Source organism: Dermacentor variabilis, chromosome 6, assembly GCF_050947875.1.
Source record: "Dermacentor variabilis isolate Ectoservices chromosome 6, ASM5094787v1, whole genome shotgun sequence".
NCBI lineage: Eukaryota > Metazoa > Arthropoda > Arachnida > Ixodida > Ixodidae > Dermacentor > Dermacentor variabilis.
The window spans coordinates 7,249,321-7,746,435 of record NC_134573.1 but is presented as its reverse complement, the minus strand read 5'-3'; the positions used below and the strand labels follow the sequence as shown (position 1 = coordinate 7,746,435).

At 45.5% G+C, this 497,115-nt stretch overlaps 2 protein-coding genes, 1 long non-coding RNA gene and 1 pseudogene across 11 annotated transcripts; 2 read left to right on the top strand and 2 right to left on the bottom strand.

The window, feature by feature from the left end:
• The first annotated feature begins 38,933 nt into the window (after positions 1-38,933).
• Positions 38,934-44,978, top strand: LOC142584600 (uncharacterized). The gene is made up of 2 exons (XR_012828822.1): positions 38,934-40,543; positions 44,662-44,978. It is a non-coding gene; the product is annotated as an uncharacterized LOC142584600 (long non-coding RNA).
• A 28,653-nt stretch (positions 44,979-73,631) lies between these two features.
• LOC142584599 (polycomb protein SCMH1-like) lies at positions 73,632-452,048 on the top strand. 8 transcript variants are annotated; one of them, XM_075694722.1, is made up of 14 exons: positions 73,634-73,892; positions 82,669-82,830; positions 165,245-165,446; positions 181,722-181,792; positions 248,668-248,844; positions 281,914-282,060; positions 296,383-296,626; positions 302,536-302,862; positions 343,480-343,680; positions 378,145-378,324; positions 380,962-381,192; positions 400,495-400,599; positions 401,855-402,057; positions 418,487-419,543. In XM_075694722.1, exons 2-14 carry the CDS (start codon positions 82,678-82,680, stop codon positions 418,622-418,624), a joined length of 2,379 nt encoding a protein of 792 aa, XP_075550837.1. In that variant the 5' UTR covers positions 73,634-73,892; positions 82,669-82,677; the 3' UTR covers positions 418,625-419,543. The 8 variants fall into 8 exon arrangements, with proteins under 8 accessions (XP_075550843.1, XP_075550837.1, XP_075550841.1 ...); XM_075694726.1 differs by lacking the exon at positions 418,487-419,543 and adding an exon at positions 419,961-420,072 and having other exon boundaries at positions 73,635-73,892; XM_075694725.1 differs by having other exon boundaries at positions 73,635-73,892; positions 380,992-381,192.
• On the bottom strand, positions 260,082-263,628 carry LOC142584485 (uncharacterized; annotated as a pseudogene).
• Positions 452,049-479,060: 27,012 nt separating the features above from the next.
• LOC142584598 (uncharacterized) lies at positions 479,061-484,228 on the bottom strand. Of its 2 annotated transcripts, XM_075694720.1 has the most exons (7): positions 484,079-484,228; positions 483,807-483,983; positions 481,246-481,287; positions 480,592-480,675; positions 480,414-480,495; positions 480,015-480,234; positions 479,061-479,920 (listed from the first exon to the last, which is right to left on the bottom strand). In XM_075694720.1, the coding sequence occupies exons 1-4, from the start codon at positions 484,190-484,192 to the stop codon at positions 480,643-480,645; spliced, it is 366 nt and encodes a 121-aa protein (XP_075550835.1). In that variant the 5' UTR covers positions 484,193-484,228; the 3' UTR covers positions 479,061-479,920; positions 480,015-480,234; positions 480,414-480,495; positions 480,592-480,642. The 2 variants fall into 2 exon arrangements, with proteins under 2 accessions (XP_075550835.1, XP_075550834.1); XM_075694719.1 differs by lacking the exons at positions 479,061-479,920; positions 480,015-480,234; positions 480,414-480,495 and having other exon boundaries at positions 480,628-481,287.
• Positions 484,229-497,115: the final 12,887 nt, after the last annotated feature.

Here is a 497,115-nt window from a genome sequence, read left to right as displayed (position 1 = left end):
GCTAAATAGAGAGGTCTATTTTCCGCCTTAGCTATTTCTATGCACTGGGTAAGCACGAACAGGCTATCATCTAAGCGCCTACCACTTCTGAACCCGTTCTGAAGTTCTCCAAGTATTCTATTACTTTCTACCCATGACTGCATTTTTAATTTCACCGCCTGCATCGCCAGCCTATATATAACTGATTTTATCGTAATTTGTCGGAAAGATTTTATGTTCTTCTTATCACCTTTCCCTTTATAAATCAAATTCATTTTACTGACGTTTCCAGCTGTGCGGAATTTGCTTATTTGTTATGACTGCCTCCAATGCTTTTATCAGCGTTTCCTTGCTTCTTGGGCCAAGTTCACTAATTAATTTGATTGGAATTTCGTCTATCCCCGCGGACGTGCATTTTGGAACATTTGCTTCCGCCTTTTTCCAGTTAAGATTGGTCAATTCTAAGCTGTTTTCTATTATGCTATTCTGTGTTGCTCCCTCACTTAGGGCGATTAACCTATCGTCTTTCCTAAATGACTCTGCCATAACTGAACCAATGTAGTTCACAGCGTCATCTCCCTCTAAACAATTTCCTTCGGCATCGTGAATCTGTTCCCTCTTTTCTGTGGTTAGCTTTACCCAGCCAGCTTATATGGTTCCAGAATTTTCTTGACCCCCCTTTAGTTGCATCGCGAACTTCAGCCAGCCAGCGATCAGAGGACTGCTTTATTTTAGCCTGGACGAGGACCTGCACTTGTTGTTTCTTTTGTCGATAATATTCCCATTCTTGGCCTATTTCCTCTTCAGATAACTGCGCCCTCTTTGCTTCTCTGTGTTCCCGAGATGCCCACCGTCGTTGTTCGATGGCCTCTCTAAAATTTCCTTATTCCACCAACTTCGTGGCTTCCCCTTTCCTCTCCAGCGGTTTAATCCTTTTACCTCTTTTATTTTTGTACTAATGAGTAGTTCTAACTTATTATAATCCCACCTTTCCATGGGATGTTTCTTTATTGCTTCCTCTATGCCAGCCGCTATTTGCGCTATTTGCGCGTCATTTAATTTTGCGTACTCTTTTTGGCTCCCCTGCATTTCTCTTTTGAGTAGGGCTCCCAACTGTAGACTAATACGCTTATGATCACTTCAGAGGCTGTACTTCCCCTCTTCGTCTATTTCCATTATTGCTAGCTTGCTATAAAATCCCTGCGACATTAAGCAGTAGTCAATGGTCGTTTGTCTGTTACGGGACTCCCACGTGATTTGTCCCTCACACTTAGTTTCTCTATTTACTATAACTAGGTTGTGTCGTTCACAGAAGTCTAGCATCAACTTCCCATTACAATCTGTGTATCCATCCAGATCCTCGATGTGGCCATTCATGTAACCCAGCAGACAAATATCGGCACCTTCTCCAAACTGCTTTATATCGTCATCGAGACACTTCACTAGATCTTTGTTCTCTTGCCTGTATTTGTCCCCTGTCCCTAAATAAACTACTCCTAGCCATGCCTTTTTACCGGCAATTGTACCTGATACCCAGACATGTTCTTTGCAAGTTAACTTTATTCTTTCCCACTTTGTTCCTTGGTGTATGAGCATACCTACTCCTCCTCCCTTCTTCTCCGTTGTTGTTCTATTGCTCCCTTCCCAGACGTAGCCTTCAATAAGCGGTGGGTCTTCTAGATCCCTGAGGTGTGTTTCGCATATCGCGTATACACCTACTTCTTCGTCCTTTAACTGCTGTTCTATTTCTAACCACCTCGCTCTCTTTCTGCCTCCTTGCATGTTTATGTACCTGATCCTGGTGTTAAATTTATTTGTAGTTTTCTTCCTGGACCTCCTAGTGGCCACTTTATTGGCGTCAGCCTCTATTGCTGCCCTTTCTACACTGTTTCTACCTACCGCTACGCCATGAGGCGCAGTGGACCCCCTAAAAAAGCTACTGGCCCTGTGACTGGCCGACCTGCCAGGCGCCAGCCAATCCGCGAAAAGGTAACGAGCGCCGCTTGTGGCGGACGTCTGCAACCTAGATCACGTGCTGCAGCCTCCGAAATTACCAAGGCGTCTGTTGCCATCTCGGAGGCTAGCGATAACGCTCGCTAACAAAGCGCCGGCGGAGCATTCTAGAATAATGTCCTAGTGGTGCGAGCAAGGGGGAGGTACGCGTGCGTCTATTTGTCGTACAAAAATCCCTCACGTGACCTGATCCTAGGTGCCTAGGGACAGCATCGTTTAGGGATTTTTGAGAAGGCGCGATGCTGGCGCCGACCGACGCCGTGTCGTGTTCGTCCTCGGCGTGATCGTTCTCTGGTCCGCGCATTGTTCAACATTGCTCATGTAATCGTGCATGCTTGCTTGTGTGGTGGTTGTAGGTTCTGTGTTACTTGGCGGAAAGCCATGAGTAGTGGCGGTGCGGCAGTGCGGCTTTGGCCTCGGTGAGCTCTGGAACTACAGAATCTGCGTTGTGTGACCCGTGCTTTCTTGAGAACCCGGCGGTGGTGACAATTGAAATATCGAAGTGGCCTAGCGCCTCGGCAAAAAGTTCTGCGAACCGCGATGTGGCGTCGCCGTGTCCGACTTTGCTTAACGGACATCGAGGGATGTGCTGCTCGTTGCAAGTCATGTAAATGCAACTGCGTCGACCGCCCACTGTTCAGCGCTGAATGTGTGTTTGGTGCGCTGTGCTTGAAACGAGTGGTGCAGCCTGGCAGCGCGGGTAGCGGAGGAGCAGAGTGGCTTAGGGTTTGCTCGTTCACAGACATGTGCTCCCGTCTTGGTCTCATTAGCGGCTGTCGCGGGACTGCGGTGTGCTAGCTCCTTGCCTAGTATAAAGTTTACGACGCTAACACACAGCATGTTCACGTTTTTCCGCGCTATATGTCATTTGCATGACGGCCGAGTTGAAAACGAGACATATAGTGTTCTTTGCGTTTGTGTGTTGTAAATTACTTTCTATTGTGGAAGTTCTGGGAGTCTTATTACGCAAGGAGTGCGAACGTAAACATAAACACATATGTGTCTCTGAAATTTTGAATTACCCATAATACCTTTTACGACTGATAAGTGGCCTACACGGCCTGTGGGAATCAGCTACCGTATGTTGCGACGCTCTTTCGTGTGGTAGAATGATGCATGGTGCGCGTTTATTTCTGTACTGTTGTAAAAACCATTTGTTTATTCACTCAATACAAATGTATGGCTTATTCGCCGCAGTACATTTTAGTTACGCGGTGAAGCATACTAAAAGTGGGAGGGGGCCGCTATCAGCCAGCATAGTATGTCAACTTAGGCGATCTGAGAAGCGGCGGGTGCGCGAGTGTATAATTAAAGAACTCTTATGTCCAGTAAAAGTGGAGATCATTAACTGTAGCACCAAAGTAGTGGACCACTACCAGAACAAGGGCATGTAGTATGCCCATCTCAATTCTTGTGCTTATGCCAGTCTTCTTTTTTACAGCAATAGCTGCTATGGGCGAACTCCTCTGGTTGTTCTGATGTTACTGGTGTTGTCACTGGAATTCCCGAATTTCTTGCTGGAATATTGCAAATAATGTTCTCATTGTGCTGCGAGGATTCAAACATATGATCAAAAGAGTAGCAGTCCACAATTCTACATTTTAGCCACTCTGCTGAAGGTTCAGTCGCGGTGAATACCAATCCCGGAGAGCGTGATCTAGCCAACAGGTGCCATGATTGGCTAACACCTGCTCAATGTCTGTGTACTGTATATAGAGCTGGCATCCACACCTTCAAGTTCTTACACATCACCTTCCCACTTGTGAAGGCAGTCTTATGTTAAATTTTCTTCTTACATGTGATGACAATGATTGGGTGCACCTGCTTCATTAATCTTCTTCTAGTGCTTGGCTTCTCAGATTTACTGGATGGAGCTGTTGGTGTCTTGTTTTCCTCAAGCAAAGCGCAAGACCTAGCAATGGCTAGCCCAAATAGAGATTTGAGAAAACCAAAACGAATTCAGCAGTAAGAAGCTAAAGGGTTGTTTTGGTGTAGATCAGTGGCTAAGTCCGGATATGAAAGAGGAGGAAGAAAAGCCGAGTCTTTTCACGTTAACACTGTGAGGCACAACTCCCACAAATAAATACGACTCTTACTTATTTTACTTTTTTAAGGAGATTACCGACTTGCATTGGCAAGTGTTCACTTCAACAAACACTGCATGAAGTAAGCCTCCTGCGCATATTCCACCAGCTACTGCATCATTGTTTCCTATTATGAGTGAAACTGCAATTTTCTTTATGCTACAAGTTGCCCAATTTTGTGTTTTGCAGTAGGATGTTAGCAGTGCTATTAAGGCACTTAAAACTCATGAATTGTAGTAGAGAGAAAAAAAAGTAAGAAAGCAGTGGCTTTTTGTGCGTAGACTATGCATACACCTGGTGCTCTTATGGTCATTTTTCCCTATCCGCTAAACCATTCTAAACAAGTTTATACACAATTAGTTTATACACAGACCACAACTAAACCATAGGTATCGTTGGTAAGCAAAGTATACTTGTTCGGTGACATTTTCTGCAGCCCTGCTATTGGGCTTTCCTTCCTTCCTTTTCAGCTGTGCAGGTTCATTAAGAAGTGATGATACAGTTTGACAATTTTAATCGTTGAAAGACTTAGCGAAACCTTTTTCGGGTTGTTTTTTCTTGGTTTCAGACTCTGCACATTGCATTTTAAGGCGTGTTTTCTGTGTTTGTTGCTTTTTCTTTATGGGTAGGGCATGTCAACATTTTTTACACTATTTCAAGTATGTGGTGCCATAGACTGTTCTTAGACGGAGTCTTGCCCTTTCATTCTGTACAATTTGATGTCGGTTTTTTGTGTCCAAGGCCGTTTTACAGTGCGATTGTAGTATTTTGCTAAGTTTTGCCTCTGTCACCCAAGCTTGAAAGATTGCTACCCACTGCTGGTGGCATGACACATGTGACATTTCTTTTTCAATAAAAGGAAGTCTGTCACTTATCCTGTGCACTGGTTGTCTTTTGTCTCTTTGAATTGCAATTTGTTGCCTATATTTGCTCTTTTGTTGCATTTCAGATTAGGAATGGCTATCATAATTGACATTTAACCATACTGCACACAATGTGGATGATATGTAATTGCAATATATGGCCACCATAATTATAATAGAAGTTAATAATTCAAGAATAGTGCCTTTGCATGGTGGTGCAGCCATGAATTGTGGCTATAAGGTACCAGCGCTGCAGATAGCACTGCTTGTGCAGAATATAGTTCAACTCTACTACTTTCAAACATCATTGTTTTTATCTGCATTTGTATGGCTCTAGTTTCAATGAACAACACACATCTGGTGGAAGAGTGCCTTGCACCTGCAGTTGGGCCCAATGAATAGCCAAATTTCTGCCCGTTTTCATGTTATTAGCATATTAGTAAAGGCAGTCGTTTTTATAGTAGCCTGTTTGCCCAGTGTAGAAGCCGCTGCAGGGTGTCAAGATCTCGTACACATCTTCAGCTTTGCAGGGGACACAGCATCTGGCACATAGTTTGTCACAGGCCATGTATTCGGGGCAAGTTGAGTTCACTCACTAGCAAAGGGAGAACCAAGCTTATTGGATATGAAGTAAACCGCCTGTATACTCAGTAGCCTTTTTCATTTCGTGTGACATATGTGGTTATAGCGACCCTTGTTTTAAGCACTTCTTGTCCAGCAGCAGTCATTTGCTTTTGAAACACTCAGGATAGCTTTCAGCAAGCTGGACAGGAATAACACTGAAAAACCAGCAGATGTTAATTCTCGCACTTATCATGCGAAGCTTCGTACGGTATGATGAGGGCGTAAATAAATGAGGGTGTTCCTCAAGGCCTTGTAGCACATGTGACGAGTTTGGAGCAACATGATGTATAGCACTTTTTTGATTGCATGCTATAGGTTTAGCAGGTGTGGCCATGGTTGAAGTGCAGTGCAAGGTCAAGAAAACATATCTATGAGCAGCACCCTGGTAAAGGAGACTCTGGGAAAACTAGTGGGAAGCCTGTTGAACATCTGGTTGACCCACTTGCTGGCTCCATCAGGCAAAGTATGATAAAGAGAAGGAAGTCATCAACACATCAGAAGGTTTTTACATATAAACACTGTGCTAAGGTGATAACATGCCAACAAGTCTTAGTGCGCAGGCTATGCACAACCAACTACATATGCCTTCTGTTCGGACATTGCTCATTGTAACTAACAAAGATGGAGTGGACAAAAAAAGAACAACAGCTCCATTAATTTGGTTTCACTGGTATCAACAGTGTTTTGTAAGTGTACATTGCCATACTCCCCAATGCCTTCTTGGGTGACATCAGCAAGGACCAGCTTGAGGCAAGGGGTAATGGACGTCTTTACAAGCTAAAAATGCATGCATGCATGGAGAGCACATTTTGTCCAATAAGTAGGCACTTCACCGGGGCACTGGAGAAGGAACAGGTTATTAACAGTGGACAAAGACAAGCTACTAAACACCCAACACTGTTGCCATGTAACGACCTCTGAAACAATCCCTCTTACAGAGGAAATCATCTTTGTGTATCCATAAAGAGGGCAGATGGGCAAAGCCCCTTCAGTAATGCTGCCAGCTTCAAATGCCCATTTTGCACATCCTGAATGCTTCCTTCTCAAGACTTTGCTGGGTGCAAGCATTCTACTGTCCAAAAGGTGTCATTGAGAGCACTGTTGGTTTGGTGGCAATAAAGTTCAGAAGCAATTGCAACAATCCTCCCTTCCTAGTTGGCCTGGATGCTCATGGTGCTTATGAAGCAGCACCATGAGGCAAGCAAGGTGAACGGATGCCTCCAAGCCCTTGTTCATTTATCACACTGTTCTGTTAGTAACAACCACGAGACTTGAAACCAACAAGCTCAAGTTCGGCACTCGCATGGTTACTGCGGAGGATCCATAAAAAGCACAAAAACAGAAAACTCAAGGAAAAGGATAAAGCACCATTTAACACTTAGTATTGCTACAGCCCACCCCCTTCTTTTATTTTGTCTGGTCGTGCTACATCTTTTTACTATAGATAGGCATGAACTTAGGTGATGTTCCCAATCAGTGTCCAATTTTTATATACACTATGTGCTGGTTCAAAGAGGTTCGAAACACTGCAATGGAAGCTTCAAGTATAAAAGGTGCCCGGAAGAAAAAAAAAGCTGTGCTGCAACCATCTCGGCAACATCTTGTCCCTTTAATAAAAATTGTGCTTCCATATTAACTTGAGCCCTCCAGTTTAGAGTAAAGTACCAGTGCACTTATGAACAATGAATCAATTCTCAAAGAGCATGTGCAGTCCAGACAAAAGCAGGGGCAAGAATCCGCATTGCGCTCCTGCATTGAAGGTGAATAACACATACCATAATGGCGAATGTGCTTTAGTAAGCTTCCCTGCAATATGAATTTGTAATGTACAAAGAATTGTCAATGAAGCTTACCACGAGCACAGATGCACTTGCAAATTATATCGCAATTGAAGATAATGAGCAAACCTATGTGCCCTTTCCACTCTTAGTATGCTTTACTGCACAATGCTTATTTACACCCATGTATTGCGGTGTAGCAAGCTACAAAAGAAACTTTGCATAATTAGGCTTTTTAGGACCATCTTTCTCGCAATACACTAATATTTCGCGGTGAAGCCTAAGCAATGTACTGCGGTGAAGCATACTAAAAGTGAAAAGGGGCAAGAGTTCTTTAATCATACACTCGCGAACCCTCCGCCTCTCAGGTCGCCTAAGTGGACATACTATGCTGGCTGATAGCGGCCCCCTCCCACTTTTAGTATGCTTCACCGCGTACCTAAAATGTACTGCGGCGAAGAAGCCGTACATTTTTATTGAGTGAATAAACAAATGGTTTTTACAACAGTACAGAAATAAACGCGCACCATGCATCAGTCTACCACACGGAAGAGCGTCGCAACATACGGTAGCTGATTCCCACAGGCCGTGTAGGCCACTTATCAGTCGTAAAAGGTATTATGGGTAATTCAAAATTTCAGAGACACATATGTGTTTATGTTTACGTTCGCACTCCTTGCGTAATAAGACTCCCAGAACTTCCACAATAGAAAGTAATTTACAACACACAAACGCAAAGAACACTATATGTCTCGTTTTCAACTCGGCCGTCATGCAAATGACATATAGCGCGGAAAAACGTGAACATGCTGTGTGTTAGCGTCGTAAACTTTATACTAGGCAAGGAGCTAGCACACCGCAGTCCCGCGACAGCCGCTAATGAGACCAAGACGGGAGCACATGTCTGTGAACGAGCAAACCCTAAGCCACTCTGCTCCTCCGCTACCCGCGCTGCCAGGCTGCACCACTCGTTTCAAGCACAGCGCACCAAACACACATTCAGCGCTGAACAGTGGGCGGTCGACGCAGTTGCATTTACATGACTTGCAACGAGCAGCACATCCCTCGATGTCCGTTAAGCAAAGTCGGACACGGCGACGCCACATCGCGGTTCGCAGAACTTTTTGCCGAGGCGCTAGGCCACTTCGATATTTCAATCGTCACCACCGCCGGGTTCTCTAGAAAGCACGGGTCACACAACGCAGATTCTGTACTGCCAGAGTTCACCGAGGCCAAAGCCGCACTGCCGCACCGCCACTACTCACGTCTTTCCGCCAAGTAACACAGAACCTACAACCAACACACAAGCAACGCACATACTGTACAATCACATGAGCAATGTTGAACAACGCGCGGTCCAGAGAACGATCAGGCCGAGGACGAACACGCCACGGCGTCGCTCGGCGCCAGCATCGCGCCTTCTCAAAAATCCCTAAACAATGCTGTCCCTAGGCACCTAGGATCAGGTCACTTGAGGGATTTTTGTACGACAATTAGACGCACGCGGGAGGTACAATGCGCCGGCTGAAGCAAATGCCAGTAGCCACCGTCGGTGGCGCTGCTGTGCTTTTTTCTATATTTTTCTATCTGCTTTCTTTGGCCGTGTCTGCTGTGCCCGGGGCACAGCAGACGAAAGGTGCCCGAAACATAGAGTTTCTCACAATAATGGTAATAGTGAGAAACTCTATGGCCCGAAATGTCTACGTTCACCTATGACGTCACGTCCGCTATAACCCATGATGTCACATCCGCTCATTTCCATGGCGTCTGTCTTACGGAGCCGGCTGCGCTGCGAAGCGGTTCGTATTCCGTGCCCACTTAGAGCGTGAGTAATTCATCTTTCCACGCTATATGCGTGTAATAAAGGATTGGGGCTGTGAGCTGTTTGATGCGTTACCATTAGGTACCTTGTGCGCATATTTTGCCTCATGGCCGCGTCAAAATGCAGCCGGCATGTGGAATGGGCCGTGGCATGTTATATGGAACTGCTCATGTGAGTGGTATTGCCTCCGTCAGGATCGTCAGTGCGTGCACAGAACCATTCAGTAGTCTGATTCAGGGGAGGGTGCGCGTAAGAACGAGGACGTAAGAAAACACTGGCATGACGAGCTGTTCCGTCAGATCGCGTTACATCGCGCTTTTTTTCTAAGACCATCTCGCTCGAGCGAGAGGATCTTAGAACAGCGTTATTATTACTGCTTTTTTACAGCTTTGCTGCGGCTCATTTAATGATCACCTGCATTCTTTTAATAATACAAATGGCATCGCTCCGCGGAAGAGCGTCTCTTGAAGTTTCCAAACAAGAGCCAATGCCGCCGTGCCTGCTGCATACACGCTTACCTTTCCTAACGCAGCTAAGACGCGGCACTAGCTCTGCTACTGCGTGATACAGGGTCACTGTGATAATAAAATTAAAAAGAACAAACGAAATTAATGCAGAAAATGTCAAACGTTGCCAAGCGTGATAAACGGACCTGCCTCGCTAGATGAGTTGAAGAAATCGGCGTCCTGAAGTCAGCTTCGCCGCAGTATACTAGTGTTACGCGGTGTAGCATGTCAGAACTGAAGAATGACCGCTTTTACCGACATATGTGTTCCTTAATAATGTACTTGTGGACCTGCCGTCTCCTATTACATTACGCGCGCCGAGGCGCCTAAGTGTACTGGCCGGCCTTCAGCGCTATTTCGGACGTGGCTGTGATGCTTTGAACCATTGGTTTGTCGACCTCGTAAGCCAGTTAATGTTTACACGCTCATTTTTTTCTTAACTGTTGATTTCTTCCATAATAGCTACGTAATTTCGTAGTTTCCTGTTCAACTGCCTTGGTCATATGCGAGTCAAGGTGTTCTCTTTAGCCGAGCGCAGTTTTCGCAAGCGAAACGACGCTTTTGCATCAGCATATAGTGCCGTCGCCCTTTTACAACACAGTCAATCAATGTCATTTTGTATGTCACTGGGAAACCGCCGAACGCAGGGAACTCACTCGCATGCGGGGAACTGCATAACTAGCCACTGAATTAGCGTTCCTCTTGGGAAGCTGCTTTGCATCAAAGGCCAGGTACCCTTGCTATGATTCACCGCAAAACATGTATGTCTAACTGCTTAACATATTTGTATTGCGGTGAAGCTAACCTTACGGAACCGAATTTCGCAACGCTTTTTAGACTCCTGCATCTCTACCAGCCACTACCAAACGCTTGTCGGTACGTTTCTTGGCAAAGGTCCAGCTAAATCTCCCCTGTTGGAAGTGGAGGGGGGGGGGGGGCTCACGTATATGAAAACTGCCAAGGAAAGCAGTTGCCCTGATGAAGGCATGCTCCCCTGTCGAAACATTTGCACCAGCCTGTTCGACCACCGTTATCACCGCAACATCTTTGTGTGTTGCGGTGAAGCATGCCGATATTGGGAAAGATTTACGTGAATCTCGAATGTATGGTTTCTGTCAGCGACGAACCTAATGTTCTACTCTCAACAAAGCAGATTTTCGCAGCAGGATGCATGATGTCTTGAGAACTTTTGTTGGCTAAAGCCATACATGCCAGGTTAGCTCTTGTCACAATAATACGCTTTACCGCAATACACAAGAGGCCTCGCTGCAGGACACGCCCGCCGTAATTAGCCAAAACCTTACGTGACCGTTCACTGCAAAACACCTCCTGTATTGCGGTGGATCGTAATAAAGCACATTTGTCAGTTTAGAATGTAAAGACCCTTGCCCTTCGCTTTTGTAATATTATGACTCAGTTTAATGAGAACATGTATTCACTGCTAAAAACATCCACATTAAAGTAGAGATATGAACACTGATGGCAGCCTGTGTTATGTTTTATCCCTTTACTTTTTTGTATACCTGTCACGCTGCCATTATTAAATTTTCCTGTACTTTGTAAGGTGCTGACGTACATAACATTACATCACAAGGAGCCACTGTGTAATTACTGTTCAAGGACCAGTGTGATGGCTTTTCTCAAGAAAGGTTTATGTTGTTAGGAAGGTTTTTTTTTTTAGAGAGGTAGCTTTCTGAGAAGAAATCAGATTTCAGGAAATAGACCTCAATGGCACAGTAATCTTGGCTGCCTTTTGCTCAAACGTGCCCTAGACATAATTGAGTAATTTGCACTTTCAACTGGACAGCAGCCTTAGCTTGGGAGACCAGTGATATGGCATATTTTATCAAACTAGGTGACACATAGCATTACCAGTCCAAATAGAGACCTGTTTAAATGTTTGTCACCTTTAACACCTAGATTTTCGACCATGAATTCAGAAAAATCTGCAGCACATTTAGAACCTAGATTTTAAATGCTGTATAAGTTGGCTTCTTGTTCACTGCAGCTGTGCTCGGCGTCTGTCCAAACGGGAGAGCACTTCTGCACAGCTTATTAGGGAACATTCTTATTTACATACCTTCTTTTTATTTATCTCGCCTACAATAACAATCAAATGTTTATAGCACATGGATGTGCTGTGCATGAATCTTAACTTACAATGCCATGTTCAACAGCACAGTGCATGTAGCTTGTGTTGGTTCATTCAAGCTAAGCATTGCTACAGCCTTTAACTGTAGGTATCATGGTATGAGAGCAGAGAAATGGATATGCAAAGACAGTTGGGCACATTGAGACAACATCTTTGTTGTGTGTGAAAAGATGACAGATACACAATATGGGGAGAACGCATGCACTTTCATATTTTCTCACGCACAAAAAAAGCCGGAGGAATAAGGTTTTTTCACTGTGGCATAGAAACTATATGTTTGCTCTCAAAGGTAATTCTGATTCATTGGATATGTTCCTGTGCTGTGTTTATTTTCTTGAGTGTGCTTTAGTTTTTACACGTTAATGTTTCAAACTCGTTTTTATTTTCACAGACTGAACATCCCACTTCTTGGTTTGACTTCCTGGTACAGGATACTTGCACTTAGCATGGAGTGATGAAGCAGAGCAGTGTACTTTTATTAAATGTGCAGATTTTAGCAGTATAACAGCCATTCATTAAAAAAACGTGTGTGCTGAAAATAAAGTGTTCTTACCCACATTCCTCGTTGTCTATTTATTTATTTATTAATACTGTCAACCCTCATAGAGGGTAATAACAGAGAGGACAATACAATTACATAAATCAAATATGGACAATGTCAATGTACGTAAAGTCGCTTAACACTTGTCAATTCACACTGAATAAGATGTTCACTTGAATGCTGTTCAGCACACTTCTGACATTTGTCAAAATACATACAATGAATATCAAGTCGCACATATCACTTGGCACTTCAAAACTAATTCGAAAACTCCCATAAATATGCTTCAGCAGCATCTTCAAAGTCGGTGACATCTTTTAGGCTAACAATAGCGTTTGGCAATTGGTTCCACATTTCTATCGCATCCAGGAAAAATGAGTATCGATATGTATCACTGTTGGTACAGTCCGGCTTTATGACGTAGTCGTGGTTAGTTTGCGGGTATCTTTTGCCTGGAGCATGTAGATATTTGAGCTTATCAATCTAAAGTTGATCCTGCATTATTTGATAACGCACCTTCAGCCTATATTTTTTCCTACGTACCTCAAGAAGATAGAAGTTGCAACGCTGTAACATAAGCGTGACCGATTCCTTCCTTCGGTATGTCGAACAAATAAAATGTGCCGCCAGACTCTGTATCCTTTCCAACTTCCTCTTGAGCGTCACTTGATGGGGACTCCAAACAACGGCTGAATATTCTGGTATCGTCTTAATGAAGGCGGTGCATGCAATAAGTTTTACATTACGCGATGCATGTTCCAGTTTATTTTCTCAGAAAATATAACTTTTGATAGGCAGTCATGCAGACGTTATATATATGTTGGTTCCATGTCAATTTTGCTTGTATTCCTGTATTCTCATCAGCAAAACCACTTATATGGGGAACTGATCATGATAAGTGCTCATGAGCATTTTAGAGAACAGCCTTGAACCCTACTCATGCACTGGTAAAATGTATAGATGCAGTGAAATTGAAACAGAAAGCAAAATAGCAAACATGATGCAGTATTTGTCAGACAATTATGTCAGCAATTCTTGCATAAAACAATTTACTTAGAGCATACTAGCATTACAAAGTGCCCATCTTTCTTGTTAGGCATACATTACCACAAGCTCTTTAAATGTGGTCACAAGAGAGATGCTGGCTTTAATAAGGAACTGTAGAGGTTAAAGGCAGCCATGAAAATGTATTAATAAATAATGCAATGCATAGCATTTACTCAGTTCAGAGAGCTTCCAAAGTTGCCATAAGGCCTTGATAGCTGTGGATGAAGGAACAGTTGTAGTCCAATTGGAGTATGAGAAATGAACATTAAGATTGAAACAAGTAACAACTCGTAATGCAATTAAAAAATCTTGCTATAACTTTCAAAAGACAGTGAAATGAAATTAGTGTGACAATATTCTTTTCCTTTTACTTCATTTAGGTTCAACATACTTATTTTAGTAACACAAAAAAGCAGAGGCGTGAAGCACATAAGAAAGATGCTAGTCTGTTTTTATATTCTGCCTTCTCTAAATTCAAAGTTCAGTAAAGTTAACTTAAAAAGCTACGGTGAAGCCATTGCTTCAGCCTGTATGGTGCATAACAGCAGCAATCGCCAGCCTAACTGCTTGGGTTTACAGTGCCTTATTTGTATTGTATACCTTTTAAGTGCTGAGCTATTGGAAGATTGATTAAGGTGGCCAACATGCTGAACCAGTAGTTTACTGAGTAAAATACATGGAGAAGGGTGGAAAGATAGGACAGAGCACAGGGGATGTATTCCGTGTCCACCTAGTGGAAATGTCCATTTCATCCGCTGCTGAAGTTCTGATTGGCTGGGCTGGGGTATGCATGAGAAGGAGACATGCTCCCCCAGCTAATTCAGAAGAAGAGGATATGGAAATGTCCACAAGGTGAATACTTACAAAGCTATTTAATAAAGTACTTCTGTAACCAACATGCCTGCTATGCCATCCTTGCTTTCAATGTCTGTTTTAGTAAAAGTGTGAAAGAACCAGGTTTGTGCATGAAAAGTCTTCCTGAGGGTGTGGGCCTTGAAGCCCGTAGTGGTAGTCACAGGAAACGGGGGTGGATCCAGAGTAGCACCAAAGGGCAAGCCTTCATCGAAACAAATATGGAGGGAAGTGACTGCATGCTCAAACTTGTCCGCTCACAAGTTTGCCAAGACCAAGTGATGTCAGAAGTTGATGAAGCCTACATGGTTAATGTATAACCGCTTAGGCCAAAATTATTTAGATACTTTTTATGAGGACTACGTATTTACTGGAAATCTCAAAATAATTATGTTAGTGCAGAATACCTTCCACTAGTTGTGACGTCCTTGAAAGAATGAAAATGTTTGAGTTGTACTTGTGTGGTGCATGAAGTTACTTTAAAAAAAAAAAAAAAACTCAGCAATGGAAACAAAATGCAAAGAGTAGTATTCGAAATAAATTGCCACCTCTTTAGGGCTAGATGAATTCAAATAATAATAATAATAATAAGCAAATGAAGATCGGGCATACAAAATAGATGCTTCGGCTCCCACTTGAAAGCCTTGTTCGCAAAGATTGTGAACAAAGCTCCAGTTGAACCAGTTCTTATTTTTCATTTTTATGGTTAGCATCTAATTTTAAACTACTTACCGTGCCACTTTTGACCAAACCAGACAGGCTGCCGTCAAACTCTTCACTACTTCAATGCAAATAATTGGAGGTTAGCAAATACATTTTTCTAATAGGAATAGTAGGTAATGAATAGTCAAACACTGATGCATACAGTTACAGCAGGCATATTTATCTTGGAATTAAGCACCATGTTTATATTGTCTAGTAAAAAAAGGGCAGCTATCAAGGAAGATTAGGATTATTTTTAAGCAAAAGCAATTATACCTCATATACTTGAAGCAGATGTAGTGCTTCTCAAGAATCACGTCCAAACTGCACACACTAAAACATTAAGCTGGGATATTCAAAAAGACAAGTACATGTTTTTCTCGCCAAGTGACTTTTAATGTGCTCAATTATGTAAAGTGTGCTATTATATGATTAATGTAATTTGCTAATGTAAAGAAAGAACAAGCCAAGATCTCTTGCTTCATATATATGCGCTGAATCAAGAAAGTAATTAAGGAAGAAGAACACCAGAATTAAACACAAATATTTGTGTGCTTTCTGGCATAAAATAATTCTCATGTAAGCCACATAACATGCTTTCCAAAGCATCCCCTACCTTAACTTACAGCTGCATCACATGAAGGCACTTTCTAAGAACACACATGCTTCATGATCATTCACTGTGTTAGTGACTCCCACTGAAGTAGACTGAGAACATATTTGGGCATTACATTCAATAGCTGATGTAAAGTGAAAAGACTGCTGCTTGTAGGTATGAATGAACCAAGTGAATAAGAAATATAAGTTCTCAAACTTCTAGTAGTAAGTGTGGCAGCACTTAAGAAGAACATATTGCAACTAAAAATTGCAACACATGATGAAATAACTTAAATAGCTAGGGAGAGTTTAATAGACCAATAAACAGGAAACTGCAAATTCCCAACATTTCTGAATACTTTTCTTCACATGTACTCACCTCATAAGTGTGACTTCCCTTAATGCTCGAGCCTCTGCCTTAATTTCATAATTCCCCATTCTCGCTGCTTCGTTCATGCTGATTGACATCTAGCACAAAGGTTGGAAAAAGTAGCTGAGCATGTGCATGTGTTGTGAGGCAAGCTCCCCACATCTGGTAGCCGCATGCCAATTTCTCAGAGTAGATGAAAGGGAAGCCTTGAGGGTAAACCATAAAGAAGACGGATACCTTGGTTCAATGATAACTGAAAACACCAACATGGAAAATTTGGACAGCCCACAGAATCAGCAGAATTGGCATAGTTTGGAAAAACTGAAAAGATGCATTATGATATTTATGTTACACAAGTTCCAGTCAAGTTGAAGATTTTCACTGTCTAATAAACTTATAAGACAATACATGACCAGCAATACTGTATGGAACCTAAACAATTTTAATAAAGTCACCTAGCAGTCAGGATGGAGAAGTGACTGAATTGAGGATGCTAAAATGGATGAGGTGGAGACAGATTGTGAAGACAGGTCTTAAAAAATTAACATTCAACACACACTTAAGTTGGCAAAGATTGGACTCAATGTTCAAGAAGTAATTGACTAAGATAATTGATTGGTATACATACATGAGAGAGCAGCAACAATACAGCAGAGATAACTGTCATGCAAGAGGAAAGGACGTCAGTCTAAAAATTAACATTTGATCAGAAGAATAGTTATGCATGGGCTCAGGCTCATGTACAATTCTGTATGGTACACATGATGTCAGAGCTGCATCGCATAAGGAACTGTGGCCTTACATGCCTCGATTATGAAATGATGTGGGCCAAGAGTGGAAAGAGGATAGCATCAAGAGGGGGCCTCCTCCAAAAGGAGAACGGTAGGGAAACGGGGCGAGAGAGATTTTCTACGCAACAGATACAGAGTTATATGAGTCATAGTCATAGAAACCATGACCCAAGGAGCTGAACAACAAGGTATATAAATTCAAATCTCTATACAGTTAAGCCTCAGTATAACGAAATTCTCGATATAACGAAGTATTTAACTTTTCATAACCTCTTCTCCATAGAACACCATGCATTTAGAGCCTCAATATAAAGAAGTGTGTTTGTGTGCAATTTCAGTATAACGAAATTTCGCTTCTGCCGCAGAGGAGTGCCAAGACAATCAATGGTAACTTCTGCTGACGCCTATAGTCAAATGATTGAATTACAAGCGGCTGCTTGCAAACGCACCTCTCAAACTGCGTGCAGCGCGACAAGAACAACAGCTTGGAGCCGCATCATGTTCCGTATAAATTAAGTCTAAGTGCGATCAGATCCTATCGCGCCCCACGCACTTGTGTTTTAGGTGTGAGTGAAAGAGTGCGAGGGTGAGACAAGAAAGATGATGGCTTCGTAAGTGCGGCCTTCCCACGCGAGCAATGGCAAAGTGGGGAAGGAAAACGAGCTCGTGGTAACGCGATCAAGCGCGCGCGCGGGGGCGGAGTGGGGGGGGGGGTAAGTTGGCGCGCCTCTCGGCCATGACTGCGCGTGGCTGTAAGCGCGGCTGAGCGCATATGCAGCCGCGCACCCTGCTCTAGAGGTAATCTGCTGCATGTGGAAAGAGCGGGCATGCCAAGACGGCGTGGCATCATGTAAGCTGTTTTCTAGCACGTTTAGTATTGAAGGTTGCGCAATTTCGAGTTTTGATGACCCGTTGGAACGAGAAGCAGACGAAGCATTCGCTCCCAGCTGCTGGCGCTTTTCATGATAGCGTCGTCGCAGTGCGACCGGGCGACGCTTTGGGGGCGGAGTGCGCGCGAAAGCATATGGCGTCACTTAATTCGTACGTACCGCTGATGTGAAGATATCAACGTGGCATGAAACCGTATCATTCATCGCTGACTCCTATATTCGTCAAAATAAAATGTTTTCTCATTCAAACTTGCTTTTTTTTTATTGCCCAATAATTCGGAAAATTGCATGGCCCCTTTCCGTGCAACAAAAATCGATCGGCGACTGTACTCATTTGTATAACAGATCGAATTTCAATACAAGGAAATTTTTATATAACGAAGCGAATTGCCGATTTTACCTACTTTGTTATATCAAAGTTTAAGTGTATAACGAAATTTCCTGTTCTCTACACGGGGGCGGCAATGTGGGCTTGTTCGTTGATCATCATGGAACAGCATGTAGTGTAGCGCAGCAAAAAACAAGAACACAAGAAGAAATGAAACACAGACACAAGCGCCTAATTATGTCTGTGTTTTGCTTTTTCTTGTGTCCTTGTTTTCGTTGCATTACACTAAATGACATTCAATACTTTCACTGTCACATTCATGAGCACTGAAAACCTAGAATCAACTAATATCTTGCCTGATTTGCCATAATTAAAAAAAATGTGGGTATAGTAGGTCTAATTGAGTTCTAGTGATTTTAGTATCACTGACATATAGCTTTTAAGAATGTTTAATCGTTTCTTCTGTTAAGGCAGATTACATGCTCAACTGCTACAATAAGTGTGAATGTAGGCAAAAACGACATTTTTGGTTCTTGCATCAATTTTATGGCATGTTGCGTGATCTAATCAAGTGGTTTCAATTTGATGAAGTTCTCGATTTAACAAAATAAAACCTCACATCCCAATAAAATTTATTAACTAGACTTACTGTACTTTATAACCAAAGTACTGTATAACTGTAAGCAGCTACAGCCGAGCAGAATTGAAATGAAATTGCTTTAGTCGAAACACGCCGAGCATTGCTGCTAAAGTACGTGCCACATGCATTGGGCAACGGCGGGAACCGCAGTACCACACGCAGTTATTCAAAGCAGCACATAAAAGTGCCGCGGACTCAAATTGGTTAGTAAATGCATTCGGAACCAGTCTTTCGATTACTCAATTGATATATCAGCCACACACTCGCATAGCACGGCCACATGGCAAACGCGGCCATGCGGACGCTTCACTATGCACGGATCGGCTGGTTGCAATATTGGGGCACTCTATAGGTGCATGTTTAAAGCACAGCGTTTTTTGCCTATCGCGTGATCGTTGCGGGTGCTCCATGGCTGAGTGTATTGCATGGTACAGAATTGGCCCCAGTACCAAAAGTACACAGGTAGGGTGGTCCGTGTAGACGAAGCGTGAACGCGAGCTCAACATAACCACGTAGTCATTATTCTGTAGCGATTATTTATGCGAAAGCGTCAAATGGCCCATTGAGCAAAAAAGCCGGCGTCTGTCGTCTCAGCGAAACAGCACCTCAAATCCCATTGGCTGCGACCACGTCACGAGCGCACCTCGACGAAACAGAGCGGGTGAAAGGGTACACCTGCTGTCGCTATAGTGCACCAGGTGTTGCGTGAGGGGAGAGGGCGTCGCCGCGACGCCACGTCATCCTTGCTCTCGCAAGCCGCCGCCCGGTCCGTATCTCCCCCCTCCACTTGGCTTAGCTGCTGCTCGTGTCTGCCGGCCTTGGTGGCCACTGCTGTTTCCTGGTCTCTGGTCATGCAGCACGTCGGTGGCATGCGGTGTTGGCACCGCAGGCTGCTGCTGCTTGCTAGCTCGGGCCCAATGTAGCTGTAGGGTGCAACACTTGCAGCGTAAAACTCGAAGGACTGCTCAGCGGCGTTCAATGGGGCATTAATGCTTTCGCAATCACCACTCAGATAAGACATGCTTAGCTGTCCTCATATGTTTTCCTTAGTTGCCAAGTGGACGCATCATTGTTCACCATTCACAGTCACAGTCATTCACATTCACAGTCATCATTGCATTGTCATTTCAAATTAGTTGTAATATCACGCCGTCAGATGCTGCCGCCTTCACGCTGTGTAGTAAATACGCAGTCATTGCCATGCATGCACTCATCATCCCAAAGTCGTTATGCCTCAATCGTGATGACTCTAGAATTGTCATCCCATCATCGATCATGCCATCGTTGTCACCGCATCAGCGTCATACTGTTGTCGGCATTCGACAGATGCATTACACAGATTAGCATTACCTTTTCAGCTTCTAGAACAGAATGCATGTGGTGATCAAAAATAACGTACAGCGCAAAGGACAAGGACAGCGATAGATGACATACGTGGTGATCTACCGCAGTAATATCATGAGAGACACTTGGGCGGAACAATTGCTGGCCTCAATTGCCAAGCCTCCCTGTAACATCATTTATTTCAATCTCCATAATAATCCTAAATTGTGTCACAAAACTTCTGCAACAAATGTCAACATGGTTTCCATAAGACCTTGTCTCTCATGAAAAACACAACTATATTGTCATGTTCACTAACTTGATCTCCTCCATTGAACTTAGTTCTTGCATTGAATGGATGCTTTTAATTAGCGTTTTAAATTCTGCTACTTTGTGCCACTGCCTCCTTCTCCTGAATAAGCTAACTTAATATTGATCCACATGCAATTACTAAAATTCACTGAATGCTTTCTTCATGACTAAACACAATTTGTATGTTAACAACTCCAATTCACAAATCTGTCTTTTGTCACTTCTGGCATGCCACAATGCTGAGTGTTTAGGCCCTTGATTTTTCTCATTTTAGATCTCGCACTGAACTTAACGTAGAAAACTAAACTTTCTGTTGATGACTGTGTGTTTTGTCGTGAAACAACCAAACTCTGGCAGCTCCGTTTCTGTTCAAACAGACTAAACAAATGGCCCACTGAGTAAAAAAGGCAGCGCCTGTCGTCTCAGCGAAATGGAACCTCAAATCCCATTGGTTGTGACCACATTGCAAGCGTGCCTCTACGGAGCAGAGCGGGTGAAAGGGTACATCTGCCGTCGCTCTAGCGCGCCAGGTGTTGCATGAGGGGAGAGGGCACCGCCGCAATGCCACGTCATCCTTGCTCTCGCAAGCCGGCGCCCAGTCCATATCAACCCCCCCCCCCCCCCACTGGGCTTAGCTGCTGCACGTGCCCAGTGGGGCAATGTCTCCACTAATGTCTCTCCGGAGTGCCATCACTAGTTAAAAACCTAACATCAGTACCCTAGCAAAAAAAACTGATAGAAATTTTTATAGTCTCTTAGGAATATGTATAGGTTGTACGGGTCCTTCTAAGAGTGATATATATTCCCACCTGACCCATAGAACTCCTTACCAGACTGGCAGGCAGCAGATAGATCTCACTGTGCTGCCTACAAGACCAAATAGCATGATGTACGTATCAGTCTTTTAAACCCAGATAGAGATCATCATATGACCTACAGAAATCTGATTGAGGCACTGATAAAGCATGTTAGAAATAGCACACATGCCGGTGCCCACACGCCTGAAGAGACGTTTTTAAAATGAACTGAATATACAACCCTGAATGCATTGCCTGCCACGTGAACAAATTAACAAACACAGTTGCGATATTGGAGTATCAAATAAAAATGAAGTGTGTAAACTGTGCAATTATCAAAACTTTTTACAGCTTGTATGCAGATATATTATCCTAAACAAGTTTCAACATAAATTAAAGCACACGTTTTCAAAGCACAGCAGCGTTACTTAGCCTGTGAAACTACATTGGGGAAGTTGCATGAGAAAAGTATCAGTCCATCTTTGTAGCAGGTGTGCTCCAGTTCTTTTAATACAAAATTACATTTACAAATTTTGCGAGATGGATGTGCAACATTTAATGCATATCCAAAACAGTATTACTGTCATCATCATCATCATCATATTTATGTCCACTGCAGGACGAAAGCCTCTCCCTGCAATCTCTAATTACCCCTGTCCTGCGCCAACCGATTCCAACTAGCACCCGCAGATTTCCTAATTTTGGCGCACCACCTAGTCTTCTGCCATCCTCTACTGCATTTCCCTTCTCTTGGCACCCATTCTGTCACCCTAATGGTCCAACGGTTATCTAATCTGCGCATTACGTGACCTGCCCAGTGCCATTTTTTTCTCTTAATGTTTATTATAATATCATCTATACCCATTTGCTCTCTTGTCCAAACTGCTCTCTTTCTGTCTCTTAAAGTTATACCTAACATTCTTCGTTCCATCACACTTTGCGCGGTCCCTTAACTTGTTCTCAAGCTTCTTTTTCAGTCTCCAAGTTTCTTCCCCCTATGTCAGCACCAGTAAAATGCACTGATTGCACACCTTCGTTTTCAGTGATATTGGTAAGCTTCCAGTCAGGATCTGACAGTGTTTGCCGAATGCGCTCCAACCAGAATTTTATTCTTCTGTGAATTTCCTCCTCATGGTCAGGGTTTCCTGAGATTAGTTGACCTGGGTAAACGTACACCTTCACAGACTCTACAGGGTGACTAGCGATCTTGAACTATTGTTCCTTTGCCCGGTTATTTATCATTATCTTTGTCTTCTGCATATTAATCTTCAGCCCCACTCTTACACTCTCCCTGTTAATGTCCTCAATCATTTGTTGTAACTCGTCCGCAGTGTTCCTGAATAGAACAATGTCATCGGCAAACCGAATGTTGCTGAGGTGTTCGCCGTCGATCCCTACTCCTAAACCTTCCCAGTTTAATAGCTTGAATACTTCTTCCAAGCATGCAGTGAATAGCACTGCAGAGATTGTGTCTACTTGTCTGACTCCTTTCTTCATAGGTATCTTCCTACTCTTGTAATAAAGTTTATTTACAAAAGCAAAACAAAGCACTTTCAAGACTGTGGATACTAACTGTAGCTCTAACATGTCCGGCTGAGTTTGTGAATGCCATAAGTTAGACACTACCAACGTGATTTCATTAAAGCTACTTTCTGGGCTAGTTTGTGCATACTTGATTTGAAAATTATAACAACGCTAATGCATCCATCCACAAAGGAACAAGGACAAGACACAAACAACATGACTACAAACATGACTAGGGTTTATTTTACACTTCACTATCTAAAGAATAAGCAAGCAACTTTAGCCACATTTAAACAAACACATAAGAGGAAGAACACAGACTGAAGTACCAACTTCACCATGCCCATTTGTGCTCACAGATGCTGTATAGAACACCAGGTCTAATTGGCATATGCTTTTATAATATTACAACTTCATATGAAGCTATTTTCTCTAGACTATGCATTTTTGCATTCACCCCAAAAGTGTTGTGATATGTGACAGAACACAAGTGAGCTTGTGCAAAAAGAACAAACTGGCATGGCACACTGACAGGAAGCAAGGAAACAGGACAAGCATCGCTATTGGTACAAGATCTACAGCAATGTATCAGAACATGACAATACAGCAATATTATTTAAGCAAAAGTGAGTACAGATCTGAGAGCTTATTCAAGTAAGGATTTACCATTTTTAAAACCAGATAATCATGAACAAAAACAGCTAAACATCAGTGCACATATTGCAAAATCAGAAGACACAATTCTTCACTGGGTGCTAGTTCAACCACCGCGCGTCGAAATGTGTAAAAGTAGTTTAACCTGTGTAGCCTTCAGCATGCGAAAGCAAAGAAGACTATCAGAACAGGCTTCATATATAGTGTTTGGAGTCTTTGATTCAAACCGTAATACACTGTTAAAATAAAATTTCAGAGTTTGCTTGTTTCATTCAGAAAAAAGATAGTGTCTTAGTCATGCTGCCACAGTTAACGGATAAACTTGCACCAGCTACATTGAGTCAAAGGAGTAAATAAAGTGAGGCAGACAGATGCATGGTGTGAAAATGATGCTGTTGTATCAAGTAGCACAACTGCTCACTTAACATTCAGCTGCTTTCCATGCCTCTGCATACAGACTGAGAATCTTTACCTCTTCACCATCTGCTAGTGAAGCACTATTTGTTCACTGTGATCACCCACTCAAGGCAGTCACATGGTTAAGTAGGGCCCTTCGCTACATGCAAGGACACCGACCCGAAACTGTGCATAAGTCCTGTAAAATATTGTCATTTTTTGGCTACTGCAGCTGTTCATCAGCAGCTGCATCACTACTGCCAACATGCAGACCATGCGATTCCCCAAGCACTTAATCAAGACGAGTACAATAATGAAGAGTGGCAAATTGGGCTAGCTGGTTCATTAGGAAAACAAGAAGCTAACACAAGAAAAAATAAACACTCTAGAATTTTGATGGCTCTGCATGGCTTGGTTAATATATTCAAACATCAAAAAGCTGATTATTACAGAACGCCATAAAGTGTGGTGCACTGTTACCAACTGTTGTTTTTTAAAGCTATAACCTGTTATTACCAGACATTCATGTACCATGGCTGAAGACATACTGTTCATCGTTGCCATGTCTTGAGCATGGGAATTAGTGTCTTTCATAAAGGTTTCGTATTGTCCATTCAAAAATATTGTTGTCTATTTCTATAAACACATAAAAATGTATAACTTTGCTGGGTGTTAAGTAAACTAGTGGCTCCTCTCTTCTGACGCAGACTGAAAGGTGCTTTGCATGGAAAATTTCAACAGGAAATAGTTCCTTGCATTTCAGAATTATACAAGAATTCGCTCCAGTAAGAATTCTACAAATGAGAGAAAACGCACCTGAGAAGCTGACAAATGCACTGTTTTTAGTCTTTATAGTTCAAGTGTACTGGAAAGAGTGGAATGTTTGTTGGTTGATGACCATTCGCTAATATTCAGTGACACTTGTTGAGTCACAGCCACGGTTGTGGACTACAGCCTGTTTTTCACTTTCATCCAAGTTCAGGCACAGCTTTCCAGTGCCTAACAAAACTGTCTGCTGACCAGCTCTCCTCTCCTGTACACCAAAAAAACTCACTTTTTCTGGTGAAAGATTTAAACTAGCTTTAGCTGCCTGTAACTTTCGAGCAAGTACATAACATTCCAATATTTATAAAGGAACATCATTAGCTCCGCTGACCAATTTCACAAGAAGTTCATTTCCGCCTTCAAATACAAATGAAGAATACGACCAATGAGGTCCTAGTTTAGCCGCACTTTTAGGAAGATGCAGGATTTGGTGTACATTGTATGTCATTGCACCCAATCCAAACAAAGACTGTGCTCTCACAACAAACTCCGAGAGAAGATCAGATGATCGCATTATGGTCATCTGAAGTGACGGTGTCTAGTAGAAGTATATAGACATGCACCCTCCACAAGCAAACTGGAATGTCTGACATACTTATCTGGCAAAAAGCCATGAAGACATGGTAACGAATAATGAAGAACCCACCACTTCCATTCACTAGCTTTCCAGATTGTGAAGTCTAATAATCCTTGTGGTGTACGTGTGAACCAATTCGGTGGCTTGATTGCCAATAACCTCCTGTTTAAAGAGGCAAACTTTGTTGTGAACCAATCTAAACATCTTTTCTCTTTTAAATGTGATCACATTTTTATTCTTTTTAAGCTGTTTGTATGGTGTATATTTGTTCCAACAATCTTTCCTTTCTGAATCCTGGGCTTCATATTTGATTTATATGTATTGTCTTTTCTGATAATATAAATGAATTATTTCTGACTCATTTTTTGGGCAAATGAGGAAGCTTGCTTCTCCTTGAAGCACATTACACCTATACAACACACATAGATACTGATAGACTATAGATCTGGCAAACTAATATGAATACACTATTACACTAATAAAAAGAATACACTAGTAGACTTGTACAGGCAGAATAGCACAGATACGTCCGGAATAGAACTAAAAGCAATTTTATCAGTGTATCAGTTGTATCGTTTCATAATGCAATAGAAAAAAACTGATATAATTTTTATTAGGTTGCCCTATCAGATTTTTTGCTAGTGATCTTTCAGTGTAAATGCATATCAACTTTTTGACTAATGCTAATAACTGAACACATGGCTTTTTTTGGTGCAAGTTTTCTTGGACTCCTGCTTCGCTTAAACTTATACCGTATAATATGCTTGCAAGATCAAAACTGGAGTATGCTTCATCAATCCGGGATACACCGACAAAAAACACAACTCTCATATTTAGTTGAAGTCATACAAAACCAACCTGTACATTTTATTGTAGCTGCTTATTCCCATACCGCAAGCATATCAACAATTAAAGCTTGCCTTGATTGGCCAGGCTTGTCAACAAAAAAACTTACCCATTTATTTCACAAATTCTCAATTGAAACATATGTTATTACCGCCTTGTATCTCATTGAGAATGAACTACAACCTCAAGGTACAGGTGCCAACTTGCCAAACCAATCTTTACTATTCCTGTAAAAGGCAGCCTCAGAACACACACACGCATACACATATATATCAATGAGCTACAAGGAGGTAATAAAAACATGTTTCAATTGAGAATTTGTGAAATAAACAGGTAAGTTTTCTTGTTGCCTAGCCAATCAAGGCAACTTTTAATTGTTGATATGCTTGCGGTGTCGGAATAAGCAGCTACAATAAAATGTACAGGTTGGTTTTGTATGGCTTCAACTAAATATGAGAGTTGTGTTTTTTGTAGGTATATCCCGGATTGATGAAGCATACTCCAGTTTTGATCTTACAAGCATATTATACAGTATAAGTTTAAGGGAAGCAGGAGTCCCAAGAAAACTTGCAGCACAAGAAGCCATGTGTTCAGTTATTAGCATTACTCAAAAAGTTGATATGCATTTGCATTGAAAGATTATTAGTAATATCAATACCTATGTACAAGGTGCTTAACACAGAGTGTTTAATTTTGTAGGTAAATGTGTTAAAAGGACTAGTCATGATGTGAAAATCTCTTCATTTTACTTTTACCACCCCACCTTACCACCATTTTACCTTTACACACACACACACACACACACACACACACACACACACACACACACACACACACACACACACACACACATATATATATATATATATATATATATATATATATATATATATATATATATATATATATATATATACCATGGCACCCATTCCGTAACTTTAATGCTCCATACGATAGAAAATTGGGCAAGTTGTTGAAGCTTCATGGCAGCTACTGCATGACAGATGCCGACAAAAGTAATAGAATGGGACAGGATACAGCACTATCAAATGAAGCTTATCGAAAGAAAACAACCAATATATAACACACATCACGTGACCAACACCCGGCCCCCTAGCATATGCAGATACATACCAAAATAACCTTCACATCACCGAATGCACATGTTTTGACGGCAACACACATGTCACGGCTGATTAATAAATGTAAAAAAACAATTACTAAGGCACAATGCAACTCAGTGGCTTTACTTAAGATCTAACATGGCAACCTCACTACCTTGCAGCGAGATGGATGGCTGGATAACACATAGTGAGCCTTTCTTTCTAATGTGATAAGCCTCCATTAATTCATGTGAGAGCTTTTCACAGTGTGTGAACAGCAGAATAGTACTTTCAAAAACTGGATGACGCCCAATGCTGCAACAATGCACAGAAAGGTGTGGATGCGCAAAAACCCTTAAAAAAACTATGGTACTTCCTTAGTCGAATGTTTAAGCACCTTCCAGTCTGACTGATATATATTTTGTAGGCTTCAAGAAAAAGGAATCGAATAAACAACATTTCGTGTGCAAGAGACAAACTGTGTGCTATATTTCACTTTGCAGTCCTCCCTGCTCATACACCCGTTGTGAAGAATGTTCTTGTTTATTGCTTCACATATTCCCTTCAGCTTATCTTTAAATGAAAACCCAACCCTCTCCTGGAACTTAGAAGCCACCTTTTTCTGCCTGTGCGACAATTAATAGAGGGGATAATGGCAACTTTGTTCCGCTCTTGCTCCTTAAGCTTTTTCCACCCTGGTCGCACCTTAAGTTTCTTAATTAACGTGCTTCAAGATAAAAAAACCACTGAAACTGAATAACCTGCCTCATTAAGCCTTGTCACCAGATTCCTTACACTTTCAAGGATAAGGTGAGGATAGCTCTTGGTTGGGGCATCTCTAATTGCGTGAGTACTTAATAAGTTTATAATAGTGAGTACTTAATAAGTAATAATGTACTTAATAAGTTTTCAATGGCTAGACCTATAATCAAGAAGGAGCTTAGAAGTTCTCGACTGATATCCCCAGCATACGTGATCCCACATAAAAGTAAGCCTGACATAAGAAGTTGCAGCACATTTTTTTCTGGAACTTCTAAAGTGAAATTGAAACCTTGCTGTTGTTCTCTAAATAGCTTCAGTACTTCGATGACAGCTCTGCGAAAGTTATCGTTTGCTCATGAAAAACAAATAATCATCCATGTATCTGAAAATTTTAAGAGCAAGCCCACTCAGGTTTGGATTATTTTCTGGTCAACATAAATTAAAATATTACTGATTAAATAAACTGATTCAACTTCGTGACAGCTCAACATTTTATGTCAGCTATATTGGTATAAATTTCATTAAAATTTATGTCAGTGGCTGACACACCCTCCTCCGGCAAAGTGCTTTCCAACATGACAACACAATGCCCTTTTTTGTCTCCAAAAAACCTCCAAGTTTCTGCCCCCTACGTTAGCTCAGGTAGAAGGCAATGATTCTATGCTTGATTGTACAAAATTATATATATATATATATATATATATATACATATATATATATATATAAAGCTTTGTATTCACCATCCAGGGCCAGGGAACAAGAGAAGCCAGACACCACTGACCAATTTCTGACTAAAAGAATTAATTTTTGACCTTATACATCTTGTTTTTACTGTACATGTCCCTCACCTCCATCCAGGTTCCCAACATTTATATCTAAAAAGCTTGTCTATCACCACATACAGGGTCTGTCCTGAAAGTAATGTCAGTAAATTTATTGTGATGTGACCGTATGTCAGAGTGGTCTAACTGGTTGAAACTAGTAGTGACGGAATCCAGCTAAGCAGCGGTCCGTCAGTCAGTGTGCTCCGAACATCGGAGAGTGTCGGACGGGCCTGTCCGTGAGAGCTGCTTTTTATTCTTGTGCAAGTGAAAATGCAGTGCTCATTAGAACAAAGATTTGCGATCAAGTTTTGTGTGAAACTTGGCAATACCGCTGCGGAAACTGTTACTATCCACAGGACTGCTTATAAAGAACATGCCCTGTCAGATCGGCAAGTGTTTCGGTGGCACAAGGCCTTTTGGAAGGCTGGGAAGAGGGCAACGACAAGGACTGCGCTGGATGGCCATCCACGACCACTACGACTGACAATGTGACACGAGCGAGGGAACTGTTGAACTCAGACCAACGATTAAGTGTTCATTTAATGGCCAACGTGCTAAACGTTTCGAAAACTCAAGTTCATGAAATTGTTACAAACGATATCGGCATGTGGAAGGCGTGCACAAAAATGGTTCCAAAAGTGCTCACTGACAACTAAAAGTCACGTCGCGTTGAAACATGCCAAGAAAATCTCAACATGTACAAATGTGAGCGAAAATTTTTGGACAACGTCTTTACAGAAGACGAGACTCCGGTATTTGAATATGACCTGGAGACCAAAAGGCAATCATCTGAGTGGCACACACACTCGTCCCCTCCCCAGAAGAAAGCCAGGATGAGCAAATCAAAGATCAAGATCATGCTCATTGTTTTTTTTTTTTGACATCCACGGACTGGTTCATCATGAGTTTGAAGAACCTGGAACCACTGTGAACTCCAAATATTATGTGGATGTCCTCGAAAGACTGAAACGCAGGGTTCAACATATCCGGCCGGACATTGCACACAACTGGAAGTTGCACCACAATAATGTGCTGGCCCACAGTGCCTTCATCGTCACCAACTACCTGGTTAATGCAGTGGGGCCAACGATCCCCCAGCCCTCGTACAGCCTGGGCTTGGCTCCCACCCGACTTTTTTCTGTTTCCATGCCTCAAAACACCCCTGAAAGGCAATCATTTTGGGACAGCGGACGTGATTAAAGCAGCTAGCACCACAGCATTAAAGGCCAATCCGGAGGAGGACTACCACAACACATTCAAGAGGTGGAAGTCTCGCTGGAGCCGATGTATTGACGCAAAAGGAGAGTATTTTGAAGATTTTAAAACTTTTTGTAACAACAAATTAAATAAATGATTTTTAATCGCCTTACTGACATTACTCTCAGGACAGACCCTGTACATGCACCTTGAAGGTATGTATGTGGAAAGCATTTCAACCTCTGCTTCCTTTTCTGGCATGGAATAAAACGGCCTTTTGTCTCTAAACCACTTACTTTTAAACTATTCCGTTTGGTTCATTTTTCTAACTTCTGCAGAGTTGCATTCACAACTTTCATAGTTAACCGGCTCCGTTTTCATTCTTGCTTCCTAAAATATGCCCTCCCATCATGCATAATTTGGAAGGCCTTCTGTTAGCAACGGGTATTGTATTTCAAGACTATCAGTGCAATGTTCCACGAAGGAAACTATTGTTGGAGTAAATTATTGTTCAACTTGATATCATGATACTGCTGCATGGTTGTTATTTAGCTCTGCAAGAGAATGGTCCTGCCATCCTACCAAGAGTGCATTTCATGGGTATTATTCTCTATCTTTTGACATTAGTTTATGAGGCTCACAGATATGTATCTGTGTCAACAATAACACCTGACATCTAATTTTGTGCAACATACACTCCATTTAATCAGATAAAAGTTGCATGGTTGGTCTCTTGGACCAGTCTGCTCAGTGGTAGGAGGTCGAGATTGCAAATGAGAATGGCTGGCCAAGATCTGTGGTGTATGTCCCGTGTTATGCATCTGACAAGATTTCATGGTGGCAAGAAGACATGTCAGACATGATGTGATCTTTCTAATTATTGTGCACAGAGTTATCAGCATGATAATATCCTTAATGCTATAAAGAGTACCTCCAGCAAGCAGTCTATATGCTTATGCCTTTTTGTTGCTTATGGCAACAAAATCCAACATCCTTTGAAACATGCTCACTTGCTGTCTGATGCACAAAATGAAGAACGCTGCCTTCTCTAAATTTATTAGCAACAAGAAAGCCACTCTGGAGGCAATTATATACATACACAGCAACACACACTAAAACCTACAAATGGGAGAAAAAACACAAACTAAGCTAACAATAAAAGAAACCAGACACCCAACAAGTGTTACATGTTACTCATGTAGGCACATTCAACCTGAGTTAGAGAGATAGATGGTCGACACCCGCACTCCTGTGCATGCATCTGGATATAATAAACCTCAGCTACTCTTTCTGTATCATAACTATCCCCATGTTTGTGAAATCTGGTGTACAACAAGAACAATATGATGGCTTGACAGGTGGTTCACCTTTCAATGAGTTCTATAAGGAGGATGCATCAAGTCTTCCAGCCAATGTACACATTACCACATGAAAGCAGCAGCTTACAAAGAGCACAATACCATACAGCACAAATTATATATTTGCCACGTGTTATTAAACTTACATCATTAAAGTACATTAGAATTGGTGCTAAGGCTGGTGCACAACATATGCATATACATTAAACAATCATAAATAATGCAGGAGCTTGGAATATGATTGACTATTCTCGGAACTGCTTTGATAATACAAAAGTCAAGGCTTTGTTTTTGGCATCACCCACTCCAATTCGTTTTCTTTCTTTTTCCAATTGAAGCATTGGCAAGGTTTGTGCCATGCGCTTCGACCGTGATTTTTCCTTGTTCGCGCACGGCCATGACCATAATACAAGAAAATCGCCCCAGTAACGCAGTGGTCCCTGCCTACGTTTTCATATACTTTACCGCAATACATTACGTATGCTTCACCGCCCAACATGACTGTATTGCGGCAAAGCTGATTTTATGGAACTGACATTATGTAACGGTCCTTTTGTCCTTCTGCTGCTCGCATGAGCATAAGCTCGAAAAACCACAAAATAAAGACTTGGCTTGCTGCTGGTTGATTTCTAGCTAACATTTGGAGACGTGTACGTTGTTTACAAAAAATCGGTGAAGTTTCTCGCGCTCGGACGCGCTTCAAAAGGCAGCGTCACCACCTATAATTAAGGCAGTCATAAGCGGCAACGAAATCCACACAAAGTACATCAACTTCCACAAAGTTACTGGGCAACGCCATCAATAACTGGCACACGGGCCACCCAGGAGCTAGCAAACGCTGCGATGACATCCACACAAACCACGTCGCTTTCCACAAAGCTATTGGGCAACACTATCAGTCACAGGCACAGGTGAAGTCCGCAAAACACTACATGGGCAGAACTACTACGGCCATACTCAATCACTTCGCCACAAGCTCTCACATTTAAGGACATCAAACAGCTACAATCACTTCTCCACAGCCACGGACACAGGCGAAGACCGCACGGGCAGAACGGAAGCACCGATTCAGGGCTCGATTGTCGCGTTCATCGCTTTAGCGCCACCTATTTAAAAATAATATGCGGAGCCAAGCCAAACCATTATTCAGCGTCTATTTGGGTGAACCCAGGTGAACCTAACGCTTTCGGGCCCGAAGCGTTCGAACGACCAGGGCACTATAACGCTTACCCCCCCCCCCTTTCCACTCCTGCGACCGGGTCGCAGGAACGGCGGCCGGCGCGCGGTCGAGCCGGCTCAGACGCGCTCTGCGGCTGTTTGCTCCGTGTGTTTTCCGAGCCGTGTTACGTTCAACGTGGCCATGCTTGTGAAAAACAGTGGATGATTTGAAAAAAGAAGGCGTATCCCTGCATCTACTGCAGCACAGGAGGTTCGATGCCAAAAAGAAAGACGGACACCCATTTATACGCTCCGGGCTGCCGCAGCGATTATCAGGGCGCTCCTAAAGCGTCATTGTTCGCCGCACCAACGGAAAATGAACTTGGGAAGAAATGGGAGAGCGCAATCTGCGAACAGCAGACAAGCATCTCACGGAATCTTCAGCGGTATTTCATTAAAACTTCTTTCTGGGCGATTAGGTGCATACTTGACATAAGAATTCCGTGCTTGTGTCTCGTCCTTGTTACTTTGTGGTTGCATGTGTTTGCGTTGTTACAATTTTTTATGTTCAGTGGTATGTGAGCGCCACTTTGAGCCTCGATACATTTGGAGGGATTACGTCGGCATCATCAATAGCACCGAAATGCGACTTCCACGTGGGAAGCTGTCGCTGGCGCCTGGCGCGGTGCCTACCCTTCTGCCCGACTGTACGTCCTACCTTTCTGTCGCACCTGTTGAAGAGAGGCCAGAAAGGAAGAGGCCAGCCGTAGAAAGTGCACTGATGGTAAGCACGAAGCCACGTAAGAGCGCACGGACCGCACAAAATGAAGAAAGAGCGGGAGATTGTCAGCTCCGCCAACCACTTCGCGAGATCCTTGTCGAGTCTGCGTAAGATGAAAACGGACAGTTTGCGGAGAATGAACCATTCGCAATTAGCTCGCTCCAAGTAGTGAATGTTCCCTCAAGCTCTGGTGCCACTTTAACTGTGGCAACGACTCAACCGTAGTTTTCGCGACAACGTAGGTACAAAAGCAAGAAAGGCTCGAGATATTGCATGAGAAAGTTCTGCATTTCAGTGGGCTTGAAGACGAAGTGTCTGCTCAACTGTACTTTACAGGTAGGCTGTGCCAAGACATAGTTGTACGCTCCCTTGCCGCTGCGAACCATTTGCTACATAAACATAAAAAAACAAAAAATTGTAACAACGCAAACACATGCAACCACAAAGTAACAAGGACAAGGACTCTGAGAGCCGCATCATCTGCCAAGGAATAATGCCTGAAAGTGACTTTCATGGCCTTTCACGTGTTTTAGCTCGAAGTTGCAGCCTGCTGCTGTGGTATTTGGGACTACAGCATCCAGTGACAGCCGCCTAATTTTCTATATCGCTGGTTGTGGCGAGAAAGTGCATTTTAAAGACAGGCTGTGAAGGCTGCCTGAACTTACTATTTATCACAAAATGGGCAGCAGGAAATTTGAGGCTTGCAGAGTTTGCCATATGAAAGACAACGGTGGTTTGTCATATCCTGCCTCCCCTATATACAAGTTTATGATCAACTTGGACAAAGACTTCATAGTTTGTTTTAGTCTTCTTGAGTTGCACGCAGACAGTGTTTTAGATGTTTTAGCTAGGTGTTGTTAAAGCCAGGCTGCAGCATCAACTTGGCTGCCCTGTACACTTCGAATCCATCACAGCAAAACTCACTGCTTCCTACATCACAACCAGGCTACATTTCTTCACAAAAAGCGTGAAAAAGTGTAATGAAAGAAGGCGCCCTGCAGGCATCAAAATATATTAAGCTCAGTTGATGTTCCTAGAACTCCATGCTACAAGGTGTTTTTTGGTCATGTGTTTTAACAGTAATAGTTACTTATAATGGGATTTGATGCTCCGTGTCTAGGGAAGGTACACTTTAGGGTTCCATTATAGCTGTGCTATTTTCATTGTGAATAAGTAAAAAAATACTAACCTGGATTTCTTTCGAGCGTCACTCTGACAGTATGTGCTGAAGATGCGGCGGATTTCTTAGGAGCTAAAATTTCGGGAAAAATTGTGAGTTTGTATGTGCGCAATTGCATAGTCAAAATGAATTCATTCCGGGGTTTAATGTGTAAAACACACTAAGATCTAATTATTAGGCACGCAGTAAAGAGGGGGGGGGGAGGGATGCATGAATAATTTTGACCAACTGGGGTTTTATAACCGGCAACACGGACATGTTTGCATTTTCCCGCTATGAAAGTGCAGCCAACGAGTCCATTATTTAATCCTATGCCCTCGGGGTTAGCAGCGCAACGCCGAAGTCGCTACGAACTTTCCTGTCATTTGCGATAAGCGCGCGATTTAAATGGGGTGGTAAATATAGCTCCACAGAAGCAAGGCAGCCCAGATATATTGGCTTTCGAGCAGTAGATGAGCAACAAGAAGCTCAGTGAATTGCCAGCTGGCACATGCGATACGACGAGTGCAATGAAAGCGCCGGACTGTGCGAGAATACGCTAGCAGACGGCATTGTCGATACTATGGTCTCGATGTGGCCTTCAAGATCTTCCTTTACACAATACTTTGTTAAATACAATCCTGTTCTGTTATAATGAAAGAACCATGTCCGTAAAAAACCCTTAATAACACGGACCACCTCAAAAGCAACGAATATGAGAGCAGCCGGTGTGCTAGAAAAGGTCGCAGTGGCGACACCTGGTGGCGTCAACGGAAAGAGGCACGCGCGTCCCTTTCCGGTCGTGTCACTAACGAGCACATCGAAATTGGATTTCACCGCTCTTTCTGCGCACGCGCGAGGAGCAGTGGTTGCGAGAGAGTAATGTGGGGACTTTTGGTGCTCAAAATTTCTCTTCGCCTAGGTACTACGGGGAAGAAAGCTGTTAGCTCCGTTTGTCCCTAGCCGAGCTTGCAGCACAGAATCGACAGGATGCGTGGGCGGCAAGACCAAAAAGCCGCGTCCGAGGTGAGTTTGTTGCTATTTTGTTGCGACCGCAGCATATTAAATTTTGTAGTCGCAGGGGATACGTTTGGAAGTGAGGTGTCTTCTCGAATGACTTTAGTGGCAAAGTATTACGTCGTGCCGATGCATTGTTCATTAGCGTCGTTGATCAAGGTCAGCATACCACGCACTTCAGGGGAATCGCGGGAACGGAAACAGTTTATGAATTAACTGCCGTGCCGATGCATTAGTTCTTAATGTAACTGAGCATACAACACACTTGGAGATTCGTGGGAATGGAAATTTTGTACTCTGTATGTGTATGTGTGTACTTGCGTCGCCATGCGATCGAGCCGTAGATCGTTGTGAGAGCTGTACAGCCACACTGGCAAAACACTACGCCCTGCGGATGAATACGGAAGAAATGTATGCTAAAGAAAAATGGTCGTCATGCAACTTCATAGCAGTAGACCTTTGTGAAAGCTGTACAGTAACACTGATATTGGCTAGTTAATAATCCCGGCTGTTACAATGTCTAGCTCATATACGGGGCGCTCGATGTGGACGAAACAAGGGCTCAGATCGCTACAACCGCATGCGAAATACTCTGAATGCCTGCCAGTACACTTGTTCGGCGTCTCCGTGCTTGTGCTGCGGCAGGAGACGTGACGGCAAGTGGGCGCGTATATCACAGTGGCCGCTTTCCACTCTTGGTATACTTTGCCGCAATACAATGCGCATGCTTCATTGCGCGACACTGGTGCCCTGCAGCGAAGCTGGCTTTAGGCAAACGGCATTATGCAACGCTCGAGCCATCTTGTCCGTCACTGCGGATAGAAAACGCATACACGTTCAACCTATTTGAGCTGCATCATTTTGTCGATGTTTACCCCTCTATACTAAATGAAGAGGATAACGTACGCCAGTGTGGGTGATTTAAAAGATTAATAGAAAGCCCGGTAACATATGTGCTGTCAGTGAAAAAACATTATTAATGCAGGTCTCCACGCTCCTGTAAAGAAAAAAAAAGATGCAATTCAGTGGCGACCCTCTGGAGGTGGATCCGTACCTATGTAAGCACAGCCGGCTCATTAGTCACAAAGTAGGAGCTGAACAGAACTTTTTAATGCTCATTAGACTACATTGACAGCGATTATTTGTGGTCAGCCAGTGACAAATGCATTGCACCAAACAGTGAGACTTCGTCTTAATCTGCAATGCTTACGTGGCGAACAGGAGAGCAAAAGGTGAAAACAATGTTTTCATACAAGGCAAGTCATCCATGTAGTGGAATTGCATTTATCGTTGGTGTAGTGTTGATGCACTTTCTGAAGTCCAACCTTTAATGCAGCTTAGTTTCCGTTGGTGCAAGTGCTTCTACTGGAAACATCCAAAATATGATTTATCAAATCAGGTTGCCGTCTTGTAATTTTTGAAATTTTCCTCTGGTCTTAAGTCTTTTCTGAATCTGGAAGAGCTGGCTGATTGTACATTTCATCTCGAGATAGTTTACACACTTCCAGCAACACAGGTTACCAGACTTTGTTGAGTGCAGATGAGCACAGCAAATTCTATCATTTTGATGAGGCACCGATCTAATGCCACTCACTCTTGCCACAATGCTTTCTCAACTTGTACTGTACTTGTTTCTTCCACCTTCCATTTGCAGCACCAGGGCTAAGGCACAACAGCAATAACATTTCTAGCATAAAATGCTTGCTCCTTGGCATCTGATCCCCCGTTCATTTGCTACTTTCTTCCAATTTTTTTTAATGTGATGCTCCTGCTTTCACACACTGTCAGACTGTTCTCCTTCATGCGTTTCCTTGTACTCTTTCTGTCCGCTTCTTGCTCAACATACCGTGCATGCCTTCAGTCATGTCCAATTGATTGATGCAGTCTTGTCCTTTTCTATCTCTCCTCTAGAACCTGCAACTTTCGACAACCTAGCATTATTTTGCTTCTTTTTGTGATAGTGCCTGGCTATCTGTTGCTGATGCCACACATTCACTTTGCAATGGTTTATTAGACCACATACATAAATTAATAGCTGTATAAAACCTTGACCCTCCAGCACTTCCACAAAATTCATGCAGAAGTAAAAACAAAGATTACTCAATTCCTCACCACACGTTACTATGTCTGCATCAAAGCTTGATATTACCAACATGTGTGCAGTGTCGTTGCCCATGCTTCCTGGACAGGAAAGCCAGTTGCTCCAGTTCACAAGGCTAGAACAACTGCGAAGTGATTGAGCTATCTGCTTGTGCTGCATTTTTTTGCCACAAGCTGTACAAGGTCATGGCTTGTGCTGCAGAAACCGCATCTTTTTGCCTGCTGCATTCCTTTGTGATGCATTGAACGTGTCTGCTTCTGTTTGCCCTGCTATTTTTACAGAGAAGCTGTATATGGCTAGGTTCTGACCATGACCAATAGTGCATACATCGACAGGGTGTGTAGAAAAAAGTTGCGTTGACAAAATTGAATCCACAGTAGCCTGCTGTGCGCCAGCAGTGCTCAGTGGCTCCGGAGTGCATGGCAGAATAATAAAACGTCATTGTGTACCCACCAATGTCTGTGCCTCGTTTTCTTGTGAAGTCGACATCGCTCTAGCGACGTTATCAGCAGTTTTACTTTGGTCCTGCTATGGCCAGGACGCATCTAGTTCGTACTGAAGAACAACAATGTGCATGTTAAGAGCACCGGTATGAGCAACAGCGTGAAGGCAACGGGCAGTTGCTATAGCCAGACCCGCCTTGTCTGCAGATCCGTAATGTCGGCTAGCTGCTCTGTGACCGATGAAGAACAGCGTGCCCGTGAGGATCACCTTTGCAAACAGAAGCGGGAGTGGGCACGAAAGCATCGGCGACCAATTGCAGTATATCACAGTGACCACAAAGCAATGGTTACCATGGTGACAAAGTAAATAGAAAATCAAAGATAACGAAGTTGTGTGTATGTTTCTTTATTTAATCAATATAGCAATTAACCATATATAACTCAATATACTTGTCAACAAGTACAGCCTCAGCTGGTCTTCCATCTTCACATAGTGGAAGGGCTCTGAATTGTATTTTTTTTATCATTTGTCATCAAACTTGTGCATTTTCTTTTTGTAATGCTACAGCCTGTTTCGTGCCATTACTGTTTTCTCTGCTTTTGCCTATTCTGCAGCAGTTGCTGGCATTGTCTCTTGCCTAGGTGTTGGTCCGCACGACATGCTAGAGATGCCATAGACAGTTTAATCACAGGGTGTTCAATGTAAGAGAAGGTCAAAATTACTGGTGTTTCTAATTTTTTAAGCAGCGATTTTTGAACTCTTGTGTGATAAAATCTCGCTTTGTTGATAAACAAGTGATTATCTTTGACAAGTTGTTTCCTATGACAACATTTTTTCTGCGTCGAAAGTTCACACATTTGCCAACAAGGTGCACACACGAGTCAAAGAACTTTGAAACTTTATAGGTCTTGCTTCATGCTTTGTCACTTGGTTTGACATTTTATTCTCATTTTTGATCTCATTAACCTGGCTGCTGTGTGGGAATACCGAACTTGCTACTTAGTACTCAGCATGAAACAATGCTTTAAAACCACTGTGTTGTCCACTTGCCTCACCATGCCACTGTGTGGTTTTGATCAGAATTTTCCATCATAAGTACACTGTTACAAACTTGCACATGACAAGTATGTTACCCTATATGCAAGCAATGCACTGTTTAAAGCCGAGCTAAATACTTCACCAAAAGAATTGCTTTCACCTCCAGTCCACTCTTTTTAGTCTGTTGTCTAAACATCCTGCCAAATACTGTCATTGCTATTGTGTCCTGCCGCAAATGTTCATTGTCAGTATACCTTAATTGTTTTGCCTGCTAGCGCAAGTAATATGCCTGAAAATGTACTATGGTGGTGTCCTGTCCTCTTAAGGATGACCAATTTTCCTGGAAACCATAGTAGCCAGAAGAATGGTATTTAAAATGTGCATCACCAAGGTCCTGCAGAAGAGCAGAGCTCAGTGTTTGAGCTTTGACATCACTCCATAGAATACCTGCATATAATTTGTGCTCAATTAACCTTGCTGCAAGACTTTTTCCAAGGGCAAGGCCTAGAATGTTGGTCAATTTTTGATGCTCTGACCTAGTTTGATGTGATTTTCTGTGACATTTTTCTCTATTCCTTTCTTGATTATCTTGGATAGTGGCCTTCTTAGGAGCTATTGCTTCATTAGATGTTTCCTAGGAAGGAAAATCTTGGAAGCCTTTATACCACACTAGTGCGCATCATCTGTAAGGAAACAAAGCACTGCATGAGCAGAGGTCTGTCTGCGGCAGCTGCTGTGAATTGCGCCCACGCATCACCCATGTGCTGCTCTCGTGGTCTTCCAATTAGCAACGCAGTCGCGCCACACTTCGCTTTGTTTGCGAAGTGCCACACGAGATAGATTGTCCATGCTAGCCAATATATTGCGAAATGGAAACCTGTATAGAGCTGCACTCAAATTTCGCATTGGGCAGTAGGCGAAAAATTTTGTAAAAGTAACAATTATATAAATACCATGCAATGAAACCAATCAATATGTACTGAACCAAACTTGTCACCTAATCGCACTGCAGGGAACCCCTGATCATTCTAAGTTACACCAAAGGCTTGTCATATTTAAATAGTCTCTTGTGCACGCAGTGTATGAATGGGATATCATTGAAAAATATGTGAATGCCTAACGGAGTGTAATCAGGACTGGCACTTTTTCACTGTAACTGTCAGTTCCCTATATGTTGCTTTGCTATAGGGAGGTTATGCTCTAATAGAAACAGTTGGAAGACGGTTCTGTCCACATTGTCACTTCCATCTATATTTGTGCATTCGTTTAAGACCCATCAACTAGCCCAAATTAATTTACATATCTCATAAAAGCAAGTGCACTGCAGTTGGAGCTTTGGAAATAGGCCTGTGTTTAAAACAGATTCGAGTGGTCTCGACACATGAAGTGGGCTCGTTCATGCGAGTACCCATGTCAGTGCTGTATTGTCTTTTTTTGAAGAGGATCGATCTATTGTTCCTGCTTTAGATAAAGTCTAGTGATCTAGAGAGCATATTTTAAAAGGCTGATGAAAAAGGGAACACTTTTGGATTTTGCGTGCTAACTACTATCTTGTCAGCTGCTACAGTTTTTGTAAATATTCAGTAAATATATTTGGTGCATCTCTTTTCCTCTGTAACACTTTCATGGCGGTTGCGGACGCTTCCAGACGCAAGACTGATTTATGCAGCAGGTGCTCCTTGGCTGCATCTGCAATGCTAGCTCAAGGCGAGAATGCTTTGGCTACGTTGCCATCTGCATCCACAGTCATCCTGGCACAACCGCCATGGTATGTTGGCCACAGAAACGTCACGTGGGTTGACAATATGTGTAGGCTGCTGTGAACACAGTTGGCAGGTGGGCTTTGCTTGCCTTGCATGGTTTAGATTCCAGCTTATGATCTTGAAAATCTCACCTTGTGCTTCTATTGAAGCATTACAAGCAATGGTGTCTGTCCTTTGGCATCATTATCTAAAACTTTTCACCTGTGTTGCCATCTGTTTACAGCAATGTTTCTCTAACTTATCTTATGTTCAAGTGCCATTGTAAGTTAATTTTGGTTCACATATTTGACCCATCCTGTCATGTCTCGGCACCAAATGTTACGGAACCTGTATCTGTGAAAATAGGGGGTTTTCACACCATTTTCTCCTCTAACACAGGATACTGATGATGTTTAGAGCATCAGCAAATGTCGATAGCGTCTTGTTTCTGGAGAGAAATCGGCAAGGAAATGCTCTGTCCTGACAGACGCATGTACCGTGATGGGGCCGATAACACCTGTGTGAATCAGGCCTTCGTGAGGAACATAGTTGTCAATTTACCTTTAGACTAGTCTGGCTATGTCAAGAATTGCTAGATAAAACATACTTCTCTCTTTCAGAAAGAGATAATTGAAGTGTTTTGGAGGTTTTCCTAATTTCCTGCCTCTGGCTTGAGCAGGTGTGCAAGATGCAAGCATTAGGTCCATAGAATTGACTGCACCATTTGAAGGTGCACCACTGTAAATGTTCGGTTTGCCTGCAAGACTATGAAACATGCTTTGTTAAGAGTCTTATGGCTTTGGTAAATATTACATCTCAATGTGCAGAAATACGTCTCAAGATGTTGAACTTTAAAGGGGTACTTACATGATATTTTTGACTATTCATTTCTTGCGTTAAATCAAGGTCCTAGACTTCTAAACTCTAGAAAAAATTGTGACAAGCTTCAGAGCGCAATTACTAATTAGTAGTACTGACTTTTCTACAGCCAATTTCACTGTCGTTTTTTTATACAGTGGAACCTCGATACGATTCTGCTTAATACGTTTTTCGAAATGTTTTTTTTTTCTTGAAAATCCGATTTGGTTGGATAATATGTTGGATGATATGATTTTCCTATGGTACACTTTATTTTCCAGTTCCTGTGAAGATCGTATCAATGAGGTTCTACTGTATTTCAGTTTTTAATTTATTTCTCATTAACCCTTTATTGACAATTGTTGCCTACAGGCAACATACCAGAAAAAAGAATGTTTGTCTTGCGTAGTTTCATTATTCAGTACCAAGATTCTGGCTAGGTGTCTTTGGCCAACACTGAATGAGAGGCAACAACTGTCATTTGTTAGTTCAGAGCAGACGAGGAAGAAGTTTGGCATGTGACTCACTGTCTTTTAAAAGTAAGGTCAGAGGATACAGGTTGATGTAAGATATCCAACTGCGGTGGTTTCACACATCTGAAGTAAAGCAAAAGAAATGTACACCTATGGTTCATATGTGACGAGAGCTGTCTATACAAATTGAAAACAAAGCCTCAGGTGGCTTGGGGTGAGGCCTACTTCCAGATTCCTGCCTGGGGGCTATTGTATTATTATCATAAATATTTACCCCTTCATATCAGTAAAATCATAAAACTTTCCACATATTTATTCATGAGGTGGAAATGTGCACATCAGCTGCTGTGAAATATAACCTCACCGAGCATTCGACCTCAGTCAACCTCAAATTTGTCCATGAGGTTGCCACTGCCATAGCTAAAAAATTTTAACAGCCAACCAATGTCGCATCACTTAGGGAGGTTGAGATCAGCTTAGGTTGACTTCATTACGTCAGCCGTGTGAACCTTGTGAGGTTGGCCATCTTTGCATGGAAGCCTGCATTCTATGGCCCCCTGTAGAATCCTGGGGTGCTATAACATAAAATGATTCCAAACTTTTCTATTCCAATTCTGCAATCAGCCCACCACGATTGGTCAAAACTTTTTCAGGCCACTCCAAACTTCACCCGTCTGTCACGTGACGTCACGAAAACCGTGATGGCTCTCCATCTGCTATACATGTACACACTGATTATGAATGATTAAACTGCACAAAAGAAAAATAAGTATTCCTGATTCAACGCCTTTTCACCATTGGCCCTCTGCTATTGGTTCAATGTTTTTGGGTAACACCCACCTCGCCTGTCTGTCACGCGACCTCACAAAACCACAAAAACTGACTGCATCAAAGTGACGTGTACGTGAAAAAAAAATGCATTAATATGTTGAACAAAACTGAAAATTTTTCTGAATAGCCAGAGACTGCCCCGTTCTGAAAGGAATAGAAGATGGCTGCCCGCCGATCGCTCAGGCCCTCGCTACTCACACCTGCCGGTCAGCATGTATTTATTTGCACATTATAAACTTTTTTGCACGGCAGTAAAACGTTATCGAGCCCTTGCGGCATGTATACAGCATCGCTCTGCCAACTCTTCCTTGCTGAGGATTCGTTTTAGCGGCATTCTTATCCTTCTGTTGCAAGCCGCCGCGATTTTCGACCAGCCACCGCAAGCTAAATAAGGTGAAGCGGACCATTCGGAGAAGCCAGCACCACCCTCTTCATGCGGTTATCTATTTTCACTGTGCTGGCTCGGCCCCATCGAAACCCTCTCCACTAGACCGTACTCCTCGCCTCTTGTCAGCCAATTAGATAAGAAAAACCGCTGAGTGTAGGCAATGTTATTGGTTTTGGAAGTGAACAAAGGTGACCTCCTATAAACGAGGAGAGTGTTTGGTTGGGTTGTTCAGACCACGCTGCAAGTCACTGCCCGATGCTTGCGCCGGTGGTTACATAAATTTGACGTCAGGAGATTGGAATCAAAACAGTTTGAAATCATTTTATGCTATAGCACCCCTGAATGTGCTTTACTTTAGGTGCGTTCAATTCGCCTGCACCGCCTGAACCAGTTCACGAGGTGTTGCACCCTGCCATTCGTTCCAGTGGTGCAGCAATGGCACCCGCTGAACCACTCCGTTCGTTTCAAAAGGTGCAGGGCTGGTTCATGATTTTGCTGCACCTCCTCCGCTGTCGGTGCCAACTTGGTGCAGGCGTACAGGTGCGACGCAGCAGTGCAGCAGACAATCCAGCACATGGGTGCAAGCACCATTAAAAGCCCGCTTACACACGTCTGATGTGTCTACAAGTGTGGTTTGTAGTTAGGCCCACAAGCTGATAATTCTTGTAGTTCACAATCTTTCAAATGTACGCACTCTGTGCACATTAATCGGGCATAACATAACGCCTGCACCGCATCTGCACCTTGGCATTTGTTTCGAGTGTTGCGCTGTGCCTGCACCGCAGAAACAAGCTGCACAATTTCTGAACTTCTCGTGAACCTCCGTTAACTGGTTCACATTTGTGCAAGTGAATTGAGCAGACCTTTTAAGTGCTTCCACATGAAGCTCTTATTTGCCCTTACGTTGCTTGGTGGCCTGATGGCTGCTTCAGGTATTGTACAAAATGTTCGATTCAACATTGAAAGAAAATTCAAGGATATGAATGCTCATGAAGGCCAAAATTCAGTGACATACAAATGCATTAATTCTGCACATAAACTAAAAATTGTCAAATTTCCTTCTTCCTAGCTGCATTCAGTTAAGCATGCTACTAAGTTGGAATTGCTGGAAAAGTGTAAAAAAAGGCAATTCTCTTTTATTGTGTAGAGTGTCGACTGATAACTGGCCTTACGGCCAGAAATGATGTGCTTACCTTGAGGAGGATGCTTTAGTTCAGTGCCAACTCTAATCTCTTCATTCAAATACATGTAAAATGCAGAAATGCTTTTGAGACTACTGGAATAATTTCAATGAAATTTGTTGCATTTGAGAGAAAAAGTTAAATTTTAGTCATTCTAGGCTGCATAATTTTGATTTAGGACCTTGAATATTTAGGAAAAATTGCTGAGAGTCAGTAAGCTTACAAATATAAGCACAAAGTTTACAATTTCATAGCTTTTGTATCAAGTTGTAAACTTCATACGGAAGTCTTTTTAATTTCACAATTTTCAAAATTTCCTGCCACAAAAAATTGCCCCCTAAAACAGTCGCTACATTTCAGCTTCCTTTTTTTTACATGTAACCAACCTCATTGAATTCTGCTGCTGGCTTCAGAGAAAAACTATTTCTCTGTTCCCATGTATTCAGATAGGAGGTCCCAAGATAAAACTGCCTCCAAGTCAGGTAAACCATTGTATTAAAGAACATTATAAGGAAGAGGAGGAGAAGGAAAAACATTTATTAAAAGAAAGAAAGGAAAAGCAGGTGTCTTTCTGCTTGTGTGGGAGGCGCCCTTAGTCCAGGACTCCTGCGGCTCTTGCTGTCTCCCGGGCTCGCCACACCTGGTGTAACAAGAATTGTGTTCTCATTTGAATTACTGGAGTATACTTTTTCCTTTGTCATAGGTGGAAAAGTAAAGTATCAGCAACGTTCTCACACCTACACTGTCCTTATTGGTATGTAGTGTGACTAAATTCTGCTTTTGCATTAGTTGTGTTGATAGCATGCTTGTTCCAAATTCTTATTTGTTCCTTTTGCAAATTTTCATTTTGTTCACAGAACTTTCCCAAAGGGGAACGTATCCAATAAAATAAAGCACTAATTTACTTTCATGCTGAAGATTCATAACTCTTACAAATTGATGTGGTTTCTACCTGGTGATCTTCACTTCACTAAAGAGTTATGAGCTAGGTACTAGGGTATCCCAGCAACATCATGAGCAAGCAACACCATCTTCTCTCATCTCTTAGAGAAAAAAAAAATCGTTATAACTTTACTTCACTCTGCAAAATGCTTAAAGCATAAAAATATCACTCGTTTTTTTTATTTTTACATGTTATAGTACACAAGCGCCTATTAAACAATGAACAGTACACCTCATTGTCTTCTCCCATCCAGTCATCCCTGGCCCAAGACTGCGACTGCCAGGTCAGCAAGCCAAATTAAAGAAAGTGTACCACACATGATATAGGACGCTGAAAAACTTATAGATAAATTGTGTTGTAGTTTAACCTAACCCCTCCTCCTACATGACAAAAACTTGTTTGCATGTCAAGGTAGCATCAGAAAATACTAAATTTCTTTTCTGATTGAAATTAAACCTGGAAAGTATTCTATCAAGTGCAGAGGGCAGAAGGGCATTAGCAAATAGCATAGCTTTCAAGATTTTTCACGCAGTGCCTATAGGTTGTCTTGATGCTGCCTCCAATCTCCCTTGTACTGAAGCATGCACACACACATTATACCTCCATTGATACCGAAGTCCCACTCAAAAGTCTCTGGCCAATGCAAATCATCCTGCATGTACCGCTGACAAGGTGTACATCTTTGGCGAAGTTATTTCCGATTCAAACATCTGATGGGCCAGAAAACTATAAATTTCGTTATGTCACCATTAACCAAAACACGAATTAATATTCCTGCTTGCAGGGACACAAACTGACTGCTGTTACTGAACAGCGCTCCGTGGCATTCAAGTGAAGAATGATCTTGATCATCACTTATACGAATAATCATTCGGTTGTATGGCTGGGATTCCTAGGTCATGTGAATTGTAGTGGAGCTGCTTAGTGTAGTGACTGATTTGGGGCTGCTCAATTTTTTTTTTTTTTTTTTTTGATGCCACTCTAATGTCCGCCAAATAAAAGAAAATGTTTCTTTCTACATTGTGTCTTATCATTGCTTTGCAATTTGCAAGCACAGTACAGCAAAAAAGGGGCCTTGCCTTACATTGGTTCTATTTGAAATAGGCAATAGCTGTTTATTTCGGCATACATGCTGCAGCTTGTGCTCTCCAGGTCTCCAAGCATGAGTACCTGCTTCTGAGAAGATGACAGCTGTAAGAAACAAATGACTCTGTGTCACACAACTACAAAAACATGAAAGTGCCTGCTTTATGATAAATACAAAAAAATGACAACTCAGGCAGACTGGCAGAGCAGTCATCAATAATAAAACAAGACATTGCACAGTTTATTTGCCTAAGAAATGAGGTCTGCACATCAAGCTTAGCAATTCTCGGAAGCTTGCTCGCTTTATACAATCAGTCCACATTGTTAGCTCAACATATCCGTTTGATGGATTTCACAGTCCTCTTTAACACTCTGCCTGTCCCTTACTTCACCAAATCTGTTGTTGCTGTGAGCACCGCTGAAATTACAGCGGAATCTCAGTGATAAGTGTCCAGGAAATTGTAGCTGTCATTCGTTTTAACATCTATTTCAACAAACCAGTTGGGCAAGGGCCTAAAAACCAGCAATTTGGAACCATCAAGTTACAGTGCACAGGGCTGGGCAAACACTTTGAAATTGGGTGCCAACAGCACAGAAGGTTGCACTACCCGCCGTGGTTGCTCAGTGGCTATGGTGTTAAGCCGCTGAGCACGAGGTAGCGGGATCGAATCCCGGCCACGGCGGCCGCATTTCGATGGGGGCGAAATGCAAAAACACCCGTGTACTTAGATTTAGGTGCACGTTAAAGAACCCCAGGTGGTCGAAATTTCCAAAGTCCTCCACTACGGCATGCCTCATAATCAGAAAGTGGTTTTGGCACGTTAAACCCCACAATTTAATTTAATTTTAATGTTTGCACTAACTTTCCAAATGCAGGCAGATTTAGGTGAACAATCACATTTAAGGTGGAGGTTATGTGCTGCTGATCTATGGTGTAAAAACACACATCTTGCTTTTACGTTGGCCTTGTTAATCAAAGAAACATATGTGCCATAGAATCTTGACTGTGGGTAATATTAGTGATAGCCACATTAGACAACTGCACCCGTCCTTCTGGGGAGCTTCTTTGCATTCTTATGAGAGGAACTTTTGAAGTTCAACCATGTTATAGTGCTGCACAGCGAGGGCAATTTCGTTTCAAGGCCAATGAACCAGGAACGCAAAACATTTCTCTATGGAGTGAACAGCGTACCCTACTTTTTTAAACTTACCAAGCTGATTGAGCGTATTTTTTCTGTCCATATCGCCAACAGAAACCTGCCAATATCCAGAACGAAGATCAATAGAAGAGAAATAGCTGGAACCATGGAGGCAGTGAAGGACATCGTCTATATTTGGGAGCAGCTAGACTTCCTTCTTAGTAATTTTGTTCAGATGACGGTAGTCTACACAGAAGTGCCACGTGCCATCCTTCTTAACCAAAACCACAGGTGACGCCCAGGGACTTGAAGAAAGCTTAACGATGTTTTTATCTAGCATTTTGTTCACTTCACTTAGAATTACTCGGCGTTCCGATGCAGAAACTTGATATGGTCATCGGTGAATAGGCGTAGCATCGCCAGTAGAAATCCGATGCTGGACCGCGAGCGTCTGGCCTAAAGGGTGATCGTTTGAAGTAAAAAATATCTCGGTAGGAGGATAATACGTGGCAAAGGTTGTCAGCCTGTGCAGAGAACAGGTCCACCGCAACCATTTTCTTTATGTTGGCATCGGTGCCCGAGGCTGGTGCAAGGGGCTTGCTAAGCTCAGAAGAACCATCGGTTGATAAAGCTGCTACGTGATAGTCGCCGAGACAATCAACGTTGACAAGGCAAATACCTTGCAGTAGGATTTGCTTTCCCAATCCAAAGTTAAAGATAGGCATGCGAGTATGGTTAGCAGTAACAGTCATAATGCTGTGAGGCACGGTGATGTCATACTGTGGTGGAATGTTGGGCAGAGGAGTGACGAGGTACTCGCCATCAGGAACAGGTGGGCAACACAACAGTTTAATATAGGCTATTGACTTCGGTGGCAGGCGAATAAAGCAGGTGAGGCGTAAGCGACACTGGGGTGCGTTAGAAGGTTCTACGAGAATCAACAACTCAAGGCAAAGGGTACTGGCAGAGCAGTCAATAAGAGCAGAATGCGCAGAGAGAAAATCGAGTCCGAGAATTAGGTCATGGGGCTATGAGCAATCACGGTGAAGAGGACAGGAGTGTGGCGGCCGGCGATGCTCACACATGCTGTACATATGCTGATGATAGGCACAGTACCGCCATCCGCAACGCAACCAACGCGTGCAGACACTGGGGTGAAGTGCTTTTTCAGTCGTCGTCGGAAGGCAGCACTCATAATAGAAAGATGTGCTCCTGCATCGATGAGTGCAGTGACAGGTGTAATGGTTGGAGTCGGGCATGAAATAGATGGTAGCTGGCCCATGCGGTCATCGAACTTATCCATGCTGAGGACGTTGTTGAAGGGAGAGACTTGTTCTCATCAAGAATGAGGAATCTGGGATTTATTTACAGTATCTGCGTGAGAATGTGACAGTTCATCAGTCTAACATGACTGAAAAAGGAATGCACCCTGAGGACCCGCCAACGGCTCCTTAAATACACTGTCCTCCCGAAATCCCTAGGTGAGGGAAAACGGCAGTTCACCACCGACTAATTCGGAGCGTCCAAAGTCATCGTAACCAACCCGCCTTTGAGGGGGAGGGTTTATGCACTCACTTCTGCACAGGTTGCACTGACCACACCAAGGTGAGAGGGTTTTCGCAGACACTGTGCTTGACCCGAGCAGGCGCCTCTTTATTCCAGAGTTGACCCTGCAGTCAGTGGCCGCCGCATCTGTCCATTGACTGATGCGTGAGACGGGTTCTAAGCTGCCTGAGACGGCACCGCAAAATATCTTCCAGGAGCTCCCCTGCTCTAAGCAGACCTTGACGGTGTACACACTAATAATACTTGCTCCGTCCACTGTGTCTAGCCATCTCGGCACCCTTCCGTTGGAAACGAGGCGCATTGTCCTCCTTACAAAACCAGTCGCCGCCACAGCCATGGTAGCGCCGATGGGCTGGGGACTGATGTCTGGTCGTCCTTTCAAAGCGAGTCGTCACAGCAGACCTGGTGGCGCCTTTCCGTCGGTCCCTTCCTCGAAGATCGCCAGCACTTGCTGGTCGAACGTAACACAGGATACCCGTCAACGTCAAGGAAGTTTTGGTTCGTAGGTAACATGAGCAGAGAATTTGAGGGCAGGGTCGACAACACAGCTTCACCTCCAGAAGCTGTGGTGCCTAGTTTTTTGGCTGCATCTAGGAGGCAATAGGCGGCGAGGAGAAGCGACGGGCCTTGGGCGTACGAGACTAATGGCATTGAGATGAGGGCGAGTGGCTGTAGCGAAGGTTCGGAGGTGGGGCATCAGCGGCAGTGGGTTCTAGGCGGGTGGCATAGGGAACAGTAGGTCCAAAGGTGCAGGAATAAGCGCAGGCGTATGTCCGAGGAGGTGGTGGCCATTGGTTGCGGCAGTGACAAGCGACGTGGTCGATGCGACAGCAGTGGAAGCAGATCGGCTTGTCATCAGGGGTACGCCATTTGGACGGGTTGCGATATGTGGCAGAAAAGGAGTGCCGGGGACGAGGAGGGCCGCTAGAGAACGGGGGAACGCTGGGTTGAGACATGCAACACACGGAGTTCAGACCCATGTTCTCAAATTCCTGTCTGACGACGGCCTGAATCCTGGCAATTGTGGTTGCTGGCGGGTCGGGAGGTGTTGCAGAGAAGGCTGGCCAACAGGTGGCCTCGAGCTGGCAACGAACACTAAGGGTTCGGTCATCACAGGTGGTCGCCTGATGTGGTCGACCCTCACATGTCGACGTAGCAGCAGTGTTGGGTAGCTGCGTGATGTGGTGTGTGATACGGCGGCTCTTAGCTTGTTCAAGGCGACGGTATTAATTTGTCATGGCGCCGATAGGAAAGATGTTGCCGAAAACAAGAAAATTGAAAGCGTCGTAGGCGATGCCTTTTAGCCACCTTATCTGCTTCAGACATAGTATGGTGGGCTTTGTGGCAAAGAGCCAAGACGCCTAGGATGTATCAAACGTATGGCTCTGTAGATGTCTGGTCACGAGGCGCAAGAGCCTTTCTCGCGGCAACCTTGCGCCCAAAGGGGTCGCTAAACAGTTCTCGTAGCTTTACTTTGAAACTGTCCCAGCTCATTATCTCGTCATGCGTTCGGAGTCGCATGCGTGGGGTGCCACCGAGATAAAAGATTACATTAGCAAGCATAATTGTTGGATTTCACCAGTTATTAGCACTGGCGCATTCATAGAGCTTGAGCCAATCATCAACGTCTTGTCCCTCCAGGCCACAGAAGAGACCAGGGTCACGATGTTGGGCAACCATGACGATAAGAGCAGTCGGACAAGCTGAAGCCATTGCAGATGCGGTCTCGTCACTGGGAGGTACGGTGACAAGCTCGATGTACCGACCACTTTGGAGTGCCGTGACGAGGACGGGGATCGCTAACCTCCACCAGAATGTTGCACAGACACAGACGAAATACACAGATGAAAGAGGCTATTTACATGCTATTTACACTGGAGCCAGACAGCCAGACGCCATGAGCCCAGACACACTTCATCTCTTCCTCGCGGCGGCTCATCTCTTGAGCATCTCTCGATGAGATCGTAATAATATGAATGTCTGTACTACATAGTGTGGTGTGTAGTGTGTGACACGGTGCAGCAGATGGAGAGAGACAATAAGCAGACGAGAAAGAATGTGCACGCAGAGGCGAATTCCGTACTGGATGGAAGACAACGTTGAAGAGCGTTCGGCACGTGAGCACGCAGCACAAGAAAAAAAAAAAAATGAAAATGCATCCAATCACAAGAAAACACGGAGCTTCCAGGGGCCAATCAGGAAAGGAAAAATCGACGAGAGCAGCAGAAAAGCGAGGTGCGCTGGCAGAAGGGAGAGTTCTAGGAAGCGACGCCAAGAGAAGGTCGGCCACCGGACTGGGAGTTCAAGACCGACCGGCAGGTTGCGGACCCGAGCCACCAGGACTTCACCCAACTGGGACCTCCTGCCAACCCGTTCCTGGGCTTCACCACTCTACCCGATCGTGAACGGCTGCTCGAAACCGGCGAGTTTCTACGCCCATGAGCAGAACGAGAGCAGTCGGGCTATGGGCCCGAGTTCTACGCCCAGCTGCCTGGCCAGAACGCCATCACCATCTGCCGCCGCCTGCCTTCCCTCTTCAAACCGGAGCCACCACACTCTGGTCGCCTGTTCATCCACCAATCCCATCGACATTGTGGTGAGACATTACATTCTTTTCTGTTTTTCAAATCCCCTTCACCAATGAGAAATTTCGCAGCATCCCCCCTTCAAGTATTTATTGAAGAAAACTTTCAATCAAGAATTCATTCATGCTGATGTAATTATGCAATGAATTACACAACTTCATTCAACTTGCTTGAACAATGAATAAAGAAATTAAATGGAAATCATTAGTCGGTTGGACTACACCTTAACGTGCAACATAATTGGTGAATGCATATCCATAATTTATTTCCTTCCATGTCAATTAATTTCATTGCTCTGAGAAATTTTCTAATTTTTTTTTGTGCTTGCATTACTATGACCACAGCTAAAGTAATGCAAGGTGGCAAATTATTCACTGCTGCCAAAAAATAAAAAAAAAATATTTTTTTTTGCCACTTGTCGGCAGCAGTGCAAGTGGAAAACTGCTTAGCAAGATTTGTATCTAGCAAATACGTATGCAGTTGGCATCTTCATAACAACAGAGAGGTGGATCATGCTACACTGAGGCTGAAGGGCTAACAGGACAAACCTAGCTGAGCTAGACAAGGGTGGACCAGTGCATGGCACTGGCTCGGGTCAGGCCAGGGAAAAGTGTCCATGCAGTGCTCTACTTTTATGCACTGTTTTCAAGTACTGAAATTTCATCCTTAAAATATTTCTAGGTATTGCAAGCATACTATGCTCTTCTATATCCATCACAGCTGCCTCTCATTTTCACAACTACCTAAGCTTTATAGCTCAGAATAGCTGTAAAAATAAGGTATACTGAAGCGTAATGTTTTGTTTACGTGTTCCTGTCGTATGTTGAAAGGCAGCGTTTTGGTTGCAAGGTGACTTTCAGTTGTGTTTTGCCTCGGCACCATGACAATGACGTATTGTCAAAAATTCATTCAACATGAGAGATAGCAGTTGATGCCATAACGTCACGCTTACTTTTTAAGTAGCCGGAACACATTTTTACACAAAATGAATTCGCCCAAGGCGCACGATCACCAGGTCACTACAGATGTTGGTAAAGCACTATTTATTTCACACAACTGTTGCACCTTCCTTGCAACTGTTGCATCTTCCTTTCCTTAAATTCTTTTCTTTTTCACACGGAAGGGGTGGTTTGCATAAAATTAAAATATCCGGATACACAAAAATACGGAGCAGTAAAGGTAAAGCAGCAGATGAGCAATATTCTCGCACCAACGTAGTGACAAATGAGCTGCTGCAAATGCTTCTTAACAGTCATGCTTTAACGGTGCGAGTGGTGCCTGCATTATGTTTAGAAAAAATTTACGATGCACTACCGAGGTTTTGCTTCGTTTAACATGTTAAAGGTAAACAGCGGGACTCCGCTGTTATACTCTGCGTCGTCGCAAACTACTGAAAGGCGTCACAACGCATCTACAGCGCGTAAATGGATAAAGTAAGGCTATCAAACGCTCGCCTTAAATGCAAATCGGAGCGCCGAACCTACGCGTCCTGTTAGAAAGACGAAGCGAGTGCTCTTCAAAACGCAATAAACAATGGCCACATATCGATTTATCAATAAAGATCGTTATAAAATGATTCTGTGTACTGGCGGTGCAAAAAATACTAGCTGTTTGAAGAATTTAAACCATTTAAACTGGGACTGAATCCTTCAATGACACGGACGCCCTGCAACAAACCAATAGAATAACTTATAACTTCCGAGCACTGACACGATTAACGCTTACAAAAAAAAAAAAAAAAAAGATTGGCTTTGCTAGTTTCTGTTTCGGTTTCTGATGCATGAAGCGCTACCTGCTTCCTGAAAAAAGTGCCATGGCAGCTTCCTGTTTACTTTTCGAAGTTGGAGTAACTAACGCAGCTGAGTATGGCTGAGTCTCGAAGCTTTCGTGTGCCGTTATGCATAACGCAATCTCATTGAATAGATGCTGTGAGTATTTGTGGAGCCTCTAGAAAGTCCTGCATCGATACGTGTGTGTCTTTGTATACGCGCCATCTCTGGAGGTAAGCAAACCCTCTCAGCCAGCTTGCGCCGACCTTCGTTGCAAGGGCAATATTTGTAATTTAACTACATGCTTTATCGGTATACGGCTGCATCTGACCGCCACTTTCTTATAGGCCTGATGAAAAGTGATATTGAAACCACTACATGGGTACTACCGTAACCGTAATCTCTACCGTAATCTACCGTAATCTTAACCTGCGTTTTCGTTTGCTTCAGTTCTAGTTCTATTTCAAAACAAAATCCCATTAGTTGGTACTCATCGTACATTATATGCTTAGCATGTTGGCTTCGCCCGATTTGTCCAGAATACTATATATCATCGCCTTATAACAGACACGTCGGTATCGGAGAAGCTCGCAGGTGGGTGTGCCGTTTTTACTGCCTAAAGTACGTATGAACGACGTAGATAATGACACCTAGTGATTCCTAAATAACTTAGAGTAAAGAAATGCTGTGTTGCTGCGAAATTTTAGTAATAAAGCAAAGATACGCCTGAAATGTTTTTCAGTGAAATATTCGTGCACATACTTGGGGACGTATTCTGAAACGTTCCACTTCGGCGATAGTTTGCCTAGGCAACAATTTCGCCTTCAGGCGCGCGCTGAGATGCTAAAATTGCATAACAAAATACAGTGGTGACTACCAGCTGATGCTTTTTGCGGGAATTACCAATATATGTAGCAATCAAAATGCAAGAAAAAGTAGCAACAGAAGAAAACAAATTAAACACCTGTGAGTTTATTCAACCATACACTTGTGCATATATATGTGCTCACAGGTAGTTCTAGCTTTCTTTTATTGTGTACGTGTTTTGCTGCACTACCCAGATACCATTCCATGATAACCGACCAACAAGCCCATATTGACACCCTTGTCAATTTCATTTCTAGTACAACAGGCTTTTTTCAATATGTTCCTCGGGATTTTGGGCATACTGTTGCCCTCATTGCCACGGCTGCTAGCAGCACGTGTGTCCCAAGGTTCCGTATTCATAACAAGCAGCTTCCACAGGATATAAAATCGTTGTTTACTGGTTTCGCACCATTCGAATGTCGGTCACGGAAAAAGAATTTTGAAGATTGTATGTGCTAAACGACTTCAGCAGGCATGTCTCCACAGAGATTACCTCAGCGTGCAGATGTTTGATCAGTATGAGCCGTGCGTCACAAGGAATCTTCTGTGGAGGCACCTGCACTTAGCTGATCAGGCCACCAAGTTCCTTTGGCAACCTCAAATAAGACTACTACGGGCTCACGTGGACAAGAATTGACAGAAAGCAACAAGTGATGTCTACGTTTCTGAAGGTTTCATCCTTCCCAACAGTGTGTGCAAAGTTCTTGGCCTTGGTCCAAAATTTGCCCAAGCTACCAGCTGGACTAAACCGGAACTTCCCTGTCCATCATAAGTAAAGTGTCCAGAAGAGCCCCGCAAGAAGATGGTGTGAGGATGAACTCGGAAGGTTTAGATGCCCTGTTACGATGTAAGCCCCAACCTTCTAAGTTACCTGTAAAATGTGTAGTCTTACCTGAAGAATAATTCATTGTGTGTCATACCAGCTGACAAAGAGGGTGGTTTTGCAGTTTTTTCCTTTAAATGTTTCTTGGAAAAAGCCAGTCAAGCAATTTCTGCAGTGTTGAATGAGCGCAAGCATGTATCACTTATGAAAGCAGCAGCGAAACCAAGTGAAATTTACAGAAAGTTTAATCTCGATAAACTAAGGAAAAGTTCAGAGATGTAATTTTTAGTAAGTGCACAAGGAGGATGTTCCTTTTCAGGTCATAATTTTCGAAAGGAGTACCTGGCAGAAGCAAGCTGCCCTGTACCTGGTTTCAAAGCTGAACGTTAGATTGATGACCAGTTTCTTGTAAAAGGTTCTGACAAATCCTTGATTTTGTTAGGTTTCACGGCAAAAAGGGCTTAAAGGCCTTCTCAGCTAAGGTCAGAGAATTATATTATTCTATCCTGCTCAATGACCTTATTCAATGTGTCGAGGATTGTATTGACAAATATGGTGCTGTAAGGCTTTCACAGGAAGCAGGTTGTTTCAGTAGAAGGGTATTTAGAATTATGGTGTTTTTACATGTCGTCAACCTTTGCACAGTGGAACAATAGGCTGCATCTGCAGAAGAAAGGCATTTGCATAGGGTTGTGTCTGGCTCCTGTCTTTAGCAACCTATATTTAGCACAATTAGATAGGCGCATATATGACCACCTCACGGGACTAACAGTTTTTCAGCGAGCTTTTAGATTTGTCAACAATTTTTTAGTGTATCTGGATTTCCCTAGTAATAGTTTTCTAGAAAAATGTCCTGATGTCTAAGATTTTTTGCGAGTGTTTGAGATTTCTTGAAGTGCAATACGTTTCAGTTTCTTGACTTTCAGTTCATCTCTACTGATAGTAGGACTTGCTGGGCTTACAGTCCATGAGCTAAGAAACCCCTTCTCCAATTTCGTTCAGCCCATTTGAATTTGGTGAATAGGGGCATAACTAACTAATAGGGATGGCTTTCTGCCCACTGCTGCGCATGTGGATGTAGGCCGAAATTCAAAACATGTTTTATCGTTGCAAAACACGGAGACCGTGTTACACGTGAGATAATCAAAGCGGGAGAAATTCTACGTTTAAAGAATGGTTGAATCAGCACCCCTCTATTGCTCTCACTGACGAGGAGATCAGACACCTCGGGCTATCACCACGTTGAATTTTGTGTGGCTTTGTCGTGGCGTTCTAAGCATGGTTGGTGGGCTATTGTGTGACTGTATAAATAGCGATGCTTTCTGAAAAGAAAATAAACAGTTGGAAGTTCAGCACTCCGTTCTCTCTTCTATCCCTTCTGGTGGCTTTGCGCTGTTAACCTGAGTTTGAAGCATAATTTATCAACAAGCCCAATCTTAAACCCTTCTTAACTAACATGTGTTTCAAAAACATCCTGATGAAAACCAGTTTCCAGCAACAGGCTGCAAGTCTTAAGGAGGCTGGTTACCCTAACCATGTGTTGGTGTCAATGGCAGAAAGGCTGCTCAAACAGGAACGTTCGAGACGATGCCTCCGTGCAAATGCAAGAGCTAGCAGCCGTGACCAGGTGAAAACCGCTGTGATTCCGTATATACACCAGATATCACATAGCCTGAAAAAGATAAGAAGCCAAGGTAACGTGCGGGTGTTTTTTCAGCTCCAAATAAGCTAAGCACCTTGTGTAAAACCACTAACCCAATAAGGACAAAAAGGCCGGTTTGCGGTAGAATCGCAAAGATGAGTTCGTCGGATGCGCTGTAGGAGTGGTCTATCATATTCCACTGTCATGCGGTAGATGCTACATAGGCCAAACCAGAAGATGCATTAATGAGCACTTAAGAGAGCACAGAAATATAGTGTATGAGGTGATGATTTTCTTGCTTTGCATTGCAATACATGTCCATGTCGCCCTCTTCTAAATGACACCGCTGTTATATACAGGGATAAGCACAAGTGTGTAAAATTAATAGTAGAAACTGGGCAAATCCTCTCGGCCGCTGACCAATGTATCAGCGAACTATCACTATCATTGTCCGTGAGAATGTTAGATTATTTGCGCATGCCATGAAAGTTGACTGCATTTGCATTGGATCATTTAGGTTTCTTGGTGTTTTCTTGTTGTACCGGTTTTAGACAGTGGTGGCTCTACTCATGAGCCATATATACAGTCGACTTCCATTAATTTGATCACCTCTCTGGGGTTTTACTTGCCAAAACCAGTTCTGATTATGAGGCATGCCCGTTAATTGATCCTGACTGGACCATTGAGACTGGTTGAATTGAACAAAAGGCATAAAAGAACATTGAAACATGCCATTGCTTCACTTTACAGTATTTGCCTTTAAAATTAACTTTGGCCGCGTTTCAGTTTAGCGCTACACCTGCAACCATCAACAGCTACCAACTCGCCCAGTTTACTATTTTTCTTAATTTTAGCTTCACTGCAGTACAGCCATGTTATGCATAGAACCATACCAAGCAGGGAAAGGTGCCATTGTTGCAAGACAGCACGTGTTCCCTAATTTACGTACATGCACATGCGCAGTCTCCAGTCACAGTATGAGCACCAAGACGCCTAATAGGTGTATGGGCAGGCCTTCAGAGTATGATATATTCACACTCTTTTGTTGGCTTTTAACATCTCCTCGGCTTATCGCAGTTTTTTCAACTTACTGCCTTCCTTTTTGCTAGCTTTCCCAAAACACATGATTGTTTTCCACTTCTCTGTGCACGGCACATTTACTTAAAGAACACATACTAGGCCTCATTAATGGTCTCATATACGAGACATGCATGGAAGGTGAAAAAAGGACTCAAATCACCACTGAAACGTAAGAAACAGCTCTGAATGGCTGCCAGTATGCTTATTAGGTGGCTAGGTTTTCCTACTGTGACAGGAGACTGCATGCCTGTATAATCAAGGAACACGTGCTATGTCCTGTGACAGTGGCCCTTTTCCATTCTTGGTATGCTTCACCACAGTAAGTTGCATATGCTTCACCGCTTAACACAGCTGTATTTGGGCGAATCTGACCAGTGAGGTTCGAATTATCTGACGAAGGCCAATTTTGAGATTGAAATAACAGAAGTTTGGGCTAACAGAAACATATTTCATTAAATAAAAAACAATCATCAACAAAACTTTACTTAAAAGGGGTGACTGACTACTTCTATATCATTAATATATATTAAAAATGACAAGAGGCCAAGCATGCTGCTTTGAGGAACACTGGAAGTAACTGGCACTTCATGGGAAGGGCAATCGCTTATGCTGACAAATTGTTTGTGCTTAGTTAAGTATGCAGAGATTCAGCCAATTAAGTATGGCAGAAGATTTGTGATTTTGAGCTTCTCAATTAGTTTTGAGTGTCAAACAAGCTCAAATGCCTTTCTGTCTGCAATACAGGAATATAGCATCAATCTGGCCAGGTTTATCAAGAATGCTAGCAAATGCTTGCATGTATAAACCCGTGATCCAACTTCCAATAAATCGTTGAAAGTACCACTTGTGTGTGGTCTCTTCTCTCGTCTGTCTTGTGTATGGTTTCTGCGCTAAGCACTAAAAAAATGTTGTACCAACAATGTTAAAAGTCCACCCTTGCAATGTAAAGTTTCTTTTTTTTTTTCAAAAATATTCCACACTTCTCTGAAATGTGAACATATTTGTTATTCAATATTCAATAGGTCAGTTTCGTCCAATATCCATATTTAATTCTCTCCAGAAATATCAAAATATGAAAACCCCTGCTGCATATTCATATGCAGCATATAACTGAATTCATGAAGAAGGCGCGAAAGGCTCGACTGAATACCCGAAGTATAGGGTTTTCAGGAGAGCACTCGCAGGCGATATTCATCAATGAGCATCTATCGCCAGACAATAAGCGTTTGTTTTCCAGGACGCTTGCCTTAAAGAAGGAAAGGGGTTGGCAGTTCATCTGGACAGAAAACTGTCAAATCAAAGTGCGGAAATCTCCCGATAGTAGGGTATTTCGCATCGCTTCTGATTCTGATCTATCTATCATTACCTAACTTTGCATAAGCCTTCCAACTTTCAATTTTTAAATTCTGTCCAATGGCTACGTACTTTTTACCTGAAGAACTTGAGGCTTATTTTTCATCGCACTGCCGTTCACTAATCCATTTCAATGCGCGAAGTATGCAAAAAAACATGGATGGCATCACAAATTTTTTATCATCTACCCGTCATAATTTCTCTGTTATCTGCGTTAGTGAAACCTGGCTCTCCGCTTCCCACAGTAACTTGTATTGCTTTCCTTCATACTCAGCCGAATACTGCCACCGTGATAACAGTAATCATGGTGGTGCTGCTATTTTTGTGTCCTCAGAGTTGCGTTTTCACAGGCGATCTGACTTGACACTTAACGTGGCGAACTGTGAATCTGTCTGGGTCGAATTTGATGATACATTCTTTTCACAAGATAAGAAAAACCTAATAGTTGGCTGCATCTATCGTTCACCCTCATCATCTGGAAGCGCGTTTTGCTTAGCCCTAGGTAATTTGCTACATAATTTAACATTCGAACAGAAAAATGTCATTATCATGGGTGATATTAATATTAACCTTTTAGATACATCCAATACACTACTTAATGACTACGTTAGCTGCCTCAATGGGTTAGGATATGAAAACCTAATTACTCTTCCGACTCGTTGTCCCACGGTTAAACAGGGCACGCTTATCGACCACATAGTATCCAATCTTCTTACTAACCCTGACTGTGGTGTGGTCGAAGCTTCAATAACCGATCATTACCCAACATTCGTGCGCTTAACTTCTACTGCTCGCATTACCGATGCAAACTTCACCAGAAAGAAATTTAATTCGTCAATTTTTATTGAAATAATTGCCGCTTCAGACTTGGTCCCCAGTACTGGTATGTGATAACCCAGAAACTGCCTATAATACATTCTCACAAATAATTTCTAAAGCTATTTCAGATTCCACGGTACTAATGAATTGTAAAAAAACGTTTTCAGCTCCTCGTAACCCATGGTTATCTACCAGTTTACTAAATTGCTTAAGGAAAAAAGATAACCTTTACAGAAAAACAAAAAAACAGCCATTTAACACAGCACTTCACGAAAGGTATAACAAATATTCTAACTTACTAGGAAAACTGCTCAAACAGGCTAAAACGACGTATTATGAAAATGAAATTAAGTCTGCAGGTAATGATGTCAGAAAGCAATGGAACGTATTAAACTCTTTTTTAGGTCGGTCGAACCATACTTCCGAAATAACTATGATACAGTCGGGGGATCTTCTCCTTGATACTCCCTTGGACATTGCAAACTCCTTCATTAATTCCTTCTGTGCAGATAATGAAGAGTGTGAAGATTCATTGACCGAGACTTACCCCCGTTTGCCCCATAGCTTTTTCCTTTATCCCGCAACACCTCAAGACATAGTCACAGTCATTTCCAGTCTAAAAAATACAGGACCTGGTCTTGATAACTTCAGCCCTTCTCTTATAAAAACGATAGCTTACCTAATATCTGAAACATTCTGTCACATAGTGAACCTTATCTTTAAAACAGGAATTTATCCAAGTTCTTTGAAGAAAGCCAAAATAATCCCTGTTTTCAAGAAGGGAGATAAGCGTCTAACATCTAACTACCGCCCTATAGCTATACTTTCATTCTTCAGTAAAATTATCGAAAAACTAATCGTAACACGCTTATCAAGCTATTTATCAAAATTTTGCATCCTATCACCAAATCAATTTGGGTTTCGGGAAGGTTACTCAACTGATTTGGCATTAATATTTCTAACAGACAAGATTCGGCAGGCAATTGACGCTGGAAATTTCGCTGGTGCATTATTTATCGACCTCTCTAAAGCATTCGATTCACTTGTTCATAACATCCTTTTTGCTAAATTAGACTCTATTGGTATAACTGGCCCGGCACTGCAATTACTACGTAACTATTTGAAAGATAGAGAATACACTGTATCAATCTCCAGCACTTACTCGCACCCTAAAACAACTAACATTGGTGTACCACAAGGATCTATATTAGGGCCTCTCTTGTTTTTAATATACATTAATGACCTCCCAAAGTACCTAAAGTCCTCTGACTGTATCCTTTACGCTGACGACACTACCATCTTCTCCTCAGACAAAAGTCTTGATTCACTGATGTGTAAGCTTAATCACGACGCGGCAAATACTATAACCTGGTGCCAACTTAACAAACTACACATTAATACTGCCAAATCTAACTTCGTCATCTTCTCAGCTAAACAAAAACATATCTCAGTGTATCCATCGCTAACCTTTGCCTCCGGTGTACTTTATCCTACTGATAGTGCACTGTTTCTTGGCGTCATATTAGATAAACACCTAAAATTTGACGAGCATGTTTTATCCTTAACAAAGAAGGCAGCATATGGAATTAGAATATTAATTAAAGTTCGAAATTTCTTTAATATGAAGACACTCATCTCCCTCTACTACGCTTTTATTCACACGCATATTAACTATTGCATATCATCATGGGGAAACACGTATTCTACACATTTATCTCCACTACAGCATACCCAAAATCAAGCAATTCGCATCATTACACGTAGCAGCTACACATCGGAAGCATCTCCATTGCTCAGATCTAACGGCATTTTATCGTTACAGAAACTAAATAAATACTCACTTGGAATACTTGTTTATAAATCTGTTAACGGAAAGCTCCCGTTCCCTATAATTACTACCAGCCAGTATCCATTTTCCACGTCTACCCGTTTCGCTTCTACCAACAGCTATTTACTACCAAAACCTAGAACTAATTATGGTAAATTTACTACTAACTTTTCAGCCACATTACTTTGGAACTCATTACCGTGTCATATTAGGATATTCTCTCATTTTTACACATTCAAATCAAAACTTCGTAAATTTTTGCACTCAATATAACAATTTGATCGTTATCATTATATTAATAAGTGCTTTGTTTCGTTAAATATTTTACTGCGTAAGCTAGTGACTAACTTAACATGGTGTCTTTTGTCTTTGCATATAGCTGCTTTGTATTCATATATCCTACTCATTTGTAATGGGAGGTCCCCTGTACAGTCTATTGACTATGGGACCTCCCTCTGTATGTATGTATAATCCCCATTTGTAACCTGATTATTATGCAAATAAAGAACTTGAACTTGAACTTGAGTGCAGCAGTATGGCCTTAAATGCGTGTAACCAATGCTACTTACAGGGAACACAAGAGGCGAGTCTGAGGTTTTATGTGCAAAAACCATGACATGATTATGAGACACACAATAGTGGGGGACTCCGGATTAATTTTGACCACCTGGAATTCTTCAATGTGCACTCAATGCATGGTAAACAGGTGTTCTTGCATTTCTTCCCCGTGGAAATGCAGCTGCTGCAGTCGGAATTTGATTCCGCGCCCTTGGGATTAGCAGCACACAATGCCAAAGGCATTATGGCGGGTTTTGAAACTCGAGAGGTGGAAAAGAAACCGCGGAAAGCTTTAGAAGAGATGTTTTTTTTAGATTGTTTGACACATGTAATGCCAGTCACAACCAGGCTTCTGGTCAACTGATAAGTTTGTAAATGAGAGTGACTGAAAGGTAATAGTATCTGCCGCACCAAGATGACATCAGGAACATGTTCACATTGTCCAAATGATAATTTTTACAGCCTCAATTGAGAAAACAAATCCGTTGGCTGCCTAAAGGCGAGGCATCCCTACTGCGCGACTAGAAATTACTAAGCAAAGCAAAAAAGTACCTGCTCTATATGTCCACTCAGGAACTGCAGTTCCCTTTGAGAATGGTCACCACATGCACCTGATTTTCTCCCTTAAGATTCCAGTGTGTGTAATTATTGACAGAAAGGAAGATTTGATAACTTCTAATTGCGTGTTCTCCAATTGAATACAAGTCAAATGGTCAACAACTATTTGATTTACATTTGACATTTTGAACATTCGCACAGCACAAGCCATACTCGAGAAGAACACCATCAGTGCAGATTGTGAAACACCTGACGAGTAGGGAAAAAAAAGCTTCGTTTTCAGGGCTCTGAAATTATTTTGAGTTTTGTGCAAGTGCACCGTCAGTAGCGTACCTACTGGTGATCATCAAGGGTTCAGCATTTAATATATCTGCTCTTACCAACACTAACAATACGAGATATTCCTCTAACAATTCTTTCCTTCCTCAAATAAACACTAATTGTCAATGTTTACTGCTCTTTTATGGTGATTAAACACTAAATTAAACCACCCCCTATTAAAGCCTGCCGCACAACATTAACATTCAAGAGAGATATGAAGAAATATTTACTATCGACACTACTGGCTACAGACTCATTACTACGAACATATATTATACACAAATTTATTTTACCACTTTCAGTGCTTCTGTATTTGCCTAATGTATCGCTTTTATTCTCTATATCCCATTGTCTTTATTTTTTCCTTCCTTATTTTTAGAAATTTTAAGTTTTTTGTCGCACAATATATATTTCACTTGTACTTTGCATATTGTAAGCATATTTTTGTTTCTAATTATCTCGTACATTAACCCTGTGTTCTTTGATATGTGTCATCCCTATGTTTCCATAACGTGCCAATTACTACATTTTTATTTATTCATACACAGCATCTATTTCATTTGCTTGCATTTGTAAGCACCTTCCTTGAATTTGATTATTGCTTCATTAACTTCGTGTATTCTGATGTGTATCACTGCTATGTTGCCATAATGTATTCATTACTATATTAACTACTAATAGGTCCCACTGACAGTTTTTGTAACTCTGGGACCTCCATCTGTACTAATGATGAATGATGAAATAAAATTTAGGTATTCTGCATAAATTGTGTAATTATTAGGTATTAAACATCACCATTGCTAATGTCACAGCGGCACCACTTCCCAGGTTTTGAGCCACCTCTAGTAGAACGAACAAGTGATCTTTTTTCATGAAGTGGATTGGCTTCCCACATGACATCATTAAGAATACGCAAAGCAAGCCTCCTCATTAAGCTTATTTTTAGTAGGATATGAAGGCACAGTAATTGATGTACCTGTAAAAGTAAACACACTAATGTAAAACATGTAGATGTTTCTTGAGTCCAATGGTAGACTTGCCTGAGATAGCAGATTGTCTGCCACTGTTGTCTACACACATACTATTGACTAAGAAAGTTTACGGACCACGGGATCTCAGAAAACGCTAAATATCCGAGCAGCCTTTAAAAGTAGCCAGTAAAACCGTACATCACAATGTTCGCATATACTAGTAGAGGCTGGAAATGGGAATACCAGGCTTCGTTTTGAGGCTGCGGAGATATTCAGCTTTTTGTGAGATCCCTCCATTCGTTAACTTTTTGGGTCGATAGTACATTTGTATGTGTGTGGTAGGGAAGGTATGAATTAGAAAGTTTCTCCAAAAAATCAGGGCTTTGCTATAGATGTGCCAGGCTGTAGATGTGCAGGAAAAAGTGAAAAAGAATGCAATAATGTTTAACAATAGCACAGTGACGACAGCAACCAAAGCAAAGCAGCAGAGGGGTACATGTGGTGGCAGAAACTTGCACTGTATCTATTGCACTTATATTCTTGTACTGCAGGTGAGTGCAGAGAGTAAGTTACCGCGACTGCACACTGTACAAAACATAAGCACTCTATGTAAACTTCGTTTTGAGGCCTTCATCACCACAATAACAAAAAAAAGCTGCATCTCTAAGTGACACAGGAACACACTAGGTTCAAGTAAACTGCAAGTAGCCAACACTACTGTCATTGTATGATGTCGTGTCCAATGAGGCAGGACATAGCCAAGGCCACATAGAATAAAAGTGACATTGGAGAGGAAAGGCTTTAGAGGAGGGTAATTTTTAACCACTTGCAGCTCTTTATATAGCATGGTGACATGAAGCTTTTTTGAGTAACCATTCGAGGAGAGATACTGTGTACGTGTAGGTAACACACAACTAAAATAGTTTCAGGGACCCTTTGGGTGATGAGGTTAACATTTAGTCTTTTTTTCTTTATGCACCCACAAGGTTCTGTTACACATGTACAGTTTTTCCGTGAACATTTTTTTTCCTTATCAATTTGTGTTGTACCTGTTTTTTCACCAATAAACTTCCAGTTGTGAATAGGTGCTCGTGTGTGTTCCTTACTTTCCTTGTACGATTTTGTTCTGTTTTCTTTAACTTCAGTCTTTCCTCAGCGGCAATGCTGATGTCATTGTTATTGATTTCTAGTGCTTTAAGCTAATATGGCCAGTCCTACACAATAGAGAAAAAGTGAAATAAAGAAATGCGCAAGATATGCATGCTGGGATGTGAAGTGATTGCTTACGATGGGGCAGGGTGGACACCTTAGGGAATGATGGCTGGAACAATGTTATAATTATTTTCTTTTTCACACTTTCTCATTGGTCTCAGCAGCATTCTGCTTACATTATCATCAGCAGGTCTACCAGTAAATGATAAACAAATTCTGACATTATACCAGCTAATAACTGCCTTGCTCAAGATGGACAACTGAGCTATTTCATGATAGGAGTGTTTGAAAACTTGCATCAATACTGACTGAACGAAATGCTATTTTGCTTCAGCTACCTAGAAAGAACTAGCATTATTGGGGTTGATCTCTTGATATGTCTTATGGTAAATGAATGGAGGTGCATTTGCCCATTTAGAATGAGAATAGTGGAAATTAATGGGACATTGAAAAGACACTTCAATATTCCGACGGTTGTTACAATTATGAAGGGGATGACAGTTCCCGTAGCATTACTGTTCTGCTTACCATTTAAAAGTTACCAGCTTACTGCTGTGGTTTGGACATTAAACTCTACATTCGACCTCACATTGAGTGTTGTTGCACCTGCCTTGAACCCCGCCCTTTCCATGCATATGAGGTGTGTTGAAAAAGAAACCGAACTTTTGCTATAACAGCTTTGCTGCTTATGGTGCATCTTCAGTGCTGTCCCCTTCAAAGTAGTCCCCTCTACTGGCAATGCACTCTTCCCATCTTTTCTTCCATTTTTTGGAAAGCCTCCTGGAATGCAATTTCTGGAATGGCATGCAGGTCTCTTCTCGCATTGTCCTGGATCTCCTGTAGGATTTGGAAAGGGTCTAGGTCCGGAGAATATGGTGGGTGGGGCACAAAAGGAGTGTGGTGTTTCGCTAAGTAGCTGCAGACAAGGAGCGACATGTGAGCCAGGGCATTGTCATGATGCAACATTCAAGCCTGATTTTCCCACAATTCAGGCCTCCTACTGCACACACAATCTCTCAAACATGCTAGGGTTGCCTGACAAACTTCTTTGTTTACCATCTAACCATGTGGCACAAATTCCTGATGGGCAATGCCTTTGCAGTCAAAAAACACAACCAACATCACTTTCATTTTTGACCGACTCATGCGTGCTTTTTTTGGACGAACAGAACCTTTGGCCACCCACTGCGACGACTGCACTTTCGTTTCAACATTGTAGGCATAAACCCATGTCTCATCGCCTGTTATGATGTTCTTAAGAAAGTTTTCATCGTCATTGGCAGCGGCAAGCATTTCCTGGCTTATTTCAACACGGGTCTGCTTCTGTGCACCAGACAACAAACGTGGCACAAATTTTGCACTGACACGACGCATCCCAAGTTTGTCACTCAAAATTTCATGACATGATCCTACGCTGATACCCACGTCATCAGCGACTTTTCAAACAGTCAAACAACGATTTCCACGAACCATAATTCGAACTCTCTCGATGTGGTCATCATCTGTGGATGTGGAAGGTTGTCCAGGCTTGGGATCGTTACCGACCAACATTCTTCCCTCTTCAAAACGCTTGAACCAATCATAGCACTGCGTGCGACTCATATAGTCCTCCCCGTATGCTTGGCTAAGCAACTGAAATGTCTCTGTGAAAGTTTTCCCAAGTTTATAGCAGAACTTCACACACACACACACTGTTCTTCCAATTCCTTACCCGCCGTGGTTGCTCAGTGGCTATGGTGTTGGGCTGCTGAGCACGAGGTCGCGGGATCGAATCCCGGCCACGGCGGCCGCATTTCAATGGGGGCGAAATGTGAAAACACCCGTGTGCTTAGATTTAGGTGCACGTTAAAGAACCCCAGGTGGTCAAAATTTCCGGAGTCCTCCACTACGGCGTGCCTCATAATCAGAAAGTGGTTTTGGCACGTAAAACCCCAAATATTATTATTATTCCAATTCCTTCATTGTCACTTTGGCACCAATCCGAAGAGCAGCTTGTTCATGTGCTCACTTCAGCGGCTGTAGCTCGCCAAATAACAGTCAGAGCGAAACGCGGCGAATGGCAGTTTGTTGTCTAAACCTGCCGCTACATGCGCTCAGTAGCCGCAGCGCGCTCCCTCTGCTGATTGGCACGCTATTTCAAAAGTTCGGTTTCTTTTTGAACCCACCTTGTATATATTACTGCACACACACACACACACACAAAAACCTTGAGTCGTAAGTGAGCACTGTGTCTGTCCCCTTTGCTTTTCCAATCAGTTGACACTGTTTTTGTTCTAAATACCTTCTAGGTAGTAGGCCATCAAGAAACTGTCTTGAAAGTGCCCTATATTATCTGTGTTGTAGAGTCCAGTTTGTCAGTCCACCTAAATTTACCATTGTTTATAAATTCTGCTTAAGTGCTTCAAGATTTTATGTATTCTGTACACTTCTGCAGGTCAACACGACCACATATTTCATGTAAGTAAAAGTTACTATGCAGAAAATGCTCGTTTTATTTGAAGACTAAGCAGTTTAAGTGATAATGCATGTCCTGACTAGGTAAAGTTAATGAAAAGTGACCAAACATATTTTTCATCAAAGAAAGGCTATGTATATGTACTACAGGTAATACAAACCTCTATTTGCATGCCGCTGCTATAGCTCCCATGACCAGTGTGACTTGCTTTCTGTAAGCAGTACAGGCTGTACAGAGCTGTCAAGTCAGCTAGTCTTTAGTCTATCTAGCTTGCTTTCCTGGTGCTTTCATGTATACAAACCAGAAGGCCGCCTTCTACAGTATTATGCTGAAGATTATAAACGGTTGCCTGACACTATGCCTTGCAATGTTCACAGGCATTCGGCTTACCAGGGGGCATCATTTGTGTTGGCAACAGTAGGTGAGAGGTAAATAAAAAGTAAAGTACAATTTAAAAGCCTTCATCTTCACTACATTGTGCAACATGATGCCTTTCCAAAGGAATGTAGCCAGTGCCATCTGCAAGCACATTGCTCACCAGCTGCAGTGGCTTCATATCGACACAGGTGACACGCAAAGACATCATTGTGCTTGAAGTGAGGTGCATGTAAAGCACCACAATCCAATAAAACTGCTCATCTTTTATACATGTACTGCGTTTTTGCTCCCACTTTGAAGATGACATGATGAGCCTGAATGCCATCAGCCATCCCATACAAAAACTGTCCCAACTTTCATTCAAATGACTCAACCTAACTGTGATAGGCTAGCAATTTTCTTGTTTGGATATGCTGTTCAGTTTGTGCATGTTATAGTGCAGGCATACCACCAATTGAGTTAAGCATTGTGAAAATCAAGTACACTACATTGCCTGCTTAAGCACATGAACATTAAGCAACAAAATCTTTTTCTGCTCATGCAGTGACCTACAGCTACAAAGGAAGACACAAAGACAGTGCAGACGTGTAGGTAATATCAAGTTTTGATGCAGACATAGTAAGCTGTGGTGAAGAATGAAGTGTAATCTGTGTTTCCACTTCTGCATGAATTTTGTGGAAGTGCTGGAGGGTCAAGGTTTTATACAGCTGCTAATTTATGTATGTGGTCTAATAAACCATTGCAAAATGAATGTGTGGCATCAGCAACAGATAGCCAGGCACTATCACAAAAAGAAGCAAAATAATGCTGGGGAGTGGTTGTCGAAAGTTGCAGGCTCTGGAGGAGAGAGACAAAAGGACAAGACTGCATCGATCAATTGGACATGACTGAAGGCATGCACGGTATGTCGAGCAAGAAGCGGATAGAAGGAGTATTAAGGAAACGCATGAAGGAGAAGTCTGACAGTGTGTGAAGGCAAGAGCATCAGATAAAAAGAAAAATTTGAAGAAAGCAAATGAATAAGGAGATCGGATGCCAAGAAGCAAGCATTTTCTGCTAGAAATGTCATTGCTCTCCTGTTTGCCACATAAGCATTGCGGATTAAACGAAGTCTCACTGTTTCGTGCAATGCGTTTGTCACTGGCTGACCACAAATGAATCGCTGTGTAATGAGCATTAAAAATTTCTCTTCAGCTCCTACTTTGTGATTGATGAGCCGGCTGTGCTTATATAGGTGCGGATCCACCTCCAGAGGGTCATCACTGAACTGCATTTTTTTTACAGGAGCGTGGACGCCTGCATAAATAATGTTTTTTGACTGACTGCACATGTTACCAGGCTTTTTATCAATCTTTTAAATCACCCACACAGGCGTACGTTATGCTCTTCATTTAGTCCAGAGGGTTAAACATCGAAAAAATGATGCAGCTCAAATAGGTTGAACGTGTATGCGTTTTCTATCCGCAGTGACGGACAACATGGCTCGAGCGTTGCATAATACCGTTTGCCTAAAGCCAGCTTCGAAGCCAGCAATGAAGCATGCGCATTGTATTGCGGCAAAGTATACCAAGAGTGAAAGCGGCCACTGTGATATACGTGCCCACTTGCCGTCACGTCTCCTGCCGCAGTACAAGCACGGAGACGCCGAACAAGTGTACTGGCAGGCATTCAGAATATTTCGCATGCGGTTGTAGCGATCTGAGCCCTTGTTTAGTCCACACAGAGCGCCCCGTATATGAGCTAGACATCGTAACAGCCGGGATTATTCAACGATCTACGGCTCAGATTGCATGGCGACGCAAGTACACACATACACATACAGAGTACAAAATTTCCATTCCCACGAATCTCCAAGTGTGTTGTATGCTCAGTTACATTAAGAACTAATGCATCGGCACGGCAGTTAATTCATAAACTGTTTCCGTTCCCGCGATTCCCCTGAAGTGTGTGGTATGCTGACCTTGATCAACGACGCTAATGAACAATGCATCGGCACGACGTAATGCTTTGCCACTAAAGTCATCCGAGAAGACACCTCACTTCCAAACGTATCCCCTTGCGACGACTACAAAATTTAATATGCTACCGTCGCAACAAAATAGCAACAAACTCACCTCGGACGCGGCTTTTTCGCCTTGCCGGTCACGCATCCTGTCGATTCTCTGCAGCAAGCTCGGCTAGGGACAAACGGAGCAAACGGTTTTCTTCCCCGTAGTACCTAAATGACGAGATATTTTCAGCACCTAAAGTCCCCACATTTCTCTCTCGCAACCACTGCTCCTCGCGCGTGCGCAGAAAGAGCGGTGAAATCCAATTTCGATGTGCTCGTGGAATGCTGGTATATTGTGGATTCGGATTGGCATCGTTCTCGTAGAGACAGGACACCTTGAATAAAGCCCCTGCATCCACGCGCCACCGCCGCCGGCGGAAACGTGTATGGAGGGGCTTTAACCTTGAAGACGCGCTTGGCAAGTACCGTTCCGTCTGTCACCATGATTCATTTTCTACTAGAACAGCACGTGAAAAGCTGTTTTAGCTTTATTATTACGCGAAAACATGTTTTGTTTAACTATGAGAAGTTGTTATTGTGTGTACGACTACATGTTACGTAAAAAGTATTAGCGGGCCGCTAAAGTTGGAGGACAGACGACAAGGTTCGCGCTCGCTTTCAAACAGTTGGTCGTCTATTCTTGCTTTTCTTCGCTTCGTCATGCGCTGTGGGTGAGTAAAGATGTAATATGCGTGAATGGAAACATTTTATGAAGATTTTACTTTGAGAACGCGTTATTTGCGTAGCCATATCCACGTTTTAGACGAAGCCTCTTACAACACCAGCCAACACGAGCCTCGCAGACACATATACCGTCATTCCCATGACGGCACGGTGCCCCCTTAAGAAACTCCCATAGACGGTGGCGCCAGATTACCCTCTAGGTGTTATAGTGAGAAACTCTATGACTAGGATAACCTTCTAGCCTCTATACATATACCGTCATTCCCATGACGGCACGGTGCCCCCATAAGAAACTCCCATAAACGGTGGCGCCAGATTACCCTCTAGGTGTTATAGTCACAGAACACCTATACAAACTTAGAGAAGGGAAACTGTACCTTCCACAGTGCTACGGAAATAAGCGTAGCGGTGGCGTCGTGAACTAAAGTATGTGACCACGGGTGGCGCTGTACAACAGGAAACGGAAACGGGGTTTTGCACAGTATGGTCGCTTTACCTACTGGGTTCTGGCTGATGCGCATCGATCGTGCTCCCGCCAGTTAGGTTGCTGTGTGGCAAACGTAGCGCCTACATGTATGTAGGCGCTACGTTTGCCACACAGCAACCAAACTGGCGCGGGAGCACGATCAAGGCGCAGCAGAATATATGTAGCGCTGAGTCATATCGAGTTAAGGCACACTCTGAACTGACTTTTAAGGGCATCCCGAGCGGTTTTTCGTTTATTACGCCGCCGTTACCCCGAGTTGTGCCGCCGCGCTCCAGCTGTTGCATTTCGTGTAGGGCTACTGACAGAGTGCGGTTTCCAGGTGGCACGATGGCCTCGACTGGAATAAACGCACACACCAAAGATTGAGTAAGCTTGAAAATATTTTATTTGCATTTTACAAGTACAACAAAAAGCACACGTCTACGGATCCACACAAACGCGGTTACATAGTCAAGAACATAGTCAAGAAATGGCTCATTAATAAGGGTAGCACAGACGCACAAGAAAGAAAACCTAAGCTACAAAACGTACAGTCTGCTGCTAAACATAACTTCCCTGTCACCGCGTGTCACTTTTATACAGCATCTTTAGGGCACTACCAGGCCGGGTAATTTGGCGAAAAGAACGCAACAGCTTACGGACGGCCGTCAGCTGCCTCTTCCTTACGGGTGTCATAATTATCCTAATCTCCGCATCAACGTCGTGCAAGTCCTCATACAGGTATCTGTATCTGAACCACATGTGCCAGCTTAATACATGTGTAGTGAAATTATGATAACCACTGCGTCTTATCAAACGTATTGGTTTTGCAAATGCGCATTACAGCTGACGGAACGACATACTGTAAGTGAAGCACAAGAGAACAAGGACAAAAGGAGGATGCAACACTTGAAGAAGTGAAGAATTAGTAGGCGTACAGCAAACAAGCGATGACGGAGAACACACAATGATGCATCGGGTGTTCTGTGACATCGGTTTGCGTACTTACGGTGTTATGGAGATCAACGGCATAAAAACGTACCTTCAAGCGTATTCCGTCAACCTCCGCCGCATTCATCATGATAATCAACGCCTAAACAAAATGAGGCACTATTTTTTGCCAAGAGTAGACCTCTTTACAGCAAGTCTGTGTAATGACTCGCAGACGAAACCAGCATGCTTTCGAAAATGTTTTACCGCCGTAGTATTCGAACGCCAACGGCCAGGAAACACATCGATACCAATAGGCTGTCGGCTGTCGGTGGTTAATCAAGTACAAAAACCTTGACGCTATGACTAAAAAGCAGCTTCAACAATCAAATTAAAAAAAATCAACTGCCTATTTGCCTGAGGTAAAAAAACATCCTTAGACACCTCGATTGTTCATGTCAATGGTTTGTGTAAATTAAAAAAATCAGCATGTTCAGCGCCCCTAGCAGAGAAAGCACCAATTAAAGTATTCGACCAAATTACAGTAGCTTCACTTGCGCGCTTACGCTGAAACGCGCCTCGATTGATTTTTCGCCCTCTGTGGCCATTTGTTGAACTTGAGAGTGTGCGGGGCCTGTTATAGTGAGAAACTCTATGGGAATGCCGGTATATTGTGACTTCGGATTGACATCGTTCTCGGAGAGACAGGACACCTTGAAGACGCGCCTGGCAAGTACCGTTCAGTCTGTCACAATGATTCATTTCCTACTAAAACAGCGCGTAAAAAGCTGTTTTAGCTTTATTATTACGCGAAAACATGTTTTGTTTAACGATGAAAACTTGTTATTGCGTGTACGACTATACGTTACGTAAAAAAATATCAGCGGGTCGCTAAAGTTGGAGGACAGACGACAAGGTTCGCGCTCGCTCTGAAACAGTTCGTCGTCTGTTCTTGCTTTTCTTCGCTTGGTGATGCAGTGCGGGTGAGTAAAGATGTAATATGCGTGAATGGAAACATTTCATTAAGATTTTACTTTGAGAACGCGTTATTTATGTAGCCATATCCATGTTTTAGACGAAGCCTCTTACAACACCAGCCAACACGAGCCTCGCAGACACATATACCGTCATTCTCATGACGGCACGGCACGGTGCCCCCTTAAGAAACTCCCATAGACGGTGGCGCCAAATTTCCCTCTAGGTATTATAGTGAGAAACTCTATGGAAAAAAGAGCGACGTTCCAGGCATATAGTTATAGGAGGCGTTGCCGTGAGCATTGCATTGACCAGGTACACTCTCGATCGCCAGTCTCTTGTAAATGAGATTGACACATGATAACAATAAAAGTTGTATTTTGCGCTGAAAAATATAAAATATTTGTTATATATTTTTAGAGCTAATATTTACCGAAGCCTCTCTTGTAGCCATACTCGGAAACGTCTGCTCTCGAGGTTAATTATGCGTTTGTGTGACATTTGCTATGATGTCTCGCGTCTACTTGTCGTGAGCGCACCGGAGCAAGTGGCTGATTGAGGCGGTCCGTCAGCATTTGTCGACGAGGTAAGCGAGCGACAGTTGTGAAAAAGCACTAAAAGTTGCGTCGAATTGAATAGTGATAGCTCTGCCGGGCGAGCAACGCCTCGAAATGGAAACGCGGTCCGGCGGATCCTTCGAATCTTGCGGTCGGCGCGCGTTCGAAGTCGCCGCTGCATGTTGGCGCGTACTAGTACATTTTACGGCTTGCGTCGCTTCAGTATACGCAGCTGCTGCGCCTCTCTCTACCCTCGGAGTGTTACGTGGGCGACGATCGTCGAGCGGGAGCCTCCGCCGCGCCCGGCGAAGACTCGCGCCGCCGCGACAAACCTCCTCCCATACACACTGCCGTTTGTTTACGCCTGGCGTCCGTGAAATTGGCCTCACATTATATTGCTTCGCCATTTCCCAGCAGCTGCCGTATTTTGTTGGTGTCGCCGCGGTCAAATGCGAAAGCGTGCCCGCGTACCGCCTTCTCCCTTGCCCGGCTCTGGTACGGATCGATGCCGTCAGCTGGTTCGCCCGCCCTGTGCAGGACACCGCGCCTGTCTCCTCTGCAGGCGTTTCATCACGTCGCTGTAGGACGAGGAGGTGGTGAAGGTTAAAGAAAAAAAAAAAACAAGGTTAGTTTCGTTGACATTATGGCGTGATAGAGCGGCTCTCCTTTGATGCATGCCATTAAAAGCAATGTACAATTAAACTTCCTTCATGCGAGATTTTTTTTATTACAATTGCGAAAGCTTAAAATATTCCTGAAACAAAATAGATAGATGGACAGGATTTTATTTCAACCAAAAAATAAAGGTGTGAGCTTAGCGACCGACATTATAATAGGTTCTTCAAGAATTGAGCTTGTTCAGTCTGCGAAGACGTTAGGTGTCTTTTTTGACAGCCATATGTTATCGACTAATCACATTGACTTCCTTGGAGGCAAACTTGCGCAAGTAGCTGGGGCGCTCTTCAGCTTAAGACCGCTGCCACGCAAGGTCAAACTTCTTTTGTACAACGCTCTCTTCCTGAGTCATGTACACTACTGCTGCCTCGTGTGGAGTACGACGTCTGCTACAAACATAAACCGGTTATTCTTGCTTCAAAAAAAGGCAATACGTAGTATCTGTAATGCTCCAGTAGACGCTCACACTGCACCTCTATTCAAACAGCTGAATTTACTCACACTGCATTCTCTGTTGCAGTTGAGGCTGTTACTAGCCTATTGTAGAGAAGCAAAACAAAGCCAGTCATGCATCACATCGTTAGCACAACTAACTAGAAACAGAACAGAATACAGTACACGGTCACCTGAACACTGGTATGTGCCGCACCCTCGCACTAACTATGCTCTTCAAATGTTGTACCATCGCTTACCACGCCTATTAAACACGCTTAAATGTAATAACATAGATGTCACTTCCTGTCCTGTATCGCATTTATATGAGCATTTCAGTGACATTTGAAGACTATTTAATGGGTTATTTGTGACTGGTTTTCTTTTTTTTGAAGTAGACTGTCGTCACACATCTCAATTTGATATTAGCCTCTGTGAAATCATGTCTTATTCTTTCCTACAATGATTACCTTGTTCTATTGCTGCTTCTTTTGTACAATACTGTACACTGTGGTTTCGCGTAGTTTTTATGATTTGTAATGTTTTTCTTTCTTTTTTCTTTTTTTCTTTTTTTTTCATTACACTTCTATTTGCTGGCATACTGTCTAAACCAACTTGTCATTGTTTTTTTTTCTTTCGCTTATGTATTTTTGTCGGTTCTAAATCAGTGCCTGTGCCTTCTGCTACTGCCCTCAGACCGGGTTTAAGGCCCGTCAAGTTGCTGCGAGCAACTTTTTCCTTAAATCCCCCCATAAATTGTATGTTTATGGAAATAAAGGCATTTGTATTTGTACCTAGGTGCTGACTCTCGCATAAAACAGTACTCTGTAAAAGATCTCCGTAGCAAGTGCAAAGTGAAACATAATTCATATCCGATGAGCGTGTGTGATAAGTAATTGAATTTGACAATGCAGAAAATGCTTGCCGTATGCTTGCTATGTTGTCAGATGACAGTGTTTTTTTTTATTATTTGTTACCCTCAGTGCCACTTGGCATTTGGAGTGGGTTTTTATACAAAACAATTGAACGAAAGCAGTCAGTGCAGTTACATAATATAAATAAAGCATTCTGATGGTGCCTTGAAATTAATTTTTCATGAACGTGGTGAGATTTTGTACACAAGCAAGAAGGGCGACACATGGGTGGGTGCATATACTAAGGCACCTTCAGAATTGCTAACACACGCGGAGAAGATCAAGCAGCATAGTCGCACAATAGTTGGGTACAGTGTGCACAAGACGACCCACTGCTCCTTCACTTTTCATCAGCTGTGAGTCGCATGAATGACGAACTCAAGTGGCGTTGCTGATTGGGTTCCCCGATTGTGAGTGAATGAGGTAGACAATGATGAAAATGGGCATAAACTGAGGTTTGTTAATAGGTGTGAACAGTATTACTGCTGAAAGTTTTGGCCATGTGTGTTGCTTTCATTGGTGAAAGTTTTTTATGCTGGCGCTACATGGCAAATTTTCATGTAGTAGTGTGGACCAGTGAAATTTGTGCCATTGCTGGTCTGGGGTAGAAGCCACCAACAGTGGAGACTGCAGTCTTGTGACACGAAGTTAGGTTCCTTGCGAAACCACCACCAGGTGGTGCTCTTGCATCTGGTGACAGTATAATAACAAGAGCTGGGCGGCCCAAAGGGGACGCTCATAACATCCATCCATCCACATGCAAAAAAGAGAGAACCAGATGCAAAAGGCACTGGTGCTTACAGATTTCTACTGGAAGAAAGCCGAAGACAAAAATTCTAAGTACACCGCCACACGGCTAGATGAGGTTCCCATTAGACTGATTAATGAACTACGACCAAAAATTAAGGAAGCTCTGTTGAAAACAGTCAAAGACTAACAGATAGATGAATACCAGAAAGTTGGCGACAAAGTAGACTGAATTTAATTTATAAAGGTAAGGGGGGAGAAATATAGAATTCACTCATATAGACGGTTGACCAGACAATACATAGGTTAGCAATGCAGGCAATCAAATCAAAGCTGAAAGCATGGGGAGAGAATAATGGAATCTTGGGCCAAACTTCAGGATGTCCTCACAATAGGTAGGCGTCTAGATAACTTATTTGTCCTTACTCAGTCTATTGAACTATCCAGAGTAGAAAGGAGACCGTTACATGTTGCCTTTCGGACATTACAGGAGTGTACAAGCATAGACTGCAACATTTTGTGGCATATTCTGGAAGCAGAAGGCTTAGGTGACGATTGTCTACAGCTTTTGAGAGAGATTTACCTAGAAAATACCATTTGTAGTGAATGGAAAGGGATGAGTAGTGAGGAGAAAGTTAATATCAACAAGGGACTAGGCAGGTGTGCCCTTTATCCCCATTGCTGTTTATGATGTACATGGTGAGGATGGAGAGGGCGCTAGAACGAAGTAATATTGGGTTTAATCTCTCATACAAACAGGCGGGTACAGTAGTAGAGCAGCAGCTTCCAGGTTCATTTTATGGGGACGACATTGCATTGCTAGCTCACAAGCAAAGTGATTTGCAACGTCTGGCTAATATTTGTGGACAGGAAGGCAACAATTTAGGTTTGAAATTTAGTGTTAGAAAATCAGGTGTTATGGTATTCAATGAAAACAGTGGCAGTACAGGGCCAGGAAATGCCTCGGGTAAAAGAATATAAATACCTTGGTATATGGATAAATGAAGGCAATAGATATATGGAAACACAGGAAAAAAACTAACAGTGAAGGGGAAGAGAAATGGAGCCATAATGAAGCACAGAGCGTTATGGGGATACAATAGGTACGAGGTGCTATGGGGCATGTTGAAAGGTGTAATGGTTCCAGGACTTACTCTTGGAAATGCGGTTGTTTGCTTGAAATCAGGGGTACAATCAGGACTCGATGGGAACCAAAGTTCAGTGGGACGTCTCGCATTGGGTGCTCACGGGAAAACTACAAATGAAGCTGTGCAGGGTGATATGTGCTGGACTAGTTTTGAAGTGCGGGAAGCTCGCAGTAAAATTGATTATGAAGAACGATTGAGGAATATGGAAGAAAGTAAATGGCCTGTGAAAGTGTTGAGGTATCTTACACGAAAAAAATTGATTCCCAGTGGAGGAAAAGAACCAGGAAGGTTACCAGCAAGTATGCGGCCTGTAGGGCGGGCAACACAACAACAAGGAACGTCACGTGGAAAGTCGGAGAGGCTGAAATAATCTCATGGGTGGCGGCAATGGAGGAAAAAACTGAATCGGGAGAGAAACAATTTGTGATAACTCAAAGAGAAGCTCATTACTTTTCGAAGTGAGATCGGGATACCTTAGAACACGCACCTATAAGCGAGATATAAGAAGGAAGAAACATGTGCTTGCTGCGGTAAAGCTTGGGAAACGATGGAGTATGTTTTATTAGAATGTGACGACGTCAGCCCAGCGGTCGATTTAGGCACCGGTGGTCTCTTTGAGGCCCTTGGGTTCAGCGAGAGCAGTGGAAAAGTAAACATGTCCACAATAGAGATTAGTAAGACACGATTGGAAGATTGATGGAAGAAAAGTAGGGAAACGACAAAAGATGGAGACGTACAAAAGTAAAGTTCGCAATAGGGGATCAGAAAATTTGGTTATGGGAATGCATTGTGGATTTTTCTTTGCTTTTCTTTTTTTACCATAGCTAGGACATTATACAATATAATGAGAAGGGCTTGGTGGTGCAACCCAGCAACCCCGTTTCAAAGGGGACATGCGTAGCCTCCATCCATCCAGCAAAAGCACAAGCAGTAATAGTGTCTGCTTTGTCACTTTCAGTGAAACCACATATTGGTGGTGCTTAGAAGAAAAACAAATTTCTAATTGCTCACGAAGTAGTTTGGCATAGTATTTGGTGATTTAAAGGGTATGTCTAGCAGGTCAAGAGCGCATCCAGATCAGCCAGCTAAGAAGATGGTGGAGATGATGACGCATGTTTGTGGCGTGAGCAAGATATAGCTGTTCCTACACTCCAGATGCAGGCATGAGTTTGCTTGACCTACCACCTGGCTGGTGCCAGCCAGGCATTTGATATGGTCCTTGTGCTGCTGTTATGCCACATGGTTGATTTAATCAGCTTAAGGCACAGGTTCACCTAGGCCATGTGGTATTGCCACCTCTGCCATGTGGTGTTTATCAAGAAGTGGCCTTCGCAGAGCCATTTGGCAACAGCATGAATGCATGTGCCTCCAGCAGCTCCTCTCTACTGAACGGTGGTTTGAATAGCAGCCTTTGCAAGTTCTCAGCAGCATGTGGTGGCTTTAGCATACCTGATAACTCTGCTAAATTTTGTGTAATGTTTACGAATTCAGTCATGTTTTATGAATTGACTGTTTCATTTTCATGAAAAATAACTTGTGTTTCCGAATTCTTGTTGGTCTCCAACAGTACCCTCAGACGTGTTCCTTATGACTAATGTTGGACATTGGGCCTGTTGGTGTGTCATACTGAAGGCCTTGAAGGCACAGCACTGTGTGTGTGTGTGTTGGATGGCCCACACCTAAGGCGTTCAGCACCTTCTGAATGTGGAGGGACACCTGAGGCATACTTCCTTTGAAAAAGCATTTCCTGGAGCAGGCTAAATCCACGGAAAAAGTCACTATGATCTAAAAAACATGCTTCTCAATTTGTGCTATTTCAAGTTTGCTGCTGCATCTAAAGGTGAATCATCTCTAATGTATTCCACAAAAAGTGTGTGCTTGTGGCAAACTTCAAAGTAGGTGTGCGCTATTCCCTCCCTTCCAGTGTTGTGCCTTCCAGTGTTGTGCACGGAAGTTGGCATGTATGCTTTATAGGGGTATTACTCAAGCTCGCGCGGGCACACCTGACCCTTCTCTGGATCACACAGCGCCAGCAGAGCGGCAGTCACTCGCTAGCTCTTTCACAGCGGCCCTAAAAGTCAAAGCTGTGACCCCTAACCCACGGTTCACAGTGAGTTACGACCACGGCTGGTTCAGGCCAGAGGGACAGGGTGAGTCTCAGACTTAAGGTGTTTATTCACCTAATAGTACAATACCGACAGAGCAACAACAGCAAACACAAATAGAAATACAAAACCACAGCGGCGGAGTGTTCCACACATCTGAGGCGAAAGAAACCGTACAATGCTGGAAACCACAAAAGAAGCTGATACAGGTTCAGCTCACCCAGAGTGGATCCGCGCTTGGGCCCTGGGGCGGTCAGTCGCTCACAAAGGCCGAGCGCTGCAGGGGGACGGCGTTTGGCGGTCGCAGTGGCTGAAATGAGATGCGGCCAGTCGCAAGCTCCTCAGCCCAAAGACAAAGATGCATTGGGGGAATAGCGCTTCTCCCCGAGCGCCGGAGATGGAGTCTCCCCGGTTCCAAGAAAGGGAAAGGAGAGAACGGGGTGCCTTGGGCTGCGGCGTCGCGGCCAGGCGCGAAGAGCAGCGGGAACGGCGAACGTGCCTTCTCCCCGCTACTCTCCGCGAGCGAGCACGTGATTATCGCGTGATAACTGCGTGGCCGCTCCGGAGATATCGGGATGCGCGTGCGATCCCACAGCTTTTAGACAAGACCAACACTAGCATGCCTCATACCATTTTCAGCGAGTTCAGTCACAAGCATGCTGGCTGTGACCGATCACACCCTAGCATGTAGTCCTCCTGTTTCTTCCATGCTGCTTTTTTGGCAGTGTGTGAACCCGACCACATGCTGCAGCTGGGCACAACATGACCATCATCCAGCACTGGGACCCCGGGGTGCCTACATATTTGTCATGAGGGCTATTCCAGAAGACGACTGCCACCTGCACGCACTGTTCAAACACCTGCTGCAAAATGACCTCTGAGCTGTAGTCATCTCTTCATTGGGACTGTTGTCTCATGCTCAACTAGTTTTGTACCTTACTGTGCAAAGCTGCTGCTCACCAGGCCTCTTCACAGCACAAGCCCCGATCTTTAGAAGCCGTGGCCGGCTTTATCGCTCCCGGTTAAGGTGCTCCTCCTCCATTTAAGATTAGGCACAAATCACTGCCGAACCATGGCAACTATGCCAATGGCAGGAGTGTGAAGTTCTTGACTGCTTACCCACGGTGCTACTGGGTTGCTTGGCAGCTGTTTTCGGTGCTCCATTTCAGTTTGCTAGTAACTTGTTTTCTTCCAATGATGTGCCAGCCCTGCCACAGCACCTACAGGATGGTGCCCGATTGCGCCTTGCCTCTCTGTGTGTAACACTTTCGTGCACCCCAACCTTGCATCTTTCGCTGGTGTGATGCCATCGAGGCATCATAAGGCTACAGTGGGCCATTTCGTATGTTTTGACATCCAATAGAGTCGGCTACCGTTCTGTTGAGAGCCCAAAGGGCGGTTGACAGTCTGAATCGCATGTAACTAGCCTGCTTGGAGATGCATGCTTTACCCATGGTCCTTTGCACCGTCAGTTTGGCATGTGCCAGGGGCTGTGTCTATTTCGATGTCTACGCCCTGTAGCACCCACCCATGGCAGGTCAGTGAGGATTGACCTGTTAAGAGGAGGACAATAACGACACTGATGGTGGATTTGTTTTGGAAAACAGGTCTTGTGCTAGTGTGCTGTTCCTACAAGTACTTTGCCAGTGCAGAAATACTTTTTGTGCGGTAATCTCTGTGGTCCAGCAAGTGTGGTATATTGACGTGGCAGAGTTTGCCATGGTTAGCATTTTACGTTATTCGCGATCCCTCCTGGTGCTACTACTGTTCCATACTGATCAAGACTAGCTTGATAAACAAGGGTTGAGACAGTTCTATTTGGCCGTCTTGTCAAATAGCTCGCACTTGGGAAAAAATTGCCTGATGGTGGGCTCGATGCCAGCACGGCAGCCAGGTGCTTTAACCATTAGGCCACAATCACATGTTTACTTCTATCGGGCTAGCACCAACTACTGCTCTATGTATGCCCACCCGTTACAGGCCTAAAGAATAGTTGAGATGGTTCCGTCACTGCGTGTGTAGGCCTTGCTTTTCAAATCCCATACTGTGCCAGAACCGATAGAGGCCACTATGGAAGAGCTAGCATTTGGGTATGCCACCCCAAGTGCATTCCACCAGCATTTCAGAACCAGATGTCTGTGTACGCACTAAAATAAGTTGGCACTCTGCCCCTCTATCTTTTAGGCAAGTGGAGCCGATAAGCGTTGCTGACCCTCATGCAAGCTGTGGCAGTGGTTGAGGGCAAATCGTGGCATGCTTCTGTCTTGCATCACTGTTTGCGCTTGGACTCGGCACGATTGGCCAACTTGCCCAAGCATCCGGTCCAGTCTTGTGATGGCCACACTTTTCATGATGTTATACTGGTTAAGCTGTTATGAGTGAAATCTGCATTTGAGGAACGAAATTTTGTGTAACATTTACTATCTGTCTGTGAGATGCTTTAACATAATGCTTATGGGTTGGCATCCTCAGTCGGCCATATTGCTCATGATGTACAAAGCTTGTAGCAATCTGTGATGCTACAGCAGCTAAAGTGTGAGCAGTATCTATTCCCCACAAAATTAAAGCGATATGCTCAGGCAGTGAGAGGCAACTTTGCATGCCTGTGCCACAGGCCCCATGCAGGAACCATGAACTGGTAATAGAGGCAGACGTGCAGTGCCCATGCAGGGTTTGCTTTTGCAGGTTTGTATTTTTGCTTACAAACAGGGTCTTGGATGATTATGTCATATCAAATCCTCCTTGTAGAAGGAGGGGGAAGTGCTCAGTGTCAAATGTTCCTAGGAGCGGGAGATGTCCAGGAGTCGTCTGGGCCACCTGAAGCCGTGCTGCGCTTGGTGCGAGGACAACCGCAAGGATCTGAGGCACGCCATAACCGTTGGCCACGTGCGCAAGGAGTTCTGCTCTGAGAACTGCTTGCACGAGTTCAAGCGTGTCTATCTCAAGGTAGGAGACCCGGTTGCTGCCTTGCGTGAGCCACATCAGATAAGCATTTTGTACTTTGAGCAGAAGGCTCTTGTGTGGCCGGTAATAATGATGTTCACTTGAGTTGAAAATGATGTCTGCAAGGATGTCTGCCTTCCAACTCTCATCTTGGTTTCCCTTGATCACTGGAGGCTTATGGGCCTCTTCGCTTATCAGTCACTGACAGTCCCACACTGCTTGGGACGTCTGTCCCACATTCGATTTTCTTGAACAACTTCAGAAGCTTCACCCACCAATCCGAGAGCTGCCAGAATCGCATTCGTTTTTCATGGACTGGAAGTCGCGAACTGTCCGTGGACTCTCCGAGCTGTCAGCAGATTTTTTCTTGGACAAGCGCAAGCATCTAGCAGGCGACGGTTTTCTTAAAGGGCCCCTCACCAGGCCCCATAGCAAATTTTGGTTATATGCTGGAAGTTGTTACATGTCCTCTAGGGAACGTTCTGCCGCAAAAATTTTTAAAGTCGGCTCGTTAATAGCCAAGATAGAAATATTTCAGTGCTGCGAACCCACGATTTCAGCAGGCGGGCTCCACTGCCAAGCAAGATGCTCTCTCCACTCTCCCTGTCTAGCCTACGCAAATGAAATTCCTTCCCTGTGTTCTCCCATACCAGCCCTCGAGGATCGCATGACACATACGTAACAGGCCCCGCCTTCATTTTTTTTCCTCCTCGCTTTCTTTTTTCTTCCTGCGCTACACATTTCCGCCGACCGTGCCGCGAGCGAGCTGTTGTCTGGTTCACGCAGCGCACGATTTTGCGTGGCTGTGCACAAGGAAACATGATTAGTGGTATAATTCAGAACAAGCGGATCGCAGAGTGCGAACATGCGCTGGAACATGGTAGAAAATGCCATAGTATCGGTACCTGAGCACGTAACCGCGCGACCATGGGAGCAAGCAGACAAAGCAGAAGTACATCTCTCTTGCTTCAATGCAAAGTAAAACAAAAAACACGCAGACATTCTGTTTGTGTGTTTTATTATGTCTCTAAACTTCAATTCGTCAATTCAAGCAACAGATTGCACAGATAACAGATGATGTCTTGAATAATTGTCGAAGACGCGTGTCACCACGAATGACGTCACGCCTACGTAGGCGCAGGCGTAGGGCCGATTCGCTGCAAGTGAAGAGGGAAATGGCATTCGGATTGAAATTTTAGGCCTTTCTGTGGCACGTAGCGATGTAATTCTTTGGAAACACAATCGTTGGTGCATTGTATGCTCTGTGCTTGTCAGCTCAAAATGGCCAGACCTGCTGAGGGGCCCTTTAAAGACACGTGCAGTGTTCGATGCTATGTTTTGTAAAGATGCCGTGTGTTTCTGCATACTTTGCGTGTTCCGGATGGCAAATATTGTGCGCTCAACTATCACCTCTGTAATATTGATGGTTTGTGTGCCATCACGCGAGTTTTTCACAAGTTTAATTACTGCAGCTCTAACCTTCACGTTCTCGAAGAGAGATGCACGACAATCAGACACACATGCTAGCTTTTCTTTATGTGTTTCGCGGAATCTGTCGTGCTCATTGCTGTATGCGTAGCAAAAGTGTAGATTTCTCTTTTCAGGTGAGTGAAACTGGTGTGTGAGGAAGCTCATTACATTGCATGTGGCTATTTCATGCTGGTAGCTGGTGCAGCGTACAGTCGGAGCTTCACCTATTGCTGTTGACATATATGTTGATCTTTTCTGTTGCCAAGTTCGAGCTTTTGCTTTTTGACGTCTAGTATTAGTAGATGGTGTGTATGCGCTTTGTCCTAGACACGTGTCAGGTCTTTACTAGACGGTGTCACGAGCTTTGAGGATATCAGTGGGTGCTTTCTGCATGAACAGCGACGTGGCACAACCGCTATTTTGCCTATGTCCGTGGGTAAATTCCGCTCAAATTTCGCAGCCAATGAGCCAGCTTAATTAGAGTGGTTATGGGGCACGAGGAGTGAGAGCGTGACATGAACTGCACTTTGCAAACACATTCTATTCGCTCAGGCTGCTATTCCACTGTGCAAGCTTTAATGTTTGTTTAATGGTTGTTACGGTGACATGGCATCTGAGACTTGTTTACCTAGTCCTGTCTGTGCAATGTATCCCTTCTTTATATATATGTTTCCATATGTGCATTAAAGATCAATTGTGAGTGAGCGCATGTGGTGTGTGTTCCTTTTCTACATCCAGTGTCTTTCTTGTGCTCTAAGTTTTCTGAGACTCCACCGTTTCGGAGACCACACCAATGAATCAGTTGGGTAGGGGGCTATCTATGAGTAGCTAAGAGCAGATGATGGCAGCCAGGCGAGTGGCTTCCGATCACGGTGCCTTTGAACGAAACCTTGGACAATCCCCATCAGCTGGATCATGTGACTGTGATGTGCTCTTCGGTTGGGGCTAGTCAGACCGGAAGCCCTAGATGGTTCGCAGAGAGTCTGGGATTGCATAATCAAAGAGGCCCAACGGTACATTCAAGTGGTTCCTTATTTTGCTCCTAAGGTTACCAAAGGGAATCTGGTGCTGGTGTCAGTGCGTGCTGCCAGTGACGAGTTTTGTCCTAAATGCAGGGTGTCTACCAACCGGGAAAACCGGGAAAACCGGGAATTCTCAGGGATTTTGAGTAGTCTGGAAAAACTCAGGGAAAACTCAGGGAATTTGTGCTTCTATCAGGGAAAATTAGCTGTAATTTTATTGAAACGGTCGAAAGTCAAGGTAATGCTGGCTCGAGTAACAGACAGGAATCGTAATGAATCATCTTTGACGCCCTTTCGTCGGCTGGAGGAGTTGCTAATGTACAGTCAAGGACCGACTTTCCGGATTCTCGATAATTTGGACGGCTTCACGGCATCGCCACGTACCCTGTAGAGTCAATGTACCAGAACGTCTGAAATTTCAAACTTAAGAACTCTTCGCCGTCCGATTTCCCGGAGGTTTTGCCGTGACCGCAGGTCCAAAATGGCATTAATCAAAGCTTCCACCTCTGCCATTTTGATTACCTTGCCGCCTCGAACCGGCGCTCTCGCACGCAGATCCGCTGGCAGCCGTAGCCACCGCGGCGGCAAGGCTAGGCCTAGATGCTTCGACGTTTGCTATGAAGCTTCTTGCCGTTGGATGCTGTGTTTTTTATTGAAAGAAGTCGCAGCTGTTAGCAATGGCACGGACTCCGCCTTTGTGGTTCTCGCGATTGGCTTAGAAGCTTGGAAAGCATGGTGCGTTGCATAATGCCGGTTACCGAAAGTTAGCTTTGCCTCCGTACACAAATGTTCCTTGGTGAAGTTTACGCAAAAGTACTGCAGTGAAGCATAACAAGCGCGGGAAGGGGCTATTGCCATTGGACACAGTATGTATTGCTTAATTATACACGCGTGCACCCGGTATTGTCTGTCACAGTACAAGCACTGATATGCCTTATACATGTACTGGCAGGCCTTCACAGCGTTTTCGAATGTGCCTGTGGCGGTTTGAGCCCTTAAGAGCAGTAAATGACATGCATTTATTTTTTCCAACTGGCCGATTTTTCTGACGTTTTTGCAGCCCCTAGGGAGTTTGAAAAATCGGACATGGACTGTGCAACTGACCAAGAAGGGGCTTCAAGTGGTCTGTGGGGCGAACGAGTAGCGGAAGGAGGACAAGAACAAAAAGGACCTACGCATTGAGGAATGAACGGGAAAGGAAGCGGGCTGCCGCCGTTTTGAAGGAGTTGAGAGATAGAAAGAGAGTGAACTTTAATGAGAACCAGCAGTTATGTGTTCTGGGCCTAGCCCTCCCACGATGAAACGTTGAGGTCTTGCCTCTTCGCCGCTTCGTAGGTCTGCTGAGCTCAAAAAACAAAGCGTTGGCTGATGCCAAGATGCAGGTGTCCGTCATCCAAACCAAAATAAACCTTTAAAGCAGTGAAACACAACACTGAGGCGTCATGCCCGGGCTGAGAGTATGTCAGGACAGTTGAGGTCGACTTACGAGTTGTTGAGAATCTCAATTGTGACAACGTTCGGGCCTCATACCACTGAGCTTGCTATCAGTTGATAGAAATAGCTCCTATTCGAAAATATTTGCTTCTGTATGCATCTCCACTTTATTCGTATTTGAGAATGTCAGACTCGATTTGCAATATTTTTCGAAGACATTTTAATTTGCTCTGCATTTTACTAACCCCTCCCTTCTATTCTGTTTTTGAATAACATAAACACTTCTCCTTAGTATTCAAATTGGACTAAGTCGTTTTGTCTTTCGTATGCTTACTAGACAGTGACAGCATCGGGTGATATTTTTTCAGTCCATCTTGACATAAAACATAGTTCTGCATCACTCAGGGAATTTCGCAAAGGTACTCAGGGAAAACTTGGGAAACTCAGGGAATTTGGAAGTGTCAACTTGGTAGACACCCTGAAATGGCAGCAATAGAAGTTCTCCGTCAATTGTGTGACTATACTCGGTTCCACACATGGCAGTCAACACTGGAAGCTGTACAGGAAGTTCGGTCAAGAAAAGTTACCACTCTGTGCATTCCATGCTTTGCTATGTGCCAACCAGCATTCGCTTGTGCGAGCATGCACGTGAGGCTCCTCACGATGGGTTGCAAATAAAAAGCCTGAAAGGAACAACATAATTAAAAATTATCTAAAACAACATATTTGCAGCTGTATACCACAGTGTATGTTTGTTTCTAAGGACTGAAACTTGTTTAGTTCGATTACTAAGCCTATATAAAAAACAGTTGCGCACAATTGCAATAAAAAAACATTCAACTACAGTGAAACCCCATTAAACTGTAGTTGGCTGGAGCTCGGAAAAAGTACGTACAAAGCAGTAGTACTGCCTAACCAAAATAGCATGAGATCGCCCACTTACCTGTCAAAAACGGAACTCGGAGAGAGTGCGATGCAAGGGGAAAAAAGGCATGCAGTATTTATTCACTTTGTATGACAAAAGCGTTATTTTTGTTTGATGCTGCCACGGCCTAGCAGCGACGACAGCGGCCTCAAACTTACTGAAGCTGCGAGCCAGCTTTTCAGCCAGCCCTTACTCGGCAAACACTCACATGGCAGATTTTTCGTTGGCGTTGCATGTTCTCCATGCACGCAGGCGGTAGTGCTGCAGAAGTCGCGGGGCGCCTTCTTCATTGCGGAATGCTGTTCTCGTCGCGACAGTTGTAGTCATGAGGCTGACATAACGCGCAGCTTCGGCCACTGGCGTGCCTGAATCGCCCATGCTGTTGCTTTCCGTGTCATCCTCATTACTGTCGCTAGTCGACACTTCGGCAACAACAGAGGCAACGATGGCGAAAAGTTGAACCTTGTAGCCGACATCTCTTCGCGGTCGCAGCAGCGCTGCCAAGCAACTTCTTCGCATTCCAAATGCCACACACAATAGTCAACAGTAGATCCCTGTCGCGTTCCAGTGCCGACTTCTTCGTGCCATGTTCGATAGCACGAACAATGTCTAATTTTTCTTTTATGCTCAGCACCTGGCGTATTTTTTATCCGAGCTTCGGCATGAAGCGAGTCTGCACGACACCACAACGCTTTGGCATGCCGCCGAAATGATGTTGATGTGGCTTCACACACAAACGCACAGGGCGCTTGGAGGCCGTTCTGATCTCTGAAGCTTGTTGTCCTGCTGGTCCGCCTGATGGAGAGGACGCAACGTAGTGTTTGCGCAATGAAAAGTGGAAACACTGCGTGTTAACCGATACGTACGCATTAAGCTGGTGCGGTTTATGCGGATACAAAACACATTATGTTCAATGGCCGCTGACTCGGGGATTTGACTTTACTACTTTTAAAACGAAACTACGGTTTAACGAGGTTTTACTGTATATCCCAGTGCGAAGAAAGCCTCTGCAAAAAGTCTCTCTAGTCTCCACAGCGTTGACCACTATGTATGGAACTGAGAATAAGAAAATGTTGCTACATGCTGCACCAAATAGTCTCTTTTTTATATATATTTCACCAAGCTTGTTGCACATGCCTATTAAAAAGGCCACAACATGACTCAACCTGCTTGTCCGCACTACAGGCTAAAGCTTAATAGCACCAAAACATGAATTCATGGGTACGACATGCACTCAAGCCAAGCCATTTGCGTATTTGGCTGTGGTGGCTCAAGTAACTGTGCCAACATGCTCAACTGTTTGGGGGTAATTTCGGAGGTTACACACAGGAAGGGCGAGGATGGAGGGAGAACAAAGTGATAAGTGTACCAAATATATAGACACTGCTCTAGAGTCACCGTGGATCTTTGAAAGCTGAAAGGCAGTTTTTTGATAAGCATTGCTGTGACATAATATACAGTTTCATTTACGCGGACACAGAGAAAACTAATTGAAATGCAAGCCATCCGACCTAAGCTTTGGCTGGTATTTTGTTTTTGTGTAATGCTTGCCTATTAATTTGCTATTTATTCTGCTATTTCATAATTTGGTCACATTATTTTTTATCTATACGACACTTTAACACACCCTTGTAACATTATTTTCACTTCTGACAGTGCTGGATTCTCTGGTCGTGTTGTAATGTGTCAGTGTAATTCATGCTTTTTATTTGATGTGAACAATGACATAAATGAAGTGATGCATCATTTTGAGAGCACAGTACATCTTTCGAAGAAGCTGTGCCTTGAAAGGCACAACATCTTGTTTCTTTCACAGGTAGCTGTGAAAGGCAGCTCTTTCACAGAGCTTGAAAGATTTAAAGGGTATGTTCAACGGTACATTGAAAGATGCACTGTGCTAGCGGCTTAGGATCAATGCCATCTTTACTAGACACCTGTCATGTTGCTGGTTCTACCATGGCAGCAGCAGCAGTAGAATTTATTCGTTTAGTACCTCGTTTTCGGTTCACCGAAAATGAAGTTCTAGTTCAGTTCAGTTTTATTTGAAGAACTACAAAATGTTTTGTGAACTGGTTCAGCATTTTATCCTCTGGTAACGCGACACAGTCAACAGGAACAGTGATTTTTCCGCATACGCTAATTGTACCGAGAGGAAACAAAGATGGACCCCCCTGGCACATGTGAGACAGCAGCTGATGCTTATACCTGAATATCAAGCAAACATACTTAATGTTGTAATTTGTAGCAGGCATGCACATAGAGGCACATTGGTGTCACTAAAGTGACTCTTGCGATCCATACTCGCAGTCTTATGCAGTGGTGGGAATGCTGCATGCATGCTACAAATGAAACTGCGGCAAGTGAGCTGAATTCACCGCCAGATTACGGTCGCTACCACCTTGTGCGAAGAATGTTTTTACATCTATTTTTACTTATCATATTCTGTATTTCAGCCACAAGGGCTTGTGGGGTTATTTGTATATAGCTGTTGCGGAATTCGTGCTTTATCACTGCACTTGCCAGCTAATTTTTTGTACACATGATTTTGGGTATGGGCCCAATTATTTGACTCTGCCAGTGGCAGCACCATCACCTACTTAATTAAACTGTAATAAATATTTCAGATGTCGCACAGTCAGTGTTTTAGTGAAGTGGAATGCCATGGACAGTGTGAGTGAACAAAGTTGCCGCTGTTCAGAATGTCACTTTTACCCTCGTCGTTGGCGAGGCAAATTTCCGGGTCTCAGTTTACATTTGGGCGCGACGAAGAGAAATGCATCAGTGGTAACCCACAAAACAGTGGTGGTTAAAACTCATGAAAGTTCACCACTGGCCAGAATGTTGGCGACCGTCAAACTGTCGGGCAGAGCTTGCTGCTAATATGTGCACACCAGGTATCGATGGACTGAAGATCGTGCCTAATGTCTGCCTCTATCGCATTAGCTGGCAACCAGCCAGAAACAGTCTGACTGTGAGCCTAACAGGCAGAATGGCAAAAACTCGCGAGCTAGACAGAAAGCTAGAAACTGAATTCGCAGAAGACTGCCTAAACCACCAGCAGCACACTGTCAAGGTAGCACGGAACTTGAGCACATCGTGGCGATGCGCTGCGTACATTGGGTTGCACAACTGGCAAGCACAATCGCTTACATTACTTAAGTATCACGAAGTTTCTCAAGTGGACATTATTTTGCTGAAGCACAATACCGACTCAGTGTGTAGACAAGTTCTTTGTGCAGAATAAGTTCCGTTTTGTCTGTAATGTGTCTGTCAGGCATGTAAACAATGTTGGAATGCTATCACTTTACATTTAGTGAGATGTGAAAGCATCTTCAATTTCACTGTTTAGTTTATCTTGCAAATAGTTGCTAAGCACCACCACCGTTGTTCACAAGCAGCTATACAAGCTTTGCTTATAAAAGTCCCACAGGGTGTGGGATCTGCATGGTTCATACACTTCCTTGAAACCCTTGATTCATGGGCCCTTAATACTTCTTGAAAATGAATGTGCTCCTTGATTTCATTGAAAACTCGAGTTGGGGGCGACTTCTAGACATTCAAAGTACCAAACTCCACATCAGTGCCATGCCGTGAACGCTATTGTGAAATGATCCCATGTTCTCTTTTGAGAGTTTTGCTGAGCAGTTGCAGCCTGGCATTTCCACAGCCACTGATAACAGGCTTCTTTAAATTGCCGTTGCTGTTGTGATGTTAGATGAAGCCAGATCAAGCAACCAAGGCATACCACCATTTTTCTTTTTTTGCTAGTTGGCTTACATTGCAGCCAATGTGGCTCCGTTTTTCGCAGCTTGAGCTATAGAAATGCCTGGAAAAAAGTAAGTTCCAATTATTTGGCTTTAATGTGACCAATACATGTATCTTGGGGTGTAGCTAGAAACTACAAACCCTCATTGAGCAAAGTGTGTGGTGTGCCACAAAGCAATTGACATTCTACTTTGAAAAGCTTGAAGTGCCTAGGCTGTTGTGCCGCTGCTTAGCTATAAAGAAGAAGAACTGAAATTGTTTATCACTGGTTCGCTGAAGTTTGTTTCAACCTCCTTAAATTTTGCATCGGATGTATGCACCCTGGATAAGCGTATCTTTATCTGCTTGTGTTCCTTATGTCCTGCTACCAATAAAAGAGGTCTGCCATTGTTCTATTAGCCTCAGGGCTGAAGCAGTAGTGGTACATTCTAGGCGGTTCTTAACCCTTCCAGAATCGCATATCTTGGGAAAATACGTTATCCCAGGATCGCATTTTTTTACTGGAGATTTAAATTCTTTGGACTGTCCTATTTTAATAAGGAAACGAGCAAATTTTTAGGCTACGATAAAGTGACAAAAATGTTTTAATGTGTGTAGCCTTATACACAGTTTATTTTTGAATATGGATAAACTACAATAATAAATTTTTTACAGATGTAATATTTATACTACAGTGAAACCTCGTCAAACCGTAGTTGGCTGGAGCTCAGAAAAAGTATGTACTAAATGGTAGTACTGTTCAACCGAAATAGCATGAGATTGCCCACTTGCCTGTCGAAAACGGAACTCGGAGGGAGTGTGATGAAAGGAGAAAAAAAACATGAAGTATTTATTCACTTTGCGCGACAAAAGTGTTATTTTCGTTTGACGCTGCCGCGACCTAGCACGACGACAGCTGCCTCAAACTTACTGAAGCTGCGTGCCAGCTTTTCAGCCAGCCCCCTATTCTCGGCAAACACTCGCATGGCAGATTCCTCGTTGGCGTTACGTATTCACCGTGCAAGCGTACAGTAGTGCTGCAGAAGTCCCGGGGCGCCTTTTTCATTGTCGGGTGCTGTAGTTTGGAATAGTTACGTTACTGCACCCTGTTCTCGTTGCGACGATTGCATTCATGAGGCTGACGTAATAATGCACAGCTTCTGCCACTGTCGGGCCTGAATCGCCTGTTCTGTCGCTTTCCGTGGCATCTTCATCACTGTCGCTAGTCCACACTTTGGCAGCAACAAAGGCAACGATGGCGAAAAGTCGAACCTCGTAGCCGACATCTCTTCACTGTCGCTGCAGCACTGCCGAGCAACTTGTTCGCATTCCAAATGGCAGACACCGTAGTTAACAGCAGATCCCTGTCGCGTGCCAGCGCCGACTTCTTTGTGTCATGTTCGACAGCACGAACGATGTCTAATTTTTCTTCTATGCTGAGCACCTGGCGTCTTTTTTTATCCCAGCGTCGAGATGATGCGAGTCCTCGCTTGCACGACGCCACAACGCTCTCTGCTACGGCACTGAAAAGATGTTGATGTTGATGTGGCTTCACGTGCAAACGCACAGGGTGCTTGGAGACCGTTGTTCCGATCTCTGAGGCTTGTTGTTCTGGCGGGCTGCCCGATGGTGGTGATGCACCGGCGTGTTTACGCGACGAAAAGTGGAAACGCTACGTTTTAACCAATGCGTACGCAATAAGCTAGTTCGGTTTATGCGGATACAATACACGTTATGTTCAATGGCTGCTGAGTCGGGGATTTGACTTTATTCTTAAAACGAAACTACTGTTTAAGTGGGTATGTTTTAACGAGGTTTTACTGTACTTATTTTTGTGTTCTAAATTGGTTTGACACAACTAGGGCTCCTATATTGAAACTGTGGGGTCACCCACATGCTCTTGAGACAAAGGAATGACAACACAGTAGTGCAAACCATCCCAAGGGCATTGATTGCATCCTTCATACATTAATGCCTGCTAGCCGAATTACAACACATGGAACATGCCGATGGGTGCACGATAAATCGAGGACGAAAGACTCACCGGGACCGGATAGCGAGTGAATATGTTTGCTCCCATGCTGGACACCAGCACCTAATCGTTTACATTTACGGTCACGCTAACGGTGGCGTGTTCGAACGACCGTGTTCGTCCATTCCAGTGTCCGGCTGTCATCAGTTACCGGCAAGAGCTGTATGACAATGTGAAAAAGACGAAGACGCCGGTAGATGAAACGGAGAAGGGGACTCGCAGGCGAGAAGCATGTGAAGCGCAAAAGCAGAAGAAATTAAGAAAAAGGAGACGCATGCAAAGATAAGCTGGCATTGCTGACGTGGTTGAGAAGCAAGACAGTGGCATATCCAGTTGTGCTCTGGAGACGGGAGGCAGCAGCTTCGGGAACCATGAACGGGAGAGGGGACGTTCGTGAGTTAGCCAGCGACTACTCCAGCTCCTGAGCCTTGACTGCGTCGCCGTGGCTGTGTTCCATGGCCCCAGTCCAACTCCACACTGCCGTAACCGGTTGCTGTCCCATGCCACGAAGGCACGAAGGCAATCGCCTGGCCACGTCAGCGGCACAACGGCCGACAGGCCCAGACCGTGTCCGGTGCTATGCGGGTCTTTGCGGAAGACTACAGCCTCATCGCTCTCGTCGGAGGTCAACGCTCACGCTGCGTTGGAACCACGCAGGCCAACATCCTTTGCCATGCTGGGCCGAAGTCTGACACGACTGGTGACGGCCAGAACATTCATTTGCTCGTGACGTCGTGCTGGTTAGGCAAGTGGAGAAACAATATGCAGTTGTGGGCTTGCTTGTTTTTTATATGTATAGCCAGTTTTTGGAGTGTCTCGTGTGTATAGTGTTTATAGTCTGTCAGGGTAGTCTGCTGTTTTTTTTCTTCGAGATAAATGTTCTCTAACATGTTTGAATTGTCTCTCTGTCCATTTCTGGAGCGCTGAAATTCATGACGCTGGCAGCTAAGCCTTTCTCGGGACAGTCCCGTACGAAACGTGCGTGCCGCTTGCCGACCCCAAGTAAAAGAGGAAGAGCCTATTCCATTTTTCGCTCAAGTAACCCCGCCGTTGGATCCGCCGTGGTTGTTCAGTGGCTGTGGTGTTGGGCTGCTGAGCAAGAGGTCGCGGGATTGAATCCCGGCCATGGCGGCCGCATTTCGATGGGGGCGAAATGCGAAAACACCAGCGTACTTAGATTTAGGTGCATGTTAAAGAATCCCACGTGGTCCAAATTTCCAGAGTCCTCCACTACGGCGTGTCTCATAATCAGAAAGTGGTTTTGGCACGTAAAACCCCATAATTTAACCTCGCCGTTGGATGGTATTAGCATTACAACACTCGTGCCATCTCTTGTAATATGCTGCAACCACACCAACTGCTGTCGATGTTTAGCTACGGGGAGAAGCCATATTACAGGAGACACGAGAGCGGTGAAAACATCAGGAAATGCGTCTAACATCCCCACAAAACGTCTGGGGATTGAGGTACGCCTCGGTGCCTTTTTGTGGGCACTCACCTGTTCTGTTGTCCCTCTCCCTTTCCACTTGCAGTGGTGTGGGGGGGTGGCGCTGGGCAGAGCGAGCGTTAGAGAGGCTTCTTGAGAACAGCACTGGATACGTGCACATTTTCCTCTCATCTGTGCCCCCTTCGTGTCTCAGGCTTGAGCTTGCCTATGGTGCCTTTATGATGACGGTGAGTGCTTGCTTTGTGTTGATCCTTTCCTGGTGCTAAGCCAAAGAGCGGTGCCTAGTGCTCACACGTGGTTGTACTGTGCCGAGCTGAAGGAGATTGCCCGAGCTCCCGTGAGTGGGCCCATTGGTTATTTTGAGAGCAAGCAGCATAGCTGTGGGGACTTTCCCTAGTGGCGTGTCATGGGGAGCCATCCTCGCAGCAACATGCTAGCGGCACCCCTGTCGGTATTTCTTGCCCTTGGCATGAGAGCCCTTTGAATCCCGCGCCGGCTTGGGACTGGGTGTTTGTGCTTTGTTGGGTGTCGTTGGAGACAGTAAACGGTTTCCGCTACCTAAGGGCATGTATTTAAAACTTCGTTTTAACCAAATAAAATTGTCCTGCCAGCAAATAAAACAAACTAAATTTCTCCAAAACCAAAAAATACCCTCCCCGCACGGCCGTCTGCATCAGCAGGCGTTTGGTGTGTTGCGACTCCATGTACCCAAGCACACGACTGTACCCTCCCGCGTGTAGCCATGTGCGGCTTAGCTGTGTCCAGGGAAAGGGGGATCCTGGGGGTTGAGCCAATGCCGAGTGTTTGGAGCATTAAGGCTCCCCAGCGGAGGTACCACACCTCTTTGACCTCTGCTTCACGTAGACGGCACCTCCAGACTGACCCACCTGGAGGAAATTGGCAGTCGCCTTTTCCTGTTTCCGTCTTCAATGCTGTTTTTCCCCATCTTCTTTCTTTTACTTTCCTATCGTCTCTTTTCTTCCGTAACTTCCTATTTTCCTAGGTGGCTTGGGTTAACCTTGTGTTCAAGTAGGCGGCATTCCCAGTCTGGAGGTGCCTCCCTTGGGTATAATATATTAGGTTATAGTAGCAATGTACGGTTGGCACCTGCAGCGTCCCCTAGTTGGGCTCCGTGGTGGGTGGCTGCCATTGCTGCCAAAAAGAAACTGAACTACTACGGGAACACCAGCACCACCACCACCGTGTTTCAACCAACCAACAGAGACCTATCCGAAATTCCATGTTGTACACAGTGAGAAGAACTCTGAAAAACAAGCCAGATTCATTTCTCCATTTGTAGTTGCAAAATCTTTGACCGAAGCCTTAGGGTCAGATTATAAAGTGATAAAAATGGCTAGCGGAGACCTTCTTCTTGAGATCCTTTAGAAATATCAGTATGAGAAGCTCGGCAGTCTTGTCACGCACCAATTTTTGTCACACCACACCGATCAATGAATAGTTCATGCGGAGTTGTATCAGAAGCTGAACTCCTGGAAGGGTGGAAAGTATCATCATTAGACGGGACAACAAAGAAATCCCCACCAAACATCTTATCCTAACATTTGCATCTAGCGTTCTGCCAGAAACCATTGAAACAGGATACATTAGGTTAACAGTCCAACCATATATCCCAAACCCTAGATGGTGCTTCCAATGCCAAAGATTCGGCCATGGCTCGCAGAGCTTGTCGTGGTCAAATAACCTGCACAAAGTGTGGAGTCCAGGGCCACCCCTCCGACAACTGTAGTGGCACACCTCGCTGTGGGAACTGCAGTGGTGACCACCCAGCCTGTTCACTTTCCTGTCCGAGCTGGAAGCAAGAAAAATAAATAATCACCGTAAAAGTTACAGAAAATATTTCTTTTAAGGGAACTCGTATGAGGATCTCTCATTTCCACAGCACACTTTATGCTGATACGGCGCGTCGGGGCGTAGTGTTGCAGCGGCCACTGACAAGTGCCCTGCTCGTGCGCAGTGAGCTGTCACTTGTGTCTCCGACCCTTGGGGTGGAAGTAGCTAAGCCTACTCCACCCCACCAGCAAACAGGCCAGGCTACCCTAGGGTCGCCGGCACCACAAAAGTTCTCGGCGGCAACCTGCGCTAAGCGTAGCGATCCCTCAGGACTGCCAGCAGCCCCCAAGGTGGGTGCAGTCAAGGCTGCCTCACCCTCCCCGGCCCCTGCTGGCCGGGGAGGGTGAGGCAGCCTTGACTGGTTTTCCTCTGGTTATCTCCAAGTAGGAATGACTTCTTTATAACTAGCGGTGAGGTCAGAAGGGCCTTGCAAGACATGAAATGAGGAAGAGCGGGAGGAGAAGATGGAATAGAAGTTGATGTAATCAAAGATGGAGGAGACATGATGCTTGGAAAACTGGCGGCTCTCTATACGAACTGTCTATCGACTGCAAGGGTCCCAGAAAACTGGAAGAATGCAAACATTATACGAATCAACAAAAAGGGAGGCATGAAAGATATGAAAAATTATAGGCCCATTAGCTTACTCCCAGTATTATATAAAACGTTTACGAAAATAATCTCCAATAGAATAAGGGCAACACTGGACTTTAGTCAACCAAGGGAACAGGCTGGCTTCAGGAAGAAATACTGTACAGTGGATCACATCCGTGTCATTAACCAGGTTATCGAGAAATGCGCAGAGTATAATAAGCCTCTCTATATGGCTTCTATAGATTACGAAAAGGCATTTGATTCAGTAGAGATACCAACTGTCATAGCAGCATTACGTAATCAAGGAGTGCAGAACACTTACGTAAATACCTTGGTAAATATCTACAGAGGTTCTACAGCTACCTTAATTCTGCACAAGAAAAGCACGAAGGTACCTATAAAGAAAGGAGTCAGACAGGGAGACACAATCTCTCCAATGCTATTCATTGCATGCTTGGAAGAAGTATTCAAGCTATTAAACTGGGAAGGCTTAGGAGTAAAAATCGACGGTGAATATCTCGGCAACCTTCGGCTTGCCGATGACATTGTTCTATTCAGCAACAATGCAGACGAGTTACAACAAATGATTGAGGACCTTAACAGATTGTAAGAGTGGGGTCAAAAATTAATATGCAGAAGAACCAAGATAATGATAAATAGCCGGGCAAAGAAACAAGAGTTCAGGATCACCAGTTGGCCTCTAGAGTCTGTGAAGGAGTACATTTACCTAGGCCAATTAATCACAGGGAACCCTGATCTTGAGAAGGAAATTCACAGAGTAATAAAAATTGGTTGGATCGCATACGGCAGACATTGCCAGCTCCTGACTTGAAGCTTACCATTATTATTGAAAAAGAAAGTGTACAATCAGTGCATTTTACCAGTGCTGACATATGGGGCAGAAACCTGGAGACTGATAAAGAAACTTGAGAACAAGCTAAGGACTGCACAAAGAAGAAGTGTACAAGTTGCGCAAGTAAATACTGTACAAAGTGTTTTGAAAATGTATCGAACTTTTCGTCAGAAGAAATACAATTATTGATTAGGAGGTACCAAAGCCTAATCCCATTCAATATAGTCTCCTTGGTAATGCTCACACTTCTCCTAAGGCTCCCGCCATTGTTCGAAACACTTCTAGAATATGTCTTTTGGAATGGTGATCAGCCGGGCTGTTGCATTCCACTTGATGTCTTTTCTTGACTCAAATCGGCTTCCTTTCAGCGGCATTTTCAGCCCGGGAAATAGCCAAAGTCACATAGAGCCATGTCTGGGGAGCAGAGAGCCTCACGCACCACAAGAATGTTGTTTGGTGAAGAAAGTCTGAATCAGATGTGCAGAATGGGCAGGTGCGTTATCATAATGGAGCTGCCAAGTTTTTCCTGCCCACAGATACGGTCGTTTGTGCCGCACAGCGTCACGAAAGTGATAAAGGACCTTCTGGTAGTATTCCTATTCCTTTGTGATGGTTTGGCCTTGTGGTGCGTACTCATGATGCACCAATCCGCGGGAGTCTAAGAAAACGGTCAACATGACATTGACATTACTTTTTTTGGCCTCTGAGATGTTGGATGTTTCCACTGTGATGACTGCATCTTAGTTTCTGGGTGCTATCCATAAATCCATGACTCATAGCCTGTGGTCACTGTGTTCAGAAAGTTGGGGTTACTGTTTGCATTATGCAGCAGGTCCTGTGCGATTTCCAGATGGAGTTGCTTCTGCTCCATTAGCAGTTGTGCTACAAATTTCGTAGATGCTCTCCTCATTTTCAAATCCTTGTTCAAAATTGGATATGCTGATCCAATGCCTACCCACGTCTCGTTGGCAAGTTCTTGGACTATGATGCGATGGTCCTCTATGACCTAAATTGGCATTGCTCAATGACATTATCATTTCGGCTTGTTGAAGGTCTGCCTGAACGTGGTTCACTGTCCACTGATTTGCGGCCATCGTTGAAGCGGTTGTGCTACTCCTCTATCCACCAGGTGCTCATGGCATCGTCCTTGAAAGCTTGTTGAATCTTGCGAATGATTTCCACTTGACTATTGCCAAGCTTTTGGCAAAATTTGATGCAGTATCGCTGCTCATGTTGTTCCATCATTTTGTAACTTAGTGGAATTCGACAAGTACCCACTACATTTCCTCACTCATGGGCGGACTACCAGCAACTGAGGCTTCCTGTGGGCAGAAAAAAGTTCATGCATGCGCATGAATGTCCCCTACATATTTCTGCTAAAAGAAGTCTCCCAAACTTCATTGGTTTACATGGGAAAGAAGGTTCGATACTTTTTTAAGACACCTCTTATTTACTTATGTTGGGTAGCATCTTAAGCGCACTCAAGCTGCACTTTGATAGCTTTTAGTCTGTGGTCCTTCAATTTTTTTATCGAAAAACTAAGGCAATTTTTAATAAAAAATCTCAAAAGAAGGTGGGGCGACAGTGATTTCTCCATGGCAATGATAGCCAGAGAATGCCAATCAATGTTTTGACTTGTTTTAAGTTTGTGTTCAGCAAGCACATTGATGGCTGCATGTCCTGTTATTCCGTGCCCCCCCTCCCTGCAACAGTACTGAGCACTGTAGAAAAACAGCTCCCATCTTGTACACTCCCAGTGTAAGTGAAACACTTGCAGAAGTGTCTAAGGATTACAAAGTTCAGGTTACACGTGCCGAGGCACAAGTTTAGAAGCCAACTGGTTAGCATGGAAGACCCCTTGGAACATCAATGCTATGTGGGAGTGGCGTATGAGATACTGTGCCAGGACTGTGGTGTGTCATACCTCGGGGAATCCGGCAACTTCAGACAGCGTATCAAGCAGTACCAAGATGACGTAGCCAAGGGACATACAGCCACTGACATGCTTGCTGAACGTCGTCTTAGTACAAGTCAGAACACTGATTGGCATTCAGTGTCATCCCACCTTCCCTTGAAATCTTTATTAATTTGATCCACACCTAATCAGGCATGTGGAAATCTACCTAAGATGTACACCATTTGATTGTGCCATCTATTACACGCACAGTCAAGCCTCCTTTGCATTTGTGAACAAAGGACTGCTATAGGTCTTGAAAAGTCATAAACTTTGTTCTGTTTTTGTTGTTGGCTGTGAAGAGTGTGTATGCCCATGTAGAAAATGTATGCCCATGTAGTACCCACCGATGCTGTAATGCGGCGACGCTCACAGCTGGCGCCTTGGTGCCTGCTGTAAAAGAGAAAAATAAAAATGCGCAGCACGTGCTAGAGGTGAAAGCTCAGCACGTGCAGTGTCATTCTGGAAGCCTGCCACTGGTCACTTCTGCTGCCACTGCACTCGCCTTCTCGGAAATAAATGTAGGGACGATGGCACGGCTCATTGGCCACCGTCACGACTTCCTGCAGTGGTGACCCGGTAAAATGTGACTTTCACTGAGCGACATGCTGCCGTGGCTAACTGGCTGAAGCCACATTTCAGCACATCACTATAGCCATTCCAGTCCAGCTACGTTAGCACATGGTTTGCGCAGTTTGAGGGCTCTCTGGAGCTGAACAACATCTGGATCCAAGAATTCAAATTTGAGGTGCTCCTCAATGTCCTGCTGCTTCATCTCCAGCTCCGCCTCGGCGTTCCATTGCCTGGCTTGCGCTTCTACGACAAGCTGCGGCAGCCCGTTTTGAACTTCTTCGGCGATGAATGTGCCGGCCGTTATCACGTCAAGTTGGCACGTTCGTCCGTTTATCACGCCTGTGACGCAACACCCAGTGCTGCCTGTTTGAGCTCTGTGGCAGTGACTCAATGCCCTTCACATCAATAGTTTGCACTGGCCACGGACACTTTTGAAATGCGGTTTCACTGGATTGACATTTCGATGTTCCATCTGGGCGGGGAGCCCTGTAGCGACCACAGACACTGTAACGCAGTGACGCTTACAGCCGGCGCCTTGGTGCTGGCTGTTTCACTGCTGTGTAAAAGCAGTGAAAAGTGAGATGTGCAATGCGTTCTCGAGGCGGAAGCTCGGCACATGCACTGTGGTTCTGGAAGCCTGCCACGTTGGTCCCTGCAGCCGCCACTCCGCTAGCCTTCTGCGGAAATAAATGTAGGGACAACGACACTGCTCATTGGCCGCCGTCACGACTTCCTGCACCCGTTGTTGGGAGATATTTTGTCGAACCCTGGATTACATATTTTTGATGAGTCGCACCAAGGGTGCCTTCACAGCAAAAACAGCAGTGCACAGGCCTCTGACCCATGTCTGAACCAATGATGAAAGACCAGAAAAGTTGGAAATGAAGTGAACCTTTACAGAATACACTCAGGGAGACGTGGCTGTCTCAAAAGTGATGCATGTTACGTGAGTGTCTGCAAGCAATTGAAATCAGTGGTGCACACTTGTAAGAAAAACGTCGCAAGTGTATTGTGGATTGCTAGACTAGATTCTATTAATCCTCTGGTCCTCAGAAAAAGTGTGCAGCAGTATCACCAGTTTGCAAGTGCCTGCAGACATCATCATCATCAGCCTGGTTACGCCCACTGCAGGGCAAAGGCCTCTCCCATATTTCTCCAACAGCCCCGGTCATGTACTAATTGTGGCCATGCCGTCCCTGCAAACTTCTTAATCTCATCCGCCCACCTAACTTTCTGCCGCCCCCTGCTATGCTTCCCTTCCCTTCGAATCCAGTCCGTAACCCTTAATGACCAACGGTTATCTTCCCTCCTCATTACATGTCCTGCCCATGCCCATTTCTTTTTCTTGATTTCAACTAAGATGTCATTAACTCGCATTTGTTCCCTCATCCAATCTGCTCTTATCTTATCCCTTAACGTTACACCTATCATTCTTGTTTCCATAGCTCGTTGCGTCGTCCTCAATTTGAGTAGAACCCTTTTCGTAAGCCTCCAGGTTTCTGCCCCGTAGGTGAGTACCGGTAAGACACAGCTGTTATATACTTTTCTCTTGAGGGATAATGGCAACCTGCTGTTCATGATCTGAGAATGCCTGCCAAACGCAGCCCAGCCCATTCTTATTCTTCTGATTATTTCCGTCTCATGATCCGGATCCGCAGTCACTACCTGCCCTAAGTAGATGTATTCCCTTACAACTTCCAGTGCCTCGCTGCCTATTGTAAATTGCTGTTCTCTTCCGAGACTGTTAAACGTTACTTTAGTTTTCTGCAGATTAATTTTTAGACCCACTCTTCTGCTTTGCCTCTCCAGGTCAGTGAGCATGCATTGCAGTTCGTCTCCTGAGTTACTAAGCAAGGCAATATCATCAGCGAATCGCAAGTTACTAAGGTATTCTCCATTAACTTTTATCCCCATTTCTTCCCAATCCAGGTCTCTGAATACCTCCTGTAAACACGCTGTGAATAGCATTGGAGATATCGTATCTCCCTGCCTGACGCCTTTCTTTATTGGGATTTTGTTGCTTTCTTTATGGAGGACTATGGTGGCTGTGGAGCCGCTATAGATATCTTTCAGTATTTTTACATAGGGCTCGTCTACACCCTGATTCCGTAATGCCTCCATGACTGCTGAGGTTTCGACAGAATCAAATGCTTTCTCGTAATCAATGAAAGCTATATATAAGGGTTGGTTATATTCCGCACATTTCTCTATCACCTGATTGATAGTGTGAATATGATCTATTGTTGAGTAGCCTTTACGGAATCCTGCCTGGTCCTTTGCTTGGCAGAAGTCTAAGGTGTTCCTGATTCTATTTGCGATTACCTTAGTAAATAGTTTGCAGGCAACGGACAGTAAGCTGATCGGTCTATAATTTTTCAAGTCTTTGGCATCCCCTTTCTTATGGATTAGGATTATGTTAGCGTTTTTCCAAGATTCCGGTACGCTCGACGTCATGAGGCATTGCGTATACAGGGTGGCCAGTTTCTCTAGAACAATCTGCCCACCATCCTTCAACAAATCTGCTGTTACCTGGTCCTCCCCAGCTGCCTTCCCCCTTTGCATATCTCCCAAGGCTTTCTTTACTTCTTCCGGCGTTACCTGTGGGATTTCGAATTCCTCTAGACTATTTTCTCTTCCATTATCGTCGTGGGTGCCACTGGTACTGTATAAATCTCTATAGAACTCCTCAGCCACTTGAACTATCTCATCCATATTAGTAATGATATTGCCGGCTTTGTCTCTTAACGCATACATCTGATTCTTGCCAATTCCTAGTTTCTTCTTCACTGTTTTTAGGCTTCCTCCGTTCCTGAGAGCATGTTCAATTCTATCCATAATATACTTCCTTATGTCTGCTGTCTTACGCTTGTTGATTAACTTCGAAAATTCTGCCAGTTCTATTCTAGCTGTAGGGTTAGAGGCTTTCATACATTGGCGTTTCTTGATCAGATCTTTCGTCTGCTGCGATAGTTTACTGGTGTCCTGCCTAACGGAGTTACCACCGACTTCCATTGCACACTCCTTAATGATGCCCACAAGATTGTCATTCATTGCTTCAACACTAAGGTCCTCTTCCTGAATTAAGGCCGAATACCTCTTCTGTAGCTTGATCAGGAATTCCTCTATTTTCCCTCTTACCGCTAACTCATTGATCGGCTTCTTATGTACCAGTTTCTTCCGTTCCCTTCTCATGTCTAGGCTAATTCGAGTTCTTACCATCCTGTGGTCACTGCAGCGCACCTTGCCGAGCACGTCCACATCTTGTATGATGCCAGGGTTAGCGCAGAGTATGAAATCTATTTCATTTTTAGTCTCGCCGTTCGGGCTCCTCCACGTCCACTTTCGGCTATCCCGCTTGCGGAAGAAGGTATTCATTATCCTCATATTATTCTGTTCCGCAAACTCTACTAATAACTCTCCCCTGATATTCCTAGTGCCTATGCCATATTCCCCCACTGCCTTGTCTCCAGCCTGCTTCTTGCCTACCTTGACATTAAAGTCCCCCATTAGTATAGTGTATTTAGTTTTCACTCTACCCATCGCCGATTCCACGTCTTCATAGAATCTTTCGACTTCCGGGTCATCATGACTGGATGTAGGGGCGTAGAGCTGTACAATCTTCATTTTGTACCTCTTATTAAGTTTCACAACAAGACCTGCCACCCTCTCGTTAATGCTATAGAATTCTTGTATGTTACCAGCTATGTTCTTATTAATCAGGAATCCGACGCCTAGTTCTCTTCTCTCCGCTAAGCCCCGGTAGCACAGGACGTGCCCGCTTTTTAGCACTGTATATGCCTCTTTTGGCCTCCTAACTTCACTGAGCCCTATTATATCCCATTTACTGCCCTCTAATTCCTCCAATAGCACTGCTAGACTCGCCTCACTAGATAACGTTCTAGCGTTAAACGTTGCCAGGTTCATATTCCAATGGCGGCCTGTCCTTGTGCAGGTGCCTGCAGACAAAGTACAGTCAAATGCCTTTTGCGCAGACAATGAGCAGACAACCGCTTCTTCTGGAAGTACCTAATTTCTTATCGCAATCCAAAAGCAAATTTTCGGTTACTTCAGCCTGGTTAGTAAACTGCGTCAATAAGTATGCACAGTAATAGTAAGAAGAAGCACCCTGATTCAAACACCCTTCTTGATTGATGTCAGCTGTTGGCCAATAGCAGCTGCGTATGGGAATCTACTGTGCTATGAACCAGAAAAGAGTGACTCTTCTGTTGAAGCGAAAGGGGTACAGTGCGTCCCACTTGCAAACTCCCTATGCTACCCAGGAGTGCAAAATTTGGTTTAGTTGTTCACACCAGCATATGCTATCCATGGACTGAGTTTTTTTCACAGTACCTTAGGGGTGGTTCAGGATTTTTTAAAGAAGCCGACAAGGAATATTTTTTCGTAGCCGCTTTTTTTTTTTCTTTAAGCACAGTGGTAAACTGACCTGTCCATGTGTCTAATCCTACAGTTCTAACGTGGAAAATGCAGTCGAAAATTTAACAGAATTTTTCAATTTGTAGTCCCAATGGTGTTTGTGTAGTCCATGCTAGATGTTAGGCAAGTGTGATAGCGGTTGTACGCACGCATGAGAGGCAAACATATGAGTGGCCATATGAGGAATTGTAACTGGCCAGGATGCATGACGGTAATTGGAGTGTTGAATTAAAATATGCTAACAGCATCCAGGGGGAGGCCTCGGAAATGGGACGTTTTAGAAGACAACAAATGTGTGCCTCTACAAAGGCTTGCTTTAGCCCAATGCATTCACTCAATGAAACGCAGTCAAGCTCCATTCGGGGCCATTAGAGAAGAGTATTAGAGTAGTTAATATGGGGATTCAACATTTAATTATTTCAGCAATGTTCTAGATGTGAGGTTTCTGCAAAGTGGTGTATTGATGTGAAGATGCCCCACCATTATTTCCAGCGTTTAGTCGACAAGAGAAAGGAAAAGCAACAGGACATGTTCAACTGAGTTTTACTTGTGCAGTCTCACACATGCTCTTCAGACAAAGGAATGACAGCACAGTAGTGCAAACAATCACAAGGGCATTTATTGCACCTTTCCTATACTAATGCCTGTTAGCCGAATTACTATTCTCGGAACATGCTGACAGGCACGCAACAAATCGAAGTCTGACTCCCCGCAATTGTATATGTTTGCCCGCATGCTGGACACCAACGCCTAATCTTTCACATGTACGGTCATGCAAACGGTGGCACGTTCGAACAATCGTGTTTGTCCATTCCCGTGTTCCTAGCTGCTCCCAAACCTTTCCCGGGACGGTCCAGGGAAGCGGGTCGGCGCACGTGCAGAAGCTGTCTGCGCTGCTCGCCGACCCCAAGCCAAGGACGAAGAGCGCACTCTTTATCGCACCCTATTAATCATGCCGTTAGGTTGCACTAGTAGCGCAACACTCGTGCCATCTCTTATAATATGATGCAACCACACCGCCTGCTGCCAGCGCTTAGCTATGCGGAGGAGCCGGATTACAGGAGACTTGAGAGCCATGCTGGGAAAACATCAGGGAGTGCGTGAGAGTCAAGCATCCCCACATCCCCCCAACCTTAAATCGCTCCGTACTCCGCCAAAACATGTTGCACATTCTAACATGGTACATGCGGCCGTGGCCGCACCGAGGAACTGTCCACACGCTGTCCATAACATGCACGCCGACAATCCCTCTGAGGTACACCGCTGGCATCCATTGATCACAGCAGCACATTTGCAGACTTGACGGCACGACTTGAGGCCAGGATCCCAGAAGCGGCGATGTACAAGTCGGCACAAGCAAGCGTCAGTCGCACCGATGCGCCCTGCTGGCGAGAACCGCAGTAGCCATTGGTGACTGCTGGATCTTTTTGCAGCCACTGGAGGGTTGCAAGCCAGACACAGGCGGCTGTCAAAGTCGCTGCACCGAACTGGCCACAGGCATCTCCATTGCCTGGGGTGGCTCGATTGTAGTGCAGGGCAGCAGCGCAGACAATGTGCAGATGATAGCAAACCAGGGGTGACTCTGCTCACACCGCGTACACTCAACGCACTCAACAAACAGTAAAGTAGTGCAAGGGAGAGGAATTCTGCATGCACACTGCCCATGTGATACGATGCTTAACTCTACTAGCGAAAGATCAGGCGGCTATGCAGATGCTAAGTTCATGTGAACAAAGCTTGCGTTCTTGAGTCAAACACATAATTTCAATTCGTGCGATGCTAGCTAGAATGAGGGAAGCAAAGTGTGACACCTCAACGCCACAGTCCTTGAGGTTGTGTCCCTCCACATGCGACAGGCAGCTTCTTTTTGACAGGTAACCGGGAAACTTTTTGCCTTAGGCCTAATGCATCGCTACCCTGACAGCAACCGGCATCCAAAAACAACACCTAAAATGGACACAAAACAGGCAGCCGTGAGGGGACTTCAGCTCTGTGAGGTGGTCGTTTTATGGGACGGTCCCGCGCAGTGAGTCGGCGCACATGCAGAATGTCTGCACCCCTCACCGACCCCAAGCCAAGGACTAAGAGCGTACTGCCTGTCGCGCCTGACTAACCCAGCCATTAGGTGGCATTAGCAGCGCAGCACTTCCGCCATCTCTTGTAATATGCTGCAACCAACTGACTGCTGCCGGCGCTTGGCTAAGGAGACAAGCCGGATTGCAGGAGATGTGAGAGCCATGCAGGGAAAACATAAGGCAACGCGTGAGAGTAGAGCATCCCCACATATTATAGAAAAGACATTGTAACCTATGTCACAGCAGACAGGGTGTGTACAGGTCAGTACAGTCAGAGGGGGGTCCCATCATTTTTTTTTATTGCAGCAAAATTTAGATGCCATAGCAGTGCTTCTCTGGTCGAATGGTAGCAGTGTTCTTTTGTCCACCTGGCCAGATCTTTTTGATAGGGCTCTCAAGAACAGATGCAACAATCTTTTGTAAAAAGCCAGCCTTATATAGGCGCTGTACTTGCCTGTTGATGCCTTTTGCCAGCCAGTCCTCACAGGACTTGCTGACAGACAAGTGCAGGCCGTTGTGAATGATGTCATGCTTAGCCAGCTTAAAATGAGCCACATATGCTCATTTTTAAATGAGGTCGTTAAACCAACACACATGTTCACCAGACAAGAGGCAAACATCTAAATACTCCCTGCACGTCAGAGGTGAACATTGGGGCTGGTACTTAAGTTTGAAAAATTGTCAGAACACAAATTAAAAATTCCGATCTCTTGTCACAACCACCAGACTTAAACACAACCAAATAATTAACATATCTAAAGATCTTGGCCACTTTGGGTTTGTCAGCTTTTGCTGCCATGCGCTTATCCCTCCGAACACTGGTTTTCAAAAATTTCATAACTAGCTGAACTTTGTGTTACCTAGTACACTTCACCAGCTGACTGATTGAGGAGCATTATAACATTGGCCAACTTCGTGAATGAAATGATGTTTGGTTTTGCACAGTGGGAGCGTCCCTGTGTTGATGTTTCCTCCCCTTGTGTATTGCCTCGTGGACTCTCTTTTCTTTTTTCCCCCCCGACTGCAGAGTGGCAGACGTATCTCCTCTGCCAAGTTTGAGGGTTCTGGTGGGCTGCAGCATTTTGGCAGGTGCGTATAACTGTGACTTCTGTCTCTGCTGCCCTGTCCGCTTCACGCCCACTGCTGCCATCTTACTGTGTGTGCACTGTGTGCTCTCTGGTGCCATCATCGAGCCTTGTCTGTTTCTGCCCATTGATGAGGGCTTTAATTTTTCTCATAGCATAACCATATGGGGAAACTGACATTTCCTTTTTTTCTCCCATGATCTTTTTTCAATGTGTCTGTCATGCAGAGTTCAGAGTAATCTTGGGCCTTTTAGAAACCCTTGGCTTTGGGTGTGTATGACATAATAGCTCTGCAGAAACCCACAAGGTGGAGAGAAGTAATAAAGAGAAAATGAGACATCCACCCAAACGTAGCTAAGTGCCACAAAGGAAACCCATACAGGTTCCACGAAAGAAAAACTTTGCAGTTGAAGAAAAATTCGTCCTGGTCCAAGACGAATTTCGTCCCGAAAACGAATTTTTCTTCAACTGTGAAGCTTTTTCTGTGGAACGCGTATGCGTTTCCTTTGTGGCACTTAACTACGTTTTGGTGGATGTCTCATTTTTTCTTTATTAATTTGGGTGTATATGTTGAAATGCTATTCTTAAAACCTACCAAACCGTAAACTTCTCCGGTCGTTAAAATAAAACAAGTGCTCATATAAGGTTGAAGATGAGCTTGAGAGGGTCTAATTATTTATGCGTTAAGTGGTGCAGAGGGCATGTGTATACCTCTGGAAGATTACCCCACATCCAGTTTATCACTTGTTTTGTCAGTTGAATATATAAAGTTAAGAGAAGGCATGAGGATAGGCGTGTGTCTGTTGTGATTATGCAAGCGGGATCCCAGTCAATGAAGACCTGGTCTGACATGGTCCACAAAGGTATTCAAGCTTGCATTGCCTTTCGCGATGTTTTTCTAACGCTGTTGACTACTTCTTTTAAAGTAGGAGGCATCACAATTCTTGCATGGTATCTTGTTGATTATCGTGGGAAACCTTGAAATTTCCAAAGCGTCTTTTACCGATATGAGTGAGCTAGTCTTAATTTTCTTGTTGGCACGTCATCTATTTGTTTTTTCAACCTTAGGCAAATGCTCATTCTATTTTTACCGTGTATCACCCTCATGTGACAAGTTTTAATGGAGCATTAGAATGTTAAACTTTGAGTACTAAAAATATGTGAATTTAATTTTTGGTTAATAGTAGGGTTTTGTTTGGAAAACCAGTTACAAGGTTCATGCAAGAAAATATAATAATAAAGCCAATCCAATCTGGTCAGCACATTGGAGCTGCCCTACTTGTGGCAGTTGGTTAATTATTGAGCCTTCTTTGTTTTGTGGGAAGGAAACGAACATTTGCTCATTGTTGCAAATAGTGTTTTTCAAGCTTTTGAATAGGACAGTGCTTTAGTCCTTCAAAAAATATTTTGTTACGGTCTTTGAAATCTTTTGAGGTAGTGCATGAAAGCTGCAACAAAGCCTGAATTATGCAGTGCTTGTTGATTTTACTACAGATGCTCTGGTAGTTGGCATTCACTTGCATGGGCATGAGGGACACAGAGCTCTGTATGCTTTTACTCTGCCTTGCATTGGAGAGACTGTATTGTCTGCATAGTTAGTGTGGCTTTGATTTGTTCAGTGCCCCGCTGTGCCCACAAAAGAGCAGAATGGATAGCCAGAGTGAGATACATAAAGAGGAGTGGGTACCCTGAGGGCCCAAAAGACATTGCACAAGTGAGGGGTTTTGTATGTTTGGCAGTGTTTATCTTATGTCACACATTTCATATGGAGTACTAAGGCAAGGTGAAAAGAATGAATAAGGTTATGCAGATTCATTGCACGTCCTGTAATCTATGTAAAGCGAAGCTTTCGTGAAGCAGTTGTCCAAATTCCCTAAATTTGCCCATTTAATTCCTGGTTCTTTGGTGTAAAGGAAACTGTAGTAGGTGGAAAGCTAGGCGAGTTGGAATTGATCCGCTCTTTGGATTGCTGCCGGAAACGACGGCAGCACAAGAAGGAAGGCCATGGTACGAGTGCACGTGCTACGTAGTGTGACACACACGGCGATATACTCCCATCTCGCAAGCCATTTGCAGTACTGCAAATGGTACGAGGCATACACAGGCAATATCCTTGCTCAGTGGAATAAGTTGTCAGCATAAATGGCCAATTAATGGCGGGATGAGAGAGAGTGGTTTTTGCTTCGCACATGATTAATTACAGCGATAATTGACATGTTAGGACCTTTGCGCACAGAGGTCATGTACTATAAACTCAGCAGCCGATGAGCAGATAACAGAATGCGGATGAACACATCTCGAGGGGCATTTGACCTTGCTATTGGCTAAGGAGTCCTGCAGCTTCTACAGTGCTGCAGACAACTTGTGAGATGGAGTATAGTTGTTGCTAGCATGATAGAAGTATAGGTGTTATCATGGCCTAATGAGAGCATCAGGCTGCAGTGCTGGGCATCGAGGTTTGATCCCACCATCGGGTGCATAATTCGGTTTCTTAAGTTTGAACTATTTGGGAAGACAGCAGCCATGATCAAGAAAATCGGGGAGGGTTTGCGAAGAAAGTGCTTCAAAAGCTAGGGCAGAGCATGTTGGCCTGCTTCTGTCGCACATTCATACTTATTAACGGCCCCCTCACCAGGTCACATAGCAAATTTTGGTTATAAGCCGTAAGTTATCTGCCCTCTAGGGAGCGTTATTCAAGATATTTCTTTAAATTAGTTCATTAATAGCCGAGATAAAAATCTTTGAAGTGCCGCAAACCCATGATTTCAGGAGGCGAGCATCGCCGCCAACATACTCCCTCTCCACTTGCCCCCATTTAGCCTCTGCAAGCGAAATTTCTTCCGTGCGTTCTGCCACTCCCATACCGGAACTGGAGGATTGCATAATGGATACGTCGTGGCCCCCGTCTTCTCTTTTCTTTTTTTCTGCTGCGTCTTTGCCGATTGGCGTACTTCCAGTGATGGTCTTGTGTGCGAGCTGTTGCATTTGTCTCATTTCTTGCAGCACACGATTTTGCATGCTCGGGACAACAACACTTGAATTGCAGTATAAGTCAATGCCACTGTCACAAGCAATGAGGCAGACTAAACTAAATCAGAGAGCATGATCGTGCATTGGAACCTGGTAGAAAATGGCAAGCAGTCTTCTCTTCAGTGCACGGGACTGCATGACGTGAGAACAAGCAGATGCAAGGGAATACGTCCCTCTTGGGATGGCACGGAGTAAAACAGACTAGGGGGCATTCGGCTTTTAGGTATTATTTCTCTAAACTTTAATTCGTCTCTTGAAGCAACAGATCAAACTCGTCAAATAACTGATGTTGCCTTTGTTGCGACTGGGGGTCCGAAAATGTGGAATCTGCCTTGCTTGTGGAGGAGTAAGTGAATGTGAGGCTGGGCTCGATATCAAGGACGTTTTACAAACAAGTTTATATTTACATATTTACAAGAAAATTCAAAGTAATGGAGAAAAAGTTCATGACGAAGTTGGAGCAGCTTATCACTCCTGCCGTGCGTTGCTCCTTTTGTGCCCTTCGTGGTCATTGTTCACTCCCTTCGCTCAATCCGTGATCAAGAGACCGATGACATTACGTCTCACCAATCCGGAGGTCTGTTGCCATTTCCCTCCGAAGGGAGCTTGGTCGGAAACGCACGCGCATCACTGGGCACAAACATGGAAAGGGGGGAGCGTACGCTGACTCCGATCGTACACTGACACGCACATGCCAATTTGGGTGGCTGACAGGTGATGCATTGCACTGACCACATCTCCGGCGTGGATGTGCCAGTTTGTGTGGCTGTCAGGTAAAGGACCGTATCCTTGCTAATTGCCCAAACCTCTCCTGACCGAGGTACTCCCGTGTCGGCCATAAATAATCAGTTTTGAGAACCATTTTAATGAGGTCGTCGGCCTGTTCCCCTAATCGCACGAGCTGTGACCAGAGGGTGTTGCGGGGTGCACGGCCAATCACAACAGCTTGAATAATTCTCAGTCACTTTGAGCGACATCGCTGCAATTTGCGTGGGCGCGCTTGTGTGAATGATGTAGACTTTCGGGCTGGGAGCACAGAGCCCACGATGACGAGGCCGCATGGCATTTGGGTTTGAAATTTCATTTCTTTTCACGGCTCTTAGCAGTACAATACTTTGCAGACATGATCGTTAGCTTGCATTGTATGCACTGTGCTTGCTAGCTCAAAATGGCCAGACCTAGTGAGGGGCCCTTTAACTCTTTACCTACCATGGAGAAAATAGGTGCTTTTTGCACTCAATATTTTATGTAATACGTAAACAAAAAGCAGTATGAATGCACTTTTCACACATAAAGGTTATATTAAGGTGTATGTCATAAAAAAAGATATAAATTGCCAAAATCAAAATTGTGGGATAAAATTGCACAAAGTTTGTAAGGACACTCTTGTATCTACTAAGAAAAGAAATGTAAGGAAACTTATTAGATTACAAAATGTATTGCCGTCTAATAGGCACTATCTCCTAAAAATAAAAATTTTCATTGAACACGTATTCCACTACAAAAATTTAACTGCAAGCATTACAGTTTGGCGTGCTAGGCTGTGGTCGCCGATTTTCTGGGTTGGTATGCGTCGTCATCCCTCTCAGAGTCCAAGTCTGATGAAAAGGCAGCATTCTCAGACTCACTGCTGCTTGATCCATCGATAAAATCAGCCGCAGACGCAGCGGAATCATGAGATCTGCAATCTTTCGAAGCACACACGCCGCTCCTGGAGACGGCCAGTTTCGCTTCCTTCTTTGACCGTTGTGAAACTTCGGAGTGTGTTCAAAGATTACTGCCTGGTGGAAAAAAAAGCAAACTGCTTAGAAAACAAAAATGCAGTAAAACCTTGTTAAACCGTAATTGGCTGGAGCTTGGAAAAAGTACGTACTAAGTGATAGTACTGCTTAACCGAAATAGCATCAGATCGCCCACTTACCTATCAAAAATGCCACTCAGAGAGAGTGTGATAAAAGGCGAAAAAGATATGCAGTATTTATTCACTTCGCGTAACAAGTGTGTTATTTTCGTTTGATGCCGCAGCTGCCTAGCAGCAATGACAGTGGCCTCAAACTTACTGAAGCTGCGAGCCAGCTTTTCAGCCAGCCCCCTCTTCTCGGCAAAGACTTGCATGACAGATTCCTTGTTGGCGTTGCATGTTCTCTGTACACGCTGGCGGTAGTGCTGCAGAAGTCACGGGGCGCCTTTTTCATTGCAGGGTGCTGTTCTCGTTGTGACAATTGCATTGATGAGGCTAATGTAACGCGCAGCTTCTGCCACTGCCGGGCCTGAATTGCCTGGGCTGTCGCTTTCCGTGTCGTCCTCATCACTGTCGCTAGTCGACACTTCGGCAACAACAGAGGCAACAATGGTGAAGAGTCGAACCTCGTAGCTGACATCTCTACACGGTCGCAGCAGCGCTGCTGAGCAACTTCATTTTCCAAATGCCACACACTGTAGTCAACAGTAGATCCCTGTCGCGTGCTAGCGCCGACTTCTTCGTGTCACGTTCGATAGCACGAACAATGTATAATTTTTCTTCTCTACTGAGCACCCGGCGTCTTTTTTATCCGAGTTTTGGCATGACGGGAGTCTTTGTTTGCACAATGTCACAACGCTCTCTGGCACGGTTCTTAATTCTATGGCACGGCGTCAAAATGATGTTGATGTGGCTTCATGTGCAAACGCGCAGGTTGCTTGGAGGCTGTTGTTCTGATCACTGAGGCTTGTTGTTCTGCCGGGCCGCCCGATGGAGACAACGCACCACCTTATTTGTGCGACAAAAAGTGGGAACACTATGTGTTAACCGATACATACAAAATAAGCTGATACAGTTTATGCGGATACAAAACACATTATATTCAATGGCTACTGAGTCGGTGATCTGACTTTACTACTTTTAAAACGAAACTACTGTTTAAGTGGGTACGGTTTAACGAGGCTTTACTGCATATTTATTTTCCTTCACCTCCGATGGCACAAAGTGTCCGTGAGCAGCGTGGAAGGTCTCGACAGCGGCATTTCAAACAATCAATAGCGGGCAGGCATTTTTGCTTTCTTTTTTGATGACCATGAAAACTTCGGAGTGCATTCAAAAATCATTGCCTGGCGGGAGAAAAAGTGAACTGCTTAGAAAAAAGATATAGTTCTCCTCTTTAACATACGATAGTGCAGTGTGTCCACGAGCATCATAGAAGGTCTTCAAAGCGGCGTTGCAAACCATCGATAGTGGGCTAACAATGCCTAGTGGGCGCAGTAGGGAAAGAGTTAAGAGACCATGTAACCTGCAGGTGATTATGCTTGAATTATGCAATATTGGCCAGAAAGTGTTATGTACTAAGCTGAGTTCAACACTTTAAAGGGGTCTTCGAACACTTTTCAAGCCACCGCTTTTGGGTTGCTGGTTGTGTAGATTGATAGTTCGAGAGATAAATGCAACAAGAATGGCAGTGATAGAAGCAGGCACTCCGAAGTTATTCAGCCGAGAAATTAAAAAATGCAAGAAAAAAAGCAGCGGATCCGAGTTGATATCTACATACGCAAAGCTTTGTGTGAGTGCATAAAGAGTCGAAACACAAGTTTGTGTTTATCGAGTGTCCGCACAAAGTGACACAGAAGGCTTTATTTGGAATTTGTAGAGAGGCTAATGTAATGCCACCGCTGCGTATGTGCAAAGGCGAGCTCACTGGATCTTTTTTTTTTATTTCCCCTGCACAACCGGCACCGCAGATGCACATAGGTGAATGCCATGTGACGGTGCTGCAAGGCTCACATCCTCCACTGTGATTAGTTGGCCTATTCGCCTAGAGAACAGCCATGCCGGGGCACCCACGCTCACGAAACCTGGCAAGGTTCGCAAAGAAAAGCTTCGATTTTAAGAGTGCATGCCCTCAACTCAAATTTTGTGTGCTCCTCCTTCCCCATTTCTCTTACTCACTGATGTAACCTGTCGCTGCCAATGGTAAGAGCCCGAAGCACCTACGTAGCCGAAGTTCACACTCCATGGCTGCCCACATGTTCTATGTTCACGGACTCCGGTGCTAATGATGCTGGCCGAGCAACTTGGGACTTCACAACGTCTTTGCTTCAGTGCAGCGCCACTAACAAAAAAAAAAGGAAGTGGCAACAATGATGCACCTAGGTGAGAACCTGCATTACGAGAACATGTAAAACGAGGCCGCAAGGCGACAAGGCTGCTCACAAGCATATACAAATGAGAACAGAAGCTTTTGTGGTTGTAATTTTTTTATGGCTGTATCTGGCTGCGTCAATATAAAGGTTACAGTGAACAAAAATAAAATAAATTCTCAATTATGTTTTCGCTACAATGCAGTCGTCATCACAGAGCAGCGAGTTTTGACGTCGAGAACGGTTATGGCAAGCGCCACTGGGCGATGATGCGGTTGCCAGCAATGTAGTGATTTGTTTGCATGAATGAAATATTAAATATTTCGATATCGCTGCTTTGACCTACGCTACAAGCATCTCCAACCATCGGTCTACGCAACTGGCAGCAGAAAGATAGTGGCTTGAAGAGGGTTTGATGGCCCCTTTAAAATAAAGATTCTTTAGTGTTTGATATTGAGCTTGAACAAACAGCAGAGGCTGGTTAGCTTGAAGTTTTTGACCACTTGAAGAAAGTATGAAGGGCCCGTCACATGTTAAAATGGACAATTGGGGGAGTTGGTAAGCCATTTTAAACAGAACAGCACGTATTTTGACAGGGACAAGGAGGGAGACACGACGCGGACAAGCGCTGACTTGCAACTAAAGTTTATTGCTTGGAACGAAGAATATCAGTGTCAGTGTCAGAAACTATGCTCAGTAGCTTGAGCAAAAGCAGAAAAGGACAGCGGGTAGATTCGATGACACGAAAGGAAAAAGAAAAAAACCACTGTAGTGCCTTATATTCATCATGTTTCCCACAGAATAAAAAGGATAGCTAACAGAGTATGGGGGTGTCAGTCATTTTCTCGGCTTTGGATAAGCTTGGGAAGATGTGCAAAATGGTTAATACAGATTTCATTCCAAGAGAATGCAACATCAAACATGAAAATCAATTCGTCTCTTGTAAAGAGGGTGTTGTCTACGCCATTCCCTTGTCATGTGGCAGGCTTTATGTCGGTCAAACGGGGAAGTGCCTTAATGAACGCCTGAAGGAGCACAACAACGATGCGCATAATACTGTAAAAGGGCATCTTGGCATCCACTGTAGAGACTGCGACAGCAAGGCTTGTAACCCTGACTTCACTCAAGCTCAGGTTTTAAGTAAACATAGTAACAATGTGTGAAATCATCGAAGCAGTGCACATCGCCTGGTCAAAAGACGCATGCGTTAGTAGCCCCTCCTTATCGATTTCGTCCAAAGAACTGGCATTTTTAGCAGGAGGGATAAGATGATTACAGTTATCTATCTCCCTTGTTGAGTGCAGCATGTATGATTGATTGTGAATCTATGAATGTTTTTTTTTTTGTTTTTTTGTCGTTTGGAGCTGTTATATATTCCTCGTTCCAAGCAATAAACTTCAGTTGCAAGTCAGCGCTCGTCCATGTCGTGTCTCCCTCCTTGTCCCTGTCAAAATATGCGCTGTTCTGTTTAAAAGAAAACTGTCGCATGTAACATGATAGGCCTGAATCTGCTGCATCGCTTTGCATAGCCCTGCCACTGTGTTTTTGCTTCTTCCATAGCAGACAAGACAAATCATGTTATGGTATTCAATCGTTGCTGAAGTCCACTGTGCCCTCTGGGTGTCGTGCGTTCGATGTCATTGTCTCAATATTTTTTGCTCATTTGAGACTTTCAAAGTTCGTTGGTCAGCCTATATTTGTATTTGGGGCCAAGAATGCTCAGTCAGTACCAAGTGTTTTTAATGCATCAAGAATATGTCAGGCAAAAAGCTTCAGTATCGACACACTTGAGACCATTTTGTACTGGAAGTCTTTACCGGCTGAATGGGTACACAAACTTATTTGTTGCCTGCTCTTATTTATAAAATTCTTTTAGTGCTTGTGTGCTATGACTTAAAGGTGTGGCCAGTTATTCTGGAATTAACCCCTTAACACTTTCCTGTCGAGTGAAAAAATAGGCAGCTGTTGGGTAGGGTAGATTTTTTATATTTTTTTTTTTTTGCTGCTACATCAAATGCTTGACCCTGGTGTTAACAGTGCAAATCATAGACGAGACACAAGACGAGAAGACAACACCACAAGCGCTGTTGCAGCGCTTGTGGTGCTGAGAGCAGCGCTTGTGGTGTCGTCTTCTCGTCTCGTATCTCGTCTACATTTTGCGCTGTTAACACCAGGATGGAAAACCAACAAGCCCAAGCTGCTATTCTAGCGAAATGCTTGATATTAGAATGTATGGTATTAATTTGTAGAAGGAATGTGCTTTCTAATGGTATTATTTTCAAGTGAATGTTAATTACCGATTCTTTGAAAACAGATATTTAACAAAACTATTTGTAATGAACATGAGAAAACTTGGTAAATAACATCAGTGCCGCTTTGCTCCAAGAGAACATAAAAAAATTTAGAAATATACATTTTGCACAAAAAGGCTATGTTCAGCATTCCTGCAACCCGCTAGCTCTTGTGAACCACTGCACGAGTACGATAGCCACTAGGGCTGCCAGAACAGAATGGTCTTAAGTGTGTTGTGTTCATAATGAAGCTTTTTGCCTCACCAATTCTTCATGCATTAAAGACAGTTGGTACTGACTGGGCCACTCCTGGCCGCCTTCTTGTGCAAAACTACTCTTTGCACCGCCACCGGCAAGTGGCCCTGCCCAAACGACAATGACACCTTGCAGATTAGAACTGTGACCTTTAGAACACTTTGGATGTCTTTAGATCTGAGCGCAGCAGCGCCGAAACGGTTTGGGGTAGAAAATGGAACCTTCCAGTGGAGATCTGTTGACGTTCTGAGTCTATTTGATTCGCTTTCGCTGTCTGTATTAAAGTCCAATGAATCAAAATCGTCTTCAGAGTCTGTGCTACTACCTTCATCAAAACATTTTGATGCAGAGTCATTGGAATCTGTCGAAACTCGCCAGTTCCGAAGGGCACGTGCACACGATGTCGACGCTATTGTCACGTGGTGGTGACGTTGAAGAACACAGTAGCAATACTGTGAACGACAAAACTAACTTTTATTGGGCGAACCTGTGCCCGCAAAACAGGCTACATATATAGCAAAACGATAGCGGCGAACACGGTCGGCGATCGTCGAAAATCTGATCAGTGGGTCAAGCGCGTCGGCTTTTATACAGCAGTTGTCGAATGTTCCAGACTAATCGTTTGGACCCGTGTGTCTTCCACAAAGTTCTACACCATTTGTGTCATGCGTAGATGCAATCAGATTACACAAGTTGCGGTGAAAGACACTGGACGGAACCGTTGGTAACATTCCAGAAACTTCTTTTACATGCAGGTGCGTCCTGCGCTGTGCGATAACATTTGTTAGGCGGCGAAACATGGTCGCCCGATAAAGTTAAGCACCTTAAGCGTGTTAAGCGTGTCATTATCCCCCTCTTAAAAAGCATCGACCCGATGCTGCAAACAAATGAAAGTAATAAACAAAAGCACCGTAGCTAAGAAAACAACAAAAATAAGGAAGTTCATCAGCATCCGTAAAAGGGTTTAAGGCGCACCACATGGACAACTTCATATCGTGCGCGGCGCCGCTGTGAATGCGAAATGCCGTCTGGCACGACCTCATAGTCCAGAGCGCCAATACGTCGGATCACCTTGTAGGGTGCGAAATTGCGTTGGAGTGGTTTCTCAGTGAGTCCTCGTCGGCGTATCGGGGTCCATACCCGAACACGGTCGCCGGGCTGGTACTCGACGAAGCGTCGTCGGAGGTTGTAGTGTCGGCTGTCGGTCTTCTGCTTGTTCTTGATCCGCAGGCGGGCGAGCTGTCGGGCTTCTACGGCGCGCTGGAGATAGGTAGCGACGTCAAGCTTTTCCTCGTTAGTGACGTGCGGCAGCATGGCGTCGAGCGTCGTCGTCGGGTTCCTACCGTAAACCAGCTTAAATGGCGTGATCTGTGTTGTTTCTTGCACCGCCGTGTTGTAAGCGAATGTTACGTACGGCAGGACCGCATCCCACATCTTGTGCTCGACGTCAACGTACATTGCAAGCATGTCGGCGAGGGTCTTGCTCAGGCGCTCCGTGAGACCATTCGTCTGCGGGTGGTAGGCAGTTGTCCTCCTGTGGCTTGTCTGGCTGTATTGCAGAATGGCTTGCATGAGCTCTGCTGTAAAAGCAGTTCCTCTGTTGGGGATGAGGACTTCTGGAGCACCATGTCGCAGCAGGATGTTCTCGACGAAAAATTTCGCCACTTCAGCTGCGCTGCCTTTCGGTAGAGCTTTAGTTTCAGCGAAGCGGGTGAGATAGTCCGTCGCCACGAGGATCCACTTATTTCCGGAAGTTGATGTCGGAAACGGTTCCAACAAGTCCATCCCGATCTGCTGAAAAGGTCAGTAAGGAGGCTTGATCGGCTGTAGTAGTCCCGCTAACCTTGTCGGTGGTGTCTTGCGTCGCTGACAGTCTCAGCATGTCTTGACATAAGGGGCGATGTCGTCTGTTAGGCGCGGCCAGTAATACCTTTCTTGTATCCTCGATAGCATCCGGGAGAAGCCGAGGTGCCCGGCGGTCGGATCATCATGTAGGGCGCGCAGTACTTCTGGACGCAGCGCTGACGGAACAAGACGAAGGTAGTTGGCGCGGACTGGTGAGAAGTTCTTCTTCACGAGTAGATTGTTTTCAAGCATGAAGCAAGATAATCCGCGCTTAAATGCCCTGGGAACAACGTCGGTGTGCCCTTCCAAATATTCGACGAGGCCTTTTAGCTCCAGGTCTGCCCGTTGCTGTTCAGCGAAGTCTTCCGCGCTTATCATTCCAAGGAATGCGTTGTCATTCTCGTCATCTTGCGGCGGCGGGTCAATGGGGGCGCGTGATAGGCAATCGGCATCGGAGTGTTTTCTTCCAGACTTGTAGGTTACAGTGATGTAATCGTGCAGTCTGAGGCTCCACCACGGCAGTCGTCCTGAAGGATCCTTTATATTCGCTAGGCAACACAACAAGTGATGGTCGCTGACGACTTTGAATGGCATGCCATATAGATAAGGGCGAAATTTAGCTGTAGCCCAAACGATGGCGAGGCATTCCTTTTCGGTCTTAGAATAGTTGCCTTCCGCTTTTGACAGCGACCGGCTAGCATAAGCTATCACCTGTTCAACTCCGTTTCTCCTCTGGACTAGAACGGCATCGAGGCCTAGGCTGCCGGCGTCAGGATGGATTTCTGTATCGGCTGTGGGGATGCGTGACTCTCACGCCTCCCTTGAGATCGTTTTCCCGCATGGCTTGTCTCCTGCAGGGCGGCTTCGCCCGCCGCGTGGCCTGGCGCCCGCGGCGGTCGGGTGGTACAAGCGCGGTGCGAGAGATGGCGCGAGCGTCGCGCCGCTGCGGGGTTACTCGGGCGCCGGGAGACAAGGCGCTCGGTGGCTCTGGGGGTCGAGACAACAAGCGGCACGGACGTGCCGTGCCGCGTGTGGAGCGACCCTCTTCCCCGGCGGGTCGGCTAACAGCGAGGACGTCCCGCGCGCCGACCCATGCTTCTGCGAGACCGCCTCGCGTGGCCGCCTTCGAACGCGCCACAATTCGCGTGACAGTACGCGCGAACGACCAGGCGTTGGGATCCAGCATGGGGCGAACATATTCGCTCGCTTCCAGTCGCGGTGAGTCGGGCTTCTAGATTTGTCGCGCGCCCATCGGCATGTTTTGTGGATAGCAACTCGGCTAGCAGGCATTGATCTATGAAAGGTGCAATAAATGCCCTTGTGATTGTTTGCACTACTGTGTTGTCGTTCCTTTGTCCCAAGAGTACGGGTGTGAGAGACCCCACACGGCGTACTTGTCGAAGTGCAAAAGTACCGGCGGCAACTGCATGCGTCGTTTGAGTTATTCAAATGCGTCGGACTGCGGCGTTTCCCACTTGAATTCAACATCACATTTAGTTAGACGTGTTAACGGCTCAGCGATGCGTGAAAAGTCCTTGACAAAGCGCCTGTAGTAGGCACACATGCCAAGGAATCTACGCACTGCCTTTTTGTCGATGGGTTGCGGGAACGGTGCGATGGCAGCTGTCTTTTGCGGGTCTGGGCGGACACCAGATTTGCTGATTATGTGGCCTAGGAACAGAAGCTCATCGTAAGCGAAGCGGCACTTTTCTGGCTTCAGAGTGAGCCCTGATGACTTGATGGCCTCTAGTACTGTCGCAAGCCGCCTCAGGTAATCGTCGAAATTTCCGGCGAAGACGCCGACGTTATCCAAGTAAACAAGACAGGTCTGCCACTTCAATCCAGCTAAAACTGTGTCCATCACGCGCTGGAATGTTGCAGGCTCCGAGCACAGTCCGAATGGCATAACCTTGAACTTGTAGAGGCCGTCTGGGGTGATGAAGGCCGTCTTTTTGCGATCTCTTTCGTCGACTTCTATTTGCCAATAGCCAGACTTGAGGTCCATCGACGAGAAGTATTTAGCGTTGCAGAGCCGATCCAATGCGTCATCTATCCGTGGGAGGGGGTATACGTCCTTCTTCGTGATCTTGTTCAGACGATGATAATCGATGCAGAAACGTAGGGTCCCGTCCTTTTTCTCACCAAGACTGCAGGAGATGCCCACAGACTTTTGGACGGTTGGATGATGTCGTTGTGCAGCATTTCATCGACTTGGTGCCTTATAGCTTCATGTTCTCGCGTCGAAACTCGGTATGGGCTCTGGCGGAGAGGTCGAGTGCACTCTTCGGTTATTATGCAATGCTTTACGACAGGTTCGTCGAATCCTTGATGACGTCGAAAAGCACTCTTTGTATCATCGAAGTAGACTTCTGAGCTGTTGTTCCTTAATCGTGGGGAGACTTAGATTTATGTCGAAGATTGGCTCGGGAACTAAGGTCGTCGGGGTAGATTGAGCAGAATCTGAGAGGACAAACGCATTGCTGTTTTCCAGAATTTCCTCGATGTATGCGATCGTCGTGCCCTTGTTGATGTGCTTGAACTCCTGGCCGAAGTTTGTCAGCAACACTTTCGTGTTGCTGACAAACTTCACGGTCGAGCAGTAGACATTGGTCGCCTTCGATGACGTCTTCTACATCAGCGGGTGTTTCGGTGCTGACCGAAATAACAATGCTTGAGCGAGGCGGGACGCTCACTTGATCTTCGAGCACACTCAAGGCGCGGTGACTAGGAAGGCTCTCCAACTGTATCGCATGACCTTACGACAGTGTTATTGACTTCGACTTCAGGTCGATGATTGCGCCGTGTTGGTTGAGGAAGTCCATGCCGAGAATGACGTCTCGTGAACATTGTTGGAGGATAACGAAGGTGACAGGGTAAGTCCGGTTGTGAATGGTAATTCTTGCCGTGCACATTCCAGTCGGCATTATGAGGTGTCCTCCAGCGGTCCCAATTTGAGGGCCTTCCCACGTAGTCTTAACTTTCTTCAACTGGGCGGCGATGTGTCCACTCACGACGGAGTAATCAGCCCCAGTGTCGACTAAGGCGGTGACTGCGTGGCCGTCGAGAAGCACGTCGAGGTCGATGGTTCTTTGTCTTGCATTACAGTTCGGTCTTGGCGTCGGATCACGACTGCGTCGCGTTGACCTGTGGCTGGTATGTGACATCGTCAGGTCGTCTTTTGTCGTCGCATTCTTTGCTTCCAGACTTCGTTGGGACGGCTGCGTGTCGTTATGTCGTCGATGTAGTTTCTTCGGCGTCTTCGTCGGCGGCGGAGGATCTTTGTTAGTTCGGTGAACAGCAACCGCACCTCCATCGGTTATTGCTTTTAGTTTTCCGGATATGGGCTCGCTGACCGGCCCCGGGCGGGGCCAGTGTATGGTCGGCGCTGCGGCGACAAGTAGCGGCCTGGTGATGGCAAACACGACGATCTTCGTAGGCTCCACTGAGTAGTGGTGAGGTAGTCAGTGATATCGCGAGGGCGTTCACCTTGCTGCGGGCACGGAGCGTTGACGGCGAAGCCTCGCAGTCCCATCTCCCGGTAAGGACATCGTCTTAGACGTGACCCGCTTCTCCACAGTGGTAGTAGAGCGGGCGCTGGTCAGAAGCGCGCCAAACGTCTATCTTCCTCGGGTAGCTGTGCTGGGCGACGGGTGGGCGTGCTGGCGGCGGCAGCGGTGGTGGTCGACGGAATTGCGGCGTTACAGTGCCGCAATTCCATACAGGGTTGCAATGGTCGCGGAGGAGGACCTTGACGGCGTGCGACGGCGGCGTAGGTCATCACCTCTGGCTGGAGTTGTGGTAATTGAGGTTGCACCTCCGGAAGTCCAAGCGACCGCTGAACCTCATCTTTGACGATGTCAGCGATCGAGGCCACTTGAGGCTGCGATGACGGGAAGATCTTCTGAAGCTCCTCTCATACGACTGCCCTGATAGCCTCACACAAGTCGTTGGAGGCCAGTGATTGGACGCCGGCATAGTTTGTAGAGTTGGTGCGGCGGTCGAATTGCCGGTTTCGCATCTCGGGTGTCTTCTCGATGCTGGTAGCCTCACGAAGACATTCGTCAACGGTCTTCCGTGGGCTTCGTACCATTCCGGCAAAAAGTTACTCCTTCACACCATGCATGAGTAGGTGGACTTTCTTCTCCTCGGGCATTTCAGGGTCGGCGTGGCGGAATAGGCAGCTCATTTCCTACGTGAAAATCGCGGTTGTCTCATTAGGTAGCTGCACCCGGGTTTCTAATAGCGCTTGGGCTCGTTCTCGACGTACGACGCTTGCAAATGTCTGTAGGAAGGTGCTTCGGAACAGGTCCCAGTTCGTTAAGGTGGCTTCGCTTTTCTCGAACCACGTCATGGTGGCGTCCTCCAATGCAAAATAGACATGTCGCAGCTTGTCGTCGCTTTCCCAGCTGTTAAACGTAGCCACCCTCTCATTCGTTTCGAGCCAGCTTTCCGGGTCCTCAAATGTGGAACCGTGGAATGTCGGTGGTTCCCTGGGCTGGGGGGGGGGGGTGCTGAAGAACTATTGGGGCCGCTGAGGCTGGCCATTGGGGATGTCTCCTTGGTCGTTTCTGGACGATCTTCTTGGACTGTCTTCTTGGTCGTATTTGGTAAAAGACCGTGTTCCGGGGGAAGCTGCTGTAGTCGGCGGCTTGCTCGGTGTTCTTGGACGACGTTGGTGTTGTCTTTGCGGTCCGGGCCCGGAGTACGGCTTGTCGGGGGCGTCCGGTACATGAATGTAAAGCACCTCCACCAGATGTCACGTGGTGGTGACGTTGAAGAACACAGTAGCAATACTGTGAAAGACAAAACTAACTTTTATTGGGCGAACCTGTGCCCGCAAAACAGGCTACACATATAGCAAAACGATAGTAGCGAACACGGTCGGTGATCGTCGAAAATCTGATCAGCGGGTCAAGCGCGTTGGCTTTTATACAGCAGTCGTCGAATGTTCCAGACTAATCGTTTGGACCCACGTGTCTTCCACAAAGTTCTACACCATTTGCGTGACGCGTAGATGCAATCAGATTACACAAGTTGCGGTGAAAGACAGTGTACGGAACCATCGGTAACATTCCAGAAACTTCTTTTACATGCAGGCGCGTCCTGCGCTGTGCGATAACATTTGTTAGGCGGCGAAATGCGGTCGCCTGATAAAGTTAAGTACACGTGTCACTATGTTGGAAGCTGCAAGTGCTCATCATGCCCGACTAAAAGGCGCTTTAAAGATCCCCTCGTGGTGAAAAAAAAAAAGAAACATAAAAGTGAAACTAGACAAATAGTTCCTCTTCTACACCCTGGATGTTGCTAGCTGTCCGAAAGCGCCCCGAGCACGGCAAAGTTTTAAGTTGAAATCATTGATCAGAAGATATCGATGAATATAGGCATGGACAGGAAACTGTTAAAGTTTTTTAACCACCTTGTTGCAAGTGAGCATATTTTGGCTTAGGTTGAGCTGATGTCATCATGGGTATTTCACCACTTTCTGAATCGATTTTGATGAGCTAAGGTTGTTAAGGGGCATTTTTCCAATTAGTACATACTAAATGGAATTAGTGGTTTTGTTTACAGCACATTTATTTCATTTTTTTTTCATTCACGCTAAATGGCAGCAGGTATTCCATGTGAGCCGTGTTCGTCTTAGATTCTGAGATTTTCCTGCGCTTTCAAACAAGCATGGCATCATCCATGCTGTGCTTTAGTATGGTAGATTGCAATCCGTGTGTTGATCACAGCGAAAGGGACGAGAATGTTAGCTTTGTATTTCATTCTTCAAGGGCAAAAAGGACAGTGATGACACTTTAGACAATTGTGAGTCCGAAGATGGAGAAAGTGGGGATGAGACAGTTGCCAGCACCCGTAAATTGATTTTGCCCATACAATCTTTTTAGACTGTTTTGTATAACAAGTTACTGAAATGTATCGCGCCATAAAGAAATTGAGCCAATATGGTATTATTAGTGTGAAAAAAAATAAGCCCTTACTGGGGTGGTTAATGTGCACGTTATCTTTTCCAACTTTCTTTCATTTGTAAGAAATGAAAGAAATAAATGATGGGTATTCTTGCGCAGTGAAATGGCTCTCATGACGATGTACGAAGTGAATTAGAAGTCATGTTTAAAATGTTTTTACAGCTGGAGTAATCTTCTGAGAAGTAAATGGCTTAACTTTTACATGAGCTGTGCACATTTCCTTTCCATTATGCCACACCTGCTGAAAGTCTCAAATGGAGGAAATGTGCAGTAACAGTAGCGAACACATGATGCTCAAGGGACTGCAGCAACAAATGTGTATGTTTCAGCACACCATGCCTTATCATCTGCTACGGAGGGACCACAAAAATAGTAGCCAGGCCTTTGCAGCGTTGGTACAGAGTGTCTCTTAATACTTTCTACGGACATTTGGCAAAACCCTGAGCTGCCATCCTTGCAAAGCCAGACATGGAGATATTGCTGAGAAGACATTGAGTATGCAGTACTTGTCACCTTGCAAGTGCATGCACCAGACATTATTTTGCAAAGTCTATCTGGTCTTGTACAAGGCCAGACGTGTAGTAAAGCTTAGACAAACTTGCAAAAAAAATCAACTGTAAATTTGTTCAACTAGAGTGCAGAAAAGCCTGTCATCAAAGTCCAAAATGCATGCAGAATATCCAAATTAAGCCTGGAACTCTTGTGACAACCTCAGGCATCCAAAGAACATTGATCCAGTGCAATTGATTGACCCCAAGCACAAACCTCGGCCCTTAAGAGGAAGCTTTAGCTCGGGCCCAACTTGGATGCCGCATATTCAAATACATGTAAAATGCAGGAATACTATTCTTAGATAACCTCAGTGCTGATTTTAGTGAAGTTTGTTGAATTTCAGAGCAAAAGTTAAATTTTGAATTAAGGCCTGAATTGTTTTACAAAAATTGACATATCGGCAAGTTTGAAAAAAAAATAGAAGCACGAAGTTTAGAAACCCTTTACTCAACACCAAGAACAGATATTGGAGTTCTGTAAGCTGCATCCATGCAGACATGATATACTATCAATTTATATCTTACACATGAATTTGTTACGATGTTTACAAGGGTTTTGCAGAAGCCCTACTCGCATATTAGTGGTATTTTAAGCATGAAATGTTTTTAGCTCCTGTTGTCGGCGACCTTCAAGTGACCTTGAGCCAAAAGCCAGAGCCGTCATTTTATTTATTTATTACAAATACCTACAGCTCCCAAGTTGGGCATTATCATAGGGAGGTTAATTACAAACATAAAGGTCAAAGATTGAACTTCGCGAAAAACAGCATCATATCAGTTATGGTAAAACAATACAATTATCCTAGTTAGAAAGACAGCACATCCAATACCAAAAACATCCAGTTATAAAATTTGTTACACAATGCATAAAACGGCACACTAGAAATATTGTCTAAAACAGATTCATGTAAAGTTCTCTATGGCAGATGAAAAATTGGGTGCAGATATGATCTCATCAGGGAGCAAGTTTCATTCTGCAATCGTTTGCAGAAAGAATGAAAACTTAAATACATTTCTATGACCTTGGTAGGCCCTTATTTTCTTAGAATTGTCACGTCTCTTAGAGTGATAATGAGGTGATTTTAAATATATGTTCTTATTGATTCCTGTGTTACCGCTGTTAATGTTGTGTAAAAGCTTTAACATGATTATTTTTCTGTGGGTCGACAGCAACTTCCATGCCAGCTTTTCCCTGATTTGCGAACCTCTAATTTTGTAGTCATAGGAGCCCGTGACGAATCTTCCAGCCCTTTTCTGAACACGCTCTAACTTATATTCAAGAACTTTTGTAAAGAGGTCCCATGCTGTGCAAGCATATTCTAACACCGGCCTAAAATTTGTACGATACAAAGCTTCCTTCAAAGGTTTGGGTGCATACTTGTTCTTCTGGAAAAGGTGCAAAAGGCAGCACGCTTTAGCGGTTGTTATGTCAATGTGCGATGTCCATTCTAATGCCGCAGTTAAAGTGATGCCCAGGTATTTGACTTCGTCAATGCATTGCACTAAAACATTATTTAGAGAGTATCAACCAGACACCATTTTCTTTTTGTTCGTAAATTGAACATAACATTTTGCTACATTCAAATCCATCTTCCATTTAGCACACCAGGAACAAATCTTTTCGAGATCAAACTGCAACACGCTCGTATATTCGGCACATGACACAGGATGGTACACAACGCAGTCATCCGCATAGTCTGATGTTTGAAACACAGCCTCCACTTAAATCATTGATAAAAATTAGGAACAGCAATGGCCCAAGGACCGACCCTTGAGGCACACCTGATAAAACATTAACCATTCTTGACGTCGCACCATTCAGAACCACTTTTTGCTGCTGTTTATACAAATAATCTTTAAGCCAAACGTAAAGTGAATGAGGGAGGCCAAGAAATGACAGTTTGTGCCGCCGCCAAGGTCTATGAGTGGTGGCGCTGGCTAACACTCTCAGGGTTCTACTAGTACACATGAATGCCCAAGAAAGTGGATGGGGAAACGCCGCCGCGGTAGCTCAATTGGTAGAGCATTGCACACGAAATGCGAAGGTTGTGGGTTCGGCTCCCACCTGCAGCAAGTTGTTTTTTCATCCACTTTAATTTCCGCTAATTTATTGTTTCTTTATTTCATTTATTCAGCACAATTTCCCCTATGTTGTCCTTGGTGTCAGTGTTTGTTGGCTTCTCATGATATGACTAATAAAAATCGGGCCCCTCGGTTAACCCCCTTTCTTCTATTTTGTGCAAAAGTAAGTTATGCGAGACTATGTCAAACGCCTTTCGAAAATCGGTGAAAACAGCAGCTATCTGTGTACTAGTGTTGAAGCTGAGTGCAACATCATGTATGAATTCAGTAAGTTGAGTGGTACAGGATAATCCCATGCGAAATCCATGCTGGGTTGGGATGAAAAAATCATAGTCATGAAGATGCTTAATAAGACCAGAATAAATAACATGTTCTAGTGTTTTACAACAAACAGATGTCAAAGACACTGGTCTTAATTGCTTGCCAAATCACGACAACCAGTTTTGAATATAGGAGTTACATTGGCCATTTTCCGGTCACTACGTAATCTTTGAGAATTTGTTGACTTGGTAAATAATTCAACCAAGATATGAGCAATACTGTGGGAACAACACTTCAAGACGTGATTTGATATACCATCTGGACCGTGAGCAGAATGAGGAATGATGTTGGGCAACAGAGCCCTAATTCCAGCCTCATTTAAAAGATTTTATGCATTTGAGATAATTGTTCATGTAATTCATGTACTGGAGTATGAAGACATGCTGTGAAGACGGAGTGAAAATATTTGTTAAAGCAATCGGCTTTTTTTGTGTCATCAATTAACATATCACTTTCGTGCCAGAGAGCCAACACTGGCTTTTCTCTTACTTTTAACATATCGCCATAACTCCTTAGGATTATATCTTATCAGCTAGCGACGATAAGTAGGTCCTTTTTGCCGTCTTTAATTCTTGTTTCAAGTTTTTAGTTAGGGTTCTAAGCTTGTCATATAAGTTCTGGCTTGGTGCTATCTTGAATGCCTTCTATACTCCAGCTTTCTTTTTTATTCACAGACGCAGTTCTTTGTTAATCCAAGGTTTATCCATTCTACGTCTAGATGGTACCACTATTGAGGGAATGTATTTAGCGACCAAAGACAGGATTTTGTCTCTGAACAGAGCCTATAAGCTTTCTATGCTATACTGACTGCTGTATTCCAGCAATACTGGCAGGAATAAGTTTAACTCTTCATCTATGGCATTATAATTCCTCTGTTCATACATAAAAATCTTTCTCTGGCAATTCTTGCTAACCTGTAAATTCCTGCACACTACTGTTTCATTTACAACCTCATGATCACTTATTCCTGGTGCTGCCGTAACTGCTCCAACTACATCTTCATTATTGCTAAACAAAAAGTCCAACGTACTGTCCTTAGCTGAACCGTAACACGTTGGGAAATTTATGAACTGAGCAAGTTCATTGTTCCGTGTTAGTTCAATGAAGGCCGAGTGAAGTGCCGAGCCAGTCGTTGCCACAGGATAGCGGTCATGCCATAAAACTTCAGGCATGTTAAAATCGCCCCCAACTAGAATAGTTTCTGATGATAAGACCGACAATGATCGTGCAAGGCTGCGAAGTGATTTTATGCTTGTTGAAGATGGTGACCTATAAAACGATCCCACCACAAAGCTGTTTCCACCAGAAACCAATATTCCGCACCAAATACATTCTGAAGAAACATCATCACAGTATAACAGTACACGTCTGATTCTGTCATGTACAAGAATGAACACACCTCCTCCCTGGTGATTACAGTCTTTTTGATAAGCTATATATTTGGATGGAAACATTTCACAATCCGATATGCCAGGGTCGAGCCAAGATTTCTTCCTGATAATATCAGCTTGTGAAATGTGCAGTAGGCTAGAGAATTCGTCTGTTTTATTCTTCAGGCTCCTACAATTGATAACGATGACGGACAGGCGATCCGCCGTGTCTCTTCTAAGCTGCGGCGGCTCGCGCTTTGTTTGCTACTGAATGTACTCCCGTACGGAATCTGTTGTGCCATCGTAAATATGTCTTGCCCTCATAAGTCATCTTGTTGTACTTCAGCTTATATCTAGCTCCAGAGTTCTGTTCCCGCGCATAAGCAATCAGTTTGCTTCTACATCGCCGAACCTGCTGGGAGTAGTCTTCACTTAGCGATATTCTGCTGCCCTTCAGTTTCGAAGCCGCAGAAAGAAGATGCTGTTTGTCCTTGAATAGTCCAAATTTCACAATAATGGGCCTTGGTTTATTATTATTATGTGTTCCCATCCTGTGAGCTCTCTCAATTGTTGACGGTTCAACATTAATACCCAGTTTGACCGAGCAGACAGATATTGACGCGAAATAAGTTTGCACGTGATGATACGGGACCCTTAAGGTGAAAACAACAAAGTTCATGGTTGCGCGCATGCTCTCCGAGGACCAGCCATCGCTAAAGGCAGACGTTTTTTTGCCAATCTGTCGGTGGTAAACTGTTTTAGTTGTAATAGCTGGGTGACATTTCTGGTGGACGTGCGGGGTACGGTCGATGTTAAGATCTCCGGCGCATACCCAAGACCTAAGCCCGGTGAGTAGTTCAGCCGAGCTTACCCCTGTACACGTACGTGCCAGCTGACGTCTCCAGGGACTCCAGCCACAGCACGGTCTGCTACCCGAACGAACTAGAATGACGAACCAACCACCTTCTGCCACTCCTGCAGCATCGCATGTTGTCGTCAATCACATCCGGACGCCGAATCTGTTCCACGGAAGTGCTTCAGAGGGCGCCGACGACTGGCTTGACCATTTTGACCGGTTTGCCAACCTCAACGACTGGAACCATGAGCGTAAGCTATGCTACGTTACTTCGCTCTTGAGGATTCCGCGAAAACATGGTTTGAGAACCAAGAGGCGACACTGACGTCATGGGAAGAATTTCATAGGCAGTTCCTCAATGCCTTCGCCAGGGCGGACAGGAAGGAGAGGGCAGAGTTAGCGTTGGAGGCAAGAATTCAAGGCCCGAATGAGTGAGTGACGGCGTACGTAGAAGACATGAATCGGCTTTTCAGACGTGCGGACCCTTCTATGACTGAAACAAAGAAGGTGCTCCATCTCATGCGCAGCGTCAAAGAGGAAATCTTTGCTGGCCTCATTCGAAATCTGCCGACACTTGCAGAGTTCCATGACGAAGCCACTACTATGGAAAAGCTTCAACAGCGGGCCAGACAAAATAACCGCGACGCCATGATTTCAAGGGAGCTCTCTGCCGTTACCCTCGGTAACGACGTTGGTGCCTTGCGAGAACTCATCAGGGCTGTCTTCAAGGAGGAACTGCAGAAGATGCAGACGACCACTGCCCCTGTGGGACAACTTTCCATTGCGGAAATGGTGCACGCCGAAATCCGACAGGCCGTCCATATTCCTGGACAGTGCGAGGCACCACAGCAGGGACCGCGAGCCGAAATGAGTTACGCTGAAGCAGTACGCCGTCCGCCACCCTCAAGTGCGTGCAGCATGGTACACCCCACTCGGAGGTTACATCAGCTACAATGGCAGTAGCTCCGGAGGCTCTTGCGTCGAAATGGGCCGCCGCTCTGCGCAGCTCCAACCTCAAGACACAAGAGTGGGCTGTCCAGCAAGCCCGAGAGGCGGCGACGAGGCAAGGCCTCGAAGTCCCCTCATGGGAGACCTGAGCCCTGGTCATCAAATTTGCCGGATTCAGAATAAAGTTGTTTCCATCCATCCACCCCACTCAACAAATGGACGTAAGCTTCAGGCCACCTCGCGGCCCACCGCACATCGCCGAAGCAAGGACTAGGAAGAGCGACGTCTGGCGCACCACAGACTGCAAGCCCCTTTGTTTTCATTGTGGCGAAGCCGGACACACCTACAGAATGTGTCCTTATCGTCAAGTGGGGCTCCGTGGATTCTCGCCGAATGCACCTCGTCCACGACCTGGTAAGTGGCCGCCGGAAATAGAGAGTTTCGTCGCGAATCGTCGCAATGTTGATCAGCGATGGCAGGAGCCCCGCTCGTCGTCTCCTGCTCGTTATAGGTCACCATCACCAAGCCAAGCTTCTACTCACGGCGCTCTGAGATGCCGCTTGCCTAGCCCAGCGGGTCGGGAAAACTGAGTTCAGTGACCTCTGGAGGTGAGGCCGCTGACGCCGACTGTACGCAAGATCCTCCACTACGACGACAACGACGAAAACGGAACGATGCAGACGTACAGATACAGACGGAGTCAAACACCTTACGAGAGGTAGTAACGTCGAACATTCCCGTCACCATAGACGAAGAAATAACGTCGTTAATCGACACTGGAGCGGACACCTCAGTTATGAGCATGGACCTTGCCTGCAAGCTGAGGAAAGTTTCTACCGAGTGGACTGGGTCGCAGATTCGCACTGCAGGAGGCCATCTGCTAACCCCGGTAGGAAGATGCACAGCGCGAGTGAGCATTCGTGGGTTTACGTACCTCAGAGATTTCGTTATCCTCCCAAGCTGTTCGAGGGACCTAATTCTGGGAATGGACTTTCTGCAGGCTAATGGAGCTGTGGTTAACTTACAAAAGTTGCGGCAACACGTATGTCAACGCCTTGAGGATTGTTGACGAGAACATCACGGTGCCGCCAAGAAGCAGCGTAGTGACCCTCGTCACCTGCGACGCATTCCGACGCATTCGACGGTTATGAGGGTATTGCCGAGGCAAATATCCTGCTGCTGCTCGAAAGACACATCTGCATCACCCGGGGCCTTGTTTGAATACAGCATAAGTGCTTGCAAGTTTTGTTGACAAACTTCAGCCATGAGTATCAGCACGTCCCTCAAGGTACAGCTGTGGCATTCCTGAATGACATTGCTGACTTCTCCGACATCGGCACGTTACAGGTGACTTCACCAGATGCAACAACTCACGCCAGCCTGAATACCCGCGTCCACATTAATGCTGACTTAGCAGATGTACAGAAGGATCAGCTGTTGGGCCTACTGACAGAATTCTCTGGCTGTTTTTCCACAGAATCGAAAGTCCAGCGCACTTCCGTTACGCAACACCGGATCGTTACAAAGGAGTCGGCGCGCCCTGTTCGTCAGCATCCGTATCGCGTGTCACCTATGGAGCGGGAGGTGATTAAGCGTCAAGTTCAAGAAATGCTAAATGATGACGTCATCCAGCCGTCGACAAGTCCGTAGGCATCGCCTGTCGTACTAGTAAAAAAGAAAGACAACACACTCCCGCTTCTGCATTGACTACAGACGGCTTAACCGAGTCACCAAATGCGACGTTTATCCCCTGCCATAGATCGATGATGCTTTGGACCGTCTGCGTCATGCTCAGTTCTTTACTTCGTTAGACCTAAAGTAAGGCTACTGGTAAATCGAAGTGGACGAGCGGGACCGTGAAAAAACCGCCTTCGGGATTCCCGATGGGCTGTACGAATTTAAAGTGCTGCCTTTCGGTCTCTGTTCCACTCCTGCTACGTTCCAACGAATGATGGATACTGTACTCGTTGGACTGAAGTGGCAGACGTGTCCAGTGTACCTAGACGACGTTGTCTTTTCCAGCACGTTCGATGAACATCTCGCCCGGCTACGAAGTGTCCTTACCGCAATACGCAAGGCCAACCTCACCATCAAGCCTGAAAAAATGTTACTTTGGCTTCCAGGAACTCAAGTTTCTAGGCCACATGGTCAGCTCCCAAGAAGTACGACCAGACCCAGAAAAACTCGCTGCCGTTGCCGAGTTTCCTCGTCCTAAAGACAAAAAGACTGTTCAGCGGTTCCTGGGCCTCTGCGCTTACTACTGTCGTTTCGTTGAAGGCTTCTCAAGGATTGCTGAACTGCTCACGAGACTGACGCGACAAGATGTGCCCTTTGCGTGGACGGAAGGCCAAGAGCAGGCCTTCACTGAATTGCGTAAACGCCTTCAATCCTCTCCAGTGCTGGCGCATTTTGATGACACTGCGGCAACTGAAATACACACCGACGCCAGCAACGTAGGATTTGGGGCCGTTCTAGTTCAATGGCAAGATGGCGCAGAACGTGTAATTGCGTACGCGAGTCGTACTTTGACAAAAGCAGAAGCTAATTATTCAACGACCGAAAAAGAATGCTTAGCCGTCGTGTGGGCCATCAGCAAGTTCCGACCTACTTATACGGCTGGCCATTTCGAGCGATCAGTGATCAACTCGCTCTGCTGGCTTGCTAATTTACGAGACCCGTCAGGTCGCCTCGCTCGTTGGAGCCTCCGCCTCCAGGAATACGACATAACTGTTGTCTGCAGATCCGGCCATAAGCATAGAGATGCTGACTGCTTGTCACGTTCTCCTATTCCCTTGACATCCTCCGACTTGGAGCTAGATTTGCCGTTTCTTGGTGTCGTCGACGTGGTGTGCATGGCTGACTATCAACGTGCAGACTCTGAGCTGCTTCCAGTCATCCGATATCTCGAGGGAGCTGACGTCGTCCCACGCCCACTTTCATGAGGATTGACGTCGTACTGCCTTCGAAACGATGTCCTGTTCAAGAAACATTTCGAGAACAGCCAGGAAACCTTCCTTCTCGTCGTTCCGACGGCACTGCGCGAGGAAATTTTACAGGCGTGTTACGACGATCCCTGTGCTGGCCACTTAGGCTTCACGAGGACATCAGCGCGCATACGGCAAAAATACTATTGGCCACACCTATTTTCGTTGGTTCAGCACTATGTGCGAACGTGCCGTGACTGTCAGAAGCGTAAAGTTCCACCCGTCAAGCCTGCCGGCCTCCTTCAGCATTTGGATCCACCTCTGGCGCCATTCCAGCAAGTGGGAATGGACCTTCTTGGGCCGTTCCCCACGTCATGCTTGCAAAATAAGTGGATAATTGTGGCAACTGACTATTTAACTCGCTATGCGGAGATGAAAGCTGTGCCGCGGGGAACTGCTGCTGAAGTTGCCAGCTTCTTCGTCCACAACATCGTGCTTCGCCACGGTGCACCCGCTGTACTCATTACTGACCGTGGTGCAGCGTTTACAGCGGAGTTATTGCAACAAGTCGTCACACTGACGCACACCGACCACCGAAAGACCACAGTCTATCATCCCCAAACTAACGGCTTAGCAGAGCGCCTAAACAGAACAATCAATGACCAACCATTAGTATTTCGACTCTGGTACCCCACTAAATTTGCTGTAGAAACGTACCCACCTACTAGCAGGCACTGGGTATCAGCCACACCTGCAAGTGCCACTTCATTATGTGCCTTTTCACTGCAGGGATTCCAAAAGTAACCTTCTGTGGAAGTGTAGTGAAAGTTTTTCTCCCACAGGATTGACATAGCTACATTACGGGTAATAATGCAAAACGCAGTTAGGCCTTTATCGTATGGTAAATAACGACATTTATTCCTCTTGCATCCTGCTTCACATAAGCAGTAGTAGAGGAAATATCTTTACTTAGTACTGTAACCTCTTTTATGTTCAGAAACAACAACCCAAGCAGTGCATTATCATGAAAATGTGAGCTGCCTTTTTTATGACAGTTCTGTGAAAGCAGTGTGGTGCATGGGATTGAATGAGATCGAATAAAAAGCTTTTCCGCTTTCAGAGCGATTCGTGCAGTCGGGAGCAGAGCACCCGGTCATTATATCATTCCGATGGGATTGCGAGGACACTGCGATGAACCAACTGTGAGATGCGCTGCGCATGTTGTGTTGTTGCTCCGCAGCTAGCGCGAACGCGAACAGCGAACGCTAAGATTGGCCGGATTCGCTTTGAATTTGACTGGCGATAACTTGTGTCAATCCAGTTCGCTGCAGCGGCGGCGCCGGGAAATACAAAAATTGGCCCGGGCATCTGCTTCTCCTCAATGCACGGTTGCTTGACTACCACGTGATGACGTTCTGCCAATAGAGGCGCTAGTGGCGTGATAAAACAGACGCGCAACTCTGCTACCTTTGGTAGCATATACAGTAACACTACTTTCCTCTAACAGCGAGCACCCTCAGTGACCAGTAGTGACAACTGCTATCACGCTGGGTACCGAAGATGCATCCAGATATGGCCATAACCACCAGTTAGTGATCACTGCTGGGCACTGTCCTCCGGGGAAGTCGCTGTTTTCGGTAGTCGTGCATGTGTGTGTAATCACTCGTTGCTGCTGTTGACGCTCCATCAATTCATGCAGACGAGGCCATGCAGTCACTATGTTTCCATTTGGGCATGCGTTGTAGACCTCGCCACATCCTCCCAGCTGTCTTGAAACGAAATCAGTGCCAGATGCTGCTACAACGGTCTGAAACAACTGAAGGAAAAGCAGATGTGAGCGTTTCGATCGCATCTCGGCACCAGAACCTGTCATCCGGGAACTCAAATGAAAACATCCGGGCACTCTTACAAGGATATCCAGGCAAGTTGTGAGAAGACGACGAGATCATCTGGTCAACCAGTCAAGACTGCATCACATATGCTAGTTACTTCTCAAACAAGTTGCAGAAAATATTGCTTAGGAATTCTTCTAAAATTTTGTTCACAGTATCACTCAGACTATAACTTCTAGTACACTGAAGTTTTGTGTAATTTCCAATAGCGACGTTCAAAAGGCAGATACAGGGCACTATACGCTTCATGGTCATCTTTTGAGCGCTGAGACAGTGTTGCCTGTGCTCTTTTCAACGCCAGCGACCGCTGGCGTTGAGGTCTACAGCACGCCGGAGGCGCCACGAATGGCCGTTTGACGATACTTGCAATGAGGTTCTGTCTCTGACAGGAAACTATTGACTCCATGTGGGCCAGTGCAGAGTATGATGTAGGGCGGTGTGATGTGGTGGCTAGTATCAAGATTGTGGCTAGTATCATCGCTAACCAATCCGCCTTGCTGGAAGCCAGTTCATGCTTACATCTACTCTTGATTATGGTAGAGTTTAAAGGCCATGTATAATACATCAATTTTGTCTGCTTTAAATGTACCATTAGGTGCAGTTTACAGAATTGTAATATCTTGCAATGCTAAGTTACAGATGTAAAGTTGGTAGTTTCATATTCTAAAGATTTGGGATTTTTGTATGTTTTTTAATATTGATGGTGAAAATAAAAAATCTGCTGCCAACAGTCGCAACATTTTACTTTTTCTTTTAAATGCAATAAATGTTAATCTAATCTAATGCAGTGGTAACTGAGAAACATGATTTCTCCTTTACCATGTATTTAGATGGGAGCCCCAGAGCTAAAGCTTATTCTTAAATAATTCTCGGAGAAAGCATGCTGGGCTTAGTAAATAAAAAGCTATGAAAAAGTTGCATGCACAAGACACGAGGAGTACACAGGACGAATGCTGGACTAACAATTGACATAAACTCGTAGTCTCTTCAAGTGTGTGCTTGTGCGCTCGCTGCAGGAAACTCGTGTAAGAGAATAGTTGTTGTTTAGCTTGGTAACAATTCTTGAAGCCTTTCATATTAAAAACAGTAGCATCTGCGTTAGCGTACCGTTACCTGCCCTAACTAAAAAAGTAAAGCTCAGTTGATCAAGCTCAGTTGTTAGTCCTTGGTACATCCTTATCTTGTGCATGTGTCCTTTTCGATCACTTCTGTCTTAGTTGGCCACGTACTATCAGCATCAAATGAAATGCGAAAAGCGGAGCGCGTGGCCGAAAGGGTGGGGAGGAGGGCATATGTGGTGATGTACTGCGCGCTGTCCAGTCATCATCATTGACAGCAGGCGCGCACATGCCATTTGGTCGCACGGCGCTCGTTTGGGAGTCAAACAAACGGCCACATGCCACCGCATGCTCCCGCCAGCCAGCGTCGCGGCTGCCAACAATACCGCGCTGTGCAATTTTGCCATCTGTAGTGATGACGGTGGAAACTGCACCTGCACACCGCTGTTCGCGTCGATAGCACTTGTGGTTTCGGCGAACTGTGCGACAACACTTGCCATAAACTCGAAATTTTAGCTTCTGTTCTCTATTATCTTTATTTTCTCCCTTTCGAATTTAAGAATCGGAACAGAAGCGAAAATATCTTCCTATAGGGGGATCGCGCGGTGCGGCCAAACCGGACGTGCGTGCCTCTCAATGGTGATGACTGGATGGTGCGCACTGTACCTTCAGTTATGCTTCGGCCACGTGCTCCACTGTTTATGTTTCATTTGACGCTGATAGTATCTCATTAGCATTGTTACATCTTAATAAGGTTGATAGCTGGGCAAGTTATTATGGATGCGTTGATTCAAACTGCACGGCAAGACAAGACTGAAGGTAGGAAAGGGAACAAACTTGCAACTGTTGTAAGTTGGTGGTGGTCTATTCTCTTTCTTACCTTTTGCCATTGTGTCGTGCATTTTGTAACAATGCTCGCTGCATCTGTTTAGTGCATCACAAATTTCGGATGTTATTGATTTTGGCAAGTTGGAGTAATGAATTCATGGCAAGCAGCAGCGTGAACATGGCCAGCAAACACTGCATCGTGTCCGTCTCTTTCTGTAGTGTGTTTGCATGGTTTGTTTTCCATGTGACCACATTCTTCAACTTATCCACTCTTTTCCCTGGCAACTTCTTTAAGGAAGCTGGTTTGCATCTTGGAATAGGCTACTTGGTTCAGCACCAATGGAATGTTTTCAGTGTGAGACAGAACGGCAACACATGAAAACAGGACCAGCGCTTATCGACAAAGTTCTGATTGTTTATCCGCTTGCATACAGTGGAACCGCATTCATACATTTTAGAAAAAAATGCAATAAAGACAATACTAATCGGGAAAGCATACAATCCAAAGTCACTAAAAAATTCGGCAGACACAGCTATAGTCAACACATACGTAATCCGAAGCGTTGCACAAATTGTTGCAACATGAGACGCTGCTGCACTTGGCTGTTGGGGTCCAAGCGGCCTGGGACATGCATTGTCGTTTTTGTGGCTTGGGCAAGGTTACGTTTGTGTGCCTCAAATGTGGTCTGGGTCAGCAGCTTCTGTGGGCGGGACGTTTTGGTGGAAATCCTTTACATGTACACTCGGCGAGAATCATCGCACAACACCGTGACATTTGTTGCTTCGAGCTAGTGGGGCCCGAGACACGCTTTGCCGTTTTGCTATTGCATAATACCTTAAGAAGCCGATGAGAAACCGAAACAAAATGGAAATGGTGGGCGACGCCAGAATGCAATGCTACCAGAGTGATGCATGATGCTCACTTTGCAACACTTGCAGTAGGGAATGGTGGCGCATTTGGGTTATCGGGTATTAAAAGTGTGCATTACACTTCCAAAGGCACATGTGTTGTGAAACAGATAGGTGAAGGTGCTTATTGCAGTAGAGTTGGCGCCAATAGCTGTGAATGCAGCGTGTGCCAACTTGCGAGGCTATTCGCCAACACTGGAAAGGAAGCAGAGCACTGGCATTTTGACGGGACAAACGTGAGCAAGTACTGTGGGGAAGCTGCCGTGGTGAGTGCCTATTGCTTTTGATTGTGAGTGCTTCCCTCCTGTTGTTCACGTGGGATCGAGGGGACAGAAAACTTATCCCACAATTGTATTTTATCGATGTACCGAAAGGTTGTGTTTTCTGGGAATGTATTAACTGATAAAAAAGAAGTGAAACTGTATGGGGCCATATATTTTTTTTGTTCACGATTGCGAACATTGGTGCTGGGAAATCGTATGAAACAAGATCGTATCAATGGGGCTCTTTGTTATGTGCATGCATCATTGCAATATCACAAGAAACCAGCCAAAATTTTAAATTCTGTTTCCATTAGTGATAATGATGCTGTGCTGATAAAACTACTTCCTTCCAACTGAATAAAATATACCTCTAAGATTTTGCTTTCCAGTTTATCAAAATGTAGTATTGTTGAGCAGTTGTGCGCCTTTGCACTGTTTGCAATGAAAGGCAAGGTGCCAACCTCATTGGTTTTTATCAGTCATTTTGTGCTGTCATACATGCCTATTAAAGCACTTTCCTGTTTTGCCTACATAGGTTTTGCTGCAACTTAGCCGGGTCCTAAATGGCAAAACTTTGTTGGCATGGTCCTGTTTCGCATGATTTCCTGGCGCCAACATTTGCAGTCGAGAACATAACACATGACAATCTTTCGACACTAATGTTTAGTATATTGCCAAACTGCAATCGTATGATACGTTTTCCAGCTACCAGATTCCATGTAAACGAGAAAAGGTATATGATGCGTGCAATTGAGTTGTATAGGCATTCGCAATGGCAGCTTCCCCACAATACTCGCCCACCCGTGTCGTGAAAATTCCGCCACGCACTCGGATTCCTGTTCGAGTACCAGAAAATCTCCTCACGAGTCGTTACACGTCACAGTTCACAGTGATCGCCACCAAACCCATTGTGATAAACATATCTGCCTGTATGTTTCATAACATGTGTGGCATCTTTGGAAGCATATTTCACGCCTTTAATAGGCGATTAAGCAAATGTGCTGCCATTCGCTGCTGCAGGCAGCACGAAGTGAATGCCCACCAGCGTGATTTCATTTTGGTTTTCTGCTGCCATCTTAAAGCGACAATGCGGATGGCTTGGGCCCCACTATCTCAATGTGCATGGGTGTCTCTTGCTGCAATAATTCTTGCCAAGGGGGCACATTACTGCCAAATGCCCGGCCCAAAGAGGCTGCTTATCGTGTTGAATTTGATGATGAATGTTTGCCAAGTCAATGCCAAGAAAGCTCTTGCCACATGTGTACAGACGTCGACCGAGTCCTACGTGTCGTACATTCTCGACGTCTTGGCCCTTTGTGCCAAGGCCGACTCGACCATGTCTAAGGACGATAAGGTTAATCACATCCTCAAAGGCATTGCTGACGACGGCTTCAATTTACTGGTGTTTACGAACATCACCAGCATCGATACGATCTTCAAGGAGTGCCGCCATTTTGAGCATGCTAAAGGCCGCCGGGTATCCCAGCACATCTTGCGACTTCCCAACACAGCTGCTACGTCATCCTGTGACGACCTCTTCCACCAGCCGTCGCGATGTGACAACTTGCCCTGCATCATTTGTCGTGAGGTCAAAGCGGCACAACCGGCGGCCGCTTCATACCCATCACGTGATCATTCTCCGGTGAAAATCTCCTTGATCCAGGCCGTCGTCCGTCAAGAGTTGTTCAACGTCAGCCTGCAATCCATTCAGTCCATAGGCTCGGAACCTTTGTCTCCACGCACGCCCCCACCGCGCTCTTCTTACTCCTCTTATGGACAGCGCAACCCCTCCGAATGGTGAACTGTGGATGACAAGCCGATCTGTTCTAACTGCCGACGCATTGGACATGTTGCTCGCCACTGCCGCCGCTGCTGGACTTCTCCGACGCGCTGTTCTCCTGATTATCACCCTTGCCCCTCTAGCGCATCCTTTTCCTTCGCCCCTTCTATGCCCGCTCCATCATCTAACCCTGTGACATCTTTGACACGGCCTCGCTACTCCCGCTCGCCTTCTCCCTCCGGTCGTCAATCTGGTTCGCCCCCGTCACGCCGTGCTCCTTCTCCGACCTACTCGCCGCACCCCCGACCGGAAAACTAGACAGCGCAGCTTCTGGAGGTGAAGCTGCGATGACGACATTGACACGAAATACTCGCTTCACCTTACCCACGAACAAGAATCTTTTGGACGTTCTTGTCAACAATGTTCCTGTGTGTGCGTTGATTGACACCGGGGCGCATGTGTCCATTATGAGTGCTGCTCTTCGCCGTCGGCTCAAGAAAGTTCTGACGCCTGCCCCAAACCGAGTTGTACAAGTCGCCGACGGAGGGACTGTCGCTATTGTTGTCATGTGCTCTGCCCGACTCACCATTGCTGAGAGACACACCGTCGTTCTCTTCACCGTCATCGAGCATTGCCCTCACGAACTCATTCTCGGTCTAGATTTCCTTGCCAATCATTCTGACCTCATTGACTGTTCGGGCGGCTCACTTCGCCTTGACTTTGCCTCTTCTTGCCGACCCTGTGGACCCGCCTCCAAGCCTTTTGAGCTGCATTGATTTTATTCGCCTACCGCGTCACTCTGTGACACACGTCGACTTGTCCTCACCAGCTGTACCTGACGGTAATTACGGGGTCGCACCAATTCCAGCAGTTATACTTACACGTGGTGTTACTGTGCCGCACGTTGTGCTGACAATTACTGGCAACCGCACCTGCCTTCCCCTTGTCAATTTCGCGCTAACTGTGCAAGTTCTGCCTCAGGGGATTTCATTGGCTATAATTAGCACTTTGCAGGATGATGAGGTCGAGCCATTCACAGTGGAAGATCGTCACAGCTCAGCCCATACCGTGACGTCATTGCACGGTACTGACATCGACAATGAGAAGATGGTTTCCTCTGACCTTACAGTTTCCTCTGACCTTACAGCTCAAGCTGAAGCTCTTTGCCGCATTCTTGAAGGCTGTCGCGACATTTTTGACTTTGGCAATCGACCCTTAGGTCAAACGTCCGTCGGGACATAAACACTGGCGATGCGAACCCTATTCACCGACGTCCATATCGTGTTTCTGTGTCCGAGTGAGCCGTTATCCAACAGGAAGTCCAAAAGATGCTTGCAAAGGACATTATCGAGCCTTCCTGTAGTCCCTGGGCTTCTCCCGTCGTACTTGTCAAAAAGAAGGATGGAACGTGGCGTTTTTGTGTAGATTATCGCCACCTGAACAAAATCACAAAAAAAGGACGGGTACCCTTTGCCACGTATTGAGGACGCTCTAGACTGCCTGTACGGTGCTACCTATTTTTCTTCTATTGACTTACAGTCCGGCTACTGGCAGATATCCGTCGACGACATGGACCGACAGAAGACTGCATTTGTTACCCCTGACGGCCTTTATCAGTTCAAGTTGATGCCTTTCGGTCCCTGTAACATGCCCGCCACCTTCGAACGAATGATGGACTCTTTGCTTCAGGGGTTCAAGTGGTCCACCTGTTTGTGCTATCTGGACTACGTCATCGTTTATTTGCCCACATTTGACACGCATCTAGACCGTCTTTCAGTGATTCTTGACGTGTACCGCCGCGCCGGTCTCCAGCAGAACTCGTCAAAATGTCACTTCGCTCGCTGCCGAATCACCTTCCTTGGACACCTCATGGACGCCAGAGGCATGAGACCTGATCCGGACAAAATTCACGCCGTCACGAACTTTCCTGTTCCGAAGTCTACCAAGGACGTTCATAGTTGCGTAGGGCTGTGCTCTTATTTCCGACGCTTTGTGGAGGGTTTTGCGACCATCGCACGTCCCCTTGCTGACCTCTTGAATAAAGACGTCCTATTTTCTTGGGGACCTGACCATGCCGCATTTTTTTCACAGCTCACTACTCTCCTTACCACGCCTCCAATTCTGGCCCACTTTGACCCGTCTGCCTCAGTGGAAGTTTGAACTGATGCCAGTGGTCACTGCATAGGAGCAGTGTTAGCACAATGCCAGAGTGGACATGATCGCATTATTGCCTATGCCAGCCGACTTCTATCACCCGCTGAGCAAAATTATTCTATCACAGAGCGCGAGTGCCTCGCTCTTGTGTGGGCTGTTGCGAAGTTTCGTCAATACTTGTACGGACGCCCCTTCTGTGTCATCACTGATCACCACGCGCTCTGCTGGCTATCCTCGCTTAAGGACCCCATGGGACGACTCGCTCACTGGGCGTTAACGCCTGCAAAAATACACCTTCTCCGTGGTATATAAGACGGGACGCCTGCTCCAGGATGCCGATTGTTTGTCCCGCTAACCTGTCAACGAACCGTCTGATGCGCACGCCATCGCTTGCGTTTTCTCTGTGTCCCAGTTGCTTGGAATCGGCAACGAGCAACGCCGCAATCCTTCATTACGAGCCCTCATCCACCATCTGGAGTCAACGCCTGGCGACGCCTCTCTCAGTATGTTTCTCCTTAGGAGGGGAGATTATACCGCCGCAATCTCGATCCACATGGCCTTGACCTTCTGCTCGTAATTCCATCGCACCTGCGTTCGACTGTCCTCCAACAACTTCACGACGGTCCCTTGGCTGGACACTTCGGTGTCTCGCGCACATTTGACCGTGTAGGACTTCGATTCTTTTGGCCGGGTCTCGCCCGCTCTGTGCGGTGCTGCGTTGCTGCTTGTGAGCCCTGTCAGCGCCGGAAGAAGCCCTCCACGCCTCCAGCTGGATGTCTCCAGCCGATCGACATCCCACCGGAAACCTTTTTCCGTGTTGGTCTAGACCTGCTTGGACCGTTTCTTCTCTCGGGCTCCGGAAATAAGTGGGTGGCTGTCGCTACTGATTATGCTACGCGGTACGCAATCACCAGAGCCCTCCCGACAAGTTGTGCTGCTGACGTTTGCTGACTTTCTGCTCTATGACATCATTTTAGTGCATGGTGCTCTGCGCCAATTACTCGCTGATCGTAGCCGCAGCTTTCTGTCGGCAGCCGACAAGGACATCCTCCGCTCCTGCTCGACAAAGCACAAGTTCCGCACGTCCTACCACCCACAGACCAACGGCCTCACGGAGCGCCTCAACCGGACCTTCACCGACATGCTTTCAAAGTACGTTGCGACCGACCACCACGACTGGGATCTTCATTTACCGTATGTGACGTTCGAGTATAATTCATCGCATCACGACACTGCCGGTTATTCACCATTCTACCTCCCATATGGCCGAGAACCCGCGTTGCCCTTAGACACTTTATTGCCCTCAGCCACACGTTCAGCCACTGAATACGCCCGCGACACGTTCGCACACACCGACCACGCGCGCCAGCTCGCCCGCACCCGTCTCGAGGCCTCACAGGAGCATCAGAGATGCCTCTATGATTGCCACCACCGCGACGTGCACTTTACTCCGGGTTCTCTGGTGCTTCTCTGGTCGCCCATTTGACTTGTGGGCCTTTCCAAAAAGCTGCTGTCGCGCTACACTGGCCCATACCATGTGGTGCGACAAGTGACCGATGTCACGTATGAAGTCAACCCCGCCGACCACTCAGCGTCATCGTCGGCTGCAAGTGACATTTTTCACGTGGCAAGACTAAAACCATACCACACACCTTTCACCGTGGATGTATAGATTCAGCACCGGGACAGTGCTTCTACTGCCGGGGGTGATGCTACGGAACAGCCACCACAGTGTGGCTGCACTGAGAAGGAAGAAGAAGACGGGGGCCGGCTTGATATAGCGTCGCCATTTTGGCCTTCCGTTAGCTTCCCTTTAAATAAATTGTATATAGCATTGGGCTTCAGCTACACGTAACAATATATAAATGAGATTGACAAGTGCGTGAGTGCTTCTTCTATTGCTTTGGCGCAAAATGAACTTGATTATCATGGCGTTGCACTTTGAAAAATCGATAGTAGCATTAGTCAAGTTGTGCCAACTTTTTGGCCCTGCTTCTGAGCATTAACCTGGGAACAGATAGCCTTGATGAACAGCGAAAGATTAGGTGTGCTGAAATGAGGAAATTCACAGGCATAGGATGGAGTCAGCTGATGCGAGGCATTGCTGGGAGTAGACTTAAAACATGATGATGATTATGAATGTAATAACACTGAGCTTTCCCTTATAAATAAAATGAAACCGGTTCAGCCACGTGCTACAGTAGGGAAACGTATGCACTGCTCTCCTTGGCTGTTTTAGGTGGGGATGTATGAATTCTACACATGCTTGATGTTGGAGGGTGATTTGACCTTCAGTTAAAAAGTTATTGAAAGACAGTGTCGTTTCTTAGGCAAGTTTAAGGTGAAAATGGGGTGTATGAACCGAATCATTTATTCTGAGAGCCATGCTGGAGAGGTAAGCTTCAGGGACGTCAACTAGAGGTTGAATTGTCTTTTAACTATTTGTCATCATTTTTAGTCATCATCAAGTAAGCCAATAAAATGCTGAAGGGGCAAGTTTTAAAGGGTGTGGTTATCGCTTGCTCTATCCTATATACTACATGTAGCAACGTAGACCTTGGTTGAGTGGACCCTTGCTTGCATAAATCGCATGCTGCACAGCCGACCAGACGACGACCCACGGAGGCACGCAGGTCTCGTAGTTGCATTGCCATGCATACTTATCTTTTTTCTGGTGACAGTGGTTCACTGGCTAAAAGGTATTAAAAGTTATTGCTCATGTATCAGTGTCATGGTATTTAGGTGGTAAGCACAATACTGGAACTTTTTGGATTATGATGAGACTATCTCTAAAGGGGGCTCTAAATACAAGTCATAACTTTGAAAAGACACTATAGACACTGCAGAAATCCCTAATAATCTACAATTTATATACAGTGTGAGCAAAAAACATGCAATAGTCTTGGCACACGAAAGCATAATAATTAAGTTCGATATTCTTGAGGAGTTCATTGGTTATGCCGCATCACCTCATTGTCAATGGCTTCAGCGTATACTAAGCCCATACCCCATGTAAACAATATGCACGTGAAAGTGACAAACGGCAGCTTCAAGTGCGGAATGGGTTGTCGCATGAACAGATTGTTTGTTCTTGTCGCTTGGTCGCGCAGTTCTGGAAATCTAGAATTCGTTGGTTGTCACCTGGAAGTGCCGTGAGCAACTAGCCAATAGCATGAAAGCAGAACAGGACGTACCGCCAACCAAATAAGTTGATAGATCATGGGATCTGAGAAAGAGCAGAATATACCCAAAGCCTCACAACCCAGCCTAGTACCCCCATTTCTAGCTTCTACTAGTATATGCGAACAACATTCTGACAAACCCTTTTACTAACTACTGATAAAAGCTACTCAGAAATTTAGTGTTTTCCAAGATCCATGGTCCAGAAACTTTTTAGTTCACTGTACATTAGTCAAATACAGTAGAACCTCGTTAATACGTTCCAGTTACGTTCGTTTTCCTGGCGGCAATGTTTGCAATCGAGAACACAACAAATGACCCAATACAGTTGCGCTCTTTTTTTTTACCGGTTTATGTGCTCCCGGAAAACAATTTTTCGGCACCAAAGGTCAGTACGTTGCCAAACTGCGGTCGTATGATACGTTTTTCGATCGTACATCCCATGTAAACAAGAAAATGCAAGAGGCGTGCGCGATTGAGAACAGCAAGATATAAGAAGGAAGAAGAAGCATGTGCTTGGCTGCGGTAAAGCTTGAGAAACTGTGGAGCATGTTTTATTAGAATGTGAAGGTGTCTGCCCAGTGGTCGGTTTAGGAATCACTGGCCTCCTTGAAGCCCTTGGGTTCAGCAAGAGCAAGAGGAAAGTAAACATGTCTGCAATAGAAATTAGTATTTATTTATTTTTTTTTTTATTCAGTACGTGCATCGCCAATAAGACATTACAGCAGGGGGGATTTCACTCGAAATACAATGGTTTGTAGAAATGTATTTATACACTCAAAGCATGGTAAAAAGCATCAACAAATGTAATTAGTAAAAGAAAAATGTAAAAGAAAAATACTGCAGAACGTCACTTTTAAAAGCAAGTTCCTTTACTTTCAAGGGTGATCCTTTCTCTGGGACGCATATAAAGGTGGTTTCATGTATTTTTCTAGACTAATGTTAGTATGGGAATGATAAAAGCTATAAAAGAATTTCAAACGCAGGTTTCTCCTGCAGGTCTTTAGGTCCGACCATTGAAGAGAATGTTTAGCCTCTGTCATGCTGAATTTTCTGTCATAGTTCCAAGGACAAATCTGGCAGCCCTGTTTTGTATTTTTTAAAGTTCGTTAATTCTCAGGTGTAAGGGTCTCAGCATACACATGCGTATTCAAGGGTTGATCGTACATGTGTAAAATACAATTGTTGTTTCAGACCTTTGGGTAGGGGACTGAAATTCCGCCTAAAATAAACTGAGCACCGACGTAAGAGTATTGGTGGAAGAAAAGTAGGGAAACGACAAACAACGGAGGTGTACAAAAACAAAGTTCACAATCGGCGGGAGTGGATGGAATGGGGGCGGTATCTAGGATTCTGTGAATCTGTGATTGCACAACATGTTTATTTGCCTTGTTTGACGCATTATATACCGTGACTTTTTCTTAGATACGTAGATTTATTGGAGACTTATACATATATATATATATCTTGTTGCGAGGTTTCGTGTATATGTGCAAGGAACTTTTTTTCCAGTGACACTTTTTTGCCCTTTATCAAGCTCTATCTTCGCATTTGTGTATCCCATTGTATCTTCACATTTCTAATGTACCAGGGCGAGTCAAATAAAAGTGAGCCTACCCACCCCGCGCAATAATAGTTCAGTTCATTATCTGCGAGGTATGTGCATAGAAGAGAGAGATGTCTCATTTACAAAAGTGACACGCAGGTGTGAGGATAAAGGTTCTGTAATGCTCTCATACACTGGATTGAACATGGTTGCGTGACATAATGGAAACTCCAAAAGTTGAACAGCGTAGTGCCGTGAAGTTTTTGACTGCGGAAATTTGATGCCGTATGGCTGCCGTTTACGTTGAACATCGCATTTCATTGGCCACTGTGAAGCTTTGGAGCACACGGTTCAAAGAAGGACATGAAAATTGTGAACACGATTCAAAACGGGGCTAAATTCCATCGTGAAATCACCCTTAACAAAATTGCAGAGGTTGATGAGCTGATGAGACAAGAACGGAGGATAAGTATAGATGAACTGGCAGAGCGTGTGAACATCAGTCACGGTTCGGTTCACGCCATAATTCATGAACATCTCTGTTATCGGCTTTTGTGTGCGCAATGGATGCCCAAGATTTTGAACCACCACTAGAAGACGGAGAGGTTCAGCGCTGCCTTGACTCATCTGATCCGGTATCACCATGATGGTGGGGACTTCTTGTCTGCAATTGTGATCGGGGACGAACCTTGGTGCCACTATCACGAGTCTGAAACATGACGACAAAGCTTAAAGTGGAAACGTTCGAATTCACCACGGCCAAAGAAAGCAAAGGCCGTCATTTCTGCCGGAAAGGTGTTGTCGACTTTTTTTTTTTTTTTCGATCGTCAGGGACCATTACGGATAGAATTTGCTAAATCTTGAAAGACTATCAATTGTTTCCGATACTGTGAAATGCCGGAACGGCTGCGTGTTGCGATCACGAATAAACGACATGGAAAACTGACGAATGGAGTCATCTTGTTCCACGAAAATGCCTGTCCCCACATCGCTGATGCGTTTAATATAAAACTGGCAAATTTCAAGTGGGAAACGCTGCAACATTCGCCATACAGCTCTGACCTGTCGCCTTGTGACTTCCACATTTTGGGGCAACTGAAAAAAAAAAAAAAACAGCTCAAGGGAACCAGATTCGTGTCGGACAATGACGGGAATGAGTCAGTTGCAGACTTTTTAAAGCAGCAACCCAAGGAATTTTATGAGACCGGAATCGCGCGATTCCTTAGTCAATGGGACAAATGTCTAAATTCTCATGGAGGCTACTTTTAAATAAAGTACCCCGTTTGTCATATATTCACATTGGCTCATTTCATTTGACTCGCCCTTGTATATTCTGCAAAACTCCTGCTTTTTATACGTGCTCTCTGTTGCGACTATAATTTAGTTGAAATCACTCACGATACATGGCCGGTGACAGCGGCTCCTGCATAATACATGGGAATGAGTGCCAACGTCATCAAGATTTTTCACTGGCCATTGCATACGTACATGAATGTAAACGTGGTTCCTGAATGACAAAGTTTGATTAACAGATTTGTCCATAACTTGTTCATGTCATGGCCTTTACATTTTTCATATTAGCGGCATGCAGTGCTTTGCTGATTTCGAACTGAAATAGTTCGAACGTTGGTGTGACATTTCCTTTACTTAATAAATAGACAAAAAAATGGAAGCATTGATATCAGTTATTTTGGGCACAATTTTTGGCACACACGAGTATATTGACGCGTGTACTTATATTTATCGGACGACCATGTTTCTCCGCCTAACAAATGTTATCGCACAGTGCGGGACGCGCCTGCATGTATCCGAAGTTTCTGGAAAGTTATCGATACTTCTATCCGCTGTCTGTTGTCGCCGAACCTTGTGTTATCTGATTTCATCGCGTGACGCGAATGGTGTAGAACTTTGTGGAAGGCACGCGGGTCCCAACGATTAGTCTGGAACATTCGATGACTGCTGTATAAAAGCCGATGCACTGGACCCGCTGATCAGATTTTCAACGATCGCCGACTGTGTTCGCCGCTCTCGTTGTGCTTTAAGTGTAGCCTGTTTTGTGGGCACAGGTTCGCCCAATAAAAGCTAGTTTTGCCTTTCACAGTATTGCTACTGTGTTCTTTGACGTCACAACCGCGTGACATTTGGTGGAGGTGCTTTTCGTCCATGTACCAGACGCCCCGGACAAGCCGTGATCCAAGCCCAGACCGTAAAGAGAGCACCAACGTAGTCACGGACCATCGAGCAAGCCGTCGTCTACAACAGTTGCCCCCGGAGCATGGACTTCTACCTGAGAAGACCAAGAAGATTGTGGCCAAGACAACCACAATGGCTGCCCCAGTCTCACCCATCGTACTTGAACAACCCAGAGAACCCCCTACCTTCCGTGGAGCTACGTCGGAGGATCCTGAAACCTGGGTCGAAACCTTCGAAAGGATCTCGACCTTCAATAACTGGACCTCTGAGGATAAGCTACGACACGTGTACTTCCCCTTGGAAGATGCCGCGAGGACTTGGTTCGAGAACTGGGAGTCCACCCTAGCAACATGGGGCCTGTTCCGCAGTAACTTCCTGAGGACGTTCATGAGCGTTGTCCAAAAAGAAAGGGCCGAAGTTCTGCTCGAAACCGGAGGCCAACTACCCAATGAGACCATCACCATCGTCACAGAAAAGATGACCCGTCTTTTCCGGCACGCCGACCCGGAAATGTCCGAAGAGAAAAAAGTGCGTTTCTTGATGCGAGGCGTAAAGCAAGAACTTTTCGCCGGACTAATCCGAAACCCACCGAAGACTGTAGCTGAGTTCCTGACGGAGGCTACGACGATTGAGAAAACGTTAGAAATGCGCACTAGGCATTATAACCGCCAAGTGCTCACGCCTCAGTGCGCCATCCAAGCGCTGGGCTCCGTTGATCTCCAAGAGACCATAAGGGCCACTGTGCGCGAAGAACTCCGCAAGGTCTTGCCTTCGTCGCAACCTCAAGTAGCCTTGATCGCTGACATCATGAAAGATAACGTTCAGCGATCGCTGGGAGCTCCTGAGGTGCAACCTCAATTCCAACAGCCATTCGACAAGAAGGTAGTGCGCAGATTCCTTGGCATGTGTGCCTACTATAGGCGCTTTGTCAAGGACTTTTCACGCATCGTGGAGCCGCTAACACATGTAACGAAATGTGATGTCGAGTACAAGTGGGAAACACCGCAGGCCGACACATTTAAAGAACTCAAACGACGCATGCAGTTGCCGCCGGTACTTGTGGACTTCGACAAGTACGCCGATACAGAAATCCATCCTGACGCCGGCAGCCTAGGCCTCGATGCCGTTCTAGTCCAGAGGAGAAACGGAGTTGAACAGGTTATACCTTATGCTAGCCGGTCGCTGTCAAAAGCGGAAGGCAATTACTCTACGACTGAAAAGGAATGCCGCGCCATCATTTGGGCTACAGCGAAATTCCGCCCTTACCTCTATGGCAAGCCATTCAAAGTCGTCAGCGACCATCACGCGTTGTGTTGGCTAGCTAACTTAAAGGACCCTTCAGGACGGCTGGCGCGGTGGAGCCTCAGATTGCAAGAATATGACGTCACCGTAATATACACGTCCGGAAGAAAACACTCTGACGCCAACTGCTTATCACGCGCCCCCATCGATCCCCCGCCGCAAAATGACGAGGACTACGAGGCCTTCCTTGGAATAATAAGCGCGGAAGACTTTACTAAACAGCAGCGAGGAGACCTGGAGCTAAAAGGCCTCGTTGAGTATTTGGAAGGGAACACTGACGTGGTCCCTACGGCATTTAAGCGCGGGTTGTCTTCGTTCACGCTACAAAACAACCTGCTTGTGAAGAAGAACTTCTCACCAGTCCGTGCCACCTACCTTCTTGTACCACCAGCGCTGCGTCCAGAAGTACTGCACTCCTTACACGATGATCCCACAGCTGGGCACCTCGGATTCTCCCGGATGCTGTTGAGGATACAGGAAAGGTATTACTGGCCGCGTCTGACCGCCGACGTTGCCCGTTACGTCAAGACATGCTGAGACTGTCAACGAAGCAAGACACCACCGACAAGGCCAGCAGGATTACTACAGCCGATCGAACCTCCTTGTCGACCATTCCAGCAGATTTGGATGGATTTGTTAGGGCCTTTTCCGACGTCAACATCCGGGAATAAGTGGATCGTCGTGGCGACGGACTATCTCACTCGCTTCGCTGAAACGAAAGCTCTACCAAAAGGCAGCGCAGCCGAAGTGGCGAAATTTTTCGTCGAGAACATCCTGCTGCGACATGGTGCCCCAGAAGTCCTCATCACCGACAGAGGAACGGCTTTTACAGCAGAGCTCACCGAAGCCATTTTGCAATATAGCCAGACAAGCCACAGGAGGACAACTGCCTACCATCCGCAAACGAATGGTCTCGCGGAGCGCCTGAACAAGACCCTCGCCGACATGCTAGCGATGTACGTCGACGTTGAGCACAAGACGTGGGACGTGGTCCCTCCGTATGTAACATTCGCCTACAACACGGCAGTGCAAGAAACAACACAGATCACGCCGTTCAAGCTGGTTTACGGCAGGCACCCGATGACGACGCTCGACGCCATGCTGTCGCACGTCACTGACGAGGAGAATCTTGATGTCGCTACCTATCTCCAGCGCGCCGAAGAAGCCCGACAGCTCGCCCGCCTACGTATAAAGAACCAGCAGCGTACCGACAGCCGACACTACAACCTCCGACGATACTTCGTCGAGTACCAGCCCGCGCGACCGTGTTTGGGTATGGACCCCGATATGCCGACGAGGACTGAGTGAGAATGTATTGCGACGCAATTTCGCACCCTACAAGGTCATTTGACGTATTGGCACTCTGGACTATGAGGTCGTGCCAGACGGCATTTCGCATTCACAGCGGCGCCGCGCACGATCTGAAGTGGTCCACGTGGTGCATCTTAAACCCTTTTACGGAGGCTGACGAACTTTCCTTGTTTTGTTGTTTTCTTTGCTACGAGTGCTTCTTTATATCTTTCGGTCTTTGCCGCATCGGGTCGATGCTTTTTAAGAGGGGGGTATTGACACGTGTACTTATATTTATCGGGCGACCACGTTTCGCCGCCTAACAAATGTTATCGCACAGCGCGGGACGCACCTGCATGTATCCAAAGTTTCTGGAAAGTTATCGATGCTTCTATCCGCTGTCTGTCGTCGCCGAGCCTTGTGTTATCTGATTTCATTGTGTGACGCGAATGGTGTAGAACTTTGTGGAAGGCACGCGGGTCCCAACGATTAGTCTGGAACATTCGATGACTGCTGTATAAAAGCCGACGCGCTGGACCCGCTGATCAGATTTTCGCCGATCGCCGACTGTGTTCGCCGCTCTCGTTGTGCTTTAAGTGTAGCCTGTTTTGTGGGCACAGGTTCGCCCAGTAAAAGCTAGTTTTGCCTTTCACAGTATTGCTACTGTGTTCTTTGATGTCATGACCACGTGACAATATTCTTTTATGAAAAATGACATATTTTGCTTGTTTTTACACTGCGTAGCCTTCTAGAATTCGTTTGCAGCACCATTGGCAATGGCAATACAATTGTTATTCGTGTAATTGATCCCTCGACAAATTATTTAACGAGGAATGTTTAGCTCGGGCCCAACTCTGATGCGGTCTATTCAAATGCATGTAAAACAGAGAAACGCTTTTCTGAGATAACCTTGAGAAAGAAAGTTAAATTCTAGTGTCTGTTGGAAGCGGAATTTCGATTTAGGGCCTGAATTTTGTTTAAAATATTTCAAAAAATTCGAAAGTTCGAAAAGAATAGAAGCACAACGTTTACAGTCTGATAGCTCTGCATCAAGAACAGATATCGCGGTTTTCTCAACGGCATCTATTATAACAGCCAAAGCGGACAAGTTTAGTATGTCAATTTGTATCTTACGTGAATTGGTTACGATGTGTACAAGGGTTCTGCAAAAGCCGTATTTCCATAATACGATTTTTTTTAGATTCATGTGTAACATATCAATTTTGTCCGCTGTAGATGTACTATTAGTTGAAATTCACAGAATTGTGATATTATTTTTCATTATTGAGTTAGAGTTTTAAACTTGATTTTATCGTTTTCTGAAAATTTGCAATATTGGCGAATTTTTAATAAAAAATTTACATCCTAAATGAAAAATTAGAAAACAGCAGTCACTAGAATTCAAGTTTTTCTTAAATGTAACAAACATCGTTGAATTTGGTGCAGTGGTTGCCGAGAAAAACGAATTCCCCTTCTACATGTATTTAGATAAGAGCACCCGAGCTAAAGCTTCCTGTTAAGGAGGATGCCGACCTACAACGTGAGCCCCCCCCCCACCCCCCACCCCGCCCGAACGAAATTTCTGGCTATGCCACTGACCTACCATGATAACTGTAATCATGCTTTCCGCTCTTAAAGATCCTGGCTTCTTCTCAGGCCTGGATGGTACGAATATCGATTACTACTTTAACCTCTACAAACTTGTCAGCACTAACAACAGGTGGGACTCTACTATGATGCCCGTGAACATCACTTTTTAACTCGGGGGAACGCTTTGCGTATGGATTCTAACCCATGAACACGAGCTCACAAGCTGGGACAGCTTCAAGGAGAAGATTCACAACTTATTTGGGAACCCCTTGGGTCAAAAAGCTAAGAAGGAATTATCTACTTGCATGCAGGCATCAACGGAGCCAATGTAACTTACATACAAGACGGTCTTAGCTCTGCTGCAAAGTTGACTAAAGCTTGGCTAAGGCAGATAAAGTTGTGCATGTCCTTAAAGGTATTGCCGATGATGCCTTAAACTTGCTTGTCTTTACCAACATTACGGCCGTTGATGTCATCATTAAAGGATGCTGCCACCTGGAACAAGCCAAAAGCCGACGCATTGCACATCATTTACAGCGCCTGCCGAATACCACAGCAACATCATCGTGTGATACCTTGCCTGGCCAGCACCTGTGATATTGTTACGTGTATCATTCGGCATGAACTCGAGGCGGCTGCCCTACCCTGGAACTGATGTCCTTCGGCCCGCCTTTGGTTCCTATCACCCTTACCCAAGCCATCATCTGACAGGAGATTGCCAACATGGGTACCTGTGCAGTTTCGTCGGCTCCTCGCTCCAATGTCGAGCCATATTTTACAACTCCATTTTGACCACGTCAGACTTTCCTCCACGGTTCCGGAATCCGTCCGCGCGGCGAACTCCCAACGACAAGCCTATTTGTTTTCATTGTCACTGCGTCGGCCACATCTTTCGCCACTGCTGAAGTCTCTGGAGTTCTACAGCACAAATTAAGTTTCCCGGTTACTTTAATGAACCTGACTGCTATCGCTCGTACATGCCCAACCCTGACCAAGTTGCCCCTCAAGAACATGTTTCATTTCATTTCTTTAAAAACCCCAAAGGGGGTATTGCATTAGGGGTGGGCTTTTGTACAAACAATATTGTTGTCACAACAATCAATGTGATGTCACGTTTGATTTGCCATTCACGAAGCTTGATCGGCAGGTGATAGTGGCAATGGTGAGAGAAAAGCTGCTCTAGTCTTTTTCTGCTCTGGGAAAGAATGGGGCAGAAAATGCTGAGCCCCACTGCTTCCGCTTGCCTTCACCCTGTTGCTGTTCTCGCTCCCCCCAGCCCTGCCGACCATCCTCCCTGACCTTTCAGACGGTCCACTCCGAGACAGAAAACTCAGAAATGCTGCTCCTAGAGGTGGTGCTCCATTGCTTAAAGCGACCGAAAATCCTGTTTTGACGATCCCCACCAAACAGAACCTCCTGGATGTACAAATCGACGATGTGCAAGTCACTCCACTCTTTGCCACTGGGGCTTTCTGTCATGAGCGCTTATTTTCGCGAAAAGGTCAAGAAAATTCTGATGCCTGTGACGACTAAAGGCATCCATGTCGTTGATGGCGGAACAGCTGCCATTTTTGGAATGTGCAGCACTTGTGTTTGCATCACTGTTCACCAGACAGTTGTTCTGTTTGCCGTCCTTGCCAAATGCCCGCATGATGTGATCCTGGGCATCGACTTCCTTACCGTGCACTCTGTCGTGAACTTCCCCTTCTGGACTCCGCTGATCCACCTCTGAGCTGGCTCTGTTCCACCGAGTATGGCCGCTTGCCACCACAGACGTTGACTTAAATCGACTTAGTGTCATCGCCACCAGTTCCTGACGGTGACTTACGTTTTGACACCCATCACTGACATCTTCCCCACCCCATGGTGTCACAGTACTTCGTACCATTCTGTCTGTAGTGGTGAACTGCATCTGCCTTACTGTTGTTAATTTCAGCTTGGCATCGCAAGTGCTGCCAAAAGGCATCTCACTCGCCTTCATTTTGACCTTCGATAGTGACGGCATTAGAAGCTTTCACTGTGGCCGCATCTCCTGGTTCCCAGGCTCATCAGTGGTTTGATTCTTGCCCTGACAGCGCCATGAAGTTGATGATTGCTTCTGACTTTACACCTCAGCATACTGAAGCACTCCACCACGTTCTTCAGCTTTCCTACTTTGACTTTGACACTAGGGGCGAGCTCTTGAGCCGAGCCACAGGTGCGACTCATCGCATAAATACCGGTGATGTGCTACCTGTTCATCGGTGCCCATATCGGGTGTCCACTCCTGAGCATCAAATTATTCAAAGTGAGGTTGACAAGTTGCTCACCAAAAACGTCATTGAGCCATTTTGCAGTTCCTCAGCATCACCTGGGGATCACCTGGGTGCTAGACCCGTCGTGTTAGTCAAACAGAAAGATGGCACATAGTGATTCTGTGTGGATTATTGGCATCTCAACAGAATTACAAAAAAGGAAAAAGGACGTGTGCCCAGTGCCATGTATTGATGATGCTCTTGACTGCCTGCATGGTGCCTGCTATTTCTCCTCCATCGACTTACGCTCAGGGTACTGGCAGATTGCTGTGCATGATGTGGATTGTGAACAGACGGTATTTGTAACATCTGACAGCCTTTACCAATTCAAAGCCATGCTGTTTGGACTTCTCCGGCCACCTTTGAGTGCATGATGGACTCTCTGCTCAGAGGCTTCAAATGGTCCGCATGGTTATGCTACTTGGATAACCTCATCATTTTTTTCACCAACTTTCAAGACTCATATAGAGCGCCTCTTGGCCATCCTCGGCATTTTTCATTGGGCTGTACTGCACCTGAACTCATCCAAATGTCACTCTGGCTGCTGCCAAATCCCAGTTCTTGACCATGTTGTAATGGTGTGCAACCTGACCAAGTCAAGAACTTCTGTTCCCCTATCTGCAAAAGATGTCCGAAGCTTTCTATGGCTATCCTGGTACTTTTGCCACTTCATGAAGAATTTCGCAGACATAGCAATGCCACTTAGTAATTTTTATAAGCAAGATGTGCCTCTCGCACCTCATCAGCCTGCTCATGACTACTCCGATACTTGCCCACTTTGACCCATCTGTGCCTACCGAGGCCCGGATTGATGCGATACTTGCCCACTTTGACCCATCTGTGCCTACCGAGGCCCGGATTGATGCAAGCAGCCATGGAGTCAGTGCAGTACTAGCCCGACGCCAATGTCACCAGGACCGTGTCATCACCTACGTTAGCTGCCTCCTATCAGTGGCTGAGTGCAATTATTCCATTACAAAGTGCGAGTGTTTGACCCTCATTTGGGTGCTCGGAAAATTCAGATCCTACTTAAACGGATGGCCCTTCTCTGTAGTTGTCCTCCCCCAAAAATCCTTCTGGACAGCCTGGTCGCTGGGCCCTGCGCCTAGAATTTTCATATTCATTGTCAACAATGCTCCCGCCTGCACCTGGATGCAGATTGCTTGTCTAGGTATCCAGTCGACAACCCCGAAAACGCTGACGCGGACACCAAAAACTATTTTTTGTGTGTCATACCCAATTAACATCGGTGAACAACAAGACCATGACCCTTCATTCTGAGAAATCGATCGCCTAGAATAATCGCCTAATGACGCATCCATCCACAAATTTGCGATTCAGGAAGGTGTCTTATACCGTCACAATTTTCAACCTGATGGACCTGACCTCCTTAATTGTCGTGCCTTGACACTTACAGTGCAGTGTCCTCACAGAAATTTCATGATACGCCCACTGCCGGACACCTTGGCATATCTTGCACCTACAGGTGTGTCCGGTACCGCTTCTTTTAGCCAGACCTTGCACGCTCTGCCTGCCATTATGTGGCCACTTGTAAACCGTGCCAGTGTTGCAACACACCCCTGCTACTACCTGCTCGTCACCTTCACCCACTCGACACATCCACGGAACCATTCTTTTTCATTGGACTAGGTCTGCTCGGCCCTTTTCCCATCATCCACCTTGGGAAACAAATGGATAGCAGCGGCTGTGCAATTACCAGAACTCTGCCGACCTGCTGTGCAAATGATCTCATGCACTTCTTGTTACGTGACGTTATATTGCCTCAAGGTGCTCCAAGACAATTGCTCCCTGACAGGGGCCATTATTTTCTCTTTTCTCTCTCAAGTCATTTTTGACATGATGCATTCCTGTTCGACTGAACTGAAACTGACCACGTACCATCCCCAGACGAACGACCTCATGGAACGCGTGAACCGCACTCTCACAGACATGCTCACTATGTATGTTTCTATGAACCACCGTGATAGGGACCTAGCTCTTACCTATGAAACTTCTGCATACAATTCCTCTTGTCACGGTGCAGCTGGATTTTCGCTTTTCTACCTATTGTATGGACAATGCCGATTTTACTTCTCGACACTGTTCCCACCATCTACTGACTTCACCAGCAAGTACACACGTGATGCCATCGCGCGGGCTGATCACGCTCGTCAGCTTGTCCACCCTCGGCTTATGGCGTCACAAACAAACCAGAGATGTCACTATGATGCTTTGCACTGCGGAGCGACTTTCTCTTCTGGTGCACTTGGGCTTCTCTGGACCCCTTCCCGCCGTGTGGGCGTCTCCGAAAAGCTTCTTTCCCAGTACACGGGACTATACTGTGTGCTGCTCCACGTGACACCTCTTACTCACAAGATTGCCCCTGTCATTTCCAGCTTGTCTCGCCTTCCGTCCAATGACGTCGTTCACGCATCAAGGCTCAAAATGCCACTGTGGTACCGACGACTCCCTTTAGAGCTCTGGAACGGTGCTTCAGCTGCCGACGGTAATGCTATGGAACACATATTTCTTTGACCAAGAACCAAAAAACTTAAAGGACCCTTCAGGATGCCTAGCAAGGTTAAGCCTCAGACTCAAAGAATTTGACATCACTGTAATTTACAAATCCGGACAAAAACACTCTGATGTTGACTGTCTAATGTGTCCCAATTGACCCGCTGCCACAAGACTAAGACGAGGAGATCTTTCTAGAAACAATAAGCACAGATGCCTTCGCTAAGCAGCAGCATGCGGATCTGGAACTAAGAAGCCTTGATGATTACTTGGAAGGCAAGACTGACTTTGTCCTGAGGGTGTTTAGGTGCTGATTGTCTTAGTTTTCCTTGCAAAATGGCCTCCTGGCCGGGGTGGATGGTGACCACTCAACGTGTGCCCCAGCATACAGAGACTGCTCCATTGTGGGAAGAGCCCGAGGAAGGTTAACTCACGAAATTATAGAAGCAGAAATGATTGATAGGCTGGGGCGTAACTGTGTGTCTAAACCATCAATTGCCTTTTCCCGCAAAGAGTTATCTTACCTGCGCAATGGTGTGTAAGGAATTTTTGCAAACAGCGCATCTATGATGATGTACGCGAAAAAGTTGTATATATGTATGGGTCCCTTTCTCAAAATAAAGATTGTTGCAAGCTAATGCCTGTGTGTGTCACGTCTTCCTTTTGTCCTTGTCTTTTTCACACACTATAGCCTCACCATAACTTGGATATATCTTTCAAAGCATCGTGTTCTTTGGTAGCGCCAGGATTGCAGAGAACTTCCTCTGAAATTTCCTTTCAATTTGCTGCTTGACGTTTCTATAATCTGTTGTTCAATTATTTTGCATCATTTTTATTCTGCAACTTCTCTTCACCTTCTGAACTGTATGTTAAATGATTTTTGCATTTGAAATCTTGTTTTCTGCTACCACAGCACCAGGTAACTGGCCGGCATCGGAGCCAATGCTGTGTCGAACAATGTGCCCTGTCAATTTCGTTGTAGCTGGATTCAACTGTAGACGAGTGATGTATAAAAGTCGACGCACTTGACCCATTGATCAGATTTTGCCAGTCGCCGACTGTGTTCACCGCTATTATTGTGCTTTGAGTATAACTTGCTTTTGTGGGCACAGCTTTGGCCAATTAAATGTTAATTAAGCTATTGACAATTTTGCTGCTGTGTTTTTACACCATCACTATTAGGTGACAGTATTACGTAATAATTTCATTTACTGCAGGGTGTCTGCCAACCGGGAAAACCGGGAAAACCAGGAATTCTCAGGGATTTTGAGTAGTCTGAAAAAAGTCAGGGAAAACTCGGGGAATTTGGGCCTCTATCAGGGAAAATTAGCGGCAATTTTATTGAAAGCGTCGAAATTCGCGGTAATGCTGGCTCGAGCAACAGACAGGAATCGTAATGAATCGTCTTTGACACCCTGTCGTCGGCTGGAGGAGTTGCCAGTGTGCACACAACGACCGACTTTGTGGATTCCCAATAATTTGGACGGCTTCGCGGCACCGCCACGTACCCCATAGAGTCAACTTATCAGAACGTGTGAAATTTCGGACGCAAGAACTATTCGCCGTCCGATTTTCCGGACGTTTTGCCCTGACCGCAGGTCCGAAACGGCAATAATCAAAGGCACCACCGCCGCCGTTTTGGTTACTTCGACACCTCGAACCGGCACTCTCGCACGCGGATCCGCTGGCAGCCGTTGCCACCACTGAGGCAACGCTAGGCCTAGCTGCTTCGACGTTCGATATGAAGCTTCTTGCCGTTGGGTGCCGAGTTTTTTATTAAAAGAATTAGCTGCTGTCAGCAATGGCACGGACTCCGCCTTTGGGTTCCTCGCGATTGGCTTAGAAACTTAGAAAACACGGCGCGCTGCATAATGCCGGTTCCCGAAAGTTAGCTTCGCCTCTATACAGAAATGTTACATGGTGAAGCATACGCAAAAGTATTGCAGTGAAGCATAACAAGCGTGGGAAGGGGCTATTGCCACGGAAAACAGTATGTATTCCTTAATTATACACACGTGCACCCGGTATTTTCTGTCACAGTACGTGCGCCGATATGCCTAATATGTGTACCGACAGGCCTTCAGAGTGTTTTCGAACGTGCCTGTGGCGGTTTGAGCCCCTAAAAGCAGTAAATGGCACGCATTTATTTATTTTTTCCAACTGGCCCATTTTACGAACATATTCGCGACCCCTAAGGAGTTCTAAAAATCGGCCGTGGCCTGTGCAACTGACCAAAATGCTTCAAATGGTCCTTGGGGCGAACGAGTGGCAGAAGGAGGACAAGAACAGAAATGATGTACGCATTGAGGAATAAACGGGAAAAGAAGCTTGCTGCCACCGTTTTGAAGGAGCTTGAGCTCAAAAAACAAAGTTTTGTCTGATGCCGAGATGCAGGTGTCCCTCATCCAAACCGAAATAAACTCGTTAAAGCAGTGAAACACAACACTCAGGCGTCATGCTTGGGCTGAGAGTATGTCAGGACAGTTGAGGTTGACTTACGAGCGGTTGAGAGAGAATCTCAATTGTGACAGAGTTCGGGCCTCATACCACTGAGCTTGCTATCAGTTGATAGAAATAGCTCATATTTGAATATATTTGCTTCTATGTGCATCTCCTTTTTATTCGTATTTGTGAATGTCTGACTTCATTTGCAATTTTTTTCGAAGACACTTTATTTGCTGTGCATTTTACTAACCCCTGCCTTCTATTTTCTTTCTGAATAAACACTACTCCTTAGTATTCAAATTGGATTAAGTCGCTTTATTATTTTTTTCATGCGCTTACTCGAAAGTGACAGAATTAGGCGATATGTTTTTAGCCCGTCTTGACACAAAACATAGTTCTGCATCACTCAGGGAAATGTGCAAAGGCACTCAGGGAAAACCTGGAAAACTCAGGGAATTTGGAAATGTCAACTTGGTAGACACCCTGTACTGTGACTATTGCTGTTAAAGTCAGTGTTGCACCAAATTATGTAACACAATCCTATTTCTTGTTGTGATGTGGTGTACGCATAATTGGTTGCAAATGTAGGCAGCAAACAAACTACATTATGTGGTCTTTTTTGTTCACCTTACTCTATTGTTTTCATATGGTTGTTTTTGTTATAGTAATGTGCCATCTGTATCATCATTACCATTTCGTGTTTCTCCCTACTCTGATGTCCATATCTGGGTGTTGAGGTACCACAATCAAAGGCATGCCATGAGGTAAGATGTGTTATAAAAGCGTATGTTTGCTTTTGAGGAATGTAGCCATATTTTTTTTAAGGACTCCACAAAGTTTGCCGCTGTAGTGCGCTATTGTGTAATATTCTTTGTGCTTACACTATACAAAGAAATGCATGTAGGTGTAATTCACAAATGTCTTTTGACATACACAAAAACACTCCCGTTGTAAGAGATTGGCATCTCTGTGCACATTTCTTTGCAAGCTCCTTTCTTGCGCTCCTTTTTTTGTAGCATAGTGCTGACGGCTGCACAAATGAGAAAGAAGTATCACCTCTCAAAGCACCAGCATTTCACAGCTGGCCATCATTTCTCCTTTGCTGTCCCATTGTCCATTGTGTTTTCACTGGTAGAGCTGTAGCTGCTCTACCTTGTCTTGTGGCTCATTTCTTTTTGTGCTGCACATCTGAAGGTCTGTGCTGCAGCTGCTGCATGCATACATCATCCTTTTTATGCTATTTTTATTTTGTTCGCAGCTGTTGATTGAAATAAACATTAGGCAAGCTGTGTAGTGTGCATCACACATTCCTTTCACCGGTAAAATTCTGCACTTTCCTTGTGTGCTGAAAGGGAGGCTGTGCACCCCACAGTGATAAAAACATTTCCCACATCTCGAATCAATATAGAGTGGCAGGGCTGTCTGTTATGCACACAGGTTTTGCGCCCTCTGACCTCCACGGGTTGGATGGCTTGGGGTACAGCGTCATCACCTGCATGCAATGTGAGTGAGAAAGTGGGCAGTCAGGCGCGCTCATATTCCTGCAGGACAAAAGGGCATCAAGTGCTGCTCTTGAAAACACATCGGAAATGTTGCATTTTGTTGCCCGAGTAGTCGTGCACCAAGCCTTCCCAACTCTGTCTACCCACTGACTTGGTGAGGCACATTTCATATAGGTTAGGCACATTTCATATGAGAACAAGACATGGGACACATGGTTATAAAACAGGCATGCATGTTTGCGTTCCAATGTGTTTGATGTTGTACTTGACGTTTGAGGCGGAAAATCACTGCCAGGTGTAACGTTTTCTAGTTTTGTCCGGTTTTATAGTTTCAACTTTCTCTCTGGTTGTCACGGCTGTGGCATTTATGATGAGATAGTGGTGATGTAAAAGTTTTGCTGCTGCATCCTTCTTCACTTTATGTCTTGCTTTATTGTTTATGGTCTTTGTGTAATGCCATAGAAATACCCCTGAATTTAAATGCTTAACATGCTACTTGTATTGTGTAGGCCATCTCAAAATACTTTTTTTGTTTACTGTGAATTTATATAGTTTTGATAATTAATGGGGGGGGGGGGGTGTTTGTGAACGAGAGTGAAATTATTTCGGGGAACTTTTATTTGCTACTAGGCTAACTGAGAACAATTAATTTGATTTTAGGACAGGCATTTTGTTTGGAACATTTATTTGCAGATTTCAGTGCGTACACTCTGGCTTGAATCACTGTTTTCCAATAAACATCTTCTTTCTCTCGAACATGATCTGAAGAAAAATGGGATGAGTGATTGCGGATAAGAGGGTTGAAGCCAAGAAATGATGCTGTGCTTATAAGTTGGAGGTACCTTTTTCTTTGCACAATTCCATGCGTCTCACTAGCAGCGCCATGGAGCTTGGCCCAAACCAGAGGAATAGTTCTTTTATTTATTTGGCATTGTGGGTGCAAAGAGTGAGTTGGTTGGATTAGTGTGTGTATGGCATATTTTAAACTCAAGCAGGCATGCCGAGTGCCGATATATTATTTGGGTGGAATGCTTGCTTGATGTGTACAGAATTTATGGGCGATGCAATATTTCTGGAAAAAGGAAAATGGATAGTGTATAGGAAACTTCTTAAACATTGTGGCTTTTGAGTGGTCATATTATTTATGGGCCGCATTGTGAAGCCCTTTTTTTTTTTGTTATGGAGGATGGTGCATCATTCCCTTCCTACTGATGTTGTTCCTGGCAGAGCATTTGGGAAGCAAGAACTGCAGGGGCAAGCATGTGAGTCGGCGTCGGTGGTCCTGTGCATAGCCATTGTGCCAAGTGGTTTCAACTACAAAGAAGGAGCACATGTACACAGGAAAAAAAAAGCACTGCTTTTGGTTGAGCAATCCATGATGCCCATGAACCGAAGAATGGTTTACGCTTGTACTACGTGGCACACGCTGGTTTCTGGAAGTAGCACTTTTGTTCCCTTTGGACTCTTTCTCGCGTTTATTTGTAAACTATCTCAGTGCATAGCGCTGGACATGTTGGCACTGCAACAAATAGTACAAAAGATAGGACAACAAGCGCCCTCATCTCCTCTCTGCCTCGTAGCCCATTGTGCAGAGCATTGTGCTGAGCTCATAATGCCCTCTTTTCCCACCAGGTGGCCTGTGCCCTCTGTGAGATAGTAATTCGGGGTGCATCGGTGCACCTAGAGGACCATGGGCAGCTACGCGAGTTTTGCAGCACCGAGTGCCTAGACAAGTACCGCTTGAGAGACCCCACAGCCATGGCCACTGCAGACCGGTCCACCAAGCTCAAGCCTCATGGAGGAAGCCAGATTCAGTACCAGTATGAAAGCTCTGGTGAGTGCTGCATGGAGGCCTCTTGCATGCTGTACAAGGGTGCAGAGAGCCTTAGTTCCTCTGCAAACTTATTGTTTGTGGATTACCGGGATTATGAGAGGCATAAACGTGACAGGCCAGGTTGATGGTGGGACCTGGTGGCACAGGTCTCAACCAGACAGGGAGCTATTATTGCAGTAGCCAAGTGTATTCTACTTTGCTGCCAGTCGTACATTTTTGGCAGTGGCATAATTTTGAATGCCTTGCCTTTTTAAATGTTTTTTTCAACAAGAAGACTTATGGAATGTGAAGATGTCTCGGTAAGGCATTGTGATTAGACGAAGCGCCACGAGATGTCATTACCAACATCAAGTAACCTGATATTACGCAAATGCCATTGCAAATACCGGACCCACTAAAACTCTCTATTACTGGCCACAATGATTACGTTGTACTGTGTGCCCAACATGGGTGCCTATGGAAAACCTCTGGGTCAAAAACTTGCATAAAGTCATCTATCTTCATTTTGATAATTGGGATAAAAGAGCTTTATAAAGGGAGAGTCTCCTGCAGAACAGCTGCCACTCTGTAAACCACCCTTGAGACAGATGCAGAGTGCAGGCCCAAATGCATACAAATCGCGGGCAGTGCACTGTAGGTGGCCTTGAATAAGTTTGCACTTCTGTGGTGTCCCTAGGCAGCTGTGCCCACAAGGATGTCTCTGCACTTGAGACATCCTTGTGTGCGCACTCGACCACTTCTCTCCAGTGTCTTTACAATGACTTGTACTGTGTATTTACCGGAGTCTAATGCACCCCCAAATCTAGTGTGCATCTGAAGCTGATGCACACCCTCTTTTCGCGAGCTTGAAGTAAAAAAAAAATTATAGTGCACCTGAACGTAACTCGCACCCAATTTATAAAATAAGTAATATAGCATGTCCCCATGTATCGCAATCAGCAAAAAACGAGGCATGCAGAATTTACCTTTGCAGAAAGGAAAAATATTTTTTTTAATGAGCAATCGTCATGAAAGGGGTGCATTTTCATTGCATCGTTGCTCACGGATATCAAGCATACAGGGGTAACCTCGAGCGATCACTTTTGGAGATACTACTATCACTTTTGCGAGACTTTGCATTGGGCTTGTCAAAGTATGTGTCCAACGGCGTTTTTGGCACTGTGCATAAATAGCTAGCTTGGCACAGCGCCATAAACGATGGTAGCTGTATATGCTGATGCATCTGGTGCTGAATCATGCAAAATCAAATGAACCTGCAGCAAATTTAGAAAAAGAAAACATACTCTGCCACCCATCTCCTGATGGTGATGCATTTGACCGCTCTGACATAGCCTCTTGTGGGAGACATTTTCACAACTTGTCCATCTAGGGTGGGGCTTTTGCGCCGCCACCTTCAGCAACGTCACACATCACGAGCCTGGCAGCTTTATCTTTGTTTTCGTTTGTTTTGTTTGTGGCGAGCGTTTCTCGGGCATGTCCTCGCATGAACGCTCGTTTGTCTTGCTCCAAGTGCAGTCTGTTTTATTAAGTTATTGCAAATGGCATTGGCGTATCTACAATGAGCGATACTGTTGATGTTCAGGCACCCATTCTTACAAGACACTTGCAGGACTTAAAAACATGACGAAGACATCTGGTCTGGCTGCTTAAAATCGAACGACAAGCTGAAAGAGCCCGAATGATCACTGGCTGTTGCCAATGTACAATTGGCTGTTCGTTCGTCACTGAGAAAGTAGGGCGAGTGCAGTAGTCGGTGAACGTGATTTGTACTGCTATCAAGTGGGCACTTTCGATTGTCCCCGCAGGGGCGTCTGCGTCAGCAGGCGTTTGGTGTGTTGCGACACCACGTACCCGAGCACACGAGGGTTGGACCCTCCCGCGTGTAGCCGTGCGCGGCTTAGCCGTGTCTGGGGAAAAGGGGATCCTGGGGGTTGAGCCGAAGCTGGGTGTTTGGACCTTTAAGGCCCCCCGGCGGAGGCAACACACCTCTTCGGCCTTGGCTTCACATAGACGGCACCTCCAGACTGACCCACCTGGAGGAAATCGGCAGTCGCCTTTTCCTGTCTCTCTCTCCCTACAACCTTCGTCTTTCCCTTACTCTCCACCTTTCCTGTCTCCTTCTCTCTTCTATTTACTTCCTTTCTCCTTGGCGGCAAGGGTTAACCCTGTGTGGTTATCCAACCTTGGGTACACCATATTTGGTTATAGTGGCGGCGTACGACTGGCGTCGTGCAGACTTGCATGCAAGCTCTGCTGCGTCCCCTCGTTGGGCTCTGTGGTGGGCAGTCGGCGCTGTTGCCGAATTTTTATACATTTTCATGGAAACTTCTTTCCCCAAACTTCCTGATCGCCCTCAGAAACGAGGGCGCACCAAAGATTTATTCAAGTTTTTCAGACACCAAATACAGAATTTTCCCCGCTTTCATGTTATTCACTCTGAAAAGTCAAACAAAGCAGTGCGAACCATTTCACCATTCCTTGTTTCAAAGTCCCTGACTGATGTTTTTGGCCCAGGTTACAAGGTATCGAGGATGGCAAGCGGCGACCTCCTCTTGGAGCTCCGCGATGTAAAACAATGTGAGAAACTACCGCAACTAGTGTCATTTGGGGAAATCCCCATAACAGTAACCCTGCACCGTACAATGAACACCACTCGTGGTGTTGTGCCAGATGATGATTTGCTTGAGCTGACTGAAGCGGAACTCCTGGAGGGCTTCAGTGTGCAAAATGTGATCAATGTCAAAAGAATTAAGATGAGGCGGGATGGTAGAGATTCAGACGAAGCACCTAATAATTACTTTTGGATCAAGTATCTTGCCCGAGTCAATCGAGGCCGGGTACATCAAGCTCCGTGTTAGGCCGTACGTGCCAAATCCACTCCGATGTTTCAAATGCCAGCGCTTCGGTCACAGCTCGCAGAGCTGCCGAGGCTGCCAAACATGTGCAAAATGCAGTGCCCACGAAAACACATCTGAAGCTTGTGAGAATGCTCTCCACTGTGTAAACTGTGATGGGGAGCACGCCGCGTACTCGCGGTCGTGCCCATCCTGGAAAAAAGAAAAGAAAATTGTAACAGTTAAAGTAAAGGAAAATATAAGTTTCAAGGAGGCACGCAGGCGGGTATCGTACCTACCCAAGAAAACCTTTGCCGATGTGGCACGTCAGGGGGCAGCGTCACAACGGCCTCCGGCGGCTGTCCGACCCACAAGCAGTGAGTCGGCAGCTACGCCATCTGCCCCCGCGGCGGTTGCAGCTAGCGCTGCTCCGCCAACCCAGCAGACGGGGCCATCAACCCCGAAGGTGGGCGCAGCCAAGGCTGCCCCAACCCCCGAGGCCCCTTCCAGCGCTGGCAACGGCCAGCGCAGCCAAATTTCTCAGGGAGCCCCATCGACCTCCGGGCTGGTGGGCGCAGGGGTCTTGCCTTCCGGGGCAGGACTCTCTCGGAAAACCTCTCGCTCGCAAGAGCCCTTGTCTGGCGTCTTACAGGAGGCAATGGACACTACACCTGTCCTCAAGGCGCACCAAACGCCTAAGGAGCGCCGAGACTCGCTCGAACGCTTCAAAAAGGGCAGAACCCCTGTTACAGGGCCTCGAAAGGGCTCTGTAATCTAAGGCATCCTTTCCGTTTCCGTAAACACAGCACCAATTTTCTTTAAATATGGATACACAAATCATCCAATGGAATGTCAGAGGTCTTCTCAGGAATCTTGATGATGTGCAAGAACTCATCCATAAACACAATCCAAAACTGCTGTGTTTACAGGAAACACACTTAAAACCAAAACAAACAAATTTTATTCGACAGCACATTACTTTTCGCAAAGATCGCGATGATGCTATCGCATCATCGGGCGGTGTTGCAATTGTAATTCAAAAAAGCATAGCCTGTCAACGTTTACAGCTACGAACGGCCCTTGAGGCAGTGGCGGTTCGAGTTATTCTGCTAAACAAACTGATCACTATTTGCTCACTTTATTACCCCCGCATTATAATCTAAGCAAACATGAATTTCAGTCCTTTATAGATGAATTGCCAGAACCCTATGTTGTTCTTGGCGACCAATGCACATAACTACCTGTGTGGCGACCCCCGTATAGATGCGTGAGGACGTCTTGTCGAACAGTTCCTTTTCTCTTCTGGTGCGTGCCGTTGAATAAGAAGGAACACACATATTACTCGCTTGCAAACAGAAGCTATTCTTCCATAGATCTTAGCATAGTCTCCTCATCTGTACTGCCTGAACTTGAATGGGAAGTTACCGACAACCCTTACGGCAGCGACCACTTCCCTATACTGCTAAGATCACCGAAAGAAAACGAATATCCACCACACGCTCCTAGGTGGAAGATAGAGACAGCTGATTGGGAGAAATTTCAATCTCTTACTAGTATCTCATGGGCTGACCTGTCTTCGTTAGGAATTGATGCTGCAGTCGAGTTCTTTACAGCATTCATAATAGATGTCGCATCTAAATGCATTTCAGAAGCAAAAGGCTTGGCCTGCAAACGGCGTGTCCCGTGGTGGAACGACGATTGTAGGATCGCTCGTGAAAAACAGAACAGGGCGTTGGGGTTGCTACGCGCTTCTCCCACTGCGGAGAATCTTAGCAACTTTAAAAAAGTAAAATCCCAAGGCGGGCGAAACCGCCGACAGGCCAGACAAGAAAGTTGGCAGAAGTTTCTATCGAGTATTAACTCGTTCAGAGATGAGGCCAAAGCCTGGAACAGGGTCAATAGGATAAGAGGGCGACAAGCATATGCACTCCCTTTGGTAAACACAGAAGGCGATACCTTACCAGATCAGGCGGACTCACTTGGGGAGCACTTTGAGAGCGTGTCAAGTGCCAACCATTACTCGGAATCCTTTCTGAAATATAAACAAATAGAAGAATGTAAGCCGCTCATGAGAAAATGTCAACAGAACGAACCATACAACTGTCCTTTAAGTATTGCCGAGTTGAGAGCTGCCTTCAGCGCATGCAAGAGCTCTGCACCGGGATCTGACAGAATCATGTATGAAATGATCCAAAACTTACTACATAAAGACACCCAAGTTACACTAGTCACAATTTTCAACACAATTTGGGCTGCAGGATACCTCCCGGTTGCATGGAAAGAAGCCATTGTGATCCCGGTTTTGAAACAAGGCAAAGATCCTTCCTCAGTGGCAAGTTACCGCCCGATAGCCCTGACAAGTTACCTTTCTAAGGTATTTGAAAAAATGATTAATCGGCGACTCATTCATTTCCTTGAACAGAGCAAAATGCTTGATCCTTATCAGTGTGGCTTCCGAGAAGGGCGCTCCACAACTGACCATCTTGTACGTGTAGAAGCAAATATCCGAGACGCATTTGTACACAAACAGTTTTTCTTATCCATATTCCTCGATATGGAGAAGGCGTACAATACAACGTGGCGTTACGGAATCTTAAGGGACCTGTCAGGAATGGGCATCCATGGGAATATGCTAAACCTCATAGAAAGCTATCTGTCCAGTCGTACCTTCCGGGTAAAAGTCGGTAATGTACTTTCGCGTCCTTTTACGCAAGAAACAGGTGTACCCCAAGGAGGCGTGCTCAGCTGCACACTCTTCATCGTGAAGATGAGCACGCTTCGCACTTACCGGCAATCTTTTATTCTGTTTACGTGGTCGACATACAAATAGGTTTCAAATCCTGTAACCTCGCTGTATGCGAGAGACAGGTACAGCATGGCCTGAACAAAGTGTCAATGTGGGCAGACAGGAATGGATTTAAGATCAATCCTAACAAAAGCTCTTGTGTCCTTTTTACAAGAAAGAGAGGAATGATCCCAGATCCTTGCTTAGAACTGGGCGGACAACAAATACCTGTAAACAAAGAGCGCAAGTTTCTAGGTGTTATACTTGACTACAGACTCACTTTCGTCCCCCACATTAAACATCTTAAAGAAAAATTTCTGAAAACAATGAACATAATGAAACTTCTATCCCAGACTACATGGGGCAGTGACAGGAAGTGTTTAATGAATCTCTATAAAAGCCTCATTCGATCGCGACTAGACTATGGCGCCATGATTTATCACTCTGCCGCCCCGAGCGCACTAAAGATGCTAGACCCAGTGCACCATCTAGGAATCTGACTGGCCACTGGCGCTTTCAGAACGAGTCCCATACAAAGCTTATATGTAGAATCGAATGAGTGGTCACTTCATCTGCAGAGAACATACATCAGCCAAGCATATTTTCTGAAAGTCCACTCAAATCCTCAACATCCGTGTTTTAATACCGTTAATGACATGACATATGCTACACTTTTTCGCAATCGTCCCTCCGTAAGACAGCCTTTCTCGCTGCGTGTGAGGGAGCTTAGTGATGAAATGCATGTCCCACTCCTCGAGCTCCGCCTAATGCCTCCAGCTAAGCTGCTACCGCCCTGGCAGTGGCAGATGATAAAATGCGATATATCTTTCATGCAGGTTACAAAACACGCTCCAGAGAGATTGAAATCCAGATGCATTTCCGGGAACTGCAATACAAACACCCCTGCACGGAGTTTTACACAGTCGCATCGAAGTCATGCGAGAGGGTGTCATATGCAGCTGTCAGTCCATCCTTCTCGGAATCTGATTTACTGCATCCGGAAACTAGTATCTTCACGGCTGAGGCCTACGCAATATTGTCGACCGTGAAGCATATAAGGAAATCAAAACTCAAAAAATCACTTATATATACGGACTCCCTTAGTGTTGTGAAGTCTTTGATGTCGTTCTGTAAGCACAAAAATCCTATAATAATTGAACTCTATTCCGTCTTATGTAAAGCATATGTATCTAACCAGCATGTGATTATATGCTGGGTGCCTGGCCATAGGGGCATCCAGGGTTCTAGCGGACCAGATGGCCACATCAATTGCATCACACACTGTTAATTCTACCGCTGCAGTCCCTGTCACAGACCTGAAACCTTTCTTAAGAAGGAAACTGCGAATCTACTGGCAGCGCTTGTGGGACCTGGAAACAAATAATAAGCTGCATGTAATAAAGCCACAATTAGGTTTCTGGCCTCTTGTAACAAAATGCCGCCGGACAGATGTGCTATTCTGCCGCCTAAGAATAGGACACACTTTTGGCACACATAACTTTTTACTCACGGGAAACGAGCCTCCAACCTGTGGTAGATGCGGGGAGAGGCTGACCGTCCTCCACGTCCTCCTGGAGTGTCGGGAAGCCGAATATGACAGAAAGAAACATTTTCCCTTAGCATACCGGCAGCACATCCCCCTTCACCCTGTTATGTTACTCGGTGCAGAACCGCTCTTTGATACCAGCGCAGTCCTAGGTTTCCTGAAAGATGTTGTATTACATGTAATTAGTCCATACGTTCATAGCGCCTCCTCTCTATAGAGGATAGCGCTGTGATAGTTGTTTTGCATAGCGCATGCCTCTCGTCCCTTGGGTTCAAGGGCTCTGGCGAGGCAGTAGTGCTCTTAGAAAATTTTAGCATCTCACATATTTTGTACATTGCATCATTTTCCCAATGCATTCTAGTGTTCATAGTATTCTTCATTAGTCATCACCATAATTTTATAGCACGTAGATTTTACGCACTTTACTGCAACTATTTTAGGCCACATTACAGCCAAGTCACATCTTCCATAATACATTAACATTACCACTTGTTATGGCGCTCTTTGGCCAAACCTGGCCCTTGCGCCACAAAACACCACACATCATCATCATCACTTTCGATTGCGGACTACCTCGATCCAGATAGAACTGAGGGCTGCTACACAGTTCTTTTCAATTGCAGATTTGACTTTTACTGTTCTTATCCCAAATGTGATCTAAACACTTGATTCGGTTGTACCTCAATTGGTAATGATAGTAAAGAAGCTGTGAAAGCTTGTGTTTTAGAGGCTGAACGTTCGCACTACAGTCGAACCCAACTATATCAAACCCATTTACATAGAATTATTCCATCTATCGAACAATTTATGGACACGGTATAGTTACAATGAGTATATATAGCAAAAATTACGCTTACTAAAACCAAAATAGCAACGACTCCCGATATATAGAACATCAAGTGGCAGAAAAGTGCCCCCAGACGTTGACTTTCTCTCATGGTGGTGGGGAAACCTGGCGGCGCGTCTACATCCAACCGCTCTCCCTACTGTGACCGTGCTGCCTCGGACGAGCCGTCGACACCCCCCTGCAAGAAATGATCCTGGCCCGCCAGCAACACTTGCTCAGACAGCCAATGGACGACCGCACGCCAAGTTTCATCCTAGACGCCAGCGCTCGTTTCTCCCCTGGTGGAATGATTTCATCTCCAACGGGTGTAGGTTTCCGCCGCCGCTTCCCTTCACGGTCGTGCCCGCGTTCAGTTCGCGCTGCGCGGGAAACGTCTCTTGTTTGCGACGGCACCTCTTCGGATGGCCGGAAATTATGATTGTGTTGTTAACTGTCACGACAGCAATGTAAACACGAAAGGGTTGATGCCACCAGTGAAGTTTTGCCGATTCACAAGAAAATGGTACGAAAAAAGCAGACGACAGGCATGGATTACTGCGGTGCGCCGAGCGAAGTAAACAACTGGCAAACGAAGCGAGCTCGTTCATTGATCAGTCCTGAGTGTATGACGGTTTTTATATGTAATCCACATGAATTTAATAATTACTCGGTACATAATCCTTTTATTCATATAAAAACTAGGTTGTTCGACGAGCGCTTGTCCTGTCTTCTTTCTTGTGTTTCGTTTGTGTGTGGGCTGCCCAAGAATGCAAACCACTTCTATTGTATCCGTTAGCAGTGGCCGAAGTTCACGCGTGACGAGAAATTGAATATGTGCACAATGCATTGAACATGACCGGAGTTCATTCCCACTTTACCACTGCACTGATCGATCGAGTTACTGGACGATACAAGCCCGCGTCTCGGTCGCGCCGGCATTGCTGAAGCAGGAATGATTACTAATACTTTCAAAATACTTTCAACTTCCTTCTCTTGAGCACTGTTAAAAAATGGCCAAGCTGTCTACATTGCTGCCTCTATTCCATATTGTAGAGGACGTACTAGTTGTGTGCGCATGTAGTACTTGTGCTATGCAGCGATATATTTTGTTTGTTTCCGTACAGTGTCGATGGAAGTCCGTTGTCGCCATCAGAGACAACACGGACTTGTAGCAAACATATTGTGAGAGACTGCAAAAATGACTTTAGCTCGTATGTGCCGTATGTATGCGCCGCATTGTATGTGCTGATGATTTTTCCGGCGGCACATACGATGTCGTTTTCAATTACCTGCTCAGCGTCACTTACATGGTTAAGGAGACGCTGCCCTTTCGCCGCATTGCAGCCATAAAAATAATCATCAAGCGTATCGATCTTCTTAAAGGCAAATAGAAGCGTGTGCAGTCTGTTTCACACTTAGGGGAAAACTCGGAACGTATTGCATCGTCGTGTGGCAAGCAATGGAATTGTGCGGCGGCAGCAGCTCAAGCAGGCGCAGACGCTCGAGGGGCGGAGTCGTGATCTGCGTCGTCTGCTACGGCGGCGCGCGCTGGCCGCATTGTTGGGAAGCGTGCTACTGTCAGGTGCAGTGCACCGATTTCATTGGTACTGCGGGAACTGAGCTGATATTCTTTACCCAAATGTTGTGCGTCGCCAAACTCTGAGCCTTCATTGGCGATAATGGAGTTCCACAAACTTCTTTTGACACCATGCTTCGTTTGTTCTTTCGAAAGGCCGGGGTACTGAGTGCGTGCACGTATATTTCTTCACTGCGTGTGCTACCGTAATAAGCAGCGACAAGACGCACCAAGATGTGCGCGCAATTTGCTCAGTCGTTGACTCGAAAGGAAAACAAAGCACTCAGCAATGATAACTATGGGGGTCGAACACGATGAAACAAACGGATACGAATAAAGGAATGTTTTAGGTTAAGACAATGAGCTGGAAGTGATTTTTCTCGGCAATCATTCACTACACCAGACAGACCCTGCCCGCCGGCGGGAAATTCGACACGTCACGCTCGAAACTTCAGTTAGTAACCTGTCATGTCCCCAGCGGCAGCGATGACAGCGCTCATCCTGGAAGGCAGTGAAGTGTAGAATGACTTGATCAGGGATGTGTTCATTCGCAGTACGTCTCAGTTGCTGACGATGGTGGATTGAAGCCTATTCTCGGGTGACTGATAGACGGGATGGTGCACTAGCGATACTTTCGACGAGCCCCAGACTTTTAAAATGATGTTGGTGCCCGGGGATTGAGGCGGCCACTCCAAGAGAGTGACTACGCGCTCTTCCAGCAGTTCTTGCACAACACGAGCAGTGTGGATCGGCGACCTATCGCGTTAGAATATATAGTCGACTTCCAGAAATGGGCCGTCAAGAATGTATGGGATCAGTTCGTCGTCTATGACTGCCCTGCAGCGATGAACTTACCTTCGAGGTGTATCAGTGGGCGTAGCACAACGCTTAGTAAATACCGGTTCATTTCACGCAGTAACAATGAGATCGGCACCCTGCAACTGACAGTAGAATGTTTCCCGACAATGCGGCCAGCGCGCCGCCAAAGTAGACGACGCCGTTCAAGATTCCGCCCCTCGAGGAACTGAGCGAGCTGCTGCCGCCGCCTGGCTCAAGCGCTCGCAGCATCGCGATTCAATGCGCTCCGAATTTTCTCCTAAATGTGAAACAGACTGTACATCGCCCTTCGAATGAAATGTCCACGCGCACACACGTAGGCACACACCGCGCGCGGCACGAAACGTGCCCAAACGCGCAGTGCAGGAGGCAATCAAGGCGGTGCTAACGAGAGGTGGGAGAGGGGTACCACCCGCTAATAGAATTTTCCTTCGCGTGCGGTGCTCTCAACGCCGGCGCAGCAGCGCCACTCTCGGTGCCGTTCTTGTCCATTGGAGGCTTCTGTGCTCTGGTCGTGGAAGGTGGCTAAAGTGCAAGTTATCTCGCTGCTTTTCTGGTTCATTGTATGTGCACCTTGTGGGCCTTCTCCTGCAGTGTTGCCGTGATGGAGCAGCAGAATTCGCCTTTCGTCATGAAGCTCAAAATCTTAAATCAGGTCGAATGCGGTGTGAAGTCGGATGTCCCCACAGCGTGCAAGATTCCGAGGAGCACTCTCAGCACGATCTTGAAGAATAAGGGGGAAATTAGGGCTGAAGCGGCCGAACTCGCAACCCGATGATAGTGGCGCTCGATGCGGACGCACGGCCATGTACGAGTGGTTCATCCGAAATTGCTTCAGCCGTACCGGCTTCCGCGTGCTCGGTGATGACTGTAAATTCTTATGAATGCGACGAAGCCGTTGCCGGTGTTGCCGAAGTTTGGAGTGAGCTGTCAGAATTTCCGGAAGCTGTTGACGAATCAACGGTGGACGAGTTTGTGAGTGCAAATGAGGGTGTCGCGACCACGGGAGAGCCCGAAAACGAAGACTACATTGCCGACATCGTACCAAGTACAAGTGAAAGTAGGCACAATGAAGAAAGCAACGACTGTCCTTTGCCCACATCTTCTGAAGTGATTGGTGGACTCGCACTAGTTCGGTGCTTCTGCACAAATGCGGAATGTTGCAGCCTCAGCTGCTCATACTCCTTAGACAATGTAGAGAAGTGCGTGCGTCGCAGGCAACAAAATTGCTCAAGCAGAAGAAAATACAGTAAAACCTCGTTAAACTGTACCCGCTTAAACAGTAGTTTTGTTTCAAAAGTAGTAAAGTCAAATCCTCGACTCAGTGGCCATTTAACATAATGTGTTTTGTATCCGCATAAACCGTACCAGGTTATTGCGTACGTATCGGTTAACTGTTCGTCACGCAAACATGGCGGTGAGTCATCTCCATCGGGCGGCCTGGCAGAACAACAAGCCTCAGAGATCAGCACAACAGCCTCCAAGCACCCTGTGCGTTTGCGCGTGAAGCCACATCAACATCAAGATCATTTTGGGGCCGTGCCAGAGAGTGTTGTCAGTTGGTTCTTTGTTCTATGGCGTTGTGGCGTCGTGCAAGCGAGAACTTGCGTCATGCTGAAACTCGGATAAAAAAGACGCTGGTTGCTTAGCATAGAAAAAAAATTAGACATCGGTCGTGCTGTCGAATGTGAAGTGAAAAGTCGGCACTGGCACGCGACATGGGCCTACTGTTGACTACGGTGTGTGGCATTTGGAATGCGAAGAAGTTGTTCAGCAGCCCTGCTGCGACTGCGAAGAGATGTCGGCTCCAAGGTCTGACTTTTTACCATCGTTGCCTCTGTTGTTGCCGAAGTGTCGCCTAGCGATAGTGATAAGGACGACACGGATAGCGACAGCACGGGCGATTCAGGCCCGACAGTGGCAGAAGCTGCATGTTACGTCAGCCTCATAAATGCATTCGTCACGACGAGAACAGCACCCTGTAATGAAAAGGCGCCCCGCCACTTCTGCAATGCTACCTCGCCTGTGCACGGAGAATATGCAACGCCAACAAGGAATCTACCATGCGAGTGTTTCCGAGAAGAGGGGACTGGCTGAAAAGCTGGCTCACAGCTTCAGCAAGTTTGAGGCCACTGTCGTCGCTGCTAGGCCGCTGTGGCATCAAATGGAAATAACATGTTTGTTACGCGAAGTAAATAAATACTGCATGTTTTTTCCCCTTTCATCACACTCTCTCAGAGTTCCATTTTTGACAGGTAAGTGAGCGATCTCATACTATTTCGGTTAAGCAGTACTACTGTTTAGTACGTACTTTTTCCGAGCTCTGGCCTACTACGGTTTAACGAGGTTTCACTGTACAGGCTATTTCATGTGAAATTAAGCTAGTTTCATCAATAAAGTGATTTTATGAATGGTATGTGCTTTTATGACATCCAATTTTTTAGCAGGCTCATATCGAACTGATAGGCGTTTTTTTGTGAGTTCGATATAGCTGGGTTCGACTGTAGTTGTGGTTGACTCACCGTGCCTGCTTGTGTGAACGGTGCAAATAATTTGGGCGCAGGTAGTGTTATTGATACTGCGTAGAGCAGTGTAAATTTGTTTGCTTATCACTTATAATTTTCATGGTATAGAAAAAAAGGAATTTCAACTTCTTATCTAAAGCAAATGCATGCTTCTGTCTTGATATGTAGATCGACGACATGATCATTTAAGCAACTTTTGTTTTTTCACGTTACAGCTGGGTTAGCTCAAGAAAATCAATTATTGGAACAGAAATCTGCCGACTGCGCATAGACGATGAACCGATCGTTGCATGCACATCGAGTAGCCGTTGCAATGTACAGAATAAATAAATTTGAGCCTTATGTAGGATGCAGTTACTATGCCACAACATGAATACAGACCAAAGCTATTTAGCAGCTGCGCATAAGACTAATAATAATAATAATAATAATAAAGCAGTGTGATTGTTCTACACCAAATGATTTCATGCAGGTGCTTACTAGGAATGGGCACCTCTTTTGTGTATCATGGCAGAGTACCGTATTTACTCGCATAATGATTGCACTTTTCGGTAAAAAAATTTCTGCAAATCCAGGGGTGCGATCGTTACGCGGGTTAAATTTTCTGCGAAAAGAAAAAATTTTTTTTTTCATTCCACATTGCTGCGGGATGATGACAGGTCAACAAATAGGCGGCTGCCGCTGTATGTAGTGCGGGACACCAAAACAATAATGGTGGCCAGCAGAGTAAGCCGAATGCCCCGAAAGCGATTTTTTTCTTCTTCTCGTGAGTACATGACGTGCATTGAAACAGTTTCTTCCTTATCAGTAATGAATAATATCCTTAATATCGGCAAGTTTGCAGCAATAACATAGCCATGTCCACTTGGAGGGGACAGAAACAGATGGGCGCGCTTACCTGCAAGTGACATAGAAACACATGGCAGGCATGCTGCGGAAACTGCGGCACTTGTCTTCACTGCTATCCTAATACAGCACGTTTCAGCTAAGGGTGGGCGACTATCTTAGCTGTGTTACAAGCGTTGGCGTATAAATATGGTACACTTCTAACGTATAAGTGTAAACGTGGCTACTATCATTGCCGCTTGTGATTTGTTGCGTACCCACGATTGCGGATGAGAAGAATCGAAAGGCGCCTTTTTTGTTGTTGTTGACCACAACCATTATAAAGCCTACACATAATAAAGGCAAATTTGGTTGTAGCTTTCTTTTTTTAATGGAAGTGCGGAAAGTGATGGAAGAAATGAAATGCGGCATCTACTTAAGAATGTTTGGTGCGTGCAGACCGCTTGAAGAGTCGTTCGCGTAGCACTCGACAGATTGTAAGCGCGATCATTATTAGCTAGACTTGGCACATGACATATCTCTGCGGCAAGTTCGGGGTGCGATCATAGCACGGGAAATTTAAAAAAAAAGGAATTTGGACAACAAAATTTAGGGGTGCGACCATTATGCGAGTGCGATCATTATGCAAGTGTGATCATTGTGCGAGTAAATACGGTAATCAAAAGGTAGTGCTTCGCCTCATCTGATGGTAAGCACAAGTAAAAAATAAAAAAACATGCTTGTCTGTTCCCGAAGTGTCTGACACAGGGACGAATAGCCGCCATCATCGAGGCACTCTACAGAAGGGCTTTGAACACTGCCATCTTGGAGAACAATCAAAAGAAAACAGAAAAATTAACTGCCGCACACGTGACATGTGACGTTGCTGAGTGTGACGTCACAGAAGCCCCGCCCTAGATGGGTGTGTTGTGAAAATGTCTCCTGGCTCTTGCCAACACTGCAAATGTGGTTTTGGTTTCGTATTCAATTTTAACACGCAGCCAATTTTCAGATCCATTTTCTTCAGAAAAAAGGTTTGTGTTAGATTTAAGTAAATACAGGACATGAATGGCTGTGGGGACTCAATGTGCATAGCTGGCTTCTACTGCCTTGCTATCTTGCTGTGCTTGATCTCCTTCAGGTACCTGTTAAATAGCCAGACTCTGTGTCGGGTGCCCTTTCAAACATAGCAGCTAATGTGCCAGTGACGACTGTTAAAGGGCCCCTCACCAGGTCTGGCCATTTTGAGCTGACAAGCGGGGAGCATACAGTGCCCGATAACGATCCTGTCTGCAAAGTATTACACTGCTGCATGCCGCAGAAAGATCTGAAATTTCAAACCGAACACCGTTTTCCTTTCTCCTTTTGGCCACCGCACTCCAAGCCGGAGAATGACGTACACATGCTAGTGCACCTATGTAGTACACATGTTCGTGCTGTGACGTCGCTCGTGGTGGCATGTGATTTCGAGAATTATTCAAGGCAACATCTGTTGATTGTGTAATATGTTGCTTGAATAGACAAATTAAAGCTTAGAGAAATAATAAAACACACAAACCGAATGTCTGCAGGTTTTTGTTTTACTTCACACAGCAGCAAGAGAGATGTACTTCCGTTTCGTCTGCTTGTTCCTAGTCGTGCAGTTGCGCGCGCGGACACCAAAACTATGTAATTTCCTACCATGTTCCAGTGTGCGATCATGCTCTGCGATCCGCTTGTATCTGCCTCAGTGTTCGTGTAGCACAGACTTGTACCGCTGGTCAGGTGTCCTTGTGCACAGCGCGCAAAATCATGTGCTGCGCAAAAAGAGACAAATGCAACACCTCGCGTGCGACGTCATCAGTGGAAGTGCGCTTCGCCGTAAAAAAGCGAGGAGAAAAAAAAATGAAGGCGGGGCCCATGACGTATGCGTCATGCGATCCTTGAGGTCCGGTATGGGAGAACGCAGGGAAGGAATTTCACTTGCAGAGGCTAGATGGGGTGAGTGGAGAGAGTCTCGCTATGCAGTGGAGCTCGCTTCCTGAAATCATCGGATCGCGGCACTGAAATATTTCTATCTTGGCTATTAATGAGCCGATTTGAAAAATTTTTTCAGCAGAACGCTTCCTAGAGGACATGCAACTACTTCCAGCATATAACCAAAATTTTCTGTGGGGCCTGGTGAGGGGCCCTTTAAAGGGACGCTGAAGAAAAATGCGTGAGTCAGTTTGGAATGATGGAGTATTCTATTTTCACTAATTTTGCACTAATAGGTTGGCCAGGAAAGTGCAAGAGGTTATTGACTGAACATGAAGTACTGTAGTATGATAGATGTGACTCAACACAAAGGCAGTGCTGAAGCTTTTGTTTGTCTCTTGAGCTTTTTGTCTGTGTGTGTGTGCAAGTCTGTGTTTTGTGAACCTTGCTGTGCAGCATAGATGCTTATATAAATGAAAGCATGGAGACCCTCATCTCAGTATTGCCACTTGTCTATTGAGCTGTCCAACAAGTGACAGAGAGAAATGAGGGCCATGACTTGCAGGCTACTTTGACTGGGATGAGTACCTGAAGGAGACCAATTCCCAACCCGCACCGTCAACATGCTTCAAGCAGGCAAGTAGACTTCAGCAACCTCTTCCAAATTGTGTAACTGCAGTTTCTTGTGGTAGGGGGGTAAGCAAGTTGTCTCGAGTAATGTTCGTCACTGGGCTGCATCAATGGAATGCTGCATTTGCGCCAAGCTGGTCAGCCTCGTAAAAATACTGCATTTATTTATTGGTTTATAATAAATACCTTGCAGGCCCCGAAAGGGGCATCTACAGTGAGATAGATGTGAACAACAATAATACAATCACCATAAGCAAAAAAGGAAAAGAAATGCATACTGTGAGCTAGAAAGTAATGACAAGAGAGTGAAACGAATTATGGGAAATAATTGTGTGATGCGTTTAAAATTATAAGTTAACCGGGGCATAAAAGTATAGTGAAATCATGGTAAATATTGTGCAACCAAATTCAATAGACAACATAGTTACTACAAGGCAGCCATAGCATATGATAATACAAAACCGCTAATGCAAACATAAAATAAAAATAAACATTACATAGTCTAAAAAAATGCATGTGCAAAAGGCTTCCGAACTTACTGTGGTTGGTTTCAGAAATGTCAGCGAGGTCATTCTATATTTGTACTGCATGCAGCAGAGGCATTGAATGACTGCATCCCACTGTTTCTGCACACGAAACTGAAATTGAAAGAATATAATGCAGGTTGGGGGGGGGGGGGGGGGGAGCACAGCTTTGATGGCTTGAATAACAGTTGAGGACCTCTAGTTATAACGCCAGTGTATGTATACTGGTCGTTTAAAATAGTAGTACCTCTTAGCATGGTGTGATGTGCACAGTTATCTTTTATTTATTTATTTATTTATTTATTTATTTATTTATATTTATTTATTTATTTATAGTACCCCCAGGGGTTAAAATGAAGCATTACAGAGGGGAGGGGCTAATAAATACAGATAAATATGCAAAAAAGGAGAAAGGGAAACGCGAATACTAATCAGATGACAACGCATGGTACAATGTAAAAATAACGCGAGAGTGGCACAAAAAAAGCCTATTACGGTAAAGAAAAATTATTATACAAAGAAAAACGGAAAACTTCGGTAATACAGATTAAATATAAATACATGGTATATAGGACAAGTTAGAGTGAGACAATAAGCACAGAATGATAGAGAATAAAGCATAATACAAAATACACTGTTTGTAGATTAGGCGGAATTGCCTCGTTATACATTCACATCAAGGCATACTAGATAATATTAGTAAGTGCCTTATGGAAGTTATCTGTGTTAGTTATATAGACTAGTGGATCCGGTAGGTGATTCCATTCCTGGCATGATTTTGGAAGAAATTAATTACCATAGGTAGACGTTTTGTGTAATGGGATGTTCACCTTATGACGATGGTCCAAGCGTGCAGAAGTAAAAGAGGCTATTTCGATAAAGCGTGACTTGAGTGTAGGAATTAAATGGTATATTTTATGGAACAAACAAAGGAGAGTGATTTTTCTGCGTTCGGAAAGGAGAGATATGTTGAGGGCAAGTCTGATGCTAGTTATGCTTGCTTTGCGCTGGTATTTGTTATGAATAAAACGAACGGACCAATTCTGCACAACTTCTAAGCTGTTAATTAATGTTAATTGATGAGGGTCCCATATTTAGGATGCATACTCTAGATTAGGCCGAATGTAGGTGACATATAACTGCTTTTTCAGGGAAGAAAGTGCGAGTGAAAAATTTCGTTTAATATAGCCCAGCATGCGGTTAGCTTTTGATGTAATGTGTTCGATATGTCGTTTCCATGAGAGATTATTTGTAATGTGCAATCCGAGGTATTTATAACAAGATACTGATTCAAGTGGGATGCTGTTAAGATGGTAGTTATAAAAAGATACTTGGCTACGTGAGATTCTCATGAATTTACATTTTGAAGCGTTAAGATTCATATGCCAGCGGGAGCACCAGGTTGTAACGTTATCAAAGTCTGATTGTAATGTAGCCATATCAGAATCATTAGTTATTTTTCGGTAAATTACGCAATCATCGGCAAACAAAAAAATATAGCTAGTGATTTGATTAGGCAGGTCGTTAATATAAATGAGAAAGAGTAAAAGCGCCAACACAGAGCCTTGAGGTACACCCGATTCTACTGGCACCTCTGGTGAGTCATTGTCATTGATGGTTACATATTGGGTACGATCATAAAGAAAGCTGCAAATCCATTTGAATATTAAAGGGTCAATATTTAGAAGGCTTAGCTTATAGATAAGTAACTGGTGATTAACTTTATCAAAGGCTTTAGAAAGTCTAAAAAGATACAGTCCATCGCAAAACCCGAGTCCAAGAACACATGCAAGTCATTAGTGAATGTTATTAGTTGTGTTTCACAAGAAAAAGATTTTCTGAAACCGTGCTGATAAGGGCTAAAAAAAATTGTTTGATTCAAGAAAGTTTACAAGGTGAGTGAAAATGATGTGCTCAAAAATTTTGCAGGGTACCGAAGTTTATGAGATGGGTCTGTAATTCAAAGGGTGATGTGGGCTTCCCGATTTAAAAAGCGGGGTCACCTTACCGGCTTTCCTATCAATGGCTAGGGCACTGTCGTTAAGCATACCTGCCAACCCTCCCGATTCGCCCGGGACACTCCCGATTTTTTACTGAACTTTCCGATTGTACGATGACTGTCTTATATCTCCCAAAAAGTTGTCTCTGTTAGCGCAATAACGTTTTTTGTGAAACCGGCACCACGGAATCTACAGCCACATCGTAATCGTCAGCATCAATAACAGCTTCCTTTTTCCCCTGGTCATTGGTTTGGTTATTTTACTAGCTCTCTTTATTCTTGTAGAGATTCCCAGTGGTTTTTATTATAGTTAATTTTTTTCGTCGCTTTTACACTGTTCAATAACAGTAGGACAAGAGAATTCATGGGACGGCCGGCTAGAAAAGCCAAGGAGGAAGGCGGGGACCTCGTCCAGTGTGAGAGGAGTGAACGATGGTGTTATTTGGATTAAACGACATTCAAAACCATGGCGGAGGCGGAAGGGAACGGCTTTGTGTGCAGGCTGTGTAAAGTGATTGAGAATTTGGAGAAGCAGCTAAAGAGTGAAATGGCGAGGACAAACGAGTAACTCGAGAAATAAAAAACGAAACGCGCTGAGTTTGAGGAAAGGGTCGAGAGGGAGTGGGCCTCAAGAATTGAGGCTGTAGAGCGGAAATGGAGTGAGGAGCGAGAGAAAGGGCAGCAATTGGAAAAACAATTGAAAGAGATGAGAGAGAGAGAAGCTGAGAGGGAGGCACGGCAGGAACTGAAGGAAAAGGAAGCGGGAGGATCACCCAGAGGAACAGAATGGGGGGCGGACACGTTAACGTGGGGACCGCGGGAGACACAGGTACAGAGGGATGAGACGACAGGAGGCAGAGAAGGCGAGGAGGCAGGGAAGAACGAGCCAACAGAGACAGGAGGGAGGCAAGATTTGCTTGAAGACAGAAAGGTCTGGGTCGGAAGCTCCAACGTATTGCGAATGCAAACAGCACTGCTCAGAACAGTGCAGTATGACAGCAGGGTGAAGGTCGAAAGCATGCCGGGGGCTCGATTCGAAGCTGTGGCGGAGAGAGCCAAAAACAAACTGAACAAAAACAGAGAGGGAAGAAACCTGGTCATTTTGCCTGCTGGTGTGAATGACGTCCTGCAGAATAAGGGGCGAATGCTGGGCAGACAGATTCAAGAGGGAGTGGCGAAATTAAGGGTGACCTCTGAGGCGGTGCACATTGCCCTGTGTACTGTCCCAGAGGTCAGGGGACAGGGCCCTTTCATTGAAGAACAGGTAGTGGCGGCCAATGTAATTATTAGGGAGTTGGGGCGAGCCCTCAGGTGTGATGTGGTGGAGGTGAACAGAATGATCGGGGGGAAAAACTTCCCCCCTTTCGGCCCGGATAGCATTCACTACACTACACCAGCGGGATGGCAGGTAGGAACGAGGGTGGGTCGTAGGGCTCAGGCTTTTTTGCCAAAGCATAAAAGATAAAGGACAGGGGAGGGGGGGCAGGACAGGAACACGGAGGAGGAAGAGGAAGAAGAAGGCAGTAAATGTGGGATTCATCAACATGCAGGGGGGAAGAAATCGCATTAAGTGGGACGAAATAGAAGAACAGTTACAAACGGAAAATTTTCAGGTATATGGAGTGGCCGAAACCCATTTAAGAGATGAGGAAGGGCCACCATTCATTCCAGGATACACCTGGGTAGGGTGCAACAGAAAAAGGAAAGGACGCAGAGGAGGAGGCCTTGGGGCGCTAGTGAAGGGACAGGACTGGGAAAGGGTAAGGGAGAGCTGCAGTGAGCACATGTGGCTCAAGGGCACCGTAGGGAATGTTGAAACAATCCTGGGAGTTGTGTAGCTGAAAACGGGCGATGAGTCGAAAGAGGAGAATGCAAAACATTTCAAATGTATGGCCAAGGACATCAGGGAGTTAGCTATGAAACGGGAGATAATCATCATACGTTTGGAATACTTTGACGGGGCGACAGATGCAACAGGGCAGATGTTAGTAGATTTTTGTGAGGCTCATGATTTTGTGATAGTTAATACTGAAATTAAATGCAACGGGAAAATAACATGGGAAAGAAATAACACCCACTCGACAATCGACTACTGCCTAATGACCCACAAGCTGTATGAACGGTTTGGATGTATGGAAATTGATGAGGAAGGTACAAAAAGCCTGGGGAGTGATCACAAACGAATCAAAATCAGCTTTGGAAGGACAGTACCACTGGTAGAAACTAAAGAAAGGAAAGCTATGAGCAAATTGAATGACAGGCAGCTACAAGAAGTGGCGAAAAACATTGAAAGCATGGTATCCAAGCAACCGCAAAGGGCATGGACATACGACGAGTTAATAGGTATTTTTAAACAACAGCTAGAGAAGGGACAGATTAGGGAAACTAGGAAGTAAGCAGGGAAGACATAAACCAAAAAGCTGGTGGGACCGAGAAGTCAAGGAGGCCATAGAGCAACGCAAAGATGCGTGCAGAAAACACAGAGCAACAAAGCAAAGGGGAGCCACACCAGAAGAGGTGGAGACAAAATGGGAGGATTACCTTGCAATGAAAAGAGAAGCATTGGCATTAATTCAAGCCAAGATAGCAAAAGTTGGGGCACAGTGGTTGTTAGAAATACGAAAAAAAGACAGAAATGTATCTAAGAAATTTTGGGAACATATAAGGCAACAGAGTAAGAAGACAGAGGTGGATCAGCACTCACTGACCACACCAGAAGGCACAAAGATAGAGGGAGAGGAAGCTCAGGAATATATTAGCTTAACTATAGAGGCAGCATTTGCAGAGCCAGTGGGTAGCGAAATGGAGAACAATGACAACAGCAGGACAGAATTAGAGGAGGAGTACAGAGGGATGACAAGTAAGGAATGGGACAGAATTGAACACAAGGTCCCCGTGGGAACAGCGACAGGACCTGATGGCATACCTGTGAAATTGATAAGCATATTAAGCCAGAAAAGTAAATTAAAATTACGACAACTTATTGAACAAATAGTAGTAGGGGGAGATGTTCCACAGGACTGTAAATCAAGCAGAATGATATTAGTTTACAAAGGTAAGGGAAGCAAGGACAACATTAAATCCTACAGGCCAATAACTGTCACATCAGTCATATACAGAGTAGCAATGCAGATGGTGAAAAAGAGAATGGAGGAATGGGCAGAATGTGAAGAGATGTTGGGAGAACTGCAGAATGGATTTAGAAGGAACAGAAGGCTAGATGATAATTTATTTGTTATAACACAGTGCATAGAGATAGCGGCAGCCAGGCAGAAACCGCTGTGGATAGCTTTTTTAGACATTAGAGGAGCCTATGATAATGTAAACCGAGAAAAGTTATGGAGCCAGTTGAGGGAATATGGTCTAGATAGAAAGATGATTGGGTTCCTACAACAATTTTATACAGATAATGAGGTAGAGATAACATGGGAGGGGGAAACTACAAAGCCAGCTAAAATAAGAAGAGGTCTCAGGCAGGGCTGTCCATTGTCGCCTCTGCTTTTTATGATTTACATGAGCCAAATGGAAAAGAGACTAGAACAGAGCACAATAGGAACTGACATAAGCTATATGCTGGAAGGGCAGAAGGTAGCTCAAGTACTAGCCGGACTGATGTATGCAGATGATATTGTACTGCTTGCGGACACCCGAGTAGGGCTACAGGAACTAATGAGCATATGTGGAGAGGAGGGAGAAAAATTGTGACTGCAATTCAGTAGAGAGAAGTCTGGGATAATAGTATACAATGAAGAAAGGGGGGAACCATTGGAAATACAAAGCACTAAGATTGATCATGTTGAAAAATACAAGTATTTGGGCATATGGCTAAACGAGAGCAAAAAGTACTTGGAAGAACAGGAAAAAATTATGATTGAAAAAGTGAAAAGGAACTCAGCTGTAATGAAACACAAGGCACTATTGAACTATAATAGGTACAAGGTGGTTAGGGGCGTATGGAAAGGGGTTATGGTACCTGGCCTCACATTCGGAAATTCAGTACTGTGCATGAAATCGGAAGTTCAGGCATGCATGGAAACAAGACAGAGAAGTGTAGGCAGGTTGGCCTTAGGAGCGCACGGGAACACCACCTAATGAGGGAGTGCAGGGGGACATGGGATGGACGTCATTCGAAGGTAGAGAGGCGATAAGTAAGCTAAAATATGAACAGAGACTCCCAGCACTGGAGGAAAAAAGGTGGGCAGGAAAAGTGTACAAATATCTATACATGAAAAGTTTGAACATAAAGTGGACACTCAGAACGAGGAAGCTGAGGGATAGATACCTACAGCCGAGGGAGGGTGTCCAACGTGGTTCTAGTGTGGGAAAGGAGGTAAAGGAGGCGGAAAGAAAAATGTGGGAAGAAAGAATGCTCGGAAAGCCAGCACCATCTATGTATAGGTCACAAAAACAGGAGATTAAGAGAGAGCTCTTATTTGATAACTCGCGGGGCAGCTCACTATTATTCGAAGCTAGGACGAGGGTTTTGAGAACGAAAACATACAGGGCTAAATTTGAAGACGTGGACCTTTGGTGCACAGCTTGCGGAACCGAAATGGAGACCACAGAGCATATAGTGCTGAGATGCACAGACCTTTGCCCGACTCTGGCAGAGGGAACAGTGGCAGATATGGAAGGGGCATTGGGTTTTCCCGGGGAACGAGGGCAAATAGACGAGAAAAGAGTGGCAGTAACGAAGGGGAGGCTAGAGGATTGGTGGAGGAAGTCAAGGGAGAGATAATACCATAAATCGGGGAGATAATGTTTCCTATACTTTTTTAGATAGTTATTTTGGGGGGAGGAGGGGAGTGAAAACTAGTTTAAGGAGAAGAGGATATAAAGAAAGAAAAAAATGGCCAGGCTTAGCTTGGTTAAGAAAAGAATGCGTTGCATATTGCGCGGTCAGGTGGTGGCTGCGGCCACGCGCGACCGCGCCAGTTGGGGCCCAGCTTTTCCTCCGTGACGTCACGCGCCGGCGCAGCGCCCCTAGTGGGAGGAGCGGGAGTCAGGTGGTGGCTGCGGCTGCGCGCGACCGCGCGAATTGGGGCCCAGCTTTTCCTCCGTGACGTCACGCGCCAGCGCAGCGCCCCTAGCGGGAGGAGCGGGAGTCAGGTGGTGGCTGCGGCCGCGCGCGACCGCGCGAGTTGGGGCCCAGCTTTTCCTCCGGCTGTCGTGACGTCACGTCACGTGGTTGCGCTAAAGGTCAATGGTGGCTGCCCAGCCGCGCCCAAGGGCTGAACTGAGTGATTGCAATATGCAACGCATAAAAAATAGGAGGGGGAGCAAAAGGCTAGGTAGCGCCAGCCGCCGCCCGTTACAAAGGGTATAGCCGTCATCCATCCATCCATCCATCCATGCACTAGCGCCATCGGTATCGCGACCTACTGGAACTCCAGACCTGCACAGATATCCGGCTTCTATGGGAGCAGCGTGTGCCCACTTTCGTTCAACCGACGGCCGTAAGTGGCGCTTTTATAACCTGTTCGTCAGTAGTAAGCGCAATTTTATGCTCGAAGAGCGAGCGGTCAAGAGCGGTCCTCTGCACGAGGCTTCAGCGACTTCATTCGTAGCTAAGTACTCTTTTATCTTTATTAGCTAGTGTTTTGAAGTGTTTTCTTTTGCATGCAGTAGGGGCGCAAATTTTGAATTCTTGGTAGGAGTAGTAAACGCGTGAGTAAACGTACCGGCTTTGTCTAGGTCTGGCGGCTGCCCCGTTAGGCCTAAGTGGTAGGAGGGACCTATTTGATAGGCTTATTTAATTCTTTCAGCTAGCTCTTCGGATTCTTACATGGAGTAGGGAGTGATAATTCTTTATTTTTGTTTAGGATAGTGGTCGGCTTTGCGTGAGTGATTTGGCGAACTTGCTCGTTGGGCCTAGGGACGTAGGCCTAGCGATGAAATCGAAGAACGTGAAGGTCGCAGGGGATGGGGAGCAAGTGCAGTGCGACGAGTGCCTGCGATGGTGCTTCCTCGACGAGACTGAATTCCAGAATTTAGCAGATGCGGAGGGGTCTAGTTTCATGTGCAGGTCGTGCGAGGGCGTCAGGGAAGCCGTCCAAAAACTGGAAGGAAATTGGGCGGCTAAGTTCGAAGAGCATAAGGCAAACCTGAGGGAGGAGCAGGAGAAGCGGGTAGCACTGCAGGCGAAAGTTGAAAATTTCGTCAAGGTGGAGGCGGCCCAGGCCGCGCAGTTAGTAAGGACTGTGGCCGAGCTTGAGGAAGAGAAAGAAAGGAGCGCCGAACTGAAAAAACGGCTCGACGCACTTGAGACGCGGGCAGCGGAGAATGTTGGGTCAGGACACCAAAGCGGTGGCAAAGACTCAGAAAGTAGGGTAGACCCTACAGGCGAAGTGGGAGGCAGGGAGCCAAAGCAAGCGGTCGCAAGCTCGCCGCCGGTGAATCGGCGTAGCTATAGTGAAGCAGCGCAACACGCCCCGAGTGAGGCGACGCTGCAGCCACAGGAAGCTGGAAAGAGCGGCACCTACCTTGAGGCCATGCGGAAAAAGCAGGAGCCCAGGGGACAATACCCTTTGTCGAGTCAGAATCACGCGGAAAAGGACACAGGGAAGCAGGGCTCTCTCTGCTTCCCTGTGAAAGAGTGAAAGGGTTATTATCGCTGGCGACTCAAACATGGCTGGGTGCTCAAAAGCAATTGTGGAGAGGGTGAAAGGCGACAAAAGAAGGGCAGTAGGCACATTTCCAGGGCAGACACTGAGTTCTGTCATGGAGCGAGCAAGAGAAAAGCTCACGGAAAATGCCCACGTGCGCAACCTTGTCGTAGTAGCAGGTGGGCTAAGTGACGTCCTAAACAGGAAAGGGCCAGGACTAGCCCAGCGCTTGGCGAAGGGGGTGGACGACTTGCGCGAGCTATCCCCTCAAGTGCAGATCGTGGTATGCACGGTGCCGGAGGTGCCTGTGCGTGACAGTCATGTACAAAGATCCGTAATGGCTGCCAATGAGGCAATATGGAAAATGAGCCGAGAGAAGGGCTTCGAGGTTGTCGACGTAAACAGGGAAGTAAGAAGTTGTGGTGGTTTTAAACGAGATGGGATCCACTTCAATTACAGGCTAGCACAAGAAGTGGGCTGGCGACTTGGGGGTCGCGCTGTTGCTTTTTTAGGCGACCCGCGGGCGCTCAGGAGGTCAGAGTAGGTAGTAATGAAGAAGGTCCCCTAGGGGAACATCAGAAGAGGATCGCCGTCGATAACAGAAAAAGGAGGAAATCAAGAACAAGAGCTCGCCATGCAATAGGCTACATAAACATGCAGGGCGGCAGAGGAAAGGAAAAGTGGGCAGAGATTGAGGAGCAGTTACATAGAGAACAAATAGGGGTGTATGCGGTTACAGAAACGCACCTTAGAGACTCAGAAGAGCCGCCAGTTATTGAGAATTATGTATGGGAAGGGTGCAACAGAACTAAGTCGGAAAGAAAGGGAGGGGGAGTCGGAATGCTCATCCATCAGGGAGCCAAATGGAAAAGAGTAAATTCACAATGTCAAGAGCATCTTTGGTTATCAGGTACAATGAGTGGGAAAGAAACTTGGCTGGGAGTTACGTATTTGTGGACCGGAAAAAATCACACAGAGAAGAATAAAGAGTTAGTGGAATAGATAAGCGCTGATATTAAGGGTTTTGGGAATGGTGCTGAGATTGTCCTATTAGGTGACATGAATGCCCACATACACGATTTAGATGGCTATACCGACAATAACGGGAAGTCAATGCTAGACCTTTGCGAGCAACATAACCTAGTGATCGGGAATACAGGGCCTAAGTGTGAAGGACAGATCACGTGGGAAGTGGGAAACCGGCAATCGACCATTGATTACTGTCTGATGACAGAAGGAATTCATGATAAGTTGAGAGAAATGGTCATCGATGAGGAAGGGTTTAGCAGCATAGGGAGTGACCATAAACGCATCATTTTGAAAATGGGATATGTAGTTGGGTAGGAGAGCAAGAAAAGCACAATGGCCAGTCCAAATTTGAACGCTGAACAAATAGCAAATATAGTCACTAGAGTTGAAGAACTTGGCAAGTGGCCAAGTAAGGAGTGGGAATATGGTGAGCTTCTAAGTGTAATAATGACAGAAATACGGAAAGAGAAACAACATGTTCGTTGGAAAGGAAAAAAGAAACCGAAAAGCTGGTGGAACAAGGAGATACGAGAAGCGATCGCCGAACGACAGAAGGCATCTCGAGAGCACAGGCAGGCAAAGAAGGCGCAGTTGCCACAGGATGAAGTAACCAGTAAGTGGGATATATACCGGGAGAAAAAGTCTATGGTTCAAATACTGGTGCAAGCAAAATTAAAAGGTGAAAGTGAACGTTGGTTGTCAGAAGTACGTGAGAAAAAATAGGCCGCACCTAGGATATTTTGGAATCACATAAAATTATTAGGCAGGAAGTCAACAACAATACAACAACATATCCTAGACGAAGATGAAAACAGACTGGAAGGAGAAGCGGCAATAAATTACATCCGAAACGCAACAGCCGAATCCTTCCAAGGCAATGTCGAGGTTGTACTTGATGAAAAAAAGAGCATGAAAGAGACCCAAGTGGAAAATGAGCTGGTGCTGCCAAATTTAAACTGGAAGAAAGCGGAAGAGAAAATTCCTAAGCGCACAGCCACAGGGCTAGACGAGGTTCCCGTTAGGCTGATAAATGAACTGGGACCAAAAAGTAGGGAAGCTCTGGTGAAAGCAGTGGAAAAAACTTTAAAAGATAGACGAATACCAGACAGTTGGCGACAAAGTAGAATGAATTTAATTTATTTAAAGTAAGGGGGATAAAGACTGCATTCACTCGTATAGACCGTTGACCATTACATCGGTAATATACAGGCTAGCAATGCAGGCAATCAAATTAAAGCTTCAAGCATGGGCAGAGAATGATGGCATTTTGGGAGAGCTTCAGAATGGCTTTAGAATAGGTAGGCGTTTGGATGATAACTTGTTTGTTCTTACTCAGTGTATCGAAATATCAAAAGCAGAAGGCAGGCCGTTGTATGTGGCCTTTTTGGACATTAAAGGAGCATACGACAACGTAGACCGCAACATACGGTATTGTGGGATATTGTGGAAGGGGAAGGCTTAGGTAACGATTGTCTACAGCTTTTGAGAGAGATTTACCTAGAAAATACCGTTTGCGTTGAATGGGAAGGGATGAGAAGCACGGAGAAAGTTCAAATCAACAAGGGACTGAGGCAGGGGTGCCCTTTATCCCCGCTGCTGTTTATGATGTACATGGTGAGGATGGAGAGGGCGCTAGAAGGAAGTAATATCGGGTTTAATCTCTCATACAAACAGGCAGGTACAGTAATAGAGCAGCAACCCCCAGGTTTATTTTATGCGGACGACATTGTGTTGCTCGCTAACAAGCAAAGTGATTTGCAACGTCTGGCTAATATCTGTGTACAGGAAGGCAACAATTTAGGTTTGAAATTTAGTGTTAGAAAATCAGGTGTTGTGGTATTCAATGAAAACAGTGAACAGACAGTGGAGATACAGGGCCAAGAAATACCTCGGGTAACAGAATATAAATACCTTGGTATATGGATAAACGAAGGCAATGGATATATGGAAACACAGGAAAAAACCATAACAGTCAAGGGGAAGAGAAATGCAGCCATAATGAAGCACAGAGCGCTATGGGGATACAATAGGTATGAGGTCCTCCGAGGTATGTGGAAAGGGGTAATGGTTCCAGGACTTACTTTTGGAAATGAGGTTGTTTGCTTTAAATCAGGAGTACAATCAGGACTCGACGGGAACCAAAGGTCAGTGGGTCGCCTCGCATTGGGTGCTCACGGGAAGACTATAAATGAAGCTGTGCAGGGGGATACGGGCTGGACTAGTTTTGAAGTGAGGGAAGCTCGCAGTAAAATTGAGTATGAAGAACGGCTGAGGAATATGGAAGAAAGTAAATGGGCTGGGAGAGTGTTCAGGTATCTGTACAGGCAAAACATTGATTCACAGTGGAGGAAAAGAACTAGGAAGCTTACCAGCAAGTATGCGGCCTGTGGGGTGGGCAACACAGCAACAAAGAAGGTCAAGCGGAAGGTCAGAGAGGCTGAATTAATCTCATGGGTGGCGGCAATGGAAAAGAAACCTGCCATGAGTAACTACTTAAGGGGAAAAAACGAAATCAGGAAAGAAACCATTTATGATAACTCAAAGGGAAGCTCATTACTTTTCGAAGCGAGATCGGGATGCCTTAGAACACGCACCTATAAAGCGAGATATAAGAAGGAAGAAGAAGCATGTGCTTGCTGCGGTAAAGCTAGGGAAACGACGGAGCATATTTTATTAGAATGTGAAGACGTCTATCCAGCGGTCGATTTAAGCACCACTGGCCTCCTTGAAGCCCTTGGGTTAAGCGGGAGCAGGGGTAAAGCAAACAGGTCCGCAATAGACATTAGTAAGAGGCGATTGGAGGATTGATGGAAGAAAAGTAGGGAAACGACAAAAGACGGAGACGTACAAAAACACAGTTCACAATAGGGGATCAGAAAATTTGGACGTGGTGGTTCATAGTGTTTTTTTTTTCTTTTCTTTTTTCATTGGTTAACCTAGGTAGGATATTAGGCAGCATAGTAGCAAGAGCTTGGTGGCGCAACCCACCGCCCCGTTCCAAAGGGGACGCTCATAACATTCATCCTTCCATCCATCCGTCTGCAACACGGTGGGTGGCTGTGCGGCGTTGTAATTAGTACGGCAGCTGTTGTGTTGTGACGAACTGCTTCTCTAGTTGATGATTTTTGCTAACACAGTGACAGTGATGTCACAAGGCTTTGATTGGTCACTTGGCTCCAAAAGTTGACTACCCGAACCTAAAAAATGTCGGAGCGTGTAGTCCGCTGCTCTCTAATATAGCGTTAAATAGCCGCGTTCCCATTGCCTTTTTCAAGCAGATTATTATAAATCACATTGTGTATAGAGTTCGCAACGTACACAACAGTTTCATTGTACACGTTGTAAAATTCGCGTCTGCGCTCTTTAGAAACTTGAAGCCACGTAACGTTCGACGACAGAACGATTACCACTCATTTGAACTCTTAAAAGTTGTCCGTGAATGCGTCGCGAGTTCAAAAAGTGAATTACGCACACAGCTTCACTGCGTACGTACCTTAAGCACCACCGTGATGCTGCCGCCGTACCACGCAGAAAAGCTAGCTTTACAGTTTGAAAAGAGTTCCGTGACATGATTTTTAAGGCCTGCAGTGCAGCACGTTTTAAAGCACTGGGATCGCTTAATTTTTTGCAAGCTTTCTACAGAGCTAGACATCCGACAATATTAAAAACAAGATATGCTCACCTTCCCTTGAAACAGAACCGATGAGCCTATTGCACATATCGGGCGGAGGACTTACTCGTGAATACTTTTACTATACTTTTACCAGATCATCTTCCTTTCACTACGGCACACAGCAGTAAATCCTAATGTCATCTACGATATTAGGCTGTCTGTAATCAACTAAAAAAAGCTAGATTATCCTATGAATCTTCTTAAACAATTTTTCCAGTCTCTTAAGGAGGCTAGGAAAGGGAAATTTATGCCGTCGATCTAACATTGCAGCGGCCACCTATGCTCGTTGTTTACATATCTTGCACCACTCATCCTCTTCTAGTTTCACTATTCAAACGCAAAGCATTCGCAAATATGTTTTCTTTTGTATATTTGTGAATTTATTAATTTACCGCCAATACAAGCGCTTTGTGTCTGCCGAAATGGCAAGACAAGCGCTGAACAGATCGCAGAAGCAAACGACAGCAAACAGGTTATAACTAGCGCCAGTTTGCTCGTATGTTCTTTCCCTAGCGGCAAAAGGGGCGAACTAGGCCAGGCGTGCTGGACGAAGGAGATCTGTGCAGGTCTGGAGTTCAGTAGGTCGTGATCGATATCATCGACTAAGCAGCCGACTACGGTGCCTAGTAAGCCGACCAAAGCCAGAGCCAACCTGGCTCTTGCATTTCATGCATGCGTTCCTTCATGGTGCATTGTTACTGCTATTTGTGTGTATGATTAGTGTTGGCTAGGCCGTGTGTGCAGTGCACCATGTAAAGTTAAAAACCTCGTGTGCTTGATGCCATGGCGCTATCAAAGCCCAAGAAAAGATATTTCCAGACGTTTTTGCGATCTTACACTTCTGAATTTCCGTGCTTTGTGACATCAAGGAGAACATTTTGCATTTTGTGCAACGTGTAAATGCGACATCAGCGTGCCTCACAGTAGCAAAGGCGACTTCAAACTGCATGTTTCTACGGCGAAGCATCAAAGCTATGTTTGCACCGCTGAGCAGCAACACAGCATAGTGAACTTTCTCCGGAACAACTGCGACGACAGTGTCATACGTGTGGAGTGTCTGTTTACAGGATTCCTTGCCGAACGCAACCTACTCCTTAGTGTCAGCTACCACGTAGGGCCTCTTCTACGGAAAATGTTTCCGAAATGCGACGAGGCGAAGCATTATGGATGTGGACGCAACTCTGAAGAATGTGGAGGTTGCCAACTTGAAACTTATGTCACAAGCATCGTTTTCGAGTCTTCGTTTCTTATTCATAGTTTCCCTCAGCTACTGCCCCGAGATTCCAATGAATTTCCTGAAGACGCTTTAGATGCTCTCGAAACTGAGTTTGCCACTCTACAGGCGTACAGCCTTCCAGAGGACATTCTGAATGAAGAAAAGTGGGATGTGCAGTGGTTTATGGTTGAAAAAATGAAAAACACTGAGGAAAAATGAAAAGCATGTTTCACCGAGTTGCTAAGGTGATGCTGGATTAAATTGTGATACCGCTTAGCTACGCAGTGCGTGAGAGTATTTTTAGCACGGCGCAATAAACTAGGACTGAGTTCCGCTCATCAATGTGCCATAGAACCCTCCAACACCTGCTGCTAGTGAAGGGCTCAGTCTGGACCATGTTTTGAGCAAAGCTACTCCGACAAATTTTTGAAGTGATCAAGGTCTACTACTGCAAGGTCTTGCAAAAGGACTCGTCGAACATTGCCTGAAATTGCCATTTGTTGGGCGTGTTGGTAAACTGAAAGCATATTTAGCACCAGCAAACAAGGACGGAAGGGAGAAGACACCACAATGCGCTAACTTCAACAACTTCATTTTCAGGAAATACACCTTTATAACCCATGCACAGTGGCGCCACCTTATCCAAATCTTACTCATCCAAAAAAGCCGTCTCTTTATCTAACAAGTCGACTGAAGGGGCAATAACACACATGTCACTATTCCGCCAGATAGCCTTAGCCTCAATAATCTCTCGCACATCTTTATCTTTGTGCTTTGCAAAAACCCGGCAGGATCCATACACCGTCGCACAGCCGCATTCCTGACAGTGGGTCGACAAATGGCCGTATTGCTTATTTTTCACATTTTGGAAATGTTCCCGTAATCGGTCATTAAGACATCTCCCTGTCTGTCTGATGCATTTTTTCCCACAGGACAGCGGAAGCTCATATACAACAGCTTCTACGCATCCCACTGGCGCTTTTCGATGATTCGTAGAGCATCGAAAAGCAGCTGGCTTACGGTACGGGTCCGTCAATCGACATATTTTTGTCAGCTTTTCTGGTTTGGAAAAGACCACTTTTGTGTCCACCCAACTAGCCATTTTCTTAAGTTTATGTGCCGTTCTATGCAGGTAGGGCACTACCGCTACCTTCCTTCTACATTCCGTCCCTTGATTTACCGTGTCCCGAGTTGGGCTATCTGGCCTGCACTTTTTTAGCAGCCCCTCGACGACCGAAACTTGCACTGATTCCGGAAACCCTGCTGCTGATAACCTTCCCGATTGATCCATAAGACTCGTATAGATCTTATGGTGGCAAGACTTCTTTAGAGCATTTCCAAAGCATAAGCTGGCAATGCTCCTCTTGACGAGCTTCGAGTGGGCTGACCGATACGATAACAGGGGCTTATTAGCTCTAGGTTTATATTCCCAGCACGTGTGCCGTTCCATGAACTCGAGCTGACTATCTAGGAAACGCAGCACGTTATTGGTGGGCTCTTCAATTGTGAGAGTAAGTGGGCTAAGGCCTGCAGAAAAAACTTCGTAAAGCTTGCCTATTGTAAAACGTGCGTCTGGTTCAAAAAGAACGAGATAGTCGTCAACGTATCTGACAACTTTAACCACCCTGTGCTCCGACAAGGTATGGGGCAGGTTCCTGTTATGGTGAGCTAGAAAAATGTCACTTAGTATGGGCGCCAAACATGAACCGATGCAAAACCCTTGCTTTTTGTTTTGCCAGCGGACAAGGAAGGTGGCTTTGTTGTCCTCAAGGAAGGTGATTTTAATATGAAAGCTTGCTCTGCGATTACGTCTGTGTTCCACCAGTGTAGTAATGTATCTCTCAGAAAAATCAAGCTAGAAGGAAGGTGGCTTTGTAAGAAGGCAGACCTTAGTCAGTTGGTCCGTGAAATTGACAACGCGAAGTCTGGGTGCCTTCAAAAAAATTTTGTTTAGTGCGAAGACGCACAAACCCGACTACCCATTAAGGGTAATAGTTTCAGAAACAGGGTCATGGCAGAAAAAGTTCGCTCTTTTCTTGCAAGATAAGCTCCGAATTCTTAATATTGACGACCCATTTTTGGTTAGGAGCTCTGCAGAAATCATAGATTTCCTGAAAGAAAATTCTGACAAAAGCTTATCAGCTTGCTCCTTTGACATAAAGGACTTGTACTACTCCTTGCCTCAAAAGAAACGAATAACTTGTGTAGAAGAGTGCATAGACGCTTATGGCGCGGTTTCGTTCCAAAATTCAGCCGGTTTGTCCATTCAGGGCTTTTTAGATATCCTCTTCAGACCCCACGTCGCTGTACGGGGACATTGGTTCTCAGGTTCTGACTTAAGACTGAGCTTTTATAGAACAGAGAACTGGTGTCCCTGTCAGAGGACAAGCATTGTAGCGCCATCTGTGAAGAGTGGGGAGAGTTTGTTTGCTTCGTCGAGAAGACAACATGGCTGCAATCTGCACGAGCACGTTTTACTCACAACGGCGACTTAAGAACATTTCGATCATTGATAACACACCTTATGGAAGCCTTATGCTATGTTTTTAGAATTGTTATGGTTGAGAGAACATTTTAAGTGGTGTTCCTTGTGAAAATACATTGTTTTCTGTCCCGCGCTTCGCACTTAATGAAATGTCCCTGTAGAGGGACGCTGGGTCTCAGTGCTGACAGTTCTTGATTGGTTTCGTGTACTAAGATCCTTTCAGTACACATCCGGAAGCTAAAATATAAGTCAGTATTCTTGTTTATCAAAAATTACAATGACAAAATGGGAGGAGTCGACCTAGCTGACAGAATGCTAGCTCTGTACGCGCAGAGAAGCCGAACTAATTGGTGGACGCTTCGTACCATTTTGCACATGTAAGACCTTGCTTGCGTCAACGGGTGGCTTCAGTACAGAGTGGACAAAAATGCCATGGGGCTGCCGAGGAAGAATATCTTGGACTACCTTGATTTGAAGATGTATGTTGCGGAGGCGCTGATTTGTGGAAACATGGAACAAGTACATTCGGATGAAGACGAAATGGACATCCAACCCAGAAAGCGACCAAATGCTCTTCCCTCGCAAACATTCCGAAAACAAGGGGCTCTTCACCTACCACTCAAAGATGATCTCGCAGGCGGACAAAGATGCCGCAACGCAGGTTGCAGGATGAAAAAACGCCACCGATGCGCCCAGTGCAACGTCTACCTCTGCATTGAAGTTGGGAGAAATTGCTTCTACAATTTTCGCGCCTGACTTCACAGTTGCATTTTACTGCTCATTTCTAAATATCAATAAAGTTTTGCAGTTTCTTCCTCCTCTGAGGGGTGTCCCAATGCGCAGGCAATATATATATATAGAGACCCAGATGTCCCTGTAGGGGGACATGCATTATCACACAGCTCGAGATCGCTATGACTGAAATTGCTCTTAATTTGTGTTCTGGGGGTTACAACTGGAAACATCATATATGAAATAAATACTTTCTAACTGAACTTTCTTCTCGGGTCTGAGGAGGATATGCTTAGTTGCTGCCTTCACTCTACATATGCAGCATGGAATGACGACATATTCATTCAAAAGCAAGGGGTTTGCATCGGTTCATGTTTGGCGCCCATACTAAGTGACATTTTTCTAGCTCACCATAACAGGAACCTGTCCCGTACCTTGTCGGAGCACAGGGTGGTTAAAGTTGTCAGATACGTTGACGACTATCTCGTTCTTTTTGAACCAGACGCACGTTTTACAGTAGGCAAGCTTTACGAAGTTTTTTCTGTAGGCCTTAGCCCACTTACTCTCACGATTGAAGAGCCCACCAATAACGTGCTGCGTATCCTAGATATTCAGCTCAAGTTCATGGAACGGCACACGTGCTGGGAATATAAACCTAGAGCTAATAAGCCCCTGTTATCGTATCGGTCAGCCCACTCGAAGCTCGTCAAGAGGAGCATTGCCAGCTTATGCTTTGGAAATGCTCTAAAGAAGTCTTGCCACCATAAGATCTATACGAGTCTTATGGATCAATCGGGAAGGTTATCAGCAGCAGGGTTTCCGGAATCAGTGCAAGTTTCGGTCGTCGAGGGGCTGCTAAAAAAGTGCAGGCCAGATAGCACAACTCGGGACACAGCAAATCAAGGGACGGAACGTAGAAGGAAGGTAGCGGTAGTGCCCTACCTGCATAGAACGGCACATAAACTTAAGAAAATGGCTAGCCGGGTGGACACAAAAGTGGTCTTTTCCACACCAGAAAAGCTGGCAAAAATATGTCGATTGACGGACCCGTACCGTAAGCCAGCTGCCGGATGTTCTACGAATCATCGAAAAGCGCCAGTGGGATGCGTAGAAGCTGTTGTGTATGAGCTTCCGCTGTCCTGTGGGAAAAAATGCATCAGACAGACAGGGAGATGTCTTAATGACCGATTACGGGAACATTGCCAAAATGTGAAAAATAAGCAATACGGTCATTTGTCGACCCACTGTCAGGAATGCAGCTGTGCGCCGGTGTATGGATCCTGCCGGGTTCTTGCGAAGCACAAAGATAAAGATGTGCGAGAGATTATTGACGCTCAGGCTATCTGGCGGAATAGTGACACGTGTGTTCATAGAGTTTCTCACTATAACACCTAGAGGGAAATCTGGCGCCAACGTCTATGGGAGTTTCTTAAGGGGGCACCGTGCCGTCATAGGAATGACGGTATATGTGTCTGCGAGGCTTGTGTTGGCTGGTGTTGTAAGAGGCTTCGTCTGAAACGTGGATATGGCTACGCAAATAACGCGTTCTCAAAGTAAAATCTTCATAAAATGTTTCCATTCACGCATATTACATCTTTACTCACCCACGATGCATGACCAAGCAAAGGAAAGCAAGAACAGACGACCAACTGTTTCAAAGCGAGCGCGAACCTTGTCGTCTGTCCTCCAACTTTAGCAGCCCGCTGATACTTTTTACATAACATATAATCGTACACGCTATAACAAGTTCTCATAGTTAAACAAAACATGTTTTCGCGTAATAATAAAGCTAAAACAGCTTTTCACGTGCCGTTATAGTAGAAAATGAATAATTGTGACAGACGGAACGGTACTTGCCAAGCGCGTCTTCAAGGTGTCCTGTCTCTACGAGAACGATGCCAATCCGAATCCACAATATACCGGCATTCCCATGCATACCACAGCGCAGCAGCGCCAGATTTCCCTCTAGGTAATGTAGTGAGAAACTCTATGCATGTGTTAGTGCCCCTTCAGTCGACTTGTTAGATAAAGAGACGGCTTTTTTGGATGAGTAAGATTTGGATAAGGTGGCGCCACTGTGCATGGGTTATAAAGGTGTATTTCCTGAAAATGAAGTTGTTGAAGTTAGCGCATTGTGGTGTCTTCTCCCTTCCGTTCTTGTTTGCTGGCGCTAAATATGCTTTCAGATTGCCTGAAAGTTTGACCGAAAAACAGACCTCCTCCCCCCCCCCCCCCCCCCCCCCCCGGTGCCACCGGAAGTTCAAACATCAAATGCACCCCCCCCCCCCCCTTTGGCGCCTATAAAAGGTCTCCCAATTTTTATCTCGCCACGTTGGCAGGTATGCGTTAGGTGATTTGGTAAAAATAAAGGTAAGTGTGATGGAGCTGTATTCTGCAGTATTTTGGAGAAACTTAGAATTAATACCGTCAATACCACATGATGATGACCGCTGTATCTTGAAAATTCTGGCTCGGATACCTGCTGGGTCTAGGGTAATGGGATCTATCGCCGGAAAGTTAACGGATGTAAAAGGGGGATAGTCACTTAACTTTTCTGTGCAGAATGATTGGGTAAACGTGTTGTTTAGTACAGAAGCGCAAAGATGATTCGGAACTTGATCGCCTGAATCGTTTACGAGACTTATAACGCTATCTTTGGTACATTTCATAACGTTCCAAAACCGTTTTGGGTTAGTTTTTATCAGAGACGGTAGGGTTGAGGTAAAGAAGTTAAATTTGGACATGTTTAAAGCGCTTGTATAGGCTTTCGCAGCGGATGTATATGGTAATCATCGATCAGTGTTTAATGACCTTTTGGTGGAACGAAAAAGTCTGCATTTTTTCTTGGATAATCTTTTCAGATGGTTATTGCACCAAGGGGCGTTAGAAGATTGATAAATTATTCTAAGTGGAATATATTTGTAGATAAGATGCATTACTGTAGTTTTAAAAGACAACCACATTTCTTGAGCTGATAAGTCTACATGTGTCATAAGGAAGTAGTCAAGAAAGGCTGATAGCTCAGAGTTTATAGCGTTAAAGTTAGCCTTTTTGTAGTCCCTAATATATTTGGTGCGTTTCTTTACTTTTGTAGGTGGGATAGAAATGTTAAAGTGCAAGATGTCATGGTCGCTTAGGCCAGGCACCTGGGTCACTGGTGAAACCTTATCAGCACGAGTGGTCAGAATCAAGTCAAGCAATGAACTTTTAGTAGATGTGACACGTGTTGGTTTGATAACGAGCTGTGCAAGGTTAAAAATCTACGCAAACGTTAAGAAATCCTGTAGCCTCTGCAGATGTCGGATTAGAAAAGGGGCAGGAATGCGACCAGTGAATAGTTGGGAAATTGAAGTCTCCTAAAAGAAACATAGGTGAACCAGGAAATCAAACGGGTATTTCGCTTAGGGTGTCATGAATTTTTTCTGCAACATTACAATTGGGATTAGGGGGACAATAACAGACCCCTATGATTATTTTTTTGAAACCAATAGATAGGCAGCACCAGAGTAATTCCAAATTAGTAGTTACACTCAAAAGGAATGATTCAAAACTAGAGTTAATAGGAATTAAAACACCACCGCCTATTCTATCGGCGTGGTCTAGCCGATATACAGTAAATTTCTTGTTGCACTGAAAGAGCTCGCCTGTCTCTATTTTGTCAGAGAGCCAGGTTTCCGTTAGTACATCAGCTCCAGTATCGTTAATTAAACTGTTCAAACTATCTCTTTTAGGAAAAACGCTCCGAATATTAGTAAAGATTACGGATGCTGTTGACGATGGGCCTCCACCCCTCGCGTGGGCCTATTTATTTCCCGCATAGACATGTCCAGAACAGGTTGCTCCTCGGGACATGGTCACAGCATTGCTCGTTTGTCTGCCAGTATTCACTTCAATAACAGAATTTTCGTCGGCATTGAACATGTAACACTTTCCTTCTGAAAATAGTCTTTTGTAGCTTAGTGTTCAAGCCTCTACCGAATTCCAAAAGTTTCTTCCGGGCGTGACGTGTGGCTCCACAAAAGTCTTCGCTTACGCTGATACCTGTTCCCGCAAAAGACGACCGTTTGGAAAACACCAGCTCTTTTGTCTTGAATGTGATAAACTTCACTACTAGAGGCCTATTTTTGCTGCTGGCAAATTTCTCGATTCTATGGGAACGCTCAATACTATCAAGTGGTAAACGTATATCCAACTTGTCCGAGGCGATGGAGATAATTGTTTCTTCGCACTGACGTGCATTCTCAGACGGGCCATCGGGTATCCTGAAGAATATAAGATTTTCTCGTCGTGACCTGTCTTCAGCATTGTCAAGTCGCCCACGAAGCGTTGCGGTTTCTCGCTGCACGCGTTTTATATTTTGACACATGTCACTCATTTCTTGCTGCAACGTCTCAAAGCCAATAATCTGACATTCTAGAGCCTGTAGGCATTCATTAATATCAGTGATGCTAATGTGATGGACTGCTGTGAAAGTTTAAGCTCTTCTACTGCCTGTGACATACTGGATTGGTTTGTTCCAATGTGAATACAATGCGCGTTTGTTTCTTTTACAGTTTTAAGCAATTCGGCCATAACGTTATCATCGGGACCAGGGTTTTGCTCTATGTCGCCACTCAACAACAAGAGTAATTTGCAAAAAGAACCACACACTGCTTCTGAGCATGGAAGCACAATTGTAAAGCGGTCTTCAGACCTGAAACATTTAGCAGGCAGCATAGAAAAATGACCAACCTGCACAAATAGGAAGATACGTTACGAGACTGTCATCCTGCTTCTGTTTCCATGCCCACTGGTGACGACACGGGAGATGTCGGCTTTTATGCTTGGCGATTTCTGTGTTGACGTCACTCTGCCTAGGTGGAGGTGCTGGCAGTGTTCGGGAAAGGCGTCAGGCACGTTCCAAGTGGCAAAGCCAAGATGATCACGGATAGGTATGTGCGATTGCACCCCGTTGACAGGCCTGGAAACTGTTCGTCGAAGAAATGCTGCTGAAGACACCGACGGGGGCTGCAGAATTCCTACCGCAATCGGTGAACATTGCCAGAAACTGCACAAATAGGAAGATATGGTATGAGACTGTCGTCCTGCTTGTGTTTCCATGCCCACTCATAGTATAATCGCCATTGCGCTCATTGCCCGTGAGATCTGTTCTCATAGGCCTGTGGGATAGTAGTCCTGTCTATTCTACTCTGCATGTGTTAATTTGTGCCTTTCTTCTAATGTGCAGTGTTGCAACAAAGACTAGCAGTATTTCCAGCATGAAATGGACACTGTTCATTGATTGCACAAGCAACACATCAAGCACGATACTGCAGCAAATACTGTAAAACCCATGCATATTCAGATATTTATTCTGGATTTTACCACGGGAAACGTCTGTCTCACACTATATGTGGTTCCCAAAATTTTCAGCCCGAATTCGCAGTTTTAGTTCTGGTATTGCTTGGCGCAGTCATCATCAGGTTCTTGTGCCATCATCAGTCATCATGGTAACCATGCTGACTTCGCAGTTGCCACGCTTTACGTGATGTCAGAACTGCGGAAGCAGTGCTCAGCGACTTCTAAAAGAAAAGTGATCGTAGCTGCCGAAATTATTGGCAACTGTGCTTCAGGGCGACAGTTTGCTGGGAAAAAGCGCAGTATTCGTAGTTGGAGGAAGCGAAAGGAAGCCCTTTTGGGTGCTGCAGCGGCCTGAGAAGAAGTTTCCAGGAGCCAAAGAATGTAGTGTGTACTGAAGATGAACTGGACCTGACACACTTCGTTCAAGAGCAACGAGCTGTGCACCTCACTGTCAACATTGAGCTGCTGCAAGCAAAGGCAGAAAAGATTGCTAGAGAAAAAGGCATTCTGTGGATGGACTTCAAGGCAGGTAAACACTGGATGTCTCGTTCAATGTGCCGTGCTATATTTCATTATGTCGGTATACGTCAATGTCGCAGAATCTGCCAGGAAGCTACAAAGAGGTGCTTGTGGCCTTTCAGAGTAACATGATTTCACTGCAAAAGTCGGCGAGTCTTCAGCTGTGCCAGGTCGGCAATGCTTATGTAGTGCCAGTATATTTGGACATGCCCTCTGTACTAACAGTGCAGCAGAAAGGCTCCAGGCAAGTTTCCGTTAGGTCAAGAGAAGACGTGGGTCACTGTAATGTTGTCCTGCACGGCAGACGGTCACAAGCTACCATCCTACGTGATGTTCAAGTGGAAGACTCTGCCCAACGTTCCCAAGAAATGTCATCCACTGTCAAGAAAAAAGGTGGCTGGATGAAGCACTGGTGCTTGATTGGATAAAGTCTGTGTGGTGTCGGCTGACTCCTACACAGAGTCCCATCTCAGTTGGAACCGCTTGATGTGTGCATAAATAAACCATTCAAAAAGCACATTGAGCACTGCTACATGAAGAGGATGCGGGCAGGAGAGCCGGAAGTGACGGCTGAAACGGGCTTCTCCAGCGATTCTATGTTCTTGGATTGGTGACGCTTGGGCCTGCAACCCCGAGAAGCTTATCTGCCACACATTCAAGAAACATTCGATATTGACAAAAGATTATTTCAAATTACGTGCTCCAGCTGCCTCCTGCGTTCGTCCAGTTGTTTACTGCTACCTGCAAAAGACAGCGGCAGTGAAGCGGGCAACACAGGCTCACAAGGCATGCGCAATCGGAGCAACGGGTCATCAGCACGGTACACAGGGGAAGAGGTGCAGTACTCTTGCGAAAAGACTGTGGACGTTGTAGTGAGGCTCATGCTTAGCTTTTTGTCGGGCACAAGCCGGATTCTGTCGGAGCGTCAGCATCTGTTAACGGAAACGCTACAGAGATGACAACTCAAATCACGCCAACTCACATCGTAGTGAACTCTCGAATGATGCCAGAGCCTTTCTATGGCGACACATTTGAAGACGCAGAGGACTGGCTGGAATGCTTTGAGCTTGTCGCCGAGTTCAGTGGATGGAACAGAGAGCGCAAGCTATGAAACGTTTACTTCGTGTTAGAGGACAACGCATGAACGCGGTTTGAAAACCACGAAGCAACATTTGTGTCGTGGGATGCTTTCCGATGGGAGTTGCTGGCAACTTACCCGAGTACTGACCACAGGGAGAGGGCCGAAGCTGCCGTGCAAGCAAGAAAGCAGCGGAACAATGAAAGTGTGGCCGTTGTAGAAGACATGTCCCACCTATTCCGCCGAGCTGATCTGAACATGAGCGAGGACAGGAAACTATGCCATCTAATGTGGGGCAGGGCGTAAAACGGGAACTGTCCGCAGGGTTGGTTCGGAGCTCGCCACGCACAGTCAGTGAATTTCACTCGGAGGCGACAACAATGGAAAGCATGTTTCAACAGCGATCAAGAATGTACAACCGGGAAATGAACATCATCTCTGTAGATGCAGTTCCAGCCGTCTTCGGAAACAGCGTGGAGGTCATACAGGAGCTCGTGTGATCTGTAGTGCGAGAAGAGCTTCAGAGGCTACGGCTTGACCAGAACACTCCAACACCCTCTTCGCTGGCAGACGTGGTTCACGAAAAGGTCAGACAGATGGTCTGGGAACCACAGCTCAGTGCGCAGCCCCAAGCGCCACTGCTGTGCCAGCTGAGCATCTCATATGGCGATGTGCTGCGATAAACTCTCAAACTAACTCGCAGCCACTTCCTCTATGAATAGCTCGATGCCTCTAAATACGCTGCCACCACCCGAGAGGAGATTCAGGAAGGCTGATGTATGGCGCACTCCTGACCGAATACCTCTCTGCTACCACTATGGTGAGACTGGCCACCTCTACAGAATGTGCCACTATTGCTAGGCAGGGCTTTGTGGTTTTCCTGTGAATGCACCTTGCTCTCGAAATGGGGAGTGTCCATTTGAAATCGAAGAGTACCTGTCTACTCGTCAAAGCTCCCCAAACGCCTACCAGCAACACCAACCTCGATCATTAGCGCCGTTGAGGCATCAGTGACCAAGCCCCCGCCCGTCGTCAAGCTCCCCAAGACGCCGTTCACAGACCCCATGTCGGGAAAACTAGAGTCAGCGACCTTGGGAGGTAAGGCTGCTGCCGATGCGAAAAGAGAAGAATCTCCATAGATGACTCCGATCGACGATGAGGGACTCGGAAACCAGTCCCATAAGAGTGACGTTGCTTCTGATTTACGTGTGTTAGTTGACAGTTATGAAGTGAACGCATTAGTGGATACAGGTGCAGACTACTTGGTAATAAGTAGTGAGCTTGCCAGGAAACTGAAGAAAGTGCTGACTCCTTGGAAAGGGCCACAAGTTTGCACTGCAGGAGGACACCTCATCGGCTCAACAGGCAAGTGCACAGCTAGAATAGGAATGCAAGACTGCATGTACGGCGTTAGCTTTATCGTGCTTTCCGAGTGCTCAAGAGACGATTATTGGCATGGACTTTTTGCAGGATAATGGCGCTGTAATCAACTTGTGGGAATCTTGTTTTCTTTTCAACAAAGCACTCTGTCGCAGCATTCAACACTGAAGAAAAATTGGGTGCCCTCTACGTTGCTGATGACGACGTGATGTTTCCTCCGAGATCCAGCATAGCCGTCACGGTAAGAAGCGACGCATTCAGTGACTACGAAAAAATTGCAGACAGCACCACCAGTCTCCTACTCAAAAAAGGGATCTGCATGGCAAGAAGCCTTGTTTAGCTGCGTGGTGGATGTGCCAACATTTTCCTCAGTAATTTTGGAAATGAGGTGCAACATGTCACGAAGGGAACCATTATTGCCAGCCTTAATAACTTTGTCCAAATTACAGACCTGAGCATTCCAGAGATTTTGCCATCGAATTTCTAAGATGTGGATTCTGACCTTGCAGACATCGTCATCGAACCAGGTCTATTGCCCAGACAGAAGGAGACAAATAGAGACCCTCGTAAGAGAATTTGCTGAATGTTTTTCAATGTCATGCAAAGTCTGGCAGACATGTATTCCCAAACATCGCATAATTGTACGAATAAGTGAGGCCTATTTGCCAGCATCCCTACCGAGTGTCACCAAAAGAGAGAAAAGCCACTGGAAGTCAAGTTAAGGAAATGCTTGAAGACGACGTAATTCAGCCGTCGGCAAGTTCATGGGTGTCGCCTGTGGTACTTGTAAAGAAAAAGGACCAGACCTTGCGCTTCTGCATTGATTACCGAAAGCTGAACGCTGTCAGAAAGTGGGATGTGTACGCACTTCCAAGAATCTATGACACTCTAGATAGACTACAAGATGCCAAATTCTTTTCCTCCCTGGACTTCAAAAGTGGCTACTGGCAGATAGAAGTGGACGAACTAGATCCTGAAAAGACAGCGTTTGACGCCAGACGGACTATACAAGTTCAAAGTGCTTCCATTCGGCCTTTGTTCCGCACCAGCCACAATTCAGTGGATGATGGACGCTGTCCTCACTGGTCTGAAATGGCAAACCTGTCTCGTTTATCTTGTGTTGAATTCCAATGGCGGAGTCGGAGCAAGTTTTTCTGCTCGTTTCGGAGCAAGTTTGTTCCAATGGCAGAGTGAGGGCGGGAGTAAGGTGTTCCAATGAGAGAGTCGGAGGGGATTCAGAGCGGGAGTCACTCCGTGGAGCAGAAAAAGCTGCTCTGCCAAAATCGGCGGAGTGGACCGGAACTCTGCCTGACGTATTTCCTTTACCACGTTTTTCTGCTGGGAGGCGCCACCGGTCACGACTCGCGAGGAAGCAAAAGCTGCTGCACGCTTGGCGAAATATCCATTCCGCACTTTTAAAAACACAACAGGTGAACTGCGCTGAAGAGAGAAGTGACTGGTGCGGCGGTGCTGGGAGCAAACAGCGGAAGGAAATGACAACACGTAAGGTATCCTGGGTAACTCGGTGGTAGAACTTCCGCTTCCGCCTTGCTCCGGCAGCGCAGGTTGTGTTCCACTCGCGGATCTGGAGGTGTTGCTCTGCGCCAGAGTCGAGTGCTCGCTCGCGAAGTCCGTCGGCTGCTCCGACTCTACCATTGGAATTCAACATTGATGATGTCGTGGTTTTTTTCTACCACCTTCAAGTAGCATGTACAATGACTGCGGGCTGTGATGAAAGCTGTTAGATAAACAAGTCTGACAATAAAACCACAGAAATGTAATTTCGGCTTTCGCGAGCTTCCTTTCCTCGGCCATGTTGTCAGTTCAGAAGGCATTTGCCCGGACCCTGAGAAAACTGCGACAGTGGAAAAATTTCTAAAACCAACCGACAAAAATTCTTATAGGTGATTCTTAGGATTTTGTGCCTACTACAGATGCTTCGTCAAAAATTTTTCAGGGATCGCCGTACCACTAACGCGGCTAACAAAAGAAGACATGCTTTTGATCTGGTTGAATGAGCAGGAGAATGCTTTCAATGAGCTTCTGAAAGTGTCTTCAGAACCACGCAGTCCTTGCTCATTTTCATGAGGAAGCCGAAACGGATATTCACACAGACGCAAGCAGTTTAGGCCTCGATGGTGTCCTCATTCAGTGGCAAAATGGAGAGGAACGAGTCATTGCATATGCTACTTGAACACTTTCAAAGGCTGAGGTGAACTACTCAGCGACAGAAAAAGAGTGCCTCGTGGTGATATGGGCCATCAGTAAGTTTAGACCATACTTATATGGCTGACCATTTCTAGCTACAGTCGAACCCGGCTATATCGAACTCGCAAAAAAAACGCCTATCAGTTCGATATAGAGCATAATTTGATATAAGCCTGCTAAATAATTGGATGTCATAAAAGCACATACCATTTATAAAATCACATTATTGGTTAAACTAGCTTAGTTTCGCATGAAATAGTCCTGCATTTTCTTCTGCTTTGGAAATTTCGCTGCCTGCGACGCACGCACTTTTCCACATTAAGGAGTCTGAGCAGCTGAGGCCGCAACTTTCCGCATTCGCGCAGAAGCACCGGACTAGTGCGAGCGCACCAATCACTTCGGAGGATGTGGGCCAAGGACCGTCGTTCCTTTCCTCATTGTGCCCACTTTCACTTGTGCTCGGCACGATGTTGGCAATGTAGTCTTCGTTTTCGGGCTCTCGCGTGGTCGCGACACATCATTTGCGCTCACAAACTCATTCATCGTTGATTCGTCAACAGCTTCCGGAAATTCTGACAGTTCGCTCCAAACTTGTTCGATATATAGAATAATTCGATGTAAACGGGTTTGATATAGTCGGGTTCGACTGTATCAGCAACCATCATTCGTTGTGCTGGCTGGCAAATCTCAAAGACCCATTTGGATGGCTTGCAAGATCGAGCCGGTTGTATACAAGTCTGGTCACAAGCATGGTGATGCTGATTGCTTGCCACGTGCACTGATTGAACACACGGAATCTACACTTACGGAAAATGGACAGGATTGCCCGTTCCTAGGAGCTGCAACATCGCAAACGGCTCAGCATCGGCGATCTGACCCGGAGTTATACCTGCTCATTGATTACCTAGAAGTTGACATTCCACGAGCTTTTGTCCGCAACCTTGTCATCATTCATCCTGAAAAATAATGCCCTGTACAAAGGAAATTTTGAACATACTGCAGAGACATTTCTGCTCGTTGTACCTTTAGAATTATGACTTGAGATATTGGAAGCTTGCCATGACGACCCATCAGCAGGACATTTATGAGTGAGCAGAACATTCGCACACATCCGCATGAAGTGTTACTGGCCAAAGTTATTGAATTTTATGCAACACTATCTAAGAACCTGCCAGGACTGCCAAAGACGCAAAATACCACCATTCAAGCCAGCAGATCTCCTAATACCAATACAGCCACCAGAAACTCCATTCGCACAAGTATGAATGGACTTACTTGGCCCCTTTCCCACATTGTCATCAGGAAAACGTTGGATCGTAGTTCCAACTGACCACCTAACTCGATATGTCGACACAGGGTCTCTTGTCAAGGGAACGGCCAGTGAAGTAGCTGATTTTTTTTGTCACTAACATAGTACTACGGCATGGCGCTCCTAAAGTTCTCATCACGGACCGAGGAACTACATTTACTGTCCATTTAACACAGTCTGTTATGAAATTGACGCACACTAGTAGCCGAAAAACCACCCCATATCATCCGCAGACAAATGGTCTAAAGAACGCTGACTGATATGCTATCAATGTACGTGGACAAGGATCATCGAACATGGGACAGGATACTACTGCACGCAATGTTCGCGTACAATATCGCTGCACAAGAGATGACTCAAATGACGCCTTTCCAACTCTTCTTTGGCCGGACCATCACCACAACTTTAGATGCAATGCTACCTGTAGATGAGACCTCCGAAAATGACCATGACATCAGCGACTTCACACAAAGAGCTGAAGAAGCACGGCAGCTGGCGTGACACTGCATTTAACAGCAACAGCAAACTGACACAGACCAATACAACTTGCGACAAAGAGATGTCCAGTATGCACCTGGAGACAGAGTATGGGTGTGAACTCCTGTATGAATGCGCGGCCTATCCGAGAAACTTCTTAGTCATTATTTTGGCCCGTATGGGATAATTCGCCGAATTAGTCCCTTTAACTATGAAGTTGCTCCAGAAGGTCAAGTAAGTTCATCACGACGGCGGCATGGAACACAAATCATTCATGTCGTCCGAATGAAACCGTACTACGACAGACAATATCTGCTTCTGCCTGCAAGCATTGCGAATGACAACCTAGAAACCACCGCCTTCTGTGTAAGCGTCGGGTTGATGCACTCTTGGAAGGGTGACAATGAGACATGATTTCAAATTACACGCTCCAGCTGCCTTCTGCGTCCCTCCATTTGTTTACTGCTACCTACAAAAGATAGCGGCAGTGAAGCGGGCAACACGGGCTTACAAGGCAAGCGCAATTGGAGTAACGGGTCATCAGAGCCGGACACGAGGGAAGAAGAGGTGCAGGACTCTTGCGAAAAGACTGTGGACGTTGTAGTGAAGCTTTCACTTAGCTGTTTGTCAGGCACAAGGTTGCCCAACATAAAGTGATTAAAGTACCATCACTCAGCCGTGCGTTAAAATATTGAATGCTCTTGATGGCACTGAAGGCAAGCTTCTATGGGAGGATATCTCTGATATAGTGCTCTGTGGTATGTTTCTCTTCTGTGTGTCTCGTCAAAATGTTGTGCAATCCAACCTCTAACATGCTATACCAACACGCCCAATCTTCAACCTTGACTCTGACAAGGGATGAGGATAGCTGTAGGGGCTTGTAGGTATGGCATATCTTATTTTGTTGTAGTGTAAGCTGAACAAGGACAACAAAATGGCACATCTGACAGACACAGCGTTAACTTTCAACAACAGATTTATTTTCCGTTCTCGTTGCTATATCGTATCTGCACTTCGTATCGGCACTTCAATAATTATTTTCAGAGTGTTTTTTCACATTTTGATGGTGGTATAAACGTTAACCGCATGTCATGCAACTCGCCCTCTGATGTTGTTTCACAACCGGGTGTAGTGTCGATGCTGCTGAACCTCAAAGCTAAATCATCTCCAGGACCAGACAACACACCGAACGCTTTTCTGCGCAGATATGCTGAACCGTTAGCCCCTTGTTATCTTCTGTTCCTCGTTATCTTCGGCTAATCTTCCTCCAGACTAGCTAACTGCACGTGTTGTTCCCATACTGAAAAAAGGTGACAGAACCCTAGTAACTAGTTATCGTCCTATATCATTAACTTCATCATGTTGCAAGTTAATCGAACATATTATAGCTAGTGAAATAACCAAATTCCGAAGTGACAACAACGTACTGTCTCCTCATCAGCATGGTTTCCGGAAGGGTTTCTCTACTGTGACACAATTAACCACAATTATTCATAACTTTGCAAGTGCTCTTGACAAGTCAAGCGAAATTGACGTAATGTTTTTAGACTTTAAGAAAGCGTTTGACCTTGTACCTCACAATAAACTTACAGAAAAACTACAGTCAATAGATCTTCCAGCCTATATTATTAACTGGGTGGCGGCTTATCTGTCTAATCGCAAGCAGTTTGTTTCAGTTGATAATTACTCTTCTAATGAACTTTCAGTAACCTCTGGAGTACCTCAAGGTAGCGTGCTAGGACCTTTGCTATTTCTAATTTACATAAACGACATCACTAACGAAATTTCTCATCGTGTTCAAGTTAGACTATTTGCTGACGATTGTGTATTGTTTAACGAGGTTACTTGCCACGAAGATCAATTAATGCTTAACTCTGACCTTCAAAACATTCTTTCCTGGTGCAGTCGGTAAGGCACGGAATTGAACAGAGAAAAATTGTTTATATGTCCATAACAAAAAAAATTAATAAAATGTCGTTTGTCTATAACCTCGGCTCTGAACCGCTGACCAAGGTCAGCCAATATAGATATCTTGGAATCACAATAAACAGTGACCTCAGCTGGAATAGCCACATTTCTAACGTATGTAACTCATCTTTCAGGAAGCTTTCTCTTCTCAGGCACAAACTAAAGCATGCTCCCTCTAGTACTAAATTACTGGCTTACACTTCACTCATCCGACCGGAATTGGAATATGCATACATTGTGTGGGATCTCTATATGATACTGCAGTAAAACACGTTGTGGGGCAAGTTGGTGCATAGCTTTCAATAGGTGAAGCGCCAATAGTGACGGCACACAAGAAGTCTGTCCTGTCTGTATTTCTTGTGTGCCGTCACTATTGGCGCTTCACCTATTGAAATCTCTATAAGAAAATTAACATAAACACTTTAGAGATGGTCCAATGTAAAGCTGTCAGGTTTATTTTTTCTAAATATAGACTGAGTGACTCTCCTACTAGCCTAACGAATCAACATAATATCCAAACGCTACAACTACGCAGGAAAATACGACTGAAATTTCTTTTCTTGCTTAAAAACAACTGTTTGTCCCTCCAGCCACAGGCTTATGTTAAACCGCTTACAGCGCGCCGAACACGGCATCGTCACGCGAATTCTTTAACGCCTTATAACACCCGAACTAGCCTTTTTAAGTTTTCCTTCTTCCCTCGCACTGTAACAGATTGGAACAGCCTGCCATTATCACAATTGATAAACACAGATTCTATTGACCGCTTGTGTCTTTGATACTGGGGGTATTGCCACATCGGCAAGCCTTGTTACTGTTTTCTTTTTCTTTTTTTTACACATGGATATTGTATAATACTTTCCACATCATCGTTATTCTATTATTTTCAGTATTTTGCAATGAGCGCTCGTTCAACTTTACTTCTTTTTTCCCCTCTCTCGATAGTCGTTGTAAGTGCTCGTATATGCATGTGATACTGTTCTAATGGTTGTCAAGTTGCCTTCCTTCAGTGTACCTTCTCTTAATCTGATTAGTCATCGCTTTCATTTTTTGTTTTCTTATGATATTTACATATGTTGCATTGCTTTTGTATTTTCTTTTCATGTCTGTATGTGTATATATATATATATATATATATATATATATATATATATATATATATATATATATATATATATATATATATATATATATATATATATATATATATATATATATGTGCATACGTAAATATTTATGTATTCTGCCGCTCCTGCTTGGGCCCTCATTTGGGCCTGCAGTATTGTATAAATAAATAAATAAAATTTATAAATAAATATATACGCCCTCGGAACATCATACAGCATGTGTAAAATTTCGGTCAAGACGAACAAAAAAATAATCTGGGAACCACACGTCAGCTGCTTTTTGACTCACATGTTCACAGACATGTACACGTTCAGCGTGAACAAAGATAATTGAGCTCTTTTGAGGATAACGAAATGGAAGGTTTACTGACGCAAGCGTCGCTGAATGTTGATATGTGTCTAGCTTTTATTATCAAGCATTTATTCTCAGCTACAATCAGAATTATCGACAGCTGCATCGATACATATGGTACCGTTAGGTTTAGCACGGAAAGCAGGTACATCCATTGAGAATTTTTTAGAATTGCTTAGGTTTTATTTGTCGTCTATGTTTATCGAAAACAACTGTACCCCGTATCTGCAGAAATGGGGAGTGTGTATAGGTTCTTGCCTAGCACCGGTGCTAAGTAATCTGCTTTTAGCCAAACTTGACAGAGACCTGTTAGAGTGCCTTCACGAATCTAAGGTTGTAAATGTTTTTAGATATGTTGATGACTTTTTTGTTCTTATTGACTACACATCCGCTTGTTTTACTAATCAATGTGCTCCCGTTTTTACTGCTATTCGTGACTGTGTTAACCCACTAGAAGTGACCTTTGAAATGCCATGTGACGGGAGGTTTAGATTCCTTGACATCAAGTTTGTGCTCACCGATAGCAAAACCTGCTGGTGTTACGAACCTAGGGCAAGTAAGCCACTTTTACCATTTTATTCCATGCATACAAAGCTTGTGAAGAAGGGAATCGTGAAGATGTGTTTCACCGAAGCACTGAAGAAATCATGCCAGCACATAATACACGATAGCTTTGGACGGCAAGCCTCGTGTTTAAACTGTGCTGGTTACTCGAGTCACATGCTTGTGTCAATCGCAGAAGGACTGCTTAAGAAGGCACAGGAAAGCAGTTTGGAGCAGGTGCATGGTACAAGCACTGACATAAACAAAAGAAAGGTTGCTATCATCCCCCACATACACGGATTCTCCCATAGATTAAAGAAGATTGCTGGAAGGAGCGGCATCAACACTGTATTTTCGGCACGTAATAAATTGGTCAGCCTGTGTAGAAACACAAGACCAGAAAGAATTGCACATACTGCATGTGAAAAGGAACATAAAAACAAATTCATTGATTGCATCGGTGGTGTGGTATGCCGCATTCCTCTCGGTTGTGGACGATCCTACAATGGTCATACAGGTAGATGCATAAATGACAGGCTACAAGAACACAACAAAGTAAACAACTTGGATGCTGACGGCTTTCTTGCTATCCTATGCCAGAGATGCAAATGCAAACCTAGATTTAAAGAAAGTCATCATGAGTAGAAGCAGGTGTGAGATGATGCACTTGATACTAGAAGCTAGACACATATCAACATTCTGTGACGCGTGCCTTAGTAAACATTCCATTTCATTATCCTAAAAAAAGCTCAATTATCTTTGTTGGCACTGAACCTGTACATGTCTGTGAATATGTGAGTGAAAAAACTGCTTACGTGTAGTTCCCAGTTTTTCTTTTTGTTTTCATTTATACCAAAATTTTACACGTGCTGTATGATGTTTTTAGGGTGTATATATAGCAATGAGAACAGGAAATAAGTCTGCCATTGAAAGTTAGTGCTGTGTGTGTCAGATGTGCCTTTCTGTTGTCCTTGTTCAGCTGGCGCTACAACATAATAAAGATATCACAAGGGACTCTTGGAGGAAAGTGCAATGGCCAACGATGACTAAATTGTGAAATACAGTACACCATATTGAGTAAAGAGTGAAGTCCAATGGAAATACATAAATGGTTTCAGTGACCATTTTACTCAGACTATCGACCGTTTTTTTCATGGGTGCCACCATATTACTATGCAGTGGTGCCATCTATGGGCTGTCTGTATGCTGGCTTGGGCGAGCGCTCCCTCTTGCATTGCAGGTATCTGCTCGGCGGTAGTTTGTGGCGTTTGTTTTCGCGCTCGTTCCGTCTATTTAGTATGACGTGGCGTCTTCTATGTGGAAAATGGTTCTGTGAGACGTACTGAAGTGGTTTAAGTTGGCGTGGCCAGACTTTCTGCTGGCGTTGAGGCAGATGGAGCACGCAGCGTGATGTGTGCGTGCATGTTTGAGCCTACAATCAGCCTCGGAGATCAATTGTGTATTTCTGAAAGTTTCATTCACTAATGTGACTTTATTGCAGTATTATCCTCTAGTTCTAAGCTGCGGTTTAGGAGGAATGAAACATATGCGACGATTGTAACAGCATGGGTACCGTTCTGCTATGGTAGGAGGCTTGCTACTATACTTTGACAAGCGTTAGCTGTAGATTACATTGCGTGACTACTTGGTTCGGTGGATGAGGTTTCGACCCATGAATGAAATAGGTTTGCTTAGTAATAACAGCATACCTTTAATGTGAACTATGCTTGTCCAGCAAAGCGACCATTTACAAACTGCATGAGCATCCTAAGCAGTGGTAGATGCTGGATTTACAGATATATTTGTTCTACATAGCGCATGGTCCAAGCATGCGGGATCAACGTTTATAGATCTATAAACATTGTGCGGCATGACTATGCAGGGTCGTACTGCGGCGTTAGCCCATTTTCTTTCTTTTTCGAGAAAGAGGATTATAACCGAATTTCTTTTTTTGCTTGTGTTCGTTCCGCTCTTTATGACACACTCACACGTATTATGGAAATTTTGTCCTCAAAAATAGCCATTGCATTCTTTTTATGCGATCCATCTTGGATATTATGGCTTTACATGGCAAAAAGGCAATGCTGAAGCACATAGCTTATAAATGTATCATGCTGGTTCACCAACTGCAGTGATCGCTGTGTTGAGCAGCGCCATCGGCCTCATCACCCAAAAAGCTACGGCTAGCCCCACAGATGTTCTCACATATGATAGAACTCGGCATAGTACGCCCTTCGTCCAGTCCAGGTGCGTCGCCTCTGCACATGCTCTCCAAATCAACAGGCAATGATTGGCATCCTTGTGAGGATTATAGGGCACTAAACCGTGTGCCTGTACTGGACCGTTACCCAATGCCACACGCGCACGACCTCACCTCTTTCCTGCATGGTGCCAACATCTTCTCAAAAATAGATCTGGGGAGAGCATACCATCAGATACCCATAGCACTGAGGATGTTGCCAAGACTGCAATAACAATGCCATTTGGAATGTTCGAATTTCTACAGATGCCTTTCGGCTTAAGGAATGCAGGCCAAACTTTTCAACGGTTCATGGATGGCATTGTCCAGGGCCTCGACTTCTGCAAGGCTTACCTGGATGACCTGCTGATTGCTAGCCGCACGCCCGAAGAGGACGAGAGTCATCTACGCTGCGTGCTACAGCGACTGGCAGAGCACGGCATCGTTATCAATACGGCCAAATGTGTGTTCAGGGTACTGTCGCTACCATTTTTGGGCCACAGCATTTCAAGCGCGGGAGTGCAACCACATCAGGACAAGGTTGAAGCAGTACGATGGTTTCCACAGCCAAAAACCGCCCGCCAGCTCAGAGAGTTTCTGGGACTCGTAAACTTTTACCGTAGTTTCGTTCTGAAGTGCGCCCACATCCTTCACCCGCTGCACGGCCTACTAGCAGCATCAGGAACTAATGCAAGCGCCATTCAGTGGAACGACCAGCCGTAGAAGTGTTCCTGCATATTAAGTAGGCTTTCGCAAATGCTGCTCTGCTCGCATATCCGCAGCCCAGTGTTCCGCAATGCGTAATGGGAGATGCCTCCGACGCAGCTGTTGAAGCTGTATTGCAGCAGAGGTGGAGTGGAAGGTGGCGACCAATTTCCTTCTTCTCCAGAAAATTGAGTCCATCCAAACGATGGTACAGCACCTTTGGTAGGGAGCTCCTGGCCATATACGCTGCTATACGACATTTCCACCACAATATAGAAGGGCGAGAATTCTTTGTACTCACGGATCACAAGCCGCTGACCTACACATTACGCGCGATCAACTCAGATACAGGTACACACATGGCACAAGAGCTCCGCCAAATGTCGTTCATCGCAGAATTCATGACGGATATACTCCATGTCAGTGGGAAGGACAATGCAGTGGCAGATGCTGTTTCATGCAGCCCAGTGAACGCCATCAGCCTCCCAAGCGGCATCGACTTCATTGCACTAACGACAGCTCAACGCAGCGACAAGGAGTTGAAACACCTACTGAAGTCCACAACCACTGCCTTGAAGCTGCAATGGGTGGATGGACCGACAGGATCTGTATTCATTATGCAAAATAGAAGTGAGGCGTGCAGACAGGACACAAGAGTAGAGAAGTGGACAACACGAACGCCGACTATCAACTGAAGGGAGCACCGAAGCGAAAAAAGAAAGAAGACACAAAACTCATCTGTGCATGCTCAGGAATGGTAACACATGTCAATCGAGTACACGTGCCGGTCTATGTCAGAGATAGCTGTTAAGGCACTTAATCGCTTCCTTATGTAAAGTAATCGAAGGCTGACTCACGCACGCACTTCCACCATTATAGATAGGCCATGCCTCTACCATAAGACGCCCAGAGAAAAGACGGGGAATGCGGGAGATGGCAATTCAAGACGATGAGCAAAACGTGAACAAGGTGAGTGCAGGAGCCAACGTTTCGACAAGTGGACTTGTCTTCTTCAAGGCGACATATGCTTTCCTCGTCACAGTATATATAGGTGGGGTTCTTCTAAAGGGGAGAGGGTGTGAGGCGGGAGCGCGTGGAAACGAGGGAAAGTGTGTTAGCGTGTCGAATTAGTAAAGGAACGCTGTGTACAAGGTCAAAGCCAGGACCCCCCCCTCACCCTAGTCTGTCAACCCACGCGCGTTAGCCGGCGTGTCAAGGGCGTCTGACACGCCAGCTGACAATTCTTCTAATTCTGGCGTGCAGTTACAATCTCGGCAATGTAGCGAAAGATTAGAAGGCGATCCACCGGTTAACGACCTTTTATGTTCCATTAGCCTCTGATTGATACACCGTCCCGTTTGCCCTACGTAGAACTGGCCACAGCTAAGGGGAATTTTATACACCACAGCCATACGACAGTCAGTAAAACTGTTGTTCTTATTGTGCTTTACTGGACAAATATCTCTTCGTTTTTTGCCTTTTACCCGCTCCTGTTTATTCTGTTCGGCAGTGCATATCTTACCTAGCTTATTGGGAGCAGTGAAAGCAACATTAACATCATATCTACTAGCAACTTGTTTAAGCCTGTGCGACACTGAATGAATATACGGAATAGCCACTACTCTTTTTTTTTGCTATTACTGCTTTCTGTAATCACGTCCGTCCCTCTCGAAACCGACTTCTTTAGGCGCTCACCAGATCCTGCATGCACAAAATGAGCGCCAGTTTTAATGCGCAGGTCCGGTGCCTATTAGAAGCAGGTTATCCTAGTGTAGCAGTGGCCACTGTGGCTGAGCGCCTAAAGAAGTCGGTTTCGAGGGGGACAGACGTGTTCACAGCAAGCAGTAATAGCAAAAAAAAAAAAAATAAGAGTAGTGGCTATTCCGTACATTCATTCAGTGTCGTACAGGCTTAAAGAAGGGGCAAGTAGATATGATGTTAATGTTGCTTTCACTGCTCCCAATAAGCTAGGTAAGATATGCGCTGCCGTACAGAATAAACAGGAGCGGGTAAAAGGCAAAAAACGAACAGATATTTGTCCAGTAAAGCACAATAAGAACAACAGTTTTACTGACTGTCGTATGGGTGTGGTGTATAAAATTCCCCTTAGCTTTGGCCAGTTCTACGTAGGGCAAACGGGACGGTGTATCAATCAGAGGCTAATGGAACATAAAAGGTTGTTAAGCGGTGGATCGCCTTCTAATCTTTCGCTACATTGCCAAGATTGTAACTGCACGCCAGAGTTAGACGAATGCGCGATATTGTACAGGCATAAGAATGAAGATACGCGTCTTATGGTAGAGGCATGGCATATCTATAATGGTGGAAGTGCGTGCGTGAGTCAGCCTTCGATTACTTTACATAAGGAAGAGATTAAGTGCCTTAACAGTTATCTCTGACGTAGACTGGCACGTGTACCCGATTGACACATGTTACCATTCCTGAGCATGCGCAGATGAGTTTTGTGTCTTCTTTCTTTATTCGCCTCAGTGCTCCCTTCAGTTGATAGTCAGCGTTCGTGTTGTCCACTTCTCTACTCTTGTGTCCTGTCTGCACGCCTCACTTCTATTTTGCATAATGAATCCTTACCAACTAGCTCAGCTTTCTGTCGTTCCAGGATCTGTATGCTGTGACATTGTAGTGTAGTGTCGCCCCCTGTCAGATCTCTGTGTCATCGTACATGTATGTTTTGTAGTTGTTTAGCTAGATAGCGCACCCCCCTTCTGTCATGTGACGAGCTTGGGCCAATCTGGAGGTGTCATCTGGCGTGTGAAGCCTTTATAAGTAATAAACGGCCGTGGGTCGGCCGAGTCTTCGTTCCGGTTTTCATCGGGAGCAGTTTGCTCCGTGTCGCCTTCCTGCGCCGGCGCTGGCCGCGCGTTCGCCCGGTCGGGGCCCCCCGCTTGCCTGCCGCTGCCGACACAACATCTTTTGGCGACGAGGATGGGATTCCCGCAGCGGTTCCGACCGAAGCCCCGGGAAACCAACGAGCTTCGTAAGTGAAGCGTCTTCACGTGTCGGCACGGCCTGCAGACGCCGCCGACGCACTTGGCATCGCGAGGCTTCCGAGCCTAGGCCTACTCGCCCCCTTGTTCTTCCGTGCCCCATTCCTGCTGCGAGCTCCGGCTTGTTTTCTGCACTGTCTCCTGCGCGCTACCGGGCATGGCGTCTTTTACGGCGAACCTTCCCGTTTTTCTTGAAGTGCCCGGCCCACCGTTAATTCCATGGTATCGCTGGAAAAAAATTTTTCAGGCCCACCTCGAAGCGGCCGGCGGTGGCGACTGGACGGACGCGCGACGAGCGTCCGCGCTCGTCAGCGCTCTCGGGCGTGAGGGACAACGGAAGTACTTTGCAGACGAGGAGCAGGAAGCAGCAAGGCAGTTAACCAGCGCAGCGTCAGCTTCAAGCGAAGCAGCAAGGCAGTCGACCGGCGCAGCGTCAACGTCAAGTGATGCGGTCCCGCCAGCGTCAGAGTTCCCGAGACTCTTGCAGCGGCTTGACCGGCTGTTCGCCGCGTCAACAAATGTCCTGGCGGAAAGGCACGAATTCACCAGTCGAAAGCAGTTCGAGGGAGAAGGATTCCTGGAATTCGTGACCGCATTGAAGGAGAAGACGGTACAGTGCAACTTCGGCACAAGCTATGACGAGCGCGTCCGAGACCAAATCATACTTGGGGTAGCGAACGTCAGCGTTCGCAAAAAGTTGCTGGCTCATGGCGAAACCCTGTCCCTGGACAAGGCAGAAGAAATTGGACGCTCGTTAGAAGCCCTGCATCGAGCGAACCGCGCGTTCGGCTCCGAAAATGTACGAAGAATCGAGGCATCTCAACTTGGCGTTCCGTCGACGGGCCAAGATGGCCGACTTCTTCCGGGGAGCCGCCAAGATGGCCGACTTCTTCCGGGGAGCCGCCAAGATGGCCGACGTAGTCCGGGAGGCCGCCAAGATGGCCGACTTCTTCCGAGAAGCCGCCAAGAGGGCCGACATTTCGCACATGGCTCCTCCGGGAACCGTGGTGCATGCGACCGGTGTGGCAGCACGAAACATATTGCAACGTACAAGAATTGTCCAGCAAGGAACCGGCGGTGCAACGCCTGCCACACGTTAGGCCATTTTGCATCAGTATGCCGGAAAACCCGTACTGTTCAACACGTCTCTTCCGCAGAGACGCTGTCTTCAACTTTCGCAAGGCAGCTGTCCGCGTCTGTCTTGACGTTAAGCGCTTTTGAAACTAAAAAAGATTTGGAAGTTCCGGTCGTAGTGAACGGCGTCTCCATGCGACTGCCGGTGGATACGGGAGCGTCTGTGTCATGTATGACGGCCGAAGATTTTAGAAATAACTTTGGTCGACAGCACAGGCTGTCACAACCAACAGTGGACTTGAGAAATTTCTCCAAGCAACGCATCAACATTCAAGGCCTGTTTCAAGCCACTGTCCAGTTTTTCCAAAGGTCGTGCTCAGTCACGTTCCACGTAACGACTACAGGAACATCACTGCTGGGTTTAGACGCCATCCAACGCTTTGGCATACAGATCGACGGTACGTCGCTGACATGTCGTCTACCATCGCTTCCTTCAGTACAGAGCCCCACAGGTGTGCCTCCGGGTTTTGATCACCTCTTCAGTGACGAGTTGGGTCTCGTCAACAACTGTGTGCACCGAATTCATCGGCAGCAAGATGCAAAACCAGTATCTTCAAAGTTGCGCAGACTACCCCTGGCTCTCCGTGACCAGGTCACAAATAAATTGCGACGTCTCGAGGACTGCGACGTCATCGAGCGCGTCGAGGCTTCTGAGTGGGTGTCTCCACTCGTTGTGGTGCGCAAGAAGGATGGAACCATGCAGCTCTGTGTAGATCTACGGGAACAGGACAGTCTTGTGCCTCACGTTCAAGAAAGGGTCTTGCAGAAACAGTGGCAGACTAAACAGTACGTAGACAAACGTAGTGGTGCTCAGGCAACTCGTATCAAGGTGGGAGACACCGTCGGAATAAGATTTAAGAGGAAGCTATTTTTTAAGTACAGTAAACCTCGTAAAGACAAGGCCGAGATAGGACCATCTACTTTTTTACTCAGTGATGGGAAGACGTGGCATGTGTCTAAGTTAACCCTAGTGATAAAGGATTCAGCAGGTAGTACATTGTGTACAAGTGACAAAGATTTTTTGTACTCGTATTCAAACTTGGATAGTCATTCCGATGACTCGTCTGTAGCGACAGCGTCTTCTCAGTCATAAGCTTCAGTTGAGTAGTCCGTCTGACTGTATCACTTCCGAGTTTACACAGTCAGCAATCGTCTCTGATTTCGTAGGAGAATCAGTAGCCTCCCAGGACTTGTTGGGACGTCGAGAGGAGCTTCCTGGGCAACCCTCTCCAGCTTTGAGCGACAACCACATTCAATTGTCCAACCAGGGGGAGGGAAATAGTGGGACGACTGGGTCTTTAAAGTCGACCGATACGCTTCGCAACCCCCAAAGTTCTGAGGTACGCACGCGTCCTCATCGTGACAGAAAACGGCCTCCGTGGCTCGATGATTTTGTTTCTGTAGTGTAGAGCGTATTGCCATCTTCGAAATGCCACGGCTAGGGACCTCGCTGTGACATTTAGGAGACAGTCCACATGTTTCATTAACACAGGAAAAAAGTGCTTATTGTTGCGGTGCAGTGAGTTTTGTGCCGTGTTCCTTGTCAGACTTCGTTCGAGTGACTGCCTGTGTTATGGTGCCCAAGACTGGTGCGCGTGTATGTGAACTTGGGCAGGGACGGATTGAATTTGTTGTGGACTTAAGTGCGTGCTTTGTGTGCGACTGGTGCGCGTGTGTGAACATGGGGGGAACGAACTGAAATTGCCTTTGGACTTAAGTGCGCGTGTTGTGTGCGCGTTTCACTGTATGCTTACTTTGTTTCCAGGGGGGGGATGATGTAGTATAGTGTCGCCCCCTGTCAGATCTCTGTGTCATCGTACATGTGTGTTTTGTAGTTGTTTAGCTAGATGGCGCACCCCCCTTCTGTCATGTGACAAACTTGGAGGTGTCATCTGGCGTGTGAAGCCTTTATTAGCAATAAACGGCGAGTCTTCGTTCCGGTTTTCATCGGGAGTGCTCCGTGTCTCCTTCCTGCGCCGGCGCTAGCCGCGCGTTCGCCCGGTCGGGGCCCCCCGCTTGCCTGCCGCTGCCGACACAACAGACATGTCCACAGGTAGGGCCAGGCCATTCTTGCCTCCCGATCTTCACCGCAACATTTATTAATTGCTGCACGGCCTCTCGCATCTGGGGTTTGAGCCACTCAACAGCTGTGCACAGCTAGGTTCGTGCGTCCCTCCATGTCTGCCGGCACCACGGCTGGTCCACGTCTTCTCACGCTCCTGCTCACGTCTCCTGCTCTCCCATGTTTGTAAGGCACGATGCCGTACAGCATCCACTCCAGCCCCCATATGATGGGCCGTTCAAGGTGGTGAAACGAGAAAAGCAAATCACAATTGTCCGAGGTGGCCGTCATGACATGGTTTCGCTTCACCGCGTAAAACCAGCGCACATGGACAGCAACAGTGAAGTGCGTGCATCATCTCGAGTTCCACAGCCACAAGGACTACCAGCAGACCAGATTGAACCGGCCCAACCAGTTGAAAGGTTCACACGAAGTGGACGGCGTGCAAGACCTCCGTTGCGAATGAACTTATGAACCGCAGCTCATTGTTGACCCATTCACTAAGGGGGGGGGGGGGCGTATTGTAGCGCCGTGAAATGGCGCTTCCGTGCACCATACCAAGAGCGCAAGCGCGAGGAACCACGCGACTTTTCTTCGTGAGCTTCGGTGTGAATAAAAGTTCAGTTGTTGTTGGGACACATGGTTGCTTATACTCGCCTAGCTCAGCCTAGCAGCGCATTCCAACACCATCACGATCATCAGCCTGTTCCAGATTGTCCCAATTCACTCACCATTTTGGTTGCACTGGGAGGGTCTTGAAGTTGGAGGAGCAACTTGCAGCTGCTGCTCAGCTGATTCTGAGGAAGTTCATCAATGTCCTGGGGACTTTTGTCCATAGGCAACGACCCATCAAGAGCTGAGCCAGGCTAACATCATTAATGCCTTGGATTTCCCTGTAGCTTAGAAGTGTCAGGTGGAGATCTTTCGCCTTGTGGAAGAGGTTTTTGAGGGCCCTGACCATTCTGTCCGCTTCTCCGTTCAGCTGGGCATAATGCGAGCGACTTGTTGTATGAATAAAGCCATACGAGGAAGCAAAGGCTGCGAACTCTCAGGACGAGAACTTCGTCGGGTATCCCATGGCAGGCAAATATGCTTTTTAGCACATCCACGACAGCTTGAGCAGTTGTGCTCCTTAAGGGGGATGCGGGTCTTTAAGATGGAGAAATCGCGAAAAATAGTTTCAATTTTGTCATATTCGTAATTATCGGGGTCTCTTCCACCCATAGCCGAAGATTTCGGCCTTTGAGACGCGTAGTTTTAAAGAAATTGTCAAATGAACGAGCGAACTTGATGTGGTTTCTTGTGATAACATAGCAAAATACGCCCATATTTGGCGGCGCCTCATTTTGTAGCCATCCGCCATTACGCAGCCATCTTGGCCTCGTTTGAAAGAGCGATCCTTCGGCTCTTTTTCCCACCATAGATGAGCCTCATGCATCATGTAAATGCAGACAAAAGCGCAATAAAGTAAAAACGAATACAAGCCCGTCATTGGGTGCTTGTGATCATGTGGTGAAATGGAGGCTTCTAATCGGCCCGCGCGGCGCGTGTAGTTGAGCCGCCCTTTCACGCGTGCTGCCATTTTGAGAGCGGATAAAGACGCGTGCGAACATGCGATATGCCGCCGTATCGGAAGTACCGCACTGTCCACAAGTTCGGAAAGAAGCGAAGGAAATGCATTGAAAGGCTAGCGGACTCCTTCGTTTCACCAACGATAACGCCGTGCAACAGCTCGCTATTGGAAGGCGAATATCGGTGGAGGCGCCGATGGCCAGCTCATTGTCGGGCGAGTCCGCGATACCCGCTGTCGGCTCCCTTGGAAGTGACGGCCAGGAACAGCGACGAAGAATTCATGCAAAGTTCCTCAGCAAGGATACATTGGGCAACGGCACGCTATCGGAAGACGAATCTGCGCACGAGACGACGACATCGGGCGAGTCCATGATACCCGCTGCTGGCTTCCTTCGTCGCTGTTCCTGGCTGCCAGGAACAGTGACGGAGAACTGGCACAACGTTCCTCAGCAAGGATGATTGCGATCAGCTCCAACAAAAGGCGGATGAAAAAACTGCAGATTTATCGTCTCGCGGTCACCAAGCGGAAGCTGCGAACGCTCACAACAACGTTCTACGACGTGGTCGTCGGCATCGGCCGTGACATACACGGTCGTCGAGCGCATAATCACAGTACAGAAGAGAAGACCAAGCAATGTGAAAATAACAAGAGATTTGGTACATAAGTTAAATCATGGGATAAAAAAAAAATTTAAAAGTGCATGGCACATGGATCAGTGCGCAAACCAGCATATCGCCGCATCGACGGTCAAAAGAAGGTTTAACGTCCTGGTGGTGGCGAACAAACTTCTGCATCTTCGTTGCATCCACTTGCAAAGCGTGGGAGCCATCAGAGCGAGTGTCAGCTTGTGACTGCCACTTTTTGTTGTCAGTGTCTTAATTGCACAAAATTTGGCATTATTGCGCTAGACAAAGAGCGCAATAATTTGACCTTCGTAGCCGTCTGTGGCAAGAGCGGCAGCGCAAACGAGAGCTTCGTCGACGACTGGAAGAAACACACGTTGGCTCCGTTGCTTAGCGAATACGGCGCAGACGATGTGTACAGCCTTGACGAGGGAGCTTTTTTTTTACAAGATGCTGCCCTCAAAAACATTTGCAGCAAAGGACGCCGTAGTCAAGGGTCGAAAGCAGTTCAAGGAAAGAATTACTGTTTTCTCCAGCACAAACGTGTGCGGTAAATGCAAGCTGCCGCTACTCGTAGTTGGAAAGACTGGGAAGCCTTGCTGCTTTAAAAATGCACGGCTGCCGCCGAGGGATGAGCTTATCTACCGGCACAACAAGAAAGCCTGGGTCACAGGCGCAATAGTTGAAAATTATATTTGGCAGCTTGATCGCAAGTTCGCGGCCACAGGCAGGAATGTACTCTTCGTTGATAATTGCACGGCCCGTGGTGACATCCCACACCTGAAAGCTATCAGGATGGTATTTCTTCCTCCGAACACCACGTTGATCTCGCAGCCAATGGGCCAAGGCGTCATTCACCACACGAGGAAGATTTACCGCCACCTCCTGCTCAAACACATGCTCCTTTGCTACGACAACGGCAAGGAGTACTCCATCGACCTCCTCGGGGCCATACGTCTTATTGTGTGTGCATGGAAGCAAGTGGGACCCACTTTGATCATGCGGTGGTTTGAACATGCTGGCTTCTCGAAGGAAAACACCGTCAATGCTGATGCTGACTATTAATGTGCACTTGATGAAGGAGCCGAGTATCGCGACCGCAACAATACATTCTTGCAGAGAATAGCAAATCCGGTGAAATCGGCTTCGCCGAGTATTTGAACTTTGAAAATGATCAACAAACGTGCCACTCGGACTTGGAGAGTGAAGCTACCACTGATGTGACCATGTGCGATGACAGCGATGATGATGACGCTAACGAACCCTCCCAAGCTCCCACTCATGGTGAAGTTATCGGACTGCTGAACGTTATCCGCACTTTTGTTGAGTGCCACGGTGGAAATTCTCAAATGCTGCACATAGTTGGCCAACTAAAAAACATGACCTTTGGAGCCTCGAGCTACAAGAGGCGGCAAACCAGCATCTCTGATTAAGTAATCCAAAGATTGCTGAATAAAGGTAATGCATTCCTGCAGCGGAATTTATTGCCAGGGTTGCATTTTTTTGCGTTTAGTTAATTTGATAACCCGCTTAACTCGAATATTTTTTTTCGGTCCCAATGACTTCGAAATAACGAGGTTTTACTGTACAGTTGAGGGGTAGGCGAAGCGTTTCACCAACGTGCATAGTTCGGATCAGTAAATGTCTCGTCTGGTTGCTATACATGGAAATGCGATCACTCGTATAGCTCGAAGTGCTCTGTGAAGCTGTTGACAACGGCGTTATACGAGCTGAGGCATGCAGCATCATGTGATAATCTGTCAAGGGGCAGACAGCCTTCAGGGCCCATAGACTATAGGAGTGAATGCGCCTGTGTTTCTTCCGATGCATTCCGGAGTCCAGAGATTGCCGTGTAGCCTTCAAGGCGGTTTTTCCACATCAACCAGCTCCCGGCATTCCCAAAATTAAACGGTTCCGGCGCCTGAAGGTTGATGCCAAACCGCTTTGGGATGGACTGCTTTGTGGACATGTTTGCGACGCTGGCTAAGCTCGAAGGCGGTGTTTCACCACTTCGGACACCATGTTAGGTTCACGGCCCTCAGAGGGCGGTAACCAGAGTGTAGCCTCGGGAGACTCAAGCGAGACCAGCAGTACTGGCTGAGCCCAAACAACTGCTTATTCAGCTGTGTGCAAACATATAAATCACATAGATGGGGGCACCACCAACTGCCACATTGTAGAGTGGCATCCTCTACACTGGTGTTTTCAGCCAACATCTTGACAAAACGCAAGAGGAAGTTGCCGGGACACGCCGGCATGTATCCGAAGTTTCTGGAAAGTTATCGATGCTTCTATCCGCTGTCTGTTGTCGCCAAACCTTGTGTTATCTGATTTCATCGCGTGACGCGAATGGTGTAGAACTTTGTGGAAGGCACGCAGGTCCCAACTATTAGTCTAGAACATTTGATGACTGCTGTATGAAAGCCGACGCACTGGACCCACTGATCAGATTTTCGACGATCGCCGACTGTGTTCGCCGCTGTCGTTGTGCTTTAAGTGTAGCCTGTTTTGTGGGCACAGGTTCGCCCAATAAAAGCTATTTTTGCCTTTCACAGTATTGCTACTGTGTTCTTTGACGTCACGACCACGTGACAATATGCTCACCAGCATCTAGGGTGCTGTTTGTCGTCTGTGCCAAGCTCGCCATTTGAGCAGAGTGCCAGGAATGCTCTCAGTCGCATATTTCGGCAAGTCCAATGCAGAGTTGCATAAAATCTTATTTAGTACTTCCAAAAGTGATTGCTCGAGAATGCTGCCTTGTGTGTGTCATATCTGTGGCCAAAGAAGTGCACATGGCGATGACAAGCTGCTTTCATTATGAAAGCTCATCTAAAAAAAGTTCCCCTTTTGTGAAGGTAAATTCTGTACGTCTCGTTTTTTCTGATTGTGAACATGGGTACGTGTTTAGTTTTCACTTATTAATTGGTCCTCCGTTACATTGAGGTTCATGTTCAAGTGCATGTTTATTTTCTTATCAGTATAAGCTTGTAAAAATTGGGTGTGCATTAGATTCGTGGGCAAGTTGGAATCGTGTCCTTTCACTGTTATTTGGAGCTCTTTGCACAAAAGCAGCTCTTGGATGATGACCATGTTATCAACGAAAAGCATAAACACAATGAGCTGTGGATTGCTTAACACATCACAGCTCTCATCCATGGCCAGAGAAAATTTCCCATTTTTAATTATCTGGCTTTGCACATCAGACACCATTTCTCTCACTCTTAGTGAAATCGTGTCATTGGAACATGATATATTTCCAGTTTCTTCAAGTGCTCATTGCTGATGACAGTTGACAACTTGCAAGGTGCAGATGGTGTGAGGCTTCATCTGTTTGGTTACAAGATAGCTAATGATGTAGCTTCCTTTTACTGCCACTGAAGCGATCGCCGGCTGGAATGAAAAGTTTTGTACATTAAAATCGGAAAAACGACTTGGGTGGAATATGGCAACATGAAAAAAAAAAAAAAACCTGCAGGCAGATTGACAATCACATGCAGTGTGGGTCTTGACGATACGTAATACATTAAAGCCGCTAAACAGTCTGCTACTAACAAAACGTCATTTTACAGTTCTGCAGCTCCTAATGCACCATCTGTCGCAATAACAGAGCATGCCGCAAAGTAGAGGACGTGCCGCTGCCAATGGACGAATAAAGCTAGGTTAATTGGTAGCTTCTTAAAAAGCGACTTAACGCTGAGCTCTTACTTTGCTTGGGGGAGCATGCACGTGCATGCAGGGGCTTTGGGGTCCCCAGGGATGCTTCTGCAAAACCCTATTAGAGAACACCTGACCTAGGCAGTCCACATCTCAACCATTGTTATGCTGTTGCCACGGATAGACAAAAGTCAGTAGTGCATGCACTGAATATTCATCTCTTGGTAACATAACAGAAGTAGACTGCACTGCAATAGCTAAATCATTTTTCCCGAAAGTTGCTTTCTGGCACTTTACTGGCTCTTTTGCTACCTTGGTTGGTGCAGACATTGAAGGGGAGTTGGCACCACTTTAGCCCATTTGCTTATATGACCGGCATTGAGCTGGCCAGGCCAAAGTGCAGGTGGCCGTCCTTGGAGCATATATTTTGACAAGTTATTTCATAGATCGCAGTACACAGCAGACTATTTGCTAGTTGTTTTGGTTTCCCGCACCAGATGGGCTTATTTGTCCACACTTTTAAAGCAGGAGCTGATAGTAAAACATAAGAAAGCTTCCCGCTCGCCCGACTCTGCTCTGTTGTTGTAGCCATGGCAACCAGAGTACCAGGCCCAAAAGAAGCGTACAGGCATCCGAATGTGCTAGTTTTTTTCAGTGAACACCACTGAACACTTCACAGCAGAACACTTCGAGGCTGTGCTCAGTGTTTAAGGGCGAAGTCAAAAAGTCCAAGAAACTCAAAAAATTCACTCTGTGGTTCCTGCACTTATAAATTTCTTATACTCGATTTACACTTTTACTGCATCGGATGTGGAAGCAAAATAAACTAGACATTCTCTAAATGTGGTGGCTGTAGCAGATCTTGGAGCGATTTTCTTCCAAGCGCAGAAGATGTGAATGAAGCAGCAAAATGGCGCCGCGGAACACCAAGTGCGGCAGAGAGCCATGTCTTTCCACGAAGGGCGGATGTGGCGAGCAGTGGTCTTGTTAAATTGAAACGGCCATGTAGAGGTCCGTCCAAGTGAAGGCTGGTGTCGAATTCGTTTTGGCAGCTTGCAGAATACTAAAATGACGTTTGAAGAAAGCCATTGTCTTCAAGAAGACAAACCCAGCGGCATAGCATATCAGTTTGACATCTGATGCCCAGAATGACTGAGACTAAAGATCGGACATCATCCATACTTTCTTGTGGAGTGCATATGAGGCCAGGAGGCCTTTAGCATTCTTGAAGCAGAGTGGTGATCGGTCCTTGCCGATAACATACGACTTCACTTTGAACGAGCCATCCATATAACATAATTAAGCGTTCGACGAAAGCTCGTCTGGTCAGGTATGGAAATGAAGGAATTACGGTCACTGACCAACACGTTTTTCTTATGGTGGCAGCCTTTATCAGCAAACGCATGGCACGGCAATGGGAGCGTCACTATCGGTCACCACGGCCAATCTAGTAATGGAAGCCTTGGAAGGGAAAGTGCTGGCCACATTCAACCCGGCACCTAAAGTTTTTTACCGCTACGTGGATGACTGTTTCTGTATTTTGAAGAAACAAGACATCCAACGCTTCCTGGACTGCCTAAACGCCCAAAATTCGCACATACAATTCACTGTGGAACACGAGAGGGATAACTCGTTGCCTTTCTTGGATGTACTGGTTCGTAGGGATGGGGGCGCTCTCGCCTTCTCGGTATACAGGAAGCCGACACACACAGATTGTTATCTTAAGTTGAGTTCTTGTCACCCTGTCGGCCACAAGACATCCGTAGTGTCGTCCCTGATAACACGCGCCGTGCGCATCTGCTCAGGCGACGATGCACTAAAAAAAAGGAATTACGGACGATCCACCATGAACTAACCCGCAACGGCTACCCTAGTCGTTTCATATGCAGGACCGAGAAGCGCATATGAGAGCCAAGCTCGCAGAACAACACGACAATCAGTGCACGTGCAGCCATCCCTTACGTCCAAGGAATCAGCGAGGCGCTGTCGCGCGTATTTTCGAAATACGATTTGCGCATTGCCCACATCCCGACCAGCAAGCTCCGGAACCAGCTCATGAATGTGAAAGACAGGTTACCTGTTGAATCATTCCCAGGAGTTGTGTATAAGATACCATGCGCTGATTGCCACAGAGTATATATTGGTGAAACAGGGAAGTTCTCCAGACGCCTCAAGGAACATAAACATGATGTAAGAAATAATAGCCACACAACGAACGCCATTGCCGAGCATGTGCATGAACATAATCACAAGATTGACTGGGACAACGCCACTGTTGTCGCCAAAGAAAAGAACGTGTCATCCCGACGGCTGCTAGAATCTCTAATCATTCAATCGACGCCAGCTACAATGAACCGGACACCAGGGACTATGCCTGCCGTTTACGCTCGTTCATTACGTCACATGCTGGCTATATAAGTGACGACGATTTCTTGTCCAACTCGGTGAACAAGGAACCCGTACGCAGTTCCGAAACGTCAGATTATTCATCAGACTTGGTCAGTGACCGTAATTCCTTTGAGCCATCCATATGCGAAGCAAGCAAAACAGAGAGCCCCCTAGTCATTTTTCCTTCATGGCATCTGCTTCCCATTAGATTCAACCTCTTGTTCAACAGCATCTGCCAAAGCAGTGCTGTCTCAAATTGGTCAGCATTAAATATTGCTGACGACGCAAAAAGTGGTCGCATCTCTGTTGGGAGAAACGTACTTGCAGGGGCATGGCGTGGTGCAAAGTTACGTGTATTTAATGTGGCAGTGAATGAAAGTTCGAAGTAAGGTTAGTACATTGCTGTACTTTCTCACGGAATTTGCAAGGGGATTTTTTGCCTGTCCAATATAGACAATAATTCAATATGTCCGAGTTTGATATATCTAGAATCAGCTGTATTAAAGGGGGACGTGACAACGAAATGGTGAATTCGGGCAAAATTTTTTATTCCTTTATTTAATTCTTTTTTCTGTGTTCCTCAGACCTTCTTTTATCATGTTGCAAAATATTATAACAAAATGTGCTGTAGAAATTGACCAATTCACACTTTCCAAGCGTACTACAGTGCACTCCACTTACAGTGATACCACATATAACGGTGTATCATTTGGAACGAGCTGACTTCGGAGTGTCAACTCATACGTTAGGGCTATGAGAAAATAAACCATAAACATAAAGTTATACCTCAATATAATGAAGTATTTAACTTTTCATAACCTCTTGTCCATAAAACACCATGTAATTAGAACCTCAATATAACAAAGTGTGTTTGTTTGCGATTTCAATATAATGAAATATCGCTTCCGCAGCAAAGGAATGACGAGACAACAAATAGAAACTTCTATGGGCTCAGATGGTCAAATGATTGAATTACAAGTGGCTGCTTGCAAATGCACCTTTCAAATAGGGTGCAGCGTGACATGAGTGACTGCCGAAGTGAAGCTGCATCATGTTTCGTATAAAGTCCAAGTGCGATAAAATCCTAGCGATAATGCGATCAAGTGCGCGCGAAGGGTTGGGGCGTGAGGTGGCATGCGTTGCGATTTCTGGCGCGCGTCTCCGCTTTGGCGGCGTATAGCTGTAAGTGCGGCTGAGTGCATATGCAGTTGTGCACCCATTTTTTTTTATTGGGCCCTGAAGACCGAAGTATTACAGAGGGGAGTGGGTAAAAAACATACACAAGTAAATAACAAAGCAGCAAGAAATGGCTAGTTATTACAGCAAAATTGATTAGCTAATTGTATCTGGGAGTGATGATGTCTGATAAGGCCGAACAAAATTTTGAGTTGTCCTTTATTGCGACATCTGCGCCAGGAAGGTGTTTCCGTTCCCAAGAGCTCCTAGGAATAAATGATTCATTACAGGTTCTGGTGCGGCATTGAATGATTCCAACCTTATGGCTATGATCAATGCGAGAGGAAGTGTAGGTAGGAGATGATATAAGGTATAGAGGTATATGCTGCGTGGGCAAAAATTGGGTGTGCTGAGATGGCGTGGCATTATGTAAGCTATCTTCCCGTGCGTTTAGTATTGGAGATTGCATAATCTCAAGTTTCAGTGACCCGTTTGAGCGAGAGGCAGATAAAGCATTCGCTCCCTGTTGCTGGTGCTTTTCATCATAGTGTCATCCCAGTTCACGTGACGCTACCAGCTGTGGGGCGGAGCTCACGCGAAAACGTGGCTGTCTTAATTTGTGCTGCCTATGTGAAGCTATTGTCGACGTGGCATGAAACCATATCATTTGTCGCCGACTCCCAAATTCATCAAAATGAATTGTTTTCTCATTCAAATTTGCTTTTTGCAATTGCCTGATAATTCGGAAAATTCTGTGGCCCCTTTCCATGTAAGAAAAATCGATCGGTGACTGTACTTATCTGCATAAAAGGGAGCATTTCAATACAACGAAATTTTGATATAATGAAGCAAATTGCAGATTTTACCTACTACATTATAGCGAGGTCTAACTGTGTAGCGATACATTATTCACCGCATATTGGATATAGCGATCAACATTTTGTTTTCTAGACTATGTTTTCCATGCAGAATAATCGTGAAATTTGCATTCCAAAGCTTCCCTTAAACAAACGATACTGAGACGGGGCGATACGTTTGCCTACACGAGTCCATATCTTCAGCCATTAACCGCGCACCTCGACCCGCCTGCGCGCCACTTGCGAAAGCCACAAAGAGCATCGCTAGTCGGCGCAGTGTGCCCCCAGATGGCAGCACTTTACGCGTCGCCCACGATTGAGGAAAGAAAAAAAAATGCAAGAAGCATAGTGGCGCCCACCCGTTGCCCATTCTCAGCAAGGGCCGAAATGCACCATGGAAGCAGCAGCAGTGGACGGCCTGTTGATAGAACAAAGTGTTGTATCGCTTCAGACGAAGCTGCAAATTTTGCAAGGCACAAAGAAATTACGAGCTCGCGCAAGAGTGCTGCGATCATGACGGCTGCTACCAGGGCCCAACACCAAATCTGGCTATTTAACAGGTACCCGAAGGAGATCAAGCACAGCAAGATAGCAAGGCAGTAGAAGCCAGCTATGCACATTGTGTCCCCACAGCCACTCATGTACTGTATTTACCTCAATCCGACACAAACCTTTTTTCGAAGAAAATGGATCCGAAAATTGGCTGCTTTTTAAAATTGAATACGAAACGAAAACCACATTTGCAGTGTTGGCAAGAGCCAGGAGACATTTTCACAACACACCCATCTAGGGCGGGGCTTCTGTGACGCCACACTCAGCAACAAACGAGAAGAGAGGGGGTTGACCGAGGGGCCCGATTTTTATTAGTCATATCATAAGAAGCCAACAAACACAGACACCAAGGACAACATAGGGGAAATTACATGTGATTAATAAATTAATGGAAATCAAAGTGGATGAAAAAACAACTTGCTGCAGGTGGGAACCGAACCCACAACCTTCGCATTTCGCGTGCGATGCTCTACCAATTGAGCTACCGCGGCGCTGTTTCCCCATCCACTTTCTTGGGTATTTATGTGTCATAGTAGAACCTTGGGAGTGTTAGCCAGCACCACCACTCGTAGACCTTGGCGGCGGACGTGGAACATCCTTTTTTGTCTCAGGCGTCAGGAGAACGTGATCTTTTTGGGTGAAGGCAACTGGTCAATAAACCCACACATGCACCTGAAGGCATCAATGTTGCTGGATTCGAGACCCTCATTATGTAATAAACGAGAAGAGAGGGGGTTGACCGAGGGGCCCGATTTTTATTAGTTATATATATATATATATATATATATATATATATATATATATATATATATATATATATACACACACACACAGTTAATCCTTGATATTGTACAAGTGACAGCCACTCAGTGCAATTCGGTGCAACATGCTAGACATGTTGGGTTGCTCCCTAAAGAAGACGACAACGAAGGTGCCAGGACAGCTTCATAAGAGATCTATAGCGTCGACCGAAGTTTTTTGGGGTTTTGTCTGTGACAAACTGGTGTTGTTGCTGGGTACGCGTCTACGTACTCTGACCCCCAGGAACTGAAAGCGGACAACCTACTCAAAAGCCGACGGCTTCAATGACTGCCTCTGGAATACGGCCTGCAAGATCTGCTGAGGATGTCGACCACAACTGCAAGTCAGACAAAGGAGACATATGGTATGGGACAGCCTCTTGTGTCGCTGGTTCTCCACACACCACGCTGGCCGTGGCTGTTCCACGGTGAGCCTTTTGAGGACGTGAAAGACTGGCTTGATGACTTAGTCCATGGGGCCGACGTCAATTATTGGGATGAACAGAAAAAGCTAAGGAACGTGGACTTCGCCCTAGAGGACTCTGCCTGAACGTGGTTCGCTAACCACAAGCCATCCATCTCCACCTGGCAAGAATTACAATGGCAGATACGCAATATGTACAGCAGTCCCGAAAGAAAAGAGCGATCAGAGCAAGCCCTTCAGAGTAGGGTTCAAAAGCTGAACGAAAGCGTAGCCATGTTCGTAGATTACATGTCGTGGCTTTTCAAGCATGCTGACCTTGGCATGATAGAAGTGAAGAAGGTCCGCCTGCAGACACGTGCAGGGAAAGAGCAGCTGTTTGCTGGACTGATGCGAAGGCCTCCAGCTATAGTAACCGAGTTCATCAGTTAGGTGACAACAATTGAGTGAGCCCTTCAGCAACGCTCCTCGGTCTACGATTGCCAAATCAGCTTGGGATCAGCATCTGCTCTCATTGCCCTATGACACTGATGTGCTTCGAGAGCTTGTGCATAGTGTCATGCGTGAGGAGCTAGATCATCATTTCATCATCATTTATTGTCTCTTAAGGACCCCTTTCAGGGTATTACATAAGGGGGGGGAACAAAATCATCAATAAACACTATGGTCATGATTATACAATCGTTAACTTATTTGTACAATGGTAAACAAAACTTAGTATACATGCTAGTAGACGATGGGCAACTACAGGGATCGACTACAGGGAGTGCGATTTCAGCTGACCGTAACATCCCTCATAGATATCGTCCGCGAAGAAGTCCGGCAGGCGGCACAGCCATTCGTGCAAACCAGACCTGAAGCCGCCCCCGTACTTACTTGTGCGCAAGCAGTGAGGCTACCTGCGCAGCCCGTGAACCACCGTAACCCGCCTTCTTCTGAAGAACCGCTGTGCCACTTCCAGGGCCAAGCTTCATATACAAATATGTACGAGTCCACGAGCCCCCGAATCAACATGCAAAAGTCAGACATGTGGTGCAAACCTGACTATCAGCCACTCTGCTTCAGTGTGGTGAAGCGGGCCACTTGTACCGTGCCTGCTACTACCGAAGAATAGGACTCCAGGGCTATCACCCTGGCGCTCATCGCCCACATGAGTCAGAGCGCCCGAGAGAAATCCAGCAATATCTGGCCAGTCAACATTCGTCACCGTACGTGCAGTTCCCACCATTTTAACAGTCCCTGCCAACGACCCGATCTCCGTCTCCGCAGAGGCGCCAGTCACGATCACCACCTCCTCAACAATCGGTATCGCCTCGACGATCGGAGCCACTACACTACGTTCTCCGCTTCTGTGGGCAATGAGCCCAGGAGCCCAAGTCGGGGAAACGTAAGAATAGCGAGCTCAGGGGGTGGGGCAGCTGTCCAGTGCACTTCGAAAGATACTCCGCTGCGACACCCCGACGACGTCGTCGACGCTAACGTTGACGACAACGGTGACTGCGTACCTTCAGCACCTTCTTTCGAAAACCGTGAACCCGTTTCAGCCGACATACTCATTTCTTCATAGATAACCAACCGGTAACTGCTCTTGTCGATACTGAAGCCGAATATTCTGTTATGAGCGGACAACTGGCTACTGCATTTCGCAAGATGCTGACACTGTGGCCAGGACCTAAGCTCTGTACAGCCGGCAGTCATGTTCTCACGTCGATCGGCAAATGCACTGCGAGGGTACAAATTTGTGAGGCCACATTTGTTGGTTCATTTATTATACTGGCAGAGTGCTCTAGGCAGGTCATACTCGGCATGGACTTTCTTTGGGAGTACGGCGCAGTCATAAACCTTTGCGAGTTGCTACTCACTTTTTCCAGCAAACACGCAACTCATTCGGACGACTATTGCCCACAGTCCACGGTGTTACGCGTTTCAGGTGACTGCACTACTTTACCACCACTGAGTGCTACGTTGATCGCCGTAGAAACATGATGATGATCCTCTCCATCTCGTAATCACTGAAGGCAATCTGTCAGTCTTGTTGGCCCAACAGGCTTGTGTAGCCCGCGGCATCTTGCAGCTGTCGTCACGGACTGCTCAGATTTTAGTGACCAATTTCAGTCGTGAATTCCAGCACTTCGTCCCACGAACTGCCATCGCCTATTTGGAGCTAGTCTGTGACTCTCCTGCTAGTGTAACTGTAGGACACAATGTTCGAGATTCGAACTGTGACGTACCAGCCAATAGCAAAATTGATGTGAATTCTAAATTATCAGGTGAACAACAAGCTAGCATTTGAAGTCTTTTACAGTCTTTTGCGGACTGTTTCGCTTCAGCATCGAAGGTCAACCAAACGGCTATTAGGAAACACAGAACTATTACAAATCCCAATGAAAGACCTGTGCGCACCGTGCCTACCATGTTTCTCGTAAAGAGCAAGATGCCATCCGAAATCGAAGTCCAACAAATGCTTGCTGACGACATCATACAGCCCTCCACCAGTCCATGAGCGTCACCTGTGGTTCTGGTGAAAAAGAAAGCCAGTAGAACGCGTTTTTGCGTTGGCTATCGCAAGCTTAACAATGTTACGAAGAAGGACGTTTATCCCCTTCCTTGCATCAGCGATTCTTTAGACCGCCTTCAACATGCCTGATACTTCTCATCGATGGACGTTTGCAGCGGCTACTGGCAAATAGAGGTTGATGACCGTGACCATGAGAAAACTGCATTTATTATGCCTGACAGACTCTACGAATTCAAGGTCCTTCCTTTCAGATTGCGCTCTGCAGCTGCTACTTTTAAGCGCATAATGGATACAGCTCTATCAGGTCTCAAGTGGCAGTCATGCCTTGTCTATTTAGATGATATCATGTTTTCAGAAACTTTTGAGCAGCACCTCCAGTGTTTAAAAGCAGTTCTCGACGCAATTCGTACTGCTGGCCTGTCTTTAAAGCCTGAATAATGCCATCTCGGGTATGATGAACTCAAATTTTTAGGCCATGTTGTCAGCTACGAAGGCATTTGACCAGACCCCGACAAAACCATTGCTGTTGCTTCGTTTCCAGCACCTTCAAACAAACATGGACTCCGCCGTTTTCCATGGCTTTGCGCATTTTATAGATGCTTCGTGGCTAACTTTTCAAGGATAGCCAAACCTTTGTAATGGTTAACAAAGGATAATGTTCCATTTGTCTAGGAGCAGGACCAACAAGAGGTCTTCTGTGAACGCCAGAAACGTCTGCACACACATCCAGTTCTAGGACACTTTGACGAAGACGGTTACACCGAGTGGCACATGGATGCCAGCAACGTGGGGCCTTGGTGCCGCCCTCGTACTGTGGCAAGATGGAGCCGAGCGCGTCATTGCGTATGCAAGCCACACTTTGTCTTCAGATGAAAGGAACTATTCCACTGCGGAGAAGGAATGCTTGGCTGTTGTATGGGCACTTGCTAAGTTCCAACCACATTTGTACGGCCGATCGTTTTGATTTGTGACAGATCACCATTCATTGTGCTGGCTCGCCAATCTGAAGGATCCGTCTGGCCGTCTTGCACACTGGAGTTTTTGCTTGCAAAAATACAATATGATGATAGTGTTCAAGGCCAGGCTTAAACAAACCGACGCCGACTGCCTGTCGCGTGCTCCACTTCAACCATCGCCATTCAACGTTGATGAAAAAGACGCATTTCTTTCCATTATCACAGTATCAGAAATCGGCAAGAAACAGCGCGATGATTCAGAACTCCGGCCTCTCATCAACCACCTTGAGAACCGTCTACCAGAGCTGCCTCGTATGTTCGTCCGCAAGTTATCGTTTTTTTCTCCATCACTGAGACGTCACATATCAACCCGGTGACAAAGTATGGGTGTGGACACCGATCCGCCAGCATGGTCGGTCGGAGAAACTTTTGCGCCACTACTTTGAACCTTATAGCATCGTTCAACAACTTGGCGCCGTCACATATGAAGTGATTCCTGAAGCAAAAGGCACCACTCGCCATCCCCGACACCCACGCCTGTCTGATGTCATTCACGTCTCTAGGTTGAAGCTATACTACTCCCGCTGACCGCAAAGCTATACGCCTCTCTCACCATCTACGTCTTCCTTAACAGTATCACTGTTGCAATCTCCAGTGCATAAATGTTCCGCATTGAGACGATGCTTCTAGGGAGGGGGGTAATGGCACGACCTTGACACAACTGACAGCCACTCAGCGCAATTCGGGGCAGCACGTTAGCCATGTTGGATTGCTCCCTATAGAAGACAACGACGAAGGGGCCAGGACACCTTCATAAAAGATCTATAGTGTCGACTTGAAGCCTTTCGTGCTTTTGTCTGTGACTATATAATGAAACCAGCAAAATTGTCAGTTTTCTTCATTAAATTGAAGTTCATCTTTCTATGCAAATAAGTAGTTGCAAATAGATTCTTCTTAGTTGGAAGAGGCCACAAAATTTTACGAACTATTAGGCAATCAAAAAAAGCAAATTTGAATTAGAAAAAAATTTCTGTAAATTTGAGAGGCAGCGATGAAAAATATGGTTTCCTGCTGTGTCATCGACATAGTCACATCAGAGGTGCGAAGAGAAGCCAGCCACGTTTTTGTGTCCACTCGGCCCCCGCAGCTGATAGTGCCACCTGCAGTAAGACGATGCTATCATGAAAGCAGTGACAGCGGGGATTGAACAATTCATCTGTCCCTGTCATGCTTCTCCTAAACTCAATATTGTGCAATCTCCAGTACAATATACGCAGGAAGACAGCGCATATGATGCTATGCCATCTCAGGACACCCGCTCTTTGAGCAAAGGGCAGATTACTTCTAAAACAAGCTGCACAGCTGCTTATGCACTGTGGAGATGGGTTTGCACAAGGCTCACCCTACGAGCGTTGGTCAGGAAAGGGCACGACATTCCTCCACTCTGCGACCACTCTGCAACGCACAAAGGCGCTATGGCAAGGTTAGCCAACTCTCCGACATGGGTAGAGAAGGCTCTAGAGTCAGATCGCTAACAAATGCGGGTTTATTCACGCAAGCGTGACAGTCACGGTGCTTATGGGCAAAGGCTCACCGCAAGACCGATTGATTACGCACGCCAGCTGCGCTAGGGCTAACCGGGAAGTGGTCCACGAAGCACGAGAATGAAAAGTCGCGGGAGCAAAGGTCCCATGTAACCAACTCGTTACAGACCGTCTGTGCGACGTGCCTTGCACTCCTGCATTGCTGAGGTTTCTTCGGGTGGTCCAAAAGAACTTTCATCTTCCGCTGCTTGCATCATCTCGTGTTGGGGTTGTGTAACCTAACCATATGAAAACACAAAATCCGCTTTGTTCTTTATACTAACGGTCTGTAATCAGTGTTTCCATTTAAGCCATTTTGTCGCTAGATTTACCAATTTTCTTGTCTGTTAATGACACTTTTCCATTTAGTGATAGGTTGACTATTTCGACGACTTGAATAAACAGTTGGCAACATTTTAGTGACTTAGAAGCTAGAAAAATTGCCTGAAAAATGGCCTTTTAGAATGGAGCTCATTATTCAAAAGCTACGTCGGTGGCCAATAGTCGCTGTATGAAGCATAGGCTCCATCATCATGATAAGTAAGTAAGTAAGTTTATTTTCCAGGTTCAACTGGAGGGTTTTCTGGCAAAAAGCTGCATGAGCAGCTTGACCATGTCCAGAAAACCCCTGCAAGCAGTAGTACACGAGTGGTAGAGAAATCACACACATGCAATAGTTACAGTCAATAAAGAGAAAACATTCACCAGTTATACATACAGAGTCTAATAATCTATTGGAAAAAACTTTAAACAATGAAATCGAAAATAGAAACGCTCAAACGGTCATACAAATGTTCATAATTAAATAGGAATAATCAAGCAAAACATAAAAAAAGACATAAAATCACATTTCAACAAAATATTTTCGCAGCTCAACCTTGGTATATCCTATTGTGTGTTTATATGTGTTTGAAACATGGGGCAGGTTGTAAGACATCTATAATTTATAGTTAGTATGAAAACGTGGTATATTCCATGTATTAATAGTTCTTGTGTGTATGTTAGCATGACGCATGTCCAAAGATGCCAGAGTCAAATAAAAATCGCCCATGGATGCCGTCAAAAAATACATTTTTTGTAACTTAAAGTGATACAAATGGTTGACCCGGACAATGTTATGTGCTTCAAGAGCATACTTGGAGGTAGTTGTATTATCAATATTGGCGATTATTTGAACAATTTTGTTCTGCAGTACGAGCACCTTATTTATGTTAGTTTTGGTCATTGTGGCCCATAATAAATTGCAGTAGTTAATGTTAAAAAAAAGTAACATGTAATTTACATTTTAAAGGTAAAGTTTCATGACATCGCGATAGAACCCCCCAGATGGAAGAGAGTTTCTTGCAGACAAAGTCAGTATGGGCATCCCAGTTTAAATAACAGGAAACATATGCTCCAAGTATCTTGTGCACTTCAACTATCTCTATTTGGTGATCTTCAAAGTGAAGCATGCAATGCGGTACTATTGGTTTGTTTCTTGCGCGAAATATTATAGCCTTGGACTTTGTAGGATTAATTCTTAATTTATTCATCCTTGACCACCTAGACAATTTAATCAGTAGGTCATTACATTTCACCATTAAACCATTAAGGTTAGGGCCTGAAAGAAATATTGTGCTATCATCCGCATATATTACAAAATCAATGGAAGGATCTATGCTTACGATATCATTTATGTACGTATTGAACAAAAGGGGTCCCAATATGCTCCTTTGTGGCACACCACAACTGATAGGCAAAAGAGATAAAAGTTCATTATCTAATGACACAGACTGGCTTCTGTTTTGGTGATATCCTTCAAGCAATGTGTGTGGTCTACCACGGATTCCGTACATTTTAAGTTTGTTAACAAGAATTGTATGATTTAAGCAGTAAAAAGCTTTACTAAAATCAAGGAAAAGGCCCACCGTATACAAGTTCTTATTAATATTGTTGAAAATTATTTCCTTCATTGTTAATATTGCTGTTTCTGTAGATTTACCAGTTCTGAAACCAAATTGTGACTCAGATATTACCTTATGTTTGTCAGAAAACTTACTTATTCCTGAAGAAATGACTTTTTCCACACCTTTGGAAAGCACAGGGAGTACTGAAATCGGTCTGTAATTTGTTGGTACATTTTGGTCGCCCCCTTTAAGAATGACAGATACTTTTGCAGTTTTCATTGCGTTGGGAAAAACACCGCGCTCAAATGCAAGATTGCAGATGTGTGAAATCAAGGGACAAATTATTGGCAACACATATTTCAATGGTTTCATCTGCATACTGTTGATATCTAAGGCTTTGCTGTTACTAATTCCCATGTCCACGTTATAAACTTCATGTGCATCAGTAGGCTCGAAAAAGCAATGGTTGCCTTCACATTGGCAGTCTTCACTTTGTAATTGTGTTTCGAAGCACAGTGGTCGATCAGTCTTCATATTGTGTTCACAAAATTGTTTTCTTATTCTCTACAAACCGATTTGAGTGGGTTAAAACTCTGCCGGTTCTGAGGCATCATTAAGTGCACTCGATTAAAGTACATTCGCTAGCATAGCAGTCAGTGATCTCCCAACATCAATTGGAATAAATTTTATGTTCAGGTAGACTATAAAGGCGTAGACTTTGGAGCGTTTGAGTTAGTCCACATAAATCTGAACAGATTGCTTCTGTTTCTGATTGCTTTCCGACCAGTTAATACTTTATGGCGGCTTTTAGGTAGATCAAAGGCGGAAACATAGTACTTGACCTGTATAAAGCTCAGGTAATTGTCATCGGCGTCTTAACAAAATGTGGGCAAGACATCAGTTCTATCACGAATGTTAGTCTACATTTTCCCTAAATATTTCTCGATCTCAAGAGCCTTTTCATGTTAGGAAATCTAGTTTATTTGTGTTCCTTTGAATCCTGTTTTATTTGCAATCTTCCAATCTGAAAGTAAGCACAGAATTTCAACTGTCACTATCTGTCACATAAATACATTAGTACGATATCAACATGAGTTTATTAAAGTTTTTTATTCATCTACTCAGACAACGGAAACTGTTCATGATTTTACAGTTGTAATCAATAATGGTAACCAAACTGATGCAATTTTTTATGGATTTCAACAGAGCATATGAGAAAGTTTCCCACAAAAAGATACTTTATAAACTAAATGAAGTCCTCAAAACACATTTGATACCCTGGCTGTCAGCAAACCTAATAAACCGGCAGCAATATGTTGTTCAGAAAGGGCACTCTTCGGAACGACTTTCAGTAGTGTTATGATTGACCTCTTGGATGTGAGAGACATTCAGGAGTACGTTCCCATAAGACGATTTGCCTCGTCCCAGAAAAGGTGGTTACAGTAAGCCTGGAGGACATCGACCTGTCAAGCGTGAGAAGTGTTGAAGCGGGCGTCCCCATGTCAACATGGGGATGCCCTCTTCTCTGAAACGGCGTCACCCTTTTATTCCCCAAGCTGACACAAAGGGATGGACGAAGAGACGACAAACTGAAGGGCAGGAGGCCGTCTGCGACAGAGCCTTGCGAATGCACTAATGCTTCCACAGGCTCCCCGGGAAGACGTCAGCAACCAGAAGACCACAAGGAGTAATTAAGGTCGTCTTAGCCCCTGTGTGATTGACCTGTCAAGTCTGAGAAGTGTTCAAGCAGGCATCCCCATGTTGACATAATTTCTCTCTTCTCCGAAATGGTGTCAACCCTTTTTCCCAGAGCTGACACAAAAAGGCACGGGAAGAGAAGGCAAACCGAAGGACGGGAGCTCAACGGCAGAAGAAGACGTCGATGAGCACAAGACCGCCAGGGGTTAGGTCGTGCTGGCCCCGTGTTAACCAGAGCCGCTCGAAACTCAGATGAGAGTCACCACCATGTACCAATGAAGTGAATACAATTTTTCCAACTTTTTTTTATCATCACGATGTCCGGCTTCGGCGTTGTTTCCTGATTCTTGCGGTGAAGACCCACATCACCAGGTTGAGATCATATCAGTAGACTCTGGCATTCTACAGGGATCTGTGCTTGGGCCGCTTTTATTTCTCATATTCATTGACAAAGTAACAGGTATTTCAGCTAAAATGAAATTGTACGCTGACAGTTGTGTTGTTGCTAGGAGATTAGAAGTTGCTCTGACTGAGAAAAGCTGAATCGAGACTTTTGGAAATTTAATATCAAATCTGGCAAGTGGACACCTGTCCTCTCTCCAAAGGGCTATAACATTATCAACCCCTCATCTTGGGTTGCTAGCCTATAACACTGTTGTCTTACCATTAGTAGAGCATCTTCTGTAATCTGCGACTCTTTGAGTAAAATTGATAATGACAAAACAGAAAATACAAGAAAGAATTATGTCAGCTTTACATATAATGGTTGGGGTGCTCTTCGATTAAAGCTCTTTTTGCCAAGGCTAATTACCTGCCCAGTCTCAGAGGAATCTCTATTCCCGTATTAATCTTTACCGGGCAACTCATGGGCACTATAACACTGATACATCAAAAGTGTCCTTTGTTATCCAAATATGCCACCAGACAAAGGCATAATTTAACCGTTACTCCCTTTTGCACATGCATTAATTGCTTCAAGTACTCCTTCTTTCCTAGAGTTGTTAATGATTGGAACAGTGCTACTAATGATAAAGTTCTTCAGCCAAATGTTGCCTCTTTTGTTTCGAAACTAGTGTGCTGAAATCGTGTTTTTTCTTTTATATGCTGTGCCTTGTGTCTGTATTTCACATCTGGCAGCTTTTACGATTTTATCGTAAAATAGTAGATTTCGAAAGTTTGGTTATGATTGTTGTATTGGCGGCAGTAATTTTACAACTTCTCATTTGCGTCCAATGTAATGTTGCATTGATCTCAACAGCGTGCAAATATATAGTTGTCGAGCGATGTTTCAGAGCCTTATTTTTGGACCCGCTAGATTATTCTGACCTACCGGTGGCAGCGCCATCACTAAAATAGCAAGTGAAATTTCGGCCACGATTCCCTCAATATTTCAATAATAAGCATTTCCATTTTCTGTAATTCAAATGATTTTTGATGCGCAAATAATTTTTTATGTGAATTTTTTAATGCACTGTTGAAGTCTCCCTACAGATAAGTTTTAAAATAAGCTCTGTGCATCTTGACTAATGAAACAACTAGTATACTTAATAAAATTTTGGTATTTCTTGGCCTTGGCAGTAGTACTTTTTGCAAGTCGGGCATTTGTTACATATTTGCAAATGTTGTAATTAGTTTTGTTTTATAATTCGCTCTGCCAAAATTCTATTTGGGATTGCAGTATGAATAAATAAATAAATAAATAAATGGACACAAATTAAAGATAAAGATTATGTACACTGTTTTGCTATATTCACTGCTTATCGTCACTGCATGGACATTACACAAACCTGAAACGTCTAGATAACCTCACATTAGCTTATAATATGGTGTTCCAAAATGCCTGCATTATTTAAAATTAAATGAAATTCACTTAAATTTGCTAAATGTTAGTGGGAATTTTAGTGACCTTATGTTTCACTTCAGCGACATTTTTCAAGAAGTTTTTGCAATACTAGATTGTAATTATTATTTGTGACTGATAATCAGGTCAGTCAACGAGAAAAATAACTCTCACTGAGGCATTTTGCAGCCTCAGCAAGAGTTATATATATCTATATATCGAGAGAGGGAGGCTTGCCCCCCTCCCCCCACTCGAAAAATAGTTGGTACGCCACTGGTGCAGGCATCACTGGCATCCTGTGCATCCTTCTCGCTCTCATTTTTGCAGGCCACTCACCTCAGTGTCCTTTCCAACTATCGCGTGCCTCATAATCAAATGCCATTTTGGCACTCCCTGCTACAAAATTTGCTGCAAAACGCTCTTAGTCATTTCCACTGCTGTATAATTCTTGCCATTCGATATATCATTTATATGGGCACTTGAAAATGACAGTGCCTTAAATTTTACCTACTCAATAATTTTTGGATAAGCTTTTGTTAGGACGCATTGTTTTTCGTTTTTTTTTTTTTTACCATGACTCGAGCCAGTTGAATCTATTTTTTCTCGTTGTTGAGAGAGCCCTGTGCTGGTGCTGTTGTGGATGACAGAACCCGGTGCCACCCAAGAATGAGTTTTGTGTGGGCATGAAGCTGGAGGCCCAGGACCCACGCAATGTGACCTCCACATGCATCGCAACAGTGGTGGGCATCCAGGGTCCTCGGCTGCGGCTACGCCTCGACGGGGGCGACAACAAGAACGACTTCTGGCGATTGGTCGACTCCCAGGTGAGTGTCGGGTGAACCATCTGGAGCACATGTACAGTCAACGCTTGTTACAACAGACTGACAGCGAAAAAAAGGTCTGTTGTAGCTGAAGTTCGTTCTATCTAAAGTTGGGGTCCTGGTGAAACTTGGTGTACACTGCAGTCTAACTCGCAAATTAATGAAAAATTATAAAAACATGGAAATTAAACAGTAAACCTCGTTAATTCGGATTTCACGGGACTGCAAAAGATGTCCGAATCAACTGAATGTCAAATTATCGAGGGTATCAAGAAAACAATAAAGAAATGCTTACTATGTCAACATGCTTTTATTTACTGAATGAATGACCCATAGGTAGTAAGTTTACATTTTTGCAGGAGAGGGGCTGGGGCCCGACCTGTTTTCTGAACCCGACCCGTATGCAGGGTAACTTGAGCCCATGTAACTTGAGCCAAACATTAAACATATGCAAATGCCACATAGCTGGACAGAACTAAGGTAATTTTGTTTGCCGTCACTTGGAGATGCTCAGATTTTTTTAAATTCCACCTAAATTAGATAATTAGTCTTAATTAATTAATCACCTTCTCAAATACTATAATTAGATCAAAATTATCTGAGGAAACTGTAGAGCAACATGAAAAACTCACCTTTCTGTTGCTCGATACGAGCTACACAAAAGTGTTTTCCGAGCCTGAAAGAAGCCCATGAATACACTCAAAGTGCCTCAAGTAGCCAGTCAGGTGGCAATTTTGTGTGTATTTGCAGGCTTCTTTCATGCTATAAAAAAAAAACGAAATGAAATCAAGCTAGCGGGCGACGCGGGATGCCGCCAAAGCGAAACGTGCTGCCCACATTGCGCTGCTAGTAGCAGGGAACGGTGGCGCGTTTGGATTATTGCCTACTAAAAGCGTGCAGTACGCTACCAATGGCACTACACACCACGCGCTGTGAAACAGATAGGTGGAGATGCTTATCGCAGTATCGCATTCGGAGATTTGCTGCTACCGGCATAAGAAACTGTGCGCGCTGTCATTGTCACAGGAGATGGGTGGCTATATACTGTTCCTGATCGCACTCGCCTCATGCCTTTTCTTGTTCGCATGGGATCTAGTGGTGGGAAAACGTATACGATGACAGCCTGCAGCAGAAAAATGTGTGTTTCGGTTATCGCCTATTAAAAGCATGTGCTACACTTCCGACGGCACCACAGACTGTGAAACAGATAGGCGAAGATGCCTATCGCAGTTAGGACTGGCGGTGATAGCTCTGAATGCCATGTGCGACGACGTCGGAGAAGATTTGCTGGTACCGAAATGAGAAACTGAGTGCACGCCAACACTTTCATGTGAGATTGGCAGGCGAGTATTGCGGTGAAGCTGCCACGGCGTGCAGCTATACATTGTGCTCGATTGTGCACGCCTTGCGAATTTTCTTGTTTACATTGGATCTAGTGGCTGAAAAATGTATCATGCGATTGCAGTTTGGCGACATACTGAACATTGGTGCGGAAAAATTTTGTGTTTCGGGAACGTATGAATGAGGTCCTACTATATATTGTTACAGTGAACGGAAAGAAGGTGACATGAACTAGAGGAAGACGAAGACTGGCCGTTGCCTGAACGCCATATACACCAGTTGTAGATAGACATTATTTTACACTTGCGGGCCTGCTTTCTTCCTGCAACATTTTGGTGGAGGTGCGGGGTATCGATCCCCGTACCTCTCCTTACATTTATATATATAACTTTTTAATAACAGTTGCACTTCAGAAACTTTGTGTGACCTCAAAGAATCCTTCACAAAAGTGACGGCCTCATATGAAGTATTTACAAGACCTTGTAGTAGGAGACTGTTTAATTTCACAGCCCGAGTTTCCTCACACCACCAAGATACTGGCGTCTGTCCGGGGTGTAATCTTCCTTTGAGTAATTGTCTTATGCTTCAGAATCACTAATACCGCTTCACCTTTTCGGTGATATTGCAGTGTACTTTTTGTTTTACTCTGAGTCTGAGTATAAGCGCTGCTGTGTATGACTGCTATTGATTCTGATTTCGAGTGGATCCATCTTAGCCTCATTTCGGTTACTGAGTGAATTATTTACATATATATATAATTATATATGAAGTGAAAGATGACATGGATAATATAAATGCTCATAATTTTGTGACCTCTGCATGCAAATGGCAATGTTTCCTACTGTAATAAATGTAAAATATTAGCTTTTTTTTTGTCATGAGTCATTAGTACTGCTTGCAGGAAAGAGAAGCAATACTGAGACACATCATTCATGTGCATTTCACATGCCGTTGATAAAAGACTGCCGAAGGGGTCACTGAAGTCTGCAGGTTTTTATTGCGATTGCAATTATATGGTACACTCCAGGTGCATTTCTGCAGTCGCCGTCAGCATTGCTGTCATCTTCAGTATAAAGTCCAAGGACGATAACTTCATTGCCATGCCCCATATACTGTATGTGTGGTGAAAGCGTGCGAAAATAAGCCGTTGATGGTGTCTCAATCTCGCGCGAGCGCAAGGGAGGTAAGCGGCGAGGAAGCACGCTGTCTTCTGTCGTGCGCAAGGTGCAAGCCACCATTGCAAGATGTATAAGTCAAAGTATATGTATGCATGATGGTGAAGCTCCATAGAAGCGCAAATGGCAGCTTGTGGAAACATGGCTTTACCATCTGCATTTTGCGCGCGCACACACACACAGTCAAAACCCGCTGTAATGAAACCCCATGACTATAAAATTCTCACGACAACAAAATATTTTCATATCCCCAGCGAACACCCTTAGGATTCCATGCATTTCGTACCTCGACAACGAAATGTCACTGTACTGCAATCCCGCATGAATGAAATTTGGCGGACTCCGCATATTACATACTCGTGTAAAACTAGTAGGCTCCAAAATGTGCTCAAATAAATTGCGTAAAATACCACCACATTATACTTGCGTGGGTGCTGGCATTTTTGTTTACAAAAACAACCAAGCACCGGAAGCAATTGCACCGGAAAGGCGGCATGGCCACCATCTCGTTCTTAATAGCCTACTTGAAACGGCACACATGTTGCTACCGACATGCGACAATGGGTTTTGCACACCTAATTTATTTATTTATTTATTTATTTGTTTACATATACTTCAGCCCAATATACAGCTATAGCATGAATGGGAACATTGTACATTACTATGCATTACACAATAAAAACACACATGCACACAAATAGATGAAAGATGCTTTACATGTTGGCGATGTGCTTGCCAGTGAGAAAAAAAAAATCTTTCAGTGATAATGAACAAATCAGTGGGCTGCGGCAGCAGCAAGGGCAACATGCCTAGAAATTCCTTCTGCTTCGTGATACAGGTCACGGTTATTCTACTCGGGAATCATCTGACTGTCCAGAACGGCACGCAAGAGGCTGCATGTGTCGATTGGGTTATCGTGAGGCACCCTGCATCAACGATCATCCACAGCTGCCGAGTCTCCGAAAGTCCACCGTTCATCGAGTCACACACTGAGACTGCGTGGTGATTCACAGGAGAAACTAGTACTCATCACGGGACCCCTCCGAAGGCTACAAAAGCATCGCCAGAAACCTGGATCTTCAGTGGGCACTGCAGCAGCAGCAAGGGCAACATTCCTAGAAATTCTTTCTGCTTCGTGATACAGGTCACGACTGTTTTACTTGGGAATCATCTGACTGTCCACAACGGAACGCAAGATGCCGCACTTGTCGATTGGGTTATCGTGAGGCACCCTGCATCAACGATCATCGACAGCTGCCGGGTCTCCGAAAGTGCACCGTTCATCGAGTCACACACTGAGACTGCGTGGCAATTCACAGGAGAAATGACTCATCACGTGACCCCTCCGAAGGCTCCAAAAGCATTGCCAGAAACCTGGATCTTCAGCGGGCACTGCAGCAGCAGCAAGGGCAACGTGCCTAGAAATTCTTTCTGCTTCGTGATACAGGTCACGGCTGTTCTACTTGGGAATCATCTGACTGTCCACAACGGAACGCAAGATGCCGCACTTGTTGATTGAGTTATCGTGAGGCACCCTGCATCAATGATCATCGATAGCTGCCGGGTCTCCGAAAGTACACCGTTCATCGAGCCGCACACTGAGACTGCGGGGTGATTCACAGGAGAAACGACTCATCACGGGACCCCTCCAAAGGCTCCAAAAGCATCGCCAGAAACCTGGATCGTCAGTGGGCACTGCGGCAGCAGCAAGGGCAACATGCCTAGAAATTCTTTCTGCTTCATGATACAGGTTAGTAGTTACCTACCTGGATATTATTACAGAAGCGATAATCGTTATTTGCTGCTGCTGCCCTGCCCACTGGGTGTAAAATTTTTGCTAACATCTATTTATTCAGTGCCGGTTGATTTGCTTTTTTGCGGAGATGTTGAGGCGAACCCTGATCCCGATGATAGTGAAATGTTGGCAAAAATCTTAGAGTGCCAAGCCAAAACACATTCCTGCATTGAAAAAATGCAGACAACTCAAGATGCAATAGAAAAGAAGATTTCTGCTCTAACGGAGCGCATGGTTATATATGGCATAGAATAGTGACGTGGCGAAACTGCAGATGGCCTATTAAAGAAAGTAAAAGATGAAATCTTCAGACACACTACAGGTTACAGTCACAGGAATTGAAAGATCTCATCGAATTGGGCAGAAGGCCGAAAATAAATGTCATCATGTTATTCTAAAGTTTCTGGGCTACCGAGCGACGATAGCTGTATTAAAGAACTGTAATAAACCCAAAGGAAGTATGGTGTCAATTTCGGAAGACTTTTATTACAGTATAAGAGAAATAAGGGAAAAATTGTGGGGCACATCAGCTGATGAAAGGAAAAACTGATACAAAGTGCATCTCTTTTTTGATAAACTAAGCGTGGTGACATCATGTCATGCAAAAAAGTCTCAAATACTTTCAATGAGCAGTTTAAGAGTATTTTCACTGTTGATAACGATGTATTACCACACTTCGATGCAAATTTCCCACCCATGCGAGATGTTCTAATTGGTGAAGCTGGAATTTTGAATATGCTCCTAAAACTCAATGTAAAAAAGTCCCCAGGGCCAGATGACATACCAAGCACATTTTTTAAGAGATACGCAGAATGGGTCTCAAAATACTTGTTTATTCTGTTGCCTAGATCACTATCTGAGGGGCAAGTTCCGGACGACTGGGGAATTGCCAGAGTAAAACCTGTCCATAAGCATGGGAGGAAAGACTGCATAAAGAACTATCATCCGATTTCCTTAATCTGTACTGCATGTACACTTTTAGAACATATTATACACAACCACATAACACAGTTTCTTGACAAACATAATATTTTAACAAAGTATCAACTTGGATTTCGACAAGGTTATTCTACGTGTACCCAGCTAGCAAAAACTATACATGACTTTGCACTTTCACTTAATAACGGAAAACAAACCGATGTAATTTTTATGGACTTAAAAAAGCTTTTGATAAAGTCTCTCATAAGAAGTTATTGCACAAATTAGGGAAAATATTAAATAACCACCAACTTTTAAACTGGTTTGCCGCATCATTACCAACCGAAAACAATTTGTTGTCTTTAATAGAGAAATTTCAGAAGTTGTTGGTGTGGACTCAGGTGTTCCCCAGGGGTCGGTCCTTGGACCCCTGTTTTTTCTGATGTTTATCAATGATGTCTGCAACATTCCTGTCAAAATATGATTGTATTCCGATGACTGCATGATTTACACAAAAGTGAGCAGTACAGCTGACCAAATTCTTTTAAGTGATACTCCCAACAAAAGTGTTCAGTGGTGTGACATGTGGCAAATGTGTATTAACTATGAAAAAACAGTGTTCATGAGAGTTACTCACAAAAAAATACCATTAACATTTATATATTCTATCAACAGCAGTGTTCTTCACGAAGTACCTCATTACAAATACCTGGCCCTCTGGATAACAAGTAACTTAGACTGGACAAACACATTAATTATACCGTAAGAAATGCAAACCTTAAGAAGACCTTTAAAATTTACTACTCCTGATGTCCGCATGACCGCATATAAAGCACTTATTCTTCCGTCATTCGATTATGCAGCCATAATCTGGGACCCCTTCACTCGGGCCAATATTAACAAGATTGAAAGCGTACAGAGAAAGGGTGTGCGATTCATATATAACAGTTTTGGAGGTTCTTCTGTTTCTGCCCTTTTAACCAGAGCCAACTTGCCGCAAATAACCCAAAGAAACCGGTCATCTAGGCTAAAATTTATCATCATCATCACCATCATCATCATCAGCCTGGTTACACCCACTGCAGGACAAAGACCTCTCCCATACTTGTCCAACTACCCTGGTCGTGTACTAATTGTGGCCGTGTTGTCCCTGCAAATTTCTTAATCTCATCCGCCCACCTAACTTTCTGCCGCCCCCGGCTACGCTTCCCTTCCCTTGGAATCCAGTCCATAACCCTTAATGACCATCGGTTATCTTCCCTCCTCATTACATGTCCTGGCCGTGCCCATTTCTTTTGCTTGATTTCAACTAAGACGTCATTAGCTCGTGTTTGTTCCCTCACTCAATCTGCTCTTTTGTTATCCCTTTATGTTATAGCCATCATTCTTCTTTCCATAGCTCGTTGCATCGTCCTCAATTTAACTAGAACCCTTTTCGTAAGCCTCCAGGTTTCTATCCTGTATGAGAGTACTGCTAAGACAGAGCTGTTATACACTTTTCTCTTGAGTGATAATGGCAACCTGCTGTTCATGATTGAGAATGCCTGCGAAACGCACCCGAGCTTATTCTTATACTTCTGATTATTTCAGTCTCATGATCTGTATCCGCAGTCCCTACCTGTCCTACGTAGATGTATTCCCTTACCACTTCCTGTGCCTCGCTACCTATCGTAAACTGCTGTTCTCTTCCAATACTGTTAAACATTACTTTAGTTTTCTGCAGATTAATTTTTAGACCCACCCTTCTGCTTTGCCTCTCCAGGTCAGTGAGCATGCATTGCAATTGGTCCCCTGAGTTACTAAGCAAGGCAATATCATCAGCGAATTGCAAGTTGCTAAGGTATTCCACATTAATTATTATCCCCATTTCTTCCCAATCCAGGTCTTTGAATACCTCCTGTAAACACGTTGTGAATAGCATTGGACAGATCGTATCTCTCTGCCTGATGCCTTTCTTTATTAGGATTTTGTTGCTTTCTTTATGGAGGACTACGGTGGCTGTGGAGCCGCTATAGATATCTTTCAGTATTTTTTCATACAGCTCATCTACACCCTGATTCCGTAATGCCTCCATGACTGCTGAGGTTTCGACTGAAAAAGATTTATGTATCAAATTGTGAAGGGGCACTATAAATTAGACACTTCAGACGTAATAACCTTTTCATCCGGGTATGCCACTAGACAAAGACACCTATTAACAATTGCTCTGTTTCGCACACATAACTCCTTTAAATACTTGCTTTCCACGGACAATAACTGAATGGAACCAGCTTACTAACACTCAAGTTCAACAGCCTTCACTTACCTTGTTTACATAGTGTCTAACTTAGTATTTACCGTATGTCTTCTATTTTAGTTTGTATTAGTTTATTTACTCTTATGTATCTATGTATTTGTTGGTTGCCTTTTTTGTGATATTTTCAACATTTGTACCCTCCTGCCAAAATCCCTAAAGTGGATTGCTGTATCAATATGAATCGCTGTACCAACCTTCGCATTTTGCGAAGGTTGGTAGAGCATCGCACGCGAAATGCGAAGGTTGTGGGTTCGGTTCCCACCTGCGGCAAGTTGTTTTTCATCCACTTTAATTTTCATTAATTCATAGTTTCTTTATTTGATTTATTAATCACAAGTAATTTCCCCTATGTTGTCCTTGGGGTCAGTGTTTGTTGGCTTCTTATGATATGACTAATAAAAATCGGGACCCTCGGTTAACCCCCTTCCTCGTTTATTACATAACGAGGGTCTCAAATCCGGCTACATTGATGCCTTCAGGTAGCATATGTGGGTTTATTGACCAGTTGCCTTCACCCAAAAAAGATCATGTTCTCGTGATGCCTGCAGCAAAAAGGACGTTCCACGTCCACTGCCAAGGTCTGTGTGGGGTGGCGCTGGCTAAAACTCCCAGGGTTCTACTAGGACACATAAATACCCAAGAAGTGGATGGGAAAACAGCGCCGCGGTAGCTCAATTGGTAGATCATCGCACGCGAAATGCGAAGGTTGTGGGTTCGGTTCCCACCTGCAGCAAGTTGTTTTTTCATCCACTTTAATTTTCATTAATTCATAGTTTCTTTATTTGATTTATTAATCACAAGTAATTTCCCCTATGTTGTCCTTGGGGTCAGTGTTTGTTGGCTTCTTATGATATGACTAATAAAAATCGGGACCCTCGGTTAACCCCCTTCCTCGTTTATTACATAACGAGGGTCTCAAATCCGGCTACATTGATGCCTTCAGGTAGCATATGTGGGTTTATTGACCAGTTGCCTTCACCCAAAAAAGATCATGTTCTCGTGATGCCTGCAGCAAAAAGGACGTTCCACGTCCGCTGCCAAGGTCTGTGTGGGGTGGCGCTGGCTAAAACTCCCAGGGTTCTACTAGGACACATAAATACCCAAGAAGTGGATGGGAAAACAGCACCGCGGTAGCTCAATTGGTAGATCATCGCACGCGAAATGCGAAGGTTGTGGGTTCGGTTCCCACCTGCAGCAAGTTGTTTTTTCATCCACTTTAATTTTCATTAATTCATAGTTTCTTTATTTGATTTATTAATCACAAGTAATTTCCCCTATGTTGTCCTTGGGGTCAGTGTTTGTTGGCTTCTTATGATATGACAAAGCAGTTTAGTATCGTGGGGGGTTTTAGCTGAAGCGCGGCGCAAATAACCTAATTTTTTTAGGGCTTCCCCATTTACATATTCATTATGTTGAATTAATTAATTAATTAATTAGCTAATTAATTAATTAATTGATATGTTTAGACCAAGAAAGTTGTTCTATAAGAATGGCACCTAAGTATTTATATTGAGACAGTCTTTTAAGTTGGATGCCATCCAGAGAATAATTGAACAAGAGGTGCTCTGTCGATTGGCAAGTGACATCACGACTGTTTTACTACAGTTGATGTTCATTTGCCATGTTTTGCACCAAGCGCAGAAAGACATAAGGGATTGGGCGAGATGGTGGTGGTCATCAATGGAGTTAATAGATTCATATAATACGCAGTCATCTGCATAAAGTCTGATTTTAGTTTAGGTGCTATGAAGTAAATAATTGATGTATATTAGAAATAATGAATGGCCTAATACTGTCACGTGGTAGTGACGTTAAAGAACACAGTAGCGGTACTGTGAAAGACAAAACTAGCTTTTATTGGGTGAACCTGTGCCCACAAAACAGGCTACACTTAAAGCACAACGATAGCGGCGAACGCAGTCGGCGATCGGCGAAAATCTGATCCGCGGGTCAAGCGCGTCGGCTTTTATACAGCAGTCGTCGAATGTTCCAGACTAATCGTTGGGACCCGCGTGCCTTCTGCACCATTCTGCACCATTCTGCACCATTCGCGGCAGGCGATGAAATCAGGTAACATAAGGTTCAGCGACAACAGACAGCGAATAGAAGCATTGATAACTTTCCAGAAACTTCAGATACATTACACATCAGGCGCGTCCCGCGCTGTGCGATAACACTTCCAAGGCGGCGAAACGTGGTCACCCGATAAAGATAAGTACACATGTCAATACGGATCCCTGATGAACGCCTGACATAACATTGATAGGAGTTGATTCCACCGAGTCAAACCAAACAAATTGTGAGCGATAACGCAGAAAACTGGCTATCCAAGAAACAAGGCAGGGATTATTGTATATGGAGTTTTATTTTGCCAGTAGTTTAGAATGAATCACAGGGTCAAAAGCTTTAGAAAAGTCAATAAAGATGGCATCCACTTCATTACCTATGTCTAGGTTAGAAGCGATATCATGAACAAAATCGACTAATTGCATTACAGTGCTATAACCATGATGTAAACCATGCTAGGCAGATGTTAGAATGTCATTAGAGTTGATGGATTCGATTATACATTTGTGAATAATGTGGTCTAACATCTTGCATAACTGGGGTGTGAGAGATATCGGCCTGTAGTTTAAGGGAAGTTCTTTATCATCTGATTTATGCAAAGGCAGGACTTTGGCTGTTTTCCATTTAGTTGATACTTCACCAGAGTCTAAGGATTTCTGGGAGATTACAGCAAGGCCCTGAGCCGTCCATAGGGGATTATCTTACAAGGAAAGAATTCGGGGTACTATCTGAACCGGTACACTTTAGTGTCGAGATTCGAGATTAGGTTTAAGACATCATCAGAACTTATTACGATATCGCCTAATTTATTAGTTTGTGCATCATAACTAAAGTTTGGATTTACATGGTGATCGAGGGTGAGAACAGATTGGAAGTACGAGTTAAAAGCATTCGAAACTACGGTGGGGTTCTTAGTAACAGCATCGTTAACCTTGAAAGGGGTACGGCACGTGGCACAAGGTGAAATGGATGTCCAGAACTTGTGAGGATTTGATTTAAATAGTATAGAGAGTTGCACTGAAAGATAGAAATCTTAAGCATTTTAGTATGAGTATGAAGTTCCTCCTTGGCTTTTTCAAAAAGAATGCGAAGCGCTATCGCGAATTCTTTGATTTACGTAGTCTGCCGACATGGCGTGATCGGTGCAAGATATCACGGTTAATCCAAGGAAGTTGTGAAGTCGTGAAGTATATACACAGCCAGAATGATCACATCACTTTTGTGAGAACTTGTGTAAAGGAAATGCAAGCATAGAGCTTATCTCAGCGTGTGTCAGTGGCACAGGCGCGCACAGTGTGTATCAAGATGGCGTCACATCTTCCCCATTTTACAAGCATTGTGTGCCGACCAAAAAAGGAAATCACTCTACAAATCAGTCGTCAATTATGAGTTTTTTTGGAGCTCGCACGACGCTCCCATATCACATTGTTCGCTGCTCTTGCTCAGGTCTCAAAGCTTCGTTTGATGGAAGGGCCTCTTGGGTGTCGGACAGTTTTTTAACCACGATGCCCTCTTTGTCGGTCGTGCTGGCTGCTTTATTGACGCTGTTTGGCATGCAGGGGACTGGTTTCTCCTCCACTTGGGAGCAGGAACAGATGGTGTCTGTTTATGCGTACGGTTCTGCCTGCAGTCTGGACCCAGTGGGATCTCAGTTTAGAGGAAGGATGAAGGATTGTGCCCTCGCCATTTCTGTCTCGAAGCCATACTTGGTTGCCCACGGGATAGACTGGGAAGAGGTCGTGCAGCATGACACCTGTCAAAATGCATCTTTTGTTTTTGTCTGTATTTTTTGTCCTGCTTTTTCCAAGAAGCGCTTGCTAATCGCGGCTTTAGCGCGGATGGCATGCACGGCACTCGTGAGCATAAGTGGCGGCTCATTAGCAGTTGTGCTGGGCTATAGCTGGTTGGGCCTGGTGAGTTCCTATAGCTCAGCAAGGCCATGTAGGGGTCCTGCGCTTTCTTTAGTAGTATATTTAAAGTCCCTAAGCTTGTGGGTAATGAGGGCTCGTGACATGCTTGAAGCCATAGTTTCTTGCAAAATTAATAAAAGCAAATGAGATGAACTGTGATCCATTGTCCGATATTACCGTTTTTGGGATCCTGTGCCTGGCGAAGATGCTTTTCAGATGCTGGATGACCACCTCTGACGATGTGCCTCAATCCAGTAGGGCCAGCTCAGGATACCTGGAGTGGTAATTGACAACAACAAGGTAGACAACAACAACAAGGTAGCTCTAATAAATCAGTTACGATTTTCTCCATGGAAGCTCCATTGTTTCAGATCGGATCATCGGTTTGGTAAATTGGGCGCACTCTGCTGCACAAGCTTGACAGTTGGCTACAGTTCTTGCGATTTCCTGGCTAATTTCGGGCTACCAGACTGATTCTTTAGCGTTCGCGCGGCAGCGGGCAATGCCTTGATGCCCCTCATGGACTCTCTGAAGCATTTCTTTCCACAGCGCTCGTGGAATTACTAGTCGAGTCCTTCAGAAGCAACTGCTTGCAAACCATGATGTTCCCACAATGCGCCCAGAATGGTTTGAGAACTTACGGTGGCTGGTGTTTTGCGGGCCACCCTTGCCTGCAAGCTTCGAGCAACGATACACATTTGGGGTCCATTGCCTGCTCTGAGAGTATGCAATTGAGCATGTCATCTGAGAGCTCATATCGAACGACTCCGTCCACGTGAGACGAGACGTCAGCTTCAGACAGTTCTCCGATAGACAGTCCCATGTTCATCACTCTAGCCAGAGAAAGAGTGTCTGCAGTAGCAATAGTTTTACCCGGGACTTGTGTAAGCATGAACGAATACTGCATTAGACACATTCTGAACCTTTGGATTCTTGGTGGAAGAGAATCAAGAGGATCGCAACCCAGTAGCAGAAGGAGAGGCTTGTGGTCTGTCTCAAATAGCATAAACGTGAGGCATTTCAGAAATTCGTTGAAGCGTTCTGCGGCCCAGGTCAAAGCTAACGCTTCCTTTTCGATCTGTTAATATCTCTGCTCTGTTTTTGTGAGCGATCTGGAGGCATATGCTATTGGACGTCTTTCGCCAGATGGCTGATCTTGTAGTGGTACGGCGCCTAGTCCTTGCGAAGATGCGTCTGCCGATACGATTGTTGGGTACCTGGGGTTGTACATTGCGAGGCATCTGTGCAAGCTGAGAGTAGTCTTGATCTTTTCGAAAGTTTCCTCTTGTTGAGTACCCCAAGACCAGTTGCTGTCTTTGTTAAGAAGGCTGCACAGAGGCGCAGATGTAGACGCAGCATCCGAAAGAAACCTTGCGAGATGGTTCATCATGCCTAATGATGAACGAACCTCAGCGATGATTTGGGCCTTGATTGCCCTAACTTTCTCAGGGTCTGTGTGCACACCATTGGCATCGAAGATCATGCCCAAGAATGCTACCTGCTCAACAGAGAAACAGCATTTTTCCTTGTTAAGTGTTACTCCTGTTTGTTGCAGTCGGTCAAGCACCTTATGAAGGTGGTTGTTGTGTTCCACTTTGTTCTTGCCAAACACCAGAATGACGTTCATAAGTTCAGTATGCCATCCAGGCTTTCCAAGACCTGAAGGGTAACCTGCAGTAGCAGTACCGCCCATACGGTGTAATGAAAGTGGCAAGCTTCTGACACTCTTTGGAAACCTTTATCTGGTAGAACCCAGAATTGGCATCCAGTTTAGAGAAGACCTTGGCTTCCTGGAAGCTTCCCATAACTTGCTCTACCGTTGGTAGCTGATGATGCTCCCGCCTGACAAACTGGTTTAGTTAAGTCAACACAGATTCTTACTGCTCCAGATCGCTTCATTACTGGAACTTCAGGAGCACACCACTCAGTTGGTTCTTTGGCCTTTTGTATCATTCCTTCTCGTTCTAGTCTGTCCAGTTCTTCCTTGACCTTTTCCTTCATAGGAATAGGAATTCGTTGGGATGTATACAGGGCGTGCAGAGTTGCATTCGGCACGAGGCATGTGGTATGTTCCCCAGATATAGAGCCTGTGCCTTGGAACATTTTAGGATATCTGTCTACGACGTCCTTAGTGGTCTCTACTTCATCTAGGAAGCGCACAATTCTTAGGGCTTTGAGAGCTGGTAGTCCCAACAGGGGCGTGTGCAAGCTGTGCATGACGTAAATGATTTGCTGTGAACGGTTGCCTTTCCAAGCTACTTCAGCGTCAAACTTTCTGATCGTACGGATGCTTGCATTGCTTGGGCCTTTAAGGTCGCCTGCTTTGTCCAGAAAATGTGGAAGGAAAGGAAAAGTGTCACTGACCACGGTCACTTCGGTGCCCGTATCTACGTTCATATGGAGCTTCTGGTCGTTTATCAGTACCGTGACGAAATGCTCAGATGGTGTGTTTGCAGATTGCTCGACTGTGCCGACTGTGCCAAGAAATTTCTTATTTGGTTCAACAATGGCATCAAGATTCCCATCTGCATGCTTCTTTCTTCGGCATGCCTTTTCGAAATAGCCCAACTTTCGGCAAAACCTGCATCTTTCTTGTTGCGCTGGGCAACCACTTCTCAGATGAAATGGTCCGGCACAGAAACTGCAGTACTTTTGACAATATGCCAGCTTTTGACCGCATGTGAACATGTTCTTTCCATCGATTTTCTTGGGCTTTATTGTGGTGACGCAAGCTTTCAGAATTGTGCCCTCATGCTCTTTTAGCTTGGTTTGCTGTTTCTTTACGGTTTCGCTTGTACGTGCTTTTGCCAAAGCAGTGTTCATCGTAAGCTTAGGATCCATCTGTAGTTTCGTTGAGAGAGCCTGGTCCCTTATTCCTACTACAAAGCGGTCCCTTATTAGGCGTTCCTTCATGTCTTTGAACTCGCATCTGTCTGCTAGCCTATTAAGCTCGGTTGCAAACTGGTTGACTGTTTCTCCCAGTTGTTGGTGCCATAGATTAAATCAAGCGCTCTCATAGACTTTGTTCTTGATGTGGATGAAATAGCCCTCAAATTTAGACGTCACGAAGTTGAAGTCCTCCATTTCTTGGTCTTTTACATTTAACGAGAGGAGTATCTCCCATGGCTTTCAGCCCATTGTATAGAGAAGATTCCTTACTTGGACTTCGTCTGGTTTCTCGTGTAGTCTGGATGTGAATCTGTAGTCGTTGAATTCGTCCGTCCATGCAGGCCAGTCGGCAGCATTCTGGAAGTCGAAGGGCTTAGGAGGCTTGATTACCACCATTCTGAGGCATGCATAGATGTTCAAGATCTTTACTATTCCTTACCGCAAGGGCCCCTGATGTGCAGTGTTAAAGATTGCATAACAAATGAGAATGACGAGGTGTCATTCCGCAATACGTGCGGCATGGCAGTTGAATCCTTTCTTGAACTTCTGCATTTTTATTTAGCGAATACACATGTAGGGTTCTGTGGTGAAACGTATATACAGGCAAGGGGTGTCTGCATCGGGTCAAAGGTAGCTCCCATCCTAAGTAGCATTTTTTTGGGAAGCATAGACAGAGAGTTGGCCAAAGATTTAGAAGGTGTAGTAAGTAAGGTATACAGATATGTCGATGACTACTTGATTTTAGGTTGTCCTGTAGACAAGGGTGCTTTCAGAAATAGGGTGGTAGAAGCCTTCAATTCTCTGGGAAAGGGCTTAACATTTACTTCGGAAGTACCGGTAGAGAATAAGCTACAGTTTCTTGATGTCAAGTTAACATTCCTACCGGAACATGTGTGTTGGTCTTTCTCACCCCGAGCTGGAAAACCGCTAATGAACTATGCATCAAACCATTCCAGGCTTGTGAAAAATGGAATAGTCATTTCGTGTTTCCGGTCAGCGTTGTTGAAGTCATGTCACCACACTGTAAGGATTGCATTTTTTGAGCAAGTTGACAGGTTGAGAAAGGCTGGGTACCCGCTCGCTGTGATGCTGGCGACGTGTGCTAGACTAATGAAAGAACTTAACAAGAATAAAGGACAATGCACAAAGAATCAAAGGCAGAAGGATGGAGATTCCAATGTTTCAGTGATTCCGTATGTGCACGGCCTTTCACACAGACTTAAGAAGGTGGCTGGTAGTTATGAAGTAAAAGTGGTATTTTCGGCAAAAAACAAAATAGGCAGTGTGTGTTCCAAGGTTAAAAAGAAGTTCGAAAGTAAGGATGATGTACAGAAAGAATGCACTGTTAAACATCCGCGCAAGAACCAATTTGTTGCTTGCGCGAAGAACGTTGTTTACCAGATCCCTATGACGTGTGGTCATGTGTACGTAGGGCAGACTGGGAGATGCATTAACACTAGGTTAAGGGAGCACTTGTCTAGCCTGAAAGGTCGCCCTAGTACGCATTTGGCAATGCATTGCCAAGAACATGGTTGCTCCCCTTGTGTTACTAGCACAGACATTTTGTACAGGCATAGGAATCAAACCGCTAGGGAAATCGTGGAAGCATACTGGATTGAAAAACAAAAAGAAAAATGCATCAGCCATCCTTCTGTTTCATTGTTAGATAAAGAAAATTCGCTGCTATCATCACATCTTTAACGCATGTTATTGTAAGTGGTTGTTTTTAAGCACTTTGCTGTTTTTAGTTTGACTGGGTGGCTTTTGTCCACGCCTTCTTTTTTTTTTTATCACAAGTGTTATATGTAATATCGACGTTGCTCTTTTGACTTGATCGCGCAGATCAGCGGGTATCATATGCGCTGTAGGCGTGCTCTGTTCTCTAGATCGCGCAGTTCTGTGGGTATTTAAGTAAGTAGTTCTTCAAAAATGAAACCAGTTGTTAGAAAGCGCTCGTCCTTGTGTTGCCCCTATTCTTCGTCCCTGTTTGTTTGCGCACAAAAAGTATAAATATGAATATGTTCCAACTAGGCCGACTCGCAGTTATGCTTCATTCTGAGGCGTTGCTTGAGTCACCGGGAGGCCTTCTTCTTCTTGTTGCAGCAGCTGCTAGTGGTTCGCTCATTGACGGGGCTGTTGCAGCTCTGCATCAGCTCTGCATCAGCTTAGATGTAGCCACTTCTGACACCATGTCAGATAGGCAGACAGACGCTCATTGTCTCGTGAACAGAAATGATCCCCTTTAATGTACCGTTGTGAAAGATACACACAGTCAGAATGATCACATGACTTTTGTGAGATATTGTGTCAAGGAAATGCAAGCATAGCACTTATCTCAGCATGTGTCAGTGGCGCGGCACACACAGTGTGCTTCAGGATGACGTCACACATGTGGGATAGGACAGTTAATGTGTACAAGAACTGTGTTATGATCTGAGATTCCTTCCAAGATATCATACTTAAAACCTGAATGAGCAAGACTGTCACTAATATACACCAAGTCAGGCATGGAGTTTGGCCGCATATTCTTATCAAGTCATTGTATCAGGTTATGGGACAAAGAAAACGAAGTTAAGTCTCTTCAAATAGAGGCACTAGTGGCTGAAAATGTAAGGGAAGGCCAGTGAATGCTGGCAACGTTAAAGTCATAGAGAACGATTAAGTTAGAACTGTCGAGGCTGTGGTCATGTATAAAATGTGAAATATTATCGAACAAGTCACTGGGCTATCAGGGGGGCGATAAAGACCACAAATTGTTAAATTCTGCTTGTGCACTAGTAACTTGCATGAAACTGATTCTACATTGGGAGGTCCTGGTAGAACCTTAAAGTTAATATCTGAACACAAAAGCAACACCACCACCTTTCTTATTCTGACGGTCATACTGGACAGCAGTGTAACCAGGAGGCAAGAATTCTGAGTCGTGAATATCTTCATGAAGCAATGTTTCTGTGGTGCATGTAACATGAGGAGAACATGAAGAAACTAGTGAAAGAAACTGGAAATTCGTTAGTTGTGCTTCTGGCATTAACATTCAAAAGCGCAAGATCTGTGGCAGAGTGATGAGACTGTCAACCTAGTGATGATGATACGTTTGGAAATCTTGCACTAGAATCAAAACCAGGAGCTATTACTAAGATATTTGGGCACCGTCCCAGTTGTAACAAACATTAGTAATAAATGAATGATTGAGCCTCATTTTAATAACTGAGCCATTATTCCACTGCTCAACTGAAGCGTCCCATAGCTTTTTATGTAGTGTGTGCACTTTGGACAAAAAATCTTCGGAAAGTTTCATGCTGGAATTTTCCAGCTTATAAGCAAGTTTCAGCATCGCTAGCAATCAAGCAATTTTAAATTATAGGGCGAGAACCCTAGAATTGTTTATGGTGCTTGAGATGGCGGTCGCAGCGTGGAGTGCCACGCATCGGGCCATGATTGAGAAATTGTCCGGGAATATGCATTCATTGCTTCAAGAACGCTGGTTTTGGTGCCACCTGACAGGCATCGCCTGCGGATTCGGCGCTGGACGTAAATTTGCGCTAAGGGACCATAATCTCGATCAACTTCCTTTGGATTACATATACGAGATACAATCACTGGAGAATTGCTGCTGCATGCATGAAGCGCTGTTGCACCATGTCCGGTGCCGAGACGCAAAATCTGGCAAAAGTGGTCTTATCTCCGAAAACAATTGACCGAGAATGGTAGTGCTGCCACTGCTGATTGACGTATGCGGCACACTTTGTACTGTCTGCAGTGTGGTTCTATATTGTTGAGCAAGCTTGCCAAAGTAGGCTAACAACATTTTGACAGTAAATTTTTCTTCTGCGATGCATTACCTATCTGCTGTCTCATTTTGCAACTATGAAATTGTCGCGAAAGTGAATTTTTTTCACGTTCCTCGCCGATTTTGTTATTGCGATGTTGAACTGTGTGTGTTTATATATATATATATATATATATATATATATATATATATATATATGTTGGCGCTCTTCCAAGATTCTGGTACGCTCGAGGTGATGAGGCATTGCGTATACAGGGCGGCCAGTTTTTCTAGACCAATCTGACCACCATTCTTCAAGAAATCTGCTGTAGCCTGATCCTCACCAGCTGCCTTCCTCCTTTGCATAGCTCCCAAGACACCCTTTGCCATCGTTGGGATAGACCTAGTCGGCCCTCTGCCCATAACGCCGGCAGGTCACTGATGGATCATGACAGCTGTTGACCAGCTCACACGTTACGCAGAGACCGCTCCTCTAGGCTCTAGTTCGGCCTCAGACGCTGCCACCTTCTTTCTGGATGCCATTGTGCTGCGTTATGGTGCAGCTCGTGTACTGTTGTGACCGCGGCAACACTTTCATGTCAACAATTATCAAAGAAGGAAGTACTTGGAGCTTGTGGCACAGTTCATAAGACGACATCCACATATCACCCTCAAACAAATGGCTTAACAGAGCGATTCCATCGCACACTATCAGATATGATATCAATGTATATTGGGCCAAACCATGACAACTGGGACACACTTTTACCTTTTGTGACGTTTTCTGATAACACCGGTATCCAACAAACTACGAGGTACTCATCTTTCTACCTAGTTTATGGCCGTTCACTGACATTTACCATCGACGCCACTTTCTTCAATGCCCCATCTAACACCTCAGTCAGTATACCCGAACAGCTCATCTCGAGACTTGAGGAATACCATCAACGTGCTCGCTTCAACACAGAAGTCAGTGGCTAGATCACAAGCAGCGTTACTACATCTCTCGTCACGACGTCTCCTTTCGTCCTGGGGAGGAAGTTTTCCTTTGGATGCCCATTCATACATGTGGTTTGTGTGAGAAGTTTGAATCCCACTTCCTCGGACTCTACATTATTAATGAACAAACATCCCCTGTGAACTATCGCGTTGCTCCCGTAGACGTTCCTTCGGACCATTATTATCGTGGTTCGGAGATTGTTCATGTTTCGTGCCTCAAATGATTCGTTCGGCGTTTCCCTCCTGGCTAGGTCGCGGCCTGGCTGGCCGCTTGCGCGTGCAGGGAAATTAGTGTGAGCATTATTCATATGCTTCATATTCTCACCTGTACATACTCATTATCACCGTTTTGGGGCCTGATGGTAGGGCTCTCACTCTGGAGAATAGACACTGCCTAAGCCTTGTCTCGCAATACTGATGTTTCGTCCGAAGGTGTAGCAATAATTGTGGACAAGACCATAGCTTATCAGCATTTAGCCCTTCTGATGCCCTCGAGGCAGTATCAATATGAGCGATTCTATTCAACAAGGTTACTTTCTTCTCTTTACATTCCACCAGATTACCACCTCAACAAGACAGAATTCTATAGCCTAATTAATCAGCTCCCTGAACTTTACGTTGCTGTTGGCGACTTCAGTGTTTACAAGAGTCTTTGGGGAGACTCATGGTGCGATTCGAGGGGTCGACTAACAGAAAACTTTCTAGTGACATCTTGTGCTTGCCTGTTCAATAGGTAAGAGCCAGCTTACTACAGCATACATTGCAGTTCCTATTCTTCTATAGATTTAGCGACTGGTTCTCCAGCCCTTCCACCTGCAGTGGAGTGTCATCAACAATCCTTTTGGAAGTGACCACTTCCCTGTGACGCTAAATTTATTAAAACAGGAAAACTGTACTCCGCTTGTCTCTAGATGGAAATTACCATTGGCAGATTGGTTGTGGTTTAAAGAATCAGCAAATATAACGCAAGATTTTTATTGGCGATATTAACATAGGCGACACAGTAGCGAATTTTATTTCTTTTATTATAGACACAGCAGAGAAATGAAGTCCTCCAACAGGGCAGCTCATATAAACGACGAGTTCTCTGGTGGAATAATAACTGCAAATAAGCGCGAAAGAAACAAAATAAAGCATGGAGCATATTGTGCCGTTTTCCATCTGCGGAAAATGTCATTGAATTTAAGCACAGCAAGTCAGAGAAGGTGGACACAGAGACAGGCAAAGAGGGCAAGCTGGGAGAGGTTTCTCTCGGGCATAAACTCTTACATGCAGGAGGCAAAAGTTTGAAATGGTCTGAAAACACTTAATGGCCAGCAAATCCAGCCATTACCCCTAGTTGATGACCAAGGGAATACATTGGAAGACCAGGCCGATGCGCTTGGCGAACACTTCGAGCGCGTATCCAGTTCAATCCACTATTCCAAAGCACTGCTAAGACACAAAGAAATGGCAAAATAAAAGGCAATCAACCACAGATGTAGACATAACGTACCTTATAACCTTCCTTTTAGTATTGCTGAGCTGCCCTCACTGTTTGTCTTAGCTTCGCACCCGGATCTGACAGAATCATGTACGGCATGAATTAGCACCTTCACAATGATACTCAAATGACACTACTTCCACTTTACAATGCATTATGGGCTGCTGCATACCTTCCATCGACATGGAAAGAAGCCATCATGTCCGTTCCGGTTGTAAAACAGGGGAAATACAATACTTTTGGCTATTAAACACATTACGAAAGCAAAGCTCCCAAAGGCCATCATATTCACCGGTTCCTTAAGTGCCGTTAAAGCTACAAAAACATGAAAACTCTGTAATCAACGACCTCTATTCATTGCTCTGCAATATGTATGCATCCAACCAGCGGGTCATAATATGTTGGGTGCTTGGATGCAGCTGTATAGAGGGTAGTGAGATTGCAGATAAAATGGCAACTTCCATAGCAACAAAACAGTCATCCATCTATAGCCATTCCTGCCACAGTCTTGAGGCCATTCCTACGCATAAAACTAAGGAGCTATTGGCAACACTTGTGGAATGCGCAAACATTGAATAAGTTCCATGTAATTAAGCCACTTTTAGGGAGTTGGCCATCGTTAACAAAGTCACAATGACCTGATGATCCCTTTCACCACCTCAGAACAGGGCCTACATATGGTACCCATTTGTACCTTTTGACTGACACAGAGGCTGACCGTACTCTACGTCTTGCTGGAGTGCAGGGAAGCAGGAGCAAAATGGAAAAAAGCACTTTCTTCTCTCATACAAACTCCATATTCCCTTACATCCGACATTATTTCTTGACCCAGAACCTTCCTTTCTTTTAGATGAAAGTAGTGCTTAACATTTTTAATGATGTTGTGCTACATGTTATTAGCCCTAGAGATTCATAGCTGCCGCTCTTATCTGGAGGATATTAGTGTGAACATACTGTTTTAATGCGAAAGCGTTAAGGAGCCCGTGCCACAGAAAATCTGGGGTTGGATGCTGCATCGGCAAAAAGATTTACCAACCACATATACCTAGGCCTTCCATATGATGCAAGGAATTGACTGAACGAATTGAATTTCTGAAGCTAAAATACGTAGAAAAATCGTAGACTACGACTTGCACACAACCTACAGACATGATAGCACTCGGATTGTAATTTGACTAATTGACTAATTCTGAAAACAATTCTGTGGAAGAAAACTCAAAGAAACTCCTTCACACACAGATCGGCCATGGCGTCCGTCATTTTGCGCGCACCGGCACGATGGGTGTTTTGGGGGCAACGGAGCGGCATGCTCGTTTCTTGCATTAACTCCAGCTGGTGCTTGCCTCTGCTGCATCGTGGCCCACGCAAGAAGCTGCGGTTCCACCACAAAGCTCGCCTTTGTGAATAGCGTTCGTGGCGAGGCTTTCCTGGTAAACATTACGGCTACATACGCTTCAGTTGCCAGGAAGTGTGAGAAGCAGTCAGCGATCTTTGAATGTTATCGCGTTCCACTGTCCTCCAGGCTCTTGTGCTGAAGGGTTTCAGTGAGGCTAGGGCTACTGGAAGTGATGCATTTTCTCCTATTATTTCTTCCTGGAATGTCTTTTATAGTCATCACTCACATTACTCACTCTTAATGTTATTTTAATACTTGTATATTTTTGGTGCCTTACAGCAAATATTTTAGGCCTCTATACAGCCTCGTTACATCTAACACTTGTGATTCACCGTGTCATTGACTTTCTCATATCATTGCTTGGTGCTCTTTGGCCATCCCTGGCCCTTGTGCCAAAAAACCCCAAACATCATCATCATCACTATGTAGAGGGCGCTCGTGACAGCAGTCTTCTAAAGCCCCTTGATAATTTGAAAGTAGCGACACTCTCCTCCCCGCAGCACTTTCCTCCTCGATTCTCCTCGTGCACCAGCTGCGCGCGCTGCCCACAACACGCTCTTTCTCCTTGGCTTCCGCGGATGGGCCGCAGCATTTGATGGAGATGCATGATTTTGGGCTAGATGTGCACCCCAGTGGGGCAAAAAATGGGAAAAATGGTGAAGCACCATTATGGGGCATGCTGTATGAATCTGGCATACTGATGTAAAAGAAGCTTTGTGGTGAGTTCTGTACTCCATACATTTTTTCTGCCACATGATAGGATGCTTTGCTTTGTGCATCTGATCTAATTTTGCTTGTGGCACATCCCTCTGTTTGGCTTTTTTTTTTTGTCTTGCCTAGGTGTGCATGTGCACTGCAGCTATTATATTCAGCATGCCTACTTATAATGAATTACAGGGTGTCTACCAACCAGGAAAACTGGGAAAACCGAAAATTCACAGGGATTTTGAGTAGTCTGGAAAAACTCAGGGAAAATTCAGGGAATTTGTGCCTCTATCAGGGAAAATTAGCTGTAATTTTATTGAAAGGGTCGAAAGTCGCAGTAATGCTGGCTCGAGTAACAGACAGGAATTGTAATTAATTTTCTTTGACATCCTGTCGCCGGCTGGAGGAGTTTTCAGTGTATTCTCAACGACCGACATTCCGGATTCCCGATAATTTGGATGGCTTCGCGGCACCACAACGTACCCCATAAAGTCAATGTATCAGAACGTCTGAAATTTCGGAGGCGAGAACTCTTTGCCGTCTGATTTTCCAGACGTTTTGCCGTGACCGCAGGTGCGAAATGGCATTAATCAAAGTCACCACCGCTGCCATTTTGATTACCTCACCGCCTCGAACCAGCACTCGCACGCAGATCCACTGGCAGCCGTAGCCACCACTGCGGCAACACTAGGCCTGGCTGGCGAGCATTGTTTAACTGCGCGAACAAACGAACCACAAAGACAGCGAGGGACAAGGACGGGCGCAGACTTGCAACTAAAGTTTATTCCTGCTTCGACGTTCGCTATGAAGCTTCGTGCCGTTGGGTGCCGTGTTTTTTATTGAAAGAATTCGCTGTTGTCAGCAATTGCATGGACTCCGCCGCTGTGGTTCTCGCGATTGGCTTAGAAGCTTGGAAAGCACGGTGCGTTGCATAATGCCGGTTCCCGAAAGTCAGCTTTGCCTCCGTACACAAATGTCAGTTGGTGAAGCATAGGCAAAAGTATTGCAGTGAAGCATAACAAGCGTGAAAAGGGGCTATTGCCACGGGACATAGTATGTATTCCTTAATTATACACGCATGCACCCCGTATTTCGTGTCACAGTACGAGCACCAATATGCCTAATACCTGTACCGACAGGCCTTCAGAGCATTTTCGAATGTGCCTGTGGTGGTTTGAGCCCTTAAGGGCAGTAAATGATATGCATTTATTTTTTCCAACTGGCCGATTTTTCGGATGTTTTCAGAGCCCCTAGGGAGTTTGAAAAATCGGACGTGAACTGTGCAACTGGCCAAGAAAATGCTTGAAATGGTCCGTGGGGCAAACGAATGGTGGAAGGAGGACAAGAACAGAAAGGACCTATTCATTGAGGAATGAATGGGAAAGGAATCGTGCTTCCGCCGTTTTGAAGGAGCTTGAGCTCCAAAAACAAAGTGTGTGCTGATGCCGAGATGCAGGTGCCCCTCATCCAACCCATTATAAACTCTTTAAAGCTGTGAAACACAACACTGAGGTGTCGGGCGCAGGCTGGGATTGTCAGAACACTTGATGTTGACTTACGAGCTGTTGAGAGAGAATCCCAGCTGTGATAAAGTTCGGCCCTCATGCCACTGAGCATGATATCAGTTGATAGAAATGGCTTATATTCGAAAATATTTGCTTCTGTATGTACCTCCTTTTTATTCGTATTTGAGATTGTCCAACTCGATTTGCATTTTTTTGGAAGACATTTTGTTTGCTGTGCATTTTCCCAAACCCTTCCTTCTATTCTCTTTTTGAATAACATAAACACTACTCCTTAGTATTCAAATTGGATTAAGTCGTTCTTTTTTTAATTTGTTTCATATGCTTGCTAGAGTGACAGCATATGGCAGTATGGTTTCAGCCCGTCTTGACATAAAACATAGTTCTGCGTCACTCAGGGAATTTTGCAAAGGCACTTAAGGAAAACCTGGAAAATTCAGGGAATTTGGAAATGTCAACTTGGTAGCTCCCTGAATTAGTCGTAAGTGCATCGTCCATCCATGTGTTTGTCTTCTCATTGGGAAAGTAGCTTTTGCCCTATGGTCTCTAAACTGAATAGGATGGTTGTGCAATTTCAGTGCGAGCAAGCATGCGCAATCATGCGAACCCACCCTGCACATTGCATGTATCCATCAGAAAACTAAATAATAATCGTCACCAACTCGTGTGTGTGTGGCAACCCAATTCAAAGCCTATTCAAGAACTGAAGAAAGGCAACATGTGGACTAGCTAGCACTCATCACCAGTAACACCACGGTTATACTTGCCATTAATTTTTTCTGGGCCTGCATTCATTGTATCTAAGTGACTGATGCACACATCGAAGTAAGCTTGAAGAAAAAGCTTCTCTACAAGTCACTATTTCGATTTTGAGTAATATAGGCAACGGATCCTAGGCTGTATGTTTGCATATAAAAATCTTTACAGCTGAAAGCAGAAACTGTAATGCTGCATTTCCGACTGAATAACAGTTGATGACATGCGAGGTAATGGAGTCCCAGCAAAATATTCAGTATACTGAGGACAACCCCATTTTTATGCAACATACAAATTGTCGCAGCAAAAACACTGATGAGCAGGCTGGAAGAATGAAATAAATGCAGCATTAGGGGGATGCTTTGATACGAGTAATACCAAAGACGCTCCACCTCGTGCACAACACTGTTCTTTGTCGCAACAAATGTCTTTTGGCCAGTCTTTTGTAGCCACTACTTGTTGCACAAGCCATCATGCTTGCCTTGTGGTACCATGAAAAGAAATCGGAAACTCTACTGGAGTTGTATAAGTATGTCGAAGCATAACACCAAATTTAAGTTGACCCACGTGTAAATTTGGGTGGCCCACCCCTAAAATTAGCTTTGATGACCCCCAAATTTAAGTTGGCTCATCCACAAATTTAAGTTGGCTGACCTGTGAATTTCAAGTTGGCCCACGTACAAATTTCAAGATGGCCTACCCCCAAATTTAATTTGGCCCGTGTCCAAATTTAGAGTTGACCCACCCAAAAATTTAAGTTGGCCCACCCCCCCAAACTTCAGCTGGCCCACCCTACATTTTATGTTGACCCACCCCCAAATTTCAGTAGGCCCATCTTCAAACTTGAAGATGACCCAACACCAAAATTGAAGTTGACCCAACCCCAAATTTCATTTGACTCACCCCTACTATAAGTTTATCCATGTGCTTTCTAAGGAGCCCTATTTATCCCAAGGGTATTCTCTGTATTTTTTTAGTTTAAGTTGTTCCTTATCACGTATGATGCTACCAGTCATATTTACACTACTACAACGATTAAATGTCTTAGCTTTGCAGATTAGGCATTCTTGTGCAAATGCAAGACATCACACTTTTCATGTGACGAGGCTGGGTACTCGGCAAAGAATGCTTGCACATTAAAACTGGATAACCATTTTCAAGCTTGTTGCAGCACTTATATGCGCTACATCAGTGCATAGCACTAGCGCAGCATGGTAGGAAATGCAGCGTGCAACGTTTGCTGCGCTGAGCCAGCAAAGCTAAAGAGAAAAATGGTGCCAATGAAAAAAAAAAAAACGCAAGCAAAATGCGAGATCCGCATGTTTCCAAGGGCAATGGCAGACAGACCAATCGTCATGCAGAAAAATGGGCGCAAAACTGGTTCCTGCAGAGAGGATGCGCAAGAGGCGAGGAGGAGGCAAGGAGGTCACACGGCAGCAGGAGAGCTTAAAGAGTGGCAGTACGTTAAAATTATCAAGAGACTACCATGTTCTAACAGTGTTCGCACGTGCGCAACAGCATTTTTTCAAATCGTCAATTGATGCAATGAGTAACGTAGCGTTCTCAGAATAGTGCATTTTGTGTTCGCTTGCAGTCGTTTTTGAAGTGCCGTATGCTACGGCATCGCTTCAAAGTTGGTTAGGCCTAGCAGCACCCTTGGCGTTTCCTTGGCACCGAGTTGATAGTAGTGGGCGGCGATGGTCTGCTTGCGTGGTCGACACAAAAGCTTGCCACTGGTGCATTCCTTCCTTTGGAAAAAAAAAAGTATGCAGAAACTCTACTGGGTTTGTCTAAGTATGCGTACCGTGGGCCCAACTGCCAAGGCTGGGGTGCAAGTTCGCAGTGGGCCTTAGTGGTAATGGCCAGAAGACCCGTGCTTTCCTTGAACTCTGCAGCCGGGTGAAAATGGCGGGAAATGTGTTTCCCTCTGCCTGTTAACCCTTTGAGGGTCCATTTTTTTCGCCGTATGTGACCGCCCAGGGTCGATTGTTCTCATTGCAGATTCCAATTCTTCTTAGGGACTTATTTCGAAAAAAGTTTACCACAATTTTTCTAGGGTGACCATCAAGTAAGAAAAAACTATTTTGTGTTTGTATATATGTACTCTTCATTCATTAATAATAACAGTAAAAAAGGAAATAAACTTATGATAATTGAAAATTTGACGCATTGTTATAGTTCAAGGCTTTGAAAATGTGCACACAAGAATATTTTGCAAGACTCAAATGTTCCTGCTCTTACACTATTATGTACATCCATAGCATAATCGAAGTGCATAGGTGCGCGCTATCAAGAAAACTCTGCGGTTGTGTGCCCGTCAAAAAAGCAAAACATGTGACAAACTTCCGCTGATCTTCATTTTATCGTCAACCAGAGGCAATTAGTTTTCGCGAGTCTCAAAAAAAAAATTGGCAGTGGTTTAGCTCGGCTATGCCAGGATATACGTAGCGAAAGCTAAGGCATAGCATGGTTAGCCTTGGTTCATCTTGATTGGAAGTCCAGGTTAGTCTGGCTGTCTAGCTATGTTGCGGCGCGCTGTTCGTCTGTTTCCTGGGCGATTCATTTCCTCTTCATCTCGTTCCGGTGTCTATTCCAGGCCTCCTCCTGCTTATCAGAATTGTCACCGTCCATACTGCCGCCTCAACTGTGGTTGCGGTGCACGCGAGCTCTCCTTTTCAGTCCTCCGACATGTTACCAGGCATGCGATGCAGCTGGCGAAGCGAGCGGAGGCGAACGTAACGATGAGGAATACGGTGTGACTAGAAACGCAGTGTGATGTTATGTGCCTCCTCGGAGCATGACCACGGCGAAATCACAAGTTCGTGGCCAGTAAACCTTTTGCATAAAAAAAAAAGCAATGGAAACGTATGCATGGCGGTATCGTTCCCATGTGCACCCCCGTGAGCACTAAATGAGCGAGAAATAAGCAATCACCCTTTGAGCAATTAGTAACGAGATAGCCATCAGTTTTGCAAGTGCAAGAAGCAGAAACTGCCCACGGAACAAAGCCCAAACTGCCATCCGCCCGCGCGCGCCAATGCTTGAGTGGTACTATATAGACGCGCGGGAGCAAACTAGCGCTAAAACAAACGATACAACGTAAACTAAGAGAGGGAGACGCGGGGAAAAAATTACCTGTATTCCCACATAAAGGCAGCACAGGACAAAAAAAGAATAAAGAGTTTGGAAATTGGCACGCTTTTTTAACATACAGACGGTGCCATAAATATACATCAACCATTTTGGACTTAGTTCGTGGCGCCGTGTATTTATGTCATTGACCCTGAAAGGGTAAAGGGTGTAAAAAAGGAATGGAACTGAAATGAATTTTCAGAACTGAGTGCAAACATTCAAGGTCACATGTGACATTTATGCTTCAAAGTATTGTGAGGAAGTTGACACGAGTTGCCTCCATGGACTCTACTGGCCAGAATTTCTAGTAGACTGAAGCATTGAACAAAAGCCTGCAAAAACATTTCCTGCTGCGCTGGTTTAAAAAAATATATCTGCCGGATCGGGACACTACAACAGAAACACAGCAACAAGAAGCACACTGGGTGTGGGGCGATCGCCTAACCACTTTCAGAGACCGCACTCAACACTACAGACTCGAAAGACGCACATTCCCGCCACCACACGATAAATTGAACAGGAATGAGGCCGTAACTTTACGCTTGCTCCAGACACAAACCTACCCTAGCCCCGCTATCTTACACCACTGCTATCCACGTTTATATCCAACAGACGCGTATAAAACATGCGGACAGAGAGCAACGCTGCGACACATGCTCTGGGAATGTGCCGGCAACAACGGTAATCAAACCAGCTCCATTCGCGACGCGTCCATAATCGCGGCCATTGCCAGAGTAGAAGGCTCGAGCTCGCTTCTTCCCGACGCCGCTCTGGATGCGGTGGCTGCCGGGGACCTTCTCCGTAGGTGTCGCCGCCGCTGGGAGGCGGCTATCAAAAGTTCAGAGCTGGCAGACCAGTTCTGGGCCATCCGGCAAGCCGAAGATGCCGCTCGAGTCCAAGGAGTTCAAGCCGTCACCTGAGGCCACCACAGCAAGAACTGCCGGACTATTCTTTAATAAAGTTTCTTCTTCTTCTTCTTCTTATTTGAACTGGATTTCTTCAGACAGGTCAATTATTTGGACATTTTTGCAGCCCTTTCATGTGAAGAAAATTAGTCGGTGACTGTAATAAGGTACATTTTTCAGGCTTTCACTATAACAATGAGTTTAAATAACAAACAATTGCTTGCATTCTCTTGAATTTTGTTACATCAAGGTGTTATTGTATCGTGGCCAGAATTGGGGCATGCAGTAAAGATATTCTGTAGTGGCTGCCGCTCTAATTGATCTAATGCTTACTTTTAATCTTGATCAGATTTTTAGAGCTTACACCCGTGGAAATGCAATTCTAGATCTCCTATTTATTTCTGAAAAATTTAGCTCGGGAACAGTGCAGGTTGAACCTGGAATTTCTGACCATATTTCTGTTGGACTAGATATACGGAGATGCAAAAGGAAAAAAATCCCTCCAGCCACAGTAAAAGACTGTAATAGAGCCGATGACATAGCAGTAATCGATTATTTAGAAGAGCATCGTGTCGTTAGCACCAACAACGTTGAAAGTTTGTGGCAACAGTTTTATTCCGCAGTTAAGTTCTGCATTCAACATTTCATACCGTCAAAAAGACTTCAAAAGCACTGTAAGAAATCCCTGGTTAGTCAGGAGATAATACAAACCAAAAGAAAAATTAAGTGCCTGAGAAAGAAGCACAAAACATTCATGCCACAATTTATGGAGCTAAAGCAGACCACAATTTATGGAGCTAAAGCATGATCTGCAACGTAAAGTAAAACAAGCTAGAAACTTTTTTATCAACACTATTGCCGACTTCATTAAAACTTATCCTAGAAATTTCTGGCGCTACTTCAGTCAAAGTAAAAAAGAGATTAAGGAACTCAAAGTTGTTGATAAAATTCTGGATGACCCAACTTTTATTGCAGAGACGTTTAATCAGTACTTTCAATCTGTTTTTTCAGCACGTGATGAATATAACCTGCCGAATGTTTCTCCTGTATTAGAAAATGAGCTGGATATAAGTAGTGAGGGGGTTGTTGCCATGCTATTGGAGCTAGATAATAAGAAATCCCCTGGCCCTGATGGACTGTCAAATGCATTTTAAGGTGTTACGCTCAACAATCTCAAATTTTCTTACCATAATGTTTAACTTTTCAATAACTTCTGGTGTCGAACCAGCTGACTGGCGTACAGCCCGTGCGGTGTCTGTCCATAAAGCCGGTGACCGCCTACAATTACCGTCCTGTTTCTGTTACTAGTAGTTGTTGCAAGCTTTTGGAACACACAGTCGTGAGTTTCATTCAGGAATTCATTTCTAAAAACAATATTTTGTCTCCCCATCAGCACGATATTCGAAAGGGTCTATCTACAACCACACAGCTTATTTCGACGGTACACGAGATATCGAGTGTACTTGACCAGTCCGGTCAAGCTGACATTCTGTTTTTAGACTTGTCGAAAGCCTTCGATACAGTGCCTCATGGAAAATTATTGTATAAATTAAAGTGTATAGGGTTACCTTTGTACATTATTCAGTGGATTGCCTCATACCTAGCCGATAGAAGGCAGTTTGTGGAAATTGATCATTGTCCATCTCGTGCGCTGTCTATTACCTCGGGCGTTCCACGGGGAAGTGTTTGAAGTCCGCTACTGTTTCTTCTTTATGTCAATGATTTGGTGAACGTAGTGTCTCATGGTGTATCCATAAAAATGTTTGCTGATGATTGTGCTTTTTTTAAGAAAATTTCACCCACAAATGATCATTTCTTGTTGCAAAAAACTCTTGGCAATCAATGATTGGTGTATGCGTTGGGGTATGGCGCTGAATTCTGACAAAACTGTACTTTTACGTGTCACAAAAAAAAATGTCCTAGTTATTTTTCTTAGCAGCTCCATAACCAGCCTGTATTAGAAGTTTCCCAATATAAGTTCTTAGGCGTGACTCTAACAAATAAGCTTGCTTGGTCAGAGCATATATTGGACATTTCTTCATCAGCCTTGCGGAAGCTGTGGTTCCTTAAAAGAAAACTTAAACACGCTCCAGTTAGAACCAAGACGTTACCTTGCAATACGTGTATTTGGTCAAAACTAGAGTATGCTGCTGAGGTTTGAGATCTCCATTATAAGAATGATGTTATGCAACTCGAAAGAGTCCAAAGAAAGGCAATAAGATGTATTTTTTGATAGATACAGAAGGCACAATTCGCCATCCTTATTAATGCAGAAGTACAATGTACCGACTCTCGAGGCTTGCTGGAAAATTAATTGTCTTAGATTTCTTCACAATTGTCTTGCAGGGAAAACTAAATTAATACTTCCCAATTGCCTAAAACCTTTTACTACCAGGATAACTAAACACAGCCATGAATATTCTTTATCACCAATTTTCGCTAGAACACTTTTTTTCCCCGAAACAATGTCTGAATGGAATTCTTTGCCCCGACAGATTTTTGAATCTGCCGAGTTTATGAAGGTGCTCGAGTCTCATATTGTAAACTTCGATGGTTGAACATTTCTACGGTCTTTGTGTTCTATTGATTTTTGTTGTTGTTGATCTTCGTTACATTGTATGTGTCCTTTGTAGCCCCTCCTGCCAGGGCCAAATTACTGGCCTGCAGTATTGTGTAAATAAATAAGTAAAATTCTGAATTGGGACGAGTCAGTCCTCCTGGACCACTCGTGAGATGTGGGCATGTCAAATTATCCAGGATTGTCACCTCTGCAATAGTGTTTAGTGCATGTTCTTGACAGATTGGGTCAGCGTATCACAATTCTCTCAAGTCCAGCAGAGTGGAGTGCAGTGTTACTTGGGCGAGTTGGCAATGCCTTATAGCAGATACAAATTACTACGCACAAAAAGAAAAGGAAAATTGAGACGAATTGCTAGAGCAACTTGTTTGAAAAGCATGCATTTGATGCGTGGCAAGTGCCTGCCCCGCTGACTTGTTGGTCTGTTTTATTGCGATAGCGATTATATGGACACTCGAGGCGCACTTCTGCCGTCGATGTGAGGTTCCGTAAATGAGTGAAAGCGTGTGAGGGTGAGCCGGCAAACGCAGTTCAATCTTGCATGTGCGAATGAGGAACGTGGCCCGGATGCGTGCCCTCTCTTGTGGCGCGCGAGGCAGGAAGGTCAGGTGAGGAAGGAGGGGCGTTCTTCTTCGGCGGCTGCTAGGGTGTCTCGACGTCCTCCTCGCCCGCCACTTCATACAGAGTGGAGACAACCACGGCGTCTACTACGGCATTGGCCACGTGAACCACGGACGCCATAGTAGGTGCCTTTGGCGTGCGCCGTAGGGGTGCGTTGCTGGCGCTCATGTGTCTTAAAAGCGATCTGTGATGTGGCCAAAGTGCGCGCCCGCAAGGGCCTCATCTTCAAAGCGATCTGATATGTTTGCAGAGTGCACGTAGTGCTGGTAGCTTCCTATGCGCTCTGCTTTCGGTGTTTCATTCACGTTGAAGTGACAGATTCATGGAGGTCAATTGGCTCACGGCTGCTGCCGCGATTCCTAACTCCAGAATTCTCACTGCAAGTTTCCGCACTCATCCAGTGAGATGTATTCATGTTTACCTGTGCGCACATGACACCGTGCTGGTTAATTTAGTTAAGACGCGTTGACGGGCTAGTTGGTTTGAATCCATGATAGAATGTATAAGCGCGACTGAACAAGAATGTAGAAAGGAGCAGACACACAAAGACTCTCTGTATGTCTCTCTTTCTACCTCCTCGTTGAATCACGCTTACACATTTTATCATTGTTAATTTAGTTACTAAGTGAATGTTTACAAGTTTATATGGACAATAAAGCTACTATCCTTACTTCGTACCGCTATCTGCTAATTTGTTATAGCAATCGGTGCTTTGCCTTCCGGGCAGAACTGCGAATTTTTTTTGTGTTGCTGTCATTTCCGACAAGTTTTTCGCACCCAGTCTGAGCCTGTGATGCGCCCTCTCATGGCACAGGAGGTGAAGCCCATTGGGCACTGCGAGCGCGTCGGGGGAATGCTGCAGCCGCCACTGGGCTTTCGCATGAATGCCTCCTCGTGGCCCATGTTCCTGCTCAAGACACTCAACAAGGCCGACATTGCTTCCGAGTCGTACTTCAAGACGGTGAGTGGGCCTGACTGATGTGAATGTGATTCTGCAATAGGGACGTACATTGGTGAAAACTTTGCAGCGACACCTGCTGTGGCCAGTGGAAGGGCTGAGTGGGTACCTTACTGTGTCTCCTCAAGGTGCTGCCACAAGAGAGGCACTGTCGGTTCTGCCAGTGATGCGCGTGCTTTGATGATGTTGCTTGCTTGGCACAGTTCCTTTGCAGTTTGCCATGCCAAAAGTATCAGTGTCACAGAGCTCGGTTGCTGCTGCATAGTGTGCAGTGCAAAAGCCGCAGCAGAAAGACAGTCACTACCATCCTCCTCGCCAGCCTATTTCTTATGCCCACTGCAGGAGGAACACCTTTCCGAATGGTCTCCAATTAACCCTGCCTTGCGCTAGCTGATTGCAAAGAAGATAGTAGCAGTGTGCAAATCTTGATTTGAATTCTAAGGTTTTACATGCCGAAACCCCGATTCGATTATGAGGCACACCGTAGTGAGGGACTCCGGATTAATTTTGACCACCAGGGTATCTTTAATGTGGCCTGAATGCACGAGACAACAGATGCTTTTGCATGTGTGCAAATGTTTCAATCGAACGCTTTTGTAAATACGAATACTCTCCAGATTGTTTAAATATTTCATAATCATCAAATGTGCTTACTCAAACATAGAATTTTGATAAATGTTATCCTCGCAGCCATAGTATAGGCATAAAATGAGCAGTTACATAGTGGACCAGGCAATATCACTCAGAGTCAAACTTCACCTGCTAAACTGTTATCATTTGTACTCTCTAAAGTGTGCTGGGTGTGCAAAAAACAAATATTTTCCTAATGCTTTGTTTGTGCTCTTAAACTGGTAACATTATTAATACAGCTGATTTCCATAAATTTGGCTCTAGTTCATTTGGTTCTGACCAGAGGTTCCGACCAGAGGTCCCGGCCAGTGTTCATGCATTTTTATTGGCCCACACTTTTGTTATTTCAATCCTAGAATGGGCGTTTGCCAGATAATTTGAACTTGATCAGTCAGCGTGTATGTGGCCTGACCAATATTGTGGCCCCAGTCACTAGTGACCCTTTTAGTGGCAGTGTCTGTCCTGGTGGAGCTTATAAGGGTACAGTGAACGCATTAAGACACATCCCTCTCCTGTCAAAAATGCCTATTTTTGACCTGCCCTAGGAAGATTTTTAAGCAATAATGGTGCATGCAGTAACGGTAGCTCACAATGTCTGACTATAGTATTTACTTGATTCTAATGCATGCCTGCACATGCAGTCGCATATAAAACCAAAACTTTGTGTTCACGGCATTCATATATTTTACCACATAACATGATTGTATTGCAGTGAAGTCACCTTTAGGATACCGGCCGCTAATGTGCAACACATAGTAGACCCTTGCCCATTTTTCTCGCCAGAAAATGCAGTGCACACCAGACTTGCACAGTGAAAGCTCGTTACTATGAACACCACATTAACAAACTTTTCAGGATAAAAAATTTTTCAGTATAATGAAGTTTTTAGAAATCCCCTGCTGACTGCCTAAAGTTCAATGGTAAAATATTTCAGTACTACGAACTTCAGAATACCGAAGGCATTATGAAACATCGTTCCAGCGCACAATTGAACACGGACAAGAAAAGAAGGACAACACGAACGCCGGTTGACAAGGGTCGAGGAAGGGTTTGCACACACAAGAGGAGGGAAGACAGGGCCCAATGTACTAGAAAGTATATTGCTAAGTATGGACAACTAGGCTAGTTGGTTGTGGTTGGCATTATGAAACATCATTCCAGCACACAATTGCACACGGATGAGAAGAGAAGGACAACACGAACGCCGGTTTTTTTACAAGGGTCGAGGAAGGGCTTGCACACATAGGAGGAGGGGAGACAGGGCCGAATGTACTAGAAAGTATATTGCTAAGTATGGACAGCTGGGCTAGTTAGTTGCGATTGGCATTATGAAACATCGCTCCAGTGCACCATTGAACACAGACAAGAAGAGAAGGACAACACGAACATCGGTATTCGTGTAGTCCTTCTCTTCTCGTCCTTGTCCAATTGTGCACTGGCACTGGCACTGAAGGTTTCAAAATAATGATCTTTTTGCAGTTTCGGTGTCATATTAGCAATGCCTCAATGCTACAAATTTTACTAAATCTAGAGATTCTTTGATTTTCCTGTATCCTTTACCTTAAAGAACCTTTTGCCTATCTGGCTAAAGAAACAACTATACTACACACTGGTACATTCGCGTTTCCACTATTGTCTTCTTGTCTGGGGCACAGCACCTAAAACAAGCATAGAAAACATATATTTATTACAAAAGAAATTTTTTCGCCAAATTGATAATGCACCATACCTTAGCCACACTGCCCCACTGCTTAGAAAACATCAACTGCTTACACTGTGGAATGTTATAAACAAAAAGATAGCGTTAGCTAGTTACCTACAAATGCATTCCGATCCTACGGCTTTTTTTCAACAGTATCTAACGAAAACACACACCTACAACACCCGGCACATATGTTACAATAAGGAAAAAATATGTACGAACTACGGCACCCAGAAACTTAGCTACAGAATTTCCAGATTTTTAAACGATCACCATCCTGCTGTAAACATTATTCAATAAAGTAAATCATTCAAAGCTTTCAAAAATAACATCACTATGTATCTATTGTCACTGCAGGAATGACCACTCCTTTTGTTTTTTCTGTTGTTTGTTACAGCATTTTTCCCAATTGTACATAAATGTTCAATATGAAATAACTCCCGTTTCAATGTTATGAACCACTCTGTATTTCCATTTCGTTTAGTGTTTATTTTATGCGCTGAATGTCTTGTGCTCTCGAATGGGACCAAGAAGGGTGCAGACTCCTTGTCAGGCAACCACTTGCCTTTTGGTCTGCGCCCTAGGCAACTGTACCATACATTGTCTGAATAAACTCTTTGACTTTGACGGCAGCCGGAACAGTAGAAAAGCAGATGACAAGGTGCAGAAAAGGGATGTCGTGTTCATCCCTTCTTTCTGTCCACGCCTCTTTCTTTAGCATTTCTTTCTGCGGCCGTACCAGTTATGCGTGCATAGAAATGTAACCTAACCTCTGTGCTTGATGCCATGTGGTCGCACTTTCTGGTCGTTTGCGCTTTGAAATAGTTCAGGTGTCCCCACCCTCAAGCGACACGGCTGTGGTGTCAGTGGCAAGGAATGTGAAAAACAAACGAAGAAACCGTGCACTTTGGAGGTGACTTGGAGGTTCCTCTCTGTTGGTGGCTATCTCAGCGTCAGCGTCACTTTCGAGCATGCTTCAGTGGTGCGCGGTGGTGGAATCTATGCAAAATAGCAGCAGCACAGGCTGACAGCCAACAGTGGTGTTTTGGTGGATTGCTCATGCAGTGACAATTGAACTCATGGACAATTGATGACCAATGACAATTGATCAACTCGTGGGTTGATGGGTAAAATGGTTAATTTTGGGGCTTTCGCTATAATGACCTTTCAAAATAAGTTTGCCACGTTGTTGTGAAGTTCGTTATATCAATTTCTGTACTTTGTTTTGAAGCCTCAATGTCATTTCTAAGCAGGCAGATGTTTGATTTAGGGGTGTGTTAAAATCAGGCAAATACTGTCAAATAAATCGGTGAGCTGTTCTGATGTTTTATGTGTTAGAATTAAATAGACACTCCAGGCGCATTTTTTCCATCATCATCACCGTGCACCGTATTCTCTATTTGCAAGTGAAAGTGTGCAAGGGTGAGCTGACAATCGCGTTGGCGATAGTGAAGGTGCGTCCGCGAGCGATGGTGAAGGTGCGACCGCAAGCGATGGTGTAGGTGTGACCACAAGCGATGGTGAAAGCGTGACCGCGAGCGATGGGGAAGGCCCGACCGCGAGCGATGGTGAGGGTGCGACCGGGGGCGAGCGATGGGGAAGGCGCGACCGGGGGAGATCTCGATGGTGAAGGCACGTCCACAAGCAATGGGGAAGGCACGTCTGTGAGCGATGGGGCAGGCACGTCTGCGAGCGATGGTGAAGGCGCGTCTGCGAGCGATGGTGAAGGTGCGACCGCAAGCGATGGTGAAGGCACGACCGCGAGTGATGGGGAAGGCGCATCCGTGAGCGGTGGTGACGGCAATGCGAAATCGGCGGGGCAGAAGTTTTCGCGTGAAATATTCAGGTTGCACAACGAGAGCCAAGAGCGGACATTTTGAATGCGCTGTCATCTAGCTCTGCACGACGAATGGATGCATGCTGATCAAAAAGGCAACTAAGGTGCACTAAACTGCTGCAGGAAAGCGAAAAACTACATCAAAATGTAAAGAAAATGTGTCCTCATTAGCAAAAGACTACATCCCAGGCCGGTTTTAGGTGCTCAAAGGAAAGATTTAAATGTTTACAACAAGTGAAACTTTGAGCTCCGTTTTCTCAGCTTTCGTTTTTTGTGCAGTTGCTTTCTGTCATCCCAGTGCCATTTCACAACGAATGAAGACAAAATCATTCTGTCTTTTGCACTTGATTGATGAGTTCAATAAAGATTGATGAAACCTTGATGAGTGCAGTACAGCTGTCCATTTTTAACTGGAGCTCATAAAAAATTTATAATTCATTTTTGCAAAAGTCGTTAGACAATATGCATAGGAAAGTTAAAAAAACATATTTATGCTCATTTTGGCATTTAAAAAATAAAGCAATAGCTTTATTGCACAGAATGGGCTTTTGTGAACATGTGGATGTGAAAATCTTGGTAAACTTATGTGTAATTAATTAATTTGGGAATGACCATTAGAGGCTGTCAATTGCTGTAACTTGAAAACTATAATAAATAGCAGAAAACTAATTTGTTACATCAGCGTAACAAATCACACCTGCATGCCAAATTTCACCAGTTTATTCCCATAAATGAAAAAAAAGTTTTCATTGCACGTCCCTCTTTAACAAATTTAGACATATTTTGTAAAGACCGAAACGACAGTTCCCGTGGAGGTCGTGTTATTATCGCTACCAATCGTCGACTGCACTGTACACTAGTCAACTTATCATCCCCATTAAAAATTATTTGGCTATGTTGCAACACATCACTACCACGCAATCTCATTGGAGTCCGTTATTGCGCACTGAATGCTAATGGAACTATTGTATATGACTTTCGTCACTCTCTGAACATGCTAGCTAAGACACACCCAAACTTTCCAATTCTGCCCTTCAGTGATTTCAATTTTCCCGCGACTGACTGGTCTGACCTTACTTCCACGTGACCATAAAGTAACGTTTCTTGCCAACTCATCAACACGTGTCTGACTTTCGGTTTATCCCAGCTCATCACCCAGCCAATACGCACCACCGATCATTTCTCAAACATTCTTGACCTTATTTTAACCTTATTTTAACCTTGCACCCCGAAAGTTTCTCCGTCGTTGCACATGTGCAAAGCCTCAGTGACCACACTATTACCCATACCACATTTTCCTGTAATTTACACAAAAGTAAAAAAAAAGTTTTAAAAAAACTTGTACTTTATGACCGAGGCCACTACTCCAGCCTAATAAATGAATTACCAGCCTTCTTGACCATCTCGCCTCGACATATCAGTCCTACTCAACCGAATCGAACTGGCTCCTTTTTTAAGCAGAGATGCAACAATTGGATTTTACATTCCTACTATTACAGTGAGTGAACAAATGCAATCGCCTTGGTTTAATATGAACTTAAAGTATCTAAATGATATCAAAAAACACCCCTTCCCATGTGCTAAACATACCAATTCTCAATTCACTTGGGACAGATACTACTGCGCTGCTAAAAATTACGACACACTAGCATTAAAAGAAAAGTGAAACTTCTACTCTAATTCATTACCTTCCATGCTGCAAAACAACCCTAAGGTCTACTGGAAATGTATTTATCCCACTGAATTTAACAATATACACATCTATGGCTCCGATGGCTTTCCTATACCCGATTCCGCAGTCACTAATGTATCAAATAATACGTTTTGCTCTGTATTCACCCTTGAACCTCTTCAAAATCTTCCTGGTGCCTCAGCTTACAGGTATCCTGAGATGCCAGACATTATCTTTAACCCCAGTGGTATCGTTAAGATTATAGACTCCCTAAAAAATTCATCATCAGTTGGTGTTGATGGCATAAACGCTTAAGTATTAAAGAACACAAAACACATATGCAGTTTAATCTTATCACTCATATTTCAGTAGTCACTAACAACCGGTTATGCTCCACAAGACTGGCGAATCGGTAAAGTAACTCCTCTATTTAAGAAAGGCAACAAACTTTCCCCAACTAATTACAGTGGAACCCTGGTTATATGTCCCCTGGTATTGCGACGACCCGGGCTTTACGACGGATTAGCGCAGTCTCGGCGAAATCCCCATAGAAGCAATGCATTAAAAACCACGGTTATCCGACGCAATTTTACGCCTGACCCAGGTTATACAACGAACCTTGCGAACCGCGGGACGGAACGACAGACAAAAGAAAAGGGCTGCGGGTCTCTTTCCTCGCTCTGTCTCTCCCCATGTGGAGCGCTTAACACCGCTCGACTGGTTCGCTCCAGCGCAGCTTTCTCCCCTGAATCGTCTCATCGATTGTTTCTCTCTCCCCTACCAGCAGCTGCCCGCGACGCTTGCTGTGCTGAAATAGCACCTTTTCTTCTAGACAATCACTTTCTCCCTCTCTTCTCAGCGGCGGTGCCTCTCGTCGCATTGGGGAAGCGTTTCTCTCCTTCCAATTTCTCAGCAGCAGATCGCCGACAAGGTAGCGCAGAGAGGCCTGTTTTATCACACGTGTTCTTCATCGTAATACTAGCGACCAGCATTCAGCGGAAGTTTTGAATTGTGTGGAGCAACGCGACGCACGATGTCCCGAAAGCGGACAGTTCTGTCACTCGGCGATAAGCTGAATATTATCAAGGAAGCGGAAAAGCGGCATGAAGCCACGAAAGTCAGCATTGCCTGGCACCTTAAGATACCCGAATCTTCGCTTGAGACGATCCTGCCAAACAAAGTGGTGATATTGCAGAATGCCAACAAGTTCGGGCTCAAGCGGAAAGCGGCAAAAGAAGGACAGCATAAGAAGTTAGAAAAAGTTCTCGTCAAGTGGCTGGATCAAGCACGGAGCTCTGCGATTAATGTTGACGGCGCCATTCTAAAAGAAAAGGCGGACCTTGTGGCATTGCGTCTGGGCATCGACGAATTTCAGGCATCAAGTGGGTGGCTGGATCGCTTTAAAAAACAAAACAGGATCGTGTAGAGCCGCTCCTGCGGAGAAAGCACTTTCGTGGACGTTTCGACGGTGAACGAGTGGATGGAATCACTGCCGGAGATGACTGCTGCATACAAGCCCTGCGATGTTTTCAACGCCGATGAGAGCGATACTTTTTACCATATGCAGCCCGAGCAAACCCTTGCGTTTAAGGGTAACAGCTGTCATGGTTGCAAACACAGTAAAGAGCGTGTGACAGCACTATTCTGTGCTAACGAGGATGGTTCCGAGAGGCTGCCCGTGCTCGTTGTTGGAAAGTTTGCGAAGCCATGGTGCTTTAAGAACTTGAAGATGCTGCCGTGCAGCTAGAACTTCAACAAAAAGGCGTGGTTGGCGTCTTCGCTCTTCAGCAATTTTTTGCAGCAGCTGGATGACAAAATGGTTGCTAAGGCAAGGAAAATATTGCTTTTCGTGGACAACGCACAGTGCCACCCACCCGATACGCTGAGCCTGAGGAACATAAAGTTTTTTTTTTTTCTGCCCAACTACAGAAGCCGGCTGCAGCCGCTGGATGCCGGCATCATTAAGTGCATCAAGCAAGGGTATGGGAAGCGGTTAGTGCAGCGTCGGCTGGCGGCTATGGAGCGCACCGAGTCGGAAAGAAAGATAACTGTTATCGACGCCATTCATTTTATTGCCAGTTTGTGGGACGCACTGTCGCGAAGCACAATCACTAACTCGTTCAAGCACTGTCGCTTTAAGCAAGAGACTGCCTCCTCTGCTGGGGACGCAACAACCTCAATGTCGCTCGAGGCTGATGCAGGCTTCGCCGCCAACGATTTTGAGGGTTTAAACCTCACCACGACCTTCGCCGAGTGCATGGAGGCTGACGACAACGTTGCGATCTGTGGCGAGGTGTCGCTGGACGACGCCATCGAGGAGGCTTTGCCTAGTGCTGGCACCGCTGCGACATCGGTCGAGGACAACGACGACGCCACAGTTACCGTGCCTGTGCCTACCACGTTCAGCGAGGTGCTACAGCACATAGACGGCATCAGTAACTTCATCTGTTCACGCAACACCGCAGAGGACCTCCTTTTGGATGTTGCCCAGCTCAAGCGAACACTCTTGGTACACAGATCAAACAAGGTCTAAAAGAGACTTACCGGCTTTTTTTAAAGTTCGCTTCGGCTGGCAGGAAACGCGGCAGTGTGAAGTGGAATGCTGTAAAGGTTCGCTTGAATAAAGCATGATTGGTACCTGTACTGCAGCATTAATTCTTATCGCATTTACTCTTTTGGTAATTTGGGTTTCCAAGCGCTGTAGAGTATGTTACTAGTTTACATTGAAGTTTCTTGTAAATCCGTCGCGTGAAATAAGTAGTATCTTTATAGACATAACTTATGTTGGGATTCTACGACGCCCGCATTTTACGACACTTTTTCGCGGTACCGAGAAAGTCTTTAATCGGGGTTCCACTGTATAGACCAATTTCAATCACTTGCACCTGCTCCAAAATCATGGAACATGTTAGTTACTCTAGCATAGCTAATTTTTTATCCTCTGTTAATTTCTTTCATCCTAATCAACATGGTGTCCGCAAAGGACGTTCTTGTCACACACAGTTCGCACTTTTCACACATGACTTGCATTCTTTTATTGACCAGAACATTCCTGTTGACGTCTTGTTTTCGGATTATGAAAAAGCTTTTGATAAGGTCCCTCATGAATGTTTAATACTAAAGCTTTCAAATCTTAACCAACATCCATCAGTATTAGCATGGATAAGGGCATTCCTAACTAACTGCTAACAATTTGTTTGCACGAACTCACATTCATTGCCGATGTCTTCCGTCCTTTCAGGCGTACCCTAAAGAACTGTCCTTGGTCGACTTCTTTTCCTAATCTATATTAACGACCTTCCTTGTAACATCTCTTCTGAAATCTGCCTCTTCGCCGATGATTGTGTCATATATTGCCCAATAACTAATCCTGATAATGTCTCCAGCTTGCAAGAGGATCTTAACAAAGGATCTTAACTTGGTGTGACACGTGGCTCATGGCACTTAATATAAGTAAGACTTCCCTGCTATTATTTCACCTCCGCCGTAACTACGTAGTTCCATATTATTTTATTACCGAAAACCTTGTTGCTCCTACTGACTCCTACAAATACTTAGGTATCCATATTTTTAATGTTTTAACTTGGACACGTCATGTAAACAACATTATCAATTCGGCTAACCGTCTGTTGGGCTATTTTCGTCGCAATCTGGCATTTGCCCCACCCGCTGTTACTTGCTTACAAGACCCTCATATGCCGAAAATTTGAATAGACTAGCACTGTTTTTGACCCTCATCATACTAACTTAATCAACACCCTCAAATCTGTTCAAAACTGCGCTGCTAGATTCATTCTGTCTGACTATTCCCACAGCAGCAGTATCACAGCATCAAAAGCGCAGCTTGATCTGCCCCTCCTCACATCCCAGTGTAAAATAGCCAGACTCGCTCTTTTTCATAGATTTTATCATTCACTGCCATAGGGTAACAAGATTATCAGACCACCTATTGCTATTCCCGCAATGCTAACCCCAACAATGTGAACCCCCCATGCGCACATACAGTCACATACCAGACAGACAAACAGACAATGAACTTTATTTGATCCTGAGGAGCTTCAGTGGGGGCCACTATCGGGGACCCGCGGAAGCCGCTGGCCACGTCCAAGTCAGGGCAGGAATACCGTGATGTTCCGCCCTTTCTTGGGCCCTCTGGATTGCTTCTAGTTGTGTCTAGAGCGATGGGCTTTGGAGTGCCTCTTCCCAGCTGGATAGAGGGCCGTTAGGTAACGCGGAGCATTGCCAAAGCATGTGCACTAAGGAACAATAAATCTCATTACAGTTCGGACAGCTGGAATCGACGTCTGTGTAGATAAGGCTGAGAAAGCCCAGCGAGGGGAATGAGCCCATCTGGAGCATTCTAAGTGAAACTGACTGAGACCTGTCTAACTTCGGGTGAGGAAAAGAATAGGCCCTTCTACTAAGCCCATAGTGAGATGTTATCTCGTGAAAAGTAAGGAGCAGATCGTTCTGCTGAATTTCATCCTGTCCCCATAAGGCCTCCATGCCGCCGCGGCACGTTAGATCTCGCGCATGGTCATGGGCAAGCTCGTTGAGGTTAGGTATGTTCTGATGAACGTCCGCACCCGTATGAGCGGGAAACCAAGAGATGAAGTTAGTGCCAGGTTTGTTCTCTTTTCCAGAATGGAGGCAGCCTCTCTGGCTAGGTTACCTGATTCGAAAGCTTTGATGGCCGCTCGTGAGTCGGTGAAAACGGTGCGCGAGGGGTCGGTCATGGCCAGGGCTATGGCGACTTGTTCTGTGACTCCGCTCGTAGCTAACCTAACCGAAGCTGAGGAGCGTAATTCCCCTTTGCTGTCGATGATTGCCAACACGAACGTGCTAGAGTTGCCGTACTGAGCCGCGTTGACAAAGACAGTCGAATCTTGATTCTCGCTGGCCTTCTCTAATAGCGCCCGTGCTCGGGCTTTTTGGCTCCCTACATTGTATTGCGGGTGCATATTCCGAGGGAACGGGCTGACCACAAAGGTTGCCCATGCCTCCCTGGATAAGGTGATTTTCCATTCATTGAGAATTCTTGGAGCCATGCAGGCCCCGTCTAGGATGCGTCTCCCTACCCTGGTTGACGAGAGCTTGACTACCTGAGCGGTGACCTGCGCTTCGATCACTTCATCACTGTCGTTGTGCCTACCCACTTTGCTTAACCTGTCCGAGCAAGTGGTTACTGGTAGCCCCAATACCTTTTCGATGCTCTTGTGCATGAGAATGTTAAGCTTATTCTTTTCGGTTTTGGTCCATTTAAGGGCCGATGCTACATAGTTGATGTGGCTCATTAGGAAAGCGGGATGGATCCTGAGGAGGTTGTCTTCACCTAGTCCCTTCTTTCGTCCGGATACTCTAGCAAAGAGTTTCAGCATGCTCTTGGTTTTGGCCGTGATGTGCATCAGCGTTTTGGCGTTACATCCACGCGCGTCTATCAGTAATCCTAGGATTCTGATAGATTCGACTTGAGGAACGGGCTGCCCGTTTCTTGCAAAGAGGGATATGGGAAGTTGGTTAAGCGGGGTGAGTCCCCTAACGCCTTGCTTGGCCAGCCTGTACAGTAACAATTCAGATTTGTTTGGGGATAGTTGGAGGCCTGTGTCTTCCAGGTAGGACTCCGTTGCATCTAGGGCTGATTGTAGCACGTGCTCTACCTTTGCGAGTGATCCTCCCGGGCACCAAATCGTGATATCGTCCACGTATAGCGAGTGGCTTATATTAGGAAGGGATCTGAGCCTCTCCGATAAGCCCTTCATGACTATGTTGAACAGTAAGGGCGAGATGACTGCTCCTTGAGGAGTGCCTCTGGCCCCTAGTGCGAACTCATCTGACTTGAGTTGCGCAATCCTGATGGTGGCTGTTCTGTTCATGAGGAATGATCTAACAAAAGCCTGAAACCTTGCTCCCAGACCTAGGCATACCAAATTCATAATTGCCAACGATTTGAATCACCTGTCAGAACTCATTGCCATCATCAGTGACCTGCTCCGTTTCAAGTCTTCAATCGAAGCCCCATCATTCAAGTCTTCTCACCTAACCAACATTTTTGCCATGTTACGCCCACCCCTCATGTAATGTCCCAGCCAGGGACCTTTGAGGTATAATAAATAAATAAATAGATAAATATATAAATAAATAAATAAATAGACAGCATGAAGGTCACTTCACTCGCTGCTGTTGCCGTGCTTTCTCACGCCAGCGTTCATCGTGTGTGCTGTGCTCACCTTTGCCTGTGCACACTGACACCATGCTTGTTAATTTAGTTTGTAAGCGAATATTTACTTATACGGCCAATAAAACTACTATCTTTACTTCGAGTGGCTGTCTACTAATTTGCTATCGCAATGGATGCTTCGCCTTTCAGGCAAACCGTGACTTTTCTTGTTTTTTGCATCTTGTTAATTCAGAACTTCCTAAGCTAATCAACAAGCGTAAGACAGCTGACATAAGGAAGTGTAATATGGATAGAATTGAACATGCTCTCAGGAACGGAGGAAGCCTGAAAACAGTGACAAAAAGAAACTAGGAATTGGCAAGAATCAGATGTATGTGTTAAGAGACAAAGCCGGCAATATCATTACTAATATGGATGAGATATTCAAGTGGCTGAGGATTTCTGTAGAGATTTATACCGTACCAGGGGCACCCTCGACGATAATGGAAGAGAAATTAGTCCAGAGGAATTCGAAATCCCAAAGGTAACGCCGGAAGAAGTAAAGAAAGCCTTGGGAGATATGCAAAAGGGGAAGGCAGCTGGGGAGGATCAGGTAACAACAGATTTGTTGAAGGATGGTGGACAGATTGTTCTAGAGAAACTGGCCACCCTGTATACGCAATGCCTCATGACCTCGAGCGTACCGGAATCTTCGAAGAACGCTAACATAATCCTAATCCATAAGAAAGGGGACGCCAAGGACTTGAAAAATTATAGACCGATCAGCTTACTGTCCGTTGCCTACAAACTATTTACTAAGGTAATCGCAAATAGAATCAGGAACACCTTAGACTTCTGTCAAGCAAAGGACCAGGCAGGATTCCGTAAAGGCTACTCAACAATAGATCATATTCACACTATCAATCAGGTGATAGAGAAATGTGCGGAATATAACCAACCCTTATATATAGCTTTCATTGATTACGAGAAAGAGTGATTCTGTCGAAACCTCAGCAGTCATAGAGGCATTACGGAATCAGGGTGTAGATGAGCCGTATGTAAAAAAACTGAAAGATATCTATAGCGGCTCCACAGCCACCGTAGTCCTCCATAAAGCAAGCAACAAAATCCCAATAAAGAAAGGCGTCAGGCAGGGAGATACAATATCTCCAATGCTATTCACAGCGTGCTTACAGGAGGTATTCAGAGACCTGGATTGGGAAGAATTGGGGATAAAAGTTGATGGAGAATTCCTTAGTAACTTGCGATTCGCTGATGATATTGCCTTGTTTAGTAACTCAGGAGACCAACTGCAATGCATGCTCACTGACCTGGAGAGGCAAAGCCGAAGGGTGGGTCTAAAAATTAATCTGCAGAAAACTAAAGTATTGTTTAACAGTCTCGGAATAGAACAGCAGTTTACAATAGGTAGTGAGGCACTGGAACTGGTAAGGGAATACATCTACTTAGGACAGGTAGGAACTGCGGATCCGGATCATGAGACTGAAATAATCAGAAGAATAAGAATGGGCTGGGGTGCGTTTGGCAGGCATTCTCAGATCATGAACAGCAGGTTGCCATTATCCCTCAAGAGAAAAGTATATAATAGCTGTGTCTTACCAGTACTCACCTACGGGGCAGAAACCTGGAGGCTTACAAAAAGGGTTCTGCTTAAATTGAGGATGACGCAACAAGCTATGGAAAGGAGAATGATGGGTGTAGCATTATGGGATAAGAAAAGAGCAGATTGGGTGAGGGAACAAATGCGAGTTAATGACACCTTAGTTGAAATCCAGAAAAAGAAATGGGCATGGGCAGGACATGTAATGAGGAGGGAAGATAACCGATGATCATTAAGGTTTACGGACTGGATCCCAAGGGAAGGGAAGCGTAGCAAGGGGTGGAAGAAAGTTAGGTGGGCGGATGAGATTAAGAAGTTTGCAGGCATGGCATAGCCACAATTAGTACATGACCGGGGTTGTTGGAGAAGTATGGGAGAGGCCTTTGCCCTGCAGTGGGCGTAACCAGGATGATGATGATGATGATGTTAATTCAGTCGATTTCATCCATCCCATTAGGATAGAATTAATGGAAGCCAATTGTAGTGGGATGTGAACATTGTTTTATATTAAGTGTGACAATAGCTGTTGATTATTTGAAATGTATTCAATTCGGATCACTTCTCTGACTATTTATGGCACCCCTTGTGGCACTATGCGAAGACAGATGAATCTGTGGCGCCATGTACTGTGTTATCCCCCGCTATTCAGTCCATTTGTACAACAGAAGCAGCATTTCCCTTGTGCTTTTGTCTGATTGCTGCCCAGGAACCACCCAGCCCACGGAGCAATGAATTCAAAGTGGGCATGAAGCTGGAGGCACTAGATCGCAAGAACCCCCACCTCATCTGTCCAGCCACTGTTGGGGCAGTCAAAGATGACATGCTATTTGTCACCTTTGACGGCTGGCGAGGTGCCTTTGACTACTGGTGCCGTTTTGACTCCCGTGACATCTTCCCGGTCGGGTGGTGCCGCCTTAGTGGACACCCTCTTCAGCCACCTGGCAACAAAGGTGAGAACTTAGTTGGTGCTATTGTATCTCTGTGGACGATTTGCCTTTCGGACGATTTGCCTTTCGGACGATTTGCCTTCACTGAAGGGCAAATTTTCTGCATCCAGTTGCCATTCAGAAGTGAACAGGTTGCATGCAGAATATACGCCACAATGAAGATGATTAACAACAAAGTGTTACTACCAACTGATTTTATTGCTGCTTGATCAGCAGCAATATACACTCGAACCTAATTCATGTGCTTTGGAAATAAATGTGCTAACAGGAAAACGTACGATTTGAAATCACTGAAACATGTGACACTCAACTGTAGTACACATCTGCGGCAAAGCGTTACATGAATTGTTGCGGTACAAGACTCAAAATGTGAATTGTTGTTTTTGTGCCTTAGGCAAGCTCACGTTTGCACTCCTTGAATTCTACCTCAATCAGCAACTTCTTTGAGCGGGACATTTTCGCGGGACGCTTTAAAAAATGTGCCCACTCAGCACGAGGCACCAGTGCACATCCCCTGCAGGGGCACCTGCATTGGCAGGCGTTTTGTGTGTTGCGACACTGCGTTACCTAGCACACGAGGGTTGGACCCTCGCGCATCTAACCATGCGTAGCTTAGCCGTGTCCAAGGAAAAGAGCATCCTGGTGGTTGAGCTGATGCCGAGTGTGTGGACCTTTGAGGTCCCTCTGCAGAGGCAACATGCCCCTTTGGCCTTGGCTTCATGTAGACAGCACTTCCGGACTGACCTACCCGGGCAAAATCGGTAGTTGCCTTTTCCTATCATTTTCTCCAATCTTCGTCTTTCTCTCTCACTTTTAATCTTTCCTGTCTTCTCTCTTCTGCATTACTTCAGCGATGGTTAACCCTGTGTGAGTAGCCAACCTGGGTTATGTTATATTCAGTTATAGTGGTAATGTATTGCTGGCGCTTGCAGGACCTGTTTTTACATGCCCTGCGACATCCCCTTGTAAGGCTCCGTGGTGGGTGGCTGGTGTTTCTACCGAAAATATACTCACTCATGGCTGGTTCCTTCCTCCCACTACCTGATTGTTCCCTGAGGAGGGGGTGCACCAATGAAATTTTGAGTTTCTCCGTCACCAAAAAAATCTTTTCCCCATTTCCACATCATTCACTCTGAAAAACCAGACAAACCATGCGATCAACCTGACCATTCCTTGTTTCGAAGTCTCTTACTGAAGTTTTTAGTAAAGGTTATATTGCACCTAGGATGGCAAGCGGTGATCTCGTGTTGGAGCTCCACAACCAGAAACAATATGAAAAACTGCGAAATCTCGTGTCATTTCAGGATGCCGCAGCAACAGTAATCCCGCTCCACCACCCGTGCCATGTCAGATGACACTCTGTTCGAGTCCACTGAAGCTGAACTCCTGGTGGGCTTCAGTAAGCAGAACATCATCGTTAAACGAATTAAGATGAGCTGTGACAGCAAGTGGTGCAGCGGTGGCGTAGAGGTAGAGCATCCGCCTCACGTGCAAGAGGACCGTGGTTCAAACCCTGGTGCCGCGTAATTTTCCACCAGATTAAAAAAAAAAATCCCTGTGTTGATAAAATTGCATGAACAGGCCTGGAGTGCAGCCTTGATCCTGGTGCTCAGAACCGGTAACACATTCCCTCACCACAGCACGATTGGCCACCCTGGTGCAGTACTTGGCCACAGCCAATGAATACAACAATCAAACCCTGCCCTCAGTTCCCAGCACCTGCGGAGCAACTGACCATGGTGGCGGTCAGACCTGTGACCCAGCAGTGGGTGCTAAGAATCTCTGGGTTCGGACAGGCCGCCATTGGAATCTGAACCTGGCAACGTTTAATACCTGAGCGTTATCTAGTGAGGCGAGTTTAGCAGTGCTATTTGAGGAATTAGTGTGCAGTAAATGGGATATAATATGGCTCAGTGAGGTTAGGAGTACAAAAGAAGCATATACAGTGCTAAAAAGCGGCACATCCTGTGCTATCGGGGCTTAGCGGCGAGACGAGAACTATGGGTCGGATTCCTGATTATTAAAAATATAGCTGGTGACATACAGGAATTCTATAGCATTAACGAGAGGGTGGCAGGTCTTGCTGTGAAACTTCATAAGAGGTACCAATTAAAGGTCGTACAGGTCCCTACATCCAGTCATGATGACCAGGAAGTCGAAAGCTTCCATGAAGACGTGGAATCGGTGATGGGTAGGGTGAAAACAAAATAGACTATACTGATGGGCGACTTCAATGCCAAGGTAGGCAAGAAGCAGGCTGGAGAAAAGGCAGTGGGGGGAATATGGCATAGGCACAAAGAGCAGGGGAGAGTTATTAGTAGAGTTTGCAGAACAGAATAATATGCGGATAATGAATACTTTCTTCCACAAGTGGGATAGCCGAAAGTGGACGTGGAGGAGCCCGAACGGCGAGACTAGAAATGAAATAGACTTCATACTCTGCGCTAACCCTGGCATCATACAAGATGTGGACGTGCTCAACAAGGTGCGCTGCAGTGACCATAGGATGGTAAGAACTCGAATTAGCCTAGACCTGAGGAGGGAACGGAAGAAACTGGTACATAAGAAGCTGATCAATGAGTCAGGGGTAAGAGGTAAAATAGAGGAATTCCAGATCAAGCTACAGAACAGGTATTCGGCTTTAACTCAGGAAGAGGACCTTAGTGTTGAAGCAATGAACGACAATCTTGTGGCCATCATTAAGGAGTGTGCAATAGAAGTCGGTGGTAACTTCGTTAGACAGGATACCAGTAAGCTATCGCAGGAGACGAAAGATCTGATCAAGAAACGCCAATGTATAAAAGCCTCTAACCCTACAGGTAGAATAGAACTGGCAGAACTTTCGAAGTTAATCAACAAGCGTAAGACAGCTGACACAAGGAAGTATCATATGGATAGAATTGAACATGCTCTCAGGAACGAAGGAAGCCTAAAAGCAGTGTAGAAGAAACTAGGAATTGGCTATAATCAGATGCATGCGTTAAGAGACAAAGCCGGCAATATCATTACTAATATGGATGAGATAGTTCAAGTGGCTGAGGAGTTCTATAGAGATTTATACAGTACCAGTGGCACCCACGATGATAATGGAAGAGACAGTGGTCTAGAGGAATTCGAAATCGCACAGGTAACGCCGGAAGAAGTAAAGAAAGCCTTGGGAGCTATGCAAAAAGGGAAGGCAGCTGGGGAGGATCAGGTAACAGCAGATTTGTTGAAGGATGGTGGGCAGATTTTTCAAGAGAAACTGGCCACCCTGTATACGCAATGCCTCATGACTTTGAGCATACCAGAATCTTGGAAAAACGCTGACATAATCCTAATCCATAAGAAAGGGGACTCCAAAGACGAAAAATTATATACTGATCAGCTTACTGTCCGTTGCCTACAAGGTATTTACTAAAGTAATTGCCAATAGAATCAGGAACACCTTAGACTTCCGTCAACCAAAGGACCAGGCAGGATTCTATAAAGGCTACTCAACAATAGACCATATTCACACTATCAATCAGGTGATAGAAATATGTGCGGAATATAACCAACCTTTATATATAGCTTTCATTGATTACGAGAAAGCGTTTGATTCATTCGAAACCTCAGCAGTCATGGAGGCACTGCGGAATCAGGGTGTAGACGAGCCATATGTAAAAATACTGAAAGATATCTATAGCGGCTCCACAGCCACCGTAGTCCTCCATAAAGAAAGCAACAAAATCCCAATAAAGAAAGGCATCAGAGAGGGAGATACGATCTCTCCAATGCTATTCACAGCGTGCTTACAGGAGGTATTCAGAGACCTGGATTGGGAAGAATTGGGGATAAAAGTTGATGGAGAATTCCTTAGTAACTTGCGATTCGCTGATGATATTGCCTTGCTTAGTAAACCAGGAGACCAACTGCAATGCATGCTCACTGACCTGGAGAGGCAAAGCCGAAGGGTGGGTCTAAAAATTAATCTGCAGAAAACTAAAGTAATGTTTAACAGTCTCGGAAGAGAACAGCAATTTACAATAGGTAGCGAAGCACTGGAAGTGGTAAGGGAATACATCTACTTAGGACAGGTAGGGACTGCGGATCCGGATCATGAGACTGAAATAATCAAAAGAATAAGAATGGGCTGGGGTGCGTTTGGCAGGCATTCTGAGATCATGAACAGCAGGTTGCCATTATCCCTCAAGAGAAAAGTTTATAACAGCTGTGTGTTACCAGTACTCACGTACGGGGCAGAAACCTGGAGGCTAACGAAAAGGGTTCTGCTTAAATTGAGGATGACGCAACAAGCTATGGAAAGGAGAATGATGGGTGTAGCATTATGGGATAAGAAAAGAGCAGATTGGGTGAGGGAACAAATGCGAGTTAATGACACCTTAGTTGAAATCCAGAAAAAGAAATAGGCATGGGCAGGACATGTAATGAGGAGGGAAGATAACCGATGGTCATTAAGAGTTACGGAATGGATCCCAAGGGAAGGGAAGCGTAGCAGAGGGCAGCAGAAAGTTAGGTGGGCAGATGAGATTAAGAAGTTTGCAGGGACATGGCCACAATTAGTACATGACCGGGGTAGTTGGAGAAGTATGGGAGAGGCCTTTGCCCTGCAGTGGGCATAACCAGGCTGGTGATGATGATGATGGTGGTGGTGGTGGTGGTGGTGGTGGTGGTGGTGGTGGTGGTGGTGGTGGTGGTGATGATGATGTGGAGATTGCTGCTCTACCAAACGCTACAGCGCAGGAAGTTGCCAATTTCATACTACGCTGTTTTCTCCCTTCATGGAGGTCCACGTGGACTTCTAAGCGACAGAGGCCGCGCTTTCTTATCTGAAGTCATTGAACAACTGCTTGCTGAATGTGCTGTTGTCCATCGTAAATGCAGTGCATCGTAAATGCAGTGCTTATCACCCACAGACTAACGGTACCACGGAACGTTTTAATCAAACTCTTGGTGACATGCTCGCCATGTAGCCACGGAGTCATTAAAACCCCAGAAGTTGAGGCAAGTCCTTGTACTGAACCACTATGCTTGTAGCTGTCGTAGTAAACACTATTTATTTATTTATTTATTTATTTATTTATTTGTTTTATTTTGTTTATTATAATACTTTCAAAAGGCCTAGTAGCCACAACAGAAAGGAGTGGTGAAAATGTGCAGTATTTCCAGTACAGCACAAGAATAGAAAATCAAACTATAAGGGACTTTGAACGGCGATCTTGAAGATAGTGGTGTCACCAATTAAGATTGTGAAGGCGGGAAGGCAGTTCCTTTCACTGGCGTTTCTTAGCAAAAAGGATGAATGGTGCAAATTAGTTCGACAAGATGGCACTTCAATTTTGTGTTGATGGTCAATGCGAGATGAGATGCAACTGGGTGTGGTGAAAAGATTTTCTTTAAGAGAAGGGTTAGAGTAATATATTCCATGAAAAACACAGACAAGACTATTGCGACGTAACGAGATGCAGATCTAGTGTTCTTTTCATGGACATGATGCTAGAACGACGTGGATAATTTGAGAGAACAAAACAAGTGGTGCGGTTCTGAATGCTTTCAAGGGAAATGTCAAGATTGGCATGAGCAGGGTTCCATATGGCACAAGCATATTCTAATTTTGGGTGGACGAGTGTTTCGTATAGAGTAAGCTTTAGTGAGGTGGATGCTGATGCAAAGTTCTGTCTCAAATAGCCTAATGTTATTAGCATAGTTAGTGACATATTCAACATGCATATTCCATGAAAGGTTGCTAGTGATAAGAAAGCCAAGATACTTATAGAAGTTAACAGCCGACAAGGCAGTACCATTAATAGAATATGGGAATATATCACAAAAGGTGGAGCTATGGAGACGTGCCTACTTTTGCTAGTGCCAGACTTCCCTCTAGTAATTTTTGTTTTCGTTTATGTTTGTGTGCACATCCCCTGTTGCAGGAGCCAAATACAAGGCCCGGCCGGGAAGTGCGGGCACCACAGTGGTTCCAGCGGCTGCCCTCGGCTCGCCCAGCATTCCTCCACCTCCAAGGGTGCCCTCACCTCGGAACTCCACCCCAACTGGCAACACGTCCTCCCTGGCGCCTGCTTCACCAGCAGTCACAGTGACTCGAGCGCGGACTGCCTTGTCGACGACAGGGGCAGCCTCCAACAACGGCTCGACCAGTGGCGATACTACACGAGAGCAAGTCAAGCGAGTCAAATCACCGCACGTCCTGGTCACTGAGCCTGACACTAGCACAGTGGCTGCTAAGCAGAATCCCACAGGTGTGCACCTAAGGCATGTTTCCATCAGTGTGGTTTGAATTACTATATATATCCGCGTTATGTACACACTTTTTTCCCCACTATGCCCAAGCAAATTTGGGGAGTGCATTTATTATGCGGGGTAAATTTCATGGAGGCAATTTCGAAACAGTGAAAATTGAAAATTAAAATGGTATTGATTTGGAACATGCATAAGATATCTTTGCAGTGTAATACATGTATACCATTTGCAAACCGCAATTTCACTCCGCATCAGAACCACGAGACCTGCTGTACAGGTTGCTGGCCGTTTTATCCACATCGTGGTTCCGCCATAGAGTAAAGAATCAAAGTGTCAGCTGCGTGAAGTCGGTGCGGCCTAGGCCAATCGCGCACGGCAAAACTGAATGCGCGCTCCGAACAGCAATCTTCAATTGCTGTTCGGAGCGTTGCCATTATCGCAAGCATAAAGTTGAAGCGTGCATCTGTTTTCACAAGCACACTGTGTGCGTCTCTTTCCTCGATTGTCCTGCTCATCGGCATGTCAAAGTTTATCGGTGTCTGATCAGTGTTTCCGTTTCCTGACCAAATAAAGTGTTATGTCCTGCAGCAGGCGTATAATGCGAAGAGTGTAGGTTAGGGCGGGTTGGTATTCCATAACCGAGGTTTTTTTGCGCACGAAAAGGGACGAAAGACAGTGGCAAGACAGTAGCGCTGTGTCCACGTCTTGCCACTGTCTTTTGTCCCTTTTCGTGTGCTAAAAAACCTCAGTATAATGCGACTTAATGCCACTCACACACATTGAAACCGAAGGCAGGCAGAAAATCGAGTCACAGACACGTGAATTCGACACTATGCACGACTATGACCACTATGCCAATCAAGTGCCCCTTCTTCCCTTTTAGACTCTCCCGTGGTGCGCCGCGCCTGGCTGCGCATCCCACGCGCACTCTCTTTTATTAAGTCAGTGTAAAGCACGTATAAAGTGCATGTGTTGCAGAGAACTAGTTACGTTTTTTTCTCTCTCAAATCTGCGAGGTGCCTTTGCGCTGGCACAGGTGGAAAGGATGCATTAAAGGCAAGCTGAAGAGTCTGTCGAATTCAATAAGACACTCATATACGGATGCGGGAACCTTATAAACCATGTAGGTAAAATTTGGCGTTTTTTTTTTTTCAATTAGGAGCGATGTAATAGTCGGTTAAAATTGCACTGTAGTTCCGCCCCCCATCGAATGCAGCGCGCTGCTGCTGACGCTGACGATGCGAGCAGAGACCGGAAACCGCGGTGTTGTGACGTCAACTCTAGTGTTTTGTTCCTTCGCAGCCTGCGCGACCATGCTTGTTTCTGCGTGCGTGCCATCGTAATCTGCTTCGATCGACCCTGCATTCCTTTGTTGGTGCGTCTGCGTGTATGTAGAGTGGTAGTCAACGTGCGTTTGCATGTGCTAGAAAGCAGGCGCACGCCAGGACGCTACGCTCCCCCCTTCTCTCGCGCACAGCGAGAAACCGACCGTCTCACGTAGCCGACGGAATTCGCCGCCTTTACGACTTCGGTTACGAGTAGTGTGAGGATGGCGCACAGATGAAGGTCACTACACGTACTGCATGAACCGGGAAGCTTTTCACGCGTTTAAATCGTCTTTGTAGATTGCCGACAACTTTCGGCAGCGCACAAATGCCGACGATCGCATCCCCGCTTACGTTCCACGAGGAGGCATGCAGGAACACAACACTACAGCTGTTTGACCGGAAACGAGCTCACTAGATCGGCAAAAGATCGGCGAGATCACTAGATCGCTTTGCAAAAAACATACTCACCAAAGAGCATTTCCAACACGAGGAGATCCCAAGACCTCGCTTTCGTTCGTGTCGAAAGCACTGCTCGCACCAGCATTGTTTGCTTCTTCGAGAGGCTGGCTCTTCGCAATCGGCTCGTACATGTAGGGAGTAACGCCGAACTCCTCAGAAAAACGCAGTCTCTTTGAATTTTCCATTACCTCTTAATTTTCCATTACAGCACCAAACTACCTGGCACCGTGCTTCATGTGTAGCGGCAGCGGTCGATCACTAGAGTTGACGTCACGAGGCGCCCGACCAATCACAGGCGGAAACGAGACGCGCGAGCTGGGCGTGTCCACTGCTGCACTTTTCGTCGAAATAAAATATAGTTGCGCTTTCTTTCGCTCAATTTCGATACGATATTCGAATTCGGAGGGTTGAAAACCATTATGTACACATGTTCACTCATTTTTTCTGGGAAACCTTTCAGCTTCCCTTTAAGCATTAAGTGCGTTTGCTTTAAACATGTGTGCAAGAGTAAAAGATTGTAGTCTCTCCAGAAAACTGCGTCATGGCCATTCAATCGTGGGACTGCACAGTAGCAAAGTTGAAGGTGCGCTTTTACGCAAGGGAAAAAAATTCTTATTTTTCATTGTTTATCTGGCGGTGCGTTGATTACGCGAGTGCATTCATTATGCGAGTAAATACTATAGCTGGGTTCCCCTGGGCTCAACCACCACTGTTTTCAGAGTTCTTATGTACAGCTCTTATTGCTTCCAGCTATGTACAGCAGAACCCCGCTGTTACGTTCCTCACTGCTGTGTTTTCCTGGCTGCTACGTCGTTTTCATCCGGTCCCGGCATAGCTTCCATAGGATCCAATGTATAAGGAACCCTGCTGTTACGTAGTAGCTGTGAAAACATTCCTGCATGATGCATCGCAACCCGAACCCACCTGGGCTAGGGTAGGCAACGCGCTCCAACCGCCACTTTGGCTTTTGACGAGTTTTGACCGGGCTTGGCCGGGCTTGGCTATGGAACTGGCTGCAAGAAGCTGCACGCCAGTTCGAGAGGCCGCCACTAGGTGGCCATTCGTGAAAAATGCTCTCACTATCATCACTGTGATTACGGTCGCCTCATGGTTTGGTTGGACGGGTCGACCCACGGAGGAAGGAAACTCAGGACAACGCCTCCTCTAGAAAGATGCCTGCGGCGTCGCTCGCTTACCCATTGTAGCCGTCGCGCCTTGAGTTGCAGTCGATTGTTAAGAGATGGCGCCACCTACTTCCCTATCTCCGCCAAGGGGGCTGGGGTGGTGTGGTGTCGCGGCGGTAGCAGCGGCTGCACCGGCCGTGCTGCCATGCAGTGATGTGCGCATGCGCGCATGTGTTGCAAGCGACCACCGCAAAGATCGCTAGCTACCACCTCAAAGATTGCTAGCTACCACCTCAAGTGGAAAGGAGGAAAAGGGGAAAGGTAAGGGCAGCAGGTTTTCGGCGCATGCGGCAGGCATCTTTTTAAAGGAGGCGTTGCTCAGGAGAGGCCCTGACGTCGGAAGTTGGCGTTGCTCCGCCTATCGGGCCAGCTCTCCTCTCTTGTTTACATTTTCGCGAAACCACGCCGCGCTGCGCACAACCGGGCTGCTCAGACGCACGCGCTGTGCGGCAATACTAAACAATCGTTAGCACTTTAGCATGATTACACCAAAGAGGGCAAAATTTCCTGCGGATATTCCTTCGTCTGTTGCCATTGCCGTGGCGCGGTGACAACGAGGAGCACGAGCTGCATGATGCCGGGGAGTTGTCAAATCCTAGATTTGGAGAAGCCGTCGCAGCTCTGGACCTCCTCCGCAGGTATGCCGCACCTCACAGCGACGCTGACAGCAATGCGGCCTTCCAGGCTATTGAGAAACGTGTGGTGATTTCTAGCGAGCGAAAGAAATGGCAAGCCACCATTCTAGACTTTTTAAAGTTCTAAGCGCACTCTGTGGAAATAAATTGTCTATAGTTGAAGCTGCACTTTTTTCATTCATTTTCGGAGCTTTCCTCACTGTTGCGTTTTCCCGGCTGTTACGTTTTTTTTCCTCAGTCCAGTGAAAAACATATGAACGGGGTTCCACTGTAATGGGATTGGTATTGTAGAGGAACCTGACAAACTGCTAATGCAATGAGAGATTAAGGTAATTGTGTTTAAGATCCTTGGCTCTGTGATAAATACATATAGTCGACATGCGCTGTGAATCACCATTCAGTGAAAGGCGCGTGATTTCACAAGCACGGAGGAAGCTATTGAGGTCGAAGAAAGCTGTACTGCTTTGGCTCACAGTTTGTAGAAACAGTTGGTCACCACACTGAGCAGTGTTATGCACCACCACCGTAGGCAGCACTGGTGATGGTGGTGCTGCTGCTATTGCTGCTCTGTAGGCGTTGCCTGTTGCTACATCCAGGTTGGCCAGTCTGCACAGTAGGTCATGCGCGATGGAAAAGAGGCGAGACAGAGAAATACACTATCTAGAGAAAATGTACGATCCAAAATCGCTAATCATTCGGCTAACTGAACTGTAGTTGAGATCTACGTAATTCAAAGCATTGCATGAATTGTTGCGGCACGAGACACTGACACGCGCCGATCTGGCAGGGCTCGAGCGACCCAAGACAAGCATTTATGCTTTTGCAGCTTTGGCGAGCTTACGTTCGTGCTCCTCGAATTCGGCCTGGGTTGTCAGCTTTTTCGAGCAAAGTGTTTTGGCGAGAAGTTCTGACGTGCCCGCCCCGCCAGGATCGAATTGTTGAGGCACGAGACGCTTATGTGTGTCAAGCTTGTGGGGGCCTGAGTGATCCAGGAAGCGCGTTGTCATTTTAAAATGGTGATGGGAAACCGAGACGAAACCGAGACGGTAGGTAATGCTGGAATACAATGCCATGATGCTGCCAGAGGAAAACGTAACGCTTACTTCACGTCACTTGCAGCAGGGAACGGCGGCGTGTTCGGGGTTTTTGCCTATTAAAAGCGTGCAGTACGCTTCCTACCTCAAACGGGTAAATGAAGATGCTTATCGCAATGGGTTGGCTGGGATAGCTGTGAATGGCAAAGTAGGATGACCCACTAGGAGACTTGCTGGTACGAGAATAGGAAACTGAGTGCATGGCAGCATTTTCGTGCGACACGGGTGGGTGAGTACTGCCGGAAAGCTGCCATTGCAGGCACTCACCACTGTCAATCATGCCTGAGCCTCGCACCTTTTGTTGCTTACATGGCATCTAGTGGCTGGGAAGCTCATCATACGATCTCACTCTAGCAATATACTAAATGTTAGTGCCGAGAGATAGTGTTTTCCGGGAACGCATTAAACGGTAAAAAAATGTATATATATCTGTAACTGTATTGGGTCATTTTTTTTTTGCGTTCTTGATCCAAACATTGGCATCAGGAAATCGTACGAAACAGCATTGTATCAAGGAGGTTCTGTTGTGGACTACACGCCCTCTACTATGCTTTTCACATGGATGCATTCATCATGCCTACATGGCTGCCAAGGACACGTGAAATAACAGGAGCTACATGCAACTTTGATGTTCTTGCAGCCTGGGATTCCTTGTCTCAGCTGGAAACTGTTTGACAGATCACGCATTTATAACATCCATTTTCACAAGGATGACATGTGAGAATGTCGTCTGACGTCATCATCCCCAGAAATCAGCAGGGGAAAGTAGAGCTTCGTGGAAGGATGTGTCCCAAGGATATTTTCCTACCTGACTGGTTACCTTTCAAAGCTATGTTATTTTTACATGGCCACCATTTTTCCAACGTTGTGCGTGTGGATCGTGTCTCAAATCGTATCGGGCGGGACACCATATGGCATCCGAAACTTCTGTGACCGTAGTGCATTGGCTACGGTTTAATGAGAAGGAGACAGTTGTGGGAATGCACATGCATCCCGATATCTTCAGAGTGATTGCGCGGTTATTATGTGATGATCACGTGCTCGCTCATGGAAGGTAGCAGGGAGAGGACACATTTCGACACTTCCACTGCTTTTCGCGTCTGGCCGCGATGCCGCAGCCAAGACCTTCCGTTCTCTCCTTTCCCTTTTCTTGGAACCGGGGAGACTCCCTCTCCACCGCTCGGGGAGAAGTGCTATTCCCCTGATGCGTCCTTGTCTTTCGACTGAGGAGCTTGTGACTGGCCGCATCTCAATTCTGAGATCGCCACACTCTGTCCCCCTGCAGCGCGCGGCCTTCATGTGCGAGTGACTGCCACAGGGCCTGAGCGCAGACTCACACTAGGTGAGCTGAACCCTTATCAGCCTCTTGTGTGGGTTTTTGCCTCAGACGTGCGGTACGCTCCGCTGTTGTGGTTTTGTATCGTTTGTGTTTGTTTGCTGTTGTTGCCGTTGTTGGTATATGTAACTATAAGGTGAATAAACATTTAGAACGACCAAAAGCTGAGCTAGTCAGCTTTTGGTCGTTGGAGATGTGGACAACATGAACGCCGTGCGTTCGTGTTGTCCACTTCTCTTCTTTTGTGTTCTGTCTGCATGCCTCACTTTTTTTTCATAGTGAATAAACACCTCAAGTCAAAGACTCGTCCTGTCCCCCTGGCCTGAACCCACCGGGGTCACAACTCACTGCGAACCGCGGGTTAGGAGTCACAGCTCTGACATTTAGGTCAGCTGCAGAAGTGCGAGCGAGCGACTGCTGCTCTGCCGGCACAGTGCGATCCAGAGAAGAGTCAGGTGCGCACGCGCGAACTTGAGTAATACTCCTTATATTTGGTGCCCAATGTGGGGCCAGAGGTGTGACAGGTTGAGTCTGTGTGAGTGACTGCCACCACATGAACGAACCACGAACTTACAACCTTTGTACCGTATTTACTTGCATAATGATCGTACTCGCGTAATGATCACACCCATGAATTTCGTCATCAAAATTCGATTTTTTTTCTTTCCCGAGTAATGATCGCACCCCGAACTTGCTGCAGCGATATGTCATGTGCCAAGTCTAGCTAATGTAAATCATGCCACCATACCATCTGTCGAATGCTGTCGAATGCTACGCGAACGACTCTTCAAGACATACCAAGCGGTCTGAAGTCTGAGGGTCGAATTATTTTGAAAAAAACTTTCCCAGGTGGTCAAATTACTTTATTGCGGATATTGAATGTACAAAATGTATAAAGTCGGGAATAAATAGTAAAAAAATAATTATGAACAGTATTTTGGTGTCGGCATCACTCAGAACTGCAAAATGTTAATAGTATTTCCGAGCATGGTACTCCTTGAAACACGGGTCTAACACTGCGCCTTATCGCAGTCTGCACACCTAAAATGCGTGTCTGTTCTCTTGGAGCGAGGAGTTGTGTTAGCGCACACATGACATCTCTCCGTGCGGCTGCCTTGGGCAGAGGTCTGAGGTACCCTCTCGCGTAAGTGCGTTACCGCGGAGAGCGAGAATACCTCGTTAGCGGTGGTGATAAACAAGCTAAGAGCAGCGCCAATCAAGATAGAAATGAACTTCTACCACCTGCAAGAGAGTGCCGACAAAGAAAAAAATTACGTTCAACGCGTCTTCGTTGCGATCACGCGGCGAAACCGAAACCACCAAAGGGGCGTTGCCACAGTCTGAGCGATGCGCTGAAGCTAGCAATCAGTTCTGTATATATCCCCAAGAAGGTAGCACAAATTTCAAACGCTTCTTGTAAGTGCTAAGAGGTGGCAGCACCTCACGGTGAGCACGCATCGTCATTATGGCGCGAAATTTCAAACGGAGGGTTGGAACCGTACCCGTACGGCAAAGACCTTGCGTGGCAGAAAACCGCCGCTGTACATGTACGGCAAAAACCTTCAAAGGGTTAAGCAGATGCCCCATTTCCGTTCCTTTCATCGCTTTCCACACTTGCACGAAAAAAGAAGCTACAACCAAACGTGCTTTGGCTTTATTATTTGTAGGCTTTGTAATGGTTGTGCTCAACAAAAACAAAAAAAAGGCGCTTTTGATTCTTGTTGTCTACGATTCTTGTCGTCTACACTCATGGGCACGCAACAAATCACGAGCGGCAACGATAGTAGCTACCTTTACACTGATACATTAGAAGTGTACCCTATTCATAGGCCGATGCTTGTAACACAGCTAAGATGTTCGCCCACCCTTAGCGGAAACATGCCGCATTGGTACAGCAGTGAAGACAAATGCCGCAGTTTTCGCAGCATGCCCGCCGTGTGTTTCTCTGTCACTGGTAGCTAAGTGCCCCCATCTCTGTTTCTGTCCCCTCAAAGTGGACATGGCTACGATATTGCCGCAAACTTGCCAATATTAACGATATTATTCATTACTGATACGGAAGAAACTGTTTAAATGCACATAATATACTCATGAGAAGGAAAAAATGGCATTCGGCGCATTCGGCTTGCTCCACTGGCCGGTATTCTTGTTTTGGTGTGCGCACTGTTACAGCAGCAGCCGCCTGTTTGTTGACCTGTTGTTATCCCGTAGCAAATGCGGGATGAACAAAAATTTTTTATTTTCGGCACTCTCTTGCAGTGGGAAGTTTAACCCACGCATCCTGTCACATCCCTGAATTTGCGAAAAATTTTTTGACAAAGAAGTGCGATCATTCTGCGAGTAAATGCGGATACGCTGTCACAGGTGGCTACCAACAGGCAAGAATTCGAAACGGCGTTAACTGCTACCGCACAGTCAAACCCTGCGGCGAACGTTAGGCCTGGGAATTTGATCAACTTTGAAGAGGTACGAGGTATATTACACCGAATTCTTCCCCCGATTGTGCGGAGAGCACGGAGCCACAGCGGCATACTTGCTCAATGCGTCGAGCTCCTTTGCCAGACATTACAGGCCAGGTGCTGTGGCCAGGTGCAACAGCAGCTCAATAAGTGCTGTTGCGTGATGCAGTGTGCCTGATTGAAGGCTTGACAGGTGTCGTGCAGAACACTCTGCTGACATCTACCGCAGCTGCTAGACAGAGGGAGAGGGTGGACTTACCCACCTACAGCAAGTACCATGATTCAATCAGCGCCATCGAATACCTCGACCGCATGCGGACTTACTAGCAGGCGACGGGGCTGTCTGGTGGCAAGATGCTGGAACGCATTGTACCAGTGTCGTTGACTGATCATGCTGCCCGCTTGTTCCGGCTTACTGGTTATCGGTCTCGCACAGTGGCCTAGTTCCGAGCGACATTGCGCGAGGAATTCCTGCTCGCAGGTTACCAGCATCGTCTGTGGCGCGAGTTGGAACTACGCACTCCGCATTTGGATGAATCTTTGCTTGAGTACATAAAGGCGATGGACAAGCTTTAGTGTACCACTGACCCATCTGCTCCGAATTGCGAGAAGGTGGAGGGAGTCATGCGACAAGCTCATCCCACCTTCGCAGCATACTCGAGGGGCAGCAAGTTAAGGGATTTGGATGAGCTGGCCTCGGAGGCAAAGCGCATACAGGCGGACATACTCACCTCGCCTTTATACCAACCTCCACCCCCAGTGTTGAAGGCACTTGAGCCGCAATGCACGTGGAATGGGGACACTTTTTGCACTCGTTCCCAGGGAGATGGTGTGGTTTGCTTTCAGTGACGGGCCTCTGAGAAGCAGTTGGGAATTATCTGACCAGGCTCTCACCCCGTACACATATGCTATCCGTGCAGCACACGTTGCTGATGGCTGAGGTACGCAGAATCGTGGGCGACATGCAGACCCTAGGATGCCGGAGCAGAGCATGCGTATAAGGGAGCAGTCGACAGGGAGGATCACTGGTCAACCGACGTGAGGCACTGAATGCCAAGCCCAACAAAGGCTGACTATCCTCTATTATTGGTGCAACTAGCCGGGCCACTACACCCGGGATTGCAGAAACCCTGTGAATCGAGAGCACATTTTTTTGGGGAAACGAGCGGGGCCATTGGTGAGCAACGCTGCATGGGCGGTGGCAATTACAGAGGCGACAAGGGAGACACATGAACTCCTTACCCTGCAGGCTTGTCGTTTCGAACCACCCAACGACACACAAGTGCCGCTCATAGAGGTTGCAGTCGCCCGGCATAGGTTTTTTGTGCTGTTAGCCACGGGAGCGAATGCTTCACTCTTTGGCGATGAGGTCTATGAACATCTCCGTCGCAACGGCATTCGACTGAGAGAGAGCAATGTGACTTTTCGACTGGCCAGTGGCACGGTGCACGTGAGCGGTGCTGCTAGGCTTGTAGTGCGGTGGGAGAAATGGATAAGGCGACAATACCTCACTCACCTCCCCGGCCAGTTTGTTCCTATAATTCTTGGTAGAGACTTCTTCACCAGGATGGGCATTGTTATTGACGTCTGCAATGGAGAATATAGGGAACGACCATGTGGCACCCTGAAAACATTCGTTACATTTCAAAAAACATTAGAGACAACTTTGTTTGATGATACTTCACATGCATACTGACCCAATGATTGCCCAGAAAGGTCCCTCTGAACGGTTTCGGCTGGGTCAACATGCCGCCCAGCCAGCCACGCTGAGAAAAGGTGCAGAGGGGAACCACTCCCCTCCTGCATGGCTGGCTGGTCATGCAGGAGGAGAGCGCTTGGTGAACACAGTGCGCCGCAGTGAGGGGTGAACGAGACCAGCCGTTGCTGAATGGCCGAAGCAGTTTGTTGGTGGAAGAAAAGGCTTGCCTCTCAACGCTTCTGAATCAATCAATCTTGCAAAAAGTCATCTTGGTTTTTAAGGCGTAGCAGCAGGTCACTCGGCCTTTCTTGTGAAAAGAGAAGGTAAGCAAGAAAACCAACATGCTGGCACGAGCGGACGTTTCTGAATGGGATTGGATAGGATAGGCAAAACTTTATTAAAATGCCAGCAACCGACGGTTTAATGCGTCGTGACGCTGGCCAAGCGTCGACCTGCGGCTATGTCCATTTCTGAATAATGTTTTAGGATAAGATAGGATAGTTTATTTTGACACAAGATTGAAAAGGTAGAATGTAGTGTACAATGCATGGTCACTGAAATACGCTAATGTACTTCTGCCAAGGAATAAAGTTAAAGGCGACTTGATGTCGCCTGACTGGACTTCATCCCTCTAAGCTGTGTCCAGCAGCCAACAGCACGCGAGCATTTTGCCTAAATGCACATTATACATAAGCAAATCTTCATATTATAAAGAATTTTATTACACGACAGGCTGATGACGGGTAGAGCGCTTCACCGAGCACAGTCTCCAAGCTCGCGCATCTGCGGCACGCGATGCTCTTGGCAATCCTGCTGCCTACGTCCAGGCGCTCTTCTTCATTACAATGGCCTCATCGGAAAAAGGAGCCATCCTGGTGCCTTAGTCTGAAGATGAGACCGCAGAATCGTGATAGGGCCTGAGCCGCTTGACGGGGACGACTTTGCGATTATGACAACGCATGTCAGACGGTGGTGTGAGTGGCTCTATGAGGTAGTTGACGAGAGAAGTTCACTGCAGAAAGCGGTATGGTCCATTGTATTCAGGAAGAAGTTTTGGAGCAAGTCCTCGTGTGCGGGTCGGTACGGACTACCAAATGAGGGTTCCCGCTAGAAAAGTTGGAGTCGAGGTGCGAGCATCGGGTTTTGATTTTTGGCGATTTTGCTCATCCAAAGGGACGTGAAGTGAATCTACTACCACAACGCATCTCTTCGCCCTCTTTGGATCCACCCTGTGCCTTATTATTTGGCTCGTTGTGATCACGTACATAAAGTTAACGTACCCTGTCATAACACCGTCGCATGCTCACAATCATTCCTTCCTAGGACTTCAATCGACTGGAATAATCTACCTACATCATTAGTAAGCATCAGTGACCCCAATCTTTTTAAGAATGCACTAATCAACATAAAATAATGTGTGGTGGCAAATGGCATAATTACATACTTATTCGTGAACATTGTCTGCTTGGTAAAGTGTACTCTTTCTGTATTTTCATATTATATGTCTCTTTTTTGGATGTGAATACATTAATTACTAGTTTTTTCATATCTCTTTTGTTCCCTGCACTGTGAGTTCCTAGAACTAATCCTGTACTTTTTACTCTTGGAATGTATTCTCGCTCCTCCCCTCTGCAATGTACAACTATGTACCTTGAGCGTATCACAAATAAATAAATAAATAAACTGATGACATTCTTCAGTGTGTCTTGCGGCATCCAAGATTGGCAGGCATTCTAATGGGTCTGGGTGGTAGGGCAGAATGGAATTGATTGGATGAGATGAATGATGGCCACAAAGAAGATAGAAAGGGGAGAAATCGGTAGTAGCTTGTGTTGCGGTATTGTAGGCGTAAGTGGCGAACGGGAGAACTAGGTCCCAATTGGAGTGGTTGGAATGCGATGTACATAGCGAGCATGTCACCAAGGGTGCGATTAAAGCGTTCCTTGGCACCATTGGTTTGCAGGTGATAAGCGGTGCATGTGCTCTGAACAATAGTGCATTCAGCAAGCAATTGTTCGACAACTTCAGACAGGAAGGCGCGGCCTCGGTTGCTCAGAAGTTCACGAGGGCCTCCATGACGAAGCACAAAACGGCTCACTGTAAAAGTGGCGATTTCCTGTGCTGGTAGCAGCTGTATATCTCATGCGTATGTCGTACTCCTAGATGCGCAAGGCCCAGTGAGCGAGGCGGCCAGACAGGTCTTTTAAATTCGAAAAACCAACGCAGCGCATGCAGGTCGGTCACCACGTCAAAAGAGTGGCCATATAAATGAGGACGAAACTTGCCAAGCGCCCAGACGATGGCCAAGCACTCCTTTCCCGTGACAGTGTAATTGCTCTCCGCCTTGGTCAGCGTGCGGCTCACATTAACCACGACACATTGTGCCTGTCCAGCATGACACTGTGCGAGAAGAGCACCCAGGCCTACACCACTTGCGTTGGTACATACTTCAGTAGGAGCTTGAGGGTCAAAGTGGCAAAGAATAGGTGGCGGCGTGAGAAGATGGCGCAAGGTGGTGAACTCATGGTTGCGGGCAGAGGACCACAATGAGAGGCCTTTGGCGCCACAAACCAGTTGTGTCAGAGGTGATAGTATCTACGCAAAATTTTGAATGAAGTGCCGCAAATAAGAGCATAAGCCGATGAAACTGCGAAATTCCTTCACTATAGTGGGCTTAGGAAATGCACTGCAATTTCTCGGGATCCAGAAGAATGCCATCCTTGGACACAACATCGTCGAGAATCGTCGACTTGCGTGCTGCAAATCCACTTTTCTTGAGATTAAGCTGCAGACCAGCGTTGGTAAAGGAACTCGGCATGTGCTGAAGGCAGTGTAGGTGTGTTGTGAAATCGGGCGTGAGCACCACGATTTTGTCAAGGTAACATAGACATATCTTCCATTTGAAGCTGTGCAAAATTTTATCCATAATCCTTTCGAATGTAGGAGGCGCATTGTAAAGGCTGAAAGGCATGACGGTGAACTTGTATAGGCCATCTGGTGTAACAAAAGCAGTTTCTGGGTGATCGGCCTCCACCATCGGGACCTGACCGCAAGTCCAATGAAGAGAAGAACTCTGCTCCTTGTAAGCAGTCCAGAGCGTGAGCTTGTTTAAACCCTGAAAATCTATACAGAAGCGTATGGAACCATCTTTCTTTGTGACAAGTACCGCAGGAGAAGCCCGTGGGCTCTGTGAAGGTTGAATCATGCCTCGACTGAGCATGTTGTCGACCTGGTCGGCAATGATGCTGTGTTCCACAGTGGATACGCAATGCGGATGTTGGCAGAGTGGTGAGTGGGAGCCAGTGTCGATCTGGGGCTTGACTGTTGATGTGCAGGCCTAAGAATGCTTGTGCGACGTCGAAAGAAGTTCGGAAGTGCTGCAGAATGGTAAGAAGCTGGGATCGCTGCAATGGTGTCAGATTCTCAGCAATGAATAGGCTGAAAACATCCGTGGATGTTGGATCAGGATCAGAGAGGGTGCTCAGGTCAAGGACGGTCATAGGGGACACTCGTCGGGGACGGACACAATCTGCATAGAATCGATGTTCGTGATAAAGGAATGTGAGGGGTGATGAAAGCATGTTATAAAAGGGCATTGTGCTGAAACCGGCAGTGAGGTCAAGAGTAGCAAAAGGCAGAGGAAGGGCTTTTCGGGCAACGAAGAATTCGAGTGACATGAAAACCGTTCCATCGTAGATAGCACCACACAAGACTTGTACAAGTGCTGACGAGCATGCGGTATGCACTGGAATCTTGATACGATCAGGGCTAGTATGAATTTTTCTGTGGTCCTGACCGAGCCCCCATTACTTTGCAACGTGCTAGGGAACGGTTGTTACGAATCAGTTTTCGACCCGCGTTGGTTGATACGAAAATTACCGAAGATACTTTGGGAATTCTAAAGTGTGCTTGGCGAAAGCCAGACGCTGCTGCCGTCTGTGCTCCGCTTCCCTAGCTTTGCTGTTCGGTGACATAGCCAGTCGCTGCTGCCATCTGCATTCCAATTCATTCGCTTTGGTGTTCGGTGATATCGCCTGTCGCTGCTGCTGCTTTCGTTCTGCTTCCCAGCCTTTGGTACCCGGCGATCTAATCAGTTGCTGTTGGCGTTTCCGTCCTGCGTCCCTTACTTTCGCATCTGGTGACATGTTCAGTCATCGCATGCGCGTTCGCTCCTTGTTCTTTTGGCGTTTGGTGTTGGGGGAATCCAGCGTCTGCTGCTGCTTCCCTGAACCGTTTGGCGCAGAATCACTGGGCTGCTTCGGAGCCATGCGTCTCACTCACTCGACTGCAACGAGACGTCTGGCGAAGGAGCAGCGGTGCAGCTGTCATCGCCGACGTGCGCGCTCTCGTTCTACCACTACTGTATGACGTCACGGTTGCTATGCACAGCTGCACCCCCCACCGGCGCGCCGGTTGCTAAGGAGGGGAGGAGGTTCCACAGCTGTGCGGAGGAGAGGCCACAGTTGGCATGATTCCAGTGCACAGACATGGCTTTAATGGCTCATGCACAGCATGAGCCATTGAATGCTTTCGCCTTAAGGGGGGACGAGGGGATCAGATCGCGAAAATCGCAAAAAAGATCCGATTTTTGGCAACGACGCGTTTCGGTATCTGCAATGCCTAATCTACATTGTATCAAAATGGTTTAACTGAAAACGCACTAAGAGTGCCCGAAAAAAATTAATTTATGAGTTCGTAGGGCGAGAAAACAGCTTTAAATCGCGTAAAATCACCGCAGTTCGCGGAGCCCTAACTCGTCTTTCCCGCCACCGAACGCCGCCATCTTGGTATCGTTCGAAAGCTCGAAGTTTCGCCATTCCCTTTCTGAATTCTTCGGTCGTCGCCATCTTGTAACAAACACACAAACACAAAAGAAGCGCGGATCTGCTAGAGGCGGTCACACGGGCCCTGCGATGAAAGCGGGCCTCCGATTGGTTGCCGTACTGAAATGCGTCTCGCCATTGGTTGCTGCTGCAGCAGCGGGCAAGCTGGCAACCACAGCGGACCGCAGTTGTCTGCTTTGAAAACCACGCCGGCGTGTTTCTTCGTTTGACACTCGCAGAATTCGGATTTATGAAAGCTCCCAGGTCAGTGATGGATCGTCGCTCGTTCGAAAAGAACTTTTAAATGAAGCATGCCTTCGGAAAACGGAAGCGCAAGCTTCCTACGGCGAGAAAAAGACTGCGGCCAGCGGGAGAAGCGCAGAACCCGACTGAACGCGGATAACGTGCCGCGTTATCTTGCACCGTGCGATTCCAGCAGCGAAGCCGACAATCGCCCTGTGACATCGACACTGATAACCAAGCCACCGGAAGACGTGCCAACGGAGACTCTCGCACCTGTGCGTACGGCCGCGCGAGTCAGCAACCGAGATCGCGTTGTTGGAGGCGACGCGAGTCGAAGGTCTCCATCGCCGACAGAGACGGTGTGCGTTTCCGATGCATCGTGCGACAGGGACACGCAGCCTGCGAGTGAGCCCCAACCGTCGACGAGCTACATACTGTATGGTGACTCAAGGCTCACCAGACGAATCGTCGCACGATTCAGACGCGCCTCGAGCCGCGTTTTGTGCCAGCGGTGACTGCAGAAGCGCAGGCATGCAGCGTTCGCGACTCCCTTCGCGCAGTGTCCGCGACTGAGCGGAAGCAGCAATGCCAAGAACAAATTTCGGCCCCTTGTGACTGTGAGTTAATTATTATGCCTGTTTCCGCGATGAACTCTTTGATCGCTAAAACTCTGTGCCCAAGATGCCAACAGCGTTCTGTGGGTGTACACTGTGATACCAGGCTCGGTCTGGCAGTGAAAATGGTGGTCATGCACAACTCCAGACGGCACAAGAAAAGGATAAAGAACGCCTGAAGAAGGCATCGAAAGCCCACCAAACAATGAGGCAAAGGTGTAAGAAGATGCTTGACAGCAATGATTCAGAATATTACAGCCCTGGTGCTTTTGAATAAATTTGCAGTGCTGTTAAAACTTTGCAGCCAGTTTTCTCAATTGCATTTTTTTTTTGTCAATCGCCTCGCTCGTGGAAAGCGTAGCACAACAATGGCTGGACAGATTTTGGCCCAGTTTGTTTTGCTGTGATCCACAAGCTGTGCTGTACTTAAAGACAGTCTTGAAATGTTTCTTTATCTTTCCATTATTTAATTATTTCACAATTACTACATGGCTCCATGCAGTGAAGTACAGTCATGTGCATGTTACGTTGAGCAAAAAATTATGAGCGCTTTAAAAAAAAATCGAACAGTGTCTTGATGTAGATTAGACATCTGTGCAAACATACAAAGTATTCCCTGCTCCCTATCATGTTTCGTTACTGTGCCAGGCTTTCCACAAGCAAGGAACTTATAAATTCTTATAAAACAAAAACTAATTAAGATATCCTAATGAAATTTTAGATTTGTCTTTTTATTGCAATGTGCAGTGTGTGTGCCAAATTTCAGCTCTTTCTGTCAAGAAACAAGAAAGTTAATTCTGATCCCCTCCTCCTCCCTTAATAAACGCCGCCCCACCGACGGCCGCAAAATAGAACAGCACGCATTCACGTGATTTCTCCCTTTCTCTTTTGGTGCGGAGGCGCGGACGCGGCGCCAGACAGCGCGGAGACTGCGACTGGGCACGAAGAGTTTGAAGCGGTGGCGCTTTTGTTGATTTTCCTCCTTTTCCTAGAGCCAACGGACGGAGTAGCTGCTGTGCTTCGGGCCGCGTTCTTTGTGTTAAACGTGGGCAACAGCGAAGGACCACCACTGGCAGTGGTGGTCCTTCCTGTCCTGAGGAAGGACAGGAAGTCCTGAGGCGTGCTATGGCTGTGAATGAAATCAGCGACGACACGTGCACGCATTTTTATGGATTTGAACAATGTCTGCTAAGTGACCTGACAAAGAAAAAGAAGCAGGACATTTAGAGATTTTTTCTTCAAGAAATAAATGCTTTTTACGTATGTGTGCCTGAGTGAGTTCACCTCTGACTCTTTAATTTAGCTAGTTGTTTCGGTGATACGAATTTCGGCTAAAATGAATATTTTTCGTGACCCCGTGAGATTTGTATCATCGAGATTCCACTGTATTGTTGTCTTCCTTGACGGCAAGTTTAGCAGAAGAATGAGAATCAATGAAGGTGATGTCACTGAGCTGGGTGAGTTCAACCTCCGGGCGAGCGCAGCCGATTATAGCGTTGTGGGAAGAGAGAAAATCCTATCCTAGAATATTTGCCTGGGAGCGTGATGAGAGCACTACAAGTTCTATAGAGTATGTAATGTCTTGAATCAGGACATGGGCTGTACATGCTGCAGTTGATTCGATGAGTTGAGCACTTGAAGTCTGAAGTCATCATCATCAGCAGCAGCCTGGTTATGCCCACTGCAGGGCAAAGGCCTCTCCCATACTTCTCCAGCTACCCCGGTCATGTGCTAATTGTGGCCATGTGGTCCCTACAAACTTCTTGATCTCATCCGCCCACCTAACTTTCAGCCGTCACCTGCTATGCTTCCCTTCCCTTGGAATCCAGTCCCTAACCCCTTAATGACCATCGGTTATCTTCCCACCTCATTACATGTCCTGCCCATTCCCATTTCTTTTTCTTGATTTCAACTAAGATGTCATTAACTCGGGTTTGTTCTCTCACCCAGTCTGCTCTTTTCTTATCCCTTAAGGGGGGAAGCGGGGATCAGATCGCGATTTTCGCGAAAAAAATCGATTGTTGAAAAGTACGCTTTTCAGAATCTACAGCATCATTTCTATCTTGTACTGAAATATTTCACCGAAAAACAAACTCTAAGCACTGAAAATAAATATATTTGTCGGTGCCGGCGTCCACACATCTGCCTGAAATCGCGAAAAAGCCGTGAAGTTCAAGGCGCGACTGCTCGGCTTTCCCACCACAGAGCGCTGCCATTTTGGTATCGTTGGAAAGCCCGACTCTTTGACTCTTTGTCCCAGCCCTTCCCTTCCTCCCCTGCCAGCCAGCAAGCGCACAAAAAAAGAAAAACAGGAGGGTGGCAGCACGGAGCAGCCAATGGCTGCCGCGCCCCGATTGGCTCTGCGCCGCGGCTCGTTGTAAGGCGCCTTCTCATTGGCCGACGCCGCGCCATAATGGCGGCTGAGGCAAGGAGCGCAAGGAGTGTCTGCTTTTGTCCGCTGCTGGGAAGCCTTTCTGGCCTTTCCTTCCCTTGTGTTTCGAGGACTTCGACCACGTGCAATGGATCCACGCACGTTCGAAAAGAAGTACCGGACGAAGCATGCCTACGGGAAGCAGAAACGCAAGCCCGTCACAGCAAGGAAGAAGCGGCGATTGTCAGCAGGTGGTTCGGCCGACCCGAGCGTCCGTTCAGAATCGGCGAAGTATGCGCCCAACGTGCTGTACGATCTCTCGCCCAACGTGCTGTGCGATCTCTCGCCCAACGTGCTGCGGGATCTTGTGCCGAGTCGAGCACCAGCCAGCGATAGTGAGACGAACCATGATCTTTCGCCGTCGAAGCGCGGGCGCAGTGTTACTTCACCGGTGACAATCGACATGCCAGTGAGTCTCGCCGTACGCGAGCGTCCCGTCGCAAGTTTGTCCAGCACAGATCACGGAGTGGGCTTGCAGCGGTCATCGCCGCCCGACTGCAGAGCATCGGAGACGCGCTTCCGCGGTGAGTCGTTCAACGCCGAGATGTCTCCGCAGCCAACAACCGCCAGTGAAGGCAGTCTCATGCCATCGACGAGTTCCGGTGCTTCGACGGAGCTGCAACACGGGCGCACGCTCGCTGCCGTGGATGCGACGGCGGCTGACCTTGCCGCTCAACACATTGTTGACTGTTCGCCCAGTGAACGTCGCACTATTCAAGCTCACCTGACAACACGAATTGTGTCCGCGGAAACTGCAGAACTGCAAGCGTGGAGAGTTCGCGAATCGCTTCGCGCGGTTTCAGCAACGGAGTGCAAGTTCGGGCTGACTGGCTCACAGGAAAATGCCATTCCCGCACCTCCAGAAGAGGAGTTTATGCTTGTTCAAGTTGTTGCTCTGAACTCGCTGATTGGTTCCGCGCTTTGCCCAACTTGTCAGCAGCCTGGCCTAGCAGTGCACCGCGAGATTGAACTGGGGCTAGCTGTGAAGATGGTACTTTCATGCATTTCCTGTGGTAGTACCCTACAGTCTAGTGGTCCTCACAAAGGAAGAGCGGCTCTAGAGCTTTTGAGGTCAACATCAGAGCTATGCAAGCAATAAAGAGCATTGGGAAAGGACGAACTGCTCTTAATGACTTCTGGGCCACCATGAATGTCTCGCATCGTGGGTTACACCACAAAACATATGATGGGCACCTCAAAAAAGACTTTCAAGCCTGCCCCAGAGGCAGCTGCACACATCTTCACAGATGCTGTAGAGGCAGTGAAAAAGGTGTACACTGAAATGGAGACTACATTTTCAAAGAACATCACAGTAGTGTATGATGGCACATGGTTGACACGCGGCCACAGCTCCCATATTGGCGTAGGCCGATATGGGAGCTGTGGCCGCGTGGACACAAGCCCTGTATGGAATTGAATTCCATACAGGGCTTGTGTTGGACTGCATAGTTCTGTCCGACTTCTGCCTTGGGTGCAGCCGACAGCCAGCAGAAAGTGACCCCAACTATGCTGAATGGAAGCAGCAACACCAGTGCCAGAAAAACACTGATGTGAATTCTGGAAGAATGGAGGTTGAGGCTGCACTACAGCTCTTCAGGCGCTCCTTGAGCAGAAATGATTTACGTTACACAAACAGTTTGTGATGGGGACAGCCGCATGTTTCGCACTCTATGTGATGAAGAAGTTTATGGTTTTGTGCAGCTATCTAAAGAGGACTGCATAAATCATGTGAAAAAACGAATGGGGGCTGCACTTCGCTCTTTGGTGGCCAAGGCAAAGAAAGGAGAGCCACTAGGTGGAAAGGGGGGCCTGACACAGCAGCTCATCAAAAAACTGACAAACTACTATGGCCTTGCTCTGCGGAACCACTCAGAAGTCAAGGAAATGCAAAGGGCAGTAATGGCAACGTACTACCACATCACATCAACAGATGATGAGCCCCATCATGAGCTGTGTCCCCCTGGCTCCCTTAGCTGGTGCAACCACCAATCAGCTGAGGCAGAAGGGCAGCCAGCACCAGCTCACACGTACAAGCTTTCAGCAAAAGTTGCTGAAGCACTTCTGCCTGTGTACCAGCGCCTCTCAGACCCTCAGTTGCTGGCCCGGTGCAAAGGAGGCAAAACTCAAAACGCGGCTGAGAGTCTCCATTCAATGATATGGTCACTAGTATCAAAATACCAGCATGCCTCACTGTTTGCCGTGGAAACAGCAGTGCACGAGGCAATTTCAAGGTACAACTCGGGCAGTCTGAAAGCTTATTCAGACCTGTGCACAACATTGGGCCTGCACCCTGGTGCCCTCTCTCTTCAGCGGGCTGTCGAGAAAGATTCCCAGCGAATGAAGAAGGCACACAAAGTCCATCTCCTGAAAGGACAGAGGGCTAAGAAGTCACCTGCTGCCAAGGACACCAAATTTTACAATGCAGGAGCATTCTAGACAGTGTGTGCCAGTATGAAACTTTGAGGCTTGTTTTCTCAAAAGTTTGTTTTGGGCTTATTACCTCGCTCGTGGAAAGCATAGCACGGCAATGGGAGCACGGATTTTAATCCTGTTTGTTTTGCTGCAATTGCTGAAGTGTGCCTTATGTCAAGACAGTCTCAGATTTACCATTTAGGCTCACCATTTTTTATTACACTATAATTGGAGCATGATACATTCTAAACATAAAGAGAAGGTGCATACTATATCGTTTAGAAGAAGAGCAGAGAAATTTAAAAAGAAATTAAGAGAATCTTGAGTTAGACTATACTTCTTAGTAACTATTAAGAACATTTACCAACCCATAACCCATTTTGCTGTCACGCTAGGCTTTCCATGAGCAAGCAACATGTGAGCAATATATAAATAATGATAAAATAAAAACTACTGAAGATATTATTGTGAAACTTTGTAGCTGTCTGTTTGATGCTATTTCAAACCTGTATGCCAAATTTCATCACTCTAAGTTAAAAAATGAAAAAGTTTGTTCCGATTCCCTCATCCCCTCTTAACGTTACACCCATCATTCTTCTTTCCATAGCTTGTTGCATCATCCTCAATTTAAGTAGAACCCTTTTCGTAAGCCTCCAGGTTTCTGCCCCGTAGGTGAGTACTGGTAATACACAGTTATACACTTTTCTGTTGAGTGATAATGGCAAGCTGCTGTTCATGATCTGAGAATGCCTGCCAAACGCACCCCAGCACATTCTTATTCTTCTGGTTATGTCAGTCTCATAATCCGGATCCACGGTCACTACCTGCCCTAAGTAGATGTACTGTATTTAGTCGCATAATGATCACACTTTCTTGTAAAAAAAATTGACGCAAATTCAGGGGTGCCATCATTACGCGGGTTAAATTTCCTGCAAAAAGAAAATGCAGAATGACAACAGGTCAAGAAATAGGCGGCTGCTGCTGTATTTAGTGCGGGACACTCAAACAAGAACGGCGGCCGGTGGAGCAAGCTGAGCACGATTTTTTTTCTCTTCTCGTGAGTACATTACGTGCATTGAAACAGTTTCTTCCGTATCAGTAATGAATATTATCGTTAATATTGGCAAGTTTGGTGCAATAACGTAGCCATGTCCACTTTGAGGGGACAGAAACAGATGGGTGCGCTTAGCTGCCAGTGACATAGAAACACATGGCTGGCATGCTGCGGAAACTGCAGCATCTGTCTTCACTACTATCCTAATACGGCATGTTTCCGCTAAGCGGGGGCGAATATCTTAGCTGTGTTACAAGTGTCGGCATATGAATAGGGTACACTTCTAACATAACATTGCAAATGTGGCCACTATCGTTGCTGCTCTAGATTTGTTGCGTGCCCACAAGTGCAGATGAGAAGAATCTAAAGGCGCCTTTTTGGTTGTTGAGCACAACCATTATAAAGCCCTACACATAATAAAGGCAAGTTTGGTTGTACCTTTTTGTCATGGAAGTGCGAAAAGTGATTAAAGTAATGAAATGGGCATCTACTTAAGAACGTTTTGTGTGTGCAGACCACTTGGTTTGTCTTGAAGAGTCGTTCGTGTCGCATTTGACAGATGGTAAGCACGATCGCTATTAGCTAGACTTGGCACATGACATATTGCTGCGGCAAGTTCGGGGTGCTATTATTACACGGGAAATAAACAAAATATAGAATTTTGACGAAAAAATTTAGGGTTGCGATCATTATGTGAGTAAATACGGTATTTCCTTACCCCTTCCAGTGTCTCACTAACTATCGTAAACTGCTGTTCTCTTCTGAGACTGTTAAACATTACTTTAGTTTTCTGCAGATTAATGTTTAGACCTACCCTTCCGCTTTGCCTGTCCAGGTCAGTGAGCAAGCATTGCAATCGGTCCCCTGAGTTACTAAGCAAGGCAATATCATCAGCGAATCGCAAGTTACTATGATATCCTCCATTAACTCTTATCCCCAATTCTTCTCATTCCAGGTCTCTGAATACCTCCTGTAAACACGCTGTGAATAGCATTGGAGAGATCGTATCTCCCTGCCTGACGCCTTTCTTTATTGGGATTTTGTTGCTTTCTTTATGGAGGACTACAGTGGCTGTGGAGCCGCTATAGATATTTTTCAGCATTTTTACATATGGCTTGTCTAAACCCTGATTCCGTAATGCCTCCATGACTGCTGAGGTTTTGACTGAATCAAACGCTTTCTCGTAATCAATGAAAGCGATATATAATGGTTGGTTATATTCAGCATTTTTACATACAGCTCGTCTACACCCTGATTCCATAATGCCTCCATGAGTGCTGAGGTTTCGACTAAATCAAACACTTTGTCGTAATCAATGAAAGCTATATATAAGGGTTGGTCATATTCCGCACATTTCTCTATCACCTGATTGATAGTGCAAATATGGTCTATTGTTGAGTAGCCTTTATGGAATCCTGCCTGGTCCTTTGGTTGACGGAAGTCTAAGGTGTTCCTGATTCTATTTGCAATTACTTTAATAAATACTTTGTAGGCAACGGACAGTAAGCTGATCGGTATATAATTTTTCAAGTCTTTGGCGTCCCCTTTCTTATGGTTTAGGATTATGTAAGCTTTCCTCCAAGATTCCGGTACGCTCGAGGTCATCAGGCATCGCGTATACAGGGTGGCCAGTTTCTCTAGAACAATCTGCCCACCATCCTTCAACAAATCTGCTGTTACCTGATCCTCCCCAGCTGCCTTCCTCCTTTGCAAAGCTCCCAAGGCTTTCTCTACTTCTTCCGGCGTTACTTGTGGGATTTCAAATTCCTCTAGACTATTCTCTCTTCGATTATCGCCATGGGTGCCACTGGTACTGTACAAATCTCTCTAGAAATCGTCAACCACTTGAACTATCGCATCCATATTAGTAATGATATTGCCGGCTTTGTCTCTTAACACATACATCTGATTCTTTCCAATTCCTAGTTTCTTCACTGCTTTTAGGCTTCCTCTGTTCCTGAGAGCACGTTCAATTCTATCCATATTATACTTCCTTATGTCAGCTGTCTTACACTTGTTCATTAACTTGGAAAGTTCTGCCAGTTCTATTTAAGCTGTAGGGTTAGAGGCTTTCATACATTGGCGTTTCTTGATCAGATCTTTAGTCTCCTGCGATATCCTGGTATCCTGTCTAATGTAGTTACCACCCACCTTTATTGCACACTCTTTAATGATGCCTATTATATTATCATTCATTGTTTCAACACTAAGGTCCTTTTCCTGAGTTAAAGCCGAGTACCTGTTCTGTAGCTTGATCCGGAATTCCCGTTCTCCCTCTTACCGCTAACTCATTGATCGGCTTCTTCTGTACCAGTTTCTTCCGTTCCCTCCTCAAGTCTAGGTTAATTCGAGTTCTTACCATCCTATGGTCACTGCAGCGGACCTTGCCGAGCGCATCCACATCTTGTATGCCAGGGTTAGCGCAGAGTATAAAGTCTATTTCATTTCTAGTCTCGTCATTCTGGCTTCTCCACGTCCATTTTCGGCTATCCCGCTTGCTGAAGAAGGTATTCGTTATCCGCATATTCTGTTCTGCAAAGTCTACTAATAACGCTCCCCTGCTATTCCTAGTGCCTATGCCATATTCCCCCACTGACTTGTCTCCAGCCTGCTTCTTGCCTACTTTGGCATTGAAGTCACCCATCAGTATACAGTAAAAGCTTGTTAATTCACTACTCGTTAATTCGAAATTTCAGATAATTCGAAGTAGTCGCCGCGGTCCGTCCAAGAATGTATTGAAAGCGATATGTAACACATCCTGCTTATTCACACTGAAATCCGCACCGCCACTGATAATTCGAGCTCAGCATCATCGTGGATGGGGAGAGTGCTAGTGCGCGGAAGCGCGCTGGCGTCGCCACGCGGGTTGTCCAGCTTTGCTTTTTCGATCAGCGGCAAGGACGATAACACCGTCGCTGCGCGCCATGTTCTTTGCGTACAAGCGGTCGAGGGTGAGCCGGCGAACGCGGCTCAATCTCGCGTGCGCAAGAGGGGAAGGTGGGGCGGAGCGCGCCCTTTCTTGTCGCGCACGAGGCAGGGGGGTGAGGTGTGGGAGGGATGGGAGGACGATCTTCGGCGGCTGCTGCTTACAGCGCGGCCATGCGGGCGCCGTATCTTGAAAGCGATCTGCGACGTGGCCAAAGTGCGCGCCCGCGTGGGCCTCATCTTCAAAGCGATCTGCGATGTTTGCAGAGTGCACATAGTGCCGGTAGCTTCATATGCGATGTGGTTTCTACGTTTCGTTCGCGTTGAAGCGAGAGCTATACGAACGTCAATTCGCTCGCTGCTACTGCTGTTTGTCCTCACTCCAGCGTTTTTCAGCAAGTTTCCGCAGTCACCGAGCGAGATGAGTTCATGCTTACCTGTGCGTGCGTGACACAGTGCTTATTAATTTATTTAGTAAGCGAATGCTTACAAGTTTATACGGCCGATAAAACTATTATCCTTACTTCATATAGCTATCTACAAATTTTCTATCACAATCGATGCTTCGCTTTTTGCGCGAGTCTGCGACATTTTATTTTTCTACGCCCCAGTCAGTGCGACGAACTCGCGGATGGAGCAAGAGCCATCTCGACGTCAGGCGCGTCGAACCGCGCTGATCGCGTCCGGTTACGTTGGCTGCGCCAGTGCTTCGAAGTATAGACGTTGTTCACGCCAATGTGACGTAGCGTGTGCGTGCGTGCTCACGCCATGTCAGACTATATATACGCCTTAACCAAGCGACTTTTTTCTCTGACTTTCATTAGTTCGAATTTTGTATAATTCTAATTTTCATAGCATCCCTGCAGAATTAGAATTAATGAGCTTTTACTGTAGTGTATCTTGTTTTGACTTTACCCATTGCCGATTCCACGTCCTCATAGAAGCTTTCGACTTCCTGGTCATCATGACTGGATGTAGGGGCGTAGACCTGTACGACCTTCAATCTGTACCTCTTATTAAGTTCCATAACAAGACCTGCCACCCTCTCGTTAATGCTATAGAATACCTGTATGTTACCAGCTATATCCTTATTAATCAGGAATCTGACTCCTAGTTCTCGTCTCTCCACTAAGCCCAGATAGCACAAGACGTGCCACTTTTTAGCACTGTATATGCTTCTTTTGTCCTCCTAACCTCACTGAGCCATATTATATCCCATTTACTGCCCGCTAATTCCTCCAGTAGCACTGCTAGACTCGCCTCAATAGATAACTTTCTAGCGTTTAACTTTGCCAGGTTCAGATTCCAATGGAGGCCTGTCGGAACCCAGAGATTCGTAGCACCCTCTGCTGCATCACATGTCTGACCACCGCCGTGGTCAGTAGCTTCGCAGCTGCTGGAGACTGAGGGCCGGGGTTTGATTGTTGTATTCATATAGGAGGTTGTGGCCGAGTACTGCACCAGGGTGGCCAGTCCTGCTCTGATGAGGGAGTGCGTTACAGGTTCTTGTCACCGGGATCAGGCTGCGCTCCTTTCCTGTTTATGCAATTTTATCAATACGTGGAATTTTTTTTTTTTTAATCCGGTGGAAAATTGTGCGGCACCGGGATTTGAACCATGGTCCTCTTGCACACAAGGCGGATGCTCTATCTCTATGCCACCGCTGCACAATCCAGAAAGAGGCATCATTACCTTACGAAGTGATCTCCAAAATCTTGCATTCATAGCATAAACATCTGCGCTGGTATCAACAAGAGCGACTGTAGCGACACCTTTGACAAACACGCCAATAACATTAGCAGGTAAGGAACAAGGACTTCAGCATTTCGAAACTTGCGCAGTTCTCACCTCGGAAACTGCATCTTCTGGTTTCCCTCATTAAGGACGGGCCAGCGATGTGGGGACGGGGAGTGGCAATGGTCGAAGAGAGGACGATCAGTCGGACTACGAGATGGCTGTGGGTCGAATGGAGTGTAGTTTACATAGGAATCAACCGGATAATGAGGCGCCCAGAGGTCAATGTCCATTGTTTGCACCCGATGGCAGAACCGTGTGATGTGTCCACGATACCTTCATGCAAGGCATATAGGCTGATTGTTGTGCGTGCGCCACGGCTTGGCAACAGGAGGGCCGGCCCAGGAGATAGGAGGAGAAGGACGGCACACAAGCTGCTGAAAGAGACGTATCTGCTCTTGGCATGGGGGGCCAAGCCGCTACTGCAGCATAAGTTAGTGGAGCGGCCACAAGTATCTGCTGGGGAGTAACCAGTAGTGCGTCGGTGACTTCTCCTTGAATGACGTTGCGCAAAGCAGATGGCAAAGGACTAGTAGGCACCTGGGTCCAGAGACAGCTGTTGTGTGACTTCTTTGCGGACAAAAACCTTCATCTTAAATGATCAGTGATGCTTGGTCGGAACCAATGGCCAGGCGGGAGATCAACGCGTCGGTTGTAGGAGGAGGCCTCGTCAAAGCTCGCTGTTTGTGTTGCTCGTCATAGCTCTGACAGAGGGTGATGATAACGTCAGCAACAGTGTTCGGGTTCTTGGCCAGTAGTATTTGGAAGGCATCATCATCAATTTCTTTTATGATCTGCTTAATCTGGTCCGCTTCCTACATGGTGGCATTGACGTGTTTACATAGACAATGTCCTCTATATAACTGGTGAATGTTTCACCCATGTCCTGTGCGTGTGGGCACAAACGCTGCTCGGCTTGGAGTTTGGGGATGGCGGGACGATTAAATACTGCTGTAAAAGCCACCTTGAATGTAGCCCACATTCGGAAATCCACCTCATGGTTCTTGAACCAGAGGTTGGCCATGCCTGCAAGTTAGAAAACGACGTTGGTTAGCTTGGTTGAGTCATCCCATTTGTTATGAGCGCTCACCCGCTCGTAGGATGCAAGCCAATCTTCAGCGTTATTGTCGTCCGTCCCGCTGAAGATCCCGCTGGCAAATAGCACCAGCGCAAAGAACAAGCGGCGACGGGACCGTCTGCTGGTTGGTGTCTGGCATGGTGGAAGGTAGTGTCCGAGTGCAGAGTTCAAGGATGGTAGAGGTGAAAGGGACCCAGCACGTACACCAGTTATAAAGGAGGTTTATTACACAACGGCCTAATGACGGGTAGAGTGCTTCAACGAGCACAGTCTCTAAGCTCGAGCATCTGCAGCACAGGATGCTGTTGGCAATCCTGCTGCCCACATCCAGGCGTTCTTCATTACAATATAAATATACATATATCCATGTGTACACTAAAAATACACATGTGCATAGCCATATACATATAGAAATACGCAATAAAAATACATAATACGTTGAACATAACACATGCCAAAACTTACTCAGTTTCAAATAACTTTCAATATGTACACATTTGATAGAGATATTTGATATGTTCTATAAAAAACATGCAATGTATGTTTGCTACTAGCAAATAAGCAAGAGAAACAAGAACAGAATGAGCTATAGTTTAAATAAGGGAAGTGATTTTAGCGTGTTTTTATTTGAATGGATGGAATTACAACTGTATGCTGTTTCAACTATCTCTAGGATCAAGGGTTCTATTCTTAAACAGACCCTGCACTGACCTTTACCTTTTCAGATAGTTATTCAATTGTTATGTGGCAGTGTTTCCATCAATGACAATAGGATCAACCGAGAATCAGTGCCATTTCAACCGAATTCTGTCCGCATTTGAACTGGCAGTGCTAGTACTTCACGATGTCATACAACGGGGCATCTGACCCATACACAGTCATTTATTGTTGAAATTTTCGTTGAGGTTGGCTGCATTTGAGGGGGGGGAAAAAAAAACATAACTGCCCTTTGCTTCTCTGGCTCCATGCTCCTGCACTCCTCAGTCTTCTGACCTGTAAAACTAAAACGACTATTAATAGGGGTGGGCAAATACTGGAATATTCAATTTTGAATCGAATCATGGACAGTCGATTAATTCGATTCGTGAATCAAATTCAATTTTGTGAATATCTGCACCTTCAGTCAATGCCACGAGCATGGTCGGTGCCTTGATGCACTCAGTCTTTTCACAACGCGCAATCTTTATTGGTACAAGGTTTGACCAGGTTGGCCAGACCATTTGCAACAATTAACGCTACGCAAATGGTGGAAGAAGCAACAAAAGCAGCGCACAGTAGCACGTATGAAGCAAGTGTGGCAGCGTGTATGAAAATCTGGCCGATTAGCCCCTGGAAAGCATGCTGATCACATCGAATACGCGAGTGCAGCTAGGCAAGAAGCAGGCTGGAGAGAAGTCAATGGGGGAATATGGCATAGGCACTAGGAATAGCAGGGGAGAGTTATTAGTAAACATTGCAGAACAGAATAATATGCGGATAATGAATACCTTCTTCTGCAAGCGGGATAGCCGAAAGTGGACATGGAGGAGCCCGAATGACAAGACTACAAAGGGAATAGACCTTATACTCTGCGCTAACCCTGGCATCATACAAGATGTGGACGTGCTCGGCAAGGTGCGCTGCAGTGACCACAGGATAGTAAGAACTCGAATTAGCCTAGACCTGAGGAGGGAACGGAAGAAACTGGTACATAAGAAGCCGATCAATGAGTTAGCGGTAAGAGGGAAAATAGAGGAATTCCGCATCAAGCTACAGAACAGGTATTCGGCTTTAACTCAGGAAGAGGACCTTAGTGTTGAAACAATGAACGACAATCTTATAGGCATCGTTAAGGAGTGTGCAATAGAAGTCGGTGGTAACTCTGTTTGACAGGATACCAGTAAACTATCGTAGGAGACAAAAGACTGATCAAGAAGCGCCAATGTATGAATGAATGATATTTTTCAACAGACCTAATACAGAGCCTGCTAGAGGGGCAGAGGCTAAACGCTTAAAATGCCTGACAAAGGCCTCTGACCCTTTACAGTTTGGCAAGCGGTTTTAGGCAAAGATAACAGTCATGCTTTCATCACAAATAAACAAACAAAAAAACATGAAAAAACACAGAATATAACCATTTTACATTTTTATAAGAACAGTATCTATGTCTATACATGTCTGTATTACATACATAATGTATGAAGTACATATATACATTGAACATACATTTCACGTGCGTGTTTTTTTTTATTATGCAACTATATTCATACAACATACGAAGATGTTTGTATACACACATACATATCGCACGCCTTTGCACACACACACACACACCAAAAGAAATCAAATAGTAACTAAGGGGAGAAACAGCCACAGCTAACATTATTTCTGAGAGTAGTTTAATTCTGAAATGATTATTACATTTTTTATGGTATTTTCGAAAATATTGATAGTGGTACTGAAATCCAATTTTTCTTTGACCTTATTTAATACATCAGCTACCTGATATTCCGTTTTCTGTCGTCCGTGTTCAGTTCGTATTTTAGGAGTGCTTTGTTTTTGGAATCTTAGGCAATAGTTAGGAATTTTTTCATCTTTAGCATAGTGAAAGCCTCTAACCCTACAGCTAGAATGGAACTGGCAGAACTTTCCAAGTTAATCAACAAGCGTAAGACAGCTTACGTAAGGAAGTATAATATGGATAGAATTGAACATGCTCTCAGGAACAGAGGAAGCCTAAAAGCAGTGAAGACGAAACTAGATGAAAAGAGCGCTACGAAGACGCGGACTAAAAGAACAACATGTACAACGGACAAGGCGCCTTGTTCATCGTACATGTTGTTCTTTTAGTCCGCGTCTTCGTAGCGCTCTTTTCATCAAGTATGCAAAACCAACTAGCCCAAATCAAGCTTCTGCTGCTTAAGAAGAAACTAGGAATTGGAAAGGATCAGATGTATGCGTTAAGAGACAAAGCCGGCAATATCATTACTAATATGGATGAGATAGTTCAAGTGGCTGAGGAGTTCTATAGAGATTTGTACAGTACCAGTGGCACCCACGGCGATAATGGAAGAGAGAATAGTCTAGAGGAATTTGAAATCACACAAGTAACGCCGTAAGAAGAAAGCCCATGGGAGCTATGCAAAGGGGGAGGCAGCTGCAGGGTGTCTACCAACATGGAAAACCTGGAATTCTCAGATATTTTGAGTAGTCTGGGGGGGAAAAAGTCAGGGAAAACTCAGGGAATTTGGGCCTCTATCAGGGAAAATTAGCGGCAATTTTATTGAAAGGGGTGAAAGTCGTGGTAATGCTGGCTCGCGCAACAGACAGGAATCGTAATGAATCGCCTTAGACGCCCTGTCGTCGGCTGGAGGAGTTGCCAGTGTGCAGTCAACGACCGACTTTCCGGATTCCCGATAATTTGGACGGCTTCGCGGCACCGCCACGTACCCCATAGAGTGAATGTATCAGAACGTGTGAAATTTCGGACGCAAAAACTCTTCGCCGTCCGATTTTGCGGACGTTTTGCCGTGACCGCAGGTCCGAAACGGCAATAATCAAAGGCACCACCGCTGCCGTTTTGATTACTTCGCCACCTCGAACCGGCACTATCGCACGCAGATCCGCTGGCAGCCGTTGCCACCACTGCGGCCACTCTAGGCCAGCTGGTTCGACGTTCGCTATGAAACTTCTTGCCGTTGGGTGCCGAGTTTTTTATTGAAAGAATTAGCTGCTGTCAGCAATGGCGCGGACTGGAATAATGTACGCACAATGTACGCATTGTGGAATAAACGGGAAAGGAAGCTTGCTGCCGCCATTTTGAAGGAGCTTGAGCTCAAAAAACAAAGTTTTGGCTGATGCCGAGATGCAGGCGCCTCATCCAAACCAAAATAAACTCTTAAAGCAGTGAAACACAACACTCAGGCGTCGTGCACAGGCTGAGAGTATGTCAGGACAGTTGAGGTTGACTTACGAGCGGTTGAGAGAGAATCTCAATTGTGACAGAGTTCGGGCCTCATACCACTGAGCTTGCTATCAGTTGATAGAAATAGCACGTATTCGAATATATTTGCTTCTATTTGCATCTCCTTTTTATTCGTACTTGTGAATGTCCGACTTCATTTGCAATTTTTTTCGAAGACACTTTATTTGCTGTGCATTTTACTAACCCCCTGCCTTCTATTCTCTTCTTGAATAACATAAACACTACTCCTTAGTATTCAAATTGGATTAAGTCGCTTGTTGTGTCGGCAGCGGCAGGCAAGCGGGGGGCCCCGACCGGGCGAACGCGCGGCTAGCGCCGGCGCAAGAAGGAGACACGGAGCAAACTGCTCCCGATGAAAACCGGAACGAAGACTCGGCCGACCCACGGCCGTTTATTACTTATAAAGGCTTCACACGCCAGATGACACCTCCAGATTGGCCCAAGCTCATCACATGACAGAAGGGGGGTGCGCCATCTAGCTAAACAACTACAAAACATACATGTACGATGACACCGAGACCTGACAGGGGGCGGCACTATACTACACCATCCCCCCCTGGAAACAAAGTAAACATACAGTTAAACGCGCACACAAGATGCGCACTTAAGTCCAAAGGCGATTTCAGTTCGTTCCCCCCATGTTCACATACACGCGCACCAGTCTTGGGCACCATAACACAGGCAGTCACTCAAACAAAGTCTGACAAGGAACACGGCACAAAACTCACTGCACCGCAACAAGAAGCACTTTTTTCCTGTGTTAATGAAACATGTGGACTGTCTCCTAAATGTCACAGCGAGGCCCCTAGCCGTGGCATTTCGAAGACTGCAATACGCTCTACACTACAAAAACAAAATCATCGAGCCACGGAGGCCGTTTTCTGTCACGATGAGGACGCGTGCGTACCTCAGAAGAACTTTGGGGGTTGTGACGCGTATCGGTCGACTTTAAAGACCCAGTCGTCCCACTATTTCCCTCCCCCTGGTTGGAAAACTGAATGTGGTTGTCGCTCAAAGCTGGAGAGGGTTGCCCAGGAAGCTCCTCTCGAAGTCCCAACAAGTCCTGGGAGGCTACCGATTCCCCCACGGAATCAGAGACGACTGCTGACTGTGTAGACTCGGAAGTGATACAGTCAGACGCACTACTTAACTGAAGCTTATGACTATGAGAAGACGCTGTCACTACAGACAAGTCATCGGAATGACTATCCAAGTTTGGATATGAGTACAAAAAATCTTTGTCACTTGTACACAATGTACTACCTGCTGGATCCTTCATCACTAGTGTTAACTTAGACACATGCCACGTCTTCCCATCACTGAGTAGAAAAGTAGATGGTCCTATCTGGGCCTTGACTTTATGAGGTTTACTGTACTTAAAAAATCGTTTCCTCTTAAATCTTATTCTGACGGTGTCTCCCACCTTGATACGAGTTGCCTGAGCACCTCTACGTTTGTCTACGTACTGTTTAGTCTGCCACTGTTTCTGAAAGACCCTTTCTTGAACGTGAGGCACAAGACTGTCCTGTTCCCGTAGCTCTACACAGAGCCGCATGGTTCCATCCTTCTTGCGCACCACCACGAGTGGAGACACCCACTCAGAAGCCTCGACACGCTTGATGACGTCGCAGTCCTCGAGACGTCACAATTCATTTGGGACCTGGTCACAGAGAGCCAGGGGTAGTCTGCGCAACTTTGAAGATACTGGTTTCGCATCTTGCTGCCGATGAATTCCGTGCACACAGTTGTTGACGAGACTCAACTCGTCACTGAAGAGGTGATCAAAACCTGGAGGCACACCTGTGGGGCTCTGTACTGAAGGAAGCGATGGTAGACGACATGTCAGCGACGTACCGTCGATCTGTATGCCCAAGCGTTGGGTGGCGTCTAAACCCAGCAGTGATGTTCCTGTAGTCGTTACGTGGAACGTGACGGAGCATGACCTTTGGAAAAACTGGACAGTAGCTTGAAACAGGCCTTGAATGTTGATGCGTTGCTTGGAGAAATTTCTCAAGTCCACTGTTGGTTGTGACAGCCTGTGCTGTCGACCAAAGTTATTTCTAAAATCTTCGGCCGTCATGCATGACACAGACGCTCCCGTATCCACCGGCAGTCGCATGGAGACGCCGTTCACTACGACCGGAACTTCCAAATCTTTTTTAGTTTCAAAAGTGCTTACCGTCAAGACAGACGCGGACGGCTGCCTTGCGGAAGTTGAAGACAGCGTCTCTGCGGAAGAGACGTGTTGAACAGTACGGGTTTTCCGGCATATTGATGCAAAATGGCCCAACGTGTGGCAGGCGTTGCACCGCCGGTTCCTTGCGGGGCAATTCCTGTACGTTGCAATATGCTTCGTGCTGCCACACCGGTCGCATGCACCACGGTTCCCGCAGGAGCCATGTGCGAACTGTCGGCCCTCTTGGCGGCTTCTCGGAAGAAGTCTGCCATCTTGGCGGCCTCCCGGACTACGTCGGCCATCTTGGCGGCTCCCCGGAAGAAGTCGGCCATCTTGGCTCGTCGACGGAACGCCAAGTTGAGATGCCTCGATTCTTCGTACATTTTCGGAGCCGAACGCGCGGTTCGCTCGATGCAGGGCTTCTAACGAGCGTCCAATTTCTTCTGCCTTGTCCAGGGACAGGGTTTCGCCATGAGCCAGCAACTTTTCGCGAACGCTGACGTTCGCTACCCCATGTATTATTTGGTCTCGGACGCGCTCGTCGTAGCTTGTGCCGAAGTTGCACTGTACCGCCTTCTCCTTCAATGCGGTCACGAATTCCAGGAATCCTTCTCCCTCGAACTGCTTTCGACTGGTGAATTCGTGCCTTTCCGCCAGGACATTTGTTGACGCGGCGAACAGCCGGTCAAGCCGCTGCAAGAGTCTCGGGAACTCTGACGCTGGCGGGACCGCATCACTTGACGTTGACGCTGCGCCGGTCGACTGCCTTGCTGCTTCCCTTGAAGCTGACGCTGCGCTGGTTAACTGCCTTGCTGCTTCCTGCTCCTCGTCTGCAAAGTACTTCCGTTGTCCCTCACGCCCGAGAGCGCTGACGAGCGCGGACACTCGTCAGCGCTCGTCGGTGGCGACTGGACGGACGCTCGTTGCGCGTCCGTCCAGTCGCCACCGCCGGTCGCTTCGAGGTGGGCCTGAAAAATTTTTTTCCAGCGATACCATGGAATTAACGGTGGGCTGGGCACTTCAAGAAAAACGGGAAGGTTCGCCGTAAAAGACGCCATGCCCGGTAGCGCGCAGGAGACAGTGCAGAAAACAAGCCGGAGCTCGCAGCAGGAATGGGGCACGGAAGAACAAGGGGGCGAGTAGGCCTAGGCTCGGAAGCCTCGCGACGCCAAGTGCGTCGGCGGCGTTTGCAGGCCGTGCCGACACGTAAAGGACGCTTCACTTACGAAGCTCGCTGGTTTCCCGGGGCTTCGGTCGGAGCCGCTGCGGGAATCCCATCCTCGTCGCCAAAAGATGTTGTGTCGGCAGCGGCAGGCAAGCGGGGGGCCCCGACCGGGCGAATGCGCGGCTAGCGCCGGCGCAGGAAGGAGACACGGAGCAAACTGCTCCCGATGAAAACCGGAACGAAGACTCGGCCGACCCACGGCCGTTTATTACTTATAAAGGCTTCACACGCCAGATGACACCTCCAGATTGGCACAAGCTCGTCACATGACAGAAGGGGGGTGCGCCATCTAGCTAAACAACTACAAAACATACATGTACGATGACACCGAGACCTGACAGGGGGCGGCACTATACTACATCGCTCTTTAATTTTTTTTCATGTGCTTACTCGAGAGTGACAGCATCAGGCAATATGGTTTCAGCCCGTCTTGACATAAAACATAGTTCTGCATCACTCAGGGAAATGTGCAAAGGCACTCAGGGAAATCCTGGAAAACTCAGGGAATTTGGAAATGTCAACTTGGTAGACACCCTGCAGCTGGGGAGGATTAGGTAATAGCAGATTTGTTGAAGGATGGTGAGGAGATTGTTTTTGAAAAACTATCCATCCTGTATACGCAATGCCTCATGACCTCAAGCGTACCGGAATCTTGGAAGAACACTAACATAATCCTAATCCATAAGAAAGGAGATGCCTAAGACTTGAAAAATTATAGACCGATCAGTCTACTGTCCATTGCCTACAAACTATTTACTTAGGTAATCGCAAATAGAATCAGGAACACCTTAGACTTCTGTCAAGCAAAGGATTAGGCAAGTTTCCGTAAAGGCTACTCAACAATAGACCATATTCACGCTATCAATCAAGTGATAGAGAAATGTGCGGAATATAACCAACCCTTATATATACCTTTCATTGATTACGAGAAAGCGTTTGATTCTGTCGAAACCTCAGCAGTCATGGAGGCATTACGGAATCAGGGTGTAGACGAGCTGTATGTAAAAATACTGAAAGATATCTATAGCGGCTCCACAGCCACAGTAGTCCTCCATAAAGAAAGCAACAAAATCCCAATAAAGAAAGGCGTCAGGCAGGGAGATACGATCTCTCCAATGCTATTTACAGCATGTTCACAGGAGGTATTCAGAGACCTGGATTGGGAAGAATTTGGGCTAAGAGTTATTGAAGAATACCTTAGTAACTTGCGATTCGCTGATGATATTGCCTTGCTTCTCAGGGGACCAATTTCAATCCATGCTCACTGACTTGGAGAGGCAAAGCAGGAGGGTGGGTCTAAAAATTAATCTGCAGAAAACTAAAGTAATGTTTAACAGTCTCGGAAGAGAACAGCAGTTTACGATAGGTAGCGAGGCACTAGAAATAGTAAGGGGATACATCTACTTAGGACAGGTAGTGACAGCGGATCCGGATCATGAGACTGAAATAATCAGAAGAATAAGAATGGGCTGGGGTGGGTTTGGCAGGCATTCTCAGATCATGAACAGCAGGTTGCCATTATCCATCAAGAGAAAAGTGTATAACAGCTCTGTCTTACCAGTACTCACGTACGAGGCAGAAACCTGAAGGCTTACGAAAAGGGTTCTACTTAAATTGAGGATGATGCAACAAGCTATGGAAAGGAGAATGATGGGTGTAGCATTATGGGATAAGAAAAGAGCAGATTGGGTGAGGGAACAAATGCGAGTTAATGACACCTTAGTTGAAATCCAGAAAAAGAAATGGGCATGGGCAGGACATGTAATGAGGAGTGAAAATAACCGATGGTCATTAAGGGTTACGGACTGGATTCCAAGATAAGGGAAGCGTAGCCGGGGGCGGCAGAAAGTTAGGTGGGCGGATGAGATTAAGAAGTTTGCAGGGAAGACATGGCCACAACTAGTACATGACCGGGGTTGTTGGAGAAGTATGGGAGAGGCCTTTGCCCTGCAGTGGGCGTAACCAGGCTGATCATGATGATGTTGATGATGCTGAATGAATCGTGAAGTATTTGCGGATAATTTTCCGTGTGTCTCTTGAACAGCACAGTTTGCCAAATGATTGGTAAATGGCGCGAGTTGTGCCAGTTTACAAAACTGGGGACAAACATAGAGTTCAAAATTATAGACCGACTTCAATTACAAGTACTTGCTGCAAGATGAAAGTGAAGTGAAAGTGAAAGTTTATTTTCTTTTCAAAGAAAAGAGGGTGCCAAGACAAAAGGCAAGAGCCTGACAAGGTTCCGGTCTCCCGTAAAACAGCTGGCACTGTGCACTGCACTTCACAACAAATTCACGATTAATTTCTCAAGCATTGTAAAAGCATGAAGCAGTAAGTTAACGTGCACAAGATTTATGCAAGAAAAGAATAAATTGAATACACAACTTATCGTAGGAGCAGTATAAAGATACATAATTTTTTTACAAACATAAAAATATCAGTCCTAAAACACAGAAACAATATCACACAGCTTACAACATGTGCTTTATAGAAAAAAACATTTGAAAGGCAGTAAAATAAATACAATTAAATACAAAGTATGTCGACTAAATAAATATCTCATTCCATTTGTTCCAATAGGTATTTTTTAATTGTAGATTTGAAACGTTTTTGTGGAAGGTAATAGTCAGTTTCAAAGTGAAATTGATTTATTACCGTGGGAATTTGGTAGCTTAGTGTTTCCTTGCCATAATTGGTGCGTGTGATTGGAACAAGCTTATGTTTCGTCCGAAAAGCATAACGGCTGCTGGAATTATGTGGACAAGAAAAGAACAATTTATGATGATGGATGTACTTAAGTAGACAGAAGTTATGTACTTCTTTTACTTTAAGGATGTCATGTTTCATAATTAGAGGTGACGAAGGTAAATCTGAAGTTCTGCCATGAAGTCCCTCAATAGCACGCATAACGCGTTTCTGAATTGAAATTATTTAAGGCAATTGCTGGACGTCGTATTTCTTTAAACAAGAATACAGTACGATAACCTTGAGTACAGAAGTGTGTAATACATGGATATCTTTAACCAGGGGGGCAACAAATGAGATATCTTATACAACCCGTCAACTGTTTTGTTCGAGCATATCCTATCAAAAAGCTTGTTTAACTATATCGAAAGCTTGAACATATTTATTTCTAACCAGCATGGATTTAGGAGCCGATTGTCCACTATCACCCAGCTTGCAGAAACAGTAAACGATTTTGCTCAGGGAATTAATGGTACAGGTCAGGTGGACGTAATTTGCTTAGATTTATCAAAAGCTTTTGGACCCTGTTTCACACTCGGATTTGGTTGGTAAACTGCTTGATCTCAGAGTTAATTTAAATGTAGCTAAGTGGATTCTTTCGTACCTTACTAACAGGTCGCAATATGTGGAAGTTAAAGAAAACAAATAAAAAATTCAAAAAGTAACACCTAGGGTCTGTGTTTGGATCTATATTGTTTCTATGTTGTATTAATGACATGACAAATGGCCTTAATGATACGATAATGGTTCATTTATTTGCAGATGATTGCTTAATATACTGTAAAGTCTCTTGTAATGAGGACCAAATAAAATTAGGTTTAGCACTAGAAGCAATCACCAATTGGTGAAAGCGATGGAAAATGAAAATGACAAAAATCTGTATGCACAAATATCTAGAAAAATAAGAAATGTATTACGTCCCAATTACAAGTTAGATAGTAAACCAGTAAAACAAGTGAGCCACTTAACGTATTTGGCCGTTACGATACCAGATGACTTATCTTGGAAAAAACACATCACTATTTTATGTAATGCCGCAGAGGTTAAACCATGGTCACTAAGAGGTATGCTTAAACTTGCTCCCTGAGATGTTAAACTAACTGCATATCTGGCATTGGTACGTCCCGCGATAGAATATGCTAGCATAATATGGGATCCGTATAAGAAGAATGAAGTAAATCAAATTGAAAAAATACAGAGGCGTGCAGCAAGGTTTATTATGTCAAAATATAGGTGCACGGATTCTGTGACTGAGATGCTCACTCAACTAAACTTGCCCGAGCTTTCATCGCTGTGAAAAGTGGCTAGATTAAAATTTATTTATATAATGAAAAATAACTGCTTCAATTTCGGCACTTAAAGATACTTACAAAACAGAACATCGCGGATATCACGGTCCATTAGGTCTAGCCACGAGGACCAACATGTGCCCATACCTACAAAGGTTGACTCATTTAAGTACTCCCTCTTTCCTAAAACGATTGAAGGTTGGAATGCGCTACCGCATAGCATAATGAAAATTGATTCTCTAGAACAGTTTGAAAAATCTGTACTGGTCTATTATTCTTCTATGTAACCATCCTCGCACATTATTAGCTTCTTTGTGCAATGATAGGCAGCATGCGTAACATGACATGATTGAAATGATTCTACGGAATATTGACAAAGTTTCTGTGTGTGATGTTGAAAATTTGATTTTGTATGGTACAGTTGTTGCTTGTGTTCAGTGCCTGTCATACAATGCTCAATTATATACCTGCGGATATTCTTGTGTAAAGTTGGCATAATGAAGCAGTTGTATTTTCTGGTTTGATTTGTGTAGTGCTCTTGTTTGTAGTGATCTTTGAAGCTTATTTCATGATTTCTCCAGCCTGTATTCGCCTTTTTGGGCTAACAGTATCAATAAATAAATAAGTAAATAAATAAATAAACAAGTAAATTATATGGTGCCCTGTTAAACTGAAAACCCCATTGCTATTCAGGACAACTTCGCTATTCCTTCAGCTTCAGAGGGAAAAAAGCACCTAAGTGTGTCCGACAGACATTCTCAATAAAATATATTTTCCAGACCTTCGTATATGAACTGAGTTGTTGTCAGTGCAGGCATACTAATTTGGTTTTCCCTTTAATAAGAGTAGAGCATACTATATGCATCTCAATTCATAGGTACTTAGGACAATGGTAGCTTGCAAAATTTTTGTTAATGTGATTAGCCTTCAGAGCATGTGCAGCTCTGTTTTTTATCAAAAATTTGGAAGCATAAAAGTTTCCGTTAAATTTTCTGATATTTGATATTCGTTTCCAATATGGCTTTCTTTTTCTTTATCTGATTCGCTTTAATATTCTATTCGAAATCTACGATTATTAGAAAAGTGTGGGATGTCTGACCTACAGAAATGCACATCTAGCACTGTGAAACTTCTCTCATTCACTCCCAAGTGAAGTGTGCCAGGGCTAATCTTTATTGAATGCCCCTTGTATATACTGTAGTGTACCTAATGCATTGAGCATTTAGAAAAATAACTGCTATTTTGGGCATGTGTTTAAATATGATTCTGGACACAAGTGTCAAAAACAGTCACGCAAGAAGCTCTCCTTTCCCACCCCTTTCCAGTGGCACCTCGCGCATGCCATTTCACAATAGCATGACAGGTGGTGCCACCATTGCGTTGCAGTGGTGGCATTATTTCAATCAATGCATACATCAGACTTATAGCAGATGAACAAGGCGAGTAGGGCACACAAATTAAACAAGACTCCCTGCGGAATGCTACCTCTCTGCAAAAGAGGCAGTAGTTAAGCTTGGGACAGTCCTCTGTACACGGGGCTCCTATTTATCAGACATGGTTGTTGCAGTGCACTTAGCCTGCATCGGTGGCAGCACAGGCTCAAAGAAACGTGGTGGGCCTGCATTTCGTGTGTCCACCATTGTTTGCAGTGTGCGTGTATGTGAACCACCAATGCTCGTGCGGGCCCTACCTGGACCCGGCCAAGATCGGCCAGCTGCCCGTTCAGCTGGGGCCAGGTTCCATGAACCGGGTGTTGCGTGAGGCAGTGCAGGCTTGTGTGGATTGCGCCCTGAATGAGAAGAATGTGTACAACCTTCTGCGCAGGGGTGATGGCAAAGTCATCATAAACGGTGAGTGAATGTTGGATTGTTGCAGTGGCTTAATAAAGTCTGAAAACCACCAGTGCATCATGTGGGCAAGAATGACAACACTGCATTTGCTGTGGCAGCGCCCAGCAGCAGTGATGCATGCAGTCTTAAATGACAAGCAAAGTCTCAACATTCAAATTGAATCCACAGAAAATGACATTCAATTATTGAATCAAATATGATGCAGACACACCTCAATAATAACGAATAGGGATATAGTCAAAAGGTTTCATGGATAACCATCTGGCCTACTAAAGTCATTGTACAGCAATTGTAAATCTCGTGATAGACCAGTAAAATGACAAAACTGACCTTTCAGTGCCCATACAGAAATTTGTTCACAAAACTGTGATAGGAAGTGGTCACCGCTGGAACAGAGAAAGTTCCGTTTAACCCTCTCAGTGTCGTTTCTTTTCAGAGCTGATGCACTCCCGGCATCGTTGTTTTTTGCTCAGATATTATAAAACAAACGCAACAGTGTATGTTTGGTCATGCAGAGGGGAAAGAAATCAACACCACACAATAATTGCAGCACAGGGTCGTTGGCAATATGCGTCTCCTATTGATGTACAAAGCTGAAGCATTCAAAAAGTATTGAGTGTGCACAGGACCTGAAGCATATGGAATAAGTTATGTAAATGTAGTGGCCGTTCAAGGCATGCAGAGTATAACAAACGAGTTGCACTGAATATAGTGTGGCATTTAATAGAACAAAGCTGGTGTACCACACGTTCAGCTGCGTGCAATGGTCGTTACAAAAAAATTAGCCAACGATTCCGATACTCCATAAAGCAACAATTTAGCACAGGTCTGTACAGGTTTCCATTTCTTAAATGATATTGCGCGACATAAAAACGACACGGACGTGAAAGAAGACAACACACCAAGCGTAAACTTTCAACTAAGTTTATTGTGCCACTGCGTCATTTTATACATGGCAGGCAACGTAGATCGCGCATGCGCTTACAAGGAAATGAAGTGCGAAGTCATGTAACATGGTTACGTGTCATGTGGCGCCGCGTCCAAGTAACGTAATTCTTTTTCTGTGAGAGCCAGAGACGGGAAGCTAACACACGCATCACCCAATTTCGCGATTATCTGCGCTTCAGATATCTCACAGATGAGCTGCGTTCTGCCACGGGAAACAATCGTGCATTGATCCTTAAGAGGCTCGCACCCATGATCGCGACAGTGGATCTCCAAGAAACCACCTGAGCCGATTTTTACATTGTTGCTGTGTTCGCGGAGCCGATCATTGACACGTAACCATGTTACATGACTTCGCACTTCATTTCTTCAGGTGTGTACTTATATGTGTACGTTGTGGAATAAACTTTAGTTGCAAGTCTGCGCCCGTCCTTGTCCCTCGCTGTCTTTGTGGTTCGTTTGTTCGCGCAGTTAAACAATGCTCGCACTTCATTTCCTTGTAAGCGCATGCGCGATCTACGTTGCCTGCCATGTATAAAATGACGCAGTGGCACAATAAACTTAGTTGAAAGTTTGCGCTTGGTGTGTCGTCTTCTCTCACGTCCGTGTCGTTTTTATGTCGCGCAATATCATTTAAGCAATGGATTACCAACTTGCCCGGAATGCTGCTCTCATTAGGTTTCCATTTCATGATATATTGGCGGGCGCTGACAGTCTATCTCGTGAGGCACGTCGCAAACAGAGCATCATGCGGCACGACTGCCTCGCTAATCTGAAGATAGCAAGAGGTAAAAAGCCCACCTTCTATCACACCACATGGGAATGCCAACTTATAACGGCAGTCCCCAAAATCATAAACCGAAGTGCGGAACAATGGGAGGCACTGCTGGCCAGCAACCGCTGCGAGGACCAAATTGGTATCGTGCAGCGCGCACGCAAGGCAGCTGAGGCCGTTGGAGCCCTGGACAAAGGGCCCCACTCCTGCTAAACCCAGTCAAGAGTGACCAAGAAAACCCGGACAGACTACCACAAAAGACCCTGTAAATAGAGACCAATAAATGTTTATGATGATGATATGGCGAGAGCCAGTGCGTGGGTGACACATGGGCGCTTTTCACAGCAGCCGTCGCGGACAGACTTCTCAGACGATGTGCACTACTGTGGCGCCATCTCGTAGCTATCATTGCCGCACTGCACTTTTCTTCTCACACTTTTGACATACCTACCTCTCTACTTTCCTCCTTGAGTCTTTCATCCCCCACTGCACACAGCATTCGCTTTCGTCTTTTGCTGTGTTCATTCGCTCGATTATGCCGACTGTAATGCTCGCCGCAGGAACGGGCGCTTACGAGCTGTGCTCAGAAAAATTACACAGATAATGGCAAACAGTCTATTGGTATGGTCCTCACATTCCAGTTTGACAAAAGGAATATAAGCTTACAGCATAAAATAAATAAAAGCTACGGCAGACTCACAAATGTCGTCATTCTCTGCACTTTTTCACGGTGTCTGGGCCAGAATCCAATGCAGCTGAAGTTGCCTTTTCCTCAAATAACAAGCTGCCATCCTCCAATTCCAAGCTTGGCCATATTTGAATTACAAAAAGCTGCCATAGTCAACAGGGGAAGGTGCCATACGAGCAGCCATGTAAAATTGATCAGACGGCCATGCTCAAGGAAGGAGTGCTTTTGTTTATTCAAACCCAACCCAATCTGTTGCAAGGAGAGCAACAGATAGAATAGATATGACAGTCGTTCTGGTTAAAGCACACCAACGAACGGAGATCCCTCATCGCGCCAAAGGAAGTGCACCGTAGTGAAGATAGTGGGAGACAAAAGTAAAATAAGAACTTGTATAAAGGGCAGAAACATGCAAGAGAGGTGGCCTTGCACTACGGCATCAATATTTGAATGCAGAATTGCCACGGCTAGCCACTCCTCCCACACCCATGCAGAGGCGTATTCCACAGCCGCTAAAATCTCAAACATAGGGAGGAAAAAATATGCTTCCAGAAATATACAACAGGTGGCAAACTGTCTCTGAGCTTGCCAACTTCCTGCTGTGCACGTCCTAGTGGAACGTACAGGTACGTCAGTGACACATCATCATCATCATCAGCCTGGTTACGCCCACTGCAGGGCAAAGGCCTCTCCCATACTTCTCCAACAACCCCGGTCATGTACTAATTGTAGCCATGTCGTCCCTGCAAACTTCTTAATCTCATCCGCTCACCTAACTTTCTGCCGCCCCCTGCTACGCTTCCCTTCCCTTGGAATCCAGTCCGTAACCCTTAATGACCATCGTTTATCTTCCCTCCTCATTACATGTCCTGCCCATGCCCATTTCTTTTTCTTGATTTCAACTAAGATGTCATTAACTCGCATTTGTTCCCTCACCCAATCTGCTCTTTTCTTATCCCTTAACGTTACACCCATCATTCTTCTTTCCATAGCTCGTTGCGCCGTCCTCAATTTGAGTAGAACCCTTTTCGTAAGCCTCGAGGTTTCTGCCCCGTAGGTGAGTACTGGTAAGACACAGCTATTATACACTTTTCTCTTGAGGGATAATGGTGACCTGCTCTTCATGATCTGAGAATGCCTGCCAAGTGCACCCCAGCCCATTCTTATTCTTCTGATTATTTCCGTCTCTTGATCCGGATCCGCTGTCACTACCTGCCCTAGGTAGATGTATTCCCTTAGCACTTTCAGTACCTTGCTACCTATTGTAAATTGCTGTTCTCTTCCAAGACCGTTAAACATTACTTTAGTTTTCTGCAGGTTAATTTTTAGACCCACTCTTCTGCTTTGCCTCTCCAGGTCAGTGAGCATGCATTGCAATTGGTTGCCTGAGTTATTAAGCAAGGCAACATCATCAGCGAATCACAAGTTACTAAGGTATTCTGCATTAAGTTTTATCCCCAATTCTCCCCGATCCAGGTCTCTGAGTACCTCCTGTAAACACGCTGTGAATAGCATTGGAGAGATCGTATCTGCCTGCCTGACGCTTTTCTTTATTAAGATTTTCTTGCTTTCCTTTTGGAGGACTACGGTGGCTGTGGAGCCGCTATAGATTTCTTTCAGTATATTTACATACAGCTCGTCTACACCCTGATTCTGTAATGCCTCCATGACTGCTGAGGTTTTGACAGAATCAAACGTTTTCTCGTAATCAATGAAAGCTATATATAAGGGTTGGTTATATTCCGCACATTTCTATATCACCTGATTGATAGTGTGAATACGGTCTATTGTTGAGTAGCATTTACAGAATCCTGCCTGGTCCTTTGGTTGATAGAAGTCTAAGGTGTTCCTGATTCCATTTGCGATTACCTTAGTAAATAGTTTGCAGGCAACTGACAGTAAGCTGATCGGTCTATAATTTTTCAAGTCATTGGCGTCCCCTTTCTTATGGATTAGGATTATGTTAGCGTTCTGCCAAGATTCTGGTACGCTCAGTCATGAGGCATTGCGTATACAGGGTGGCCAGTTTCTCTAGAACAATCTGCCCACCATCCTTCAACAAATCTGCTGTTACCTGATCCTCCCCAGCTGCCTTCCCCTTTGCATATCTCCCAAGGCTTTCTTTACTTCTTCCAGCATTACCTGTGGGATTTCGAATTCCTCTAGACTATTTTCTCTTCCATTATCGTCGTGGGTGCCACTGGTACTGTATAAATCTCTATAGAACTCCTCAGCCAATCGAACTATCTCATCCATATTAGTAATGATATTGCTGGCTTTGTCTCTTAACGCATACATCTGATTCTTGCCAGTTCCTAGTTTCTTCTTCTCTGCTTTTAGGCTTCCTCCGTTCCTGAGAGCCTGTTCAATTCTATCCATATTATGCTTCCTTATGTCAGCTGTCTTACGCTTGTGGATTAACTTCGAAAGTTCTGCCAGTTCTATTCTAGCTGTAGGGTTAGAGGCTTTCATACATTGGCGTTTCTTGACCAGATCTTTCGTCTCCTGCGATAGTTTTCTGGTATCCTGCCTAATGGAGTTACCACCGACTTCCATTGCACATTCCTTAATGATGCCCACTTCATGCCTAGTGACACAATGACAAGGTTAATGTGGGACAAATTGCCTTCGTTATAGATGAGGTCATGCTGTCTGTTATGAATGTTGTAATGGTTTGAATTAGGAATGATTCTATCAGCAATGCTACCACTGTACTGATTGTGCTGTATTGTGCCGAGAGGTGAATATCCTGCTACATTTCAGCAAAATATGAGAAATCTGTGCCCACCCTGGTGCCAAAAGAGTTGCCCTTTCTTTTGAATATGAAAGCAAGTGCTCAAGCACTGTTTTTTCGCACCATCGAAAGCAGCATGGCATGGACTAGCGGCTTGGTTAGCTCCACAGTGGACCGAGTCAAGCCTCTTCAACAGCTGTTTCTTCTGTGGGCTGTTGTCTATTTTCAATACCTTCCACCCCGTCACCTGCAGGTTGCTTAGGCAGTGGGACAGTGTTGCTTTTCAAGCCAATGTAAAACGGTGGCCCAAGTTTCAGATGCTGTATAGTGTCTAGCTCCATTTTTCTAACACAAAGGCCACGATGTCGCAGACATGGCAGCTGTGAACAGTTTTTCCACAATTCAATTTATTGCCTATCCCTCACTTTTGTTGGCGAGGCACTTTCACAGCTTTAAAAATGGCGTGTGGCCCCTACTAAGATTTTAGTTGACTCTGCACCAAACAGCACATTTCGCTACTGCCATGCTCACGAAGTGTGCCACTGTTTAGGCCTAGCTGCTCCGTACGGCTGTGACAGAAAAATCGCTGCCAGCCAACGTGGTGGCAAGGTGGCTTCCAATATGCTCGGACCAGTAAACCACCTCTGCGATTGGGTGCGAGTTCACAGGCTAGATCCCCCGCAGGGGCGTCTGCGACAGCAGGCGTTTGGTGTGTTGCGACACCACGTACCCGAGCACACGAGGGTTGGACCCTCCCGCGTGTAGCCGTGCGCGGCTTAGCCGTGTCTGGGGAAAGGGGGATCCTGGGGGTTGAGCCGATGCTGGGTGTCTGGACCTTTAAGGCCCCCCGGCGGACGCAACACACCCCTTTGGCCTCTGCTTCACATAGACGGCCCCCCCGGACTGACCCACCCGGGGGAAATCGGTAGTTGCCTTTTCCTGTCTCTCTCTCCCTCCAGCCTTCGTCTTTCTCTCACTTTTCATCTTTCCTGTCTTCTCCTTCCTTCCGCTTACTTCCATAGTTTCCAGGCAGCAAGGGTTAACCTTGTGTGATTAACCAACCTAGGTTATTTCATATTTGGTTATAGCGATGACGTACAGCTGGCGTTTACAGGACCTGTTCTTACAGTCTCTGTAGCGTCCCCTTGTAGGACTCCATGGTGGGTGGCTGGCGTTATTGCCGAAAATTCAATTCCTTTATGGCAACATCCTTCCCTCCACTTCCTGATCGCCCTCAGAAAAGAGGGCGCACCGATGATTTATTCCAGTTTTTTGGTCGACAAAAAGAATCCTTCCCTCGTTTTCACGTGATCCACTCTGAAAAACCAGCTAAACAAGTGCGAACAATCTCCCCGTTCCTTGTATCTAAGTCTCTTACCGAAGTTTTTGGTCCAGGATATAAGGTGTCGAGGATGGCTAGCGGAGACCTCCTCCTGGAGCTCCGCGATCAGAAGCAATTTGAAAAACTGCCTCAGCTAGTATCATTTGGGGAGACCCAAGTAGTAGTAACCCCGCACCGCACGATGAATACTTCCCGCGGCGTTGTCTCGGACGATGATTTGCTGGAGCTCTCTGAGGCTGAGCTCTTGGAGGGCTTCAGCGAACAGAATGTCATAAATGTCAAAAGGATCAAGATAAGGCGAGACGGTAAAGAAATTCCGACCAAACACCTAATACTCACCTTCAATTCAAGTGTCCTGCCCGAGTCAATCGAGGCCGGGTACATCAAGCTTCGTGTACGCCCGTATGTGCCAAATCCCTTGAGATGTTTCAAATGCCAACGTTTTGGCCACAGCTCGCAGAGCTGCCGAGGCCGCCAAACATGCGCCAAATGCAGTGCCCTTGAACACGCAACTGAAGAATGTAAGAACTCTCTACACTGTGTAAACTGTGATGGGGATCACGCCGCGTACTCACGGTCGTGCCCATCCTGGAAGAAAGAAAAAGAAATCGTAACGATCAAAGTGAAAGAAAATATCTCATTTAAGGAGGCACGCAGGCGGGTTGCATACCTGCCAAAGAAAAGCTTTGCCGAAGTGGCGCGTCAGGGGGCAGCGTCACAACGGCCTCCGGCGGCTGTCCGACCCACAAGCAGTGAGTCGGAAGTCACGCCATCTGCCCCCGCGACGGTTGCAGCTAGCGCTGCTCCGTCAACCGAGGAGAAGGAACCATCGACCCCGAAGGAGGGCGCAGCCGAGGCTGCCTCAACTTCCGAGGTTCCTTCATGCGCGGGCAACGGCCGGCGTAGCCAAGTCCCTCTGGGAGCCCCATCGACCTCCGGGCTGGTGGGCGCAGGGGTCTTGCCCTCCAAGGCGGGACTCCCTCTGAAATCTTCCCGCTCGCAAGAGCACGTGTCCGGCGCCTCACAAGAGGCAATGGACACTACACCCATCCTCAAGGCGCACCAAGCGCCTAAGGAGCGGCGAGGCTCCCTCGAACGCTCCAGAAAGAACAAAACCCCTATTACAGGGCCTCGAAAGGGTTCTGTAATCTAAGGCATCCCGTCCGTTTCCGTAAACACAGCACCAATTTATTTTAAATATGGATACACAAATCATTCAATGGAACATTAGAGGTCTCCTTACAAACCTTGATGATTTGCAAGAACTCATCCACAAACATAATCCAAAAGTGCTGTGTTTACAGGAAACACATTTAAAATCCAGACACGCAAACTTTCTCCGTACGTATGTTACGTTTCGTAAAGATCGCGATGATGCCATCGCATCATCGGGTGGTGTTGCGATTCTCACACATAAAAGTATAGCATGTCAACCTTTACAGCTTCGAACGCCCCTTGAAGCAGTGGCGGTGCGAGTTGTTCTGCTAAACAAACTCATCACTATTTGCTCGCTTTATATACCCCCACATTACAAATTAACTAAACATGAATTTCAGTCCTTTATAGATGAACTGCCAGAACTCTATGTTGTTCTTGGCGACTTCAATGCGCACAGCTCCCTGTGGGGCGACTCTCGTACAGATGCGCGAGGTCGTCTTGTTGAACAGTTCCTCTTTTCTTCCGGTGCGTGCTTGCTGAATAAAAAGGAACCCACATATTACTCTCTAGCAAATAGAACATTTTCTTCAATAGATCTTAGTATAGTTTCCCCGTCTATACTGCTCGAACTTGAATGGGAAGTTATGAACAATCCTTACGGGAGCGACCACTTTCCGATACTGATAAGAACATCTAAAGAAAACGAATGTCCTCCACAAGCTCCTAGGTGGAAGATAGACACAGCCGACTGGGAGAAATTTCGAACTCTCACTAACATCTCATGGGCCGACATGTCTTCTCTAGAAATTGATGCTGCTGTAGAGTATCTTACATCATTCATGATGGATGCCGCATCAAAATGCATATCCGAAGCGAATGGTCTGGCATGCAAACGACGTGTACCGTGGTGGAACAGCGAATGTCGGACCGCCCGTAAGAATCAGAACAAGGCGTGGGGGTTGCTGCGAGCTTCTCCCACCGCTGAGAATCTTGTCAACTTTAAAAAAATAAAATCCCAAGGTAGGAGAACCCGCCGACAGGCCAGAAGAGAGAGCTGGCACAGGTTTTTATCGAGTATTAACTCGTTTAGGGATGAGGCCAAAGCCTGGAACAGAGTTAATAGGATTAGAGGGCGGCAAACACATTCACTCCCCCTGGTGAACACACAGGGCGATACACTGCAAGACCAGGCAGACTCACTTGGGGAATATTTTGAGAGCGTGTCAAGTCCAACAAATTATACACAGTCCTTCCTCAAATACAAAGAAACAGAAGAACGTAAGCCATTAAGAAGAAAAGGTCGAGAGAATGAGCCTTACAACCGTCCTTTTTGTATTGCTGAATTAAGAGCTGCCTTGAGTGTATGCAACAGCTCCGCACCAGGATCTGATAGAATCATGTATGAAATGCTCAAAAACTTACATAATGACACGCAGGTTACACTACTCACACTTTTCAACACCATTTGGGATGCAGGGTACCTTCCAACCGCATGGAAGGAAGCCATTGTGGTCCCTGTTTTGAAACAAGGCAAGGACCCTTCCTCAGTGGCAAGTTACCGCCCGATAGCCCTCACAAGTTGTATCTGTAAGGTGTTTGAAAAAATGATTAATCGGCGACTCATCCATTTCCTTGAACAGAACAAAATACTTGATCCCTATCAGTGTGGCTTCAGGGAAGGGCGCTCCACAACTGATCACCTTGTACGTATTGAAGCAAACATCCGTGACGCGTTTGTACACAAACAGTTTTTCCTATCCATATTCCTTGATATGGAGAAGGCATACGACACAACGTGGCGATACGGGATCTTAAGAGACTTAGCAGAAATGGGCATTCACGGTAAGATGCTAAGCCTCATAGAAAGTTATTTGTCCAATCGCACATTCCGTGTAAAAGTCGGCAATGTACTGTCACGTCCTTTTACACAAGAAACTGGTGTACCCCAGGGAGGCGTGCTTAGCTGCACGCTCTTTTTAGTGAAGATGAACACGCTTCGTGCTTCATTACCTCCGGCCATTTTTTACTCTATCTACGTGGACGATATTCAAATAGCTTTTAAATCCTGTAACCTCGCAGTGTGCGAGAGGCAGGTACAGCATGGTTTGAACAAAGTATCAAAATGGGCAGAGAAAAACGGATTTAAAATCAATCCTCGCAAAAGTTCTTGTGTTCTTTTTAAACGAAAGAGAGGCCTGGTCCCGGATCCTTGCTTAGAACTGTGTGGACAACAAATTCCTATCAACAAAGAGCACAAATTCCTTGGTATTATACTTGACGATAGACTCACTTTCATTCCACACATCAAATATCTCAAAGAAAAATGTCTAAAAACAATGAACTTAATGAAACTTCTATCCAAGACTACGTGGGGTAGTGACAGAAAGTGTCTAATGAATCTCTACAAGAGCCTAATACGGTCACGATTGGATTATGGGGCCGTAGTGTATAACTCTGCCGCCCCGAGCGCGCTAAGGATGCTGGATCCTGTCCATCATCTAGGTATCCGCCTAGCCACTGGTGCTTTCAGAACAAGCCCGATCGAAAGCCTTTATGCCGAATCGAATGAGTGGCCGCTCCACTTACAGAGATCATACGTCGGCTTTACTTATTTCCTTAAAGTGCATTCCATTCCTGAACACCCATGTTTTAATACCATTACCGATATGACGTATGCTACACTTTTCCGCAACCGTTCGTCCATAAGACAGCCTTTCTCGCTGCGTTTGAAGGAGCTTAGCGATGAAATGCATGTCCCACTCCTGGAGCACCGCTTAATGCGCCCACCCAAGCTATTACCTCCTTGGGACTGGCAGGTCATAGAATGCGACGTATCCTTTGTAAAAGTTTCAAAGCATGCTCCAGAGGTTGAAATTCGAATGCATTTCCTAGAACTTCAGTACAAACACTCATGCACAGAGTTCTACACAGACGCTTCCAAGTCACATGGCGGAGTATCATATGCAGCCGTTGGTCCTTCTTTTTCGGAATCCGATGTACTACATCCAGAAACAAGTATCTTTACGGCAGAGGCCTACGCTGTATGGTCGGCTGTAAAGCATATAAAGAAAGCAAAACTCCAAAAAGCCGTTATATATACAGACTCCCTTAGTGTGGTGAAGGCCTTAATGTCACCCTACAAACATAAAAATCCTGTACTTACTGAGGTCTATTCCGACATGTGCAAAGCTTATCTATCTAACCAGCAAATCATCATATGCTGGGTACCCGGCCACAAGGGAATCGAAGGTAACGCTTTGGCAGACCAGATGGCTACGTCAATTGCACTTCCTGCCGTTAATAATACTGCTTTGGTGCCCTTCACAGATCTGAAACCTTACATACGAAAGAAACTGCGAAACCACTGGCAACGCATGTGGGACGCAGAGATAGATAATAAACTGCACGTTATAAAGCCACAGTTAGGTTTTTGGCCCTCCCCAACAAAATCTCGGCGAACAGATGTCCTATTCTGTCGCCTCAGAATAGGACACACATTTGGCACCCATAATTATCTGCTTACTGGAAGTGAACCTCCAATCTGTGGTAGATGCGGTGAGAGGCTTACCGTCCTCCACGTGCTCCTGGAGTGTCGGGAAGCCGAAACGGAGAGAAAGAAACATTTTCCGCTTGCTTACCATTACAACATCCCTCTACACCCGGCTATGTTTCTCGGCAAGGAACCGCTTTTTGACACCAAGGCAATCCTCAACTATTTAAATGATGTCGTAGTACACGTTATATGCCCTTTAAATTCGTAGAGCATCCTCGCTCCAGAGGATGCCACTGCGATAAGTTTTGCATAGCACATGCCTCCAGGCCCTTGTTCTTCAAGGGCTCTAAGGAGGCAGCAGTGCTCTAGCATATCTTATAACCTTATATATTTTTACGCATCGTATCATTCTATTTAAATGCATCTTACTGTTCATGGTACACGTCATAAGTCATCGCCATAATCTTATTATATAGATTTTGCGCACTTTAGCGCGACCATTTTTTAAGGCCCCTCTACAGCCACGTCACACCAACTTCATCGAACTCATGATTTCACTGCAAACTCATCACCACGGACATGGCGCTCTTTGGCCATACTTGGCCCTTGCGCCATAAAACATCAAACATTCATTCATTCATTCACAGGCTAGATCGGTGGCCAGAAGCCAAGATTGGGTCTACGGGCGACATTCCAGCCACAGTATTGCGAACGCTTTCGTTAAGTTTGTATTTGCGCTTGCTCGGCGGAATGGCAAAAGCTCACCTGTAGACAGAAAGCTCCAAACTGAATTCGTGCCTAATCTGACTTGGTTGCAGAGTGAAAGGTCAGGTGTGTAGAAGCTGCACTTCGTGGTGTCGCGTGACGCACATCGAGCTGTGCGACAAGTGAAAGTGAGCTGCTGCCCGCTCAGTCTAGTGGAGCACAGGACAGGGCCAAATTAAGTAAAATTTTCATACTACTGACATTCTAGAAAGGAATGACACCAATTTTACTGCTAAAGTTCACATTTTTGGACTGCTCGTGTGACTATTCGGATGCTCTTTCGAGAAATCTGAAAAATCGGTCTGCTTTTTTCATCAAGTTTGACACTCATTATGCTAATTTCGCATTCAGAGTTTATGAACAGGCGACCACTTGCTGCTTTCACATTGCTACATTGCTTGCCCACTGAAAGAGCTCCCTGTAATATAGTTTGCAATAGCTTTCATAAACCTGCTCCGAAAGTCTATTTTACTGCTCCAAAATTCATTTCCTTCAAAAGCTGCTCTGAAATGGCAAGGACCAATAGCATCACTGTTCTAGATGAAGTCATGATGACACATTTTGGTCTGACGCCTGGATGATCTGGACACACTAATCAGTGGTGTGTCCAGATGGCCACAAATGCACCACTAGGGCATTAGGTGCCTGTGTTCTCTCTTGGTGCCATTTGGTTTGGTGCTGTTTCGAACATCTGTTTAAATTTGCTGAGCACCAGAATGACGTCAGGACAGGAAATGCTCAGCCAAACATCTTAGTGGAGCACATGCAGGCATCTGGACAGTTGCAGCTAAAAAAGAAAAGTAAGGATGACATCAACTTTGTTATTATTTCTTCAGCTCGCTTTTTTCCATTCACAAATATGGCTAATGCTCTTGTCTTCTCTGTCAATAAAATAGCAAGCAATGTTACGGTAAATTCATATATAGAAAAACAATTTAGATATCTTAAGAAGATTTTCAATAAAAAGAGATCATTTATGCATGTTTTTTGTAGCGGCGGGACCATCGCCTAGAAATCTGATGAAGAAAAAGGCGGCTCACAAGCGCAAACCACCAGAATAGAACACGCTGGCGTGCTCAACCTGAGCAGCCGCGGTATCGGCCGCTCCTGAGATGCCACGGCACCATGGCTGGCCGGTCTAAATAAACTGTGGCCACAGCGGTTGCCTCTTCACGCTGCCTCCCACAATTTTATTCAAATTGGTGAATATTGTCGCGTGTCTCCGAAGAGGACTGGCGACGTTCAATGAAGACCAACTGGCTTCTGAAAAACAATGACGGCAGGACCAGGCTATCGAGCGGGCGGAGGTAGCAGGCGCACTTCTTCCTTCTTCCTTCTTGTCCTTCCTGCCTCTTCTTTTGCACTGTCCCCGCTTATGCAGGTGGTATTTCTCCCGTTCCTCGAAAACGGAATTGGCTCGATGATTAAGAAGCGGTGTAAGGTCAAGGCAGATGCTGGCTCAAAGAACACAGTGACAGCCACAGGAAAGACACAAGTACAGCAGAGGTGAAGTGTGACATGCAGTCTGAAGAAACAGAGGGGTAACCGCATTAGCTGCACATATGAGCACAAATATAAAAAAATGAAGAAATGAAAAAATAATAACGCTCAAATGAAAATTTCGTCCATGAGCTGTGCTGTGAATGCCGTCCCTCGGTCTGTGGTTACAGTGGATGGGGCACCATGACACAATACAATGTGGCACATGATGTACTGCGCTACTTCATAAGCTGTTGCTCGTGGTAGCCCCTCTCTCTCGACATAGTGGGTTAGTCAGTCTCCATAATCACCCATTTGTTGCCGTCGAATGACAGAGGAAAAGGCCCATGAATGTCCAAGCTGGCTCGGTTGAATGGCTTATGGGGTGGTTTGACGGGCTGCAATAACCTAGGGGGCTTCATGGGCAGTGACTTTCGCCACTGACATTTGTGGCAGCCTTTAACATACTGTTTGACGCTGGCCAAAAGCCCGGGCTAGTAATACATGTCGCATACTCTGGCAAGCGTTCGTGAGGAGCCTAAGGGGCCAGATATGGGCTCGTCATGGCAAGCGAAAAGAATGTCGTCCCGCAAGTCTTTTGGAACCACCAGGAGATAGGTTCCATCGTTCAAATGAGTGTTTTTCTTGTAAAGCACATTGTCTCATAGACAGGACGACGTCAATATGCGACATAGAAGGTGTGGAATTGTTGTTGGCTGGCCCTCTGAGTGGTCGATGATAGGTCGAATTTCAGCATCATGCTGCCATCTTATCAAGTCCGATGCAGTAATGGCGTGCAGGAAGCCGTCATCATCCTCTGACTCCTGACTGACAGATTCGGTGGGTGCACGCAACAGTGTGTCATTGTCTTTGTGCTTGCGGCCAGACTTGTAAGTAAATGATAGTGACGTCAAATTCTTGTAGCCGCAAGCTCCACCTTGCCACTCTTCCTGAAGGATCACGTATGTTTGCCAACCAACATAGGACTTGGTGCTCTGTCACCACTTTGAGAGGACGGCTGTAGAGGTAAAGGCAAAACTTTGTGATCGCCCACACAACCACGAGACACTCTTTTTCTCTGGTAGGGTAGTTCGCCTCGGCACGGGACAGCAAGCGACTAGCATTGCTGTCTTGATGTTGGACAAATACAGTGCCACGACCGATGTTACTGGCATCAGTATGTACCTCGGTGTTAGTGTCATCGTCAAAATGTGCCAGGACTGGTGCTGACTGCGTGCGTTGTAGTTCAGCGAAGGCCACCTGTTGTTCATTCATCCAGGTAAATAGCATGTCATCCCTTGTAAGGCGAGTCAGGGGTTCCGCTATCTGCAAGAAGCTTTCAATGAAACAGCGATAATACGTACACAAGCCTAGGAAACGCCGCACGACCTTCTTGTTGGCCAGAGGAGGAAAAGCTGTTACCATGGCAAGCTTGTCGGAATCGGGTTGGACTCCTCTGGCGCTTACAGCGTGTCCGAGAAACTTGAGCTCTTCGTAGCCAAAGTGGCACTTTTCTGTTTTAAGCGTGCGATCAGCCTATCAGATCGCTTCTAGCACATTTTGCAGGCGATGAAGATGTTGCTCAAACATTTAAGAAAAACGTTACTACATCATCAAGATACATGAGAGAAGTCTGCCACTTCAATCCAGCGAGGACAGTATCCATCATTTGCTGAAACGTAGCTGAAGCTGAACACAGGCTGAAAGGGAACACTTGAAATTCATAGAGGCTGTCGGGAGTCACAAAGGCAGTTTTCACACTGTCACTTTCGTCTTTCTCAATCTGCCAGTACTCGCTTTTCAAATTGAATGACAAAAAATACTGCGTGCGCCGCAGTCTATCTAATGAATCGTCGGTATGTGTCAGTGCGTACACGTCCTTTTTTGTTACGTTGTGGAGCTTCCGGTAGTTGACGCAGAAGCGTAGTGTTCTGCCTTTCTTTCTGACAAGAACGAGTGGAGACGACTGTGAGCTCTTGGAAGGTTCGATAATGCCATCCTCAAGCATCTCTTTTACTTGCGTACGAATCGCTTCGCGTTCTATCGCTGGCACGCAGTAGAGCTGCTGGCATGTTGGGCATGCGCCATCGCATGTAAAAATTCTGTGCCTTGCGATTGAAGTCTGGTGTACGTTGGACGAACTTGCGAAACATGGTAGTGTGGTTTGCTGGGCCAGTTGGACAGGACAATGCTGGTTGTTGTGTTATTGTGTCCGTTTCTTCTTACTTGTGCTCGTGTCCATACTTGCTGGAACCCGTTATACATTGCGAAACATGCCCTAAATTCAAGCAGGAGCTCGCGCAGTGCTGTCTGGTTCTCTTGCAATAGCTCTGAAATAAAGTTGATGTTACCCAGTGACTTGTCAACCATCTCCACTACTTCAGAGGCAAAACATTCGGCCCCATTCTCTATGTCGGCAAACGCAATCGAAGTACCACGGAAAAGGTGTCGACGCTTGTTACTGAAGTTGGTGACAAGTAACTGAGAACGGTGATCACTAAGCTGCAGCACACTTCTAGCCGCACAAATACGTTGCGTCAGTAGATGTGGTGAGTTACTTTCCGCGACCACTTCGCTTTCGTGCATTCCACCGCACATAACTTCAATGAGGACTCTGGCTCATGGAGGAAGCTTAACGCTTTCGGTGGAAACACGAAGGGCGTCGTCACGTTGGTTGTCGTTGTACTCGTTGATTGCACGGTCGGCTGAGAAGGGGACTATACCTCCCCATAGGTCAATAACAGTGCCGTATTCTTGCAGAAAGCCAACTCCAAGAATGACATTTTGGGAGCATTTACATAGGACAAGGCAGCTGGCCACAAATGTCGATCCTCAAATCCGAACTCTAGTCATGCAAGTTCCCAGCAGAGTAATGACGTGACCACCAGCCATCCGAGTCTGCGAACCATGCCAAGGTGTAATTAATTTCTTCAGAAACATCGCCATCTTCCCGCTCAAGATAGAAAAGTCCGCACCAGTATCCACTAATGTGCTAACCACGTAACCGTCGATCACCATCAATATGTCGAGCAAAAGCTGGTCATTTTGTTCAGCTGCAGTTGACATCGGATCGGTGCCCGGCCTTGTTTGCGTCGACCGGAGGTCTTCAGCGTGGGTACTGCCAGCGGCCTCGCCCCCAAAGGTCGCTGTAGTTAGTTTTCCTGGCGGGGACTTGGCGATCGTGCGCTCAAATATCGTTGGGGCCGTGGTAAAAATCGCCTTGGTGACAGCAAGCGTGGCTGTTGTCCAGTAGGCGGTGGCGTGCGCTGTTGAGTCAATTAATGTTCAATATCCTGGGGTTGTTGGTCAGGTCTGGGTGGCAGCGAGGAGGCGAAAAGTCTGGCAACCCAAGATGTCAGAACGGGCCCTGGTAGTACAAATGATCTGCCTCACTGCAGTGGAAGCACAGAGGACGGCGATCCGGTGTGCGCCAAACATCTGACTTCCGAGGGGTCATGCGTCGATCGTCGGCGTAATGCACTGGCTGCTCCGGCTGAAGCACAGCAGGAGGAGCAGCAGGTGTAAACACTGGAGGTGTGCGTCATTCTGCGATGTATTGTACTGGTTGGGACGCTGAAAGTGCAACCGGATGAGTGGCATGAACAAACAGCAGGGATAACGAAGCAGGGAGTCTCAGGGCTTCTGCTTAGGTCACACGGCCGTGTTCGCTCGGTGCAGGTGCAGTGTTAGCAGGAGGAAAGCTGGACCGGAGTGCTTGGTGTACTTAATCTTTCACAACATTTGCAGTGGAGCTCACCGTAGTTTGTGACACATCGTAAATCTTCTGCATTTTTTCCGGCACAACGGTGCAGATGAGCTCTCGGAGGTCGTCATTGTCGCTTCCGGTTGCCATAAAATACCGGAAGTGGATGTTGCATTCACTTGCCGCTCGTAGAAGTTCGATCGCTGCTGAAGCATCTTCTCCATACTTAAAGCCTCAGAAAAAAATTCGGCTACAGTCTTCGGAGGGCTCTGCACAAGACCAGCGAAGAGCTGCTCTGTCACTTCTCGCATCAGGTGACGCATTTCATCCGCAGTCATTCCAGGGCCTGCTCATCTGAAGAGGCGCATCATGTCTTCTACGAACACAGTAACACTTTCGTTGGGAAGCTGGACGTGGGCCTGGATCGCTCATTCTGCTCGTTCGCGGCAATCAGCACGGGTGTAGATGTCTAGTAGCTGACGGCGGAACTCGGGCCACGACGTCAGCTGCTCCTCGCAGTTTTGTAACCGCGTACACGCGCCGTCCTTCAGGCAAAATAGACATTTCTAAGTTTAGTGGCGTCGTCCCATTCATTTTAGTCTGCCGCACGCTCAAAGTCCGCCATCTCATCTTCGACGTCTTTGAACACGTCGCCATGGAAAGACTTTGGAACCCGTGGGTTCTGAAGTGTGTACCGGGTCATCATCGCGCTATCCATACCAATTGAGGTGGTTGGAATCCCTGTGTTGTCTTCTAGAGGCAGTTTCCTGATGCTGCAGCTGGCCCGATGGACAGGAGTCTCTGTTGGCTGGTGGTTCCGCTCCCAAGAAGTGTCTGCAAAATACCCTGCACCCCACCAATTTGTCACGTGTCTCCAAAGAGGACTGGCAACATTTAATGAGGACAACTGGCTTCTGAAAAACAACGGCAGCGGGACCAGGCTGTCGAGCGAGCGGGGGTAGCACGCGCACTTCTTCCTTCTTGTCTTTCCTGCCTCTTCTTTTGCACTGTCCCCGCCACTGCAGGTGGCAGTATGTTGGAGGAAACCAAAAGCAACACAGACTGTGTATGTTCATTGCTATACAAGATGATATATGCAATAAAAGCAGGGTGACCCACACTGGGGAACCAGAGGTGGGCCTCATCGCTTGATGGGTCACAAGATTCTTACAAAAATGTCGCCGAGCAAATCCTACAAATCCTACAAAAGCATTTTATTGCAAGAAACCAACTTTCATTGGGCCAGTAGTATGTTTAAGGTACACCAAAGGCAAATAAGTCGACATGGACTGTTTGAACACCATTCAAGAAGCCTCGCAACGCATGTTTCGTGCCAAGAAAATACCTTTTCAATGTTCCAATCTGCCATCACCTAACCGGGGTTCTGGTGATGTTGCATACGGCATCACCACCCTTCGCTGCCATCGATGAGTAGAACCCTGCCCGACAGACGGTGGTACAGAGCCAAGACAAAGCAGTGGATTTTCCGCTGCAACTGCTTTTTTTGTCAAGTGGCGTAGACCGTTCGAGCATCCCATGACATCACATGGAAGTTTAATTCTCTGCTACTTGCAGTTCGTGCAAGTTTAACGAGTCAGCAAAACCAGTGTGGTACTGCGTGATGATGAAGCTACTGAAACGCAAAAACGTGGGTGGCGCAGAGTCCAGCGAAAACGAAACCTTTTGACTGCCTGTGTTGTGTCAAGGATAATTTCAGTGAGTGCTTTTTTCTAAAAATGAAATAGAACTGGATAAGTAGCATTTTATTTCGTCTTAATGCAGTACAAGGATGTTTTTTGCAGTGAGTGGTTCATACTAGTAACAGAATTTAACTGAGGAGTGCTTTCGTCATCGGGCACGTACGTGAATGTTCCAGGGGAGTCTGTAATTAATCCTGCATTTACATCAATTTCTCTATTATTAAGGGTCTGTTCGTGATAATATTGACGCCTTAGAGATTCTGAAGCGCTAATCAATCACTGTAGCTTGACTTAATATTTGCCTGTATTGTCCCTTAAGATGTTTGAACTACGATTGAACCAAATGCTGAATGCTTTAGTCTTGTATGTGTGCATCCATTGTAACATATCCTGTTTTTATCTCTATTAGTAATACATTAGCATGGCGTGCATCTCGAAAAGCACTGTCAAATCCCTTTCCTGACCTGCTCAAGTCACGTGTCACACACTTGCACAGAGAAAACTCCTCCTTAACAAAGAATAATTCCCACTGAGATGCTAACGTTACCATCAAAAAACTGAGTGGGCCTTCGTAAAGTTTCTTTGGCTCTTTGCTTCGAGCTTTCTTTCTTTAAAAAGTTTCAAAATATAGCATATAACCTTGGGGAATCTGCATCAAGTAGTGCTCTCACAAAGGCCATGGGTACTTTTTAAAGTATAGTATTTGAAAAATAAAGAGGAATTCACGAAATTTTGACAATGCAGTTAATGACTGAAAAGATCATTAGGTACCAAAAATCAAAAAGATCTGGGTGACAGATTTTTCTTGGGCCTTATGGGTTAATGCTACTCCCTCATCTATGTATACAAGTCTTTCTGATGAATAAGCCAGCAGCCAGTAGTCATCGCCTGTGTTGTTTCGTATTTCATTGGTCTAATTCCTGCACTGTTTTTCTCTGAATGGTTATTCTAGGCATGGGCCACGGTCCTGTATGCGATTGTTGCAGAGTCATTTGATAAATGCCGAATATCAAATGTACAGTAAATTGTAGGGTCATTCCACGCCAGCTGTCCCAACCATGGGGCTCAAGAAAAATCATCTCTCAGGAAATCGCAAAATAGTTACATGCATGTAAGCATTACTTGCAAATTATTTTGCCAAAATACTATGTACTGAAAAAAATTTGGGGGCATATGAGGACCATCTGAATTTCATGAAATGGTAGAAAACCAGGTACAAAAAACAAATTCAGCAAAAGTCGACTGCCTTGCGCATTCTTTCAAAATATGCGTCTCTCGTTGTCTGAGCATTGTTCTTTCATTATAAAACAGTTTCACAACATAACTTTGTTTTTTACTCTTTAGCACTGAGGTGAAAATGTGCAATTATATCGTTTCTGGGAAATTTTTCACAAAATGCGGTCGGGGAAAAAAACCGGGCATTGCTTTTATAGAACTTTCCCTGAAATGTACTATCTTCTAAAATTTTATTTTCGCCTATGTGCTTCACGCAGGCTCTAAATAAAAACCTGAATTTGGCAAAACATAGGCAAGAACACTATTTTTGCCTATGTTTAGATGTTGGTAACGCACTAAGGTAGTCCATGAAGAAATAAGCAGAAAAGCAGATATAATTGAGAAGCATAACAACTTTCAACATAGAAAATTTAATCAAAGTAATTTGCATTTTCATCGAAAAACAATTTTTGAATTGGAGTCCCACCATTGCATTATTTTGGTTCATGCTTCGACTTCACCTGATAGCACGTTGACGGGAAATACAAACCATGAATTGGCTCGGTCAGGATATTTGGCGCACATCTTGGTCCTGGCTGCACAGCGCTATAAAGGCGCGTTTATAGTCCGACTATCGGCGCGTGTCAGAGCACGTTGGCAGCGTCCAGCTACGTTGGCTATAGAACTATAGACACTGTTGTTCTTGCCAAGGTGACGTAGCGCACGCTATGTTGGACTATATTTAGCGCTTAAGCACAACCGAGTGCATACGCAGCCGTGCACCTTAATTTTGAAGTAATCTGCCAGGTGTGCAAAGAGAGCATGCCAAGACGGTGTGGCGTCATGTAAGCTGTCTTCCCGCACTTTTAGTATTGGAGGTTGTGCAATCTTTGCGTTTCAGTGACTCATTGGAGCGAAAGGCAGACAAAGCATTTGCTGCCTGCCGGTGGCGCTTTTCACGAGTCCCAGTGTGGGCAACACTATTTGCTGCGATGGCGAAGTGCACACGAAAGCATGGCTGGCTTCGCTTTATTTGTACTGCCAATTCGAATATATCGTAGACATGGTATGAAAGCGCATCATTCGTCACCGACTCCCAAATTCATCAAAATGAATTGTTTTTCGTTTGAATTTGGTTTCTTTAATTGCCCAATAATTAAAAAATTCTGTGGCCCCTTTCTGTGTAGAAGATCCATCGGCGACTGTACTTAAATGCATAAAAGGTTGAATTTCAATACAACAAAATTTCGATATAATGAAGCAAGTCTTCAATTTTACCCACTTTGTCATATTGATGTTTAATTGTATATTATATTCTGTAAAGGTAAAGTTTGCTGGTTTCATTTGTTTCCTTTTGCCAGAGTCGTAGGCATGCGGCATTTTTCATGCTAAAGGACTGGGTGCACACGTGATTTCTGGTTAGTTTAGAAACTGTTAATGTCATTCCTGCGGGTTTTTTTTTTTTTTTTTTTTTTTTTTTTTTTACTTTGGACACATAGTAAGTAGCTTCACATTCGATTTGGGGGCATGTTAGAGCAGCAACGTGTTTTGGCGTTCTTTTTCTTCTTGGTTCAACCTAACCAATAATTTTATCGACGTTAATGGAAGTTGATTATGTTAGAACTTTCTAGCCACAAAGGCTATTGCATTCTGGTGTTGTGGTTCAATTCAAGAAATGCTTGGATGCCCACTGAAAGCATCCCTCATTGCCCACAGTTGAAAGAAAGACGACGTTCTAAACAGAGCACCGCAATATGAGCAAATACACTATATAAGCTCACGTAAGGGCACACTTAACTTGGGTGTGAATATCCAAGGTGCAACCTATGCACAAATTTTATAAGGTAATTCACATTCAAGGATGACACTAATTGCTGTCATATGCAAGAATGGAAAAACCTTTATTTCAGGTTCTTTCTCAGTCATTGTTGTAGCCAGCTGGTCCACTTGTGTAGCACGTGAAAGCGAGAAATTACAGGCGCGTAGCAGGTACCCGCTCGCTACCCAAGTGCAGGCAACCCACGGGCACAGCACTGCACTAAGGCTGCCACTTTGACCACTTTCCCCCTACACTTTGAAACTTATTTGGGGGAACGCTAAACAATGAGGCCACAAAAGACAACACAAGGGCACGGTGCCATTTCCTTGTACCGTTTCAAGGTGTACCATACAAGCTCAGTGTATGCCTTGCTTCCCACCTCTGCAGCAGCCAAGTGTGAATAAGCTCGCCAGCCGAACCCCACATATCCCCACTGTCTGCCCATTGCATGCACTCACTCGTAACTTTGTCGAGAGTTGACACTGCCCTCGGTGGTGCATCAATGTGGTGACAGCTTATTCAGCATCACTTTCGGCAAGACGAACAACACTTTTGAGTGGGCAAGACGAACAACACTTTTGAGTGGGCACGTCCCAATGAGGCAAGCACATTTTCAGCGAGATCGCTGCTTGATATGGATGCTCGCTTCATGCTTGCACCACATTGAGGGATCGTGTCATACAATCTGCTAGAGGTGGGACAGTGGTGCTCTTCCACAGTTGCTTTAAGTGAAATGGTCCAGCATTTCCTCTGTGGAAGAAATTTGTGGCGTCAACTTGTATGGCTGGAGCCAGTTATCAACTCATCGGATGGTAGGCTTCGAGTCTTGCATGAGGATCGGTCGTCTGACTGAATGCCAGTGTGTTCGGTGTAGAGTCTTGTGAAGGTGATTGACAATACTACCGGCTCCATTTAGAAAAGGCTTCCTGTTATCTATGCGCAGCCAGTGGTCTTGTTTTTTTCATGTTTCTGCAATTTGCTGCACTTTTTAAAGTTTCGAGTTACCAGGGCTTTGCTGAATTTTTCCTAATGTTTTCAAATTCACTTGCATCCTAAGATTTTACATACTTGCGGGATGCTTTATAATAAGTAAATTTTTTTAATACAAAAAGTTTTAAAGGTCATTTGTTTATTCGGCATAGTTCCTGAAGCAGGCGATATCGATGATTAGGATGTTCATTTTATTTTTTATTTAATACATACTGTGGACTCAGTCCAAGCAGGGTAGGCATCGTAATCAAACAGATAATACAAAGTAAACAAATTAACAATGAATGGTAAATGAGGAAAATATTAGTGGTAAGGAATTCCATTCAAGCATTGTACGTGGGAAAAGAGAAAACGAATGGTGTCTGTTCGTGCATAATAAAATGTTAGTGCATTGTCACAGTGGGTTCGGGTATGTCTGGTCGTTAAGGGTGACAGGAATTTTTATTTATTTATTTATTGATACTGCGGTCCTGTTTCCAGGACCTTAGCAGGGTGCATACAAAGTGAAATTGAAAAAATCTAAGTACAAAATACAGCGATACATAACATAGGTCACTCGCGATGTGCAAATGCAAGCAGTTACTGAACAACACACAGTAAATCACTCGTTAAATAAACATAGGTGCGACTCATATAATGGCAGTGAGCATTGAGTTACAACGTCATCAGTAAGATTATTCCATTCAACAATAGTTCTGGGGAAAAAGGAAAATTTGAAGCAATTCTTTGTAGTAGTTAACGGTGTTATTGTCTGTGAGTGTTGATGACGTGTAGCAGAACCAGTAGAGAAAGTGATAAAGCGTGATGTATCAATATTGTAGTGTCCTTTTATGAGCTGAAATAAAAATTTTAAGCGGCATGTTCGGTTCCTTTGTGTCACAGATGGCAATCCACTTCTCTTGAGAAGCTCCGTAACTGAAGTGCGGCCATACGAATTATATATGAATCGTACTGCCCTTTTTTGAACTTTTTCTAGTTAAGTAATGTTTCTTTTAGTAAAGGGATCCCATATGACAATCACGTATTCCAACATTGGTCAAATGATGGCATTGTAAGAAAGAAAACGCACAGGAGGTGTAGCGAATTTTAGAGAGCGTCTTAGGAAAAATAGTTTTTGAAGGCAGTTTGCCGTGGCAATGTCAACATGTTTGTTCTACGAGAGAGTGTTAGTAATCTAGAGGCCAAGGTATTTATATGCGGTTATCTCAGAAAGCATGATGTTTTCGGCGTTGTAGTTGTACAATAAAGGCCTATTTTTTAACGATATCCTCATAAAGACAGTTTTATCGAAGTTAATTTCCATTTGCCAATCATTACACCATGTTACTATGCTTTTAAAGGCATCATTCAGTCTAATTTGATCGTCAACAGAGGAAATTTTTTCGTACAGAACACAGTCATCAGCGTACAACCTAATACCCACAGAAATCTGATCCACAATGTATTTATGTAAAGTAAAAACAGAAGCGGACCAAGAACTGATTCTTGGGAGACACCAGAATCAACAGGCACCTTATCTGAACTGGCTGAATTTAGTGTTACAAACTGACGTCGGTTAGTCAAATAACTCTTTATCCAGGCGAGTAGTTTATTATTTTGCAGAATGTAGCTTAGTTTATGCAGCAATTTGTTATGCGAGACTTTATCAAACGCCTTACGGAAATCCATGAAAATTACGTCTGTTTGTTTACCCTCGTTTATGGCTGCTGCGAAGTCATGAATGATTTCTGCAAGTTGGGTATTAGTTGAAAATCCTCGCCTAAAGCCGTGCTGCATACAGGTAAATAGCTTATGTTCTTCAATAAAAGCTGTTATGTGTTTGTGAATAATATGCCCTAACATTTTACAAGCTGTTGAGGTTAGTGAAATTAGACGATAATTCTGAATAAGTGTTTTGTCACTAGATTTGTGCAAAGGCACAATTCTGGCATCCCGCCAATCATCAGGTACTGCAGCTTCGTTTAAACACCTAATGTACAGAATATATAAGTATTTTGCACACCACTCAGCATAACGTTTCAAGAAAGCATTCGGGATATTGTCTGGTCCAGGAGATTTTTTTACCTCAAGGTTCAACAGCAGATTTAAAATGCCATGTTCACCCGAGCACACGAGGGTTGGACCCTCCTGCGTGTAGCCGTGCGCGTCTTAGCTGTGTCTGGGGAAAGGGGGATCCTGGAGGTTGAGCTGATGCTGGGTGTTTGGACCTTTAAGGCCCCCCAGCGGAGGGAACACACCTCTTTGGCCTCTGCTTCACATAGACGGCACCTCCAGACTGACCCACCTGGAGGAAATTGGCAGTCGCCTTTTCCTGTCTCTCTTTTCGCACACCTTCGTCTTCCTCTCTCACTTTTAGTCTTTCCTGTCTTCTTTTTTCTTCTGATAACTTCCAACATTCCTGGCGGCGAGGGTTAACCTGGTGTGCTGTGACCTACCTTGGTTATAACATATGTGGTTATAGCGACAACGTACAGTTTGGCATGGTAGGGCTTGTTTCACCACATACCCTGCCTTGACCCCTTGTTGGGCTCGGTGGTGGGTGACTGGCATCGTCGCTGAATACTGAACATGTTTCATGGGAACGTCCAACCCTTTCTCAACCGATCGTCCCTCTGAAAGGGGGCTCACCGATGCTACATTTCAGTTTTTTCTAAAAGACACTCAGACTTTCCCAAAATTTCATGTTGTCCACAGTGATAAACCTGACAAGAAAGCAAGAACGATTTCACCATTTGTCATGGCAAAGTATCTCACAGAGACCATTGGAGGCGGCTATAAAATCACCAAGCTGGCCAGTGGGGACCTATTACTCGAACTGAAATACAAAGCACATCATGACAAGCTAACGAACCTTGTACAACTTGGAGACATCCCTGTCAGTGTAACAGCACACCGAACCATGAATACGGCCAAAGGTGTAATCTCTGACATTGACTTGATGGACTTGACCGAAGAACTCCTGGAAGGATGGAAGGATGAAAACGTAATAAGTGTACAAAGAATAAAGATCAGACGTGACAACAAGGAACTGCCAACTAAGCACCTGATAGTTACCTTTGGCTCTAGCACGTTACCAGAGACATTAGAAACTGCATGTACCAAAATCAGAGTTCGACCGTACATCCCAAACCCACTACGTTGTTTTATAAATGTCAGAGGTTTGGTCACGCTTCCTAGAGCTGCCGAGGGCGGCTAACATGTGCGAAATGTGGCATCAATTATCACTGTGCATATGACTGTAAGGCTGAGCCGCGTTGTAGCAATTGTAATGCTGGCCACCCTGCATATTCTCAATCATGCGCAGTCTGTAAGAAAGAAAAAGAAATAATTACACTAAAAGTAAAGGAAAAGATAACTTTCAGAGAAGCAAGGCAACGCATCTCGCCAACATTTGCACAGAACGCATCTTTCGCCGAAGTGGTACGTCGGGGGGCAGTACCGCAATGGCACTTGGCGAACGCCAGCCCCACGCGTAGCGAGCGTGCGGCAACGCCCCCCGCCCCCATGGTGGGGGCGGGGGGCGCTACCCTACCTCTCCCGAACTTGACCACAGTGGAAACCTCTGCTAGTGCTGGCACCAGTCAGCCCAGCTCAGAGACCAAGAAAAGCCCATCAACCACCAGGGCGGTGCGCTCCAAGGCCTTGTCTTCCGAGACAAGGCTTTCATGGAAAACACACCGCTCGCAAGAGCGCATGTCCAATGCCTCTCAAGAGGCCATGGACACAACACCCAGTCAGAAGGTGCAGTTGACGCCTAAGGAGCGGCGTGATTTTGTTGACCGCTCCAGAAGACACAAAACTCCAATTACAGGGCCCCAAAAGGGCACTGTAAGCTAAACCAAGTTCATTCTCTTTGACACATAGCACAACATTTATTTTAATATGGATACACTAATTATTCAGCTGAATATCAGAGGCCTGCTTTGCAACCTCGATGATGTCCAAGAAATCCTCAAAGAACTAACTCCAAAAGTGCTGTGTGTCCAAGAGACTCATTTGAAATCTAAACATAAACACTTCCTTCGTCACTATGTTATTTTTCGGAAAGATCGCGACGGTGCCCTCGCATCATCTGGCGGCGGCGCCATCATAGCTGACAAATCTATAGCCTGTCAACACTTACGACTACAAACACCCTTTGAGGCAGTGGCCGTTCATGCTGTACTTTTAAATAAACTGATAACCATCTGCTCTTTATACATACCGCCGCATTTTCAGCTTCACAAACAAGAATTCCAAACATTAATAGATCAGTTACCCGAACCATATCTTGTGCTTGGAGATTTAAATGCACACAGCAACCTATGGGGCGACTCGCGCTGCGACACGAGAGGTTGCCTGATTGAACAGTTCCTTTTTTCTTCGGGTGCATGTCTTTTGAATGGGAAGGAGCCCACGTATTACAATATGGCAAACAAAACATACTCCTCAATAGATCTTAGCATTGCATCTCCTACTCTTCTACCTTACTTTAAATGGAAAGTTATTAAAAACCCATACGGGAGTGACCATTTCCCTGTAGTTCTAAGCACACCAATGTGTAATGAATGCCTTCCACAATGACCTCGCTGGAGAACTGACTCAGCTGACTGGGAAAAGTTCAAAAATCATGCTTCTTTATCCTGGGACGACATGTGTGCTTTAAGCATAGATGCTGCGGTTCAATATTTTACGGTTTTTCTCCTTGACACCTCCTCCAAATGTATCCCTGTAACAAGTGGATTGTCCACAAAACGCCGTCTTCCGTGGTGGAACGATGAGTGTCGAATAAGCGCGTAAGAAGCAGAACAAGGCATGGGGTTTACTTAGGGATTCTCCGACAGCAGAAAATCTAGTCAATTTCAAACACGTCAAATGCCAGGGTAGGAGAATGCGGCGACAAGCTAGAAGAGAGAGTTGGAGAAAGTATATATTGGGCATTAACTCATACACTGATGAAACAAAGGTTTGGAATAGAGTGAATAGAATAAAGGGTCGACAGCCTTACTCGCTGCCTTTGGTGAATACTCAATGCGACAGCATGGAAGATCAGGCGAACTTTCTTGGCGCACATTTCGAACAGATATCCAGCTCGTCGCACTACTCTGAAACATTCCAAAGGTACAAAAGGCAAATAGAAGGAAAACCACTAGACCGGAAAAGCACAAAATGCGAGGCATACAATAGACCCTTTTTTTGCATGGCAGAGCTTCAGGCAGCCCTAAACAGCTGCAACAAATCTGCCCCCGGTTCTGACCGCATCCTATATGAAATGCTAAAACACCTGCCGCCTGAAACACAAAAAACCCTTCTTTGTCTTTACAATTCTGTATGGTCATCCGGTCACATTCCCTCTGCTTGGAAAGAGGCCATCATAATTCCTATATTGGAACCGGGTAAGGACCCTTCTTTGGCAAATAGTTATAGGCCTATAGCATTTACGAGCTGCTTATGCAAAGTTTTTGAGAAGATGGTAAACAGTCGCCTGGTACATTATCTAGAAATAAACAGGAAATTAGATCCATATCAATGTGGCTTCAGAGAAGGCAGGTCGACGACAGATCAGCTTGTACGCATGGAAATGTACATCAGGGATGCGTTTGTCCACAAACAGCTTGTGTTATCAGTGTTTCTTGACATGGAGAAGGCGTATGATACTACGTGGCGCTTCGGGATCCTTCGGGATCTTTCTGCAATGGGCATTCGCGGAAACCTGCTGAGAATAATTTAAAGTTATCTCTCTGACAGGACATTTTGTGTTAGAGGTTGGTAACGTACAGTCTCGAATATTTATACAGGAGACAAGTGTACCGCAGGGCGGAGTATTGAGCTGTACATTATTTATTGTTAAAATGAACTCCCTCCACACCGTATTACCTCGCACACTCTTCTACTCCGTCTATGTGGACGATGTACAGATAGGGTTCAGGTCATGCAATGTTAGCATTTGCAAGAGGCAGCTACAACTTGGCTTGAATAGATTCTCAAGGTGGGCGGACGAGAATGGTTTTAAGTTGAACCCCCAAAAAAGCACATGTGTCTTATTTTCAAACAGGAGAGGTGTACTACCACAACCAGACATTAACCTTAATGGAGAAAGGCTAACTGTTAGCCCTGAACACATATTCTCAGGTGTTATCCTGGACACAAAGCTTAACTTCATTCCCCACTTCAAATATCTTAAAGAAAAATGCCTGAAGACCATGAACCTCCTCAAGCTGCTCTCTCGAACAACTTGGGGCAGTGACAGGAAGTGTCTGCTTAGCCTGTATAAGAGTCTCATACAATCACGCGTCGACTACGGAGCCGTGGTGTACCACTCTACAACAGAGACTGCGCTAAAGATTCTCAACCCAATCCACAACCTCGGTATATGACCGGCAACAGGCGCCTTTAGAACGAGCCCTGTTGAAAGTCTCTATGTTGAGTCCAACGAATGGTCCTTACATCTACGCAGAACATTCCTAAGTTTATCATACTACACTAAGGTAAAATCAGACACCGAACATCCATGCCATTCCATCGTTAGCGACCTCTCCGCTGCCAGACTTTACCGTAACTGCCCACTTATTAGAACTCCTTTGAGCCTGCGCTTGGAAGCAATGGCAGAAGAAACAGACATACACTTCCCAGAAAGTATTCTAATATCTCCCACTCGCCTTCCGCCGCCTTGGCAATGGCAGACCATGGAGTGCGATATCTCTTCTGTCGCAATAACGAAACATGCACCTGAGGCACAGATACGATCACACTTCCTCGAACTCCAAGCGAAGTACTGCTGTGCCGAGTTTTATACAGATGCTTCCAAATCATCTGCTGGTGCCGCGTATGCAGCTCTTGGGCCATTCTTTTGCACCTCCGGTGCTCTAAATCCCAACACAAGTATTTTCACAGCTGAAGCATACGTGATACTCTCAGCTGTAAAACATATCAGACAAAGAAAGCTCAGTAACGTCATCATTTTCACAGATTTGTTAAGCGTAATAAGGGCCTTAATGAGTTTTCGAAAACATAAGAACCCTGTTTTTAATGAACTATACACACAACTATGCCTAGCCTTAAGGTACAACCAAAACATCGTCCTATGTTGGGTACCTCATAAAAGGTAATGTAGCTGCTGACGAAAATGCAACTTCAGTCGCCTTTAATGAAACGGATATGAATAAACCTATACCAGCAAAAGAACTTAAGCCCTTCTTACGCCACAAACTGAGGAAGTACTGGCAGGACCAATGGGATAATGCAGTATTGAATAAGGTACACATTATCAAACCAAAATTAGGGAACTGGATAACTGAAAGAACAGCAAGACATAAGGAAGTGCTTCTGTGTAGATTAAGAATAGGACATACGTACGCCACTCACTCCTACCTTTTGACGGGAAGCGAACCTCCGACATGTACCAAATGTGGCAAAAGGCTTACAGTTATTCATGTTCTTATCCAATGCACTGAAATAAAGGCAGAAAGAAAAAAGTACTTCCCCTCCGCTTATCTCCAACACATACCTTTACACCCAGCATTCTTTCTGAGCAATGAACCCCTTGTTACTTTTCGAACAGTATTAAACTTTTTAACTGAAACTGACACCTTAAATGTAATTTGGCAACGCTAATTGTAGCACGGCCTCCACCTGGAGGTTGTAGCTGCAATGAAACCATTTTCTAGAGCACGTGCCTCCCAGCCCTTGCTTTCAAGGCCTTGCTGAGGCACTAGTGCTACAGCCATTACATATTTTACTGATCATCCATATCTCGTGAAACATCTATTTTCATCGCAGACACGATCAATCACTGTCATTTTTTATACTTGTATTTTACGCACTTCAGAGCGAATAAATTTTAGGCCCTCTTACAGCCACATTGCACCATATGTATATTTTGCACTTTTTAGCGAATATTTTTAGGCCACTATGCAGCCGTGTATCATATACTCCCCACAATCAACACTCACATATTATTGACAAGCACAGATCATCGACTTGGCGCTCTTTGGCCACATCTGGCCCTTGCGCCAATAAACTCTACAAATCAATTAATCAAAATGCCATGTTCACTTATTACGACATCAGGAAAAAGAGGTACGGACACTTCAAAAGGCGGAAGACTGCCGTCATCTTGCGTAAATATGTCTTTGAAATTTTTATTGAATGCCGTCGAAGCCCCTGCATCATCCTCCATGCAACCATTATAAACTACACTTCCGTCGTTAGAGCGAGACTTCGGACTCGCCAATCTCCAAAATTTTTCGGTTGACGTTTTGATAATGGATGGCAGTGTTATATCCAAATAGTTTTTCTTATCATGCGCAATCTTGTTCTTCACCTCTTCCAATATCTGTTCGACGATTAGTTTCAAGTCAGACCTGTTTGTCGTTCTCGCTCTGTTTAGGCGTTTCAATTTTCGCTGCAACTGCAGCGTTACTTGACTTATCCATGGATTTCGAAAGTTATGTTTTTTAGCTATCCTTGACACGAAACGCTGAATGCATTCGTGAATTACCCCCTTGAAAAAAAGCCACAAATCATTCACCGAACAAGTGTTGTTTCTGAAAGAGTCATAATTAAAACTGAGAGCATCAAGAATAGACTTGCCTTCTGCTTGGGAAAAATTAGGAAACAACTTGACATTGCCTCGCTGTTCCAATGCGACGCCCTCTAATGTCAAGACTACTGCTTTGTGATCTGAAATGCCGGAGGTGACGCTGTAGATCACTTTGTCTTTAATATTCCCACTTAAACGGAACAGATCAAGGATTGACTCAGAGCCGTTTTTAATTCTGGTTGCCTCATTTACAACTTGCAAGAGGTCGAAATTGAACACGTTTAACATTTCATTCTCGACACTTTTGGCACTGGTTATCGAAAAGGTGTTCCACAGCAGATTGGGAAGGTTAAAATCACCTGTCAGAATCAGTTTGTCTTCAGGCTTTATGTGGCGATGCATATACTCGTTAAGCTGTTCAAATATTGTGTCAGATGAATTTGGAGGCCTGTAAATTGCTCCTAAAAGGTAGCAGGCTTTGTTTATGTAAAGTTTGCAAAATAGGCTTTCCACGCCTGTTACGTCAGGCATTGCTATAACATGTAATGAAGATTCGAAAAAAACTGCTACACCTCCTCTTCTTCGATCACGATGTTTTCGAAAAACGTTGTAGTTTCTTAGAACGAACTCACTGTCAAAAACGTCTTCGTTCAGCCACGTTTCTGTGAGCACAACTAAATCAGGATCGTGGCAGAACAACACTTCGAGGGACTCGATTTTATTCACGATGCTGCGGCAGTTAACATTAAGGATGGTGATGTTCCGCCTATCTACTATTATAGGTCACGTCTTATTTTTTGCTATATTGAAACACCCTCCCTTCTCCTCATTCCACCCATACAGTGTGCCATTTACGATTAGCTTGTCAAAGACCAGCTTAACTTTCGTGCCTTCTGCTCATTCTTGTGCTGAGCTCAGCCAAAGTTTCTTTCTTGTTTCACGCATGTTCTTCGAAAAATCCTCTGATATTGAATACTCACTTCCTTTTAGCTTCGGACAAGCCTTCAGTATCGACACTTTATCTCGGTGGTCGAGCAGTTTGATTATAACTGGACGAGTCTTTCCCTTCTTTTTGCCAATTCTGTGACACCTTTCAACAGTGAGGCTGAGCTTCGCCAAAAAAATGTCGTTTCTTATTGTATTTGTAAGTTCATCAGGGCTTTCAGTGGTTTCTTCTTGTATGCCAAATATAACTAAATTGTTCCTTCGACTTCTGTTCTCTAGTTCGTCGACCTTGAACGTCAAGAATGACATGTTACTTTCAAGTTTTACTACCGTAGATTTCAATTCCTTCATTTCTGCCTTTAACTCAGCTATTACATTCATCTGTGCTTCTAAACCACTGATCCTCTCGGACACGCTTGCAATGTCAGCTTCCATTTTCTCCTGTTTTGCCAGAACATCATTGATAGATGCAGTCATGCTACTCTGCCCCTGAAGAAGTTCCATCAACATTTCACGCTCAGTTGGGCCTGCGTTGGCCTCAACGTCACCACATAGCATAAGATTCTGTTTAAATGACAAAATACATCAAAAGGAATCTCCAATATTGGGTAGGCACGGCGGCAACACCAAAAAGCAGTCATCACTACGGTAGCCTTGTGTAGGCAAGTGAACACCAACCTGCACAGTGTAGCGAAACGGTTTGTCAACATGTTTGATGTGCCGCTGCTATGCCCATTGGTTGCAGTCGCTGCGTCGAAGCCTTTTATACCGTCTCAAACGTTCACGTGATGAGATGTGAGCAGCTTTGGCACAGTCGCAGATGCTGTCACGGGTGCAACGTTGATTTCCGTGATGACACACTGGTCCACACGTGCCGTTCCGTCTAAGCCGCTGGATTGAAGATCATTTGTAGGCAGCCTTGTCGTCGCAAAGCCCAGCATTACGGACTGCATGCCCAGAGCCACTGCGAGAACCTGCACAGCGTAGCGAAACGGATTCGTCAACATGTCTGATGTGCCGCTGCCATGCCCACTGGAATGTAAAGGGTTCAATTGCTAGTTCATTATTAATGAGCACACGAAAAAACCGTAACATCAATTTTTTTCTTCATACTTCAAGTGGCTGTATTTGATTGCAATGCAATGTTTCGCTGGGAGAGTCAGATACAGAAAATTTGTTAAATATAAACCTGACAGCATTTCTTTGGATTTTTGTAAGTTGTTAATGTTTGCTTTAGTGTAAGGGTCCCAAACGATGCATGCGTATTCTAGTTTAGGTCTGATTAGCGAGTGGTATCCGAGAAGTTTAACATAAGTGCCAGCATCTTTAAGCTTATGCCTCAAGAAACACATTCTTGGTACGGAAAATGAACAAACGTTCATTGAAGTGGTAGGGAACCAAGCTTATAGGTGTATGCAAAGGGCTGTCTTCTTGTAGTCATCGAAAGGAACATTCATTTCTCTGTGTAATGTTTCATTGATTGGCTCCAATATTGACACTTATGTCCTCCTAGTCATTTGTGGAGTGAACATCGTGCAATGCACAATGTTAAAATTTCAACTCCGGGCAGATGACGTTAACAGTGTCATCGATGTAATACTGAAGAAAGAGCAAAGGTTCTCGAGACACTCCAGATGCGACTGGAAGGCAGTCTGATTAATGCCCCTCCACATCAATGTACTCAGTAAGACAAATAACGTGCAATCCAGCACACAAAAAATTTCCAGAATACCAACCGACCTGAGCTTTAAAATTAGTTCATCATGAGGTACCACATCAAAAGTGTTGTAGAAATCTGAGAATATTACATCTATCTGTTCATATTGATGACTGATGCAAAAAAGTGAATCGTAGTTATTAGTTGCATTAAAAAAGAAGGTACTGCAAGCTAGAAAACAATGTTTTATTTGTCTCTACTGCAGCTGCTTGTGTGCTGCGTCAAAAGCTAAATAATTGTTAATAATGTGACACGAGCAAATTTACGCTCACGCACAGTCCGTAGGATTTTTGCAAACATCAATGTTGAACATGTTAGCATTATGCTTTTCTGTTTGCAGTGTGGTGATGGGGGGCTCTTTTTAAGTGAGCAAGCTCTGGTTACAATGGCCTGCTCAGTGAGTTGGCTCCTGTGTGGTTGCAAGGTGTGAGCAGAGAGCCAGCCTCAATGTGCTGCTCACTGATGTTGGTGTGTGCAGCCACCTTCGATGGTCAGTCACACACGTGCCGCCTACCAGCCGTGGACAAGGTGTCGGCCTTTTGGACCTACCTGGAGAACCTCTTTGAGGAACTGCTTTGCTGCGAGAACTTCTACTCCAGCCAGCCACTGCAGGGTGGATGCACCAAGTGCGCCAGCAAAGCCCCCACCAAGCCACGAGGTGCGTGTCTCCGGGTTGGTACTTGCGTGGGTGCCACTGGCGATTCCAAAAGGGGCAGTTTTACCAGTTTACCACTGTTCTGGGGACAGCCACTGATGGCAGCCTGAGACTACGTTAGTAATCAACAACTTTAACCTTGAACATAGGAATTATTTCTTGTGTGAATATTCGGTAAAATATTGACACGTGTACTTATCTTTATCGGGCAACCACGTTTCGCCGCCTAACAAATGTAATCGCACAGCATGGGACGCGCCTGCATGTATCCGAAGGTTCTGGAAAGTTATCGATGCTTCTATCCGCTGTCTCTTGTCGCCGAGACTTATGTTATCTGATTTCATCACCTGACGCGAATGGTGTAGAACTTTGTGGAAGGCACGCGGGTCCGAACGATTAGTCTGGAACATTCGACGACTGCTCTATAAAAGCCGACGCGCTTGACCCGCAGATCAGATTTTCGACGATAGCCGACTGTGTTCGCCGCTTTCGTTGTGCTATAAGTGTAGCTTGTTTTGTGGGCACAGGTTCGCCCAATAAAAATCTAGTTTTGCCTTTCACAGTATTGTTACTGTGTTCTTAACGTCACCACCACGTGACAATATTATGCTATGCAATATTCGCTTCAGCTCAAATATACATATTTTTCCGCATAGCACTTGCACCCCCAAGTGCTATATTTTGCATTATGAATCCTCAGCTTTCCGTCGTTCTACACCCCCAAGTACAGCACGCTTAAGAAAAAAACATTGGTCGAGTCATTGTAAAAACTGTCTCCATTCGCAGGTGTATGAATTGTCCACAGCCAGCGGCTCTATTCCCCTTCTCTTCGGCGACGCTGATGGCAGACAGCTTCACCCTAAAGGTGGTTTCACGGCAGTACAAGTTGGGCTGCTGTGAAACCACACTTTGGGATGAAATTTGAATACCGTCGAAACCTGCGATAATAAAATTCTGCAACAGCGAAATTATTGCGACAACAAAATATTTTCGTATCCTTGGCAAATTCCCATAGGATTCAGTGCATTTTGTACCTCTCGACAACGAAATGTCGCTGTACTACAATCCCGCATCAACTAATTTTGCCAGAACGTAACCCTACATATTACCTACTCGTGCAACGCAAGTAGGCTCCAAAATGTGCCCAAATGCAAGTCATCATCATCGTCAACCTATTTTAAGTACACTGCAGGACGAAGGCCTCTCCCTCCTATCTCCAATTACCCCTGTGCTGTGCCAACCGATGCCAACTTGCACCTGCGAATTTTTTAATTTCATCATCCCACCCAGTCTTTTGCTGTCCTCAGCTGCGTTTCCCTTCTCTTGGCACCCATACTGTAACCCTAACGGTCCACTGACAATCTAACCTACGCATTACATGACCTGCTCAGCTCCATTTCTTTCTCTCAATGTCAATTAGAATATCGGCTATGCCCGTTTGCTCTCATTTTACGACAACAAAATTCTCGCAAAAGCAAATTTTTTCGTGTTCCCTACCAATTTCATTATTGCAAAGGTCATCTGCATAAACGCAGCCTGATTTTACTTTATATTTGTTATTTTTTCGTCTGTGCACTTGCAGATAAAAACAGGTTAAGCTTGCGTGTAGATTGAAATCATCAAGCTGAATTTGCATGGCACAGCATAAACTGCCAGCGTCACAGTCAAGGACTCGCTTCACAATATTGCAAAATGCTTCTGGGGCCTCAACCACCACAATATCTTAAGTAAACTGAAGAACAGCAGTAAGTAAAAGCCTATAAACAAATTTTGTGCAGCTGGAGTTGTAAGAAATATTGAGTTGCATTTTTGTATGAAATACCTTAATAGCGGCACTTAGAAAATAAACTGACTCCAGATGTGAACCTGTTTTATTTTTTGTAGATAAAAGAACCAGCTTTTCTTAGGTTTGTCAACATCTAGTTCTTATGTCAAGGTTTTTGCAAATCCTACAGCAGAGAAATAAATAGTCGCACAAGCCTAACTATTTTATCCATTTATTTTGACATAATGCAGCCCTGTTGTTACTATAGCAGGAGTGCGCAGCAAAATCAAGCATGGGAAAGCTGGCATGCATGAATGAAAGTATGCTTTATTAAACCAGTGCATTGAAAAATAACGATTTTGTAAAAGGTCAAACGCAGAAAGGGTGATCATATGCAACATTAACACACACTAGTGCACAACACAGGCACTTTGCACAGCTTTGCACACCACACCAGCACACACATCGCAGAATCTACTGCTTGCTGAATCGGTGGTGTTCGAATCACTGCCCCAGCGACAGCTCTCTCCTAGTTCTATTTCAAAGGCCATGCATTTATGCGTAGAAAGTGCTAGAAGCAGTCAATGTAGATGGAAGCAATGGCAAGAGCCAGAAACACGTCATGGCCACCACATAATTGACGCTGCTTCCGACATATGTGAAGCCGGAAGGATGTTGTAGCGTGCTGGTCTCGAAGGGCACAACCAAAAACTGAGTTATCCGGATGGATGTGTGCGAGCTTTTCAAGTGATCCAGGCCGCACAAATTTTACTACTTCGCTAAATTTTCAAATACATGGAGATGGAATTATCTAGATTTTTACTGTTGTAAATTGGCTGATCAGACGATATTTGGCGGGCATAAAAATCTTGCAGTGGATGACCAATGTGGCACCTTTGCAGCAGTGGAGCAGTCTTCGGTGGAAGTGGCCAGGGCAGCCACAGTGCCTGTGAGCACCGCCCCGAATGCTGCTGCTGGGGCTGCTGCTGCTGCGGCCAGTTTGGCAGCCTCCAAGCGGCGTCTGTCTTCAGATGCTTCGCTCTCACCGCAGGCTGGCGCACCAGCTAAGATCACCTGTGTCCGCAGCAACTCCACCGACACCGAAGGTGAGCACCAAGTGCGCAGCTCGTGAAGGAAGTTTGAAGGACCTTCACTTTTTCACCCGTGGCATTCTCTTATGGTGCAAAACATACAAGAATCAAAGCTACTAACCCCCTTTGGGCCAAATTTGTTTGGATGCAGCCCACACACGAGTAAAAACTAAATGAATTTGTATCTACTTTTTTAAAAAAAGGCAAGCATTTTGTGTGCAGTGACCCTTGAGAGCTTTCATTCAGCAATGACCCCAGTGGTCATTGCTGGTGTATAACCACGGAGTTGGAGCAGCTGAAATGTAAGTTCACTGCAAACTCGAAACGCACGGCTACCAGATGCGGCCCTCTGGACACATGAGTTCAAATGTTGCACTGCACGTAACCTTGTACCGTAGAATCTTGGTAATTCAAATTGACATTGCGTTCTCGTCACAGTCGCATATATTTCAACTTGCAAACATGGCCAGCAATTCAAACTCCTGAGCATTAGCACCAGTTAACTTGAACGAAGCTTCTACACCTTACTAAAGAAAGTAATGAATTGTAATTACTTAAAAGGGGATGTGGTAACTGAAGTGGTTAAAGGGACACTAAAGGTTACTGTTAAGTGAACGTGGACTATTGAAATACCATCCCAGAAACCTTGAAACGCGTGTTTCGTACCAAGGAGAGACTTATTTTAAGAGAAAATGCGTTCTGAAGCGTCCGCATACCTCTAGCGCAGTTCAAATCGCCCGCCCTCCGATCGAGGAGTACTGACATCATGGTCTCATAGTGACGTTGTGCCATCGGTGAGTAGAACGGCGTCCACAGACGGCGCTACGGCTTTTCTGCGCAAAACGCAAACGCGCGGCCAGAAACAGAGCCAAGACAGAGCCGACAGCAGAGCGAAAGCGGGAGTATGGTGGCTAGCGGAAGGAGAAACGCGCGACCATAAGCCGGTACTTTATTCTATGACGCAAACTTCGACGCTCCTCACAATGGACCCTGACAATGACAGATTGGCTCGCGATGCTGGGCTCAACTTCAGCGATTTGAGCACTGACGAGCGCGACCTGCTGCTGAGGGCTCGTGCTGCCGGCGTCGTTGCGTACTACGACGGCGGCCTCGACACCGGCTCTCCGGAGCGGGAAAGCAATGAGGGCTTCCCACGACATCACAAGGACGTGGCATTCTCACTGCTTGTTCGAAGCGGCTGCAACGCCGTTGGCGGGAGTGAGCAAATCCAACTTCCGCTTTGTTGCTGACATTGACGCAAGAACTTGAAGTCTTTTTGAGCATGCATCTTTCTCTGCAGCAAATCCGCATGCTGCAAAATTGCAGTGTCGTGCCGAACATGGCCACTGTGCGAGCACACTCACTTGTTGGTGAGCTGGCTAGGCCTACTTTGGTATCGTCCGCGGCTTCAGCACCACTTGCGATTGGCGGCGGATGATGCGGACGATTATAAATGTCCTCTGAACGAATGGAACGCTTTTGAAAGTTATAAGCTCGCTTCTTCTTTTTGCTGAAGTTGTGCCTCGTGGCGAACTTGCCCGGTGGATCGGTCATCGTTGCGCATTTGTCACAAACTTACGAGACGCGCCGTTATGTCGCCTGTGAAATGGAGCACACGACAGGAACCTCGTGCAGCCAACCACAGCGCTCGTTTATGGCCACGCGCGCTAGTCGACGAATGGGATCGTGCATTTGGACTTCTTTTCCTCCCAGATTTTAATGTCACTGGCAAGCCGGCGGAGTCACTATTGGCGGGAAATTGAAGAAGAAAGGCTCCTCTTTCCAATGATACCAAGATAGCTGCGATCGCGCACGTAGGAAAAGAGCTACGCGCTGCAATAAAAATGGTTGTTCTTGCGCAGAATTGATGTTATAAATTGATATTGCAGGCAAAATACTCTTCTGCGAGATGTGAAACTTCGTGAACTATAGGAACAGTAGCTGTAGGTATTGAAAATGTCATTTTCAAAAAATCTATTTTTTTCGCGCTTTGTTCGGCTCTAGACCCGTGTCTCCCGGTGGGACACAGGTTCTAGAATGGTAAAAAACGGCCAAAAATTTATTTTGAGAAAAATATATTGTTCCGGAAGGATGAACAAAGAGAGGAAGAGAGGAGAGACGCTGGCTGCTGCGGGTTGTTGGTGGTCAGCCATCTTAACTACTCAGACTCATTTTGTATATATATTGTAAATATAATCTTCATACTCCCAACATCCCCGTAACATATTGGTGGAGGTGCAGGGTACCACAGCTGGAATCGGAGCTCCGCAGTGAACGTCGCATCACGGTCTGCACCATGAATGACTGTGAGCACTCGAGATCAACATCGCTGTGACCTTCGGTTGTCGTTGTGCAACTCAAGGATCCCGGAACTTTCTGCAGGACCGATGGCGTCGACGTTGAAGAGTGGTTGGCCATGTACAAACGCATGAGTGAATCAGCAGATGGGACCCTACACTTATGCTAGCTAATCTGGTGTTCTACCTAAGAGGCACGGCAAAGGTGTGGTACGAAAACCACAAAGAGGAGCTAACCAGCTGGGTCCAATGCAAGGAGAAATTGGCAGAGTTGATTGGCAAACCAGCCGACCGTAAAATTGACGCAAAGCAGGAACTGGTCTTCTGTGCCCAATCCCCCACGGAGTCATATGTCTCGTACATCCAGGACATGCTGGCACTTTGTTGTAAGGCCGATCACGACATGACAAAAGCTGAGAAGGTCAGGCATGTGCTTAAGGGCATTGCTGACGACAGGTTTAATCTGCTCATGTGTAAAAGCTGCTCTTCAGCTGATGCAATCATTAAAGAGTGCTGACAATTCGAGCAGGCCAAAAGCCTACGCGTCTTGCAACAATTCGCCAGACTTCCCAATACTGCCGCAACGTCGACGTGTGAAGATCAACCCGCACAGCAGCATGCATCGCCATCAGAGGACGTGGTGCGAATCATTCGACGTCAACTGGATGCGATGGCGCTCGCAGCTTTCTGTTCGTGTGGCCCTGATGCTAACACATTTCAATTCCTCTCGTACAAGCCATACTTCACCAGGAGCTTGAAAAATTGGTTTACATTTTGTCTGTGCTGTTGCCCATCCCAGAGCTAATGAACGCCCTTCTACTATTTTTGCTCCACCCCGACGCTTCTCCCCACGTTATCGCAACCCGACAGAGTGGAGAACTGCGGATGACCAGCCGATATGTTTCACCTGTCGCCGCATTTGTCATGTCGCCCGATACTGTCGCAACTCGTCGCCCTCAACACCTCGCATGCCGACCAACCTGAGCCATTTTGATGGAAATGGCCGCAATGTTTCGCCCACCGCCAAGTCTAACAGCGCCGCCAACTCTGCTAGGAACACGTGGTACAGCCGCTCACTATTGCGGCACGCACACCAATCTCGTTCACCGCAAACACGTCGCCCATCTTCCCGTCCGCTCCAGCCATGTCACCTTTCGTCCCCTGGGGCTTTTGGCCGCACCCTTTCAGAAAACTAAAAAATGCAGCCCTCGGAGGTGGTGCTGCATTACCACCTACCGCAGCAAGTCCTCTGTCTGTGCCCACGAGAAGTGTAACAGACATTAAAATAGACGGCGTACCTGTCCAAGCACTCGTCGACACTAGAGCCCACGTATCTGTGATGAGTGCTAGCCTACGTAGAAGGTCCTCACCCCAGCAGCTGCCCAAGTGCTTCGTGTGGCCGACGGCAGCGTACTGGTATTTCTTGGTATGTGTGCTGCACATTTCATTATAGCCGGCCGCCCTACTTCTGTTCTCTTTGCTGTGATCGACAACTGCCCTAACGACGTTATCCTTGGATTGAACTTTTCATGCACTCATTCTGCTCTCATGGACTGCGCGACCGGCGTTCTTCAGTTGGGAACTGCCTCAACTCGCCAATGCTCCGAGCACTGCCCCACCGTGCTTGTGCTCGCTTCACGATGTGCGTCTGTCACTCGAGGCAGTTACTTACATCACTCTGACCGCCCAGCCACAGGTTCCTGGCGGCGAATATGTGCTTCACCCAATCATCTACATGCTTTTGAGCCGGAACATTGCTGTTCCACATGCGTTGGTCACGGTTACTAACAATGACCTCGTTCTACCGCCTCAAATTATTCCAGCCGGCATGTTCTTGGCCAGTGTTTCTAGTGCTTCCGAATTTGACATTGAGAGTCTGAATGCGAGAGTGGCTTATCAGTGCCAATTGCAGGTCACAGCTCTGGTTCCTTAACGGATCACTTCGCGAAAATGATTGCACCTGACCTCACCTCTGCACAGTCCACGGACATACGTCAGCTGCTTGAATCGTACAGTGACAGCTTTGATTTCGGCCACAGGCCGGCCAAACATCTGTCATTCACCACCGTATAAACACTGGAGACATGAATCCTATTCGTCGGCGTCCCTATCAGGTATTGCATGCTGAATGTTGAGTCATCCAATCAGAAGTGGACAAAATGCTCCGCAAAGGAGTCATCGAGCCATCAGCCAGCCCTTGGGCTTTGGCTGTCGTCCTTGTGAAAAAGAAAGATGGTACCTGGCATTTTTGCGTCAATTATCACCACTTAAACAAGATCACGCGCAACGACGTCTACCCACTACCACGCATCGATGACGCCTTGGACTGTTTGCACAGAGCTAAATACTTCTCGTCCATCGATCTTTGATGTGGCTACTTGCAGATTTCAGTTGATGAAATGGACCGCGAGAAGATGGCCTTCATCACGCCGGATGGCCTATATCAGTTCAAAGTCATGCCCTTTGGCCTATGCAATGCTCCTGCGACATTTGCACGTATGATGGACTCTCTTCTGCGAGGCCAGAAATGGACCACCTGTCTGTTACCTTGACGACGTTATTGTTTTTTCTCCCACGTTCTGCAGGCACCTTACCCGACTCGCTGAAATTTTTGCGGTCTTCCGAAAAGCCGGCCTTCATCTGGACTCCACGAAGTCTCAATTCAGGCGCTGTCAGATTAGTGTTGGGACACCTCGTTGATGCATCCGGTGTCCAACCAGATCCGGAAAAAGTTCACGCCGTACGCAGTTTCCCTGTGCCACATTCTAATTCCGATGTGCACTGATTCGCTGGCCTGTGTTCTTACTATCACCATTTCCTCAAAAGCTTCGCCAACATTGCTCGGCCTTTGACAGATCTTCTAAAGAAGAACTCGCCATTCTCATGGGGCCCGGAGCAGGCTCACGCGTTCACCGCTCTCATCGGGTTTCTGAGCACCCTCCCATACTTGTCCACTTTGATCCATCTGCACCGACCAAAGTCAACACTGACGCAAGCGGCCACTGCATTGGCGCTGTTCTTGCCCAACAGCAGAATGGTACCGAGTGCGTGATAACTTACGCCAGCCGCCTGCTGTCACCTGTCGAGAGAAATTATTCCTTCACAGAGCGGGAATGGTCGGCTTTAGTTGGAGCTGTCGCCAAGTTCCGGCCATATTTGTACAGCCACACGTTTTCTGTCGTTACAGACCACCATGCCCTCTGCTGGCTGTCTTCCCTCTGGGACCTCACAGGACGGCTTGGTCGCTGGGCTTTGTGACTCCAGGAATTTTTATTTGTTGTCAGCTATAAGTCTGGACATCTGCACAAGGATGTTGACTGCCTCTCGCGTCACCCCGTGAATCTCCCTGATCCTGCTGCACATGATCCGGTGACCTGCAGGATGGCTTTTACTGACATGACCGACATGCGCGCTGAACAACAACGCAACGAGTCCTTACAGTCCATCATCATTGCCAGAGTGCAATCTGGCAGCACTGATGCCACGGGCCGCATGTTCGTTCTGCACGACGCATCCTCTACCGCCGCAATGTCAACCCTGACGGCCCTGAGTTGCTCCTTGTCCTTCTTTGTCATCTGCGATCATTCGCTCTTGAACAACTTCACAATGCGCCGACGGCGGGACATCTTGGCGTTTTGCGTACTTACGACCGCGTGTGACGCCAGTTCTTCTGGCCAGGGTCCCTACTGCTCCGTGAGTCATTATGTCGCCACTTGCGAATTGTGTGAACGCCGGTAGAAACCTCCCATGCCACCTGTCGGACGACTCCATCCAATTGAAGTTCCCTCTAAATTGTTCTTTCGCGTAGGCCTTGACCTGCTTGGCCCTTTTCCGACGATGACTAGAGGGAATAAGTGGATCGCCGTCGCTACTGATTATGCGACACGCTAAGCCATAACAAAGGTGTTGCTGACTAGTTGTGCAACAGGCGTCGCCGATTTTCTCCTTCACGACGTCGTTCTACACCACGGTGCACCTCGGCAGTTGCAGACAGCGGCCGCCTGTTCTTGTCTTGAGTTTTGGACGACTTCCTTCACTCTGTGAAACTGAAAACAAGCTGTCCACCGCCTACCACCCAAAAATGAATGGTTTTACGGAATGTCTCGACCGAACAATCACAGAGATGCTGTCAATGTACGTTTCCAACGATCACCGCGACTGAGACGCCACGCTGGCCTATGTGACATTCATGTATAACTCGTCCCGGCATGACGCCAGAGGGTATTCATCCTTTTATCTTTTGTATGGTCGCGACCCCACATTGCCCTTTGACAGCATCCTACCTTCTGTGCCCCGCGTTGCCACTGAGTACGCTCGGAAAGTCATCGATCGCACTCACATGACGCGTCGAATCGCCCGATCTTGTTTATTAGCCTCGGAGCATCTGCAGAAAGAGCGTTACAACTGGTGACATCGCGATGTTCAGTTCGCCCCAGGTGCTTGGGTGCTGCTTTGGTAACCATGTCGTCGGGTCGGCCTATGCAGAACCTATGCCGGAACTGACCGTGACATACGGTGGTATTCTTAAGTTACCTGACAATATAAATGCTTCTTCTGCAAGTGGTCCTGATGGTATACCTTCTTATGTGTTGAAGGCTTGTTCTGACATAATCACCCACTATCTGGTTGTTTTGTATGAGAAATTGTTAAGTAATTCTTGTTTACCTAAGGAGTGGAAAGTTGCAAACATGGTACCAATCCCTAAAAATGGCCAAAAATATATTGTCACCTACTACAGGCCAATTTCTCTAATGAGTGTGTGTAGTAAAACATTGGAGCACATAGTATACAGTGCCATAATAAAACATCTAGAAAAGAATAATTTTTTTAGCGAATATCAGCATGGTTTTAGGTCTAGTCATTCTTGTTCGACACAGCTCCTAGAATTCAGCCACGATCTTTTTCATTCATTGATCTGGGTGTACAGACTGACTATATTTCCAGATTTCAAAAAGGCATTTCATTCTGTTCCCCATGTTTAGCTGTTACATAAGCTATCATCCCTCGGCACCTCTCCTTCATTGCATGATTGGATTACCGTATAATGTGGAATATAGGTCGAGGCGGAACATAGGTCGACTCCCTTATATTGAAGCAAAGAAGTCAACATAAAAATTATAAGGCACAAAACTTTGTTTTATGTAATGGTGCCGCCAGACTCATCACCTGCTCATTCGTTTGAGCTGTCTGAACTCTCTTCCGAAGACAACTGCTTTTCACTGGCTGCGTCCCACAACATGTCATCCTCGATGCCATCCAAGGAGTTGCTAATGCAATACTTCTTGAATGCCTGCACCACCATATCGTCGGGAAGCGAGCGCCAAGCCTGCGACACCCATGTGGCCACAGTGGTGAGAGGCGGCTTGCGCAGCCGGCCGGTTGGGGTTGTCGGGTTGTCGCCGGTCGTCCACTGATTATATTGTTCATGGACATGGTCCTTAAAGGGCTTGTTGAATACGACGTTCAGTGGCTGAAGTGTTGACGTCATGCCTCCCAGAATGACGGCTAGTTCCATTCTCCCATCGCGGAGTGCCTGCTTCACACCTGCGGTCAAGTGCCCGTGAAAAGCATCCAATACAAGCATGCTCGGACACCGCAGGAGTGCGCTGGGTCGCCGATTCCAGACGGTCTTAATCCAATTCAGCATGAGGGCCTCGTCTATATAGCCCTTTTCATTCATGTGAACGACAACATCCCGCGGGAAAGCCTCTTTCGGCAGCATCTTCCTCTTGAAGATTACGTATGAGGGCAGCTTTCTGCCGCCTGCAGTACACATGAGCATCACCGTGAAGCGCGAATGCTCGTTCCCCATAGAAAGAAGCCTGACTTCTTTTGTGCCGCGTTCGCACACTGTGGTGAGTGACGGCGTGTCAAACCATACCGGCGTTTCATCGGCGTTGCCAATCTGTCCCAACATGTAGCCATGCTGCTACTGGAGACGGATAACATAGCGCTGGAATTCGACCAGCTTGTCCTCATATGCTTCTGGCGGATTCATGTGCGCCATCGAAGTGCGAATCCGTTGCGTCGCATGAAGTGACGAACCCAATAAATGGAGCCCTTGAATAGTTCCTTGGGCAGTCCAGATTCTCGGGCGATCTCAATAGCTTTGATGCGGATGAGGTCTGCTGTCACTGGCAAAGATCTGGCACGGTACTCACGGACGAAATCCGCCACCTTGTCTTCGAGCTCCGGGTGCACCGCACGACGCCCACGAAAGGACGTCGTCTGCGCGTTGCAGGCAGACAGCTTGACTTTCTGTATTTGCCAGTACCGGACGCTTTTTTCCGAATTGCCAAATTGTTGCTGGGCAGACATGTTCCCATGCATTTCAGCATATTCGATTACTTTCTTTTTAAACGCCACGGTGAACTGATGTTGAGTACTCGTACTCATGTTGCGGTTTGTCAGGAAATTAGCAACGCCAGGAACGATCGCTGCACAAAAAGGGAAGATGGTGTCGGTCCAACTGCGTAGGCCGCATTAACGTTGGGCCACAGAACACCTATACAAACTGTTGGGCTGCGTCAGTCACCAAGGAGGCAATAACGATGCGGATGCCGAAAGGTCTGTGCTCCTACATGTTGCCAGACGACTATTCATGTTGTGCCAAGGGCTGGTATATAAGTCGAGGGGTGACCTTTTAGTAATATTTTTTGGAAAAAACCTCGACCGATATTCCGCAGTATACGATAAGTGTTGTCTACAAGAGTTCATACAATGTGTTGTAATTAATGGCTCACAATCTGATTACAGTGAAACCTCGTTAAACCGTAGTCGGCTGGAGCTCAGAAAAAGTATGTACTAAATGGTCGTACTGTTTAACCGAATTTGCATGAGATCGCCCACTTACCTGTCGAAAATGGAACTCAGAGAGAGTGCAATGAAAGGGGAAAGAAACATGCAATATTTATTCACTTCGCGCGACAAAAGTGTTATCTTCGTATGATGCCGCGGAGCCTAGCACGACGACAGCGGCTTCAAACTTACTGAACCTGCATGCCAGCTTTTCAGCCAGCCCCCTCTCCTCGGCAAACACTCGCATGGCAGATTCCTCATTGGCGTTAAGTATTCTCCGTGCAAGTGCGCAGTAGTGCTGCAGAAGCCCCAGGGCGCCTTTTTCATTGCCGGGTGCCGGAGTCCGGAATACTTTTCGTTTGGAATAGTTACGTTATCGGGCCCCTGTTCTTGTCGCGATGATTGCATTCATGATGCTGACGCAACGAGCAGCTTCAGCCACTCGGGCCACTGTCGGGCCTGAATCGCCCGTGCTGTTGCTTTCCGTGTCGTCCTCATCACTGTCGCTAGTCGACACTTTGGCAACAACAAAGGCAACAATGGCGAAAAGTCGAACCTCATAGCCGACATCTCTTCGCCGTCGCAGCAGTGCTGCCGAGCAACTCCTTCACATTCCAAATGCCACACACTGTAGTCAACAGCAGATCCCTGTCGCGTGCCAGCGCTGACTTCCTCGTGTGACGTTCGATAGTACGCACAATGTCTAATTTTTCTCCTATGCTGAGCACCCGGCGTCTGTTTTATCCCAGCTTCAGCATGACGCAAGTCCTCGCAAGCATGATGCCACAATGCTCTCTGGCATGGCATGGCACGGCGTCGAAATGACGTTGATGTGGTTTTGCGCGCAAACACACAGGATGCTTGGAGGCCGTTGTTCTGATCTCTGAGGCGTGTTGTTCTGCCAGGCCGCCTGATGGAGACGACGCACCGCCGTGTTTGCGCGACGAAAAGTGTAAACGCTATGCATATGCAATAAGCTGGTACGGTTTATGCGGATACAAAACACATTATGTTCAATGGCCGCTGAGTTGGGGATTTGACTTTACTACTTTTAAAATGAAGCTACTGTTTAAGCGGATACGGTTTAACGAGGTTTTACTGTATATTGCTGTTACTTCGGCCGTTCCCCAGGGATCTGTTTTGAGGCCATTGCTGTTTCTGGTATACATCAATGATATTGCTCAGGTTGTGTCATGCAAAGTGCATCTCTATGCGGATGATTGTGTTATTTATCACTGCACTAGGTCTTCCGCTGGCCACGAGTACTTTCAACGCAATTTGGACTGTGTAACACGCTGGTGTGCAAATGTCTTTGAACCCCAGTAAGTGTCAATATGTCTCCTTTACACGTAAACAAGATCCATATTTGTTTCATTTACATTAGACAATGTCCAGCTATCGCGAGTAACTGAGTGTAAGTATCTTGGTGTTTATTTTTCCTCGAATTTAACTTGGACTAAGCACATTGAATATGCTACAGAGAAAGCCTGTAAAATGCTAAATATTGTTAAACACAACTTCCGGTTAGTCTCCCAAAATTTAAGAACTACTTTACTTTTCGAACGCAAGACCCATATTAGGGGACGCCTGTAGGCCTGGGATCCGCAAACCAAAACTCTGTCTAATATGCTTGAGCATGTGCAAAACCGCGCAGCTCGTTTTGTCTGTAGTAATTATGACTTTACTTCTAGTATTACTTCACTTAAGTATAGCATGGGGTGCGAATTATTAAGCGCACGCAGACAAAGCATGAGATTAGAAATGCTTCTTAAAATTTATTTCAGTTTTGTTAAAATAGATAACGAAACTTACCTTTTACCTCCTCATTTCTTATCTCACAGAAGTGACCACTTTTTAAAAATAAGAGAAATTTTTTGTAGAATGAATGTGCTCAAGCACTCGTTTTTTCCACACACAATATCACAGTGGAATCGGCTACCGCATGAAATTGTTGATTGTCACACTGAAGCATCGTTCAGAACATTTCTGTTGAACTTATAGCAGTGTGAACCTTTATATTGCTGTGTTATTGTTGTTTGACCAGTTCTCTACTTTGTCGAGCCTATGTAATACGGTGTATTCCCCCTTGCAATGATGCCTTCGGGCGCTGCAGGTACTTGAAATAAATAAATAAATACATAAATTAATTGATTAACACAGCCATGGAATGCTGTAACGCAAAGTGTTGTTGCAAAACAATGGTCCCAATTTAGGTCATTCAATAAATATTCCATGCGTTTCTTTTACTTGAACTTTGTGTAAGTTTGTCTGTCTATGGAAAAGCTACTTTATTATAATATTTTATACTCATTTACGAGGTGTGACAGAAAAGTAATGAGACTTATTTTTTCCAAAGTTTGTTTTATTGTTATGCATCAATGCTATCTCCTTGAAAGTAGTTCCCTTGGGCACCTATACCTCGGCAGAGGCGTTGTTTTCACTCGTCGTAATAGTACTGGAACGGTTAAACTAGAATTGCCCTCGGCTCCTTGGTTATGCTCCCTTAGATGTTTTCAACACTAGACAGCATTTTAGCACGGGGGCCCCAAAAAAAGAGCTTTGCGAAAAGTATAGCGTTGTTGGGGCACCCGTAGGAGTGTCGAGGGTTTCTAGAATAGAGCTTTGCCCCGGCAGGTAGCACCTGGCAACGCCACTGCGGCGTCAAAGAAAAAGCTGGTGTAAATATTAATATAAAATACTGATACACTGATATGTTAGAAGTGTACCCTATTCATACGCCGACGCTTGTAACACAGCTAAGATATTCGCCTACCCTTAGCGGAAGCCTGCCTTATTAGGATAATGCCCGCCATGTGTTTCTATGTCACTGGCAGCTACGCATGCCCATCTCTGTTTCTGTCCCCTCAAAGTGGACATGGCTACGTTATTGTCGCAAGCTTGCCGATATTAATGATATTATTCATTACTTATACGGAAGAAACTGTTTCGATGCACGTAATGTACTCACAAGAACAACAATTGCATTCGACGCATTCGGCTTGCTCCGCCAGTCGCCATTTTTGTTTTGGTGTCCTGCACTGTTAAAGCGGCAGCTGCCTGCTTGTTGACCTGTTGTCATCCCACGGCAAACTCGGGATAAAAAAAATTCTTTCCGCGGGAAATTTAACCTCCGTAGTGATTGCACCCCTGAATTTGCATCAATTTTTTTTACAGAGAAGTGCGATCATTTTGCAAGTAAATAAGGTAGCAAAAATTAAGCTTTCATCGAACAAAAATAGCAGCGTCTACCAATATATATAACGTCAAGCGGCGGAAAAGTGCCTCCAGAAGTTCGCTTCTGGAGGCACCCGGTGGCACGGCTCCATCCAACTGCTCTCCCTACCGTGACTGCTCTGCCTCAGGCGAGCTATCGGCACCCCCCTATAAACAATGATCCTGGGCCGCCCGCAGCGCTTGCTCAGACAGCCAATCAGAGGCTCTTGTGCCCTCATCGGGCAAGATGGCTCAAGCAGGCGCAAGTGCGAGTTGTCTCGCTCCTTTTCTGGTTCATTGTGTGTGCGACTTGTGGGCCTTCTCCTGCTGTGTCGCCGTGATGAAGCGGCAGAATTCGCCTTTCATCGTGAAGCTCGAAGTCATAAATCTGGTCGAATGCGGTGAGAAGTCGGATGTCCCAGCAGTGTGCAAGATTCCACGGAGCACATGACAAGAGCACCGGCATTTTGATGGTGCTATCTCAAGTCCTTTTTTTGTTGACACTTGTAGAGGTGGCAAAGCCAGCTGCTGAAGACTCTTGCTACATGGGCCCTTTATTTATGCTTTGTCACTCTGTGGTGGCACTGTGCAGGTTGTACACTACCAAAATAACAGACCAGCTGTAGGTGGCCATGCAATAAACAAAAAATACCTACAGAAGTTCGGAGAATTGTTTACTAAAGCGTAAGCATTGTTTGGCTTGGCTGTGACTTGGATTTTGCTTAGTGTTGCTTGTACTTGCCTTTCCTAGCTTATGCATGTCTACCCATGGCCTTTCCAGTGACAAAGAATGCTTAGGCTTTAGCAGACAATTGTCAGATTTTCTCGCCGTGTCCGATCCCTTCAATGCAATTGTACCAACTCAGCCGGAACACCGGGCATGAAAAATAGAAACTGAGCAAAACCTCTTGGCCACTGACCAATAAGCGAACCGTCACTATCATTGTTCGTGAGAGAGTTAGGTTATTTGCATGTGCCGTGAAAGCTGACTGCATTTGCAATATGTCATTTAGGTTTTTTTGTGTTTTCTTGACGTGCCAGTTTTAGATTGTTTTCATGCCTTCATGTACGTGTATGTTCATGGTTGATATCGCTGTGCACGTGGTTGTTTGGGTGTACAAGTATGACGGATCCTGGAAATAAATTTTCGTTGTTTAAAGTTCGTGCTTGTCTTCGTCTTCGTTCCTTTTTTTTTCCGCATTTTGCTGCGCTATCCAGATACTCTGGTGACTTGTACTCTCTACGCCACTCATCATTTCTTCAAATTCACCTTGTTGCACGCTTCATATGTAGTGTCCCGAAGGTATGGGAATTGTTTGACCAGCAAAAAAAATTAAAATAAGTGGCATCGTCGCTTAATTTGTCCATCGTAGTGGTGTATGTGCAGTGCGCCTTTGCAACCACAATAACGAAGCAATTGCATTACATTTGCCACTCTCTGGAGCAGCATCTACTTGGTCGAGGTTCCCAGACATGAGCATGAAATTCTGCCACCTCCCCCTTGAAGTGCGGATCATTTGTTCCGTCTAGACAATATTCCTGGGGATACGTGGCAGCAGCACTCCCATCTCGTGAAACCATTACATCATTTTCACATGATGGGCACTCCCCATGCTGACAGCTGGGATTTCTTCCCTGTGTGAACACCCTTTAACCACATGATATGTTTCATAAAGAACAAGCTGCTCTGGTATTTTGTAAACTTGAGAACATAACCTGTCTGCTGTTCTTACATTGCTTGTATTTAAAACATCATTTTCCTTTATATGTTAGGTCAGTTAGCAAAATCGGTACAGTATCTTGTTGCTTCTTTGTATATCATGTATCGTGTACTCAGGAATGTATAACATAAGACTCTTTGTATTATGATATTTATGTTCTTTTACATTATTCTTTATTTTGTTACTTTCTTACTATGCTGCTTTTCTTTGGGTATTTGCTGTAGTGGATTCTTTCTTTTGCCCGAGAATTCTTGCTGTTATGTATATGGGTTTCTGAACCTAGTCTAGTTGCAGAGGCAGCTTGTAGTCCAGATACCTTGATACCTTGCTCTCAAAGGAAAATAACATTGAATTGAATTTAATTATAGATATAGTGGTTCATCGGATTATTTGACGTTATTGTGTGGTCCCGAGACAGTCGAATAAATGGGGTTCCACTCTACTTACCTGCTTTACCTTGGGCATCTGCAAGGCTGCTGTGTGGCTCAACTGTAGGTGTTCTATTGTACATTCCTAACAATTTCAAGAATTCGAAGCAGTCCTGTCTTTTACAGCTTGTCTCGCAATAAAGTAACTGGTCACATGTCACTGAACAATGGAATTGAATTAAAGTGCACGTGTGAGTGAAAAAAGTAATCGATCAATTACAAAACTACCAACAAATGTACTTGGGATTCTTAAACAGTGCAACAAGACGGGACGCCATATAAAGAAAAACTACAACTTGGTTTTGTCGCATTTATTTGCAACGTCAGGGGCACCACTCGATTTGGCACATGCATTCCTGGCCATTCTCTGGATCGCACTGTTCCAGCGAAGCGGCAGTCACTCGCTAGCACTTTTGCAGCAGCCCTAACAGTCTGAGCTGCGACCCCAAACCCATAGTTTGCAGTGAGTTGCGACCACGGGGGGTTCAGGCCAGGGGTACAGAGCTAGTCTTTAACTTAAGGCGTTTATTCACCTTGGTTATAGGTGGCAGCAACAACAGACACAAACAAAACCACAACGACAGAGCGTTTTACACGACTGAGGTGAAAACTGTGAAATAGGGGAAACATACAAGAGACTGATAATGGCTTGCCTCACCTAATGTGAATCTGCAATTGGACCCTGGGCTGGTCAGTCGCTCACAAAAGCCGGGCGCTGCAGGGGGACAGTGTGCGGCATTCTATACAGCTCAGTTGAGTTGCGACCAGTCGCAAGCTCGTCAGCTGATAGCATCGGGAGAACTGCCTTTCTCCTGAGCGGTAGAGAGGGAGTCTCCCCAGTTCTAAGAAAAGGGAGAGGAGGGAACAGGATACCTCAGCTGCTAGTTGCAGCTGGGCACTAAAGGCAGGGGGAGCGGTGAAGGGTGTCTTCTCCCCGACGCCCTCCGTGAGCGACCTCCTAACCATTGCGTGATAACCGCACGTAGCCGCTCTTGAGGTATCAGAGCGCACAACAAAGTGATTGCATCACCTCATGCATAGCCCCTATTCTTAGGGATTTCTTCTTAGCAAACCCTTATCACACCATCTAAGAATGCCTTGATTCTTCCACTATGTCAATGATTTTCTAGTCCTGTTGGAAACTAATTCCTCATATTTTCATGCCTTGTTGGGGTGTGCTCTGCATGAGACAAAGGCTGAAGGCAAGCTCCAGATCTAGCCACACACAGTTGTTCCGTAGTACTCCCCAACCTGTAGCGCGTGTAAAAGGAAAAAGTCCGCTCTGTAATAGGTAATAAACAGGCTTGTATCATCGCACGTGATATTCGGGCAATGAGGTCACTTATGGGTTACATCAGGTATTCCCGAAGTCTTCAATCAGATTCCAGGTTGGGGCCACCAGAGAGAGAGCGTCTCCTCCAGTGATGCTCTTTTATAACTTTTTACCTTTGCGAGAGGAATGTCCTCTTCGCGCCTCGGATACCTTTCCTTTTCCTACGAGTCTATTAATAAAATTCTGAACAAGCGCCCACAACAAGTGAATGAGACAACATAAGCATGCAGGAGGAAATGGGTGCGTGTGCTTCTCACAGCCACCGTGACTCAAACATTGGGCATTTCCTACAACTGTCTTCGCCACTTGTTCTGACTTCTGAAGTGTCGGAGGATGGATGTAGCAGACTCTTAGATTTAATCCGAACATTGTGTCGCGGCAACGTTTGTTTGGCATTCCGACCACGTGCTTGGCAAGCCTTTACTAATATTCGAGTCTGTGCACTCAAACATTGTAAAATGGGGAATGGCGTGGGCTTTTTATACACATGCGCTGCATGAATGAGAAAGGAAACAAAGGGGCTCGATTTTTATTATCACAACCGTATGAAGCCAAGAAAAACATAGGGGTAATTAGCTGTGGCAGAAATGGTAATGTAGAAAATAATTATGAAAAGGGAGATAAGACTGGACAAAAAGATCACTTGTCACTGGTGGACACCGACGCCGTCACCTTCACATTATGTGTGCGATGCGTGACCAATTCTGCTACAACGACGTCCATCAATTCATCTGCTAACTTGGGTATTTTTGTGTACTAATAGATCTGGCCCTGCGAGTGTTAGCCCAGCGGCCACTTGAGAGCCATGGTGGATGTATGTTTTTTGCCCAATTGCATCATGTAACATGTGAACTTGAGAGAGCATGCTCGTGGCTAACAAACCCTTTCGTGCTACCTAATGGCATCAAGGCTGCCAGATTTGAGGTTTTTTCTTTTTTCTGTTTCGATGGGAATTTAGGGCTCCATTCCCAAGTGTATCGTTCCTAAAGAAGGCTGATTGCCAGACGCATGTGCCTTTTGAAACAGTGGATGCCCGGTTGCAGTGGGAATCAAACCCACGATCTCCCGCAGTCGTGGCGGGGGCTTTAAAAGTTGACATTACAAATTGTAGAGCACCTTCTTAAAGGCACTCTCATAACCTTCGCATTACGTGAAGGCTGCGGGCTTGGTTCCCGCTGACAACAAGTTATCTTTTCATCCACTGTCATTTACCTTTGCTTCATTATTTTGTACATTTCGATTTCAACCGTAGCTAATTACTCTTATGCTTTCCTTGGCTTCATTGCCTGTTGGCTTTATATGGTCATGATTAACACATGATCTGCATAAGTCTTGCTACTGTAAAGTTCAGCACAGGTTTGAAGAGAAGGGAAACGCAGTCGAGGACGGCAGAAGACTAGGTGGAGCGATGAAATCGAGAGACTCGCGGGCGCCAATTGAAATTGGTTGGCGCAGGACAGGAGTAATTGGAAATCGCAAGGAGAGGCCTTCGCCTTGCAGTAGACATAAAATAGGATGATTGTGATGATGATGATGATGATGATGATGACGGGGTTGAAAGGCAAACTGAATGCCTCAGGTGACGGTTAGGCCTGATTGGTAAAGCCCCTCCCAGCCAATGGGGATGGCTAGGGGCAAGAAGTGGCAGGAAATTTGTTACTCAAGAACGACTGCATTGGATAGTTCAGCACAATGCGTTAGCGGGCTAGTTGGTGCGGATCCATAAATACTTCGTTTAGCGCAAAACAACGGACACAAGAAAGGCGACAGGACAAGGAGCTTGTCCTGTTGCCTTTCTTGGGTCCATTGTTTTGCGCTGACTGCATTGGAGATTGGGTGAATTGGACACAAGATCAACTCTCACCAGCTTAGATTGTGCTTTTAGCCTAACTTCAGCCTAACTAATTAAGTAATCTCTAATTACTAACCTAACTATACAATAACTCCCATATAACCAAATATAACTAACTTACCTATTTCTAATTAGCTAACCAGACAAATAGGTAATTACTAAACTTATTGTCAAACTAATCATTCATCTAACTAATTGAATAACCACATTAACTAACTAAGCTTACTAATTAAACTAAATGCGTAACATAACAGCTAACTGAAACAACTAATTAACTAAGCTCAGTAATAATGTAACAAACTACAGTAACGAAGCTAGTTACTTAACTAAGAAATTAATAATTAAACTAGATAAGGTAACTGACAGAACTAAACAAACTAATTACCTACCTAGCAATCCAGGACTGTTAAATAACTAAAATAATACCAATTAACTAATCAAACTAACAATGCTAACCAACCATAACTAAGTTATCTAATAAACTTATTCACTAACTAAACTAATAACCTACCTAACTATAATAACTAACAAATATAATTACTTTACTAACTAGTCAACTTACTAGACAAAGTGCAAATAGAGAAAGCCAGCCGAAACATTTTCTCGAAAAAAAGGTGCACTTTAGATTTTTGTAAATGTGGCAAGTGGCAAAGGATAGTGGGATCGAAGCTGGATTTCAGCAGCTTGACAAGCCCCTAAGCAAAGGCAGCAGAAGGTAACGATACAGCAATGTTCACATAGCATAAAACATTTTCCACAAAGTGTAGTTCACATAGTACATATGCAATACGCACAAGCTAAGATTTCAAAATACAAGAAGAGGTAAACAAGAACTCCATAGGCAAAATATATATACATACAACTTTCAGCATAGCATTTGCAGTATGCTCTTTTTTTGACGAACCACGTAGCTTTTCATCTGTTAGTTTAAACCATATTAGTGGTATGTTTGGAAGAGAATAATGCAGCAGCTGAAAACTGGAATTTGTGCGCCGCCACAGAATATGCCAGTGATCAATGTGTCTTGTTAGACAGGAGCTGGGATTACGTTGCAAATTAGTTGAACTGCATAAGTGTGTGATGTTATAGAACATTTCTGATTCAAAGGCTGTTAGCAGCTGGTGCTCATAAATATTAGTAATTTTTTAAGATAGTGTGTTTTGTACGGCAAGCCTGTGACAGTTGCAAACTGATTTTTGTGATATTACTAAGTTGGTTTATGATCTCTCAGTACCAGTAGCCCAAACCAAGTAACAGTAGTGTAAGTGAGAGGAAAAAAGAGCGTGATGAAAGCTTTTGTGGGACCAGCAGGGACACTTGCTTAGGCTTGCCCAAGACATTGCAAAGCTTATTCCTTATGCATGGCGTTCCCATCGCATGCGTTCGTGAAAGAGAACACCCAGAGTCTTTACAGTGGGAAGTAAGAGGAGTCCTATGCACCATGCCAATTGTTAAGTGCCAAAGCTGCCCTTGGAGTTGGGCTCAGACATAGCTCTGTACAAATGGTCATTGTGTATCAGAGGGGCGGGCAAGGCCCACAATGCGTAGCCTGCAATGCAACGAAGGAGTTTCATACAGGGTGCGCGGCACAAAGGCGGGTGTGGTGAGGGGCACGCAGGCAGATGCAGCGGCTCACATTTTTTTTTTTTTTAGAGGGATAACTCTACTACTCCAGGTGCGAACCCAAGGTCAAGCTGGGACTTAGCCGGCCACTACCGGCGGCTGTTGGGTACGCCGCATGGGTGCCCATGTCTTGAAAGCAATCTTCAGTGGGCACAAAGTAGGTGGTCGTTCGGGCCTCGTCTTCGAAGCAATCTGCGATGTCTACAAAGTGTGCCGAGTGCTGGTAGCTTTGTATGCACTGTGCTTTCGACGCTTAGTTAGTGTGGAATCGAGACGCAGCACGAAGGCCAATTCGCTCGCTGCTGCTGCCGTACTGAGCAGTGTCTGTGTCCTTTCCCAAAGTAAGCAAAACCATGCTATCGCTTGGTATAGCTGCATTCAGCCATAGCAATTTTTTTCTCTAGATTTCGTGTTACTTTTCGTTTTGGTGCACGCTCACAATAGCCTAATCTAATTCTTATAGCCGATACTGTGGCATGGGAACATGATAGTGCATGGTTTATTCTGCGATATAAGACGCACAAAAGTTTGTGGTGTGGCAGCTTCTCATTCTTGCATATGAGTATTGTTAAAAGTGGTAATGGTATCACTGGCTTTCACTGCACTTCTTTCTGTCTAATTAAAATGTTTGAATGTTTGTCCCCTCTGCCTTTTTTTTTTGTGCTACCTGGTTATAACAATTATTGGTTAAACAATGAGATTTAGTTGAATATTTCTTATAAGTGAGTTCGACTGTGTCCCTACGAAGCCAAGGAAAGTAAGGGGAAGTTTGGTATTGGGACACAATAGTGTGCCACTGGTGGGAGTGGAACCCACACCTTCCTCATTACAAATGCTAGTACCACTTGAGCTATGGCTGTTCCCACATTCTTAGGTATTTATTTTTTTATTACCTACAGCTAGCCATGTATATATAAGTGGGATGAGTGCAAAGTTACGACATATGGTTACGCAGTATTGACATAAGAATCTAGTAATCACAGCATGAAATGTTGTGAGCTTCTCCTTAGAGTCCCAAGAAAAAGGGCATTGAGTGTGTTAACACTTAGGAGCACACATACCTAAGCATGGACATGGGAACAGCATAACTCAATTAGTAGAGCAACACACGCATAATGCAGAGGATTCCGCAATTTGTTTTTTCACCTACTTTTATTTCTCTAGTTAATAATTGTTACACTTGAAATAAAAACAACAAATAATTTTCTCTATACTTTCCTTGGCTTCATTAAGTGTTGGCTTCACATGTTTCTGACTAGCGAAAATCGAGCCCCTCAGTTCTCCTTCTTCTTGTTGTTTGAGTCATATTGTGAGGCTTGTAGCTAGACATATTGCAAGCTAACATATACCGAATAGCTGAATTCGACTGCTGTGTGCAAGTTGCATATGCCTTCTTGTGAACAACCTTGCAGCCAGCTCAACAACAAACCATCACTCAGAAAGGCCGCAGAGGCCCGTAGGGGTTCCCGTGGCCGCAGCGCTAAGCTCCCCTGCTGCCAAGCCTGGTCCCCCACCCTCGTCCCCGCCTTCCGAGTGGAGCATTGAGGACGTTATCCGGTACATATCCAGCCTGGATGCAGCTCTGGCAACACACTCGGACCTCTTTCGGAGACACGTGAGTCCCTCATAGCCACGCACACTGTAGAATTGTGTCCAGTTTATAGACATCTCCCCTAATCATGTGGTTGTTCAAAAATGCAATTAACTGTTCAGCATGACAGGAGTCTTTTAGCTGCAGCTAAGTAAGCTTCACATTGTCCTCGCGTGTCATTAGGGCTCATTTTTCTTTACACATGCATTTAAATTGCCCTTCATGCAGACAAGTATAGTGCAGGGCAGGTTGTGACGTATTGTGCTGCACGTTGCTGGCTGGATTTTAAGCAGTCCGAGCAGACTACGTGACATCTTCTGCATTAGCAGGCGAAAAGTACCCATTGTGGTGGATTAGTAACTATGGCATTACGCTGCTAAGCACGAGGTCGCAGGGTTTGATACCCAGTCACACCACCCACATTTCAGTGAGGATGAAATGCGAAAACTCCAGGGGGTCAAAATTATTCCAGAGCCCCCCCACTACATTCTACTTCATAATTGGATCATGGTTCTGGTATGTGAAACCCCCAGAATTCAGTTCAGCAGATGAAAAGCACCCGACTTCACAGTTTGCCAAACTTTGCACCCACTGGCTGCGTGTACACCCTTGCCTGAACACTAAAACCTGATGTGCTAGTTTCAGCAGCAAATCTACACAAACTGCCGCTAAATACATTGATGATTTGCAGCACATGAGGAGAACTTTGCTATACATATAACCATAGGTCGACGCACTCACTCATGAGTGCACTCACTCGCACTCACTCACACTCATTTCAAAGGCGTGAGTGCCAGTGAGTGTAAGCGGAGGTGAGTGCCAGTGAGTGTGAGTGGAGGTGAGTGCGAGTGCAGGTGAGTGCAAGTGCGACCGAGCGCTAGTGAGCGCAAGTGGAGGTGAGTGCGAGTGTGAGTGAGTGTGAGCGGAGGTGAGTGTGAACGTGAGTGAGTGCGAGTACAGCTGAGTGTGAACGTGAGTGAGTGCTTGTGTGTGTGAGTGGAAATGAGTGTGAACGTGGTGTTCGTGAGCGAGTGGAGGTGAGTGCGAACGTGAGTGTGAGTGCAAGTGAGTGTGAACGTGGTTGAGTGGAGGTGAGCGTGAACCTGAGTTATAGAGTGCAGGTGAGTGTTAATGTGAGTGAGCGCTTGTGAGTTGAGTTGACTGAATATGAGTGTGAATGACGGTATGAATGCGAGTAAGTGCTCGTGAGTCTTAGTAGACGTGAGTAAGAAGGCGAGTGAGTGAGCGTGAGTAGACGGTGGTATTAACATGGGGGAGTATATTGTCACGTGGTGGTGACGTTGAAGAACACAGTAGCAATACTGTGAAAGACAAAACAAACTTTTATTAGGCGAACCTGTGCCCACAAAAACAGGCTATACTTATAGCACAACGATAGCGGCGAACACGGTCAGCGCTCGTCGAAAATCTGATAGCGGGTCAAGCACGTCGGCTTTTATATAGCAGCCGTCGAATGTTCCAGACTAATCGTTGGGACCCGCGTGCCTTCCACAAAGTTCTACACCATTCGCGTCAGGCAATGAAATCAGATAACATAAGGTTCGGCGACAACAGACAGCGGATAGAAGCATCGATAACTTTCCAGAAACTTCGGATACATGCAGGCGCGTCCTGCGCTGTGCGATAACATTTGTAAGGCGGCAAAACGTAGTCGTTCGATAAAGATAAGTACACATGTCATTACCCCCCTCTTGTAAAGCATCGACCCGATGCTGCAAACAAACGAAAGTAATAAAGAAAAGCACTCGTAGCAAAGAAAACAACAAAATAAGGATGTTCGTCAGCGCCTGTAAAAGGGTTTAAGGCTCACCACGTGGACCACTTCAGATCGTGCACGGCGCCGCTGTGAATGCGAAATGCCGTCTGGCATGACCTCATAGTCCAGTGCGCCAATACGTCGAATGACCTTGTAGGGTCCGAAATAGTGCCGCAATAGTTTCTCACTCAGTCCTCGTCGGCGTATCGGGGTCCATACCCAAACACAGTCGCCGGGCTGGTACTCGACGAAGCGTCGTCGGAGGTTGTAGTGTCGGCTGTCGGTATGCTGCTGGTTCTTGATCCGTAGGCGGGCGAGCTGTCGAGCTTCTTCGGCGCACTGGAGATAGGTAGCGACGTCAAGATTTTCCTCGTCAGTGACGTATGGCAGCATGGCATCGAGCGTCGTCGTTGGGTTCCTACCGAAAACCAGCTTAAATGGCGTGATCTGGGTTGTTTCTTGCACCGCCGTGTTCTAAGCGAATGTTACGTACGGCAGGACCTCATCCCACGTCTTGTGCTCGACATCGACGTACATTGCTGGCATGTGGGCGAGGGTCTTGTTCAGGCGCTCCGTGAGACCATTCGTCTGCGGATAATAGGCAGTTGTCCTCCTGTGACTTGTCTGGCTGTATTGCAGAATGGCTTGCGTGAGCTCTGCTGTAAAAGCCGTTCCTCTGTCAGTGATGAGGACTTCTGGAGCACCATGTCGCAGCCGGATGTTCTCGACGAAAAATTTTGCCACTTCGGCTGCGCTTCCTTTCAGTAGAGCTTTAGTTTGAGCGAAGCGGCTGGGATAGTCCGTCACCACGACGATCCACTTATTTCTGGAAGTTGATGTCGGAAACGGTCGCAACAAGTCCATCCCGATCTCCTGAAAAGGTCGGTAAGGAGGCTTGATCGGCTGTAGTAATCCCGCTGGCCTTGTCGGTGGTGTCTTGCGTTGCTGACAGTCTCGGCATGTCTTGGCGTAATGGGCGACATCAGCGGTTAGGTGCGGCCAGTAATACCTTTCTTGTATCCTCGATAGCGTCTGGGAGAAACCGAGGTGCCCAGCGGTAGGATCATCATGTAGGGCATGCAGTACTTCTGGATGCAGCGCCGACGGAACAACAAGAAGGTAGCTGGTGCGGACTGGTGAGAAGTTCTTCTTCACGAGTAGGTTGTTTTGAAGCGCGAACGAAGACAATCCACGCTTAAATGCACTAGGGCCGACGTCAGTGTGTCCTTCCAAATACTCGACTAGGGCTTTTAGCTCCGGGTCTCCTTGTTGCTGTTCGGCAAAGTCTTCCACGCTTATTATTCCAAGGAAGGCGTCGTCATCCTCGTCATCTTGTGGTGGTGGGTCAATGGGGGCGCATGATAAGCAATCGGCATCTGAGTGTTTTCGTCCGGACTTGTATGTTACAGTGATGTTGTATTCTTGTAGTCTGAGGCTCCACCGTGCCAGCCGTCCTGAAGGGTACTTCTAGCTAGCCAATACAATGTGTGATGGTTGCTGACCACGTTGAATGCCCTGCCATATAGGTAAGGGCGAAATTTCGCTGTAGCCCAAACGATGGTGAGGCATTCCTTTTCAGTTGTAGAATAATTGCCTTCTGCTTTTGACAACGACCGGCTAGCATAAGCTATCACTTGTTCATGTCCATCTTTTCTCTCGACTAGGACGGCACCGAGGCCTAGGCTACTGGCGTCAGTGTGAATTCCGGTATCGGCATGCTCGTCGAAGTGCGCAAGTATGGGCGGCGACTGCATGCGTCGTTTGAGTTCTTGAAACGCGTTGGCCTGCGGCGCTTTCCACTTGAACTTCATGCACATTTAGTTAGCTGTGTCAGCGGCTCAGCGATGCGCGAAAAGTCTTTGACAAATCGCCTGTAGTACGCACACATGCCAAGAAATCTACGCACTGCCTTCTTGTCGATGGGCTGCGGGAACTTTGCAATGGCAGCTGTCTTCTGCGAGTCAGGGCGGACTCCAGACTTGCTGATGACGTGGCCTAGGAACAGAAGCTCACCATAAGCGAAGCGCCACTTTTCTGGCTTCAGAGTGAGCCCTGATGTCTTGATGGCCTCTAGTTCTGTGACAAGCCGCCTAAGGTGATCGTCGAAATTTCCGGCGAAGACGACGTCATCCAAGGAAACAAGACAGGTCTGCCATTTCAATCCTGCTAAAACCGTGTCCATCACGCGCTGGAACGTCGCAGGCGCCGAGCACAGTCCAAATGACGTAACCTTGAAGTCATAGAGGCCGTCTGGGGTGATGAAGGCTGTCTTTTCGCGATCTCTTTCGTCGACTTCTATTTGCCAATAGCCCGACTTGAGGTCCATCGACGAGAAGTATTTAGCGTTGCAGAGCTGATCCAATGCGTTGTCTATTCGTGGGAGGGTGTATACGACCTTCGTCATGATCTTGTTCAGACGACGATAATCAATGCAGAAACGTAGGGTTCCGTCCTTTCTCTTCACCAGGACAACAGGGGATGCCCACGAGCTTTTCGACGGCTGGATGATGTCGTGGCGCAGCATTTCGTCGACTTGTTTTCTTATAGCTTCACATTCTCTCGGCGAAACTCTGTAAGGGCTCTGGCGGAGTGGTCGAGCGCACTCCTCGGTGATTATGCAATGCTTGGCGACTTGTGTTTGTCGAATCCCCGATGACGTCGAAAAGCAGCCTTTGTATCGTCAGAGCAGACTTCTGAGCTGCGGTTGCTTAACCATGGGGAGACTTGGATTAATTTCGTAGTCTGGTTCGAGAACCATAGTCGTCGGGGTAGATGCGGTGGAATCCGAGAGGACAAATGCATTACTGGCTTCCAGAATTTCCTCGATGTATGCGATCATCAGGCCCTTGTTGATTTGCTTGAACTCCTGGCTGAAGTTTGACAGCAACACTTCAGTTTTCCCTCCACGCAGTCGAGCGATCCCTCTTGCAATGCAAATTTCACGTTTTAGCAGTAGACGTTGGTTGCCTTCGATGACGCCTTCTACGTCAGCGGGTGTTTTGGTGCCGACCGAAATAACAATACTGGAGCGAGGCAGGATGCTCTCTTAAGCTTCGAGCACACTCAAGGTGTGGTGACTACGAGGGCTCTCCGGCGGTATCACTATCTTCCGACAGCGTTATCGACTTCGACTTCAGGTCGATGATAGCGCCGTGTTGGTTCAGGAAGTCCAGGCTGAGAATGAGGTCTCGTGAACACTGTTGGAGGATAACAAAGGTGGCAGGGTAAGTCTGGTCATGAATGGTTATTCTTGCCGTGCAGATTCCAGTCGGCGTGATGAGGTATCCTCCAGCGGTCTGAATTTGAGGGCCTTCCCATGTGGTCTTAACTTTCTTCAACTTGGCGGCGAGGTGTCCACTCATGACGGAGTAATCAGCCCCTGTGTCCACTAAGGCGGTAACTCCGTGGCCGTCGAGAAGCACGTCGAGGTCGGTGGTTCTTTGTCTAGTGTTGCAGTTAGGTCTTGGCATCGGATCATGGCTGCGTCGTGTTGAACTGAAGCTGGAACGTCGCGTCGTCAAGTCGTCTTTCGTCGGTGTAGTCTTGGCTTCCTGACTTCGTCGGGACGGCGGCGTGTCGTCATTGGGTCGTCCAGATGGTTTCTTCGTCGTCTTCATCAACGGCGGAGGATCTTCGTCAGTTTGACGAACAGCAACCTCACCTCCATCGGTTGCTGCTTTTAGTTTTCCGGATATGGGCTCGCAGAGCGGCTCCGTGCTGAGCCAGTGTATGGACGGCGCTGCAGCGACAGGTAGCGGCCTGGTGACGGCAACCGGGACAGCCGTCGAGGGCTCCACTGAGTAGCGGCGAGGTAGTCGGCGATGTCACGAGGGCGTTCACCTTCCCTCGGGCGCTGTGCGTTGACGGCTAAGCCTCGCAATCCCAGGTTGCGATATGGGCATCGGCGGTACACATGGCCGGCTTCGCCGCAGTGGTAGCAATGCGGGCAGTGGTCGGGGGCGCGCCAAATCTCCGTCTTCCTCGCGTAGCTGCGCTGGGCGACAGGTGGTTGTGCTGGTGGCGGCAGCGGCAGACGACGAAATTGCGGCGTTATAGGGCCCTGGCGCGGTCGTGGAGGGGGACCTTGACGGCGGGCTACGGCAGCGTAGGTCATCGCTTCTGGCTGGGGCTGCGATGATTGTGGTTGTACCTCGGGAACTCTGAGCGATCGCTGGACTTCTTTGAAAATTTTGGCGATTGAGGCCACTTGAGGTTGTGATGAAGGGAAGATTCTTTGAAGCTGCTCTCGTATGACTGCCCGGATGGTCTCGCGCATGTTTGGTGGCCATTGATTGAACTCCGGCGTAGCTTGTTGGCTTGGTGCGTTGGTTGAATTGCTGGTTCCGCAATTCCAGTGTCTTCTCGATGCTCGTCGCCTCACGAAGAAACTTGTCGACAGTCTTCGGTGGGCTTCTTACCATTCCGGCGAAAAGTTCCTCCTTTACACCATGCATCAGTAGGCAGACTTTCTTCTCCTCGGACGTTTCCGGGTCGGCGTGGCAGAACAGACGGCTCATTTACTCAGTGAAGATCGCGATTGTCTCATTTGGCAGCTGCGCTCTGGTCTCCAGTAGAGCTTGGGCTCGCTCTTTTCGCACGACACTTGTAAATGGTTGCAGGAAGCCGCTTCGGAACAGGTCCCACGTCGTCGAGGTGGCTTCTCGATTCTCGAACCACGTCCTGGCGGCGTCCTCCAATGAGAAATAGACATGTCGCAGCTTGTTGTTGCTTGCCCAGCTGTTAAACGTAGCGACCCTCTCATACGTTTCTAGCCAGGTTTCCGGGTCCTCAAATATGGAACCGCAGAATGTCGGTGGTTCCCTGGGCTGGGGCTGCAACACGATGGGGGACACCGGGGCTGCCATTGGTGTTGCCTTGGCCACAATCTTCTTGGTCTTCTCAGGTAGAAGTCCGTGCTCCAGGGGCAGCTGTTGAAGACGGCGGCTTGCTCGATGGTCCGGGACTACGTTGGTGTTCTATTTGCGGTCCGGGCTTGGATCACGGCTTGTCGGGGGCGTCCGGTACATGAACGAAAAGCACCTCCACCAGATGTCACGTGCTGGTGACGTTGAAGAACACAGTAGCAATACTTTGAAAGACAAAACTAACTTTTATTGGGCGAACCTGTGCCCATAAAAACAGGCCACACTTATAGTACAACGATAGCGGCGAACACGGTCGGCAATCGTCGAAAATCTGATCAGCGGGTCAAGCGCGTTGGCTTTTATACAGCAGTCGTCGAATGTTCCAGACTAATCGTTGGGACCCACGTGCCTTCCACAAAGTTCTACACCATTCGCGTCAGGCGATGAAATCAGATAAGATAAGGTTCGGCAACAACAGACAGCGGATAGAAGCATCGATAACTTTCCAGAAACTTCGGATACATGCAGGCGCGTCCCGTGCTGTGCGATAACATTTGTAAGGTGGCGAAACGTGGTCGTCTGATAAAGATAAGTACATGTGTGAATATCACAGCTAGCACAGCAGTTGAAGACATATAAAGTTCCTTTTAACAGTGGAATGCGATAGCGTAAATGTGCTACGTTCGCATCGGAAATCACGGTAGGCTGTTGTTGGTGGGACCATACTGAAGAGGAAGTGGATGCAGCATCGAAGGCATGTACATGTGCCACATCCTAACTTCTTTCATATAAAACCTTGTTTAAGGGCGTGTGCACCATCGACCGACAGTGGCTGAATTCGGCAATAAAGAAAAAAAAATGCAGTGACTGAATGGGTTAACGTGCTGGTCTCGGAACCCTTAGTTCCTGGGGTCGAATCCCCGGCCCCAAGTTTTATTTTCTGGTTATCTTCTATTTATTTATTGCCTTTATCAGAAATTTTCGCTCATGGGTAGCAGACGCCGACAACACCAACAACCGATTTTCTGTGGCCCCGGGAGAAACAAAAACAAATAGCCATCTTCACAACTCAGGCTAACGAGCATGCCACTGGAACTCTACCAAGTACTTTTCCAGTGGTCGTAGGCCTAGCAAGAGAGGGGGCTAGCGGGGGGGGGGGGGGGGGGAGTGGATTATTTTAAAATTTTGCCTTTATGGTGTATGCATTACGCATGATTCAACGACCTTTTCAAATAATAATTTCCGGGGTTTTACTTTCCAAAACCATGATATAATTAAGAGGCACGCCACAGTGGCGGACTTTGGATTAACTTTGAACACTTGGGGTTCTGGCATTTTTCCCCCATCAAAATGGGGCCCCGGCAGCCAGGGATCAAACCCATGTCCTCGAGCTTAGCAGTGCTACTTTTCAAATATAATTACACTTTGCAGAACCACAAGAATAGTCTCAAATGATAGCACAAACACAAAAGCCAACAGATTCTGTTATGCGCAGTTCGACGTGCCTACTCGTGTGAATTCTAGGATTACAGGTATTCTGGGCTGTTCACCATGTTTATGATATTCACCAGGGGTGCGATCGGAGATGGTTGTTCGGCGCGTTCGTTCGGTTACCGGCGCGCGCGATTGGCCTACTCCGCGCCGACGTCGCCAGCCACGGGGCGCCGCCCCGTTTTTGGTGACGTCAAAATGACGACACGCTCCTGTCAATCATCCGCCCACCGAGCATTTCGTCCGAAGGCGACAGGAGTTGAGAAGTTTGGAGCGATCATACGGCTTCGCATGGCGCGTCTGGTGGATTGGATTGGATCCAACAGGCGGCCTTTTCGGCTGCGGTATGGCACGTTTGAATCCAATTCATAGTTTAATTCTAGAAAATGGCGCTTCCGTTGGAAACTTCGGTTGTTGCGCTGGCGTTTCTAGAGGAAGGAGGAGAGTGGGTGGCGGTGCGAAACGCGTTTGAAGAAATGGCAGAAAGTGAATTCCGGCGTCGTTTTTGTTTCTCGAAACAAATAATTCGTTGGTTGTACAGAGAAATTGACAACCTCATCGGTGCCAGCGAGCCACTGTGATGTAGTAGCTGCCTCTTGAAAAGTGCGCCACTCTTCCCGTCGTTTTTTTTTTTTTCTTTTTCATTCTCGCTCTGCGCGACACCACCAAGGGACGACGCAAAGAACCTAATAGTTATAAATTGCAGTAGTCACACGTACTACTATTTGAAAACGTGTTTGGGCTTGAGAAGAAAAAATATGTTTTTTTAGATAAAGATTTCATTCAATTGGAAGACGAGAAATATTTGGCTTTGTAGTATACTGTTTGCAAGCAGACGACAAACGACGGAGGTAAACTTCCGGGAAGGTCACCGCTTCCTGATTGGCTGCTCTCTCCGCCCCGCTGTCACAAATTTTACATACTGCAACTTTGTGACGTTGCAGCAACTGAACAGAACGCGTATCGAACAAAATATCTCCGATCGCGCCCCATGTTTGTGATATAGGGAGGTGCCGACGAGTCGCCGAGACATGACTGTTGGAAGTCATGCGAGCCGTGTGTGTGTGCGTGCGTGTGTGTACAGGGTGGTCCTTTATGAAGGGGAACACGCGAGCGCGTGGCCCGTGGCTGCTTACAGCGCCATCAACAGGCAGCAAGGGGAAGCACGTCTGCTTGTGGAGTTATCTGTTGGCGGCTAGAATAACCAGGCATGGCCGATAGACCGTTTTTTCGTAGGCGCCGCCATATTGTGAACGCAGTGGCGCCGCCTATGAGCAGCGCCATACTGGCTTGGGTGAAAGCGGTCTTTTGCATGGCAGGTATACGCTTGGCGGCAGTTTCTGGCGTTTGTTTTCGCGGTCGTGCGGTCTGTTTAGTATGACGTGCGTCTTCTACGTAGTAAACGGTTCTGTGAGACGTGCTGAAGTGGTTTAAGGCGTCATGGCCGGAATTTCTGCTGGCGTTGAGGTGGACAGAACACGCAGCACGATGTGTGCGCGCATATTCGAGTCTACAATCAGCCTCGGAGATGAATTGTGTATTTCTGAATGTTCCAGTCACTAATGTGACCTTATTGCAGTATTATCCTCTTATTTCTAAGCTGCGGAAACATACGTGACGATCATAACAGCGTGATCGTGGGTACCGTTCTGCTACGTACGATAGGAGCTGTGATGTTTTACTTTGGCAAGCGTTCAAACTGTTCGCTGCAGGTTACATTGCGTGACTACTTGGTTCGATGGGTGAGGTTTCCGCACCTGAATAAAATAGTTTTGGCAAGTGATAGCAGCATACCTTACAGTCTGAATTACGCTTGTCCAGCAAAGGGACTATTTACGAACTGCGCGAGCGTCCTAAGCAATGGTAAGTGCTGGATTACATATATCTTTGTTCTGTATACCGCATGGTCCAAGCATACCGCATCAGCGGTTATATATTTATAAACGTTGTGCGGCGTGACTATGCGAGGCCCTATTGCGGCGTTAGCCCTTTTCTCTTGCTTTTTCGAGAAAGAGGATGATAACCGAATTTCTTTTTCGGTTGTGTTTGTTCCGTTCACTACGACGCACTCACACGCATTACGGAAATTTTGTCCTCAAAAATAGGCATCGCATTCTTTTTATGCGATCCTTCATATATTATGGTTGTATGCAGGCAAAAAAGGCAATGCCGAAGCGCACAGCTTACTTATGTACCGTGCTGGTTCACAAACCGCAGTGATCGCTGTGTTGAGCAGCGCCATCGGCCTCATGCAGGAAGGCTAGCGTAGACATATGGTAATTTGAAGCCTACTAGACTTGAAATGCGCGAGAACGATGCCGGTGCATCACAAATATTTGAGTGCGGCTGCCGCTTAGATGTTTCGTGGTTGCCTTAGGTTGGCCGTGCACGAGCATGCGCTCTTATGTTTATGCTTTGCTCCCTACGCCAAGCGATCAGATATTGAGCAGATTTGCCATTACATGCTGCTAATACAGAGACACCGGGTTTCTTTCTTGAATTAAAACCGATATAACTAAAATATTTCACAACACATACACACACCGCGACTGATAATGTGCGTACACCGCGGCTTATACAACGCGTCACATTTCTGCGCTCCCAAATGATATTTCCGCCTGCTGTAGTTACCGATTCACCGAAAAGCTTCCCTGACGACCTTATATGAACGGACACGGCGTAAATTTCACAAAATACCATCTAAAACATCTCAAAATCGTTCCGCAGCACGCGACAGCAATACTTTCAAGCAGCGCCGCGCCGGCGCTGCTTGAAACAGGGGTGACACGTGTGACAGGGGTATTATATGCTGCTCGCATGTGCACCTGGCTAAGTTTTTAACAGCATCGCGCGACCATCGACCCGCGTGCTTGTCAGCACCTTATTAACGGCGCTGAGCGGCGAAACAAACGAGATACGCGCATGTGTACACATGCGCTTACTTTCGCTATTTCGCCGCTCCGTGCCATGATGATAAGGTGCTGACGAACACGCGGGTCGATGGTCGCGTGATGCTGTTAAAAATTGGCCGGGTGTGCAGTACACAGAAGGACACAAAGTGCGCAAGCGCTACTCCGAATCAGAGTCGTCCGAACTAGAGTCCGATGTCGAGTGCTTCTCGCTGCCCACGTCCCATAGAGCATCGTCCTCTGTGCCGTCCAGCGCGTTGCTTATGCAGCATTTTCTGAAAGACTTGCGCACCATTTCTTCGGTGAGAGATTTCCACGCCGATGACCACAAACACCAGCCACAAACCAGCCACAAACAGTCGCAAGCGGTGGACGTCGCAGGCGGCCGGTGGGGGTAGTCGGGTTATCGCCCAGCATCCATTCATTATAGAGTTCGCGCACTCTATCTTTAAACGGCCTATTTAGCACAACGTCTAGTGGCTGCAGCACAGATGTCAGTCCACCAGGGATGACCACGAGGTCCGTCTTGCCGTCGCACAGGGCCCGCTTTACGTTGGCTGTGAGGTGGCCTCGAAATGAGTCCAGAACGAGCATGTTCGCTCGCTCAAAGAGAACACCAGGTCGCCGCTTCCAGACGAGCCGGACCCACTCCAGCATCAACGACTCGTTCATAAAACCGTTTCCATTAACCCGGACGATGACATCGCGTGGGAATTCCTCTTTCGGCAATGTTTTTCTTTTAAAAATGATGAAAGGGGGCAGCTTCTTCCCATCAGCTGTACATGCGAGCATCACAGTGAACCGCGAGTGCTTGTTGCCCGTTGTTAGAAGCTTGATTTGCTTGGCTCCTTTCTCGGAAACAGTCCGGCTTGAGGGCATATCGAACCACACTGGCGTTTCGTCAGCGTTTCCTATCTGTCCTATCATGTAGTCGCGTTGCTGCCGAAGCGCAATTACATATCGCTGAAACTCGATTAGCTTGTCCTCGAATTCTTTGGGCAGTTTCTGGCACACAGAAGTACGGCACCATAGTTCAAAGCCCTTCCTCTTCATGAAACGCCGCACCCAGGATGGCGAGCCCTTGAATTGCACCCTCGTCAGTCCAGAGGCGCGCGCGATCTCTACCGCTTTAAAACGGATGGATTCAGTAGTCACAGGCAGCGATCTTGCACGAAGCTCCCGGACGAAATCCGCAACCTTGTTTTCCTGTTCTGGATACGCTGCAGTCCGCCCACGAAATGAAGTTTTCTTTTGGTTGCTGCAAGCAACGAAAAGCTGCTTCTGCTTCCGCAAGTAGCGAATGCTTTTTTCCGACACTCGAAATTCGCGCTGTGCCGCCGGGTTGCCGTTAGCTTCCGCGTACTCGATCGCCTTTTTCTTGAAGGCGACGGTGAATTGCCGTCGGCTTCCGCTCATTCTTAAACAAAATGTGAAACAATGCAAACACAAAATGACGGTTGGATGGATGGATGGATGATTGTGGCTCAACCCTTTGAATCGGGCGGCGGCGGCGCGCGCCACCTAGCCTTTAATGGTTCTATATGCATGCATACCTATGTATTTACTCCTTTACTTTTGCGTTGATATTGTCCACCAATCAGATAGCCTCCGTTTAGTTATTTCTACCTGTTCAAAGTCTATTCTACTTTCACTGTCTTTAAAACCCAAGGCTTTGAATAGTTCCCCGTTAGATTCAACTGCAGGGTGAAGTTGTTTACAAGCAAGTATCAGGTGTTCCGCCGTTTCCTCCTCCTCTCTACACGCCTCGCACACCAAATCTATCTCCTGGTATCTGGCTCGGTACGTTTTAGTCCTCAGTACACCTGTCCTGGCTTCGAACAACAATGAGCTTCCCTTAGAGTTATCGTAAATATTTTCTTTGGCTATTTCTTGCTTAAACGTCCTGTATGTCTCCAATGCCGATTTGGTTTGCATCTCTGTACTCCACATACCCCTCTCTGCCTCCTTAACCTTTTTCTTGACAGATGATTCCTTACTTGTTCCCCCGCTACTGCCCAAGTATTTGCTTGTCAATTTTCTAGTTCGCTTCCTCCACCTCGTGTCAACATTCCTCGTGTATAAGTAACTGAAAACCTTCCTAGCCCACCGAATTTCCCCCATTTTTCTCAATCGCTCCTCAAATGCTATCTTGCTACTAGCCTCTCTGCCCGGTGCTACAATGTCGCCACGCCACGCCGCGCTGCTGCTGATGGCGATGGCGGCTGTTTACCTCATCCGCCCATTGTTGCAAGACTTCCGTAGTCTTTCCGCCAATGTCCAGTATATGTCGAGGGTCGACTTTTCGCGATGGTTTCTTGAAAAAAAAGTTCGACCTATATTCCGTTTTTTACGGTATGTCCTACGGAGTTGTATATGAGAATGCCTTATGACTACGGACTAATGAGACGTGATTTTGACTATATATGGTGAGTACTGAGAGGTATAAGTGTAAATAAGGTTAATAAAGACTTATAAGATTAGTTACAATAAAAATATTTAAACGTAACAGTGATTATTTGAGGGTAATTAGGAATACCAAGGCTAAATAAAATCGACTTGTGCTAAATTATTAGACTCATAAAAAATTACTAAGGCTAAATCAGCGGAGCCTAATCAAGAATTAAGGGTTCCCTGAGAATAGATCTAAATAAGTAATATTAATCATTAATTACAGGTATAAACGCCTTCGCCATAACTTTAACTAAGGTTAATTAATTATTTAGCCAAATGTCATTGTTATAGAAATAACTAAGCCCGAATAATAAATGAAATATGTTTATTTACCCAAGTTGAAGTTTCACTTTAGTGCCCACTTCTGTCCTAAACCGCTACAAATCTGGTGAGGTTTATTCATGCTATGGGGGGTGGGGGGGAGTGGGCAGCCAGGGCTTCATACTGCAAAAAGAAGTATGCAGAAACTCTGTTGTAGTTGCACAAAGCGTGCATTAGCATACCCTAAATGTAAGTTGGCCCACTGCCAAATTTAAGTTGGCCCACCCCCAAAATTTCAAGTTGGTCCACTGCGAAATTTTAGGCCGGCCCACCCCGAAATATAAATTTTCCCACCCCTAAATTTATATTGACCTTCACCCAAATTTCAAGTTGTTCCACCTCCAAAGTTCTCCAAATGTCAAGTTGGCACAGCCCCAAATTTTAAGTTGGCGCATCCCAAAATTTAAATTGGCCCACTCCCAAATTTATGTTGGCCTACCCCCAAATTTCAAGTTTGCCTACCTCTACCGTATGGCTTCTTCATGCATTTTCTGTGGCATTTTCTATCTCTAGAGTTATCCTCACCAATCAATTTTTTTTCAGTTGTTTGTCATCGCTTATAAAGCTACCAATCACCTACATTTACATTATTATAATAAATAAATGTAGAAAGTTCGCACATTGCGCCTTTTTGTGCAGATACAAGGCATTATACTTTTGGCATGGCGGACAGATCTTGCTTCGGTACTCGCCAAAGAATGCTTCCGCATTAAAATATGCTGGGACTGCCTATTAACTAGCAGGCATATGTTGCTCCTTGCACGCTTCCAATGTGCTAGCGTACCTAGTGCGGTTTGCTAGCAGCGTCTGGTTGCAGGCCCCGCCTGTTGCGCATCCGCCTGGCGTGGGAGGCAGTCAACAGCCGCTTGTCTATCAGCTGTGCCTGCTTATTCTGGCCACCAAGAGCTGGCGCTACAAACACACGTGCTTCCCCTTGCTGCCTGTTGCTGGTGCTCGAAGCAGTCTCCACAGAGCACCGGCCACGCGCTCGCGTGTTCCCTTTCATAAAGGACGACCCTGTACCACCAGCGCCTGCTCTTCCTTTGGATGCTCACCTCTTCTCCCCGTCTGCTGACACAACAAGTTGGCACTGGCTGCTTGCTGGTGTGAGCATGAGGCGGATATGCCCATTTATGGTTCGATCTTGTGCCTGCGTTCCTGATTAGACCAAACCATGCTAGGGTGACCTACAATACTGGGAGGGTGAAGCTTTTCCGGAGAACTTCCACGCCGCCGCGCAGCTTTGCTGCACCCGTGGGCTTTCTCCGCTGTGGAAGCTGTGCCACAGCGGCGGGCGTCTGCTGTGTGCTTGATATTTGGTCTCTATTAGCCAACATTGCGATAATTAAGCTCCTATAATATACTACGTAACTTCAAGATAATACTGCAGCAACTCGCCGCACAGAGAATGCGCTTGTGTGCGGTAAATACGAGAATTTTGTATATTTCCTTCTATGCTTGCAGGTTTGTCACCTCAATGGTCCTCACTTACGGGGCTGTTTCTGGCACACATTCAGCGTGCACTTCATTGTGAGCTAAGTGTGGCGTGACAAACGTAAATGTGTTGCGAAATAGAATAAGCACAAGATGACGTGCATAACCAGGAGAACGAAGCAGATATAAGCAGCGTGCACATGCTAACGCTTTGCGCCTTTCATTTACTTTGTTTTATTTCATGCATAGGATTTGCTTTACTAGACCGCCTCCCACGCTCTGCTGTTTCCTTCGTAACATGAAAGTAAATTTAGCAATTTATTCTGTATGCTCGTCGGTTCGTACATAGCAACTATACTTGCTGATCAACTAACACGTCGTTGTAATTACATAATGAAAAGAGACAACTTATAAGGATGTACATTGTTCACATTTTACTGTCATTGAAGGCAATAGCAGTGCTGATATTTAAAGTTAATAGAAATATTTGCAGTGCATCAAGGGCGGTAATTTAATGCAAACACACATAACATTGTCATGCACAATAAATACTTGCTAGTTTACGTAACAATCCTACTTTAAGCAATAAATTATGCTTATCCCACTGGCGGGCCATTTTCATATGATAGCATGAGACAAGTTACATGTTGATGATTTATGAGAAGACTCACAGATTATATAACAAAGCTGTTGTAACAAACTTTCACATAATAAATGCGTAACCGGCGGGGCCAGTAATAGTTATATATATTCATTTCAATCTAGAAAAATATTAATTTGTGTATAAATGGAAAATTTCCTAAAAGGAGGAGAGGCCAAACAAATGCAGATGACGCAGATGTAAGATTCAAAGCTTCTGACGGGTTGACCAGATGTCTCCATGTCACATCAGCTCCAGACCTCGCTCCTTTCTCTCTTCTCATTGACCTATTATACGTAAAGTAAAGCCCCCGCACCTTTTTAATCATACGGCTTAATCTTAGTAATGTCGTCTCCACATTACATCCTCACTTCCAGTCTCCTAACCTTTCTCGCTTCCCATATTGAGCTATCATGGGGCATTCGTCCCCACATTGCATCACCGCTCCCGATGTTTCTTTACTTTCTTCTCTTCACTCATTCCACAGTCATGCACCTTTGCCGCATTGCTAGACATTGCATCATTGCATGAATTCAGAGCCAATGATGATTTCAATATGATGCAGGTGGTTCAAAGCCCGAAAATCTGGCTTGATCGAAAGGCTGATAGAAGAAGGCAACCAGTCCGGTGCAGAACTGGATCACTCCTAACGCGTCTCAAAAAAGTGATGAAAGGCTCATTTTTTACATTTGCAGCTATGTGACTACAAAGTTTGTCCTGAAAACAAAGTAAGTGAACACTGTCGCGATATTCTACTAACCAGGAAGGAATATCTTAGCCAGCTGAGCGCAGCTGATTACACACGTCTAGCTGCGGGACAAGGGAGGCTTCTGTACCCATCTGGCCATCTCTTTAGATTTACCAGACATATTGAGAACTTTTTCACAAAGTGTTTCAGTACTCGGGAGCTTCATCACAAAAGCATCATGCATGGACGTTAGTGAACTCGTCAGCAAAAAGCGGGAAGTTGCGGTCGGGTTCCCCATTCGCGGCATTCACTTGCCGGTGAAATTATTGCTTTCTATGTAACTACTCATCTCCAATTTTTTGCAATGCTTTTTAAACGTGCAAACGTCAACCACCGTGAATATTCAAAATATCTGAAGTTAAGCTGCTGTACATGAAACTGGATTATTTGAATCTGTTTTAAACATTCTCATCTATTACACTTTTTATGGTGAAGCAATCCCAGCACCTCGGATGAATATTTTTTATTGATGTACAGTGATCCCTATAGAAAGACACAAGGCCGATGCAAGACTGACCCCAGCATACTCCAAAACGTCCACTCTGTACCTGTTTATAATGAATATTTGTTGTCTCATTTTATATTTTTGTCAGGCATGGAACATAGGGGATTTCTATATTTGTTGATTATATTTATTTATATAGAGCAGGTTTGTATTCCTGAACAATTTTCTAAAGTAGTATTTGAAATAACACTTTTACGTTTGTACGTTGTTTGCCGTATTTTTTATTTGGCAGTTATTTAATTTATACAGCAAAAATGCTGGTATACCTATGCCTTTAATTTAATTTTATCTGGATATCTGTAATGTCTCTTTCTGTGGGACACTCTTTGTGTAAAACCTTCTGGAATAAAGTTTTCCTGGCATTGCTTTTATTTCTAATGTCTGCATTTATTACAAGCTTCGTCTAAGCACGGCGAAGCTGGTTGCTGCGCGCTATCTCTGAAGCGAAATAAGCTGACATGATTATGGTGCTATGGCTGTCTCTGCTCTTTATCTCGTTTCCCTTAAGCTCTGTTTTGGTGCCCTTTGGATAATAAAGTACTAGTCGAGGCTAACAAAAGTGTCGAATGAAGACATTTGGATATAGCTGTAAACCACTGGCAACCGTGACTGGAAAGCTCCTAGTAGTGAGCGAAGCTGTAACTGCACCTATGTATTGCAGTTGACAGCGCAAGCAATTCAGTTTTTTTTTTTTTCGTTACTCTTAACTATTGCGTGCATCGCCCTTTTGCCCAATTACTCATGCGAATAACCTTGTTTTCGTTCTCTCCTTGTGCTTGCGACTAGAATTTGCGTGTTTCTATGCACGTACCAGCTCCCACATTACCATTTTCAAACTCCATCACCAGAACTAGGCCACGCTGATGCCATTCGACTCATGATTTTTCCATTATCTTGCTGGCCCAGCAATAAGACAACGGTTAAAGACGGGTAAGTTCCATGCCGTACCACACCATTGAAGTTATATAGCCTCCAACTGTCTTGCATTGAAACTGAACGCAAGAAAACTACAGCGAGTAGCAGACTCCCCTGGCTTTCCATTTGCTTCCCGAGCATTGAAAGGCCACGGGTCCGGCACAGCAGTGGCGCAGCACGGCAGTTCCGCGCAAGGGCATCACGCGGGACCCGGCGCTCTAGACACTTACTCAGGATTCCAGGCATGGGGGCTTCTAGGTTACTAACCGTGCTCGTGTTCCAGACCGCCGTGTGAATCTCTACATGGCTCCCGTTGGTTGAGTTAATGCAGCCACTCTTTTTGACGCTAGCGACAAGGTGCCCTTCAGTTACGGCCCTTTCGGGCAGGTCACGGCAACAGGAACAACAGCCGTGCGACACCTCCTCTAAAGCAGCCTTTTAAAAATTATTATAGCGACTTGTCCGGCTCGCTACCTGCTCCCCCTCCATCCCCCATGTTGCACGCGCAGTATTTTTGTTTGCTTTTGCCTGTGCCCGCAGTGCGTCCTTTATGCACGCGCGCAACGCCGTGCAATAGCTTATTTTTTTCATTCAAATACACCAAATGGATGGCACGCCACGCGCGTGTACAAAATTTAAGGCCAATGCGTCCTACAAAGCACAAAGACGCATTGGAATTGTTTGTTCCAGACTCCAGTGCTGTCAAGACAGAACCCCGTAAGGGATATAAAGAAAGAGTGCGTTGCTCTGTAGATAAGAACTCTGCTTCTAACTTTCTAACTTTTGTAGTTGCTGGCATACACCACTCTGTTGCTCGATCTTTGCTAGCCCGTAGCGATGTATTAAACCAGTTTGTTTTACGTCGTCTTGTCTACGTGCCGTTCCTTCCTCGATGATCAACGAGGAGCAAGTTCCGAGCAAATGCTGTTTGGCGGCCACTCGAAGCCATGAAATTATTTAGATATAAAGCGTCAGTAATGGAAAGACTAAGTTCATTCCGTTCTGTAATTGTTTTAAAGAAATGTGAATATTTCATATAATATGAGTTAAAGGTGTATTCATTAGGTGCTCTAGAGTGCTTGTGGCGTGTTGACCTAGAACAATTCAAAGAACTTTGTACGGATGTGTCAATGGTTTTGTCACCATGAATAAAACTGTATTTGTGCTAGATTTGCCCTAATTTGCACTGTTAATAAACCGGTTCTTTTTAATAATTCAGTCGATGAATCCGTTAACTTGTATTTATTATAAATTAACTTTATTGCCTTCCTCTGCACCTCCTCTTATGAGTTCTTTTGTGTACATAAATCAAACAATGCAGGCGTACTCCAGTACTAGTGGAACAAGTATTTTGTAGGCCAGCAGATTTGTATCTTCTGGTGCAAGACGAAGGCGTCTTCTCGGAAAGATGAGTCGCTTTGGGGCTCAGCATATACATTGATTTCCACTTGAGGTTGTGGGGTTAACATGGGATTCCCGTCGGAAAGCATGTGTTAAAGTGACACCTAAATATTTACCCTGAAATACACAAGTGAGAAGTGTGTCATTAATAATGTAAGTAAAATCAGATATTTGTTTCTTTTATTTATGGTTAGCATTACTTATCTTTGGGCAAGTACAGGCGGCGACTACATGCGTTGTTTGAGTTCTTGAAATGCATCTGCCTGCGGCGTTTCCCACTTGAACTCGACGTCACATTTAGTTAGCTGTGTCAGCGGCTCAGCAATACGTGAAAAGTCCTTGACAAATCGCCTGTAGTAGGCACACATGCCAAGGAATCTGCGCACTGCCTTCTTGTCGATGAGCTGCGCGAACGTTGCGATGGCAGCTGTCTTCTGCGGGTCGGCGCGGACTCCAGACTTGCTGATGATGTGGCCTAGGAACAGAAGCTCATCGTAAGCGAAGCGGCACTTTTCTGGCTTCAGAGTGAGTCCTGATGACTTGATGACTTCTAGTACTGTCGTAAGCCGCCTAAGGTGATCGTTGAAATTTCCAGCGAAGACGACGACGTCATCCAAGTAAACAAGACAGGTCTGCCACTTCAATCCTGCTAACACCGTGTCTATGATACGCTGAAACGTTGCAGGTGCCGAGCACAGCCCGAATGGCATGAGCTTGAACTCATAGAGGCCGTCTGGCGTGATGAAGGCGGTCTTTTCATGATCTCTTTCGTCGACTTGCCAGTAGCCAGACTTGAGATCCATCGACAAGAAGTATTTTTCGTTGCAGAGCCGATCTAATGCGTCGTCTATCCGTGGTAGGGTGTATACAACCTTCTTTGTGATGTTGTTCGGTCGACGATAATCGACGCAGAAACATAAGGTTCCATCCTTTTTCTTCACCAGGACAACAGGGGATGCCCACGGGTGTTTCGACGGCTGGATGATGTCGTGGCGCAGCATTTCGTCGACTTGTTTTCTTATAGCTTCACATTCTCATGACGAAACTCGGTAAGAAGGGCTCTGGCGGAGTGGTCGAGTGGACTCCTCCATGACTATGCGATGCTTGGTGACTGGTGTTTGTCGAATCCTCGATGACATCGAAAAGCCTTTGTATTGTCGGAGCAGACTTCTGAGCTGCTGTTGCTTAATCATGGGGAGACTTGGATTAATGTCGTAGTCTGGTTCGAGAACCATGGTCGTCTGGGTAGATGCGGCGGAATCTGAGAGGACAAACGCATTACTGGTTTCCAGAATTTCGTCCAGGTACGCGATCGTCGTGGCCTTGTTGGTGTGCTTGAACTCCTGGCTGAAGTTTGTCAGCAACACTTCAGTTTTCCCTCCATGCAGTCGAGCGATCCCTTTTGCGACGCAAATTTCACGGTCTAGCAGTAAACGTTGGTCACCCTCGATGACGCCTTCTATGTCGGCAGATGTTTTGGTGCCGACGGAAATGACAATGCTGGAGCGAGGCGGGATGATGACTTGACTTTCGAGCATGCTTAAGGCGTGCTCGAGAGCTCTTTGGCGGTATCGCTCGATCTTCTGACAGCGTTATCGACTTCGACTTCAGGTCGATGATTGCGCCGTGTTGGTTCAGGAAGTCCAGGCTGAGAATGACGTCTCGTGAACACTGTTGAAGGATAATGAAGGTAGCAGGGTAAGTCCGGTCATGAATGGTTGTTCTTGCTGTGCAGATTCCAGTCGGCGTGATGAGGTGTCCTCCAGTGGTCCGAATTTGAAGGCCTTCCCATGCGGTATTAACTTTCTTCAACTGGGCGGCAATGTGTCCACTCATTACGGAGTAATCGACCCCTGTGTCCACTAAGGCAGTAACTGCGTGGCCGTCGAGAAGCACGCCGAAGTAGGTGGTTCTTTGTCTGGCATTGCAGTTAGGTCTTGGCATCGGATCATGGCTGCGTCGTGTTGAACTGAAGCTGGTACGTCGCGTCGTCAAGTCATCTTTCGTCGGTGTAGTCTTGGCTTCCTGACTTTGTCGAGACGGCGGCGTGTCATTATTATGTCGTCGAGATGGTGTCTTCGGCGTCTTCGGCGTTGACGGAGGATCTTCGTCAGTTCAACGAACAGCAACCACACCTCCATCGGTTGCTGCTTTTAGTTTTCCGGATATGGGCTCGCAGACCGGCCCCAGGCTTGGCCAGTATATGGTTGGCGCTGCGGCGACAGGTAGTGGCCTGGTGATGGCGAACGGGACGGTCGTCGAGCGCTCCACTGAGTGGCGGCGAGGTAGTCAGTGATATCACAAGGTCGTTCACCAAGCTGTGGTCGTGGCACGTTAACGGCTAACCCTTGCAGTCCCATTTCCCGGTATGGGCATCGGCGGTAGACGTGACCCGCTTCTCCGCAGCGGTAGCAAAGTGGGCGGTGGTCAGGAGTGCGCCAAATGTCCGTCTTCCTCGCGTAGCAGCGCTGGGCGACGGCCAGGGGCGTGCTTGCGGCGGCGGCGGTGGACGACGGAATTGTGGCATTAAAGGTCCCTGGCGCGGTCGTGCAGGGAGGCCTTGGTGGCGGGCGATGGTGGCATATGTCATCGCTTCCGGCTGGGGCTGCGGTGATTCTGGTTGCACCTCAGGAACTCCAAGGGATCGCTCAAGCTCATCTTTGACGATTTCGGCGATTGAGGCTACTTGAGGCTGCGACCTAGGGTACAACTTCTGCAGCTCTTCCCGTACGACCGCTCTGATAGTCTCGCGCAGATCGTCGGTGGCCAGAGTTTGAATTCCTGTGTAGTTGGTAGAGTTTGTGCTGCAGTTAAATTGCCAGCTCCGCATTTCGAGTGTCTTCTCGATGCTGGTGGCCTCGCGAGGAAACTCTTCTACGGTCTTCGGTGGGTTTCGTATCATTGCGCCGAAAAGTTCTTGCTTCACACCACGCATGAAAAGGCAGACTTTCTTCTCCTTGGGCATATCCAGGTCAGCGTGGTGGAGCAGGCGGTTAATTTCTTCCGTGAATATGGCAACGTTCTCGTTAGGTAGCTGCACTCGGGCGTCCAGCATGGCTTCGGCCCTTTCCTTGCGCACGACGCTTGTAAAGGTGCGCAGGAAGCCGCTACAGAACAGGTCCCATGTTGTCTTGGTCGACTCCTGGTTCTCAAACCACATTCTGGCAACGTCTTCTAAGGCGAAGTATACATGCCGCAGCTTGTCATCAGAGTCCCAGTTGTTGAAAGTCGGGATTCGTTCGTAGGTCTCCAGCCAGGATTCCGGGTCTTCAGTAGCTGCTCCGTGGAAGGTCGGTGGGTTCCGAGGTTGTTGCAGGACAACGGGGGACGCTGGGCAGCCATTGGAGTTGTCTTGGCCACGATCTTCTTTGTCGTCTCAGGTAGAAGTCCATGCTCTGGGGGCAGTCCTTGCAGTCTGCGGCTAGCATGTTGGTCTTGGGCGATGTCGGTTTTGTCCTCGGGCTTCGGGCTTGGATCGCAGCTTTGCTGGGGAGTTCGGTACATGAACGCACAAGCACTTCCACCAGATGTCACATAGTAGTGGCAGTGAAGAAGGTAGCCAAACTGTGATTATAGAAACTGGCATTTTATTGGGCGAACTTGTGCCCTCAAAAGCAGGCTACACTCAAAGAACAACGATAGCGGCGAACACACTCCGCGATCGTTGAAAATTTGATCAACGGGTCAAGCGCGTCTGCTTTTATACATCGGTCGTCGAATGTTCCAGACTAATCGCTGGGATCGATGCACCTTCCACAAAGTTCTACATTATTCGCGTCGTGCACACATGCAATCAGATTACACAAGGTTCGGTCACAGACAGGGGATGGAACCGTCGATAACATTCCCGAAACTTCCCACACATGCAAGTGCGTCCTTGCGCTGTGCGATAACATTTATTAGGCGGTGAAAGTGTCGGCTGATGAAGACAAGTGCACGTGACAATATACACGAATTGTGAGCGGCAGAGGGCAGCACACTCGCTCATGAGTTCGCTCACCCACATTCACTCGCACTCATTTGAAAGCCATGAGTGCTAGTGAGATCCAGTGAGTGTGAGTGCCAGTGAGTCTGAGCGGAGGTGAGTGCGAGTGAAGGCCAGTGAGTGTCAGTGGAGATGAGTGCCAGCAAGTGTGAGCGAAGGCTAGTGCGAGTGAGTGTGAGCGGAGGTTAGTGCGAGTGAGGGCTACTGAGTGTGAGTGGAGATGAGTGCGAGTGCCAGTAAGTGTGAGTGGAGGCGAGTGCAAGTGAGTGTGAGCGGAGGTGAGTGCAAGTGAACGCCAGTGAGTTTGAGTGGAGGTCAGTGCGAGTGTGAGCAAAGGTGAGTGCAAGTGTGAGTGAGTGCCAGTGAGTGTGAGCGGAGGTGAGTGCGAGTGAATGCCAGTGATTGTAAGTGGAGGTGAGTTCGAGTGAGTGCCATTGAGCGTGAATGGACGTGAGTGCGAGTAAGTGCCAATGAGTGTGAGTGGAGGTTAGTGCAAGCGTGAGTGGGCGCTTGCGAGTGTGAGTGGAGGTGAGCGTGAACGTGGGTGAATGCAAGGCCTGGAAAAATTATGGTGGCTGAGTGTTAGTCAGTATTCTCCCACACTGCTGACCTATGACATATAACACAGTGTGGAGTCTGAAACAGCCTGTCCGTATAAACACGCACCATCTGTGTGTAAGATGATATCTTCTTGGAAGATAAGGCCACCTTCCTCTGGCACGGTAGCACTTTGCTGCTGTCCCTGCAGCAACCATCACTGTCATTGCCCTATATGAACACCTGGCTGAATAAACGTACACTCGCCAACTGAAAAAATTCAAAAAACAGATTGACGTTTCGGCGCGCAATACGGGTGCCTTGTTCACAATGAACTAAAGAAATTGCTGCTCCAGGTCACATTCCACAAGTTCCCCACAGGCAAGATGCTGCGTTGCAAGTGGATCCATGTCATTAGGGGGGACCCAGGAATAAATTACCCTGGGATGAAAGACAAAAGTGCTCCAAGCTTCACACTTCATGACTTTGTACCAAATGTAGCAAGTGGGCGACAGTATTTTAGGGACAGTGCGGTGCCTTCAGCTTTCCCTTTCTCAAAGGTTGTTTCTCTGCCCCGTCCTACAAAACATTTGCAAGAAAGAAACCTCTGAGACAATAGTGAGCTTGCTCATATGGATTTTGCACCTTCAGGTGAAGATGCAGAAAATGCAGACCGCCAGTGTCCCGGCTCAACAATAGACCATGCAGCACCTGAAAACATTTGCATGTTGCAAGGAAAAAAACTGTTGCTCCTGTCGACAAGAACTTGTTTGAGTGCGACAGCAACTGAAAGAAAAACAGCAGAGCTTCTTCGAGTGAAAAATCAATCCAAACACGACAACTGCAGTGCTGTGCTAATGAAACTAAAGAGAGAAGTCTAGCAAAGCAGTCCCAAGAGCTGAAAAATTGCACTGACTTGCTTGCCAAAACAAGGATGTAGCTTACATTAGCAGAGGAAGAAACCATCTCTCACACATATGAGCAAGCAACAAATGATCAAGTACATGGCTACAGTTGAAAAAACTGAAGGGAAATGGGTCACATGCAAATGAACAGAAATAGAAATTTTGCATTGAAAGATTTCAAGCTGATGACAGCATTATTCAGTTTTACACTGGGCTGCCAAATATGGACACTTCAAGAAACTGCTACAACTTCTAGCTACAAAAAGTGAGGGCACTAGCCCATTCACCCCCACGAAAGCACGGGGCCACCGGCACAAGCTCTCCCAAGAAAACCAACTCCTGTTGACTCTTGTCAAGCTGCGGGTAGGCCTCTCCCACATGCCCTTGGCACACTTTTACATTTCTCCAAGCACAGTGTCAAGAATATTTGCAACCTGAATTAATTGGCTGTACGAAAAGCGGAGACATGCCATGATGGCTAGCACGAGATGTCGATTCAACTATGCCTGAAGAATTCAAGCTAGAACATCCCATAACACGTGTAATTATTGACGCAAATGAAATCTAATGAGAAGTATCAAGCTCTATGGTTCTCCAATGAGGAACTTATCATACAAGTCAGCCAACACTTTCAAGGACTCATAGGAATTTCACCTAATGGACTGGTTAGCTTTCTCTCCGACCTCTACATGGGATCTATCTCAGAAAGAGAACTTGCAACTATAAGTGGCTTTTTAGAGAGGAACTTTCATGCAGGAGACACTGTGATGGCAGACAAAGCCTTCAATATCAATGATTTACTGGTAACGATGGGTGTTGGGCTGAACTTGCCACCATTTCTGACAAAAGGGTAATTCAGTGTTGCAGAAGTACAAGAAACAGCAGCTATTGCATCTCTGTGCATTCACATTGAGAGGAGAATACAGCGCATCAAGACTTGCATCTTCGACAAAATAATTTCCCCTTCTCTCTCGGCCCTATAATCAACCAGATCTGGTCAGTGTGTACTCTGTTGAGCAACCTACAGACCACGATATTGAGTGACCATGAATGAGCCAATAGGCAGCAAATGTGAAATTTGTGAAAAGGCAGCAGCATTATTCTTGTTATTCACCAAACAAAAAACTGTTTTTCCATACAAATGCATGTTGTTGAGTACATTCAAAGACACTGAAAATAAACTTATTTTCCCTTTTCTGTCGCGTGCACTTTAACGTTCTGTTATGTATTATGGAGTTTAAGCTCATTTTAAAAGTATAATGGACTTTGCAGTGCCTTGAATCATTGCAGCTTGTGCTAATGCTCATACAATATGCTTATTGTCATAAAGGGCATCTCAAGCCACTGTTATTTCAGTTGTTTACTAAAGACTAGTCAGACGTGTCAGAATCATTGGATCAGTTCAGTTCCCAAGCCCGGTTTGAATTAGTTAATGGGCTGCTGCACCATACCATTCACGTTAAAGTTTTCTAGAAAAGTGCATGGTTGGCTCAGCATTTCTCAAGGCAGTGCAGGTGCTAAGCAGCAGGCGATGCATTACACAGGCATAAGTGCTGTGGATAACCCATTTTTCCCTATCTGCTGCACCTCTACAATCTAGCCAGCTTTCTTAGTGCATATTTAGATGTGCATGCTAGCCTGATGGTTATTCCACATTTGAAAAGTATTAACTTCAATTCACTTCTGGTACTATTTTATTCTGTCTCAAAATTTGCTATATGCGCACCCTTAGAAATTTCTGCACCACTGTGCAAAGAGACTCTACATTTTCCTGTCATAGTGTGGCGGAATGGTCACAAAGTAAAATTCGTCCAGCTTGACTCTCATTTGTTACCAAACATCCTTGTCAAACTTGATTATTTGCACACACAAAAAGTTATACAAATAAATGACAAAATCTGCCCATGTTAACTCTGTTACACCCATTCGACCTATCACTTGGGCAAAGTACGGGTGTTGTACTTTCAAAGAAGGGTGCTGCAGATTGTTGAAATCTACACAAGCGTCCCTGGCTGTCATAAGTTTCCTAGTCGGCATCCTTTAAGCTATATGGGCAGTTCACTTTGATGCATCCCCATGGGTGATCTTCAGATAGATTGTAGACAATGGCATCTGGTGACGCGCCGAGTCATGGATGCCCAAAGTTAACAAAAAGCCCGGCACACTGAAGTTGGACATCCCGGCCTGTGTTTCTCAATGCTTATTCATACTGCTGTAATGCCTTTGCCTCGTTGGCTATGCTGCACCTGCACATGATAGACCGCAGCGCATAAGAGCCAGTTCCTTTCCACATAGAACAAAACATTTATAAAGTCATGACTGTAGAATTTGTTCAGTATTAAAAACATCATGCTGATCTCACCCATTCGAAACCGGTGCTGACGAAGCATTTGAGCCGGCAAGCGAAAACAATGTATCATGAAAAGAGAGATGTAACAGATTTTTGCAACAAATGTACTCCCAAATTGTCACCGTTACAAACAGGGGCAGACCCTGCTGCGTTAAAGTGTGTTGTAGCACAGGACATGACGAGCTGGACCATGCAACACAACGCAGCACCTTAACTTTTATGCAGCGCAAAAAAAAAAAGGCTTTTATGGTGTGCCAACTGCAACCACTTTTGTCCCACTTAAACTGTTGATTTGGAGATCAGCATATCTGCTTGTTCTATCCTGCACCACCTTGTGCGGACTCACCCCAAGTTGTAAACTGACCGTTGATGTCGCCTGCACAATGTCCACTTTGATCGCAACGAGCCGCCAGACTTGCCCTACTGGACTCGTGGTTCATGCAAGACAGGACTTCCCAATTAGCATTTCAAAAGTCTGACTGTGAATGACAGATGGCACAGCAACGAGCACTTGTTTGTCAGGCAAAAAATTACTTTAATTTCAGTTAAAAGAGTGTGAGCCCTCATATTTATAAGTACATTGTTGCTATACGATTCAAAGCACGCGTCAAAGCTCATGGCTGAAAGGATATGGCATCAGGTTGCTTCGCTGTGAGAATCGCGTTTGAGACTATTATATTTTAAATATTTTATTAACCCTTTAAAGGACAATGACATAAATACCGCGAACAAGTCCAAAAATGGTCGATGTCATATATTTACTGCGTCGTCTGTATGTTTAAAAAGCATGCCAATTTCCTAACTTTCTTTTGTCATATGCTGCCACTACGTGGTAATACAGGGAATTTTTTTTGCACGCCTCTCGCTCTCGGTTTTTGTTGCATGGTTTGTTTTAGAACTAGTTTTCTCCCGTGCGTCTACAATCAAACCTGACTATATTGAACCTGTTTACATTGAATTATTCTATATATCAAACAATTTCTGGACACGGTATAGTTACAAGGAGTATATATAGCAAAAATTATGCTTACATCGAACAAAAATAGCAGCGACTTTCTATATATTGAACGTCAAGCGGTTGAAAAGTGCCCCCAGAAGTTGGCTTTCCCTCGCTGTGACGGGGAAACACAGTGACGCGGCTCCATCCAACCACTCTCCCTACCGTGACCACGCTGCCTCGGACGAGCCATCGACACCCCCCCACAAAAAATGATCCTGGCCCGCCCACAACGGTTGCTCAGACAGCCAATCAGAGGCTCTTGTGCCCTCGTTGTGCAAGATGGCAAAAGTGTAAGTTGTCTCACTGCTTTTCTGGTTCATTGTGTGTGCGCCTTGTGGGCCTTCTCCTGCAGTGTCGCTGTGATGAAGCGGCAGAATTCAGCTTTCATCGATGAAGTTCGAAATCCTAAGTAGGGTCGAACGTGGTGAGAAGTCAGATGTCCCCGCAGCGTGCAAGATTCTGAGGAGCACTCTCAACACAATCTTGAAGAGTAAGGGGGAGATAAGGGTTAAAACGGCCAAACTCGCGACCCGATCCGACGCATACGCACGGCCATGTAAGAGTGGTTCATCCGAAATTGCTTCAGCCGTACTGGCTTCTGCGTGCTCGGTGATGACTGTAAATTTTGATGAATGCGACAAAGCCGTTGCTGGTGTTGCCGAAGTTTGGAGAAAGCTGTCAGAATTTCTGGAAGCTGTTGACGAATCAACTAAGTATGGACAGCTGGGCTAGTTGGTTATGATTAGCATTATGAAACATCGTTCCAGCGCACAATTGAACAAGGACTAGAAGAGAAAGACAACACGAATGCCGGACTTCAACTGAATTTTATTCATGGAAAATAGGGCTTTATGTACACAGGGGGAGGGAGTGTGGGGGGCTGCTAGTGCGCAGGACCACTCAAACATATTTCCTTGGTCTAGGCAACAGTCATCATTGGTGTCAAACCAAAATAAGAAAAAAGAAAAAACTTTTCCCTCTCTTTTTTATGTCACTCAGTGCAATCTTGCTCATCTCCCGCTCTACCTAGCTGATTCGACACACCCGTTTGCCCTGAGATAATCAAGTTCTTTTTTCCCGAGTACAACAGAAGGAGCACTGACACAGTAATCGTTTGCATTGGAGATACAAAACGCTTCAAAAATTTCCCTTTTTTTTTTTTTTTATTGCTATATTTGCGCAACACACGTGTTCGTTCGAAAAACACCTTGCATGCTGGCTTGTGCGAGCAACGGCGAATGTGGTCGGCTAAATGACCAGCACCACTTAGTGAAGTAGCATTCCTGCGATGCTCTAGCAAGCGTTCATTCAGACAGCGCCCGGTTTGGCCAATATAGCATTTCCCACAGGCGAGGGGAATACTATACACAACACCGACGTCACATACAACAAGGGCTTTGGTGTGCTTTATTTTGCAGGCTGGCTTCTTCTGGGATTCGTTTACTAGGCGACACATTCATCCCAGCTTTTCCGGTATTGAAAACACAACACGCACCCCGCACCTGTCGCCAACCTTCTTGAGGCGGTGAGAAACCTGGTGCCAATAGGGCACTACGACAGGGCGCTTTTGCGGGCGTGCGTCTTCTTTCAGCGTGCGCCTCCCACCAACCTTTACTTCGCGAATCTGGCTCTCTACCACCGAGGCCACGATTTCTCCGTGGAACCCAGCCTTCTCCAGACGCCTTAGCTGGGCGTCGACGCTGTCACGAACTTGATGTTCACATGATTTCTCTAGAGCAGAGCGGATGCAATTTTTTGCTATAACTCTTTTTACGAGCTTGGAGTGGGCCGATTGATAATTCAGACTTTGTTTTTTCGACCGTGGCTTGTACTGCCAGCACACGCGCGCTCCATGAAAAATAAGGCACAAGTCGAGGTACTGGATGTGACCATCTTGCGGCAGTTCGTGCGTGAACTTCATTCCAAAGGCGTTACTAGCAAAAATATCGAGAATGTTGCTTATACTATTGCCTTTATCCTGAGCATCAGTCGTATTCATTACCACAAGGTAATCGTCGACATATCTAAAAACTTTCTGCACGCCTGCATTGTAAAGCGACGCTTGAATGCGCTTGTCAATACTTGCTAAGAAAATATCGCTTAAAAGTGGTGCTAGGCAAGAGCCGATGCACACTCCTTCTTTTTGGATAGAACAGCCGTCATTAAAGGTGATAATGGTGGATGAGAGATAAAAGGATATTAGCTCTAAAAAATTGTCGGTTGATAACCCAGTCATGTTTTGGAAGGCCACTGGTGCCATGTCTTCAATGTGGCTTCTAACCGTGCTGAAAAGCACCGGATGAGGCTATGAGTAAAACAAATCTTCTACATCGATAGAAAATGCAAACCTCTTTTGACACGAGGTTTCACAGCCAGAAAAATATTCGATAACCTCTGTAGAATTTTTTACCAGAAAAGGGTCTTCTAACGGAATGGTACTAAACGTGCTTCTGCAGATACCTTGACAAGATGCCCCGCCAGGAGCCCTTCTCAGTGACAATAGCCCTGAACGGAACAGATTCCTTGTGGGTCTTTACAGTAAAGAAAACACTCAAAGACACAATGTCAGCAGCGTTGATGCTCTTTCTTAATTTTTCTAGGTTGAGCTCTTCACATAAAGCAATAGCCCTTTTCTTCACTTTAGCTAACGACACATTCACTGGGACAAAGTTTTTTGCGATAGCCTCATTTGCCTTCTGTAGGAACAGGACTTTTGGCATCACAACAAAGCTGCCCTCTTTGTCCCCAACTAATAGGTTAAGATCTTTGCTCTTCAAGTAGTTAAGTGAATCTGACAGGTAATTTTGGAGCAAAAGGCGCACCTCTATGTTGCAGTGACTCTACGTCTTCAGCTATACATCGCTCGTGTTCATCTGAACTGGCTGCCGCGGCCACATTTCTGACTATAGACAGCATTCGTACCGGTTCTTCATTAGGCTCGATACAAAACTTAGGATCATGGCTTAGCACTGCTGCAACCCTTTCAGGCAAGTCACACTCACCGATGCAGGTAACTTGCTTTGGAGCAACTTGCTGTCGCACTTGCGCTTTCTTCAACGCACACAGATTTCTAAGACACATGCTCCACAAAAATTCGGAAGTCCTTGTAGCCTCACGGTTCAGCGTTCGGAAAAGTGGGTCACCATTCTGTCCTGGTACTAATGAAGCAGAGTAGGTGCGCAGGCAGTTCTGCAGGTGTCTGATCTGTCGCCACAGCTCGGAGCGCATAATCTTCTTATCCTTCTTGAATGTCGGGCAGATGGGAAGCACGGCGCAAACAGGGCATGAACACCAGGTAGGACAAGACGGTGGTCCAGAGCAAACGTGAGCTCTCTTGCACGGCATGTGGTCACTGCTAAAAGGTTGACAAGGGTCGAGGAAGGGTTTGCACATAAAGGAGGAGGGGAGAAAGGGCCCAATGTACTAGAAAGTATATAGCTAAGTGTGGACAGCTGGGCTAGTTGGTTATGATTAGCATTATGAAACATCGTTCCAGCGCACAATTGAACAAGGACGAGAAGAGAAAGACAACACGAACGCCGGACTTCAACTGAATTTTATTCATGGAAAATAGGGCTTTATGTACACAGGGGGAGGGAGTGGGGGGCTGCTAGTGTGCAGGACCACTCAAACATATTTCCTTGGTCTAGGCAACAGTCATCATTGGTGTCAAACCAAAATAAGAAACAAGAAAAAACTTTTCCCTCTCTTTTTTACGTCACTGAGTGCAATCTTGCTCATCTCCCGCTCTACCTAGCTGATTCAACACACCCGTTTGCCCTGAGATAATCAAGTTCTTTTTTCCCGAGTACAACAGAAGGAGCACTGACGCAGTAATCGTTTGCATTGGAGATACAAAACGGTTCAAAAATTTCCCGTATTTTTTTATTGCTATATTTGCGCAACACACGCGTTCGTTTGAAAAACGCCTTGCATGCTGGCTTGTGCGAGCAACGGCGAATGTGGTCGGCTAAATGACCAGCGCCACTTAGTGAAGTGCTCTGGCAGGGGCTCCTGGCAGGGCATCTTGTCAAGGTATCTGCAGAAGCACCTTAGTACCATTCCGTTAGAATACCCTTTTCTGGTAAAAAATTCTACAGAGGTTATCGAATATTTTTCTGGCTGTGAAACCTCGTTTCAAAAGAGGTTTGCATTTTCTATCGATGTAGAAGATTTGTTGTACTCATTGCCTCATCCTGAGCTTTTCAGCGCGGTTAGAAGCCACATTGAAGACATGGCACCAGTGAGTGGCCTTCCAAAACATGGCTGGGTTATCAACCGACAATTTTTTAGAGCTAATATCCTTTTATCTCTCATCCACCATTATCACCTTTAATGACGGCTGTTCTATCCAAAAAGAAGGAGTGTGCATCGGCTCTTGCCTAGCACCACTTTTAAGCGATATTTTCTTAGCAAGTATTGACAAGCGCATTCAAGCGTCGCTTTACAATGCAGGCGTGCAGAAAGTTTTTAGATATGTCGACGATTACCTTGTGGTAATGAATACGACTGATGCTCAGGATAAAGGCAATAGTATAAGCAACATTCTCGATATTTTTGCTAGTAACGCCTTTGTAATGAAGTTCACGCACGAACTGCCGCAAGATGGTCGCATCCAGTACCTCGACTTGTGCCTGATTTTTCATGGAGCGCGCGTGTGCTGGCAGTACAAGCCACGGTCGAAAAAACAAAGTCTGAATTATCAATCGGCCCACTCCAAGCTCGTAAAAAGGGTTATAGCAAAAAATTGCATCCGCTCTGCTCTAGGGAAGTCATGCGAACATCAAGTTCGTGACAGCATCGACGCCCAGCTAAGGCGTCTGGAGAAGGCTGGGTTCCACGGAGAAATCATGGCCTCGGTGGTAGAGAGCCAGATTCGCGAAGTAAAGGTTGGTGGGAGGCGCACGCTGAAAGAAGATGCACGCCCGCAAAAGCGCCCTGTCGTAGTGCCCTATTGGCACCAGGTTTCTCACCGCCTCAAGAAGGTTTGCGACAGGTGCGGGGTGCGTGTTGTGTTTTCAGCACCGGAAAAGCTGGGACGAATGTGTCGCCTAGTAAACGAATCCCAGAAGAAGCCAGCCTGCAAAATAAAGCACACCAAAGCCCTCATTGTATGTGACGTCGGTGTTGTGTATAGTATTCCCGTTGCCTGTGGGAAATGCTATATTGGCCAAACTGGGCGCTGTCTGAATGAACGCTTGCTAGAGCATCGCAGGAATGCTACTTCACTAAGTGGCGCTGGTCATTTAGCCGACCACATTCGCCGTTGCTCGCACAAGCCAGCATGCAAGGCGTTTTTGGAACGAACACGTGTGTTGCGCAAATATAGCAATAAAAAAAAAAAGGGAGATTTTTGAACCGTTTTGTATTTCCAATGCAAACGATTACTGTGTCAGTGCTCCTTCTGTTGTACTCGGGAAAAAAGAACTTGATTATCTCAGGGCAAACGGGTGTGTCGAATCAGCTAGGTAGAGCGGGAGATGAGCAAGATTGCACTGAGTGACATAAAAAAGAGAGGGAAAAGTTTTTTCTTTTTTCTGATTTTGGTTTGACACCAATGATGACTGTTGCCTAGACCAAGGAAATATGTTTGAGTGGTCCTGCGCACTAGCAGCCCCCCACACTCCCTCCCCCTGTGTACATAAAGCCCTATTTTCCATGAATAAAATTCAGTTGAAGTGCGGCATTCGTGTTGTCTTTCTCTTCTAGTCCTTGTTCAATTGTGCACTGGAATGATGTTTCATAATGCTGACGAATCAACAGTGGACGAGTTTGTGAGTGCAAATGATGGTGTCACGACCACCGGAGAGCCTGAAAACGAAGACTACATTGCCGACATCGTACTAAGCACAAGTGAAAGTGGGCACAATGAGGAAAGCAACGAGGGTCCTTTGCCCACATCCTCTGAAGTGATTGGTGCGCTCGCACTAGTCCGGTGCTTCTGCGGGAATGCGGAAGGTTGTGACCTCAGCTGCTCCAACCGACTCCTTAGACAATGTGGAGAAGTGCGTGCGTCGCAGGCAGCAAAATTGCTCAAGCAGAAGAAAATGCTGGACTATTTCATGCAAAACTAAGCTAGGTTCATCAATAAAGTGATATTATATATGGTATGTGCTTTTATGACATCCAATTATTTAGCAGGTTTATATCGAATTATGCTCTATATCGAATTGATAGGCATTTTCTTGCGAGTTCGATATAGCTGGGTTCGACTGTATATACTACTGCTCGCACATTGGCGCGCGTGCAGGTGGCCAGCGGTTGGGGTTACGTTCCGCTGGCAGTTTTGACTTCTTGCACTTGCAAAACTGATGGCTATCTCATTACTAATCGTTTAAAGGGCGACCGCCTGTCTCTCGCTCGTTTAGTGCTCACAGGGGTGCGCATAGGAAGGATGCCACCGTGCATGTGTTTCCATTGCTTTCTTTTCTTTTTTTTGACACTCGCAAAAACTGATTGCCTCTGGTTGGCGATAAGATGAAGACCAACGGAAGTTTGTCACACGTTATGCTTTTTTGACGGGCGCACAACCACATAGTTTTCTTGAGGGTGCGTACCTACACAATTCTATTACGCTATAGATGTACATATTAGTGTAAGAGCAGGAACATTTGAGTCTTGCGAAATATTCTCGTGGGCTCATTTTCATAACCTTGAACTATGTGTATAACAATGCATCAAATTTTTAATTCTCATTAGTTCATTTCCTTTTTTATTGTTATTCATGAATGAAGAGCACATATATACAAACTCAAAGTATTTTTTTTCTCACTTTACGGTCAGCATAGAAAAATTACGGTAAATTTTTCCTAAATATGGGGTCCCTAAAAAAAATTGTAATCTGCAATAAAAAAATTGACCCTGGGCAGTCGCATATGGCAAAAAAAATCGATCCTCAAAGGGTTAAGCGACAGCCTTTACTGGGTGAGGCAGGTGACCGTGGCAGGCCGAATCGCACGGAGGTAGGGAAGGAAAGCTTTGCTTCAATAAGTTTCTCAAATATCTTAAAAGCATTGTGCATAAATGAGGCATAGCGCATAATTTTTTACATGTGCATCAGTCGCTTAGTATCTCGGACAAGCCTTATAAACCACACATCTATAAATCCTAAACTTTCTGTACAATTTCTTCATTATAATGAAAATAATGTACAACAAAAATTAGCCGCAATGTTAGAAGTTGGTCATAAAATTAAGCAAAATGTCTAGGATAAGATACTGTTTATGCGAAAAAATCACCCATGGTATTGCTGAAGGCGAAAATGTTGAACATGCAAAATCACAGAAGTACATACATGACTCACCTGACAGCAGAATCCCTGGATAGGTCCTTTGATAAAGTTATGTGGCCAAGACCTTTATCCGTCCATTGTCTCTGCATAGTATGGTGCCAAAGTTGGATGCTGGAAGCCAGTATTTCCTTTCTTGGCACCAAGTCAATCTTTTTTGCGGCCTTCATCAGTTTATCTCCAACAACTGTGCTTCGACAGATGTGAGCACAATTTTCTGCGAAAAAGAAAATTTTCATACTGCTTACTAGACGTGGTGAAAGAGAGCTTTCAGACTTGGGTTGGTTGGCTTCAGCAAGCAGGATATCCAGGCTCTGCCATTGTACCTATTGCAGGTTCTTTACTGCGAGCCATCGAGATATGGGCACAGCACAGAGCTGCTGTTGTCTGAGAGTGAGGGGGGCCAGTGTAGGAAGACTGCTGTAATACCGTACACTCATTGCATCTCGCATTGCGTAAAAAAAGATGTCAGGCCATGTTGGGGTGAAAGTGCTTTTTCCAGCAGCCCACAAGCTGGCATCGCTATGTGAGGTACGAAGTACCACTGGAACCAGTACGTGGAATGCGCAGAGAAGATTGTGCATGCATACATGGAGAAATACATACATACATACATACATACATACATACATACATACATACATACATACATACATACATACGCATACATGTAGAAAGAGGTTGGAATGCTGGGATTGTGGTTGTCAGCCGATGTTCAGTAACTGCATGGTTGTCACCAGACATAAAAGTCAGACGACATGCGAGATCATAGAGGTGGCTGAGATTAATTGCATGGGGAAAAACACCATCAGTGTGGCATTGTCGGGGCTATCACAGAAAGAGCTTGTTTAATAATAATAATAATAATAATAATAATAATAATAATAATAGTAATCATAACCTTTATTTTTTTCCATCAACGTAATGGGAGAGGTAAGGGAAAAAAGCTGAAACAGACAGCTTGACTAGTCCCCCCCCCCCCCCCCCAAAAGAAAGAAAAATACATTCCATGAAGGCAGGCAGTTCAGCTACCGACAAGAAATGAAAGCAAAATTTTTTATTATAAAAAAATAATACCTATCGCTACAAGCATCTTTGTGGCTTATAAATATGCACATTCCCAAATGTGTGAACATGCAACTGTAGTAATGGCTTTATATTTACAGGGCACTGCTGGAAGACATATGTAAACAGCCATACACATAACAACGGCTCACTAACATCTGCATAATGGTATATCACGAACATTCATCAGTAAATTTCACAATTAAAAGAAAGGGTTCAGGAAACACATCAAAGACAAACAGAAATCTATGATATGCATACCAATTTACACAAACGACAGCATTGTTCAGGGAAATACACCTAAGGCAGAAAAAAACTATTTAAATTGCTGTTGTAATGTATTTTCTAGCTGTATAGTGTGTCTGTGACAAAAATTCAATAATTCTTTCAGTTTTCTTTTCATTAGGTAGTTCTACATGTCTCTACATTCCAAATTTCCCTACTGTGTGTATCATATAAAGGAGTTTTTTTTTAACAAGAAGCTAAAGTTGAGAGAAAGTTTTTCTTTTACATCCTTTTTATATGTTAACGCAGCTGGTAGGGATGCATGGGAGTAATTTTTATAATTTCCAACTTTTCAAACAAAGGCAGAGAAGGGTGATCTCGAGGAACACCAAGAACATGTCGCAAGATTCTTTTCTGCATTGTAAGAATTTTACATAAATTTGTAACAGTCGTAGTTCCCCAAACTAAATGTGCATAACTAATATGAGAGTGAAATAATGTATTGTAAAGAATAACCTTGACCTGCACAGGCAGCATCTCTTTATTAATGTATGTAACTCCTACGACACTTGAAATCTTAGAAACAACATGTTCCACGTAGTCTTCCCACGTTAAGTTCTCATTGAACACATCGCCAAGAGTTTTGAATGTGTGTAGTATTTCTATTTTTGAATCCCCTAATAAAAGATCTGTATTTATAAAAACATTCTTATTTCTCGGACGGAAAAGTATGGCTTTCATCTTGGCCATGCATTATTTTTAATGCATTAGCACTTGACCACTCATGCAAATGCGATAGTGAGCTATCTGCTTCAAAAATTAGGTCATTCAGACATGCTGCTGAGAAAAGCCTAGTCATGTCATCGGCATAAATTATATGTTTAATGTTCAGATTAATACATATAATGTCATTCGAATAGATATTAAATAAAAGTGGTCCAAGGATACTTCCCTGAGGTACTCCTGATGTTATTGTTTTGTTGTCTGAAGAGAGACCATCGAGGTAGACATATTGTTGTCGATTTTCTAAATAAGGTTCTAAAAGTGCTAGTGCATTACCACGGATTCCATATGTATCTCATTTTTTGGGTAAGATGGAATGTTTAAGAAAATCAAACGCTTTTGTGAAGCCTACAAAAACACCCAAGGCTACTTCTTTTTGTCCAAAGGTGTTTAAAATAAATTCTTTCTGCTCCAGTAAAGCCTGTTCTGTCGACCTGTTTACGGAAGCCAAATTGTGACTGGGAGAGTATACTGTATTTATCGCAGATATTCATTATTTTGGCATAAATTACTTTTTCCAGCCCTTTAGAGAAAATAGGGAGTATGGATACGGGTCTGGAATTTCCAATGTCATTCTTATCGCCTTTTTTATAGAGCACTGTCACCCTAGTAACCTGCAATCAATTTGGAAACACTTCCTGTAAAAAACACAGATTAAATATGTGCGTTAGGCACAGTAAAATTAGTTCAATTACATGTTTAACAGGTGCAACTTTTATACCGTTTGCGTCGCTGCTTTTACTGTTATTTAGTCCTTGGAACGCTGAAATAACATCAGGCTCTATTACAGGACTAAAAAAAGGGATTCCTGGTTTTTAGCTGTGATGTAACCGTGCCTCTTCAGTCGGACGATCTACTTTAATTTCAACAAAGTATTTGGTAAATTCATCTGCTAAACTAGCACCTGTGATCTCTTCATTGTTATGCTCAATCTTTGTAACAAAGCTAAAGTTTCTGTGGTGATTTAGAATTTTATACCGATGTCACGTGGTGGTGATGTTGAAGAACACAGTAGCAATACTGTGAACGACAAAACTAACTTTTATTGGGCGAACCTGTGCCCACAAGACAGGCTACACTTATAGCAAAGCGATAGCGGCGAACACGGTCAGCTATCGACAAAAATCTGATCAGTGGGTCAAGCGCGTCAGCTTTTATAGACCAGTCGTTGAATGTTCCAGATTAACCGCTAGGACCCACGTGTCTTCCACAAAGTTCTACACTCTTTGCGTCGCACATACATGCAATCAGATTACACCAGTTGCGGTGAAAGACAGTGAACGGAACCATCGATAACATTCCAGAAACTTCTTTTACATGCAGGCGCGTCCTGTGCTGTGCGATAACATTTGTTAGGCAGCGAAACGTGGTCGCCCGATAAAGTTAAGTACACGTGTCAATATGTGCATTAGGCAAAGTGAAATTAGTTCAATTACATGTTTAGCAGGTGCAACTTTGATACCGTTTGCGTCGCTGCTTTTACTATTATTTAGTCCTCGGAACGCCGAAATAACATCAGGCTCTATTACAGGACTAAAAAAAGAGATAACTGCTTTTTAGTTCTGATGTAACCATGCCCCTTCAGTCGGATGATCTACTTTAGTTCAAAAAAGTATTTGTTAAATTCATCTGCTAAACTAGCGTCTGTGATCTCTTCATTGTTATGCTCAATCTTTGTAACAAAGCTAAAGTTTCTGTGGTGATTTAGAACTGCATTTAGTTTTTCCCATATTTCGTTTGTCTTTCCTGCAGGTCTCTGAAAGAAATGACAAATGTAATATTTCTGGCAACTCTAATCTCCTTCATTAATTTATTGCGGAACACTTTAAATGTTTTTATATATCTGGGTCACATGTGGCCATGAATTTTGCTTACAGTTTATCTCTAATGTCAATGTGTCTGAGAAGTTCTTTTGTAATCTATGGCTTACGTAACTTCTTTGGCTTCGAAAAGACTTTTTTTGGGAAAACATTTATTATAAATATCTAGAAACACTAAAAAATATATTAAATGCACTTTCAGCATCTGTCTCGTTCAGCACAATTCGCCAATCTACACAAGAAATTTGTAATTTGGAAAGGTCCATATTTGTTAATGAAAAGTCTTGAAAGTATCGCTGTGTGGGTTTTGTTTTATGCATATGTTTATCTAAGCACATATATATACCAAAGTGATCACTTATATGTGTGTACATTATTCCAGCCTTCATATTAGATGCATGCAAGTTGGTTATAAACAAGTCAAGCAGCGAAGAAGATGTGGGAGTAATTCTAGTAGGCTTATTAATGACATTTATACATCCATAGGCTTTAATTAGTTCAAATTCCGCTTTGCTGGCAGATCTCCAAGCATATTAATGTTAAAATCTCTGCCAGTGATCACAGATAGCTTATTTTCATTTGAAAAAGTCAACAAAGAACCTAGAAATACCAAAAAGTTTTGCACATTCCCACTCTGAGGCCGGTATACTACGCCTACTAGTTTTTTGTCGACCGCCAAACACAGGATTTCATAGTCTTCATGCACGCAAGAGAAATTCAGCACTTGGTCGCAGACAAGATGTTTCTTCACCATCATTGCCACGCCTCCTCCACTAGAGTAGTTCGGTTCAACAAATAGGTGTTTAAGAGGGTAAGCATAATGCATTAGCTTCTGTGTACCAAGTCTCCGTAAGCATATGATGTCAAAAGCGAAATCAAGGTTGCTGAACAACATTTCGAACTGAGAGGATTTGTTTTTAGCTGACTGGGCATTGAGGTGAAACAGCTTAAGTGAATTAGCATATTCCAGACCACAAACATCTTTAAACACAGATGGTGTAATTTAATCTTTGTTTGAGGCCGTAAGGAAAAAAAAAATTTAAGTATATTTAATCTTGGATAAGTCCTTCTTGCTAATTTACATGATGTACTGTTCCATCTTTCTGGTGGACAAAAACTTTGCCGTTCCGATGCCAGGCATATCTGAAATCATGCACTTTAGCCCATTGCCTGGTTACCTCAAGCAACACCCTGCTTTGTTTCATCAAGTTTTCCTGAATGCAGCAGCACATTTCTGACTGGTTGAGTTCTGTTTTTTTTTTTTTTTTCTTAAAAACTGAGCCTTCAAATCCTTTCTTGCAAAATGTGCTATAATACCTGGTATCTTATCCTTAGGTGCTGGAAGCCTGTGCAAAGCAACAATGTCTCATTTATTATTTTTGGAATGTGAAGCTCCGCTGCCACTTCATTAATTTTTTACTATAAATCTTCGTTTTCACTGACGGGTATGCCATGGAACTCAAGATTTAGTTTTCTGGTTTGCCATTTAAGATTGTTTAGATATTGAGTTATCTGTCGTTTTTCATTTGCGTGGTCTTGAGATTGAATTGATTCAATTCGTTTCTTTAGATGCGATATTTCTTTGTCATGATTGCGCATGTGTACCAGAACTTCGTCATATTTCTCTGACATCACTTCCACTGCGTGCTCAATTTTTTCTACTGTGTCCTTTAGTTCCATGAGGCTTTCCAGTTCTGCATAAATACCTTGAAGCACAGTCGCTATGTCTGCATCTTACTGCAGACATAGCTATGTTTCATCTTGCATCATGTGTTTGTCCTTTTGGATTCTGCTGCATCCACCATGATAACCATAGTTCCCAAACCAGGCTTCGACATATATCCAAATCTCCCCATGAATAAGCAGCAACAGCTCAGAATTCTTCACCGACGGTAAAGACTGCATTTCAATGTCATCGAGGATTCAACAAACACCAGTTGCAAAGCATCGCATAATAACCAAAGAGTGTGCTGGACCCTCCGCCAGAGCCCTTAACAAGTTTTGATGTGAGAATGTGAAGCTATAAGGCAGCAAGTCAATGAAATGCTACGCAACGAGATTCTTCGCCCACTTCGACAAAGAAGCAGACACTGAAATCTACACCGGTGCAAGTAGCTTAGTAGCCTCGGTGCCATCCTAGTCCATAGGAAAGACGGATTTGAAAGGGTCATTGGTATTGGTTATGCTAGCTGGTCACTGTCGAAAATGGAAGAACTCTTGCCATCATTTGGGCCACCCCAAAATTCCACCCTTACCTATACTGCAGGCCCTTCAATGTCGGAAGTGACCACCATGCCCTGTGTTGTCTGGCAAATTTATAAAGAACCCTTCAGGATGCCTCGCACAATGGAGTCTTGGACTCCAGGAATTTGGCATCACCGTCTGGTAAACTTAAAGAACCCTTCGGGGATGCCTTGCACAATGGAGTCTTAGACTCCAGGAATTTGACATCACCGTCGTATACAAATCCGGATGGAAGCACTCCGATGCCAACTGCCTATCACGCGCCCCCGTTGACCTGTTGCCGCAAGACGATGAGGATGACACCGCCTTCCTAAAGCCTCATTGAGTATTTGGAAGGCAGCACCGATGTTGTCGTTAGAGCACTTAGATGAGGATTGTCTTCGTTTTCACTGCTACACAACCTACTCGTAAAGGGGAACGTCTCGACAGTCCATGTGAACTGCCTTCGTGTTCCTTTAGCACTGCATCCAGAAGTACTACACGCCCTATATGACGATCCGACTGCTGGGCACCTCGGATTCTCCTGGACGCTATCGAGGATACAGCAGAAGTATTACTGGCCACGCCTGACCACTGACGTCGCCTGTTACATCAAGACATGCCAAGACTGTCGGCGATGCAAGACACCACTGACAAGGCCAGCTCCCGATTACTACACCCGATCGCGCCCCCTTGCCGACCATTTCAGCAGGTCAGAATGGATTTGTTGGGACCTTTTCCCATGTCGTCATCTGGAAATAAGTACATCATCATGGCTGCTGATTACCTTCACTTACTACACAGCGGTGAAAGAAACAGCGCAGATCACGCTGTTCAAGTTAGTTTACAGCAGGAACCCAACAATGACTCTTGATGCCATGCTGCCGCATGTCACCGACAAAGAGTATCTAGATGTCGCCGCCTATCTCCAGCGCACTGAAGAAGCTCGACCGCTGGCCCGCCTGCATGTGAAGAGCCCGCAGAGGGCCAACAGTTGGCACAACAATCATCAGCAACGCCACATGGAATACCAGCCAGGTGACCGTGTTTGGGTCTGGACTCTAATATGCCAACGAGGACTTGGCGAGACAATGTTACGATGCTATTTCGTACCTTATAAGACCATCTGACGTGATGGCGCACTGGACTATGAGGTCGTGCCAGACAGGATTTCGCAATCGCAGCAATGCTAAGCACAACCTGAAATTGTCCACGTGGTTCATCTAAAGCCTTTCTACGCCCACCGACGAACTTAGAAACTTTGTTACTTTGTTGTTCTTTCTTTATTATGCGTGGCTTTGTTTTCACTTTAGTATCTATAGCATTGGGACGATGCTTTTAAGAGGGGGTGCATTGACATGCATACTTATTTATCCTTTTCTTGGGGACTGCATTTCACCCACTAAAGGTTATCGCTAAGCGCAGGACGTGCCCGCATGATAGGAACTTACTGGAATGTTATAGAGGGTTCTATCCATTGTCTGTTGTCACCGAACCTTGTGTAATCTGATTTCAGGCACAATGCGAATTGTGTAGTATTTTCTGGAAGACACGCAGCCACTAGCGATTACTGTAAAACCTTTGATGACTCCTGTATAAAAGCTGACGCGCTTGACCAGCAGACCTGACTCTGACGATTGCCGGCTGTGTTCGCCGCTATAGTTGTGCTTCGAGTGTAACCTGATTTTTGTGGGCACAGGTTCGCCCAATTAAAAGCTAGTTTAGTTATTCACGGTTTTGTTGCCATGTTCTTCCGTATCACTACTACATGAAAATATTTTACCTGAGCCAGCATCTCTTGTTTTTTGGCAGGCTGAGGCTAGTTTCACAGTGAATGCTGATGATGTGATAGGCAGTGCTATCACTACCTTGTACAGTGAGCTTATTTTTACTTTTTTGCAAATGCAAAAGGCATGAAAGTCTTCATTTGAGCCTCACACGGTTTGCTGTTTATCACTACTTTGCCTCTTCCTTTGACTTTCCCACTGCTGCTGCTGCTGCTGTGGGCTGCTGCTGTCACGCACACCGCGTCGGGGGGTGGTTCAGAGCACGCGAGTCAAAGGAAAGGTGACGACAGGAGAAACTCGTTGTCACCCCACTGCGTCGAATGTGCACAATGCCCTCTGGATCTCCCTGGCATCGCCACATTAGCCGCTTGACAGCTGTAATTATCCGTGACTTTTGTCACAAGCATTGCAGAAACTGCAATACTTTCCTTTCTCCTAACGTGAGAGGCCAGAGGGGACGCAGATAAAACTGTAGAAAGGAGAAGGAGAAGAGGCAGTTCCCATACAAGAGAGGGGGCAGGTGATGTGAGAAGGCAAGGAAAGCCCACTACTATAAGACAGCGGTTGCGGGGACACAGGATAAGCTTAACTTCAAAGTACGGTACAGTACATTGCTGCTATTTCTGAAAAATAAATGCCATACAAATATGTCAAGCAGGCAACTTACGCAGGGCATGCAGAAGCAGAGCCGCATTAATTAAAGCACACCACAGGGTTCAGTAGACAGTACGGAAGCGGTTGACCGTCAAATCAACACCTTTGCGCCCGTCGCATTAGCTTTGTGGCTATTTGCGCTTTCCAGTTCCTATAGGTAGCGCGGAGAATGTTTCAATATGGCAGTGATAGAGGTGATGGAGGTGATGCGAAAGTGTGCGCATCTCCAGAAGCAGGCGGCCTACGGGCCTCTGGTATCTCTAAGCGCAATCCTTGACGTTGCTAAGGAAACACAGATATGTGTTGTAGAAAGACAGGCTACGTTTAACATTGGCCACATAATATGCTGTGGAATACAAGAGACGACAAGCACGGCTGTCCAGGTCGAGTCACTCTGTCTGCCATAAGAGGCCCACTGTATACTATAAAACTTTAAGTATGCAGTGTAACTGGCGCCGTAAAGGTCACTATTTTTCCTTATGTTTTGTAATGTATACTTGTTATACGAGAATTGACACCAAGCAGTTAATCCATAGCCCTTGGATGTAAACAAAGTGCAGTACCCCCCCATGCTGCTGCTTAATATAAATGTGTGCATTCATGACGAGATACATGGCTCCATGCACCGGCTTAGTTGCAGAGGGCTTGTTAAAGATGTCAGATAACACGGAAACATTTCAGTAGTGCCGATTTAGAATACATGACTGAGACGATGAGGTATGCCAGCGCACCCCATTTCCAGCACGATCAGAGTTTTCACGTGCTATAGAGAAGCTCGTATGCGCAATCTTCATCAATGATCGCTTCAGGTACGTAGTCCTGGCCCTTGTTTCCGGCAACATTCTAATAGAAGAGATGCTTTAAGACCAAACAAAACAAATAGAAAATCAGAAACACGTCCGTACTACCTCCGATCGGTACACACCTTCCACTACGGTAAAAAAAAGCGAGCGCCTTGTGCATTGACCGCCTGTTTCATTCTAACACAGAACGACTACGAACAGTTGCGGAATAGGGTCCCTAGTTTGCAATGCTCGCGACGTGGCGTCGTGCACTGTCACAGAGTATTTACCGAAACAGCGCAAGTGCAGGCAGAAAATTTAAGGAACAGTGACACTTGCTTACTTAAATTTACCTTCGGTATCTATGAGAACCTTTCTTCGGCCAACCCGAGGCCTCACTCTTGCTTCGTGGGACCGCAGCAAATATCTTTTGCGAAGGCATGGTGTTTCTCTTCAGCCGCTTTCATAAGGGCTTTAACTCGTCTTTAAGGCAAAATTTCACTATCAGCTCACCACAAAAACCAAATTAAATCATTAAGAGCAGCACAACAGTCAATTATGCTCACCAAAGTGGCCCCCGAACAAGTCGCCTTTGTTGAAGTGCTCACTACATACAACCATATCTTCACCCAGTTGCTTCCCGATTCGGAGCTTGATTGCCCACAACTTCCTCCTTTTTTTCTCTTTTGGAAAGTGGTGCAGGCTTACTTTTCCCAATATCACACGATTTGTGCATTGTGGCACTCTGCACATGCGGTTGCCCTTCGCTCGTTGACTGTTTTTTCCCATATTGAAGAGTCGCCAACACAGCTGTAGAAATCGCGTGAGCGAGAAATCGATCACCCCCTCCCAGTTTCTGAAAAGATCCGCGCGGCATCGCTAGCGTGTCTGGAAAAACGAAATGAGGAAAGAAACAATTTATGATAACTCAAAGGGAAGCTCATTACTTTTCGAAGCGAGATCACGATGCCTTATAACACGCACCTATAAAGTGAGATATAAGAAGGAAGAAGAAGCATGTGCTTGCTGTGGTAAAGCTAGGGAAACTATGGAGCATGTTTTATTAGAATGTGAAGACATCTGCCCAGCGGTCGATTTAGCCACCATTGGCCTCCTTGAAGCCCTTGGGTTCAGCGAGAGCAGAGGAAAAGTAAACATGTCCCCAATAGAGATTAGTCAGAGGCAATTGGAGGATTGGCGGAAGAAAAAGTAGGGAAAAGACGAAAAACGGAGACGTACAAAAGCAAAGTTCACAATAGTGGGTCAGGAAATTCAGTTGTGGGAGCTCGTGCTCTTTTTTTCTTTCTTTTTTTAAATCTAGGTAGGACATTAGGCAGTATAATAGCAAGAGCTTGGTGGCGCAACCCACCGCCCCTTTCCAAAAGGGACGCTCATAGCATCCATCCGTCCAGTGCGAATGGCATTGCTACAGGTCGAGGATTTGATCCCAATCGCGGCAGCCGCACTTCAACAATGGCAAAATAGAAAACGTACGTGCACTTAGATTTGGGACATGTTAAAGAACATCACGGTGTCAAAATTAATCCGGAGTCTACCACTACGGCGTGCCTCATAATCCGAATGTGGTTTTGGCATGTACAGCCCCATAATCAAATTCAAGTTTAATACTTCTGCCACAATGCAATGTGCCATGTGAGGCAATGACAATGCTCAACCCTCTCAGAGGTTATAAAATATGGTGCACAACAATGCCTCAAGCAAACACCTCTTTCTGTGTGTTCTGTGTACTGCGCAGACAAAGAGCAGTGGTGCACGCAAGGTAACTTGTAACATCAACTCACCATTCGTGAGCTAACCTTAACGTTGAAGAAATTAAGCTTTAGCCGTCAACATCACCGCTAATTATCGTCAAACAAAGCATCCAGCCCAGAAAGCTTCACTTACATCGATTCTCACAGTGCGTGGAATCTGCATAATATCTTGTTGCCCCTTTATTACCATTATTTTGGCTTCACCATCCTTGTAGTTTGTCACCAATTAAAATAATGAAGGTTGTTTCCCTATACTTCCAGGAGATTGATGGCCGAGCATTGCTGCTCTTGAACAGCGACATGATGATGAAGTACATGGGCCTCAAGCTGGGGCCTGCTCTTAAGATCTGCAACATCATTGACAAAATCAAGGGCAGGAGAGCACTGTGACCCACCTGCTCTCAGTGCTTCTGCTTCCACCACCGGTCTGCGCATTCTGCATCATTGTTTTGTGAGCCATTTGTGCTTGGGTGCTCCATTGCAGGAGGTGTGCAAGTTGTGAAGCATGTGGCACTGAGTGCATCGGCTTCAAGTCGATTGCGACAACTGTCGGTGGTGAAGCCCTCAAAGTGCACTACATGCTCCGAGTGAACTTGATGTCATGTCCTGTATGAGTGACCTAGAAACTGTTCCCCACCTTCTTTCTTTCTCAGCTTCTTTCTTTTCTTTGCCAGGTATGTGTGTGTGGTCTTACAGTAGTGTTCTCTTCTTAGTGCTTACTGCCAAAGTGCCGGATTGTGTGTGTGGCAGACTTCCTTCACTGTGCCCTGCTGAACTGAACTGTGGGGCAACTTGGTTGACAAAACGGAAACGGGAGCCTTTCGTTTGGTTCCCTGTGCACAAAAAATGTGGACGAGCCAATGAGCACAGTGTAACTGCAGCATCAAACAGTGCAACAAGCTTATCTGTATTCATCTTAATTTAAGAAAGTGGGTGTTGCCATTGTTGGTCCTTATGCCGTGCTTTTCATTGTTTGTGTTTTCTGTGAAGAATTTGCGGTTTTGTAAAGGCAGCCACCAAATTACCAACTAGTTATTCGGTTTCCTTCTTTTTATTTTATTCTTACTCACCTACAGTATTGCACAAGGACCATTTCTCCATTTCACCTATTTATTTTTGTGTTACAAAAGGTTCCCATGTGTCCAGTGTTTCCCCTTATGTTTTGTACATAGAAATTCACCATCCCGGCTTTTCAGATAAGAAAAATCGAATGGCTCCTTTGCAGCAAGTTTTATTGGGATGTGTGCCACAATGGCTGTCACTAGGTATTGGCTGTTTCTTTCCTGTTTTATAACAGCATCACTCAGTCAGTTTTTTTTTTTTTTTGTATCTTTCAAGTTTGACCAAAATAGCATGAGACATGTGATTTTGTGCACTCAATGGAGCCAGGTTACAGAATCAGTCTTATAACTGGAGCACGACAGTGGCCTGTGCATTCTGGTCCCATTTACTGTGGCTGAATCAGTCGACCCAGTGGGTAACAACTGGCAAAAAATGAGGACCAATTTTAGTGCCTTTATCCATGCTTTCCACATACTGCAGCAGCAAATACTCTGCTATGCCTTACAAAGGTACAGTTAACTTAGGTATAATCTCGGGTGGTAATGTTCCAGCAAGGCCACTTGTTGGTCTAGTGAAGCCCCTTAAATACACAGATAACCAGTACAGGCACTGGGGCTGCTGCATGTTTAACTTGTCTGTCTGTGCTTATGGAAACAACTGTGGGCACATAAGCAGTGGCATTGACTAATTCTGTTCACTGTTCAGTTCTTTTTTGCTCAACACCTCTGTTCACTTCCAGAAAGCACACGATCTACCAGTGGCTTGAGTGTTTGCGCTAGGAAAATATTGCTCAAAACAAAAATGTGCGGGGTGGGGGTGGGGGTAAAACTAAGTACCTTCTGATGTTAAAACTCGTGGACAAAGTGCAAGTAAGTTTTTAGCTACATAATTCCTGATAACTGTATGCCTGTGATCATCATTTTGATTTGTGTAATGCCCCATTGTGTTTTGGCTTGGCAGGTTGGAGTGATGTAAAGATTTGGCTTACTTTCTCTGCATATGTACACAATCTCAAGTTTTGATTATTTCAATTCCTCGGGACGTCTGTATGGCTGGGCAGCTTTTGATTGCCAAGGAAGACTGCCTTGATGTGCATGCACATTGCAGGCAGCATGCTACTTCGGTATATGCAGTTGGTGTAGCTATAGCTGGACACTTGCTGCTGGTTGCATTTTAATTCTGCAGATTTAAATTAAATAATGTAAGTGATGTTTTCATTTTGTTTTGCTGCTGCAAATCAGCTTTGACTCTACACATTCAGCTGAAAAGTGATGGGCACATGGAAGCTGCTGTACCAGTCAGGTCACCTCTTCAACACACACGAATCAACAAATGTGAGCTGATGCCTTAGCCAGTGTCTTCATCCCATTGCTGTTGTGGTAGAACACTTTCTTGAGCATAATCAGTGCAGTGCTCTTGGTGCCACAGGGCTCTCTCGCCTCAATTTGCAGTTACCCTGGTAACATCCCGACAAAGTACCAAAGTCGTTCCCCCTGCAGCCACCTCACGGAACAGTGATCTCTTTTGCGCTGTGGTTGTGCTATGTTGTAAATGCATGCATTGTGGGTGTGTCAAGCTGCTACTCGGATTTTTACCACTGCTCTGAATAGGCAACCCAGCCAACTAGCCTGGTCACACACTTTTCTTCATGCAGAGTAGGCTGCAGTGTCGGTTTGCTTTCCTTTTGTTTTTGTTTTTTGGCTGGTTAACAAGAATGTAGCATTTCCTCAGTTTGCATTCAAGTTCTGTTGAAAGGATGCATTTTGCATTGGAACATTTTGGAGATTACACAAATACAGAAAACATTCCAATGTAAAGACTCATCCTTCGAACACAAACCCAGCTTGTTATCCTTATTGCCAAGTTCTGTTTGTTTTGCTCAAAACATGTGTCAAGGCAAATTTCTTCAGCTTGCGTGTAGTTTTTCACTAACCAACGGTCATGTGACCAGTGCTTGTTGACTCTTGGGCACACTGTTTTGAAACAAAACAAGGAAGTCAGCTTGAGATGGCAGATGCAAAATTGTCTTTTAAGAGAGTTGTGTTCAAAACAACACGCCTTAAAGTCAACAATGTGCAGTTAGCTGCAGTTGCTGATTTGGTTGCCTGGTTATTGTTTTATTTTGTTTGTAGCAAATACGAGTTCCTTGTGTGCAAATAAGCATGTATCATGTGTGCACACATAACTATTCATGTATTGTATGCACAGTATACAATCATTGTTCCTATCAACTATAATGGTGACTGAGGGTAAATGTGATGACTCATTGTTTCCCTTTCAATCCACATGAATGCATTAAATGAATCTGCCATTAAGTGTACTGCTGTGCAGTGAACTCCATTAATTCATTTCTAACAGGGCACATCTGTTAGCCAAGTTATTCATCAAATTGAAATGAAAATTAAATGTCCAAATTTTCATTGTATTACTAAGATTTAGTGAAGAATTCAACCAAATACTGTCTGGTCAGGTAAAATCATTGTTGAAAATGAAGGAGGTCACTGACCAAAGTATAAATAAAAAAAAAAGACCTTTTGGCGTCCATAAGGATCCCTTGTTCACCATGGAATGTCTACTAAGCAGAAGGTTCTTAGGTAGCGTTGAGTGCATGATGAGGGCAAAATTATCATTGCTTGTTGAAGCTTAAAGGAACACTAAAGAATACCAAGACAATCTAGATGGTTCTTGAACAGTTGTACCACATGTACAGAGCTGGTAAGCCAGACAAGGCTTCCCAGCCTTCACACAATGTGAAGGTTGTGAGTACAGTCCCCACCAGCTACAATTTATTTTTTCATCCACTTTCATTTCCCCTTTTCATCATTATTTTTTGCATTTCAAATTCAACCAAGCATAGCCCCTATGCTTTCATTGGTTTCGTTGCCTGCTGGCTTTACTTGGTCATGATTAACAAAAATTGAGCCCCTCCGTTTTCCTTCTCCTTGTTTGAACTACATATAGGTCGTTCTGCACTAGCTGCCTGTGATGACATGGATTTGGACAGCGTTTGCTGTAGACTAAGGAAAACTTTGTTGATAAACAAGTATATTAAATGACATTAAAAAATATACAGACTAAGCAAGTTTTCTGCACAGAAATGTTCCAAAAACACAAAGATAAACTTGAAAGCCATGACGTAATGCGGTCTCAGTGGTGCTGTAATTTGGGTGCAATATTCAAAAAGGGAAGCTCCTGCAATCACATTCTGTGCCCTTTCGTTAAGTGCCCACTAAATTCGGCACACAACGATTTAACACTGATTTAAAGTGGCTCTTATTTATTTATTTATCGGAGTACCACAGCGCTTGTGTGGCATTACAGTGGGCGGGTATATTCAGCAAAAATAGCTACGACAAGCAGATGAAAGAATTAACACATTTTGGAGGGCAGACAATGCAATCATCAAATATGCATTTGGCAACCAGCTAATTGTGAACAGTGTAGTGCAAAAGGTTAGCGTGCCCTTACCTTTTAAGGTCGCCTGCAAAGCATGCATTTACAGTGGTAGCAGAGCATTAGTGTTACACAAAGTAATGCTCTGGGATTAGTAAATGTTTGCCTACTAACTAAACTTGCACAGGTCAGGCACACACGAACAAAGTGGCCTTTATCATCACGCTTTTCATGGCATGGTAAAGAACGCCTCCAATGGAAAGAGCATTGTCAAATGCAGCGAGACTCTGAAACATCACTTTATAGGTGTTCTGTGACATCACTGCGTCCAGGAAGCATCACGGAAATGGAGGAAGGAAAACAGAGCGTACATTCCAGATGGGTAGATGTTTGGGCTGGTTGGTACATCATTGAGAAGTTAAACTGGCACAGAATGTAAGAAAGACATGGACAACATGAGCGCTGACTTACAAACAAAATTGCAAGGAAGCCCTCTGCCCCTGGCATACCGTTGTGCATGTGCAAAAAATAGCAACCACTGAAATTTTTGATCGTAGATGCTGATAAAACACGAGCTTAACCTTTCAGGTGCTGTGTTCACAATTGTGTACGCCAAGATTGGGCATGAACAGCAATAGCATTGATGAGCACAATATTTAAATGTGTCTCATACTTCTTGAAACAACGCTGATTGGAATTGTGCTGCAAGGTTGAAAAACATTCAAAAAATGTTTTAGTATGAGTGGGAAGGTAGATGGGCAAATATTTTTACTCGCTGTGAGTATGTTGCTTTATGTAGTTGGTTCACTTCGTTCATTGTTTTTCACAATGTGTTGTATCAGACATGATTTTCAAATGGCTAGACATAAAATAGTTGATGTTCTCATATCATGTTCCTGTAGTGAGTTTACGCATGGAGTCCAATAGTCTGCAAATTTAAAAATCTCACTAAAGAATTTAGAATTCTTACTTCTGCAGCTGTGTACGCATTTTACGATTCTGAAGATGTAAGAAATGTGGTGACAGTAAGTTTTAAATCAATGGAATTGATGCCTGAAGGGGTTAAAATGGCAAAGATATTGACTATGAACAAGGTGAAATAAACATAGAAAAAATGGAGAACATGACGGAAGGATTGCTTTTTGATGCAAAAGCATCAAACGGACCATTGAGCGAAAAAGTCAGCGGCATCTGTAGCAGTGAAAAAAATTTTGCCCAACTTCCCATTGGCTGCGACACCATGTCAGTAGAATGCGACATTGACACCACAGAGTGCTTGCTGGCTCGAGCAGCACATACCACCATAGTCTGAAGCATCTACATTGTCAGTGGCTTCAACCTTCACATAGCGAGACATGGCCATCCACGGAAGTACGCCACAGACAAAATAAGGGAGCGGAAGAACGCAGGAAAACGAATGAAGAGGCCGACAGCAAAATCCACCATCGTCAACTCTCCCAATGCACAGTGGGCGGAACGACCATTAACCCAAACATTAGCCGCAATGCAAAACTCGGAAGGACCGCTCGGTGGCATTCAATTGGACATTCATGATTTCGCATTCACTACAGGTGTCATCACATTTTTTGCAAACAACTCCTTGTGTCGTGCACGCATGATAAAGCCTATCTGCAACTTGGGAAAAGGGCACATATTACGCAGACAGCCTTCGCGAGCCCTTTGCTTCTTTTTCCTGGTTTTCTCCCGGTTTGGTGTCAGTGTGGCAGCTGCACATTGTGATCATGCCCGTCGCCTTTTATTGCGAAAGCAATACTACTCGCACTTTTGGCCCATCGGTGGTCGTGGCGCCTCCTTACACAGCTGCGCGTCACGTGACTGTGTGACGTCTCGCCTGACCGAGAGATGGGGCCCCAGCTCGCGGCATCGATGGTGGAGGCGAAGCCTTGCGCGCCGCTGCTGCGGCGCTACCGAGAGAGGGCGCTCGCTGGTGTGACGTCACGCTAGGAGGATAAATGAGGCTACAGCTCGGCTCCTCACATTGGTCGGCGCGCTGCCTTGCGCTATGTCGGATGATGTATAGCCATAAGTTTAACAAAGGGCAACCATGTCCACACCATCAGCCGAACCAAGGCGCAGCCAAGGGTATTGCTTTCGCAGTCTTCCAGGCTTATCCAAGCTAAGCATTCAGCCAATTTTTTGAAAGAGTGTGCACTGAATGCGGCTACAGAGTCGCCTCCGACATTGCACCGGCGCGTCATTACGATATTGGAGGCCACTGCATGCGTCGTCTGCTTTGGTACTGTGAACAAGAACTTGACGTAGTAGTTCTGCGGAAACCCGCAAGGTGGAGAGAAGTAATGAATAAAGGGAAAATGAGACATCCACCCGTTCGTAGCAATTGCTACAAAGGAAACCCATACGGGTTCCTCGAAAGAAAAGCCTCATAGTTGAAGAAAAATTCGTCCTGGTCCGGGACTCGAACCCGGGACCACCGCCTTTCCGGGGCAGCCGCTCTACCATCTGAGCTAACCAGGCGGCTAGCAGATGGCAGAACGAAGTCGAATTTGTCAACAACACTAAGCAAATGCAAGAGTTTGACGTAGTAGTTCTGCGGAAACCCGCAAGGTGGAGAGAAGTAATGAATAAAGGGAAAATGAGACATCCACCCGTTCGTAGCAATTGCTACAAAGGAAACCCATACGGGTTCCTCGAAAGGAAAGCCTCATAGTTGAAGAAAAACTCGTCCTGGTCCGGGACTCGAACCCGGGACCACCGCCTTTCCGGGGCAGCCGCTCTACCATCTGAGCTAACCAGGCGGCTAGCAGATGGCAGAACGAAGTCGAATTTGTCGACAACACGAAGCAAACGCAAGAGTTTGACGTAGTAGTTCTGCGAAAACCCGCAAGGTGGAGAGAAGTAATGAATAAAGGGAAAATGAGACATCCACCCGTTCGTAGCAATTGCTACGAACGGGTGGATGTCTCATTTTCCCTTTATTCGTGAACAAAAACGCGGCTTCACCAAGCTTGTACTAAGAACTTGGAGGACACTTAAGCTTTGCGATAGCATTCAAAGATCCCTGACTGCTTTTCACGCTTCCCGGTAGCTGCAGCTTATGTAACTGTAATGTTTACCGGGAAATGCTGGCAGCGAACGCTATGCACGAAGGCGAGTTTTCTGGTAGAAATACGGCCTCTTGCGTGGGCCAATCTTCTGTTATTGTTTTGCACTTTTAATATTTCAGTCTGAGAAGATTTAACATAAAAGGCATGCGCTGTCGGTGTTCTCTTTCATGACATTTTTTTTTGTAGGCTCTCGTTCTCGAAATTCCAAGGAATAACTTTGTGAAGAATGTAAAACAAGGTATGAACAACGTTAGTGATACAATGGTGTGGCAGTATAACCCGCATATACTGCATGTCATAGCAGACGTGGCACATATACATATATACCTAAATATATACTGTATTTTTCTCTCACGGAAAACTCTGTCGACGCTGGATTTTCTGTGACACAGGTTCCTTAATGCTTTCGTGTTAAAAATTTTGTGAAAGTGAAATGTCGTTGCAGTTTGCCTTAAGGTAAGGTAACCAGACATTATAGGCAGGACATGTAGCGCATTTACTGCCGTGGTCACACTGTCCCATAGTGGGACGCTGTTTTTCCTGCTTTGGCCCCACCACACCCTGAGTTTTCCCAAAATGCCTGCCCTGTGGTACCTAGTTGGCTGTTCACTTTCTCTAGTGTAGTGGCACCACCTTCAAAAAGACGAGAGAGGCAGGTACCAAAGCAAAACATTGCTGGAAATGAGACCACAGAAATACTATCTTATAACGGTTCGGCAGGTGGACCATGCAGTTGCTTTCATGTGATTGGGCAGAATTGGGCTTTTTCTGACAAAAATGCGATTCTGATAAGTCGTACTGGGTTCTCTCTCTGAACTGTTATAAGTTCGCACCCATCTGTGAAGGCGCGACCATTTATGGTTTGTATACACATTCTAGAGTACTAGAATAAGGTTGAGTGGGCCAGATAGCACTCTCCCGCTGAGAAAGTGGATGGCGGAGGCAATGGCCAAAGCCCAGGAGGTGGTAGGAGACAACATGGAAGATGAAAACCTGGTCATTATCCATGCTGGTCTCAACGATGTGCCGAAGGGAAGGAGCCAGAACCTCAAGAGAAGGAGGTTTGGTTGTGTAAACTCTGAGAGGCCTCTGCGAAGGTGCATGTGACCATATGCACAATCCCAGAGGTCAAGGGGCAGGCTAGTGAAACGGAACGGAGTGTGGTTGAGGCTAACCGTGTCGTTAGGGGTCTGAAACAACAACTTGGTACAGGATAATGGAGGTAAACTGGGACGTGTGTGAGCGCGGCTCCCACCCTTTTGCACAGAATGGCATTCACGACAATGGTGTTATGGGCAGGAGGGAATGGGCCACCAACCTAAAGCTTTTTTGGGGGGATCCAGAGCCATGAGACCACCAATGTGGACAAAGACGGACCGGGAGAGGCACCAAGATTTCATGAGTCTGTAAGAGAAGAGAGATGTAAGCACCAGTGCCAAGCCAATTCAGACATAGAGTATATTAACATGCAAGGTAGCAGGAATAGGCTGAAATGGGAGGAAATGGAGTGGCAGCTAAGGCAGGAGGAGCTGATGCTGTACGGCTTTGTGGAGACGTATTAAGGACATGGAGCAAACACACTTTAATCCTGACTATGCATTGCAATATTGCAATAGAACAGAGGGCAGCCGAAAGGGGGGTGGAGTTTGAGCATTCATTCTTAAAAGTATGAATTGGCAAAAGGTCAAACAGGAATGCAAGGAACATTTGTGGCTTAAAGGGAAAGTGGCAGGGGAGCAGACACTCCTTGGCTTTGTATATCTGTGGACAGGAACATACGCCAAAGAGGGGAAAAATGGTAGAATGCATAGTAAGTGACAATAATGAGCTAGAAGAAGGGTGCGAGACACTTATACTAGGAGATATGAATGGAAGATATGGGCTGCTGGATATGTGTGAAAAGCATGACTTAGTTGTACCTAACTACTGAAGTGTGAAGGGCACATAATTAACGTACATAGGAGGTAGGGAGCCTGCGGTCGACGATAGATTATGCGTTAACATAGCATAGGATGTACAATAATAGACGGTAAAGCCCCCGATGTATTTAGAATAAGTGGGATGAGTATGATATTGTCACGTAGTAGTGATGCTGAAGAAAGGAGCGAAACTAAATGACGAAACTAGCGTTTTATTGGGCGAACTTGTGCCCTAAAATACGCTACACTCAAAGAACGGCGACAGCGGCGAGCGCAGTCGGTGATCGGCGAAAATCTGATCAGCGGGTCAAGCGCATCGGTTTTTATACATCAGTCATCGAAGGTTCCAGAGTAATTGCTGGTGCTGGCGTGTCTTCCAGAAAGTTCTACACCATTGGCGCCGTGCTTACATGAAATCATATTACACAGGGATCGGTGACGACAGCAAAAAGAACCATTGGTAACATTCGAGAAATTTCCTATACGTGCGGGCGCGTCCCGCACTGAGCAGTAGCAGTGAAAAGCAGTCACACGAAAGACAGGTATACGCGTCAATTCCCCCCTCTCGAAAAGCATCGTCCCGATGCAGCAAAGTAAACAGGAGAGCTAAAAACAAAAAAGGCACTTGTTAAACAAAACCAACAAAGAAGCAAATTCCAAAGTTTCTTAGCGCTGGTAGAATAGCTTAAGTCACACAACATCGACTATTTTAGGTCGTGAGCGGCGCCACTGTGATAGCTAAATGCCGTCTGGCGCGACCTCGTAGTCGAGTGCGCCAATGCACTGTAAGAGTTTGAGGATTATACCAGCGCTGACATCCAGTTGTGAGGATTGGGGGGTCAATTCACCGTTCGTAACCAGTTGTCAAGATTGGAGTCGGGCATGAATAAGATGATAGCTGGCCCATGCCGTCGTCCAACTTATCCATGCTGAGGACGTTGTTGAAGGGAAGGACTGGTCATCGAGAACGAGGAATATGGGTTTATTTACAGTATCTACATAAGGACGTTGCAGTTCATCAGTATAGCATGACTGCGAGAGAAAGTACACTGAGCAGCCGCACAACAGCGGTTTATAAACACTCGGTCCCCCCTCGATGCCAAGGTGAGGGAAACGGCCGACCAGGCACCGTAGACGAGCCGCCTTTTTGCGCGAGGGATTACACACTTCCGCACAGGTTCACGGTCCTCAACCGAGGTCAAACGGTCTTCGCAGAACTCGGGGCGGACGTCAGGAACGGTGCGTGGGAAGGGGCCTCGAACTACGTTCTCTTGGGGACTCCCTTGTTCACAGCAGACAAGATCGGCGGTGGCAGGTTCCGTCACAAAGCCTGGTTCGTCGAACTCATCTCGGCAATCCCGCGACGCAGAGTGGCGGACGTGGCGCATTGTCCAAGAAAAGTTGACTCCGCTGTCGCAACTGGCTGGCAAAACTTGCACCTCAGCGGACCGTTTTTAACAGCGCCTCCATGGCCCGGAAAATCTCGACTGTCCAGCGCTAACAACTGCTGGGCAGGAAGAGAACGGCTGGTGGCCATGGGGCTGATGCCTTGGCTAGCAGCGACCAGTTGTGTAATTATGTCATCGCCCCAAGACATCCAACAAGGACAGGCAACTGCAAAACGAACCCCACAACACGGCCCCGCGCCGAGAGGACGTACCTTGGATCCCACTTTATACCCGCTAGGCTTCAAAGAAAACATAAGTGTAGAAACGAAAAATGCTGCATTTCGCTATGCCAATTTTTGAAGCAATTTCGTGCTGACAAATCATGGAGGGAATCCTGCTAAACGAGATGGGATCTTGGCTTAACAAAATTAGCAATAGTAACCCTAAAATTTAGGTGGGACCCTTAAACGCAGAATTCAAATTAGCCTGCTCAAACCATACGCATTGCTATGCAACTTTCCCTTCTTATATCTAACAGAGAAGTTGTACTTTTGGAGGGGGGAGCCACTAGGGGGCGCGAAGTAGTACCAACGTGCTCTCTTCGCGCTCTGCATTTTCATAATTTTTCAGTGGGTTTTCGCTTGAAAACGCCTGGAAAACTTTACCACCAGCTTCACGAAGTTCCTAGGAACACCTGGACGTCACCCAGGTGGACCTACGAGTTCTTGGAAGGACAGGAGGATTCCAGAGAGCTCGCCACCACGTGAACGATAACGCAACGCCGACGCGGTGGGCTGACGGCAGCTTCACCGACGCCGGAGATTCCCGCGCCGGAAGTGTGGAGTGTCGAATGTCGGAGGGGTGAAAGTCGAGCGCCACGGCTCTCGACACGGCAACCGAGCGCGAATCCCACCACCTACAGCAGGGTGGAATAGCGGACGACCAAATGGAGCAAGCTCAAGACTACTATATGATTCGGTGAGTCAAGACGCTAACTCTTACTCCCGTGAAGAAGAGAACGCTAACTGGCAGGCAGTGAAATCCACCAAACAACGTAAACAAGAGGCATTGGAGCGGAGACGCGGCGACGCGAGGCCCCAAAACCAATTTCAGACGAGCACGCCAACCTATAAGAAATTGCCTAAACTACCGCCATTGCCGAGGGACGATTACAATATCGTCATTCGCCCGAACCAGGGCCTCCCTCTGAGGAACATTCTCACTCCCGCGTCGCTTGCACAAGCAATCATAGAGGAATGTGAAGCAAGCTTCAAAGATGACCAATTCATCCTTAGAATTAATCCTGTATCAAACATAGCGATCCTATCGACCAAACACGAGGAAATTGCGGACAAAGCACGCCTCATACGCAAGCTCGTACTGAACGGCAGGGCCCACGCCGTCCGCGCCTATGCTGCAAACGGAGACGACACACTGAGGGGGGTCATTCACGGTGTACCGATGAACACCTTGACGGACACTCTCATGGCCCATCTCCGAGTGAGAACGCAAGGGGTAGAGATCATCACAGCCCGAATGATCAGCACAACCAAAAGTGCAGCCATCACCTTTTTCGGTCCCACACTACCTCGAACAGCCTATTATTATGGAGGGGAGCTCCGTTGCTACCCATTCAGACCCACAATTCAAGTTTGCAAGGTCTGCCGAGAGAAAGGACACCGCACGTACGTCTGCCCAAATCCGGACCGCCCTATTTGCTGGCTGTGTGGACTGACAGATCCAACAGATGGGCACCCATGCGCTGTTAGTTGCGCCTCGTGTGGGGAGGCCCATCCCACAGGGGACCCAACTTGCAAAAAGAGACTTAAGCCAATGAAACCTCGACAGCCACAACAGGAGGCCAACCACGCCCACAAGACCCCCCATGACAACAACAACCACCCACAGAGGACGAAGAACATACGCTGGTTCTGCTTTGAAGAGGAAGAAGAAGCCTACAAGTCGGGCGACGGCAAGCGCCACTCCCGGTCGCGCTCGCGGTCCCCGGGCCAACGACCCCGAACGCCACCAAGGAACAAGGCACAAACACAAACTCAGCAGAAGAACCACCACAACAATTCGCCAGCAGCAGGTGGCAAAAGCATCGGCGGTAACCATGGACACACCCAAAAGACACCAGCCAAGGTAAGCTGGGCGGAGGTTGTGGCTCCCAAACCTGCATATACTACACCCATCACACAAAACGTGGAATATCAAAGGGTAATCACATAAACAACTTAAACAACGCCTAGACAGATATGACAGCAAAATAGCCTACCTCGAAAAACAGCTGGCCCAGCTTATGGGAATCACAAGACCCATAGTACAGGCTACTTAACAGCAAATAAGTAGCCCAAACGAAAAACCACCAGACAACGGGCACACACAACCACAACACCACCTGGAGATACTGTAGTTCACACAGGGACACAACAACCAGAAGCAAACCTCACGGTACAACAACAACTACAACAAATTTGTTGCAAACTCACGTACAAATGCAGCAGTTCTTGGTAGAATTTCAGGAACTGAAGCGATACGTTCAGGAAACCCTTAACAAAGAATCGAAGCGTAAACGTAAGCACACCAAACAGCGTTCCCAGGAGTCCGATGACAAAAGCATGCTAACCTCGGACGCTGAAAGCACAACCACCACCTCTTATCATGGCAAATAGGCGGCCTCGAACAAAAGAGAATCTCACAATATGGTCCTGGAACTGTCGCTCCTTGCACAACAAACACGCTTCACTCACACTATACATACAGGCGGTGCTGATACCTCCAGACATAATCTGCTTGCAGGAGGTGGGAGCTAGGCCCAAGGCGATTACGGGCTACAGATTACACATAGAGCCAAACCACCCGAAGGTAGCGACACTCGTCCGGAAGGAATTGGCAGCAACACTTACAACGGTAACACACGCACAAACTCCGCACCACATAGTCACGATCTGGCCAGCCAAAAAGGGACGACCAAAGCAGGTAATATGCAACCTATATAGTCCCCCACAAGACCGGAAAGCAGAATTTGGCCACATCTTCGAACATCTGTACAACATGCTTCAACCACGCGACCGCTTAATCATCACAGGGAATTTCAACGCATGGCACACGACATGGGGATATGCCAAAGACAGACCCAAAGGTACGAGACTCCTTGAGGCTATACAGCGATATGACTACATACTCCTCACGACACCGGGCAGGCCGACCCGTTTGGGAAATAGCGTAAACAAGGGCACCACACCCGACCTTACAATCACCAACAATGCCACAGCCATGCACTGGAATGTGTTAGACGACGCCCTGGGAAGCGATCACAATATAGTGGAAATAACCTACGAAACAGCTCAACTACGACGCCCGCTCGGAAAAGCCAAACTTACTAACTGGAGAGCAATCGAGAGCAACAGCAAGTAGAAAATGGGCCCAAACTAGAAACAATAACTGAATGGACTCACTACCTCAAGGGAATCTATGAGGAAAACACTAATGGCGTTTTTCACTGGTCGATCTGGAGCGGCCGCCCAAATCCTCGAGCGAGCGCTCGGGTTTCACAAATCCGAATCGCCCAGCGGAGCGCAAAAACGCTCCGCGGCGGATCACACAGGAAGTCTGCGCACACGTCGCACGAACCGGTTCCAAAAACCATGCCCTACTTCCGTTCTGTACGTTTCCACGGCAACCAAACTCGCCGTTCCCCGTAAATTGACCGTGGCAGTCGCATAGTCCGTCATTTCCATGTCGCGCCCGCAAGGATTGTGCATGGACAACGTGCATAGAAGGCTTCGTACAGCACCTGCGTCACTTCGTAATCGCTGTCGTCCGCGCTCTCATCGCTAAACGCGAGCGCTGCAGCAGCACCGAACGCAGCCATTTTGCGAAGCAACACAATGTTGTGCGTACCAACCGGGTACCGATTTCGCTTGAAGACAGAAGTGACGCGAGCTATTTCCGCCCGAATCCGCGCCTCGGCGGCGGAGCAAGTGAGAGCGATCCGGCGCGGAGCGAGTTGATCCGAAACGACCAGTGGAACGCGCGAACCCGCTCCAGATCGATATGGTGGCTAGAATAAAGCCCCTGCATCTACGCGCCACCGCCGCTTTCTTGGCCGGCGGTGGCGCGTAGATGCAGGGGCTTTAGGCTAGAAGGGAGAGGTGACACCAACGGCGGATGGAAGCCGCTCCTCCATTTCAAACCGGGCGTAGGTGGCGCTGTTGGCCGTAATGCGATGCATGGTGCGCGCCGCTGGCTTTGAGCATACGCAAGGACGCCTGCCGTGCACGCAACGCGTCGGTCTTTCAGTGATGTTGCAAGCAATGGTTTAGCTCATTAAACGCTAGTCGAACGTGACTACGGCTGACAGAAAGCAATTTTAAGCCGTGGTGGTGCAGTGGTTAGGGCACCCGATCGTTGTGCCCAAGGATGAGGGATGGCATCCCGGCCTGGCACCCCGGCCGCGGCGGCCGCTTTTCGATGGAGGCGAAAAACAAAGCGCCCGTTTGCTGTGCGATGTTAGTGCACGTCAAAGAACCCCAGGTGGTCGAAATTTCCAGAGTCTTTCATGCCTCCACTACGGCATCTCTCATAGCCTAAGTCACTTTGGCACGTGAAACCCCACAAACAAAATCATTAAAAACGAGTGGTTGCCTCTGCAATACATGTGCTGCGTATCACATCGGCGTATCTAAAGCGTTATTCGCGAATCCTTTCAGTTTCAGGAATTGAAGGGTCGGAATGAGTCCCGTGTGGTCAATATAGTGCATGATGACAGTAGGAGACACAGACCAAAATAATTAGGATGGAAATATGTTTCGGGTCCGTGCGATTGCATTTTTTTAATAACGTTGTTTATTGCCTCAGGGCATAGAGGAATATGTAAAAAGGAAATTAAAAGGGGGTATTAAATGAGAGAAAGAAGGTTGAGTGTTCTTAGGCCGGTGTCTTCCACTCCTTAAGTTTCAGTAATATGACGCGTCAGCTTACTCCTAAAAAATGTGAATGGGGTTCAGAACAGGTAATACAAAGCATAGCACAAATTTATTGCACATCGTAGTAATAGCAAAGCACTGCACATCATACATTCAGGGTAACTCAAAATACGAGATATCACATTTACACATGCTTCTGTGTATATTTGAAAGAAAAACATTAAACATTGAACACCCACTAAGAAATGGGGAGGCAGGGATATTACTTTCCTCTAAATAAAAAAATTAAGACGTTCGACCTTGAAGCAATCTGCAACTTAGCGCACCCTCTTAAGTTTAGAGCACCCTCCCTGCTGCCTCGACGACACATAGCCGGACGTGCAGCCAGGGGCGATGCAGTGACGCTGCCTCGCGTTTTTTTGCGTTGGAATTCATCTGTTCGGCGAAGTCCGGCACTCACATTAACGTGTCAGCAGCGAAACACATATTGCCACAAACGAGATAACACTGGCAGCCGCGAAGAAACAGGAACGCTGTCGCGCCGGCCAGACACCGCGGCAAGCTGCACACGCGCGCAACCGCGTGACTGCATCGCCAAGCTGACCGCAGCGCCACCGCGGCCTTTGCGGCAGCGCATGAACGAGAGGATCGCATTTTCTCGGCGGATATGCCGGCGCTGGCGTCACCTCTCCCTTCTAGCCACCATAAGATCGACCAGTGAAATTCGGATTCGTTGCCGCGGAGCAAGAAATCCTGCTCCGAATCGACCAGTGAAAAACGCCATAAAATATATCAAACTACGGCAGACACCCCCGCCATTGACAACCACTTGACACACCTTTGGGAAGCTTGTCGGTGCCTCACCAAGCGGTGGCGCCGACAGAAGCTAAACAGTGCTCTGTAGGTCACTTGCCAAATGATTGGAAAGTGGGGAAGGTTGTTCCTGTCTACAAATCTGGTAAAAAAGATTCCCCGCTAAATTACCGCCCCATATCATTAACAAGCGTCCCGTGCAAAATCATGGAGCATGTCATTTATTCTAATATCATGGCATTTCTCGATAAAAATAACTTTTTTCATCCATCTCAGCATGGCTTTCGAAAGGGCTTCTCATGCGAGACCCAACTGGCCATTTTCATTCATGACTTGCATGTTAACCTCGACACCAACATACTAACTGATGCCATTTTCTTAGATTACGCAAAAGCGTTTGATAAAGTGCCGCATCAACGATTACTTTTAAAACTAAACCAGTTAAACCTGGACCACAACATTCTGATTTGGATCAAGGAATTCTTGTCTAACCGGTCCCAACACGTCCTTGTTAATAATCATACCTCTGACCCTGTTCCTGTAACATCTGGTGTACCCCAAGGTTCTGTTCTCGGTCCTCTCCTATTTCTAATATATATTAACGACTTGCCTCAACACTTATCTTGCGAAATCCGTATGTTTGCTGACGACTGTGTAATTTACCGATCAGTTTCTAATCATTGCGACGCAGCAAAACTTCAGCATGATCTAGACCGTGTCCAGGAATGGTGCGACCGCTGGCTAATGACCCTTAATCCGATTAAATGTAAACTTCTTTCCATTACTCGCCAAAAGCACCCCGTTACATTCCCGTACATAATTGCTAACGAACCTATACAAGCAGTAACATCGTTCAAATACTTAGGCGTTACTTTGTCCAATGATCTCTCATGGCATGCACATACTACAAACATCATATCATCGGCAAATAGAACTCTCTGTTTTCTGAAACGTCGCCTTCGTAACGCTCCCCAACAAGTTAAATTACTAGCCTATAAGTCACTTATCCGTTCAAAACTAGAGTATGCGTCACCCATATGGTCCCCACATCAAGCATGCGTCGTAGATGACCTCGAAGCGGTACAAAATCGTGCCGCCAGATTCATTCACTCATCTTATTCTCACGAAATCAGTGTTACCGCCCTCAAAGCGGAATCTGGGCTGCAAGCTTTATCCCTCCGCCGACGCATAGCAACACTTTGTCTATTCTATAAGCTTTACTATTCATCACTTAACAGTGCCCCTTACATAACACCACCCGCATACATATCTCCTCGCACTGGTCACCAACTGCAAGTTTCCTGTACACGTATGAGAACTGTTAATTTTTCAGCATCTTTTTTTTCCTCGTGCAGCCAAAGACTGGAACAGCCTTCCTCGCAATATCGTCGTTCTCACCTGTCCATCATCTTTTTCTGCCAATGTGACTGAGTACCTGTCGTCACAAATTTGAGTGTTTTATGTTTTATGTACACCCACCCGTTATGTAATACCCCCTAGTGGGGTCTTTAAGGTAAATAAATGAAATGAATGAAAACAGAAAACTCAGAATCCGAATAGCGGAAATCACAGAGAAAGCAAACGCATACGCCCAAGAACTCTACCACAACAATTGGCGTACATTCTGTGACTCCTTAAGAGGTACATTAAGCACGAAAAAGACATGGAACACCCTACGCAGTTTTTTGGACCCCTCTACCACAAGAACTGAAACAAACGCTACCCTCCAACGATTAGCAGGGGAATTTCAAGGGGAACAGGATCAGTTAATACAAGAACTGAAACAGCGGTACACGGGAGAACGCAAGCGAGGCACAAATCCGATACCAAGTCAAGAATACAAAGGAGCACCCAACCACGAGCTAGACGCACCCATCACCTTTGCGGAGCCGTATGCAGTGGCACAAAGCTTCAAAAGGAGCACAGCACCCGGATTGGACGGCATTACAAACGCCATGATACGGAACCTTAGCACTGACACATTACAAGCCATCACGGACCACTTCAATCAGGAAATCTGGACACCGGGCGGAAAACTACCCACAGAATGGACACTGGCACAGATTGTACTCATACCCAAACCAGGAAATCCTAGAAGCCTTGATCAGCTGCGACCAATCTCACTGACATCCTGCATGGGCAAAATCTTTGAAAAAGTTATACTCGCCCGTCTCGAACAATACACAGAGGAAGGGGGGCTCCTACCAACATCTATGTACGGATTCAGGCGAGGGATGTCTGCCCAGGACATATTCTTATTGCTCAAAGAGGAGGTGCTCAACCCACCTCCAGGTAGCCTCAACAACTTACTCCTTGCGCTCGACGTCGAAAAAGCCTTCGACAACATCGCACATTCTTCCATACTAGACGGTCTCACAGCCATTGGATGCGGGGAACACATATTCCGCCATGTTTTTGCATTCCTTGGCAATCGCAAGGCACAGATTGGCATGGCCGGCACAAACTCACCACCATACGACCTCCCACTGAAGGGCACGCCCCAAGGTTCCATCCTGTCCCCGTTCCTTTTTAACATCGGCCTCCGAAAACTAGTCCTACAGCTGGAGGATATACCGAATCTAGGCTGTGCCTTTTACGCGGATGACATTACACTATGGGCAACCAAGGGCTCCTATGGAGAACCCCAAGATGTACTGCAAAGCGCTATAGACAAGATTCAAAGCTACGTTCAGGCAGCAGGTATGACCTGCGCCCCCAACAAATCAGAATACCTGCAAATAAGACCACTGCGCACCCAGTCCAACCGTGCGCCGCCCTTTCACCTGACGATTGCCGCACAGGACATCAACAGGAGCCCGGTAGCGCGAATCCTGTGCATGCACGTTCAAGAAAATAACAGCGTAAAGATGGCAATAGACAAACTCAAACACACTGTCAAGAGTATTACAACCCTCATAGCTAGAATAGCAAGAAGTAAAGATGGAATGACAGAAGTCGAGACACTACGCCTCGTACAGACCTTCGTCCTCAGCCGAATCACCTTCGCCTTGCCCTTTCAAGCTACACGCAAGACCGAAATAGAACACATCGACAAGCTCATTAGAATCGCATACAAAGCTGCACTGCAGCTTCCCAACGGCACGAGCACAGACAGACTCATGTCGATCGGCATAAATAACACATGAAGAACTGGCCGCCGCCACGCTAATCGCACAAAGAGGACGACTCAACACCACACACCAGGGCAGAAAACTGCTGCGAAGACTGGGATACCCTCTCACCCTCCAATACTGCGAAGACGAAACGGTGATCGTACCGATGCACCTACGGGAACGTATCATCGTGGAACCGGTCCCCAAGAACATGCATCCGCTCTACAACCAAAAGCGGCGGCAAGCGCGAGCACGGAAACTCCTCCAGAGAACGAGCGATCCTGATACCTACTACACCGACGCTAGCCTTTACTCTACACCACTAAATGCCCCAGAAAACAGGCATTCGCAACGGCAGTAACCAACCAAAGCAAGGTGGTGTCCTGCGCGTCTATACGAACCAGATCAAGCGCTACCGCGGAGGCAGCAGCCATAGCCCTCGCAATAAGAGAAGCAGAGCGAAGGGGTCGCCCCGCATACATCCTGACAGATTCACAAGCCGCCTGTCGGTTATACCTCAGAGGCACACTTCCCAGGTGCGTCACTGATAATATCCTGGGCCCCGGATTGACTGAGGACCATGCCGTCACCTGGTGCCCGGGGCACACGGGCCGGAGGGGCAACGAGGAGGCGAACTGCGTAGCTCGAGGACTTGCTGGTCGAGCTGCAGAACCCTCCTCGGGACCCCCTTCAGATTACCACGAGGAAACCATCACTGGCAGGCAGATTTTGGAGTACCAGCGCCTGACCAGACGGAAGTGCGCTCCTCCCCATCCCAACTTAAGAGGAAGCTTTAGCTCGAGTGCTCCTATCTAAATACATGTAAAAGGAGAATTCGTTTTTCTCGGCAACCACTGCACCGAATTTGACGAGGTTTGTTGCATTTAAAAGAAAAACTTAAAATCTAGTGACTATTGGTTTCGAATTTTTGAGTTAGGTCGTCAATCCTTTATTAAAAATTGGCGAAAATCAAAACTTTTCAAAAAACGAAACTATCAAGTTTACAACTCTGTAACTCAACCACCAAAGATTATAATACAATTCTGTGAATTGCATCTAAAAGTACATCCATAGCGGACAAAATTGATATGTTACACATGAATATAAAAAAAATTTAATCATAGGAAAATACAACTTTTGTAAAACCGTTGTAACCAACGTAACAAATTCATGTAAGATGTAAAATGACATATTGAATTTGTCCGCTTTGAATGATCTAATGGGTGCCGTTTACAGAACCGCGATATCAGTTCTTGATGCATAGCTATCAATTTGTAAACTTCGTGCTTCTATTTTTTTCAAACGGTCAAATATTTGAAAATCGTTTTAAGAAAATTCAAGCCCTAAATCGAAATTCCGCTTCCAACAGTCACTAGAATTTCACTTTCTCTTTCAAATGCAACAAATTTCATCAAAATCGGTCCAGGGGTTATCTCATAAAAACGTTTTTGCTTTTTACATGTATTTGAATAGGCCGCGTCGGAGTTGGGCCCGAGCTAAAGCTTCCTCTTAAGCAGCCAACAAGCCAGGGACTGGCGTCGCCTTCAAACAAACACATACCCGCACATATCGAGATTGCACGCAATCTTTCCAGAGGCATACACAACAGGGATATGTCCCTGGTGTAACGACCACACAGCCACACTTACACACATTACTTACCAGTGTACGGAGCGCCCAGCCCAGGCAGTATCTAGGCTGGTGAGCTCATCACAAACACTCACGACGTGGTCTTGGGAGGCACGGCTTTCCGGGCTGGCACTGGGAAGCCCACTGGCGACCCTGGACCAGGCCCGGCGAGCCGCTACGGCCAGTGGGGCTCTACAAGAAGGCTCCACCCGAGATTAACCCCACGGAGTTCCTTCGTACAATAAAGTTTATTCTTCTTCTTCTACTACTCTTGGAGAGTGAGGCTCCATCGGAGCAAGCGGCCATTTTTGTGTGACATTTGATTGAGCCACGTCAGAGGACAGTGGTCGGTATCGAAGATGAACTTCGCTCCGTACAAGTAACACGACAACTTCTGGGCAGCCCAAACTAAACAAGCGCATTCCTTCTCTGAAGCGCTGTAGGCTTCCTCTCTTAGATTTAGTTTACGGCTGGCATAGAGGATAGGATGCTCCTCGTTATCGTCGCCGACGTAAGTACCACGGCCACACCTCTGTTGCTTGCGTCGCATTGGAACTATGAATTCCTTTGTGTAGTCTGGCGCGCGAAGCACAGGACGAGAAACCAATAGCGTTTTCAAACTTTGGAAAGCGTTCTCTTTGTCCTTATCCCAGTGTACGCTACTCGGTGCTCCCTTTCGGAGGGCGTCCGTTAATGGACTTCTCATTTGCTAGTAATTGGGAATGTACCGTTGATAGTACCCCACAAGTCCCAAAAATGAACGAAGTTCTATTTTCGGCACGGCTGAGAAAATTCTCCAATCGTAGCTATTTTCAGCTCGGTAGGCCGTCTCGGTAGGCCGTCCCCTGGCCGACAACATGGCCCAGATAAGTAACCTCTGAACAACCAAATCGACAATTTTCCGCTTTCATCGTTAAGCTGGCTTCCCTCAACCTTGAGAACACCTGTTTGAGGTGCGATACGTGTCGTTCCCAGCTGTCCGAAAAAATCGCTACATCAAGATATGGCAAGGCGAACTCCTGTAAGTCTCTTAAGACAATATCCATTAATTTAGGGTAGTAAACGGCGCGTTCTTCAGCCCGAAGCCGAGTGCGAGAGGGCGAAAAGTACCTACAGCTGAGATGAATGCGGCATAGCGGCTGGCACTTTCTGAAAGGGGAACTTGCCAGTAACCCCGCACGAGATCTATAGTAGAAATGTATTTAGCATTGGTAACTCTTTGAATTCGTTCCTCAATGTTGGGTATCGGGTACAGCTGATCCCTAGTGATGGCATTTAATTCCCTGTAGTCTACACACGGACGAGGGTCCTTGTTAGGGGTTTCTACCAGTATTAGCGGTGACGTCTATGTCACTCTCAGCGGGCTCAATAACTCCCAACTCTAGCATGCGCTGTATCTCTGCCTCCATAATTTCTCTGTCTTGGAGACACCCTGTAAGGCTTTGATCTTACGGGTTCGGTTGATGTCAGCTCTATTTCATGCGTTATTAGTTCGGTTCTACCTGGCCGATCGCTAAATCTGTCGAGATATTCCCCTAACACCCCTTTTAACTCATCTAGCTGCTCGGGTCTTAGAGCGTGCGAGCTTACCGAATGTGTTACTACTACTTCTAGCCCGATTTCAGAGTTGGAGGTCACCCTATACTCCTTAAACTTGGTACTAGTGCCATCCTGCTCTTTGATGCTATAGTTAACGACTCCGCTCCGCTCTATATACGGCTTCATCAAATTGTAGTAATATATCCTCACCTCCTTCCTGCGACCGGGTATTTTCAGAGCATAGCACATATTCAACCACTGTTGTACTCTCTCCTCTTTTCTCCCTCATCTCTCTTAACATTCTGAGTGGAGAACGGAGTGTCCTCCCACACACTAGTTCTGCTGGCGAGAACCCTGTAGCCTCATGTGGAACCGTTCGCAAAGCAAACCAAGTAGCCGGCAGACAGTTCTCCCAGTCCTCCTTGTGCTCGTAACAGAGCGCACGCAAAACACGCTTAAGCACTGAATGCCACCTCTCTACACTGTTTGACTGAGGGTGATAGACGGAACTGTGTATCAACTTTACCCCGCATTTTTGCAAGAATGTGGAAGTCAGTGCGCTGGTGAATACTGACCCTTGATCCGCCTGAACTTCGGCTGGAAGCTCAACTCGTGCAAATACTGTCAAAAGCGCGTCTACTACTTCGGTGGAGCTGGGCTCTTTCAGAGGGATTGCCTCTGGAAACATTGTAGCCGGGCACAGCGTGGTAAACAAGTACCTGTAACCCGATTTTGTTTTTGGTAGAGGCCCTACCGTGTCTATCACAAGTCGTCTGAAAGGTTCTGTTCTTAAGGGCACTACCTTTAGTGGAGCTTTCCATGTCTCTCCTCGTTTACCCGAGCGCTGGCAGGCGTCGCATGATCTTACAAAGTTTTCTACGTCTTTGAAACAGCCAGGCCAGTAGTATTCCATAAGCAATCTTTCTTTTGATTTGTTTATGCCTAGGTGGCCGGACCACCCATTTCCATGACAGAGACTCAAAAGGTCCTCCCTGTACTTAGTAGGTACGACTAACTGATCTAAAATACTACCCTTTCGATATCTGTAGTGCCGATAAAACAATCCTCCTCTCTCATGTATCGTCACGTTGCGCCTAGCAATGCCTTCTTTAGCTGTGTGATGTAATTTAGCTAAGCTCTCATCATTCTTTTGCTCGGCTGCCAGTGACTCTCTGTCCACACGTAAGAGCTGATCAAAGTTCTTTGAGGCCGGTGATAGTAATGACCCTGTCTCGCTTGCGAGTGCATCAGCGGGCTCTTCCTGCAGGGGTGAATTTTGACACCTTAGCGATACGCTTTCATTGAGCTGGTCAGCTGGCGGGCTTTCCTCGACCGTTTTTTCATCCCTCGAGCCTAGCTCGGATTCGGTTATTGAAGCTATCTCTTTTGCTGCTTCCGCTGGAGCAGCAGGTGCATTTTCAGCCGAAAACGACGCGATTTTACGAGCTTGGCCTCGCGTCAATGCCTGTACGACGCCCTCTCCTAGTTTAAACCCTTTGTCACGCAGTAACCGATTCAAATGATTCGAAAAAATGTAAGGGTACTGCGGTTACAAAAATTTGGAAACTGCAGCCTCGTTCACTAGCTCCCCGAATGGTCCACTGATTTTGACTTTGGCCATTGGCAGACACACGCTGTGTTCTTCTACAACCTGTTTGATCCATGCTACTTTTCCAGTGAATTCATCTACCGTCACGTAAGACGGATGGACAATGTCCATCATGGCGGCACTGTCTCTTAGCACCCTGCATGGTTTGCCATTAACTTGCAGGTCGTGAAGATATGGGCTTAAAAGTTCCATATTCTCGTTTTTTTTTTTCATCTACGTAGGAAAAAACTACGCTAGGCTTCCCGCAGTTTACAGCTATATGTCCCAGTTTGTGGCATTTATAGCAGCGGATTGGTCTGAAAGATTCGAATTTTCTTTTCTGCTCTCTTGGTACTGTTTCCCCGTTTGATTTCTCCTCGCTCTTTTCTGAGGCCTTCTCCTCCGCGTCTACAGGCTACGATCGTCTAGTCTGCGAACCCTTTTTGAACGGAAATGGTTTCCGCGGTCCATTTCGACCGTCCCAGTTTCCGTCCTCGGTGTTCAACTTTCTACGCGTTGCGTACTCTTCGGCTAATTCAGCCGCCCTTTCCACAGTTTTTACATTCCCTCTGTCTTGCACCCGTTTCACAGCTTGGGGGATACTTTTGTAAAACTGCTCTAGACACATGCATTCAATGATCATGTCTCTGCTGTCGTACGCTTCCGCGCTTTTGAGTCACTCGACTAGGTTGGCCTTTAAGCTGTATGCAAACTCCGGATACCCCTCGCTATCTTTCTTCCCTGTGTTTCTAAACCTTTGCCGAAAAGCTTCGGCTGAAAGGCGATATTTCTTCAGAAGACTCGCCTTCACTTTCGCGTAATCATATGTATCTTCCGCACCGAGTCTGGCGATTACTTCCGCCGCCTCACACGGCAACATAGACAGCAACCACTGTGGCCATATACTCGGACCCAAGTTCTCGCAAGTCCTTTCAAAATTGCTTAGGAACAAGCCTATGTCGTCCCGACCTCAAATGGCTTTAATAGCCTGTCCATGCGGTACGATTCTGCCTCACTTGATCGTCCGAGAGCGCCTTCATTTCCTTGAGACAACTCCAAACGTTTGCTTTCAAGTTCAAGTTGCATTTTTCTTAACTCGCGAACATTATCGCGTTCCTCTCTCTCTCTTGTTCTTTTCTCTCTCGTTCTTCTCTCTTTTTCAGAAGTTCCAACCCCATTTCAATTTCTTCCTCACTAGCCTATTCGGAAATTAGCTGCAATAATTCTGATTTTAGCATTTCCTTGCGTACCTCTAGGCCCAGTTCCTCACCAACAATCAACAATTCGTCTCTGAGCTGTCTCCTTAACTCCATGATTGCTGCTTTACTGCCTTGATCCTGCTCGCTAAATCTACCTAGGAAAACACAACCTAGCTAACAATCAACAATCTAGCTTCCCTACAGTTCTAAACAGAACAACCATAAAATGAAGCCTAGAGAGTCAAAGCAAGAACCAAGCACTCACCGCAGACACAGCACCACGTCGCAAAGTCCGTCTCACCGCTTTGAGCCAGTTGTAAGAGTTTGAGAATGATCCCAGCGCTGACATCCAGTTGTGAGGATTGGGGGGTCAATCCCACCGTTCGTAACCAGTTGTCAAGATTGGAGTCGGGCATGAATTAATTAGATGGTAGCCGGCCCATGCCGTCATCCAACTTATCCACGCTAAGGACGTTGAAGGGAAGCACTGCTTCTCATCGAGAACGAGGAATATGGGTTTATTTACAGTATCTACATAAGGACGTTGCAGTTCATCAGTCTAGCATGACTGCGAGAGAAAGTACACTGAGCAGCCGCGCAACAGCGGCTTATAAACACTCGGTCCCCCCTCGATCCCAAGGTGAGGGAAACGGCCGACCAGGCACCGTAGACGAGCCGCCTCTTTGCGCGAGGGATTACACACGTCCGCACAGGTTCACGGTCCTCAACCGAGGTCAAACGGTCTTCGCAGAACTCGGGGCGGACGTCAGGAACGGTGCGTGGGAAGGGGCCTTGAACTACGTTCCCTCGGGGACTCCCTTGTTCACAGCAGACCAGGTCGGTGGTGGCGGGTTCCGTCACAAAGCCTGGTTCGTCGAACTCATCTCGGCAATCCCGCGACGCAGAGTGGTGGACGTGGCGCATTGTCCAAGAAAAGTTGACGCCGCTGTCAACTGGCTGGCAAATCTTACACCTCAGCGGGCCGTTCTTAACAGCACTCAATAGCTAGTAACTAGCTACTAACCCGTCACGGTTGCTTAGTGGCTGTTAAGCACGAGGTTGACTGCTAAGCACGAGGTTGTGGGATCGAATCCTGGTCGCGAAAACACCCGTGTACTTAGATTAAGGTGCACGGCAAAGAACCCCAGGTGGCCCGAAATTCCGGAGTCCCCCACTACAGCGTGCCTCATAGTCAGATGATGGTTTTGGCACGTAAAACCCCATAATTTAGTTTTTAGCTAGCTAGTAGACTACCCTCCAGCTTGATCTAGCCAAGGCAACTAGTAGCCGCCTTTTGTAAGCTGCACTCTTGGCCTAGACATCTACAAGCCAGCTATAGTAGCTCAGCTAATGCTCGCTCCACTTAAATTTACCCGCTGAAAGCACAGCCGTCTAAAAGACGTCTTGGCAAAATCACCACGACGTCTTAAAAATCATAAACGTTTACAAGACATCTTCAAGACGTCTTGTCAAGATATTTACGACTTCTTGAAGACATCTTACCAAAACTTTGTCGGATGTCTTAAAACGTTTCGTAGCCGTCGTGAAGATCGTCTATTGCACCGCCAAATAAGGGCTATAAGACGTTTTGTAAGACATCTTGTAGCCGTTTTAAAAATGGCTATAAGATGTTTTGTAGCCGTTCTAGTAACTGCTGAGATGTGTTGCAAAGGGTGTTATAGACGATGAGCAAAACGTGAAGAAGTTGAATGCAGAAGCCAACGTTTCGACAAGTCGAATTGTCTTCTTCAAGGGTTTTATAGCCATTTTAAACACGGCTGTAAGAAATTTCGTGAGACGTTTCATAGCTGCTTTAAAAATGCTTTCCCAACAGACTAGTGAAAACAAGGTACGATACCTCCTAGTAAATGTTTGTGTAACGTAGCCCTATAATTTAGTAAAGCAATTCGTTGAGTGAGATTTGTAAATTTGTTGAGTGACAGGTCATTTAAGACCCCAAGGTAACGTGAAAATAAATAATTCAAAGCTCTAAAAAGTGGTGGAACTGCTAGTCATGAATGTTTAACATTCATTTCAAGCATCACCACGTTAAAACTATCGAAAAGCACCACTTCTTTATTGGGCTAGGAAGTAGTTTAAAGAATGACAGCAAGACCTACCAAACCTGTCGATTTACAGGGGGAACACTATTGTCAAGGGAAGCACTAGCACAAAGATTACATTTTAAGCAGGCTCTAGATGCTAAAATTCAGTCATAACATTGCAATCCAGAGTGTCTCCTTCCAGATCAACTGTCCAACGAAATGTTGCTGAGCTTCAGTGATCTGGCTAGAAACGGCATACACTGCACATATTCGATGGTCTGGGAAGACCCAAGATTATTTTCCTTACATTGTCAACATTGTTCGAGATTTGCGGATGGAATAATATCAAGGACTCCAGCAACACTATCACGGAAGTTTTTCTTGCATGGATATTTGGCATACACATGAATTTAGGAACACACTACAGCCCTCGACTATAGCATTAATTATGAAGAAATTGATTGTCTCCTGATACCCGCTAAATGGGCAAATCAATGGGAATGTTCCTAATCCTGGCAATATTGAAAATGTTTGGCTGTAGCGACAGCGCCATGCCTACGGCCCATTTTTTACAACTCACCATAGCACCACGGAAGTACTGTCAAGGCCACAAAAGTGATAACACATGTTAAAGCGACGCTTAACATACAGAATCAATCACACAAGTGAAGCACTAAAGTGGCCAAAGGTTTCAACGAATTTATAATAAATCAAATAAAAAATTGCTACATAAGCAAAGTGTCTCCAATGCACCTTGTAGAGTTTGCCTCGTGACTGTGTGTTACGGGGTAAGACTGTATGGCTTAGGAGTAAGGATCGACGGCGAATATCTCGGCACCCTTCGGTTTGCCGATGGCATTATTCTATTCAACAACATTGCAGACGAGTCACAACAAATGACTGAGGACTTTAATAGAGAGAGTGTAATAGGGGTTGAAGATTAATATGAAGACAAAGATATTGATGAATAGATTCGCAAGGGAACAAGAGTCCAGGATCGCCAGTCAGCCTCTAGAGTCTGTGGAGTACGTTTACCTAGGTCCACTAATCACAGGGAACCCTCATCATGAGAAGGAAATTCATAGAATAAAAATGGGTTGGATCGCATACGGCAGACATTGTCAGCTCCTGACTGGAAGCTTACCATTATCATTGAAAAGGAAGGTGTACAATCAGTGCATTTTACTGGAGGTGACATATGGGGCAGAGACTTGGAGATTGACAAAGAAGCTTGAGACCAAGTTAAGGACCGCGCAAAGAGCGATGGAACGAAGAAAGCTAGGCATAATGTTAAGAGACGGTTTCTATCAGAGTGCAAACGGGTATAGCCAATATTCTAATCGACATTAAGAGAAAAAATGGAGCTGGGCAGGTCAGTAATGCACAGGTTAGATAACCATTGGACCATTAGGGTTACAGAATGGGTACCAGGTGGTGGTAACAACTTTATTTCGGGAACAGAAAGGATTTGGTTGACTTTAATCGGCTTCCAGGGTGCGTTAGGTGGCCGTCCGATCAGTTCCTCTAGTGCCACCTGTTATGGTCGTGAGGCCCTGTCTGTCGGCGACTTCCGAAGCCCAGCTGACGGCCTGCAGATGAACCGCCGGGTCCGAGCGGGACACCGCATCCTCCCACTCTTGCTCGTTAGAGAGTTGCCATTCTCTTTTCGGTTTTAGACTGTCGCATTCGATCAAAATGTGTTTTAAATCTGCCTTTGTGACCCCGCAGAGCTTACATTCAGGGGTGTAGACTCCTGGGTAGGCCTTGGAGTATATATAGGGGTTGGGGAAGGTGTTAGTTTGTAGCTTCCGCCATGCCACTTGATGTTTATTAAGGCTTTTGTCCGGCGGCTGGAGCGTCCTTCTGTTGTTTCTATAATATAATGTTATCTCGTGGTAGGTGGTCAAGGTCTCTCTGGCCGACCTCAGGACCGGCTCACCCGCTGCCCGGTTGACGAAACCTCGGGCTAATTGTGGGCTGCCTCATTCCCAGGATGCGACACGTGGGCCGGAACCCATATGATTCTAATGGGTCTGGCGTTGAAATTTTGCGGTTGTGGGATTTCTTTGGCGGGTTTGTGAACCCTCCCTTTTGCAAAGTTTCGAACGGCTGTCTTTGAGTCGCTAAAAATCGTGTTGGCTTCAGTGCCTATAATGGCTAGGGCGATGGCCGCTTCCTCGGCAGTCGAGGATGGCAGAAGACTAGGCGGAGCGATGAACTTAGGAAATTCGCAGGCGCTAGCTGGAATCGATTGGCGCAGGACAGGGGTAATTGGAGATCGCAGGGAGAGGCCTTCGTCCTGCAGTAGACATAAAATAAGCCCAATACTCAAGAAGCCGACCCTGCAACAGCTGCTTCAGTGTACACAGGGACAGTATCTTTGACAGAGCACTGAACTGCTTTCCGTTTGCAATGCAGGTGCATACAAGCCTTCCTTTGTATGTTAAGCAGAGCAAAAACGTCTGCTTGTTACCTTTCCCGTGTCCACAAGTGTTGTCCAAAGTTTTTTGTGAATGTTTCTCTATGACCCTTTTGTTGTTGCGCGCGTGTGATGTTGAGAGCAACCCTGGGCCCACAACCAACCGCTCGGAAGCCCTTTTATATAGACATTGAATATTTACCTTCCGATCCCACTGAACAGATAAAAGTTATTTTTCGTTTGCTAAAGGACGTACACACCCGTTCGCTGCATAGTTCTAACACAAACGGAATTGGCAGCTGACGTTAGAGCTATTAAAACTGGACAGACATCCATTGAAACCAAAACTACTGCGATTCAAAACAGCTAGGTTAGATGAGCTAGAGGAAAACTGTAAAAGGTTAGACGAACTCATCCAGGATATTGCCACCATTCACACTCAAACAGACGAACTTTCCGCACTAGTCACCACTTAGCAATCACGGCAGGATGATCTTGACGACAGGTCATGGGGTAACAATTTAATTTTCTATGGCATGCCAGATTCCGATGAAACCTGGCAGGCGACTGAGGAAAAATTTACTGGACATTGGAAATTGCTCCTCTTCCAGCTGGAAAGTGCTCCTATTCCAGTTGGAAAGTGTCCCTGTTTCAGCTAGAGAATGCTTTCATTCTAGCTTGAAAGGGTTCCTGTATTAACTAGAATCGAAGCCGTTTCCAGCTGAAATAGAAGCAATTTCCACTTAGTCTCAGCTACCGAGCTGGAAATGTCCTTCTGGTAGACAGAATTAAATCAAGCTCAGTTCTTCACTGTAAAAAACGTTTCACATGGTCGATTATGTTTCACGCTTCCATACAGAGCTTTTCTACCACGGATAAGGGCGTATAGCTGGTTGTTTTGAGCAACGACTCAGCCATATGCATAGAGCACTAAACTCCAGCAGTCAAAACACAATGTATGTACATTTAAATATATTTAGTGGTACTCTAGTACTTGACAGCACTTTCTCAGTGTGGAAGGCGAAGTTTTCTTTTTACATCTTGAATTCTTTCACTGAGGGTCCTTGGCAGAACACGCTCCACAGCGCTGATGTCCTGGTTGTGTACCTGGCCCCAGTGCCGCAGACAATCTACAATCAAAATAATGTATCTCAAGGAAATGATCACAGTGATCAGCTGGAGTAATGTATACTCTTTAACAGACCTTAAGCAACAAGTACCTACCATAAACAACCTCCACCTTTGCAGGCGTCAGCTGCTTGGATGGCTGCTCACTGTTGCCACTTTTTGTTGGTGCGAGTCTGCCATTGACACTTCTTTTTGCCAATACTTCATTGCCCCAGATCACCTGGGCCGTGTCTCTCACAAGGATGCTTGGCTTTTTATTTCTGAACAGTTTTTCCGCTTGCTCAGGCGTGCCGAAAATTTCACAAGACAAGTGGAACTGGAAGAAAGTGAAAAAAAAAAGGTGTTGATTGCTATATACAGAGTCAACTAGTATTACAGCACTAGACACAACTGCTGCTTATAACACATCCATGTGAAGAGCTTGAAGAACAAGTTTTACTTGAATTGGGTGCTGACGATAAATTTGTGGTATAAGTAAGCAAAAACCATACTCACATGTCCATCAGATGTGGTCACAAATAAGTTGCCGTCCTGGCATCCGTGTCGTCTAAGGCATCTGGCACAGGCAAGCCTGGTGCTAAAGCAGCAAATGTGAAGCAGACAATAATAAGTATAATTAAAATAAGTTCACATCAAATTTTTGTTCAAATAATTATGTTGCAAGTACATTCACCGTCTTCGATAAAAGTAGCCACTCGCTTAGGCTGCTCCGTAGCAGGTGCCATTAGTGGTGCTTCGAAATTGTGTCCTCTCTCACCTGTACAATAAAAAGTTTGAGATGCATATGCAGTTGATCACCGTAAATGTGCAATGAGTGATATTGCTGGTACACTTAGAACTCTTACGGCCAGTTGCCGTTTGAGACTCTAGCTGTTGCGCCAGTGGCAATACAACTGCTGTTGCAGTCTGTGCTGGCTCACACCTGTGCAATGAAAAGTTTGAGTTCTGCGTGCAAGTATACACTTGAGTTACTTTGACCTGCGCTGATGTGCCTGTTTGGGAAAACACTATGTATTCATGGTCTTTAGCTTGACTGCTGTTATCCCATGCAAATGTCCGTGCTGCAATTTCCCATAATGCTCATGTGCAAAGTTTTCTCTTCTCTCTTATCAGAATACTTAACAAAAATAGTTCGCTACACCAATACAATGTATTCCGTAGAGAATGCTTGTTAAATACACCTGCAAACTTGCCACAAAACTGCATATAAGTTGTTTTAATAAATATTGCAGGAACATAGCTTCAGAAGTGACACTTTGATGAGCACTTGATAATATAGGATATTAGGTACCTCACAGCTGACAGTGCTGCATTTATGATTGCTTACCTTCACATCTCTCGCTTCTCTGCATGTCAAGTATTTGGGCAACTAGGAAAACATCAAAAGTGGTCATTGTTAGACAGCATATAATACACTCAACTACAATAAAAATGAAGCAATGCTTAAAATTGTTCAGCTGTATTCCAATGTTATTTTCCAAAAACAGATGTGTTTTTTTTTTCAATGATGCATTGTGCTCCCGCTCAATGCGGCACTGCATTTTCCAGTATTTTACATCTTTTCGTGCAGTTACTAGCTCTTTTGAAGAAAGCAGCGACTCATCGTCTGTTGAATCGCTGGTTTCATCATACAGCTTCCTTTTGACCTGTGCAAGAAAAAAAAACAAATTATGAAGTGCATACACACTTTTTCCAACTTAAACACTCCGACAACAAAATTGGGGTATCCACCAAGATTGTGGTAGTAGTAGCAGCATTGCTGGGGCTCCCTATATTGTATCTAGGTTAGTGCCAAATTTTCTCAAATTGCAGTAACTTTATACCCATAAAGTTTGATCAAAGTGACTGTAATAAGAAAGATATTTGGCAGAGACGTGCGTGCTAAGCTGGGTAGCAGGGGGACCTTCCACGCAGTTTATAGTGATGCATTTATCATCCACAAAAAGCATTAGCGACAACATTATTTTTTTCTGCAGGCCATGGTTTTATCATAACTTTCAAGCTGAACATGTAGTTTCACACATCACTTTCAGTGTGCCAAGATGTTTTTGCTATTTGTTGGCGTATTGTTTAACAAAATTGCACTTAAAGGGACACTAAAGCGAAACAATAAATCACTTTAGACTAATTAAGCATTGTTTGAGAACCCTGCAGGCAGTCATTTAAAAAAGATAGTTTGATTATTAGATGAGAAAATGAAGGTCCAAGTATCAGCATTTGAATTTCGCGCCGAAACCCCAGCGCCGGTACGTCAGCATGACGTCAGGGATTCCAAAGTATGTTTTCGCATTTGGGCCGCGTTGGCTGAATAAAGGTTCCCGAAACTTGCCATGTTAATATTTGGTTCCTTTAGAACACAATGTAGTCAATCTGCACCGCTAAATATAATTAGTAGGCCCTAGAAGATGCCATCAAAATCCAAGACGTCACAGCCCCCAGGTGCGGGAACTTAAGTAGGCGTCGCCACCCGTATTTCGTTCTTGCGCTTTTTCTGGATTACCCAAACGTCTTATCGTTGTAAGAGCGGTGTTATTGCTGTTGTAGAACGGTAACTTACTGATGCAGAATAAATCATTTTCATTTTAGTGTCCCTTTAAGTGTCACTTTAGTGCTTTAAGCGACACTTTAGTGCTGAAACAACCTATTTTAGAAAAACGACTAAAATAGCATGTGTTATGCAAAAAAAGAAAGTGTGACTGTGGTGGCGCTCCAGAACTCAAAGATGATGTGGTGCAGTGTACAGCATCGAACTATTGCTTATCATAAATTCTTTTGATCTCTGGTACTGACGTAGTGCTTTAAGAATCTCATTGATTGCCCAATGATTTATCGGTGATAAGGGAATATATTTCAAATGTTCTGTCAAAGCAAGAGTACTGAAACAAGTTTTCTTATTTTGGTCATGCCATGTGAGCTTGTCTCAAGGGGCACAAACTAATGCTAGCCAAAGCGGAAGGTAAGAAAGAACAAGGTTTCCCGCACATGAGGTCGTAAGATGACATTCTTCAGGCCACAGGAAAACAGCGGTAAGCTTAAAGAAGCCAATAAAAATAGTTCTTAATGGTGAAGGTTTGTGCAATGTGCAAATGATTTTCTAGAATAAAAAAAGCAAAAAAAGTGTCTTTGTTTCCGTAAAACGATTTTAATGCTGCATAACACATTACCATGTGCTTCTACTAAGTTGCCCAACAATTTACCCTTATTCGCATTTACACATTCATGTTGTCACCACAAGTTGACGGCGACTCAATGGTACTTTACAATTATGGTACCAGGTACCCATTACAAATGTCAAGTCACAAGACTGTGAGCACTTAAATAATTAAGTGGGCAAGAACCTCCAGATACCAGTCATTCCATTTGTTTCACAAACTTTGCTACAGCAGAGAGAAATAGGGTGCCAAAGGGTATGCAACGTTGGGCCACATACGGACTACCGTACTGGTTTATGTGCCAGCTTTTAAGCATTAGCAATTGCTCCTCAAAGTGTACCTAAAGTCACCCACCTCTATTTTATACCTTTTTGCATAAGTCAACACTTAACGAAGTCACTTTCTGCTGATGTTTTAACCTACATTTGTAGCATATGTACGCAAAAGCATAAATGTGTGCATCTCAGTGAATATGTGGTTTTAACAATGCAGTGCAAACACAACATAAGCAAAATATGGCGTGAATCAGTTCCCTGGCACATTGCTATCAGTTTAAAAAAAGACTGCGTGCATGGCCACTTCGATCCTCTAGCATATCGGGACGAGGTGTTTGCAAGTTAGCATGCCATCAATGCAGTAATACCCCGCAGCACAATAAAGGCACGTCAGAAGTTAACATTGCGCAGCTGTGTTGATCTTTCAGGCACTGCAAGATACTTGTTTCTCTTCTACATACTTGTGACCCTCTTGACTGTTTGGTGGAGGTGCGAGGTGTGGGCAAAGGTGCATCAACCTCTTTGGCCTCCTTAGCAACATCGACATTCTTTAGGGCATGTGCCATGTGCTGTCGGAGCACAGCCTCGTACTGCTGCTTTCTTGATGCAGCCTGATTTGCCTGCTTGGCCTTGTCCTGCTATAATGGATGACAATACTGGAGATTAGTGACACTGTTGAAAACTTAGTAGTCTGGTGTTTACTCTGTATTGACAAAGCAAAATATGCATGTACCTGTCTTATGTTCTTTTTAGCATCCACCTCCTCTTCAGAGAGGGGCAAGTCCTCCACATCTGACAGCCTGATCGGTGGAATGGGCACTGTCTTGTTTTTTGTTTCTCTTGCCATCTCTTCCCTTGTGGCTGCAAAGAGTATAAAACAACAAACATGTTTCATTAACTGCATTATATATGGAAAACTATATAACAAGAAACGCTAGTAACCCTTAATATTCAGCATAGATGCATTTCCGCGGACACGTGGCTTTATTGTCAAAAGTATAAATATCCAAGTCCCAATAAAGCGAGGGCATATTCAGTGGGCAACAGCCATTTCATCGCCGTCAGACTGTGCCGGTATCGTGCAAAGAAGGATCGTATTCAAGCGGTCTGGGGAGCCAGACCCATGACGACATAATTTTGAAAGCATCACTTGCACTTACCACCGCAGTTAGTCGGCGCTTTCACCTCGAAAGCTGCGACAGGCGAGGGAGTGTCACCAGGGTACGTGGAATTCGCGCAGCGTGATGAAGGGTTAGCTGGAAAGAGAGGCAGGTACCTCGAGGCCGCCGCGCGGAAAAAGCAGGAGCCCAGAGGACAATGCCCCTTGCAGAGTTCGAATCACGCGGAAAAGGACTAAGGGAAGCAAGGAGAGGTAGGAGAGAGGGAAAGGGTGATTATCGCCGGCGACTCAAACATGGCTAGTTGCTCAAAAGCAATTGTGGAGAGGGTGAAAGGCGATAAAAAAGTGGCGGTAGGGACATTTCTAGGGCGGACACTGGGTTCTGTCATGGAGCGAGCAAACAAAAGCTCGCGGAAATTCACACGGGCGCAACCTCGTCATACGAGCAGGTGGACAAAATGACGTCCTGAACAGGAAAGGGACACGACTAGCCCAGCGCTTCGCGAAGGGGGTGGACGACTTGCGCGAGGTATCCCCTCCGGTGCAGATCGTGGTGTGCACGGTGCCAGAGGTGCCTGTATGTGACAGTCACGTACAAAGAGCCGTAATGGCTGCTAATGAGGCAATATGGAAAATGAGCCGAGAGAAAAGCTTCGAGGTTGTCGAAGTAAACAGGGAAGTGAGAAGGTGTGGTGGTATTAAACGAGATGGGATTCACTTCAATTACAGGCTGGCACAAAAAGTGGGCTGGCGAATTGGTGGTCGCCCTGTTGCTTTTTAGGAGGCCCGCGGGTGCTCATGAGGCCAGAGTAGATAGTAATGAAGAAGGTCCCCAGGGGAACCTCAGAAGAGCATCGCCGTCAATAGCAAGAAAAGGAGGAAAGCAAGAAAGAGAGCTCAACATGCAATAGGCTACATAAACATGCAGGGTGGCAGAAGAAAGGAAAAGTAGGCAGAGATTGAGGAGCAGTTAATGGGTACAAATAGGGGTGTATGCGGTTACAGAAACGCACCTTAGAGATTCAGTAGAGCCGCCAGTTATTGAGAATTATGATCGGGAAGGGTGCAACAAAACTAAGTCGGAAAGAAAGGAAGGAGGAGTCGGAATGCTTATCCATCAGGGAGCCAAATGGAAAACAGTAAATTCAATATGTCAAGAGCATCTTTGGTTATCAGGTACAATGAGTGGGGAAAAAACTTTGCTGGGCGTTACGTATTTGTGGACCGGAAATAATTGCACAGAGAAGAATAAAGAGTTAGTGGAATGCATAAGTGCTGATATTCAGCGTTTCGGGAATGGTGCTGAAATTGTCCTATTAGGTGACATGAATGCCCACATACAGGATTTAGATGGCTATACCGACAACAACGGGAAGTCAGTGCTAGACCTTTGTGAGCAACATAACCTTGTTATCGTGAATACAGGGCCTAAGTGTGAAGGGCAGATCATGTGGGAAGTGGGAATCCGGCAATCGACCATTGATTACTGTCTGATGACAGAAGGAATTCATGATAAGTTGAGAGAAATGGGCATTGATGTGGAAGGGTATAGCAGCATATGGAGTGACCATAAACGCATCATTTTAAAAATGGGATATGTAGTTGGGAGAGAGAGCAAGGAGCGCAAAATGGCCAGTTCAAATTTGAATGCTGAACAAATAGCAAATATAGTCACTAGAGTCGAGGAAGAAATTGACAAATGGCCAAGAGTGGGAATATGGTGAGCTTCTAAGTGTAATAACGACAGAAATACGGAAAGAGAAACAACGTGTTCGTTGGAAAGGAACAAAGAAACCGAAAAGCTGGTGGAACAGGGACATACGAGAAGCAATCGCAGAACGACAGAAAGCATCTCGAGAGCACAGGCAGGCAAAGAAGGCGCAGTTGCCACAGGATGAAGTAACCAGTATATGGGAAATATTCCGGGGGAAAACGTCTGTGGTTCAAATACTGGTGCAAACAAAATTAAAAGGTGAAAGTGAACGTTGGTTGTCAGAAATACGTGAGAAAAAGAAGGCTGAACCTAGAATATTTTGGAACCGCATAAATTATTAGGCAGGAAGTCAACAACAATACAACAACATATCCTAGACGAAGATGAAAACAGACTGGAAGGAGAAGCGGCAATAAATTACATCCGAAAAGCAGCAGCCGAATCTTTCCAAGGCAATGAAGAGGTTGTACTTGATGAAAAAAAGAGCATGAAAGAGACCCAAGTGGAAAAGGAGCCCATGCTTACAAATTTCAACTGGAAGAAAGCGGAAGAGAAAATTCCTAAGCGCACAGCCACAAGGCTAGACGAGGTTCCCGTTAGGCTGATTAATGAACTAGGACCTAAACGTAAGGAAGCTATGGTGAAAGCAGTGGAACAAACTTAAAAGATGAACGAGTACCAGACAGTTGGCGACAAAGGAGAATGAATTTAATTTATAAAGGCAAGGGGGAGAAAGATAGAATTCACTCGTGTAGACAGTTGACCATTACATCGGTAATATACACGCTAGCAATGCAGGCAATCAAATTAAAGCTTCAAGCATGGGCAGAGAATAATGGCATTTTGGGAGAACTTCAGAATGGCTCCAGAATAGGTAGGCGTTTAGATAATAACTTATTTGTTCTTACTCAGTGTATTGAAATATCAAAAGTAGAAAGCAGACCGTTATATATGTGGCCTTTTTAGACATTACAGGAGCCTATGACAACGTAGACCGCAACATATTGTGGGATATTCTGAAAGGGGAAGGCTTCGGTGACTATTGTCTACACCTTTTGAGAGAGCTAGATTTACCTAGAAAATACCGTTTGCGTTGAATTGGGAAGGGATGAGAAGCAAGGAGAAAGTTCATATCAACAAGGGACTAAGACAGGGGTGCCCTTTATCCCCGCTGCTGTTTATGGTGTACATGGTGAGGATGGAGAGGGCGCTAGAAGGAAGTAATACCGGGTTTAATCTCTCATACAAACAGGCGGGTACAGTAGTAGAGCAGCAGCTCCCAGGTTTATTTTATGCGGATGACATTGTGTTGCTAGCTAACAAGCAAAGTGATTTGGAACGTCTGGCTAATATCTATGGACAGGAAAGCAACAATTTAAGTTTTAAATTTAGTTTTAGAAAATCAGGTGTTATTCAATGAAAACAGTGAACAGACAGTGGAGATACAGGTCCAGGAAATACCTCGGGTAACAGAATATAAATACCTTGGTGTATGGATAAACGAGGGCAATAGATATATGGAAACACAGGAAAAAGAATAACAGTGAAGGGGAAGAGAAATGCAGCCATAATGGAAGCACAGAACGCTATGGGGATACAATGGGTACGAGGTCCTCCGAGGTATGTGGAAAGGTGTAATGGTTCCAGGACTTACTTTTGTACATGCCGTTGTTTTCTTTAAATCAGGGGTACAATCAGGACTCGATGGGAACCAAAGATCAGTGGGTCGCGTCGCATTGGGCGCTCACGGGAAGACTATAAATGAAGCTGTGCAAGGGGATATGGGCTGGACTAGTTTTGAAGTAAGGGAAGCTCGCAGTAAAATTGAGTATGAAAAACGCCTGAGGAATATGGAAGAAAGTAAATGGGCTGGGAGAGTGTTCAGGTATCTGTACAGGAAAAACATTGATTCACAGTGGAGGAAAAACACTAGGAAGCTTACCAGCAAGTGTGTGGGCAACACATCAACAAAGACGGTCGAGCGGAAAGTCAGAGAGGCTGAAATAACCTCATGGGTGGCGGCAATGGAAAGGAAACCTGCCATAAGTAACTACCTAAGAGGAAAAAACGAAATCAGGAAAGCAACAATTTATGATAACTCAAATGGAAGCTCATTACTTTTCGAAGCGAGATCGGGATGCCTTACAACACGCACCTATAAAGCGAGATATAAGCAGGAACAAGAAGCATGTGCTTGCTGCGGTAAAGCTAGGGAAACTAGGGAGCATGTTTTATTAGAATGTGAAGACGTCTACCCAGCGGTCGATTTAGGCACCACTGACCTCCTTGAAGCCCTTGGGTTCAGCGGGAGCAGTGGAAAAGTAAACAAGTCCGCAGTGGGCATTAGTAAGAGGCGATTGGAGGATAGGGGGACGAAAAGTAGGGAACCGACAAAAAACGGCGACGTACAAAAGCACAGTTAGCAATAGGGGATCAGAAAATTTGGGTGTAGGAGTTCATAGTGTTTATTTTTTTCGTTGTTTAACTTAGGTAGGACATTAGGCAGTATAATAGCAAAAGCTTGGTGGCGCAACCCACCGCCCCTTTCGAAAGGGGACGCTCATAACATCCATCCACCCATCCGTCCAGAGTGTGCCGGCCCGAGCGTGATCTATGTTTAGTCAAATCAGCTGTTGTGCACCTGAAACTCCAGGGTGTATATTCTTTTATTTTTTTTATTTATTTACAAATACTGCTATCTCATTTAGAGACATAGCAGAGGTGGGTTACATAACTTATGAACACAAAATGTCAACCAACATGGTTAGGCAGTTCTTTCTGAAATTTATTAGTCAGCAATGAACGCAGAGAACCATCTAAGTTATTCCATAATTCAACAGTGTGTGGAAAAAAAGAAAACTTATAGCAATCTATTTTTGGAACGAAGGGATCTATGTTTAATGGGTGAGTACGTCGGTTTACTCGCGCAGTAGGTGTGGTTAGCGAGATAGGCGCTTCAATGTTAGTCCATCCGTGTACGATTTTATGCAGCAGGATTAGACGGTCACACGTGCGACGAAACGACAATGGGTCCAGTGATAAAGCGTGTGCGTTGGATGACGGTGAGAACATGCGGTCGTTACGGCCGTAGATAAATCTAACAGCTTTTTTCTGTATGGATTCTAATTTGGAAATATCCTTTATGCGATAAGGCGTCCACACTACAGAAACATACTCTAAAACAGGTCTAATTAGTGATTTATAGGCCGTAAGCTTGCACTCTTTCGTGCCGTGTTTTAAAGTTCGTTTTAGGCACCCTAATTTTCGCATCGCTTTAGAGCAGACTATATTGATGTGATTATGCCAACTAAGGTTAGTTGTGATAGTAAGTCCAAGGTATTTGAACTCGTTAACTTCGTTAATATTGTATCCTTGTGTGCTGTACTTAAATTTTAGGGGCTGTTTCTTATTAGTAAAATACATTGCCACAGTTTTGCTGAAATTAATGCTCATCTGCCATGTGTTACTCCAGTCTGAAAAGGATGAAAATACGTTATTAAGCACTTCTTTATCACGAAGAGTACGAAAGTTAGAATAGATCACGCAATCATCTGCTAAAGACGTATTTTCACTTGTGTGTTTCTGGCTACTTCAATAATGTCGTTAACATATATGATGAATAAGAGTGGCCCGAGAACTGAGCCCTGCGGCACCCCTGACACGACCTGAGCTATAGAAGAGGTTTTGTAAATAAAAGTGACGGATTGGAGTGCAGCGGTGGCGTAGAGGTAGAACTCCCGCCTCGCGTGCAAGAGGTCCGTGGTTCGAATCCCGGTGCCGGCAATTTTCCACCGGATTAAAAAAAATAGCGTGTTGATAAAATTGCACAAACAGGCCTGGAGTGTGGCCTGATCCCGGTGACCAGAACCGGTAACGCACTCCCTCACCAGAGCAGGATTGGCCATCCTGGTGCAGTACTTGGCCACAACCTCCTATATGAACACAACAATTAAACCCCGGCCCTCAGTCCCCAGCAGCTGCGAAGCAACTGACCACGGCGGCGGTCAGACCTGCGACGCAGCAGAGGGTACTAAGAATCACTGGCTCCGGACAGGCCGCCATTGGAATATGAACCTGGCAACGTTTAACGCTAGAACGTTATCTAGTGAGGCGAGTCTAGCAGTGCTATTGGAGGAATTAGAGGGCAGTAAATGGGATATAATAGGGCTCAGTGAAGTTAGGAGGCCGAAAGAAGCATATACAGTGCTAAACAGCGGGCACGTCCTGTGCTACCGGGGCTTAGCGGAGAGAAGAGAACTAGGAGTCGGATTCCTGATTAATAAGAATATAGCTGGTAACATACAGGCATTCTATAGCGTTAACGAGAGGGTGGCAGGTCTTGTTGTGAAACTTAATAAGAGGTACAAAATGAAGATTGTACAGCTCTACGCCCCTACATCCAGTCATGATGACCAGGAAGTCGAAGGCTTCTATGAAGACGTGGAATCGGCGATGGGTAAAGTCAAAACAAAATACACTATACTAATGGGTGATTTTAATGCCAAGGTAGGCAAGAAGCAGACTGGAGACAAGGCAGTGGGAGAATATGGCATAGGCACTAGGAATAGCAGGGGAGAGTTATTAGTAGAGTTTGCGCAGCAGAATAATATGAGGATAATGAATACCTTCTTCCGCAAGCGGGATAGCCGAAAGTGGACGTGGAGGAGCCCGAACGGCGAGAATAGAAATGAAATAGACCTCATATTGTGCGCTAACCCTGGCATCATACAAGATGTGGACGTGCTCGGTAAGGTGCGCTGCAGTGACCACAGGATGGTAAGAACTCGAATTAGCCTGAGGAGGGAACGGAAGAAACTGGTACATAAGAAGCCGATCAATGAGTTAGCGGTAAGAGGGAAAATAGAGGAATTCCAGATCAAACTACAGAACAGGTATTCGGCTTAAACTCAGGAAGAGGACCTTTGTGTTGAAGCAATGAACGACAATCTTGTGGGCATCATTAAGGAGTGTGCAATGGAAGTCGGTGGTAACTCCGTTAGGCGGGATACCAGTAAACTATCGCAGGAGACGAAAGATCTGATCAAGAAACGCATATGTATGAAAGCCTCTAACCCTACAGCTAGAATAGAACTGGCAGAACTTTCGAAGTTAATCAACAAGCGTAAGACAGCTGACATAAGGAAGTATAATATGGATAGAATTGAACATGCTCTCAGGAACGGAGGAAGCATAAAAACAGTAAATAAGAAACCAGGAATTGGCAAGAATCAGATGTATGCGTTAAGAGACAAAGCCGGCAATATCATTACAAATATGGATGAGATAGTTCAAGTGGCTGAGGATTTCTATAGAGATTTATACAGTACCAGTGACACCCAGGACGATAATGGAAGAGAAAATAGTCTAGAGAATTCGAAATCCCAAAAGTAACGCCGGAAGAAGTAAAGAAAGCCTTGGGAGATATGCAAAGGGGGAAGGCAGCTAGGGAGGATCAGGTAACAGCAGACTTGTTGAAGGATGGTGGGCAGATTGTTCTAGAGAAACTGGCCACCCTGTATACGCAATGCCTCATGACCTCTAGCGTACCGGAATCTTGGAAGAACGCTAACATAATCCTAATCCATAAGAAAGGGGACGCCAAAGACTTGAAAAATTATAGACCGATCAGCTTACTGTCCGTTGCCTACAAGCTATTTACTAAGGTAATCGCAAATAGAATCAGGAACACCTTAGACTTCTGCCAAGCAAAGGACCAGGCAGGATTCCGTAAAGGCTACTCAACAATAGATCATATTCACACTATCAATCAGGTGATAGAGAAATGTGCGGAATATAACCAACCTTTATATATCATTGATTACGAGAAAGCGTTTGATTCTGCCGAAACCTCAGCAGTCATGGAGCCATTACGGAATCAGGGTGTAGACGAGCCGTATGTAAAAATACTGAAAGATATCTATAGCGGCTCCACAGCCACCGTAGTCCTCCATAAAGAAAGCAACAAAATCCCAATAAAGAAAGGCGTCAGGCAGGGAGATACGATCTCTCCAATGCTATTCACAGCGTGTTTACAGGAGGTATTTAGAGACCTGGATTGGGAAGAATTGGGGATAAGAGTTAATGGAGAATACCTTAGTAACTTGCGATTCGCTGATGATATTGCCTTGCTTAGTAACTCAGGGGACCAATCGCAAAGCATGCTCACTGACCTGGAGAGGCAAAGCAGAAGAATGGGTCCAAAAATTAGTCTGCAGAAAACTAAAGTAATGTTTAACAGTCTCGGAAGAGAACAGCAATTTACAATAGGTAGCGAGGCACTGGAAGTCGTAAGGGAATACATCTACTTAGGGCAGGTAGTGACGGCGGATCCGGATCATGAGACGGAAATAATCAGAAGAATGGGCTGGGGTGTGTTTGGCAGGCATTCTCAGATCATGAACAGCAGGTTGCCATTATCCCTCAAGAGAAAAGTGTATAATAGCTGTGTCTTACCAGTACTCACCTTCGGGGAGAAACCTGGAGGCTTACAAAAGGGTTCTACTCAAATTGAGGACGACGCAACGAGCTATGGAAAGAAGAATGGTAGGTGTAACGTTAAGGGATAAGAAAAGAGCAGATTGGGTGAGGGAACAAACGCGAGTTAATGACATCTTAGTTGAAATCAAGAAAAAGAAATGGGCATGGGCAGGACATGTAATGAGGAGGGAAGATAACCGATGGTCATTAAGGGTTACGGACTGGATCCCAAGGGAAGGGAAGCGTAGCAGGGGGCGGCAGAAAGTTAGGTGGGCGGATGAGATCAAGAAGTTTGCAGGGACGGCATGGCCACAATTAGTACATGACCGGGGTTGTTGGGGAAGTATGGGAGAGGACTTTGCCCTGCAGTGGGCGTAACCAGGCTGATGATGATCATGATGATTGGAATCGGAAGTGTGGGTAATCGGATATCCTGTCAATTGGTTGTTTACGAGGAAAGATTGCAGCAAGTTTTAGAAGCAATTTTTTATGGCTTACCGTGTCAAATGCTTTTGAGTAGTCGATAAAGATGGCATCAAGCTGACCGCGGTTATTTAGTGATGTCGCTATGTCATGCGTGAATTCTAATAATTGCGTTGTTGTAGAAAATCCTGCTCGAGAACCATGCTGCTGTGGGGGCAGAAAGTTATAAACCGATAAATATTGAAGGATGTGCTTATGGATGATGTGCTCGAGAAGTTTGCAACACGTGGGCAGCAACGATATAGGGCTGTAGTTAGTGATTAGCTGTTTGCTGCCAGACTTGAAGAGGGGAATAATGTTAGCTTGTTTCCAAAGACGACGAACTGTTGATATCTCAAGAGATTTGTTAAATATAACTGTCAAGTACCGGGCGTTGCATTCAGAGTATCGCTGTAAAAATTTGTTTGGCCCTCCGTCAGCTCCAGAATTTTTTGTAGTATCAATTGTTAGTAATAATAAGTTGAGAACACCAGTGTAAGTTGGGGGGGGGGGGGGGTAACGAGAGTAGAAAACTCTGGTAAAGTGTTGTCGACGCAAAAGGGGGGATCGACGCCGTCATCCTGACAAAATACAGATTGAAAGTAAGTGTTGAATATTTCGGAAATAATCACCGGATCAGAGCAAGGGCGATCGTTTATGGTGGATGATGAAGTGTGGTGAGCAGCCGGAAGCACCGTTTTCTAAAACTTTGATGGGTTTTCTTTCAAGAATGTTGATAACGTGGTGTCGAAATAAAAGCGTCTGGCTTCGTGCATTTTGGTTTTTAATTCGGACTGAAGCAGGTGCAGTTTTGAGCATTGGTTGCTCCGACTCACGTTTATAAGTTTGCGGAGCCTCTTGATGCGCCTGATTAGATTAATAATGTCCCTATTATACCAAGGGTGCCTCGGGTTGCGTTTCACACACTTCTTGGGAACAAACTGCGAGATGCATTTCTTAACAATGTTGCAAAACATATCAAACACTCGTTCACACTGCAAATGCTGCTACATTGAAAACGGATAAGGCAAACCCTCATTGCAGCCTCGATATGAAGTACAAGAAAGATAACGAAGACACAAAAATACATATGCCGCACATACATGACACACTTCTCAATTTATTTATTTAAAAGCGCAAACAACATAAGTACACACAATAGGACGTTCCAGCCGTGTGTTCTCTGAAGTTCAACTTCATTATCGAGGCCGCAATGACTTATTTACCTTCTCCTGGCATCCTAGCCTCAATGGTAAGCTCAACCTACTTAGCGGTACATTTAGCTTGCCAGTAACAGCACCCTCAATTAAATTGAGACTAAACGTGGACATGCGCGATGGGCCTGTCCTATCACTGCTTCAGACCTTACGTTATTAAAGTGCTTTCTATGTGCACTGGTGGAAATGGCCAAGAGCTTTGTAGCTGATTTTTTAGCAGGCAACAAAAATTTTGAATGGTTATCGGCCGGACACTATTCATGCATATCAAGAATGGTTCCAGTGTAATGGTGCGCACCATTGCTATTATTCTCAAGGAAGATAATCGATGTGCGCGACCACTCACGAACAAATTACAACCATGCGCGGCCACACCGAGTCAAGCAGTGCACTCGAAAAATGAAAATGCTGCGCGTACGGAGCGGTAAAGCACGCCACATAAAGGCACAACAAAACTAGGGTGTAGTAACGTCCCACGAAACACAGAACCTCTTGAAAGGGCTACAAACGGCTATAGACGTCTTGGTCTATGATAATACTGAAAATAGAATTTCTTCTAAACATAACCTCAGCACTTGGAATATGCTGCTATGTATTCTATCTGCGGTAAAACCCACTACTGGTGTCACTAGAGTCTATTTTGGTAAACACATTCAGACCGTCCAACTCAAGAACTTTTCTAGATCTTTTTGTCTAAAAGTGCATAAAATGCCAAACGACGCGTTAAAAGTGCGGTTACCGTCGGCCGTCGGCCGTCGGCCGTCGGCGTTAACGAATAAAAGACGCCACAGACAAATCGAACCCGTTGGAAGCAACAAAATAAGTTGGCTTTAATGTTAAATAATTTCCCTCCAGAACTTCAACAATCAAGAGCGTGTTATTGTTTTCCGTACGGGGCGCGCACAGGACGCCTGAAAACCATTTTTCTATGCTCGCGCAGCTGCTACTGACAGCAGCTGGAGCGAAACGTCGGTGTTGCAGTGACCACAGTGGTGTCACACAGCCACCGCGCTGCGATCACTTCGGCGGCAGTCAAGTAGGCACGCTCCAAATTTATCAGACATCTTATTCCGTGCTGGAAGCACTGGGAGGCAGGAAGTTCGAAAAAACGGCCACTACCGCCCGCGATGCCTACTTTCTGAAAGGGGAACTTGCCAGTATCCCCGCACGAGATCTATAGCTGAAATGTATTTAGCAGCGTTAACTCTTTCTATTCGTTCCTCAATGTTCGGTATTGGGTACAGCTGATCCCTAGTGATGGCATTTAACTTTCTGTGGTCAACACACGGACGAGGGTCCTTATTAGGGGTTTTTACAAGTACTGGCGGTGACGTGTAGTCACTCTTAGCAGGCTCCATAACTCCCAACTCTAGCATGCGCTGTATCTTTGCCTCCATAATTTCCCTGCTTGTTAGTCTTTGTGGTTCACGCAGCACGAATCAACCGAAGGGAGTGCATTCGAAGACGACGCGCCGGCTGTAATCCTGAACCAGACTGAACTCGCCCTATTTTGTGTCCTTTTGTTCTTGCATGGGTCACAGCGTTGCGCGCGCGTGTGTCAGTGGCTATGCAGCTTGTAGCGTTCCCACTTTATAGCAAAACAAAAATATAACTGCAATGTTTATTTCATCTATACAATACCAAATGCAGTCGTCTGCTGATGTACAAATTTCACTTGTGTTTTGTTCCAAATAAGCAGCAAAACGCTTAGTCTAGTAGGCATGCTTCATCTGGGAGTGCAATCACGACTGCTTGGCATATATTAATGAATTGCTGTGACTGGGTCACCTCATTTGTAATTGCAAATCTGTCTTTCAACTGACTTGATGCTCTCCTATTTTGTTCATTTCCCTCCATAGACAGCTGGACATTCTTCTTGTACCTTGGCGCTAGCTGGATGACGGGACCTCATCATGATCAGTGTAAGCCAATGTACTGTACCCTCTCTGGTCCTCCCAATGCTTTGTATGCGGATTAAGGCCAGGGGGCACTTCGTGGTAAAATAGCTAGTTGGTGTCTCACAAACAAACAAAAAGGGTTACGGACTGGATACCAAGGGAAGGGAAGCGTAGCAGGGGGCGGCAGAAAGTTAGGTGGGCGGATGAGATTAAGAGGTTTGCAGGCATGGCATGGCCACAATTAGTACATGACCGGGGTTGTTGGAGAAGTATGGGAGAGGCCTTTGCCCTGCAGTGGGCGTAACCAGGCTGATGATGATGATGATGATGATGAAACAGGCATTCTTTTGCACTAGTCCCTTATAAGCTGCAACTATTATAACCAATTTCTCAGTGCCAGTGTACATACACAGTTCTACTTATAATTAGTTTCCCTAAGCCTTACAAAATTTACCTGTAGGTAGTCACTGCAATGTAAGAACTCACAAATTAACGCTGTTGTGTCATACGAGTATTCCATACATGAGTAAAAATGTGCTACAACACTGTACATTTCACCTTGCTTCCGTAATGCACAAATGTATTCAAGCCAGTATGTGATTAGTTCTGTATTCTAAATGTTTGCTGTGTGATTTAGCTTCTTTACAGGAATTTACTGTACAGCATCAGCAAGCAGTCTAATTTAAGAATTATGTGTGCTGTAAAAGGTATGCTTCGGCGCTACAATTGATAAAACATGAGCCGAGGCTTCCATGCAAGGACGAACTTGAATTTCGCTCTACCACCGTCAGCACTCGGCTGGCGCTTGCAAAATGAATCGCATGTAGCGTGTGCCAGACTGTTTTTTAACCTTATTGTGCGATTACACAGAGATGTGTGGAG

Excerpts from the sequence above, each read along its gene's own strand:
- LOC142584598 (XM_075694719.1), bottom strand. The coding sequence starts at position 484,192 with ATGGCAAGAGAAACAAAAAACAAGACAGTGCCCATTCCACCGATCAGG. Across the intron at positions 483,984-484,078 it reads CTAAAAAGAACATAAGACAG|CAGGACAAGGCCAAGCAGGC; the intron begins GTACATGCATAT and ends CATCCATTATAG. Across the intron at positions 481,288-483,806 it reads AACAGTCAAGAGGGTCACAA|TTGCCCAAATACTTGACATG; the intron begins GTATGTAGAAGA and ends ATGTTTTCCTAG.
- LOC142584599 (XM_075694722.1), top strand. The coding sequence starts at position 82,678 with ATGTCCAGGAGTCGTCTGGGCCACCTGAAGCCGTGCTGCGCTTGGTGC. Across the intron at positions 302,863-343,479 it reads TGCTAAGCAGAATCCCACAG|TGTGCGTGTATGTGAACCAC; the intron begins GTGTGCACCTAA and ends CATTGTTTGCAG. Across the intron at positions 402,058-418,486 it reads CGGACCTCTTTCGGAGACAC|GTGGTTCAAAGCCCGAAAAT; the intron begins GTGAGTCCCTCA and ends AATATGATGCAG.